The sequence below is a fragment of the Plecotus auritus genome, assembly GCF_963455305.1.
Source record: "Plecotus auritus genome assembly, chromosome: 1".
NCBI classification, from domain to species: domain Eukaryota; kingdom Metazoa; phylum Chordata; class Mammalia; order Chiroptera; family Vespertilionidae; genus Plecotus; species Plecotus auritus.
This window is the reverse complement of record NC_137770.1, coordinates 247,080,126-247,633,298: the sequence shown is the minus strand read 5'-3', so window position 1 is coordinate 247,633,298 and position 553,173 is coordinate 247,080,126. Positions and strand designations below refer to the sequence as shown.

The following is a 553,173-nucleotide window of genomic DNA, read 5'->3' as shown; positions in this document are numbered from 1 at the left end:
CGTTTTCGGAGACACCACGTTACCTGGCCTGGGAGACATGTCCCCTGGCCCTGGCCGTTTGTCCTTGAACATGCAATGCCCCCCCCCCCCATGACCTTTAGACAAGCAGACTTAGTTTTTCCTTCACGAGTGACAAAAGCCACACAAACAGAAAGCGCTCAGGGCAACGGCTGCCTGCCGCCTTCCCTGGCACCTAGTGACAGCAGGCAGGGCGAGCCTCCCTGGGGCTGAGGCCTTGTGGGGGCTGAGGCCTGGGGGGCTGAGCCCTGGGGGGGCTGAGGCATGGGGGACTGAGGCCTGGGGGGACTGAAGCCTGGGGGGCTGAGCCCTGGGGGGATTGAGGCCTTGTGGGGGCTGAGGCCTGGGGGGGGCTGAGCCCTGGGGGGACTGAGGCCTGGGGGGCTGAGGCCTTGTGGGGGCTGAGCCCTTGTGGGGGCTGAGGCCTGGGGGGCTGAGGCATGGGGGGATGAGACCTGGGGGGACTGAAGCCTGGGGGGCTGAGCCCTGGGGGTGCTGAGGCCTGGGGGGCTGAGGCCTTGTGGGGGCTGAGGCCTAGGGGGCTGAGCCCTGGGGGCACTGGGGCCTGGGGGGCTGAGGCCTGGGGGGACTGAGGCCTGGGGGGTTGGGGCTTGTGGGGGCTGGGGCCTGGGGGGGGGTGCTGAGGCCTTGTGGGGTCTGAGGCCTGGGGGGTCTGGGTGAGAAGAGGGCCCGCAGAAGGCAGCCAAGGACAGTGAGGCCCCAAACCACACTCAGTGCCAGGAAGCCAGGGTCCCGGGCAGCCCCCCCACCCCTAAGTAGGGCGATGTGGTGGGAGGGCAGTGCTGCTGCTCCAGGCAAGTAAAAACCCGAAACCAAGGGCCCAAGGCAGGGCCCCCGGCATCCTGAGCCCGCAAACCAGCACTCACACTGGGAGGGCTCTTCCCTCCACAGCCTGGAGCCTTCAGGTCCCTGAGCTCGCGCCCCACAACCTCCAGTGCCTGTCCTCCTAAGGGACCTGCGCCTCCCCGCTGGAGGGGGGGGGGCACCTGGAGGGCACGGGTTTAAGGAAACTCCACCCGGAGGGCCACTCTCGCGGGGGACGGGAGTTGGGAAGCGGATCCAGAAAAGTGGTTCGCCTGGGAGGAGCGGTGAGTTCCCCGGGCCCATCAGCGACACCGACCTCGGATGTCCGAGGTGCCCTTTGGTCACCAGTGACCCCACCGGAGCCACAACCCCCCAACCAAGACCTGGGCGCCGGGGGACCCTCCCGCTTCGCGGGCCCGGTACCCAGAGGGTGCCACTAGGACCCAGCGCCCAGGACCGTGCGCCCAGCCGCTCTGGCCTCAGCAGACACGAGCCTGGGCGGGCGGGTGGCGGGGACACAGCGCCCGCAGTGCGACTGGCGCAGCCGCCGAGGCTCGGGGCGCGCCGCCCAGACCCGACCCCGACCCCGCGCCGAGGAGGGACGCCGCGCCGGGAGATGGGGGAGCGCGCGGGTGGGCGCCGGGCACGGGTGGGGGCGCCGCTGGCCGAGGTGTGGAGCGGTCCCGGTTCTGGAAGGCAGGGCCCAGTGGATGGGAATCCGCTCTGGACACAGGGACGGGGAGAGGAAACGGGGTTCTCTCCAGAACCCGGGGGAAGTGGCGGGGTCTGCCCCGGAATGCGGAGAAAGGTCGAGAAGTACCTTCCAAGCCCAGGATGGGGGGAGGGGGAACGGGGAATGAAGAGTCACCGGGCGCAGGACTCAGGAGTGGGGTCCGCTACGGGCTGGGGTAGGGGGGTCACGAGGTGCAAGCGGACACGGAGGGCGAGGGAGAGGGGCCGCCCTGGGCGCGGGCGGGGGCGGGGGTGCACCCAGGCCGGCTCCGTCGCGCACGGGGCTGGGCTCCTTCCTGGGCACAGCCGCTCGCCGGGCTGCAACGGGGACCGGCCGCGGGGGAGGGCGACGTCAGTGCCGGGCGGAGTGCGGAAGGTCTGCGCGGGCGGCGGGACGGGGCCGCTCACCTTGGGTTTGTACAGCCACTTTCGGAACCTGTGCATCATCGCCGCGCCGGCCCGGCCCGCCCGGCGGCCCTCCCTCCACGGCGAGGCGCCCGGGCCCGGCTGCGGCAGCGGTCCCAGGGCGCCGGGGGGCGCCGGGCAGGTGCGCAGCCGGGAGATGCTCCGCCAGCGGCGCGCGGCGCGGACCCGCAGACCACGGCGGGCGACCGACTGACGCGGCTCCAGGCGCCGGCGCCTCGCCGCTCACTGACACCCGCGCCTCCGCCGGCCCCCGCCTCCCGCGCTGCACATGCGCCGAGGCCCGTGAGCCCCCTGCCCGCCGCCCGCGGTCCAGGCTGCCCAATCCGCGCGCCGCGCCGCGCCGGGCCCCGCCCGAGGCGCGCTCCCTGCCCGGGGGCAGCCCGGGCGCCTAGCGGGGCCTGGAAACTACAAGTCCCGTCTGGCATCGCAGGGGCGGGGCCCTGTACGCGGTGCCCTTTGCCGCGCCGTGCGCGCAAGGCATTCTGGGGGTTGTAGTCTTCTCGCTACGGCGCCGGAGCGTGATGCGGGTTGCTAGGCGACGACACCCAACCGGCACGCCCTTCTTCCCACCTGCGGCAGACGCCCGGGTGCTTGCAGGATCCCAGCGGAGCAGGAGCGAAGCGGGGCACCCACCGACACTCCCGGGTCCCTTCGCGCCCTCTCGTGCCGGCAGCCCCGGTGGCGGCGGGTGGAGGCGAAAAAGAAGGTGCGAGAGCGCCGTGGAGCCGCCCGCTGGCAGGTACGGAGGCGGAGAGGTGGGGCCGGAGTGGAGGGGCGAGGCTGTGCCCGCACCCGCATCCGCACCGCCCCACCACCTACGGGCAGCTCCCCGCGTCCTTGCTTTCGGTCACCACCTTTTTGGACTTCCCAGCTCCTTGACTAAAGTTAATGGCGCTCTTTTTTTTAATAGCCACAGTAAACCAAACTTAAAGGAAAAAAAGGGTAATTCCCCCCGTATTCACTATTTTCCCTCCCCCAATATCCACTATTCCACACACCCCCCCCCGCAACGGTGCCCCAATTTGAACCCATAAAAACAGTCACCAAAATCTGAGAACCTATCATGTGCGGAGCAGACGCTGAAAACAAGTATGGGGGTTCGCTTTAAATCCCACTGTCAGCCGGGGAAAATGAGACACAGAGAGGTCGCCGCGCTCTGGCCCGGAGAGGGGATCCAGGGCCGGGTCTGCCCCCCTACAGCCCGCGCTTTCCCTGCCCCCGCCCAGCGCCCCCTCCGGCTGCTCTGAAATGGGGTGGTTTAGGAGCAGGAGAGGGGAGTGGCGCCTGCCCGAGAGAGAATGTGCTCTCAGCGCTCCTGCCTGTTACCCCGGCACAGGGTGGGGGTGTCCGGATGGTGCTGGAACCCCGGCCCCTCTGTTCCGTTAAAGTCAGTGTGAGTCTGGGCAGGCAGTGTCCTGAGTGCACTGAAAGGTTTCGCGTTCAGTTCATGGTCAGGGTGCATGCCGTGCCGGCTGGACCTCTGGTTGGGGTGAGTACCGGAGGCCACAGATGGATGTCTCCCCGTCCTCCTCTCTGGGTGCCGGTGGTCACCCACGTCCGTGCCTGAGACCCTGCTTGACTTCCCCGCTGGCCTCCAGCTGCCACCCAGCCGTGGTTCCCCTAAGCGTACCCCCCTCATCTCCAGTCCCGTTCAGCCTCGTCTCTCCTGAACCCACCACTCCCAGCCCCTCCTCCGAGGCTGTCCATCAAGTCGTCCCTGACCTTGATGCTGCTAAACCCAGTGATGGGAGCTCAGCCCGCCTCTTCTCGAGCTGCAGCAGCAGGTGACCCGCTGCGTGCTCCCCTCCCAGACACTGTCCTACTGGCCGGGAGCATCACCCATCCCGGGTCACCTGTCACCGCAGTCTCTGCCGCTCCCTGTGGCTCTTCCCTGTCTCCTTGGCCGACGCCTCCTCTGGCTCTCTGACCTTCCATCACGAGAGCCTCCAGACTTGGTCCTGGGAAGCATCTCCGTCCTTTCGGGCGACTTCCTGCGGTCATGTTTCACAAACAACCATTTCTCCCAACCTGTCCCTCACTCCCATCTCCAGCCGGGGCCTTGCCCTGGGAGCCCACGCCCCGCCCCCCTGTTCTTTGCCAGTTAGGGGTATGACAGATCCCCTGAAACTCCGCGTGTCCCACTGTGCTCTCCACCTTCCCCCTGAAACCCGCCCCTCCCCCAGCCCCCTGGCCCAGCCTGAGACCTCTGGCAGACAGGGGCTGGACTGTTCCCGGCGTCTGTCTTTGACTGGCTCCAAGGCGGGGACGGCTGCTGCTGCTCAGAGGCTCCTGCCCAGTTGGAGCTGCTTGGGATGAAGGCTGACCTCAGGGCAGCGGGCGTGTGGGTCAGGATTGGTTTCGGCTGCATGGAAGGAAAATGCCAGCATCACCGGGGGCCTAACTAAGATTGTTCACGTTTCCGTAAAGGACATCCAGAGGGAGGCGATCCTGGGAGGTGTGGCCGCCCCCAAAACTCCTCAGGGACCTGGGCCCTTCTAGCTTGCTCTTGTGCCGTCCCTACCGTGCTTCCTCGCAACGCAGAATGGCTGCCCGAGTTCCTGCCATCCCCTCCTGGGTCCAGGCAGCAGGATGGAAAGATGAGAAGGGTATGCCCCTCCCTGACCCAGAGACGTTCCCTACGTCGCCGACCCTGTCACTTCTTGTGCCCAGCTGCCAGGGAGTCTGCAAAAGGCTCAACGAAAAATCAGGGTTTGTTTCCTCGGGAGGAACGGGAGAGTGTCGATTGAAAAACAACCAGCTTTGCCCTGACCGGTTTGGCTCAGTGGATGGAGCGTCGGCCTGGGGACTGAAGGGTCCCAGGTTCGATTCCGGTCAGGGGCATGTGCCTTGGTTGTGGGCGCGTCCCCAGTGGGGAGTGTGCAGGAGGCAGCTGATCAATGTTTCTCTCTCATCGATGTTTCTGGCTCTCTATCACTCTCCCTTCCTCTCTGTAAAATATCAATAAAATATATTTTTAAAAAAAGAAAAAGAAAAACAACCAGCTTTAAGCGCAAGCCGTCAGAGCATGACTTGGCAGCAGCCCTTGGGAGACTGGCTTTCATCAGAATTAAAAGCCCGGAACGGAGTCTGTTTAATTAAGACACATTTGGGATCCACGCGAAGGAAGCGTCTCTGGTGCTTGAGGGTGTTGGACTCGTTTGTCTGGAGTAAAATTTAACTCTCGTTTCTGTCGGATTTGCTAAGGAAAGGGGAGCGTCGGCCCAGCCCACCCCGGAGTTTCCTTGCATCTGAGAGTGTCAAGTCCTGATTAGTGAAGTTAAAAATCAACCCCCCCAAAAAATCAGCACACGTGGGCACTCCATCCCGCTGCCCGCATAGCTGGTTTCACACCGTTAACGTAAAGCCGAGCCCCGGCCGGTGTGGCTCGGTCCGTTGGCGCGTCACCCCCGGCACTGAGAGGTTTCGGGTTCGATTCCCGGTCAGGGCACATCCGGTTGGATCTCTGGTGGGGTGTGTAGAGGAGGCAGCAGGTGGATGTTTCTCTCTCTCCCTCTGAAATCAGGGGACACGTCCTGGGGTGAGGATTGCAAAAATATCACATAAATAAAGCCGGGGTGCTGAAGGCACGCAGCAGAGTTGGACGCACATTAATACCTACTAGCGTTTCCCACCCAGAGGATGTGAGTGCTTTTTGTAACCCTCACCCGAGGGTGTTTCCCCATTGATTTTTTAGGGAGAGGGAAAGACAGAGAGAACGTCGATGTGAGAGAAACACGTTGTCTGGTTGCCTCCTGCACGCGCCCCGACCAGGGCCGGGGCCGGGGAGGAGCCTGCAACCGAGGTACGTGCCCTTGACTGGAATCGAACCCGGAACCCTTCATTCTGCAGGCCGACGCTCTCTCCACTGAGCCACACCGGCCAGGGCAAGATGTGAGTATTTGACAAGTTCATAGCCAGGGGTGGGCAAACTTTTTGACTCGAGGGCCACAATGGGTTCTTAAACTGGACCGGAGGGCCGGAACAAAAGCATGGATGGAGTGTTTGTGTGAACTAATATAAATTCAAAGTAAAGGAGCGGAGGGGAGAGCAAGAGAACCCTCCGCTCTTTCGGCTCCGCAGGCCGGATAGAACAGCCCAACGGGCCGGATCTGGCCCACGGGCTGTAGTTTGCCCATGGCTGTATAGGCTGATTGTCGTGGGAATCCGTAACCTGAGAGCCTCTTTTGCGATGAGCACCTTCCAGGCGTGGCCGCTGCTGGCTGGAGTTTGCAGAAGGGACGGTTCAAGCCCAGCTGGGCTGCTCCCTCCTCCCCACCACCCTCCACAGACGCCCCAACCCCGGCACCCTCCCCTGCGCTCAGTCCGGGCCCTCTGCACTGGGGAGGGTGGCTGTTTCTCTGGCTGCTCCCTGACTGGCCTCATCACCACCGGCCCCTGGGACCGCCCTCTCTCCAGGGGTCAGGCTCCAGGACGGGAGGGGACGCTCCCACTGCACACACGCAGGCCACCACTGTCCCCGCCTCGTGAGGTGCAGGAGGCCTGGGTCATTCCTCCAGGCAGAGCCGAGCTCAAGGCAGACACAGGAAGGCGGGGCGAGGGCCCCTCCTAGGGTAGCCCCCCCATGACCACCACAGGGGGACAGGGGCCAGAACATTGTTTATAACATTATATATAATAAAAACATAAAATGTATTTTTATTGATGTCAGAGAGAAAGGGAGAAGGAGAGAGAGAGAAACATCAATGATGAGAGAATCACCAATGATGGCTGCCTCCTGCAGGGCCCTCCCCTGGGGACTGAGCCCACAACTGGGCATGTGCCCTGACCAACCAGGAATCGAACCCTGACCTCCTGGTTCCCAGGTCGACGCTGAGCCGCGCCGGCCGGGCTATGGATTAGACGTTTTATCCTGGTTGACTCCTTGCCTTGCGAGCCCCACATTGACGGGTGCCTCTTCGCCAGCTGCGGCTCATCCCCAGGGGTCACGGGTCAGGCGGAGGTGCTGGGCCTCAGGGACTCCACAGGCAGGACGACCCCTCAGGGGGTGGGGAGCCTGGCCCCCCAACCCCATTCCCCGGCTCGACACAGCTGTGTTCTCGTTCACGTGTACGTGCTCAGTAAGCACATCGCGGCCCCCGTGACTTCCCAGCGAAATGAGGAAAGCCGGACTTGGTTGAAGGCAAAGGATCCGTGAAAGCGACGGCTTACCAAGCGCTAACGTGGCCTCGGGCAGGTCTGGCCCTGGATGTCAAAGGCACATTCCAGGTTAAACTGAGGGCGCCGCCGTTTAGGACACGTGGTCCTCTGTGTGTTTACATTCTGCCATTCACTCCATCGACACCTCCTCCGTGGCACCTGCTGGGTACCCCCGCCCCAGGGCGCGGTCTGGCTGGGCCAATAGCTGGTGCCCAGGAAGGCCCGGCCAGCGTGGAACCGGGGCCTGAGAGGAAGCCCGCCCCTTGAGCAGCAGCCGGTCCCAGCCCCACCCCACAGCCCCTCCCGGGCCTCCCAGGGGCACCGGGCACACCGTCTCCTCCAGCCCATGGGCCGCCAGGATGTTCGGAGCCCATGCCAGGCCCGGCCACGGCCGCTGCGCTCCCTGTCTGGGTCTCGCTCCCTCATCTTTAAAATGGGGGTGTTGAAAAACAAACAAAATAAATTAAGAAAATGGGGGTGTCGAACAGGGTGACCTGAGGTCTTCTTGCCCTGGCATTCTGTGATGAGGCCCCACGTCCCGCGGGGCAGGGCCCGTGGAGTAACCCTGACTGCGCCCCGGGCTGAGGTCCCGGCCTGTGCACAGCTGTGGGGTTCGGGGACCCGTGGGGGCAGCCTGGGCCGGGCAGCAGAGGATGACAGACGTCCTCAAACGACGGCCCGCGGGCCACACGCGGCCCACCGAGGACATTGATCCGGCCCGCCCGGTGCCGCTGCCTGTCCTGCTTAGCAGCTGACTCGTCCCGGGCCTGCAGTGCACATAGGAATTTGTTCATAGTTTTTTTTTTAAACTATAGTCCGGCCCTCCCACGGTCTGAGGGACAGTGAACTGGCCCCTGTTTAAAAAGTTTGAGGACCCCTGGTGGCCCGGGGCGGCCACAGCAGGGCCCCCACTCCCATTCACGTCTCCCCGCCAGGTGCGAGGGCCGGGATGCCGGCGGCCTCCTGTCATGTGGGTGAGGGTCCTGGCCGCTGGGGTTGGAGGCCGTGGAGGGTGTGACCTGTGGGGTTTGCTTGCAGGGCGCCTCCCGGGAAAATGGGGTACCACGGGAAATGCATCGAGACTGTGATCGAGCAGCTGAACCGGTTTAAGCCGGAGAAGGACAGCGCCGAGCAGCTCCTGGAGGATGCGGCCGCCTCCCTGCAGGTGGGTTGGCGTGGCCGGGCGCCGGGACCCCTCGGCAACACCCCAGGTAGCAGCCCCCCGGGGGAGGGAGCAGCCTCGGATTCCTCCTGACACAGACGAGGCCGGCCGGGCCTGTGGGTCACCTGCTGGGGACAGAACCCCAGTCGCCCCGGTGCCGTTCCCGTGTCCTCAGTCTTGCTGTCCCCGACTGCAAACAGAAGAGAGTCGGCTAGAGGGCACCCGGCGCCCTGCCCGCTGCCCCAGCCCCACGGTGTGCCGTCGTGCCGCAGCCAGCTGCCCTGGGCCGTAACCCCTGCTGTGCTGTGTCTGTCCGCCAACTGGCCAGGTCCCCAAGGCCTCGGGGCGGCCCACCCGAGCTCAGCCCCCCTCGGGGGTCCCAGCCCTTCTTCCCCGCACGGCCCACCTCACGTCCCCGTGGAGATGGCTGTCCCGCAGGTCTGTCCTTGCTCCAGCTGCGCCCACCACCCCAGCGGCGGCCTCAGGCCTCCCCTCACAGGTCCTTCTGTCCACCTGCCAGCTGTTGGGGGCAGGTGCCTGCACTGCAGGGGTCCCGCCCCAGGCCGGGGGGCACACCCGTTAGATGGAGCAGGCGCAGGACGCCCCGTGAGCAGGGAAAGCTGCTCCGATGGTCCCGGCCTGAGCCCCCGTCACCACCACCATCGGGGCTGCTGTGGCAGACGCGTTACTGACGGCGTTTGCCTTCACCGCCAGCTGCAGCCTGGCTGTTAGCGCTGCTGACAGGGCCTCCAAGGAGAGCTCGTGGCCCCCAAGGAGGTGACCCCGCAGCCCCCCGCCTGCTCAGGTGTGGCCTCTGCTGCGCCCTCCTGGGTGGGCCCTGTGTGTAGCAGTAGGAAGCCCCGGGGCCGGCCGGGCGGGCGGGCATGCACATCGGGGCCGGAGGGGTTCTGGGACCTGGGAGAGAGTTTGACCCTGACCCAGCTCCCCAGGCCTAACCCGTTCTGCAGCGCAGGGCACCCCATCCTGCCGCCTGCTCCCCAGAGCCCGCCTGCAGCCCCCCCCCCCGGCCACTGCCCTGGCTGTGGCCCCAGGCCCCTGGCTTCCCCCTCAGCCACCCCTTGCGGCCATTGCTCCAGCTTTGAAAGAGCCCTCGGACCCAGTCCCGCAGCTCTCTGACCTCCGCTGCCCGCCGCTCAGGCAGAAGCAGTCCAGCTAGTGTCCTCATTTCATAACGTGACCGGGCCGGGCTGTGACCACGAATCGTTGGGGGATGCTTTTCCCACGACCCTGGGCGAAGGCAGCGGGCAGGTGGGCTCCGGGCAGGCGAACGAGAGGTGACCGGCAGCCGGCAGTCGCCCAATCCAGGGGTGCGGCCAGCGGGGGAAAGGCCCAACTCAGCCCCAGCCAGACGGGAGGGAAGGTGGGCAGAGCAAGAGGGAGGGGCTCGGGGTTGCATCCCCGAACTCAGGCCCCGCGGGCGGCCACAGCCCTCTGGCCTCGCTGGCAGGCGGGCCCCGTTAGGAGCCCGCTCCAGAGCAGGGGCACGATTCGGGCCTCTCCCTGCTGCCTCCCAGCCCAGCCCCAGGGACCCTCTGCTGGCCCCGCCAGGTGGACCCGGTTGGCGCCCTCTGACCCCCTCAGTCACCCCTCTCTGACGGGCGGGGCCGATCTTCCCCAGAGGCGTGGACCTGGCCGTGGGCTAAGCCTGGCACGCGGGCGGGTGTCATTTCCTGCTGGGCTCTGCGTGCGCGGGACCCTGGGCCCGGGGCAGCCCTGCCCGGCCGCCTGGCTGGGGCTGATGGCTCAGGGCCTGCAGCGCGGACTCAAGGGCCTGACCTTATGAAAAACACACTCACCTTCCCGGACGCGGGCGTGACCCGGGCAGGTGGAGCGGCTGTGGTCCGAGCCTCGTGGACAGGCGCTGTCGGCGGGCGTCCACAGTCACACACCTCCACGCCGTCCCTGTGATGGCTGCTTTCTCCCCGGCCTGCTCCCCCTGCCCGCCTCTGACAACGTGGAATCAGCTCAAGGGGGGCCTGGGGCCGGTGCCCTCCAGTCGGGGCTCAGCCCAGGGGTCAGGGGAACCTGAGGCAGAAACCTGGTGGCTGAGACCAGAGCCAACCCAGAGCGGGACCCCTCTCCCCTGGGGGCAAGGCGCTCCCTCCCCCATCTGGTGAGCACCCAGCTGACATCCTAGCAGGGAAGGGTGATCCGCCAGCAGGGGTGCTGCTGGGCGAGGGGCCTGGGCAGTGTCTGGCGGGACGGGTGGTCAGACGGGTGGTCGGACGCATCCCAGGTCAGGTGGCATCTGAGCAAAGACCCGACAGGAGCAGGGAGCATGCCTGCAAGGAAGAGCGTGCAGGCAGAAGGAACAGCCTGCACGGAGGCCCTGAGGAGACACCCCTTTATTAGAAAAGCAGAGGGAGGCTGTGCAGCCGGAGTGGACGGGGGTGACCGTGACCGGCGGTGACGCGGGGACTCGGGCCCCGCCCACACAGGGCCTCGCTGGCCATCGGACGGCCCCTCCTGTAATGTCCTGAGGGAGGATGGACATGCTCTGACTTCTATTTTAAAAGAGCCTCTTGGCGAAAAAAATAAATAAATAAATAAATAAATAAATAAATAAATAAATAAATAAAAATAAATAAAAGAGCCTCTTGGCGGCTGGTTTGGAGACAGACTGAGGGGTGGGAAAGAGGAAGGGCCGAGAGCCGCAAGGACCCCCTCGCCTCCGATGGGACATGGGTGAGAGAGACATCAGGAAGGACTCAGATGCTGCAGCGAGGTGGGTGGGGCGGGCCTGAGGCCCTCTGACACAGAGGCCGAGCCAGGGGGAGCCGCTGTTACTGCAGCTGGAGCAGGAGTCTCGCTGTGTCAGCAGGGAGCCCGGAGCCGGGGGGGGGGGGGGGGGGGGGCAGGAGCCTGGCGGGCAGGCCTTGGAGGAGGGGGGCAGGGAGTTCGGCAGCTGGCCTTGTGCTGTGAGCCTCGGGGTTCATGTCTGGGGAACCCGGACGCAGAGCCGCCGGGGACTCTGGAGGGAGCAGCAGTGACCTGGCCACAGGACAGCATCCACAGGACCTTCCCTTGCTGTCACTCTTTTTTTTTGGGGGGGGGGGAATTTTTTATTCATTCATTTAACAACTTTTGCAGGAGCTTGCTCTTTTTTTATTGTGAAAAATACACACATAAAATTGGCCGTCTCACCCGTCATTAGGCGCACAGGTCAGCGGCGTTAGCACAGTCACCACCCTCGCCTCCGGGACTTTCCATCTTCCCAACTGAGACTCTGTCCCCGTTAAACAGGGACGCTCCCGCCCCGCCCCGCCTCGCCCCACCCCCAGCCCTCCATCTGCTCTTGGTTGACTCTCTGGGACCACTGTTAGGTGGCCGAAGGAGGCCAGCGTGGTGAGGGATTATGAATTTATTGGATCATCCGCACACCGGGTGGCTGAGCCCGGATGGTTCCAGCAGCCCGTGAGGGCAGTTTTTTTCTGGGCGGAGACTTCTTTATGCATTCCCGGAGGGGAGAGAATGAAGTGGTCAGCACGAGTGAAATGTGGCCTCAGCAAAGGGAATGGCCATAGTGAAATGACCTGAAAAGCCAGTTCCCGGGGGAGGGGTATCGACTCAATTGCTCCATCAAACCTAACAACCACATGTGGGTGGGCTTACGGGGCGGCCCTTCCTTCCCTCCAACGCCTGGTGGTTCTCCGTGTTTATTTCTGTTCTCGCTCCACCTGCCATCGCTACCCAGGACCCACGGGACCCATTCCTGCCCACCCCCTCGCCCCTGCTCCCCGTCCTCGGCCCTCCAGGGCTGCGAAGGCGGCGCGGCCCCGCCCAGCCTGTGTCTCCCGCAGGCCCTGAGCCTCAGGAAGCAGGCCTTCGTCCTGGAGGTGCTGTCCGGCTGCCTGGAGTACCGCAAGCCGCTGGCGGTCGTGGTGGACGCCTTCTACGCGCAGGAGGGCCGGCTCTGCCTGTGGGCCGACTACAACCGCTTCCTGGGTAAGCCCGCGCGGGTCACCCACAGACGGTGCCACCGTCCCTGCCGGAGCCCTCGCCGCCCGGGGGGGCGGGGGGGGGGAGCGGGGGGTCCCAGTGGCATGAGGCCATGCGTTGCTCAGGACTGACCAGCTGAAATCCTGAGCAACGCTCGTCCCCGAGCGAGCGTGGGGGAAGCGCTCTGAAACTAAGAATGCCCCCGTCTGGGACGAGGTCGCCCGTACCACTGTGTCCTGGTTACAGCTTTTGCCCGGGGCCACGGGGGGCTTCGGCCTTTGGTTACGCCCCCAGCACCCCGGCAGTGCTTCTGGCTGACTCCCCGAGGTCAAACCCCAGCCCCCGCTCGCGGGCACACCCTCCACGCGCCGCCCTGTCTCCCTAGTGACCTGCTACCTGGCCACGTTCCAGCTGCAGGAGCTCGGCTTCCAGCTCTTCAGCAGCATCGTCAGGTCGCAGCCTGCGGACAAGATGCGCAAGGTGAGCCGCCAGGCCCCGCCGCCCCGGGCAAGGTCTGTCCCAGGCCGGCCGCACCTGCCCAGCTCGTAACGAGAGAAGCTGCTGGTTTGTCCTGTGTTCCGACAAGGGGTCTGTGCGTTGCCCCTGCGGTGCAGAGGGCCGCCCGGTGGGGCACAGCCAGCCGGTTCGTCTGTGCCTGCAGCTGCCCCCCCCCCACCCCACCCATCAGGTGGCAGCCGCCACTGGGAAGCTAACGGGGTCCCATGTCTTCTGAAACCCGATGGTCAGCCCGAGGGTGGGAGCTGGGAACAGCTCTCAGAAGCCATGGCTGTCCTGGGCAAGGGCTGGGGGGACAGGTGGCTTCCCGGAACCCTCCCACTGGCACTGCCTGGGCGGGGAGGGCTGTCCCGTCCACGTGTGGATTCCAGAGCCCGTGGAGGGATGGGGAGGCAGGCAGTTCCAAGAACTCCCTGGAAGTGGGGTGCAGGCCTCCAGGTTCTAGGGAGTGGCTGGGGCACGGGGCCCCCCAGTGAGCCCACCTCCAGCCGGGCTGACCCAAGAGCCAGACACTGTAAGCAGAAGCCGTCTGGTGAGGGCAGCACCCCCACAGTGGGCGCCCCAGCCCAGCATGAGGGCGGGTGAGGGAGGTCTGTCCCCAGGGGCCTCCTGCCTGGCGTGCACGCTGGTCTCCTCTCCTGGTTGCGTTAGCCCCACCTGCCCTTGGGCACGGACTCTCCCGGGAGGGGCACTAGGTGTGGGTGCCAGGCCGAGCCCCCACCTCCCACTCCTCCGTCAGTTCCTCGGGTTCTTCTTCAACCCCTTGAACCTGAACTCGTGGGTGCAGGACGAGTGGAGCCTCATCTACGAGAAGGAGCTGGTGAAGACCTGGACGGCCCCCCTGCTGAGGTGGGCGGGGCTGCGCCCACTCCGATGGCCTAGGGGGGTCCCTTCCTGCTCACAGGTGGGCGGGAGGGGTGAGGAGCTTCAGGTGAGGCAGGGCTGGGACCTGCAGGGACCTGTGGGGCTCCAGGCCTGCCCGGCCTCTTCCCACAAATTCAGGGGGTACGGTGGGGTGGGGAGCTCCCAGTGGATTCTGGCCTACACCTCTGTCTGGCGCCTCCAGGGCACCACTGCTGGGCCCGCCACCCCACAGCTGCCTCGCTGCCTTCCCACGCCTCATGCCAGGCCCGGGCAGTGCCAGAATCCCTGGTGCGGGCAGGAGGGCCAGCACGGTGGCCTGGCCCTGCCCTTGGCCTCCGCGGGGCAGCTGCTGGGGCCTGGGTGCGGCTGCCCCCACTGCTCACCCTCCAATAGGATGGGGAGCCACCTTACCCTCCTGGGACAGGCAGACCATGTGGGTCAGCGTGTGTGGGAGGCCCGGTCCAGGGAAGGCGGCCCCCCTGTGGAAGGCGGCCCCCCGGGCACGGCACGTCCTCAGTCCCAACCGCGCTGGACGGTGCCCACCCTCAGGGCTCTCACCTGTGGCTGGATCTGCTGGGCCCTGAGAGCCACATCTGACAGCTGCCCTCCTCCCCCGACCACCCCATGTGCAACCTTCCCCTGCCTTCCCGGGGCCGGCCCATCACAGCCTGTCCCTGCCCACCTGCTGGCCTCGGACGTGACTCCCTCCCTCTAGTAACCTGCTCCTCAGGGGGACAGGAGCCATTCCAAACCCTGCTGCCTGCCCCCGGGAGCCCCCCAGGAGGGGAGACCAGCCAGGTGGGTGATGGTGAGCTGTGCCTGCATGGGGTGTGGGGGCATGAAAGGGGGACCCGGCCTTGGGCAGCCTAGCAGGGCCCTTTCCAAACCCCTGCTCCAGGGCACCCCACCTGGGCTTCCTGCCCCTGCCACCTCCTCCAGCCAGTAGTAGCTCCCGTCCCAACTGCGGCTCATCCTCAGAGGCCCTGGATTCCAGCAGCGGGGTCTGCTCGGTCCCATCCTCGCAGCTCCCCACTCCCTGTCCTCGCAGCTCCCCACTCCCTGTCCTCGCAGCTCCCCACTCCTTGTCCTCCCAGCTCCCCACTCCCTGTCCTCCCAGCTCCCCACTCCCTGTCCTCCCAGCTCCCCACTCCCTGTCCTCCCAGCTCCCCGCTCCCTGTCCTCCCAGCTCCCCGCTCCCTGTCCTCCCAGCTCCCCACTCCCTGTCCTCCCAGCTCCCCGCTGCCTGTCCTCCCAGCTCCCCGCTGCCTGTCCTCCCAGCTCCCCGCTCCCTGTCCTCCCAGCTCCCCGCTGCCTGTCCTCCCAGCTCCCCGCTCCCTGTCCTCCCAGCTCCCCGCTCCCTGTCCTCCCAGCTCCCCGCTGCCTGTCCTCCCAGCTCCCCGCTGCCTGTCCTCCCAGCTCCCCGCTCCCTGTCCTCCCAGCTCCCCGCTCCCTGTCCTCCCAGCTCCCCGCTGCCTGTCCTCCCAGCTCCCCGCTCCCTGTCCTCCCAGCTCCCCGCTCCCTGTCCTCCCAGCTCCCCGCTCCCTGTCCTCCCAGCTCCCCGCTCCCTGTCCTCCCAGCTCCCCACTTCCCTAAGACAGCAATGTCACAGGCCTCAGTTTCCTAATCTGTCCCAGAACATACCGCTCTGCAAGACTCGGTGTGGGTGGTGCAGCACCTGCCCAGCTGTAGGCACTCAGTGAAGAGTGGCTGGGGGTTCCACTGTCACCCCCACCGTGAGGCCGAGCCAAGCTCTTGGGGGCCCTTCAGGTCTCGAGGGCCCCACTGCCAGCCTGCTTAGAAGGAAGCCTCAACAACCTTTCTCACCTTTGCCTTCAAGATGGCAGCCGGAGGTCCAGGGACTCATCAACCAGCTGGAGGGGGCGGCGGCCATTCAGTCCCCTCCTTCAAAGGCCAAGGCCACGGAGCCCAAGAAGTTCAACCTGACTGTTCCCAGGCCCCGGGCCATTCCAGTGCCTGAGCTTGTCCCTGTTGTGGCCAAGCCAAGACCAGTAAGTGCCAGCCATTTGCAGTGGGCACAGGCCATCCAGGCTGGGAGAGTGGGCCCTGTGGGCCAGGGGCGGCTGGGCTCAGACCAGAACAGGGGCATTCGATGGTGGCTAGATGGATGGATGGATGATGGATGGATGGATGAGTGGATGGATGGATAATGGATGGATGGATGGATAATGGATGATTGGATGGATGGATGGATGGTTGGATGATGGATGAGTGGATGGATGGATAATGGATGGATAATGGATGGATGGATAATGGATGATTGGATGGATGGATGGATGGTTGGATGATGGATGAATGAATGGATGGATGATGGATGGATGATGGATGGATGGATGATGGGTGGATGGATGAATGGATGGATGATGGGTGGATGGATGAATGGATGATGGATGGATAGATGAATAAATGGATGGATGATGGATGGATGATGTGTGTATGTATGGATGGATGGATGGATGATGGATGATGGATGGATGATGTATGGATGGATGATGGATGGATGTATGTATGTATGGATGGATGGATGATGGATGATGTATGGATGGATGATGGATGGATGATGGATGATGAATGGATGATGGATGAATGGATTGGTGGGTGGACAGATGATCGGGGTCTGTTGCTGAGCAAGCCCACAGTTACCCATGGGTAGGACCCTCAATGTTTCTGGCCTCCGATCCCCAGGCTCAGTGTTTTTGTCTCTGGTCATCTTCCAGCTGCATCTCTCCCACTCTGCCTGGCCCCTGCCTGCCCTCCACCATGCCCCACCCTGACCCTCAGTTGTGTGTGTGCCTCTCAGCCTGGACTGTGAGATGCTGGTGGCCAGCCATCTCCCCTGGGGTCCCTGGCAGCTGTGCTGGAGCCACAGGCTCGCCTCCCCCAAAGCCTCCCAGCCCTGTTCCATGCCCAGGACCCTCTTCGCCTCCTGGGAGAGGGCCCACTCCAGTCCACTCACCCACTCACTCAGCATGTATGGAGGGAGGCCGAGCGTGTGCCAGGCCCTGCCTTCAAGGAGCATTCCCTCTGGGGGCGGGGAGGGTGGACTCAGAGCAAACAGGACGAGTGGTGTGTTAGCTGGGGTAGCGCTGAGGGAAGGCCACCCAGGGACGGGTGAGAAGTCTAGGAGGAGCTGCCGTCAGTCGGGAGAGCAGCTGGGACAGGCCTCCGGAGGTGAGAGGTGAGAGCCGTGGGGTGAAGAAAGTGGGCGGTGAGTCAGGGCTCAGAAGGGGCTGCAGCGCAGACCAAGGCCCTGGGCGGTGCCTCCCTCCCACACGCAGGGGCAGGAGGGGAGGAGGGGGCGGCAGAGGAGGCACTGGGCCAGCCAGGCCACGCCCCGAGGCAGGCTCCCGTCCATCTGGCCGCAGCGGCAAAGGAGAGGGTGAGAGGTGGTGGCCGGAGTCTTGAAGCATCCGGACTGCTTTGGCCATGGTGCTGGAGACAGAGAGGTGCTGGGGGGTAACGAGGGGGACCCCGAGACCATGTGGGCTGGAATGGACCACGTCAGGGTCAGGCTGGGGAGGGGTTTGGGGGAGGGGGAGGTTTGAGGTTTGGACAGGATGAGTTCTCACGCCTGCTCAAAGCGCAGGGGAGGGGGCGCGGAGTTCGAGGCTGGAGTCCAGGGTCCCCGGCGGCTCTGCCCTGCCCCCGCTTGGACACTGCTCCCTCAGGTGGCTGAGGGCCCCGTGGCGTGGTGGGTCTGCTGTCTCTGTGTCAGCGCTGGGCTCCTGCCCTTCGCTGGCAGCTCCGGGAGCCCATGACACTCCTGGCCTCGCCTACCACCCCCCCCCCCGCCCCGGTCAGGCGTCCTCGGCCTGTCCCTCCGGGGTCCAGTGGCCTGGGCCACCTTCCTTCCTGCTGCTGGCCTGTCCTTCCCTCCCCAGGATGACCGCCAGCACCCACGGTCCCAGAGTAGCTCCAAGGCCTCCCTTCCAGCCCCACCTCTCCTGGGTGGGGACCACAGCCCACTCCCACCCACCACCCGGGGCCCCGCCCATCTACACACCCTCAACTGCAGCCTCTGACGGTGGCTCTTCCTCCCCCCCCCACCAGGTCCCCAGGAGCACCTACCAGTCACCCAGGGAGCCGCGGGTGCTGGAAATGACCAAGAGCTACAATCGCCGGAAGGCAGAGGTGAGCTGCCACAGGGGACCCCAGCCTTCCTGGAGAGGCAGAGAGGAGGAAGAGGAGGAGGAGGAGGAGGAGGAGGAGGAGGAGGAGGAGGAGGAGGAGGAGGAGGAAGAGAAGGAGGAGGAAGAGAAGGAGGAGGAGGAAGGGGAGAGGGAGCAGGAAAAGGAGGAGGAAGAGGGGAGGAGGATGAGGAAGTAGAGGAGAAGGAGGAGAAGGAGGAAGGGGGGAGCAGGAGGAGGAGGAGGAGGAGGAGGAAGAGAAGGAGGAGAAGGAAGGGGAGAGGGAGCAGGAGGAGGAGGAGGAGGAGGAAGGGGAGGAGGAAGAGGAGGAGTAAGGGGAGGAGGAGGAGGAGGAGGAAGGGGAGTGGGAGCAGAAGAAGGATGAAGAGGAGGAGGAGGAGGAAAGGGAGAGGGAGGAGGAGGAGGAAGAGGAGGAGGAGGAAGAGGAGGAAGAGGAAGAGGAGGAGGAGGAGGAAGAGGAGGAGGAAGGGGAGGAGGAGGAGGAGGAAGAGGAGAGGGAGGAGGAGGAGGAAGAGGAGGAGGAGGAAGAGGAGGAGGAAGGAGGAGGAGGAGGAAGGAGGAGGAGGAGGAGGAGGAAGGGGAGAGGGAGGAGGAGGAGGAGGAAGAGGAGGAGGAGGAAGAGGAGGAGGAGGAAGAGGAGGAGGAAGGAGGAGGAGGAGGAAGGGGAGAGGGAGGAGGAGGAAGGGGAGAGGGAGGAGGAGGAGGAGGAAGAGGAGGAGGAGGAAGAGGAGGAGGAGGAGGAGGAGGAAGAGGAGGAGGAAGGAGGAGGAGGAGGAAGGAGGAGGAGGAGGAGGAGGAAGGGGAGAGGGAGGAGGAGGAGGAGGAAGGGGAGAGGGAGGAGGAGGAGGAGGAAGAGGAGGAGGAGGAAGAGGGGGAGGAGGGAGCCGGTTCCGCACCTTCATCCCTTGGGCCACGCACAGGGTGGTGGCCCCTGGGGCTGAGCCGCTCGTTGGCCCCCCAGGAGCTGCTGCTGAAGGCGAACCTGGAGGAGATGCGCTGTGCGATGCCCTGGGCCCGCGGGGAGCCCCCCCTGCAGGTGACACCCTGCCCCCGCCCTTCAGGGGCCCTTTCTCAGCCTAGGAAATGGCGCCGTTCTGAGGCACCTGCGGCCTTCCCGGGACCGCTCAGCCCCGAGGGCCAGGCTCCCAGTGCCCGCCAGGCGGGTGAGCTCGTGGGCAGGGGCGCCGGGTCCAGAGCCGCCGGGAAGCCTCGGGCGGGTCCCTCTGGGTGATGCCAGGCTCCCACCCTCAGCATTTACTCCTCCGTGCGGAGAGGGTGACGGGCAGGGCAAGGAGGGCGAGTGGCCCGTGGACACCGTGGGCGCTGGCCCGGCCCGGCCTCCCCCCCTGGGCCCCCCCTGCAGCTGGGGCAGGTGGGGGGATGGGCACGCAGCCTCCCCACAGGGTGTGACTGCTGAGGTCCCATGGGGCCTTTACCAGCTGCTCCCCCCGCCCCCCCTTGGCTTGTGGTGCCCACGGCACAGGCTGGGGGGCAGCCCCGGAGCCGCGGGGAGATGGAGCCGGGTCGGAGGCCAAGCCCTCTGACAGAGCTGGGGTCCCGGTCCGGCCCTGCCTGGTCCTCCCGGGCAGCCCAGTGCCCCACAGGCTGGGGGGTGCCTTGCAGGACAGAGGTGCTGCCCCGGGTTCGGGTGAGCTCGTGTGCAGGGCAGGCCTCCCAGAATGCCCCGGGGGGACGGGGGGGGGGGGACGGGGGGTGGACGGGGGGGGAGGGGGGCTCCTGCGGACTCTGGTGCTGGCCTGCCCCCCCGCAGGGCTCCAAGAAGCTGCGGCTGCGGTACTCTCCCCTGATCCGCCCGAGTCCGAAGCTGACCTTCTACCGGGTGAGGGGTGCTCCTGACCCGTCGGTGGGTGTGGGGGTCCCTGAGCCCCCACCTCTCGCCTGTGCCGCCTCCTGGGGCTGGAGGGCCAGAGCAGAGCCGTGAACACAGCCCGCCCCTCCCCACAGAGGGAAGTGCTTGGGCGGGGGCAGAGGTGGGGGCCGGCGGGCGGGGCCCTGGCTGCCCCCCAGGCACCCCATCTCAGCCCCCCACTCCTCCCGCAGCCCAACGAGGTCCCAGTGAAGCTGAACACGACGGCCATCCTGCGGGAAGGGGCCCTGTACCAGCGGCAGGTGGAGAAGGAGCTGCAGAGGTGGGGCAGGAGGGTGAGGGCAGGCCGAGGGGGGGGGCCCAGCAGGCTGGTGTCGGGGTCACAGATGCACCCTAGAAAGACCATCTCGGCTCAGTGAGGGAGACGCTCTGGGTGGAGCAGGCTCAGGAGGCTGCGGCCCAGCCGGACCGGCCTCGGGGTCACCGCCTCCCCCCCCACCCCCACCCCCGTCCCGGGAGCCCTCCCCTGAACTGCCAGCGCCAGCCCCTGCTCTTGGCCCAGAAGCAGGGCCGTGGGTGGGAGCGTGGCTGAGAGACAGACAGGTGGACAGAGGGATGGTGCCCGACAGACAGGTGAGGGGAGAGGAGAGGAAGGGGGTGGGAAGATGTGGGTGGAGGCGGTGCCAGGGCGGGGCAGGCGGGTGGCATGGCTGCTGGGTGAGGGCCCGCCGCTCCTGCGCAGGGTGGACAGGGCTCATGGACGGGGCCGGGGACTTCTCCGAGTTCCTCGAGTGGCAGCAGAAGATGCAGGCGAAGGACCGGGAGGAGCAGCGGGCGGCGGACGCGTGCCGGCGGCTGCAGGGGCAGCTCAGCCGCGAGGAGGCCGCACTGGCCCGGCAGCAGCTGCTGCAGCAGAACCGGCGCCGGGCGGCCCAGGAGAAGGAGGCGGTGAGGGCGCCGACCAGGCTCTGCCGGCCGTGGGCTGCGCTCCTGTGGTCATGGGCTCGCAGCTGGCCCTGGGTCACTTTTCCCTGAGTTCCCCCCTCAGCCCCTGGCCGTGTCCCTGCCTCCCCCCTCAGCCCCTGGCCCTGGCCCCTGCCTCCCCCCTCAGCTCCTGGCCGTGTCCCTGCCTCCCCTCAGCCCCTGGCCGTGTCCCTGCCTCCCCTCAGCCCCTGGCCCTGGCCCTGCCTCCCCCCTCAGCCCCTGGCCGTGTCCTGCCTCCCCTCAGCCCCTGGCATGTCCCCTGCCTCCCCTCAGCTCCTGGCCCTGTCCCTGTCCCCCCTCAGCCCCTGGCCGTGTCCCTGTCCCTCTCAGCCCCTGGCCCTGGCCCTGTCCCCTCTCAGCCCCTGGCCCTGTCCCTGTCCCCTCTCAGCCCCTGGCTGTGTCCCTGTCCCCTCTCAGCCCCTGGCCCTGGCCCTGTCCCCTCTCAGCCCCTGGCCCTGTCCCCTCTCAGCCCCTGGCATGTCCCTGCCTCCCCCCTCAGCTCCTGGCTGTGTCCCTGCCTCCGCCCTCAGCTCCTGGCCTGGCCCTGTCCCCCTCTCAGCTCCTGGCCCTGGCCCTGTCCCCTCTCAGCCCCTGGCCCTGGCCCTGTCCCCTCTCAGCTCCTGGCCCTGGCCCTGTCCCCTCTCAGCTCCTGGCCCTGGCCCTGTCCCCTCTCAGCTCCTGGCCCTGGCCCTGTCCCCTCTCAGCTCCTGGCCCTGGCCCTGTCCCCTCTCAGCCCCTGGCTGTGTCCCTGCCTCCCCCCTCAGCTCCTGGCCCTGTCCCTGTCCCCACTCAGCCCCTGGCCCTGGCCCTGTCCCCTCTCAGCCCCTGGCTATGTCCCTGTCCCCTCTCAGCCCCTGGCCGTGTCCCTGTCCCCTCTCAGCCCCTGGCCCTGTCCCTGTCCCCTCTCAGCCCTTGGCCCTGTTCCTTCTCAGCCCCTGGCTCTGGCCCTGTCCCCTCTCAGCCCCTGGCTGTGTCCCTGTCCCCCCTCAGCCCCTGGCCCTGGCCCTGTCCCCTCTCAGCCCCTGGCCCTGTCCCCCCTCAGCCCCTGGCCCTGGCCCTGGCCCCCCTCAGCCCCTGGCCCCCCTCAACCCCTGGCTGTGTCCCTGTTCCCCCTCAGGCCCTGGCTGTGTCCCTGTCCCCCCCCAACAGCCCTCCAGACCTTGCGCTGCTTCGGGGCTGGGACAGGCCCTGGGACACGGGTCGGCAGGGGCTGTGACGGGCCCTGTCCCAGCAGATGGCGGAGCTGATGCAGCGATGCGCGCAGCGGCGCCTGCAGGAGGAGCGGTGTGCGCAGGAGCGGGTGGAGCAGGCGGCGGAGGAGCAGAAGAACGTCAAGGCCGCGCAGATGAAGCTCCTGCGGGACCGGCGCCAGGCAGGTAGGTGGGGCCTGGGGTGCAGTCAGTGAGGGCCAAGGTCCCGGAGGGAGCCCCGGCCCAGCTGCTTGGGACCCTGAGCAGCCCCCTCGGCCCCAAGCCCAGGAGTTGACTGCGGAGATGCTGGCCCTGCACCAGCGCAGCGCCGAGGCGGCCCGGGCGGAGCAGCGGCGGCGCTGTGAGCTCATCGCCCATCTGCGGGCCATGGAGACACAGCCCACGCGCAAGGGCAAACTCGTGGACCTGACCCAGGTGGGTGCGCGGCCCCGGGGGCTCCCCGTGGCTCCCTGTGCCTGGCATTGCCGTGGGAGGGCGTGCCCACGATGCCCGCCTCCACCCAAGCCGAGCTCCATTGTGCCCAGCTGCGGACCCCACACCACGGCGCTGAGGCCCGGGGCTGGAAAAGGGGGTACACCTCGGTGACCCCTGAGGACGGGGCCAGGGCTCCCGGGTGTGGACAGGGTGGGCTTCACCTTGCTGCACCTTTTGGGAGGCCCAGGACTCCCCAGGAGGGCGGGCGGTGCAGGGAGAGGCAGGACCTCACAGGACCTCACAAAGGCCGGACCTCGCAGGCGGGGAGCCTGTGTGCAAAGCTCCACCGCAGGCCAGGCTGGCACGGCGAGGCGGGGCAGGCTGGTCCCGGGCCCTGGCTGGGGCGGCACTGGTGAGCTCCATCTGGGCTGAGATGTGCAGTCACCCCAGGGGGTCTGGGGCTGCAGAGGGCCCGGGCTGGAGAAGCCTCCGGATGGGGATGGCGGACATTCCCACAGACTGCACTGGGCAGAGCGGAGGCGGGTCCTGGGTGAGGGGCCAGGCCCCTGGAAGGCGGGCGGGGCACCAGGAGGAGCAGAGCAGGGCCAGGCTCAGGACACGCTGGGCAGCTGAGCTGCTGGCCAAGGCTCTGGCGCTTTGGGGCCCCCACCCCCCACCCCCAGATCCCGGGGTACGGCCTGGAAGGGGAGATGTCGGTCGTGGAGCTGCGAGAGCGGCTGGCCCTGCTCAAGGAGGCCCAGCAGCGCGAGGAGGAGGAGAAGCGAGACCAGATCATCCAGGGCAAGCGCGCCCGGAGCCAGGAGCTGCAGGCGGCGCTGGAGCGGATCTCGCTGTGCCGCGCGGCCATGGGGAGGTCTGCGGCCTTGAGGTGGGTGCGCTTCCCCACCCCCCCCACCACCCCCCAGCCCAGGCAGTGCCTCCATCCCTGCTGTTATCAGCCAAGCCTCAGGGTGCAGAGAAGGTGAGGAAATAACCCGGTGATGGCGTGAACCCATGACCTAGATCCGGTCCTTGTGCATCTGGGTCATGGTCCGACCTGTGCTGAGTGCCCCAGCCAGCGAGCCAGCTGGCTCTGTACCTTCCTCTGCAGAACCGTCTGGAAGTGCTGCAGGCGTCTGACACTTTGTCCCTGAGCACTTCTGCAAAAGAGCCATTGTCCTGCATAGCGCAGCCCAGGGCACAGCCAGGATGGCTCACAGGGTGCCCCCGGGCACAGCCAGGACGGCTCACAGGGTGCCCCAGGTGTCTGATGTCCTGTTTACGCCGCCCGCCGGGGTCCTGAGTTGTTTGCCGGAACTTTTTCCCTTTTGAAACATCCCGCAGCATGGGACTGGAGCGTCCTGCTCCCCTCGCCCCTCTCCCCAGAGCAAGTGCAGGACCCCCTTTTGTTTGTTTGGGGAACCCTGTGGTGACTTTTCCAACTCCGCGTGGCCGTCCATGGCATCCGGTCAGGCAGCCGCTGGTGTCAGCCCCGGGATGGGCTGGCCTTCGGGCCCTGGCCTGACCCCGTGGGCAAACTCGTGGACCTGACCCAGGTCCTATCACTGCCGCCTGGCCAGGGGCTGGCACACACAGCTCTCCAGAGGAGGTGCCTGAGCGTCACGGGGTGGGGTGGACAGAAGGACGGACAGCGCAGATCCAGTGCTGTGGTCCCGCGTGTCTGCTGCCCTGGTTACGATTCAGAGGACGCCTGGGACAGCCGCTGCGGCTCCCCAGGGCGGCGTGCACCTGGGAGACCGCACCCTTCCCCGCCGCCCTGACAGACCCCCGCCTGTGTGCGCCAACCCCATGGCATTAGTTCATCAGGGGCGATTGATTTATTGATGGATTGATTTTTAAAGATACTTTTATTGATTTCAGAGAGGAAGGGAAAGGGAGAGAGATAGAAACATCCGTGATGAGAGAGAATCATGGATCGGCTGCCTCCTGCACGCCCCACACTGTGGATGGAGCCTGCAACCCGGGCCTGTGCCCTGAGCGGGAATCAAACCCTGACCTCCTGGTTCATAGGTCGACGCTCAGCCCCTGAGCCGCACCGGCTGGACGTTGGGGGCGTTTTAGTGGGCAGTCGGGCTGCAGGGTGGCTGAGGGAACCGCACCTGCCAAGCCGGGGGCTGTGATGTGCCCTCGAAGGGAAGGCGGCAGCCACCAGCCTATGTGGGCGTCTCCTTCAGGAAATGAGGAAATGGCCTGGACAGTGCGGGAAGGTTGCAAAGACGCACCATGTCCCAGGGGTTTCTTCTGGGGGGGGAGGGGTAAAAGGGAGCTTCCCCTGTTTTACCCCAAATACACATGGTTCACGCACATGGATGCTTTCCCAACGTGTAGAGAGCAAAAAGGTGGAGGCCCAGAGCCCTGCCCCAGAGGCCCTGCCCGCACCTCACCCGCCTGCCACTCCATCGCCGGCGGGCAAGGCCCCTGCTATCCGCCCTGTTGCAGGCCCAGGGGGCAGGAGGAGACCCCGGCGGCCCAGGCGACGCCGGCCCCGGACGAGCGCGTGCAGGAGCTGCAGCGCCGGATCGAGGAGGTGGCCGAGCGCCGCAGGCAGGCGGCCCAGCTGACGGCGCCGGCTCCGCGGGCCGCGCGCCCCAAGCCACGGGTGAGCCCGGCGCCGGCAAGCTGGGGGGCGGCGGGGGAGCCGGGGGACTGTGTCAGGGATGCCGCCTGCCCGCGCCGACCCTCTCCCCCTCCCGCGGCGTCAGGCGCAGCTGGAGGCGCAGCACTGGCTGAAGCTGGAGCAGAGCCACGAGCGCAGGCTGCGGGCGCTGCAGCAGGAGAGCTCGGCCTGTGGGCCCGCGAACCGCCTGGAGGCCGCCTGAGCGGGGGGAGCGCGCCCCTGCACCCCGAGACCCCGAGTCGCCTGAGCGGGGCCAGCGCATCCCTGGACCCGAGATCCCCGCGTAATAAAGCGTGCGACCCGCCTGTGCGCCTCCTCTCGCTCGGCCGCCCCCTCCGCCCCGCCCCGCCCCGCCCCAGGCTCCACCTGCCCAGAGCGGCGTTGCCAGATGGAACGCTGGACGCGGGACGGAGACCACCTTATGCCAAAGGAGTACCCGCTCTTTATTTGGAGTCAAATCAACCCGCCCGTATTTTATGTGCTAAACAAGGCCACCCACCCTCCCCTGCACCCCCCATGCCCTGCTCCCCGGCTTCCAGCACCAGAACCCCCTCTGCATGTAGAAACCTGCAACCTGCACTGTGTCCAGGGGCCAGTGGCTCAATCTGGGGAACTGGCCCTTCTCATGCCTCTTCTCATGTAAACCTAACAGCCATGGGGCGTGGGCTGGAGTAGGTCTTGTCCCCCATCCCTAGTCAGGGGGTGAACACTGGTGCTGAGAGGTGGGGTGACCTGGCCCAGAACCAGGACCCAAAGCTGAGCACTGCCCATCCCCTCAGCATCACCCAAAGAACAAGGTTGAGCCGCTGGCACCTGCCTGCCGGGGGCAGGGACGGGTTTCTTCTCCTGGGTCCCGGGTCCCAGCACCAGGCTGGAGAGGGCGTGGCCTTGGGAAGAGGCTGGCTCCCAGGAAGGCGACTGTGGGCAAGCCCATGGGGCGGGGCTGGAAACTGCCAGGTGGGCAGATTGGTCCAGGAGAGGGACCCCAACCCCCCACCCTGCTTGGGTCTGCAGAGAAGATGACACCTCAGCGGGGGAGGCTGGACCCCAGGACATTGGGGTCTGGAAGGTAGGTCACGCGAAGTGACAAGAGCAAAAAAAACAGAGTTCTCCCCCAGTATTCTGAACTGCGTTAGAACCCCAGGACTGGCCCACAACTCAGGCTGGGAAAAAGAGGAATGTCCCACCTCCCTGTCAAATTAGAGCTGGGAGCCCTGCCAGTGTGGCTCAGTGGTTGAGTGTCCACCTATGAACCAGGTGGTCACGGTCGGATTCCAGGTCAGGGCACATGCCCAGGTTGTGGGCTGGATTCCCAGTAGGAGGCATGCAGGAGGCAGCCGATCAATGATTCTCATCACTGATGTTTCTTTTTTTTTTAAATCCTGATTTTTAGAGAAGGAAAGACAGAAATATCAACGTGCGAGAAGCGCATCGATTGGTTGCCTTCTGCATGAGCCCTGACCAGGGCCCTGGCTGGGGAGGCGCCTGCAACCAAGGTAGATGCCCTTGACAGGAATCGAACCCGGGACCCTTCAGTCCACAGGTCGAAGTTCTATCCACTGAACCAAACCGGCTAGGGCTCGTTATTTTTAAATATATTTTATTGATTTTCCACAGAGAGGGAGGGAGAGGGATAGAGAGTTAGAAACATCCATTAGCTGCCTCCTGTACACCTCCCATCGGGGATGTGCCCGCAACCAAGGCACATGCCCTTGACTGGAATCGAACCCGGGACCCTCCAGTCCGCAGGCCAACGCTCCATCCACTGAGCCAAACTGGTCAGGGCAAGGGCTCATTATTGATGTTTCTCTCTCTCTCTCTTTCTCCTCTCTCTCTCTCTCTTCCCTTCTGAAATCAATTAAAATAGATTTTATTAAATTAGAGCTGGGAGCAGATTAAATTTCATTTAGAGAAATAAGCATGACATTTCTTATGTGTTGTCTCGAACCCATTTCATTTGATATCAAGGGCGTATATTGATGATGACCTGTCCAGAGAGTCCCTCAGGAGATCCAAGAGATTCAAAAGGGGGATTATTAGCTCCCAGAACTGGCAATCCAAAGGTAGGGTGGACTTCAGGACATGCCTGATCCAGGAGCTGGCTCCAAACTCAGAGCAGCCCCAGCCTGCAGCAGCAGAAGGGCCGCCTCTTCCTGGTCCCCGAAGTCCTGGTCGAGTGCCTCCTCCGGGTTCCGCAGGTGGGCTGGGCTGGGCTGCTCTCCGTCCTCACCCTCCAGTCTGGGAGAGTCTAGCGCCACGGGGACAGACTCCGGCCCAGGGCGCCCTGGAGGGGCTGCGGACTCAGGCCCAGTTTCCCCGGGGAACATACTTCACAAAGGCCTCACCAAAAGGGGAGGAAACGGAGGCCGGGAGAGGGGCGGGTTAGGTCGGCCATCAGCGCGCGTAAGGGCCGCGTGCACGACAGTCCAGCTCCCCGCCGCCCGCCGGCCGTTACATCCCGCAGACTACAACTCCCGAGAGGCCTTGCGGGCGGGCGAGCGAGGGGCGCCGGCCGCGTATCTCGCGCGAGGAGATGGGAGGTTGAGCTCGCGAGACTGAGCGGGGCCGGAAAGCCGCGTTTCAAAGCGGTAATAGACGGTTATCTCTTCCAATAGCATTGAAAATATACCTCCTCGACCCGTAAAACGCGGGAGCTGAGCTGGCGGCAGCCAATAGAAACGCCAGGGGGCGGAGCCAAGGCCTCCGGAGCGGAAGTGGGTCGCTGTTGAGGTGGTGGCGTCTAGCTGGAGTGCCTCTCCGCAGCCTCTTCCGAAGGTGCTTCCTAGCTCGAGCGCGCCGGCGGGGGCGCCTACCAGCCCAGAGCAGCCCAGGTGAAGCCAGGCCTCGCGGGGAGGGAGCGGCAAGCCAGGGCCGGGCAGGTACGGGGTTCAGGCGGCCTCGCGGCCTGCGGGTTCCTTGGAGCCGCGGCCCAGGAGCCGCCTTGGCGCGTCCGACCTCACTCAGGCCCCGACGCCGGGCCTTCCTCGGGACCGCGAGCCTCCTCGCCCGCCCGCGCCGCCGTCCGCGTGGTTGCACGAACCCGGCTCGGCGGGTTCAACAGAAGTGGGGAGGCCTCGTCCTGGGTGTCGGCTGCTGGGGCGGGCGGCGGCCTGCTGCGCTCGGTTAGTAGCATAATCGGGGAAACTGAGGCTGAGGGGGAGGGACGCTGCCAAGGTCACCCAGAGAGTCGGGTAAGGCGGCCCAGGGCGCCGGGCTGTGGGCCTCTCGGAGGGGACTGGGCAAGGTTTTTGTTCCGTGCTGACGCCGCCGCCTTTGTGTGCTCGCGCTGATCCCCACAGCAGTGGGCCTACGAGTCCGCCTGGACCTCGTGGCGGAGCAGCCTCTGGGCTTGAAGGGGGGTGGGGGCGCCCAGCTGGGGCCTGAGCTTAGTGAATCCCCAGCTTCCGGTCGGTGGTGGAACTCGTGACTGCTCTGGCGGAGGCCCGCCCCTGGGTGCCTGCAGACAGGTGCCTGAAGGTTAGTCAGGGTCCCGCGCCGGGGCTCGAGACCCGAAACGCAGTGCTCGGGGAATGCCACTCTCCACCCTTCGACCCGTCGAGGTGGGCCGGGAGAGAGCGCTCGGAGCCCGGAGCAGCCTGGAGCCCGCGGCAGCCGGTTTGCTGGGGGGTTGGCTTTTGTCTGATGCTTGTCCGCGCCCGTCGACATCCCCCGTCACACCTTTGTTCTAGCTCCGCGCCGAGTCCTCGCAGCCAGCCTTCGGGGCTCCGCCTGCACCCAGCTCGGGCCCAAGGTCACGCGGCCCCCGGTTGCCGGCAGAGCGAATCCAGAACCTCGCTTTCCTGACTGCAGGACCGGGCCTTCGCGTTCAGTAACCAGGAGTTTGGGGACGGTTGGCAATGAAAGGCAGACAGTGAGGGGAATTTTCTTATTTTTATTTTTTCTGTTTTTTCATTAAATGGGTGCGGAGACACATGGGCTTCCCAGGCAGGATTAAGAACCACCCACCCAGGGAGGCTGCCTGGGAGGCTGCGGAGAGGCACTCCTGCTATCTATGCGTTTCATGTGAAACGGGAACATTTCAGTAGAAACACGTATTGCTGTCTTTTTATATTGCCTGAACTTGAGCTTCCAACTCTGATTGGAAGATTTTTTCCCCCCGCCCCCTTTAGGAATTGCATTCCTTAATATTGTAAGTCAGCACATGGTGGAGGTCTTCCGTATGCCACGCTTTCTGCTTGGGGTAGAGCAGTGAACAGGGTAAACCTGGCACAGGCCCTGGTGGAGCTGAGCCGGGAGGGTGGAGGGGACGAGAGGGATTGCCTGAGATTGCAGTACAGATATAGATTGTTCAAGAGCTGGGGCTGGGGGGAGGGAGAGGTAAATGGGGCTTGGGTGTGCTTCCCTGTTAAGGAATTCAGAATTTACCTTAAGGCCAAATGGGAAGTCCCTAAACTGAGTTGTCTGCAGGAAGTAACAGGGTTAGGTTTGTCTTTCAGAAAAGTCACCGTGCTAACAGTGGCCTCAGGACCAGTTAGAGAAGAGCAGCTGGACCAGGGCAGTTCTTTGCTTGGTCTTCACTGAAAGGCTGTTAGCAAAGTCCATCCTGGGCGATGGGTGTGTCCTGTGTTCATTGTCTACATCTTTCACGGTCCCCAACGTAGGAGTCTTTGGAGGCTAAGGTGTCTCCTACAGAACATGGCAGGGTCGACTCGTACTGAGGTGTGATTCACATCTGTGCTCCTCATCGGCTGGTGTTACTGGCCCAGATGTGGGATCCCACCGCCGAGATTAGTGCCTCTGGCCTGGGTTTGGCCAGCTCTTTCGTAGCTTGCATCTGTTCATTGGCCAGCCCACTGCCTCTGCCTGGGAATAGAAGGGGAAGACCAGCCCGCCACCGTATGCAAATGAGGGTTCCCCTGTGCAGCACTGCTCTGCTGAATAATTTGTAAGCCTGTGACCCAGCCCTTCACCCCCACCCCTACCGCCTGGGCCTGGGCCTGGGCCCTGGGCCAAGGCTATTTTTAGTGGTTCTAGATTCATTCATTCCACACACACCAGCCATCCCAGGTTCAGGATTCAGTAGAAGCAGCAAGCTTCCCAGCTGGCTTTCTCACCTCTGACAGGCCAGACTCAGATGCCGTCCATATAGGCCCAGTATGCCTGCCTCCCTTCTTCGAGGTTTATGGCTAAAGTGATCTTGACCTGGGGAAGAGGGGGAGGTTAGTGGCTTAGCACCTGAGGGTGATTTGCCCCCGGCCTCTTAGATTTTCATTATATCACCCTTGCTCTTGGCCCCCGGGAATTGCCTTATTTGTGTCACCAGCCCCCCAGATCCCAGGCCACCATGGCTGAAAGAACACTAAAAGTTGGGGGGTCGGAGAGGTGGAGAAGCCACCCCGCTTGGCTTCTGTGGTGACCCAGAGAAACCCTTCTACAGAGAAGTAGTTGTTGGACCAGGTGGCCTGCTTCTCACTGGCCGGCTTTTACCATCACTCCCACTTGTTGAAGATCCTCCAAGTCAGTCACTGCTACAATCGCGCTACAATCGCATCCGGCGTGGCTACAGGGTTCGTTGACCAAAGGGTCAGCCTGGCATGGGTGGGTGGTTCTCAGTCCTGCCTGGGAAGCTGCAGAGACACTGTAAGGGCAGCTGCTGTGGGAAGAGGAGGAGCCCAGGTTGCTTGGGCTGGGCTCTCACGGACACGGGAGGCCGAGGACCCACTCCAGGCAACACCTCTCCGATGTTTCTGGGGCTGTGCCCACTGCAGAGCATTTCCGAATCCGTGACTACACCTATTTAAAATGCCTAGAAAAGGAGTATTAGGTGAAGTTATTTCTAGTTTTGTTTTGGTAAAATAGACACAACATGAAGCAGGCCATTTGAAGTGCTTTTCGGTGTTCAGTGGCATTAAGTACATTCACGTTGTGCAGCCCTCACCACCATTCATCTCGAGGACTGTTTTATCCTTCCTGGACCAAACTCTGTACTCACCAAACATAGCCCCCAGCCCCTGGCTGTCACCATTCTTTCTTTAAAAAATATATCAAATACTTTTTGTTGATTTCAGAGAGGGAGAGAGAGAGGTAGCAGCAGTAGTGATGAGAGAGAATCATCGTTCAGCTGCCTCCTGCACGCCTCCCCCCCCCCCCCCCCCAGGCATGTGTCCTGACCAGGAATGGAACCATGACCTCCTGGTTCACAGGTCACACTCAAACACTGAGCCACACTGGCCGGGCCCATTCTACTTTCTGTCTCTGGATTTGATGGCTCTCAGTACCTCACATAAGAGGAATTAAGCAGTATTTGTCCTTTTGTGTGTTACTTCACGGAGTGTGATGTCTTCAGCATGTATTAGGAATTTCTGTTTAAGGCTGAATAATCTTCTCGTTGGTACTAATCTTTTCCATAGGTTTTTTCCGAAGCTAAAGCTCATTCTCTTTCTTGAGGCCTGGATCACAGAAGTCGAGCATCTCTGTCCCGGGGAAGCTGATCTGTCCTCCAGTGGAAGCAGAAGGCAGTCCTTGATGGCCCTGTGCTGGGGAAGGAGGACTCCCTGAGTGCAGGCACTGCTGGGGTGAGGCCTCTGCCTCTGGGGCTGTGCTGGGGCTTCCTCGGGGTCATTAGGCAAACCTATGAGGGACCCGCTTACTGTCTGTCCAAGCACAGTCTGCGGCTGCTGCTGCTTCCTGGTTTTGGCACATCCACTTGTCTGGTCACTGAAGGGAGGGCAGAGGGGGAGGCTGCTGGGCCTCCTTTAGGAATAAGTGCCTGGGAGAAGAGCCGCAACACTTGTCCCAGTTCTTCCTGGGGTTGAAGGCTCGCTTTGCTCTTACACTTGTAAGGAGAGCCACGACTTCTGGCCCTTCTGGCACAATTCATAGTCTTTACTTAATATTGATGGTCTTTCGCCTTAGAACCTGTGCTTGTCTGCTACGTTCACCCCTCTTTCTGGGGCAGTGGCTGACCCTGTGCATAGTCGTTGAATTCACCAGCTGATGGAGCCTCCGGGGTGCTCAGAGCCATACTGGGCACTTACGTCCCATAGGACAGTTGCAGGGGAAGGGGCGTTGCCCACGTTAAAGGTGGCGAAGCTGAGGCACGGAGGTCAAGTACGTGTGCAAGGCTCCACGGCTCAGGCTGCCGGCTGCACAGTGCTGGCTGTTTGCCTGCACTTTCTTTGTGTGACCCTCCAGAGGCTCCCGTTTTCCTTCGGTACCAAGGCCTGCTTGTTGATGTGAGCATGTCATAAAGTTCCATTTAAAAAGCTTTGAAATGAAAGTCACTGCAACTTCCAATGCTCATGCCCAGTGAGTACCGGGGAGGGCAGGTCATGCCAGGCACTGGTCCATTGCCAAGGACACTTGGGTAGTACACAGAATAGTCTTTAAAAGATTCTTGCTTTTTTTTTGTTTTAATCTGCACGCAAGAATATATATTTCTAGTTGATTTGTAGAGAGAGGAAGGGGGAGAAACATGGTCAGTTGTCTCCCCTACGTGCCCCACCCAGGGATCAAACTCACGACCTTTAGGTGTCGGGACAACGCTCAAACCAGCTGAGCCATCCAGCCACGGCAAAGTATTGTTGCTTTGTAGCACGTTCTGTAATCCTGTTTTTGAAATCCCGTTTTTGGAAGTGCTTACGGTAACACGGGGATGACTGTGTTTATGGTTTAAAAGGGGAAACGTGATCTAGTCCAGCGGTCACCAACCTTTTGGACCTCGCAGACCACCGGTTGGCAACCACTGACCTAGTCAGTGCCCAGGCATTTTCCCCGCTGTCCCCGCACCGTGTAAGGAGGTTGCCCAGCCACCTCATCCAAATGCACGGGGACTGCTCAGCTGCCTGCTAAGTCTACCAATGAGCCCCCGTGTCTGCTCACCGGCTCCCTCCGGCTGCCTCCGGAGAGTGAGTGCGCAGGGAGCCACCTAGAGTCAGGATTGCTCGGCCTGTGGGGCGCGGTGCAGGGAGTTAGCCCCGGGTTTTCGGGGGCTACGCCGGCATGGTGTGAGGGCTCACGTGCTGTCAGGGGCACTGGAAAAGTGTGTAAGATGCAATAACAATTCGGTTCCAGTCGCAACACTCCTGCCTCCCCAGTCTGCCGCTACCATGATGTAATCATGTCCCTGTGCACATCAGGTACAGACCCCTGAGTGCAGTGTCACCTCTCACAACGGGATGGTGGAGTGGACCACTAAATCGGTAAGAACAGCCCAGCTGGCGTGGCTCAGTGGTTGAACATGGGACCTGTGAACCAGGAGGTCACGGTTCAATTCCCGGTCAGGGCACATGCCCGGGTTGCAGGCCCCATCCCCCAGTGTGGGTCGTGCAGGAGGCAGCAAGTCGATGATTCTTTCATCATCGATGTTTCTCTCCCTTTCTCTATGAAATAAAGAAAAACATAATTTTTTTTTAATCGGTAAGAACACAGGAAACATCGGCCTCATCCCCCGCCATCCACATTCACCTCTTCCTTCCACTCACTGCCACCACCTCACTGCCCACGGTTGTGTCCTGCCTGGGTTGCTCTGAGTCTCCTTACTGGTCTGGGGTCTGACTTGTTCGTCTTCCATCGGCCCTCAGAGCACAGGTGACAGGATCTCTGAATGTGGCTCTGTCTAAAGCCCTGTGTCCCCCTTGACACGTGGGTTACGTGTTACCTTCCGTCCTGGGTTCTCTGACCCACTGCACAGGGCAGTACTTGTCTGGGGCGTCTGCGCTGTGTGTCCACCGACCTGCTTTGCTTCTGGAGTAACCCCTTCATTTGGGGCCTGATCTTTTGAGTCACTTCCTCCAGGCAGCCTGGCTGGGGCCTCTACCTGCATAAGGCACAGTGGCCTGCTTCCTGGGGCCGCTCTGGCCTTATTCTAGCCCTTGTTCCAACCCTTCTGCTTCCTCCTGCTGGGGTCTCCAGGGTCTTCCGGCTTTGTTTCTGACTTCTTCTCTCTATTCTCTGTTCTCTCTGACCCCCGATTGCACACCTGCTGTGATCTCTACCTGCACCCGGTTCTCTCCTGGGCCTTTCAGCGGCCTTGGGACCTGCCTGCCCTCAGCAGCTGTGTCTTGTCGCCCTTCCCTGGGTCAGGTTTGTGGATACAGCGGATTCTGTCACGGTCTCTATTTGGAGTGGGTTCTGGTGTCGGACGCCCTGTTTTAAATCAGGTTCTGATGTGTCCTGGCTGCGGGCTTCGGGCAAGTTCCTTTCCCTGATCCTCCTCGGCTTCCTTGCGTGTGAGTTGGTGGCCTCATAGAGCCTGCCTCCTCCTCCGGTGGCAGGGGGATTACATGAGACGTGTTTGCAGAGTGCGGTGCCTTGCATACGGTGGTTTCATTATGTTCCGACGGCCTCTCACCTGCATGACCCAAGAGCCTTTGTAGTTGGTGAAGGCTACCTTTCCCACGACCCCTAGCCTCTGCCCACCCGCACACTGCCTTGCTCATTCCCACCTGGTCTGCTGGGCATGCCCCTTCTTCCCGCTGCGCCCCGTGTGACCCAGCCCCTTGGTCGGTTTTCCGAAGGCTGGCTTTCCAGCTTCCTGTGCCCTCTGGCCACCGCCCTTGCTATCCCCCAAAGAAAAACAGACGTGGGATGGAATGGTGGATGCCTGACCTTGGGGCCTTGGGCATGGGAGGACGGGGAAGGGCGAGAGGAAACTCCTGGAAAGCAGTCTCTTGCTGGGATGCAGGAGGCTGGGTGCAGAGGGCAAGGCGGGTGTGCAGGCCGCCAGTGGGGCACCTCCGGCACAGCACGAGGCGCACTGTAACAGCCACATCGCAAGACTCAAAGCCTCTTCTCAAGTCGGCCTCACCACTGGTGTAGATGGCTTTTCCCCAAAGAAAGCTACGTTGTGGACGCACCTCCAGGTGGAAGACCCTTCTTGGCTCAGGAATATAAATGTGTTAGACTCGGGGAGCTGTTGGGGCGCCTCCGCCGTCCGTGCAGACCAGGCAGGCCGCTGAGCCTCTGCCCCGAACCCCAGGCTGAGGTGGGGCTCACCAGGTGAGGTGCTGCTTTGGGAAGAACTTGTGCCATTCTCGAGGGGAGCAGGGTGTGGCCCCCCCTGAGGCCTGCCACAAGTCTACAGAGAGTGACACAGTGAAGGGCTGTCCCTCCAAACCCCATGGGGGCAGACGGTAATGAGGGGCTGGGTGCAGGCATGCAGGGCGCAGGCCCCTGGGCGCTAGAGAGAGGCCAGCTGTACAGGGACAGACCTCAGCCTCCTTGGCCTGCGTTTCTCGTGGGGAGCGGGTGCCGTAGTTAGCGCCCCGGAGCTGGTGACTGCGTTCTCAGGGCAGGAGCCATACTGGTAAGGGAGCGAGGCGGGGGACTTGCAGCCCACTTGGCGTTACACAGCACCTTAGGGCTCGAGAGAAAGGGGTGAGCTGTGTGTGCAGTGGGGGTTGCTGGGGAAGGCGGCGGCGGTATCAGCTCACAGCCTTTAAAGCTGCACCCCGCTGCCCATGCTCTCTGCACTGGCCCTGTGGTTGGAGGGGTGCTGTCCTGCTTTGTGGGTGAGGAAACGGCACAGAAGTTCAGCGCCTCGCCCAAGGTCACGTGGAGGGCGTGGAGGCACCTTTCTCCACAGGCCATGCTTAGGAGTGAGGACTTGAGGGACCAGGCAAAGGCCGTTGTGGTCGGCGTGTGCTTTAGAGAGGGGGTTGGCGTGGCGTGGGTGGGGGCACTGCGGCGGGAGGTCCGTTGGGAGGTGGCCCTGGAGCAGCGCCGTCAGCACTGGTAGGAACCTGTTAGAAATGCACGTTGCGAGCTCATCCCAGACCTGCTGGCCAGAGCCTGGCGTGACCAGGCCTCAGGTGAGCCCGGTGCCGGCTCCAGATTGAGAGCCACTGCCTTGGTCCAGCCCCCAGTCGCCTAGGATGGGTGACCGGAGTCTTCTCCTTGCTTTCAGTCCAGGCGCCCTGGATTGGCTTCTCGGTTGCTCCTTTATCCACTGCCTCCCTGACACGGACTTGGCTGTGGTTAGCTGCCACCTCCTGTGAGACCCAGGGCCCCTCGTTCTCCGGCAGCCTCCGCACCTTCTTCCTCTGCCCTCCCTGACCCTCCTCCTGCGCTGCCCCTTTCACACTCTTGGTCCTTCACTCTCCCTTGGCCACGGGCGAGTCGGGGTGGGTGGTCTCGTCTCCTCCAGGGGCCGGCAGTGGCATGAGGGAAGAGCCAGGGGCCCTGGGCTTGGCTGCAGCTAGGAAGCTCTGTCCTTCCCACTGCGAAGGGTCGGTGAGGCCACGTGAGGCGGTCGGATGCTCCTCTTTCCCAGCAGCTATCGCGGGCTTTTCAGCGGCCAGGACAGAGGGCAGGCCTACAGGCTCCCGGGTCAGTGGTCCTGCCTTCCACAGAGCGCTCGTTTCCCGGGAGGAATGTGGGCTTCAGGACGGTTGCAGAGTCCAGCAAAGGCCCCGCCGACAGAAAGGGCCTGTGGCCAGTGGAGCTGGGCGTGGTTGACAGTGCGGGTGGCAGGTCTGTCAGCTTGATGCCTTTGCTTTTCAGGACTTGGAGGAGACCTGTGTGGCCTCGGCTGCCGTGCTAGCCAGAGGATGCGTGAGCGGCAGGCATGAGTGGCTGAGCACGCCCGACGTCCCTGCACGCCTTGGCTCGGTCACTTCCGTCTCTGCAGGTGCAGCCAGGAAGCGCCATGAGCACGGTGAGTTCCACCAGCTTGGAACTTGCTTTATTTCCAGGCTAAGCAGCTGCCTTGGTCCGCGTGGCACAGTGAGGCTTCTGAGGAGCCCGGCCAGCGCCTTCGGGAGTGAGAGCCACGTGCTGTCTAGGCGGCCAGGGCTGCGTGGCCTTCTGAAGGGGGTGAGGGCCGGGAATTCTGTGCCTGCAGGGCAGCTGTCCGTCCTGGAATGTTAGGCTCTGGCTGATGTCACCCTCCACAGCCCAGTTCCACCTTCCCTTCAGGGCCTTCCCTGTGCGGCTGTGGGTGCAATGTGAGCGTGGTGGTAAGAGCCCTTAGAGCTCTCTTCCTCGGCGACCCAACGGGGTGCGTTGTCCTCACAGCTGTGAGCTGTTCTCGGGTGCAGCAGCAGCTCTGCTTTGGTGTCGCCAGGAGCCCCTTGACTCCAGGGAAGGCTGCCCGAAAGTGGTCCTCCTCGTTCACTCCCACCGACAGGGTTGGCCCAGTGATTTAAACTGAAGACAGCTGTGGAGGGCGATGTTGGACGCCCAGCAGGTGGACCAGAAGTGAAACAGCCTGCTCTCCTGGCAGGGTCCGAGGTGCTGGGAGCGGGGGTGGGGGTGGGGCAGGGTGAGGTTGCACAAGTGGCTCCTGGGTGAACAATAATAGAAACGTTTCCATTTCCACTCACTGCCCCACCCTCCCCGGTCCATCCTCCTGACCACCCAGGCAAGCACAAGCCCTGAGCTGGTCCTCTCTGAAGCCCACGCTCTGCTCATGGGGATCGGCAGGCGGCAGTGCAGCGTGTAGGAGAGCACGTGCAGTCAGTTAAAGGTCCTCGGAACGGGAGAGAACTAGGTGGTCATGTTTAACGGAGAGCTGTGGACCCTTTGGGCTCTGCCCGCAGGAAGGAGGGAGCTGTGATGAGGGGCAGGAGGGCAGAGAAGGGCGAGGGGGCAGCGTCCTAGCTTTCGTTCTACAGTTTCTCCCCTGGGCCCTGACCGAACAGCACGTCCTCCCTGCCCCGGGGGAGTGCACTTACAGGAGGTCCCCAGCCAGTCAAGCTGGGCACGGGGCATGTCCCTGTGATGGAGTTGACATCTGAGTGGGTCTCTGAAAGCTGTAAGAATCGGTCGGGTGAAGGTGGGAGGGACGGGTAGTCTAGGCTGGGGACAAGGCCGGGTTAAAGGCATGGAGGGGCTGAGGGGGCAGCCGGGAAAGGGGATTGCTGGGGGACGGGGGTGTTGGGGACACATTGCTACAGTGCCCACGATGGGGTGGTCAGGTCCAGCACCTGGACTTTGGCCCGGGCTGTGGCTGCCTCTGCACTCGCTCCGTGGGGATCAGAAACCACACGGGCTGCGGCGGGCATGAGGGTCTGCAGCCGTGTCTGCTCAGGAAGGTCTGGTCCTTGTCAGAGACGGGAAGAGGCAAGGCCGACTTCAGGAGAATGGGGTAAAGGTGCAGGGTCCAGGGCACCTGGAGGCTGCTGGGGAGCCGTGCGGGGGCAGCAGCCGCCCAGGCTGGGCGGCCCTCGGACAGGCCACTCCTCAGAGACCTGAGCTGCTGCCGCTTCCTCCGGCCCCGGGACCCCCCTGCCGCTCGATCCGTGGGAAGTTGCTAAGCCCAGCTCCTCAAGCGGCCATGTGACAGTTGTCGTCCAGACACAGAATCAGGCTTCTCCGTTGCCTACTGAGGCCGGGCCGGGGTGCTCCGGGCCCTGTGGGCGTCTACCAGCAGTGAACTGTGCAGTCCTTCCCCGGGCCCCAGGCCATGCCAGGGCAGCATGGAGCAGCTGGGGCGGTAATGGCCTTTCATCATGTCGCCAAGTCCTGTGGCAGCTCTGCCAGGCTGCTGCTGGCGAGGGAGGTCAGGCTCAGTCGCGAAGGAGCCGCCAAGTCAGTCACTGGGAAGCACAGCAGGTGTGGCTGTTGGGCACGCACAGGGCAGGCCATATGGGAACGGCAAGGCAGCAGGCTCGGCGGGAGGTTCTGTTGCATTTGAGGAAGGCTGCAGGGGCGCGTGGTCCACTTGCCTTTCAGGCCGCCAGGTGGAAGGCCAGGCAGAGTCTGGCGTCGTGGCTCTCAGGCAGCCCTGGGACAGGCTTAGAAAACTCCCTTTCTTTGGTTTGGCGGGGGGGGGGGGGGGGGGGGGGGCGGGAACCTGATCGTTAGAGGCCAGATTTCCGAAAGGAAGCCCTGCTTTCCACAGTGGGTAGAACCTGGGGAAACAGAAGGTCTTTGGGTTAAAAAAGGGCTCAGTGAGGCCAATAGAAATGCAAAGAAGGGGGCTAAAGAAGGGCTTCCTGGCTCTGGGCCACGACTGAGGTGTGAAGTGTGAGCATCGTCCTGTACACCAAGCATGTCAAACTCCAGGCCTGCAGGCTGCGTGAGGCCCACAACGAATATTTTTGCAGCCCAGCCAATGTAACGGTATGTGAGACACATTTCAATAAAAGTTTTGTGACTTAATTTTTTTTTTAATATATTTTTTTGATTTTTTTAGAGAGAGGAAGGGAGAGGAATAGAGAGTTAGAAACATCGATGAGAGAGAAACATCAATCAGCTGCCTCCTGCACACCTCCCACTGGAGATGTGCCCGCAACCAAGGTACATGCCCTTGACCGGAATCGAACCCGGGACCTTTCAGTCTGCAGGCCAACGCTCTATCCACTGAGCCAAACCAGTTTTGGCTGTTGTGACTTAATTTTTACAAAACCCTGTTATATATAATCCTATCTAATAAAGAGGAAATATGCAAATTGATCATCACAAAGATGGCGGTGCCCACAGCAGAGGCTGGGTTTCTGTAACAAGATGGCTGCACCCACAGCAGTGGCCGAGTTCCCGAAACAAGACTTAACGAGCAGTCAGCAGGGACCTGAGGTGGTGTGGCGCTGGTCCGGAGAAGGCTGCCGGAAAGTGGTCCTCCCCATTTCGATAGAGACGTGCCGAATTCAAAGGGGACCTGAGGCTGTGTCTCCCGCCCGGTGGGGCTTGACAGGGGACCTCAGGCCACACCTCCCGCTGGGCAGGGCTTGATGGGGGACCTCAAGGTGCACCCCCTGCCCCGGTGCTGGGCCAGGGGACCTCAGGCCGCACCCCTCACTCCGGTGCCAGAGGACCTGAGGCTGGGACCCCCCTCACCCCCCCCTCCCCGGCACTGGTCCAGGGGACCTGAGGGTGCGCTGGGGGCCCTGAGGCTGCGCCCTCCACCCAGCGGGGCTTGACAAGGGTGGGGCTGGCTGGGTCTGGGTCTTGAGCGATTTTGAGGCGCCGTGGATGGATGCGCCCCAGACTGTGACAGGAGGAAGATTTTCATATACATTTTACTAATTTTCTTTCACCTCTGACACTTCTATTATAGAGAAAGGGCAAATAGCAATTTCAAAATATTTCCTCTAATTAATCCCCTTTTAATATGCATGAATTTCGTGCAACAGGCCACTAGTTATTACTAACGAACTACAACGTTCGCTAATGACTGATTACTATAATCGTGTTGCATTCATTTCTCTTAGGCGCCTTACACGCAGGCGCACCATTTCTCTCCACCAATACCAGCAGCGAATATTTTAGCAGCTGATGGCCACGTCATTAGTCTTGTACTAACTTATTTGGTGTGCGCAACAGGAAATATTTCGCTTTCGGAGAACAAGAAAAATAGGTTTATTTGCGTGATGCTTATTAATTTGTGCAGTTATTCGGTGACTGGTAAGTTAATATTGAAGAAAAAACATTAATTTTTTACTAAAATGTCCTATTTGTGTGAACGATGACTCATTTATTTCAGCCCTTTGAATTCGGCATGTCTCTATCGAAATAAGCCTGTGTTTCTATGAAAATGGAAGCTTTCGTTTTTTTGCAGCCCACATCCACGTACACCTTGTTTGTTGGGGGCGTTGGCCTTTGAGTTGGACGTGCTTGCTGTAGACCCAGCAGCGATGGGTTTGATTCCTGGTCAGAGCACATTACCCAGGTTGTAGGTTCAGTCCCAGCAGGGGCCTGTTTGGGAGGCAGCCAATTGGTGTCTCTCTCCCTCTCCCTCTCTGAAATTAGGAAGAAAAACAAAAAAACAAAAAAAGGGTTCCTGCCCCAGTCCCACCTGGACCAGAGGGTTTGGTTGAGTTGTGTGTCATGTGCTTTTTATTTTACTTTATGTTTTTGATTTTTTTTTTTTTTTTACATATTTTTATTGACTTCAGAGAGGAAGGGAGAGGGAGAGATAGAAACATCAATGATGAGAGAGGATCATGGATCGGCTGTCTCCTGCACGCCCCCCACTGGGGATCGAGTCCACAACCCGGGCATGTGCCCTTGACCGGAATCGAACCCGGGACCCTTCCGTCCACAGGCCGGCACTCTGTCCACTGAGCCAAACCAGCCAGAGCTGTCATGTGATTTTGACAGACGATGGTTTGATGGAGTGAGCTTTACTTAAAGAATTTGTATTGGTTCTCTGTTCTGAGTGATTTCTATTTAAATATTCAGTGTCTAGGATCTCATGTTTTGAAAGGACCCAACCTCAGGTCGGCTCCCTGCCTTCTACTCTTTCTTCCTTTTGTTGACTTCTTTGATTTGTCTTGCTGAAATCCGTCAGTCAGGAGCTCCTGTGACTGTCTCTCCCCGCCCCTTCCCCACACCTTTAGAGGAAGCGTCGAGGAGGGGCCGTCAACGCGAGACAAGCCCAGAAGCGAGCTCGGGAAGCAGCCTCCGCCCCGGGCATGGCCTTGGAAGCAGAACCCATAGAGCTCGTAGAAAGCGGTAAGCTCCCGGGACGCTGACCACGGGGGTGGCATGGTGCAGCACGCGTGGGTGTGGGTGACCGGCCCCACCGCAGCCAGTCGGTGCCCAGCACTGCCGCCTACCAGCCACGGGGCCTCCCTTCCCTCCCCCGAAAGGGGGATGGCGCACCTGCCGCACACAGTTGTCACGTGGCTGAATGAGTCAACAAGGTGACCGTGCTGTACAGGTGGGCATGGTGCGGTGGCGCTCTGTGACCACAGCCTCAGACCCGCCTGCCTTACAGCTTGCCGCTGGAGGGAGCGGAGCTGCCCCTTGGGTGCCCTAGGACCTCCACAGGCTCCAATGGCTACTCGCTCAGCTGGGCTGCCAGTCAACCTTCGGGGAGTGGCCCGCCTTCGCTATTTAAAAGCCGGGCCTCCAGTGTGCGGGCCTCCAGTGTGCGTGGCCCTGACCTCAGCTCTCCTCTCCTCTTTTTCATTAAGACACAAAATTGTCCAAGAAGGCAGACCTGTGGCCAGGCTGCCTGTCCCCGCTGCCTGCCCAGGGAAGTGCAGGTGGCAACCCGTGTCCCTGTGCTCTGCAACGCGAGGCCCAATGCACAAAGTTTGTGAAGGGCTCGGCCCTCACAGCCCCAGCTTCATCCAGAAGGACGTCCGGTCTAATTAGCATATTATACTTTTATTATTATAGATTATTACAGATGCCTGAAAACTGACTCTAAAGAGAAGCAGCTGGTCTGAGATACATTTTGTGGGCCCTCCAGAGCAGTAGGTCACTCGGAACCTTGAATCCCAAAGAGCCTGGAGCCTGAGGCCCTCGCCCACCCAGCCCGCTGCCCAGAATCTGGCACCCTGGGGTCTGCACCCTGCCCTTCGTTAGGGGAGGCTGGTGCAGGGGCTGCTCCTCGGGGCTCCCGGGCGGCTGGGAGCAGGCGGTCGCACCCCTGTGCAGGGCCGAGCACTAGCTGCCCTGGGAGGGTCACTTTTATTTGTAAGAGTCCAAAATTGGGTCCACTGGCAAGAGAATGAATGGTTCTGTGAATTACGGTGTGTTAGTACGTGGACTATTTCGAAAAGAACAAGGTCATTTTGTATAAATTACATCGGACATTTCTGATATAGCGTGATTTTTATTCCTCTGAAACTTTTAATACAAGAAAATAAAACAATTTGAACATGCCAAATATGTTACAAGTCACTTCCCCCAAATTTAAACAAGTGCTGTTTTTAAAAATTCTACCCTCATACTTTCTAAAGTTAGTAACAGGAAAACGGGTATGATTCTACCCTCATACTTTCTAAAGTTGGTAACGGGAAAACGGTGTGTCTTTAACGTACAGCACTGGAGTGTGCTCTGCCCTTCGTGCAGACGTACGGGCCAGGAGACGCTGGGCTCCTGCTCTTTCCCGCGTCGTCTTGTGTTCACGTGGACACTGCGGTGGGCCCTGGGGCTCAAAGGCGAGCTGCAGGCCAGACCTGACCCATTGGGGTGTTGGGGTTCCAGGGCCCATTAAAACATACCTGACGGTCCTGGCCGGTTGCTCGGTGGTTAGAGTGTCAGCTCCAGCCCTGAAGGTAGCAGGGTCGAGGGCACACAGCTGGGTTGCAGGTTCCATTCCTAGCCCTGGTCAGGGCGAGTGCGGCGTGCAACTGATTGATGTCTCTCACATCAATGTTCTCTCTCTCTCTCTCTCTCTCCCCCCCTCACCCCCTTCCATTCTCTAAAAAGCAATGGAAAAATTACCTTCAGGTGAGGATTAAAAGTAATAATAACCACTGAAGGTGCTTGAGTATGACTTGAGTTCTGGGCAGGTGGCAGTGTGAGGACACCGGGAGGAGGCGCGTGAGCGCAGACATCCCCATCCCCGGTGGGGTGCTTGTAAAAGCCCTCCGCTGCCACTCAGCCAGGTTCTAGAAGGGCGCTCCTTGGCCGTCACCCCTGCAGAGGGCTGGTCCTCACGCTCTTTGCATTCTGTACTTCGGGGCCTTGCTAGAAGCCTGAGCTCTGTTGTCATTAACAAAGCGAGAGTATGCTTTTCCTTTCCTCCTAACGTTTGTTCAAATGCTTTGTTTTGAAGCTGGAGATGAAATAGTGGACCTCACCTGTGAGTCTTTGGAGCCCGTGGTCGTCGACCTGACGCACAACGACTCTGTCGTGGTAAGCCTTGCCCTGTTGTCGGCCCCTGGCAGCACCGAGGTCTAAAGGCCTTGGCCACAGGTTGGGTTTATGCGGAAGAAGCTCAGTCATGTCCCAACATCGATGTTTCAGGGAAGTTGCTTGGGGCTTTGTTGCTTGTGGAGGGAAAACCTGTGTGCCCCTGACCTTCCCTCAGCGGCACAAAGCCCTTGGGGGCAAACTCCGAGGGGCCCTCTCTCCTTAGTCCCCGACTCTACACTGCACCAGCTATGTGACCCGAGTGAGTGACTGAGCCTCGTTCACTTTGTTCACAGAGTGGGGACTTGTCGTCTGGAGCAGTAGGGTGTTGTGAGGACTAAGGGATGCTGGCCTTGCGTGCCTGGCGCCTGGGGTGGTGCCCACGAATACCAGTGTGTTACCTCCTGGCTGGTGAGCAGGAAGGCTTTCTCGGTTCCCAGAGAAGCTGCCTTGGAGGATTTGGGTACCCGGAGTTGCCACCTGGTGCCTCGGTTGTGTGTGACTCTAGGGATGGGGGAGCCTGGGAGGCTGCTGGTGCCCCCTTCCTGTGGCACCAGGTCTGGACTCTGCGGCCCTTGAGGGAGGAGACCTGGGATGGTCATAACGCACGGGGGGTCTGGTCAGCGTCGCCCTGGGCGGCTTCACTCCAGGACACCTCTTTAGCACCTTTGGTTACAGGGAGCCTACCATCCTATATAATAAAGGCTAATACGCAAATTGACCGGACGGCGGAACGACCGGTAGCTATGACACGCACTGACCACCAGGGGGCAGACGCTCAACGCAGGAGCTGCCCCCGGGTGGTCAGTGCACTCCCACAGGGGGAGCCCGCTCAGCCAGAAGCCGGGCTCACAGGCTGGCGAGCGCAGCAGCGGCGGTGGGAGCCTCTCCTGCCTCCGTGGCATCCCTCTAGGGCTCCCGGGCTGTGAGAGGCACCAATTGCGTGCACCAGGCCTCTAGTTGGTTACATTTTGTACCTTCTACTCAGACTTGCCTCTCCTCTTTTGGCTTTTACACAGAGGTTTTTATTTTAGCACATTGAATTTCAGTTTGTTGGAGAAAATCTTAGTGTAAAAATATGTTCCTGTGTTCTAAAAGTTTTACCTTTCACATTTAGGTCCATAATCCACATGAATTGCTTTTGCGTATTGTTCGAGATGGGGTCTTTAATGCCTCTTAATAATAAAGTTTTACAATGTTCCCTTCCCTGAGGTGTTTCTGCAAGTCTGGTTAGGTTTGTTTCAGGGAAGTCGCTTGTTCCTATGTACATAACATTTTGAGTTGCTATTGAAAATGGGGTGGGGCCCTAGCCGGTTTGGCTGAGTGGATAGAGCATCAGCCTGTCAAGGGCACATGTCCAGGTTTGGGGCTGAATCCTCAGTAGGGGCATGCGGGAGGCAGCCCATCAATGATTCTCTCTGATCATTGATCTTTCTCTCTTTCTCTCTCCCTCTCCCTCTCTGAAAACAATAAAAATACATTAAAAAAAGAAAGGAAGGGAGAATATGGTGTGGGGTCTGACTGGTGTGACTCCATCAGTGGTTGAGTGTTGACCCATGAACCAGGTCACAGTCCCTGTTGTGCGCTCGAGCCCCAGGGGAGGCATGCAGGAGGTAGTGATTCCCTTTCATCATTGATTCCCTCTCATCATTGATGTTTCTCTCTCCTTCTCTCTGAAATCAGTACAAACATATTTTTAAAAAAGAAAAGAAAATGGTGTGGCGTTTTTTTGTTTGTTTTTAATCCTCATCCAACGATATGCTTACTGATCTTGGCTGGGGGAGGAGAGAGAACATCAGTTGGTTGCCTTCCCTACATTTCCTGACTGGGAATCGAACCAGCAACCTTTCGGTATACAGAACGATGCTCCAATCAACTGAGCCACACTGGCCTGGGCAAAAAATGGTGTTTTAAAGTTCTGTTTTATTTTGTATCTGAATGAAAATGGTGACATTCTTTTCTCCTTCCAAATCTGAAAGAACCCTTGCAAAGTCTCACTGTTAATAAGACTCTTTGCTTACACCCGCTATCAGATCCGAGACATCCATCCGTTTCCGGTGTGGCTGCCGGCTTCATCTGGGGATGCAGTGCTGCATTTCACTTTTACCAGCTCCGTCTAATGATATTTTCTCTCCCTTTCATGTATCAGAGTGGAGAATTAACATTAGTTTCTAGTCTTAAACCCATTCAACATTGTGGGCGGAAATTATCTTTTTGAATATTGCTAGATTCAGTTTGCTAATATTTTATACTGTTATTTTTGCAACCATTTTTAAGAGTACAGTTGGTTTGTAATTTTTCTTGTATCACAGTGTTGGTAACTTTATAGAGTGAGTTACCCCCCTTTTTTGTCTGTTCCCCAGAAGACTTTGCCCAGTTGGAATTCTTTCTTTCCTGGATGTTTGATAGAACTCTACAGTGATCGCACCTAACCCTGAGTTATAATGAGTTGTAGTAATTTTAGTTTTTAGGAATTTGTCAATTTTATCTAAAATTTTCACTTTTATTTGCATACATTTTGTTCATAATGTCTTATGTTCTGTGGCACCTGTAGTGATGTCTTCTTCATTTCTGATGCGAGCTGTTTGTGTTTTCTGTCTTTTTAGATTAGTATCACCAGAGCTTAATTAGATCTTTCAGAGAACAACTTTTAGCTTTATGGACCCTTTCTCTTGTAAGTTTGTTTTTATTCATTGTTTGAGTTTGTTTTGCTGTTTTTCTAACCTAATAATTTTGATTGTGTCTTTTCCAATAAATGCATTTAAGATTATATTTTCTTTAGCTGTATCCTACAGATTTTGTTATTGGTATCTTACATTCAGTTCAGTGTATTTTTCAAATTGGTATTTTTTAACTTCCAAACCTTTGGAGATTCTCTCTCGTTTGTTTTTATTACTCATTCTTTACACGGCTAGTCCGCAGAGACATCTGCCTGTCGGCCCCCGGCCATTGGCTAATGCACTGACTGGCCACGCTCCTGCCGGGCCTGGCTTCGTGGTGAGGCTTTCCAAAGGACGGTTCAGGGTCTCGGGAACCTGCTGAGCTGTTGTGGGGTTTTTTGTTTTGTTTTTGTTTCTCATCTAGATTATTATATTCCCTTTCCTTTGGCCCTCAGACCTTTTTCTTGATACCTCTTCATTTTAAAATGTTTGTTGTTTCCGGTGGGAAGATGGATAAACTAGCCTGCGTTCATTGAAACCCCTCCCGTGTGCTTCCCTCCTGCTTTCCTCCTGGCTCCCCCAGCATGCAGTGGGCCAGGCCTGCTCTGGCCGGAGTGGTCCAGGCTGCAAAGAGACGGGTTCATTAAAGTCCGTTGGGTTTCCCGGAGTCTCCATGTGGCCTTTTTCCTGGGCGGATGAGTCGAGCTGTCTGTGCCCACCTGGCTTTTCATTTATGAGACTGTTGAGGGTCTGCTTCCCCGAGGCTCCGGCAGGAGGGGCAGAGCCTGTCCATCTGTCCGGGAGTCGGGGCACAGTGAGAGCGCGTGAACCTAGGTAGTCCTGGTGAAGACAGGCGCGCCAGGCAGCCAGGCATCAGGGGCACCGTCGTACGCAGACGCCGATTGCCTGGCTGCTCTTCGCAGTTCTCCTGGCGCTGCCACAGGAACAGCAATCTGTCATCGCGCCGTGTCTGTCACTGCGGGGGGGCGAGGGGGGGCGCGGAGGGTGCAACTGCTGGGTCAAAAGAGCACCTTTGCTGGGCCTGATGTTGGCTGTGGTCAGGTTTTCCAGTGGAACTGGGTTGTCTAAAGCAGGTGGCTCTGAGCTCGGGGTTGGGAGCAGCATCCTTAGTAATTCCGGGGTCAGCTGGTGCAGAGGACCCCCGTGGTCCGGCCGCGTGGCGCTGCCCTGTCGTTCACCCCAGGATATTGCTTCAGCCCTAGGAGGCCCCTGGGATGCTGGGCATTTGTCTCCTAGGAGAAGGGCTTGTTCTGCTCACCAGGCGCCTGAGACCGGTGTGAGCGCTCACAGGTGTTCTGAGGCTCATCTGTGCTTCTGAAGCTCAGAGGTGACGTCTGGGTCAGTGTGCCCGGGGGAAAGCAAGCAGCACCAGGTTCTCCGTCCCGAACGCTCTGACCTGTGGCTGGTCTGTGGACAGGGAGAAGCCAGGCTGCTGGTCTGGACCAGCTTCCCTCGGTCTGCCTGCTGCTCAGGCCGGGTGACTGAATGGCTGGTGTTTAGGTTTGGTATTGGTCTGTCTTGTTGTTTTTTAAATTAAGACAGCTACTTTATTTGTTTGGGTTTTTTTTTTTTTTTTTTTTTTTTTTTTTTAATTTCAGAGAGGAAAGGAGAGAGAGAAACATCGATGAGAGAGAATCATTGATTTGCTGCCTCCTGTACAGCCCCTACTGGGGATTGAACTCACAACCTGGGCATGTGCCCTTGACCAGAATCGAACCCGGGACCCTTCAGTCCACAGGCTGACACTCTAACCACTGACCCAAACCAGCTTGGGCTGTTTGTGTGTTTTTTTATTGATTGATTTTATAGAGAAAAGCATCCATTTGTTCCAGTTATTTATCAGTTCATTGACTGATGGTTGTATGTACCCTGAGCAGGGATTGAACCCACAACCTTGGCGCTCTCACCACCTGAGCTCCCCGGCCAGGGCAAGTGGTGTTGGTTCCGTAAAGGCCTCTCGGCCAGAGGGGAGGCTCCGGAGCTTTGCTGTCCCTGTCCCGTCGCTTTGCTCCTCCAGCCCACGTGTCTGAAGCCCGTGCTCTTCCCGGCCCGTCTCCTGCCCTGCAAGCATGTGCTCCCAGAGGAGGGGCACCCAGAGCCAGCAGTCACACCTCAGGGGTTCCAGAAGGATGTGGTTCAGCCGTGGGTGGAAGAAGTACTAGGAGGTGGCAGTGGCGCAGGAAGGGCGTGGCACCCGAGGCCAGGCTGGGGTGCCATTCTTTTCTGCCCCCTCTCTGAGCTGTTTTCCTGTTGTAGAGGAGACAGTCAGTCACCCCAGAGAGGGAGGCTCTCCGGTAGCTAAGTGTGGAGGCCCTGCTGTGTGCCAGGTCTGTGGGGACCAGTTCCCCGCACACTGCCGGGAGCCGGGGCATCCTGGCCCTCCCCAGGCACTCACCCCTGATGGTGGTCCCTCTGGGCACAGCAGACCTCCTGTGGCCTCTTCTAGACTCATGTGGACAGTACCTCTGCCAGCCACCGTGTCCCAGTAAACGTGGCCCCGGCAGTGAGGGCTAGCTCCCGGTTTTGTCCCGCTCTGCAGCCTCCTGGGGGAGGGGAGGGCTTTCAGTAGCCCCACATGTGGGCTTCATGCTGCTGCTTCCTGGGATGGATGGCTGTGCCGGTCAGCGGTCAGGCTAGAACCCCCAGTCCACTCCTGTTGTCCCAAAGCAGAAAAGGATTTTATTTGTGGGAGCAGGCGCTTCACGTGAAAAGGCTGGAGGAGCAGGTCTCCAGAAATGACTGCAGCTTCTCGGCCTTGAGCCCTGTGTGGGAGCTGTCAGCCAGGGTCCGTGGGGAGAGGGCAGCAGGCTGTCCCCAAGGAGAGCGCCCAGCCCATGACGCTGGGGAGGGTGTCTGCTGCCTGCCCCGCAGACACATGGCTGGTCACTCAGAGGGTTGGCAGCTGGTCGGAAACGTAGCAGAACGGGTCTGGGCGTCAGGCTGAGCATTCAGGCAGGGGCTCGTCCAGGTCTCGGTCACATCACTGGGTCCAGTAGGTCCTCGGTGTGTGCACGGCATTCGTCCCCTCGCCTGCTTGCTTTCGTTTGGTAGTTAACTCTTTCACTAACAGCGTTAGGCACTGCACACCCCTATCCGCAATGTCCCCGTCCGTCCTTGGCAGTAGGCTCCGTGGAGTCAGAGTCTTGTCGTTGGCAAGCGTGTGGCGCTAGTCCTGGGCTCCGTGTCCTTGGTGCCCTGCGGCCGAGGCCTGGTCTCCCTTAGTCCTCACAACAGCTCTCAGAGGGTCAAGGAACTTCTTCCGGTCACATGGCCAGCAGCTCCGGGAGGCAGACCCCAGGACGGGGTTGCTGGTCCCCTGGGGATTTTGCATTTAAAATAAATGCTTCAAAGTTATCATTTATGCATTCAGACGATACAGAATGTTTTGTGTCAAACTGATTGTATCTTTCTCTTTTCTCTCCTTTTTGAAAGATCGTTGATGGTGAGTAGTTTCCTTTTTCGTTGGGTTGGATGGACAGCTGACGAGGCCAGCGGGAGGGCACCCGCAGTGATGCTGCGTTCGGATTGGCCGTTCGACTGGGCCAGGCCCACAGCTCGGCACGTGCCATCGTAGCAGGAATGGGCTTCTCCTGGCAAGACAGGAGGATGGCCGCCTCGGGCTGGGCAGGACCTCCTGGGTGTGGCAGCAGAGTCTCTGGGGTCTGAGACTGGCCTTTCCCTGGCCGGGAGGTGGGCGGAGGGCGGTGGGCGGGGAGGCCCTATCCTGAGTGCGGGGCCCCGTCTTAGAAAGGAGGCGGCCGAGGAGGAACGCTAGGAGGCAGCGCCAGGACCACGCTGACAGCTGTGTGGTGAGCAGCGACGACGAGGAGCTGAGCAGGGACAGGGACGTGTATGTGACCACGCACACTCCCAGAAACGCCAGGGAAGAGACATCGCCGGGGCTCAGGTACCTACATGCCACCCGCTCGCTGCTGCTGCTGCCATCCTGGGGACGGGCTCGCCCCAGGAAGCCTCTGGCCTGGGGCCTCCTTGGCCCCTGGAGCGGGGTCCTCGCCCCTCCATTTCCCGGTGTGCGGGGGGTTGTTGGAGACACTGGGCCTTCAGCCAGCGCTCTGACCCCGTGGCCCGGGAGAGCTGTTGAAGCATCTGCCTAGCGGCTGTCCGCAGGTGGCACTGTGGAGACCAGGGCCCCGTTGTCCCCCCATGACCAGGGCTTGCCAGGAACCAGCAGGCCGGGGTGCTAGGTCCAGGCTCTACCCCAGGCAGGGGTCAAGGGGCAGAGGTGGATGGGGAGGACAGTGACTCAGCTTGTCTGCTCCTTCTCTCCCCTTTTCTTGTGGCCCCACTCACCCCCTGGGGGTGGCCGGCCCTCCTGTGAGTCCCTGGGTGCTCACTAAGGCAGGGCCAGAGGAGGCTCTTGGAGGGCAAGGCTGCGCACAGGACGTCCCCTGGCGTGAGGCGTCAGATGTCGGCGTTTGCTCGGCACTGACATGAGGCACTGTGTTCTAGGCCCTCCGGCACGGTCAGTTGTCCGATCTGCATGGATGGATACTCAGAGGTAAGCACGCCGGCTGTGACCTCCTGCTCGGCTTCCACACTTCAGTGAGAGAGAGACGAGCGAGGACCCTCCCGTTAGGTGGGATTTGACGCCTTTCTTCGGTCCTGCCTGGACTGGCACATGGCTCGTCATACATCTGTGTGCAGGGAGAAGGTGCCAACATGTGGGCCTACAGCCTTCAACTCTGGCCCCCGTGTTCCTGCGCTGCCCTGTGCAGCTGAGTCAGCCCTGTGTGGCCCCTGTCCTGGCCCAGGCAGAAGGGCCCGTGTTCACTGTGGCCCCTGAGCCTGCGCACTGCCCCACCTGTGCCCACACAGCAGCCCTGACCTTTCCAGGCTGTGGGTTCTGGTGCCTGGGTCCCCCGTGGGCTACTTCTGCCGGGAGCCTGGCTGCCGGGCGTCCATAGTTCCGCAGACCATGGCCCTGCCCCGCTGCGCCTGCCCTTCCCTCGCCCGTCACTGCCCAGGTGGTGGCAGTGGGACTCCCTGGGACCTGCTGCTCTGGGGCAGACACACGTGAAGGCTGTTCCTTTTTGTTTTCTAGATTGTGCAGAATGGGCGTGTCATTGTTTCTACAGAGTGTGGCCACGTCTTCTGCAGCCAGTGCCTCCGAGATTCCCTCAAGAACGCCAACACTTGCCCGACCTGCAGGAAGAAGATGAGCCACAAGCGCTATCACCCCATTTACATCTGACGCGCTGAGAGCTGCCTCAGAAGGACGGACAGCGACACCCGCGGGCTCCTCATGCGGCCTTCGTGGTTCTCGGCCTCCGATTTCCTGAGCTCAAACGACTTTTAAACCAAGGCCCGATACGTAAACTGCTCCTTGTTTGCAGCCCTCTGAGGTCCGCTCCTTACCTCCAGCGTGATGCCTCAGCCAGGAGCCGAAGCCCTGCCGGCCGGCGCGGCCTGCTCCCTGGCGGCCTGGTTCCAGGGCAGGCGAGGAGCTGAGCACCTTGGAGCTAAGAAGCAGGTTCCAGCCTCCGAGACCTGCACGTTCGCCAAGAAGCTTCCCCACGTGGGAGGTGTGCGCAGCTTCCTCCACAGTGTTGTCGGGGAGCCGGCCCTGGTCAGGCCGTGGGCCAGGCTACCCAGCTTCTGCGGGCATGCTACCTCACCCCAGGCCTCTGCCCGCACAGTGACCGAGCCGACAGCCCCGAAGGACCAACCCCTGGGCTCCTTCCCGACACCTTAGCAGTGACATGCAGGGATTTCTGCAGGGCATGCCCGGGCCTCAGAGGATGAAACGTGCAATAAAGCCCGTCCGCCGCCTCCTCGCAGCCCAGGAGATGCAGCACCGTGAGTGTCCCTCAGGCCCCGCCCTGTCCTGTCACCCCGTTCTCAGGAACTGACCAGGCCCCGGAGATCCCTGGGCGCGGGCCATGCACGGTACACAGGGCAGGCCTGTACTCGGTGTCCGCTCCTTTCTGATAAAACCCATCCTCTTCACCATATGCCCGCTGGTCCTCAGTCCCTGCTGCCCACAGTCTCCTCAAGTATGGACACCGGAAGGCGGTGCAGTATTTGTGGCCTTATCAGCCCATGTCCAGCTGTTGCCCAAGCCGCAGCTGCCCCGTGTCTCAGAGCGTGGCCCACCTGACGAGCTGGGTCCTGCCTTGGCCTTCTCACCACCCCACCAACCTACATTCATTTCAGAAGCTGTTCCTCTGGCCGTTTGGACTGTGGCCCTCGGGAGTTCTGGCTGCCCTGTAGATTCTGGTTGGCAGAGTTCGGTGGCCTCTCCTCACCAAGGGGCAGATAATGCCCCCTGCCCACTCTGCAGGCGTGGGAGCCTCTGGTCTCCAGGTGGAGGTGCTGCTCTTAACGCACGGGGCTGAGGGGTGACGGGGGTGCCAGCCTGCCCCACCTCCACACCCCTCCTCACAGGCCTCGAGCCAAACAGCAGTCTCTGCGTGTGGACCATCTGCAGGGGGAGAGGCCCTGGCTTTGCAGCAATAACTGGCCTTCAGTTCCCTGGAAGGAGCAGGGACTTGGCACAGTTCACTTTAACGAGCTGAAGGAGGGTCCCTCTTCTGTGGAAGTTTTCTTCTTCATTCTGCCTTTTTAGCTGTTTGGCTCCCTTCCAGTTAGTTAGTTTGAATGAAAGGAATAATGTTCTACTTGGAGTGGCAGAGTCGGGACGTGGTTCCCACGTGGGCTGTGCCGTGTCTGCCCTCCGACTGGACGTGGTTGCCATTGCGTTTCTTCGGGCTGTGTGGGAGCGTCTCCTGTGACCTGACAGTACCCAGCCTCCAGGAGCCAGGATGACCCCGCAGCCCGAACCCTTTGTTTTCTGTTTAAGGACAAACGATTGATCATGACAGTTGTACTTCTGCATTAAATTGGGGGGCAATGTTATGTTTCCACTGTTCAGAAACTACAGAATAGGAAAAGGTCAATATGAAAACCCCTCCTCCTCAGTGTACATAGTCCAAATCTTCCTTTGTTACATTTAAACTTGACCCATAGTGTCCGTCTGTTTTGGACCTCTGCGGCGTTCCAGGTGGAAATAAAACCAGGAATTTGAACAGGTAGCTTCTTGTGCATTCCTTTGCTCTTTGGGGTCCAGTCTCTCCTTTTGCCCGAGGTGTGTGATTCCCGTCTGCCTCGGGTGTAATGGGTTTCGCATCCACGTGTGCGAGGAAGCTGCTTATCTGGCTGCACACCCCAATGCCAGCAGGCGCTAGGCCACTCCTGAGCCCCGGGACTCGAGCCACAGTCCAACCCTGGACCCTAGTGGAGCCGACGCTTTGGCCCGGGAGTGGGGTCAGGCTCGCTGCAGTTTGGCCAGTGGGCGTGCCAACACACAACTTGCCCTCCATGTGGGTGTGGTGTGCCGATTCGATTTTTTAAAAAGTATTTGAGAACTGTTTGCAGTTTTAAAAATGAGTTCTGTTAAGTTACAGGTTTCTGAGTATTCATACATCTCATCTCTTTACAAGTTTTTGGCATAAAAGATTTCATAAAATAATAATCTCTATAGCATCTTTTTATCACTAATGTTAATTTATGCATTTTATTTTTAACTAGTGACCCAGTGCACGTCGTGCACATTAAAAGGGAATTAGAGGAAATACTTTAATATTGCTATTTGCCCTTTGTCTATAATAGAAGTGTCAGAGATAAAAGGAAATTAGTAAAATGTATATGAAAATCTTCCTTCTGTCAAGAGTCTGGGGCACACCCACCCACATGCACTTCGAAATTGTGCAAGACCCAGACGCGACTGGCCACACCCCCATTGGGCTAGATCCAGACCTGGCTGGCCCCACCCCCGTCAAGCCCTGCCAGGTGGGGGGCACGGACTCAGGTTGCCTGGCCTGGGGCAGGGTGCACGGCCTGAGGTCCCCTGGCCCAGGCTGGGGCAGGGGGTATGCATTGAGGTCCCCGTCAAGCTCCGCCGGGTGGGGAGTGTGGCCTGAGGTCCCCCGTCAAGCCTGCCGGGGAGGGGTCATGGCCTCAGGTCCCCTGTCAAGCCTGCCGGGGAGGGGTCATGGCCTCAGGTCCCCTGTCAAGCCTGCCGGGGAGGGGTCATGGCCTCAGGTCCCCCGTCAAGCCTGCCGGGGAGGGGTCATGGCCTCAGGTCCCCTGTCAAGCCCCTGCCGGGCAGGGAGCACAGCCTCAGGTCCCCTGCCCTGGAACAGCACCACGCAGACTCAGGTCCCTGCTGATTGCTCATTAAGGCTCGTTACGGGAACTTGGCCTCCACTGTGGGTGCAGCCATCTTGTGTTATAGGATCCCCGCCTCTGCTCTGTGTGCAACCATCTTGTGTTACGGAATACCTGCCTCTGCTGTGGGTGCAGCCATCTTGTTATGGCATGACAGTCAATTTGCATATTCCCTCTTTATTAGATAGGATCCTCACCCAAGGATGTTTTTTTTAAAATATATTTCTTTATTGATTTCAGAGAGGAAGGGAGAAGGAGAGAGAGAGATAGAAACATCAATGATGAGAGAGAATCACTGATCGGCTGCCTCCTGCACACCCCTCACTGGGGATCGAGCCCGCAACCCAGGCATGTGCCCTTGGCTGGAATCGAACCTGGGACCCTTCAGTCCACAGGCTGACGCTCTATTCACTGAGCCAAGCCGCCTAGGGTAACCCAAGGATATTTTTTCCATTGACTTTTGAGAGAGCATGAAAGGGAGGGAGGAGGTGGAAGGGAGAGAGAGTGAGAGATCAACTGGTTGCCTTCTGCATGCACCCCAACTGGTGGCTGGGATATGAACCCACAATCGAAGTACATGCCCTTGACCAGCAATCAAACCTGCAACTCTTCCGTCCTGGGGCTGGCGCTCTAACCACTGAGTAACAGGCCAGGGCTCTTTTTATTTGTAACTAGAGGCCCGGTGCACGGATTCGTGCACTGGTGGGGTCCCTTGGCCTGGCCTGCTCCCTCATGCAATCCGGACCCCTCGGGGGAAGTCAGAGTCCCAATGCATGAATTCGGCTCGATCCCCACAGGCCAGGCTGAGGGCCCCCACCAGTGCACGAATCTATGCACCAGGCCTCTCATATGCATATAAGATCTTTGGTTAATCTCTTCCTGCCCTCCCCCGCCCCACTTCCCTCTGAGATTCATCAGTTTGTTCCATGCTTCCATGCCTGTGCGTTGAGCGTCTGCCCCCTGGCGGTCAGTATGCGTCATAGCACCAGTTGAACGGTCGCTCAGGCTTTTATATATATAGATGTTTGTTAGAAACGTTTCAATTTCATATTCTATGTCAAGTCCAGCATCCGAGTCTGTGGTCCAGTTCTGAAGTTTCCTCATGGCTGAGGACTTCCTTATGCCTTCTGAGCTTTCCTCCCTCTGTGCGCCTGTAACCTGGTGGACTAGAAAGTGTTTATCTTTCCTTTAGGAAGTGTTTGATGTTACCAACTCAAGGCCAATATATACTTATCGCTTATACTGCGAAGTATAACACACACACACAAACACAACTCACTGGATTATCTCAAAAGTACATCTTACTGAATTACCGTGAAGCAAATGCCCAGGAGACAACCAACTGCAGCCAGAAACACCACGCCAACACCTGGAGCCCCTCTCCCTGGCCAGTACCCTCGACCTTCTCCCCCAAGTCACTGCTAATGTGAGCTTTACAGAAATTACTCCTTAAAGTTTAATTAGAAGACCACACAGCCTAATTATATAATGTAGTTTTGCCTCTTTGAACTCTAAGTAGATGGGATAATTTGTGTTTTTTGGAGGGGGGTGGCTTCGATTTGTTCATGTGTGGTTTGTTCATCTTCCTTGCTGTGTAGTATTTCATTAATGAAGATGCTTCCGTTTATTCTCTCAGTCATTAAGTGTTTTGGCCACTCATAGCCAACAGCGAACGTTGTGCCTGTCTCTTCTGGTGCAGCTTTGCTCACATAGTGGGCATATACTTCAGTGTGAAATAACTGAGTTTTAGGGTATAAACATCTGGGGGAACTAAAAAGTATGTGGAAATTAACACTTTTAAACAACCAGGAGATCAAACAAATCACAAAGGAAAGTAGAAAAAACCTTGAGAAGAATGCGATGAGAATGCAACGTACCAAAGTGTATGGGGAGTAATGAAACCAGTGCCGGGGTGTTATAAATGTCTACATCAAAGCAGTTACCTAATTGTGTGCCGAAGGAACTACAAAAAGAAGAGTAAACCAAACCAGAGCCAGCAGAAGGAAGCAATAGAGATTAAAGCAGGGATAAAAGACTGAGGATAAGAAACTAGAGAAAGTCAAGGACGACAGAAGTTTCTTTAAGGTCAACAAAGTTGACAAACCTTTAGCTAAATTGACTAAGAACAAAAGAGAAGACAAATTACTAAAACCAGTGAAAGAGGACATGACTGAACTTTACAGAAATAAGGAAGATGAAAAAAGACTACTATGAATACCTGTATGCCAACAAATTGGATAATCTAGGTGAAATGGTTAAATTCCTAGAAACAAACTACAAAAGCTGACTCCAGAACAAATAGAAAATGAGCAGACCTGCAAGAAGTGACATTTAAACTATTCAAAACCCCAACCAATAAGAGCCAACAACCAGGTGGCTTCACTGGTAAACTTTACTAAAAGTAGAAAAGAAGGAACACTGCTCTTTTCCACACTCTTCCAAAAATTTCGAGGTGACAGGAGAACACTTCCTAACGCATTCTGTGAGGCCAGTGCTATCTTGATACTGAAGCCACACAGACAACTGCAGGGGGAGAAAACTGTGGAGTCATATCTTGTGAACATTGAGGCAGAAGCCCTCAGCACACTGCTAGCACCCCGAATTCAGCAGCAATACGGGGGTTCCAGGGATGCAGGGAGGGCCCAGCCTCTGGAAATCCACCCAGCACTCTGCCTGAGTAGAGTGTAGAGGGGAAAGCATGACCGTTGCGGCTGATGCAGAAAGAGCATTTGATAAAATCAAATTTTCATGATAGGAACAGACCAAGAATCGAAGGGAAGTACCTCGATATAATAAAGGCCATTTATGTAAAGCCTGTAGCTAATGTGCTCAAAGGCAAAAGAATGCAAGCGTTTCCCTGAAGGTCAGGAGCAAGACCAAGAAGCTCATTTTTATCGTCTCTGTTCATAATAGTACTGCGGTTTCTAAGCAGAGCAATGATGCAAGAAAGAAAGAAGAGGCATCCAAGTTGTAAATGAAAAGATGTCTTTGTAGAAGACATGATCTTATATGTAAAAACCTAAAGAACCCACAATACACACACAGCTGTGAGAGCTTGCAAAGGAGTTCAACAAAGTTGCAGGATACAAATTCACAAATCAATTGTATTTTTATACACTATCAATAATATGAAAAGGAGCCCGGCTGGTGTGGCTAAGAGGTTGAGCATCAACCTATGAACCAGGAGATCACAGTTCAATTCCCAGTCATAGCACATGCCTGGGTTGCAGGCTCAATCCCCAGTGTGCAAGAGGCAGCTGATCAGTGATTCTTCCTCATCATTGATGTTTCTATCTCTCTATTCCTCTTCCTTCCTCGGAAATCAATAAAAAATAAAAACTGGAGAGAAACCAAGATGGCAGCATAGGTAAACACCTAAACTGCTGCCTCGCACAACAATATCAAAACTACAACTAAAAGACAAAACGGACACCATCCAGAACCACAGGAAAGCTGGCTGAGTGGAAATTCTACAACTAGAAAAAAAGAGGAAAGCGCATTGAGACTCAGAGGAGCTGCAAAAGGCTGAGGTACGGAGACTCATACGCAGAGAGGATGGGCGGCTGAGAGTGCGGCTGGGTTTCTAAAGCAGGAGGGAGACGGAAGCTCCTGACTGCACTGAACTCCAGTTCCGGGCAAGTTTCTGGGAACCCCGACTCATTCGAGGAGAAACTGGACTGTCTGGCAGCGGGCAAAACTCGAGGGTGGCTTTCTCTCAGAGGTGCTTGCAGCGATTACCGCAGGACACTGAGACCCAGGGGCCTCATAGGGCAGGGCTGACAGGAAGCCAAGGCTGCCTGCTCCGCCCTGAAACTCTGCCGCATCCAAGGTGAGCACAGAGGCTTTTGTAAGTCTTGTCTCATAAGGGTGTCTCCAGCACAGAAGTTCTCCCAGCGTAGACACAGCTGATCCTCACAGCCAATTGGCCTGGAGGTCAATTCCTCCCAGTGATACCAACAACAATCAAGACTTAACTACAACAAGGCTGAGCACACAGTCCACAAAGGGGTTCACCAAGAGTGTCCACCTCAGGTAACTGGGGAGGTTGAGCCACTGTGCCCTAGAGGACACCTATGACAAAAAGCTACTCTACCAACTCGGAAGCAGCGAAAATGCGGAGACAAAGAAACAGATCACAAACTAAAGAAATGGAGGAAAGCAAATGACTGGATATAGAGTTCAAAACCACGGTTATAAGGTTTTTCAAGAATTTCCTAGAAAAGGCCGATAAATTTAGTGAGACCCTCGAGGATATGAAAAAGGACCAACTAGAAATTAAACATACACTGACTGAAATAAATATTATACAGAGACCCAACAGCAGACTAGAGGATCGCAAGAATCAAGTCAAAGATTTGAAACACAAAGAAGCATAAAACACCCAACCGGAAAAGCAAAAAAAAAAAAAAAAAAAATCCAAAAACTTGAAGATAGTGTAAGGAGCCTCTGGGACAACGTCAAGTGTACCAACATCCGAATTATGGGGGTGCCAGAAGAAGAGAGAGAGCAAGATACTGAAAACCTATTTGAAGAAATAATGACTGAAAACTTCCCCCACCTGGTGAAAGAAATAGACTTACAAGTCCAGGAAGCACAGAGAACCCCAAACAAGAGGAATCCAAAGAGGACCACACTAAGATACATCATAATTAAAATGCCATGAGCAAAAGAGAATACTAAAAGCAGCAAAAGAAAAACAGTTAATTACCTACAAGGGAGCACCCATACGACTGTCAGCTGATTTCTCAACAGAAACTACGCAGGCCACACGGGAGTGGCAAGAAATATTCAAAGTGATGAATAGCAAGAACCTACAACCAAGATTACTCTACCCAGCAAAGCTATCATTCAGAAGTGAAGGTCAGATAAAGAGCTTCACAGATAAGAAAAAGCTGACGGAGTTCATCACCGCCAAACCAGTATTATATGAAATGCTGAAAGGTATTGAGGAAGAAAAAGGTAAAGATAAAAATTTTGAACAACAAATACATATCTATGAACAAGTGAATCTAAAAATCAAGTGAATTAAAAATCTGATGAACAGAATAAACTGGTGAATATAATAGAATCAGGGTCATAGAAAGGGAGTGGACTGATAATTCTCGGGGGGAAAGGGGTGTGGGGGGTGCGGGAAGAGACTGGACAAAAATCGTACACCTATGGATGAGGACAGTGGGGGTGAGGTAAGGGCAGAGGGAGGGGTGGGAACCGGGTGGAGGGGAGCTATGGGGGGGAAAAAGAGGAACAATTGTAATAATCGGAACAATAAAGGTTTATTAAATTTAAAAAACAACAACTGGTGGTAGCCTGAGGATGAACATACAGGCCTCCACCCCAGATCAATGGAATGAGAGTGAGGACCCAGAAATAACCCTCACCTCCATGGTGAAATGATTTCCACAAGGGTTTTAAGACCACTCTGGAGAAAGAAAGTTCCAACAAATGGTGCTTGGGAAATGGGACATGCACATGTTTAAGAATGAAGTTGCGCCTGGCCAGCATAACTTAGTGGTTGAGCGTCGACCTATGAACCAGGAAGTCACGGTTCGATTCCCAGTCAGGGCACACACCAGGGTTGTGGGATTGATCCCCCAGTGGCAGGTGTGCAGGAGGCAGCCAATCAATGGTTCTCATTGATGTTTCCCTCTCCCTTTCTCTCAAATCAAAAATATATTTTAAGAAAAGTGAAGTTGGGTCTTAAAGCCATAGGCAAAATGGATCAAAGACCTAGATTTAAGAGTCAAAACTATAAAATTCTTATGAGGAAACTGGCAAATATTCCTGACCTTGGATAAACCAATGGTTTGTTTTTTTAATTTTTATTGTTGAAAGTATTACATATGTCCCCATTTCCCCCCCCCCCCCATTGACTCCCTCCAGCCTGCCTCCCTGCCCCGGGCCTTCACCACCCTATTATCTGTCCATGGGTTATGCATATATGCATACAAGGTCTTGGTTGATCACCTCCCACACACCCACCCTCCCCTTGCCTTCCCTCCGCGATTCTACACTCTGTTCCCAATGGTTTCTTAAATATGACACCAAAAACAAGGCAACAAAAGGAAAAATAAAGTCTACTTCATTAAACTTAAAAACTTGGGCATCAAAGGACACTATCAAGACAGTGGAAAGAGCCCTGGCCGGTGTGGCTCAGTGGATGGAGCGTCGGCCTGTGGACTCGGGGGTCCCTGGTTCGATTCCGGTCAGGGGCATGTACCTTGGTTGCGGGCACATCCCCAGTGGGGACTGTGCAGGAGGCAGCTGATCGATGTTTCTCTCTCATCGATGTTTCTGGCTCTCTGTCCCTCTCCCTTCTTCTCTGTAGAAAATCAATAAAATATATTAAAAAAAAAAAAAAAGGCCGAAACCGGTTTGGCTCAGTGGATGGAGCTTCGGCCTGCGGACTGAAGGGTCCCGGGTTCGATTCCGGTGAAGGGCATGTACCTTGGTTGCGGGCACATCCCCAGTGGGAGGTGTGCAGGAGGCAGCTGATCGATGTTTCTCTCTCATCGATGTTTCTAGCTTTCTATCCCTCTCCTTTCCTCTCTGTAAAATATCAATAAAATATATTAAAAAAAAAAAAGACAGTGGAAAGAGAATCAGCCCATAGAAAAGGAGAAGATATTTGCCAACCATCTATCTGCTAAGGGACTAATAACCAGAATATATAAAATGCTTCAAAAGTTCAAGAACAACAACAAAAATCAGACAACTCAGTTTAAAAAGTGGCAAAAGACTGAAATAGGTATTTCTCCTAGGAAGATACACAAATGGCCAATAGGCACATGAAAGTAACTCAGCATCATCACTTAGGCGTGAAATGTAAATCAGAACCACAAAGAGATACCACTTCACATTAGCATTAGGAAGGCTATCATCAAAAACAGGAAAGCCCTGGCCTGTTTGGCTCAGTGGGTAGAACATCGGCCTGTACACTGAAGGGTCCTGGGTTCGATTCCAGTCAAGAGCACATGCCTGGATTGTGGGCTTGGTCCCCAGTTGGGGGCGTGCAGGAGGCAGTCGATCAATGATTCTCATCATTGATGTTTCTATCTCTCCCTCTCCCTCTCTGAAATCAATAAATAAAAATTAAGTTTTTTTAAAAAACAGGAAAGAAGCGAAAAAGAAATTCTGATACAACATGGATGAGCCTCGATAACATGATGCTAAGGAAACAAGCTAGACAGACATGATGGGACAAGTATGTGTTTGGTCTTTATTCCTTTCCTCACTTCCATCTGGAGTAATGTTTCTTCCGCCCGAAGAAGAATTTCTTTTAGTGAATTCTTTTTTTTTTTTTTTAATATATATTTTATTGATTTTTTACAGAGAGGAAGGGAGAGGGATAGAGAGTTAGAAACATCGATGAGAGAGAAACATCGATCAGCTGCCTCCTGCACACCCCCTACCGGGCATGTGCCCGCAACCAAGGTACATGCCCCTGACCGGAATCGAACCTGGGACCCTTCAGTCTTCAGGCCGACGCTCTATCCACTGAGCCAAACCGGTTTCGGCTCTTTTAGTGAATTCTTATTGGCAATTGATTCTCACTATTTTTGTTAATCTGAAAATGCCACTTTATTTTCATTCATTCCTTTTTTTTTTCAGTCCTCACCCAAGGATATGTTTTCATTGATTTGAGAGAGAGAGAGAGAGATAAACAATTGGTTGCATCCCGTACATGCCCCAACCAGAAATCAAACATGCAACTTGGGTATGTACCCTGACTGGGAGGAAGCCGTTATCCTTTGGTGCCTGGGATGAAGCTCTAACCAACTGAGCCACACTGGCCAGGGCAGCAAAAACTTACCAGCCGTTGCCTAATACGGTTGCCATGAGTCCCTTGTGGCTCCAGCACTTGAAACATGGTGAATCCATGCTCAGGGGGTGTGGCTCAATGGCTGAGCGTCGACCCATGCACCAGGAGGTGGCAGGTTCAATTCCCTGTCAGGGAACGTGTCTGGGTTGCGGGCTCAATACCCAGTAGAAGGAATGCAGATGGCAGCAGATTGATATTTCTCACATCGATGTTTCTTCCTCTCCCTTCTCTCTCTAAAAATCAATAAAAATATATATATAAAAAAAGAAACATGGTGAATCCAAATGAAGAGAATCTGGAGGTATAATATACACAGGATGCTGGAGACTTGACATGAAAAAAAAAAGCATAAGGCTAATATAATTACATTGATTACATGTTTAAGTCATGGTGTTTTGAATATATTAAAACATTAAGATTTTTTAAAATATGTTTTTGTTGATTTCAGAAAGAGGAAGGGAGAGGGAGAGAAGATAGAAACATCAATGATGAGAATCATTGATTGGCTGTCTCCTGAACGCCCCCTACTGGGAGTTGAACCCGCAACCCAGGCATGTGCACTGTCTGGGAATTGAACCACCTGGTTCATAGGTTGATGCCCAACCACTGAGCCACACCGGCCGGGCTAGGATGTTTTATATTGAACTATCTTCTGATTAATCAATCCTCTCCTGCTGTGTTCAAGCATCTGTCATAATCTATTGAATTATTAATTTTTGTTACTTTCTGAATTCTAATTACCTTTTTTTAAACATAGTTTCAGACACCATCACTTTATTATTTTATATATATATATATTTTTTTTTAGAGAATATTGATTTCAGAGAGGAAGAGAGAGAGAGAAACATCAATGATGAAAGAGAATCATCAATTGGCTGCCTCCTGCACGCCACACACTGGGGATTGAGCCCCCAACCCGGGCACATGCCCTTGGCCAGAATCAAACCTGGGACCCTTAAATCCTCAGGCCAACGCTCTATCCACTGAGCCAAACCAGCTAGGGCCTAATTAATTTTCTTACACAGCTCAGTTCTCAAGTGAAATTCCCCATCCTTCCATCTCTAACTTTTTCCTCTATTTTCTTTTTTTTTTTTTTTTAATATATTTTTATTGATATTTTACAGAGAGGAAGGAAGAGGGACAGAGAGCTAGAAACATCGATGAGAGAGAAACATCGATTAGCTGCCTCCTGCACACCTCCCACTGGGGATGTGCCCGCAACCAAGGTACATGCCCTTGACCGGAATCGAACCCGGGACCTTTCAGTCCGCAGGCCGATGCTCCATCCACTGAGCCAAACCGGCTAGGGCCTAATTAATTTTCTTATACAGCTCAGTCCTCAAGTGAAATCCCCATCCTTTCATCTCTAACTTTTTCCTCTGTTTTCTTGAACGTGTTAGTTGCAGCGGTTACACAGTCCTTGCCTACTCACTAACAGGTGACTCGCCTACACATTGGTTTTTGTCCTCTGTTTCTATCTCCAGTCCAGTGAGTTTCAGTTGAGAGCTGAACGGCAGCATGAACGAGGGGAGCGGCTCCAGGTGGCCGCCTCCGCTCGGCACAGACCGGGCTCTCCCCGTCCCCCGCCGCGTGAAGCCGGGCAAGGCGGTGTAGTGTCGGTGAGGTGCTGTCTCACGGTGCTTCGCTCCCACTTTCGTGGCACCGTGAAGGGCTTCCCCCTGGCCAGGCCTGGTCGGTGACCCTCGTCTTCTCAGGCAGATGAAATGGCCGGAGCCTCCGCTCTGCTCTCCAGGGCCTTCCTGGAAGGTGTGTCTCCTGCTTTCCCGCCCACAGTGTGAGAATGTGGCCATGGCGCGAAGGGAAAACCTTTAGGCTCGGGGACTTACCATCCCATCTCACTGGGACCCTAGCCCCAAGGCTACTTTTTTGTATCGCCTCAAAAGAGTCGCCAGGAGTGCCCTTTGCCCTGCTTCTCAGTCTAGGACCCTGAGAACTGAAGGCACTCTAAAAACTGGACCCCCCCCCCAACTTTGTCTTTATCTTTAGTAGCTCTCCAAGTCCCTAAACGTATTTTTTCATAAGTCATCCATACAGCTGTTATGGTTAAACTAGAGGCCCGGTGCACTGGGAGGGGAGGGGGGTCCCTCAGCCCCCCTTAGTCACCCCTTAGCCCCGCCTGCACCCTCTTGTGAGCCTAGCTTCTGGTGCACTGACCACCAGGGGGCAGCTCCTGTGTTGAGCGTCTGCCCCGTGGTGGTCAGTGCGCCACAGCGACCAGTTGTTTGGTCGATTTGCGTATTAGCCTTTTATTATATAGGATCAGTCAACAAGCCTGGCTGGAGTGGCTCAGTGGTTGGGCGCTGACCTATGAACCAGGAGGTCACGGTTCAATTCCCCGTCAGGGCACATGCCTGGGTTGCGGGCTCAATCCCCAGCAGGGGGCGTGCAGGAGGCAGCCGATCAGTGATTCTCTCTCATCATTGATGTTTCCCTCCCTTTCCCTTTCTCTCTGAAATAAATAAAATATGTATTTTTTTTAAATCAGTAAACAAGTGTCCATACTCCTGACTATACGTTGTTCCTTGACCAGCTCGTGACTGACAGGCGCTGTTGTACCTGCCGTTTACCCAGCCTCTGTTTCAGCCTCAGACACCAGGTAACTCCGCTACCACAGCCTTCTTCCTCACAACCTTCCATGTCCTATTCCAGTTTGGGCTGGTTCTTCCTTCAGGTGTTTTGTTTTGTTTAGGGAAAGGGGAAGGGAATGAGAGAGAGAAATATTGCGATGAGAGAAAAACATTAATCACTTGTATACCACATGTGCACGTAGGTATGTGGTCTGACTGGGAATCGAACCCACAACCTTTTGGTGTATGGGACGATGCTCCAACCAACTGAGCCACACCAGCCAGGATTCAGTTATTTTTTAATTTAAAAAAATTTCAGAGCCTGGGCAAGTGGGAGCGGCCAGGCACTGGGTGACTGCCCGCTGAGGAGAAGGAAGGAAACGCGGGCAAAGGAGAAGCCGGTGGCAGAATGCCATCCTGCATTTTCTTGGTGCAAACCTGCCGGGAGGGATGCCAGCAGCGGCACCGGGTGCTCCGGTCAGTTCCTCCGCATTTCCTAAGCTCAGAGGTGGAAGCCCCGTCTGCTCAGGAGAAAGGAAAATGTGAAGACGTGACGGACAAGGCCGTTCGGAGAGAGAAATGCAAGGAGAGAGAAATGCAAACCTAAATCCCTCCGACAGGGAAACCAAAAGGAGACCAGGCGTCGCAGGGCACCCAGGAGGCGGCCTGCCTGCGGCCTCAGCTTGCTTGGTTCCCAATATCGCCCCAATCAGAGGAGCCTCCCGCCTGGCCATCCGGGAGGTTGCAAAGCAGCTGGGGGTGTGGGACCACACGGCGGGCGGGCGGGCGGCCACGGGTGACAACAGCCTTAGGAAGGGAAGGCTGAGCTGAAGGAGAAGGGAGAGGACACTGCCACACGGCCAGCGAAGGAGAGCTGATGCGGCTAAAAAGGGAGTTGACCGGCGAAAAGGCAAGAAGAAGAAAGGGGAGGGAGGAGGAGGGAGGTGAAGATGATGAATAAGTTGGTTTTAGCGCAGCTGTTTCGTCTATGGAGCATTTAACCCCCTGCACACACTCCTTTAAAAACCTGGAAACGTAAGGCTGCGCAAGATGGGTTTTTAAACTGTCCGCGCCCTTTTCTGTCTAGTTAACGCGCTACCAATGTGACTCCAGGTCGCCTGTGCTGGCGGTATTTTCAGCAGCCGCTCACCTTGCCTGCAGGGGTTGTGAATTGGCCTGGAAAGTTACAGCAGCCTCTTGTTGGTGCTCAGCACTAATGAGTTATATATGGGGATGATCTTTTTAAAGATATTTTTACTGATTTCAGAGAGGAAGGGTGAGGGAGAGATAGAAACATCAATGATGAGAGAGGATCATTGATTGGCTGCCTCTTGCATGCTCCCTACTGGGGATTGAGTCCAAAACCTGGGCATGTGCCCTTGACTGGAATCGAAGCCAGGACCCTTCAGTCCACTGGCCGACGCTCTATCCACTGAGCCAAACCGCCTAGGGCAGGGGATGGTAATTTTTTTTAAAAAATATATTTTATTGATTTTCTACAGAGAAGAAGGGAGAGGGATAGAGAGCCAGAAACATCGATGAGAGAGAAACATCGATCAGCTGCCTCCTGCACACCCCCTACTGGGGACGTGCCCGCAACCAAGGTACATGCCCTTGACCGGAATCGAACCCGGGACCCTTCAGTCTGCAGGCCGACGCTCTATCCATTGAGCCAAACCGGTTTCGGGGGATGGTAATTTTTTCATCTTCAGTTGTTTCTGATGGCCGCTTACCTATACACTGAGTGGCCAGGTTATTATGACCACCCCATCAGTACTTCGTTGGGCCACCTTTTGCCTTCAATACTGCGGCGATTCTTCTTGGCATTGACTCCACGAGAAGTTGAAAGGTGATGCGAGGAATCGGACACCAGGCCTGATGAATAGCACTGTCCAGTTCTGTGAGATTGGATGGTTGTGGAACCAGCTGCCTGATGGCTCTTTTAACTTCGTCCCACAAATGCTCAGTTGGACTGAGATCTGGGGATGGTGGGGGCCACCTAAGCAAGGTAAAGTCTCCCTCATGGTCTTGAAACCACTCCTGCACAATACGAGCACCGTGGCATGGCGCATTATCATGTTGGAAGAAGCCATCTCCATTGGGATACGCCACCAACATGACAGGATGAACTTGATCAGCAACAAAACTTAGGTATGTGGTGCTATTCAGACGTTGTTCCACACGAATTAAAGGGCCCACATCATGCCAGGAAAACATGCCCCAAACCATAGCACTGCCCCCACCAGCTTGAAGGGTGGTACTCATGCATGTGGGGTGTATGCTTTCGTGCTGTTTCCGTGAAATTCTCACTCTGCCGTCTGCATGATGCAACTGGAAACATGATTCATCGGACCACAGGACTTTTTTCCAATGCTCGACTGTCCAATCCTTGCGTTCCTGTGTGAATTGGAGAAGCTTTATCTTGGTAACTGCAGACAGCAAAGGTGTTCGAACAGGCCTTTGGCTTCCGTATCCCATACGATGCAGCGTACGGCTCATTTGCCTACAAACGTCAGGTGTTCATCATAACCTGGCCACTCAGTGTATATATAAAAGGCTAATATGCTACGTGTCCCTCCGCCTGTCCGACCGGTCGCTATGACACGCACTGACCACCAGGGGCCAGATGCTCAATGCAGGAGCTGCCAAACTGCAGAGACTTGGCAGTGGCAGTTTTCAGGTGACGCACCCCAACACCAGAGGAGGGAGCGGATTCCTCGAACAGCTGTGCGACTCCACCTTCACCCGTGGGTCATGTTGCTGGGGCACTGTTGGCCCCGAATCTGGTTACTGCACACTTGTGTTTGCGTTCCACACCCTGTACGACCGCAACTTTGCAGAGCGCCCTCTCGCACTCCGGGACCCCTCGGGGGATGTCGGAGAGCCGGTTTCAGCCCGATCCCCACAGGCCAGGCCGAGGGACCCCACCTGCTGGAGGCTGGCTCCAGGGCGTGCCTGTCCCGTCTCGCCCAGTCCCGTCCCGCCGGCCACCTTCTAGCTGATTTCCTTTGACTGTGCACCGGGTCACTAGTATGAAATAATTGTTCTGTTAACTGACTACCACTCTGTAATTGTAAAAAAAGGTGCAGCCGTTTTGGTGACATTCTACATGCTTCTAAGTAAATACAAGTTTTTATATTTAAAAAAATTTTTTTTTTGCTGTAACTCCTATTAGGAAGCCCTCCAACCTGCTCTATTGAACTTGTCTCTTTTCTCTCCTATTTTATGTCTTTTTGTTTTCATTCTGGATAATTTCCTTAACTTTGTTTTGCAAGCCTCCCGGTGGATTTCTTAGACCATGTCGGGGCTCCTTTAAACGCCCAGCCCTTCCCCATCGCTCCCGGTTGGGTGACTCTGAGGTCACACGGGGAAGAGGTGTGGAGCTGCTGACTGTAGGACTGGAGGTGGGAACAGACCTAGGAGGACTGGAGGGTGTTCCTGTGTCAGTCTGACGACCTGAGAAATACAGTCAAATGTCCAGAATTGTGGGGTTTATGTCTCCATGCAATTCTGTGTGGTGTTTCATTTCTGTACAGAACTTTGAAAGCCCTGCTCTGTTCCTCAGCATCCAATATTACTGTTAGTGAAATCCTTTCACCTGCCTTTTTTTTTTTTTTAAGCGTGACTTCCTTTGTGATGTTTTAAGCCAGGGGTGGGCAAACTTTTTGACTCGAGGGCCACCATGGGTTCTTAAACTGGACCGGAGGGCCGGAACAAAAGCATGGATGGAGTGTTTGTGTGAACCAATATAAATTCAAAGTAAAGGAGCGGAGGGGAGAGCAAGAGAACCGGATAGAACAGCCGGATCCGGCCTGTGGGCCGTAGTTTGCCCAAGGCTGTTTTAAGCTATTTGGTTTACCTCTGGTTTTCTACAAGGAATCATGTCCCGGAGAGACTCAGTCTGGGCACTGGAGCCCTTATTTCCAGTCAATAGTATCATCTCTTTCAAAAGTTGTTCTGCCCCCCCCCCCCCCCCCCAGAATGCTTATTGGAAAGTTGTTGGATTTCCCAAATTGAAAGTTTAGGTCTAATTTCTATTTTCTATGTGTTTTTTTCCCTACTGTCTGAATAATTTCCTTAACTTTATCTTGCAACACTTGCATTGAGATGTTTAAAAATAATTTTGGCTGTTTTTTATTTCCAAGACTCCTTTCTTAGATACCTTTGAAGCTATAAAGCAGGGTCGTGACATTTTTTTCAATTCATTACGAAAGTTTGTCGCTCCCCTGCGCACACACATTTTTTAAATCTGTGCTGGAGCCATTTGAAAAAATGTATTGATTGGAGAAACACTGCTTTGTTGTTTCATTTATTTGTGGATTCAGTGGTTGATTGTTGTATGGGCCCCGACCTGAGATCGAATCTGAAACCTTGGTGAATGGGGGTGATGCGCTCATCATCTGAGCTGCCCGGCCGGGCAGTAGTGACACGTCTCAAAGCTGCTTAGAGGCGCCACAGGCGAAGTTCACGGACCTGCGGCCTTCAGGTGTGGGTGTCAAGAACTGCCTAACGCCCTGGCTGGTGTTGCTCAGTGGATAGTGCGCCGGCCCACAGACTGAAGGGTGCCGGGTTCGATTCCGGCCAAGGGCATGTCCCTCAGTTGCAGGCTCGATCCTCGGCTCTGGTCGGGGCATGTGTGGCAGGCGACCAATGGATGTGTCTCTCTCACATCAATGTTTCTCTCTCTGTGTCTCTCCCCCTCCCTTCCACTCTCTCTAAAAAATTTAATGGAAAAGGCCCTGACCGGTTTGGCTCAGTGGATAGAGCGTCGGCCTGTGGATTGAAGGGTCCCAGGTTCGATTCCGGTCAAGGGCGTGTACCTTGGTTGCAGGCACATTCCCAGTAGGAGGTGTGCAGGAGGCAGCTGATCGATGTTTCTCTCTCATCGATGTTTCTATCCCTCTCTCTTCCTCTCTGTAAAAAAATCAATAAAATATATTTAAAAAAAAATTTAATGGAAAAGTATCCTCGCATGAGGATTAACAACAAAGAACTGCCTAATTCGTTAGTTCCCCAAACATTAACATGTCCACGTCCGTTCCCGCATTGCATAGTATCCGCGTCGAATTCCGGGACCTGCTTGGGTGGGACCTGCCGCTGTGGCCCTGCTTCGGGCAAGGAAGTGGCCTGAGCAGAGGTGTCCGCTCCTCCATCGGCAGACTCCGTGTCACCGGGAGTCAGCAAAACCTGGCGAGGTAAGGCTGTCATTATGATGTAATGTCATTATGATGTAATGTCATTATGATGTAATGTCATTATGATGTAATGTCATTATGATGTGATGTCATTATGATGTGATGTCATTATGATGTAATGTCATTATGATGTAATGCTTACTGGTTACGCATTGTGAGATCATTCCCTCGCCTGGTTTTCTTATACAATTGTCTTGTTACTAGTACATATTCATACCTTGGCTAATAATACGTGCATGAAAGTAATAAAACTTCACTTTTACAGAAATACCCAACTTATGCCACCTTTTCTTTTTTTAAAAAATATATTTTATTGATATTTTACAGAGAGGGAGAGGGATAGAGAGCTAGAAACATCGATGAGCCGAAACCGGTTTGGCTCAGTGGATGGAGCGTCGGCCTGTGGACTGAAAGGTCCCAGGTTCGATTCCGGTCAAGGGCATGTACCTTGGTTGCGGGCACATTCCCAGTAGGGGGTGTGCAGGAGACAGCTGATTGATGTTTCTCTCTCATCGATGTTTCTAACTCTCTATCCCTCTCCCTTCCTCTCTGTAAAATATCAATAAAATATATTTAAAAAAAAAAAAAAAGAAACATCGATGAGAGAGAAACATCAATCAGCTGCCTCCTGCACACCTCCCACTGGGGATGTGCCCGCAACCAAGGTACATGCCCTTGACCGGAATCGAACCTGGGACCCTTCAGTCCACAGGCCGACGCTCTATCCACTGAGCCACACCGGTTTCGGCTGCCACCTTTTCCTGCCAGCCGGTTCCAAGAGCCTTCTAGGACCAGAGCAGGTCTGAGTGGCTTTTTTTGTTTTTGTTTTTTTGTTAATCCTCACCCGAGGACATTTTCCCATTGGGTTTTAGAGAGAGTGGGAGAGAGGGAAAGACAGAGGGAAACAGATGTGAAAGAAACACACCGACTGGTTGCCTCCTGCATGTGCGCTGACCAAGGGCCTGGGCCAGGGAGGAGCCTGCAACTGAGGTTCATGCCCTTGACCCGAATCAAACCCGGGACCCTCTGGTCCGCAGGTCGATGCTCTGCCCACTGAGCCAAAGCGGTGGGGTGGGCTGAGCGGCTTTCTCCACGCCACACCTTTTCAAGACGCCTCCCTGGGACCTCCTGCCAGGTGGAGCTGTGACTTCTCAGTACATAGCACCCTTTTTGGTCCTGGGGCCTGCATTCTCCCTGGTGGGAGTTAACCTTTTGGCAAGCTGACGGGCTCACAGGGAGCCCGGGCATTTGGTCCAACGACCTGGGTGTGTCTGTGAGGGTGGTTCTGGATGAGGTGAACATTTGTATCCGTAGACTGAGCAGATGGCCCTCCTCCATGTGGGTGGGCTTCGTCCAATCAGCTGAAGGCCTGCACAGGACAAAGGGACCTGAACAGGAAAGGTGGAACTCCTTGTAGTACTTTCGACAATCACGATTTAAAGAGAGAGAGAAGGTGGAACTCCCGCTGCCTGCCTGTGGCCTGAGCTGGGCATGGATCCTCGTTTTTATTTCCCGCCTTGGGGCTCACTGACACATCAGCGCCTCCTGGGCCTTGTACCTGGGGGCTTTGGCTGGAGCCACACCACGGGCTCTCCTGGGTCTCCAGCTTGCTGACTGCAGGTCTTGGGACTTGTCAGGCTCCATTGCTGTGTGAGCCAATTCCTTGTAACAAATGAGTCTCCATCACCACCTCTCTCTCCATCGACATATGTCCTATTGGTTGTGTTTCTCTGGAGAACAGTGACCTCCGGGGGCTTAAAACTGACTCTCAGGGGAGAAACAAATCTCAGATATTATAACGGCTTGTGGCCTTCCAAAGGTCAGCCGCACCAGACAAAATCTTATTGAGTATTTAATTATTTTTATCTTAATTCCTTGTTAATGACTCCTTAGGGCAGCGGTTCTCCACCTTCCTCATGCTGCGACCCTTTAATACAGTTCCTCATGTTGTGGTGACCCCCAACCATAACATTATTTTCGTTGCTACTTCATAACTGTAATTTTGCTAGTTATGAATCGTAATGTACATATCTGTGTTTTCCGATGGTCTTAGGCTCTACAGCAGCGGGACACCAGTGTCCTGGCCTCCAATCTTGCTCCTGACAGTCATTCTTTTTTTTTTTTTCTTTTCCGACATCCATTCTTGACACAATAGCCAGAGTTCTCTAAAAACTAGCCCTAGCCGGTTTGGCTCAGTGGATAGAGCATCAGCCTGCAGACCAAAGGGTCTCGGGTTTGATTCCAGTCAAAGGCACGTATCTTGGTTGCAGGCTCCTCCCCGGCCTAGGCCTTGGTTGGGGCACATGAAGGAGGCAACCAATCGATGTGTTTCTTTCACATCGATGTTTCTCTCTGTCTTCCCCTCTGTCTCCCATTCTCTTTAAAAAATCAATGGAAAAATATCTTCAGGTGAGGATTAAAAACATAAATATATATATATATATATATATATACACACACACACACACACACACACACACACATATACACACACACACACACACACATCCTATCATGACACTCCCTGCTCAAAAACCTTCCATGGCTCCCAGCAGTAGCCTCTTATATAATAAAAGGCTACTATGCAAATTGTCCCCTCGGGAGTTCGATCACTCCCTATGATAGGTACTGACCACCAGGGGGCAGGGCGGAACATGGTGGTGGAGGCAGTACCAGGGTGCTGACGGAGCGAGGGATGGAGGTGGTGGGGAGGTGGGGAACCTGATTGGCCCTGATCGCAGGCCAGACCTAGGAACCTACGGTGCACCAATTTCGTGCACCGGGCCTCTAGTTTAGAATAGCCCCCTCCTGTGGGGCCTGCAGCTTCTGCCATTTTCACTTGTTGCCCGGCCCCCAGGCCCCAGAGGAACTCACTGTATCACTTGAGCCACACCTGAGTTGGAATCTGGGCTGGGCCTCTGACTCTGCTGTTTACTTTGGGCAAATCCCTTAACATATACGAACTTCAACTTCTCATCCATAATGTAATGGTGCTATCTCAAGAGTGGATGAGATGATACAGCGAATGGTGCTATCTCAAGAGTGGATGAGATGATACAGCAGCAGGCAGAATGGCTGGCGCATAGTGGCTTGACAAATGGCCATTATTATGTCGATCATTCACCCAGCAAATACTGGATTGGTATGTACACAGCCCTTGCTTGGCAGGAGCTGGGGTTAGAGGTGCAGGAGGCAGTCACTCCCATGCTCTCCCCTGGTCCCCTGAGACCTCAAGTCTCTGGGGATCCTGGGGGACACCCAGAATCCCAATCCAAGGCCAACCTGCTTTATGACAAGGCACAGCATGGGAGCTGTGGGAGAAGGGAGGGTCTGACCCAGCTGGGGTGGGGTGGGGTGGGGGGCAGCCCAAGGCATTGTCCACCTAGAGGACAGCAGGAGTGCCAGGCAGGGTCAGACAAAACCCGGGGGAGGGGAGGGGCCTTTATCCAGCCGACAAGGTGGAGTCTTGCAGGGTTTTAAGCAGAGGGTTGATTTGATCATACATATTAGCTCATTCTGGTTATGGCAGGAAGGATGGGCCGGAGGGTTGGAAGGCTGTGGGTGCAGCTGGGGCAAGGGGGACGGTGAGACCCTGGCAGGCTCCGAGCTAAAGGCTGTAGGGCCCAGGAAAGGGTGCCAAAGGAGGCCCGCCCACCAACACCCAGTGCCAAGCTCTGCTGCACCCGGGGCCTGCGACTACTCACGGAACCAAGGAGGGGAAACACGTCTTTTGTGTCTCGGTTGTTGGATAAGTGCAGACCCTCTTCTTGTCTGGGTCTAAGGGCAGAGATGTACCTGGGGCTTGTGATGGTGGGCCAGGCGCCCCTGTAAGGAGGGTCCAGGCAGAGGGTCTGACCGGGCTCGTGGCCTGGGCGGTGGGTGAATGCGAGGCCTAAGGGACGGCCGGGTCCCTGCAGCGTCGCCAGGCACCTAGCGCGCTGGACGACGGCGGAGCGGGGTGCGGGGCGGGCCAGCCGGGAAGGGCGCAGGGGTTCTAAACCAGAGGCGGTTTCGCGCGCCACGGCCTCTGTGCCGTCAGTCGAGCACGGTGGCTGAGGGCTCTCGGGGCCGCAGCTCCGAGCGCTTTCCAGGCGCCCTCTGGAACCCCCCCAAGCCCGCGAGGAGGGCTGCTATCGTCCCCATGGAGTCACCTGCACTCAGGCTAGCTAGGGGCTGGCCCAAGGTCAACCGGGCCATTCCTGGCTGGACAGAGCCGGGGCTGCTGGCCTCGAGCATCCCGGGGGGCCCTCCGGCCTGAGGCCCCCAGTCGGCCGGCCCGAGAGCGCGGGGAAGTCGCGGTGTCTGTCAAGAGGCGGAACTCCTGTCTTCCAGCCTGGTAGTTCTCTCGCCGTTGGGGACACGGCCTCGCGCCGGCCCAGCCCCTCCGCCCAACTACAACTCCCAGAAGGCCGCGCGGCACGGGCGGGGTCGGGAGGCAGGGAGCGCGGCGGCGACGTTGGAGTCTCATCCCGCTCCCTCGCTTCAGCCCCTCGCGGCGTCGGCGCCCTGGACAGCGCACGGCCTGCCGGGAGTAGTAGTCCTCCCTCCGGGCATCTTCAGGGGCGGCGCGGAAGCGGGGACTCCAACTCCCGGCGTGCCCTGCGCTCCGGCTGACGTTAACGGCGGGAGGGGGCGTGCGAGGCCGAGGGGCAGCGGAGCTCAAGAGGGCGGAGTAAGGCGGGAGGGGGAGGGCGCCCACACCCCACCCCCTCCCCGCCGCTCCTTCCCCCTCCCCCGACGTAAACTGGGATCCCTTTCCCCTTGTGTCCGCCATATTGGACTCTAACTCTGGTCAGCGGCGGCGCCGGGCCCGGTGGACTCGCCGTTTCTCCCGCCCTGCGGCCACCCGGCAGCTCCCGCCCGCCCGGCTCTGCCCGCCCGCCCGGACTCGACCCCGCGCAGCGTCCCCCGCCCTCGGCCGGCCGCAGCGCTCCGCCGCCGCCACAGCCTCCCCGCCCTCCCCGCCTGCCGCCCGCCATGAGCCCGGCCGACACCAAGCGAGGGGCCAAGCGCCGGAAGAACAAGCGGGGCGGCGGCGGCGGCTCGGGCGGGGGCCACGGCGGCGCGAGCGGCGGCAAGGCCAGCCCGGCGGCGGCGCTGCGCGGCACCCAGGCCGCGGGCCTGGCGGCCCCGGGCAGCGCGGCGGTGGCCAACGGGCCCCTCAGCGCGGGCGGCGCCGCCCCCGGAGGCTACTTCGAGGTAAGCGGCGGGGGCGGGGGCGGGGAGGGCGCGGGGCCGCTCCCGCGAGTAACGGGCGGCGGCTCGTGACACCTTCCCGCGGACCCGGCATCTTCCGGGCGAGGCGCCGCCGCGCTGCCCACCTGCGCGCGGCTGTCACGGCCCCGGGGGTGGTGCCGCCCCGGCGCGCGGGGCTCGCCCTGGGAATCGCTCGCGTGCAGCTGCACGATCACCCGTGTCAGGTGACACGCGGGCCCCTCCGCGGGTCGGGGCTGCGGGGTCGCGTCGCCAGGCCCCGCTTCTGCCGGCCGCGGCGATGGTGCGGCGAGGCGCCTGGGGAAGCCGTCGTCCTCCTCCGGAGGGGGCGTTGGGAGGCCACCTGACAGCCTCCCGGGGCGGCGGCCGGCCTGCATCCCCCGCTCGGCGGAGTTCGCGGGGGTCATGTGGTGTGAGGGCTCATGTTCGGCGTGGGGACGTGAGGCCGTGACAGGTGACTTCTCGGCCGGGCTCACGGCGATGCGCCGCGGGCACCTCCCCGCTGTGGATGCTCCAGGTCCCGGCCCTGCAGGAGACGCGGCTCCGGCGGAGGGCACGCCGTTGGCGCAGTCATTTCCAGAAACAATGGATTTTTTCAAAAGTTGTTAGAACTGCTGTTTGCAAGACATTCGCGATTAAAAGGCTTCTTCAGGAGGATTTGTGTGCCCGAAGGTGAGACGGAAATGGTTTTAGGAAAGATTCAAAATGCTGTGTAGGAACGGCCCGGGAGCTGAGCCCATTGCCTGGGGCACGGGGGACGCCGGGATGGATGCGTGCGGCGGTCCGGCTACCATGCTGTGTCCCTGCGGCGCCGTCTTTCGGTGACATCGTCACGTTTGCTCAGGACTCCGGGCCAAACCCTGGACGTCACCTTCGCCAGAGGCTGCCCTTGTCCTGTACCCCGGGAGCAACACGGGTGCAGTTCTTGGGGTCAGAGATGAGCGGTGCTTGGCTCCGGGGCTGTAGGCTGGGAGCAGTGTTGGCTGCTGCTGGGGGCGGGGCGGAGTCTGCCTGGGCAGGTCCTTCAGGAAAATGGGGGCAACCCCGGCTGGTGCTGGGTGTGAGACGGAACCCGTTGCACTGATGAGGTAAGACAGGTTGGTGGTCCAGTGGCGATCCTGATGCTCGCCTTTCCTGCCCTTCCTAGGTTTCCATCATTCCCTTTTGCTTTGCAACATGGAGCTGAGCTCAGGTAACCCGTTTCCCAGACAGGCCCCAGGTTCCCGGGGTCCTGCTCTTCCCCCGCAGGGTCACCAGGCAGGCTGCCAGGAGGAGTGAGGGTGCAGGGGCTGGCTTGCTTCTCAGAGGTCTCAGCCCCCTGCCCTGTGTGCAGGACACAGCGCTGAGTGTGAGGCCCAGGGCCACCTCCATGAAGGCGGCTGCTGAGGCGAGGAGGGTGTTGGTGCACATGGGTGGCCTCTACAAAGAAAGGGCCATGGCTTAGGGAGGGAGACAGAAGGTAGCTACAGTGCCCTTGGCTCCCCGCAGAAGCCTGGGCACAAGCTTGGGGGCGCACACTTGGTGGGATCGGTGCCCAGGCAGGTGTCGCCCCGCTGCCTCAGTCTAGGTGATGTGGCACCCAGCTCCTCGGGTAATTACACGAGTGAGTTCAACACGTGACCGCAGGGAAGGTGCTTACACAGGGCGCAGTGGCACCGGCCCTGGGTGCGGACATGATCCTGGTTGTCAGGAGGCTGTGTGGGACTTCCTTAGGGACTCTGCTGCAGGGTGATACGGATCCAGCTTTCCCCACCTGCGGAATGGGGAAACAACGCGGGTTAGAAGCGGGAACGGGGGTCTTGGCCCGGGTGTTCAGTTGGTTGAGTGTTGTCCCATGCACCAAAAGGTCACAGGTTTGATCCCAGTCAGGGCACAGCCCGGGTTGCTGGCTGGATCCCCACTAAGGGACTTGCAGGCGGCAGCCCATCATGTTTCTCTCTCACATTGATGTTTCTCTCTTTCCCTCTCCCTCTTTCTCTCAAATCAATTTAAAAAAACCATGGGCATGGGTCATGGCAGGGTCTATGCTAACAGCCTTGTGGGTAGTCTACACAGATGTGACAACAAAGGGGTGTCCCCATATGGGAAGTTGGTGGATGAAGGATATCATGAATATATCTTGCTATTTTGCATTTCTATTTTAAAATGTAATTTTTAGAGAATTCATGTTGTATTCAGTGAAGAATGCAGCTTACAAAATAGGAAAGTTTATGGACCTATTTTTTTTTTTTTTTTAACCTCACCCAAGGATATTTTTCCCATTGATTTTTAGAGAGAGTGCCAGGGAGGGAGGGAGAGGGAGAGAGGAATATCTGTGTGAGAAAGACACATCAATTGGTTGCCTCCTCATGCACCACATACAGCCTGGTGCCAGGGAGAGTCTGCGACCCAAGTACATGCCCTTGACTGGGAATCTAACCCGTGACCCTTCTGTCTGCAGGCCGATGCTCTAACCACTGATCAAAACCGGCCAGGGCTGGACCCATTTTTTAAAAATGTGTTTTTATTGATTTTGGAGAGAGGAGAGAGAGAGAGAGAGAGAGAGAGAGAGAAACATGGAACAGCTGCCTCCTGCACGCCCCCTCCTGGGGATCAAACCCGAAACCCAGGCATGAACCTGTCACCTCCTGGTGCATGAGTTGATGAGTTGATGCTCAACCACTGAACCTAGCTGGGCTGGACCCATTTTTGTAAAATACGTGTGCGTGCGTGTGTGTGTGTGTGTGTGTGTGTGTGTGTGTGTTTGCATAGGAAAGTCTGATAGGATATACGTCAAAATGTTTGCAGTGGAAATTTTGATGGCCTTCTTTTTTCCATTTTGCACATCATTTAAGACTCAAGCTTTAGCCCTTGCTTTTTTGGCTCAGTGGACAGTGTGTAGACCTGTGGACTGAAGGGTCCCGGGTTTGATTCCGGTTAAGAGCACATGCTGGGGTTGCCCGCTTGATCCCCATTGGGGGGCGTGCGGGAGGCAGCCGATCGATGATTCTCTCTCATCATTGATGTTTCTATCTCGTCTCTCCCTCTCCCTTCCTCTCTGAAATCAATAAATGATTTTTTTTTTTAAAAAGACTCAAGCTTTAAGACTTTTCTACAGTGAACATTACTTACAGAGCAAAAAAGTGAATGATGCTTTCACAAACCGGTATTACCAAAAATTTTTCTTTTTCAGATAAAACTAATTTGGCTATATCTGTGTTTTAACAGTTAAACATATAGGTATTTTATGAAAATATTAGACCATCAGAATTGTTTTCTCAATGGGTGTGCAAAATTAAGTCATATACATATTTACAAAAGTCTGAATTTCTCTATTATGGAAATTGACTCATGCCACTAGCTGTTGGAATATCAAATTACATATAATTTACACTCATGGAGGGTTCAAATAGGAATTAAGGGCTATTTTTGTAATGCTGTTGGAGATTTATAAAAGGAAGCCATTTGGGGTAGGGATCGAAGTACATTTTAAAATAGCAATATTAAAGTTTTGAAGTCAGAGAACCGTGCTAGTGTAGGGGCATTTGTAATAACACAGGTCCTTTTTCATTGCTGAGAAGGTGGCGAGATGGGGGTAATGGTAATGACGTCTAAAGCCTCAAACAGTGTATTCCGTGGTGCGGTCATGGGTCTTGGGGTGCACTTAGAGGCCTTCCCTGTGTTGCAGAAATTGCTCCCATGAGAACATGAGGTTCAGTCATAACTCTCCGGTTCATGTTTGCCTTAGTGATCTGAGGAGTAGGTCAGAGAAAGAGCTAGAAAAAAACCTCATGTGCTTTCCTGAGATCAGGAATTTGTACAGCTGCAGAGAGCACGCCTGTGCTGGTGACCTGTGTCTCTGTACACCCAGATGACCACTGTTCCAGGACATAGACTATTCCTAGAGCCCTAGCACCCCCCTCTCAGAGGCATCGCACCATTACTCTCCCATGTTTTGCCTGTATTTAAATTTCCTATAAAAGTCCTCTGGCCAGTGCTGTTTGGCTTACCATCACATGGGAAACGTGTCCGTGTTATTGACGGAGCCATGCATCGCTGTTTTTCATGGTGCAGCTTTCCATTGCGCGGGCATTTCCGTTTATCCCTTCTAACACTGATGGGTGGTTAGGTCACGTTATTTTAAGGCGGATTCGAATCAAGCTGATATGCACAGCCCTGTACATGGCCTGTGGTGGACATGAGGACTCCTTTCAGTCCAGAGGCGAGTAGCTAAGTATACATTCAGTTTGACTCTATGCTGTCAGACAATTTTTTAATGGTTTTATTGTATGCTAATTTAAAAAATTACCATGTAATAGCATTGGTATTTGAAATTGTACAGTGCTTTGGATTTAAACACTTCCATGGATTTATGTATCCACTACCACCGACAGGACACAGGGCAGTGTGGGCACCCAGAGGCTCCCTCATGCCCCCTGTACCTTTAAACTTCTCCCACCCCTAAATTCTTGCCAGCCGCTACTTTGTTACTGTGGGTTTGCCTTTCAGAGAAGTCACACACATGGGATCGTGTGTGTCGTTTTGTGAGGCTGGTTTATTTCCCACAGCATAGTCACTTTGTGGTTCATTTGTTGCATGCGTCTGTGGTATGGTCCTTTTCACTGCTGGGTAGCGTTCCGCCGTGTAAACGTGCCACAGTCCATCCGTTCTCCTGTGGTGGTCACTGGGGTCCTTTGCACATTTCGGTGATAGCAAAGGAGCTCTGATAAACACCTGTGCACAGGGGTTTGTGTGAACGCGAATTTTCATTTCTCTGTGGCATATACGCGGCCGTGGGAGCTCCGTGGTGTGGAAACCTAAGAAACCTCTGAGCGGCTCTCCAGAGCGGCTCACCGTGTGTGTGACTTCCCCCCGCACCGTGTGCGGTCCGGCTTCTCCACGTCCTTGGAGCACTTGATGTCGGCGTGGTGGTTATCGGAACCAGCTGAATGAAGAGGTGTGCACTGCATTGTGGTTTTAGTGTGTATTTCCCTGTTTATTACCGATTGTGAACACTTCTCATGTGTTCGATTATTTGACATTCTTGTATCTTCTAGGACAGAAGATACGTGGTCGGCAAACTCATTAGTCAACAGAGCCAAATAGCAACAGGACAACGATTGAAATTTCTTTGGAGAGGCAAATTTTTAAACTTAAACTTCTTCTAACGCCACTTCTTCAAAATAGACTTGCCCAGGCTGTGGTATTTTGTGGAAGAGCCATACTCAAGGGGCCAAAGAGCCCATGTGGCTCGCGAGCCGCAGTTTGCCGACCACGGTTCTAGGACAAAGTGTTTATTCAGGACTTGGTTTATTTAAAAAGGAAATCCTCACTGGAAGACATGCTTAGATGGGGGGGGGGGGGGTGGCGGCAGGGAGAGAGAGAAACGTCAGCTGCCTTCCACGTTGCACTGAGCATCGAAACCACAGCTCAAGTCTGTGCCCTGACTGGTGCTCAGCGACAGCGTTAACCAACGGAGCCAGCCCGGCCGGGCCGGACTTTCCTTATTTTAAAGCAGGTGGTTTTCTTTGTCATTTTGAGAGTTCTGTATAATTCTGGACCCCAGTCCTTTGTCAGATATGTGAATTGAAACAGTTCTTCCAGTTCATAACTTATTTTTTTATACTGTTAACTGTTTTTGCAAAGAAAAACATTAATTTTGAAGTTCAGCTTACCAGTTTTTTCTTTTATGGATCATACTTTTTGGTATCATGTTAAGAACTCTTTGTTTTATAAAACCTCAGGTTATGTCTTTTAAAAATTTAATAGTTTGACATTTAGATCTGTGATTGGTTTTGAATTAATTGTGTGTAAAGTATCAGATTCAGGCAGGGATCTTTTAAACAATATATGGATGTCTTGTTGTTCCAGACCCATTTGTTGAAAGAATATCCTTTATCCATTAAGTTGACTTTTCCCCTTTGCACAAAATCACATAGCTGTATTTGTGTGGGTTATTTCTGAACTCTGTATTCTGTTCCATTGATCTGTGGAACTATCCCATTGCCTGTACCAGTGGTTGGCAAACTCATTGGTCAACAGAGCCGCAGTTTGCCGACCACTGGCCTATACCATACTGTCTTAGTTAATAGAAGTCTTAAGTTTGGACAAGGTGATTCCTCCAACTTAAAAACATTGTTTTGGCTATTTATTGTTTTGCTTTTCCATACATTTCAGAACCAGCTTGCCTCTACCTACTAATAATAATTCTGGGATTTAATTAGAATAGCCTTAAATCTATAGATCAATTTGGTGGAAAATTGACATGTATTTACTTGGTTGACTCTTCCACTCCATGAACGTGGTATGTACCTAGTCAGTCACCTTCAATGTCTTTTTGTTGTTGTTAACCCTCACCTGCAGATACTTTTCCCATTGATTTTAGAGAGAATGGGAGGGAGGGCGGAGGTAGAGGAGGGAGAGAGAGAGAAACATCGATGTGACAAAGGCACATCCATTGGTTGCCTCCCGCAGGGACCCTGGCCAGGACCAGAGATTGAACCTGCAACCCAGGTACATGCCCTTGACAAGGAAGCAAACCTGTGACCCTTCAATGCTCCAACCACCGGGCACACTGGCCAGGGCTTCGATTTCTTTCTGTTTTAATTGGGATATATTTGATGTCTTTGATCCTTTCATCGGCGTTTCGTAATTTTCAGCATACAGATCCTGTCCGTTTTGTTAGGGTTATACATAAGTGTTTCCCCTTTTTATTTTCACTTTTATAAATGGCAATTTTTGAAGTTTACATTATTTTTTTAAAAAATATATTTTATTGCCCTAACCGGTTTGGCTCAGTGGATAGAGCGTCGGCCTGCGGACTGAAGGGTCCCGGGTTCGATTCCTGTCAAGGGCATGTACCTTGGTTGCGGGCACATCCCCAGTGGGAGGTGTGCAGGAGGCAGCTGATCGATGTTTCTCTGTCATCGATGTTTCTAACTCTCTATCCCTCTCCCTTCCTCTCTGTAAAAAAGCAATAAAATATATTAAAAAATATATATATATTTTATTGATATTTTACAGAGAGGGAGGGAGAGGGATAGAGAGCTAGAAACATCAATGAGAGAGAAACATCGATCAGCTGCCTCCTGCACACCTCCCACTGGGGATGTGCCCGCAACCAAGGTACATGCCCTTGACCGGAATCGAACCCGGGACCCTTCAGTCCGCAGGCTGACGCTCTATCCACTGAGCCAAACCGGTTTCGGCTGAAGATTACATTATTTATGGCTAGTATATAGGAATATAATTTTGTGTGTTCACCTCCTATCCCTTTATCTTGCTAAAATCATATATCCTGGGGGTGGGATGTGGACTCATTTGGATTTCTTTGTAGACAATCATATTGTCTGTGAATAGTGACTTTTTTCTTGTTTGATTATTATATTGACTAGGCTTTAGTACAGTTTCCTTGTTCCTGGTTTTAGGGGAAACATTCTGTCTTTCACCCTGAAGTATGATGCCTGCTGTAGACTTTTTGTAGCTACCCATTGTCAGGGTAACCAAGTTCTTTTCTGTTTTTAGTTTGCTGAGAGTTTTGTTAATGGATGTTGGATTTTGTCAAATGCTTTAGTAATTCACTGATATGATCATATTATCTGTCATCTTTATACTGTTACTGTGGTAGGTTACATTATTGGTTTTTGGATGTTGAACCATCTTTGCATTCCTGGAATACACACCCTCCTTGGTTATGGTATGTTACTCTTCCTGAACAGCTGGATTCACTTGACTGATACTTTGTTGAGCATTGTTGCACCTTTTTCATGAGATGTGTGTCAGCAGTTCTCTTATATCGCCCTTGTTTAGTTTTGATATCAGGATAGTGCTGGCTTCATCAGGTAAATTAGGAATTATTTCTTCTTTAGTAGTTTGTGTTTTTCAAATAATTGTCCATTTCATCTAAGTTGTTGAATTTGTGTGTGTAGAGTTGCCTGTGGTGGTCCTTAATTATCTTTTCAACGTGGGGGAGGGGGATCCCTCCTTTTATTCCTCATGTTGGTAGCTTCTCTTATTTTTTATATTTTTCTGCCAGTCTTGCCAGAGTTTCCTCATGTTTTTAATCTTTTCAAAGAACCAGCATTTTGTTTTATTGATTATTTCTTCCCTCTTGTTTTTTTGGTTGTGATTTCATGGATTTATTTTTTTTTACCTTTGCATTATTTCTTGCTTTGGGTTTATTTTGATGTTTTTTCTAATTTCTTAAGTGAGAAGCTTGGATTATTGATTTGATACCATATTTCTTTCCTAATATACATATTCAGTGCTGCAAACTTCCCTCTAAGCCATACTTTAGTGGCATCACACAAATCTTGGTTTGTTGTACTTTCCGTTTCATTCAGCTAATTTCCCTTGAATCTCCTCTGTGACTCATGGGTATTTAGAAGTGTGTTATTTAATTTTCTGTTACCATCCTGTTACTGAGTTCCAGTCCCATCCCAGTATGGGCAGAGAGCATGCTTTGTGCGATTTTATTTATTGAAAACATTTCAAATATTATGAATTGTCTTGGTGAATATTACTTGTGCGCTTACAATATGTATATTGAGTGGAGTGTCATCTGAATATCAGATTCAGCTTGGTGATGATTTTTTAGTTCGCTGTCTTGCTGATTTTTGTGTTCCAGTTCGGTCTCATGCTGAGAAAGGAGTGTGAAGTCTCTGACTGAAGGTGTGGGTTTCTTGTTTTCTCCTTACAGTTTGTTTAGATTTTGCTTCATGTATTTTGAAGTTCTGTTGTTTGTGCATATCTATTTAAGATTGTTATGTCACCTTGGTGAATTGGCTTCTTTTGTCATTTTTATGTCCCTCTTATTTCTGGTAGTTTTCTTAGCTCTGAAATTTACTTCATCCGGTATGAACAACCACTCCAGCCTTCTTTTAATTAGTATATGCATGGCACATCTTTTTCTATCCTTTTACTTTTAACCCATCTACATAATTTTATTTGAAGTGGGTTTCTTAATAGACAGCTGCTTGATTAATTTTCATTAATCATTACATTTATTCTAGAGGCCCGGTGCATGAAAATCCATGTACTGGAGGGGGTGGTCCCTCAGCCTGGCCTGCCCCCTCTCACAGTCTGGGAGCCACAGGGGCGGGAGGTGACCCGGCAATCAGGGGAAGGTGATGCCCCATCACACCTCTGCTGCTGCCACTGCCGGCAGAGCAAGCCTCGGCCGGCCCTGGTTACCTGAGCCTCGGGCGGCTGGGCAGCCACCATCCGAGGCTTGCCTGCACCTTGGGCCGGCCCTGGGCAGGTGGGGGGCTGAAGGAACTGGGGGACTTCGGAGGCAGGCGCTGGGGGCGGGCCCGGCCTTGCCACGCGCCTGCTGCCCCGGTGGGGCTGAGGGGACTGGGTGCCGCCATCTTTGAGGGCGTGGCAGTCAACTAGCATATTCCCTCCTTAGTGGCTGTGGGCGCCGCCATCTTTGAGGGCGGGATGGTCAATTAGCATATTCCCTCCTTATTGGCTGTGGGTGCCACCATCTTTGAGGGTGGGACAGTCAATTAGCATATTCCCTCCTTTGGCTGTGGGCGCCGCCATCTTTGAGGGCGGGATGGTCAATTAGCATATTCCCTCCTTAGTGGCTGTGGGCGCCACGATCTTTGTGATGGCTTGAGGGTCAATTAGCATATTTCCTCTTTATTAGATAGGATTTTTACGTGATGAATCTATGAAATATACTTACTAACCTGGCTGAATGACTAATTGAACTTCTATTTGGAACTAGTGTGGCATGCTTCTTTGCATTGTAGAGCTCTCCTTATGAGGCTTTTTGACCTATAGGCTCTGAACTGGCTTGCTGGAGTGCACTAGTGTGGAGACGCAAGCTCTTTTTACTTTAGAGAACGTTTAACCAACGTGAGTTGAAATTGAGTAACTTGTAGCTTATAATCAAGGAACACCTCAGGCAACCCTACAATACATTTATTTTTTTACTGTAGAAATCGATTTTAGTTTCTAAATCATCTTAGAGTAATTCCAAATGTTTGTGACATTGAATTAACATGTTTGCTGTGAAAATTATTTTTTACATATATTTGTAGAATGCACAGAACATTTTTTTCTTGACTGTTTTGAATACAATATTAGTTACATCTAGAAACTGAATGAGAAGTTTGGGGACTTTATTATGACTCAGGAGTTTTTTAAAATAAACTTTTTATTTTATTTTAAATAATTCTTGATTTTTTAATAATTTTAAACTTAGAGAAAAGTTGCTAAATTGATATAGACAGTTCCCATATTCCCTTCAGCCACCTTTCCCTAATGTTGCTATCTTACATAATTTTGGTATATTTGTCAAAACTAAGAAATTAAGATTGCCGCAATATTATTAACCACAGACTTAATTTGGTTTTCACTAAATTTTCGATTGATATCCTATTTCTATTCCAGGATCAAATCTAAGGCACCACATTGCATTTAGTGGCCCAAAATTTAAATTTTTATTCTTTTTAGTTGACTCATCTTTGAAATGGGAAGATTAATTTTTATTTTCCTCCAGGAAGTCGTACAAAAGCTATTCAATATTCACGTTTAAAGTGATAACATATATATATATATATATATATATATATATATATATATATATATATAAAAGGCTAATATGCTAAGTGTCCATCTGGGTAATGACGTCATGTAGCAATTCCCGGCTTCCTCTCCTTAGCGACAGCTAGCCTCCTTGCAGTTTCTTCAGCCCAGGAACAGACTTGCTTTATAGCCAGGTGCAAACATTTCACACTTTAACCAAATGTCTGTGAAGCATTTTCCCTAGCCTCATCTCATCTGATCCTCACAGAAGTCCTGGAGTAGGTAGATAGGAGACTCGGTGGAATCCTATTTTCTTTTCATTAGCCAGAAAATGGAGATTTAGAAAGTTTAGAAACTTGACCCGACTGAAAAGAAGTAGAAATGGTGGACCTTGAAAATGACTTCAGGTTTTCTCACTGTGCAGAATATAGTCAAACACTGCAGCAGGTAAATATTTTACCCTTTGTTCTCCCTGCGTGATCTACAATAATAATCTGCTTCGTGTTGATATTTACTGCTGTGTTGCTGACAATTACCTGAAAGAGAAGTTGGGGTGCTTCACTGGGCTGGAAAAAGTTTAGCTACATCAGAAAGCAGGTCTAACTAAGCAAGTTTATTCTATATCTATAAAAGGCTAAGTTGCATGCACGATACATGTAAAGCTCTCGCTGGCGCCAGTTGCACGCATGTTGTTTCCATCTGTCATTGTCAATTGTGAATTTGGTTGACACTTCTATTACAGAGAAAGGGCAAATAGCGCTATTAAAATATTTCTAATTAATTTCAATATGCACGAATTTATGCACTGGGCCACTAGTAATTTTATATTTATGCTAAAACCCAGTAAAATTACTAGTTATTTAATAGTTTGCTGCAGTCTAATTATTTTCTCTGGAAATGCTTGGTAGTTATCCATCTGCAGTGGAAGTAGCACAGCAGAGTAGACAGACATTCTCTACCAGTTCCTGCTGAGAGCTTACCCCTCTTTAGAGGGTACTGAGGGGGTGACCTGTCCGTGCAGAGGCACCTCTCGTTGATGGTCGGGACAGCTTGGAGAAGTTACCGGTCCCTTGCCAAAGCTGTTTGGTTGCCTCCGATAAAGAAATGCCATAAGTGAATTCTTTTTTTTTTTTTTTTTTATCCTCACCTGAGGACATGCTTAGAGGGAGGAAGGGATTGGGGGGGCGGGAGGAGATGGGGGGAGAGAGAGACAGAGAGACATCAGTGTGAGAAACATCCATATGCTGCCTTTCATACATGCCCCAACCAGGGATTGAACCCACAACCCAGGTATGTGCCCTGACTGGGAATCGAATCGGCAACCTTTCGGTGCACAAGACAACACTCAACAAATTGAGCCCCACTGGCTGGGCCGTAAGGGAATTCTTGATCATGCTTATAATATTGTTTCCTGTTTTTAAAAGCATAAAAAGCAGCATTACTTATTAATTGGCTTAAATTGAAGCTACTGTTGATATTCTCCCTTCCTTTAAAAGAGGAATACATGAATTACATCTCACTTTTAAACCAGAACAATAGGAAGGTTGGATCTGTCCGTCAGCCATTGCAGTTGAGTGCCTCTCCACGCACTGAGCTGAGCTGTCCTTTGTTCGCCTGTTTACAGATGCCCACACCGGTACAGCAGTCTTTGAATGGCAGCGTTCCCTGCGACTTCGTTCAGTTACGATGTCCATGGGAAAGTAATGGATTCCTGGCCTGGCCTGGCCTGGCCTGTCCGTGTGGAGGTGCATGTTCTCCCTGTCCATGTGGGTTTTCTCTGGGTCCTCCCGTGTCCTCCCACATCCCAACCCTGTGCCCATGAGGTGAATGGCATGTCCACATTGTCTGGGTGTGAGTGTGGGCGCCCCTTCGAGGGAAGGATATCCTGTCCAGGGTGGGGTCTACCTTGTGCCCTGAGCTGCCAGGATAGACTCTGGCCAGCCATGACCCTGAACTGGAATAAGCAGGCTGGAAAATCATTAACTTACTTTTTTTTAATATCTTTTTTTAAAAAAATATATTTTTATTGACCTCATAGAGCAGGGGTGGGCAAACTTTTTGACTCGAGGGCCACAATGGGTTCTTAAACTGGACTGGAGGGCCGGAACAAAAGCACGGATGGAGTGTTTGTGTGAACGAATATAAATTCAAAGTAAAGGAGCGGAGGGGAGAGCAAGAGAACCCTCCGCTCTTTCGGCTCCGCGGGCCGGATAGAACAGCCGAACGGGCCGGATCCGGCCCGCGGGCCGTAGTTTGCCCACGGCTGGTCTAAGTGTAGGAATAAATGAGCTCACCAAGCCAAGAGCAAAGCCAGAGGCAGAAGAACCAGAACAGTCACATGGAAAGGAAGGCAAGAGAGTTCCAGAAAGGTGTATATATGCAATTGGCTCAAAGGTATCAGGACTGAAAATAACCACAGGACTTGGTAAGGAGATGATCACTAAGTGACCTCTGGGAGGGTGGATTAAAGGGAAGGTGAGCTGGGTGAGGGAGTAGAATAGGATGGAGGGGGAAGGCAGTAGAAGCAGCCAGTATTAACCAGTCTTCTTAGGCAGAATTTTAAGTCATTTGGTGACAAAGGGTAGGAAAAAGTCAGAGAGAAAGATACCTTAGGTGGTTAAGCCCAGTCAAGAAAAAGACGGAGGGAAGTGAAGATGGGAAACTCAGAATTCGAAGGCTAAGGAAAATAACTTGATGAAGGAGGAAAGATTTGAGACCCAGAGAGAAAAGTCAGAGGTTTTGAAGAGACCTCGAGATAACGTGTTCACATAAATTTTGCAGTGAGTTTCCATGGGTTAACAGACTCAGTAAAATCTATCAGTTAGGAACCCCTGGAGTATAGGGTTAACTTTGGAAAAAAGGACAAATGCTTTCTTCCAATAAGAAGATGGAGGAAGGCCGAAACCGGTTTGGCTCAGTGGATAGAGCGTCGGCCTGCGGATTGAAGGGTCCCAGGTTCGATTCCGGTCAAGGGCATGTACCTTGGTTGCGGGCACATCCCCAGTAGGGGGTGTGCAGGAGGCAGCTGATCGATGTTTCTCTCTCATCGATGTTTCTAACTCTCAATCCTTCTCCCTTCCTCTCTGTAAAAAATCAATAAAATATATTTAAAAAAAAAAAAAAAAAAAAGAAGATGGAGGAAGCTTAGAGCCGGGAGGATGAGATCCTCTACCAGCCAGAGCCTGGCAAATGAGGTGCAGTAGAATAGAGGGTACAATGTCGGACAGAATATTCCTGCTCACAAAAACACCAAACTTCTAAATAAAGACCCCAGACATTTCTAATATTAAATATTAAAGTCACCATGAACTGTACATACATTTAAGGAAGATCATAGCCCAGCCAGCTTGGCTCAGTGGTGCAGTACAGAGGGTCTGTTCAGATCGCTTTCTTCCTGTTCCTGTGGCACAGAAACTCATGACTGAGCAGGACTAAGTCTTTAGGCCATTCCAGAAGCTAAACACAAGTTGTTTCAATACTGTCCTAGTTATCTACTGAAGCACTCGTGAGCTTACTCATCCAGACTCTTGTGAGGAGCTAGCTAGCTGATCAGAAACCTGTGTGTGGGGGTGAGAAACTTTAATGTTTCTCTGACTTTTTCCAGTGGTGGAATAAAACTTTCTAAAAATTGGATTTTACTTAGCAGTAATACAGAAGCAGTCCAAAGGTAGTTATTCAGTCATACCTACACATATAAAAGCCTAAGCGACCAGCCGACCAACCGGCCAGTAGCTATGACGTGCACTGACCACCAGGGGGCAGACGCTCAACACAGGAGCTGCCAAGTTGCAGTCACTTGGTAGTGGTGGTTTTCAGGTGATGCACCCGGAACCAGAGAGGAGGGAGTCTGATTCCGGGGTGTGTCACCTGAGAACCGCCCTCTCACAATCTGGGACCCCTTGGGGGATGTCGGAGAGCTGGTTTTGGCCCGATCCCTGTAGGCCAGACCGAGGGACCCCACCGGTGCATGCATCGGGCCTGTAGTTTAAACATAATCGTGCAGGTGTGAGCTTAATTCTCTTTGTCAGTTTTTATCCTGAGAATTCTGGTGTTGAATATCCTAAATCATTCTCTTCCTTAATCCTCATCCGAGGATATTTTTCCATTGATTTTTAGAGAGAGTGGAAGGGAAGGGGGAGGGACAGAGAGAAACATTGATGTGAGATTCACACATTGATTGGTTGCCTCCTGCATGCACCCCATACAACCACATGCACCCCAAACAAAGCCAGAGATCGAGCCTGCACCCGAGGTACATGCTCTTGACTGGAATTGAACCTGGGATCCTTCAGTCCACGGCCAGGTGCTCTATCCACTTAGCCATACTGGCTAGGGCCATCCTAAACCATTCTTGAGAGCCAAGAGGAAGATTCAGTCTGGGCACACCTGAGATCTGGCTTCACTAAATTGCTCGTTCATTCACCATGTGTAGGGTCTTCCCAAAAATGTATACACACACTTCGAATAATTATAAAGGCATAAAGGCGGCGTTTATTAAAATACATTTCATTTTCCTTTAACAGCCATCAGCTGTCCACCTGTGTGTGAATTTTTTTTTTTGCACACTCTGTGCCCCAAAAAACTTGTGTGTCTGGCATGGTTCTTGGCACTGACGATACATCGGTGAATAAAGCAGGAAGAGACTGGAAGTTAGGGGTGGTGAGCGATGAGGCCAGCTGTGTGGGCATGGTGCTGCAGTGTTATTGGGCGGCAGACATCTGGGTAAGAATGTTCTAGACTGAGGAGATAGCAGGTGCCAAGGCCCATGACACTCAGTTTTTAATTTTAGCAAATTTCAATAAAGTAAATAAGGGACCTAAATGTTATGTAGAATATTATGTAGAATACTAGTGGCCCGGTGCATGGATTCTTGCACACTGAAAGGAAATTAATTAGAAGAAATATTTTATTTTTGGGGCCAACAGTGCCCCAGCAACAACATAACCCACGGGCAAAGGGGGAATCATGTGGCCCTGCAAGGAATCGGGCTCCTTCCTCTCTGGTTCCGGGGTGCATCACCCAAAACCGCTGCCGCCAAGTCACCACAGCTCGGCAGCTCCTGTGTTGAGCATCTGCCTCCTGGGGGTCAGTGCACATCATATGTACCGGACAGTCAGTCACTTAGCCTTTTATATGTATAGAAGACTAGTGGTCCAGTGCACAGATTTGTGCACATTAAAAGGAAATTAATTAGAAGAAAGATTTGTGTGGTAATTACATTACTGCAAAAAATTACATGTCAAAATAGTATATATAGTATTATAAAATTAAAATACAAATTATTTTAATATCGCTATTCGCCCTTTATAGAAGTATCAGAGATGAAAGAAAATTAGTAAAATGTATATGTAAATAATATACAAATCCTATGTAATAAAAGCCTAATATGCAAATCGTCCGAATGGTGGAACGACCAGTAGCCATGACGTGCACTGACACTCAACGCAGGAGCTGCCTGCAGGCCTAGGCCAGCTGGTCGCAGAGGGAGGTGACTGGCGGCAGCAGGGGGTGGAGCCGGCGAGTGGGCAGTGCCAGGCCGGCCAAGGCAGGTGCCAGTGGGGGGGCCCCGATCACCCCACTGGTCGCCCCACAGATTGGCATTGATTGCCAGCCAGGCCTAGCGACCCTACCCATGCACGAATTTCATGCATTGGGCCTCTATTTGATTAATAAGTAAACAATAACAACTTGATATAAAAACAAAAAGACATGATATAAAAATAACAAAAACATGATATAAAAACATTGATAAAAACAATGATCGATACATTGATTAATAAACAAACAACTTGATATAACAAAGACATGGTATAAAAACAACAAAAACGTGATATAAAAACAACATCGATAAAAACAATGACTGATAAATTGATTAAACTTATTCTAATATCTCCCTATACACCATAGTAAGAGTAAAAACACTTTCAAAGTGCTTGACTAATTTCCCTTGTGACGAAGTATTTATAACTTTAATGTCATACGCTCTTCGAACTCTGTAGAGAAAGCAACATATAACTGACCATGTCTGAAAATGGGTTCAGGTAGGAATATTACTACTCTATCTAGAGTTTGTCCTTTTGATTTGTTAATAGTCATCGCAAATGCTGGCATCGCGGGAAACTGTCTTCGAATTAATTTAAATGGGAGGCTAGTGTCAGACGGGGACAAATCAATTCTTGGAATCAGAACAACCTCTCCTTCTGCAGGTCCTGTTAATATACTTCGGCTCTGATTTTGTTAGGTTGCAATCTTTAGTGCCAGTAGTTGGTCTTCAGACATATTCTGTTGACAATGCTGCTTGCTTTCAGCTTCAGAGGTACGTTGTGCCAGTAGTTGGTCTTCAGGTACATTCTGGCATCGTGTGCGATCGGTGCCAGTGGGAGCTTTCTGTGTATTGCGCATGTGCGAGTCAGCGTTTATTTTTAAATTGCTGGTGTGCGTCATATGTACCGGACGGTCCAATGGTCACTTAGCCTTTTTAAAAAATATATATTTTACTGATTTTTTACAGAGAGGAAGGGAGAGGGACAGAGAGTCAGAAACATCGATGAGAGAGAAACATCGATCACCTGTCTCCTGCACACCTCCTACTGGGGATGTGCCCGCAACCAAGGTACATGCCCTTGACCGGAATTGAACCTGGGACCCCTCAGTCTGGCGCTCTATCCACTGAGCCACACCAGCCAGGGCGTCACTTAGCCTCTTATATACATAGATTCTGTAGAATCTGGTCAGAGTCACACCTTTGTGGGTGGTCCTGGGATTCAGATGTTCATCCTCAGAATGCTAGCACTGTCACGTTGGGGTGGTGAGCGTAATCTGACTGCATCCAGTTCAGAAGCGCCTGAAAGTGGGGCCGCACTCCCAGCTCAGATGCTGGGTGATTCACAGTCATCAGAGAGATCCAGCGATGGCTTAAAGCGTGACTCCACTTGTCTGTTGACTGTCGTCTGAAATCGTGGCTGCACTAGGTAGCCAGCAGTTGTTGGGGATCAGGGGTTCTGGGTGGTCAGGCAGCAGTGCCTTTGGAATCCGGGGTGCTGTCTGCTAGGCTGGAGACAGGTGAGCCTGGCTGCCTCGGACAAGGCGCCTCGTTCTTCCTGGCCCTGCAGGATGGAGCCGTGCTTGGCTTTCCCACTTGAGAGGGAGCAGGGCATTGTGGGAGCTGCCGCGGGTTTTCCAGCTCCGAGTCCGTGTCATTCTGAGCTGAAGGCGCAGCTCTGTGCGTCTCCTTCAGAAGCTTTGATGGCGTGCTCAGAGACATCAAAATAAGCCCAACGCCATTTTCCCTCCGTGCCCTTTACCCTGTTCCTGCGGCTGCCACGAGCTGGGAAGAGACAGGCGCTCGGTCACCTCCCCTGTTACTCCTTCGGTGAGTGTCACAGCAGTGATGGCTCCTCAGCCTGCTGGGCCAGGGCAGTAGTTGAACCTTCTCCCTCGCGGCTGAAGTCCCATGCTGACGTCTAGATGTGAGGCTGTGCGCGTTTCCCAGGCGCTCCGTGCTAGAGCAGGTTTGGCGGGGTGGCCGGGCTGGTGCTCAGCCCTCACTCCTGGCCGGGAGCTTTTGTGCCACCTGCTCGGAGGGCGGGTGTGTCCCGCTCCCACAGGTGGGCCGCATCTGCGTTTCCCAGCTGGAAGTGGGAGCTCGAAGTGTGGGAAATACGGCGAGCCCCCAAGTCAGGGGTCCGGGCAGAACACACAACACACTCGGGAGCCAGGCAGCGAGGCAGACCTCTTTACTTGTAGGCAGAGGGGTGCGCACGTGGTCTGCAGGCACCTGCACACCCAGCCGGCCGTCCGCTCGGCTTTGTAATCCCTGATGCACGTGACCTGTCCTTTGCTCTTGATTGGAGCTCAGGCGCACAGTCTTTCTCGATTGGCTGATTCAAAGGGAGGGACTGGCCTTTGCCGGTTCACGATGGCGGCCCCCAGGGAGCTGCAAGCCATGCGGCCAACATGGCGGCTGTCTAAGCAGACAAGGTGCTTGTTTATTCTCACGTAAGTGCCGACCATGTCAGTGCCCCTTCCCCTTCCTGCCCCTCCCTCGCCCTCCATCTCTGCTCTGGAGTGAGCCAGGTGTCTTCTGACTGTGAGAGATGGGAGGCCGCTCAGTGTAAGTGCTGAGACGCGCCCCGAGCAGGCGGCCCGAGCTCCCGTGGACTGCCTCCTGGCGTGGCGGCTGCCCCGGCCTCCTCCGGCCGCCCGCCCTCCCCCCCAGGCCCCGCTCTTCCTCCTGACGGCCGCGGGTGATGACGGGCTGACGGGGCTTTGCGTTTTGGTTCACGTTTCCCAGAAGCGGGCCCGATGGTGTTTGTGTGGCCTCGCCATGCTGTGACGGGCTGCCTGTCGGCCCCTGCCCGGGGCTGGTGGTCCCTCTGAGGCGGGAGGCAGGGCTCTGGGCACCTGCCCCGACAAGAGCCCGGAGGGCAGCCCGTCAGGAGATGCACAGCCGTCAGGCCGGGCCCTTCTGTGTGGGGAGCGCACCTGCGCACTGTGAGGTGGTCAGTGGCTTCCGGGGAGAACCCCTTCCTACTTACAGATGTCTGGGAAGAGTGCGTCTTCCAGAACTTTCCGTTGGCCACTCCAAATCTCAGTCAGGACATCGAAAGATTGTGCAGACTGAGTGTCAGCTCAAGGGTAAGCCCAAAGCAACATTTCAAGCTTGTTTTCTAATGCCTTTTCCCCTAAATGAGACCCTACCCGGCACCTGATGGATGGAAACCAGATTGTCCGAGGACGGAGCCTCGCAGCACGGGCGGATGGGACCTGGCCGGGCGTTTTCCCAGCCGTGCCAGGAACTCGGCGTGTGGCCCGGAGAGACCCTCTCGTGGTCTGATTTGTAAAATGAGAGATTAGACGGGATTAAAGGTTGCAGGCTGGGCCTGGCCACTGCCTGTGCCGGAGCTGTCAGAGGCCAGGGAGGAGGGGAGCACGTGCCAGGCCCAGCCTGGTGTGCGGACCTGGGCCTGGAGGAAGGGATGGTCCCGGCTGGGACCTCAGCACTGGTTGACAGAGGAGGGCTGTGAAGAAAGAGCAGGGCAGACCCCTCTGGTCGGGAAGGAGGAGGGTTAGCAGAGTAACAGTGGACAGAGGGAGGGAGGGAGGGGGGAGGGGAGGGAGGGGGGAGGCCCCTCCTCGTGCCCAGGAGAGGTGGCAGTGATGGTGGTGGCGCAGAGAAGGGCGCACATCTGAGCCCCATGGGGTCGAATTTGATTCTTGGGAGTCTGACTTCAGAAACGGTTTCCTCTGTGATGGGGCAGGAGCGAGGGCTGGCTTCAGGGGACCGTCCTGTCTTTGGGGGTCACACTTGTTTAGGACCAAGTACTCGCAGTTCACAGCGCGCTCAGCGTCAGGTTGGCCCGTTTGCTTTCCGCTTCTCCTCCTCGTTTCTGCTCATCCTCTGCCCTCCTTCCGAGTTTGCCCCCATAGGCTTGGTCTGCCTCCTTCCGAGTTTGCCCCCATAGGCTTGGTCTGCCTCGTTCCGAGTTTGCCCCCATAGGCTCGGTCTGCCTCCTTCCGAGTTTGCCCCCATAGGCTTGGTCTGCCTCCTTCCGAGTTTGCCCCCATAGGCTTGGTCTGCCTCCTTCCGAGTTTGCCCCCATAGGCTCGGTCTGCCTCCTTCCGAGTTTGCCCCCATAGGCTCGGTCTGCCTCCTTCCGAGTTTGCCCCCATAGGCTCGGTCTGCCTCCTTCCGAGTTTGCCCCCATAGGCTCGGTCTGCCTCCTTCCGAGTTTGCCCCCATAGGCTCGGCCGTTGGATGTGTAGGAGCCTGGTTCGGAAGCCCTTGATGTCTTCGTTTGTTGCTGAAGGGTGTGGGGCGTGGGCCCTGCCTCTTCCTCACGCGCTCCATGCGGAACTGTCTGTTGCCCGGCACGTGTCACGTTTTCCCGTCGTCGTCCCAGAGCGCCTGCTCCCCTCGGCCCTGTCCTGACAGGTGGGAGGGCCCGTGTGTCACTCTGACGGTGCGGGTTTGGCTGTGCTAAGTGAGAGCATGGAGGAGTGGGAGCAGGACAGTGATAGGCTATGGCTTAGGCTCCGAAAGAATGACTCCAGATGCTTTGTGCGTGGGAGGGGCGGAGGCCGAAGCAGGAGGACGAGTTAGGGGCCTGGTGTCAGGTAGGGGGCAGGCATCTGAGGGGCCTGCCGTTTGCCTGCTTGGTCCCTGCTCGTGGCTGTGGAGAAAGGGGCGGGGAGTCTCATCGGGAGCAGGACCTCCTCCCCCTGGGGCAGAGGGGCTCAGTCTGCGTGGGCCATGCCGTGGAGGTGGGAGGTGGGAGGTGGGAGGCCGCAGCGGATCAGTTTGGTTTCGGACACGGTGAGCGCCTTCGGCATCTCGGGAGGTGTGGTTAGGCAGCGGAGCCCCAAACCAGCTTCCGGGAGCTGTGTGTTAAGAGGGTGGGAGATGAGGTTGGGGGAGAGCACAGTGTGAGAAAAGGCCAAGACGGGGCCTTAGGGTTCTCCAGCATTCAGGAGCTGTAACCTCTGAAACTGTTTACTGATTTTAGGGAGAGGAAGGTAGAGGGACAGAGTGGTAGAAACATCAGTGATGAGAGTGTCCTTGATCGGCTGCCTCCTGCACGCCCCTTACTGGGATGGAGCCTGAAAACCAGGCATGTGCCCTGAATGGGAATCGAACCGTGATCTCCTGGTTCAAGGGTCAGCGCTCAACCACTGAGAACATCAGCCAGGTGGTAACCGCTCTTGTAGTATTAATGTTTACATCTGAATGGCCTTAAGGAAATTTGGAGCAGAAGAATTTTAAGTTAGTATTACATGCACAGCATTTTTTATTACATAATCATTTTCCATTAATTGTACAACATTAAAATCAGAAGCAACATTAATTCATCAGTGAGTTCTGGTTACCCAAGAGTTATTTGGGTAGATAAAGGCCTTAACCCTACTCCCACCCCTTCAGTATGTGCACTGCTCTTTGGCCTAGGCCCTGGGTGGGAGGGAGCTCTGACCCAGCCGCGAGGGGACGGGAGGGAGCAAGGCAGCACGTCTTCATGGGAACGGAGGACCACACAAGCGAACTGGGAGCAAGCTCCGCGGTGAGTGTGCTCAGGGACCGTCCCTGAGAGAGAGGTCAGGATGCTGCCCAAGAAACGTGTAGAATCTGGTCTGTGGGGGTAGGAGGACTAAAGGTGTGAGCAGAGCCACCACAGGGTGTCAGGAGCTTGCACTTAGAAGAAATAGCTTAAAGAATGCACATTTCTTCAGTGCGCAAGTTATTGAGGTTTTTTGGTGACTGGGCACATTCTAGAAACGGGGATGGGGACATTGAAAGCACGCCATAACCCTGTCGTGTGTTGCTTGGCGTGGTCAGGTTGTACGGGAGGTCCCGGGAGTGGTTTCTGCTCTCCAGAGACTTGTGCGTTTTAGGAGAACTGGACAGCAGTGATAGAAGCAGCAGCAGCCCGGGACTTAAACAGGGAAGGGCCCAGACGTTTGTTTATCCAGTTAATTTACAGCGTAAGCAGTAACTGCTGAACGGCTCTGCCAAAACCCGTTATTAATATGTATGAGCATCGGTTGGCAATCGTAGAGCACTTACTCCATGTCAGGACCTGGCATACCCACTTACGTGAGTGTGTCACCGGTGTGGGCAGTGGGGGCTGGGGAGGGTGCAGGAAGCTGTGACCTAGGTGGCGGCACAGCTCCAGGCTCCTGGGGGCTCCTGGTTACGTTGCTGCTTCCTGAGCTCAGAGCTGGAGAAAGCACACAATGCCAAACCAGCGGAGAAGCTGAGCCCTGCAGGTGCCTAGAGTGGACAGTCCAGGATGTTCTTGGTGGAAGTTCATGGCAGCCACGGGCCGCTCCGGTGGCAGCCCCTGGGGTAAGTGGTGGGGAAAGAGGCTGAGAGACACAGCACTGCAGGTCGTCGGCAGCTGCTTCTGCAGCAGGTGTCACTGTTGAGCGTTCCCGTGGGACACAGGTGTCCTTGCACTGGGTGCCACCTCAGATTCCTTCCCTAGCTCTCTGCCGCTGATTGCCCCCGAATCTTCTCTCCAACCCCCCGGCCACCCAGCCAAACGTGGGCTCTCGCAGAGAACTGGGGTAGCTCTGCATCGGCGGCCACTTCTCCTCCTGACAGCGTCCCCCAAGGGTGCTTTCCAGTCTTCCACTCCCGGTTGGCTTTCCCTTCCCCACGCGGCCGCAGGCCCATGTGAGTGCAGGGTCCCATGTGTGTGCAGGGTCGGGCTGCAGCCACCTGCTGCTGACTGGGGCCCGCGTGTCCGTCCGCACCCTCTGTAAACAGACTCAGCGCTTTCTCCCTTAGCCATTGGTCGGAGGAGTCCCCCAAGAGGCCACAGTCACTTCTGAAGACGTGGCAGTGCAGCCACTGAACTGTGCAGTCACGTGGGATTTCAGGGTCTTCTGCCCACGGTGCCCTGGGGGGCAGCTCAGGTGGCTCCTGGGTCAGGCAGGCAGCCTTTTCCTGTCTGAGGCCATCACTTTGAGAACCACTGGGAGTGATGGATGATAAGCCCACGAAGACCCGAGAGTCTTCTGCTTGTGCTTTCAGTGGACATTGCCTGCCTCGGAGCGATGCTATGGAAGGTGTTAGTAGAAGGAATGTGATTGGGACCATGTTTGTGGTCTCAAGGAGTTTACAGTCAGGTTCATCAGGAGAGAGAGACAGTGAGAAGCTCAGTGAGATGCTGGGGGAGCAGGAGGAGGACGGACAGAGGAGTCTGAGAGGAAAGGTGATGTGTGAACGCTGTTGAAAGCTGAGGGGCGTTTTCCAGGTGGCGACCGAGAGGAGGAAGCGTCCCTGGCCCTCCCAGGCAGGTTTGCTGGCGGAGAGGCAGGTAATCGGCGTGCGTGTTGGAACAACGGTCCGGATTCAGGGGCCTGTGTTTGAATCTTGACTGTGATGTTGGGTGAGCTGACTTCATGGTTCTGTTCCTTAGCTTTTCCACTTACAGATGAGTGAACAGTACCTACCTTCAGAGTCATCGTGAGAGTTACAGGGGGAAGTGATGTCTAGCATTCAGCACAAAGCCCCGCACTTGGCTTTGTAGCCCAGGTCACCGCCTCTCCTCAGGGCTTCTGTAGTCACATGCACGTGTTTTCATATTAATACCCTTTCATTCTGTTGAAACAGTCCACTCCCGGGCCGTTTCCCCAAGAGCCAGAGCATACATGTGGTCAGATGACGTTCATTTCAGTAAGGCAGATGGTGACGTCTCCCTCAGGGAGCAGACGTCTGTGACCCTGGGTGAATGGGCTGCTCCTCAGTCATTGGGAAGTGAGCTCACCGGGTGCCCCAGAGGGCCCTGAGCCCCGACAGGTATCACACGTGCTCCTCGGAGCAGGCCCACGAGGTAGGGGTTTCCAGGTGAGGAAGCTGGGCGTGGAGGGTGAGGAGGGCCCATGTTGCCGTGCTGTAAGCGAAACGGGGCAGCCCGCCTCCCAGCATGCAGCATACATACATAAGCACAGTTTTGTTACTTTTTTAAAGGTATGTTTTAATTTAAAAAAATATATCTTTATTGATTTCAGAGCGGAAGGGGAAGGGAGAGGGAGAGAGAGATAGAAACATCAATGATGAGAGAGAATCATGGATTGGCTGCCTCCTGCACGCTCCCCTACTGGGGATCAAGTCCACAACCCAGGCATGTGCCCTTGGCCGAAATCGAACCTGGGACCCTTCAGTCCGCAGGCCGATGTTCTATCCACTGAGCCAAACCAGCTAGAGCCATAAGCACATTTATTAAACATTTACCAAAATGGCTCATATTTTGGACCTTAAAAATGTCTCTATAAATTTGGGAGAATTAAAATTATACAAAGTATCTTTTGAAACTAAACTATACTTTAAAGAACTCATGAGTCAAAGAAGAAATCAAGAGGGAGATAAGAAAAACTTTTGAACTGAATGAGAATGAAAACACAACATACCAAAATTTGTAAACTGTAGCCAAAGCAATACTTAGACGTAAGCACTAACCACCTCTGTGCCGGGGAAAGGCTCGAAGACCTCCGCTTCCACCTGAAGAAAGTACATCAGCCCTGGTCGCTGTGGCTCCGTGGAGAGCGTCGCCTGTGGGCCAAAGGGTCCTGAGTTCAGTTCGGGCCAGGGGCACATACCTTGGCTGTAGGCTCCGCCCCGACCAGGACACTGGTCAGGGCTCATGCAGGAGGCACCAATCGATGTGTTTCACATCCAGGTTTCTGTCTTCTCTGTCTTTCCCTCTCTCTTCACTCTCCCTGAAAATCAATGGGAAAATATCCTCAGGCAAGGATTAATGAAAGTAGATCAAAGAGCCATTTATGCCCTGACTGGTGTGGCTCACTGGATAGAGTGTCGGCCTGCGGACTGAGGGGTCCCGGGTTCGATTTCGGTCAAGGGCATGTACCTTGGTTGGGGGCACATCCCCAGTAGGGGGGTGTGTAGGAGGAGGCAGCTGATCGATGTTTCTCTCTCATCTATGTTTCTAACTCTCTATCCCTCTCTCTTCCTCTCTGTAAAAAATTAATTAAAAAAAGAGCCTTTCCAAAGAAAGGAAATCCTAGCTAATAAAAGAGTAATATGCAAATTGACCGTCACTCCACTCAAGATGGCTGCCCCATGTGGTCAAAGATGGCTGCCCCCATGTGTACACAAGATGGCCACCACAAGCCGAAACCGGTTTGGCTCAGTGGATAGAGCGTCGGCCTGCGGACTGAAGGGTCCCGGGTTTGATTCCGGTCAAGGGCATGTAACTTGGCTGCGGGCACATCCCCAGTGGGGAGTGTGCAGGAGGCAGCTGATCGATGTTTCTACCTCATCGATGTTTCTAGCTCTCTATCCCTCTCCCTTCCTCTCTGTAAAAATATCAATAAAATATATTTAAAAAAAAAATAAAAAAGATGGCCACCACAAGATGGCCAGCAGGGGAGGGCAGTTAGGGGTGACCAGGCCGGCAGGGGAAGGCAGGGGCAATTGGGCCGGCAGGGGAGCAGTTAGGCATCGATCAGGCTGGCAGGGGAGTGGTTAGGGGGTGATTAGGCTGGCAGGCAGAAACGGTTAGGGGCAGTCAGGCAGGCAGGCAGGCAAGTGGTTGGGAGCCAGCAGTCCTGGATTGTGAGAGGGATGTCTGACTGCCCGTTTAGGCCCGATCCCACTTGGCTCCCACTGGAATCGGGTCTAAACGGGCAGGTGGGATCGGGCCTAAATGGGCAGTCGGACATCCCTCGAGGAGTCCCAGATTGGAGAGGGTGCAGGCTGGGCTGAGGGACACCCTCCGCCCCTGTGCACGAATTTCGTGCACCGGGCCTCTAGTAATAACATAAAAGCAAACATTAATGAGAAACAATTTTAAATATGGAAAATCCATGAAGCCAAAAGCTAATTAATTCTTTTAAGATTAATAAAATTGGTAAGCCTGAGCCAGGCCAAAGATTTGAATAGATATTGTATAAGCCTGTGAAAGGATATTTAACGTAATTACTAGGGAAAGCCACAGTGAGACAGTTGCCACACAGTCATTACAATGGCTACAGTTAAAACAAGTTACCACGTGGATGAGGACGTAGTTCACCAGAACTCTCCAGAAGTGGTCTTTGGGAGAACCTTGGAAACTTCTTACAAGTTAGACATGCCTGCCCTGACGGATTGCTCAGTTGGTTGTAGCATTGTCCTGATACACCAAGGTTGTTGGGTTCAATCCCTGGTCAGGGCACATGACAAGAACCAACCAATGAATGCATGAATAGGTGGAACAACAAGTTGATGTTTCTTTCTCCCTTCCTCTCTCTACAGTCAATGAACATGTCCGTGGGTGAGGATAAAAAAAGACATGCACCTACCAGACATCAAGAGGTGAACATGAGTGTCCATAGCAGCTATTCTTTTTTTTTTTTTTAATATATTTTATTGATTTTTTACAGAGAGGAAGGGAGAGGGATAGAGAGTTAGAAACATCGATGACAGAGAAATATCAATCAGCTTCCTCCTGCACACCTCCTACTGGGGATGTGCCCACAACCAAGGTACATGCCCTTGACTGGAATCAAACCTGGGACCCTTGAGTCCACAGGCCAGCGCTCTCTCCACTGAGCCAAAACGGTTAGGGAAGAAGCTATTCTTCTTTTAAATCTCCGGAGGATATGTTTTTACTGATGCTAGAGAGGAAGGGAGAGAGAGAAACATGGGTTGGTTTCCTCCTTGTACGCGCCCTGACTGGGGATCAAACCCACAGCCTAGCTACGTGCCTTGACCAGGATCGGAACCCACAGCCTTTTTGGTGTAGGGGACGACTTCAATCAACTGAGCCACTCGGTCAAGGCAGCAGCTATTCTTTGTAATAGCCCCAAACTGGAAACAACCAGAATATCTCCAAATGGGAGAATGCATAAAAAGTTGTGGCTCACCCACACAGTGCAGTGGTATTCAGTAATGAAAGGAAACGTTTCTGATACATGCATATATGGGATCACCTCCAGATAACAATACTCTGCAAAACAAGCCAGACTGAAGAGGATATGTTGTGTGGCACCATTTTAAAGAGTTCTAGAAATTGCAAATTAGTCTTTAGAGACAATTCAGTCCAGTGGTTGCCTGTGACTGGGGCAGGATTGGAGCAGAAGGGAGTAGAAGTGGGGTAAAAAGAGGCACAAGTAACTTGGAGTGGGCAATGGGAGTGTTCCTTATCCTGACTAGAGGCCCAGTGCACAAAATTCGTGCACTGGTAGGGTCCCCAGCAGCTGCTGCTGCTGGCCGGGGCCTCCCTCCCTTGCCCAGGCCGGGCGGCCTGCCCGCTGGTCGAACTCTCGGAAGAACTCCCGTCGAGGGGACAATTTGCATACTACGTTTTTATTATATAGGGTTATTGTGATGTTTTCACAGGCGTACACATGTCACCATTATTCACAGTGCATGCTGCAGGTATTTTCAGCTTATTGTACCTCAGTTCTACTTTAGCACAGCTGTAAAGTGTTTTCAAAAAGATCGCTGGAATTTATATTTGTGCTTCACGTTCAATCACAGTTAGGAGAGTAACCACCCGGTGGGGCATTGTTGTTTGGACACCTTGAACCATAGTCAGGTGTTGTGTGTGCATGTGTGTTTTGCAGTAACCTGTTTGTTACTTGCTTTGCTGGAAAAGGAGTGGAGGGGAGAGTGTCACCTCCTGGGAGAAGTAGCTTCGTATTTGAGCATGTTGGTCCAGCGTCAGCAGTTTTGCCTTTGGTTCAGGACATTGTCTGTGACCTCTCCATGGATGACTGCAGCTAGCCCCATGGCTTTCCTGAACACAGGCTGGGGATCCCAAATCATATGTCCAGCTGCATCCTTTCCCTGAGTGTTCATTCCGAAACAATCCCCCTGCTGTTTGGAACCGAACACCCACTTCATATGTGCAGCGCCCAGAGCAACCCTTGGTTCTTCGCTGTCCCAGCCTGTCCCCCTGCCCGGCATCTCTGTTATCGGCATGTTACCGGGTGTCCTCGTTGCACCCTCAGGTCCGTTGGCGGGTCCTGTGGCTCGACCTTCTACGCCCCCAGTCTGACTGCTCTGCTCCTTCGTGCCTCCCACCTGTGCCTGGGACCACCTGCAACAGCCTTGCGTACATTGTTTCCTCCCAGAGCTCATTCTTTGTCATGCAGCGGAGTTTCTTTTTAGGATGGAAACTGGGCCGTGCCATCTCCTTCTGAGAAACCTCCCCAGCCTTGGCCTTCATCCTGCCCCTTGACCCGACCCACATTTGCACGTGCTGCTCCTCGGCTCCCAGTGCGCTCCCCGATCTTCACACGGCGCCTTTGTTTTTCACAACTTACCTTTGCTCTTGTTAGAACCGTGTCCTCCTGTGGTCCCACTCTGTACCCCTGGCAACGTCCTTTTTTCCTGGAGATGGACTGCCCCTGGAGGTGCAGTGGTCATGCCTGTGTCTGTGTGTCTGCTGTCCCTCAGTAACCAGCAGGGCCTCCCTGCCATCCATCTTTGCCTGCTGTTGTCAGACCCTTCAGGATGCCTGGCCCCTAGTGGATTTCAGGATCTGTGGAAGCGGTCTTCTCATCGGAGCCACTCCACACGCTCAGCCCACACCCTGTGGAATTGTCCTTGCCTCTGCTCCTCCTCGTCCCTGACACCTGGTTCCTCAGAGGTCTGGTTAGCTCTCCGTCACAGCGACCTCACGGCCACCTCACTCCTGGGTGGCTTCTCCCATTTCCTTGCTCCTTTCCGTTGTCACATTTTATCTCTTCTGTGCACATAGCCTATCCCCTTGTTAGGACAGGAGACCAGGCCTTTCCTGGCTCGCTGCTCCCTCCCCGCCCCTGCCCCAGGGCTGGCCACGCTAAAGGGCACCATCACCAGCCCCAGGCACTCTTTTCTGCTCTGTTTTCTCCTTCTCAGTCACCACTATCTGGTGTTCTGTGTTTTTTTTAAATCTTTATTCTTGATAGTATTATAAATGTCTCCCCACCGCACCCCAGTTTCTCCCCTCCACCTGGTTCCCTCCCCACTCCAGGCCTTCACCACCCTATTGTCTGTGTCCATAGGTAATGCATATATGTCTATAAGATTTTTGGTTAATCTCTCCCTGCCCCCTTCACACCCCGCCCCCCGAGATTCGTCAGTCTGTCCATGTTTCCATGCCTCTGGTTCTGTTTTATTCATCAGTTTATTTTGTTCATTAGATTTATTTTGATTTTTTTATACAATTGTTGATAGATAGTATTTTTTGCCATTTTATTGTTCATATTTTTGATCTTTTTTTCTTCTTCCTCTTCTTACAGAGTACCCATCAACATTTCATTTAATCCTGCTTTGGTGGTGATGAACTCCTTTAGCTTTTGCTTGTCTGTGAAGCTCTTTATCTGCCCTTTATTTCTAAATGAGAGCTTTGCTGGGTAGAGTAATCTTGATTGAGGTCCTTGCTATTCATCATTTTGAATATTTCTTGCCACTCCCTCTGGCCTGCATAGTTTCTGTAGAGAAATCAGCTGATAGTTGTATGAACACACCCTTGTAGGTAACTAACCGTTTTTCTCTTACTGTTTTTAAGATTCTCTCTTTGTCTTTAACTGTTGGCATTTTAATTATGATGTGACTTGGTGTGGTCCTCTTTGGGTTCCTCTTGTGTAAGACTCTCTGTGCTTGCTGGACTTGTAAGTCTATTTCTTTCACCAGGTGGGGGAAGTTTTCTGTCACTATTTCTTCAAATAGGTTGTCAATATCATGCTCTCTCCCTTCTTCTGGCACCCCCATAATACGAACGTTGGTATGTTTGAAGTTGTCCCAGGGGCTCCTTATACTATCTTCATATTTTCTTACTCTCTTTGATCTTCTGATTGGGTGTTTTTGCTTCCTTATATTCCAAATCGTTGATTTGATTCTCGGCATCCTCTACTCTGCTGTTGGTTCCCTGTAAATTATTCATTTCAGTTAGTGTATCCTTCATTTCTGACTGGACCTTTTTCATGTCTTTGAAATTCTCATGAAGATCCTTGAGCAACCTTATAACCATTGTTTTGAACTCTGTATCCAGTAGTCTGCTTGCTTCCATTTAATTTAGTTTTTTTTCTGGAGATTTCTTCTGTCCTTTCATTTGTGACATGTTTCTTTGTCTCTCCGTTTTAGCTGCTTCCCTGTATTTGTTTCTATGTATTAGGTAGAGCTGCTATGTTTCCTGGAATTGGTAGAAAGGCCTTGTGTAATAGGTTTCCTATAGGGCCCAATGACTCAGCCACCCCAGTCACCTGAGCTGGACACTTTAGGTGTGCCCCTGTGTGGTCTGTGTGCTCAGTCTTGTTGTAGTTGAGCCTTGATTGCTCTTGGTATCACTGGGAAGAGGTGACCTCCAGGCCAATTGGCTGTGCAAACTATCGTGGGAGAGCTGCTGTGCAGGAGACACCCCTGTGGAGCAGGACTTGCTTCAGTGGAGCTTTGGTGCTCACTGAGTCTGCCCCTTGAGTGTGTCGCTTGTGGATGTGTACAGTTGTAATCTGGTGTGGTCTGAAGCTGTCCGCCAGGTGTACCGGGTCTGGTGCCTCCCAGGTGGTACAAAGTCAGCCACTGCCTGGGGGGCCACCCTGTAGGAGCTACAGAGCTATCTGCATATGGCTGTTACTTGTACTGGGCTTGGAAACGCCAGGTGAGGGCAAGCTGTGAAGCAAGGTAGGCTGGTGCTAATGCCGGGTCTTGGGCCCCTTATTGATAGTTATGGGGTGTGCTGACACCAGCTGCTGCTTGTTTGAGAGATTTTAGGAAAGTGTGAAGCCTGAGCCAGGATAGGCCATTCATACATCAAAACCGCTGCAAACAGCTTGGGTGGGGCTGAAAATTGGATGGGGTGTGGCCTCAGGGAATCACCAGGCTGATGGAAACTCAGATATGGCTGCCAGTCAGCTCTGCGACGGGTGTGTGTGTGTATCAGCATAGGAACGATGACCCCGCGAGCATCCTTGACCGGGAGAAAGCCGCCCCTGAGTTCCTGCCCTGATGCCACACAGTCCAGTTCCTCCCTGTAGGTCCCTGGATCCCCCAAAGCCACTGCCCCAGCGGGAGTCCAAGTAAGTTTGTGTGCTGGTCCTTTAAGAGGAATTGCCTGGGTCTCCAGCAGCCTCTGTGCCACTCAGTCACAATCCTCACTGGTTTTTACAGCCTGAAGTTTTGGGACTTCTCTTCCTTGCTCTGGAACAGGGGTCCTCAAACTTTTTAAACGGGGCCAGTTCACTGTCCCTCAGACCGTTGGAGGGCCTGACTATAGTTTAAAAAAAAACTATGAACAAATTCCTATGCGCACTGCGGGCCCGGGACGCGTAGGCTGCTAAGCAGGACAGGCAGTGGCACCCGGCGGGCCGGATCAATGTCCTCGGCGGGCCGCATGTGGCCCGCGGGCCGTAGTTTGAGGACCCCTGCTCTGGAACCTGGATGGGGGATCTGGTGTGGGGCTAGGACCCCTTGCTTCTCATAGGAAGCCTCTGCATATTAAAAAATGGCCACACGTGGGTGTTGGACCAGCCTGTCCCTCACCTCCGTCCCTCCTTCAGTCTCGATGTGCTTTCTTCTTTCCTGCTCTAGTTGTAGGACTTCCATTCAGCCAGCTTTCAGGTGGTTTTGAATGATGGTTGTTCTGTATTTTAGTTGTTATTTTGATGTGGTTGTGGGAGGTGGTGAGACCGGCATTTACCTGCACTGTCTTCGTGGTTCTCCTAATGAATTTTACTTACCTGTCTTATTTGTCTTTGACAAGAACATTAACTCTCAGGACCGGGATCTCTGTCTTATTCACCACTGTGCCCCCGGCGCCTGGACCGTGCCTTGGCACGTGGTGGGCTCCCAGGAAATGCTGGATGGACAGACAGATGCACGGTTGCTGAAGGGGGTGCTCTCAAGCCAGTGCCGGCTCTTTTGATTCCGGCTTGGGGCCTTTGTAACCTTGGAACGCAGCATGTCCTTGTGGGTGAGGGATGGCCGAGAAAGGTATGAAGGCCGGGCCATTCTGTTGGAGGCGGGCTGTTCTCCAGGAGCAGGGACAAGACGTGGCCTTGGGGTTACACAGGCGAAGTCAGCGTGGTGTGGGAAATGGTCATAATTTAGACTTCTCACTCTGTTGGGACAGAGAGCATCAGTGACTCCCATGGTGTCCCATGGTTTGAGGAGCAGTCTGGAGCCTTCTAGAATACCACTGAGAGATAGGGCTCCGTCCTCTCCCCTCGCACCCCAGACATTCACATGGCTGGCTGCTCAGCTGGGTTTGGGTCAGTCCTTGCACCCCTGTGGGTGTGACAGGCATAAGCAGGTTTGACCCCTGGTTTGTCAAAGGTAAGAACCCCGTGCAGGCCCCTCTTCGGTCCCAGTGCTGCTGTCATTTGTTCATTCATTCTCTCGGCCCCTGTTTAAGCACCTGCTCCCATCTGGCCTCTGGGCTTCGGTGGAGCTGGGTGCACCTGTGGGTGGCCCAGTTCACAAGGGCATGTGTGAGCCTCGGGGCTGGAGGACAGGGAGGAGCCGAGGGCCCATGGAGGCCTGGTGGCTGGGTGGGCGTGGAGGGGGCCTGTAGGGAAACTGGGGATGTGACATAGCCCCAAGTCCAGCCAGCGGAGCCCGGGGCTGCCTCCCTCCTGATTCATCCTGGGGGTGGGGGGCGGGGTGGGGGGGGCGGGGGGCGGGGTGGGGGGGCGGGTTTCCATCGCCTCCATCGTGCGTGAGCTGTGGCCGAGCTTGCCTGCCTCTGGAAGGCCACACCTGGCTTCCCCGCTCACCTGTTGCCCAGGTGTGCTCGCTCGAACCTCTTCAGGGTTATGGATGTTTCCTCTAAGGTGCAGGTGATTCCTCTTGGGCTCAGGCTGATTTGGGTTAAAATCTTGGTGCCTGCTTGCTGACCTTGTGACATTAGCCCGTTTCTTATTTACGTATTTTACTGGCACTGTTACAGATGTCCCCTGTCTCCCCCCGTGCCCGCCTCCACCCCCCCCCCTCCCCCCCCCGTCCATTAGGCCTGTTTGTACCTTGGGAGCCTGTTGGTGTGTTTTAAAGGCAATTTTACTTTCCTGTTAGGGCGATTGGTAATCTTTTGGAGAGGATAGGGCAGTGGTCGGCAGACTCTTAGTCAACAGAGCCAAATACCAACAGGACAACGATTGACATTTCTTTGGAGAGCCAAATTTTTAAACTTAAACTTCTTCTAATGCCACCTCTTCAAAATAGACTCGCCCAGGCCGTGTTATTTTGTGGAAGAGCCACACTCAAGGGGCCAAAGAGCCGCATGTAGCTCGCGAGCCGCAGTTTGCCGACCGCGGGGATAGGGTCATCATCTTGCTTCTTTCTCCTGCCCTGGAGGCTTCCACCCCACCCTCACCCTATAGTTTAAGACCTGTTTGAAAAAGTGGACATCGAGATCGGGTAGCTGTCTAGCTGGAAGGGAGACTGGGTTTTGTGGGGGAGGGGGGGACCCCCAACAGCCACCTTGGAGGTGGGTTGAGCCTGCTGACTTGCACCCCGGGCCTGAGCAATGCACAGACAGACCTAGAGTGGTGACTCTGAACTTGGTCGATGCAAAGCATCCTGGTGCCTCCTCAGTCGGAGCACTGGGACACACCGCATAGCGGGAGCTAATACAGAAGTCTGGGTGCAGGGCCCGTTGGAGAGTTTCTAACTCCTCCTAACATGCTCCTGGGGCGTCACTATCTTATTTGAAGTATGATGAGACCCTAGAACACGCGGTACAGTTTTCTCCCCCAAGTTCTCCATTTGATGTTTCTTTCCCTAAACACACATGCATTGTCATCTCAGGGCTGCATGTATTTTCTAATGATCTCGGTTTTGTGGATTATGTGTTGAAATGGAAAACGTTTTTCTGTTCCAGACTCCTTTTAACTTTGGCATGAATCACAGAACTCCACCCTACCCCGCCGGGGACTACTGTCTTCTGTGCAGAAGCGAGCGGAAAGACTCTTCCTTCCTAGAGAGTGGGATTAAGACTGCGAGCAAATTGGCCCTTTCTGTGGCTCCCAAGGGCAACAGTGTGCTGCACCTGCCGCTGTGGGTGTGCCCTGACTGCCGGCGGACCGTGGAGAAGGAGGAGAAGCACGGCGGCCTGGACCAGCCAGCGGTGAGTGCGCGGCAGAGCTCCCGCGCTCCCTGACTCCTAGCCGGTGGGGGTGGGCTTCCTGGCAGTGAGACGATACGGGTCTGCCCTCGGAGAACAGCTCCTTCCGGTGCCACCCTCTGGTCCCTGCTCCACTCGCACCTGCTGGGCTCTCCCCCTGGCTTCCCCGTCACCCCTGCAGGAGGCGGTAGGGACCCTGCCCGCCTGCTCAGACAGCTTGGTTAGCTAGCTTGTGGGGCTCAAAGGTGTGCTTTTCAGTCTGGTCTCAGGATTTCTCTGGCAAAGCCGTTTGCGGAAAAGCTAGGAGGCTCTAGACACCTCTGTGTGCTGGCAGCTCACCCGAAATTCTCTCCCAGAGGCCGCGCTCACGTCCGGCTTTCCTCCCTTTTCCTTGATTCATGTCTCAGCGAAGGGGGGCTTTCTTGAGGCCCAGGCTTGCGGGGAAGGCCCCACCCTCAATCTGATTGTTGGCCCAGCCTGTGGCTTGGGGGCCTTGGCTCTGAAAGGCCTGTCAGATCTGCTCTTTGGGTTTGGGAGGGAGTTGGCTTTCGCAGCCATTTGAGGCCCCACAATCTGGGGCTCCCTGCTCCTTTGGTCTCTGCTTGGAAGCAGCTGTCCGTGTGAGCCGTCTTCTGACCTGAGCTGCTCCCGGCTGGGTCCCTGCCGCGCAGGGCACGCTGTCTTGGCCTCCTGGTCTTCTCTGCCTCCTTGCTGTCTGCCACTGAGCCAGGACTTCTGTTTTGGGGTTTCCTTAAAGGCAGCACCCCCGATCATGCGGCGTTTTCTGGAGTAGTGCCTTAATAACTAAACCTGAAAAGAAATGGATTTTGGCCTCCCACATGCCCCTTCTGCTCTGTCCCTCTGGCGCCTCTTTCTGACCACTGCGTATTCACTTTGTTTTTGGTTGTTCATCCTCACCCGAGGATACTTTTCCATGATTTTTACGGATAGTGGGAGAGAGAGGGAAAGACAGAGAGAAGCATCAATGTGAGAATAACACAGCAATCGGTTCCCTCCTGCATGCGCCCCGACCAGGGCCGGGCTGAGGAGGAGCCTTGTGTCCTTGACCAGAATCGAACCCGGGACCCCTTGGTCCGCAGGCCCACGCTCTCTCCACTGAGGCAAATGGGCCAGGGCCGTATTCGCTTTGCATTCCTTCCTCACTGGCACGTGCTCCGGGAGGGCAGTGTTTCTGAGTCGTGTTTCCTTACCGAGGACAGTGCCGTGCCGGGCTATGGTCGGTACCCGAAGTATCCCAGTTAGCGAATGAGTAAACGAATGAACAAGGAAGGACAGACCGTGGGACCCCCCACTGGAGAATAGGAAGGTGGGCGGGCAGCGTTGAGTTTTCAGCCCTCAGACCTCCTGCTTCGTCACTTCCCTTGTTTCCTTTCCGTGCGCTCAGGTGTGCGGTCCTCCCTGCTGCCGGCAGGAGCGTTTTCCTGCCCCTCGTGCGGCTGGTTCCTGGGCGCCGCCCCCGGGTGTCGGTCTCCCCCCGCCCAGCGCTCTGTCCCCTCAGCTCCGCTGCCCTTCCTGCCTGTGCAGCCCTGTCTCACCTGCTGCTTTGCGGAAGGGCTGCTGCTTCCCTTCCTGGTTTGGGGCGCAAGTGGAAGCATCTCCGATTTCTCTTGCCATTCGGGGAGTCTCGCTTCCAAACTCCCAGTTTGCCCTGATAATGGATTATCCAGTGGCTTTTCTCCTCATCAAAAAAGAGTGACCCCAGCCTGACCGGTGTGGCTCAGTGGATAGAGTGTCAGCCTGCGGACTGAGGGGTCCCGGGTTCGATTCCGGTCAAGGGCATGTACCTTGGTTGCGGGCACATCCCCGATAGGAGGTGTGCAGGAGGCAGCTGATCGATGTTTCTCTCTCATCGATGTTTCTGACTTTCTATCCCTCTCCCTTCCTCTCTGTAAAAAATCAATAAAATATATTTTAAAAATAAAAGAGTGACACCAGCGTCACCAAGGTGTCTCGTTGGCCTATGTTTATAGACTTAGACCTTCTGTTGCTTTCATAAAGTTGGCCGCTTTGTTCAAGCTGGTTAAAATTGGCCTTTAAAAAAAAGATGTAATTTTGCCCTGACCGGTGTTGCTCAGTGGATAGAGCGTCGGCCTGCGGACTGAAGGGTCTCAGGTTCGATTCCGGTCAAGGGCATGTACCTTGGTTGTGGGCACATCCCCAGTAGGGGGTGTGCAGGAGGCAGCTGATCGATGTTTCTCTCTCATCGATGTTTCTGGCTCTCTATCCCTCTCCCTTCCTCTCTGTAAAAAATCAATAAAATATGTATTAAGAAAAAGAAAAGATGTAATTTACATGTGGAAAAATTCGCCCTTTTAAAGTGAATGTAGTTCAGTGAGTTTGACAAACGCAGTTGTGTGCCCACCACCATCGCACAAGCTCCCTTGTTCACTTTCATGGGCAGCACCCTCCCCTCGCACCCCAGCCCTTGTAACCATCGCCCTGATTCCGTCCCCACGGTCTTCCTTTTCCCGGGTGTCTCAGTCCCCTGTAACTCGGCATAGTTGTGTGTATTGCTGAACAAACTGTAAAGCTGCACACCATTTGTTTTCTCATTCACTGTTGATGGATGTGGAGCTGCTTCTGGATTTGGACTTTGCTCTGGCTAAGTCACCACACCCCAAGTGGGTGGGAACCTTTCTTTCTCTCTTCCCAGCTCCCCACCCCATCTCTGCCCTGCTCAGCTCAGCTGCTGAGCTCCCCACTTCAGGGCCAAGCTCGAAGTGGACCCCAGTCTGGGGGCTTCCAGGGACCTATCCCTTTCCATCCCCCCAAGGCTTTATGCTTGGTTATTCTTTTCCTCTTTTTTTTTTTTTTTTTAATTAAGCATATGTTTATTGATTTCAGAGAGGAAGGGAAAGGGAGCGAGAGAAACATCAATGATGGGAGAGACTCATTGATCGGCTGCCTCCTGCATATCCCCTCCTGGGGATCAAGCCCGCAACTCAGGCCTGTGCCCCGACCGGGAATCGAGTCAATGACCTCTTGGGCCTGGGTCAGCGCTCCACCACTGAGCCACGCCGCCGGGCTGTTCTTGTCCTCTTACATGTCACAGGTCTTTTCTTCTGTCCTGGGTCCCGCCCAGGAGAAGGCAGATGCTCTAGAATTGTCCGCTTGTTAAATAACCCGCCTTTGCCCCGCCCTCCCTTCCCGCTGTCACCATCTCCTTTCGCTCCCTTCAAACCATGCATGTGTCTGTGAATGTAAAACTCCCGGTTTAACTTTTTAAATTTCCATTTCTTTTCAGGTTGGTTTTGGTAAACTATATTCTTAGAAATTATCAGCTATTGGTATGCAGTTGTGTGCAGACCGTCTCTTTAATTCTGACCGTATTTGTAGATGCAACTCTTGGAATTCCTCATATTTCTGCCCCCCCCCCCTTTTTTTAACCAGTCTTGCTAGAAGTCTGTCCATTTTGTCTCTTCAAAGAAGAGCTTTGTAATTTTAAAATGTCTCTCCTTTTACTTGGTCTGTTTCATGCATTCCTGCAGCTCTGTGTGTGTGTGATAGGTATTTGGTTAGTGAATGCTGTGGGCCACACAGTAAACGCTGAAAGGTACCCATGAGCACAGCCCGTTACTGTCCTCTGCACCCGTCTCCTCGCCGTCCTCCTCATCTTCCAAGGCATCCTCTGCCACCAGGTTCTTGTCTGTTCCTCTGAGGTGTTCGGGTTGCTGTGTAGGAAGGTGGCAGCGCGGACACCTGTCAGTAAGCCAGACACGTGTTCTCCGGGTGTCTTGTTCCGGGAGGGGTGCGTGCCCGAGAGGTAGGGGCTGCGCTCCAGCCTCTGAGGGCGGCAGACGGGTGTCTTGGAGCCTGAGCTTGGGTGCCCTCTGCTTCGGGGAGCTGCATTCCCGTGCTCATCCCTGGAGACCTGTGGGAGCCTGAGCCTCGCTCAGCGGCTGCCTCGGAGGAGGAGTGAGAGCCCGTCCCCAGGCCGCGGCCAGGAGGCCTGCAAGGAGTCACTGGGCCTTCCTCCCAGCCGGCCTGCTGGTGCGGCCACGGATGCAGGGCTTCTCCTCTCTCCGTGGCTGCTCTCCTGCCTTCCTCAGTCGAGTTCTTTCTTCCCCACCAGTTTCTATCCTTCTCTGGTATATGTGCTGGAAACCTCCAATGGATGCCCTAGATTTCAAAATGTTAGTTGTATTGGCTCAATTTTAAGTATTACCCAATTTTCAGTATTTCTGTTTTGAACTATGAATTATCTACTATTCATAAATATCCAAATATATCTCTCGAGGATTACCTTTAATCATACTTTTACTTTGCTGCTGTTAGAATTAGAGGGCATGGTCTGTGGTCAGTTTCACAATAAGTGGTTAAGTTTTTATGAATGTCCGTGGGAGCTTGAAAATGTCTCCTCAGGGTGGAGATCGAGAACTCCATGTCTTCCCTTGTTAATTATGCTCCTAATCCTTTTGTATTTTTATTGGTTCTTTGTGTGCTTAACACTCTGGATTTCAGAGTAATATCCGTTAAAGTCTCCTACTATCGTGTATATTTGTCTTTCTTTCCTTAAAATATTTCCATTTTGATTTACATGTTTCAAGGCTGTGCTGGGTGAATATAGGTTAAAATGATTAAATCTTCATACATTGTTCCTTTCCTTCTTTTTTAAAATATATTTTTATTTTATTTATTTTTAAGAAATATATTTTTATTGGTTTCAGAGAGGAAGGGAGAGGGAGAAAGAGATAGAAACATCAATGATGAGAGAGAATCATGGCTCGGCTGCCTCCTGCGCGCCTCCCACTGGGGATGGAGCCTGCAGCCCGAGCCTGTGCCCTTGCACAGATTCGAACCTGGGGCCCTTCCGTCCGCAGGCCAGAGCTTTACTCACTGCGCCAAGCCGCAAGGGCCCGTTTTTCTTTTTCTTGCACTGAAACCACCTGCGGCCCCTTGGTCCTAACGGGCTACTGGCTGTGTCCTACGTGAACGCTTCCCTCTCCTCGCGGCTCCTCCGTTCAGCGCCTGGATGTGGCCTGTAGTGGGTGATCTTGTTGCCGTCCGCAGAGAGGCGGGCTTCACTTGGTCTCGGTTGTCCCACTTGTTAGCAGTGAAACTGACCCTTGTCACTGAGGGACTGCTGGTCCGTGTGGGTTCAGTCTCTACAGCACAGGCCCCGAGCCCAGCATTGCCCCCAGCACTTCCCCTCTGCGCCCCGGGAGGCCTCCCCTTCTCACCGAGCTCGCTCGCGCCTGCCCTTGGTTGGCCAGACCGCCGGCCCTCCGTCCCACACATTGTCCTTGGTGTTCCTGCTGCTTGAACTTGATACAGATGTCAGCGCAGGAGCCTTACGTTGTGTCTCATGTATTCTGTTTGAGACGCACAGATGTCGCTTCTCGGTTGTCACCTTTCGGCGCACTCGCTGCCGTGGCGTGGTGTCCCGTGTCCCGTGTCCCGGTGTCTGGATCACGTGGAGGAGGCGTCCGAGCGTCGGGGGTTGTAGATGAGCTGACGTGCACGCCGAGAGCAGCAGCCTATTTGTCAGTGAAAACTATTTTCTGAAACAAAAATAATTCAGTGAGGCCTCTGGTCGGTGTGGCTCAGTTGGTTGTCATCCCTTGCACCAAAAGGTTGCGGGTTCGATTCCCAGTCGGGGCGCATGCCCAGATTGTGGGTTTGAGCCCCGGTGGAGGGCATGCAGGAGGCAGCCAATCGCTGTTTCTCTCTCTCCCTCTCCCTTCCTCTCTCTCTCTGAAATCAATAAAAAATTATTTTTAAAAAATAATAACTTAGCCAAAACCGGTTTGGCTCAGTGGATAGAGCATCGGCCTGCGGACTGAAAGGTCCCAGGTTCGATTCCGGTCAAGGGCATGTACCTTGGTTGTGGGCACATCCCCAGCAGGAGGTGTGCAGGAGGCAGCTGATCGATGTTTCTCTCTCATCGATGTTTCTGACTATCTATCCCTCTTCCTTCCTCTCTGTAAAAAATCAATAAAATATATTTAAAAAAAAAATAATAACTTAGTGAGTAGAGTAGCATTGTTTTGAAAATCTTTTAAATGTTTGTATAATAGGAGATGCTAGATTCTCAGTCTGTTGTGATAGGTTGTTTTGATTGAAGTATATGAAGAAAATACTTTAATAGCTCTTTTAGGTAACTGCATTTTCTTCTAAACAAGCTCTGACAAGAAGTAGTTTTTAATGGTTCGTTCCAGTGTGGAATCAGGCAGTAGCCAGGCTTTCCCCTGCGGTAAACCAGGTCCTCGCTCTCTCGCGCCCTGGAGGACTCGTTGCCCACGTGTGATTTGGGAACCCACACGTAGGCCGTTGGTAAAAGCAGTGGCTTACCAAGTGAGGCGGGCCCAGCTGTGCCAACACCGCTCCCTGCTCAGTGTGGAAACTCACATCTGTCCTCCCCACCGCCAGGCCGGTCGGCAAAGCCGTAGCGCGGAGCAGCTCTTGGCTCACCGCGCTGGCTGCAGGCTTGCCAGGCTTCCGATTCTTGCTGGAAAGCCCCGATTTAATGATTAGCCACACATAGTGGCAGCTGTTTTCCTTGAAGTGACAGGCTCATTTCATTCCTTTTTGAGAAAATGTCTGGCAAACGGCCACGTCGTTCGGTCTGTCAGGCGTTCTCCAGGGCGCTGCGGGGTGGCGGTGCTTTTCTCGGGGACCCGACCCTGCGGCAGCGCTTTCTGAGCACTTCCTGTTGCATTGCAAAGAGGGTTCCAGAGACGTGGCTGCAGGGCTGGGCTTGAACCCCGTTCAGGACCCTCCTGCACGGGGGCATTCTTAGCAGACCTGGTCTTTTTCAACCGAGTGCGGCGTGGGGAATGCAGCCTGCGGTCCTGTGAGGGCCGGCAGCTCCCCCCATCGCCTGCCCACCCCCCATCGCCTGCCCACCCCCCATCGCCTGCCCACCGTCAAGGCCGTGTGGGCAGTGAAAAAGGCGGTGGCACCTGGGATCGCTTCTTGCTGGCGGGGCGCTGAAAAGGAGCTCGGGACTCCCCGGGGCCGTGCGCACACGGTGAGAGCCACTGTTCCTCCGGGTTCTTTCTTGGTGGGACCCGTTGTCTGTTCAGTGAGGGCCTGGTCGGTCATAGCAGCGCACACGTCACCGCTTCCGGCCGCTTCCCTTTTCGCTGCCTTTACACTGCCTCTTGAGGAATACTAGTTCGTTTTTCCTCTGGCCGGATTTCTCAGAAAACGTGTGGTAGTCACTGCCTTCTTTAGTTCTGTTTATTAGTGTTTCCTCCTGTGAACTCACCCGTGCATTTCAGTGTGTATTTTCTTCTGTCGGCACAGTCCAAAGGAACAGGTGAATGACAGATGTAACCACGTAGGTAACTGAAAATGTTTTCGTAGCCCCATATCAAAGACTAAAAAGAAACCGGTGATATTATATGTTTTACTTGACTATATCCACGCTCATTTCAGCATGTACTCAATATAAAAAATACTAGTGAGATTTTTCTATATTTTCATACTGAATATTCAAAATCCTGCTCACATTTCAAATACTCAGTAGCCACATAGGATATGGGGCTACTGAACAGCACGGTTTTATGCTTGTATTGTTTTGCATTCCAATTTTTTTTAAGAGAGAGAGAGGAAGGGAGAGGGAGAGAGAGAGAGGAACATTGATGGAAGAGAAACATCATCCATCAGCTGCCTCCTGCACGCCCTCTACTGGGGATTGAGCCCCAGTGTGGGCATGTGCCCTGATGGGGAATTGAACTCAGGACCTCTTGGTTCATGGGTCGATGCTCAACCACGGAGCCACTCCAGCTGGGCTGCTTTGCATAGACCAGTGGTCGGCAAACTGCGGCTCTGTTGACTAATGAGTTTGCTGACCACTGGGATAGGGGCTTAATCACAAGGAACAACAACAGCCTGTAATTATTGGAATCGAGAGTCTAGGTCAGCGGTTGGCAAACTCATTAGTCAACAGAGCCGCAGTTTGCCGACCACTGAGCCATAGATCTACAGCCCACCTGGGATGGAAATTAAAGTTTTATACGGTGTGGAGTTAAGGTCCAGTTTAATGCATTGCCATGTGGCGATCCAAAGCTACCTTTGATTAATATGCAAAGGCAATGTGTCCGGACTCTAGAGCGGTCACTGCGCGTCCTGCAAGCAGGGCTCACACCTCGGGGGCCGTGGGGTGTCTTCACGGTCTTGGAAGACAGGTGAAACACTCCGTGTTCTGGTAACGGGGGAGGTTTGTTGGGATCGCAGAGCTTTGGCCCTGGCTTTTGGGAGCTGGGCGCCTGGGTGGTACTCGCCAAGTCGAGGCTGCTGAGGAGGGAGGGACCAGAGGCTGTCTCCACACTCACATGCTGTGCCGACGCCAAGCAAAGAGCCATCGCAGGCCCCGGCTGCTCTGGGCAGGAGAAGTTCAGACAGGCGAAGCGGAGGGCTGGATGGGACGCTCCGCAGAGACCTTCTGGGAAGCAGGCCTGACTCGAACCTGCTGCTTAGTAGCCAGTACCAGGCCTGTGTTGAATTCAGCAATTAGTGTCAGCTAATCATTCATCTTTTTCTTTAAAATAATGTGTATTTGAATTTTAATAATTTTCACGGGTTTTTTGTTTGTTTGTGTAAGTTGTAGACCAACTTGAATTTTTCTACTTATACAAGGACTTAAAAACACAAGTTATATTGCATTTTACTTTTGTAGATGTTTAACTAGCAACGAGTTTGGTTGGGGTGGGAAATGGCGCTTTTGGAGAATTTTTTAAAGGAGGTCTTGTAGCACTGCAGCATCGGGCCACAGGACGACTGTTTGGCAAATTCATGTTCTGGTGTTTTTGTTTTTTTTAAATATATTTTATTGATTTTTTTACAGAGAGGATGGGAGAGGGATAGAGAGTTAGAAACATCGATCAGCTGCCTCCTGCACACCTCCTACTGGGGATGTGCCTGCAACCAAGGTACATGCCCTTGACCGGAACCAAACCTGGGACCCTTCAGTCCGCAGGCCGAGGCTCTATCCACTGAGCCACACCGGTCAGGGCCATGTTCTGTTTTTGTGCTTTCAAGGTTGACTGTGTTAAAGGCTCTGTTTGGTTCTGGACGTTGGCAGTTGTGTCTGGGTTCTCATGTATATGGTTGAAATGTAAGTCCTGCGTTTTACACTAAGGAGCCAGATTCCTCATTAGTTACTATATACAAGGCATGCAGCCTCCCTTTAAACCGTCCATTTAAGACTTCGCTGATACTCGCCCTGATCTTGAACGTTTGTCCTGTTGGGTCTTGGTTCATCATACAGACATACAGCCCTTTATGATGAACTTCATGAAGGTGGGTGCCTCCGTAATTTGTCACTCTGGTCCGGAATTGTTAGAACGAGAGGACAGGAAGATCATCGGAATGTGGTCTTGGGCTTTTTTCGCTTAACATATGCTTTTGAGGTTCATCCATGTCACTACGTGTGCCAGTGTTAATTTCTTTTTATTTCTGAGCTAGAGGCCCTACGCACGAAATTCGTGCATGGGCGGGGGCAGCGGTGTCCCTCAGCCCGGCCTGCGGCTTCCGCAATCCGGCACATCCCTCGCAATCAGGGACCCCTCGCTCCTAACCGCCTGCCTGCTCACTCCTTACCACTTGGCTCGCTGCTCCTTAGAGGTTCCCGCCACCGCTGTTGCGCCCGCCAGCCGTGAGCCCGGCTTCTGGCTGAGCGGGCTTCCCCTGTGGGAGCGCACTGACCACCAGGGGGAGCTCCTGCATTGAGCATCTGCCCCCAGGTGGTCTGCGCATCATAGTGACTGGTAGTTCTGGTCGTCCCACTGTAATGGTTCCATCATCATGGGCTTTTATACATATAGACTAGAGGCCTGGTGCACGAAATTCGTGCACTCGCGGTGGGGGGGGTCCCCCCAGCCTGGCCTGTGCCCTCTCACAGCATGGGAGCCCCGTGATGGATCACCCCAAAGAGTTAGGCCCTGCCCATCCATTCGGGGCTCCTCGATGGATTGCCCCCAAGAGGTAGGCCGGAGCTGGGGGTCCCACCTCCACAGCGGGCACGCCGGTGTGCGGAGCCATCTTGTGACGACGTGAGGGCACCACGCGTGAGTGTGTGACGACTACTTAGCCTTTTATTAGTAAGGATAGTATTCCATTGTGTGGATGAACCAGTTTGTTTCTCCAGCAGCAGTAGAGGGACATTTGTGTTTGCTGGTTTGGGCTGTGGAATAAAGCTCCTAGTAACGTTTCAGTACAAGTCTCTGTGTGGACACAGTTCATTTCTCTTCGATGAAGACCCAGCAGTGGATGCAAGGTCATAGCTAAGTACATGGCGAACGTCATAGTGACCCATCGCACCGTGTTCGGAGTGCTGCTGCTCGTTTCCCGGCCGTGTGTGCGAGGCCCGTTGGCCTCCATCCCCAGGCGGGTGCTGGCAGTCCTCAGTGACAGCCGTGCCAGGGGTCATGGTGTTACCCGATCGCTTTGGTTTGCCTTCTCTTAGTGACTCGATGAGCATCTGTTCACGTGCTCATTTCCCACCTGCATCTCAGTGGTGAAGTGGCGTTTCACGTCTCTTACCCGTTTTTAATTGGCTTGTTTACATTATCGAGTTGTGAGAGATCTTTCCGTATTCTGGACACAAGCCTTTTGTTAGGTATGTTTCTCACCTATTTTCTCCCAGCGCGTGGCTTGCCTTTGCGTTAGATAACACTCGTTCATGAAGAGCTGAAGTCTGACATTTTGGTCAAGTCCAGGCTACCCACTCTGAAGCGGTTTGGGCTTGTGTTCTCTGGGAGACGTCTTGGCCGCCTGATGTTTAAAGCGCTTTTGGTCTGGGTGTTTTTCCTGATGTTTTATGGGTTGAGCTTATACATCGGATCTGTGACCCATTTTGAGTGGGCTTTTGTGTCTTTTGTAAAGTAAGAGTCGCAGTTCATCCTTTTCGTATGTGGCTGTCCAGTTGTTCCAGAACTGTGTGTTGAAAATCCTGCTTTTCCTTGTTGCATTACCTTGGCATTTTTATAAAAGACCAGTTGATGCCATGAGTGGGCCTGCTTCTGGACTCTGTTCCACTCTGCGTAGATGCGGTCCTTTTGCCAGTCCCATACCGCCTTGATCCGAGAAGTAAGGTGTGAAATTGGGTGGTAGTGGTCCCCAGCTTTGTTATTTTTAAAAGCGTTTGGCTATTCTAGGTCCTTCGCGTTTCCATAAAAAGTTTAGAACCGTCTTGCTAGTTTCTACAGAAACACCTGCTGGGATTTTAACTGGCACTGTGTTGAGTTATAGACCAGCTTGGGGAACATTGACACCTTAACATGGAGTCTTCCGATCCATGAATGTGGTATGAACCTTCATTAAGTTAGGTCTTCCAGATTTATTCTTAGAATAGTTTTGTAGTCTTAAAACTGCAGGCTTTGCATATAGTGTATTGAAAACTTTTCAAAGTATTTCATATTTTTCTTGCTATTTTAAATTATGCTTCTAGAATTTTTAAGTATCCAATTGCTTATTGCTAGTATATAGAAATGCAACTGCTTTCTTTTTTGTATATTGACTTTATAGCCTATGAAATCCCATTTATTCTAGGGGTCTATTGGTAGATTCCTTAGGATTGTCTACGCCGACGATCATGTCATCTGTAAGTGATGTGTTTCTTCCTTTCCGATCTGTATGTCTTCTGCCTTTTCTTGCCGTGTTACGTGGGTTAGGACCTCTAGTATGAAGTTGAATAGGAGTGGTGTGAGCAGACGTTCTGGCCTGTTCCCAGTCTTAGGGGAAAAGCACTTAGTCTTTTACTGTTAAGTCTGATGTTAGGTGTAGGTTTTTGCAGATCAGGTTGAAGGAAGTATACTTCTGATTTTAGTTTGCTGAGTCTTACCATGAATGGATATTTAATTTTGTAAAACTTTTTCTACATCTATTGAGATGATCATGGAGGTGTTTTGTTAAAATTAGTTACGGTGGTTTTTAAATGTTGAAGAACGTGGCGTTCCTGGGCTAATCCAGAGTTGGTTGTGATGTATGTGTTATCCTTCCTATAGGTTGCTCTAGAGTCTATTGGATTCGCTAACGTTTTAAGGATTATGCATCTTATGTTCCAGGGTATGTTATTTAGTCGGTAGGTTTCTTGTCACCCAATATCTGTGTGTGGTTTTGGTGTCAGAGTGTTACCTCATGGAATGAACGAGGAAGCATTCTCTCCGCTGATTTTTCTTTGAACAGTCGGTGTAGCATTCCTGTTACTTCTACTTAAATGTTCGGTGGAGTTCCCCGCTGATGCTGTCTTCACCCAGAGTTGCTTTATTGGGACAGTGTTGAACTAGGAGTTCAATTTATTTTATAAAGTTTATCTCTTTCAATGTGTGGGCTCTGTGGTGATTGCACACTTCCCCCACTTCTTTCATTCCCGATATTTCCATTGAGTTTTGTCTCTTTTTTTTTTTTTTCCTGACAACCTGGCTAGAGGTTTATCGTTTATTGCTCTTTTTTTAAAAAAAACAACACATTTTGGTTGAATTGATTTACTATTTTGTATTCCATTAACTTTGCTCGTAAGTGTATTATTTCTGTCTTTCTACTTTATATTTAATTTGTTATTCTTTTGGTTTCTTAAGATAGACGTTTACATTAGTGATTTGAGACCTTCTTTTCTGACACACGTGATTAATTTTATAAAATTCTATCTAAGTATTACTATAGCTGCATCCCCAAAATTTTGATATGTTGTCTTTCATTCTGCTCATAACATTTTATAATTTCCCTTATGATTTTTCTTTGACCCCTGGCTTTTTAAAAACATATATTTTTATTGATTTCAGAGAGGAAGAGAGAGGAAGAGAGAAAGAGAAACATCAGTGATGAAAGAGAACCATTAATCAGCTGTCTCCAGCACACCCCCTACTGGGGATTAAGCCTGCAACCCCGGGCATGTGCCCTGATCGGGAATCGGGAATCAAACCATGACCTCCTGGTTCATAGGTCAACGCTCAACCACTGAGTCACACAGTCTGGGCGAGAGCGAATCATTGATTGGCTGCCTCCTGCATGCCCCCCACGAGGGATCGAGTCTACAACCCAGGCATGTGTCCTGACTGGGAATTGAACTGTGACCTCCTTGATCCATAGATTATTTAGAAGTGTTTTTTTGTTTTGTTTGTTTTTAACCTCCAAATATTTTGGAGTATTTTTCAGGTATCTTCTTTTTTTTTTCTTTTTTTCTTACCTTTATTTTATTTCTTTTTTTAAAAAAAAATATTCTTTTTTTTAAAATATATATTTTATTGATTTTTTACAGAGAGGAAGGAAGAGTGATAGATAGTCAGAAACATCGATGAGAGAGAAACATCGATCAGCTGCCTCTTGCACACCTCCTACTGGGGATGTGCCCGCAACCAAGGTACATGCCCTTGACCGGAATCGAACCTGGGACCTTTCAGTCCGCAGGCTGACGCTCTATCCACTGAGCCAAACCGGTTTTGGCATTTATTTTATTTCTTTTACAATATACAAAATAAATCTACTACCAGATTGTAGGTACAAAATAATTAGCCATTTACATGCAGTGAACATGAATATTTCAAGAAAAACGACTTTAAATATAGTGTTACATGCAATAAACATTAACATTTTAAGAAAAAATATTTTAAATATAATAATATTACCAAAACTGTACTAACATAGTATAATACCACAAAAGTTAGAGGAAATATTAAAAATCTGCAAATAACAGGATTACTTCTGTTATATTCTAAGGTATTTTTTTTCCTCTGGCTCTATTTTTGATCATCAGTTCATGTTGTTCATTATATTCCACAAATGAGTGAGGTCGTATGATATTTATCTTTCTCTTACTGGCTTATTTCGCTTAGCATAATGCTCTCCAGGACCACCCATGCTGTTGCAAAGGGTAAGAGTTCCTTCTTTTTTGCAGCAGTGTACCAGGTGCACCAGTTACTAATGAGGATGTTTTTCAATAGACGTAGTTGCACGTATGTTGATATATATGCGATTTGATATGTATGCTATTTTGTTGTATTGACAGCAAGCTTCAAAACTTCATATGTCGCCGAAACCGGTTTGGCTCAGTGGATAGAGCGTCGGCCTGCGGACTGAAGGGTCCCGGGTTCGATTCCGGTCAAGGGCATGTACCTTGGTTGCCGGCACGTCCCCAGTGGGAGGTGTGCAGGAGGCGGCTGATCGATGTTTCTCTCTCATCGATGTTTCTAGCTCTCTATCCCTCTCCCTTCCTCTCTGTAGAATATCAATAAAATATATTTAAAAAAAAAAAAAAAAAAAAAAAAAAAAAAAAAAAAAAACTTCATATGTCAAATTTGCTGAAAGTGTTAACATCATAGATATTTTTACACTTAAAAATGTCGAATTTTGCCCTGATCCGTTTGGCTCAGTGGATAGTGTCAGCCTGTGGACTGAAGGGTCCCAGGTTCGATTCCGGTCAAGGGCATGTACCTGGGTTGCAGGCACATCCCCAGTAGGAGGTGTGCAGGAGGCAGCTGATCGATGTTTCTCTCTCATCGATGTTTCTAACTCTCTATCCTTCTCCCTTCCTCTCTGTAAAAAATCAATAAAATATATTTAAGAAAAATTTTTTTTAAGTGTCGAATTTTGTACAGAAAAAAGAGCGTATGCAGGAAGTTTTAATTCATTATTTTTGAAGAAAAAGTTATCGTATACTTCAGGAAGCTTATGGTGAACATGCTCCATCTCAAGATACTTGTGAACTCTGGTTTAAACACTTTAAAAGTGATGATTTCTATGTGAAAGACAAAGAACATTCAGGTCAACCGAAAAAGTTTGAAGACCAACAATTACAAGCATTATTGGATGAAGATGCTTGTCAAACTCAAAAACAACTTGCAGAAAGATTAGATGTCGCTCTGCAAACAATTTCCAGTTGTTTACAAGCAAGGGGAAAGGTTTTAAAGGAAGAAAAATGGGTGCCACATCAACTGAACGGAAGACAAATGGAAAACCGAAAATTCATCAGTAAAACGTTGCTTCAATGGCACGAAAGAAAGTCTTTTTTGCATTGAATGTGACTGGCGATGAAAAGTGGATTTATTCTGAGAATCCCAAACGCACAAAATCATGGGTTGATCCAGGTCAACCATCAACATCGACTGCAAGGACAAATCGCTTTGGAAAGAAGACGATGCTCTGCGTTTGGAGGGATCAGGAAGGTGTGGTGTGTTTTGTGCTTCTAAAACCAGGTGAAACCATTAATACTGATCACTACTGACAACAAATAATCAATTGGAACCACGCTTTGATTGTGAAACGACCAGAATGGGCCAGAAGACACAGCAAGGTAATTTTGCTTCATGATGACGCACCATCACACACTTCAAAACCAGTTAAAGACACGTTAAAAGATCTTGCCTGGGAAGTAATAACTCACTCGACATGTTCACCAGACCTTGCTCCTTCAGATGACCATTTGTTCCGATCGATGGCACACGCACCCTCTGAGCAGCACTTCAAAACGTACGAAGAAGTGGAAAATTGGGTCTCTGAATGGTTTGCCTCAAAATAAGAAAAGTTCTATTGGGATGGTACCCACAAATTCTCTGAAAGATGGGAGAAATGTGTAGCTAGCGATGGACATTACTTTGAATAAAGCACTTTTGATGTTTCTCTTGAAATTATCCTGTTTTCTTTGATTACAAAATCCACGTTATTAACTGGTACATCTACTAGTATTCCATTGTGTAGAGGTACCACAGTTTTCTAATCCACTCATCTGCTGATGGGCACTTGGGCTGTGTCCAGATCTTAGCTATGGTGAATTGTGCTGCTATGGACATAGGGGTGCATATATCCTTTCTGATGGGTGTTTCTGGTTTCTTGGGATATGTTCCTAGAAGTGGGATCACTGGGTCAAATGGGAGCTCCATTTTCAGTTTTTTGAGGAAACTCCATACTGTTCTCCACAGTGGCTGCACCAGTCTGCCTTCCCACCAGCAGTGCACGAGGGTTCCTTTTTCTCCGCATCCTCTCCAGCACTCATCATTTGTTGATTTGTTGATGATAGCCATTCGGACAGGTGTGAGGTGGTACCTCATTGTTGTTTTGATTTACATTTCTCGGATGATTAGTGACTTTGAGCATGTTTTCAAATGTCTCTTGGCCTTTTGTATGTCCTCTTTCAAATGTGTCTATTTAGGTCCTTTGCCCATTTTTTATTGGATTATCTATCTTTCTTTTGTTAAGTTGTATGAGTTCCTGGTAAATGTTGGAGATTAAACCCTTATCGGAGATAACATTGGCAAATATGTTCTCCCATGCAGTGGGCTTTCTTGTTGTTTTGTTGATGGTTTCTTTTGCTGTGCAGAAGCTTTTTATTTTGATGTAGTCCTGTTTGTTTATTTTTTCCTTAGTTTCCCTTGCCCTAGGAGCTGTATCGGTAAAGATATTGCTATGACATATGTCTGATATTTTGCTGCCTATGGATTCTTCTAAGAATTTTATGATTTCCTGTCTTACATTAAAGTCCTTTATCCATTTTGAGTTTATTTTTGTGTATGGTGTAAGTTGGTGGTCCAGTTTCATTCTTTGCATGTATCTGTTTAATTTTCCCAACACCACTTATTGAAGAGACTGTCTTGACTCCATTGTATGCTCTTGCCTCCTTTGTCAAATATTAATTGAGCATAATGGCTTGGGTCAATTTCTGGGTTCTCTGTTCTGTTCCATTGGTCTATATGTCTGTTCTTGTGGCAGTACCAGGCAGTTTTGAGAACCGTGGCTTTATAATATAGCTTGATATCTGGCATTGTGATCCCTCCAACTTTGTTCTTCTTTCTCAGGATTGCTGTGGCTATTCGGGGTCTTTTTTTATTCCAGATGAATTTTTGGAGCGTTTGTTCTAGGTCTGTGAAATATTCTGTTGTTATCTTAATGGGGAGTGCATTGAATCTATAGATTGCTTTGGGTCGTATGGACATTTTAATGATGTTGATTCTACCAATCCATGACCACGGTATGTTCTTCCATTTGTTTATGTCTTCCTCTATCTCTTTTTTTCAATGTCCTGTAGTTTTCTGAGTACAGGTCATTTACCTCCTTAGTTAAGTTTACCTCCTTCCGAGTACAGGTCGTTTACCTCCTTAGTTAAGTTTATTCCTAGGTATCTTAATTTTTTTGTTGCAATAGTAAATGGGATTGTTTTTTTAGTTTCTCTTTCTGTGAGTTTATTATTGGTGTATAACAAAGCCATAGATTTCTGGTTGTTAATTTTGTATCCTGCTACATTGCTGAATTCATTTATTAAGTCGAGTAGTTTTTTGTGAAGTCTTTGGGGTTTTCTATGTACAATATCATGTCATCTGTGAATAATGACAATTTTACTTCTTTTCCAGTTTGCATGCCTTTTATTTCTTCTTCCTATCTGATCGCTATGATTAGCACTTCCAGTGCTATGTTGAACAGGAGTGGTGAGGGTGGGCATCCCTGTCTTGTTCCTGTTCTTAGGGGAAATGGTTTTAGTTTTTGCCCATTGAGTATGATGTTGGCTGTAGGTTTGTCATATATGGCCTTTATCATGTTGAGATATGCTCCCTCTTATTCACACTTTGCTGAGAATTTTTATCAAAAATGGGTGTTGGATTTTGTCAAATGTTTTTTCTGCGCCTATTGATATGATCATGTGGTTTTTGTCTCTCAGTTTGTTGATGTGCTGTATCACATTTATTGATTTGTGAATATTGCACCAGTCTTGCATCCCTGGAATAAATCCCACTTGATCATGGTGTATGATCTTCTTAATATATTGCTGGATGCAATTTGCTAATATTTGTTGAGGATTTTAGCATCTATGTTCATCAGGGATATTGGCCTGTAATTCTCTTTCTTTGTAGTGTCTTTATCTGGTTTTGGAATAATGCTGGCCTCATGAAAGAGTTTGGAAGTGTTCCTTCCTCTTGGATTTTCTGAAATAGTCTGAGGAGGACCGGTGTTAGCTCTTCTTTGAATGTTTGGTCAAACTGCCCTGTGAAGCCGCCCGGACCTGGGCTTTCGTTTGGTGGAGTTTTTTATTCCTGCTTCTGTTTCATCAGTGGTTAGTGGCCTGTTCAGGTTTTCTGATTCTTCCTGGTGTAGTTTTGGGAGATTGTATTTTTTTAGGAATTTGTCTATTTCATCAGCATTGTCCAGCTTGTTGGCATATAGCTGTTCATAGTATTTTCTTACAGTCCTTTGTATTTCTATGGTGTCATTGGTTACTTTTCCACTTTAGTTTCTGATTTTATTTACTTAGGTCCTCTCTCTTTCTTTCTTTTTTTTTTTATTGTCTAAAGTTTTACATGTCTCCTTTTTCCCCAATTGACCCCCCCGCCCCCAGCCATTCCCACCCCGGGCAAGCCCCCACCGCCCCAGTGTCTTTGTCCATTGGTTATGCTAATGTGCATGCGTACAAGTCCTTTGGTTGCTCTTGAACGCCCCCACCCCTGCCCTGCCATTTGTCTCTGGATCTATTCTTGTTCCTCAAATTATGTTGATCATTATATCCCACATATGAGTGAGATCATGTGATATTTATCTTTCTCCGACTGGCTTATTTCACTTAGCATAATGCTCTCCAGTTCCATCCATGTTGTTGCAAATGGTAATCTCTCTGTTTCTTGATGAGTCTAGCTAATGGTTTATCAATTTTGTTTATCCTTTCAAAGAACCAGCTCTTGATTCCACTGATTTTTTTGTTTTTGTTTTTTTGTCTCTGATTTATTTCTGCTCTTGTTATGGCAGAAATCAGGTCAGCGGGAAGTGACAAACCATATGCGCTTAGAAAAGGACTGTTTATTCCAATACTGCCAGCAGTATGGGAGAGCAGCAGATCATCCACAAAAATCTGCTCTGCCTGCTTATATAGGGTAGGACAAAGATTACACAGGGAAATTGGATTATAGGCATGGGGAAGTAGGGATTTTAGGCATGAGGAAGTAGAAGGCTAGAGTGGGACTCCATTGTTTGGGCAACAAGGGTGTTAATCTTTCCATGAGAATGGACCTCATTCCAAGGTTGACTCCCAGGTCCAAGGTTGACTCACAGGTCCCAAGGGTGTACAACTCCCAGCCAGGTCAGAATGTCCTTTCTTTAAGCAACACAAGGCAATCATGGTTAACAGAGCATGATCAATATTTCCCATAACCTTAGCCAGTCCCCAGTATTCCTTTCTTGCCCCTAAGGCTCTCATCTTTATTATTTCCTTCCTTCTACTTACTCTGGGCTTTTCTTGTTGTTCTCTTTCTAGTTCTTTAAGTTGTAGGGTTAAATAGTTTATTATTAATTTTTCTTTTTTTTTTCTTTTCTTTTTTTTTTTTTTGAGGTATGCCTGTAGTGCTATGAACTTCCCTCTCAGGACTGCTTCTGCTCTGTCCCAAAGATTTGGGGTTGTTATGTGTTCATTTTCATTTGTTTCCAGGAAGTTTTTGATTTCTTTCTTGATCTCATTGATAACCCATTCATTGTTTAATAACATGCTATTTAGCCTCCTTGTGTTTGAATGATTTGGGGTGTTTTTACCGAAGTTGATTTCTAATTTCATTCCACTGTGATCTGAGAAGAGGCTTGATATGATTTCAGTCTTCTTGAACTTGTAGAGACTTGTTTGGTGTCCTAACATGTGGTGTATCTTTGTGAATGATCCATATGCATTTGAGAAGAATGTATATTCTGCTGCGTTGGGGTGAAATGTTCTATAAATGTCAATTAAATCCATCTGATGCAGTGTTGTCCTTTAAAGTCTCTGTTTCCTTGTTAAGTTTTTGTCTGGAAGATCTACCCAGTGAAGTCAGAGGGGTGTTAAAGTCCCTACTATGACTGTATTGTTGTCGATCTCTCTGTTAAAGTCCTCTAGAAGTTTTTTTTACATATTTAGGTGCTCCTATGTTTGGTGCATTTAGGTTTACCAGGATTATATCTTCTTGTTGGATTGATCCCTTTAATACTATGTAGTGACCTTTGTTGTCTCTTTTGATGGCCTTCATTTTAAAGTCTGTTTTGTCAGATATGAGTATTGCTACTCCAGCTTGTTTTTCTTTTCCATTTGCATGGAGATTTTTGTTTTCATCCCCTCACTCTCATCCTGTGTGTGTCTTTTGTTCTGAGGTGGGCCTCTTGAAGACAGTGTATAGTTGGGTCATGTTTTTGTATCCATTCAGCTACCCTGTGCCTTTTGATTGGAGCATTTAATCCACTTACATTTAGGGTTATTATTGATAGGTACTTATTTATTGTCATTTTAATTGTGTATAGCTAGGTTTCTCTCTCTGTTTCTTCTCATTACAGCATTCCCTTTAGCATTTCTTGTAATGCTGGCTTGGTAGTGATGTACTTCTTTAGCCTTTTTTTGTCTGGGAAGCTCTTTATTTAACTGTCTATTTGAATGATAGTCTTGCTGGATATAGTAATCTTGGTCTCAGATCCTTGCTTTCCATTACCTGAGTACTTCATGCCATTCCCTTCTGGCCTGTAGAGTTTCTGATGAGGAATCAGGTGTCAGCCTTATGGGAGCTCCTTTGTAGGTAACAGTTTGCTTTTCTCTTGCTGCCTTTAAGATTCTCTCTTTGTCTTTAATTTTTGGCATTTTAATTATGATGTGTCTGGGCATGAGTCTGTTTGGGTTCTTCTTGTTTGGGGTTCTCTGTGCCTCCTGAACTTGTGTGACTTTTTTCTTTACCAGGTTAGGGAAGTTTTCTGCCATTATTTCTTCAAACACCTTCTCTTTGCCTTTCTCCCTTTCTGTGTCTTCTGGCACATCTGCTATTCTAATATTGTTACGTTTCACATTGTCCCACAGCTCCCTTAAGCTGTTTTTCAATTGTTTTTTAATTGTCCTGTTTTTTAATTGTTTTTTCTTTTTGGTTCTCTGACTGAGTAATATTTTCAACTGTCTTCTAATTCACTGATTCGATCCTCAGCTTCCTCTAATCTGCTGTATATTCCTTCCAATGTGTTCTTTGTGTTATGTCATTCTTTATCTCAGACTGTTCTTTTTTCATAGTTACTATATCTTTTTTCATGCTGTTGAGCATTTTTACCATCATTACTCTGAACTCTGATTCAGATAAATTTCTTATCCCTGCTTCATTTCTGTCTCCTTCTGGAGAATTCTCTAGTTCTTTCATTTGGGGGTTGTTTCTTTGTCTCCTCATTTTGGCTTTCTGTTTGGGTTTGTGACTATATATTAGGTGGATCCTCTACACCCCTCAGTCTCTAGTGCAGGACAGTGTTAAAGGCTGTTTCTGACTAATTGGATCAGGCATAGACTCAAAGGCTCCGGAGACTGCCTCTGCCTACAGACTGATAGGATTCCAACTTGAATTACCCCCCAGGCAATCGTCCTCAGGTGTGGCGAGAGTTTTTTCAACAGGGTGGGGCAGTTGCTTCTGCCTGGAGGCTAATTGTTACTTTTAACCTCTTAAGTGGCCTCAGGGCAAGGTGTTTTCCAATAGGGTGTGTCCACTGTCTTCCCCCAGGCTAGGCAGATGTCTATGTGGGAAAGATGTCCTCCACTGTGCGAGGGAATGACTCAGCCCAGGAAACTTGGGGTGTCTGCCTTCTGAGCTCTGTCCCCCGAGTCCCCAGTCCTGGGTTCTGCTCTCACAGCTCCAGTCTACTTCTATGTCCCTCTGCCTGAGCACCAGGTGGGTGGCTCCACAGGGAATTTTTGTGTGTTGGCCCTTTAAGAGGGTGCCCCAACTTTCAACTGCCACTCCCTGGCAGACAGCACCCCACTGCTTTTCACAGCTAGATGTTATGTGGGTACCCTCTTCAGTTTGGTGCTCTCTGCTGGGGAGCCCAGCTTGGGGATTAGATCCCAGAGTTCTCAGTGGCACCCCCACAGCTGAGATAGCTCTCCGGAACTTCAGTTGCCGTCTGTGGGCGCCCAGCCAGCCCTTTCGCGCCTCCGCCCCTCCTACCAGTCTCTCTGCGGTCTCCACCTTCGGTCCTTGGGTATCAGGGCTCTCTCCCGTGAGCTTTCCGTTGATTGTTCAGGAAGCCTTTCCGTATTTCAGTTTAATTCCGGCTCGTTCCTGGGAGCATGTCCGTGCCAGATATCTTCTTTTCTCTTAAAGTACAATTAATATACAACATTATGTTAGTTTCGGGTGTACAGTGTAATAACTTGATACTTGTATACATTGCAGAGTGATCATGACCCTAAGTCTACTTGGCATCCATCACCACACAGTGAACAATTACTTTTTCTTGTGATGAGAACTTTACAGATCTGTTCTCTTAGCAACTTTTAAACACACAGCACAGTACTGTTAACTTTAGTCTCCATGCTGTGCATTACATCCCCAGGACTCATTCATTTCATAACTAGAAGTTTGTACCTTTTGACGCTCTTTTTGTTATTATTAGCTCAACTCTGTTATAATCCATGAACTAATTCATGTGATTTAATTATTAAAAATGGTTGACATTTGTTTATGGCTCATCTTGGTTGATGTTTCATTGAAGACTTTGTGTTCTCTCTTTGGAAAGATGGCACCGTGAATGTTAGTCACATCAAACTGGCTGATGGTGCTGTCCACATCGGCTGCACCCTTCCTGGTGTTTGTCGAGTTCATATGTCCCCTTTTTATGTGGGACACCCTGGCCTGTGAGGTAGACGTCTTAATTTTCTTACCAATGCTTTGCTCATTTCTTTAGTCTTGATTCTTGCTGTGCTTCATTTTGGATTATTTCTATTACTTGTCTTCAGGTTTATTGATACTCTACTATGTTTAATCTCTTAAAGTCTATCTTGTTTATTTTTTCTTTTAAGGTTTTTCTTTGTAAGACAATACACTTGTGTTATTCTATTTAAGCTACTAACTTGGTGGTAATTTGTTACAGCAGCAGCAGGAAACTAATACACTTTCACCCACCAGCACGTCAGCTCCAAGAGGCCAGGATGTGTCTTGTTCGTGGCCACGTCCCAGCACCTCGAGCAGGGTCTCACTCATGGGAGATGCTCAGGAGAAATTTGTTGATTGACTGGGCAGCTGCTTCAGCAACCAGGAGCTCCGTTCCCTGGACTGAGATGAATGACCCAGAGTGGTCATCTGATCTCTTGGGACATTTTTCATCTCTAGAAGTTCTATTTGCTTGTGTTTACACCTTCACTTTCTCTCCTTGCGTTTATGCTTCCCTCTACTTTCTCGAACACATGGAGTTTATCTCTAATCTCCACTTTCAGATCCTTGTCTGTTCGTAGCATCACATCAGTTATTTGGGGTCTGTTTCTGTTGATTAGTTTCCCTCCCGGTTAGGTGTCATATTTTCCTGCTTCTTGGGTTTGTTATTGGATGCTGGACCTTGTGCATTTTACATGGTTGAGTGGTAGGTTTTGTTGTATTCTTTTTTTAAGAAATATATTTCTTTATTGATTTCAGAGAGGAAGGGAGAGAGAGATAGAAACATCAATGATGAGAGAGAATCATTGACCGGCCTCCTGCACGCCCCCTACTGGGGATCGAGCCGTCAACCCAGGCATGTGCCCTTGGCTGGAATCGAACCCGAGACCCTTTGGTCCTCAGGCTGATGCTCTATCCCTGAGCCAAACCAGCTAGGGCCGTGGTTGGCAAACTGCGGCTCGCGAGCCACATGCGGCTCTTTGGCCCCTTGAGTGTGGCTCTTCCATAAAATACCACGGCCTGGGCGAGTCCAATTTGAAGAAGTGGCGTTAGAAGAAGTTTAAGTTTAAAAAATTTGGCTCTCCAAAGAAATTTCAATCGTTGTCCTGTTGCTATTTGGCTCTGTTGACTAATGAGTTTGCTGACCACTGAGCCCAGGTGTTAAAAGTATTCTTTTAAACTGCATTGAACTTGGACCAAATACAGGAACTGCAGTTAAAATCTGTCTCAGCTGAGTGCACGTTTAAGGACTTCCTGGTCCTCTTGTGCCTGTTTGCACGGCCTTACTCACCCTCATTCCTTGTCAGCGGGAGCTGTTACTGTCCTGGTTCTTGGTTGCTGTTCCGCGTTGGTCCGTGTGCCGGGCAGCACTGTTGGCGGGTACACAGCGAGAGCAAGTCAGGAAAGGAGACTGAGGTCACCGCACCTCTCGTTTGAACAGGGACACGTTTGCATAGAGAATTCGTGCCCAGACCTGCAAGAGGAACTTGGAAGGGTCATGGTGGATCCAGGGAGCAGCCACTTGAGCACGGGGAGGGGAGAAGGCGGTTAGGGTCCTGGGCAGCAGAGTGGCTGCTGAGGAGCTGCAGGCCCGGCCGATGGGCTTGCTGGGCCCCCTCACACCCTTGGGAGCTGGGAGGCCGGAGCAAGCTGTAAAAGGCAGGGAACCGGGGGAGGCCTGCGCCCTCAGTGCCCCTCCAGCGCCCTCTGCTGACAAGGCTGGACATGGTGCCACTGGCCAGGCAGCCGTTTGCAGGCCCCCCTCACCGAGCAGGGCCAGGAGGGGTGGGATGAAGAGGTGGTTGATGGCCGGCTCAGCCTGCTCCCTGACCCGGTGCTGATCTTTTCGCTGAGGCCTGACAGGTAGAGAGAACTGTCTTCAGACTGGTTGGATCAGCGCTGCAGGCACAGGCTGTGAGTGCAGGGAAGCTAGAGCAGAGTCTGTGTTGGAACCTGGAAGACCGTGGTCAGGAAGGTAGTTGGTTTCCAAGTGTGGAAGGTCCCCCGCGGGGAGCTCCATGCTGGCTCCCATTTGGAGTCACTCCGGCTGTGGCTTGGAGAGGGGATCAGCCGGGAAGAGCCGCAGAGCCGTCGCCACAGGAGCCCAGGCAGGAGGTGGCCCTGGTTAACCTCGCCGGCAGCAGGGGAGAGACCCGCGTGTGGCTCTGAGCACTGGAGCCAGGTGGGCAGGACAGGAGAGCCACTTCACCGGGGTGACCGGCACCCGGCTCCGGAGTGACGCCAGCCCCTCGGGGACAGGCAGGCTTGAGGGGGGCCAGGAGGAGGGCCATGTGCTTTCCCCACGTGACAGCTCCCCTAGCAGTCTGTCCCGTGCCTCTGCCCTCGGTGCCAGAGAGGAAAGTCCTGTGTCACGTCGTTAGGAAGCTTCAGTGTCCCGGTTTGTGTGTGTTCTAAAAGGCATTTGTCTGAAATTTGCATGAGCATTTAAACATGAGTCTGTGCTCTTCTCTCTTTCAAGCAGGGCCAGGACTTCCTTCTCCACGGCCCTCTGGGCGGGTCCCCGGCGGAGGCAGGCGGCGGGAGGCTGGCTCTGGGCGCCCAGCCGCTGCCCTCCGACACGTCTTGTGCTTGTGAGGCCTGCAGCGAGCGCAGGTACGGTGGGCGTGCAGGAGAGGGGGGCCGCCGAGTGGGTGCTGGGCTGGGCCAGGGCCGGCTTCTTCCTAAAGCCACACCCTCCTGAGAGGGAGCCAGTGGCCGGGGAGTGAAGCTCCTCCCTCCTCCCCGCCCTGAGGATTGACCGAGGGAGCGAGTCCTCAGGAGGGACAGGAGCCAGGACTCGGTCATCATCGGAACCAGGGTTGGTGGAGTGGCCTGGGGCCAGGGCCGTGGTGGGGTGAGAGCTGCCTGATGGGCCTGGGGGCGGGGCTGGTCACATTCCCCATCCCTGTCCTGGGAGGGGCTGATGTCTCCCAGAGACGAGGTCTCGGGGACTGGCTGGCCGAGGGCACCCCAGGGGCTGTGCCAGCCAGCTGCAGCGACAGCAGAGCCGGATGGAGTGGGGAAGGAAGTGGGTGTGGACCGGAGGGCCGCGATGGCGTCGGGGATGGCGAGGATGGTGCTCACTGACCCTGACCCCCTGCCTTGTGCTGCCTCACAGAGAGATCTCGGCAGAGACGGACCGGGAGCCGCAGCAGCTGCAGAACTACTGGTCTGAAGTGCGCTACATGGTCCGCTGCATTTACCGCCAGGCGGGGACCCCGCTGGCAGACGACCAAGACCAGTCCCTGGTGCCCGATAAGGAGGGGGTGAAGGAGCTCGTGGATAGGTACACGTGTCCCCTGTGTCATGTCCTTCCTCGCCGCTGCCGGGGGCTGTGCACGGCGGGGCTCCGCAGACAGCGGGCGGGAGGGAGCCCTCTGGGTCAAGTTCCAAGCTCTGGTGTGCTGACACCCTTACTGCCCACATCGCAGGAGTGGAGTCACCCCTGCCGCTTCCCCTGCTGAGGTTGACGCTAAGTACCCCTGTGCTGGGATGCTGCTGAGCGCTTGCTCAGCCCGAGGAGGATATGGCCAGCTGTCCCACCTGCAGGGTGAGGGAGGGCACGCGGCTCCGTGCAGCACGGCGGCCGGGGACATGCGCTGCGCGTGTGTGGACAGCGCTGTGGCCGGGCCTGCCCATGGGTGTCTCAGGCGGTGGTAGCTCACAACGTGGCGTCTGCTCTTCAGCAGACCCCGCATGCTCATAACAGTGCAGAATTTGAGGTGGACGTAATTTTTATTTTTCCTTAGAGTCTTAGCATCTTTTTTCTCTTTTTGGAAATGTTCCAAATAAAAATGATAAACTTGAGCTATACATTTCATGGATTGGTTCTCATACTGGTTTCTTTTTCTCATGTTTTGAATGCGGCACCTTTGGGGTTTTATAGACTCCTGTTTGCTGTGCCTTCGTTTATCCCGGACACGGGAGTACTGATTGGCCCTGGGCTGTGCTAACTGGGTGGTGGATTCCGCCAGGTGTTCCGGGTTTGACCTGTGAACCTCTGCTGTTCCTGGGCTGGTTCCAGGTGGGGCAGGTACCTTTTTTGCAGTTAGATTTCCCAGTGAGTGTTAGGAAAATCTAGGTAACCCGCCCAGGAGAACCACGACTGCACAGCTTACGAAGAGGCTAAAGTGAAATAGAAGACACTTGGAAGGAAATAGTCAGCAGGGAGTGCGGAGGAGGCAGTGTGGCAGAGAAGGCACAGGGACCTGTGGATGGCTGAGGGTTGGGAGGTGCGTTACTCTAACGGAGACGCACGGTCGGGAATGGAGAAGGCCACGTCCCGTGTGGTCGTAGACACTGTCTGTGTTGTTCTTAGTCTTTGTGTCCAAGAGCGCTTTTTGTTGACATGCCGATGAGGCAGGAGGGGTGTCTGTGAGGCCCACTTCCAGGGCTGGTCCCGCTGGCCGAGGTGACCCTCTCCTCTCTGCGGCCCTCGGCACCCTGTGGGATCGGGCTCTGCTCCCACCTCTGCCTCCTCTCCTGCCCCACACCCTTCACTCCTGCCCTGGGCCTTGCATTTGCTCTTCTCTCTGTCTGGAACGTTCTTCCCCTTTCAGGGTTTCTGTCTTTTCTCTCTCCCTTCCATCATTCACGTTAGTCTCCAGGCAGCTTCTCAAAGAGGTTCCCTATCTAAAGTCTCAGGGCCTCCTCACCTCACCGTTATCTATCCCCTCACCTTTCTTTTATTACGTTGCTGCCCACCAACCACATTACATGCGTGCACGTGTGTGCGTGGGCACCGTGGAATGGCCTCCAGCACCCGGTGCCGTGCGTTGCCAGTATGCTGGTGACGGCATCTCCAGCACCCTCCTTCCTCTCGGTCGTACAACTTCAAGAAGATCTGTTTGCAAGAGTACGGCGGTCATTTCATTACATCCCTAAGATGCAGCGGCGGACAGGAAGTCAGGAAGCGTGTGGCTCATTGCCCCGAGCCCAGTAAATGTGTGACCGAGAGGAGGGTCCAGGCTGCTTGTACGTTGCATTGTCCCTGTGTCACTTGAACCTTGTGTGGGTTTTCTTCAGATGAAAACCGTTCTGCCTCAGAGGACATTATGCTGGAGCAGGCATGCCAGAGGGCCGCTGTGCTAGATTGTTTCGCTGAAAAATCAGCATCTCTGCGGCGTGTACGACTCCACAGTGGTTTTACTGGGTTCCAGCCGCATTTTGTATAAGGTGTCACGTTCCCTGCGGGGTCTTACCTGGCCTTTGTCTTTTACAGCCTAGGTGGTGTGGTCTTTTAAAGTGGGATAAAGCGGAATAGGTGCCTTGGCCAGTGTGGCTCAGTTGGTTGAACACTGTCCTGTGCACTAAAAGGTCGCTGGTTCGGTTCCCGGTCAGGACACGTTCCTAGGTCGCCCGGTTGATCCCCTGTTGGGGCGAGTGTGGGAGGCAACTGATCGGTGTTTCTCACATCGATGTTTGTCTCTCCTTCTCCCTTCTTCTTTCTCTAAAAAAATCAATAAAAACATATTTTAAAAAATAAAGTGGAATAGGCGATAACTCACATTTTTCTCTTTTGACCGAACGTGGTGCCCAGCCGTTGAAAGGACTCACTGTTTAAAGTCCAGGAGCTGAGGCTCCATGTGTCTAACACAGCGGCTGCGCCACTGCCCGGGGTAGCTGGATGTGGGGTAGCTGGACGTGGGGTAGCTGGACGTGGGGTAGCTGGACGTGGGGTAGCTGGACGTGGGGTAGCTTGATGTGGGGTTGCTGGACGTGGGGTAGCTGGGCGTGGGGTAGCTGGGCGTGGGGTAGCTGGATGTGGGATTGCTGGATGTGGGGTTGCTGCTGGCCTGGCCTGGGGCTCCTTCCCTCTGCGGCTCCTCAGAGGCACACGATGGAAAGTGACGCCGATACTGCAGAGAAGTCAGGAAAGCAGTGCCTGGCGGTGTTAACTTCCTGTGGCCGGGCCGGCGGACGCATTCATTTTTTCTTGCTCTTCAGCTTACAAATTTTATTTTATGCCCTTTTATTGGTTTTCTGGTGGATAATTTAAAACGAGATATTCTGTCTGTACGTTTCCCCTGATGATAAAAATAATGCCAGCCTGTGGGGGTTGTGTGCTGCATTCCCAGCAGGAAGGAGAAGCAGTCCGTGGCTGTCCCCTGACCCTGGATCCCTCATTAGGGTCATTCTGTTCACCTGTGAACACACCAGCGTAATCACTGGTCTTCAGCCGCCTGTTTTCACTTCCGTGGTCCAGGGGTGGAGCAGGCCCGTCTCCAGCAGCCACCTCGGCACTGCTGTGTCCACTCTGCCACCTGCTGGCTCCGCAGGCTTCAGCACCCTCCCCAGTCTGTGCGGGCTTCCGTGTTCAGTAATGAGAGAGCCTAAGTGGGTAGGTGACTGAGTTAGTGCAGGGCAAGTCAGCCCACCAGGTGGTGACTGAGTTAGTGCAGGTGAGAGTCAGCCCACCAGGTGGGTGACTAAGTTAGTGCAGGTGAGAGTCAGCCCACCAGGTGGGTGACTGAGTTAGTGCAGGTGGGTAAATGAGTTAGTGCAGGTGGGAGTCAGCCCACCAGGTGGTGACTGAGTTAGTGCAGGGCTAGTCAGCCCACCAGGTGGGTAAATGAGTTAGTGCAGGGCTAGTCAGCCCACCAGGTGGTGACTGAGTTAGTGCAGGTGAGAGCCCACCAGGTGGGTAAATGAGTTAGTGCAGGTGCGAGTCAGCCCACCAGGTGGGTAAATGAGTTAGTGCAGGTGCGAGTCAGCCCACCAGGTGGTGATGAGTTAGTGCTGACACAGAGTAAGGTCTCAATAAATGTATTTTTTTCTGGCTGTATGGATAGCGTGGGAAAGTTCCAGACACTTCCTGCCTGTCTCCCTCTGTTGCGTTGGGCGAATGTCTCTCTCCCGGGTGTGATAGGTGGTGGCGTGTCAGGTGGGCTCCCGGGGAAGAGCTTCAGGAAAGATGCTCATGGGTATACTAGGTCCCTCGAGGGGAGATGCGGGGGCCCGGGTGAGTGGTGACTGTCCTTCTCTGTGCAGGCTCTGCGAGAGAGACCCCTACCAGCTGTACCAGCGGCTGGAGCAGCAAGCCCGAGAGTACGTGCTAGAGATGAAGGTCCGCCTCCTGCGGCAACTGTCAGCTGCAGCGCGAGTGCGGGCGCCGTCTGGCCTGCAGGGCCCGCCGCAGGCCCACCAGTTCATCTCCCTGCTGCTCGAGGAGTATGGCGCCCTCTGCCAGGCGGCACGCACCATCAGCACCTTCCTTGGCACGCTGGTAAGAGCGCGTGCCTTCCTGGGCTTCGTTGGGACTGAGCTGGGTGATGGGGGAGGCTGAGACCTGGTGGTGCCGTGCGCAGTCCAGAGCCCCTCTCTGTGACGGTCGGGGCAGGAGGAGCCGGCCTTCTCTCCTCTGCCTCCCCCTCCCTACCCGCTGCTGATAAAAGTCGAGAGGATGGACAGGCAGTGACGTGTCATGAACGCTGGAGAGCGGGAGGCCTCGGGAGTGAGGCAGGCGGGGCAGGATGCAGGAGGACCAGTGTGCGGGCAACAGGGACAAGAGAGAAAAGTGGCTGCATGTCAGCTGGTCACGTCGTTACCGTACACAGAGGCCCGTGTTGGATGGAGTGTATGCGGGGGGAGGGGGGAACTGCTCACGGCCCCGGGCCTTCCAGTCCTTTCACTGCACAGTCCAAGCCTGAGGAAGGATGGGCACTGTCCAGTCAGGTGCCGTCCCCACCCCTGGGTCTTGGCCACCACCAGGAGTAAAAGGGGGCGGGGCGTGCCGTGGAAATGGAGTTCCTGTGAACTGGATGAGCTGGGGTCATTTGGAGACAGTCCCGCTGGTTGGAAGCTGACCTGCTCCCCAGAGAGACAGCCTCTCGTCGCCTGTCAGAGAAGCACCTGTTCACCAACAACACCCTGGGGCCTTGGTGTGTGTTCAAATACATCTTTATTGGCTTCAGAGAGGAAGGGAGAGAGACGCATCAGTAATGGGAGAGCATCATCGATCGGCTGCCTCCTGCACGCCCCACACAGGGAATCCATCTGTGACCTCCTGGTTCATAGGTCGGCGCTCAACCACGAGCGGCGCCGGCGGGCTGGGTTTTTTATTACCTCCTGAATTTTATTAAACGGTGCTTACTAGGCTGGTATTGGGCGCTTTCTTAGTGATGAAACTGACTTTGGAACAAATACAGGAAGTGGCCCCTAAGATTTTAAGCCTAGTGGGCTTTCTGTGATTCTAAAGGGGATAGACTTTTTCACCAAAAAAGTTTACAAACACACAATTTTGCAAGTACTCTCTGGGGGGCTCAAGGGACTTCCTTGAGCGTTGATGCAGTAACATTGGCATTCCTCTCATGGCTCCCTAAGACCTCAAGGAAAGCACTCGTTTTAGAAAAGCAGCTGGTGAGTGGTGGGGCAGCGGTTCCTGGGTCAGGACTGCGTCTGAGAAGCCGAGTGCTGGGACTGAGGCCCCTATGCTGCCTCGGGGCCGCGCCTGCAGCCCTGCCTCCACTTCTGCCTCCTGGGCCGCTCCCTGCTGTTCAGAGGTCCAGATCCTGCGCCACCCGCTCTGTGACAACACCCTGGGGCCTTCCCGTGGCTCCGAGGACACGAGCCATGGCTCAGCGCGTCTCCGCCTGCACCTGCCTGGTGCCCTGCTGTGCTGCCTGCCCGCGGCCTGCCAGATGGGTGCTGTTTGTGATGCTAACAGAAGTTAGTTTGAACCACATTTATTGGAGCAGATTCCTAGCAATTTACACAGAAATGTTTTCTCGTGGTTGGAAAAAAAACTCATGAATTTGAAGCGCAAAATACAGCTCTTTGGCAGCGATTCACTCCACCTTGTTCACACCTAGAGATGCTCACTGTGGTTTCCGGTGGCCCCGCGGCGAGGCTGGCTGAGCGCTTCTCTCCCCAGGAAACAGTGAAGGGCTGGGAACAGAATGAACAAGATGGCAAGGAAGGCAAGGAGCCTCGGGGCTGAGAAGTTCATGTGCTCAAAAGCCCACGTCCACCGGGGCTGCGGCCTGTGTCCCTCCCAGGGCGGGGTCTGCACGTGATGCTGGGACCACCAATGACGGCACCTCCGTGTGAGGTGACGCAGAGGCTCCGCGTACTGGAGAGACAGCAGGGACATTCACCCTCTGACCGGGTGGGTCGGTGAGGGGGCAGGAGGCACAGCCTCGTCTCCCGGAGATTGTAACAGCTGCTGCCACAGAGGTGCGTGGTCTGACAGGTGCTGCTGGCGTCACGTGGGAAACTCGAGCTTGGGGGGCTGCCCTGTGTGATTCCGGGCTGCCAGGAAAGCAGCCGTAGGTCACTCTGGAGGGCTGGCCATGACCTTGCGTACCCATAGGCCATTGTCATGCCCACAAAGCTGACAGTGGTTTCTTTTTAGGGATTAACCCAGTCCGTATCAAAATTTCCCAATTGGCTCAAAAATCTCTTTATGGTTGGGGTGTTCAGCTGAGGATCCAAGAAGGTTCACAAACTGATCAGAGAGTGCTTCCGGCCCATCCTGTGATCCCCATGGTCTGGAGAGTCTGCAGAACTCAGTTAAGATAAACGCTGAGCCAGGCCTCGGAGCCGTTCTCCGTAGCGTGGGACTTGCAGTCCTTTAAGCCTACAAGCTGAGGACCCCAAGAGCTTTTGTTTACGTGGACTTTTCATCAGTATTCACTGACATCCTCACCCGAGGGGGTTTTTCCTTCGGTTTCTAGAGGAAGTGGAAGGGAGGGGAGGGGAAGGGAAGGAAGAAGGAACATTGATGTGAGAGACACGTCTATTGGTTGCCTCCCTCACGCACCCCTCCCGGGGCTGGAGAACCTGCAACCCACGTACGTTCTCTTGACCAGAAATTGAACCCACGACCCTTAGGCAGATGCTCTAACCACTTAACAACTGGCCAGGGCACAAATAGCATATTTTAAATAAAAAATTAATTTTTTCAGAACAAAGCATTTACTTGTTTTAAATATGTTTCTATTAATTTGAGAGAGGGAGGGAGAGAGGGAGGGAGAGAACTATCAATTGGCTGCCTCCTGCACACCCCCTACCATGGATCAAGCTTGAAACCCAGGCATGCACCCCTACTGGGAATTGAACCAGCGACCTGTTGGTGCAAGGGTTGACCCAACCAACTGAGCCACACCAGCCCGGGGAGCACGTATTTATTTACCTTTTTGCGCATTTCTAGTGTCTGGCCCCGGGTTCTCACCTGCTCGGCGCACGGCTTGCTGTCCTAGGTTGTCCTGGCTGGAGCCCCTGAGGAAGGCCTCACAGATGTGTATCTGGGAAGGAGGGAGGGGCTGGTGGCCTTTCAGCTGGGGGGCTGCTTTTCGTAAAGTTCACCAGGGCCCGAGTGCACTCAGCACTGAAGCTAGACCCCGAAACCACGCCGCACAGCAGACACACTGGCAGTGGAACCCACTGCGTGGCTCACACTTGGGTCGGATCTGCTCACGCGTGGTTCCCCACGGCACACGGCGGTCACTGGAAGCACTGGCTCCCTGGGTGAGTCTTCAGCAACACGATTCTTCGTGGAAATGACCGCTCCTCCTCGGAAAGGCCTTCAGCCGGAGAAGCCTCGCGCACAGTGGCCGGCAGATTGCCCTAAGCTCCGAGGTCCTTGGAAGCTCAGGTTGGGGTCAGGTGTTTGTTTTCCTTGAGGCAGCAAGGTCACTGCGGTGTGACCCATCGGCTAACTCTGCCCTCCATCAGCTTCTCCAGAAACAACAGCCCGTTGTCCTGAGTCTGCAGGCCCGTGGAAGGTGGAAGAAGGTGTTTCCCCAGGCGTGGCCTTCCGGGAAGATTCACACGCCCTGGGGGCCAAGCAGGGAGAGGGTCGGATTTCCCGCTTTATCCCGCATTGAAATCCAGGTGGAGCCAGACCTGACTTAGCCTGCAGTCCTCTGGGGCCTGCCTGGCCGGCCGTCACAGCCATGCAACCGAAGCGCCCACTCGGGGCATGCGAATGCGGAATACCTGCCGTCCCCAGGTCTGCCCTGGGACTGAGCACACACCCTCCGCCCCCACACCCCACAGTGGGCCTTGGATGTGGGGGGTGAGACGGGGGCCAGAAAGCCCAGAGCCACCGGCTTGTTCTTCCTGCCTCTGGGCTGGCTCTGCCACCCTCACACGGGCTCGCCCTGGAGCGCTGTGACCCGGCTGCGGGCGCTTCTGGCCCCGCGCAGGGTCGCTGGTGTGAGCAGTGCTGGCCTCGGAAACACGTGCCGCCAGCACCTGCGGCGCCCCTGCTGGGTCCAGGCGGTGAGGGAGTTCGGGACCTCAGTCTGGCACACGCCTCACTGGAAGGGTGGTTGCGGATTTCATAGGAAATACCCAGCCTCTTCGAGAACGAGTTTTGGCCAGTCACCTCGAATAACTCGGCCCCCAGAGCCTCAGCTGCGCCCCAGGGTTGTGCCTGGTGCCCGCGCTCGCAGGCTGCCGGCGGGGCGCTGCCTGTGCTGAAGGTGTAGGGGGCGGGGCAGACAAGACCCGGCCTCTCCTGGGACGTCCTGCGCCTCTGAGCTGGCCTGGGCCCGGTCTGCAGCTGCCTTCGCTCCTGCTGTTCTGTTGTCAATCAGATCCCCGCCTTCTCCCGTGCCCTGGGGGCTCCGCGTTAGCCTGTGTGTCCCGGTGCCTGGCCCAGTGCCCGCGCACGGTGGTCTCTGCTGAAGTCCATGGCACGTGTCCTTTCCACGCTGCTGCCTGGGCCATGTGGTTGTTACAAGCACATTGCGTGACAGTTTCTCGTTCCAGAGGCTGAGTGCCCACTCCCAGGTGCTGGCGGTTGGCACGCCCCACTGCCCTATGCTGAGCGCTGGCTCCCGGAGAGGCTGGGTGTGAGCCGGAGGGTGTGGGCGGAGCGTTCGGTGGAGCCAGCACAGGCCAGGGACACCACCACGGAGGGTGGGCGCCGAGACGTCAGGTTCCCGGTGGACCTCCGTGGTCCCGCCCGCAGGCTGGTGTGCGACGTGGGCAGCTCTGCCTCCCGTGTCCCCGCCCTGTGCCAGGCACTCACCTGGGACAGGCCATGGGGCCTTCGGGTCGTTGCTGCCACCTCAGCGCAGACCGTCGCAGCTCCCTTGGCTGAGCTGGAGATGGGCACAGACCACTGCGTGTCGCCCCGAGGAGGCGCGCAGAGACGCGTGGAAGGCAGGCAGGTTCCCGAGCGGCAGTCGCTCGGTCAGGGGCCTCCCCAGGGCCATAGGTGACTCGAGCACAGGCCGTGCGTGGAGCTTGCACACAGGAGCATGGATTCACACGTGCAGTTACAGCAAGGCCTGTCAGTTACAGCAAGGCCTGTCAGTTACAGCGAGACCTGTCAGTTACAGCAAGACCTGTCAGTTACAGCAAGGCCTGTCAGTTACACCAGGGCCTGTCAGTTACAGTAAGGCCTGTCAGTTACACCGAGGCCTGTCAGTTACACCGAGGCCTGTCAGTTACACCGAGGCCTGTCAGTTACAGCGAGACCTGTCAGTTACAGCGAGGCCTGTCAGTTACAGCGAGGCCTGTCAGTTACAGCAAGGCCTGTCAGTTACAGCAGGGCCTGTCAGTTACACCAAGGCCTGTCAGTTACAGCAAGGCTGCAAGTAGGGAAGGTCCTGTCGCCACTTGCTGGCCACTTACGTGATGTCTCGCCAGGGTGGCCAGCACATGTGTCTCGTGGAACAGTCCGCCTCTGTCAGAGGGCAGCTTTCTCAAGATAGGCAAGGAAATGTGCATGCATTTAAATGTGAAAAGTAGGGTTTTTGCTACATTTTGAATTTGTAATCATAAGGAATGACCATCAAGTATATGCAGTCGTTTCTCTTCTTTCTCTGCCCTTCCTCCCTGTGGATCTCGCCTCGCCACCCTGTTTCTGTGTGCGAGGACAGGTGGGAGGCCCCTGGGCCGTGTGGCGCGGGCAGAGTCCTCCATCCGAGTACGTGACGCACAAGAGCCAACAGCTCCTCGTGAGCAGAGGTTCTGGGCCTGCGGGGACTGGGGCGGGGGAAGGAGGGGGCAGTCCCAGGGCGTTTTCAGGCTTCGGCAGCTCAGGACGTCTTCTGTGTATTCTTTGAACCAGGAGAACGAGCACTTGAAAAAGTTCCAGGTGACCTGGGAGCTGCATAATAAACACCTGTTTGAAAATCTGGTGTTTTCGGAGCCTCTTCTCCAGAGCAACTTGCCAGCATTGGTGTCGCAAATCAGGTATTTGGTCTGCACCTGCACGTGCCCCTGGGTGTGAGCGCCCCTTCTCCTGCAGGGCATTCTCGCGGGGAAGCCACAGGCTGCGGGGAAATGCAGGGTGACGCGGGCCAGCTCCAGAGCGTGGAGCCCAGTGAATGGTTTCCAGTGAGAAGCTGTAGGTCCCGTGTCCCCACTCCCACCCCCACCCGCCACAGGTCTCCTCCTTTCTCAGACGCGGACTTGACTTCCTCAGTGTTCACCCGGGCCTTCTGCTCCCTGTTCATTTCCTCATTGGCCGTCTTACCACGTTTCTTAACAAGACATAACCCAGAGTGAATGAACAGATAATTCTATTTCTTTGTTTGAATTGGATTTTCTATTTTACCTAATTTGAAAACCAGGTCAAAAAATGGTATGTTTCTCATGAAATACGTTGTTCACAGCCCCACGTTTGTAAACGGCCCTGCTGGCTGGGCCTTGGTCATCTTAGGGCAGTGACACTCCCACTGACTTCTTCCTCGGAAGCTGCTCCTTCTCAGCGCTTCTCCCCCGCCAGGCTCTGTTCTGGGGGCCGCACGAGTCCTTGGTGATCCCTCCGCAGCCTGTGTGGCGTTGGGTGGGGTCCCGCTGGTCACGGTGGGGCAGGTGACACACAGGAGCAGCCCCTGGTGCTGGCCCAGACCTTTGGACTCTTTTCTTTGTTGAAAGCCTTCTCTCCACAGGCTGGGGACCACGACGCACGACACCTGCAGCGAGGACGCGTACAGCACGTTGCTGCAGCGCTACCAGCGCTCCGAGGAGGAGCTGCGCAGGGTCGCTGCCGAGTGGCTCGAGTGCCAGAAGCGGATCGACGCCTACGTTGACGAACAGGTGCGTGTGCGTGGTGTGGGGGGGTGCCTGCGGGGTGGCCCTCGCCCAGCCCAGCCTGCAGGATTCGGCAGCAGGGGTCCAGGTCACCCTTCGCCTGTCCACGCCCCCTGTCCCTTCACCGGCCGCTGCCTTGGGGAGCCGCTGAGTCTTGTCATTTCACTGTTTACTGAACTCTGCTGTTCAGAGCCAGGGGACCCAGGCAGGTGTGACCTTCATAGCCCGTCTCTTTCCGTCCCTCACTGGCGGAAAAGGGAACGCAGACTTGGGCAGGTGGCTCCGGGGGCAGAAGGACAGAGGGACAGGGCTCCTGGGGGAGAGGGGCCTGAAGGCGGGCAGCAGGGCAGCCAGGGCCTCCGAGGTGACAGGGACAGACTTCCAGGTGGCACCTCGGCCTGCCCGCCTCTCAGCTGCTGGTAAAAGAAACGTGTATTTCCTAAAACCTGCAAGCGGGTACGGTGTAGCTGGGACTTGGCTCCAACTTGAAGCCTCCCATCCATCCAAGAAGGTGCTGCAGAGCCCTCTGAGGTGGTGTTTGGTAGCCTGTGTATGGCTTTGGGGTTTATACCCTTCTTACGGAGCTTGCACCTAGGTTCTTGGTGACGAGCGGCAGAGTGAAGGGCAGAGTGAATTTTCCAAACAGCGGGTGCTGGTATGTGTGGGCAAGGCGGTCGCTGTCCAGCCCTCGTCGAGCCCTCAGCTCTCCCTGGTTTCTGGCGGATTGCTGTGAGCTTCTGGATCAGGGGTCTCCTGCACGTGATAGTGGTTTTCCTTCTCCCCAGCACTTGAACTCTGGTTGCTTTGTTCCGGCTTCCAAGGAGTTTGGACTTGTCACATTGTCTCATGCTTGTCACACGTATCGTTGACACTTTTTATCAAGTTAAAGAAACTCCCTTTTTTATCCGACTTACTAAGGTTATTTTTGTTTAAAAACCGAAATAGATATTAAGTTTGATTGTATATTTCTTATCCCTTTTTAAAAATATATTTTTATTGATTTCATAGAGAGGAAGGGAGAGGGAGAGTGAGATTGGAACATCAGTGATGAGAGAGAATCACTGATCGGCTGCCTCCTTCACACCCCCTGCTGGGGATCGAACCCGCAACCCAGGCATGTGCCCTTGACTGGAATCAAACCTGGGACCCTTCAGTCTACAGGCGGACGCTCTATCCACTGAGCCAAACCAGCTAGGGCTATTTTTTATCCTTTTGTATATTTCCAAAAGAATTAAGAGATTAGGTTTCCTAATTTTGAGACATCCTTGCATTCATGGGATTAAACCCTACTAATTTATGACATGTTACCTTTTTTTTTTATTTTAGAGAGAGAGGAAGGAGAAGGAGAGAGCAAGAAACATCAGTGTAAGAGAGAAACGTCTATTGGTGCCTCCCATACGCACCTCGACCTGGGATCAAACCCACACCTGGGTATGTGCCTGACCAGCACTAGAACCCGCAGCCGTTGGTGCACGGAATGGGGCTCCACCAACTGAGCTGCCCGGCCAGGGAGTGAGATGTTCGTTCTCGTCCCTCACAGATGTAACTCGCCGGTGTTTCAGTGGGGTTTCTGTCTTACTCTGAGGCGCTGTGGTGCTCACGTCAGCAGCACATACACTACAGCTGAGCTGCTGTGTGTGGCGTTTCTGTCTTTAGGTTCTCATCCATTTTGTATGAAGGTTATGCTAGTCTCAGAGAACGAATTGAGAAATTTTCCATGTTTTTAGATTTTTCAGGAATGCATTCTGTTCCATCAAGGATTCGCTAGAACCCCCTCCAAAAACAAAACCCTTTGGGCCTGATCGGTTTGCAGGACGACAGATCTTCCACTGCCTCTTCCGTGCACGTTACACGTGTTGGCCTGTGTGGGTTCTCTGCTTCATGAGGAGCTTTACAGGTTGCTGCTTGCCTAGGAAGTTACCCACCGTCTCAGCACGGGCGGCCCACGCTCGTGCTCGGGGCCGTAGAGGCTGCGGACGAAGGCCGGTCCTCTTGGGCTGCCGCTCACCGTCACGCTTTAGAGGCACTTCCTCCACGAGGGGCAGTGCCTGTGGCCCAGCGGTCCCGGGAGAGGGCCGGAGGAGCCCCTTCTCCACGAGGGGCAGTGCCTGTGGCCCAGCGGTCCCCGGGAGAGGGCAGGAGGAGCCCTTCCTCCACGAGGGGGCAGTGCCTGTGGCCCAGCGGTCCCCGGGAGAGGGCCGGAGGAGCCCCTTCTCCACGAGGGGGCAGTGCCTGTGGCCCAGCGGTCCCCGGAGCCGCGTAGAGGTCAGGAGGAGCCCCTTCTCCACGAGGGGCAGTGCCTGTGGCCCAGCGGTCCCCGGGAGAGGGCCGGAGGAGCCCCTTCTCCACGAGGGGCAGTGCCTGTGGCCCAGCGGTCCCCGGAGCCGCCGAGAGGTCAGGAGAAGCCCGAAGCCTGCGTTGCCGGCCAAATGGCCAAGGCTTTTCCAGGGCAGCTCCCTTTTAAAACATTGCGGAGGCCCAACGCAATAGCCCAAGGCTCTGCTGGCAGCTCCCTTCGGTGGAGAGGTGTGAGCTGTCCAGGTGGAGAAGCGTCTCCTCTGGGGTCTGCCCCTGCTCCCGCTCTCCGCTGCCCCGGTCCCTGGCTCAGCCTGGGCGGCGTTGGCAGAGCCAGCTTCCGGGTGCCGGGCACAGCTTCTGGTTTTCCCGGTCATTTCCACTTTCCCTTGAAGTCCCGCCTACCTTGGTGGCTGGTTTCCTGTTTTGTCAGTCACTTTGGCTTCTCACATTGAACGCGCGCTCCTCAGTCCTTTGTGATCTGCTTTGCGCTCAGATGCGTGCAGACTTAACGCATTTTCTTCTACGTTGTGGGCACAGCTTATAAAACTTGACTTGTGGGGCTTCCGTTGTCAATTATTTCAACATAGATTTCTTCTCTAATAATTTAAACCACTTAGAATCCTTTTCAAATGCAAGAATTTTACTTTATGAGATTATTCTTTACCTGTTGGGAGGGCTTATTGGTAGTGTTTTCTTGACTGTAGGATTGGACACGTTTTGGAAGAAGAACATATCCCATTCTATCCTTTTGGTGGCTCCTCTTAAGTTTTTAATAATTACAGGACTACATAGATTACACTTACACAGACATCGGAGTTAATCGTCTAACAGCCTCCCCCTCCTACGTAAGACAGTGCCTTAGCCCACTCTAATGTCTCCTCCGTCTGTTCTTCTCGCTGTGGTAACACACACGTGACCTGACCTGTGTCATGGCGTTCACCTCCGAGCCGCAGGCCCCTGGAGGAAAGGGCACTGCCCAGTGGCACCAAGTGCGCTCACATTGTGGTGGGCATCGCCCCGTCTTTTCCAGGCTCTGCCTCTTCCCGAGCTGAGACCCTGCCCCGTTCAACAGCCTCGGCCCCCGGCCTCGGCCCCCCTTCTGTTTCCTGCCTCTGGGCTCCTCGGGCTCCCACAGGCGGGTCACGCAGGGCCCACCCTCTGTCGGCCTTACTGGGCCCACGGTCCTCAGGCCACACCGGCTGCTTGCTGGCTCCAGGGCCGCCGTCCTGCTCTGAGCCCCTCGTGGACGCTGTTCGTCGCCTTCCTTCCTTCATGTCTAGCACGTGCAGGGCACACAATAGACATGCAGTGTGTGACAAAGGTTCGCTTACTGTGCCGACACAGCCACTCTCACTGTTTAGTTTCTCTTTATCATTTGCTCTCATGTCTACGGTGATTCTGTGTTAGTGTCAGGTGCTGTGGGTTCCGCCCTTGTCCGCCGTACCTGCCCTTGTCCATGGCACATGCCCTATCCCACGGCACCTGCCCTTGTCCACGGCACATTTCCCTGTCCCGTGGCACCTGCCCTTGTCCACGGCACATTTCCCTGTCCCACGGCACCTGCCCTTGTCCACGGCACATTTCCCTGTCCCGCGGCACCTGCCCTTGTCCACGGCACATTTCCCTGTCCCGCGGCACCTGCCCTTGTCCACGGCACATTTCCCTGTCCCGCGGCACCTGCCCTTGTCCACGGCACATTTCCCTGTCCCGCGGCACCTGATCTTGTCCACGGCACATTTCCCTGTCCCGAAGCACCTGCCCTTGTCCACGGCACATTTCCCTGTCCCGCGGCACCTGCCCTTGTCCACGGCACATTTCCCTGTCCCGCGGCACCTGCCCTTGTCCACAGCACATTTCCCTGTCCCGCGGCACCTGCCCTTGTCCACGGCACGCCGCCCTGGCCATCTGACATCGACCCCGGAGAGGCCTGCGCGCGCCTGCTGGGGCTGAGCTTGCGCTGCTTCCCTTGTCAGATGGCCGTGCAAACCACGCAGCGCGCACTCACGGGAGACCGGGAGCTTTTCAGACACGCGTTTCCTTGAAGAGCAGGTGAGGCAGGGTCGAGGCGCTATCGCTCACTGCATAGCGAGTGGCTCTAAAAGACCGACGCAGGGGCCCACAGCCCCTCGTGGGCGGGTGGTGCCCTGTCCAGTCTAGACTCTGGCGACACAGTGAGGTCACCACGTGCACTGACCTCCCCACAGGGCAGGCCCTTCCTTCCTCCAGCATTTGGCCCCTCCACCAACCTCTTTTTTTTATATGTATACATTTTATTGGTTTTTACAGAGAGGAAGGGAGAGGGAGAGAGAGTTAGAAACATCGATGAGAGAGGAACATCGATCAGCTGCCTCCTGCACACCTCGTACTGGGGATGTGCCCACAACCAAGGTACATGCCCTTGACCGGAATCGAACCCGGGACCCTCCAGTCTGCAGGCCTACGCTTCATCCACTGAGCCAAACCGGTTAGGGCTCCACCAACCTCTTGACAGTACTTGGGGGCCTCGCTGCGGGGCCTCAGGACACAGCTTCGTAGAAACTTGCTTCCCTTGACTCATCCACATTCCGGCTGCTGCCCAGCTTTCTCCGTCTCCTGGCCTCCCCTCCCCCCTCCCCCCTCCTCACTCCGTGGTCTCCGCCGGGCGCCATCTCCGGCTCGCTCACCCGACCCCAAGCCTCCCCGCGTGGCTCCCGTCCGGCCACAGGGCCCTTCCAGCTGCCGCTGCTCCGTTGCCAGGACGGGCCCACGAGCCTTCCCTGGAGTCTGCACTCGCCTAGTCCATCCGGAGGTGAGGTGCCACTTCCTGGGTAGCTCGCAGACCCCTTGTCTGGCCAGGCTTCGTTCCTGCTGCTGGTGTCCCCAGCTGGCCTTCCTCCTGGCTGCTTCCTGCCCCCCGCCCTCTGCGCCCTCCGCCGGCCAGCGTCCCGGCAGCCATCGTGCCTCGTGCGTGCCTGTTCCCCGGGCGCCGGGGCAGCACTCTGCTCAGCCCGCTGTCCTGCAGGCGGCACGCTCAGGCCCGTGCCCACCTTCTGGTCCCCTGAGACACCCTCCGCTCAGCCCAGGGTCAGCGGGTCTTCAGGAAGTGTTGAGGGCCCGGCCGGCGTGGCTCAGTGGCTCAGTGTCGACCTAGAAACCAGGAGGTCATGGTTCAATTCCCGGTCAGGGCACAGGCCAGGTTGCCAGTGTGATCCCAGTAGGAAAGTCAGGAGGCAGCCGATCCATGATGTTTCTCTCTTGTCGATGTTTCTGTCTCTCTATGCCTCCCCCTTTCTCTCTCTAAAAATCAATAAAACCTTTTTTTTTTTTAGCCGTGTTGGAGGGGAGCCCAGCTGAGCGCTCGTCCCCTGCCTGGATGCCCTCCTTGCATCTGGCAGCATTGCCAGCACCTCCTCCTCCGGGCTTGCTCTGGCATGGCCCCCTCAGCTCTGCAGGCCCCTCCCTATGGCACCACGGTTCCCCCTTCGGTTTCTTGCCTGTCTGCTCTTCGGAACCTTAGGTCCTTCGGGTTGTGATTCATCTGAGCTGCGTCTGCCGTCAGGGCCCCTCAGGGTTGCTGGTCGCAGGCCTGTGTGGGCGCCACCTGCACACTCCCGTCTGCCGCCCCCTTCTGGCCACTTCGGGAAGCTGTGACCCTCGGTGTTTAAATAGGCATGACACAGCCCCAGCCGGGTGCTCAGTGGATAGCGTCAGCCTGGGGACTGAAGGGTCTCGAGTTCAATTCCAGTCAAGGGCATGTACCTCCGTTGCAGGCTTGATCCTTGGTCCCGCGGGGATGGGGTGGGGGGGTGGAAGGGTGGCATGCAGGAGGCAACCAATCAATGTGTGTCTATCTAAAAATCAATGGGGAAAATATCCTTGGGTGAGGATTAAAAAAAAATAAAAAGGGAGCATGACACACATTACCGTAGTGACTGAAAAATGTGAAGCATTTGTGTGGCTCAGTGGGTGAGCTTTGTTCGGCCCATAAACAGAGGTCACTGGTTTGATTCCCGGTTGGGCACATGCCCAGGTTGCAGGCTCGGTCCCCAGTCGGGGAAGTGCAGGAGGCAGCCGACTGAAGTTTCTCTCTCTCTGCCCCTCTCCCTTCCTCTGAAAAATCAGGAAGAACATTTTTTAAACTATGAAGCACATAATAACAGGAGACACGTCCTGCAGAAGTAACGCAGCCCTTTCTGATTCCCTCCAGCTAACCAGTAAAAAAGCAGCCCCTGGCGAGAACAACTTCACAGACGCCATGAGGCACGTGCTGTCGTCGCGGCTGAGTGTGCCCGACTGCCCCAACTGCCACTACCGGAGAAGGTGAGTCAGCGCCGCGGGCGGGGGCGCGCACGGCCTGGCCGTCCCTGGCTCTCAGTCACCGTTCCTCGTCCCCGACCAGGTGTGCTTGTGACGACTGCAGCCTCTCCCACATCCTCACGTGCGGCATCGTGGACCCCCCGGCCCCCGGCGACACCCACGCCCACCCGCTGCCGCTGCCGGTGGGCTCTGCTTCCGACTGTGTCTCTGAGATGCGCCCGCCCAGCACAGTGTCGTCTGCAAGCTCGGGGTCCGGCTCCAGCTCCCCAATCACCATCCAGCAGCGGCCCCGGCTCCTCCTCACCGACAAGGGCTCCGCCCCGGCTTTGTGAGTTGCGACCTTGTGATAAGGAAGGTTCCAGAGGTTCAGCGATGAGAGGTAGACAGCTGTGTCTACAGAAGTCCCCGTCACTGCTTTCCAGGGCAGGCCTCTGCTTTCTTAGAGCAAACTTTAAAACAGGAAGTCAGTAAACCCAGACCTGGACACTGTTTGGGTTTTAAATTTATTAATTTTACCTTAAAAAAAATGGAAAATTAATAACACCAGTCGAGAGCAAAAACGCTGGTGAGCAGGCGCCTCCCAGGCCTGCTGTACGTGCGGGCGCGTGTCGCCTCTTGGCCAGGGCAGGGTCACGCTTCCCCCGGGAATGCAAGGGCTTGGGTGGTCCCGGGGCAAGCCCCGGAAGGGTCCACTTGTCTGTCCCACACCTGCAAGGACATTCCTGAGCCTCGGCTCCCCTCCTGGAATTGTGATGCTGACAGCTCAGGAGTGGTGAGTGCTGACCGGGGCCACGCTTCTCACCTCAGGGGCCATGGCCCTCAGGAGCCCTGAGCGCTGGCACCGGGGGGCCTCTGCCTCCGTGGTGAGCTCAGGTTGTAAAGCCTTGTCATGTGTGTTGAGTCTTGTTTTCCTAAAAGCGGAAAGTTGCCTGCGTTTGGCAGCTGTGGACACTCTCCTAAAGCCCCGGCATCGCCGACTGGGGCCGCAGACGCCCCGCCCTGTGGTGCTCCCGGGGGTCCTGCCTCGAGCCCTTGGCACTGAAGGTCACGTGCCGGCTCTGGGCGTGCACCAGGAAGTCACACGTGTTGAAAGTGCCCACGCGATGCCCTAGCCTTTAAGTCCGCTTGCATTGTTTCAGTAACTAGACCCTTTGCCTGTTGCTCAGAAGTCTTGCTAAAGCTGATGCTGGCTGTGTCTAAAACATCAGTGGCTATAAAACAAACACTAAAGACCTAAGATGGTGCCTTCTACACCTTTAATTTTTTTTTTTAATAATTTTTTATTGATTTTTTTTAGAGAGAAAGGAAAGGAGAGGGAGAGAGAGAGAAACACCAATTGGCTGCCTCCTGCACACCCCCCTGTGGGGATTGAGCCCACAACTGAACATGAGTCCTCACCAGGAACCGAACCGGCGTCCCTCTGGTGCGTGGGACAACGCTCAGCTAACGAGCCACACCAGCTAGGGCACACCTTCCACGTTAATTGGACATGGACTGTGCCTGCTCAGCAGTGGCGGAGCGGGCACTCATACCCCAGGGCCCGCCCGGTTGAACGGAAATGCTCCCGTTAGTCAGATTAAGCCGTTGTGGTTTCCTTCATCTTTCCCCTTTGGGGTCTTGTTTTCCGTTCGTCCTGCTAGCCCTAACAGAACCTTCCGGGTTCTTCGCCTTGTGTTCAGGTCACTGAGCAACACGGGGAGGTACGAGTGGTGCTTGGGGTGGCGCCTCTGTAAGGAGAGCCGTGTCAGGGAGTATGTCTTTGCCCCGTGAGCGGCTCATGGTGGCCGTGTCTGCTTGTGTCAGCTGCAGTGACGACGAGGATGTGGCTCCGTTGTCGGCTAAGTTTGCTGATGTGTATCCGTTGAATAACTACAACGACGCCGAGGCGGTGGCCAACATGAATGGAACCCACAGCGAGCTGAACGGCGGCGGGGAGGCCGTGGCCCTGAAGGCCGAGGTACGGCCCTGGCACCTCATCGGGCAGAGACGTCACAGGTGGCGGCCGGCGTGTAGCGCTTTACGTCCTGTTTGTTTTCCAAGTCCCCACAGGGGAGCAGTACCAGTGCCAGCTCTTCAGAAGCTGACGATGAGGAGGCGGACGGCGGGAGTGGCGGGGAGCCCCCCGGAGCCCCGCAGGAAGCCGTGGCCCTAGAAAACGGGAGTCCCGCGAAGGAGGACACAAAAGTGGACAGTCCCCCCCCATCTTACCCCGCTCAGCAGGTGTGACTTCATTTCTTCGTATTTTCGGTTTTGTAAAGGTCTCTTTCTCTATGTCTGTTTTCTCTGAACCTGAGCATTATTAAATACAAAATTAGGTCATTTTGAATAACTTCTGAAAATTAGCACTGGAGAGAATCAAGGCTGACGTACAAAATAAATGTCCATCCCTCATAACCCCCCCCCCCCACCCCAGGTAGCTGTAGACGTTTAGAAGTCACGGAGCTTCTGAATAGAAGCAAGGAGAGAGTTTTCGGAAAGTGGAATGGTGGAGCAGCGAAGGCTGGTCTTCTAAGAGCTTTTTCCCTGGAGGTAGATGCCTGTTTATGTTACTCAAAGGTGAGGTATTTTATCAGACCAGTATTTTTTTCTTAGTCGCTCGGAGCTTTATAATAGATGTTTAAGCATTTTATATATATATATATATATATATATATATATATATATTTCCTTTTGGAGAGAGAGGGAGAGAAATGTGAGAAAATTGACTGCCTCCTGCACGCCCCTACTGGGGATCGAGCCTGCGACCCAGGCATGTGCCCTGACTGGGAACTAAACCAGTGGTCCTTTGGTGCACAGGACGATGCGCAGCCACCTGAGCCACGTGGCCAGGGCCCAAGCAGTTTGTTGTTGTTGTTTTATTAACCCTCACCCGAGATATTTTTCCATTGATTTTTAGAGAGAGTGGAAGGGAGGGGGAGAGACAGAGAAACATCGATGTGAGAGAGACACATGGGTTGGTTGCCCCCCACATGTGCCTCACCTGGCGTGGGGGATCAAGCCCGCAATTGGGGTGTGTGCCCTTACTGGAATCAGACGTGTGACCCTTCAGTCTGAGGGCCGATGCTCTATATCTATTGAGCCAAACCTGTGAGAGCTCAAGCAATTTCTAAAAAATATTTACCGTTAAAAGTATTACATATGTCCCTTTTTTGACCCCTTCTAGGCCACCCCTGGCCCCCCTCAAGCAACTTGTAGATGAAAGAACAAAGGAAGGTCAAGATGCTTGGCTGACTAATTCATTGTATTAGTGTAAACCTGGTTCAGGTGACAAAGGTGGCGGTGAGGAGCCTTGCTCCCATCTGCTTCCCGTCCACCCTCTCTGGCACCTCCCCCCCGCTCCCTGGTCCGAGTAGGTCTCAGCTTTACTTACTTACTGTCTTCCTCCGTGTTTATTGATGCAAATACAAGTGTGTGCTTTTGTGCCCCTGTGAAAAGGCTGACTCGGACGCACACTCAGCTCTGCTCGGGCCCAGCAGTGTGTCCTGACTGACCCTATGCCGTACGGAGTGCATGTCCTCATGCTCCGCTGCTGCTTCCGGCCTGTGTGCCTTTGTTTCTTTAGTCCCCTCCCGATGGCACCGCATGTGCCTCCCTTTCCCCACGACGAACTCTTCATGCCCTGGCCGGTGTGGCCCAGTGGGTAGAGCGTCAGCCTGCGAAATGAGAGGCCCCAGGTTCAGTTCCGGTCAGGGCACAGGCCCGGGTTGCGGGCTCGATCCCCAGTGGGGGACTTGCAGGAGGCAGCCGATCCCTGATTCTCTCTCATCACGGATGTTTCTCTCTCTCTCCCTCTTCCTTCCTCTCTGAAATCAATAAAAATATATTTTTTTAAAAAACCACAAATGTATTATTCCACTTCCATGTAGTAGAAAGTATACTTGTACAGTGTTTAAACAACAAAAATACACTATTCACGAGCAGCCTGGTACATGTGACATTTTATACGTAAGCAGGTACGTCCCTGGGGCTGGTCACCAGCAGTGGGCTTGACGGGTTCAGAGGGCGGTGGCACCCCAGCCCCTAGAAGAGGGTGATGTCACAGTTGTGGAGTCCCGCCAGTGTGATGGGTAAAGGATGACCCTTGAGGTTGCAGCTGTCATTTCATTTTTCATGGGCGGACCTGAGCAACCCTTCCTACGTTCATTCCCTGCCTTACTGTGTGATACGCAGACGTTTTCTCCTGTTCTGTGGCATGTCAAGTTTTTTGTTAATATTTTTTTAATGTTTTTATTGATTTCAGAGAGAGGAAGGTAGAGGAAAAGAGAGATAGAATCATTGATCAGCTGCCTCCTGCGTGCCCTCTCCTGGGGATGGAGCCCGCACCCCTGGCATGTGCCCTGACCTGGAATCCATCTGTAACTTCCTGGTCGATGCTCAGCCATGAGCCACACTGGCCAGGCTGTTAGATTTATGGTCTTGTTTGCAAAACAAAGGTTTGTCATTCTGATGCAGTCCAGTGTATCAGATTTTTCCTTTATGAAAGTAACATGCTTCTGATGTCACATCCAAGAAACTGCCTAATACAAAACTGTTCTCTGGAAGATTGATAATGGAGCTCTTACGTAGTAGGTCTGTGGCTCCCTTGGCTCAGTTTTGCTTATGGAAATGCATCTTTCTGCGAATGTGGGCCGCCCTTTCCCCGGCACCGTTTGTGGAAACCAGTGGCCGTAGGGTCAGGGTTTCTGTGTGTCCTGGGTGCTCTGTCACCGGAGCTGTGTCCTTGCGCCAGGGCGCATCTGACTGCCGCTGCAGTGCGCCGGGGAATCGAGGGTCTGCCTCCGCGGCAGGCCGCCCTCAGCATCGTTTAGACTGCTCAGAGCCCTCCGCATTCCCGTTTCTGTCTTAGGGCCGCTTGTTAACGTCTACAAAAAACCTGTCTGGGTTAATAGGGTGCTTTCAGTTCTTGAATATTCTTGGTTTCCCTGACAGAATTCACCAGCGAAATCCTCTGGGCCTAGTCTTTTTTTGTTTTGTTTTTAATATAATTTTACTGATTTCAGAGAGGAAGGGAGAGGGAGAGATAGAGAGAGAGAAACATCAATGATGAGAGAGAATCATTTATCGGCTGCCTCCTGCACACCCCCTACTGGAGCCCGAGCCTGCATTCGGACATGTGCCCTTGACTGGAATCAAACCAGGCTGACGCTCTATCACTGAACCAAACCAGCCAGGGCTGGGCCTAGTCTTTTATTTGTGGGATGATACAGGTCGATTTGGGGGAGTACAGACTTAACCACAAGGAGCCTGTCAGTCTGTGAGCCTGTCAGTCTGTGAGCCTGTCAGTCTGTGAACGTACTGTATATTTCTAATATTTAAGTCACCTTTAATTTCTGACTTTTAAACATTTATAGTCTATGAGGCTTGAACATATTTTTAAAATTTATTCCTAAGTTCACATGTGTTTTGATTCTGTGGTAAATGGTGTCTCCTCATTTCAATTTCCTGTTGATGGTAGGCATACGTAGGAATACAGTCGATGTTTGTGTACTGACCTGTGTTCTTCAGCGGTGCCGTGCTCATTATTCCTTCAGTTGGGTCTTGCACTTGTGTCCTGTCTGTCTGTCGTACCTGTGTCTGTGGACCGCTTCACTTACATTGACGTCATTATCGGTGACGTGTACACCTGCCTTTGCTGTTGTTTCTGTGTCGTGTTTTTCTTCTGTTTTCCCTTTACTGCCTTTTTCTGCATCAAACAGACTCCATGCACCTTTCGGTTCTGCTGTTGACTGGCTGTGTGAGTCCGTTTGCTCGGGGTGGGCGGAGCCCAGCAGGAGGCCGCCCCGTGGCGCTCACCTTACGACCCGCAGCTTTGCAGGAGCGCACGCTTCTCAGCTTGCTTTCCCTCTGGTCCACTTCCGGAACCTTTGTTCAGTTGGGCCCCTCGCTCCGCCTTTGCGGAGTCCGTCCCTCGCGCACACACAGAGCGTGCCTTACGCGTGGGAGCCAGCGGAGCCGAGCCCTGTGCGGTCCGGTCCCTGTGGCTCCCTCCGCCACTCCGCCATCTCCACCAGTCCTCTCCTCTCTGCTCAGACAGCCCGGACGCCGGCCCCCGCTGGGCCATGGGGCGTGCACCCTCTCGTTAGGTTCCAGCAGTCCTGGGCTCTTGGGTCCCTCATTTCGCTCACAAGGAGGGGGTGTCGGACGAGCCTGCTCCGTGTGGATGGCCTGCCTGCATTCGGCACCCTGGCCTCGGAGTGAGCAGGCCTTTTCTCCCTGCAGGCTGAGCAAGCTGCCGACTGTGAATGCCACGTGTGCAAGCAGGAAGCTTCTGGGCTGCCTCTGTCGGCGATGACGGCCGGGGCCTTTCCTTCCAGCCAGCAGTTCCTGACCCCGGAGAGGCCCGCGCACCCCGCCTTGCATCTGTACCCCCACATCCATGGGCACGTGCCCTTGCACACCGTCCCACACCTGCCTCGCCCTCTGATCCACCCCACCTTGTACGCAGCGCCCCCCTTCACACACAGTAAGGTAAGTTGGCAGAAAGGGCCTGACAGACAGGAACCCAGATTGGCAGCTCGTCAAGGACAGCGTCGCTCTGGAGAGGAAATGGGGCTCCCAGAGCTTTAACCCTGACCGTTCTAAACGCAGTGGGGAGTCCTGGTTTATCCATCCCTTCAGAGCTCATGGGGTGGAAAGCTTCCCAGGCGATGGGCTGTGCGAGGCAGTCATGGCTCCTGGGGCCCGGCTCTTAAATGGGATGGCAGCATGAGTCCGTTACCCACGCCGGCTCTCCGCGCCTGAAACATTTGTGCTTTTAGCACAAAGCTAAGGTTGTAGCAGTAACACAGGCTGGAGAGAAACCCGGAGCGCCGGGCACAGAGCGTCTGCCAGGCGGGGTGGAGAGGCAGCTGGAGGGCAGACAGGGAGGGCCCCGGGAACCAGTTGGGCTAGACTGCTCAGGGCAGGAGGGGCCCGGAGAAAGCCGATGGCTGTGGTCCCTTCTCGGGGAGCCCACGTGTGTGAACGTCAGGCTCTGCGGGGACTTCAGGCTGGGTGCGTTTTGGGCCTTAGTAGTAGCCCCGCCTCCCCAGCTTACCTTGGTTGACTCTCACCGTCGACGCTGTGTTACTTTTATCACTTACTGTGGCTCAAGGTTGGTTCTAATCAGTCAAAAACAGAATTTCCCCTAAACTCCCTGATTTATTAATTTGGAACAACGATTCTCAGCTGGCACCGGAAGGGAGGCCAAGGCGGGGCAGGGCTTTCGGCCTGTGCACGGTTTCTTCCCCAGGGGTGGCACTGCGAGGGCTGCGGCCGGGAGTGGGTTTTGCTGTTGGTGCTGGGCACGGGCACACCAGGGGTCAGACCGCCTCTTCAGAATCAACGGAACCCTTTTACCACGTCTGTTACCGCGAGTCCTGGGGAGCTGTACCCGTTTGTGCTTACAATGTGTGCGGTAAAGGTTACTCACTTTGAGCTTCTAACAATAAATGCCTTTGCTAATAGAGCGGTTTGGGTGGCATTTCCGGGTACAGACCGCAGGTCCTGGAATCACGTCGTTTTGGTCAAAACATCGTTTCATTCTAAGGTCAGTGAGGTGTTGCAGGAGCCTGACTCTGTTTATATCGCTTATCGTGGGGTAAGCTGGTTTCTCACACATCGTTTTGCTTAAAGTCACAGAACTTGGCAGCACCGTTTCCTGAGGCCTTGCTGGGACCGAAGCCAGGCTGTGGTCGGGGTCTGCCCAGTGTGCAGCCCCTGCCCCCGTGGGTGCATGTGTAAGGGGGGGGGGGGGTGTTCACCCTGTCTCACCGGAAGAGAGTTCTGTTTCCTGTGTTCTGAGAGAAGGGTATAGAATGTTCTCTTATAAACTCTCTTGTTGGCAGAAGCTGTTCAAGAGTTAGTTCCTGCAAATCTTCAAGTCGTGTTGTGAGATTGATTATTCCCAAAGGGTATTGGGACCCCAGGTAAACGCTGCCTTCCCCAGACTTGGGGGCTTTTTATTATTATTATTATTATTATTATTATTATTATTATTGATTTCAGAGAGGAAGGGAGAGGGAGGGAGAGAGAGAAACATCAGTGATGAGAGAGAATCATTGATCGGCTGCCTCCTGCATGCCACACACTGGGGATCGAGCCCACAACCCAGGAATTGAACTGTGACCTCCTGGTTCATAGGTCAATGCTCAATCACTGAGCCAGCCGCCGGGCCGGTGGGATTTTCTCAGATGTTTCAGGCAGTGTACAGAGGCTAAGGGAGAAAATAACATTTGGCGAGCTTATCTGTGTCTGAAATCCAGTTCTTTGACACCTGGTAGACTCCGCTCCAGCCGATGGGTGCGAAAGGCTCACGGTGATAAAGGCGAATCCGGAGGACAGGCCGTTAAGCTCTGTTTCAGCCGCTGTGCTGTTGACGTCAACACGGTTTACGGATGCATTTAAAGTGCATTGGCTAGATGTCTTTTTTACTTGGAAAAATGAGGCGCATTTGGCAAAATCCTTTACTTTTACCTGCTCTAACACTGTGTGTTTCTCTAAACAAGCTTGCCCTGTCTCCTACCAGGTCTGGCAGAGAGTTCGTGTTATTCGAGTTGGGTGGACTGGGTGAATGCTGTGGATGCCTCTGTACTGAAATGCATCAGGTGTTCCCAGCCCATCAGAGCTGGTAGGAGCCCCTGGGAGAACAGACGGGCCCCGTTCGAATGGCATACCCTTCGTCCCATCGGCGAGGTCTCAGGCCAGGGTGCTCAGTGCGCTCCCCAGCGTAGCTGGGAGGGGCCGTGGGCGCGGCGAGGAGGGCAGGCCTGCGCTCGGGCACTCGGACTGCTTCCCTTTCTGCCTTGTCAGGGCCTTCAGGAGTTTCCGCTTTGCCAGTGGAAGTGTCACTTTAAGACGTGACACCATTGTCGCAGTAATTCATTCCTGGGCCGTGGTGGGTGAACCTTCAGTAAGTGGAAGGTTTGGGATGAGTGTTAGGAAAATTTTACTTCCTTGAAGTTAGAAAAACTTGAAGACTCTTTCTATTTTCAGCTGTCTGCATTCCAATGGTACGTTGGATTTATATGCTGAGGTGTAGGTTCTCTGGAAGTTAAGGCAGTTACAGGAGAAAATACAGTAACGAAATGCTAGAGAAGAAGTCAGAACGGCGACAGGGTAGTCCAAATAGTGGGGGGTTCCCAGCGACCTTTCTGTATTGGTTCCTGCCTGAATTCCATTGTGCTCTGAGAACAGACACTGTCTGTGTCGATTATTGTCCGGGTGGGAGGTGTGCTTTAGGGTCCAGAGTGTGGTCGAACTTGGTGAGCGTTCCACGTGAGCTTGAGAAGCACATGCGACCTGCTGCTGTCGGATGACGCGGTCTGTGGATGTCGGTCAGTGCCGTGAGTTGGGGGTGCCGCTGGTTCAGCCCTGTCCCCGCTGGCCCGTCTGCTGGCGCTGTCCCTCTGACGGGAGCGGGCTGGCATCTCCAGCCATCACCGCGGGTCTTCTGTCTCCCTGCAGGTCTATCCGTTTCTGTCCCCTGTGCGGTGACGCTCTGTAGCTGGGAGCTTGCGTGTGTGGGTTGTCGCACGTGCTTGGAGGACGGGCCCTGCTATCAGTAGGCAGTATCCTGGCATTTTCCCTGCTCTGCAGTCTGCTGTGTCGGAAGGGAATGTAGCTTCTCCCGCTTCTGATTGGTGTTAGTACAGGATACGTCCATCCCTTTACTTTTAACTGAGAGGGTCTTTGAACTCACAGTGGCTTTCTTATAAACACACCTATATTTGGGTCTTGCTTCTTATGTAATCTGATCATCTCTGTCATTTCATTGGTATATTTAAACCATTTAAAGTGATTTTTTTAAAAGACATATTTTCAAAGTTTTTTTTTAATTGATTCTTAAATCAGTTAAAATGCCCAACCAACTGAGCCACGCGGGGCAGGGCTGAGTGTGTCCGGAGTAAGCGCAGTCATGTTTGCAGTTTTCTGATTCAGTGTCTGTGCTGCCGAAGCGTGCGCTGTCACGGTTCCTACTTGGTACCAGGGCTTCTTGTTCTGCCTTTTCACTCTAACTGAGAACTTTCTGATTCCGTTTCTTCTCTTCTCTTAGTGTATCAATTATCCTTGTTTTGAAATTTTTTAACAGTTGTGTTAGAAGGTACATTTTAACTAATCTGAGTCTCCTTCAAATAATACTGTTCTGCTTCGTGTGTAGTGTGGGTACCTTTTAACAGATTATTCCCAACCCCGCCCTCCCATCCCTTGCGATGCACTGTCATTATTTTGATTATTCCATAATCACCAATAGTGCCTTGTTGCTATTATTACTTTAAACAAAATTGTATTTCACTTAATTAATAAGAAATACCAGAGATTTTATTTTACTTTTTATTTATTCCTTCTCCGTTGCTCTCCCTTCTTTATGTAGATCCAGTTTCTGACCTATATTATTGTATTTCTGTCTGAAGAAAATCTTTTAACGTTTCTTGCAGGGCAGGTCTGCTGGTGATGCGTTCCCTCAGGTTTTGTTTGTCTGAGGAAGTCTTTATTTCTCCTTCACTTTTGAAGGATAATTTCGCTGGATACAGAATTCTAGGTTGGTGGTTTTTTTTTCTTTCAACACTTTAAACATATTTGACTTCACTCTTGTCTTGCTCAGTGGTTTCTGACGAGATGTCCTCTGTGATTCTTGCCCTTGTTTTATAAATACACGGGCTCCTTCTCTCCCCTGCCCCAGACTACTCTCGAGATTTCCCTTTTGTCTTTGGCTTCCTGCAGTTTGTATACTTGTGCCACGGTGTGCATTTTGGGGTATTTGTTCTATTTAGTATTCTGTGAGCTTCCTGGATCTTTGTTTAGTGTCTGTCTTTAATTTTGGAAAAGTCTCAGCATTACGGCTTTAAATATTTCTTCTGTCCTTTTTTTTTTCCTTCTGGTGTTTCAGTTACTCTATGTTGCATCTTTTGAAATTGCCCCACAATTCTTGGATGTTTTGTTCTGTTTTTGTTTTGTGTGTGTGTGCATTTGTTTGTTTGTTTTTGGTGATGCTGGTGCGTTTTTATTCTTGTTTCTCCTTGCATTTCCGTTTGAGAAGTTTCTATTGACATATCTTGAAGCTCACTGATTCTTTCCTTGGTTGTGTCCATTCTACTGATCAGCTAGCTCATCAAAAGCAGAATTTGTTTCTCTTAACAGTGTTTTTTATTTCTAGCATTTCTTTTTTATTATTTCTTAGAATTAGAGTTTCCATCTCTTTGCATTACTCATTTGTTCTTGCATATTGTCTACTTTTTCCATTCAAAGCCTTAGCATAATAATCATTTTCAGTTTCCTGCCTGATAATTTTCAGCTGTTTTACCTTTTTATTCTCTCTCTACCCTTCTGTCATGTCTCTCTGAACCTCTGATAAATCCTTCTAGTTCTGTTCTTCATTCTGAAGCTCGCCTTCCTATTTCTCATCTCCTTGTCCCCCAGTCCATTCTGAGAACCTTTTTGGATCAGTCTCCCAGTTAAGTGATTCTGTTATTGTGTATAACTTAAGTTTTGAGTTTTTAATTTCAACCCTAATTCTTAATTCTAAGCTTCAGTATTTATTTTTCAAATATATTAGCAACTTTTTATAGACCCCTGTTCCTCGATCACTTCTTCTCCTTCAGCCTTTTACGGGAGGTCAGGTGTGTCTGAACGGAACCTGGAGGGTGTGGACCTGCTGTTGCTTCTGCTGCTGTGTTGCCTCCTTACATGCGTAGCAGCTGTTTATTGCGAGGTCTTGTTTTGTGCCTCCCATCCTGTGAGAAATCAGTCCCGCCCTCCGGGGGGGGGGGTGCTTCCTCAAAAGGAGGCCTCCGTTTGCTGGCCGGAGGTGCCCCAGGGGCACTGACCCACCTGGGCCCCAGCCCTCCTGCCTGCAGGACCACGGATCCGTCCCCCATCACTGCCAGTGTCATCCGGGCGTGAGCCCCTGGAGCCCCATTTTCCTCCCCGCCTCCACCTGGCCCGTTCCTTCCTGTCATGTTATCATTTCTTTGTGAAAGGCTGTCCTTGCTTTCTCTGTGGCTCAGCACTTGTCACAAAGTGTTTTGTGCCATTCATCCCCCCAGTGGGCAAAGCCCCAGCAGAGGGGAACCGCGCATGACCTTCCAGAGAAGCAGACGTGAACTGGGGGGGGGGGGGGAGGTTTCACCCCAGGCCTGCCACCTGCCCCAGGAGCAGTGGGTCATGGCTGCAGGGCCAGACTCTGGACTGGCATCCGAGGCTCCCAACTTCAGCCCCATCCTTTCTGTCTGGAAAAGATGGGAGCACTCATGCCAGCCAAGGGCCTAGGGGTGAAGTGCAGAGAGGTCTTGAATTCTGCACGGGACCCTGAGGGCTATTTGGAATTGGTCTCCGGGTGGCCCTCAGAGACTGCGATGCCTCTGGGGAGCTGCTGAAGTGGCCACTCGTGTCTCACCCCCCGCGTGGGTCACGCAGCACACCCCCTGCGGAGTGCTTGGTGAAGTTCATGGCAGTGCAGGTGGGAACTGGAGGGAGAGGAAAGCTCTTCAGCAGCGAGGGGCATGGCGGCTGCACTGTGGGGCCCTGTGTCCGCACTGTGTCTCAGAGGCCGGCTCGGTTCTTCCGGCCTGAGAACCGCCACCCCAAGCCGGGCTGTTGCCCTTCCCCGCCTCTGCCGGCGTGGGGCGCTCAGAGGAAGAGGCCCCGGTGGCAGGCCCCGCCTGTGGCCTCCCTCCGTTTGAATGCTCACTGTGGGCGGTCCCTCCCGTACGTGTGTCAGTGGCTCGCCATCTTCTGCACCTGCCCACGTGGCCCTGGGGCCGCCTGGTCGTGTGCGTGAACTCAGAGCGGGCTTAGTGAAGGCATCTGGTCGGCTGGGGCGTGCATATGTCGGAGCTTGCATGTAAAGCAAAAGGTTTTTCTCGGGGACCACTTTGTCTCGAGTGGAGAGCAGTTCAGCACTTGTGGTCATGAAGCGGCGTGGAGCCCCGGAGGGATCGGGGTCTGAGGCAGTTGCCCCCCGGGGAGGGACTTCCTTCATGCCGGGATCACGGCGTGCGGCCCAGAGGCGGGGAGCCTGGCAGGCGCCGGTCTTGGTGAAGGAAGCCCCAGGTGTCGCGGTCGGTTGGTCGGTGGGTGTCTTGTGCAGAAGCGTGCCGCAGCCCCCCTGCCCGCTGCGCCCGCGCCCTGTGCAGGGATGGGGTAGTGGGTTGCCTCTTCTCGGTGGATTTGCGTAGCCGAGGGGGTGAAGCACGTGAGGAGCCATTAGCATACGTTCCCAGCTCACCGTCTCACGGCGGCCGCTTCCTTCTCCAGGCTGAGCTCTGCTCTGCGTTCCTTACGCTCCCTACGAGCCAGGCCCTGCGCTTCCTGCGCGGGGAATAGAAGCAGTTTGCCTGGTCCCCGTTGTCAGGAGCCTCGTAGTGTGAGGAGAAGACAGAAACGTGCTCAGCCCTGACAGTCAGACGCTGTGAGGCGCCGCCATAGAAATTGGGGAGCCAAGTAGGACAGTCGTCGTGAAGAGGGACATGGACTTGGAGCCCGCGGGCTGGTTGTGCGGAGGAGGTGAGGCTGGGGAGGGTTTGGAGGGTGAGCAAGAGCTCTCTGGGCCCATGTGGCTGTGGGTCCAGGTTGTCAGCCAGGCTTTCTCGAGGGGAACCAGGCCACCCCGCGTGTCTGGGGGTGCTTGGGAAGAAGCTGTGGGACCCTGGAGGTGCTTCTGTTGCGCCAAGTTCACCAGCTGGGCTGGCGAGGCAGCGCCGCCTCTCGGAGCCAGGTGCGCTGGGAGAAGCCGCTGCTTCCACCTGCTGGGCATTCTGCCCCTTAGCGGAGTGTCTTCAGGGCGCAGAACCTGCCAGTCAGTGACTTTCCATCCGTCCTTCTCAGCTCAGCAGCTCGTAGTGTGCCTCTCGTCTGCGGACGTACGGTCTTGTTCTCCCTGCCCGGGGGTCCCCTGCAGGGCAGCCAGCTCAGGCTCCCACTGTGACCCTGGGGGCCACTACAGACCTGTTTCTTCCCACTTTGAAGCCTCGAGTCTCATTCTGGTTCACCCTGCATCTTTGCCTCCCTGCGCCTGGTCAGGTCAGGAGGGCACAAACCGCCCACATGGAGTGACACCTGGGGGGGCAGCAGAGCCCGAGCGGGGGTGGGTCTGTGTGTGGGGACCACAGTCTTGGGGGGGGTGGTCCACATACACAGCACCGAATGGTCACTGGGCCAGCAGTGTGCTGAGCACTGGACATGCACTGTCTGATTCCGTCCCCCCACAGCCCCTGGAGGTAGGTGTGTGCAAATTACTTAGGAGAAAAGGAAAGCACAGGAAGATGCAGTGGTTTGCCTAAGGTCACACAGCTAGTAAAGGGAGAGCTGGCATCTGACCCTGGGACTGCAGCCTGAAGGCCGAGAATGGGACCGGAGTTCACACCCAGCTGCGTCCCTGACCCTTGCCAGGAAGGAGCCAGACGTCCAGTCCCAGCTGTCCCGACAACCCCAGGCTTCCTTCTGTCGTCCGCATCTTTGCGGCCATCACTTCGCCATTTCTCATCCTTTCCTCGGCGGCTCACTCGCCCACCTGCCCAGGTGGGTCTTCCTCATAACCCGACCAGGTCCTCGCCCCTGCTGCTTACCACCCTCTCTAGCTCCCTAGTCCCCTCAGCACAGCAGTCATACAGTTATCTCATTTGGCCCCTGTGCCCTCTCCCCCCACCGTTCCCCCTTCCTCTCACCCCAGCCAGGCCCCCAGGCTTCTGCCAAACCATCACCTGCTCTTGGGAGTCCTTCCAAACCCGCCCCCCGCACTGGGGGGTACCGCACTGTGCTCGTGTGTGTGTCCCAGAGGGGGGCTCCCAGGCGCGGTTCCCAAGGGCAGGCTGTAGCTTTAGGGGCGGCCCTGGGCCTAGGGCAGCTGGGGAAAGCCGAGGGCCCGGCCTGGGCCAGGACCGGGTGGCCCGCTCCCTCGTGAAGCTGACAGAATTGGAGGGAAGGCAGACACTGAACCAACGGGCACAAGTCAGCCTTGAGTGATGAGCGCGTTAAGTGCTGGGAGGGGAAGTGGTGGCTTTACTGTGTTAACGGAAGGCGGCCCCTGTCTTGGTCTCGGTGTTAGGTGCTGAGGCCCAAGTCAGAGATGGCTTCTCTGGGGAAGGGACATTTAGGCCTGAAGGGTGACTGTCAGTCAGTGAGGCCGGGAGCTGAGGGCGTTCTAGAACATGGACACGGCATGAGTGAAGGTCTGGGTCGAGGAGGAGCTGGGAGTTTGAGGACCAGAAGGCCAGTGTGTCCAGGGGCTGGGTGAGCAGGAAGGACAGCTGGACCACGGCTACAATTGTGACCTCATCGTATGAGCAGTGGACGCCACTGGCCAGCTGAAGCGAGGGAGTGAGCGCTCTCGTGACATCCAGAACGCTCCCTGGCGGCTGGAACAGCCCTGAGGTGGTGAGGCTGCTGAGCGGGGCGGCTGGAGGGCCCCTGCTCCTCCGGGGACAGGCCTGCCGCAGGGCCTGGGGGCGTCCGAGCAGCACAAAACGAGTTGTTCCTCAGCGCGCACGCCCTTTGCCCACGGGAGAGCACAGGTTAGGCGTTGCCATGTTTTATCAGTGACCCTGAGATTCCTTTGGGGCGGTAACCATTGCAGGGGCAGAGGGGATAAGCCCGAGGGACGGGTCTCACGCCGGTGACCACTTCCCGTGGCGAGGGCAGCGGCAGAGGCTGCTGAGCTCCGGCTGCTGCCTGGGTTTCCTGGGCACCGGCTGCTTCAGACCCGCCCGCCTGGTGTACGTTCGGCCTGTGGTGTAGACTCGCCACCAGCGCGGTAAGACGGGTGCGCCAGGGCAGCCGTCACGGCGCGCGCGTCCCGCCCCCCCCCCCGCCCCCCAAGGCTTCCAGAAGTGACTCGTCTGTCTGTCTGTCTGTAGCCTCAGGACCTGGGTAAGCAGGTATGACTGTCGATATGTGATTAGAACTTTTTTCTTGTAGGCTTTACCGCCAGCACCTGTTCAGAATCACACAAATAAGCATCAGGTATTCAATGCATCTCTTCAAGACCATATTTACCCGAGCTGTTTTGGGACTACTCCAGAGTGGAATAGTTCTAAGTTTATAAGTCTGTGGGGATCAGAAGTGATGAATGATAAGAACTGGAGTCCTGGCACTTTCTTGCCAGATACAATTTCTGGTAAGGAACCTGTTAAAACTTTATTCGAGTTTGAAAGTGATCCGAGCTGAGTGGATGGCCATCTGGCTGTGTTCTCCCATGGGGGCCCCGAGGGTGGGCCCGCCAGGCTGCCCCTCCCTCTGCTGCCCCTCCCTCCACGTCGGTCACAGCCGCGGCCCTTAGCATGGCTGACGCCCAGCTCTGCTGCCGAGCGCTGCTGAGCGTCTTGTCTCCAGGGTTCAGGTTCGGCCACTGGTTCTCGAGCAGGGGTGGCATCCAGACATGGCCCCGGGCACAGGGCGGGCAGCAGGGCCGCAGCCGACTCGAGTGTTGTCACTTCCTTCCTCCTGTCCTTTTCTGTGTGACCCTTCATGGGATTTGTCCCTCTAGCCAGCTCCGCCCTCCCAGCCGCTGAGGCGCAGCCGTCACTTCCGGGCCGGGCGCCTGAGGGGCTGCTGCCTGCACCTCATCTCTGTCTTCATGTGGTTAGAGCCCCTGCAGCCCCCCGCCCAGCCCCTGCATGTGCTCAGAACAGCAAGCGAGACTGGACGTCTGTCTGGTCTGCGCCTGGAAAGGGTTTCTAGCTGTGTGACCTTGGGCAAGTTGCTGGGCCTCTCTGAGCTCAGTTCCTCATCTTCAGGATGGGAATAGCGCTACCGAGGTCAGAGGCAGTTTAAGACACAAAAGAAAGAAACCTCTGGAAAGCACCTAGCTCAGGGGTGGACACATGGCAGGTGCTCAGTGAGTTTTCGTTTTCCACAAACGCGAGGTGACTAGGCCATCCCAGGGGGGCGCTCCCTGCCGAGCAGCCCGTGTGGAGTGTGGTCTGCGCGTTCTCGTGGGCCTCAGCCATTGCTCTCTTCGGAAGCCTCACTCTGCCCTTTTGTCTCTGAAGGCAGTGAGATCTTGGGGCCAGCGTTCCCGGAAACAAGGCCCGACTCCCTCCCTCCGCCGAGCAGCGGCTCGCCCACAGGCCTGGACTGTAAGGAGAAAAGGGGCGCTGCCCGCAAGAAATGCCTGTACAGCTTCCAGGACGCCTTCATGGAGGCCAGCAAAGTGGTGATGGCCACCTCCTCGGCCACCTCCTCCGTGTCCTGCACGGCCACCACGGTGCAGTCCAGCAACAGCCAGTTCAAAGTGTCGTCCAAGAGGCCTCCTTCCTTAGGTAAGGCTGCTGCTGGCGGGGCCGGCGCCCAGCGTTCGCGGCATCTCCCGGGTTGCCCCTGGCTGGCCTGGCCCAAGAGAATGCCACTGTCACATGTCCTCCGGGGCTCGGCCACATGGACCCTGCCTTTCATCTCTACCTGCTGCTGTGACACAGTCACCTAAAAGCAGAACCTCGTGGACAGGGTGCCTGTGGCGTCGCTGGTGTGCAGGTGGTGTGCTGTCACACTCGGACCCGAGCCCACGGGAGAGCAGAGAGCAGGGAAGCCATCAGACAGGGGCAGGTGGCGGTGCACGGCACAGTGTTGGAGCGGCTCCCAGCACACGGGGAGGGCGGAGTCCTGGTGCTCAGGGGGGACCGGGTGGGGGGCTGCTGCTGCCTGGGGACGGGAAGTTCATGGTCACGGTGTGAGCAAGAGCGAGGGAAGGGGGCGGCCGGGTGACGCCCTCCGTGGTGGTGAGGACCTTGGCTGTCCGTGTGGGGAACACGGTGCCCCCTGCCGGAGCAGCTCCCACGGGTGCTTGGCAGCCACCCCGCACACCTGCCTGGGTGTGGCCTCGCCACCACGGAGCAGCTGGCAGGTGCTTCCTGGGCGGTCAGGTAGGAGGGTGCGGTATGACCTTGGCGGGATGCGTGCCCAGGGCATGTCAGCTCAGTCTGACCTGAGGCCGCCACTGCAGCTGCTGACGCTGCTCTGCTCGGAGGCCGGTGCTGTGAGAGGCAGGCCGAGGTAGGGCGGGGCGGCTCGGAGGGACGTGGGAAAGGACTGGGGGGGGGGGGGGGCTGTCCAGGATCCAGAACGTCCTTCCTGGTGGGTGTGTGATCACAGTGACGTGTGCGGCCTTTCGGGGGCCCGTGCCAAACAGCACGTGGGGGCGTGTGTGTCAGAAATGAAGGAAACGGGACACATGGTAACGAGTCGTGAATCCAGGTGAAGGGTATTGGGTATTTTTTTGACTGTTTCCTTCAACTTTTCTATAGATTTGAACATATTTAGACAAAAAACACTGGTAAAAAGTCCTAAAAGGATTATGGACGTGTGTCTGACCTGAGCTGTTGGCACGGCTCCATGTCTGCGCAGGTGAGGTCTTCCACGGCATCAGCAAGGAGGAGCACAGGCACGCGGTGCCCGCCGCCCCGAGGAACAGCCCCACCGGCCTGGCGCCGCTCCCCGCGCTCGCCCCCGCCCCCCTCGCACCAGCCTCCACGCCTCACCTGGCGAGTCTCGCGGCCCCCGCCTTCCCCAAAGCTGCAGCCACCTCTCCTGGGTTTGTGGACGCGCGCAAGAGCTTCTGTCCTGCTTCGGTCGCCCCCCCGACCCCCAGCACGGACGGCCCCATCAGCGCGCCTCCAAGCGTCTGCAGGTGAGCCAGCTCCTGGAGGTAGAGGCCAGGGCGTGTCGGAGACTGGGTGCCGTGCACCCCGACACGGGAAGAACTCTGTCCCCTGGCGCCGGGCGGGTGGCTGGGCCGTGCTATGCGGTGGGAGGGCGGACACCTGTAGGGCCCCACCCGCTCCATCAGTGTCTTTCAAGCTGTACTTGTTCACCTGGAGCCAAGTACACACGGCAAACTCGTGACGGCTTTGTTTTGTTTTAAATGTTTTACTGGTTTTGGAGAGAGGAGGGGCTGGGGCGAGGGAGAGGGACATCTGTCGGTTGCCTCCCATAGTCACACCCTGACCCGGAACCAAAGCCCCACCTCTTGGTGCTCCGGACGACGTTCAGCCAACAGAGCCGCACGGGCCAGGGCTGGGCAGTTTGCTTGTTGTTTTGTTTTGGTTGTTGTTTTTCTCAAGGTGCGTGTGTGCGTGTAAGTGATGCGTTGGTGGTTTTGTAATTCTCACCTAAAGACACGGTTCCGTTCATTTTGGGGAGAGAGGAAGGGAGGGGCAAACAGAAACATCCACTGGTTTCCGCCCGCACGTGCCTCCCCCTGGGACCACACCGCAGCCTGAGTCTGCCCCCGCCACAATCAGACCCTCCCCCTCGCAGTGGACGGGACCGCGCTCCAGCCAGCTGAGCCGCACTGGCCAGGCGGGGCAGTTGTATTTGAAGGCAGTGTTTTTACCTTTGAACTTGCCCGTTTAAAGCCACCTCCCATCCCGCAGGGTAAAGTGGTGGTGGGGACAGTGGGGAGACTGTGTGACCACCCGCCACGCACGCCGCCTTGCCCCCCGGCCGCCCAGCCCCCGACGTGGCCCCACGGCCGTGTGGACCTGGGTCTGGCTGGGAGGGGCAGAGCCTCTCGGGTGGCTGCTTGCTCACAGGCCCGGGTGCCGCCTTGCAGTGACCCGGACTGCGAAGGGCACCGCTGCGAGAATGGCGTCTACGACCCGCAGCAGGACGACGGGGACGAGAGCGCAGACGAGGACAGCTGCTCCGAGCACAGCTCCAGCACCTCCACCTCCACCAACCAGAAGGAGGGCAAGTACTGTGACTGCTGCTACTGTGAATTCTTCGGGCACGGCGGGGTGAGTGCCGCGCTGCCGGGCAGGGCAGCGGCTGTCGGTGCGAGCGGGCGGGGGTCAGTGTGGCAGCGCAGCGACGCGGGCGGCGATGCCAGGTGGAACTCAGGGCACTTCCTTGCAACATAGTTAAGTCAAGGTCTGGCCTCAAACAGCAGCTCCACTTGTAGGGTGTCCTTATCCTAAAGGTAGTGGAACACGTGCCCGAATAGTGAGCTGTAAGGCTTTCGTCACGGCGTCTGTGCCTGTGGGTGAGTTTTACGACAGCTAATTGGACAGGGGTCGACCGAGTGCCCAGCTGTGGGCAGCCAGGGCGTCCGGTCTGCCAGCCGCCACGCGGGGACACGTGTGCACACGGTTGGCTTCCCGGGTTGAACACAAAGGGTGTTGACCCAGGCGGACTTGGACAAGGACGCGCCAGCGCTCCAGCGGCGGCCGCAGGGCAAGTGGCTCTTCTGTTAGCTCTGCCTCGCCTTCTTGACCGCGGCGTGCTCGGGCTGGTCACAGACCTTGGCAGTGAGCTGCAGGGCAGTTCTGTTTCCTTTCGGCGCTGAGCAAGGAGCCTGCCGTGGCTACAAAGATACGGTGGGCGTGGGCACCTCAGGAAGATGCCCGCTGTTCACGTGGAAGGGGATGGCCAGGGCGTGTAATCGTTCTTTCTGACTTAACAGCGTTTACTTTCATACACAGCTGCATCTAATTCACCAGCTCTTTTGTGAATACATAGATTTTCTTTTTTCCGACCGTTTGTTTCTCTGTTTCCTTATTTTTTTGTGTATTCCATGGGTAATAAGAAAAGCTTTACTTTTAGAAATAGTCTGCAGTGTATCTTCCAAGTCATTGAAACCTGAACCTTAATCTAGTCCTGTTCTCCCTTACTGTCTCAGCCTCCAGCCGCCCCAACAAGCAGGAATTACGCAGAAATGCGGGAGAAGCTGCGCCTGCGGCTGACCAAGCGGAAGGAAGAGCAGCCGAAGAAGGCGGACCAGCTGTCGGAGCGGGAGAGCGTGGTGGACCACCGCCGGGTGGAGGACCTGCTGCAGTTCATCAACAGCTCCGAGCCCAAGCCCGTGAGCAGCACGCGCGCCGCCAAGCGGGCGAGGCACAAGCAAAGAAAGGTAGCCTGCGCCCGCGCCAGGGCGGCGGGGCCTCACCTCCGGCTGGAGCCGCGGCCCTGGCCGCAGCATGGCTTCCACGCCCCGCCTGTCTCTGGCCTGAGCCGCAGGCCGTTGGAGCCCCACGCTGTGTCCAGGATGCATCGTCCCCTTTGCGTTGTGGCTTTGTTAGTGGACCCAAACCAGCCTCGGGCCCTCGTGCTGGCCAGCAGGCGGGCGCAGACCCTCCGCCTCCGTGCCCGGGAAGCAGAGGAAGTGGGGGTGGCAGTGGGCTTTGCAGACAGGCTGAACGAGTGACTGATAGGCGGGGACAGGGCCCTTGGCTCCGGGGCCGTCCGCATGGAAGAGGCCCAGCTCGTGGCATTGATGTCGAAGGTGGCGGATGAGGTGATGGCCGTTGTGGGCAGCGCTGGGCAGTTCCCACCTCACCTCAGGGCTGCGGTGTGACAAGGGCAGGCCACCCAGTGGTGGGTGTGGCTGGACTTGACCTGAGCTCCAGCAAGTGAGTGGAGCCCTCAGGGGCCACCCTAGTTCTCCTGGAGGGCTCCCCACGGAGCCCCGGGCAGCAGGCCAGCCGTCGCCCTCGTGCAGCCCCCTCGGGGCGTCAGGCCCGGGGCCAGCCCTCAGCAGGCAGGTGGGGCCGAGGAGGTGGAAGCTCTCGGGGTCTGACAGCAGGAAGGGCTGCCCGGGAGCCGGTGAGGTCGCGGCGCGGTCAGGCAGAGCTGAGGCGGCCCGCAGGTCCTCCCGGCTCCGCAGCAGCACGCGGCTCTCGGGCTGTGCTTGTCCTGCTGAGGGGCAGACCCACCAACCCTGTGGGGCTCGGCCCCGAGCAGCCCTGGCCTGGCTGCCAGCACTCGCCAGGGACTTGGGGGAGAGCCCGTTCTGCCCCAGGAGACCTGGGTCTGCAGAGCCCACAGGAGGGGGCGAGCGAGGGTGTCGCCCTCGGACGTGCCCTGCCTCTCGGAGGGGTCCCGGGCCTGGGGCGTCCTGTGCAGCCCTCAAAGCCTCCAGGTGGCTCTGTGCTTGTCAGGGGCACTCCCGCCCTCGTCTCCTGGCCTCTGGCCTCGCAGCCCGTCTGGATCCAGACTTGATGCCACAGCCCCTCAGGCCCACGTGGTCCCCTCAGCACCCACTCCCCCTGTGCCCTACCGAGCACCCCTTGGACCGCGTGACCCAGCCCACAGGCTGGCGTTGTGTCTCCCTCCTGGTCGGCTGTGGAAGTGAAGGCGGCACACGGCGGGCTGTGGGTTCACTGTAGCCTCGTCCTGGGGGTTCCCGACCTGCACCAGGACACACTGCCAGCCGACCCCAGGCACCTGCGGGCAGCGGGGGCCCTCCTGGCGGCGGCAGGGCTGCGGGACTTGGCTTCAGTTGTGAAATTAGCTTTTTAAAACCTGTCATTGGACTTCCAACGTCATTTTATATTAAGTTTTTTCTGAAAGATAACTAAATTAGGTCTTAATGTAACGCCTACCGAAATGTAAGGAGGAGCTTAAGCTGGGAAGGGCCTTTCCTTTCCTGTCGAGTGGTTTTTGCCGGAGCGTCCGAGAGGCGCCCCTCTTTGGGGCTGTCATTTGTTACCAAACAGAGGAACCGTTTCCGGTTGTGCTGCTAGGATAGGCGTCCCTAACGACGGAGTCTTCACTCGCTGAAAAGGCGCGTCCGGACGTGGCCTAAGCAGGAGGAACCTGCTGTCGGCGTGCCTGCGGGGGGAGAAACCATTGCTCCTGGCACACCTGTGACAGCAGCTCGGGCGTGTCGGCCGCGGGCCAGGCTGGGGGGGGTCAGTCTCCTAGAGCGCGTTTAGCATGTCCTGTTGATGCCCAGAAACGCCTCCGCCTTCACCTGGGCCGGCGCGGCGGGCACGGTCACGTGCCGTTGGCTGTCTCCTCCATGTGCAGCAGGCGTGGGGGCGGGTAACAGCAGCTTCCACCTGGTTTTACATGCCTGGTCAGTGGCTCTGAGGATTAGCTACCACCTTCCCCACATAAAGTAAGTCTGTGTCAAACTTGGGGTAAGAGCTTTTGGCTCAGGCGTCCTCAAACTACGGCCCGCGGGCCACATGCGGCCCGCCAAGGACATTTATCCGGCCCGCCTGGTGCCGCTGCCTGTCCTGCTTAGCAGCCGACGTGTCCCGGGCCCGCAGTGCGCATAGGAATTTGTTCATAGTTTTTTTTTAAACTATAGTCCGGCCCTCGAATGGTCTGAGGGACAGTGAACTGGCCCCCTGTTTAAAAAGTTTGAGGACCCCTGTTTTGGCTTATTATAGCCCCTTTCATGGTTTATATTCTTTTTTTTAACTTTTAAAAAACTAATCTTTATTGGTTTTAGAGAGAGAGAGAAAGGGAAAGGAAGGGAGAGAAAATAGAAACATGGTCAAGAGGGAAACATTGGTTGGCTGCCTCCGGCACGCCCCCTGCTGGGGACTAAACCCGCAGGCTGGGCATGTGCCCTGCCTGGGAATCCAGCTAGTGCCTCTTGGTTCGTGGGACACCGTCTGCCCCTGAGCCATGCTGACCAGGCAGGGTTTATTTTATTTTATTTTTTTTTTAATATATTTTATTGAGTTTTTACAGAGAGGAAGGGAGAGGGATAGGGAGTTAGAAACATCGATGAGAGAGAAACATCCATCAGCTGCCTCCTGCACGCCCCCTACTGGGGATGTGCCCGCAACCAAGGTACATGCCCGTGACTGGAATCGAACCCAGGACCTTTCAGTCCGCAGGCCGATGCTCTATCCACTGAGCCACACCGGGCAGGGCAGGCAGGGTTTCTATTCTTACTCTGTGATTCATCGCTTAAATGCTTGTTCTTCCCGATGTGTTAATTTTCTGACCGCTTCCTGATGTCTCAAACAGCCTTCTCTTTCCGCCTGGCAGCTGGAGGAGAAGGCGCGCCTGGAGGCGGAGGCCAGGGCCCGGGAGCACGAGCAGGTCCGCGAGGAGCAGAGGCAGCAGGGGCAGGAGGAGGAGCGGCTCACGGCGGAGCTGCAGCGGCTGCAGGAGCTCCAGAAGCTGCGCGCCGTGAAGAAGAAGAAGAAGGAACGGCCGAGTAAGGACTGTCCCAAGCTGAGCATGCTTGCTGGGGCTTTGCAGGCGGCAGCAGAGGCCCTGCCTGACTCTGTGCACATGCACAACGGCTCCCTCGAGCAGAACGAAGCACCGGAAACCTCACCGCACTCCCCGTCCAGACACGCCAGCCACACAGAGCCCGCGCCGGAGGCCGAGCCTGCGCCGGAGGCCGAGCCCGGGGACAGCAGGGACTCCAAGCTCCTCCTGCCCGAGGGCGTCAGTGGGAAGCAGCCGGAGCCGCTGTCCTTTCTCCTGGACATCATGCATCGCCACAAGGAGGGGGCTGGCAGACAGAAGCCAAAGCAGGCCGGGAGGGCCGGCGGCGAGGCTGGCAGGAGGCCCGCAGAGCCCCCCAGAGCCTCCGAGAGCCAGCCCAGACCCCGGCCTCAGACTGAGCCGAAGGCCAAAGTGCTCGACCTCCCTTCCCTGGCGGAGCAGAAGCGAGAGGAGCGGAAAGCCAACAGCAACAACAACAACAGGAAGCAGCTGAACCACGTCAAGGAGGGCCAGGCCAGCCCGGGCCCCGCGGAGCCCCCCTGCCCCGGCGAGCCGGCGCTCAGCAGCAAGCCGGTGCCGGCCGGCTCCCCGCAGCCCCGCGGCAAGAGCAAGAAGAGCCGGAAGAAGAAGGGAGACAGGGCCGGCAGCTCGCTCGGTAAATGGGGGGTCTGGCGGCCGTGCCGGGGCCCGTGATGCGAGAGCAGAGCCGCTGTGTCCCGCTCGCGCCGGGGCTCTCGGTGTCAGCGTCCCAGAGCACTCGCCTGCGGTGCCTGGCCCGGCCCCGGGGGTGGGGTGGGGCCTCCTGCAGCCCTCGGGGTCTCATGCTTTTGGGGGAAGGGCCTGATAATACTTGCTTTCCCCTGTGGAAATGGGTCTAGTTAGTATTCCTCTCTCTAATGAGTTCAATTTTTTTAAACTGCCTATCCGTAGTAAATTACCCTTTTCAGCTAGATTTCCTGATTTACTTACAGAGATGTCTGCATACATAATTTGTTCATTTTGTAACTTTTTGGTCGGCCACAGAAGCAGGGTGGCTGCGATGAGACGTGTGAAGTGTCATGAAAATGACGCCATGCAGGCCAGACCCTGGTGGAGACTCAGACGCGGGAGCCTGGCGGGGGCCGGGGGTGGGGGAGCCAGCACCCAAGCAGTAGCTGTGGGGGCGGTGGGGCTCATGAAGAACTTGCCAGAACTTGCTAGCAGGGCGCAAAGTCTGACTTGAGAGTGAGGAAGGAGGTGGCTTGCAGCAGTCAGGGGGTGCGGTGGTGCCCGTTGGGGGTCAGGTGGCCATGCGCATCCTTAGGGGAAGCTTTTCCGGGGTTCTGTGAGCTCAGGTATGAAGGCCCTCGCACTGGGCTGTTGCCATGGGAGTGTTAGCGGCTGTTCCGCACGTAAGCCACGCCTGGTCACGCTACTGTGAAGTCACAGGCGGGAAGGGAGGCCCTTTTTCTTAGCCTCCGCACGTGGTCCCGGGGAGGCCTGCGGGGGGTGGGGGGCCTCACCTCACTGAGCTGGTGCTGAGGCTGTGCCTGAGCTCACGCAGCCCTCTGTCCCCTGACTGCGGCTCCGATAGGGCCTCGTGAAGGAGCCCTGCTGTCGGGGGAGCAGCCGGGGCTTCCTGGTGAAGTCGGGGTGCTGCACTTAAAACCGGATGCCAGCAGAGCCGCTGCTGTTGGGTCCCGGGCCCCCTGCCCTCTTCCTGCCCTCCCCACGGGGCCTTCCTGCGGCAGCTGCTGCGGACAGCCTCCGGGCGGGGGGTTCGGGACCCCTCGGGCCTCTCCCGTCGCGGAGACCGCTAGCTAATGGCGCCGCTCGGGATCGGCCGCCAGCAAGTTTTAGTTTGTGGAGTTGTTGCCTTTAATAAAACCCAAGTTCTGCTCCGTTAAGATGGCCTGCTCTTATCGTTGACTTGCCTTTCATTTCACAGATGACGTCTTTCTGCCTAAAGATATCGACTTAGACAGTGTGGACATGGATGAGACGGAGAGGGAAGTGGAATATTTCAAAAGGTGAGCGCCAGGACGCCGTGTCCGAGCGGCAGCGGCTGCCTGGCCCCCGCAGGCTCCTCCGCGGCCCGGCGGCTCTGACAGCAGCTTTCCCACGTGTGAGGGCCCGGCGCACACGCGCACTCGCGTCCACTTCTCCCTCCCTCGTGTGCAGACCGGGTCACGGCAGTGCCTCCCGGAAGGGTCCTGGGCCCCCAGCATCACCTGGGACTGGGCTGGTTGTTCCCACAGCCTCAGGGCGGCTCGTAGGAGACAAGTGGCGGGTCTGGAGCACAGGCGGAGGGGAGCGCAGGCGGAGGGGGGCGCAGGCGGAGGGGGGCGCAGGCGGAGGGGGGCGCAGGCGGAGGGGGGCGCAGGCGGAGGGGGGCGCAGGCGGAGGGGGGCGCAGGCGGAGGGGGGCGCAGGCGGAGGGGAGCACCAGCCGGAGGGGAGCACCAGGCGGAGGGGGGCGCAGGCGGAGGGGAGCACCAGCCGGAGGGGAGCACCAGGCGGAGGGGGGCGCAGGCGGAGGGGGGCGCAGGCGGAGGGGGGCACCAGGCGGAGGGGAGCACAGGCGGAGGGGAGCACCGGGCGGGGGGGAGCACCAGGCGGAGGGGGGCGCAGGCGGAGGGGGGCACAGGCGGAGGGGAGCACCAGGCGGAGGGGGGCGCGGGCGGAGGGGGGCGCGGGCGGAGGGGGGCGCGGGCGGAGGGGGGCGCGGGCGGAGGGGGGCGCAGGCGGAGGGGAGCAGGGTGTCAGCAGCAGGACCAGCCAGGTCCTAGGGGCCTGGCCCGGGTTTGGGGCGGAGCTGTTCTCTGAGGGGGCAGGCGGTGAGCGTCCTGGCTGCTGCTCTCAGGTGAAGGTGCCTCACCAGCTCGGGTCCGCAGCTGTGGCGGGGAGGAGAGCCGGGTTCTGGGCGGCAGCACGGGCCCCCCTCCCCGGACGGGCGCGGGCTGCGGGTGCTGCGCTTGGACCATTAACCAGAGTGTCAGCAAACACTGCTTTTACCGGCCGGACACGTGGCAACAACATAATCATGTTCGGGTCCATTCAGATGTCTCCTCCCCAGGTTAGAGCTGAAAAGGAAGGAAAACGTCCTTCCTTCACTGACCACAGGCTTGCCCGTTGTCGCTGGAAGCAGGTGGCACCCCTGGTCTTTCCAGACGCTGTTGAGCGCAGTTGGTGATCAGAGCAGAAGGGGCCCTCGCTGTCCCCCGAGGCCCGGAGGGAGGGACAGTGGGGCTGTAAGAGTTCCCCTTCCAACTCACTCCCACCTGTGAACGTGGGGCTGAGCGGGGGCAGGCTGGCGTCCCCGGTGTCGCTCATTGAGAAGGGCAGCAGCACAGCGCCCCCTCCCGGGGCTGGTGTGGCACGGAGGCCCTGGGACTGGGGGCCCGCTCCCAGCTGGGCTCATCAGAACCTCCGTGGCCGCCCCTGCAGGGCAAGTTGAAAGGGAACACACACGGGCGCCCGCCCCCTCCTGAGGACGGGGACCGGGTGCGGCGGGCGGCAAGGCGTGGGGCCCGCACCGAGCCCAGGAGGCGCCAGTGACTGGTTTTCTGTCTTCCAGGTTCTGCTTGGATTCCGCCAGGCAGACCCGACAAAGACTGTCCATCAACTGGTCCAATTTTAGCTTGAAAAAGGCCACCTTTGCTGCCCACTGAGCGAGGGTCACCAGAGAGGGACGCACCGGAGCTCGCCCAGGCCTCGCCGGTGGCCACAGCGCCCGGGACCCAGCCCGAGGACGTGCCGCCGCCCGCCCGCCCGCCCGCCCTGTTAGCTGTGTGCGTGTAGTCTGTGAGCCTCTGATCGGAGCTCTGTGCCGTCGGGTTGGACAGTAGCTCCCGCCACTTGTTCTGCCACCGCGGCCCCCGAGGCCTGGGCCTTGGCCAGAGACGAGTTTGCATCATCCACGTGGCTCCGTGGCCCCTGCATCTCACCCTGTCCTGTCATCTGTCCCCCTGGGTGACGCCCTCACTCAGCTCCCACCCGAGATGGGCGGGCCGGCGGGGCAGGCGCGCTCCGATCTCCACAATCTACTGTTCAGAGTGTACACGTCGCGCTGTTTGTGTCCGACCCCTGACTTGTAGCCAGCTTGTGTACGACCCCTGCAGAGTGAGCAAGTTCAAAAACAAACCCACCCAGTACTCACCACGTCTGTTAGAGTGTACGACTGTATTAACACGGAGGCCTGCCTGGCTACTTTTTAACATATTGTTAAGTAATATTAAAATCATGTCTTTCTTTTTGAAAGATGGAATACATTGGTACAGCAGGAGACCTCGTCTCGTTGCTTTCTGCGGGGGGATGGGAAATGGCGGGGCAGGTGTGCGGGGAGCTGCCCCCTCCAGGGGCCTTGGGCCACCACCCCACGGGGTAGCTTAGGGTTCCTGGTGCCCTCCCCATCCGGGCCCAGGCCTCAGGACAGAGCTCAGCGGAAATGGTGAGTGCTGGAGAAGCAGTGGGCGGGCCGTACCCACATGGCTGCCCGGGAAGCCATTGCATCCACACTGTGGGCTGAAGGAGGCAGAGCAGAGGGGAGCAGGGTCCGTCGGCCGGGGTGACACGGCCTTGGAGGCGGGTGCCCATCGAGCTTTGAGGGGGTTGTAATAAAAAATGGCAAATGCTAAGTTGGGTGTCAGGACATGAATAGTATTTAAAGTGAAAAAAGGAACCCCAACTTGGTCCCTTCAGAGATCTCCAGGCAGTTTTCAGAAAGCTCTCCTGGAGCTGCACTCTTCTAGAACACTCCATGGCTCCCACTGCGCCTTGCCTCCTGGAAACCTGCGAGGCCCTGCTGCTGTGCAGACGGCCTGGCCGGGCTCTGGGCCGGGGGAGGGGAGGTGGGCTGGCCTGGAGGGTCCTGGCCTCGAGGGCTCTGAACCCACAGGCTTCCTGCCGGAGGGACGGGGTGCAGGTGGAGTAGGCGGCGAGGGCTGGGCGAGGGCCTGAGCTCTGAGCGGGGAGGGGCTGCAGTCGGTGGGGTAGGCCTCACACAGGCCGAGTCCACCACGGAGCAGAGTGGCGCGAGGGCAGGCAGAGGGTCAGAGCCCAGAACCAGCGTGGAGGCTGGGGAGGCGGAGATCAGCCAGAGGTGGGGCAGGGAGGCTGGGGCAGGGAGGCTGGGGCTGGCCTCGGGCGCGAGGGTGGGCACGACGCTGAGGCAGCAGGGCGGCGGCAGCCAGTGTGGCCAAGGGGCTTGTTGTTCAGCTGGCGTGCAGCCCTGGGAGGGCCCCACACCGCCCTGGCCTGGTGTGACGGCGGGAGCTTGTGCTGTTGTTAATCCTCACCTCAGTGTTTCCAGTTGCTTTTTAAAGGGAGTGGGGGGGGGAGGGGCGACAGGAACATCGATGGGTTGGGATGGGTTGGTTGCCTTCCCCCACGACAGGGGCTGGAGATGGATGTGTCCTGACAGGGAGTCACCCGGAAACCTTGTGGTGGATGGACGGACGATGCTCCAACCACTGAGCCCTGCCAGGGCTGGAGGCCGTGTTTGAAACAGGTTCCTGCGTGTCTGGGCCGAGGTGGCACAGGGCAGTGTCCCCGGGGGAGGGGGAGGGGGAGGGGGGCCGAGGCGGCACAGGGCAGTGTCCCCGGGGGAGGGGGAGGGGGGCCGAGGCGGCACAGGGCAGTGTCCCGGGGGAGGGGGAGGGGGGCCGAGGCGGCACAGGGCAGTGTCCCCGGGGGAGGGGGGCCGAGGCGGCACAGGGCAGTGTCCCGGGGGAGGGGGAGGGAGAGGGGGGCCGAGGCCAGCTCTGTGCAGCTCCCCCTGTGCCCTGTGATGCTCCGCTCGGGGCCAGTGACCGGGTGAGGTCCAGCCGCCAGAAGAGCCGCCCAGGAGCCGTCACTCAGAGGGTCCGGCTTTCCCTGGAGTAATGTTACTTTTATTTCTGTTTACATCCCCCACCAGCCTGTTCTGTGTCTGTGAGTCTGTTTCCACTTCGTTGGTGGATCCTGTTCTTCAGAGTCCGTGTCCGGGAGCTCACGGAGCGTTTGTCCCGCTGCCTCCGTTTCACTCGGAGCCTCTAGGTCCATCAGGCTGCTGCAGGTGGTGACCTTCCCTCCCTTTACGCACAGGTAGGCCCATCGCAGGCACGTCCCACCTCTCTGCCCAGGGTCTGTCGATGGACCAGGCTTCTTCCACGTCTTGATTCCGTGGATGAAGCTGCAGGGAAAACGGCTTCCCAGGCACCAACATGGGGTGTGTGTATCTTTTTTAATTAGGGTTTTTGTTTTCTTCAGATAAATACCCAGAAGTGGAATCGCTGGGTCATAAGGCAATTCCATTTTTAATTTTTTAAATATATTTTTGATGATTTCAGCGAGGGAGAAATAGAAACATCAATGATGAGAGAAAATTATTGATTGGCTGCCTCCTACACGCCCCACACTGGGGATCAAGCTCGCAACCCGGGCACGTGTCCTGACCGGGAATCGGACCGGGAATCGAACCGTGACCTCCTGGTTCCCAGGTCGACACTGAACCCCTGAGCCACACTGGCCGGGCCATTCATTTTGAGGAAACTCCATCCTGTTCTCCACAGGGGCTGCACCAGTCAGCGTTCCCACCAGCAGTGCATTACAGTTCCCTTTCTCCACGTCCTCGTCAGCACTTTGATGTATTGATGGTGCCATTCTGGCAGGTGTGAGGTGGTACCTCATTATTGTTTTAATCTGCATCTCTTCGGTGATGGTGATGTTGAACCTTTTTTCCTATCTCTCTCAGCTATTTGTCCTCTTTGGAGAAGTGTCTATTCAGTTCCTTTGCCTGCTTTTAATTGCATTGGTGTGGGGTTTTTTGTTAAGTTGTATGAGTTCTTTATAAATTTTGGGTACTAACCCCTCATTGGATTTATCATTGGCAAACGTCTTCTCATTTGATAGGATTTTTCATTTTGTTGATGGTTTCCTTCACTGTGCAAAACTTTGTGGTTTGATGAAGTTCCATTTGTTTGTTTTTTATTGCCTTTGCCTGAGGAGACACATCCAAAAGATACCGCTAAGAGCAATGTCAGGAAACTCAGTGCCATGTTTATAGGTCAGCGATTCAACCTTTTTCCTCTCATGGCACACAAACTAATTACTAAAATAAAAAAATATGTATTTTTTGCCCATCTGACAAAAAATAGGTGTAATTTTGGTTCATTCACACCAGACGACTATTGTTGTGATGGCTGTCATTTATTTGACGATCTAAGGGGAAAGAGGTCAGGTACTGCGTGTTTTAAAAATCCTTGTGGCGCACCGGTTAAAAATCGCTGCCCTCCGAGTTTATGATGTCAGGTGCTACGCTTGCTTGTTTCTGTATGTAGTGTAAGGAAGTTTCATTGTTTTGCCTGTATCAGTCCAGTTTTTCCATTTACTTTATGTACCCGGTGGACCGGTTAATAATGCGGATTTTGTAATCAAAGAAAACACGATAATTTCAAGAGAAACATCACAAGTGCTTTATTCAAAGTAATGTCCATCGCTAACTACACATTTCCCCATTTTTCAGGTAATTTGTGGATACCGGCCCAATAGAACTTTTCTTGTTTTGAGGCAAACCATTCAGAGACCCAATGTTCCACTTCTTCGTACGTTTTGAAGTGCTGCTCAGAAAGTGCGTGTGCCATCGATCGGAACAAGTGGTCATCTGAAGGAGCAAGGTCTGGTGAACACGGCGGGTGGGTTCATACTTCCCAGGCAAGATCTTTTAACGTGTCTTTAACTGGTTTTGAATGTGTGATGGTGCGTCACCATGAAGCAAAATTACTTTGCCGTGTCTTCTGGCCATTCTGGTCATTTTACGATCAAAGCGTGGCTCAAATTGATTATTTGTTGTCGGTAGCGATCAGTATTAATGGTTTCACCTGGTTTTAGAAGCTCATAACACACCACACCTTCCTGATCCCACCAAACGCAGAGCATTGTCTTCTTTCCGAAGCGATATGGCCTTGCAGTCAATGTTGATGGTTGACCTGGATCAACCATGATTTTGTGCCTTTGGGATTCTCAAAATAAATCCACTTTTCGTCGCCAGTCACAATTCGATGCAAAAAAGCCTTTCTTTCGTGCCACTGAAGCAACATTTTACTGATGGCTTTTTGGTTTTCCATTTGTCTTTTGTCCAGTTGACGTGGCACCCGTTTTCCTTCCTTTAAAATCTTTCCCACTGCTTGTAAACTATCGGAAATTGTTTGCTGAGCAACGTTTAATCTTTCTGCAAGTTGTTTTTGAGTTTGACACGTATCTTCATCCAATAACACTTGTAACTGTTGGTCTTCAAACTGTTTTGGTTGACCTGGACGTTCTTTGTCTTTCACATCAAAATCATCACTTTTAAAGAGTTTAAACGAGCATTCACAAGTATCTTGAGATGGAGCATGTTCACCATACGCTTCCCGAAGTATTCAGCAGCACTTTTCTTCAAAATAATGAATTAAAACTTCCCGCAAATGCTCCTTTGTTGGCACGAAATTTGACATTTTTAAGTGTAAAAATATCTACGATGTTAACACTTTCAGCAAATTTGGCATGTGAAGTTTTGAAGCTTGCTGTCAATACAACAAAATAGCATCCATATCAAATTGCACATATATCAACATATGTGTGACTCCATCGATTGAAAACCATCCGCATTAGTAACCGGTGCACCTGGTACTGGCTTGACCCTGTATGTTCTTGCCTCCTGTGTCAGAGAGTAACCGCCCTGAGCGAGGCTTTACCCGGCTGGCGGTTCCACTGGCCTGCACGTTGGTGCTGGTGCTGATCTGCTCTGGTGACCAGAGCCTTGCAGTCCAGTTGGCTATCAGAGAGCACGGCCCCTCCCACTTGGTTGTTTCTCAGGAGTTCTTCGGCTCTTTGGGGTCCTTTGAGGCTCCCTGGGGAGCCGTTCCCGGCCCAGCACTGAGGGAGGAAGTACAAAGCCCAGCGCGGCTGCCCGTGGAAGCAGCAGAGATTGGCACCTGGGGAGGCCGAGGGCTGGAATTGTGGGGCCGCGTTCCAGACAGGAGGGACTGCACACAGCACTCTGGAGACCAGACCGGCAGCGCCCCCTCGGACCTGCTCGCCTGCGCGTGTGGAATCAAGTTGTGTGTGTGCAGGGAAATGGCCAGAAAGCAGGCGGCCGAGGCAGGAGTGGAAGACAAAGGAGATGCAAGCGCAGCGTGTAAAGAAATGAGCGACACCCCGGACAGACCCACAGGCGAGAGCGTCCGGCATCGGAGGAGGAACTGCCAGAAGTGACGCCGGGGGAAGGAGGGCGACGTGGGGCCTCCAGCACTGTGCATGGGTGAACAGAAGCCCTGACTGAAGCCAGCTGTCCCAGCCGCTGTCCCAGCCGCTGTCCCAGCCGCTGTCCCAGCCGCGTCCCGGCGAACAGCCCTGCCTCAGCGGGAAGTGGCAAGCAGGAGCGCCTCGCATCTGCTGGTCTGGCTCACGCCCCACGGAAGCGCTGCTGGGCCCCTGGCCCCGGGCCCCGCCCTGCAGCCCCAGCAGCCACTGCAGCAAACCGTTTATTATAACAATAAGTGGCTACAAAGCAGACGGCTCTAAGGCCTGGTCGTGTGACAGACACTAAACTGCAGTGTGTTCCACGGTCCTGCCGAGGCCGCGATGGGCCCCACGATGGACATACGGCCGCAGTGCTCCGCTCTACAAACCTGGGGGTGCCCTTCCACCCTGGGAACCCAACGGGGGGTTCCCTCGGGCAGCCACCTATTCCCGCGAGATGCAGCGTCCCAGGTGCGGGCGGGGCAGGGCCATCACCTCGGCCTGTGAGCTCCGGCCCCGGCCTGACAGCTTGGGGACCCGAAGTCCAGCCTCTGTTCCAAGCCCGAGGGGGACCAAGGTGAAGGCCGGAGCAGCCTCTGCCCGGATCTCGGGGTCCCGCTGTCGGGGCGAAGAGCACCGCCTGCCCCGCCTGGGCTCACAGGCAGCACTCGGCCACGTGTCTGAAGAGCTCCTCGCCCTGCGCGTCGCTGAAGCACCGCAGGCAGTGAGGGCACTGCAGGTCGCCCTGGCCTCTCCGGGCAGCTCCGGGGCACCCGCCCGCTGCAGGCGCCAGGCCCTGGGAGGCAGACACGGGCCTCTGGCCACCAGGCACCACCAACTCCGAAGCCTTGGTCTCTGCGTGCCTGGGTGCTTTGCTCCCCGTGTGCATCCGGCAGGAGCCTGGCTCCTGGGGGTCCTGGAGAAAAGGCAGAGGATGCACATGGCTGTGCCGAGGCCCCCACGCCGGTCTCGGCTCCTCCGTCCTCGAGGGGGGCGTGCACCCCTCGCCCTGCTTCCTACTTGGCCCAGAGCCCAAAAGAGAACAGCAGAGGTGGCAGGAGGAGGAGCAGAGGCCAAGGGGCACCTGGGGCCACAGGTCTCCTTCCTGGATACGGGCGTGCTCCCGGGCGCATGGCAGCGAGCACCGGAGGCAGACAGCCTGGGGACGGCCACCTGCTGTCACACCCCGCGCCAGCCTCCACCACAGACAGGACCACAGGAGGCCGTCCCCACCACCGCGCCCGTGCCAGGTGCCGGGGCGGCTCTGCCGGAGCGGGGGATGGGTCTGAGCCGACAGGACTTGGCGTTCGTGGGAAGGAGAGGCCTGAGCGCTCACGGGCCGGCCCCACACCCACCTGTCTGTGCGCCTGGCGCTGCAGGGCCGCCACCTGGTCCTCCAGCTCCTGGATCCTGCTCTGCGCCCGCTCCCGGTCCGCCCTCTCCGACGTGAAGTCGTCCTTGTAGGCGAGGACCTGAAGAGACCAGGCCCTCAGCCATCACCACGCTGCACACGGAGGGCCTCGCCTGTCCTGCCCCGTCCTACCTGCTGCTCCAGCATCTGCGCCCGCTCCCGCGCCGCCGCCAGCTCCCTCGCGGCCCCTGCACACTCGCCGATTCTCTCCTCCAGCTGCCTGTTGAGCCTGGCGATCTCCTTCCTCATCAGCTCAACCTCGGGCGGGGGAGCCTGCAGCCCCCGCAGCTGGGCCCGCAGCTCCCGCACATACTCATCCCTGCTGGCGTCGTAGCGCTGCCACTTGGCGTTGAGGTCTTCCACCTGCGGGCGGGCGCGGTGAGCGGCTGGCAGGGCCGCTCTCCTGCCCGCCGGGCCGGGAAGCTGCTGAGGGCGAGGAGGAGCCGAGGGAGGCGTCCCTGTGCGCGGAGGGGCCTCTCCTCGCTCTGCACAAGCGGCGCCTTAACACCGGTGGCCCCGCTATGGACACGGGACCGGCGGGCGTGGGAACCACAGCATGTGTTCGGCTCGTCCTTTTAGGGGAAAAGGCTGTCAGCCAGAGTGGCCGAGGGCAGGGCCTGCGGCCCCAGCGGAGCTCTTCCCGAATGCACGGCGGACACTCACGTGGGTCACCTTCTGTTTCAGCAGCCGGTTTTCCTCCTGGAGCTTCTGCACAGCAGCCTGGACAGAGGCGTCCCTGCCTGCATGTTCCGGCTACACAGGAACACGGAGAGGACGCGTCACCAGGCGTGTCGGTCACATGCAGCAGAGGGGAAGGAGCCAGACCCAGAGGCTGAGGTCACAGGTGCCGCAGGGGCTGGCCCTCACCTGCCCAGGGCCCCCCCCCTTCCCCCCCCGCTCTGGGGCCAGGCCACACGCCACCTCCCACCATCACAGGTCAGCAAGGCCAGGAGGCTGAGCCCACTGTCCACCGGGCACACTCCGGCAGGGGCCACGGAGCTGCAGGGCAGGCCTGGCCGTGGCCCGGGCTCACCCCTTCCAAGTCCTCGACCCCGTGGTCTCCAGACACTCAGGGTCAATTTCACGCCGGCTCGGGTGTCGCACCCAGAGCCACACCCCAGAGCAGCCCTCACGGGGCAGACCTAGCTGGAGACGCTCAGGGAGGGTCCCCCGGCTCCGAGAGCCTGCCTCAGACAGCACAGCACGGGCCCTGCTGACAGCTTCTGGAGAATTCCCCGTGAACCACAGGAAGTGCTGGCCTCACCCGGCACTGGGAAAGCCCCATGACTCAGCCGAGCCCGGGGCTGGGAAGTGATGCTGACTGTGGCTGCGGAGCCCTGCCCGGCCCACGCCCAGGCCCCAGCCCATGCCCAGGCCCCGGCCCACGCCCAGGCCCCGGCCCACGCCCAGGCCCCGGCCCACGCCCAGGCCCCGGCCCACGCCGCCCCAGCCGCCCACCATGCCTGGCCCCTGTGGATCTCCACAGGGAAAGGACAGTGACTCCAACACGGACGAGGACACGCCTCCCCCGGGCACTTTCCTTTGGTCTCTGACATACGTGTCGCTGAGGTTCCCTTTGGGGAGCCCGCCCAGCTGTGCCGGTTCTCGGGCGGAGGGTCCCCGTGAAGCTGGCGCAGGAGGGGCCGCGGCACCGGACACGGCAAAGCGCACTGAGGAGCCGCCTGTGGGAGCCCGGCGAGAGGCACTCCCCGCGGCCCAGCCTCCCGCACAGCAGGCTTCAGCCCATCGCTCCCTCGTTCCCTCTGCTCCCGACACCCGTGTCCATCTGAGGGAGTCCTGATGCCGAAACCCTCACTGCCTCCCCCCCCCACCGCCCCCCTCGCAGCCACAGCCCAGCTCCGCCCAGCTCCGCCCTGTCCGGGAGGCCCACCGCCTGGCCGTCCTCACTTCACTGGTGCGGGTGCTGGAGCCCGGAGGCCAGCCTCAGAGATGGCGGCCCAGCCCCCCGGGGCTCAGACGCAGGGCCCCCACGGGCTGGCGCAGTGGGGCACCGCCCTCGCCTCGCCCGCAGTGCCCAGCCCCGGCCCGGCCAGCTTTCCCGTGGCCCTCTGTGTGTCCCATTGCTGATTGGATTGGATTGGATTGGATTTTCTTCTCTTTTTCAGTTGTTTCTTTTATTTTTTCCTTTTTATTTACTTCTATTTATCTTTTGTCCCATCGGTTTAGAAGGAAGCCCTGAGGGCGGGCTCTGCCTCGGTGATGGGAGGCGGCTGGGGTCCCCCGCACCGCGCTGCGCCTACCTCAGGCCTCTGCTCCCCCGTGGCGCCCTGTCGAGCCTCCAGACACCGGGCCAGGTGCTGGCACATGTGGGCCGTGGCAGCCAGAGTCCTCCGCAGCTGGCGGGTCTCGTCGGCCAGGGAGCGGCACAGCGTGTCACTGGCGGCCCGCGCCCGCTCCTTCTCCGCCACCCGCCGCCGCAGCAGGGCCACCTCCTCCTCGCACTCGTGCCCCGGCCGGCTCATCCACCGCTGGGTCTCCTCCTCCTTGGCTTCCAGCCGCTCAGACAGCCTCTCAACCTCCTGAGTGGGAGATGGAGAAGCAGTTCACTTCGGGAAAAGCACAGCGGAGACGCCTGGCCCCGTCACCAGGCAACGGGCGCACGCGGAGTCGGCTTCCACAGTGACCGCTCACGTGCCATCGAAACCGCGTCCAGCACCCCGTCTTCGCCAGCAAGCTCGGACGTGGGCTCCGCAGGGAGGGCAGACGCCACTGCGGTGCCCCCACGGCCCAGCCCGCACTGGGAGCGTGACCTGACTTAGAAGTGGGATCGTGGCAGAAGTGACCCGTTAGGAGGGAGTCGTGCTGGACTGGAGGGACCCTCATCAGACGCCCAGTGTCCTTGTGAGAAGAGAGCGACTGGGACACACACACAGCAGGCCACGTGAAGGGGAGGCAGCGACGGAGTGGCATCTCCCGGACAGAGCCAAGGCTGGCACTGCCCTCGGAGGTGGGAAGGCCCCCTCCGCCCCCCGCCCCCCCCCAGCCCCAGGGAGCCCGCCCACCCACCTGGACGCTGGGAAAGAGGACGTCTCCGTGGTGTTAAGCACCAGCACGGCGCTCGGGCACAGGAAAGCCTCCATGATTAAAAAGCCCCTACAGCTGCCATTTGCTTCCTGCGCGGCCCTAACCTGGGGCTTTCCCGTTCTCAAAGCGCTCTCCTGCGGAGGCCCAGCAGGAGCCGGTCCGGCCCAGGGGGACCAGCCTGGGAGGTGAAGTGGGGAGGCAGCGGCGGGAGGGGCGTGGCCCGCTGCGTACCAGACACCAGGAGCCTAGAACCTTCTCCTTCACAAAAACATCAAACACCCCAGGGAAATCAGCTGGAAACTTACTTCCTGCTTCCCACCAGCCCTCCGTCCAGGGCCGCACTCAGCAGAGGCAGCCACTCCGCTCCGGCACTTCTCCTTCCAGAACGTCTATAAGCTCCTAAAGCGCGTGCTTCTGCCCGCACGGCACCCGCAGCCACTCCCTCCCTCGCCTCCCTCCTTGCAGCCGCCTTTCTCCGCCACCTCGTTCTTTGGAACTTGGGGTTCCAGTTCACAGCCCCCACCTCGGCTGACAGGTGCTGCCTCCTGTCCTCGTGCAAACACCGGGTAAGCGCCCACACGCCGCACGGCTGCGGCAGCCTTAGGATCGGGGTTCAGCACTCCCTCCCCCCCGCCCCGCAGCCCCGCAGTGGGCACGGAGAGCTAGGTGGCAGGCAGAGGGCTGCCCTGAGCTCCTGTTCAGAAGCTGCCGCTCCAGCAGCGTGACCGGAACGGCCTTGTCCTCGTCCCCGTCTGACACTGGTTTATTCACAGCCAGTGCATGCTTGTATATGAAACACTGCCATCACACAAACCCATACAACACGCGGCAGAAGGAATTCTACGGCTGACACAAGACCAGGCCAGCCTCCCGCGGAACCACAGATCTGACAAACTCCTAAGTCCCCACCGGCCCACAGTGCGAGCGGGAGCAGCTACGGCTTTCTCAGTCCTCATCCCGCCAACCACACCGTCTCCACACACCCCGAGAGGCAGCTCCTGTCGTCTTCCCCTTCCACAGACGGGCAAGCGGAGGCCCACAGGGGCAGGGCAGCTCATGGGTTAGGGCAGCTGCTGGTGTGACCAGCCTCCATCCGCCGCAGCTCCCTCGCACCCTCTCGGGCGCTGGAGGGCCTGGGCAAGACCTGCTTTCTAAGCACCTTCTCCACTGGTCAACGAAACAAACGTCTCTGCAAACAACGAGCAGCACGTCCTGGGCCGGGGGTGGGGGTGGGGGGCAGTTCACAGAGCTTCCCCAGGGCACTCTGTCTGCCTACATGCCCCAGGCCTGGCACTGTCTTCTGGTTACGACTGGGTGATAGAGATCAGGACCTGGGCTCTGTCCTCAACCTGTTCACCACACACACAAAACCGCCGGCACTCGGCCATCTGTAGGGTAGTTTGGTTGACTCTGAGGACTTGCCAGCCTTATATTTTGTCTTAAAAATCAGCTTTCAAATGTCAGTGAAGGCCCTGGCCGGGCACTCACTTGGTTAGAGTGCCGTCCCAATACGCCAAGGTTGTGGCTCCATCCCTTGTCAGGGCCCATATGAGACGCAACCAATAAATGCATAAGTGGAACAACAGAATCAATGTTTCTCTAAAACCAATCAATGAGTTTTTAATTAAAAAAGACCCGAATTAATACCAATTCTCAAGTTTTCCCAAAAAACTGAAGAGGAGGGAATACTTCCTATATTTATGATGCCAGTATAACCCTGATACCAAAGCAAGACGAGACACTCACAAACCTACAGCCCAATGCCCCTTAGGAACTCCGAGCAAAGAATTCTCACCAAAATGCTAGCAAACCAAACTCAGCAACACATTAAAAGGCTTACACGCCATGACTAAGCGGGGTTCCTTTCCTAGAATGCAAGGATGGTTAAACATGAAAACTGGTCAGTGAGCCCTAGCTGGTGTGGCTCAGTTGATAGAGCGTTGACCTGCGGACTGAAGGGTCCCGGGTTTGATTCCGGTCAAGGGCACATGCCTGGGTTGCGGGCTCAATCCCAATGGGGGGCGTGCAGGAGGCAGCCGATCAATGATCTCTCCCATCATTGATGTTTCTATCTCTCTCTCCCTCTCCCTTCCTCTCTGAAATCAATAAAAATATATTTTTAAAAATTGGTCAATGAATGAACTAGATTTAGTGTGAACATCTCACAATATATACAAATATCAAATCATGTTGTAAACCTGAAGTTAATGTATCAATTCTGTCTAAAGGGAAAAGCAGTTTACACCATAGGACCAGTGTCCTGGGCTGGAAACTCAAGTTGGCCTAGTTCCATGCTTACCCTACATTCAGTGCTTCCCCACTGCACCTGCCTCCATCCCTTTCACAGCTTGCTTCAAGGAGTGATCACTTATGTGCACGTATGACCTGCAATTTGAAGGGCAGGAAGTGCATCTTGATCGTCTCTGCATTCCCTTGGCCTAGTGGTCGGCAAATCGCCGCTCGCGAGCCACATGCGGCTCTTTGGCCCCTTGAGTGTGGCTCTTCCACAAAATACCACGGCCTGGGCGAGTCTATTTTGAAGAAGTGGCGTTAGAAGAAGTTTAAGTTTAAAAAATGTGGCTCTCCAAAGAAATTTCAATCGTTGTGCTGTTGGTATTTGGCTCTGTTGACGAATGAGTTTGCCGACCACTGCCTTAGCCTCGTGTGAAACAGCGTGCAATTACCAACTTTACAAGGCAGTAAAGGCCGTGGCAACATGCCCCATCTAACCTTGCAACCACCTCCCGTGTTACTCCCTACACACTGCACTCCACTCAGACTGGTAAGCACTTCTACCCAGCCCGCCGCTGCTGCACGTCCTTGTGAGCCGAATGGACTGACTCGGGAGAAGGGAGAACACGCCCCATGGTGTGCACACACATGCTTCTCCCACATGAAGGGTTCTCGATGAAAAAGGCCCAATCAACACCCGAGTAGCAACGGTAAGTAACACATCTGAGCACCAACTGTGTGCAAGAGATTTATGTACTTGACACATGTTAAACCGTGTGTTCACAACATAAAACCATATGCTGCACGCCTGTATTACACTTTCCACAGGCAATAGGTTATTTCTACAATGTCTACTTACTCAGTGAGGATATGAGCTTCATAAAGACAGAAAGCAGCCTTTCTTGATCCTTTCTGCATGTTAAAAAGTATTTTTCTATTGCTTTCAGAGAGGAAGGGAGAGGGAGAAAGAGAAACATCAATGATCAGAGAGAATCACTGATCTCCTCCCTCCTGCAGGCCCCACATGGGGGATCCAGAAGCAACGGGGCATGTGCCCTGACCCCACGCTCAACCACTGAGCCCCACGGCCGGGCCCTTTCTGCAGTGGCAGTGCCCGTCCGATCACCCGTGGGGGGCATGCCGCGTCAGACAGGAAGAGACAAGCGCCTTCCGATCTCCTCTGTCTGTGGTTGTAAAGAATAAAATAAAGGACCAACCAAAGGGAACCAGACTCAGCAGCAGAGATGAAGGGGTGGCTGTCGGAGAGGATGAGGAAGGGGAGGTTCCAGCCAGTGGCGCAGTGAGTTTGCCCGGAGACGATGCCCGGAGAGGCAGCGGGCGCCCGCCTCGTGCGGCAGGAAAGCGTCAGCACCGCGTCCTCCAGGAGCTAACGGCCTGCCAACCATCCCCACGTGACTTTCCATCAAGGGCCCAAGACACCCCTCTGCCCACGACGGACCCGCGCCCCGCCCCGCCCCGGCCTGCGGGCGCACCTGGCGCAGCGCGGCCTCCACGGCGCCGGCGCCGCCCTCCCGCTGGCGCAGCTGCTCCCGGAAGCGCGCCACTTGCTCCAGCAGCGCGTCCACGAGCGACGGCGCCGCGTCCCCCTCCAGCGCGGCCAGGCGGGCGCGGAGGCGCTCTATGAGGGCGTCTCGGGCGGCCAGCTGCTCCTGCAGGCGCCTCAGCTGCTGCCCCGCCTCGTGGTACAGGCCGCAGAGAGCGGCGGCCGCGCCCTCCCGCCCGCCGGGCCCCGCGTCCCCCGACGACATGTCTGCGGGCCTGGACGGGGAGGCGCACGGCTTCGGGCCACTTCCGCGCCGGGTCCGGGCAGGACGCCCACCTCCCGGAACTTTAGTCTGCGAGCCCCGCCCACCGCCGAGGTCGGGCATGCCCACTTCCTAGTGCTTGGACCCGCCCCCAGGGACCCCGGACCCGCCCATTGCCCGACCCCGCCCACCGCCGAGGTCGGGCATGCCCACTTCCTGGTGCCAGGACCCGCCCCCCGCCCTGAGCCAGGCCGCCCCATCCAGTCCCCGGGCCCCGTGGCTGTCCACACGCGGGTGCTGGCTTATCCCAGCGGCCGCATCCCCCCGCATCTGGGGAGTTTTCGGAGAATCGGGCCCGGACGTGGGCAGGGGTTGAGCAGCTTCTGATGTAGCTACTGATGGGAGGAAAAGAGGGGATCAGAAACGACCCCAAGTGTGGGACCTGAGCGCGGACCCACATCCCCCAGCGGCACGCCGGTCGGCCCCTGGAGCAACCGGGAAAGAGAGTTCCCAGAGCTGAGCCTAGCGAGGTGCCTACCCTCCCCCTCGTGCCTTCTCCGGGGACGCGTCTTATTCTCGGAGCAGAAGTCCGCAGGGAGCTGGCCCTCCGCACGCTCCTTCTCAGCATCCCTTCCCTGTCCCCAGCTCCCCAGACCAACGCCCAGTGATTCTCCGTGGCCCACGCCTGTTTTCTTCTTCAGGGTCTGAGTTTTGCCCACGACGATGCCACGCACACGTGCGGTCTTTCCAAGGTTTCCTCCGGCAGAACCGCTGCTGGCCGCTGCCCCGTGCGGGTGCCCCTCCGCTGCCCCGTGCGGGTGCCCCTCCGCTGCCCCGGGAGCTGCATCCCGCTTTTACCCCTTTGCCTCCTCCTCGCCGAGCTGGGCTGAGCCTCGCATCAGCAGAGCCTCCCTGTGCCAGCGCCGCCTGGCAGGGGCGAGGCGGGGAGGGAGCGTGGCGCGCACGGTGCCTGCGCGTCCTCGGGAAGGACACGTTCTGGGCGCGGGCGGTGGGGAGAAACGGAGTCTTCGCGGCTCGTACTGGACGTGTGACCTGGGCAGGTCGCTGTGAACGTGAACAAGGAAACCGCGCCAAAACGGAGGCGGCGGGCCCGCAGGGGGCGCTCTCACCCAGCACCAATGATGGCAATTACGGGAGGAATTGTCCGTGGGACTCCACCTGCCGAGTCCTGGATTCTAGGCCCCAGCAGGGAAGCATGTACAGCTGGCCCCGCCGGGGTGACTCAGGGGTTGAGCGCGGACCCATGAACCAGGTGGTCATGGTTCCATTCCCGGTCAGGGCACAGGCCCGGGTGGCGGGCTGGATCCCCAGTGGGGGGCGTGCAGGAGGCAGCCGATCCATGATTCTCATCATTGATGTTTCGGTCTCTCTCCCTTCCTCTCTGAAATCAATTTTTAAAAATGTACAGCTGGTCCTCCAATAACCTCCTCCTTAATTATAACGTTGACGAGAAAAAAGTTGTTTCCCAGCTGGGACCACTTTCTGGAATTTACACGTGTTCCGTGTGTGTGTGTGTGTGTGTGTGTGTGTGTGTGTGTTCCCACATCTCAACAAAGTGCACAGATTACATTGTGAGGTGAATGGCATGTCCGCATTGTCCCAGTCGGGGTGAGTGTGGGCGTGGGTGTGGGTGCCCCTGCAGTGGGAGGGCGTCCTGTCTGGGTGGGGTCCCAGGAGCCTTGCACCCTGAGCTGTCGGGAGGACTGGCCGCTTGTGACCCTGAACTAGAATAAGCAGGTTGGAAAATAGTGACCTTGGTCTTCCTTAATCTTTCTTAAATGTATTATAGCTCACATTTATCTCAATGTCTAGTATTAGAAGTGTTTTGAGTCTTTATTTAGAAATTTGGTGTTTTTCTGATCAGAAATATGCTGCAGGAACTTAACTGTTGTTGTTGTTTGTTAATCCGGGCCTGAGGACATTTTTTACATTGCTTTTCCAGAGACAGTGGAAGGAGGGAGGGAGGGAGGGAGGAAGAGAGAGAGAGAAACATCAACTGGTTGCCTCCCAGGCGGGGAGCAAACCCCCAACCAAGGTATGTGCCCTGGACCAGGAATCGAACCCACAGCTCTTTGGTATGCAGGCCGACGCTCTAACCACTGAACCACGCCCGCCAGTTGGAACTTAACTCTTATTTATACAAGTTAACCTAGGGCAAAATTGGTTTCATTGTATGTCGTTTTGCTTAAAGTCGCAGTTTCCAAAAACCTATTGTTGACCATCGTACAAAAGCAACTATTTGGTATTGTCACCAAAAAGAATTGGTTTGTGAAAAAGAAAAGGTTTCCATCCGGTATGTGCAGAGTTGGGGAGCCAGGTGCACACACTGAGGGAAGTCAAGGGGCGGGGCTGCCCACCAGACAGCTGCTGTGAATGGTTCTTCCTGCTGGGCTCTAGGCATTCAGGAGGAAAGCCCCTCCCACATGCCCTGGCCCCTCCCACACGCCCTGGCTCCTCCCACATGCCCTGGCCCCTCCCACATGCCCTGGCCCCTCCCACACGCCCTGGCCCCCCCCACATGCCCAAGCTCCTCCCACACATCCTGGCTCCTCCCACACATCCTGGCTCCTCCCACACATCCTGGCTCCTCCCAACACCCTGACCCCTCCCACACATCCTGGCCCCTCCCACACACCCTGGCCCCTCCCACATGCCCCGGCTCCTCCCAGGGACTCTTGACTTGTGTCCAGATTAAGGTCTCTGTCTTGAGCCTTGTCACCATCTGCGACATTGAGGATTACTGGACATGGCATCTTCTAGGAGAAATCAGCTCCCTCAGCCACTCGGCCAATAGGAGTTAAGAGACCGTCATTTCCCTGAGCTCACACTTTCCTCCAAGGGACTTTCCTTCGAAATAACCCGCTTCCTTTGTTCTGTAAGGTGATGTTCCTCTCCTGTTTGTGGGATTGTCCGTGGCTTATTGCTAAGGCGGGCTTGTCTCAAATTGCAATTCCTTGAACAGGAAAACCAAGATGGCGGCATAGGTAAACACCGGAACTTGCTGCCTCGCACAACCACTTCAAAACTACAACTAAAAGGCAAAACGGACATCATCCAGAACCACGGGAAGGCTGGCTGAGTGGGAATGCTACAACTAGAAGGGAAGAGAAAAGCTCACTGACACTGGGAGGAGCGGGGGAAGTGAAGTGCGGAGGTACAGAGGCGCGCGGAAAAGGGCTGGCAACTGAGTGCACTGTTGTCTTTTTCCATCCGGAGGGAGACACAAGCTCCCAACTGCTCTGACCTCCAGTTCCAGGTGAGACTCTGGGGACCCAGACCCAAACGGGGAGAAACCGGACTGTCTGGCATCGGGCGGAACTCGAGGGCGGCTTTCTCTCAGAGGAGCTTGCAGTGATCATTGTTCCTGCACGGTGCCATGGGACACAGCGACCCGGGGACATCTTTGGGGCAGGGCTGATGGTCAGCCATTGCTGTTTGCTCCACCCTGGTGATTCCCTGAGACCCCACCCCACCCAATTTACAACCCTCCCCAAGCTGTGCACAGAGGCTTTTGCATATGAATGGCCTGGCCCTTTGCCATCTGAAACCTAACGTACTGCAGCTGGGTCAAAGAGCCCCAGAACATCCAAAAGAAGGCCCAAGGCCCACAGCAGCTTGCATTGCTTCACAGCTGGGCCTCATCTGGGCACCTCCAAACCCCAAACAAAGAGGAGGAATCTGCAGATCTCTCCGTAGCTCCTGCTGGGTGGCCTCAGGCAGAGGCTAAATTAGCACCTCCTTGGAGATCCAAGAGCCAGTGTACCCAGGGGTCAGAGTAGCCAGTGTAACCAGGGGTCAGAGCCAGTGTAACCATCCAGATTACAACTCCTCAGATCCACAAGGGGACACACTCAGGGGGCAGACTCAGTGAGCACCAAAGCCCCACTGAAGCAAGTCTTGCCCCATAAGGGTGTCTCCAGCACAGAAGTTCTCCCAGCGTAGACACAGCTGATCCTCACAGCCAGCTGGCCTGGAGGTCAATTCCTCCCAGTGATACCAACAACAATCAAGGCTTAACTACAACAAGACTGTGCACACAGCCCACAAAGGGGTGCACCAAGAGTGTCCACCTCAGGTAACTGGGGAGGCTGAGCCACTAGGCCCTAGAGGACACCTAACACACAAAGTCACTCTACCAACTCAGGGAAGCAGCCAAAATGCGGAGACCAAAAAACAGGTCACAAACGAAAGAAATGGAGGAAAGCAAACGACTGGATATAGAGTTCAAAACCACGGTTATAAGGTTTTTCAAGAATTTTCTAGAAACCGCTGATAAATTTAGTGAGTCCCTCGAGGATATGAAAAAGGACCAACTAGAAATTAAGCATACACTGACTGAAATAAAAAATATTATACAGAGATCTAACAGCAGACTAGAGGATCGCAAGAATCGAGTCAAAGATTTGAAATACAAAGAAGCAAAAAACACCCAACCAGAAAAGCAAAAAGAAAAAAGAATCCAAAAATATGAAGATAGTGTAAGATAGCCTCTGGGACAACTTCAAGCGTACCAACATCCGAATTATGGGGTGCCAGAAGGAGAGAGAGAGCAAGATACTGAAAACCTATTTGAAGAAATAATGACAGAAAACTTCCCCCACCTGGTGAAAGAAATAGACTTACAGCCCTGACCCGTTTGGCTCAGTGGATAGAGCGTCGGCCTGCGGACTGAGGGGTCCCAGGTTCGATTCCGGTCAGGGGCATGTACCTTGGTTGCAGGCACATCCCCAGTAGGGAGTGTGCAGGAGGCAGCTGATCGATGTTTCTCTCTCATCGATGTTTCTAGCTCTCTATCCCTCTCCCTTCCTCTCTGTAAAAAAATCAATAAAATATATTTAAAAAAAAAATAGACTTACAAGTCCAGGAAGCACAGAGAACCCCAAACAAGAGGAATCCAAAGAGGACCACACCAAGACACATCATAATTAAAATGCCAAGGGAGGCTGGTGCGATTCCGTCCTGCGTGTCTGTTCTGCAGCACAGAAGCCGTTTATCTCCGTCCGCCTTCTCTCTCACCTGAGTGCCTGCTACCACCCCCTGGAAGATTCCATGGACATGGACAGGAGCCCCCTGAGGCCCCAGAACGACCTTTCCGGTTGTGAACTGAAGGCCAACAAAGATTATCACTTTAAGGTGGGTAATGATGAAAATGAGCACCAGTTATCTTCACGGACGGTCAGTCTAGGGGCTGGAGCAAAGGATGAGCTGCATTGTCGAAGCAGAGGCAATGAATTACGAAGGCAGTCCAATTAAAGGAACACTGGCAACTTTGAAAGTGTCTGTACAGCCAACCGTTTCCCTCGGTGGCTTTGAAATAACACCACCTGTGGTCTTACGGTTGAAGTGTGGTTCAGGGCCTGTGCATATCAGTGGACAGCACTTAGTCGCTGTGGAGGAAGATGCAGCGTCAGAAGATGACGAGGAGGAGGATGTGAAACTCCTAAGTATGTCTGGAAAGCGGTCGGCCCCTGGAGGTGGTAGCAAGGTTCGCAGAAAAAAGTAAAACTTGCTGCTGATGAAGATGAGGAGGAGGAGGAGGAGGAGGATTTTTTTAAAAAAATACATTTTATTGATTTTTTTACAGAGAGGAAGGGAGAGAGATAGAGAGTTAGAAACATCGATCAGCTGCCTCCTGCACACTCCCCACTGGGGATGTGCCCGCAACCAGGGTACATGCCCTTGACCGGAATCGAACCTGGGACCCTTCAGTCTGCAGGCCGACGCTCTATCCACTGAGCCAAACCGGTTAGGGCAGGAGGATGATTTTGATGATGAGGAAGCAGAAGAAAAAGCTCCAGTAAAGAAATCCATACGAGCCATAACCGGTTTGGCTCAGTGGATAGAGCATCGGCCTGCGGACTGAAGGGTCCCAGGTTCGATTCCGGTCAAGGGCATGTACCTGGGTTGCGAGCACATCCCCAGTAGGGGGCGTGCAGGAGGCAGCTGATCGATGTCTCTCATCGATGTTTCTAACTCTCTATCCCTCTCTCTTCCTCTCTGTAAAAAAATCAATAAAATATATTTAAAAAAAAAAAGAAATCCATACAAGATACTCCAGCCAAAAATGCACAAAAATCAAATCAAAATGGAAAAGACTCAAAACCATCAACACCAAGATCAAAAGGTCAAGAATCCTTCAAAAAACAGGAAAAAACTCCTAAAACACTGAAAGGGCCTAGTTCTGTAGAAGACATTAAAGCAAAAATGCAAGCAAGTATAGAAAAGGCGCATTGACCAATCCTGGGCACTACTGGTAAATTAAGCCCAAAGATGGGGAAAGAGGGAAAGGAGAGACAAATATAGTCCATACTGAGTATCATCAACCATCCAGACTGAAGTCTTCTATTTCAATCTCAATGCCCTTTCCTGGTTTATCACTCACCCATGCCCCCTTCCAGGCTGGAAGCCATCTCACTTAGTCTCCTAACGCACCTTTCTTTTGCTGTGACTCAGTGAACTTCTCTTGACTTGTTCATTTATCTCGCCTCTTTGACCATGTTTTAAATACCTTTGTATCTCCCTAGCTGCTCAATAAATATTTGAATGAATGGAAAAAAATAAAATAAAAAAGTAAAATGCCAAGGGCAAAAGACAAAGAGAGAATATTAAAAGCAGCAAGAGAAAAACAGTTAGTTACCTACAAGGGAGCACCCATACGATTGTCAGCTGATTTCTCAACAGAAACTATACAGGCCACACGGGAGTGGCAAGAAATATTCAAAGTGATGAACAGCAAGAACCTACAACCAAGATTACTCTACCCAGCAAAGCTATCATTCAGAATTGAAGGTCAGATAAAGAGCTTCACAGATAAGGAAAAGCTAAAGGAGTTCATCACCACCAAACCAGTATTATATGAAATGCTGAAGGGTATTCTTTAAGAAGAGGAAGAAGAAGAAAAAGGTAAAGATAAAAATTATGAACAACAAATACATGTCTATCAACAAGTGAATCTAAAAATCAAGTGAATAAAAAATCTGATGAACAGAATAAACTGGTGAATATAATGGAATCAGGGGCATAGAAAGGGAGTGGACTGACAATTCTCGAGGGGAAAGGGGTGTGGGGGTGCGGGAAGAGACTGGACAAAAATCATACACCTATGGATGAGGACAGTGGGGGGGGGCAGTAAGGGCAGAGGGTGGGGTGGGAACCGGGTGGAGGGGAGCTATGGGGGGAAAAAAGAGGAACAACTGTAATAATATGAACAATAAAGATTTATTAGAAAAAAAATTGCAATTCCTTGCTGTCCCTGATTAAACCCATGTTTTCTGGTAAATAACTGACTTTCACTTTTTATTTTTTTAATATATATTTTTCTTTGTTAAGATTTTTTAAAATTGATTTTTAGAGATAGAGGAAGGAAGAGAGAGAACGAGAGAGAATCATCAGTGTAAGAGTGAAACATCAATCAGCTGCCTCCTGCACGCCCAACCCCCTACCCAGGACGGAACCTGCACCCCGGGCAGGTGTCCTGACCGGGAGTGGACCCCACAACCCTTTGGTGCACGGATGACGCCCAACCAACCGAGCCACACTGGCCAGGGCCGGACGGCTGTATTTTTCAGGTTGCCACCGGGAGCCTGGGTCCCAGCTGTAAGACGCGCGCCCGAGCCTGTCCCTAGGACTGGGGGTCACGTGTATTCGGAAAGGAGAACCTGGATTGTAGGGAGGGACATGGAGCCGGGGAGCCTCCTCCAGAGGGACCCCATCTTTTGACACACGGCCTCAGGCGTCGGACCGGCGTGACCAGGCGCGTGACTCCTGTGGCTTGGTCTCAGAACATGCAGCCGCTGCCTTGCCCCGTGGGGCGGCTCACTCTGGGGGCGCCGGTGCCCATCATGAGGACATTCGGGAGCCCCGTGGAGAGGCGAGGAGGGGCTGTCCTGTGCCCAGGCCGTGGACGGGAGCCAAGCCGTCTGCAGGCTGTGCGCACACAGGGCGCCCCACCGCCCCCGGCCCCCAGGCATCTTCTCCTGGTCCTGCGGGGGAGCTGAAACATTTGCACCCGGGACCCCTGAGAACCCGAAGTCTGGGGAAGGAACTGGGGCCCGCCTCGCCCCTGGTGTATCTGAGCAGCGGTGGGCACCATCGTATTTACCCCGAAAGGCAGCAAGGGGGCGAAATTGTGGACCCTGAGGTTGAGGTGAGGGGCACGTTCGGACAGAGCAGTGCCAGCCGCCCTGTTGGTGGTGGGAGCCCGAGCTGGCCCCTCCCTTCAATTCCACCCCCTTGTCCCCGCTCTGTCCCCATCGCCCTCTCTGATCGTGCGCCCTCTCCGTCAGCGGGCGTGGGGCCGAGCGCAGGGCTGTGGGCAGCGGAGGTCGAGCGGAGGGAGGCCTGCACAGGGCCCTGGGGGTGGGTGCAGGCCCCAGGGGGGCCCTCCTGCCACACACCTCTGGCCACAATGCCCAAGAGCCACCTGGAGAAAAGACCCCTCACCCACCCGCACAATCATTTCTTTTTTTTTTTTAAAATACTAGAGGCCCGGTGCACGAAATTCATGCACTGGGGGGGGGGTGTACCTCAGCCCAGTCTGCACCCTCTCCAATCTGGGATCCCTCTCACGATCCAGGACTGCTGGCTCCTAACCGCTCGCCTGCCTGCCTGCCTGATTGCCCCTAACCTTCTGCCTTCCAGCTGATCACCCCCTAACTGCTCCCCTGCTGGCCTGATTGAGACTAACTGCCCTCCCCTGCCAGCCTGATCTTGCCCCCAACTGCCCTCTCCTGATCTTGTGACGACACGGGGGTGGCCATCTTGTGATGACGTGGGGCAGCCATATTGTGATGACATGGGGCGCAGCCATCTTGTGGTGGCCATCTTGTGACAACATGGGGGCAGCCATCTTCTGATGACATGGGGGTGGCTATCTTGTGATGACGTGAGGGCGAGATGCCACCTAGGCTTTTATTAGTATAGATTGTTATTGATTTCAGAGAGGGAGAGAGAGATAGAAACATCAATGATGGGAAAGAATCATTGATCAGCCGCCTCCTGCACAACCTCCACCCAGGATCGAACTCACAACCCGGGCATGTGCCCCGACTGGGAATCAAACCCTGACCTCCCAGTTCATAGGTCGACACTCAACCACTAAGCCATACTGGCCGGCATAATTTCTTTTATATATATATATATATGTATTTTATTGATTTCAGAGGAAGGGAGAGAGATAGAGTGATATCATTGATGATATCTCACACATCAGTGATGAGACAGAATCATTGATTGGCTGCCTCCTGCACGCCCCCTACTGGCGGGGATTGAGCCTGCAATCCAGGCACATGCCCTTGGCCAGAATCGAACCTGGGACCTTTTATTCCGCAAGCCGGCGCTCTATCCACTGAGCCAAACTGGCTAGGGCCCGGCATCATTCCTTGATCAAGTGGTCAAAATGCAAATTCTGCGGGATTTATGTTCCGTTCCTGGCGGGTGCAGGCACCTCAGGCAGCTGGGCTCATGGGCAGAGCCCAGGGACTTGGGACTCCAAGGAAGGGCCCAGGCAGAGCAGAGGAGACGTGGACAGGTGCTGGGCTGCCTGGGGCCCTGGGCCCTGCCCCTTGGGGCTGCTGCCTGCCCTAGACCACACTCTGGGTCTTGGGGTGACCCCACTGGCCCTCAGCCTTCCCTGTGAGTGTCCACAAGGGGGTGACAACCAAGAGCCCAGGGCACGTCAGAGCTGAGCCCCCCGCCTTGCCCCACCCACCCACCCTCAGGGCAGAAGCCGGCCTCACCCGCCCCTCGAGGCTGGCCGTGGAGGAGGGCATTTCTCCCGAAACCTGATTAGTCAGGACCCGGGGACCACGTCCTGCCCGCCAGCAGCCCTGCTCCCAGGTCCACTCTCGGCTTGAGCAGCCGGCCGCCAGGTGCCCGAGGGATCTCAGGACACGGGCCAGGCGAGCTCCCACAGCCTCCAGGGAGGACCAAGAGTAACACTGGGGGCCGTGGGGTGTCTGCAGACCCCCCAAAGCCGATAACGCTTCTCAGCATTCTGCAGCGCACGCTTTCTCCGCTGGGATTTGCACTCAGCCACCCTCCCCAAGAGCTTGAGATCTTGCTGGCCGCGTGTGTCCCCAGTTTGGCTCCAAGAAACCCCTATAAAAATGTCTAAAAGGCCCTGGTTGGGTGGGTGGCTCCGTTGGTTAGGGCATTCTCCTGATGTGCTGAGGTTGCGGGTTCGATCCCTGGTCAGGCCACTTACAAGAAGCAACCAATGACCTGGCCGGTGTGAGCATCGACCCATGAACCAGGAGGTCACGGTTCCATTCTCGGTCAAGGGCATTTGCCGCGTGGTGGGCTTGATCGCCAGTGTGGGGTGTGTAGGTGGCGGCTGATCCATGGTTCTCTCTCATCATTGATGTTTCTATCTCTCCCTCTCCCGTCCTCTCTGAAATCAATAAAAATGTATTTTTAAAAACCACGAAAAGCAAAACAAAACAAAAATAAAGCTGAAGAAAAAGAAGCAAACAATAAACGCATAAATACTAGTAAATCTCTCTCTCGAATCAATGACAAATTAAAAAGTGACAGATGTTTTCAGATCGATAAGGCCCCAGACAGCCGCCAGCCTGCGCCCCGCTCGCCCCGCGCCCTGCTGGGGGCTGTGAGGCTGCGCTGCCCTGGGGGGCCAGGGAAGAGGCGTTGTGGGATGCAGGGCGCGGGGCGCAGTGAGAGGACCCCAAGAGGCTGCGGCGAGTGGAGGCGGCGGGCCCGGGGGGCTGAGCCCGGGGAGCGGAGTGCTTGGGGCTGCGCGCCGGGCGGGCTGGGCGCGGAGGGACGCGGGTGAGCGCGGAGCCGGAAGCGCCGCGCAGGGGGCCTCTCCCCCGGAGGAACCGCGGCCCGACGCGGGCGGGCTCGGCGCGGACTGCGACCCCGAGGACCACGGGGACGGCGGGGGCCCGAGGTCGGGAGCCGCGGGCTGTTCGGGGAGAGGAAGGTGAAACCGAAAGGACGAGCGGAAAGCGGCCACGGAAAGTGGGGCGGGGCCTGCTGTGGAGGCGGACCCTGCGCCTTCCGGGGGGAGGGGGGTCCGCCCGAGGCGAGCGGGAGCGGCCGGTCCCCCCACCGCGCGGCGGCGCTGGGCCTGGGAGCTCCGACGCCAGGGGGCGGAGACGGCCTCTGTGCGCCGCGTGGATGGGGTCACGAGTGGGGCAGGACGTGTCCCAGCGCGCCTGTGACCGAGGAAAGGGGGAGGCGCCCGCGGGTGGAGAGGCGCAGCCCCCGCCCCCGCCCCCCGCCGTGAGCGCGGCGGCTGCACGTGTTCCTCCCGCCGGCGGGCTCCTTTTGCCGGCGAGGTTTTCGTGTGTGTTTGTTCGTCCTCACCCACCCCAGGGTGTTTTTCCCATTGACTTATTTCAGAGAGTGGACGGGAGCGGGGAGAGGCAGAGAGACACCCAGGCGCGGCCTTGTCTGACACCCACCTGGTTAGGGTCTCAGCGCATCAGCGTCCGGCTCCCCTGGCGCATGCTTGGAGCCCTTTCTTTACAAACATGTATATTTTTATTGCTTTTAGGGAGAGGGAGGGAGAGGGCGAGAGAGACACCCACCGTCTGCCTCCTGCAGGCCCCTGCCTGCTGTGATCGGGCGAAACCTGGGCCTGGGCCCTGACCGGGAATCGAACCCGCGACCTCCCGGTGCGTGGGCCGCCGATCAAACACCGAGCCGCCCGGCCCTTCTCTCCACGGGAAGTCCTGGTCCAGCTGAGCTGTGCCTGCCTCGGGGGAGCCGGGCACCCCCACAGCAGCTGCGGAGGCGCTCCATACGCAGGGCTTCGGAGAAAGCAGAGAAAGGGAGCAGCGGGCGCCCCTCCGAGTCCGGTTTTCTCGTGGAGAGGGAGGCGCCCGCCCTCCCCTGTGGCTGCAAGGAGAGGCCAGGGGGTGCGAGGGCCCTGGCACCGCGGGCGGGCGCTCAGGGAAGGCCCGGTGCCCCCACCAGGCAGGCTCAGTCCCCCTGGGCGCCCCTTCCCACCTCCTGGCCTCCCTCCCGCACGGACCCAGCCCCCAGCCCTTAGAGTCCCGTCAGGCCCCGCCCCGGCCCCGCGCCCAGGGCTGCTCTCCTCCTTCCTCAGGGCCAGCGGGGGGCCCTGCTCCGCTCAGAAGTTCACGGTGGACCGGCCGGTTCACCTCCTGTCGCGGAGGGTGGGGGGGGGGGGGGCAGAGGGCAGAGACCCAGCGTTCTGAGCCAGTGGCGAGTGGCAGGCGGGGGCTGGGGGGTTCGGGGGGTGGGGGCTTGGACTGAGCCTGGGCGGAGGGGAGGGGAGGGGAGATGGGGGGGGGCATCGGGGCTGGAACTGAGCCAGGGCAGTCGGGAAGGGAGAGGGGGGAGGGGAGGGGAGGTGGGGGGGAGCTGGGACTGAGCCAGGGCGGAGGGGAGGGGAGGGGAGATGGGGGGGGAGGGCTAGGACTGAGCCAGGGCGGAGGGGAGGGGAGGGGAGATGGGGGGGAGGGCTAGGACTGAGCCAGGTTGGAGGGGAGGGGAGGGGAGATGGGGGGGGGAGCTGGGACTGAGCCAGGGCGGAGGGGAGGGGAGATGGGGGGAGCTGGGACTGAGCCAGGGCGGAGGGGAGGGGAGGGGAGATGGGGGGGGAGCTGGGACTGAGCCAGGGCAGAGGGGAGGGGAGGGGAGAGTGGGGCATCGTGGTGTCAGGAGTTGGGCTGATGGACAGAGTGGCCCCTGAGAAGGGGGTGGTACCCAGAGCCGCCCGTCATGGTTTGGGGACTCTGGAGAATGGGAATCGGGCCAAAGTGCACCCAGAGGATGGATGATGGAAAGGGCAGGGAGGGTCCCCTGGGCCTTGGGCGGGGCAGGTGCTGAAGGTTGGGGAGACCCACCAGCACCCACAGGGCGGAGTGGTCCGGGTGCCTAGTGAGGCTGGGAGGGCCCAGTGCCTTCTGGCCCCGCACCCCGCCTCTGGCCCAGGGGCTCCACGGTCACACCGCCCACCTCACACCCTGTCTCATGTCCCTGGTCCCAGGGCCCAGCCCTGGTGGGGGAGGGGGGGGAGGGGGACAGCTGCCCCGACCCTAAGCTGGTGGTGGGACCCCGGGTGAGTGAGCCCCAGCCTTGCCGGCCACAGCTTCCCTTTCCAGGCCCCAGGGCCTTCCCTGAGGTCACGTGGGCTCGGGCGTGGGGGACAGGGGCCACTGGAACCCCGAGTCTGGAAGGAGGAAGGCGGAGAAGGCGCGGGGCCGGAAGCCCCAGAATAGAAGGGGCCCCTCAGGTCCCAGATTGGGCCCCGGGGCTGAGGGCAGGGTGTCAGTATAAAAATAGAGCCCGAGCGTGTGTGTGGGCCGAGCCCTCCACCCACCGGGGAGTTTGGAAATAGATCTTCCTGGTGGGGCTGCGTGCCTGTGAGTCCGGGTAGAAGTTTCACCCAAACAGCCTCTCAGGCGGGGCGGCAGCTGGCCAGGCTGGGGCGCTGAGGGCGCGGGGCCAGCAGTCGGGGGCAGCCGCTGGGGAAGGGGCAGCTGGAGGGGGCGCTGGCCCTGGAGTTGGCCTCCCAGCCCAGGACTCCCTCACGCTCCAGGGCCCTTCCCAGTCTTCAGGTCTTGGCCCCTTAGTCCCCAGGAGCCCCCTCTGACTGTCGCCCCGCACCCTCTCAGGTGGCTGAGAAGGGAGCGATGCCCACCCACACGTCCCCCTGCACTGGCCGTGACGGGCAGCGGGGCAGGCCTGCCCTCTGGTGCTCACAGCGGGCAGCGGACCTGCCCCAGGAGCCCAGCCCAGGGAATGGGTCTGAGGGTGGGGCTGGGTGGAGGTGGGCCCCTGGGGCAGCGACACGGAGCTGGCTCCCAGCAGCAAAGCAAAGGGCTGGGGGCTGGGCGGGCCGCTGCAGGCTCTGGCTCCAAGTCCAACAGCCTTCCCATCTCCATGTCCCCAGCCACCCCAGGGCCCGCCCTCGGCCCCACACCGTGCTGGCCCCTTGGTTCCAGCAACAGAAGGGGGGGGGGGGCGCGGCACCAGCAGCCAGCCCCCATCCCCAGCCCGCCCCCTCCCCCCTGTGGGCTGTGTGGTCCAATGGCCTCCCCTGGCCTAGGGCTGGGGGATGGGTGGGCACTTGTTCCCCAATGCCCCCGCCTGAGCAGGCTGCCAGAGGGTCAGGGTGTAGCCGCAGCCTTGGCCCCTCCCAGGGACAGGCCTGCCCCCTCCCCTGTCCCTGGGCCTGCCCCTTCCCCGGTACCCCTGTCCCTGCCCCTTCCCCTGTCCCCCTGTCCCTGTCCCTTCCCCTGTCCCCCTGTCCCTGTCCCTTCCCCTGTCCCCCTGTCCCTGTCCCTTCCCCTGTCCCCCGGGCCTGCCCCTTCCCCTGTCCCCTGTCCCTGCCCCTTCCGCTGTCCCCGGGCCTGCCCCTTCCCCTGTCCCCGGGCCTGTCCCTTCCCCTGTCCCTGCCCCCTCCCCTGTTCCCGGGCCTGTCCCTTCCCCTGTCCCTGCCCCCTCCCCTGTCCCCGGGCCTGTCCCTTCCCCTGTCCCTGCCCCCTTCCCCTGTCCCCAGGCCTGCCCCTTCCCCTGTCCCTGCCCCCTCCCCTGTGTCCCGGGCCTGCCCCTTCCCCTGTCCCTGCCCCCTCCCCTGTGTCCCGGGCCTGTCCCTTCCCCTGTCCCCCGGGCCTGCCCCTTCCCCTGTCCCCTGTCCCTGCCCCTTCCCCTGTCCCCCGGGCCTGTCCCCTGTCCCTGCCCCTTCCCCGGTCCCCGGGCCTGTCCCTTCCCCTGTCCCCGGGCCTGCCCCTTCCCCTGTCAGCTCTCAGTGTGACCCTGGGGCTACTCCTGGGGGCGGTGTGAGAAGGTGGATGCTTCCAGGGTCCGCTGGACACAGCGACCGAGGTGGGCAGCGCTGCCTGCATCCGCCTATCCTTGCGCTGCACCCGAGGCCTCGTCTGCCCACTCAGCCATGTACTGAGCATCTCGTCTGGGTCAGGCAGGCCGAGCCCTGGGGCAGCAGCGGTGACTCAGACGAGCACGGCCCGGCCTTGTGGGGGTGCTCCAGAGGGGGCCTGAGCGTTACAAAAAATGTGTAGGGGTTCAGAGGGGGACAGGGAGGGAGATCACAGGTCGTGTGACAATGTGACCACAAAGCAGAGCCTGAGGGACGTGGGGAGGCGAGCCACCCAGAAATCCGGGGGAGGCGTGGTCAGGGGGAACAGCATGTGCAAAGGCCCTGGGGCGGGAAGTGCCCGGGAGGCGGGAGGAGCAGCAGGGAGGCCAGTGCCGAGCACCGAGCAGGGCCTGGGGAAGGCGCTCCGGGAGGGATGGCGGGTCCTGCGGGCGTTCACGTGGGGAGCCTCCAGTGTGGAGAGGTGACGTGGTCTCACTGGACGGTGACCAGGCCTCTCTGGCGTGCCCATGGACAGTGGCCGGCCAGGGCAGGAGGTGGAGAGCGGATGAGAGGGGTGTGGCGGGCCGAGAAGGGCAGGATTCCGGGGCTGCTCTGCAGAGAGCACCCACTAGGTCTCCTAGACAGACAGGCCTGCAGGTCAGAGGGCGGGCCTCCAGGAGGCTCCGAGGTCGCAGCCCGCAGAGAAGGCTGGGAAATGAGGTGCTGGCTTTCAGGCTGGTAAACCTGCGACGTGTAGACTCCCAGGGAGAGATGGCGAGCAGGCCGTGGGCCGTGGGCCGTGGACTGTGGGCCGTGGGCCTGGTGGGCCGTGGGCTGTGGGCCTGGTGGGCCGTGGACTGTGGGCCGTGGCCATGGGCCTGGTGGGCCGTAGGCCGTGGGCCTGGTGGGCCGTGGGCCTGGTGGGCCGTGGACTGTGGGCCGTGGCCATGGGCCTGGTGGGCCGTGGGCCGTGGACTGTGGGCCGTGGGCCTGGTGGGCCGTGGGCCGGGGCAGCACAGAGGCTGGTGCTGATGATGTGGCTCTGGGCATGGCCAGGGCTCACACCGGTGCCACGTAAAGCCCGAGGCTCCGGGGCGGCGGGGAGCCAGCCAGCAGCAGGCAATGCCCCCTCTGCACATGGATGTTAGCGGGCTCCTGCCCACCCCGAGACCGCAGCTGCCTCTGTTCTGGGCCCCGTTGCAGCCGTGCCCACCCTCGCGATGGGCGTGGCAGGGGAGCCATCAACGTGGAGGTGCTGGCCAGGGGGGGCCTGGCCTCGCCTCTGCTCACCCATATGCACACCCTCCCCAGGGGCTGCGACCCTCCCCACCCACCTGTCCTGCCAGCCCTGTGCGCACCCCTGAGTGCCCCACTGCTCTGGCCTTTGCCTCCTGTAGTTCCTGCCTCAACAGGCTGCTCTGAGCTGCCCTGAGGTCCCAACCGGTGCCCTCCCGTTGTCGGGGTCTCTGTTCCTGCTGGGCGATGCCCTGCCCACAGCACACACAGGCCACTGGCATTCCTGCTCTGTCCAGACGGTTGGCAGTGACCCTGATGACAAGGCCTCTGGGTCCTGGGCTGCGGTCTGTCACCTCAGAGCCTGCGGCCCACTCTGTTCCAGGCCTCTGTCCCTCTCCCAGCCCCCCCGCTCCGGGAAGAGGTCACTCAGAGTGTGAGCCGCAGGCAGGGATTGCCCTGCATCATCTCAGGGCCCCAGCGCCCCCTTGGGGCCAGCACCTGGTCTGCTGTGCCCACATCAGGGAACAAGCGTGTCCGGCCTCCAGCAGTGGTCACTCCTCCCGGAGCGCCGGCCCAGCCAGGAGGGGGTGACCATGTGGGTGCTCAGTGGCTGAGCCTGGCCACTCCCACGACAGGCCTGTGGGCTGGAAGGGGCCGGAGTTCAGGATCTCTGAGGTCCGAGTCCAGTCCTGAGAGGCAGGCTGGCCTGGGAGTCACAGACTGGGGTCCGGGGTGGGCCTGGGCCAGGAGGGGCATGTAGCTGTCAACCCTGGGGGCTGTAGGGCTGGGGTGCCGGGTGCTCTGCTTGCTCCCCTCCTCCCCCACACTTCTGCTGCTGACGCTCCAGCAGATGGGACCCCTTGCCTTACAGATGGGGAAACGGAGGCCCTGTTGGTGGAAGACTCTGCCAGAGCCTCACCCGCCTCTGGCCGCCCCGCCCCTGGCGTTGCCCCTTCCCCCACCCCCCCCCCCGCCCCCCAGCAGTCCAGCCGCAGTCCTGGTCTCTTCCCGGCGGGCTCAGAGCCTGACACTGGGTTTTCCGGCCACGCACGCCCCCCCTCGCCTGGTTAACTTCTCTGACCCCAAGCCTGTCTCGCACTGGGGGACCGGGCTCCATTGCTGAGCAGTGACACGGCCCGAACTCTGTCCAGCCACAGCTCTGGGCACCCCGTGGCCTGGCTGTGTTTTCTCAGGACCCTCACCAACCGCAGCCCCTGAATGCCCTCTGCTCTGCCCGGTCCAGGTCAGCCAGCCCTGCTGGACTCTGGCCCCTCATGGCCAGCGCAGCGCAGCGCAGCGGGGCTGACCTTGGCCTCATACCCGGACGGGGCTCAGCCTTTGGGTCGGCCTCTTCCCTGCCCCCAGCCCCTTGGACCTCTGGCCAGAGTCTGCGCTTCCACAGCTCATGGCTTCCTGGGACCTGGGACTGGGGGTCCATCCCCCACACCTCATGGGGATGAGCCCCCCTCCTCCTCACCCCCAGGCATGGGCCCCTTTTCCGAAAGGCTCACCGGCTTGCCGGCCTTGCTCCCTCTCCCTAGAACACCTGCCCTCTATCTCCACCCCTCACATCACCGACCTGGCCCCTAGGGCCCGCCCCCCAAGCCATTTCCTCGCAGGAAGCCCCTTTCTCCTAGGTCCCGCCCCTTAAACAGGGTTGTCTAAACCTAAAGCGGGACTGGTATGGCCACCCCTGTCCGCAGGCGTGGGGGGGGCAAAGGGAAAAGCCACCTGTTCGCTGGGACTCAGTGTTGGAGCCAGATCCCTGGGCCATGGGAGTCCAGGCCTGGTCCAAGGGCTGGTCCCAGCTTGGAAGTGGCTGAGAGGTGCCCGCCATCGTTCCTCCGGTTGGGTCCCCAGCAAATCCTCCTCGATCGGAAGGGGTTCATCCGGGCCTTGCCGCCAGCCTGCTGAGGCCACCCAGGAGGCCCCCGGGTGACACAGGCAGGCACGCCCAAGGGACAGACAAGTTTCGTGTTTGTCCTCATCTGCATTTACTGAGCATCTGCTGTGTGCTGTGCATGGCCAGCGTGTCCACGCCTGCAGCCAACACCCGGCTTGTCTCTGGGAGCGGGGGTGGGGAAAGGTGGGGGTCCCTGCACCCTGAGGTCCCGGCACCCAACCTGGGACCTCCACGACTGCCAGCTGCGCCAGGGGGACCAATGCGCGGGTGGAGTCCTTGAGGAGCCTGGAGCAGGAAGGGACCAGGGCGCCAGGGAGGGCGGGGCGGGGCCTAGCGTGGGGCGGGGCCTAGCGTGGGGCGGGGCGTGGGCGTGGGATGGAGCTTCAGGAGGCAGGCGGGGCGGGGCCTTGTAGGCGGGGCGGGGCCTGGCGCGGGGCGGGGCGAGGCGGGGGCGTGGGATGGAGCTCCAGGAGGCAGGCGGGGCGGGTCCGCGCCCCTGGAGGCCGAGCCGGGATCCGCTGCCGGGAAGCAGAGCCCGCGGACCTGGAGCAGAACCTCGGCGGGTAAGGTGCGGCGGCGGGATGCGGATGGGCGGGCTCGCCAGGGTCGTCAGGGCTGGAGTCCTTGCCGTAGGGCGCCGGTGGGCAAGCGGGGGGCAAGCGGGTGGCGGGGGGCGGGCAGCGCGGGGGCCCCGTGCCACCACTGCCTCGCCTCGGGAAGCGCGCGCGTTCGGGGTTGCGCAGGGAGCGCCCCGGAGACCTAGGCGTGGGGGGCGGTGGTGTCGCGTCGGTCCCGCGTCCCTGTCGTCCTGACTCCGCTCCCCCAGCCCCTGGGGCGGGAAGGCCTCCGTAGGGCCCATTACACGACCCGCCCGCCGCAGCCTCCCGGACTCAGGCCGGGCACTGGTTCCCACCTCCTGCCGGTCGCCCGGACGGTCCTGCCCTCGCCGCTCCGCGAAGGGGAGCAAAGCCACCTGTCGGAGCTGATTCACACTGAAGTGTGAGTGGCGGACAGCCCGTGGCTGGGGAGCCTGCCACTCCTGTTCGGGGAACAGTGAGGTGTCGGAGAGGGCGGCAGAGTGGACGGGAGGGTTGGGGTTGGGGACAGCGTTGCACATGTGGGTTTAGCCCCTCCCCACAACCCCACTCTTTCCTGCTTCTCTGGGCCTTGGCTTCCTTCCCCTGGAGGAGGGGTGCTGACAGCTGGCTCCCTCTGGGTGTTGAGAGGGCCAGGGCGCTGCTGCGGGAGCTGCTCCCTCTGCCATGCGCTGCGTGCCCAAGGGCCTGTCCTCTCCGGTGCGTGGGCCGGCGGGCTGGCCATGTTGAGTGGCGCTGACCATTGGGGGCGGGGCGGGGCGCGGGGCTGCCCTGTGATCTTGCTGATGGGGTGTGTAACCTGGCCCAGCGCCAAGGGGCTCCAGAAAGGTGACCTGCCTGTGGGAGAGGACGTTCCGAGGGCCGAGGGGCTGCAAGCCCCGCAGTGGGAGCAGGGTTCCAGGTTCAAGTCCAGCCTGGCGCTGCCCCTGCCCCTGGTCGGCCCTGCTTTCTCTGGCCCGGACCCTGCAGGACCAGAGGAGGGGGCTGGGCTCCCCCTCCTGTATCTCGCCCACTGTGCCCATTACCAGGACATCCCTGCAGGAGCCCCCTGGGAGCCAAGCCTTCACTCCAGGGGGGCCAGGGCACGGGGGGGGGGGGGAAGACCCTTGGAGGAGTGAGGTCTCTGTCAAATCGCCCTCCCCCATTGCTTTTCTCTATGCCCTGTGTTGGGGCACACCCTGGGCAGGGGAGTAGGCCAGTCCTGCCAGCCATTGGAAAAAGGGGTGCTGACAGAGCCCCTCAGGCCTAGGAGGCAGGGAGGAGCCCCGGAGGCTGGTCTGGGGGAGAGGAGGGTGGACGCCCCCGATATGCCTTGGCCCTTCCTGTTCATAGGAACAGAGGAAAGTGGGTGCTGAGTCAGCTGCCATCCCTCCCCACGTGTCCACGCGCCTGCGCACGCCCACAGATGGGAAGCCACAGAGGCCCTGGGTTTGAGTCCGCCTGCCACCATTTACCCGCCGGGACTTGCCTTCCTCCTCTGAGCCACGGGCAGTGAGCTCCCGTCTACCGCAGGGTGGTCGTGGCTGTCAAGGGGCTGGGTGGCCAGTCAGTGCCCCAGCCCCCGGGGCTGAACAGCAGGGACAGCTGGGCCACCTCTGCTTGGGGGTGGGGATGGGGTGGGGGTTGGGCCGGACTGGAGAAGCCCGGGCAAAGGGCAGGCTCCCAGGTCCCCACCCACTGGGTCTCTGGGCAGAGGCCTGAGTCCAGCAGGAGCAGCAGATTGGGGAGCCACCCGGGCTCCTGGCTGCTGTCCTTGGAGCTGTGGGGGACACTGAGGCCAGTGCCTGCTCCTCGCATAGAGCTGGGCGCCCTGGGTGCCAGGACCTAGGCCAGGCACGGACCCCAGAGTGGGCAGGCCCACGGGGCAGAGGGCAAGGCCTGCTGGCGGTGCCCACAGGGAGCAGCTCAGCCTGTCTGGCCGCCCTGCCACCGTCTCCCTCAGAAGCGCTTGAATAAAAGGCGTGAGTGTCTGTGCTCAGGGCACCCTCCCTGGCCCCGGGCGGTGTCTCCTCAGAGCCTTTCCTGGCCACTGTGTTTACCTGTCTGGCTCCGCTGCCCGAGCTCATGAAGGACAGGGCCACAGCTGTGGGCTCCGCGTGCCCATGTGGCCTGCGCCAGGGGAGGTGGGGTGGGGCTCTCCCAGGGAAATCTTACTGGAGCACCCAGAAGCTTCTGCAGACGCGAAGCCCGGCAGGCATGCACACAGGGCGGCAGGCTCACGGGCAGGCCTGCTGGGCCCGCACACCGGGCAGGCACGCACACAGGGCAGGCGGGCAGGCTCACGGGCACGCACACAGGGCAGGCGGGCACACACAGGGCAGGCGGGCAGGCTCACGGGCACACACACAGGGCAGGCGGGCAGGCTCACGGGCACGCACACAGGGCAGGCGGGCAGGCTCACGGGCACGCACACAGGGCAGGCGGGCAGGCTCACGGGCACGCACACAGGGCAGGCGGGCAGGCTCACGGGCCGAGGCTCTGCAGGCTGGGGCAGGGCCGGGCTGGCTGGGTGCCCTTGCAGTTGGCCTCGTCTGTGTCTAACTCTCGCTTTACCTTCGAGACAAGCGCACTCTTCGCCCTGGAAGGCCTGCGGGGTTAGGGTTAGGGTTAGGCTTAGGGTTAGGGGGGCAGGGCTTCGGTCAGATAATAACGGGTCCTTGTGCTGTAGGCGCTCTGGAAACTGTCCGGGTTCCATCACAGGCCCCCTCGCCCCCCTCTCCGCCCCGCCCCGGGGCTCCAGCTGCCACCACTGCCGCCCGGCCTCGGTGGACCCCGAAGCTGCACAGATGGGGGACTGAGGCCCTGCAGGCGTCCTCGAGGCCCCTTCCTTAAATGGAGGCCGGTCCTTTCTCTGTTCCTTTCTGGAGACGGGTTGGAGCTGAGGGTGAGGTCAGCCTGTGCACCCCAAGCCTCCTGCCACAGCGTGGATCCGGGATGGGGGTCCCAGGGAGCCAGCCCCTAAGGTGGGGCGGCCAGGTCAGATCTGCACCCCTTAGGAGAGCCGTGGGGAAGGATCCAGAAAGCAGGCCTGGGAGCCCTGGGCCGGTGCAGGAGCGTGGCCTGTGGGGCCGCAGGGAGCCGCGCCAGGACACCAGTGCTCACCGGGCCCTCTGAAGGTCCCTTTCCAACCTCAGCTGCTGCCTCTCCTCCTATGTGAGGGCAGACCGTGCTGGGCCTGGCGGGGCAGGAGGCCCGGGTGGGCGGGTTTACCGCGGTGGGCAGAGGATGGACTGGCTGTCTCCCGCCTCAGCATGGCGGTGTGGGCACCATCTGGCCGGAACCTCTGGGAATGCATGGCCGCTGCCCGCACTGGGTGGGCTGCACGGGAGCGACAGCCACCGAGGCCTCCCTGCTGGCCCGCCGGCTCCTGTCACAGCCCGTGGAGCTGGGGCGTGGACCAAGCCCGCCGCCACCCTGTGCACCCCCCTGTCTCAGGGCCGGGTCTGTGTGAACCCCCACAGTCCTCCTCTCGACCTCCTGTCTTCTCTCAAACCCCATCCAGGGGGAGGGAGGGGCTGCTTTGGGACCTCAGCCCGCACTTTGCCACCTGGGACCCAGTGCTGGCTCCTTGTCACATAGGGGAGGGGCTGGGGGGGCAGCAAGAGCCGGAGAGTCTGGGTAACCAACCGGCAAGGCCGGCCATGGCTGCAGACCCTGCTCCTTCTGCCTCTGAGTCCCCAGCCCATCCTGGAGTCCGGGGCCCTGGGGCGGGGGCTCCCGGAAACGGGTCTCCCCATTTTCTTGAGAGTGTAACCAGGAGGGTGAGGTGCTGTGGTTGGTGGCGCTGTGCCCTTTCTGGGGCAGGAAGTCGCTGGGGAAGGAAGAGGATTGAGAAAGAGGACTCCGTCCTCTGGGGAGGATCTGGGAGGACAGGCCCAGCCAGGGTTCCCGCCAGCAGGGCAGCTGGGCCGGGGCTGGGGGCCCCACTCCGGGCCTCCATGTAGATGCACCCACCCCTCATAGACGTGCACCCCTCCCAGTGGGCAGCACCCAAGGCTGGCGCAGGAGGTGCCGTGTGGGACCCAGGAAGGCCTTCTGTTTGGGGGGCTGTGGGGGGGGGGCGGCAGGCAGGCCAATGCACCGGCCGGAGCTCTGAAGGGCCAGGAGAAGCCAGACAGGCTGGCGGTGGGTCCTGCACAGGGGCTGGGGTATGTGCTCCACTGTGTCTGGGTCTGGAGACCCCCACTCCCTACAGCAGTGGCGAGGAGGCTTGGGCAGGGCCTGCAAGAGGGCTGTGGGGGGCGGGGGGGCGGGGGGGCAGCCGGCCAGGGCCGTCAGTGACCCCCACTGAGGGGCCACTGGGCCCAGGGTGAGAGCTGGTGAGACGGGAACCCGCCTGGCAATGCCCACCCTGCTCCCACCCCACCCACCATCAGGCTCTTTGCTGGCTTCTCTGGCCAGAGAGCTGTGACCACGGTCTCTCCCTGGGGAAGGGGTGTTCCTGCAGCACCCACTGAGCCGCGCCTCCTCCCCCCACAGGGCAGGCTGCCCGACCCGTGGCAGGTCCCTGGCCCCGGGGAGGCCTCTGCAGCCACAGCAGCCACCTTGCCCCTGGGGGCCTGCGAGGCCACCTGCTGGAGGAGAGCGTTTGCCCGTCCACGGTGGCCCCTGATGGCCCCCCGGCTGAGGGCAGGGCCAAGCGGGCGCCTTGCCTGGGGATCCAGTGATCTAAGGCCCCTGTGCCGGGGCTGGGGACTGGGGTTGCTGGGCGCACGGGAGAAACCGGGTCTGGGGGCTCACACGGGTCTGGGGGCTCACTCGGGCCTGGGGGCTCACTCGGGTCTGGGGGCTCACTCGGGCCTGGGGGCTCACTCGGGCCTGGGGGCTCACTCGAGTCTGGGGGCTCACTCGGGCCTGGGGGCTCACTCGGGCCTGGGGGCTCACTCGGGTCTGGGGGCTCACTCGGTCCTGGGGGCTCACACGGGTCTGGGGGCTCACTCGGGCCTGGGGGCTCACACTGGCCTGGGGGCTCACTCGGGCCTGGCTGTGGAGGCCAGGGCTCTGGCAGGAGCCGGCCACCCTTGAGGAAGGGCCCAGCTGGAGTCCGGGGGGCAGTGGGGATGCGCTCTGCTGGAGGCCCTCCTCTCCAGCCCCAGCTGGGCTCTGCGATCCCCCAAACCGCCTGGGACCCTGAGGGCCACGACCTGCCCTCACTAGGGCATCAGCAGTGTCTTGGGGTGACCTGACTGGGCCGAAGACTGGCAGGAGGTCAGGGAAGGGCGCCCTCCAGGAGCGGCCTGGGCTGCGGCTGAGCCGGCGGCTCCGAGCTAGGAGGGGGGGTGGGGGCTGTGGGGTGCAGGATCCCCTGGACCCCTGGCCTTGGAAGGGGACAGTGTGCAGGGCAGATAGAGAACCCCCTCTCTCGTCTGTCAAGTGCTGGGCACAGATGCCCGGGGAGGGGCGGGGCGGCTGGGGGCTGGGCCCCTTCCCACCAACCTGGGCCCCGGGCCAACCCTTCTCCTCACGGGGCCTGCGAACAATGGGGCAGTGTGAGGGCGCCTGGGACTGCGGTCAGCCAGGCCCACAGGGCATGCACAGGGGGGACGTGCACATGGGGGACGTGCACAAGGGGGTCCCCAAGGGGGGGGGGCCTGCACAGGGGGGTCCGCACAGGGGGGTCCTCACAGGGGGGTCTGCACGGGGGGCACATACAGGGGGATCCTCACAGGGGGGCCCGCACAGGGGGGACATGCACAGGGGGTCCTCACAGGGGGGCGCACAGGAGCCAGTGGCCATGAGTCCTCCTGTCCAGCGCCCAAGCCCAGGGCTCCCAGGCCGGCGAGGAGCACGCTGCTCTCAGTTCCCCAGCTTCATGCTGGCTCAGCTGGCTCCTCCTTCCCTCTTCGGCCCCTCTCTGCCTCTTCCTGGGCCCCCTCTCAGCTCCCTCCCTCTCGGCCTGTCTCTGTCCCTTGCCTCTGGGAGACGGAGACCCCGGAGACCCATGCCCGAGTGGCTGCTCCCCCAGACCCTGCCTGGCACCCCGGAGCTGCTCTCCAGGCCTGGGGTGGTGCCGGAGGTAGCCGGTGAGAGGACAAGGCCCAGCCCCTCCGCGTGACCACCTAAAACTTACTCAGGAGTAAGAAGCAGCCCAAAGCCAGACAGTGCCTCCAATAAAACGCTCAGAGGGTGAGCATCGATCAGCCGCGTCCAAGGAAAAAAACGTTCGAAAACAGCTTACAAATTCACATTAGTGATAAAAGGGGAACGGTAGGTTACAACGGAAGAAAGACCGAATCCTAAAAGGCTGAAGTCAGTGGGAGAAGGAGGTGACCCTGTGTGGAGGTGACCCTGTGTGTAGCCGACCCAGCCTGACCCTGACTGTTCCAGCCCGGGGCAGAGCGGGCATTACCCAGAACCTCTGCCCAGACAGTGGGCCTGGGCCTGGGGGTCAGACCCCCGGCAGGAGGAGCCAGGCTGGCCAGACCTCACCACCTGGGCCTGGTGCCCTGTCCTGACCAGGAGCCCTGACCCGGGGGATAAAGTGCTGTGTGGGCTGAGGGAGCCCCTGTGGTTTGCGGGAGGCCAGCACGGCATGAAGGGGACGAGAGCGATGAGTAATGGAACAGATGGCGGGGCGGCCGAGGCCACTGGCAGCTACAGGGGTCAAGGCCGGTGACCCAGCTGGTCTGCCCTGGGATGCCCTGGACTGGCACCGCGGACAGCGGGTGTCCACGCAGTGTGTGGCGTGGCTGACCTTGGCCTCCACCCTGGGCTCCTGCGAGGCGCAGTGGGGCTGGATCGCTCTGGCTGCCTCCTCTACCTCCCTCTCCCCCCCCCCCCCCCCGACCTCAGCACGAGCTGTTCCCTGTCACCTCACCCTGCTGCTGGGATCTGGGCTAAGCAGGGTGCCCTTCACCCCCAGACACCCTGGGACCCGGCACTAGGCCAGGTGCCCATGGAGAGTCCCCGTGAGCTGCCTCCTTGTCCTCGGGACGCTGTTACCAACGCCCTGTATGGGAGGGCGAGGAAGTGGGGCTCCGGGCGAAGTGACTCGCACCAGGTCCCCAGTGCGAAGAGGCGAGGCCGGGACTGGAGGCCGGTCCCGAACAGAGCTCAGTGCTCAGCCGGGGCAGGCGTGAGAGCCATCTACACGCAGCGGCCTAGATTGGGCCTGCCCCTGTCGCCCGTGTCTGAAGGCCTCTGCCTCCTCTCACCCTGACCCCAGGCCCTTTGCACAAGCTGCTTCTGACCCAACGCTTTTCGTGTGCTCTTCCCGCCTGGCTACCTCTCGTGGAAGATCCCTCCCAGCACGCGGGCTGGTGTGTCACCGTGTCTGGGCAGAAGAGCGTCACGAGGATGTGAGTCAGCGGTGGCTGCCTCCCCAGCAGACTGGGAGCCCTCTCTGGAGGGCGGCCCGCTTGGACCCTGAGGGGAAGGGTGTGGGCTCGCAGGCAGGAGGCAGTGCCCTGACTGCCTCCCTCGGCCCCGAGACTGGGGACTCGGGGTCGGGGTGATGCCGGGTGCAGGCCCCATGGCTCCAGCCCCCCCCCACCCCCAGCCCAGCGGTGGGTGACAGCATGCTGTCCCCTGGCCTCGATTTTCTCAGTTGCCCGGTGGGGTTTGGCCACGGCTTTGTAGGAGCCCCCGAGTCTGTCGCTGTTGAGTTCCTTCGCTCTGTCCGCACAGCCTGGTGCTGTTCCCAACAGCTCCTGGCACAGCCTGCGCTCCTGCTGGGGAAACGGAGGCCTGGGCTCTGCTTCTTCGCCAGAGCTTGCTCCCGGGGGAGCACCAGAGCCCCCGGAGGGCACGGCCGCTGTGAGCGGTGAGCAGGGCCGGGTGGGGCCTGTGCCGCCGGGTCCTGCCCCCTCTGAGCTGTGCCCAAACAGGCCGGCTCTGAGCCAGGAGGGCAGCCTGGCACGCAGTGTGGCCTCTGCCCAGAGCCCGAGCCCTCTAGCTGCCCCTGGGCTGGTGGGTGTCCCCCCAGGTGGGAGACCTGAGAGTAGGCCCTTGTGCCCCCTCTGCCCCTCCGGGCCAGGCCTGGCAGAAAATGGGCGAGGTGGCCCGGGCTCTGGGTCACATGGGCAGTGCTGGCCGGGTGGCCGTGGCTGCAGCCGCTCAGCCTCAACTTCCTCATCGGGAGAGCAGAGTTCAGCCTTGGGAGCTGGGGACTGCGCGGGCCGGAGCCGACACATTGGCCCTGGCGCCCCTTCCGAGGAGGGCGCTTCCTGCCCCTGCCCTGCCCATCGGCCTGGCCCGCCATCTCGAAATGACTGCGGGCGGGGAGGTGCCGGCCTTCACACCCCTGCCTTGGCCTCAACAGGTGGACACTGTCCCCAGGAGGGGCTGGTTGGTGGCAGCCTCTGCCCCTGAGTGGGCACATCCCAGCCCCTCGCAGCCGGGGGGCAGGCCGGGATCCAGCCCGGAGCCAGGGTGGGCCCCTGGCAGCGAGTGTGAATGCGCGGAGGGGCCGGCACGGTGGGTGCGTGGGGGTGCGGGAGCCCAGGGGCCGGGAAGCGGAGTGGGGCGGGCTGGATTTGGGGAAGACCTCTCTCCTTTGGTGCCTGGTCTGGCTCGGGGTCAGCCTGACTCGGACTTCAGAGAAGACGGTCTGTCCTTCTGGGCGTCCGACAGGTGCTTGCCAGGTTTCCGCCCGCCACGTGCCCTTGCCCCTTGGGGTCAGCAGCAGGGGCAGTCCGCCTGCCCGGGGTGGGGCGGGGCGGGGCAGGCCCGCAGGCTCAGGGAGGGAGGTGGTCCCGGCTCCCCACCGGCTTGCGGTGCAGGCTGCGGCCTTGCTTTGTGAGCGAGGACACCGAGATGGGGAGCCCTGGTGCCTGGCTGAGGTCCCCCAGGGAGCAGAGCTGGGCGCCGGTCATGCTGCCAGAGCCCCCGCTGAGATGGAGAAGTGGGGGTGTTTAGGTCAGCTGAATGGTCTGATTAAACAAATGAGCCCCGTGAACTGGACCCCACGGAGGGTAGGGGGCGTCCAGCTAGTGGGGGGCCCATCTGTTCATGCTGCAGGGGGTGCCCAGGGCATACCGGGCGCACTGCAGGGGTGGACACGGGTGGAGCTGGTGCGGGGGAGGGGAGGTAGCCCACAGACAGACGGGACATGCTTGGGGGTCCGGAGGGGCAGCCTCTCCTAGGAGCGGGAGGGTCCTGCCCAAGGGCGGCCCGTGCAGGTGGCCGGCTCCAGCCTGAGCAGCGAGGTCTGACCGGGGCCACGGGAGCAGAGAGGGTGGCTCCTTGGACTGAGCGAGCCGCTGTGGCAAAGGCCTGGCCCCTCACCTCCAGGCGGCCTTCCCGACTTGGGGTAACAGCTCAGAACGGGCCTCCCGGGGCCCCTGGGGGAACCCTGCCCAACAGCCCTGCCACGTGGTCTTTGGACGGCGCCACCCAGGAGCTGCCAGAGAAGGCACCTGAGCCTCAGGGTGGGCCACAAGGTTAGGAGGAGAATGAGCCAGGCCTGTCCCCAACGAAGTCCGTGCTCTAACCACTGCCCCACCCTGCTCCCCAAGGTTCCTGTGGGTGGAGCAGAGTCTCATGGTGGCAGCCATGGACTGAGCGCCTCTCGGGGGTGGCACCCCGTGTCCCCTTGCAGGGTCTGGGGCCTTAGGTGCCTAAGCTGGCCCCGGGGTGGGGCAGGGAGCCTCTTAGGCCGGGGCGGGGCGGGCAGGCAGGAACTCGGGGTGGACGGGCCCACCGTCTGCCCTCAGGAGAGTTTTCTCAAGCAATTGAGAGGTGGAAACTAGTCAGTGTTATTTTTTTTTTTTTAATTGTTTGAAGTATTACAAATAGTAGTACATATGTCTCCTTTTTTTTTCCCCCCCATTGACCTCCCCCCGGCCTCCCCTTCCCCCCAGTACATGCCTTTACCTGCCCCTCCCCAGTGTCTTTTATCCACTGGTTATGCTTATATGCATGCGTACAAGTCCTTTGGTTGATCTCTTACAGCCCCCCCCGCCCAACCTCCTCTGCCTTCCCGTTGTCAGTGTTATGATGAACTGAAGTGTGAATCCTGGACCGCCTCTGCCGCTGTGGTTTGAGGTGGGAGAGGTACAGGAAAGCGACACCCCAACCTGCGCCCCCCCCCCAGGCCTGTGTGGCCCTGGTGCCCAGGACAGGGACCTCAGCCCGGTGGCCCTGCCCAGCCACCTCTCTCCCCTGCAGCCCACCCCAAGTGCTGTCCTCCTGGGCGCCTCCCATCCAGGGCTCTGCACCACTGAGACCCCGGCCCTGAGACTCTGGCCCTGAGACCCCGCGCTGTCCGAAGCTCCGCGGCCCTCGCCCCGGGAGAAGTTGCTCAGCTTGGGAACGTTTGCTGGGGCGGAGGCACCAGGCCTGGGAGGGGAAGGCCCAGGTGCTGTGGGGCTGGAGCGTCGGGGCCATGTGGGCGCAGAGCTTGAGCACGGGGCCCCAGAGGAGAAACCCACCCCTCCCGCAGCTCGGCCTTGGTCCTCGGAAGCCCAGGCCCCCTCAGGCGGTGGCCACCATGCCCGCCTCTTCCTGCCCCTCCTGGCGTCCCGGGGCCTGGAGGAGAGGCCAGGGTGCCCGCCTCCATCCCAGTGCCCCTGGACCCCGGCCACTGCTGTCTTCTGGGCTTGGGGATGCTGGCAGCTCCAACACAGCCGTCCTGGGCGCACGTGGGCCTGGGCGCAGCCTCACTGCCCGTCAGTTCTTGTGGAGGGTCAAGTGGGCTGCAGGCCACTGTTCTTTTTCTATTTTTTAAAAAAATATATTTTATTGATATTTTACAGAGAGGAAGGGAGAGGGATAGAGAGTTAGAAACATCGATCAGCTGCCTCCTGCACACCCCCTACTGGGGATGTGCCCGCAACCAAGGTACATGCCCTTGACCGGAATCGAACCCGGGACCCTTCAGTCCGCAGGCCGACGCTCTATCCACTGAGCCAAACCGGTTTCGGCTCTTTTTCTATTTTTTATTAGCTTCAGAGAGGAAGGGCGAGAGATAGAAGCATCGACGACGGGAGAATCAGTGATCGCTGCCTCCTGTGCGCCCCCTACTGGGGACCGAGCCCCAAAACGGGGGAATTGAACTGTGACCTGGTTTACAGGTCATCGCCTCAACCCCTGAGCCACACGGGTTGGGCAGCCACGGTTCTTCGCCCTGGCTCTGAGCAAAGTCCAGGCCCGTGCTGGTGATGGGCATGTCGGCGGCTTGGCCACGTGTGCGGACGTGACACTGACCCACTGCCCGCCCATGGGCCTGCCTCGGCCGTGGGGGGCTGGGATCCCCCTGTGACGACGCTGGTGAGCAGGGCTGTGCCATCGAGTTGGAGATTTCCGGGGGGAGGTGAGATTCTATCAAGCGTCCTCAAACTACGGCCCGCGGGCCACAGGCGGCCCGCCGAGGACATGGATCCGGCCCGCCGGGTGCCGCTGCCTGTCCTGCTTAGCAGCCGACGCGTCCCGGGCCCGCAGTGCGCATAGGAATTTGTTCATAGTTTGTTTTTTTTTTTTAAACTATAGTCCGGCCCTCCCACGGTCTGAAGGACAGTGAACTGGCCCCTGTTTAAAAAGTTTGAGGACCCCTGTTCTAGATGGTTCTGTCTCCAAAGATGAGGGAGCGTTTGTTGGGGGAGGAGTAGGTTTCCAGGTGGAGACCACTGTGGTCTTCGAGACAGGGCCCAGGGTGGGGAGCGGGAGCCAGACCCCACACTCGACTGAGCCACGGGAGGGCTGGCCAGGGGTGCGTGAGCGAGAGTGGTGGGTGCGGGCCTGCAGGCCTCGCCATGCCCGGGAGGGTGCAGGGTGAGCCAGGCCTGGCAGACGCTGTGCACACGGGCGGCCGGGGTGCAGACCAGCTGGGAGTCCACATTCGTCAGGAAAGGGATGGCGAGTCCTGGGGCAGCGTTTCCCACGGCGGCTGCTGCCGGAAAGTGCCGCAGCCAGGGGCTCACACAACCACGGACCTCTCTGTTCTGGAGGCCAGAGGTCAAAATCAAGTGCAGGCGGGCCCACACTCCCTCCTCGGGCCTCTTGCAGCCTCTGGCCAGGCCGGCCGGCCGCGCCCTGGGCCTGTGGCCGCACGGCTCCCGTCGCGGTCTGTCTTCACCGAGTCTCCTCATGCACCCTCTGCTTCCTCCGAGGACCCCTGTCCCTGGGCGTAGGGCCATCTGGCCGATCCAGGACCAGGCCCTGAATTAATGCCACATGCAAACCCGGGTAGGTGCGGGCAGCACCAGCAGCGCCCGGCGCTCGCCTGGCTCCGGAGCTGGCGGGACCCTGGAGTCCCGAGTGAAGCTCCCCCGCCCCTTTTTGTTCAGGCCGACCCTTGGCCCCGGCCGGGCCCTGCTCGCTGGCTCCCACCCACCCTGATAAGTGTGGCGTGGCAGGGTGGTCCCTGACACTGTGAGGCTCCGGCCCTTGGGGTAAGGGAGGGTGGAGTGGGAGACCAGAGCTGCCCAGCGTGGGACCCCAGCGATGCTCCAGCCCCACGCGTCTGCCAGCTCTGCGTAAGATAGAAGGCCAGGGAGCTGCCCTCCTTGGCGGGCGGTGGCGTGAATGTCCAGCGGGGGATGTTGCCTTGGGAGCTGGGCGGGCACGGGGAGGACCAGGCCCGAGAGCAAGGGTCTGGGACAGGGGAGGGCAAACTTTTTGACTCGAGGGCCACCATGGGTTCTTAAACTGAACCAGAGGGCCGGAACAAAAGCATGGATGGAGTGTTTGTGTGAACGAATATAAATTCAAAGTAAAGGAGTGGAGGGGAGAGCAAGAGAACCCTCCGCTCTTTCGGCTCCGCGGGCCGGATAGAACAGCCGAACGGGCCGGATCCGGCCCACGGGCCGTCGTTTGCCCACGGCTGGTCTGGGAGGTCACAGCAGCCCAGGCCTCCTGACTCAGCCTACCGGAGGGAAACCAGAGTTGGGAAAGGGCCCCCACAAGTCTGGGCCCCTCAGGGACCCCTGTTCCTCTGCTCTGGGCCGTGGCCACTCAGTCCCAGCGTCCGCCCAGCGTCCACCCAGCGTCCGCCCAGCGTCCGCCCAGCGTCCGCAGAGCCAGCAGCGTGGCGGCCCCTGGCGGTGTGGCCCGGCTCCCGCACAGGCTGCGTGTGGTGCGGGGAGCGGGAGCTCCGGGAGGGTAGGGCCTGGCCTGGGCTTGGAACCGTCTTGGTCCTTTGGTGTCCAAGGGCAGAGCGATGACCACCCCCGTGTGGCCTCGGAGGGCAGAGCTGGGCCCTCGGCTCAGGGTGTGGGGGGAGCGTGCTGGGAGGCAGCCAGCTGGGGGGCGGGGGGCACCGGTTCTGGGCAGGGGTTTCTCAGGGCCAAGGAGGCTGGGCCTGGTGCCCTGGGATGCGAGGGCTTAGGTGGTGCTGGGAGAAGCCACGGCTGCAGGGGAGGCCGCGGGGGGCCTGCGGGAGCTTCCTCCCAGGGGACACAGCTGCCCCCCGGGGACCCAGAGGGCTGCGGTCTCTGCCCACAGGGGGCCGGAAGCCGGGCCACTCAAGGCCCGCTGGCCAAGCAGCGCCGTGGGCAGCGCTGGGCCTCAGGTCCCAGCGGGGGGGGGGGGGGGGAGGCAGGAAGTGCGGGCGGCGACCGGCTGCCCAGGGACCGGCAACAGGAAGTCCCCGGAGGGGAGGCCCGGAGGCCACAGGCCCCAGAGGCAGCGGCGCTGTCGGCAGGGGCCCCGGCAGCGCAGGGCAGCAGGCCTCGCCGCGGGGAGATGCAGGCCTCGGCCCCGGGCCCCTGAGCCCCATGGCCTCCCGGGGCCCCAGGACACCCGCCCCCAACCCGTCGCCAGGCAGGAGGAGAGCCATGTGCTGGGTCAGTGCCCTCAGGTCAGTGGGTGGCCCTGGGACTGGGCCCTGGGGAGGAGGTGCCGCCAGTGCCTGAAGAGCCACTTGGGGAGGCCCGAGGGGGCCGGGGCCCTCACCGGGGCCTGAGGGGAGCAGAGGAGGGGGTGCTGGGCCCCGGCTCTGGGCACGCAGCTGGCAGCTGGCAGGGAGGCCGGGCCAGCATGCCTGGTGGGGCTGAGCCTGCCCACAGCACACCCTGCCAGGGGTGGCCTTGGCCTTTGGGACCTGTGGGTGCACACACTGGGTGTGAGTGAGTGTGTGGAGCATTGTGAGTGTGAAGATGTGAGAGTGTGTTATGGTGTGAGGTGTGAGACTGTGAGTGTGTGAGTGTGAGAGAGTGTTATGGTGTGAGTGTGGTGGGGTGAGAGTGTGAGATTGTGAGTGTGATGGTGTGTGTGTGATGGTGTGAGAGTGAGCATGTGTGAGTGTGTGAGAGCGTTGTGAGTGTGACGGTGTGGGTGTGATGGTGTGAGAGTGAGCATGTGTGAGTGTGTGAGAGCGCTGTGAGTGTGACGGTGTGGGTGTGATGGTGTTAGAGTGAGCATGTGTGAGTGTGTGAGAGCGTTGTGAGTGTGATGGTGTGAGACTGTGAGTGTGTGAGAGCGTTGTGAGTGTGATGGTGTGAGACTGTGAGTGTGTGAGTGAGAGAGTGTTATGGTGTGGGTGTGATGGTGTGAGAGTGAGCATGTGTGAGTTTGTGAGAGCGTTGTGGTGTGACGGTGTGAGACTGTGAGTGTGTGAGACTGTGAGTGTGTGAGACTGTGAGTGTGTGAGTGAGAGAGTGTTATGGTGTGGGTGTGATGGTGTGAGAGTGAGCATGTGTGAGTGTGTGAGAGCGCTGTATGACGGTGTGAGACTGTGAGTGTGTGAGAGCGTTGTGAGTGTGATGGTGTGAGACTGTGAGTGTGTGAGACTGTGAGTGTGTGAGAGCGCTGTGAGTGTGACGGTGTGAGACTGTGAGTGTGTGAGACTGTGAGTGTGTGAGACTGTGAGTGTGTGAGACTGTGAGTGTGTGAGACTGTGAGTGTGTGAGACTGTGAGTGTGTGAGAGCGCTGTCAGTGTGACGGTGTGAGACTGTGAGTGTGTGAGACTGTGAGTGTGTGAGACTGTGAGTGTGTGAGTGAGCCATGCGCCGAGGGTTCGGACGGTGTGTGGGCCCCTGGCTGCCAGCCGGTGCTGTGCTTGGGGCCTGGCACAGAGCTGAGGGGCCTGGCACAGAGCTGAGGGGCCGGGCACAGAGCTGAGGGGCCGGGCCGGCCTGCGGGCGGGGGCTTTCCTTGTGGCCTGGCGCGCACCCTCCCTCTGGCGTGGCCGCTCACCGCCTTCGTCGAAGACGTTTGGTTTTGTTTCTTCTATGGAGAAGGGTTCCGGGAAGAGGAAGGGGAAGGGGAAAGCGAAAGGCAGGCGCTAACGAGCGGGGTGTGAGGCGCCAGGGCCCCCGCAGCTGCAGCCCTCCGCCCCGCGCCCTGGGCCAGGCTGGGGCGTGGCTGCTCCAGGCGGGGGAGCGCCCCACCATTCACTGGCTGTGTCTTCTCTGACCCTGGATTCTTCATCGGTGACGCGGGGTGACGCCGGTTCACACCTCAGGGGATGTTGGGACGGTGACCTGGGTGTCCATGCGAGGTTCCCGTGCCCCGGGGTGGGTCCCGAGCCTCTCCTGGCCTCAGTGTCCTAGTCTGTACAATGGGAGGAAGGCGCCGAGCCCGGGCTGTACGGACTGTCAGGCGGACCTTGGCGCTGTGCGTTGCAGGGCTGGGGTGGTGGGAGGTTTTGGCAAGGCCCACCTCCTGCCCAGGGCACAGGGCCATGTACAGAGGCTCCTGCTGGCCCGGGAGGCTGTGGGGGTAGCCATGCGAGCCAGGGAGCCCGTGGGCACGAGCAAGCGTGAGTGTGTAAGAATGCATGTGAGTGTGCGCATGAACGTTTGAATGAGGTGCGCCTATGTAGGTGTAAGTGTGTATGGACCAGTACGTGAACATGTGTGAGAGGGTGTTACGTGTGCATGTATATGTGTGCATGGGTATTACGTGTGCATGCATGTGTGTGAGTGGGTGTTAATGCGTGCATGCATGTGTGTGAGTGGGTGTTACATGTGCATGTATATGTGTGAGTGTTGTGTGTGCATGGGTATTACGTGTGTATGCATGTGTGTGAGTGGGTGTTATGTGTGCATGTATATGTGTGAATGTTATGTGTGCATGCATATGTGTGCATGGGTATTACGTGTGCATGCATGTGTGTGAGTGGGTATTACGTGTGCATGTATATGTGTGAGTGTTACGTGTGCATGCATATGTGTGCATGGGTATTACGTGTGCATGCATGTGTGTGAGTGGGTGTTATGTGTGCATGTATATGTGTGAGTGTTACGTGTGCATGCATATGTGTGCATGGGCATTACGTGTGCATGTATGTGTATGAGTGGGTGTTACATGTGCATATATATGTGTGAGTGGGTGTTACTGAGAATGCGTGTGCGCCCTGGTGTGAGTGTGAATGTGTAAGTGCACGTTGCGATGAGGAAGTGTGCGTGGGTGTGCGTGTGTAAATGTGTGTTGGGGACCTGTGGCTCCCACACACTGGCCAGCCCGTCACCACGGACAGGAGCGCCCCGACTCTGTGGTCACACGAGGCGCCAGTCCCTCACCGTGTCCGGGGCATGTGTTCAGGTCCCACAGGACCCCAGCCCTCCTGGGACCCCAGCCCTCCAGGGACCCCCACTTCACTCTCATGCGTGGCTCACACACGCGCACACAGGACCTCCTATGGCACGCACTGTCCGTGGCACGCGGCCATGTGGACCGCAGCGCCCAGCTCCCAGGCGGCCTGCGTGCGGCGAGCACCCCGTCCTGGGCGCACGGCCCCCACAAGCCTGACTTCCTGGAACTCGCTGGGGCTGTGGCTGTGATGGAGAGCTCCACCACCTGCTGTCCCCGCCCCTGCCCCCGGGCCTCGGGTCCCTGAGACCAATCTCAGCTTTGAGGGGGGGCGCGTGAGCCCAGGAGCAGAGCCCGAGAGTGCCCGGTGCCCAGGTGCCTCTCCCAGGCAGGGCACACACCTGCAGACGCCCAGCAGTACCACCCCGGCCACCCCCCCTACCTGCGTGTCTCCAGAGCCTTGTCCAGGCGGCCGCTCGAGCTGCGGGAACAGAGCGCCCTGCACCAAAGCTGGGCAGCTGCAGCTCACAGGGTGGCCGGGCCGGAGGCTCAGCCGGTCACTGTGCCCGGGGTGCCGGGGGCTCAGGGTGTCCTTCCCAGGCCTCCCTAGGAAGGACTCGAACACAAGTCTCAGCCCAGCCTGGAGGGACTCGAACCCAAGTCTCCAGCAGTCCCCCGACAGCTCCCAGCGGTGGCTCAGCAGGCACCCTAGCAGCATGGCGAGGGGCACCACTGGAGTGTCTCCCCTAGAGAAGGGGACAGGTTTCCTGTGGGGCCCCGGGGGTGAATAGAGTTTAACCGTCAGGTCACTGGGGCTGGGGGGAGGCCATGGGCAATGAGAGCGACAGCCAGGGAGGCAAGGCTGCCAGGATGATGGGTGACCCCTGGGGACTCCCCTCAACTTTCTCGGGCTCCGATGGCGTCCGTGAGCTGGGCTGAAAGTCCCCCCAAAGCTGTGTGGTCACTACGGCCACCATGGCCTGCCGTCACCCTCACTCTCAGCCGCCACTTCCCCCTTTCACTACAGCTTGGCCTGGCACCGGCTCTCCGGTCAGCTGTCAGCCAACCCAGCTCACCCGCCGGTGCAGGGCGGGCCGTGGCGGCCAGAGGGTGCTGTGGGGTCAGGAAGGGTTCCCTTTGGACAGGAGAGGGGCTGCAGATGTCCGCATCTGTCCCTGAAGCAGGGACACTCCAGGGTGTGTGTGTGTGTGTGTGTGTGTGTGTGTGTGTGTGTGTGTGTGTGAAGACGGAGCACAGCCTGGCCCTGTCATGAACCCCCCGCCGCACCCAAGGTCAGTCAGTGGCCACCTGGAACCCCCCTCCCCACCCAAGGTCAGTCAGTGGCCACCTGGAACCCCCCTCCCCACCCAAGGTCAGTCAGTGGCCACCTGGAACCCCCCTCCCCACCCAAGGTCAGTCAGTGGCCAACTGGAACCCCCCTCCCCACCCAAGGTCAGTCAGTGGCCACCTGGAGCCCTCAGCATGCCCAGGGAGGGACGGTGGCAGGTGAGAATGGAGGACTCCCCCCAAGTCCCCCCAGTTGGGGAACAGGAGCGTGGGCGCTGTCTGTCCTCACAGCAGGTGCCCCTGTCCCCTTACAGGCCTGTCCGCCAGGGTGGACACGCCGCCTCCGTTGGGGCTCCCGGGGTGCCCTGTGTGCTGGGCCTGAGCTGGTGAGGATGGGGTGGACAGTGCCGACCGTAGCGGTCAGTGTTCGGAGGGGCCGTGCAGCCCCGTGGCGGGACAGGGAAGGCTGAGGTCAGGGAGGACTGCCCGAGGAGGGAGCGGAACCTGAGTTCATTTCTGGGTTGTTCGCGTGCCACGGTCTAGAAATACGGCCGATTTTCTTTTTCTTTTTTTCTTTTTTATTTATTTTTAATATATTTTATTGATTTTTTTTAAAAAAATATATTTTATTGATATTTTACAGAGAGGAAGGGAGAGGGATAGAGAGTTAGAAACATCGATCAGCTGCCTCCTGCACACCCCCTACTGGGGATGTGCCCGCAACCAAGGTACATGCCCTTGACCGGAATCGATCCCGGGACCCTTGAGTCCGCAGGCCGATGCTCTATCCACTGAGCCAAACCGGTTTCGGCTATTGATTTTTTACAGAGGAAGGGAGAGGGATAGAGAGTTAGAAACATCGATCAGCTGCCTCCTGCACATCCCCCGCTGGGGATGTGCCCGCAACCAAGGTACATGCCCTTGACCGGAATCGAACCCGGGACCCTTCAGTCCGCAGGCTGACGCTCTATCCACTGAGCCAAACCGGTTTTGGCAATACGACCAATTTTCGTGTGTTGCTCTTGTAGCCAGCCCCCCAGCGGAGCCCGATTTAGTTATCGCTTTTAGCGGGTTCCTTGGAATTTCCTACACGCGCACCTCTAGTCTGTGAAGTTTAGCTCCTTCCTCTCTGGGCGGGATGTGTTCCATTTTCCTTGCCTCGTTGAAGCGGCTTGAGCCTCCAGGACCAGGTTCGCTGGCAGCGAGGAGGGCAGTCCTTGCCTTGTCCCCGCCTCGGGGCAGAGCCTCCCGCTGTTCCCGCTGTTCCCGCTGTTCCCGCTGTTCCCGCAGAGTGTGGGCTGAGCTCAGTCTCCCAGCTCCTGGCCAGCTTGAGGAAGGTCCCTCCGAGTCCTGGAGTGTGGAGTGGTGTTCTTATCCGGAAAAGACTGTCGAAGTTTGTCCAATGCTTTTTTTTTTTCCTGAGACCATCATGTGGCTTTTGTCGTTTATTCCATGGATCCTACGTGTCACCCTCCTTGGCTATGAAACCGCCTCCTTCCTTCCTCCTGGGACGGGCCTCTGGCGGGGCAGAGCCAGCCGGCTGGCGCTGGGTGAGATGTCTGTGTACAGGCCCCGGGAGATTGGTCTGTTTGTCCCCTGCCATGCATTTCATTGTATTTCATTTTGGCGTCAGGGTCCTGCTGGCCTGGGAAGAGGAGGCCCTGCCTCTCTGTGTTTGCAGGTTCGCGAGGGATTGGTGTGTATCGGAGCCAACACTTGAGCTCACTTAGGTCGGGGCCACTGCAGGCAGCGGAACCGGGCAGCGGAGCCCTGGGCCGGGCAGGCACAGGCCACAGGGGGCGTGGAGGGGGGTGGGTGGGATGGGGAGGGGGGAGGGGAGGGGAAGCGGGGGGAAGCCGGGGGAGAGGCCCTCGGCCTCGGGGCGGGACCCGGGAGGGCAGGTGGGCTTGCGGAGGCCCTGGAGATTCAGAACGGGCAGGACGGGGACTGATGTGCGTGCCCGCGGGGCAGGGGCGGTGCGGGAGCGGGGTCCTCACCTGCCCGCGGGGAAGGGGCGGTGCGGGGGGCGGAGCCCTCACCTGCCCGCGGGGAAGGGGCGGTGCGGGGGGCGGTGCGGGGGCGGGGTCCTCACCTGCCCGCGAGCTCTCCCTCCCGGCGGGGAGGAGCCGGCGGCGCGGGGCGGGGCGCGGCAGCATGGCGGGTGCGGGGCTCCGGCCGCGGGGCTGGGGTCCGCGGGAGCCGAGCGCCTGGGGCGAGGCGGCGGGGAAGCCCCGCGCGGGGCCGTGTCGGTGCGCGCGGGGCCGGGGGTCCGCCCCCCGGAAGCCGGCCGTGCCCGCCGCGTGGACGCCGTGAGTACCGAGCCGGGCCGGGCAGGCTCCTGCGGGAACAAAGGCGGGCGTGGGCGGCCCCTCCGAGGGGCGGCGTGGGCGCGGGCGCTCTCCCTCCCGCGGCGCTGGGGCCCTGGGGCGGCGCCTCGGCTTTGTTCGCAGCCCCGCTGTGGGGCCCGGGCCGCGGGGATTGGCTCTGGGTGCGGACGCAGCCGCGGGGGGCCGGGGTGGTGGCCGAGGCTGAGGGGCAGCCCGGGCGGAGGCGGGGGGCACCCCACGGAGGGCGCGGCTCTTCGTGGGCGGGGTGGCTTTGTTTGGGGGCGTGGGGCTGAGTGACAGGCCGGGCCTCGGGGTCTGTCCTTAGCGGCTCCCCTGCTGAGCACACCTCCTCCAGCTGCACTGGAGCCCCAGCAGGGTGCGGGGGGTGGGTGCCAGGAGGGAGCCCAAACAGGACCATGAGTCTGGGTCCTGAAGGATGGGCAGGAGTCCGCCATGTGGGGAGGGGTAGCGCCGAGGCCGGAAGTGAGAAACAGTCTGGCCGGTTTGGGGGAGCAGCTGGACACTGGAGGAGGCGCAAGCCTGATTCGGGACCTGGAACATGGGGGCCTCGCCTACCCCCAGCCAGGGTGGGGACCCTCTTCCTGCCAAGGGCCGTTGGGGAGCTGTCACATCACTGTGGGCCATGCAGAATTGTCCGCTTAAAAACCAGCCTGCGGTGTCTGGGCAAACGTGGAATTAACTCACCCCAACGCCAGGCTGGCCAGGCCGCAGGGTCTCACCAGACTGACCGGCCTGAGGGCTGGACGCCCCCCACGCCTGCCCCGGACCGCCACCCTCCTCCCTGTGTTACATGGAGCCGAAGAGACCTGGTTCTTGTCTTGAGGGAAATACTTCCATCGAAACAAAGTGTAGCCCCAGCCGGTGTGGCTCAGTGGATAGAGTGCCGGCCCTCAGACTGAAGGGTCCCAGGTTCCATTCTGGTTAAGGGCACGCACCTTGGTGGCAGGCTCGATGTGCGTGCCCTGGTCGGGGGCATGCGGAAGGCAGCCCATCCATGTCTCAGGTCGCTGTTTCTCTCTCTGTGTTTCTACACCTCCCTTCCACTCTCTGAAACGGGTCGCCAACCTTCCGGACCTCAGGGACCACCAGGGGAAAAGATCAACGGGGGAAAAAGACAGTGTAGAAAAGCAAGCAAGAATTTGACCGATGCCCTAGCCCAGTGGTCGGCAAACCGCAGCTCGCGAGCCACATGCGGCTCTTTGGCCCCTGGAGTGTTCTTTTTTTTTAAAAAAAATATATTTTATTGATTTTTTACAGAGAGGAAGGGAGAAGGATAGAGAGTTAGAAACATCGATGAGAGAGAAACATCGATCAGCTGCCTCCTGCACATTCCCTACTGGGGATGTGCCCGCAACCACGGTACATGCCCTTGACTGGAATGGAACCGGGGACCCTTGAGTCCGCAGGCCGACGCTCTATCCCAGGGGTGGGCAAACTTTTTGATTCGAGGGCCACAATGGGTTCTTAAACTGGACCGGAGGGCCGGAACAAAAGCATGGATGGAGTGTTTGTGTGAACTAATATAAATTCAAAGTTAAGGAGCGGAGGAGAGAGCAAGAGAACCGGATAGAACAGCTGGATCCGGCCCGCGGGCCGTAGTTTGCCCAAGGCTGCTCTATCCACTGAGCCAAACCGGTTAGAGCTCTTTTTTTTTAAAAAAATATTTTTTTTGATTTTTTGCAGAGAGGAAGGGAGAGGGATAGAGAGTTAGAAACATCAGTCAGCTGCCTCCTGCACACCTCCCACTGGAGATGTGCCCGCAACCAAGGTACATGCCCTTGACCAGAATCGAACCTGGGACCCTTTAGTCCGCAGGCCGACGCTCTATCCACTGAGCCAAATCGGCTAGGGCCCCTTGAGTGTTCTAAGGCCACTTCTTCAAAATAGACTCGCCCACGCCGGAAAACCGACTTCTGCACATGGGCCACGACGTTTCAATCGCACTGTACGTGCGCGCCCGCACGTGGTATTTTGTGGAAGAGCCACACTCCAGGGGCCAAAGAGCCGCATGTGGCTCGCGAGCCGCGGTTTGCCGACCACTGCCCTAGCCGGTGTGGCTCAGTGGATAGAGCGTCGGCCTGTGGACGGAAGGGTCCCGGGTTCAGTTCCGGTCAAGGGCACATGCCCAGGTTGCGGGCTCGATCCCCGGTGGGGGGTGTGCAGGAGACAGCCAATCAATGATTCTCTCTCATCATGGATGTTTCTCTCCCTCTCCCTTCCCCTCTGACATCAATAAAAAATACATATATAAAAAGAATTGACTGACTGCACTGAAAATGTGCTTAGGACAGTAAGACAAGGAAGGGCATGGACGAAGCAACAGCAGAGCCCAGACTGGCTGCCTGGGCTCACTGGGAAGTCAGAGACAAGGGGGCCTTGGGGACAGGGTCGGGGTGAGCCACGAGCTGCTGATGCCCACTGCTCCCCGGGTTGCAAGTCTTGTGGGGACCCCTGGGAGAAGGGGGGAGGGAATGGGGGGTGTACTCTCAGGACCTTGCCTTGCCCTGAGCTGTCACCTCTTGCTGGGGATCTTCGGGGAGGTCTCCGGGAGGGTCTGACGGACCCCTCATCCACCCTCCAGGGGTGCTTTCTGGGTCATGGTCTCCTCCGATGGGTCGGCTCCAGGGCAGGGTCATTCCTCCATGCGGGCGGCTGGTCCTGAGGCAGCCACAGCGTCCCGTGTCTGGCTTTGCTGCTTTCCTGGGCCTGGAGCTGACGTACAACTGAGGCCTCAGTGTTCTCCTGAGGGAGGAAGGGTCAGAGGTCTAAGCAGCCTGACCAGTGAGTGATAAGCTGGGGGCGGAAAGGCTCCCCTGAGGCCGGGGTCTTGTTTGCCCAGTTTTGCCCCCTGCTAGGCACCCGGGGCTTTTTGCCCTGGTGCGTGCGTGTGTGTGTGTGTGTGTGTGTGTGTGCCTGGCCCGTCCTCCTTGCTCTGCTCGTGTCTGTTGATGACCCCCGGGACCTTGTATTGGCAGGGGAGAGGGTGTGCTGTCCCGGTGGGGGAGAGGGTGTGGTCCCGGCGGGGGTGAGGGTGTGCTGTGTGCCGAGCTGCATCTGCGCTGTCCTCCCATTTTACAGCCCCAGCAACTGAGGCTTAGGGATCCCCGGGAAGACCAAGCCGGACAGGAACCTGGGTTGTCTGACCCGGGAGCTGGGGGCTGGTGGCTGCCCGCTTTTCTGCTTCCTGGTCAGGGCCTCAGAAAAGGATGGACGGTCCCTGGCCGCGTAGCTCAGTTGGTTAGAGTGTGGGTGAGCTCCCTGGTCAGGGCACAGACAAGAACCACACAATGAGCGAATGCATAAGTAAGCAGAACAACAAATGGACATTTCTTTCTCCCTCTCCCCCTCCCCTCTCTTTCTAAAATCAATAATTAACAAATAATAAGAAAAAAAAAAGAAGGGGATGGACAGAAGCCAGCTAAGGGCAGGTAGGAGTGGAGGGTGGGGTATCTGGGGGCCATGTCCCTCCCTGCTGAAGGTCAGAGCTGGTGTAGAGGGTGCCCAGGGCCTGCCCCAGCCTCTTTAACTGCCTCCTTCAGGCTGTGACTCAACACCTCCTCCTGGGAGCCCTCCCGGAATTTCCTGTCTAGGGCAGGCCCCATTATAGACTCACCTGGCACTTGTACTCGGTGGTTATGGCCTGAGGCCTGACTTTCCCGGGTCAGTGATTTCCTGAATTCCTTCCCTGCTGTCCCGGCCTCCAGGGGCCATGAGCTCAGTAGGTGAGAGCTGAGTGAACCAGTGACATGAAAGAACACTCTCAGCCCTAACCGGTGTGGCTCAGTGGATAGAGCGTCGGCCTGCGGACTTGGGGAGTCCCAGGTTCCATTCCGGTCAAGGGCATGTACCTTGGTTGCGAGCACATCCCCAGTGGGGGGTTGTGCAGGAGGCCGCTGATCGATGTTTCTTTCTCATCGATGTTTCTAACTCTCTTTCCCTCTCCCTTCCTTTCTGTAAAAAATTAATAAAAATATATTTTTTTAAAAAAAGAAAGAAAGAACACACTTAGCTCTCAGGGTCCCTGGGCGCCCGGTATGTGGCCAACTGGACCAGGGGCTGGCCAAGTGGCCCAGGTGCCCTGTGTCCGGGGTCCCCCCGGAAGCCTGGGCCTTCAGAAGGCAGCCTTCTCACCCTCCTGCCCTGAGCCTTCCTGTGGCCTCAGGACCTTGGTGGTGTCCCCCGCTGTCCCCACCCCTGGCTGAGACATCTCTGCTTTCATTGCAGCTTCATGGCGGCTGAGGAGATGCACTGGCCTGTCCCCATGAAGGCCATCGGGGCCCAGAACCTGCTGACCATGCCCGGGGGCGTGGCCAAGTCTGGCTACCTGCACAAGAAGGGCGGCACCCAGCTGCAGCTGCTCAAATGTGAGCCCCTGTGGTGGGATCATGATGGGGGGACGTGGGGACAGAGCTGAGCCTCCGGTTCCTTCCGTGGGGGCCCTCCCAGGTTCCCCTCCCTCCCTGGTGGCCGCCACCCTGGGGGACCGGAGGTGGCCTCAGCTGGCGGGACTGGGAGGGGCTTAGGTGGTGCAGAGCTGGACGGTGCCGACCAGCTGGTCAGGCTGAGCCCTCGCCGTGTCCGGTCACCGTGGTTTGAAATGACCCCATGTGCCAAGCCGAGACCTCTCGAGCTGCGTGAACGCGGGGGCTGGGCCCTGGGACCTCAGGCTGGGAGAGGGGAGCCCCAGGCCCCGGAGATGCCACTTGTCAAGGCACCGAGGGCCCAGAGCATCCCGGCCTGCCCATCCGTCTGGGTGCTGCCTGGTCATGGTGCCCCAGGCTGGGTGCCTTTGGACAGGGTGCCTTCCCGGGCCAGTGGGGGCAGTGGAGAGCGGGGTCTCAGCGGGACTGCTCAGCCTGGGGTCGGAGCCACACTCTGGGCTTCTGTGCCTCCTCCCTCTGCCCCTCCCTCACTGTGCTGTGCCAGCCTGGGGTGGAGGGAACGTCCCAGCAGCCCGCAGCACCCAGTGAGGCAGCTGGACCCCCCAGGCCTCTGGCCCTGCTCTGCGCTTCCTGGAGCCAGCCTCACAGCCCTTGTCCGCACAGCCATGCCCCAGACCTCCCCTGCCCGGGGCTGGCCGGCATGCCCACGACTGTGTCCGCGTTTGACCCCGTGCTGGACTCCCGGGGAGGGGGCGGCATGCCAGCCCAGCTCCTTGCCCTTCCCTTCTGTGGGTTCAAAGCCTGGTCCAATCGCCCATGGCCCCTGGGGAGGGTCCCCAGAGTGGGGTCTGCCCAGTGGCCCCCAGCTCACCCGCACCTCGCCCCGCTGCCCACAGGGCCCTTGCGTTTTGTCATCATCCACAAGCGATGCATCTACTATTTCAAGAGCAGCACCTCCGCCTCCCCGCAGGGCGCCTTCTCGCTGAGCGGCTACAACCGGTGAGTGCCACCCGTCAGCTCTGCAACGGGCTGCGCCACGGAGCTGAGTGTGTGCGCATGCTGGCTTCCCCCACCCAGCTCCCCCTGCCCCAGCTCCCCCTGCCCTTCCCCCCGGCCCTGCTCCCCCCCGAATTGACTCCCCACTGACCTTGCTCTCCGCTGACTTGGCTCCCCGCCTGACCCGGCTCCCCCTGACCCTGCTACCCCAGCCCCACAACAGAATTCTGGCGGGACCTGCCCCTTGCTCCCGCCAGACTCTACCCAGATGGCTCAGGTCTCCCTACCTCTTGGCACCATGCCCAGCCTCGTCGGCTCAATGGCCTCGCCCTCCTCGCAGTCTAGCCTCAGGCTGTGTAAGGCCTGGGATGAGGCTGGGGCTTCCTGCTGCCTCAGGCCTTGGGGCTGGGACAGCGTGCTCTCCAGAGTCCTGCTCGGCCTGCTGCCCAGTGACTCCTGCCTCCCTCCTCGCAGCCCTCTTACACCACAGCCTCCATTCCCTCCGAAGAGTCAGGCCTGGCCCGTCGCAGGCCCTGACCCAGGCCACCCTGGCTCCAGGGGCCTCCCAGGCTGAGGCCAGCTCCCTGCTTCACATGTGCTGTGGGCTGGGTCCGTCCGGCGAGGGGCCATGAGCCTGCCCTCAAGGGGTTCCCAAGCTAATGGACAGGCGAATACTGGGCCGGAGCCCTCTGGGTGGGACGTGGCATGCTGGCGTGTGCAGCCGGGCCCTCTGGGTGGGACGTGGCATGCTGGCGTGTGCAGCCGGGCCCTCTGGGTGGGACGTGGCATGCTGTAGTGTGCAGCCCGGGCCCTCTGGGTGGGACGTGGCATGCTATAGTGTGCAGCTGGGCCCTCTGGGTGGGACGTGGCATGCTATAGTGTGCAGCTGGGCCCTCAGGGTGGGACGTGGCATGCTATAGTGTGCAGCCGGGCCCTCTGGGTGGGACGTGGCATGCTATAGTGTGCAGCCTGAGCCCTCTGTGTGGGACGTGGCATGCTGTAGTGTGCAGCCTGAGCCCTCTGTGGGACGTGGCATGCTATAGTGTGCAGCCCGAGCCCTCTGTGTGGGACGTGGCATGCTATAGTGTGCAGCCCGGGCCCTCTGTGTGGGACGTGGCATGCTATAGTGTGCAGCCTGAGCCCTCTGTGTGGGACGTGGCATGCTGTAGTGTGCAGCCTGAGCCCTCTGTGTGGGGCGTGGCATGCTGGCATGTGCAGCCCGGGCCCTCAGGGTGGGACATGGCATGCTGTAGTGTGCAGCCCGGGCCCTCAGGGTGGGACGTGTCATGCTATAGTGTGCAGCCCGGGCCCTCTGGGTGGGACGTGGCATGCTATACTGTGCAGCCGGGCCCTCTGTGTGGGACGTGGCATGCTATAGTGTGCAGCCGGGCCCTCTGTGTGGGATGTGGCATGCTGTAGTGTGCAGCTGGGCCCTCTGGGTGGGACGTGGCATGCTATAATGTGCAGCCGGGCCCTCTGTGTGGGATGTGGCATGCTGTAGTGTGCAGCTGGGCCCTCTGGGTGGGACGTGGCATGCTGTAGTGTGCAGCTGGGCCCTCTGTGTGGGACGTGGCATGCTATAGTGTGCAGCTGGGCCCTCTGGGTGGGACGTGGCATGCTGTAGTGTGCAGCTGGGCCCTCTGGGTGGGACGTGGCATGCTGTAGTGTGCAGCCGGGTCCTCTGGGTGGGACGTGGCATGCTATAGTGTGCAGCCGGGCCCTCTGGGTGGGACGTGGCATGCTATAGTGTGCAGCTGGGCCCTCTGGGTGGGACGTGGCATGCTGTAGTGTGCAGCTGGGCCCTCTGGGTGGGACGTGGCATGCTGTAGTGTGCAGCCCGGGCCCTCTGTGTGGGACGTGGCATGCTATAGTGTGCAGCCCGGGCCCTCTGTGTGGGACGTGGCATGCTATAGTGTGCAGCCTGAGCCCTCTGGGTGGGACGTGGCATGCTATACTGTGCAGCCGGGCCCTCGGGGTGGGACGTGGCATGCTATAGTGTGCAGCCGGGCCCTCTGTGTGGGACGTGGCATGCTATACTGTGCAGCCTGGGCCCTCTGGGTGGGACGTGGCATGCTATAGTGTGCAGCCGGGCCCTCTGTGTGGGACGTGGCATGCTATACTGTGCAGCCTGGGCCCTCTGGGTGGGACGTGGCATGCTATAGTGTGCAGCCCGGCCCTCTGTGTGGGATGTGGCATGCTATAGTGTGCAGCCTGGGCCCTCTGGGTGGGACGTGGCATGCTATACTGTGCAGCCGGGCCCTCGGGGTGGGACGTGGCATGCTATAGTGTGCAGCCGGGCCCTCTGTGTGGGACATGGCATGCTATACTGTGCAGCCTGGGCCCTCTGGGTGGGACGTGGCATGCTATAGTGTGCAGCCGGGCCCTCTGTGTGGGACGTGGCATGCTATACTGTGCAGCCTGGGCCCTCTGGGTGGGACGTGGCATGCTATAGTGTGCAGCCCGGCCCTCTGTGTGGGACGTGGCATGCTATAGTGTGCAGCCTGGGCCCTCTGTGTGTGGGACGTGGCATGCTCTAGTGTGCAGCCCGGGCCCTCTGTGTGGGACGTGGCATGCTATAGTGTGCAGCCCGGGCCCTCTGTGTGGGACGTGGCATGCTATAGTGTGCAGCCCGGGCCCTCTGTGTGGGACGTGGCATGCTATAGTGTGCAGCCGGGCCCTCTGTGTGTGGGACGTGGCATGCTGTAGTGTGCAGCCGGGCCCTCTGTGTGGGACGTGGCATGCTGCAGTGTGCAGCCGGGCCCTCTGGGTGGGACGTGGCATGCTGTAGTGTGCAGCCTGGGCCCTCTGGGTGGGACGTGGCATGCTATAGTGTGCAGCCCATTAGTGTCATCTGGATCCACCCCATGGCTTCAGGGCCCGCATGGCAGGGTGAAGTGGGCACCAGGTCCCTGCACTGTGGCATTAGTCTGTGCCAATCGCCCATGCCTGGCAGACCCCAGTCTGGGGACCCTCCCCGGATGCCATGGGCGATGGGAGCAGGGTCAGTGGAGGAAGGGCCTGCCCCGCCTGTGAGGAACCGAGGGGCCCATGGTTTCAGTGGTGGGACAGAGCCCTCGGGCAGTGACTCACCTGGCTCACACCCCGCCACAGCCTCAGTGGGGAACCTTGCCCACGCACCCAGCCCAGTGGCCGGTGGGCCAGAGCACAGCCGCAGAGGGGGCTCCAGGGCCCTGTGGCCGCTCTGGGGTCACCTGGGGAGGGACGCTCTCTTCTCCAAACTCCTTTCCTCTGCCTGGAGCCGCTGGCCTTCGCCCGACCATGCAGATCTGTCCCCTGGAGCCTGGTGGGGGTGCCAGACCCGTCCAGGGCGGGGCAGTCCTGTGGGCGTGGACAGGTGGTGACCACGGGCTGTGCCCTCAGGGTGATGCGGGCGGCCGAGGAGACCACGTCCAACAACGTCTTCCCCTTCAAGATCGTCCACATCAGCAAGAAGCACCGCACCTGGTTCTTCTCAGCTTCCTCCGAGGACGAGCGCAAGGTGACGGGCCCGGGGTCGGGGTTAGCGCAGGTGCCTCCCTCCGTGCCCGTCCTCACACCCAGCGACCCGCACCACGTGCCCAGACCCTGCCCTCAGGAGGAGCCCTGCCTGGGCTGAGGGGCCTCCCCGCCCCGGTGGGCATAGCAGGGCATGGAGGGGGGAGGGCCATGCCCTGGCCAGCACATGCCCACTGGGCCCTGCTGCCCCACAGAGCTGGATGGCCTTGCTGCGCAGGGAGATCGGCCACCTGCACGAGAAGAAGGACGTGTCACTGGACGCCAGGTGGGCCTGGGCTCCCCCCCGCCCCCCTCCCCGCCCCCACGTCTGTAACCCCGGTACGCGTGCACCTGAGTACGTGTGTGCGCGTGTGTGTGTCTCCTGTTGGTAGTTTCTACTTGGGGGTCACACGCTCTCAGCTGCCCACTCGGGAGGCCCAGCATTTGCAGCAGCGCAGAGCTGTGGGTACTGCCCCTCCGTGTCCGCCCTGGCTGGCTCAGGAGTGAGTCCCCAGGACAGTGGCTCGGTCCATCTGGGTCTCGGGGACCTCACTGGGGTGTCCCAGCAGCAGGAGCTCTTGGGTGGAACAGACCCATTCCATCCTTTCAAAGCTGAGGCCACGGAGGCCCAGAAGAGGCCCGGCACCCCCAAGGCCCCCTTGCAGGTCCCTACCTGCCCTGGAGCTCCTGGCCCTCAGTTCCAGCCAGTGCCCTGCAATAGGCCCGGTGCCCCGCGGTAGGCCCGGTGCCCTCGGTGCCCTGCAATAGGTCCGGTGCCCCGCAATAGGTCCGGTGCCCCGCGGTAGGCCCGGTGCCCCGCGGTAGGCCCAGTGCGATGTGGTAGGCCCGGTGCAATGCGGTAGGCCCGGTGCGATGAGGTAGGCCTGGTGCCCTGCGGTAGGCCGGGTGCGATGCGGTAGACCCGGTGCCGTGCTGAGGCTCGGCCTAGAGATGACAGTCCCCGGGCAGAGCAGGGGGACGGGGCCCTGAGGCAGGGCAGCATCCGGCCACTCGGGGCCACGCTGTGGCAGAAACCCTGGGGCAGGGAGGCACCACAGCCTTGTCCCGTGCTGGTCCTTGTGCCCTCGATGGAGCACGTCGGTGTGTCTCTGTCTGCGTGCCCGTCTGCCCTCCTTTGTGTTCACCTGTGTCCTGTGTTTATCTGTGTACATGCCCGCACCAGTGTGTGGTGTGTGCCCGTGCCTGTGTGTGCCGTGTCTGCGTGTCCCCGTGTTTGCAGGGTGTCCGTCTGTGAGTGCCGGGGAACGCTGCCCGTGCTCACTGCCGCCCTCCCCCCCACCTCAGCGACTCCAGCGCGGACACAGACAGCTTCTACGGCGCCATTGAGCGGCCTGTGGACATCAGCCTCTCCCCGTACCCCACGGACAACGAAGGTGAGGCGTCTCGGCGTGCTCCCCCGTCCCGCTCCACACCCAGACCTGGCCGTGCCAGGACCACCCCCGGGCTGCTGCCCGCTCTGTCCCTGTGGCTCCCCAGCCCGCCCGTCCTGCCCCAGCCCTGCCCGGCCTCCCTGAGGGCAGTGCTCCGAGCCTCGCCCCTCCGCCCCGGTGCAGCTGGGCCGGGGCCGCCCTGCGCTGACCCCCCGTGTGCCCGCAGACTATGAGCAGGACGACGAGGACGACTCGTACTTGGAGCCTGACTCCCCCGAGCCCGGGAAGCCCGAGGGTAGGTGGCCCGCTGGTGGGCTGGGTGCTTCGGGCCGAGGGCAGGGCACCCTGGGCCTCGGTCTCTCCACTGTGGCCGGCGGGTCGGAGGGAACAGAGCAGGGGAGGCATGTTCCCTGCCGCTCAGGGGAGGGCCCGCTTGGGGTGGAAGCCAGGCTGGTCCACGCCCTGTGGCTGGCAGCGCTCCATGGAGCTCAAGGCCAGACAGGCCCTCACAGGCCCCTCCCACCGTCCCACCTGGGCCACAGCCCATGGCATCGGACCGGCTGCTGACACTGTTGACACCTCCAGCCTGCACTCTGTGCCCCCCAGCTCGTCAGTGTCACCTTGTGTCTCAGGGCACCTTACACCACTCTCATCTCCCTCCGAGCCGCTCCGCGCACCCCCCACAGTGGGCATCCGGCCTCAGCGAGGCCAGCTCCTCGGGGTCCTCCTTGCCTCCTCGCCCCCTTCGCCGCTGGCACCCCATGGCTCCTGGTGTGACACCTGGGTTTCAGGGAGCCTGCTCAGGCTGCCACACGCAGGAGGGCTGGGCGGGCCAGGGGCGTGGGCTGGGTCAGACCCCAGAGGAAGGGGGGCACCTGGTACCAGCAGGGGGTGCTGGTCCCGCCTCACCACTGAGACTTGCTCACCCACTGGGTCTCTTCGCTCCGCAGACGCCCTGACGCACCCGCCAGCCTACCCCCCGCCTCCCGTGCCCACGCCCAGGAAGCCGGCCTTCTCCGACGTGTCCCGCGCCCACTCCTTCACCTCCAGGGGCCCCGGCCCTCTGCTGCCACCCCCGCCCCCGAAGCGCGGCCTCCCCGAGGTTGGCCCGGCTCCTGAGGACTTCAAGAGGGACCTGCTGGGCCCGAGGTGGCCGGAGCCTGGCCCCAGGGTGCTGGCTACCTCCCGGAGGATGAGTGACCCTCCGATGGGCAGCCTGCCCAGCTTGCCCACCCTCCGCAGACCCCCGTGCTTCTCTGAGAGCCCCAGCCCGGAGCCCCGGATCCCCAGCCCCGGAGTCGGCTCTGCCGGCGTGGCCGCGGCCACCTCCAGGAACTGCGATAAACTCAAGTCCTTCCACCTGTCCCCCCGCGGGCCGCCCACGCCCGAGCCCCCACCCGTGCCAGCCAACAAGCCCAAGTTCCTGACGACAGTGGAGGAGGCCCCCCTGAGGGAGACGGCCAAGCCTGGACTTTTCGTGCCCCCCGTGGCGCCCCGGCCTCCTGCCCTGAAGCTGCCCGTGCCCGAGCCCCCAGCGCGGGCCCCGGTCCTGCCCAGGTCGGAGAAGCCGCCCCTGCCTCACCTCCAGTGAGTGCTGCCAGCTCTCCCCTGCACCAGGCTCCTCCCCACGCTGGGGGGCAGTCAGCCCTGCCCCGGTAGGAAGGCTCTGCCTAGGCCCAGGGGCCTCTGCACCTGACCCGGTCGAGGGTGCCCCACCTTGCCCTTGAGGCACGTCGGCCCAGGCGTGGTGGGCCTGGGGCTCACGGCTGCCTTGGGGCACAGTGGGCGAGGGGGGCTGTGGGGACAGGCTTGCCGAGCCCCTGATGTGCCGGGCCAGGGCCTTTGGGGGCGGGAGGGGCTGGCAGGGTGGCCGCCTGCCCTGGGAGAGGCCTGGGGACAGAGCTCGGGCTGTGAGCCTTTGGGACCCTGCCTGGGGCCCTGTGTGTGCCCCTGGCTCTGGAGCCACTGCGGCTGCCTCGGCACCCCCCACCCCCATTGGGAACTTGCTGGAATGTGGAGCGTGACTGTGACTCACCCCGGGCCTGCTTTATTGCTGGGCAGTGCCAGGCCCCCGGTGCCCCCACTTCCGGTGTCAGCAGCCTGTGGTCAGAGATGGCCGGGACCCGCAGCAGTGAAGGTCCTGGGAGCCACAGGCTGTGCCTTCAAGTGTGTGCGCTAAACCGGGCCCCCAGCACCCTCGGCCACGCCACCCTTCCCCCCAGGACTCTCTCTCTCTCTCTTTTTTTATTTATTTATTTTTTTAAAATATATTTTATTGATATTTTACAGAGAGGAAGGGAGAGGGACAGAGAGCCAGAAACATCGATGAGAGAGAAACATGGATCAGCTGCCTCCTGCACACCCCCCACTGGGGACGTGCCCGCAACCACAGTACATGCCCCTGACCGGAATCGAACCCGGGACCCTTGAGTCCGCAGGCCGACGCTCTATCCACTGAGCCAAACCGGTTTCGGCTCTCTCTCTTTTTTTAAAATATATTTTATTGATATTTTACAGAGAGGAAGGGAGAGGGATAGAGAGCTAGAAACATCGATGAGAGAGAAACATCGATCAGCTGCCTCCTGCACACCTCCCACTGGGGATGTGCCCGCAACCAAGGTACATGCCCTTGACCGGAATCGAACCTGGGACCCTTCAGTCCGCAGGCCGACGCTCTATCCACTGAGCCACACCGGTTTCGGCAGGACTCTCTCTTTTTATCCTTCTCTGAGGCGATGTTTGTTTGTTTTTATTCTTTTTTTTTTTAATGATTTAAGAGAGAGAGGAAGGGAGAAAGAGATTGAGAGAAACATCGATCAGCTGCCTCCTGTGCCGACTGGGAATCGCACCCGAGACCTCTTGGTGTGTGGGATGATGTTGCAACCAATGAGCCACCCGGCCAGGGCCCCAGGACTCTGTTAGCCTGCTCCTGCGGGAGGTGCCCGGGAGGACCCCTTGCCACGCTCACACCTGTTTCACGAGAGGCCACGGTGGGGTCGACTGTCCTTTTGCTGAGCCTGGGACCTGGGCCTGGGGACCGGGGTCGACTCAGGGCACAGCCTCACCCCCAATCCAGCAGCCCGTCCTGTGCGGCCTCCTTTAATTAATTCTCCCTGAGCCACCAGGCCACACGTGGCTCGGCCCCTTCACTCGCGCCCACACTGGCTCTGGGAGGGCTGTGACGGCCCAGGCCACAGAGCGGGTCAGGGCGGAGCTGGGGCTGAGAGGCCGCCCGCCTGGCGGCTCCTCCACAGCGTCAGCGCTCAGGCCCCCGCAGCCCCGGCAGCCCCGGCAGCGTCACTGTCAGCCTGAGCCCAGCTGGGGCTTCCAGGTCCCGTGATTCCCGCTGCCTCAGAGCCGTCACGGCCTCCTGCAGACTCCGTGGTCGAGGGCCTTCGCCACAGGCTGTGGCAGCCGGACCCTGTGGGTGCCAAGGCCGAGCTGGCGCGGTCGCTCAGGGTGCACAGGCTGGGGTGGAGGGGAGCTGAGGGGCACCGCCCTGTGTGATGGACGTGACCTTGCTCCCCTCCCAGGCGGTCACCCCCTGATGGGCAGAGTTTCAGGAGCTTCTCCTTCGAAAAGCCCCGCCTGCCCTCGCAGGCTGATGCCTCGCAGGCTGACGCCTCGCAGGACGACACTGGTGGGAAGGACTCGGACGAGGACTATGAAAAGGCAAGGCGCACGGAGAGCCCAGATCCGGCCGAGGGTGGGCGCTGCAGGAGGGCTGCGGGCCCGAGTCCCTGCACTGGCCATCTCAGCCAGGAGCCCCCAGACCCTGCAGTTGAGGGGACAGAACTGGTGCAAAGCCTAGGATCTCGGCACAGGCTGCCAGCCGGTGGGGTGGGGGTGGGGGCGTTGCTGGCCACGAGCTCACACAGATCATGCAGCTGACCATGCTGACTTCCGCCAGGTGCCCCTGCCCAGCTCGGTCTTCATTAACACCACGGAGTCCTACGAGGTGGAGAGGTGAGTGGGAGCCCTCTCCCTCTCCAAGGCCTTGTTTTCATAGACACGAGGTTCTCCGCTTTCTGTCCCCTCGTCACCGTGGTGCTGGGTCATTGCTGGCACAAGTGCTCGGCCAGTGCAGCCAAAAACCTGGCGAAACAGCAGATGCCATTAGCTCAGTTCTGCCTCACCCCAGCACTGGCTTGAGGCAGGAAGGAGGGTTGGGTCCCCGGATTCTGATGGGGGTGGGGTTCACGGCACCCCCTGCTCACGGCACCCCCTGCTCCCTGCACCCCCTGCTCCCTGGACCCACTGCTCCCTGCACCCCACGCTCACGGCACCCCCTGCTCCCTACACCACCTGCCCACGGCACCCACTGCCCACGGCACCCACTGCTCCCTGCACCCCCTGCTCATGGCGCCTGAGCTGCAGGAGAGCGAGAGGACAAAGCCTCATGGGTCCTGGGGCTGGGGGGTCCCCAGGGAGCCGTCTGAAGATGGATCACCTGCTGACTTAATTTTCAGGCTGTTCAAAGCCACCAGCCAGCGGGGAGAGCCCCAGGACGGGCTGTACTGCATCCGCAACTCCTCCACCAAGTCCGGGAAGGTAGGTGCCAAGGAGGGGCCCTGGCGGCCAGCCTGCCAAAGCCAACGCCCTGGGGCTGGCTGCATCGTGCTGGGTCTGCCGGCCCTCCCCAGGGCAGGCTGCAGGCGGGCACACCGGGCCATAGGTCACGTTCCCGTGAGCCTCTGACCCTCCACCCAGGACCATCCTTGGGGTCTCTGCCTGGCAGCCCCCGCCCCATTTATTCTCAGGAAGTAGAAACCATTTGCAGATTGGGGGAAGGGTGGCCACCCCAGCGCTGACGAGACGGGAAGGAGGGCTGGGGCCCTGGACTCTGATTGGGGGGGGTGGTTCCTGCACTCTGAAGGGGAGGCTGCTTGGGGCAGGTCGTCTGCCAGCTCTGCCTCTGCCCCTCCAGGGGCGACTCGTGTGACCTCACCGAGCCTCAGTTTCCCCACGTGTGTCAGAAATGGTACTGGGTGGACCAGGCACCCTCAAGTCTCATCAGAGGCCATCTGAGGGCAGGAGCCCGGGGCAGGGGCTGCCCCTCCCCGCCTGCTGTCCACGTGCAGGGCGCCCCTCCCCTTGTCGCCCCGAGGGCCAGGAGACTCGGCCTTGATGCTGCTCAGCCCGGGTCCCCGAGGCCCGGCTCTCCGGCTCGGGCTGCCCTCAGCCGCTGTCTGCTGCTTTCTCCTCGAAGGTTTTGGTCGTGTGGGATGAAACCTCCAACAAAGTGAGGAACTACCGCATCTTTGAGAAGGTAAGCGGGCTGGCTGCGTGCCCTGGGCGGGAAGGGGTGCGGCTGGGGGGCCGGACAGTCTCCCCAAAGAGCAGGGATGGGAAACATCCGCCGGCCAGGGAGCCGTATGAGGCCCTGCCAAACCCGATGGTGAGGGGCGAGTTGAGGAAATGTCTGACCAAGTAGAGCAGGCTCATGTTTAAGTTGATAGTTTTGTGTCGCCCTCGAATGACGTTACAAATATCCACATGGCCCCTGGCAGCAACAAGGTTCCCACCCCTGCCCTAGAGGGTAGGCAGGGGGCAGGCTGAGGCTGGCACCTGCGGGCACCATCCCTCCCCCACTGCCTCCGCCTCCTCCTTCCCTGGCCTGGCTGTGTCCTCAGCGAGCTAGAGGGGGTGGGGTGACCGGCTCCTGACCCGGCTTATCTACAGCCTGGCCTGATCCCCTGGTGAAGTGGGGGCGGGAGCGAGGCGGGAGCGAGGCGGGAGCTGGGAGGCAGGCACGGAGGGGAGGGAACGGGGCAGGAGGGGAGGGAACAGGAGGGGAGGGAACGGGGCAGGAGGGGAGGGAACGGGGCAGCGGGAGCAGGCCTGTCCGTCCGTATTGCTGGCCGCCCCACTTTGCCCGGAGGGGAGAGCCGGCCCAGCCGCCCTGACCTCGCCCTCCTCCCCCCAGGACGCTAAGTTCTACCTGGAGGGCGAGGTGCTGTTTGTGAGCGTGGGCAGCCTGGTGGAGCACTACCACACCCACCTGCTGCCCAGCCACCAGAGCCTGCTGCTGCGGCACCCCTACGGCTACGCGGGGCCCCGGTGACGCCTGCGCCAGAGCGGCTGGCAGCGGTGACCCTGGGCCGCCTCCTCACGCAGAGGAGACGCCTGCACGGGAGGAGGAGCTCTGGATGGAGGCCTCCGCAGCAGGCATCCTGTGGAATCTGCCAGGCCAGGCCCCACCCCGCAGGCCCAGTCCCTGGAGGGCCGGAGGCTCTCGTGTCCCACCCCGCCCGCCCCGCTGCACGTCCCAGGAGCCCGGGGTCCCTGGACGAAGCCCTGCCTGAGCTTCACGGACAGGAATTCTGGTCCCCCCAGCACACCCGCCCTGCACTGGGCACGGGGCTGGGCAGGGCTTGGGCATTTGGGTGGGGGCAGGGGCTGGCTCCAGGGCCCCCAGGAACGCTAAGACTCGGGCTCCAGCAGGGGCCTTCGCTGCACAATAAAGCACAGGTGACCTTTGTGTGGTGGCCGGTCTTATTGAGGACCCGCACCGACATCCAAGTGGTCCCTCCAGCTCCCGGCACAGGCGCTCAAGGACCTGCCCCGAGTACGCAGCCAGTAGTGGAACGGCCCACCTCCGAGGGCCAGGCTCTGCTGGGGCTCCAGGAAGACCTGTAGGGGGAAGTGACCACTACAGACGGAGGGGCAGGAAGAGTGGGTCCTGAGTGGGCCAAGGGTAGGTGGGGATGGTGGCACCGGATGGCTGAGTCCACCAACCCCGATCCACCCCTCCCTTCCTGCCGTGGAACTGCAGCAGGCGGCTCTCTGGCAGGTCAGCCAGGCTGGATGTATGTGTGTGGGAAGCGGCCTCAGCGGGGGCTCAGGGCCGGCAGGGACCCCAGGATCATCTAATCCTCGCCGCACTCTGAGCTGGGGAAGGGAGTTTGCTGTCTGAAGACCAAACCCCGAACCGCACTGTGCCCTGGAGGAGGCTGGTCAGCTGATGCGGGAGGCCGCGCCCCCGGGGTGCTGGGGGGTGCAGGGCCGACGGTGGCCATCTGCTTTCAGGAACCAGGTGTCCCCGCTGTCTGCAGATGTTTCCTCTAAAGCTCCTGGGGGTGGGGCTCGGTGCAGTTACCACTGAGTCTGGGGCACTGGGACAGGGCGCGTCCCACGGGCTGCACCGGCTCTGGAAACCCAGTCCTTGTACCTGCAGTCACAGTTCTCTGCCCTCTGCCCTCTGCCCTCTGCCCTGCACTTGTTTGGGGAACCCAGTGAGGCACATCGTTTTCCACTGTGGCTGCAACGTCCCTTCCTGTAAAATGTTTTTAAAATACGTTTTTATTGATTTTAGAGAGAGGAAGGGAGAGAAAGAGAAATATAGATGAAACACTGATCAGCTGCCTCCTGCACACTCCCCACTGGGGATCAAGCCCACAAACTGGGCATATGCCCTGACCGGGAGTCGAACTATGACTTCCTGGTTCATGGGCTGATGTTCAACCACTGAGCCACACCGTCCGGGCACCTGTAAAACTTTTAAATGGGGACTTGGATCAGGGAACAGCCTCCGCCGGTGCCTGGGGTCCTCCACGCTGTGACGTGAGGCAGGACCCAGGACGCAGTAGCTTTTAGCTAACGTGCAGCCACTGCGGAGACAGCTCAGTGGGTGAAACATTTGAAGACCCTGAGCTGGAAGATTTTGAGGTTCTGGGGCCCAGAGCCATGTGATAGGAACTTCTAGCTGCCAGGACAGATGAGGCCTGTGGTTGCCTAAGGCCCACCCCAGAGTCTGGCTTGGCCTCCCTCCTCCCAGGCCCTGGGTCTGCCTCTCTGTGAACTATCCCTGGGCCCAGGGACTCAGTTGCAAGAGTGTGTGCGTTGGGGGTGGCAGATGGGACCCCAGGCATGGTCCCCCAGCATGAAGCCAGGCAGACGGGCCCCAGTCCCTGCTGAGACTTGCCCTGAATGTCCTGTACCACTAGTGAGCCCTTCCTGTGCTTAAGGCACCGAGCTGGGCCCTTGCCGTAGTTTGCTTGGAGAAGCAGCTGCTATTAGTTCCGTTTTACAGGTGAGAAACTGAGGCCAAGGTCTGGATTCAAGTTCTGACTCTGCTACATGATCTCCTTCCACCTCGCAGCTGTCCCAGCCCCTGGCTAGCTCCCCACCACCCCTCATGGCCTCTGATAGTTACCGCGGGGTGCCCAGATCCTGGTGTGCTCAGAGCTGGGGTGCATTCCTGGGCTGGGAAAGGGGTCCAGACACTCTGGGAAGCTTCTCCAGCCCAGGGCTGACATGGTTTTACTTTTCCTGCAGTTGGTCAGAGAGAGTGCAGTGACCCTCTATCCCTCCTGTTATTAGAGACTTTTTATTACAAAAAGACTAGAGGCCCAGTGCACGAAATTTGTGCACAGGCAGGGTCCCTAGTGGCTGCCGGCTGCAGCCTTCCTTTGTTCCACGCCGCCCCCTGGTGGTCAGCGCATGTCCTAGTGTGCGATTGAACTCCCAGTTGGTCGAACTCCCAAGGGGACACTTTGCATATTAGGCTTTTATAGAGATAGATGTTTTCAGAATCAGATGAGACCTCACACAGCAAGTCATTAGTAGCTCCCCGTCTCCCCGCTCCTCCTCTGGGTCACATTGTGTGGGCGCCCCCTGCTGGCCCAAGGAAGCACTTCCTGTACCTTAGGCGGAATGGGTGGCGTTGACAGGGCCCCAGGGAAGAAAAGGCCTGGGGCCTGGGGCTCTTGCTCAGTACTCACTGAGACTGGTCTCTGAAGGGGAGACCCAGAGGACACAAGGCCACACGGAGAACGGGGCAGAGCTGGCACTTGAATAAAATCTGTCTAGAGGACCAGGGAGGGGAGGGCCACAGCCTCTGTCTCCGGCCGTGACCCAGCAGTACGATCCCCTCCAGGGCAACTCATCTATATCCGGCTCTGCCTCTGTGCTGGCCGGCCCATTCCCTCCGCCCGGAAAACACTGCCTGATGGATCACTGTCACAGGGAATCCCGAGGCCATAGGGATCCACAGATGTTGGTGTGATGGTGGCAGGTGACCTGGGCACTGGGCCACCTACCTCTGCACCTACCTGAACTCAATCCTGGATCTACCGCTTCCAGATTACGGTGTATCTTCCGACTTCATGTCTCGGTGGTCTGACAGAACCCAGTGATGGCAGTTCTGGCCTCAGTCGCTTCTCATGTCCCATAGAAACATTCCATTTGTACCAGAGCCCAGTAGCAAACCACAGGTACTTGGATCTGTGGGTTTGTGGTTTTTTCATCAAATTTGAAAACAAAACACCTTCAGCCATTATATCTTCAAATAATATATCTGTCCTCCTCCCAACTCCACCTGCCTGATCAGGGGCTCTGATTACACACATATTAGGCCTCTTGAAGTTGTGACACCGCTCACTGGAGCTCTGTTCCTTCTTTTCTAGACTCTTCTCTCCATGTTTCATTTAGTTTTTAAAAATATATACATTTTATTGATATTTTACAGAGAGGAAGGGAGAGGGAATAGACAGAAATATCGATGAGAGAGAAACATCGATCAGCTGCCTCCTGCACACCCCCTACTGGGGATGTGCCCACAACCAAGGTACATGTCCTTGACCGGAATCAAACCCAGGACCCCTCAGTCCGCAGGCCGATGCTCTATCCACTGAGCCACACCATTTAGGGCTTGTTTAGTTTCTTGTCCATGTCTCCTACTTCACTCTTTCTTCCGCTGTGTCTAACCCGCTGTTCAACCTGTGTATTTTTCAGTTCTGACATGGTATGCTTCACCTTTAGAAGTTTGATTTGGTCTTAAAAAATAAAAAATAGTTTTCTGATTACAATTGACCTACAGTTTTTAGTTTCAGGTGTACAACATAGTGATTAGACATTTATGTAACTTTTGAACTGTTGCTATTTGGCTCTGTTGACTAATGAGTTTGCCGACCACTGCCCTAGGCTGTTCTTGACATCTCCGTGATGATTTGGTCTTTTTTGTACCTTCTGTCTCTACTGAACATGCTCAATGGTCCACTCGCCTCCCTCCTTCCCTGCAGCAAGCCCTCATGACACCCCTGTGGGCCATGCCTGGTTGCTGGGTGCCAGTGCCAGATGGGAGTCTTGTCACTATTTCCCATAGGTGATGGTCCGGCTGGGAGGGAGGCCTGGGTCCCTCGCTGTTCCTCCTCTGCCGCCCAGCGCTGGGCCGCAGCTTTCCATGGGTATTAAGGGAACAGGAAGCTCTGCCCGTCTGTCTCCCGGCCCTTTTTGGGGCTCAGATGAGACAACAGGGAGGACAGGGTGGGGAAGGTGCTGGCCTGGTGTCTGGACCAGCCTGCAGGTCATGGGCAGGTGACCTGGTTGAGAAGGTGACTGGTGCTCCGTCATTCGGCCTCCGCGGGCCAGGCCCCGGGCACCAGGCAGCCGCCCTGTCTGTGGGGCCTTATCAGGGTCCCCAGGCCCGCGGTGCCGACCGCACCCTGGCTGCCAGTCGGCCCCACGTCTGCCGGCGGACTCCCCGCCCGCTGGCTGTGGACGAAGCCCAGCACAGGGCCGAGCACAGGGGCAGGTTCTTCTGCTGCAGGAGCGGGCGAGCCGCGCAGGCAGAGGCCCCACCGGGCCCCGCACTGGCCCCGCTGGGACAGCGCCCGGGGCTGACGGGGCGCTGAGAAGGCCTCGCTGCGCGTCCGTGAGCCTGGACCGCAGGAGGCCTCCACCGAAGTCTGACCGGCCACAGAGACCGAGGGACGAGTGGCTCCGGTGAGCGGGCGGCGCTGGCACAGCCGACGCGGCCTCTTTCAGCGACTAGGCCTCTGGGGCCGCGCCCCCGTCCCGGCACTGCAACCCCGACCTGTAGCGCCGGACCTTCCGCGGTCGGCGGGAAGGGCGGGGCCGCGCCGAGGCCAGTCCCCGCGAACTCTGGCGGAAGCCCCGCCCCTTGACGACAAGGCCCCGCCCCACAGCGGCCTCCCGCACGCGGACAACCAATCGTAAGGCGCGTTGCTTAGCTGTGCGTCGCGAGCTGGGCCTATGGGGAGGCGCGTTGTTGGGCTGCAGCGCCGCTAGCCGCACCCAGCTGGAGCGGCCAGAGCTGCGCTGAGGGCTGAGGGGGCGGAGAGGCCGGGCGGCCGGGTGCGCGCGGCGGGCAGGGGGCGGAGCCCGAGCCCGAGCTGGAGCTGGAGCCAGAGGCGACGGGCGGCGGCCGCACTCGGACTTGTGGTCCCGCGCGCTGCCCGTGTTTCGTCCCTGAGGTGAGGCCGGGCGGCGGGGCCTGCAGCCTGCCGAGCGGGCGGGAGCAGCGCGGAGGGCGGGGGCGATGGTGGAGCCTCGGGGGCCGCCCTCGGAAGGGTTCCGCCCTTCGGCCGTCGGCCTTGACCGGTGCGGAGTCGACGCTCTGCAAGCCTTTTGCACAGGGGCGGCTGTGGGGGCGCCCGGGTCCTCGTTTCCGGGCTGCGCGGTGGGGCCGGGGTCCGCGAAGAGCAGGCGGCTCCGGCCCGCCCGCTGGGCCCGCCCCTCGGTGCACAGAGGCCGACGGCCGCGGCATCCGCATCCTGCCCGCCGCCCCGGCTCTTGGAAGGACGGCTTCTGCGGAAAGGGAAAGCCCGTCTTGCCCGCAGTCGGTAAATAGCTCGTCCTGGAACTTGGCGCCGTGGGCCATCTTCGCCTCTTCCTCGCCTTCCTCCCTTTCCCGTATCTGGGAGGCGCAGCGGCCTCTCCTTCCACACTTATTTCTGCTCTTGTGACGGTCAACATGTGGGTGCTCTGTGCCCCCTTCTTGCCCCCACCCACCTCGGAGGAACCGTGTTGGTTACGCTGGCGCGGCTGCCGGCGAGACCCAAGGACCGACGTCAAGTGATTGTCAGGGCCCCGCGGGCCACAAACCTCGCCGGCGGCTGGCTGCCTGCGGAGCCGGCGGGCCTTGGCAGAAAGGTGGTTTTGCGGGTGAAAGTGGATTGCGATCTTCATGGAGGTCGGAAGTAGGCTGCCTAAAGGTCCCGGGGTCTCCTCTGCACAGGTCCGCGGGCCCCGGCGAAAGAGGCGGGTGGACGGAGGAGGGGGGCTCAGCGCGCACCAAAGCGGGGGGCGGGGCGGGCCGGGCCAGCGGAGAATTTGTGCAAGCCCGGCCGATGCCAGCGATGTGTCCACGATGATGGTGTCTCCGCATTATTTTTTAAAAGCTCAAATCTTCGTACACACCCCGTTGGTTCTGACGACGGGGAGGACGAGAGCGGTCAGGTAGGGTGGGAGGAGTGGCCGGGTTGGCCGTCGGCCGGGCTTGTGGCAGCTTCGGCGCGGTTCGCAGCAGGTGCTGGTGTGATGGGTTGAGGTTTCAGGTCGAGAGGCTCGCTGACGGCCATGCGTGTAGGTTCGACCCAAAACGCAGGCGAGTTTTCTTTCTGGAATGGGAGTTACGGGCTGACCCTTCCTTGTCTCCTTGAGGTCCCTGACGTTGCCTCGTACGGGTTAGGTTTTGTTTGGTGGGGGTTTGTTTCACTGCTTGTACCGCAAAGGCTGTTTGTTTAGAAGATGATTAGTTTTTAGTTATTGCAAGTAGTCATTGTATTGAACCAGAAAACACCTAACTAGGTTAATTTAATTTTTTTGTTAGTGCTAACCGGAGGATTCCTCCGCCCCGCCCTCTCCTCCCCCCCCCACCCCCATTGATTTTCAGAGAGAGTGAAAGGAAAGAGGGAGGGGGAGGGAGAGATGTGTGTGTGTGTGTGTGTGTGTGTGTGTGTGTCTGTGTGTGTGTGTGAGAGAGAGAGAGAGAGAGAGAGAGAGAGATACATATACATGGATTGTTTGCCTCCCCCGGTGGAACCTTCAACACAGGCATGTGCCCTTGACTGGGAATCAAACCCGGCACCCTTCGGTGGTTGGTGGACGCTCTAACCACAGCACACCAGCCAGGGTTTGGCAGTTAATTTTAAAAAGACATTTTGTTATGTGAAACCTAGAGCTTAAGTGGACTTTCATTTTTACATGTTTAATTCGTCTCTCACATACACAGAGAATAGTGTAATCCTCTTTTTAAAAAAAAATGTATTTTATTGATTTTACAGAGAGAGGAAGGGAGAGGGAGAGAGAGTTAGAACCATTGATGAGAGAGAAACATCCATCAGCTGCCTCCTGCACACTCCCCACTGGGGATGTGCCCGCAACCAAGGTACATGCCCTTGACCAGAATCGAACCCGGGACCTTTCAGTCCGCAGGCCGACGCTCTATCCACTGAGCCAAACTGGTCAGGGCGTAAGCCTCTCTTTACCCGCATCCAACTTCAACTGTTAACTCCTAGCTAATCTTGCTGTATCTGTAGCCCCAAACCCAGATGCCATTCTTTTTTTTTAAATTTCTTTATTGATTAAGGCATTACATATGTGTCCTTACCCCCATCCCCCCACACACACACTCATGCCCTCACCCTCCTGTTGTCTGTATCCATTGGTTATGCTTATATGCATGCATACAAGTCCTTTGGTTGATCTCTCCCCCTTACCCCCACCCTCCCCTGCCTTCCCTCTGAGGTTTAATGGTCTGATCGATGCTTCTCTGTCTCTGGATCTGTTTTTGTTCATCAGTTTATGTTGTTCATTAGCCATTTGTTTTAACTGTTAAATATTTCAGTATGTGTATCTACGTACATCCTCTTAAAAAGATAAACACAAATACCGCTATCTCGAAATTCCTTATTACCTTCAAATATCCAACCAGTGTTAAAATCTTCTTGATTATCTCAATTTCTTTTTAATAGTTTGAATCCCGATCCAAATGCTGTTCATACATTGACTATATATATATAATGTTTTTATTGATTTCATAGAAGGAGAGAGAGAGAGAAACATCAATGATGAGAATCACTGATCAGCTGCCTTCTGCACGCTCCCTACTGGGGATCGAGCCCGAAACCTGGGCATGTGCCCTTGACTGGAATCGAACCTGGGACCTTTCAGTCCACAGGCTCACGCTCTATCCACTCAGCCAAACCAGCTAATGCCATACATTTTTTTAATCTATAGGTTCCCCCTCCATCTTTTGTTATCTCTTGTAATTTATTTGTTGCTGAAACTTGATGGTTTGTCCTGTGGAGTTACATACAGTCTGGATTTTATTATGCATTGCGGTTTAACTACACAGAATTTACTGTAAATTTAATCAGTTAGATGTAAAGGTGTAATCAGAGTCAAGATTGATGTAGTTTCTGAACCGCGTCCAGCACGGCCAGGGGTGAACCTGAGGAGGGGCGGTGAGGGATTAAAGGAGACAGACAAAGAGAATACAGCTGGGGCCAGGTAGGTTCACTGTGCCTGGATGAGGACACAGTGACACAGCCTGTAAGCGAAGCTTTATTTTATGGGCAGAGCACACAAAGCAAAACAAGGGGCGTGGTCAGCATGCTTACAGTGTTCTGGGGAGTTTCACCTTGCACCTCCCACAGCCCCTTAGCTACCTAGGAAGGAGCAAGGGAGGACTATAAGGTCAGGCTTACTTATGCTAGGAGGGCTCTGCCCTCCACGCTGGGAGTTTGTGGCCCTGCCACAGGTCAGTCTGAGGCTTGACCCTCAGCCGCTCCCTACAGACTTCATAGGTGAGTAGGCAGATGAGGATTAATAGTTTTTCTTCTTTTTTTTTTTATTTAAATATATTTTATTGATATTTTACAGAGAGGAAGGGAGAGGGATAGAGAGCTAGAAACATCGATGAGAGAGAAACATCGATCAGCTGCCTCCTGCACACCTCCCACTGGGGATGTGCCCGCAACCAAGGTACATGCCCTTGACCGGAATCGAACCTGGGACCCTTCAGTCTGCAGGCCGACGCTCTCTCCACTGAGCCAAACCGGCTTTGGCAATAGTTTTTCTTCTTGTTAGCAGCCCTGAAGCTCAAACTTAGTCATTATTTCATTAGGCATTGAAAATGTGGATAAATTCCTTAACCTCATTTATTAGCTGGAATGCTGCTAAAAGAGACATTCCCTTCTATAATTTCGTTACCTTAAATTATAGCTCTTTCAGGAAAGACAGGGTAAATAATAAATACTTAATTTCTGTCAGTTATTTACTAGTTTTTATAATACTGAGTTGGCATCCTCCAGAAGTAGCCAATGAGTTGTATGTGCTTGTATCATTGTGAACTCATGAATTTAAGCATATTTGATATGATTGAACCCATTGCAGATATTATCGTTATTGGTACTCAGATTATCCCATCTTTGTCCAGTAGTAATCTGTTCAAATTGGGTCCTAACCCTGTAGACACAGCTCTAATAGTTTCTGAGTGCTCCCCTTTTTGGTATGACAGACTGCACTGGGCTCCTCCTGTGCATTTTCTATCCCAGCTCTGAAATCATCCATTTCTCCAAATGAAAAGTCATTTTTATTAAACACAGTCTGGGCCCGGGGCTCGGTTGTTCATTGCTGCTAGGTTGATTGTTTCCGGGTCTTTTCAGATCCTGGGTGTCTGGTACTTCCAGTTGTAAAGCAAGAAGACAGTTCTGTTTAACCTTCTCCTTCTTTAATCCTCACCCAAGGAGTGAGGATATCTTCTCCATTGATTTTTAGGGAGAGTGGAAGGGAGGGAAGGAAGGAGGGAAAGAGAGAGAGAAACATTGATGTGAGAGAGACACACCTATTGGTTGCCCCCTGTGCGTGCCCTGATGTGGGGGATGGAACCCACAACGTAGGTTGTGCCCTGACCAGGAATTGAATCGGCAACCTTTTGGTATATGGGATGGTGCTCCAACCCACTGAGCCACAGGGCCAGTGCAGCTTAACCTTCTTGATCTTACACCTGTATCCTTTTCTCCTAAGAGAGACATCTCGATTCTAATTACTACTTGTTTTATCCCACACTGCATACATCTCAGTCTCAGGAGGGTAATATGAACACTGCACCACCAACTAATAAAAACTGTTTAAGAGGTTTTTTGCATACTTATTAGGGGTATGTAGGCTAATTACTGTGTTTAAAGTCACTCAGAATCATTGCTCTATGATTTTGCTACTACTGGACGTGTACTTTGGTTCTTTTGTTTTTTATTTTGCTTTCAATATTTAGGGATTGATTTTGTAAAGTTGAATTTTGTCTTATAGTTATGTAAAATATGAAAAGACTCTCAAAAGCAAACATAAAGCAAGGTATATTTAAAGTAACAAAACACAATCACTTATCTGTTCTCTGTATACATGAGTTTAGTTTTTGTTTTTTTGTTTGAAGATTCCACATATCAGCGAGATCATGCAGTATTTGTCTTTCTCTGCCTGATTTCACTTATCATAATGCCTTTAAGGTTTATCATGTTGTAAATGTCAGGGTTTCCTTTTTTATGGCTCAGTAACATTCCAGTGTGTGTGTGTGTGTGTGTGTGTGTGTGTGTGTGTGTGTGTGTATGTGTGTGTGATGTTTTCTTTATCCATGCATGCATCCACCATCAATGGGTTTGTAGGTTTCTTCCATGTTTTGGCTATTGTAAACTAGAGGCCCAGGCCGGTGCGGGGTGGGGGGTGGGGGGAAGCGGGGGCCATCAGGACCGGGATCAGGCTGGTTGGCTGCTGCAGTGCACATCATAGCCACCGGTCATTCTGGTTGTTCTGCGGTTCTGGTCAGTGGGCTTTTATATATATAGATAATGCTGCAATGAATGTGGGGGTGCCTGTGTCTTTTGGAGTTAGTGTTTTCATTTTCTTTCCATATATTCCCATAGTGAAATTGCTCGGTTGTATGATAGAGTTTGTTTTTTTTTTTTTTTTAGGAATTTCCATATTGTTTTCCATTTACATTCCCACCAACAATGCGTAAGGGTTCCCTTTCTCCACCACCCTGCCAACCCTTATTTCTTGTATGAATGGCTGTTGTAATAGGTGTGAGGCGGTATCTCATTGTGGTTTTGATTGCAGTCCCCGAGCACCTTTCATGTACCATCTGTTGGCCATCTGTATGTCTTCTTTGGAAAAACGTTTCTTCAGGTCCACAAGTTTTTTCCCATTTGGTAGGGTGCCTAACCTTTTAGTTGTATGGGTATGTTCATACTTCCTTTGTTAGATAGATAGTAGCGTACTATACATGTTTTCCCGCCATGTTTTTTTTTTTTTTAATTTTACTTCGGTAAAATACACATAAAATTCAACTTATTAGCCATTTTTAAGTATACAGACAGTTCAGTGGTACTAAATATATTCACACTGTTGTGCAGCCATCATCACCATCATCCATAACCCATCCATTCTCATAACTCCTTTCTTGTAAAACTGAAATTCTGTAGCTTTAAGCAGTAATTCCCCATTCTCCCCTTCTCCCAGCCCCTGACAACCACAATTCTTTCTGTGTCTGTGATTCTAAGTACCCCATATGAGCAGAATTATATAATACTAGAGGTCCGGTGCATGAAATTTGTGCATGGGTGCGGTCCCTAGGCCTGGCCGGCAATCGAAGTGCAAACATCTGGTGTGGGAGGGCAGGTCCCAGCTGACCTCTGGGCCTTGGGCAGCACCTGGGCCCCTGCATGCCCCCCTTCGCCTGACTCATCGGGCCCCCGCCTAGCTCCCTCAGCGCCTGGTAGCCGGGCGGTGGCCCTGCCCCCCGTCGCTGCTGCTGGTTGCCGTCTGCGGGGCGATTGGCAGTGTGATCAGGCCCCGCTCCCACCCGCCTTGGCCTGGTGCCGCCTGCTCACCTGCTCTACCATCCTGCCACGGTCCTGCTCTCGTTGGGGCCCATCGGGGCCGGCAGTGCCTCCACTGCCACCCGCTGCCAGCGCTGTGTCGCCAATGCCCGCCATGGTCTGTGCTGACCCCTGGTGGTCAGCGCGTGTCATAGCGGGTGGTTGAACTCCTGGTCGAGGGGACAATTTGCATATTTGGCTTTTATTATTATACTAGAGGCCCGATGCACGAAAATCATGCAAGGGGCTCAGCCCTCGCAGCCCCAGCTGCCTCTGCCGGCCCTCGCAGCCCCGGCTTTGTCCGGAAGGTCGTCCGGCTATTTGGTCTGATTAGCGTATTAGCTCTTTATCATATAGGACTAGAGGCCCCTGTGCAAGGAGGCGCCCCACCTCCTGCTGTGCTAGGAGGCACCCTGTGGGGGGCTGGGACCCGTGCCTGACCTGCGTAGCGCCGGCCGCCGTGTTGTGTCCACTGGGTGGGGGCAGGCACTCCTGTGTGTTGTGTCTCTGCTCTGGCCCGTCCCCAGCCCCAGCCTCTCCATGTGTTGTGTCTCTGCTCTGGCCCGTCCCCAGCCCCAGCCTCCCCATGTGTTGTGTCTCCACTCTGGCCCGTCCCCAGCCCCAGCCTCCCCATGTGTTGTATCTCCACTCTGGCCCGCCCCCAGCCCCAGCCTCCCCATGTGTTGTGTCTCCGCTCTGGCCTGCCCCCAGCGGCTGGGGGTGGCACGCAGTCCCTCCCGCCCATCTGCGCACGCATCTCCTCCTGAATGGTAGTGATACAGCCTCCTCCTGAGCGGAAGTGATGCCCGCTAATTAGCATGTTCCCTGTTTATATATATATAGATAGGATATGTCCTTTTGTGTCTGGCTTATTTCACTTTGCATAATGTCCTCAAAGTTCATCCACGCTGTAGCATGTGTCAGAATTTTCTTCCTCTTTAAGGCTGAATGATGCTCCATTGTATGGACGGACCATGCTTGCTTATCCATTAATCTGCTGATTGACAATTCCATGTTTCAGCTATTGTGAATAATGATGCAATGAATAGGGGGATACATACATCTCATTGAGAACCGACTTTCAATTCTTTTGAGTCTATACTCAAGTGAGGAATTGCTGGATCATGTGGGAATTCTATGTTTCAATTTTAGAGTAACTGCCATACTATTTTCCACAGGGACTGTGCCACTTCACATTTCCACCAAGAGCATAAGGGTTCCAGTTTCTTCATATTCTCACTAACACTTGTTTCCTATTTTTTTGAGAGTAGGCACAGTAGCCATCCTAATAATGGGTGTGAGGTGGTATCTCATTGTGGTTTTGATTTGCATTTCACTAACCCCGCCATGCCTTTTTCATTGCCATTTGGCATCCCATGTATAATCCATAATAATAAAAGTGTAATATGCTAATTAGACCAGACGTCCTTCCAGACAAAGCTGGGGCTGCCAGGGAAGCCCGGGTCCTGGGTGCCAGAGGGAAGCCAGTGCCGGCAGCTGGGGGGAAGGAGGCCCACTCTTACACGAATTTCGTGCATCAGGCCTCTTGTATAGACATATGTCTCCTTCCTTCTTTCCATTGTATTGTATTTTATTCTTTTTAATGAACACAACATAAAAATCTTGTCCATTAATGGCACTTTTTTCTTAATCTGTGATTTGGTGAAAGTTTTCCTGGTACATTTTAAGTTATCAGAATGGAAGGAAAACTTCACAAGGTGTGATGTCATACTTCAAAATTTTATTCTGTGGAGAAGACTTGAGCCTTCTCTTTTATGTGGCAGTTAACAGCTCCAGGTGTTAAAGACTTCAGTATTACATTTTTCTTTTTTTTAAACACTGCATTTCAGCCCTTCAACTGCAGTATGCAGTTTTGGGTTGGTTTCAGAAATGCCATTTCTGAGATAAATTCACCTAATTCATAATGACACAGTAAGTTCATTATTATAATTATTTTAAACTTTTATTTATTGATTTAAAGAGAGAGGGTGGAAGAAGAGAAGCATCACTTTGTTCCATTTATTTATGCATTCATTGGTTGCTTCCTGTGTGTGCCTTGACGGGATTGTCAAATCTTGGCGTATTGGGCTGATGCTCTAACCAGCTGAGCCACCCGGCCAAGGCAGTAGTTGGTTATTATTAATCAGATTGTTAAGCATCACATTTTAGTGATCTTTTTTTCTGTTATTACTCATTGTTCTCTCACTCGTTATCTAAACTCTGACTCTTTAAGGTTTAAAGTCTAAAACATTAGACCTGTAGATTCTAAGTGTGTGAAAAACAGTGCCTATAGCCATTATCATTAATGCTGTCTTGCTAACATTCGTTTTGTGAATTCTACCTTCAGAAAACCTCCTCAGTCCTAATAGTCCGTCTAGTCTTTCACTGAAGGTTCCCAGCAGCCATCATCTCTCTCTTGGGTTATAACAGCCTCTTGCTGGTCCCCCCCACTGCCCCCCCAATCCTTTCTTTCTCCCTATTCTCTACCTGTCAGCCAGGGCGATTTACATAAAATATAAATTAGGTCATGTTCTACCTTGCTAAAACCCTTCTAAGACTGATAAAGTGGTTGCTTCTGGGGAACTGTGTGGCTGATGGACAAGGGTAGGAGGGAGACTTACTTTTCACTGTATTATAACCTTTATACTTTTCAAATTTTGATGCATGTAACTGGATTATGTACTCAGAATAAAATAAGAAATTTTGCCAACAAACCAAAGACCCCAGTGCCTTCCCATTATACTTGGAACAAAATCCAAACTTCTTACCTTGATCCAAGCTTGCTGTCTGTCATTCTTCGCCTTGCTTGTTTGTGCAGCATTCACAGCTGTCTTCCTGGAAGCTGCTAGCTCTTTTCCGGTTTAGGGGCTTGCACGCTGACCTCTGCGTAGAATGAACTCTTTTACTCTGCTCTGCATGGCCAGCTCCTTCTTATCTTTTAGGCTTCCACTCAAATGTCTCTTAAATAGGCCTTACTTTAAAAAAGAAATATATATATATATATATACACACACACACACACACATATATATTTCAGAGAGGAAGAGAGATAGAAACATCAATGATGAGAGGGAATCATTGATTGGCTGCCTCCTGCACATCGGACCAAGCCCGAAACCCAGGCATGTGCCCTTGACCGGAATCAAACCCAGGACCCTTCGGTCAGCAGGCCGACGCTCTATCCACTGAGCCAAACCGGCTAGGGCTTAAAGAGGCCTTTCTAACTGCCCTCTTACAGTAGGTTTTTCCTATTATTCCCTAACTCACATACTTCTCGATTTTAATGACGTATTTATCTGTTTACTCATGTTTTCTCTTCCATCAGAATGATACTCTACAAAGGCTGACACTATATTTATCCATTGCTTAAGCTGGCCCCTCTATGTTCTTGCTAGAATGAGTGACGTGACTAGACTGTCTCTTCCCTGTTGAGAGCTTTTCAGTGATGCTCCGTGGCACGTCAGTCCTGAGCTCCTGGACCAGGCTTTCAAGCTGTGGCCTCCTGCCATATCTCTAGTTTTATCTCTCTTTTCAAATATCTTTTTTTGACAGGGACTAGAAAAGATCAGTTTGTTGTTGTTTTTAAATACGTTTTTATTGATTTGAAAGAGAGAGAAACATTGATCTGTTGCCTCCTCACGCCCCCTGTTGGGGATTGAGCTTAAAACCCGGGCATGTTCCCTGACCGGGAATTGAACCGGTTCCCTCCTGGTGCATGGGACTATGCTTAACCAACTGAGTCACCTTTATCTCTTATAACATCTTGGTTTTGCATCCCACTGTGCTCTGAGCAGGTAACCGGGCGCACAATATGTGTCCAGTAAATATTTGTGGGATGAATGAAGGAATGACTGACTGAATGACTTAAAAGCAGTCTTTCTTTCTTTGTGAAATTGTCACACTCTTGGGACAATTCAGGGAAGGCTACATAAAGGTAGAACTTAAACTTACCTGGGTGGAGAGGGTAAAGGAAAAGTCATTTTGTGAAGGAGAAATGAAGCTTTTTTTAAACTACAGTTTTTTTCCAGTCATGCTTTATGGCTGTGGCTTAAACACACATGTAGGGACCCTCCCTAGACCTGCTCAACCGCAGCCTCGGGCCAGGTGATTGGGAAGCAGTTTTATGGCTTTGCTCTTAGAACAGTCGTCCCCCTTTAACCAGCTTTGCAATGGACCCGGGACCACCATCTGTGAAGGTGGGGTTGCTGTCCACATGAGGGCATGTGTCTTGGTTAAGTGCCTTGGGACTTGCCCTTAAGATTTGTCCCTCTTTCTCTTTAAAATTGTTGAAAAATAGGGATATACTTTTCTTTTTTTAATTTAATAAATCTTTATTGTTCAGATTATTACAATTGTTCCTCTTTTCCCCCCCATAACTCCCCTCTACCAGGTTCCCACCCCACCCTCTGCCCTTACCTTCCCCCCCCCCCAACTGTCCTCATCCATACGTGTACGCTTTTTTAAAAAAAAAATATATATATTTTATTGATTCCTTACAGAGAGGAAGGGAGAGGGACAGAGAGCCAGAAACATCAACGAGAGAGAAACATCGATCATCCGCCTCCTGCACACCTCCCACTGGGGATGTGCCCACAACCAACGCACATGCTCCCGACCGGAATCGAACCTGGGACCCCCCCCCCCAGTCCACAGGCCAACGCTCCATCCACTGAGCCAAACCAGTCAGGGCAGGTGTACGCTTTTTGTCCAGCTCTTCCCGCACCTCCTACACCCCTTTCCCCCCGAGAATTGTCAGTCCGCTCCCTTTCTATGACCCTGATTCTATTATATTCACCAGTTTTTTCTGTTCATCAGATTTTTTATTCACTTGATTTTTAGATTCACTTGTTGATAGACATATATTAGTTGTTCATAATTTTTATCTTTACCTTTTTCTTCTTCCTCTTCTTAAAGAATACTGTTCAGCCAAAACCGGTTTGGCTCAGTGGATAGAGCGTCAGCCTGCGGACTCAAGGGTCCCAGGTTCGATTCTGGTCAAGGGCATGTACCTTGGTTGCGGGCGCATCCCCAGTAGGAGGTGTGCAGGAGGCAGCTGATCGATGTTTCTCTCTCATCGATGTTTCTAACTCTCTATCCCTCTTCCTTCCTCTCTGTGGAAAATCAATGAAATACATATTTAAAAAAAAAAAGAATACTGTTCAGCATTCATATAATACTGGTTTGGTGGTGATGAACTCCTTTAGCTTTTCCTTATCTGTGAAGCTGTTTATCTGACCTTCAATTCTGAATGATAGCTTTGCTGGGTAGAGTAATCTTGGTTGTAGGTTCTTGCTATTCATCACTTTGAATATTTCTTGCCACTCCCGTCTGGCCTGCATAGTTTCTGTGGAGAAATCAGCTGACAGTCATATGGGTGCTCCCTTGTAGGTAATTAACTGTTTTTCTCTTGCTGCTTTTAATATTCTTTGTCTTTTGCTCTTGGCATTTTAATGATGATGTGTCTTGGTGTGGTCCTCTTTGGATTCCTTTTGTTTGGGGTTCTGTGCGCTTCCTGGACTTGTAAGTCTATTTCTTTCACCAGGTGGGGGAAGTTTTTGGTCATTATTTCTTCAAATAGGTTTTCAGTATCTTGCTCTCTCTCTTCTTCTGGCACCCCCATAATTCGGATGTTGGTATGCTTGAAGTTGTCCCAGAGGCTATCTTACACTATCTTCAAATTTTTGGATTCTTTTTTCTTTTCCGGCTGAGTGTTTTTTGCTTCTTTGTGTTTCAAATGTTTGACTTGATTCTTGCGATCCTCTAGTCTGCTGTTAGGTCTCTGTATAATATTTTTTATTTCAGTCAGTGTATGCTTAATTTCTAGTTGGGCCTTTTTCATATCCTCGAGGGTCTCGTTAAATTTATCGGCCTTTTCTAGGAAATTCTTGAAAAACCTTATAACCGTGGTTTTGAACTCTATATCCAGTCATTTGTTTTCCTCCATTTCTTTCATTTGTGATCTGTTTCTTTGTCTCTGCATTTTCGCTGCTTCCCTGAGTTGGTAGAGTGGCTTTGTGTGCTAGGTGTCCTATATGGCCCAGTGGCTCAGCCTCCCCAGTTACCTGAGGTGGACACTCTTGGTGCACCTCTTTGTGGGCTGTGTGCACAGTCTTGTTGTAGTTAAGCCTTGATTGTTGTTGGTCTCACTGGGAGGAATTGACCTGCAGGCCAATTGGCTGTGAGGATCAGCTGTGTCTATGCTGGGAACACATCTGTGCTGGAGACAGCCTTATGAGACAAGACTTGCAAAATTGCAAAAGCCTCTGTGCTCACCTTGGATGGGGCAGAGTTTCAGGGCGGAGCAGACAGCCTTGGCTTCCTGTCAGCCCTGCCCTAAGGGGCCCCTGGGTCTCAGTGTCCCTCGGTAATTGCTTCAAGCACCTCTGAGAGAAAGCCGCCCTCGAGTTTCGCCCGCTGCCAGACAGTCCAGTTTCTCCCCGAATGAGTCGGGGTTCCCAGAAACTTTCCCGGAACTGGAGTTCAACGCAGTCGGGAACTTCTGTCTCCCTCCTGCTTTAGAAAGCCAGCCACGCACTCAGCCGCCCGTGCACATAGCCGCCCGTCCTCTCCGTGTGCGAGTCTCCGTACCTCAGCCTTTTGTAGCTCCTCTGAGTCTCAATGTGCTTTCCTCTTTTCTTCTAGTTGTAGAATTTCCACTCAGCCAGCTTTCCTGTGGTTCTGGATGGTGTCCATTTTGTCTTTTAGTTGTAGTTTTAATATTGTTGTGCGAGGCAGCAGTTTAGGTGTTTACCTATGCCACCATCTTGGTTTCTCTCTCCAGGGATATGCTTTTAATTGGCAATATAGAATTTCTAAACTTCAGTGTGTCAGTTTGAATTTTCATCTTTTTAAATATTTGCTGTGTGCTAGACATTGTGCTTTTATGTATTCTCTCATTTAATCCTTAAACAATACTGTTATGTAGATAGTAGTATCATTTTTCTTGTTAAAAGTATCTCTTTTTTTCAGATAAAAAACAAAAGAGAGTTTAAGTGATGCCCAGGTCACACCGTTAAAAGGTGGTGCATCTGGGATTGAAACCAAGGGTGTCTGACCCCAGAGCAGTGACCCTAACCACCAGGCTGTGCTGCCTTTCTTCTATATGTTTTGTAGTCCTAACGCTTTAGGCACTTGGTTATAACTGCTGGTCCTGGTCTTCCCCGTGAGGGCGGGGACTGTGCCTTGTATATGCCTGTATTTCCCAAGTCTAGCACAATGCCTGGCACAGAGCAGGCCCTTAAGAAATACTTATTGCATTAGTGATCTTGAATTAATTAAAAAAAATACATTTTATTGATATTTTACAGAGAGGAAGGGAGATAGATAGAGAGTTAGAAACATCGATGAGAGAGAAACATCGATCAGCTGCCTCCTGCATACCCTCTACTGGGGATGTGCCCGCAACCAAGGTCCATGCCCTTGACCGGAATCGAACCTGGGACCCTTCAGTCTGCAGGCCGACGCTCTATCCACTGAGCCAAACTGGTCAGGGCTTGAGTTAATTTTTTAAAAGCTTAGATATGAGAAATAGTGTTCATGGCAAATTCTTTTTTTTCTTTTCATTTAAATTATTAAACATGGTGTGGCCCATCTACTTCCTTAAAGCAGGAGTTGGCAAACTTTCGTCAGTGACCCAGTGATAAGTGTTTGAGGCTTTGAAGGCTCTGTGATCTGTGCTGCAGCGTCTCCGTTCTGCTGTGGTTTACCCGGAAGCAGCCACAGCGGATCTGTAAATAAGCGAGCTCGACTGAGACAATGAGATGTTCCTTATGCATGCTGAAGTTTGAGTTTATTTTCATGCCTATCATATGATATTGTTAATGGTTCATATATATATATCTTTTTTAACTTTTAAAAACCAATCTTAGCTTGTGGCCCTTGTAAAAACAGGCAGTGGATTTGGTTTGGGGAGGCCATCACTTGCTGATTTCTGCCCTAAGAGTCCAAATTTCATCATTAGTTCAAATTAGACACCTGCCTCTGGATTGAATTGTTCCGGCTGCCTGTGGACTTCCTTTGGTTACATCATGTCTTTGTCTACATGAAGGAACTGTGTGGAGAAATATTGTTTTGAAACACTCCATTGCATTGGTTGTAGGGTGATTGTTGTGGGGGAGAGGGGCTTGTTCGTTATAAAAAATGAAATAAAGACTGTTCTTTCTTTTCATTAAGAAATGCCCTTTTCTTTGAATAGAATGAATTTTTATATTTCATGTTTTTCCTTTAGTTTAATATTTTTCAGTTGTAGTTTAATAGAAAGAGCTACTTGGAGTTAGATCAGGTGCACTAGCTGTGTAAGTTCCTTTGCCACATTAACCTTGTTTAGCATTACACCTGTTCCTGCTCTCAGCCCCACCCCTTCCACCACCTCAGGTCCTGGGGCAAATCACTTCCCTTTTTGCGGGCTCCATCTTCCCCAGTTATACTGTGGGTAGGGTAACACCTTCCTCACCTACTTCAGAGCGTCCGGCTGAAGATTAAATGGGGTGACAGTGTTTCAGACAATGTGATGCCGCAATTCAGAGGTGCCGTTGCCCCAGAGGGACTACACAGAATTACACGTTTGTGCCAGAAGACTGGGACTCAACCTTAGTGCTCAGATCCGTACGTTTGTTTTACTTAGAGATGTTCTTTACTGTCTTCCTGCTTGCATCCTTTCCTACAAAAAAAAAAAAAAATCTGTCTTCCTTATCTTTGTTTCTCTGTATAAAATGTCAATATTTTCAGGTTGCTTTTAAGATTTCCTCTTTCACTGATTTTGAACAAATTTATTTTGATGTGCCTTCGTGTACAGTAATTTTCTTCATGTTTCTTGTGCTTGGGGTTCAGTGAGCTTCTTTTTTTGGATCTGTGGGTTTATAGTGTTCATCAAATTTGGGGAAATTTTGGTCATTTTTTACATATTTGTTTCTGTTCCTTCTCCATGTCCTCTCTTTTGAGGACTCCTATTCCACGCATGTTAGACCGTGTAGAGTTGTCCCACAGCACACTGATGCTGCTCATCTTTTCTCAGTATGTTTTGTTTTGGGAGGTTTTTATTGCTCTACTAATTTACTGATCTTCTGCAGTGGTTAATCTACCATTAATCTTGTTCAGTGTAATTTTTCACTTTACACATCATAGCTTTCTTTAGATGTTCAGTTTCTTTTTTGTATTTTCCATCTCTCTGCTTACGATTTTGAACATATGGAAGTCTGTTTTAATGACCTTGTCCACTAATTTTAATTTCTCTTTCAGTTCTGAATTGGTTTTGATTGATATATCTTCTCAACATGGGTCATATTTTCCTGCTTCTTTGCTTCTTGGGTAGTATTTTATTGGTTGGAAGGCACTGTAAATTTTAATGTTTTTTTATTAATTCTCATCCAAGGATATGTTTATAGATTTCTCTTTTTTTATGAGAGAGAGAGAGAGAGAGAAACATCAATTGGTTGTCTCCCATATGTACCCTGACCGGGGATAGAACCCACAGCCCTTTGGTGCACTGGACGACCCTTTAACCAATTAGGTCACCCAGCCAGAGCAACACTGTAAATTTTACATTGTTGGATTCTGAATTATTTACCCCTATAAATATTTTTGAGCTTTGTTCTGTTACATTAGCAATAGGACTTGAAAATTTTTCACTGTGTTGGAGATGGTGAATGGCAACATTAAAAAAAATTTTTTTAACATAAACTCCTAGCCTCCTTAATAATCTAGTCACTTACAAACAAACACCCACTTCCCTGTGAACCCTGTATGTTGTTTGTGTTCATTCCCCCCATGCTTTGGCAGGTTATCTTGGCAAGTAGAAGGGATGTCCTTTTTGAATTTCCTATCTCCTGATATTTTAAAAACTGAATCTAAGGTTTGGTTCATAGCAAATTAAATGTACTAATACCTCTTTAGTTTATCAGTACCTACTAGCTATCACATGGGTCCTTTACATAGTTAAGAATCTTAACATAGCACAATATTAAACTTTAACAAAACTGTTTAATAGTTAATGCTTATTCTGACGTTTACATGCAGGAAACTTGAGTTGGAAGGAATGGAGGGGAACAAGTTTAAGTCTGTTTGCCTTTGAGCTTTATTTATTCCAGAAGCACCTTTTTAAACAGTTGTTGTGACCAGTATTTAAAATGGTTTTCTATACTTGTTAACTGAAAAGTGCTGAGCATATTTTGACAAGGCTGCATATGAGTTTATTCTACATCGGAAAGAGTGGCATTTAAACACAGCAGGACTAGAGTCCATAGGACAGTTATCTTAACTTTTGGCTGAACAGAATCTGGAGACTCAACTCTGCCAGGAGAAAATGACAACAGTAATTTCAAAAAATGTTATTTCCCAAGCATATTTTCTATTCTGCAGATTTAGATTTTTTTTTAAACTTGCATCTCATTTCCATCTCTTCGTAAGTATTTACTGAGCATCAGTGTCTGCTGGGTACTGTTGTAGGCACAATGGACAGAGCAAGGAATGAGACACATCTTCCCTGCCCCCCCCCCCCCCCCACTTGGGAACTTATGTTCTAGAATGGGAGATAGATAGATAGTAAGTGTAGCGCAGTGATTGAGCATTGAGCCAGGGACCAAGAGGCCACGAGTTCGATTCCCGTTTAGGGCACATACCGGGGTTATGAGCTCGATCCCCTGTGGGGAGCATGCAGGAGTGCAGGAAGCAGGCAGTCGATGATGTTTCTCTTTCATAAATGTTTCTATCTCTCTATCCCTCTCCCTTCTTCTCTGTCTGAAAAATCAATTAAAAAGAAAGAAAGAAAGAAAGGAAGGAAGGAAGGAAGGAAGAAAGAAAAAGGAAGGAAGGAAGGAAGGAAGGAAGGAAGAAAGAAAGACTATTATGTTGTCAGGTAGTAGTAACTGCTGTGGAGTCCATGGAGGCAGGGTAAGGGAATAGATGGCAGCAAGGATCTGTTTTAGATGGAGTGAGGTCAGCTTCTCCAAGGCGGGGCCATTTGACCAGAGGTCAGATCTGTGTGCGTCTGTGGGAAAACACGGAGACACATCTCACCGCACATGGTTTCTTGTTGCCCGTTGGTGGTGGTGCTTGCTGGTGGGGCAGGTCTGGGAGGCCGTGTGCCTGGAAGAGAAACCCTCGTGGGCTGGGAGCTGGTTGGGAAGTGGAGCGGCCTCAGGTTCCCTGTGCCTGTCTGATGCCTGACCCTGGGGAGTGAAGGCATAGAACTGGTGTGTGTGTGTGTGTGTGTGAGTGTGTGTGTGTGTGAGTGTGTGTGTGTGTGTGTGAGTGTGTGTGTGAGTGTGTGTGTGTGTAGCCCATCTAATGACAAATTACTGTATTGGTACTAGTATCATAATTAAGTAAACATTAAGTCACAGTAATAGCCACAGGTAGTTTTTATTGAGCACCATGTGGGAAGTATTGTTGTCATCCCGTTTTGCAGATGAGGGAGCTGTGAGACAGGTTAAGAGCACACAGCCAGAATGGTGGTGTACACACACCTCCCTTAAAAAGTGATTGTTTTGCTTAGTGATGCTCATCTTCTCCCCCTGCGTGCATCTTGAGGATGCTCGCTATCTGCACACATAAATCTGTTCATTCTCTCTAACAGTCCCAGGTGTTTCATTTCACAGATACACTGTCATTTAGTCACTGCTGTACTGAGGGATATTTGTTTACAGGTTTTCACTGTTTTAAGTGTTGTGGTTAATATTCTTGCATCTCCAGGTTTGGGCTCGGTGAAATACATCTGTAGATATATTCCCAAGTGCAGTTGCCTGCTCCAAGGGTATTTGTACTTTCAGTTTTCATAGTTATGTCCATTACTCTCCTAAGATGTTATGCCAGTTTATATTTCCACCAACTGTATGTTAACAGGGTTTACATGAAACACAGGGGTAATAATAGTACCTATCTTCATGGTTATGGTGAGAATTAAACAAATTAAGTATATAAAAGGTACCTAGGCCAGTAAATGGCTGTTATATATCCCTAATATAATCATTAACCATATTCCTGAATTTTATTACCAGAAGTATTATAAGCCTCGGAACTGTTTCAGGAGTTTGGGAAATTATGCAGTTGACCATAGCAATAGATGTCCCCCAAATACTGTCCCAAAAAATGCATACACACACTTTGAATAATTATAAAGGTAGTATTTACTAAAATACATTTCATTTTCAAGATTGAGCTATGAGCTGTTAAAGTGTATACATTTTTTGGGGACACCCTGCGTATCATAACGTTAGCTCTACAATGAGGCCTTGGAGCTCCCGAGGCCTGGGAGCAGGCGGGGGCTGATGTTGGAGGATGGAGCCCACAGGCCCCTGCAGCCTTCGGGACGGGGCTGCTCTCAGGGGCAGGAGGCAGCAGGTGTTGGCTCCCTGTGTGTTTCCACAGCACCGGGGACAGCAGCCTGCAGTGCTCCACAGGGAGAGGGCCCGCACTTGGGAGGGACCTTTAGAGGAATCCAACCTGAACATTCCATTCTCCCGTCTCTTACTCTGAAAGGCTTCACTTAAATGTGCCTTATGGATTGACGTATTGAGAATGATTTAGGAAGCTTCTTACCTGAAAAATGGTTTTTCTCATCTGCACGCTATTGCGTGAAAATCCTCACAGAGACAGAGCAGTGTAGTGGTAGGGAATGAGCAGGTTGCCCAGCAGTCGGTGGTAGCGTCACTTCACTGCTCCCTGCTCCAGCTTTCTCCATCACAGAGTGACGCGGCTGTAAGATGCAAAAGAGAGAATAGTATGCAGATACTTTGAAAATGTAAATGCTGCCGAAACCGGTTTGGCTCAGTGGATAGAGCGTCGGCCTGCGGACTGAAAGGTCCCGGGTTCGATTCCGGTCAAGGGCATGTACCTTGGTTGCGGGCACATCCTCAGTGGGAGGTGTGCAGGAGGCAGCTGATCGATGTTTCTCTCCCATCGATGTTTCTAGCTCTCTATCCCTCTCCCTTCCTCTCTGTGAAATATCAATAAAATATATATTTAATAAAAAAAAAAAAAAAGAAAATGTAAATGCTGAAGGAAAACATATGTCCACCCAAAAACGTGTACACAAATGCTTTATATTGCTGAAAAGTGGAAACAGCATATAACTGTCCATCACCTGACAATTGGATCAACATGTAGTGTGTCCGTGCGATGAAACATTATTACTGTGAAGAATGAAGTACTGCCCTAGCTGGTTTGGCTCAATGGATAGAACCTCGGCCTGCGGACTGAGGAGTTCCAGTTTGATTCTGGCCAAGGGCACATGCCCGGGTTGGGGCTCTAATCTCCAGTAGGGGGCGTGCAGAAGGCAGCCAATCAATGATTCTCTTTCATCATTGATGTTTCTATCTCTCCCTCTCCCTTCCTCTCTGAAATCAATAAAAATATATTTAAAAAAATAAAGAATGAAGTTCTGATGCATGCTACACATGGATGAACTTGGAAAATGTTGTGCTGAGTGAAAGAAGCCAGAAAAAGAGGCTGGAGGTGGGGGAGAGGGGGCAGGAATGGGAATATGTTTGGGGTTTCTTTTTGGCATTGAAAATGTTGTAAAATTGGATTGTGACGATGGTTGCATATCTCTGAATATACTGAAGACCACTGAATTGTACACTTTAAAATGGGTTAATTTTATGATATGTGAATATGTATCAGTAAAGCTATAAAGATGCAAATACATTAGGAGTGTTTGTCTCACTAAACTGCGTCAGTTGTCAGCTGTTGGTGTAGTGCTGTGTATTAGGGATACAGTGTCAGGATGCAAGTCCAATTTGCTGCTCAAAATATGTGGTCTTGGATTAAGTTGGTGAAATCCTCTGAACTCATTTTTCTCATCTCTCGAAACAGCAATAGTGATGATGATAATCTTGTCTAACTGCTCATGGTGGTGGGCCACGGTGAGAGAACTTTTGAACATGTATGGTACACAGGTTAGTTCTCAATGTGCATGTTCCTTTCCTCCCTTTCCAGTGTACAGACAAGTGAGAAGCAGACGTTAGGGGAAAGGCACAGAAAGCCACAGAGAGCCCTGTGTACTAGGCACTCCCATGGTCTTGTTTTTTAAGTAATTCAAAGCTCTGTGCAGAGGTATTTTTGTCTGTTACAGCTGTACACGTTTGTCACTTAGCAAGAACTTTGTGGTTTAGCCATGCTTTCCAAGATTCAAGAATATGTTAGTTAACAGGCCATCCTTGTTCCCAGAGATACCATTAATCCAGCTTTAGGCAGGAGGGAGGGTTAGGCGTGGTGCACGAGTACCTGTAGGACTGAGTGTCTCCTTCAGTTGGAAAGGATGTGGAAGGGATGTGATGTTAATCTGCCCTTCTTTAGGGAAACTGGGTGACCCCGCCATCCAGATACTTATTATCTCAAATGTTCTGAGCATGGTCCAAGAGACTGAAGCCATGGCACTTTAACCGCATGACCATTAGGAATGTCACTGACCCATTCAACCGGAATCCTATATAATAAAAGCCTAATATGCTAAGTGTCCAGTCATCTGGTGACTGGTCGACTGTTCAACCAATCAAAGCGTACTATGCTAATGATATACTAAGGCCGCTCAACCGCTCTCTATGACATGCACTGACCACCACGGGGGCAGACAGTGAACCAGTCGCTATAATGTGCACTGACCACCAGGGGGCAGATAGTTGACCAGTCAACCAGTTGCTATGATGTGCACTCACCACCAGGGGGCAGATGCTCCAACCAGTAGTTTAGCTTGCTGCTGGTGTCCAGTTGATCTGGACTGAGCGAGACGGGCTGGACACACCCTGGAGCCCTCCCGTGGTCTTTCCCCGCCCTAATCGTGCACTGGTGGGGTCCCTTGGCCTGGCCTGCACCCTCTTGCAATCTGGGATCTCCTGGGGGATGTTGGAGAGCCGGTTTCGGCCTGATCCCACATGGCACTCCCCTTGGGAGGGCACCAGATGCAGGGCTCGTGGTTGGCGAGCGCTGCTGCTGCTGCTGCTGCTGCTGCTGTGTCCACGAGCGAGCCTCTCCCGATCAGGACTGATTGGGCGCTAGCCCGGGGCAGGCACAGCGGCGCCAGGTTGAGCCTGAGAGGCAGGTAGGGGCTGCAGACGGCGTTGGACTGCGGGTTTCAGCCCGATCCCCGCAGGCCACCCAGAGGGACCCCACCCATGCACGAATTTGTGCACCAGGCCTCTAGTATTGAACAATGGGCTCTTTTTTCTCCATTGGGTGTTTGATGGATTGTTTAGGAAAGCTGGGGATTTCTTCAGGGTAGTGTTTCTTTTCTGTTTTTAGCCAAGTGATGAGGGTATGGGTTTTCTTTGTCTCTAGTTTATGTGTGACAATAATAGCGTTTAGGAGAATTACTAATTCATTGAACTTACTCAGAGGCCTTCAATGAGTCAGGTGTTGTACTGAGCGTTGGAAAATCAAAGATGAAGAACAGGTGTCCCCTCAAGGGCTCCTGGCTCTTCAGATCAGACCGAGAGGACCATCCTGAGGATGACTGTGCAGGAGCTCCTGGTAGGGTGTAGGGACAGATAGAGCTGTTCAGGTCATTAAGATACTTCATACCACTCACTACAATTACTTTTCTTACTTCTGTTTTATAAAAATCAAGCTAACAGTTCTCCTTTAAAGTATATTTTAATTTTTCTTGGTGGATCTTTTCCATTTTGATTGCTTCATAATGCACTAGGGAGAATTAGAATTCTCAGGAAAATAGTGCAGACTTTGCTGACTACAACTATGGAAAGTTGCCAGTACTTTTTCATAGATTGAGGTATTTGTATGTTATTTCAGCTCTTGAGGCCATTGACCCCAGATTTCACTGTGCTGTGAAAAAAACTAACATTTTTATTCTCAGTAAAATTAAGGCTGCATAGCATTTGCAAGAATGGATGCATGAGTTACATCTTTTGTCATGTACATTTTTCCTCCCTGAATGGTCAAATGGTTTGTGCTCTTAAACTCAGGTGATCAGAACATTTGTAGCTATAATCTAAGCTGTACTAGTAATATGACCTTCATCACTGTTTATGATTAGAATCCTCCTATATAATAAAAAGGTAATATCAAAATTGACCATCACTCCAACACAAGATGGCCGCCCCCATGTGGTCAAAGATGGCTGCCCCCATGTGGACACAAGATGGCCACCACAATATGGCTGGCAGGGGAGGGCAGTTGTGGGCGATCAGACCAGCAGGGGAGGGCAGTGGGGAGGGACCAGGCCTGCAAGGGAGGGCAGTTGGGGGCGATCAGGCCTTCAGGGGAGGGCAGTTGGGGGTGATCAGGCCAGCAGGGGAGGGCAGTTAGGGGTGACCAGGCTGGCAGGGGAGGGCAGTTGGGGGCAATCAGCCAGCAGGGGAGCAGTTAGGAGTCAGTCAGGCTGGCAGGGGAGTGGTTAGGGGGTGATCAGGCTGGCAGGCAGAAGCGGTTAGGGGCAGTCAGGCAGGCAGGCAGGTGAGCGGTTGGGAGCCAGCAGTCCTAGATTGTGAGAGGGATGTCCAACTGCCCATTTAGGCCCGATCCCGGTGGAGAGGAGTCCCAGATTGGAGAGGGTGCAGGCTGGGCTGTGGGACACCCCCGCCCCCGTGCATGAATTTTGTGCACCGGGCCTCTAGTTTATAAATATTAAGACATAGTGAGTGTGGTTGCTAAATAGTTTGGAGTTCTTTTTCTAACTTCCTGAAGAAGGTTGCTTATTCTTTTTAAAAAACATGTGTTTAAGGCTGTACATTTCTCTGAAAGTAGCTACTTACTGAACTCAATGGTTTTTATTAGTAAGTATAACTTTTTCATTATGAAAGTACTAGAGGCCTGGTGCACCAAATTCGTGCATGGGGGGGGGATGTCCCTCAGCCCAGCCTGCACCCTCTCCAATCTGGGACCCCTCGAGGGATGTCCGACTGCCCGTTTAGGCCCGATCCTGGTAGGATAGGGCCTAAACGGGCAGTCAGACATCCCTCTCACAATCCAGGACTGCTGGCTCCCAACTGCTTGCCTGCCTGCCTTCCTGATTGCCCCTAACCACTTCTGCCTGCCAGCCTGATCACCCCCTAACCACTCCCCTGCCAGCCTGATTGATGTCTAACTGCTCCCCTGCCAGCCTGTTTGCCCCTAACTGCCCTCCCCTGCAGGCCTGGTCCCCCCCCCCCCCCAACTGCTCTCCCCTGCAGGCCTGGGTTCCCCCAACTGCCCTTCCCTGCAGGCCCGGTCGCCCCCAACTTCCCTTTTCTGCCAGCCTGGTCACCCCTAACTGCTTGATCGCCCCCAACTGCCCTCCCTTGCAGACCTGGTCCCTCTCAACTGCCCTCCCCTGCTGGCCTGATCACCCACAACTGCCCTCCCTTGCAGACCTGGTCCTTCCCAACTGCCCTCCCTTGCTGGCCATCTTGTGTCCACATGGGGGCAGTCATCTTTGACCACTTGGGGGCAGCCATCTTGTGTGTTGTAGTGACGGTCAATTTGCATATTACTGTTTTATTAGATAGGATGTTTAAACGTTTACAATAGTTTTTTTGGCACAAAAGTTATTTAAAAGTGTGCTTTTAAATTTCCAGATGTATGTTTCCTTTTAACCCTGAGGATATGTTTTTATTGATGTCAGAGAGAGAGAGAGAGATAGGGGTGAGAGGCCCATACTCGCCCTTGACCCCACCCTGACTGGGAATTGAACCTGCCGCACCTCTCGGTGTACAGGAGGATGCTCCAGCTAAGCCACCCGACCAGGGCTCCGAGTGTATGGTTTAAAAAAGAATATATTATTGATTTAATTGTGTTGTGACCAGAGAAATAGTTTGTATGCTACTGATTCTCTGGAATTGGTTGAGATTTCCTTTATTTCCATCCAGATATGAGGTGCATGTTTACAAAAGTTCCTTGTAGTCTAGAGAAAAATATGTATTCTTTAAGTTAATTGTTTTGAAAAGCAGGGAGGTGCATGTTTCTGTTAATGATCTTTTAATGATCTGACTTACTAATTATATTGTCATTTTTTCTTTACTAATTTGTTGAACTGCTTTGCCTGTTAATAAGCAATATTTTAATCTCCCGGTATGATGATAGATTTGTCAGTTTCTCTTTGCATTCTAGCAGTTTTCACTTTATATGTGTTGATATCACTTTATTAGGCATATATATTTTTTATCTTCTTGTTAACTTTTTGTCGTTATGTAGTCGCTTTTTCATTCTAAAGAAATGCTTTTATTTCCCATGGTCTTGTTAATTTCATGTTCATATAGAACTCCAGCTTTATTGGGTTGGTGTTTACTTGATTACCTATTTTCATCTATTTATTTTCAAACTTAATGTGTTCTGTTCTTAGGCTATGTGTATAGAGGCCGCTGCAACAAATTGCTACAAATGTGGTGCTTTAAAGCAACAGGAATTATTCTCTCCCAGCCTGGAGGCCAGAAGTCCAAAATCAGTATCAGTGAGTCAAAATCAGGGTGTTGGCAGGGATGTCCTTCCTCTGGAGGTTCTAGAGGAGAGTCTGTTTCTTGCCTCTCTAGCTTCTTATGGCTGCCGGCATTCTGAGGCTGTGGCTGCAACATTCCAACTTCTATTCCTTGTCACATCGCCCTGTTCCCTTACATCTGTGTAGATAGGAGAGGGCACGGCCCCCTGCCTTCTTCCTGCAAGGGCACTGGTGGTTGCATTTGGGGTACCGAGCTCATCCAGGATGATCACACTCTCCTCAAAGTCTTGGCCATGAGAAGTAGCATCACAGGCTCCAGGGCTTAGGACTGATACCTGGTGATCATGATTCAGCCTACTACAGTGGGGTAATGTCTGTCTTCTGACTGGCAGTTTAGTACGGTTACATTTATTGTGGCTTTGATAAATGTGTACTGTTTCTAATACCTTACATTTTGTTTTCTATTTGTCATTTTTGCCCTCCATGCTTGCCTTTTTAAACAACCAAATTATTTTGTTTTTCTTTATGTATTCCTCTCTTTTGGTTTGGGAAGTATATACTCTATTATGTTCTTTTCATAGTTAGCCTTGATATTTTACCATGCATAAGTAGCAACGCCTGAAATTAATATTCACATATTACATTCCTATACCAGACAAAACAAGGGCATTAAAATGCTTTAATTCCAATTAAACTCAGCGATTAAGTTTCATGCTATGTTGTTAATATTTTTGTCTAGCCTGTTTTTTAACCACATAAATTGGATGCCAAACTATATAATCCTATATATTAAAGAGCTAATATGACCAGTGGGTGGGGGGCGGGGGCCGCGAGGCAGCTGGGGCTGCAAGAGCCTAGCCTTGCATGAATTTCGTGCACCGGGCCTCTGGTTATCACTATATTCTCCAAAAACATTCTTTAGATTTACTTCCCATTTAGCAATTTCTTCTTTCTTCTTTTTTTTTTTTTAAATATTTTTATTGATTTCAGAGAGGAAGGGAGAGAGAGAGAAATAGAAACATCCATGATGAGAGAGAATCATTGATTGGCTGCCTCCTGCATGCCCCACACTGGGGATAAAGCCTGTAACCCGGGCATGTGCCCTGACTGGAATTGAACCCTAGACCTTTCAGTCTGCAGGTCGACGCTCTATCCACTGAGCCACACCGGCTAGGGCTAAACCAGCACATTTATGAACCAGTTAGCATTGAGAGGCTAGTGGCATTTTGATGAAGACCCAAGCCAGATTCTTTCTGAACCATTGTTACAGACAGATTTTGGAACTAGAAACAGGATAGGGTGCATTAAAGTTCATTTCTACTAAACACGTGGTTAGTTGGCTTATCTTTACTTGCCTCACCCAGTTGTTTTCAAAACCACACCCAAGTCTGTTTCAGCAAGTTTCACTAGAATATTGGTTTAGGAATTGAATTAAAATGAGAAATCTCATAATTAGTGTTGCATGTATTGATACAGTTATCCGGAGTTTTACTTAAAATATGAAAAGGTAAAATACTAGTAAGATGAACTTAAAATTGAATGTTATTTTTAACTAAAAGTTATTTTAACTTTTAATGGGTTAAACAGTGTTTTTTAAGTTTTTGGAATGAATTTCATAGCATGTTACTTTTATGTTCTCATCAGATAATTAAAATATTTATTTATAGGGTATCCATTATGTGCCAGATACTGTGGTAGATATTTTACACTTATTATTTCTAACTAGAGGCTGGGTGCATGAATTTGTGCACGGCTGGGGTCCCTCGGCCTGGCCAGCGATTGGGGCCGATCGGGACCGCCTCACTCAGTCCCAATTGGGGCCGAGTGGGGCTGGCCGGCCGGCTGGGGGTAGGGACCGCGGGAGGTTGGCTGTGGGAGCACACGGACCACCAGGGGGCAGCTCCTGAGTTGAGTGTCTGCCCCCTGGTGGTCAGTGCGTGTCATAGCAAACAGTTGACTGGTTGTTCGGTCGTAACAGTCGCTTAGGCTTTTATATATATAAAAATTAAATATATATATGGTATATATATATATTTTCATCTTCATCTACTAAAAATATATATGTTTATATATATTGCCTCTACAGTCTTGGAACACATGATTTGAATGTATTTTATTACAAATGAGGGAGGAAACTGAGGTACAAAAGATGATCAACCGTCGCATCGTCAGGCCGTAGATTAAGAGGCAGCAGTGGGTGCTGCTGGTGCAAAGTTGAAACCCCCTGGTGGGGAGTGAAGAAACGTGCCTCTGTGTCTCCGAGAGAACTGGTGATGAGGTCACTGGGAAATGCCGTTCACCAAAATGAGTTCCAGATGGGTTAAGGAGAAACGTTTAAAGTTCTAGAGATTGTGGAGAAATAGCAAAGTAAAATGTTTGTCGGAGATAGTGTTTTAAAACTTCCTTGCTGCATTTTATTAGCCATGTGCTTGTGAAGGAATGATAACATTTTCTTTAGGAGCAAAACTCAAAGGAAAAGGTTTGCAGACCTAAATATGCAAAATGTTAAACTATTTGCTCATTAAAAATAAAATTATAGAATGCCAAATATGACAAAAGGTCAAGACATATTCTATTTCTTTCAAATTTGTTGGAATAAATACATCAAGATTTCAATAAAGAGGTAGGCGGACAAAGAAATTAATAGACCCTATGGGAAATTTCAGATGTAAATATACGTGAAAAGCACTCATCTTCATCTACTAATCAGAGACATGCCAGATAAAGCAGCCACTTCGGACCCACCAAAATGGGGAAAGTTTAGTAATATCTCTACTTCCTTTTCGGAGTATGTGAGTCAAAGAGGAAGTGAAATTTTGTATTAATCCTATAACCCATTTTGGAGTTCCTTATATTGTACATTTTTGTCAGGTTCACTCTTTGAACAGTTACTTAAAGATGTCCTGTTCTGCTCTTTCATTCAGCAACTGCTCTTTGAGCTCCCACTGTAGACAAGGCCCTACAACTAAGACTTTTTAAAGGGGTCACATTTCCTGGGATGTTCCTTTTATTTGTGGTGTTGCAGTTATTGGAGTCACATTTTTATTGGCTTGTTTAAAATATGCTGTAGTTTTTGAGAAGTGTTCCGAAGTGTTGTGTGGAAATCATTTGAAGTATGTCATACTCTCGGGACCTGGTTAGACTTGCGTCCCCTAAGGAAATGAGGTGTTAATATTCATTTGAGGCTTGGGGTTAAACTCGACTAGATAGATCATTTCTATCCTGTGTAACCCTGAGAAGGTCAGGCTGCAAGGTCAGGGCTCCAAGAGTTTTCTCAACACACAGTGTAACGTAGTTGGGAAAGAATGACCTCTTCACTCATTTCAAAGCCGGGCCACGTTCAGGTTAAAGTGCTGGCGTTGCTCAGCTCAGTTTTAAATGACAGATGGGGACAGGCGTCGCTTCGCTCCTTTGGAAAGAGCGCGGCCTCCCCCGGGCTAGGCTTGCTCCTGTCTGGGCACATGCTCCGGCTTCAGCCCGTGTCTGGGGGGATTGCCCCCCGATTCCAGCGACAGATCGCCCCTTAGTGTGTCTGGGCACGTGCTTCCGGCTTCAGCCCGTGTCAGGGGGGATTGCCCTCCGATTCCAGCGACAGATCGCCCCTTAGTGTGTCTGGGCACATGCTTCCGGCTTCAGCCCGTGTCAGGGGGGATTGCCCCCCGATTCCAGCGACAGATCGCCCCTTAGTGTGTCTGGGCACATGCTTCCGGCTTCAGCCCGTGTCTGGGGGGATTGCCCCCCGATTCCAGCGACAGATCGCCCCTTAGTGTGTCTGGGCACGTGCTTCCGGCTTCAGCCCGTGTCAGGGGGGATTGCCCTCCGATTCCAGCGACAGATCGCCCCTTAGTGTGTCTGGGCACATGCTTCCGGCTTCAGCCCGTGTCTGGGGGGATTGCCCCCCGATTCCAGCGACAGATCGCCCCTTAGTGTGTCTGGGCACGTGCTTCCTCCTTCAGCCCGTGTCTGGGGGGATTGCCCCCCGATTCCAGCGACAGATCGCCCCTTAGTGTGTCTGGGCACATGCTTCTGGCTTCAGCCCGTGTCAGGGGGGATTGCCCCCCGATTCCAGCGACAGATCGCCCCTTAGTGTGTCTGGGCACATGCTTCTGGCTTCAGCCCGTGTCAGGGGGGATTGCCCCCCGATTCCAGCGACAGATCGCCCCTTAGTGTGTCTGGGCACATGCTTCCGGCTTCAGCCCGTGTCTGGGGGGATTGCCCCCCGATTCCAGCGACAGATCGCCCCTTAGTGTGTCTGGGCACATGCTTCCGGCTTCAGCCCGTGTCAGGGGGGATTGCCCCCCGATTCCAGCGACAGATCGCCCCTTAGTGTGTCTGGGCACATGCTTCTGGCTTCAGCCCGTGTCAGGGGGGATTGCCCCCCGATTCCAGCGACAGATCGCCCCTTAGTGTGTCTGGGCACATGCTTCCGGCTTCAGCCCGTGTCTGGGGGGATTGCCCCCCGATTCCAGCGACAGATCGCCCCTTAGTGTGTCTGGGCACATGCTTCCGGCTTCAGCCCGTGTCTGGGGGGATTGCCCCCCGATTCCAGCGACAGATCGCCCCTTAGTGTGTCTGGGCACGTGCTTCCTCCTTCAGCCCGTGTCTGGGGGGATTGCCCCCCGATTCCAGCGACAGATCGCCCCTTAGTGTGTCTGGGCACATGCTTCTGGCTTCAGCCCGTGTCAGGGGGGATTGCCCCCCGATTCCAGCGACAGATCGCCCCTTAGTGTGTCTGGGCACACTGCTTCCTCCTTCAGCCCGTGTCTGGGGGGATTGCCCCCCGATTCCAGCGACAGATCGCCCCTTAGTGTGTCTGGGCACATGCTTCCGGCTTCAGCCCGTGTCTGGGGGGATTGCCCCCCGATTCCAGTGACAGATTGCCCCTTAGTGTGTCTGGGCACACTGCTTCCGGCTTCAGCCTGTGTCTGGAGGGATTGCCCCCCGATTCCAGCGACAGATCGCCCCTTAGTGTGTCTGGGCACACTGCTTCCGGCTTCAGCCCGTGTCTGGAGGGATTGCCCCCCGATTCCAGCGACGGATCGCCCCTTAGTGTGTCAGGGTGAAACCAGCTGTTCAAAGAATGTGTATCTTTTCTACTGTCCTCCAAGTTTTTTCCCCCAAATTGAAAAGATTTTATTTCTAAAAATCTAATCTATAGCCTCATAATTTTAAGGTTTTTAAAGCACCTATGCACATACAGATGTTAAACTTCTAGTTTTTAGTCATTTTGTTTTCATTTTTAAACAAAAGGGATATGCAAAAATTATATAGGGTTTCCCTTAGTCCCCAGGTTTAGTACTTGTTAAGAAATGGGGTTTATATATGGGAGTTATTGACACTCATTTAGATAAGTAACTCTAGGGAATTTTAACTACCAAAGATAAATGTACTCATTAGTGTTAAGTATGTTTTATTATATTATAGGTGTTCCTTTTTTTTAATGTATTTTTATTTATTTCAGAGAAGGAAGAGGGAGAGAGAGTTAGAAGCATCAATGATGGGAGAGAATCATTGATTGGCTGCCTCCTGCACGCCCCACCCTGAGGATCGAGCCTGCAACCTGGGCATGTGCCCCACCCGGGAATTGAACCGTGACCTCTTGGTTCATAGGTCGACGCTCAACCACTGAGCCAGGCTCCATTGATTTTTAACGAGAGTGGAAGAGAGGAAGGGAGGGAGGAAAAGGGGGAGGAAGGCAGAGAGAGAGAGAAATGGATGTGAGAGAGACATATCGATTGGTTGTCTCCTGCGTGCACCATGACTGGAGCCCAGGGAAACCTGCAATCCAGGTACGCGCCCTTGACTGGGAATCGAACTCTCGGCCCTTCAATGTGTGGGCCACACTCTAACCACGTAGCAGCACCAGCCAGTGCTGTATTCCAGGTTTTTGAAAGCCAACGGGAGGAGTTTCCAGTACCAGCTGTCAAGCTTATGCCAACCCGTGAATAGGACTTCATGTTGAGCATATCGTGCCCACTCCTCAGCAGTCCTGTCAGATAGGTGTGGTTATTGTCCCGCTTCCGCCAGTGCAAAGACTGGCGTACCGACGGTGAGCTTGTCCGGGGCACATTTCTACTAAGGATGGGGCTTGAGTTTGAACTCTGACGGCCACAAAACCTTCCTTTTTCCCATTTATTATCACCGCTTTTCGGCGGTTGTCGTACCTGAGTCACCCGCATGTACTTACCGCCTATTGGCCTCACGTTGATTTCAGGCAGATGATAGGTGGGGAATAGAGCACCCCACTGTTTCATGACTATTAAATGTGCCCCGGTGTAGAGCCATACGTTTTTCAGGGAAATACTCTCACCTTAGGCTGGTGTTGTTAAACAGTGCCCCTAATGTGCGTCGCTGGAGCGCAGGGTAGTTTTTTTCCGTATTAAATTTACTTAGAATTTTCTACACTCACTTGTGTCTGGTCAGCCTGAGCTTCCTGTCTTCCTGCAGTCTTTATGGGCTTCCCTGTAAGCGCCAGTACACTTAGCGGTGAGGTCTAGGGGTCTCCTGTCCTGCTTTCCTTATGTCCCTACCTCTGGGAATTGTACTTGCTGAGTCTCCACGTCTAGCCCATTAGAGACAGATAAAGCGACTTCTGCTTTGTGTACCAACTTCGGGAATTGACGCAATTCTTAGAAACATAAAACCCAGGTAACTCAAAACACAAAGCCCAGGTGGACACAGACTGTCCAGTTGCAGCTCGGAGCTTGAGATTTGGGCCTGTTAGTGAGCTGCCCTGTCCCTGGGCCTCTTCAGTCAGACGTCAGCTGTGATCGGATGAAGCAGTGACGGCTTTCCTTAAGTCACATGCCGCTGGCGTCCAGCGTTAGCATCGCCAGTCCAGGATGGTAGGCCTGTACTGATTTGGTCCTTAATGTCTACTCACTGAGGACCTGTTCAGTGTGAGCCCTGTGAATGCAGGAGTGAACGAGGCAGACAAGTCTGCCTTCTGGGAGGTTACGTTCTTCCTAGAGGAGACAGCAATGAATTTTTGATAGTAATCCTAGTAATAACACTGGCGTGCTTCCTGTGGGTCAGACACTGCGCCCGGCATATTACATGCCTTCACTCCGTGACATGGTCCTGTGCTGACCTTGTGACTTCAGTTGTGGGAGCGGAGACCAGCGCAGTGAAGGCCGTTCATCCCCCAAGCTTACAGAGCGGGGGTCTGGCTCCATGGGTAGTCTTCTGGCTGGTGGTAAGGGCCCTGAAGAGAAAGAAAATGCAGAACCCCTGGGTGGTTTCAGAGAGCGTGGAGTTGGCTACTCGAACTGGGTAGTCAGGGAAACCGGTCTCAGCATCTGGAGGGGAAATTTGACCTGCCACCTGGCCGACCGGAATCAGGCACTCAGAGTAGCTGGGCTCATCTTGTTCTGGGCAGAGAAGAGCAGTTCTGGGCAGAGAAGAGCAGTTCTGGGCAGAGAAGAGCAGTTCTGGGCAGAGAAGAGCAGTTCTGGGCAGAGAAGAGCAGTTCTGGGCAGAGAAGAGCAGTTCTGGGCAGAGAAGAGCAGTTCTGGAAGCTCTGAGGCGGGAAGGAGCGGGGTGTGTGCAGACAGATGAGGGGCTAGTGTATCTGGGACTCAGAATGGCAGCTGCAGGCCACGCTGGGGAGGCCCCGGCTGGCTGTGGTCAACATTTCAGATCGATTCCAGGGCCTGTGGGAACCGATGATGGGCATCAAGCGGGGGCGGGACACAGTTTGATGACATTATTGTGGAGAAAGAGTAGAAACAGGTTTACAAGACCCGGGGAGAACTGAGAGATCTGTTTCCAACTCGTGAGGTTTGAGTGAACCTCTTTGTATCTTTGTCTGCTTATTTACCCAAATGTAGATGGAATGTAAATGTCTCCGTGCTTAAAGGAAGCGGTGACGAGCAGACCAGTTTTACCCCCCTTTCCTGCTCCCAAACAGCAATGCCAGTCCTCTCTCCAGCCTTAGCTCTGGCTGCTCTCTCAGGGGTGCCTACCACCCTCGCCACTGTGCTGTCCCCTTCTTCCAGCCCTAACTACCTGCTGCTGCCACTTGCCTCCCCCTCCCTGTCCTTCCAGCCCTGTACCCACACACAGCACTTAGTGCTGTCCAACGTTCTGTACGACGGACTTATTATCTTGTTTGCTGCCAGGCCCCTCGGCTGGAATGTGCATTCCCTGAAGGCAGAAATCTGTTTTGTGCCTTGATGTTTCCCAAGCTTGCAGATGGAAGAACAGTGCCTGGCCCTGGCAGCCTCGTTGCAGGCGCTCAGTACGTATTTGATGGGTCAGTGAGCCTGGAGTCAGGGGGAAATAAGCATGGTTACCTTGAGCTTCTGCGGCGGCTGCGTTTGAAAGTCGCATGGGATCTGTGGCTGCGCTCCATCCAAGACTCAGCGCCGAGGCTTCTAGAGATGCATTCCTCCTCTTCCCAGTGCGGCCATGTCTTCGGAAATGGCACCATTTTGATGAAGTAAAACTAATAAATATATGTTATTGAGGCATAACTTTCCTTTGTCTAAATTGGTTTTTCGTCTTTTTTTCATTTCTGGTTTTTAAGGCGTTTATAATTTTCCCTTTAATTATCAGTTGGCATTTTTAAGACTTTAGAAGTTATTTGGATATTAATGTGGGAAGGTGGTAGTGATAATGAGAAATAATTTCATTAGGTGTAGTTATGACAGATACTAGAAATTTTTACTTATTTGTCTCAACAACAGAAATGTGAGCAAGAAGGAATTCGGTGCTGGAGCACGCGCACAGGGCTGGCCCCACACTTTGGCCCTAGGTTTGTCCAGTAATCATAGGCTCCCTCGACTGTGTGTCCACTGTCTGCCTGCCAGACAGCTCCGTTAATGCTCTCCACGCAGCGCTTCTCACCCTACCCCTCAGGCTGTCGTCACAACCCCAGCTTATCGGTGAGGGAACTGAGTCCAGAGGGGAGTGAAGCGACTTGTCCAGGATCACACAGCTAGTAAGCAGCATGGTGACTGGACACACTCTGCCATCGCTCTCTTCTCTGAGCCTCAGTTTTCCTACTTTTAAAGTGAAGGGCTCAGTACCGGAAGGTGTGCTCAGTGGTCAGAGCACCAGCCCACACTCCAAAGGGTCACAGGTTCGATTCCCCGTCAAGGGCGTGTATCTGGGTTGCAGCTTCTATCCTGGGTTAGGGAGGCAAACAATTGATATGTGTGTCCTTCCCTCCCTCCCCCCTTCCCTCCAACTTCCTCTGAAAATTAATGGGAGAAATATCCTCAGGTGAGGATGAACAAAGATGAAATAAATAAATAGAACGAAGGGGTAACACTGAAACTGTGACAGAGAACTTCATCACATTGAGTGAGAAAGGCTCTGAGGTCCTGCACAGCCACTGAGCCCTCAGCTGAGCACACGTCTGTGGGTGGGGCTGCCCCTGTGGGACCGCGGTGTGGGTGCTGTGAGGCGGCGGAGAAGGGTAAGGCCGGGGCGGCCTCTCCTGGTGGGCGAGGGGCTGTGCCCCTCCAGGGCTGTAGGCTCCGGGCCGGTGTGGCCAGTGCCCTGTTGGTCAGCAGTAACCCTTGCCCGTCGTTCCTGACACCAGAGGAAGGGCATCCTGCCTGCTTGGTGCGCAGAGGCAGGCCCTGTGCTTTGGGGGGGGTGGCTGTGCAGAGGAGCCAGCATGGGTTTAAAGACATGCTCCTCAGCACTGCTTCTGTGGGAGCAGTTACTGTGGAGGAGAGGCTGTGGGGGTTCTTTTAACCCTAACCTTCCCAACGCAGCTTGAGAATGTAACTTGCTGTCTCTACCTCAGGCTAAGACAGCCTCTTAGAACCTACATTTTATCACCTGTAAAGTCAGGGGAGGGTCCCCCTACGGAAACACTTAAGAAATGTACCTATGTAATACCTTCAACAATAAAGATTTAATTTAAAAATATGTATTCAACTATAAAACTTCAAACAAATGTCTGGTGTCAACGTGCTGCTGGAAATGCAAAATACTGTGTACTCCTTTCATTTGATACCTCAGTGATGCTTATTTTATTTGTATTCTTTTTTAGTATATTTTTATCAAAGAGAGAGAGAGAGAAACATCCACGATGAGAGAGAATTGTTGGTCGGCTGCCTCCGGCATGCCCTGCACTGGGGACCACGCCCACAGCCCGGGCATGTGCTGGCTGGGAATCGAGCCCGCACTCTTGTTCCATAGGGTGACGCCCAACTAACGGAGCCACACTGGCCCGGGCATCTTTGTTTTTGAAAAATTACTGATTTTTAGAGAGATGGAGGGGGAGAGAGAGAGAGAGAGAGAGAGAGAGAGAGAGAGAGATTTGTTGTTCCACTTACTTAGAACCTACATTTTATCACCTGTAAAGTCAGGGGAGGGTCCCCCTACGGAAACACTTAAGATATGTACCCATATTTTTCTTGTATGTGCCCTCCTGGGACTGAGCCTGCAACCTGGCGTAGCGGGATGACGCCCTAACCAACTGAGCCGCCCGGCCCGAGCTTGCTCTCTTTTCTAAGTTGAACGTGCTGGGCCCTGTGGTGGCCAGAGACGGTATATAATGGAATCTACGGGCACGTGTCAGAGAGCCAGGCCGCCTGAGGTCAGACCCTAGCAGCCCCATTGCACCTCAGTTTTCTTATCAGCAGAAAAAAGTGAGTTCATACAGGCAAAAATGAGTTTCTAATCAGTACTTACCACATAGTAAACAGTGACTGTTTTAAAGGGGAATTTTGAGCCATTTCATCTGTTAAAGAACATCTGGAGAGACGGGAATAGAAATAATCTGATCAGAGGAATTAAAGGCTTTGACTGAGCTCAGTATCCCAAGCAGGACGGGCTTCGTCAGCCTGAAGCTGTGCAGAGGAACCCTAAACACAGGAGGGCGTCTGTCCTGCGGAAGTAGGGAGCTGGCTCGGAACGTGCACAGTGAGGGTTCTGACTCGTGCTGGTGGGCTCCCTTTTACCTAGGGGGGGGATCCAATGTGGGGCTTCCTCCTGCCGGTAGAAAGGGGTTTGGTTCCCTTTCCATTGACTGGCACAGGACCCCTTCTAGAATTTTAGGTTTCTGAGAGTTTGTGATGAATTTCTGGCCTGGGCATCCAAGTCTCTTCCGTTTTCCCTCCCGAGGCGCCAGACCGGGTGTGGACTGTCTCTGCAGCACTGTGCCGAGCCCTTTGCAGGCTTAGCCCGAAGTGTCGGCTCCGCTAAGCCTGTTTAGAGTCTTGCCACTCTTCAGGGAAAGACAAATACCATATGATTTCACTTGTATGTGAAATCTAAAAAACAAAACTAATGAACAAAAACAAAAACTCATAAATACAGAGAACTGATGACTGTCGGGGAGAGGGGTGTGTTGGGGTGAAAACGGTGAAGGGATTAAGAGGTACAAAACAGTCACTGGGATATAAAGTACAGCCTAGGGCAGTGGTCGGCAAACTCCTTAGTCAACAGCCAAATATCAACAGAACAACGATTGAAATTTCTTTTGAGAGCCAAATTTTTTAAACTTAAACTTCTTCTAACGCCACTTCTTCAAAATAGACTCGCCCAGGCCGTGGTATTTTGTGGAAGAGCCACACTCAAGGGGCCAAAGAGCTGCATGTGGCTCGCGAGCCGCAGTTTGCCAACCACGGGCCTAGGGAATATAGTCAATATTGTAATAACTATGGTGCCAAGTGGATACTGGACTTATGGGTGATCCCTTCTTAAGGTCTATAAATGTCTGATCACTATATTTTACACCTGAAATTAATATAATATATGTCAACTGTACTTGAAAAATAAATTTTTTAAAAATCTGTCACTTTTTTCAGCAAAGGCTTCACTTTTACTTATTTTTAAGCTCTTTTTCTAGTTTTATCGCTCTATATAAAAGCCTAAGTGACCATTATGAGGAAACAACTGGTTGTCTAGTCGCTATGATGTGCACTGACCACCCGGGGCAGACGCTCATCGCAGGAGCTGCCCCCTGTTGGTCAGTGCGCTTCCATGACCAACCTTTTGCGGCCTCTCTCCTCTGCAGGCTGGTCCCGATTGCCCCGATCAGAACCTCCCGTGACCCCTCCCCCCCATACCCCCATCCAGCCTGTGCACGAATTTGTGCACCAGGCCTCTAGTTGAGGTATAATTGACAAAACTGTAATATATTTAAAGGGTATTGCATGACGATTTGATATGTGTATACACGGTGAAACAATTCCCACAATCAGGTTGGTGAACACAGTTATCACCTCACTTGCTTACTTACGGTGTTTGGTGAGGGATGTGAGCCTCACGGAGCTGTTCCAGAGAAGTTAGGGTGTCCCTTGCATCAGGTACCCTACTTCAAGAACAAAGTTGAGTCACTACTATTTGTGAACCTCTCTCCCAGGGCTTGCTTACAAAAAATGAATTAGCCATTGTGTCCCTGTTCTTCATGGGCCCACAAACGGGATGGAACAAGCACCTACATAAGTGATTTGATCTTGTTTGAAATGGCTGAGAGGAGGTGAGAACAAGGTGTCTTGGAACACAGGAGGCCAAGGGCCAAGCTCCGGGCCTTGGGGAAGCTTCACAGAACAGGAACTCTTTGAGTTGGGGCTTGAGGGGAGTGGGGCTGAAAGGTTTGGGAGAGAGACCAGCTAGTTCGGTTAGGTGGTGAAGGCTCCTGGAGCTGGTGAAAGAAGGGGCCGTTGGCCGCTCCCTCACTGTGCTGCCTCTTTTGTGCTGCTGTCCTTAAAGCTCGGTAGGTGTTCATTCACCAGGTGACTGCCACCTGTCCCAAGCCACCGGGAAGCACCAGCTTAGCTCTGAAAGCATCTCTCTTTTTAATTATCTATCATCTATCTATCTATCTATCTATCTATCTATCTATATTAATTGATTTCAGAGAGGAAGGGAGGGGGAGAGAGAGATAGAAACATCAATGAGAATCATTGATCAGTTGCCCCCTGCATACCCCCTGCTGGGGATCAAGCCCGAAACCTGGGAATTGAACCATGATCTCCTGGTTCATAGGTCAATACTCACCACTGAGCTACACTGGCCAGGCTCTAAAAGTATTTCTTGCCCTGGCTGGTGTGACTCAGTTGGTTGAGCATTATCCCATGTTCTGAGAGGTCCCTGGTTCGATTTCTGGTTAGGGCACATACCTAGATAGTGGTTTGATCCTCAGTCAGGACATGTATGGGAGGCAACCTATCAGTTTCTCACATCAATGTTTCTCTCCCTGTCCCTTTCTCTAAAATCAGTAAAAACATATTTTAAAATAAGTAAAAGCATCTCTTCTGTGAAGCTTTCTGGACAGCCCTCTTAGTTTTCTGGGGCTGCTGTGACAGAGTACAGTAAAACCTTGAAATAATAGATTAATTCGGGTGAGAGGGTTTCTAAACGCTAAAGCTGAAAGTCTGTTATATAAAGCTGGAAGTCCGAATGGGTTTGTTAAGAAAATTGACAAATTGCCCTGTCTGTGTTGCTCAGTGGTTAGAGTGTGGTCCCCATGCACCAAAGTGCTGCAGGTTTGATTTAGGTCAAGGGCATGGCCTGGGTTGCAGGTTTGTCCCTGGCCCCCTGTCAGGGCGTGTGCAGGAGGCAACCAAGCGATGTGTCTCTGTCTTATCAATGTTCTTCCCCCCCCCACCCCCCCACTCTCTCTAAAAATCAGTGGGAAAAAATTCTTGGGTGAGGATTAACAAAAAAACAACCCCCTCCCCCCAAAAGACCAGTGAATTAATAACAAAATATAACTTGTTAATTTAATTATAAGCAATTGTTGGTTAAAAGCATTTAAAATGAACAGGGTGTTAATTTTCACATATGACATATGGACCAGAAATTTTGTTCATTAAATCCTAAGTCCATTAAATCGAGTTCAAAAAATCGAGGGTTTACTGTCCTACAAATTGGGGGCCATAAACTGTAGAAGCTCGCCTGTCAGTTCTGGGGCCCGGAGTGCAGGATCAAGGTGTCGCAGGATTGGTGCCTTCTGAGGCCGAGGGAGGGTGTGGTCCAGGCCGTGCCCCAGCTGCTGCTCATTTGCTGGCACCTTTGGGTTCCTTGGCTTGTGGCGCATTGCCTCAGCGATCTTCCTGTGGCGTTCTCCCCGTATTGGTATCTGTGTCCAGATATCCCGTGCGTAACGCCTCATCAATCCGCAAAGACTCTTTCCAGATAAGGCACATTCTGAGTACTGGGGGTTTGAGCTTCATCAGTTTTGGAGACACAATTCAGCCCGTAACAGCCTCTGTCTGCTCTTCCTGCCCCCACCGCTGGATGTGTTCTCCCTGCTGGTGTGTCGGTTTCTGTTGTGGCCCCGAGTCTTTGGTGTGTTTGTTTCTATATCCTTGGGTGGTTGGTACACCGCTCTATCCACTGAGCCACACTGTCCAGGGCCCAAATGTCATTCTTTATTTTTTTTTAATATTCTTATTGATTTCAGAGAGGAAGGGGGAGAGAGAGAAAGAGAAACATCCATGATGAGAGAGAATCATGCATCGACTGCCTCCTGCATGCCCCACACTGGGGATTGAGCCCGCAACCCAGGCATGTGCCCTTGACCGGGAATCGAACCTGGGACCCTTCAGTCCGCAGGTTGGCGCTCTATCCACTGAGCCAAACAGGCCAGGGCCCAAATGTCATTCTTTATTTTTCATTTTATAGTTTGTTTGAATCATGATCCAGATAAAGTCCTTTAACTAGCTGTCAGGTTAAGCAGGGAGTGAGTGACATGATTTTGAACCTCCCTCTGGCTAGCTGTGGAGAGTGGACTGGTGGGGGTGTTGTTGGAGCCTAGAGGCAGAGAAACTGGTCAGGAGGCTGTTGCGCCTCCAGGAGGTGGGTGGTAAGTAGATCAGAATGGTGGGGGCAGGACGGAGTCAGGTGGCTGAATGTGAGGCGTTACATGTGCAGGCCAGGCTTGTGTGACGTGGTGCATCCAGACTTTTGGGTTATGTTGGGTGTGTATGTCTGAAAGTATTGTTCCCAGAGATTTCATTGATTTAGGTATTAACATGTTAAGATCTGTGACATCTTAAAATTTTACACAGGTAAAATCATAGCAATTTATATGCTTCTTGAGTCAATTTATTTAACTTTAATACAGCTTACTTTCCATGATATAATCTTTTTTTTTTTTTAAATAAATCTTTATTCAGATTATTACAATTATTTCTCCTTTTTCCCCCCATAGCTCCCCTCCACCCATTTCCCGCCCCACCTTCTGCCCTTACCTCCCCCCCACTGTCCTCATCCATAGGTGTATGATTTTTGTCCATTCTCTTCATGAACCCCCCATACCCCTTTCCCCCTGAGAATTATCAGCCCACTCCCTTTCTATGCCCCTGATTCTATTATATTCACCAGATTATTCTGTTCCTCAGGTTTTTAATTCACTTGATTTTTAGGTTCGCTTGTTGATAGATATGTATTTGTTGTTCATAATTTTTCTCTTTACTTTTTTCTTCTTCCTCTTCTTTAAGAATACCTTTCAGCATTTCATATAATACTGGTTTGGTGGTGATGAACTCCTTTAGCTTTTTCTTATCTGTGAAGCTCTTTATCTGCCCTTCAATTCTGAATGATAGCTTTGCTGGGTAGAGTAATCTTGGTTGTAGGTTCTTGCTATTCATCACATTGAAAATTTCTTGCCACTCCTGTCTGCCTGCATAGTTTCTGTTGAGAAATCAGCTGACAGTCGTATGGGTGCTCCCTTGTAGGTAATTAACTGTTTTTCTCTTGCTGCTTTTAATATTCTCTCTTTGTCTTTTGCTCTTGGCATTTTAATTATGATGTGTCTTGGTGTGGTCCTCTTTGGATTCCTTTTGTTTGGGGTTCTGTGCGCTTCCTGGACTTGTAAGTCTATTTCTTTCACCAGGTGGGGGAAGTTTTTGGTCATTATTTCTTCAAATAGGTTTTCAGTATCTTGCTCTCTCTCTTCTTCTGGCACCCCCATAATTCTGATGTTGGTACGCTTGAAGTTGTCCCAGAGTCTTCTTACATTATCTTCAACTTTTTGGATTTTTTTTTTTGCTTTTTGCTTTTTCGGTTGAGTGTTTTTTGCTTCTTTGTATTTCAATTCTTTGACTTGATTCTTGTGTTCCTCTATTCTGTTTCTGGGTCTGTGTATAATATTTTTTATTTCAGTCAGTGTATGTTTAATTTCTAGTTGGTCCTTTTTCATATCTTCGAGGGTCTCGTTATATTTATTGGCCTTTTCTAGGATATTCTTAAAAAGTCTTATAACCGTGGTTTTGAATTCTATATCCAGTCGTTTGTTTTCCTCCATTTCTTTCGTTTGTGATCTGATTCTTTGACCCCGCATTTTCACTGATTCCCTGAGTTGGTAAGGTAGATATTTGTGCTAGGTTTCCAATATGGTCCAGTGGGTCTGCTTCCCCAGTTAACCTGAGGTGGACACTCTTGGGGCACCCCTTTGTGGACTGTGTGTACAGCCTTGTTGTAGTTAAGTCTTTATTGTTGTTGGTATCACTGGGAAGAATTGACCTCCGGGCCAGTTGGCTGTAAGGATCAGCTGTGTCTATGCTGGGAGAAGTTCAGTGCTGGAGACAGCCTTATAGGATTAGACTTGCCAAATTGCAATAGGCTCTGTGCTCAGCTTGGATGGGGTGGAGTCTCAGTCTTGGCTTCCTGTCAGCCTTGCCCTTGCGCGCATGTGCGCTTTCAGTCCTCCGCCTTCCCCAGCCCGAGTCTCCGCCTGAGAGTCCAGACTCCCCCCACAAGAGCGTGGGTCCCCAGGGGCTCGCCTGGAACTGGGGTTCACTGCAGTCAGAACTGGGGCTCAGTGCAGTCAGGATCCTCTGACTCCCTTCCACTAGGGAAAGCCTGTGGCAACCTCCGCAGCCTTTGTGCGCGCTGGCCCGCGTGCGCCTTCAGACTTCTGCCTTTCCCAGCTCGAGTCTCCGCCCGAGAGTCCAGACTCCCCCCGTAAGAGCGTGGGTCCCCAGGGGTTCGCCCGGAACTGGGGTTCAGTGCAGTCAGAACTGGGGTTCAGTGCGGTCGGAGACTTCCTTCCCCCTTCCGCCAGAGAAAGTCCACCAGGCTCTCAGCCGCCCTTCCTCTCTGCGCTCACAAAGCCCCTTTGCCGTACCTCCAATTCTCTGTGAGCTTTTCTCTTTCCTTCTAGTTGTAGAATTTTCACTCAGCCAGCTTTCCTGTGGTTCTGGATGGTGTCCGTTCTGTCTTTTAGTTGTAGTTTTGAAATTGTTGTGCGAGGCAGCAGTTTAGGTGTTTACCTATGCCGCCATCTTGGTTTCTCCTCGCATGTTTTCTCCATGATATAATCTTGTCTGTGTGATAATTATAATATTGATAAGATTATAGAATAGGAAATTTTATACATTTCACTTAAAATGTTATAATCTCATATATATTATAATGAAGAATCTTTAGTTTTATAATATGGTATTGAGATTTTAATATAAATATGTGTATTAGACATTGATTGTTTCTATTTTAAAAATTAAGTATCCAGAATTATTTTTTTCTTAACAAAACAAAAGCTACTTTTAACATTTATTCCAGATGGATTTCATCTTGTTATTTGGCATGGCACAAAGTAAAACTGTTGCTTTTTGAGATTTATTAATTAGAATGTTCCTAAGCCAGATATGGAATCTGTTGTTTTTTCAGATAAAAAAATAAACCTACTCAGATATGGGGAAAATACAGGGTGGGGCAAATATAGGTGTAGAGCTGTGATTACTCAAAACACATAGTTTATTTTTGTATTATTTATTAATTGAATTATTTTCCATACAAACAACTGTAAGCCTACTTTTGCCTCACCCTGTTTTGAAAGCCTGAATCTGGGTTTCTTTCTTCCTTCCTCCCTTTCTTTCTTTCTCAGTTACAGTTTGCAATTATTCTGTATTAGTTTGAGGTGTACAGCATAGTGGTTAGACAATCATGTACTTCACAGAGTAGTCCCCCCATATTTCAAGTACCCACCTGGCCCCATATGTAGAGAATTGTGTTTATATCTATCCATTGAGCCAAACCAGGTAGGGCCTGGGGATTTTTAAAAGAAACATTTAAAAATTAATTTGAGAGGGAGAGGGAGAAAGAGAGCGAAAGAGAAACATTGATCAGTTGCCTCCCGACTGGGGATGGAACCTGCAACCTGTGTATGTGCTCTGACTGGGAATTAAACCCAAAACCTCTTGGTGCACGGGAAGATGCTCCAGTCAACTGAGCACCTGGCCAGGGAATGTTTATTTTTATTTTTTAAAAAAATATATTTCATTGATTTTTTTACAGAGGAAGGGAGAGGGATAGAGAGCTAGAAACATCGATCAGCTAGCTGCCTCCTGCACACTCCCTACTGGGGATGTGCCTGCAACCAAGGTACATGCCCTTGACCGGAATCGAACCTGGGACCCTTGAGTCCGCAGGCCTACGCTCTATCCACTGAGCCAAACCGGTTAGGGTGGAATGTTTATTTTTAATTATTGGGCTCAGAATATGTGTATTTTGATTTAAGTTTATAGACTTCCTTATTAAAGGAATGAAATACATGTATATCTGGTTTGCAGTCTGTCTTATCCCATTCACACAGCAATTTGTAATGAAAACGGAGCAGTCTCTGCCTTATCTTTAACATGTTGGTTTTTACAAAGTTTCTTTTCTTCCGGTCAGCTCTGGAAACCAGGAAGCAGTTGCTTCTTAGATGTTCTGTGTTCCTATTTCCTCGTGAAATGTCTTAATTTTGGGACTCATTTAACTTCATAGAGAAGTTAATAAACTGTATATCCTTTTGTCTTTAAAAAAACCTAAAATAGAACATTTTATCATTGGATCAGAATGTTCAGCTTCACTTACATTTAGAGAAATGTCAACCATTACTGTTTTGTTCTTGGGTTGTCCTTTTAGAGCAAACTAGGTTAAAGTAAACAGTAACTAAAATTTTAAAGGAAGCATGTAGAGAACAGCACTTTTAAAGACTGCATTTCGGTCAGCAGTTCTTTTATTTGGGTTGACTTTTCGTCTCCTGTTATTTTCAGGCTTTGTCTTTCAGTCCTGAAATACTGTCACTTTAAGCTGCTGTTATTTCTATCATATCTTTAGTTTAGAAGGGCAATGTCCAAAACGATTTTTTTCTTAAAAAAAAAGTTTTCTTAAACTGATTCTTTGGCTGTTGGTACCACAAACTATTTTTCTCTTTTTTTGGTATAAATAAACTATTCTTTACAGCCTTGTGGTCCAAGTTCTGCGGCATTGGTATAACATGGAAGCTCATGAAACATGCAGAATCTCAGCCCCCAGCCAGATCTACTGAATCTGAATTTGTGTCTTCCTGTGATTCCTAGACGATTTACAGAGCAGGGCAAAAGTAAGTTTGAAGTTGATCATCTGTCCTACTATATAAAAACCCAGGGTCCGTAACATACAAAACGACCGAAGGCTCGACCAACCGGAAGTCAGTGCTGGATTGCTGTGGCGACCCAGCACTGACTGCCCACTGCTGCGGGTGCTGTGACCCAGCACTGACTGCGAGGGGGCTGTGGATCAGGCCCTAAGAGAGGCCTGGAGGGAGAAGCAGGGTCTGATCCGTAGCCTCCATGGCAGCTGTTGATCAGCCCTTGCCTCTCTCTTTCTCTTAGGGCCTGGCCAGCAGCCGTGCCTCTCTTTCTCTCGGGCCTCCACTGGGGCTGCTGATCAGCACCACCTCTCTGATCAGGCCCATTGATAGGCCCAGAGACACTGACTGGCATAGAAACTGACCAATCAGAACCAAATCTGGGTGAAGTGTGAGGAGCCAATGGCTGCCTAGGAGGCGGAGCTTTTGACACTGACTGGCATAGAAACCAACCAGTCAGAACCAAATCTGGGTGAAGTGCGAGGAGCCAATGGCTGCCTAGGAGGCGGAGTTTTTGACGCTGACTGGCATAGAAACCGACCAATCAGAACCTAATCTGGATGAACAGCGAAGGCAGAACCTAAGGTGGGGGCTGAGGAGGGGTTTTAAGGGCAACAGCTGTTTGGTGTAAGGTGTAAGAAAGCAGTTCAATTTTTTAATGACCGGTTTGGCAGTACAGTGCATATGGCTGGCTATCAGTCCAGATATAGGGATTATGTATTTTTGTCTGCCAAGAGCATCTCCTCCTGCTGAAAAAGGCTCCCCCTTCCCCATTTAAGCAGTCCTATCCTATATAATCTATACTACTAAAAGGGTAATATGCTAATTAGAACGGGTCAACCTGCCATCTTCTGGATGTCCGACTTCCTTCTGGACAAAGTCATGGTGGTGGGGGCCAAGGGAGGGTAGTTGGGGGTGAGATCAGGCTGGCAGGGGAGAGCAGTTAGGGGTGCTCAGGCAGGCAGAGGCAGTTAGGGGCGATCAGGCTGGCAGGGGAGAGAAGTTAGGGGCTAGATCAGGCCAGCAGGGGAGGGCAATTGGGGGTGAGATCAGGCCGGCAGGGGAGAGCAGTTGGGGCGAGATCAGGTCAGCAGGGGAGGGCAGTTAGGGGCGATCAGGCAGGCAGGCAGTCAGAGACAGTTAGGGGCGATCAGGCAGGCAGGCAGTCAGAGACAGTTAGGGGCGATCAGGCAGGCAGGCAGAGGGGTTAGGGGTAATCAGGCAGACAGGCAGAGGCATTTAGGGGAGATCAGGCAGGCAGGCAGGTGAGCGGTTAGGAGCCAGTGGTCCCAGATTGCGAGAGGGATGTCCGACCGCCGGTTTAGGGATCGGGCCTAAACTGGCGGTTGGACATCCCCCAAGGGGTCCTCAATTGGAGAGGATGTAGGCTGGGCTGAGGGACCCGCCCCCCCGTGCATGAATTTCGTGCACTGGGCCACTAGTATATATATAAAAGGCTAAGCAACTGGCCAACTGGCCGGTAGGTATGACGCACACTGACCACCAGGGGGCAGACGCACAACGCAGGAGCTGCTGAGCGACAGCATCTTTGCAGAGTGTCCTCTTGCACTCTGGGACCCCTTGGGGGATGTCAGACTGCCGGTTTCAGCCCAATCCCTACAGGCCAGGCCGAGGGACCCCACCTGCCAGAGGGACCCCACTCACTCTGCAGACGCCCTTTGAGCCCTGGTGATGCCCCAGGTACGGCCAGCCTGGGGGGGGACCATGGGAGGTTGGCTCCAGAGCGTGTCTGGCCCATCTCGCCCAGAACTGCCCCACCGGCCACCTTCTAATTAATTTCCTTTCGATGTGCATGAATCCGTGCACCAGGCCTCTAGTATGGAAAATAATACAATAATAAGTAATAATACAATAATAAGTAATAAGTAATAAACTGGCTTTGCCAACGTGGCTCAGTGGTTGAGCGTCGACCCATGAACCAAGAGGTCACTGGTTCGATTCTGGTTACAGCAATGCTTGGGTTTCGAAAGCTCAATCCCCAGTGGGTGGTGTGCAGGAGGAGGCAGCTGATTTGAGATGTTTCTCTTCATTGATGTTTTTCTCTATCCCTCTCCCTTTCTCTCTCTCTCAAAATCAATAAAAGCGTTTTTTTTAAAAGAATAAATTCTGGCCTACTCACAACTGTAAACCTACTCTTGCCCCATCCTGTATATGCATATTAAGAAGTTAACAGTGCTAACCCTAGCCAGGAGGCTCCATTGGTCGGAGCATCTTCCTGCACACCAGAAAGGCTGTGGTTTGCAGTCAGGGTGTGTACAGGAGATAAGTGATTGATATTTTTCTCTTTCTCTCTCCCCACCTCTTTCTAAAATCAGTAAACATATCCTCAGGCGATGATTTAAAAACACACACACACAAACAGCTAGCAGTGCCAGCCCCAGATTCCCCAGACCTCCTGTTCAAGGACAGTCTTTGCACCTGTGCTCTTGATTCCATCCCTTCTCATCCCTTTGGGGACGCCCCCCCGCCCTCCCCGCCGCGCTTCTGCTACCGCCCACTGTCCTCTTCATCACTTACAGTGTGGCTTAGAGAGGAAAAGCTCTGCGGCCAGATGGCCTTCCTTGGAATCCCAGCCCCGTTGCTTCCAAATCGGCCCCTTTGTCTCGGCGAGTCCAGCTTCCCCGAAGGGAGGACCATGTCTCATTAATGTTTGTGCCCAGCATAGTGGCTGGACATAACAGATGCTCAGTAAATACTGCGTATGTAATATGTTGTTAAAGGTGTCATTCAGTGTTGTATAGAAATAATAGAAATTGAACTACTTGTATGATGATTAGTAAAGGTGCAGCTTAGAGCAAGCACGTCAAACTCACGGCCCGGTCACATGTGGCCCACAACAAATATTTTTGTGGCCCAGCCAATATAACAGTATGTAAGAAACATTTTAATAAAACTTTCATAACTTAATTTTTACAATATCCTGTTATACATAATCCTATATAATAAAAGGCTAATATGCAAATCGACTCAACGGCGGAATAACTGGTTGCTGTGATGCTCACTGACCACCAGGGGGCAGATGCTCAATGCAGGAGCTGCCCCCTGGTGGTCAGTGTGCTCCCACAGGGGGAGCGCCGCTCAGCCAGAAGCTGGGCTCATGGCTGGCGAGCGCAGTGGCTGTGGAGGGAGCCTCTCCCGCCTCCGCGTCAGTCGGACATCCCCTGAGGGCTCCCGGACTGTGAGAGGGCGCAGGCCGGGCTAAGGGACCCCTGAGTTCGCGAATTTTGTGCACCGGGCCTCTAGTTATTAATATTGAACTACAATGTTTGCTAATGACTGACTACTATAATCATGTTGCATTAATTTCCCTTATGGGGCGCACTATTTCTCTCCACTAATACCAGCAGCGAATATTTTAGCAGCCGATGGCCACGTCATTAGTCTTGTACTGACTTGTTTGGTGTGTGCAACAGGAAATATTTTGCTTTTGGAAAACAAGAAAAATAGGTTTATTTGCATTACACTTGTTAATTTGTGCAGTTATTCAGTGTCTGGTAAGTTAATATTCAAGAAAAATATTAATTTTTATTAAAATGTTCTATTGTTTTATGTTAACAATGACTCATTTATTTCAGCCCTTTGAATTCAGCACGTCTCTATCGAAATAAACCTGTGTTTCTACGAAAATTGAAGCTTTTGTTTTTTTGTGGCCACATCCACTTACACCTTGTTTATCGGGCCCGTGTTATCCTTTGAGTTTGACATGCTTGGTTTAGAGATTTAGTAGTTAAAGATGAACATAATTTAGTATCTTTGAACATCATCTATATCTATAAAAGCCTAATATGCAAAGTGTCCCCTCGGGAGTTCGACCGACTGGGAGTTTGATCGCTCGCTATGACGTGTGCTGACCACCAGGGGCGGCGCAGAATGAAGGGAGGCCCCGGCCGGCAGCTGGGGAAGGGAGGCCCTGGCCGGCAGCCGGCAGCTGCTAGGGACCCTACCCATGCATGAATTTCATGCACTGGGCCTCTGGTTTCAAATAAAAGATTGGGGTTAAAAAGAATGTAAAGTAAGTACCTTCTTGGTGCTGGGCACATATTAGCAGACTTAAATTTGTGTCTTTTGGGTATTTTTTAGGTTTATTCACAAAGTAGGGCATATTGACGTTTTCGGTACCTACTATTGAACCAAAAAGGTGATGCTGAAGAGGGTCATTTCTTATTTGTGTGCATAGATGTGTGAGCAGCTTCTCCCTTATTGATCTATTTAGGGAGTCTTTTGAAAAATCACTACTGAAACTTTTTTAGAAAAATAACAGACATCAAATTTCTCCAGGAAAGAACGGTTGTGGGACAGTGTCCTGACTTGAAACTGTCTTGTCAGGTTTTTACTATCTGGTCCTTCAGGCTGTGAGAAGACATAGTAGCGTTGTTAGATGGTTCTGGTGTCTGCTGAGGACAACGGCCAGGACAGCAACGCCATTGGCTGGAGCAAGGTGGCGACGGCTGGCCAGCCAGGGCCCCAAGGAAGCCCCCATGGCGTGGCTCCAAGGGCCAGGCGGTCGGAGGCCCTCACGCGGCCATGTGTCTGTCGGGCTGGTGTCGGCTGTGAAACGCCGTGCACACTGATTCAGAAACAATGCTTCCCTTCGTTTCCATTCTGCAGGGACCTAGAAGATTCTACAATGAATGGTGACGCTCAGGCTGCCGTGGTGACCTCACCACCCCCGACCACAGCCCCTCACAAAGAGAGGTACTTTGACAGGGTGGATGAGAATAATCCAGAATACCTGCGGGAGAGGAACATGGCCCCTGACCTTCGCCAGGACTTCAACATGATGGAGCAAAAAAAGAGAGTGTCCATGATCCTGCAGAGTCCGGTAAGAGCGCTGCTTCTCCACGTATCTTCCTCCTTCCTTCTCCAGCGCTGCCCCTCGGACGTGCTGTTGTGTGTGTCAGTCAGGTCCTCACACGGGCAGCCAGGCCTCTGTCTGCGGGATGATTGCTGCTGAAAGAATCCGTGCAGTTCCAGTCCTCAGGCAAGAGGGAGCAGTCTGTAGTGTCACAAAGGGCAGCTGGAGTTTATTTCTCCTCTTCACTCTCCCTGCTTCTCAGAGTCTTCACTTACTGGCACCTCTTAAAAGCTGCTGTTTCCTCCACAATACCTGGCTGGGTGGGGCACATGGTAGGCCTCGGCAGCGCCTGATTTACTGATTGGTCAGCTTTTGAAGGACACTCACACCCACCAAAGTGTCTTCTGTCTCTAGGTGAAGGAGCTGACTTTACCTTTCCTCCTGGGACGCTGCTGCCCTGTGTACCGCGTTCTGCTGATCTGTTCTCGCTTCACTATCTTAATATTGTGGGGTGCCATTGGCAGATAGTCATTGAGTTTTTTACTCATGTTTGTTGTCTCTTACGTGCTGTTCAAGGAATTGGCCTCTAACTCTCGATGTATTTGTTTGGTTGTTGTTATTCACACATTACTGAGGTGTAATGTACAGTGAAGTACACAGATCTTAAGTGTCCGGCTTGATGAATTTGGACATATATGTAACACCTGTGTAAGCACCGGGATGCAGTCTCAAACTTTGCATTCTGGTTGGAGAGACGCAGGAAGGAACCAAAGAGCAGTTGGATGATTAGGTTGTGTATGACTTGGTTAGGACAGGCCTTCTTTCTTTTTTTTAATCTTTATTGTTGAGAGTATTACAGATGTGTCCCCCCTTCTACCCCCCTCCCCACGGTCCCCCTCCACCGGTTCCGTTCTGCCCCAGGCCTTTTCCACCCTATTGTCTGTCCGTAGGTAATGCAGTAATCTCTCCTGTCCCCTCCCCTCCCGCTTCCCTCCGAAATCCGTCAGTCTGGTTCTGTTTTATTCATCAGTTTATTTTGTTCGTTGGATTTCTTGTTCATTTATTTTGACATTTAGATTCAGTTGTTGATAGATGTTTATTTATTGCCATTTTATTGTTCATATTTTTTATCTTTTTTCTTCCTCCTCTTCTTCTTCCTCTTCTCTTTCTCTTCTTAAAGCCTATCTGAGGAAGGAAGGTGAATCTGAACCAGCCGTGGGCAAACTACGGGCCGGATCCGGCTGTTCTATCCGGTTCTCTTGCTCTCCCCTCTGCTCCTTTACTTTGAATTTATATTAGTTCACACAAACACTCCATCCATGCTTTTGTTCCGGCCCTCCGGTCCAGGTTAAGAACCCATGGTGGCCCTCGAGTCAAAAAGTTTGCCCACCCCTGGTCTGAACTCTGAGCGAGGGGAAGGAGCTGGCTGCTGTGCAGGGGGCATGGGGAGGAGCATTCCAGCTTGAGGGAGGGGCAAACGTGCATTCCCAGGACCAGGGCATCGGTGGGCTCCAGGGTGTGAGCAGAGGAGGCACCGGGAGGGAGGTGCAGGGAGGGAGGTGCAGCGGTTGGAGGGAGGAGGGAGCAGGTCCTGGAAGGCTGGGGAAGCTCAGGCCAGGGGTTTGTTTTGCACTCAGAGCACAGCAGTTACTGGAGGGCTGCAGACAGGAAAGACGCGACTCCGTTTTACAGAACTCTGTCTGGTTTTGGTGTAGAGAAGACAGTGCATCCTGTGGGCAAGGGAGAAAGCCGTCTTCCAAGCAAGAGGTGATGGTGGCTTGGGTCAGGGTGCTCCTGTGGAGGGGAGAGGGCTAGACTCGTTTGAGTTTCATTTTGAATGAGGGATCAATAAGAGGAAGAGGGGAGAAGAAAAAGGAATCGGTGCCACATCTAGACTTTTGGCTTGAACAGTGTTCCTACATGAAAGCAACAGATCACTAGGGATGGAGTGTCAGGCACTGCAAAGGCAGTCAAGTCCCCGCACAGTTACCGTCTCAGTGCGACATGGGGTCCTGGAGCAGAGAGGACGTTAGTGCAGAGTGTAGTGTGTGTAGCACATGCTTAGTGTATGTTGAATTGAGCTTCCCTTAGAGCTGTATGTGGATTTGAAAACCATGGGAATAGATTGGTTTTTCAGGTGGAGAGCCCGTGAGGGCAGGGAGCTGTTTAATTCAGCTTTTGCATGCCCTGTGCCCAGCACACTCTGGGAGAGTTAGTGGGGCCGTCTGTCTGTGTATCTCTTTACCTGCTCCTGTGCATGTCTGTCTGGATCCCTGCAGTCTGCATTGCCATCACAGGTAGCCCAGAACCATGTGTCAGTGATACAGTTTTTCCTTGCAGTCAAAGGCCCTGCCAGCTTTCCCCTCCCTCCTTGACTACCGCAGAAGTGATGGATGGCATTAGGTAGCGTGGTGTGGTAGGCAGGGGCTCCTGGCTCTTGGCATTCTTTTATGCCATTGAATTGACGCCGAGGCATTGCTTTTGTTTGCTTCCCTCCAGTGACAGGCGTACTCAGCCTGTCCCTTCGCAATCTCTCTCTTCAGCTCAAGCGGTGAGACTAGAAGTAAGGTTAACATGGAACCACACAGCAGCCCCGGGAGTGCTCATAATCAGGTCGGGATGATCAGTGAACGCAGACTTTCACATTAAATATTATGTATCATTATCTGACAATATTTATTTCTTTATAGGATATGTGAAAAATTTTAATAATTTTGGGGGAAATTATACATTATGTGTATTTCAGTAGTGACTTCATGTGAAAATTCCCATCAACCCAACTTATTAACCTTTCTGCCTAATTTAGGATTATTTTATAAAGGATGAGTATTTTGGGGTTTCTTTTTTAACATTAATTTTAAAAATGTATTATGAAGAAAATACTGAGAAGCGTAAAGTAGAACATGAAAGTTACTAGTGATTCTGTCACAGAATTACAATGAGCATTTTGATGTATTACTTTTAGTCTTTCTATGTTTACATATGCATCTGCTCTTAAAAAAGATGCATGTGTAAGTGAATAAAAAATCTGATGAACAGAACAAACTGGTGAATATAATGGAATCAGGGGCATAGAAAGGGAGTGGACTGACAATTCTCGGGGGGGAAGGGGTGTGGGGGGTGCGGGAAGAGACTGGACAAAAATCGTACACCTATGGATGAGGACAGTGGGGGTGAGGTAAGGGCAGAGGGTGGGGTGGGAACCGGGTGGAAGGGAGCTATGGGGGGAAAAAAGAGGAACGATTGTAATAATCGGAACAATAAAGATTTATTTTAAAAGAAAAAAAAAGAACTTAAAAAGAAAAATAAGATGCATGTGTGTTCTTTATAACCTTTTAACTCAGATATATATCAAGAGTACATTTATGCCATTTACTTGGTCTTTCACGTTGAAAGTGCGTAGCATTCCATTGCCCGGTGCAGCGGTCGCCAGCTGGGGGTCCGAGAGGCCCGAAAGGTTGGCGGCTGCTGGTCAGGTGGGTCCGCGGATTTCATTAGTCTTCGGCTGTTTCACCCGTGGACGTCACCTGTTTGCCATCTGTCAGTACTGCTGCGGTGAACATCCTTACAGATAAATGTTGAGCACGTCCCTAAGTGTTTCCTTAGAAAGGATTCCGAGGAATAGGATGCCTGCTCAAATTTTTAAGCGTTTATATTGTTAAATTCCTTCCAGAAAGAATGTACCAATTTGTGCCTCAAGTAGTTATATGTGAGAGGATCCATCCACCTTCCCAGGACTGGTTGAAAACAAGCAGCAACTCAGTCTGCGTGAAAGTTACCCTTGCCTTCTCCAGAAACAAAGGAAATGGTGTCTCACTGTTGGAATTTACCGTTTACTAGGCTTTCTGTGAAGAGTTGGAATCGATGATACAGGAGCAGTTTAAGAAGGGGAAAAACCCCACCGGCCTGCTGGCATTACAGCAGATTGCAGATTTTATGACCACAAATGCTCCGAGTGTCTACCCGGCGGCCCCACAAGGAGGAATGGCTGCCTTGAACATGAGTGAGTACCCCCTGACTCTGTACGTGCTGTCGTTTCCCAGGAAAAATTTCCTGAGATACATGGAATATATAGAATGGAGGTTTGTGAAAATTAATGTGTTTTAGTAAAAAATAGGCTGTAAGCCTGAAAACGTCTTGAATGTAGAGGGGGCTCCTCTTTTATGAGCCAGTGAGACTTATTTCTCAGGCAGATGACTTTTACATATGTATTTATTTATACACACACACACTCACACACACACACACACACACTCTCACACTCACACTGAGTGGCCAGGTTATGATGATCTCTGAACGCATAATAATCTGGCCACTCAGTGTATATCCTATATAATAAAAGGCTAATATGCAAATTGTCCCCTCGACCAGGAGTTCGACCAGCAGGCAGGCCGGCCAACCACCCATGTTCCCTCCCCTGGCCAGGCTGGCTGGATCTCACCCATGCACATAATAACCTGGCCACTCAGTGTGTGTGTATGTGTGTGTGTATATATATATGTATGTATATATAGATAGAGAGGAAGGGAGAGGGAGAGAGAGAAAAATCAATGATGAGAATTATTGATTGGCTGTCTCTTGTATGCCCCACACTGGGGATCGAGCCTGCAACCTGGGCATGTGCCCTAACCGGGAATCAAACAGTAACCTCCTGGTTCATACCACTGAGCAACACCGGCTGGGCCACATGACTTTTTATGTGGCTTCTCAGACCCTGTGTGAATTAAACTAAGCAGAAATAATGGTTGTAGATAGCACATTGATTTTGCCTGAACTCATTTCAGCCAGGCCAACGTTTCTTACCCACCATTCCTCACTGCTGCTTGCAAATAAATGAGAAACAAAAATTCCAAAAGAAAGCCGGAGGGAAAATGATGGATTTATTGGGTGCATGTGAGAATGTGAGCAAAGAATGATGAGTTGTGCAAAGGTGGAGCCCAGGGTCCCTGGAGCATCAGTTAGTGTGACCCCTGTGACTGAGCCGGTCAAGCTCTGGTGGTTCTAGTGGGTGGTCTGCTGCTGAGCGACCAACATCAGGTCTTGGTTTCCGTTAGGTCGCCTGGCATTTGCTGTTACCTGTCCGTTCCGTGGTGTTCTTAGAGGCGGACTGACGTGCACCAGGGTCATAGCTCACTCATGTCTAGAGACATTGAGTTGACTAGCGCAAACCTCCCTCTCGAGGTCAAATGGTAGTAAGTAAGGTTTTCACAGGGATTCTGAATGGAGTCCAGTGACATTTCTTATGAATTAGATAAGAAAAGAATAATGCAATATAGTTCCTTGCATATTGTCTTCTAATCAGAGGTAAAGGAAATTTTAGTTTAAGAATGTCATACCACAAAAAGAAAGGAAGAAAGAAATCTAAACTTAGAAACAAATTTTAACTGTTTTTGTAAAGTATAGCATATATAGATGGCATAGAACAAATGACATATAACTCACGCATGATTTTAAGGTAAACACCTTTATAACCACCACACAGGTATAAACCGAGATTTATTTACCAGTCACCCACCCTCTTCACTATTAACCTCTTTTTTAAAAAATATGCTTTTATTGATTTTTAGAGAGAGAGGGCGGGGGAGGGAGAGAGAAACATCAGTTCATCCACATCTATCAGCTGCCTCCTGCACACCCCCTGCTGGGGATCGAGCCCACAACCCAGGCAGGACTGTTACCTCCTGCACAAGCCCCGACCGGAAACGGGTCAAACCTGAAGCCCAGGCACTTGCCCTTGGCCAGGAATCCAGCCCACAGCCCCTCAGGGTAAGGGCTGCTGCTCTAACCTCGGAGCATACTGGCCAACGCTGTTTTAGCCATATTTTCTTGAATTGGTGTTTAGTATGTATTCTGTCGCTTTGCTTTTGTTATGTGCATATTGGATTTTCTTGGTTTGTCTTCTGTAATTGTCACTTTTCCTCAAATCGTTTTTATCCCTTTCATTTCCTTGATTTTTAAAAAATTATTTTTCACTTTTCTCCAACTTTTTGTTTAGCAAATTATTTTTAAAATAATTATTTATTTATTTATTTATTTTCCTAATTATCTTAAATGTTAAATGTGTTTTTCACTTTCGTGAAAATGCCTTTCTCTGCCTTGTTATGAAATAATAGGGTATCGGTTTCACCTGTTTTGTGGACGTGTCTTCTTGTGTGCTTTTGTTGTCGGCAGGGATGTGGTTCTGCCTTTTTGTATAATAATTTTTGTATCGTGTGAGCATGCTGTTTTTGTGTTTGTGTTTACATGAAACCAGTTTTCCTGGCGGAGCCTTGCACAGGAAAGTTTTTCCAAAGTCATGGCTCTAGGTCGGCAAACTCATTAGTCAACAGAGGCAAATATCAACAGGACAACGATTGAAATTTCTTTTGAGAGCCAATTTTTTAAACTTAAACTTCTTCTAACGTCACTTCTTCAGAATAGACTCGCCCAGGCCGTGGTATTTTGTGGAAGAGCCACACTCAAGGGGCCAAAGAGCCGCATGTGGCTCGCGAGCCGCAGTTTGCCGACCACGGTTCTAGAGCGCCCTCTTGTTTTGCGTTTGTGAAGTGCTGAAAAATGGCAGCTGATTTAATGAAGTCTGGTCTGTTCTTCTCCAGGGCTTTTATGGGGATCGTTTCCCCTCCCCTCCCCTCCCCTCCCCTCCCCTCCCCTCCCCTCCCCTCCCCTCCCCTCCCCTCCTCTTGTCTTCTCTCTTCTCTTGATGGTCTGTGGTACTCAGTTTGGGTCTTTTGGTTTCTATAAATTTCTTAGTGTGCGACTTCGTCCTCAGAGACAGTCATGGGCAGTTAGTGTGGACTAAAGTGTGCGGAGCTCCTGATTTCAGCTGCCCTTCTGAACCGGGCCGCTGAGCTTCCTAGGGAGTTCTTTTATTATTGATTGATTGATTGATTGATTGTCACTCCTCTCCCGAGGATACTTCCCAGTGATTTTTAGAAGGAGTTGAAGGGACGGGGAGAGACAGTGAGAGAAACATTGACGCGAGAGAGACGTATTGATTGGTTGCGTCCTGCATGCACCCTGACCAGGGCCAGGGGTTGAGCCTGCAAGGTAGGTATGTGCCCTTGACCAGACTCGAACCCTGGACCCTTTAGTCCTCAGGCCAGTGCTCTATCCTCTGAGCCAAACCAGGTAGGGCCCTGTGAGTTCTGTTGGTTCTTTGGGAGTCCCAGTGGCCCATGCTGATGTCACGCCCTCTGCCGGCGACAGCCCTGCCCCTGTATTTCCTGGCTCATGGGCTTACCTTGTCGTTATCTCGCGTGTCGTGGAGATCGTCTTTGGGTTTGGGTTTGTTAGCCTCGTTGCTCTCTTTAGTTTTTGTGTGGGCTTGGGATAGAGACTTAAGAAGATTCAAAAACAGTTTTGTCCCTGACCTTAGAAAAACATTCACCCGTTCCTCATGAGGTTTGATGGTAGTGGTCAGCTGTGCAGATAGGTGTTCCTTGCCGAGTTGAGGATGTTCCCTTCTATTTCTAATTTGCTGAGAGCCTTTGTCCTGAGTGGATGTTGAAATGCTTGTTCTGCATCTGCTAAAATGATTCCGTGGTTTTCCTCTCCAGTGTGACATGGTAAATTACACTGATGGGTTTCTGAGTGCTGAGCTAACCCTGCATTCTTGAGATAACTCCCCTAGCCATGATGTGTTCTTCTCATGTTGCTGGATTATGTACTAAACTTTCGTTAAGTAATTGTCAGTCTGTGTTCATGAGAAATGCTGGTCTGTCCCTTTCCTGTGACGCCGTGTCTTTGTGTGGTTTGGTGTCACGGTAATGCTGGGCCCGGCAGAGTCAGCTGGGAAGTGCTCCGGAAGAGTTTGTGTAGGACCGGTGTTACTCTTTCTTAAACGTGTGGTACAATTCACAGGGAAGTCATTTGGGCCTGGGAATGGGCTACTCAGAATATCTGTTTCTCATGGAGTGAGCTTTGGTAGCTTGTATCTCTTAAACAACTTGTCTGTTTTATCTCAGTTAAAAAATTTGCTGGCATAGTTATTCATACTACCCCTTTATCCTTTTTTATATTTTTTAAAAATGTTTTTGATTTTAGAAAGAGGAAGGGAGAGGGAAAGAGAGATAGAAACATTGAGGAGAGAGAAACATCGATCGGCTGCCTCCTACACACCCCGGCTGGAGATTGAGCCTGAAACCCAGGCATGTGCCCTGATTGGAAATCAACCGGCAACCCTTTGGTGCACAGGGCGACACCCATCCACCTGAGCCACACCAACCAGGGCCCTTGATTCTTTCAGGGTCGGAAAGATGGGTATGATGGCGCCTCTCCACTTCTTCACACTGGTAATTTATAGTGTGGCTATGTTTTGTGGATGAGTCTGGAGGCGTATTTTATTTTGTTTTCATTATTTTACAAGAGGCCCAGTGCACAAAATTCATGCATGGGGGGGTCCCCTCAGCCCAGCTTGCACCCTCTCCAATCCGGGACACCTTGGGGGATGTCTGACTGCCGGGTTAGGCCCGATCCTGGGGATTGGGCCTAAACCGGCAGTTGGACATCCCTCTTACAATCCTCGACCGCTGGCTCCTAATCGCTCGCCTGCCTGCCTGGTCGCCCCTAACTGCACCCCCTGCTAGCCTGGTTGCCCCATGCAGCCTGCTGTTCAGTCTTTTGGTCGTCCCTCACTAATCCCCCTTCCAGCCTGGTCGCCCCATGCAGCCTGCTGTTCAGTTGTTTGGTCGTCCCTCACTAACCCCCCTGCCGGCCTGGTCGTAGGCAGCCATCTTGTGAGGGCGTGAGGGTCAATTTGCATATTACCTCTTTATTATATAGGATTTCATTTTTAATCTCAAGACTAAATGATTTTCTCTATTTTTCTGTTTGAGATCTGCTTTTACTTTTATTATTCCTATTTTCTTTTAATCTTGGATTTAATTTACTCTCTCTAGTTTTATAAGGTAGAAATCTAGATTATTAAAAAAAATTTCTTAAAAAATAAATGTTTAATATTGTAACTTTCCTTCTGAGCTTTGCTTTATTGCATCCTACCTATTTTGCTGCCTTTTTGTTAATTGATTTCAACTTAATTGTATTAATGTTGGAGAATATGGTCTTTATGAAATTGTCTTTGAGTTTTTAAGACTGACTTTATGGTGTAGTATGGAAGAGTAATATCTCAGAACTGTTATTATTTGATTTACTTTTGGTAAGACATATTAAATCTTCGTGCTTTGTATTTCTTTGTCTCAGGTCTTGGTATGGTAACTCCTGTGAACGACCTCAGAGGATCCGATTCTATCGCCTATGACAAAGGGGAGAAGTTACTGCGGTGTAAACTGGCGGCATTTTACAGACTGGCAGACCTCTTTGGGTGGTCTCAGCTTATCTACAATCATATCACAGTGAGTACCGGGTGAGATAGTAACTGATAAAGGGACCTGCGTGGGTCTGGTCCCACCCACCTCTTCTGTTCAGGAGAAGGGGGAAGCACTGAGCAGAAGTAAAGCTTGGACGAGCTTCCTTCTGATTCCTGACTGCAGAGTCTAAAAATCTGAGAACTAGCCAGTTTGAATTAAAAATTAGAGAACAGTAGTTCTTTAGAACTCCTTTCTTGCATGCTAACTTAATAAAAGAGTGTTTAGCCGAAACCGGTTTGGCTCAGTGGATAGAGCGTCGGCTTGCGGACTGAAAGGTCCCAGGTTCGATTCCGGTCAAGGGCATGTACATTGGTTGCGGGCACATCCCCAGTAAGGGGTGTGCAGGAGGCAGCTGATCGATGTTTCTCTCTCATCGATGTTTCTAACTCTCTATCCCTCTCCGTTCCTCTCTGTATAAAATCAATAAAATATATTTAAAAAAAAAAAAAAGAGTGTTTACCAAATACAGGCAGTTTTAAAGATCTTTTTATGCCTAAAAACCTAAGAATGAAGCTATTTTCTTTCCATCTCTTATTTTACTTCTTTAGCTACTCTAGTTTTAGCCGTTTTCCAACATTATCAGGACCTTTATTTTCTTCAATTCATTCTTACAGTCAATATTTACTCGGCGTCTGCTGTAAACATTTCTTGTTCTGTACCAAGCGGTGTGCTCACTCTGGGGTTCCATCACTGAATGAAACCTGCTCTGCTCTGTGGGTCTTCGCTTCTGCAGCCAGTCGGTCTGCCCGTATTCACGCCCCGTGCTGTCCAGCTGGAATGCACGGTCCATCACGTCAGGAACACTTTGTCCACACCGTCCTCTCCCTCCCTGGACCAGAGCAGCCAGATCTGCCTGCAGAGAGCCTCACAGCAGAGCCACTGGCCATCTCCATACATTTGCAACCCTGGTCTCCAGGGGACCCCTCCCACGGCCTGGCAGCTGGAGGGAGCCATCCCTCACAAGCTCACTCATACTTCCTTCGCCCAGCAGGTGACCCTGTTGTGTCACAGAGAAAATGGGCACTCCTTACTGATGTGTGAACCCATTCTCTACTCCTGACACTGCTTCAGTGGCCCTGCCTGTGCCCAGACTCGACTTCCGGCCTTGCAATTCCATTCCCTCCTTGCCTTCTTCGATTCCGAAGGCATTGCCAGGTGTTCGTTTGCCTTTCTCTTTTGTGGAGATGGCCTCTTGGAATTGTTTCCTTCCTTGGACTTTTAAACTTGTTCCAATCTTGGTTTTTCATTTATTTTTAGTTGGATATTTTAAGTTATTAATATAGTTCCTGCTTATAGTTACAAGTGTTCCTTACACAGATGGCTAAAGGGGAGTTGTAACTGCCAGTACTCTGCTCTCCCTGAGGCAATAGTGCTAGCAGCCATTTAGATGGTTTTGCCCTTTTCTCCACACTCTATGCACACACGCACACGCACACACCCCACATGCACATGTGCACACGCACACGCACGGACACATGCGCACACGCACAGACACATGCGCACGCACACACAGGTGTTTTTACGTGTGGACTCAGCCTGTGGTGTTCAGTTCAGCTCCAATCTGGACTCGAAGGAACGCTAAATCTTGCAGGTGGTGGTCTGGAGCGCACCTTTGTCACCAGTGCACTGTGCTTCTGGGATGGGATATAGGTCTTTGCCAGAGATACCAAGTTACCTCCTGTCTGTTCTGCATGTGGCCACTAAAGTGAACTTTTCAAAATGCCAACCTGATGCCGGGGTTCTTGTCCCAGCGTTACAAAGGGTTCAGCAATCTGGAGAAAGGGGCTGATGCGTAGATGATTAAGAAGGAGTCCAAGGACGAAAGATAATTTTGAAAGGCATTGGGGGTCAGAGGATCTTCAGCTAAAGGAACTAAAGACTCCTTCCTCGAGGGTAGTGTTGGGGACGGGGGGGAAAGAGATCAACCGAAGGACTTGTATGCATGCATATAAGCACACCAATGGACACAAGACACTGGGGGGGTGGGATGAGGGCATGTGACAGGGGGTAGGGGAGGCTGGGGGAAGGTCAGTGGGGGGAAAAAAAAGGAGATATATGTACTAATATATGTAATACTTTAAACCAGTGGTTGGCAAACTCATTAGTCAACAGAGCCAAATATCAACAGTACGATTGAAATTTCGAGAGCCAAATTTTTTAAACTTAAACTTCTTCTAACGCCACTTCTTCAAAATAGACTCGCCCAGGCCGTGGTATTTTGTGGAAGAGCCACACTCAAGGGGCCAAAGAGCCTCATGTGGCTCGCGAGCCACAGTTTGCCGACCACGGCTTTAAACAAACAAACAAAAATACTCCTTCATGAACTCAGGACCCTGCTTTTATTAATACAATTTGTCCTAAGGCACGGTGGAGATAATACATTCAAAGGGTAGGGTATCAAAGGATATTGTCAGTTTGGGGAACAGCCTACAGCTGTTCAGGTGTTTGGCCAATAGGAGGCAGTAAAATGCCCTGAGCTGTCTGGCAGCAGACAATCCTATTCAGGTTTGGGGGAAGTGCCGTTTAGCAGTTCCAACAGGTAAACTACATATGTGGCTCACCCTTGTTGAGGCGCCCAAGCTTCACCAACCTTTTGGTGAAACTCTTGTAATGATTACATGTTGGAATTGGTTTCCGGCAACCTGACCCTGTCGTGTCCACACTGTCATGTTTGTAGAATGCTACCCCACCCCAACTCGTCCTCTTCGTTTCTCCCCGTAGCAGTGACCTCAGCCGTACTGTACATTTATGTTCGTCGTCCACACCTGCCTCAGTCTGCATCAGCTCCTTGAGGAGCTCCTGTGTGTCTCATGCTGTGTGTGCCCAGGAGCAAGAACTGCTGGGCACCGAGTAGACGCACATGTCCTCTCGGATGAACGACTGCGTGGAACACCCGGCTGAACTGAAAGTCTGTGCCAGCCAAACTGTCCCACAGAACTCCATGGTGCCTTTTGATGTTTGGTCAGTGGGTCCAGTTAGCCCTCCACAGCTGCCAGCTCTGCTCCGTGTGCCTGCATGGAAGGGGCCGGCATCGGTGTAGAGATGTAATGTGTGGATGTAATGTGTAAAAATTAGTTCCATGAAATGTCACAGCTATGATAGGAAACGTGATCCTTGGCTTTAATAACATCGTCTCGTTCTTCGGAAGTTTAAAAATGTTTACCACCAGTCCTGTTATGAATGCTGTGTAAATAAGGTTGAATCGCTTCAATTGCTTGTGTCCCGCTCCCTGCCCCCCCCCCAATTATTTGGGACTTTGGGGCTAAATACTGAGTAAAAATTAAATTGAATTTACCAAAACATTTCCTTTATCTTGTGAACTAGAGAATCTTTGAGGAGGAAAGTTTGTGTTTTTAAATTATTTATGGCATCCTTTTTTGTTACAATCTAGGTGTTATCATATAGACGCTTAACAGAAAAGAACTGTTAGCAGTATTTATCAGTGTAATCAAAGGTGCTAACAAGTCATTGTGCCCTTTCTTTGAACAAGTACCATGGGATTTTCGGCTAAAGAGACTGAGAAATGCTAACAGGTGTTAGAGGGTTAGAGGCAATTGTCTGAATTAGATCTGATTTAAAGAAGTTGGTGTCAAGAGACAGGGTGGCCCAATTAACATATGGGTTGGGTTTCCTCTCTTGGTGGCAGTTGGCTGCTGGCAGGGTTTTTCCATCCCTTAATTCGTCTTGGCTCAGCTCCAAGGTGGTCTGGAGCCCACCTTTGTGGCCAGTGCACTGTGCTTCTGGGGTGGGATGGCTGTCTTTGCCAGAGATACTGATTTCCAGTGAGTGACCTTAAGATGTGTGACATTAGAGTTTGTTCCTTGTACACAGAAGGGGCATTCATCGTGAGGGAGGCCATGCAGGAAAGGCGGCAGTAGTCCACCGGGGACCGAAGAGTGACGGAAATGTCCCTTTCCCGTCCACTAAAATATGTAGATCTGTAAAGCACGCTCTTAGAAATAATGTGAAGGAGCTAAGTGAAAGACGAAAACATGGTATACAGATACATTTATTATAGCCTTGTCTGAAATAATAAAAAATTTTAATTTTAATTTATTTTTCTCTCTTTTTAATTTTAATCCTCATCCGAGGATATTTTTCCATTGATTTTTAGAGAGAGTGGAAGGGAGAGGGAAAGACAGAGAGAAATATCAGTGTGAGAGAAACGCATCGATTGGTTGCCTCCTGCACGTGCCCTGACCAGGGTCCAGGCCGGGGAGGAGCCTGCAACTGAGGTACGTGCTCTTGACCCGAATCAAACGTGGGACGTTGCAGTTCACAGGCCGATGCTCTATCCACTGAGCCAAGCCAGGAAGGGCAGCACTGAAAAACTTCCAGAGTCCAACAGTAGGCGGGAAGTGGCTCAGTTATTCAGCATCAATCTGAGGGAACGTTGTTCACCAGCAGGGGCTCTGAACGTGATCAGGCAGCACGGAAGCACTCCTGCTTGTGGTTTTGTGATGGCTCATTGTCCTACCGGTTTTGAGTTCTAAAACAGATCTGTTAGACTTGTAAAAAGTGAGCTTTAGTTCTCATTGTCATGTACCGGAGGAGTGCAGTCTTGGTGCATGCCACTGGCTAGTTATCATGAATGTGACCAAGATGCACTTCCTTACGTGACACACGACCGCAGTAGAAGCTCTGTGCCGTATAGATGTTCGCCAAGCCTGTGAGTTCGTGGCCCCAAAGCGATACAGGTGATTTCAGTTGAATTTTGCTCTAACTCAGTCATGTCCCTACAGACCAGAGTGAGCTCCGAGCAGGAACACTTCCTCATTGTGCCTTTCGGGCTTCTCTACAGCGAAGTGACTGCATCCAGTCTGGTAAGAATGGCCTTTCCCTCTTGGCGTCATGACTGTGTAGGTCACGTCACTTCATTAAACCCTACCCCTTCTGATCCTGTGAGACGTGGAAAAGCCAAGGAAGAAGAGAAGTCGTGTTTTGTGTGATTAACTCACAAAAAACCTTCACCAGTAGTTACAACACTAACATTTGGTTTAAATGATTTTAGCTAGGGTAATTTGAAGTCCCTTTGACATTGATAATTTTTGTTTTCCTATTTTCAGGTGAAAATCAACCTGCAAGGAGATGTTGTAGACCGTGGGAGCACTAATCTAGGCGTCAATCAAGCTGGCTTCACGCTGCACTCGGCCATCTATGCCGCGCGGCCGGACGTGAAGTGCGTGGTCCATATTCACACGCCTGCAGGGGCGGCGGTGAGTGGCCTCGCGCTCCCACTGCAGTTTGGAAGCTGTTGAGTGAGAGGCTCTGCACATTTCCCCGCAAGTGCCTCTTGTTGCACATAAGTCCTTAGACCTAACTTCGTTGGATTGAAAAACTTGTTACTCACTAAGCTTGACTTTTTTAAAAGACTTTTTTCTTTTAAGGGGTCCGTATACTGAAAAACCCGTGAGTCTGAAAGTGCCCATTAGACTTCCACAGTAGAAAATTAGAGCGTGGTGACAGTGGAGGGCAGATTTCAGTGTGTGGAACACTGGGGAAGTGCAGAATGACAGCAGTAACTTGGCCGGCCTTTGTTTGAGAGGAGGGACGGCAGGGTGGGTGGTAAGTAAGGGTGCGGTGGGCTCAGGAAGGGGTGAGTGGGACTCGAGGGCCTGGAGGGTGCTGATGGGCCGTCGGGGAGGAGCCCAGGCTGCACCATGACTGGGGAGGTCAGAAGAAGGCGGCAGTTGGGGCAGGAGGGCACTATAGTGCCGGCTGTGGAGAGCAGGCCTCCAAGCCCACAGCCCTCCAGGGGCCTGCCCAGCCCATCACCCGGCTGCGTCCTGCTGGGTGCCCGGTCACCCTGACAAAGCCCAGACCGCTCAGGCTGAAAAGGAGCGTGCCGGTTGCAGGGAAGTCCTGTGAAAATGGCACACTGTCTGGAATGGGCTTTTCATCACCAGTCTCATACTTACGTGACTTCATGGGCTTGTGTGTACAATAGATGACCTAATGGACTCAGTAATGCTGAGTTTTAATATCTTCTTAAAATTCATTTTTTATTTTTGTTCATCCTCGCCTGAGGATATTTTTCCATTGATTTTTAGAGAGAGTGGAAGGGAGGGGGAGAGACACAAAGAGAGAAACATCGATTGGTTGCTTCCGCACATCCCTTCCTCCCCCCTGCTCCCTCTCGGCAGAGGAGGATCCAGCCTGCAACTGAGGTACATGCCCTTGATCAGAATCGAACCTGGGACCCTTCAGTCCAAGGGCCAACGCTGAGCCAAACTGGCTAGGGCTTGATTTTTAATCTCTTGATGTTTGAATGTCATGCATGTTGATTTGTTTAAGTGAGTGAGTGATCTGGTTTATTTTACTTTGAATATGTGGTTCTTGATATCAACATCAGTTTTATTAAATATATCATTCTCTGAAGGATGTAATTTTTTCTTAAAACCCAAGAACCATTAGAGAGGTACCTTTGAGAATATGGCTATAAGCAGCTACCATGTAATTTGTTTCAAAAACTATCAAAAGCTTACTTTGTAAGGAAATTTCTTCTTGTAGGTAAGGAAGTTTCTTAAAGCTGATACTGTGAAAGGAATTAAATATTATATTGCCTTTTTTGTGGTATTGTCTTTCTTTACATATTTTTATTGATTTTAGAGAGGAAGGGAGAGGGAGAGAGAGAAACATCAATGATGAGAGAGAATCATTGATCAGCTGCTTCCTGCACGCCCCCTGCTGGGCATTGAGTCCACAACCCAGCCATGTGCTGACCAGGAATTGAACAGCAACTTCCTGGTTCATAGGTTGATGCTCAACCACTGAGCCACACTTGCAAGGTTAAGTTAGTTTTGTTTTGTTTTGTTTTTTACCTAAATAAATGTAAAGAAACTGTACAGTATAATTATCCTAAACTTGTACAAATTTGCTCTTATCTGATTTTCAGGTGTTTCGGTCCCACCTCAGTCTAACCCGCACACACAGCCGTAGAGGCCGTTGCCTGTGCTCAGGGCCCGGGGCTCACCTTGTCATTAAGTCTGAGCTCACAGAGGCTAGCGTCAGGAGGAGGTCCAGGAAGACATGGACTTCCTCTGGGGCTCTCCCAGCTTAGCCTCTAACTGTGCACTGCACTAAGACCCAGAGTAATTTTTTTAAGCTCATGGGTTCATTTATTTCTGAGAAGAGAACAAAGTTAACGCTGTTCCCCTTTTTCATTTCTTCGAGGAAAGCGTCTGCCCTGTCACCAGCCAGCGAGGGCTTTCGCTCAGTGTGACCGCTTGCTCTCCAGGTCTCCGCGATGAAGTGCGGGCTCCTGCCCATCTCCCCGGAGGCCCTTTCCCTCGGAGAAGTGGCTTACCATGATTACCATGGCATTCTGGTTGATGAAGAGGAAAAGGTTTTGATCCAGAAAAATCTGGGTCCTAAAAGCAAGGTCAGTAGGCACGTAACCTGGCGCTTCCATTATGGAGGGAAGGAGGAGAGCGGAAGCACCGGTGTCCTTCCCTCCACGGAGCGCTCGTGTTCCCCTCAGGTCCTCATCCTCCGGAACCACGGGCTCGTGTCCGTCGGAGAGAGCGTCGAGGAGGCCTTCTACTACATCCACAACCTCGTGGTTGCATGCGAGATCCAGGTCGGTGCTGCGTGCTGTCTGCGCTGGGTCTAGGCTTTGCTGGTGCTGGGCTAGGAGACCTCAGGCTGCTCCCCCGGCCCCAGTACCAGGCCAGGGGACCTCAGGCCACGCCCCCCACCAGGTGGGGCTTGACAGGGGACTTCAGGCCGCACCCCCCACCCCAGAACCTCAGAGGCTGGTTTGCAGGATGAGTCTTGAGCTCTCTGCCAAATCTGAGCTCGTGGGTTTGGAAATGGATCAGGGCAAATGCCATTTCACTGATTTAGTTTGGCAGACGGTGGTTTTTTTTCTTTACGGAGCACGTGGGTACAGTGTGTGCCAGCCCCTGTGTCAGGTGCTTTACATACGTTACTGCATGGGGTTCACTTGACCCTCCTGGCACTCCTTTTGGAAAAACGGGAGCAGCGAGCTGGAAGCTTGCCGCAGTCTCACGGCCGTGAGTGCCACTTACGCCACTCGGTGGCAAGTGCTGCCCAGCCCCCGTTGGTCCTCCTCACTGGCGTCTGCGGCCGTGCCTTCCCCTTTCTGCTTCACGTGCTCTTGAAAAGTACGTTATTTTACATTTCTCCTCCAAGTAGGTGGGCCCAGTATTTTCTTCAGGCTAAAGAAAAACTTCTGAAAATAACCTTGTTTTAAAAAAATTCATTATGGGTTTATTTATTCATTTAAAATATTTATTGAGAGAGAGGGGGTGGGGGGAGACTTGTTGTTCCACTTATTTATGTATTCACCAGCGGCCCGGTGCACGAAATTCATGCACATTAAAAGGGGATTAATTAGAGGAAATAATATTGCTATTTGCCCTTTCTCTATAATAGAAGTGTCAGAGATGAAAGAAAATTAGTAAAATGTATATGAAAACCTTCCTCCTGTCAGAGTCTGGGGCACACCACAGGACCCAGAGTCAAGTCCCCGCCCACCCACATGTGCCTCAAAATTGTGTGAGACCCAGACCTGGCCGCGCACCCCGCCCCCCCATAGGGATAGATCCATACCTGGCTAGTTCCACCCTTGTTAAGCCCCGCCAGGCAGGGAACGTAGCCTCAGGTCCCCTGGCCCGGTGCCAGGACGGGGGGCATGGCCTGAGGTCCCCCATCAAGCCCCGCCAGGTAGGGGGGGGCGCAGCCTCAGGTCCCCTGGCCTGGCACCAGGAGGGGGGGAACAGCCTCAGGTCCCCTCTCAAGCCCCATTGGCAGGGGGGTGCAGCCTCAGGTCCCCCTTGGGCGGGGGGCGCGGCCTGAGTTCCCCTGACCCAGCACTGGGGGTGCACCTTGAGGTCTCCTGTCAAGCTCCGCCAGGCAGGGGGGCGCAGCCTCAGGTCCCCTGGCTTGGTGCTGGGGCAGGGGGGTGTGGCCTGAGGTCCCCTGGCCTGGCACTGGGGCTGGGGGAGCAGCCTGAGGTCCCCTAGCCCAGCACCAGGATGGGAAGCACACCTTGAGGTCCCCTGTCAAGCCCCACAGGGGTGGAGGAGGGTGTAGCCTCAGGTCCCTGCTGATTGCTCGTTAAGGCTCCTTATGGGAACTTGGCCTCAGCTGTGGGTGCAGCCATCTTTGTGACGGAGTGATGGTCAATTAGCATATTCCCTCTTTATTAGATAGGATTGGCTGATTCTTGTATGTGCCCTACCTGGGAATAGAACCCACCGCCTTGGTGTATGAAGGTGATGCTCTAACCAACGGAGCTACCCGGCCAGGGCTGAACATAGCCTTGTGATTCGTCTGTCACTGTCCGTTCTGCATTTCTCATTCTTACACTCAGGGATTTGACATTTCTGTGTTCGTGGTTTCTCACAGTCACCTGTGCTCTCAGTAAGGAGCTCAGACCGTAACGTTGGCTTGTTTTGAAAAGGTTCGAACTCTGGCCAGTGCAGGAGGGCCGGACAACTTAGTCCTCCTGGATCCGGGAAAGTACAAAGCCAAGTCCCGCTCCCCGGGGGCCCCGGCAGGGGAGAGCACCGCCTCGCCTCCCACGTGGCTGATCGGTGAGCAGGAGTTTGAAGCCCTCATGCGGATGCTCGACAACCTGGTAAGAGCGTTGCTACCACCTCGTGGTAGGGGCTCCTTGTAAAGCACAGCCGTGGTGGTGTGGGCTCCAGTGAGGGGGTGCTGTGGAGTGGCTATCCTCATGCAGTGTCCGAGCGCTGGCTCCTGAAACATCACCAAGCAGCACTTCTAAGCTAAATCACCGTGACGTGGAGGGAGAATTCCTTGTCTGTCTTTGTTTTTGAAGATAACCTTGTTTGGGCTCCGTGGGGACAGAGCACGGACACGGCCTGCTCTACCGCAGGCTGCTGGGTAGCTACCTCCAGGGCGGAGGGTGGCTCAGCACCTTCATCCCACACTCCGCTTTCCAGGGGACTTTTAAAGCAGTCGGCCAGGGGTTTTCGTTGTTTGTGTGACCAGGAAGTTCTAGCTATTGGGAGGCCCATTACTGTTCCACAGACACGGGCTGCTGATGCACTGTGTGCCTCGTCCTGACTGCAGGTCCCGAGCCCAGATGCAATGTGGGGGGCTCTGGCATGATAGGGCTTCCGCGTGGACACGGCAGGACGTAGTCTGCTAGTGTGGGGGGTTTCAGTGAGGGCCTTCATCCTTTTTCATATCACAGATCAGGGAGAACACTAGGTAGAAGGTGGCACTTGGAAATGACCTCAGAGGACAGGTAGGAACACAGCAGGCTGAGCTGGGCAGAGGTGGGCATCGCGGCGAGGCTGCAGCACGCTGAAGAGAGCGGTGCGGCTGGGAACATGCCTCCAGTCCGTCTCTGACCTTGCCGCGGTCTGTGATTACTGAGAACAAGTCCGCAGGGTCGGAGCCACCGCACTGAAAGGCAGCTGGCTCTGGGAGGGGCCCTTTCACGCTGCGCTGTCACCTCTCGGCGGCCCTTCCTGCTGGTGGGCGTGAGGACCGGTCCTGCCACGTGGGACAGGGCCCCTGGGAAGGGCTGCAGGCCTGTGTGGGTGTGGCTGCTTGGGAGGGCAGCACCGGCCCCACTGGGACACCTCCCAGCCTCACATGACGGGCCGGCTTTGGAACAGGCCACGGACGGGATGGTGGCTGCAAGGGGCTTACCTTTCCTGCAGATCTTGGAACACAAAGAATCCATGGATCTGATTGAGGGTGTGCTCAGGGGCGTGTCCACAGGAGTGGGTTGGGTCGGTGAGGGAGCAGCGGGCAGAGTCTTCCAGAACTTCTGAATTCAGTTGCTCGGTGAAGATCGTTCGCATTGACTGACCATCTGCTCCTGAACCTGTAGCCACCAACAGGACGTGGCTCTTGCCCTGGTCAGGGAGGTGCAGCCAGCATTGCGCTCTGCGCCCTGGCAGCATGCCCAGAGCCGCAGGCAGAGACGCATGGGCCAGCGTTGGTTAGGGAAGCAGGACGGGGAACCGCCCACCGAGGAGATGGCAGGACGCTGGGTCAGGCGGCAGAGCGGGGGGAGCGGCCTCAGGAAGGGCGGCTGGAGAGGGCTTGAGCGCGGGGCAGCGGTGGCCCAGGTGGCAGCACCGGAGTCAGAGTCCCCCCAGGGCTGGGGGGGCCCAGTCTCACAGCCCTTCTCTCCTCCTGGCAGACACTTCGACGTTGTGCCTAAAAGTAAGTGGAGAGCAGGAGAGAGGACAAGAATGAGGAACAGCGGCCTCCCCATCTTGTGCACTCAGTACATTCTGGAAAACGGAGAAGAAAATCTAAACTGGGCAGTAACTCTGTTTAAGAGGGGAGGAAGCTAGAGGATGAGAGGCTGGTCTGTGACTCATTCCGCACCGCCAGGCTGTTCAGAGCCTTCCTGTGTGCGGACCTGGTACAGTTTCTGATAGTAGCAGGCCCTGTGCTTCACAAGAAACAGACGACAGCGACCACTGGTCACAGTCCAGGATCCAGTTAGCATCCTGATCAGGCGTGCGTTTGCTGGTCATTGAATAGGTTAGAGAACAGCTGTAGATCCTCACACTGTGGGAGTTCATTTCAGCATACACAGCAGAAGTGCTAATTGTTTCCCACAAAATCAAGGTACAGTGATCAGCTGCCTCTGCATGCCCCTGACTGGGGATCGAGCCCACAACACCAGGCATGTGTCCTGACTGGGAATCGAACCGGTGACCTCCTGGTGCGTGGGTCGATGCTCAGTCAATGAGCCACACCAGCCAGGCAGGAATCCATATTTTTAACTAAGCCATGTTTACGTAAAAAAAAACATTGAAACCTGTAAAGAATTTTTGTGAGTTTATTTGAGCCAAACTGTGGACATGTGCCGGGAAGCAGAACCTCAAGGAATTGAGATGATGCTCCGAAATGGCGGGTTACATCTGTGTTTATACATGGCCATCAAAGGAGGGACATAGGTGGGTTACATGAAATCCACTGGTGATGCATTAAGGAGGTGGGATAAAGCAAAGCTGGGAAAACCCTGGGATTGGATAAAAAGTGAAATGATGGACACATACTTAGGTGGGTGCAGGAACAATTAACATGATAATGAAGGAATTTGTGGCATCTGTCCTGGCGCCCACCACATTTGGTTGTGCCCCAGGGGCTCCAGAAAAAGGGAAGTTACCAGTTACCCAGACATTTCAAGGGTGTGTTATCATAGATGCAAAAAGACAGATAGGATCAGTTCAGATAAAGGTTGACCTTGTCAGGGAAGATACCGGCCTAGGAGGTGACTACCCTCCATCACTGCGTTTAGTTACAGTTTAATTTCAGACCATCCTTTGTGGGTCCTTTAGGTCTCTGAGTTTGCAAGACTGCCATGCAGGCCTCCCCTGAGCTGTCAGGTCAGCACGTGGCCCCTTCCGTCCACAGCCATGTAATAGGTCTGAGGTCGTGTATTGCCTCTGATTTGGGTTTCACGGCATTTAAAGGCAAGAATAAAGACCAAGCCCTCACCCTGTGAGGGTAGAATTCTGTGGAGTCCTGGTGGTTTGGCCTGCGTCCTGGAGACTGCTCGGGTCCTGGCTGTCCAAGCACGAGGACATGTGAACTAATAGGCACTGTGCTTTCCGAGGACAGTCTTCCCGGCTGAGTCATCTCAGCCTCAGCCGAGCGTGAGCGTCTCCGAGCCCCTTCCCGAGGACTGCGGAGGGAGGCGGCAGCAGCTCCAGGGGTTACTGCGTCCTTCTTTGTAACGTACTAAGGGATGGTTGGTGGTGAAGGTGGCCCCGCACAGGAGAGAAGCACCCAGAGGGAGAGGGAATCCCGAACTGAGAGGAAGTGCGCGTTTCTGGCGTGTCGGCCAGCCCTGCACTCCTTGCCGGCCCCATTGCTCTGGCTCCCCGCGAAGCGGCCGGGCAGGACTTGGTCCGGATGCGAGGCTGTGGGTCCGCGGTGCAGGGGCAGCTGAGCTCACAGGCTGCCGGCAGTCAGGGCGTCAGCTGGGCCGTGTTGGTGGCAGGCTCAGCGGGGGGAGGCCCCCTGCCAGGCTCTCAGGCGGTGGCCAGAGCCCATTTTCTTACATCTGCAGTGGCCATGGCAGCGTGCTTCCTCAGACCGTACTGCACAGAGGAGACTCAGGATGGGCGGCACACGCACCTAATGCGTCCTGTCACTTCGCCATTCCACGGGCGAGAAGCCAGTCACAGGGCCCGTCCGCAGTGCACAGGGAGGCCTTCAGGAGGGGGGGCCATGCCGCATCCCCAAGCTGCGCAGGACAGGAGGCTGATGCCCACCCTGCCTCGGGGATGCTGCCTGTGGGGCCAGCAAACAGGCTGGTCCAGCTCAGGGCCGGGGGAGGGGACGGCAGGTGTTGGCCTAGAGGCGAGAGTTGGGGGCACTTTTCACAGCAGAGTGAATGGCTGCCAGGCAGAGTCAAGGGGTGAAGTGAATGTCTAAGTTGGTGATCTTGCCAGGACCAGTTGTCATGGGGCCTGTTGTTTGGTCTCCCTGGAGTTTATCATGGCGCCTAAGCTGTCACGGCGTCTAAACCGTCACGGCATCTAAATATTAGGCAGGTTTGCCGAAACCGGTTCGGCTCAGTGGATAGAGCGTCAGCCTGCGGACTGAAGGGTCCCAGGTTCGATTCCGGTCAAGGGCATGTACCTTGGTTGCGGGCACATCCACAGTAGGAGGTGTGCAGGAGGCAGCTCATCGATGTTTCTCTCTCATCGATGTTTCTGGCTCTCTATCCCTCTCCCTCCCACTTTGTAAAAAATCAATAAAATATATTTAAAAAAAAAAAAAAAATAAATATTAGGCAGGTTGATTAGTAAAATCTGTATTGTCGCCAACAGCAAGTAATTTTAAACCTTTTATTGAAATACATGAACAGGAGAGTGCACCTATTTAAGCATTCAGTTTATTAGTTTAAGAAACTGGGTGGAACCAACACCCAATCAAAAACCAGCGCCAGCACTTCAGAAGGCCCGTCCCCTCTGTGAGTCACTTACCCGTCCCAAGGGTGCCCCCACCTGGCCTTGTAAACGGGACCAGGCAGCGCCCCCGTTCCCATTTGGTGTCTCACTCGGCACCGGCTCAGGTTCACCTGGGGTAGAGAGTTCTTCTCGGGCCGCTCCCAGTCCACAGTGAGCACGCCCCGCGCCCCGTGACGGACTTCCGGTGGGTCCCGTGGGGGCTGTTAGCAGGGGCTGCTGTGGGCATGCAGGCCTTGGTTTTGGTGAACGTATTCGCGTGTAGGTTGGGCTTGCACTTGGGGTGTAGTCGTTGAGTCATAGGCGTGCAGCCTCTGAGGTGTCTGTCCGTCCACACAGCGTCCCCTGAGGAGGTCCGGGTTGAGATGGGGAATCCTGACTGTCTTTCACTCTCTTTGGCCTCCAGGGTTACAGAACTGGCTACCCTTACCGCTACCCGGCTCTGAGAGAGAAGTCCAAGAAATACAGCGATGTGGAGGCTCCCGCTAGTGTCACAGGTTACTCCTTTGCTAGTGACGGTGATTCGGGCACTTGCTCTCCTCTCAGACACAGTTTTCAGAAGCAGCAACGAGAGAAGACAAGATGGCTGAACTCTGGCCGGGGTGACGATGCCTCTGAGGAAGGGCAGAACGGAAGCAGCCCCAAGTCGAAGACTAAGGTGTGGACGAACATTACACACGATCACGTGAAACCCTTGCTGCAGTCTCTCTCGTCCGGTGTCTGCGTGCCAAGCTGTATTACCAACTGCTTGGTCTGTGCCTACCTTACTGTTCCTAGTTAGATGATGTAGAGCAAGTGGGGCGCTGGGCTTCGGAGGCTTTGGGACCCGGCCTGCTCCCCCGCCCTCAGGCGAACCGGCCCTTCACCCTCTTTATCCGAACCACATCCTGACGCGTCAGCGTAATTCCAGCACTGCCGTCCGCTCGAAACTGCTTAAGATGCTTGTCCCTCCCCAGGGCTCGCCGCCGTACCTAGTGCGTACGTGGCAGAAGGTCCGGCTAACGTGGGTGTCACTGTCCTCAGGGAACCTTACCACTTCCCGCACCAAGAGGCAGTGCAGTCATAGCGTGTGTGTTCGGTTGTGAATGCCGGGGTTCAGTAAGCCACTGACTGTCCTTTAACGTCTCCAGTGTTTTCTTAAGCAGTTTCTCCTCTGGGTCCCGGCCTGCTCTCGGCGGCCAGGCCCTCCCTCCTTAGCCTCCCTGCTCCGTCCCAAAGCCTCCGAACGCTCTCAGCAGCCGCCTCCTGCATGGACTGTGCATGTGAGTAGACCGCCATCGCGGAGAGTCTCCCGACTCCTGCCGGGGCGGCATGGCCCCAGCGCAGCGCAGGCCCCGCGGGCACCAGCCACAGAGGGTTGCTGCCAGTGTGCTTCACGCCGTGTCCACCGGCCCCGAGCCGCCCTCCAGGTCCTGGCACTCAGACGCCTCTGTGCGGACGGCCTCACGGCCCCTCGCCTGGCCGGGGCAGCCGTGCTCCTGCGGGGGAGTCCGAGCACACGGAGCGGGCACAGCCCCACCGCCGCACGCTGGTCTGCAGTGCAGGCGACATGGGCCCAGCCTCGGGCACCCAGGCAGCACGCGGCTTCCCCCTCATAACGCTCTTACTTTGTAGACGTTTCGAGAGAGTCCTGTCCTCCAGGCGGCTGGCGTTTTCCTGCCGCACAGTTGGTGAGCGCCTCTGTGCCCCTGAGCCGACACGCCGTCCACGCCGGCAGAGGCCAGCGCTGAGCCCGGCCTCCTCTCCTTCTCGCCCCTGGTCCCCCCTCCTCCCCTGTCCCTCTCTCCCTTTCTCCTTTTCTCGTGGCCTTTGTTTCGTTTTACGATGTTGCTTGTTCAGGGGAGTGGGCCCGAACGACTCCGCTGCTGTTGGTACGTGTGCCGGAGGCTGTGCTGGGTTCTCCCGAAGTGTGTGTGCAGCAGCTTTGAGCTACATGTACTCTTAGAGGGAAGAGGTGTGAGTGAGTCGGGCGTGTTAGTCAGTGTGGCGTGGAGGGAGGCCCTGGGCAGCACTGCGATGTGTTTCTTGTCCTGGATTGACACACCCGTGCCTGCGCCCAGGTCGGTGTGTTCGCTTACAGTAATAGTGTCAAGCTCCCGAGGTTGCTGTGTTCATGTTTTGACTGGAAATTATCTTTAACGAAAGGCTGGAGTGGTTTAATCGGAAGATGCCATCAGTGAGTACCCCCAGCGCACGCCCATCGCGCTCCCGCAGTGGCTGAGCACCCGCCCCGTTGCTTCCTCCAGGCCTTACTGTTACGGCTCTCTTAGTGCCTCTGAGAGCACCCTGAGAAGAAGAGCGTTTGCTCCGCAGGTGCGCTTGTGTTAGCACTCAGCGCCGCCGCCTCGGAATGACAGGGCGGTACAAACGGTCACATCTGATTGGAAATCCAAATCACAAGCGGAAGGCGCAGGGTGCTGGCAGTGTGCCCGCCGCCTAAGACGGCCTCCTGGGGAGGGTCACACGCTTCCAGCTCCTGTGGGTATTTTTGTAACACTCGGAGTGTGACGTTACATAAAATATGCGACATCACCAGGTCCTCCGCAGGTGCACCCGTGTTCATGCAGCGATGTTGCGGGTTGAAATAGCTGTGCACGCAGTGCATCCTGATACTGCAGTTTATTTCCGTGCAAAACTTTGGTGATGCCCACTCTTGCCTTCCAACGCCGTCTTCCCTCCCTCTGGGCCGCACGTCACATTGCTTTCCATGACCTGTCATCTCATGCTTCCAGCTGGCTTTGGTGTTGACGATGCTCAGGGCGGTGAACCAATGTGCTCTGAAGGGTCCCCACTGGCTAGTCTGCGGGAACTAGGGGCGCAGCTCTGTCGTCAGACCCTACATTTCAGCGGGGCTTTCTCAGTGCCTCTGGCCGGTCAGTCACGACTCTGGCTTCCGCCATTCCTGGTTTCGGTCTGGACATGCTCCCTGCCCCCTCCAGCCGCTGCGGTGGCACAGGGTGTGGCATTGGTTCATCCTCTGTGATGCTCAGTGCATGACCAGATGTGAGATCAGTTGGACAGATGGGGTGCTTTGGTGTCACCTGTTGCTGTCCCAGTTCTGACATTTTAACTCTTCTTAATGTTACAGTGGACTAAAGAGGATGGACATAGAACCTCCACCTCTGCCGTCCCTAACCTGTTTGTTCCATTGAACACAAACCCGAAAGAGGTCCAGGAGATGAGGAACAAGGTGCGTACCGGTGTGCGGGAGGCGGCTGCAGTGGTGGGCGGGTGCTGGCTGCTGCAGGGCAGAGAGCGCGTGTCGGGTTGAGGTCTGCTGCTGCCCTGTGATGCGGCCGCGGCCCGGCTGTGCGCGTGTGCTGTGCACCTGTGGCCCGGGAGCGGCAGGCAGGGCTGCAGTCTGCAGAGCCTTCACCCGGGACTGCTCATGGCGTCCCGGTAAGAGGGGCACGAAGGGAGTGTGCCCCGCGAGTGAGTGAGTGCTTGCCCACGTCACCGGAAGGGGAAGGACGCAGGAATGGGCCCTCCCTCCCTGCAGACCCCGGCGGTGCCGAGCGGGCGAGGCGCGGGCACGCTGTGACGTGTTCCTCCTCGTTGCCGTCCTCAGATCCGAGAGCAGAACCTGCAGGACATCAAGACGGCCGGCCCCCAGTCGCAGGTGCTGTGCGGTGTAGTGATGGACAGGAGCCTCGTCCAGGTGAGAAGTGGGAGTCACCGTGCTGTCACGCAGGCTCTGTGAGACCTTCATGATCAGAAGTCACAGCGCTTCCCCTGAGCTGTGGGCCCAGCAGAGCGTGCCGGGCGTGTCCCCTCCAGCGCTCGGTGCGGTGCATGCCTTGCGGGTGGCGCGGCGCCTGGGGACCAACACGCCCGTCTGAGTGCTGCACACGTGTGGAGTGCTGGGCTCCAGGGCCTGGCGGGCTTATTCTCGTCCACGGTGCTGTCTGCAGCAGAGCGCTGCTTGGTGCCTGTCCGTGGCCCATGGTGACCCGCATTTCTGTAAAGGGACAGTGCCTCGGGGCCCCTGGAAGGTCATCGGTCTGTAGTTGCCTCTGACACTGGGCACAGGCCTGCAGGGTAGGTGACTGTCACCGCCTCTTCTGACAGGTCAGGGTGGTCCTGGGCCTGGGGACTGGGCTTGCACGTGGCGGCGCCACCTCTGCCACCTTCCTGGCGACGTCGCTGTCTCTGCTGCATGCTCAGCGGCGCCATCCTGTGCGCTCGCTTGGTCCTTCAGGCCGGGCCGGGGCTCTGCTGACTCAGTTTACTGTTGCAGGACGCGCCCCTGTCTGACTGCACGGAGACAATCGAAGGGCTCGAGCTCACAGAGCAGGCCTTTAGTCCAGCTAAATCTCTCCCTTTTAGGAAGGTACTCACACTGCCCTTAGTTACCTGTCGGCACGCACTGCCTCCTGCCTGCCTGCCCCACCTGCCTGCTCCTGCTGGCATTGTGGCCGGTCACACGGAGCCGCCCCCGGGCTCTAGCTCCTTGGTGCGAGGACAGAGGGTGCCGTCCTGCCTGCCCTGTCTGCAGGGAAAGCCCTGGCTGGGAGTGTGGTTGCGTCTCAGCATTCTCACGGGGCTTTCCTGAGGCTCTGCATGTGACTCCGTTAGTGCCGATGCTTCCGTGTGACCTGCTCCCTCTGCCTGCTCAGCTGTGACCGAAAACATCAGGACATGCAGTGGGGTGTGGGTGAAAGACGGCGTTTCAGGGGAGTGGGAAACGAGGCAAGGCGGCCTCTTGTTAGCCCTTGGTGATGAACTGTCTTCATTTTGACCTTTAAACATACCTCGATAATGTTTTTTTTTTAAATATTTTTATTGATTTCAGAGAGGAAGGGAGAGGGAGAGAGAGAGAGAAATATCAACGATGAGAGAGAATCATTGATTGGCTGTCTCCTGCATGCCCCCCACTGGGGATCAAGCCCACAACCCAGGCATGTGCCCTTGACCGGAATCGAACCCGTGACCCTTCAGTCCGCAGATCGACGCTCTATCCACTGAGCCAAACTGGCCAGGGCCCTCGATAATGGTTTTAATGTTGCAAGGGGCGGGCAGGGGAAAGACGTGTGAAAATTTGAAACCCCAAATCACAGTTCTCCGTGTCCCTGCACCCTCAAGTGCTCAGGAGTGGGAAATCCACCGTGTCACACGCCAGGTGGGGGGCTCGCCTCTTCTAGGCTTGAGGCGCCGAGGGCCGAGGGCACCTGCAGGGAGAGGCCTCAGGTGTCCGCCCGGTGTCCAGGGGAAATGTTTCAGTTCCCCACCTCCCGGGAGTGCAGGTGTCCTCTGTCCACGCCCCAGGGCCAGAGAAGGAGGCTTGCGCCAAGGGTCTGCAGTCCTGTCCGGCATCCTCGCTAATAGCAGTATTTTGCCTATTGATGTATTGTCTCAGTGGGTCCCGTTTCCCTGTCCGTAAAACGTGCTTCCCGCAGCCATTCCTGGAGGGGCCTCGCAGACCATGGGAGAGACGGCCGCCTGCCCGGTGGCTTGTTTTTCATGCTTCCATCGGTGTGACCTCAGTCTCTCGTTCTTCCACCTCGGCTGTGTGTGAAGTCCTGAGCCCTGGGGGCTTAGTGAGCGGAGCAGCTTTGGACAAGCTCTCCGGCGTTAGATCGCATTTAGTGGTTCCCGTTTGTGTCTGTAGGGCTGCCTGGCTGGAAGGAGACGGGTCCGCTGTGTTCAGCTGCTGCTCTGGCAGCTCCTCATCCGTCGCCGTTCTGGTTGGCTCTGTCCAGCAGCGCTCAGACTTGGGTGTGCATCACAGTTCCCTGTGAGAATGCTTCATGGAGCGTAGCCAGGGCCCCTCCGGCTGGCTGTGGGAGTGGGGCTCCTGACCGGCCCCTCGTCCTCTGCAAGTCCGAGCACCAGACTAGACCCTCTGAGCGCGTGTCCAGGCAGGATCGGCAGAGAGAGCCACTCGGCACCGAGCCCACTGAGGAGGTGCCCCTGAGGAGGTTCCTGTCCAGCTTCTGTCTTCCCCGCCACCCTCTTCTGGGTGCTCGCATTTGCACCCTTGGTCTTCTTCCCGTGACAGAGCAGATTTCGTTTCGATGGCGGGAATGTGCTTTGACTCCTCTGATGTTCTTGACTGGGGTGGTTTCCACGTCTTCGTGTGTGGACCACAAAGCTCGGACCACGGTGCTCCCAGAGGTGGCGCTGCTCACTGCAGGTGGAACTCCTGAGCAAGTGAAAGGGCTGTGTGTCAGTGTCCTAACGTCCTTTCCCCGTAGGGCAGGCCTGCAGGGACTCCCTCCGCGATGGAGCGCCTGAGGAACGGGTGCTTGGACTGTGGAAGTTGGGGCTTTTCTGGAAGGAAGGACTTTCCTTTTGCTTCCACCTCTCCTTTGTCTTCTGGCAGAAGAAGGGGCAGCGAGTCGCCAGCCATACCCCGTGCTCCAGTGCCCAAAGGGGCAGGAAGCCCAGCCAGGGCTCTCTTGACTCAGCATTGTGCATGCCAGTGTGGCTGGAAGTCACTCTGCCACCTGGATGTGATTCCCAGTGAACTGTGTCCTTAGAGATGGGCGTGAAGGGTTGCACTTAGCACGTCCTGCTGCCGTCCGGTGTGCAGCCCTGACTCCTGTTCTGCCGCACCTGAGTGCACTTGGTGGTAAGCACCTAGTGTGTGCAGGCCCAGCACTCCGATGGACATTTAGCCCTGGCCCGTGGCTCAGGAGTTGGAGCATCTGCCTGCGCGTGGGGGTTCAATTCCCTGGGTTGCAGGTTCGATCCTCAGCCTTGGTCAGGACACCTGTGGGAGCCAACGAATTGATGTATCTCTCTCACATCAATGTTTCTCTCTCTCTCTCTTCCCCTTCCATCCATCCTTCCTTCCTTCCTTCCTTCCTTCCTTCCTTCCTTCCTTCCTTCCACTCTCTCTCTGAAAGTCCATGGGAAAAAGTATCCTTGGGTGAGGATTAACAAAAAAAGGAATATAAATTCAGATCTGTAGATTTTTCAGATGAAAACCTGATGCCTCACCCAGTGCCAGGAGGAGCAGGCATCTGTGTGCTTAGAGCCCGGGGGGTGCGGGGGGGGGTGCGGGGGGGCAGATGGGAGGAGCGCAGCACGGGCCTCCACGGGGCTGCTGGAGGGAGCTGCCCCTTCACCCCTGCCTTTTCAGCCCAGCTTGCTCCCCACAGGGCCTGTTTGTCTCTGCAGCTCAGGCATCGCTCTTTCCCTAACACCGCTTGGCCCTCACTGAGGGGGGAGCCCCTGCCAGTGGTGGCAGGAACCAGCCGTGCGGCCCCTTGAGGGCCAGGTGGCCTGGACAGGAAGGGCATCTCGGTGGCAGTTCTTGTATTTTGTTCCCTTTACTGGTTTTGGACATTTGACTGGAATGACGGACCGTGTTTCTTTCATATCACCTTCCTGTTTCACTGGCAAGCCACCAGGATGATAGGCACCAGCCAGGCCGCGTAGATGCGTCAGCGCTCTGCGGGCCTTAGCGGGGCCCGCTCAGCAGGCGCCTCTGGCGGATGGTGAAACAGGCCTGTGGACAGGAAAGGGTGTGTCTTGGGCCAAGGGTCCGAGTAGAGAGGAGGATGCGAGGCCCCGTCTGGGCCAGGCAGGGCTGCTTCTGAATGAAAGGCCGGTAGACTTGGGTCAGAAAGAGGGCTAGCTGACTATCAGCTTATCTTGAATCTGATGACAGGCTGATGACAGGTTGCTCATTCCAGCAGGCCCTTTCCTTCTGTCCCTGGGGCCTGTGTCACTGTCAGTGGTCAGTCAGGGAGTGCTCCAGGCACTCTGCAGCCAGCTCCTGGGACAGGGCCGCTCAGCCCAGGTTCCCCGGCCTCGGTCTGGCTCTGTGTCCAGGGCCCATTGCTGGGACGCTGACTGCCTCTGATGCTCGCCCCTCGCTGAGGAGAGCGCAGGTGGGCCGGCAGGCCTGAAAATGATTTGGATTCTCCTGTTTTCAGTTACTTTGGGAAGCTCTCATTAAGTACTGGGCATGTGCATGAGTTCCGGTTAACTCTCTCCAAGTGAACATCAGAGCATTTGGGGCCGACCAGGCTGAGCTGGGGCACAGAGCTGTGCTGGGCAAGGGAACGTGCGGTGGCGCCACACTCAGCCCGCCTGGCTCCCCGCCCTCCGGGGCCTGCCCGCCTCCTCCTGGCAGATGGGGCTGGTCTGTGTGCCACCTCGGCGCTTCACAGGGCTTTGCTTTCTTTTCTCTTGTACAGATCCTGTTTTCCAAATTCCCCAGACAAATACTGGTGCTTGGGGACATTTTCTTTTTTTTTTTTTATTTGCGGGGGGGTGCATTTTCTTACTCTCAGTGTCAGAAGAACAGAACTTACCTGTGCTCCTAGCATGGAAGCGGGTGTCTCATGCCTGACCTGAGTACTGTAATCTGTGACATTTTCTGACGTGTGGGGCGGGCATTGACTTACAAAGTCCCCTCTCCGCCTGCCAGTGAGGACATGGGCTTGTCCTCGAGGTGCTCTGTGCGCTCCACCTGCACTTTGCTGCCTTTGCTTCTGAATCCTGAGGGCTTTCTAGGATTCTCCTCTCCTGTTACAGTTCCTTTGTTGCTGCCTCAACATCGTGTTCTGTCTTCTGCCCCTGAAGGCTGCAGCTCAGCCTCACCCTCAGGGCTGTCTCTGTGCCTGGGAAGCTGCCCCGCCCCACCCTGCCTGCAGCCTGGCCGGGAGGAGGAGGGGTCCAGGCAGGGCTCCTGCAGACCCAGCCTCCCTTCTGCCCGCAGGGGGAGCTGGTGACAGCCTCCAAGGCCATCATTGAGAAGGAGTACCAGCCCCACGTCATCGTGAGCACCACAGGCCCCAACCCCTTCAACGCGCTCACTGACCGCGAGCTGGAGGACTACCGCAGGGAGGTGGAGCGCAAGCACCGGGGCCGCCCAGGTGAGTGCGGGGAGGCTCGCAGGGGAGCGCCCGGCCCCCGGGCCTTTGGCTCAGGGCAGCGTGCTCCTCGGTGCACCTCCTCCCTCCTCACTCAGGCTGGTCCCAGAGGGAGTGGGTCCGACGCACCAGTGAGGGCTCGGGTGCAGGCTCCTGGCGGCCTCACCACGCCCTCTCACCTTCTGCTCACTCAGAGGGTCTGGACGAGACTCGAGAGCAGACAGACAGCCCTCCAGAGCCCGCTGCTGCCCCCTGCTCCCCCGCCAAGCTGGAGGAAGGTGAGGCCCCGTGCGGGAGGGCGAGGCACTGTGTGGATGGCTGTCCACGGTGGGGGCGGGAGAGTGGGCTGCGGGCTCTGTCCAGTGGAAGGAGTGGCAGCGGACACTGGTGAGGGCGCGGCCTTTGCGTGGGAAGCAGCACAGCGCGTGCTGGGCTTCCGGGCCAGCCTCCTCCGCTCCTGTCTGGGCCTGTCCCGGGACACTGAGGCCCAAGGGATTGGTCAGTGAGATGGCGCAGGAGGGAGGACCGCCTTCAGGGATTGGACCCACCTCACTTAGGATGTCAGTTTTGCCCACTTGGCACACTTCCTAACCCTTCCTGTGCTCGGTCCCGCCGCGGGAACGTCCTCTGTGGTGTCTGAGCTACAGGCTGTCATTTGACTGCCGTGTGTCAGTCCATCTGGCCTCCGTCGGCCTCTCAGACCACCCACCGCATGTCTGTGGCGTGTGGCCTGCCTGTCTGTCCCTCGGTCTCACACATCATGCTTCCCATGTCTGTCGGGAGCCTGTGCCGCACCTTCCACCTACCTGTGTCCACAAGAATGGCTCGGCCATTCTCCTCTGTACCCGGTGCTGTGACCGAATGCGTAGATCTCTCCCTGTGCTTTTCTCTTCCTGTGGCTGCGTGGCAAGCAGGAGGCTGTGCTAAAGAGTACCTGTTACCATAGTAAGTACTGCGGCTCCCTGCGCTTCGCCTCATTCTGCTGCTTTGTTGCTTATTACGTTCTGTTTTCTGTTTATTCAAAATAAAAACATTGTCGTCCCCCCCTCCCCCCCCCCCGTACCCAGTCCTTCATTCCGGGCAGTGGCTTTCCGGGAAGGGTCGGGGCACCCGGAGCTGCAGGGGGCAGCCTGCCCTCGGGCTCCATGGGCCACAGCGTGCTCAGAGCTCTGGTCTTGTGAGTGCCGGGAGGGCGCACAGTCCCGAGAGGCTCCGACGGGTGGGGTTGCCACCTGCTGCCTGCGGTCACATGCGTTTGGACCTTTGCCTAAGCTTCGTGCTTAAGCTTAACGTGAGGGCAGAAGAGTGACCTTTGGGCTGTTTTTAAAATATATGTATTTTTATTGATGTCAGAGAGGAAGGGAGAGGGAGAGGGAGAAACATCAGTGATGAGTGAGAATCATGGACCGGCTGCCTCCTGCACGCCCCATACTGGGGATTGAGCCTGCCACCCGGGCATGTGCCCTGACCGGAATCAAACCCAGGACCCTTCGGTCCGCAGGCCAACGCTCTACCCACTGAACCAGACCAGCCAGGGTGGTGCTCTTTTTCAGTGGGCCATTCGGTCCAGTGATAAAGGTTCCCCTGGGTCCCCACAGGCCACCTCTGCATGCTTTACAGACTGCCTCCCCTCCCCCTGCCCCGGCCCAGTGATCCCGGGCAGGCGTCTCCCAGGGCCCAGCCCTCAGTATTTGTCACCTGCGCTCAGCTCCCCTCCCGTCCCCTCCCAGGTGCAGCTCACTGCTGACGTAGGAACAGGTATGGTGCTCCCACGCTGCCAGTGGCTGTCACGTCGTAGGCTGTTCTTAGAAAATCTGCACACCTGGTCTCCCCCGCTCCAACCTGGCCAGGAGCCTCTTCCCGACAGACCCGCCCTCGGGCTCTTGAAGACAAGCTACATTGTGTGCTTTGTTTCTTTTGCGGTTGTTAAAGGGCTGGCTTTTCGCCCCTCTCCCTTGCCCGATGGGTCACGTCTTCCTCTAAACCGGGCTTGGTGTATTGGATGCTGATGTTGCACGAGGTTGGGGAGTTACTAGTGCATCCGTGGGCTGCCGTGTGTTCCATGGCTCCCTCCTTGGGGGAGACCAGGTGTGTGGACCCAAATGTAGGCTTAATTTCAGGGCTACCGAGGTGCCCGAGGGTCTAGAGCAAACCTCGTCTCAAGGGTATGCGGAGGTCACTGCACTGAAAATGTGCCCTGCTCGCATGGCACAGGAGAGGGAGCTGAGTCCCCCCTCCCCCGCCCCCCCCGCCCGAAGATGGAGTCTGTGTTCGGTACGATGGGCTCCGTCCAGCCTTGAAGTAGAGTGACACGATTTCCAGTTCCTTAGCCTTTCTTGGTAGAAGGCCCTGGCGTCCGCACAGGGGCCGTTTCTGTGCGGGGTGCTGCCCACCTTGAGGTCCCTCTCCGAGGCTGGGCAGGTGCCCTTTAACCCCGTCTCTCCCACCGCCCACTAGACCTGCAGGATGCTGTTTTCGGAGACGACAGTGATGCCGCCACCTTTAAACCCACTCTCCCTGACCTGTCCCCTGATGAGCCTTCAGAAGCGCTTGGCTTCCCGACGCTGGACAAGGAGGAGGAGGGGCTTGGCGAAGCCCACGGCCCTCCCAGCCCCACCAGGTCCTCCACGGTGGCCAGTCCTGAGCCGGCCCCGGCGGCGGAAGAAGCCCCCTCCCCAGCTGCTGAGGGGGCTGCCGCAGACCCAGGCAGCGATGGGTCTCCCGGCAAGTCCCCTTCCAAAAAGAAGAAGAAGTTCCGCACCCCCTCCTTCCTGAAGAAGAGCAAGAAGAAGAGCGACTGCTGAAGGCCCGTCCCGCACACACCGACTGTCTTGTGTTGTCTTCCTGTGTAATGGAATGCAAGGCCCGCCCTCCACATAGCTAGCGCTCCTGCCTGACCCAGCCCGTGGAGACCGGAGCTCACCTGCGCGCACGGCCTCCCCGGTGCCCGGGCCTCCGCCTCAGGTCCAGGGAGGCTTGGTCCCGTGTCCGCCTCTGCCCGTCCATCCGCGGCGCCGGCTGCACAGTCAGAGGCCCTGCCGGCTCTGGCCCTGCCCCCTCTTGCTCTCCTTCTGTCACAAAGGAACCCACGCTCTGTCCCTGCGAGGCTCCCCTCCCCCCAAGGTCTCAGGTGACTGACGCAGACTCCTAGCTTCCTGCTGGCGTTATCTGCTCAGCGATCTCAGTGTCCATGCACACAAAGCCTTGGTCCTGTGCCTGCCAGCGGCCAGGGCGCTGTGGTGGCCTCGGAGAGGCGGCTGAGGACCGGGCGGCAGACGGGCCTGTACACCCTGGCAGCCTGTGCATGGTCTACCCGATCACCCCGGCCAGCACCCGGCCAGGGCGCAGTCTTACTGGGGTCTCCCCAGTGCTGTCACAGGGAGGGTACCGCAGTAAGGGAAGGCTGTTCGAGCGTTCTCTTCAGCACATTCGCAATCCCACGTTGCTGTGAACATGGACGGCGACTTGGGCTTTAGTTTGCCTAGGCCTCCTCGGAGCACCGTCCGCTCACCTGTTTGGGGCAGGCTTCAGAACGGAGGGTCTGCTCTGACCTAACTCGGCCTGAGCTCCAGGCGGACGGACGTCGGCCCTGGCGGCCCCGCTGGTCCCGAGCCGTCGGTTGTGGAGCCCACTTGCCCGTGCTCACCTGCACTCACCTCCACCCCCTGGGGATCAGCAGGGAGCTGCTTGGTGGCAGCGGGAGATGGCCACGTGGGCTCCTCGAGGGCACCTGTTCCAGGAGCTGCTGGGTGCCAGCCTGCCCGCCCCAGACAGGCCCCTGGGGAGGCGGGAGGGCCGCGGTGGACCTGGAGCTGGACGTGGGCTCAGGTCCCCAAAAATGCACACCCACGCAGGACCGAGGCCGGCTGCATGGCGCTGACCTCCGCTTGGAGCTAACTGGAGAGCGAGCTGCTTCTGTGTGTCCATTTGTTGCCAAGTGTGTTCCGCCTCCCCTCCACCACCCTCCTTGCGTTAACGGACTCCTCCTCTGACCCTGCCTCTGTCCCACATATGCAATGACTTTAATTCACTTTTGTAGTTTATTTTAACTTTGTATCACGACATGAATCTAGCCAGACACGGACACAGGCTCGGGAGGGCAGGCCCTGTGTCCTCCTTCATTGTGACCTGCTTTACTCACAAATAAAGTTCTTCAAGCTGCATCCTGTCTAAACCGGGGAGCGGTTTACATTGAACCCCTTTTCTTTTTCTTTAAAGTAGGACTTCAGGAGTTTGTCTCTTCCCCAAAAGACCCCAACGTGTCTTACTTCTTGAGACACCATTGGCCACTTTGGCCTGGGAGGACCTTCTAACCCAGAGCTGCCCTGCCCCTCCAGCCTGTTCCTCCTGGGGCTGCTGGGCAGGGCCCTCGCACTGCTGAGTGCTGTGTCCTCCAGTCAGCGGACCCTGGAGTCAGCCTGGCGGGGGCTGAGCAGGCAGGTGGGGCCAGGATCTGTGACAGGGACAGCCCAGCAGAAGGCTCCCTCCATCCACCAGGTGTCTCCTGCCAGTGCTCACCGTCTGGGAGGGTCCTGCACCTGACTCCACCCTCCCCGTGTGCAGGAGGGAACAGCGTGTGGTCGGTCAGTGGAGCTGCTGCGGGCCGGGGCCCCGGGGTGTGGTGCAGGCTGAGGGACGCCGTGTACTGGACGGAGGGGAGGCACTTGGTATAAAACAGCTGCTTTATTTTGTCATCCAGGCGCCTGGCTGACAGCCTGTTCTCCAGAGAGAAAAACAAGCAAACCGGAAGCCTGGCAAGATCTGGAGTCCCCGACCCTGCGGTGCACCAGGCAGGGTCCCGTCCAGTGGGAGGAAGGCTGTGAGCGCCCCCTGGGCGGCAGGCCCTGGACTGCGTGTCTGGGCCCCAGGAGGAAGGGAGGGGTCGGGCTAGCAGGCAGGGGTGGGCCTGGCCTGGCCTCTGACTTCCTGCCTCCGCTCCTCTGGCCTGGGCTGGGCCGGCTCTGCTACTCCGCCGCCTTGAGTGTCTGTGCTGGGGGCCGCAGCGGCCGCAGGAGGAGGAAGGGGAGCAGGAAGAGCCCGGAGCACACGGTGTAGCAGGTCGGGGCCCCCGTCAGCCAGTACACTGGAGGGAGAGACAACCAAGCAATGACGTGGGCCCAGCGCACCCTGCCCGCGCCCGCCCCAAGTGGCAGGACTGAGCTATGGGGTTAAGTGGCCAGAATGGAGGAGGCAGGAGGCGACGCAGGCAGCTGAGGGAGGCCCCCATCAGGGCCCAGCAGCCCCCGAGGCCCGGCTCCCCAGGGCACATCACGTGTTGTCCCACAGCCTCACCTGAGGCAGCCACCATGGGCCCCAACGCTCTGGCCAGGGCACCCAGGCTCCGCAGCGTGCCCATGACTGTGCCCTTCTGCCCCGGCGAGCCTGTAGGGGAGAAGGAGGGGCCCTCAGCTGCCTGCTGGCTTCTTCCCACCCCGGAGGCCTTGGTTGGGAAGGGCCTCTCACCATAGCTGGCGACCACAGAGGACAGGCAGGGCACCACGACTGCAGCAGCTGAGGGGGGACACGAGGGAGGCACCGTCACCCCGAGGAGAGACGGCTCTGACCTGGGGGGGGGGGGTCTGTGGCCCCCAGCCCCACCGCGCCCCTCTGGCCCCGGCAGGCACACTCACCGAAGGAGTAGAGCAGCAGCCCCAGGCCCAGCACAGGCAGCGAGCGCCCCCAGCCGATGAGGAGGAAGGCGGGGACCAGTAGCAGGATGGCCTGCAGCGGGACACAGTGGACCTCAGGCCCCACTCCTGCTGCTCCCAGCAGAGCTCAGGAGACCCCCCCCCCTTCCAGGGGTGCCCCATACCCGTTTCACAGCTGCAATTTCCCCGCCGGGGCTAATCCGCCGGGCGTAGGTGCCCTGGACGGTGGCCATGGTGAGGCCGATGAAGAAAAACATCTTTCCCTGCTGCAGGCTGGGAGGACGGGAACCTTAGCGCCCCAGCCTTGCTGGCCGGCTGCGCCCCTGGTCTGCCAAGCGGAGCCAGAGGACCCGCTGACAACCCCTGCCCACCCCGGGTTCCTAGGCTGGACCCGGGAGATGGGGAGACGGCAGGGTGTCCCTGGGTGGGGGTCCCTGTAGGGCCCGCACTCCCACCTGCTGAATTGGAAGCGCTGGTGTGTGAGGAAGCTCAGCGTGTACTCCAGGCCCGAGAACAGGAAGAGGTAGAGGAAGTAGACCAGGCCCAGGCGGCGCAGGTGGCTGAGCCCTGCGGGGCAGCAGGGCAAGGGCATGCATGAGGGGTCCACCGCCCAGCATCAGCCTGTGGGGCTCCACCCTCATGAGAGGCCGCTCCTTACTGTCTCCAGTGGGCGGGTCCTGGCCGTGGGCCACAGCTGAGAAGCGCAGCAGGGCCATGGGACTGAGCAGGTCAGCAGCAGCTCGGAAGCCCAGGGTAAGGGAGGGTGCCTGGAGGAGGCAGAGCTGGAGAGGCTGCTGGCCGTCGGGGGGCATCCCTAGGCAGAGCAGCCCGGGGAGGGGCATGACCAGCGGCCTGGCCTCCACCCCACCTGCCAGGCCTTAGAGGCAGGGGCTGGGAAGCACAGGGACCCCAGGAGGCACTGTGTCCCCAAGAGCCTCTGGACACCAGGAGAGGACTGTCCGGCCTCCCCTGGCACCCAGGACCGGCTCCCTGCAGGCCCAGGGAACCGAACCCCCAGGTCCGGGACGCGTCGGTAGATTCTGGGTTCCTCCATACCCGCTTCTCTGGGGGCAGTGTCTCCGGCAGGAAGCAAAAGAGAAATAGTAGGTCCGAGACGGCGAAGAACATGGCGAGCCAGGGGGCCATCCGCAACGGGAGGCAGGCACCCAGCATGGGGCCCAGCGTGAAGCCCAGGGAGAAGGCCACTCCGACGACCGCCTGGAGAGGGGCCACCGAGTCAGGAGGAGACCGGCCCCGGAGCCCCTCCTGGCCCCCGACCCCCAGCACGTGCACCCACCATGCCTCTGCTGCGGGCGGGCGGAGAGGCCAGGTCGGCAACCACGGCCATGGAGAGGCTGACGTTCCCCTTGCAGATCCCGCCGATCACCCTGGAGGCCAGGAAGGCAGCGAAGCTCTCCGAGGCGGCCCACACAGCGTAAGAGGTGGCCAGACCTGCCTGCCTCAGGGCAGGAGCCAAGGGGAGGCGCGGTCACCTCAGGCCAGGAGGGGCTGACCGGGGCCAACAGCACCCCTGGATCCCTGCCCTGTTCCGCAGCACCCAAGGGCCCTGGTGTCCCCAATGTCCGCTGGGTGGCAGAAACGGCTCTGGGACAGCCTGGCTTAGACACAGGAGCTGCTGGCCCCTCAGGTACCACCCCAGGGGCACCCGTACCAGGGGCACCCGTACCAGGGACAGCAACATCACTGGGCGCCTCCCCAGGCTGTCGGAGACGGCCCCCGTGAGCGGTGCCCAGAGGAACTGCAGGACTGAGAAGATGGAGCCAATCAGACCTGAAGGAGACAGAAGGCAGGGTCACCACACCTGTCTCCGTCCCCAAGGGTCTGCTCACTGGGCCCAGCACTCCCAGGCCACGGACCTCAAAGCCAAGGTGGCTATGCAGAGCGGATAGTGAGAGGGAGCAGATGGTGCCAGGAGTAAGGGGGTGTGAAGGAGGACCTGGATGATGGGAGCTCAGGGAGGGAAGTCTGAGGGGGCCAGGAAAATAGGAACAGGGGCTCCAGCATGGGGCTCAGGGCCACACCTCCGAACAGGACGCTGTTGTATCTCTTCTCTGCGGGCATCCCGATGGCTGCAGCAAACCGGTCCACCCCTCGCTGCCAGGAGCCATAGAGAGGGTCCTGGGGGACAGGAAGCATGAGAGCCGGGGAGTGGCACCCACCGTGGGCTCAGGCATCGGGACGGAGGGGTGAGGAGTGGCTCACATGTGCACGGCCGTGGCTCTCCAGCAGCCCGGGCAGCAGGGGCAGCAGCAGAGTGAAGGCCAGGAGGTCCAGCAGGAGGCCCAGGAAGACCACAGTGATCACGCGGGTCTCGGACGCCGGCTGCTGGCGGATGGGTGGGCGCGGGGTGCAGCTCCCGCCAGCTCCCCAGCCCATGATGAGGGCGCTCGGATCCCGTGGGGAGGGGGGTGTGGCGGGTCTGCACAGCACCTCCGGTTACCACTGCCCCTGACGCCTACCCTACCAAGAGGGAAACTGAGTCCTCCTGCTCCTGTCAGGCCCCCAACACCCTAGTGAGCACCCTAAAGGGAGTGCCTGCCCACCCTCCTGGGGGCGCCCATCACCACAGACGGGGTCCCTCGGTGCGCCCTCCCCAGACTCTGGGAAGCAGAAAACTCAGGCAGCGGAGGTTGCGCAAGGAAACCGCAGCCACCGAGGCCAACCGTCCCAAGGGCCCGGGGTGGGGGGGATCGCGGGCCCGGGCGGCACCCCGTCCCACGCAGCCGCTCCCGCGTCCTCGTGTGGAGCGGGAAGGAAAACTGAGGCCCGGAGGAGGGCGGGACCTCTGTGGCCCCGGGCGGACGCGGGGAGGGGTCCCTGCGCCCGGAGAACACAGCCCCCGCCCGCACCGACCCCTCCCGGGCTCGCCTTCTGGGACTCCGGAGACCCCGCCCGCACCTGCAGCGGCCGCGCGCTGGGGATGAACAGACGAACCGAGGACCGCCGGACAGAGGGATGCGGAAAGGACCGCCGGGCACGCTGCTGGGGGCGGGGCGGGCGCGCAGGCCCCGCCCACCCGGCACGCCCCGGAAGTGACGGGCCGCCACTCTTCTCCTTCCGGCGGCGCGGTCCGTGCGGCAATCAGTCTAACTGCGAGTGGCCGCCGCCCGCCTCCTGCCTCCCGGCTGCCTGCGGTCGGGGCGCTCAGCTGCCAGCGGCGAACCCTGACCAAACCGACTCCGGCCGCGGGGTCTCTCCCCGCAGGGCGCACGCTGGTCGCGGCCCGGGACCCTTGCCCGGCGCTTGGCGACCGTCCCTCCTCTACGGGCCTGGGCTTTGGGTCCTCCGCCTGCGGGGCTGTAGGGGCGTCCCGCTTCGGTGCCTTAGGACGAGCCGTCACCATGGGCAGCGCCGGGCTTGGGCGGGCAGCGCGGCGCGTGTGCACGGCCCGTGGGTGTGGCCACACAGGTCTCAGTGGGACAGTCCCTTCGGCATCGGGTGCTGAGCCTGAAGCCCCGGCACCGGCAGGTGAGGAGGAAGGGGACGTGAGGTCAGACAGCAGCGACCAGTGACGCCCACCGGGCTCCAGCTGGCGGCGGGGTCGGGGAGCGGGTGCCCTCACGGGGCGCGCCTGCACCTGGCCCGGGGCCCCTGGAGCAGCTCTGGACACGCGCCTGGCACGCACAGCCGCCCGCTGCCCTTCGCCTCACACAGTCCACGCCCCCACGTGGCCAACCCGAACTGTAAACAAACGGGAGGGGATTCTAGGATCTGAAGTTCTTCCAAGCTGACATGTGCTGCAGCCCCGCCATGCCATCAACCACACACCCCGTCATACTAAAGAATAGTGCACTGGGGGGCGGGGGGCGGGCGGGTCCCTCACCTGGGCCCCGCCCTCCGGGAAGTCCCTCACCTGGGCCCCGCCCTCCGGGAAGTCCCAGTGGACATCCTTAGCAATCCTCAACACACTGCTGGCCGAGCAGTGCTCCGATGGGAGCGCACTGCCTGGTGGTCAGGGCACAATTTGCATATCAGCCTTTTATTATATGACAGCCACATCACGAAAATAGTTTCACTTACGCCTAATGTACAGTCGTTCCACCTGCAACAAATGAAAACCCATTAGCTCTTTCCCCAAAGACTCGATGTGCCCCCTAAGGTACCTTTGGCTGATCTTCCCGCTGAGCCATGCTCCCCCTTTTGTAGCCTCTGACCTTCACACCTGAGACAGGTCACCTGCCTCAGCACTCCTCACATCAGATGGCAGGGGGGCTGGAGCTACGCAGTGTGTTCCTATCAAAATGCTAAGAACAGCCTCGTCTGGGCCCCTCGAGTGCTTTCACTCCTAGCCAAGCCCGTGGGTCCAGCCAACAGCAGGCAGCCCTGCATTACTGGGAAGCTCCCGTGAGTGCAGGGGACGAGAAAGCTGGTCTTGTTGTTTAACTTACAAGTTTGTGGCCTTAACCATAAACTCCATGTCTTCCACCTCACCCAGCCCTAAGCTTCAGCTCCCGGGTCAGTGCAGACGTCTCAGCGGCTCTGTGCCCAGAACTGAGATTGGGCCCTCGAGCGCCAACGCTGGGGTGGCCGTGCTGCGGAATGCAGTCCCAGACTGAATTAGGGACTGCCAGTCGTGGGGCTGGGGTTGTGGGTGATTTTTTCCTTCTCTGATTTCTAAACTGCTTGCAAACTTGTTGACTTTGTAATTGAAAACATAGTTTATAACGTGAAGTGACTGCGTTCCATTCACAGAAGCAAAACGACAGCCACGTGAAAATGCCCGCCAGCACCCCTCGGTCCCGGACCGTGACCGACAGGTCGGTCTGGACTCGATGGGCCGAGCAGTTTGTTCATCAGCACGTGCCCTCAGGGAGCGCCGTTCCCAGGTCCAGAGCGTTTCAGGAGACGCGGAAACGGGAACAGGAGTCCAGGAAAGACATCAGTGTCTCCTCGCCGAGAGAACAGCCATTTATTTTTTGAACTTCTTCCTCTTCAGAGCCTTCCATTCACCCTCCTGCTCCGCCAGGCTGCTGAAAAGCTGCTTCACTTTGCGCTTCCTCTCCGCATCCCTACCAAGGAAAGGCCAGCGTGGATCAGTGCCTGCAGGACGCATGTGCACGGCGAGCAGGGGGTGGAGCCTGCCCGCTCCCAGCGCCCACAGCAGTGGCCTCACCGTTCCATGATCTCCGAGAGCTGCATCCGGGCCAGGAACTGGTTGTCCTTGCGGATCTCCCGCACCGCGCCCTTGAACTCCCGCCTGTGCTTGTGGATCAGCCTCTTCCGCTCCTGCTCCTCCTTAGTGCTGCCCTGCTTCCTTCCAAACTCCAGCCTACGAGCAGGGCCAGAGAGTTGGCCCCATGACTACAGGTGGGCCCACACCCACACCCTGACCCCTTGGGGCTGGGGTGCTGTGTTGGGAGGCTGCACCCACACCCTGACCCCTTGGGGCTGGAGTGCTGTGTTGGGGGGCTGCACCCACACCCTGACCCCTTGGGGCTGGGGTGCTGTGTGGGGTGGCTGCACCCACACCCTGACCCCTTGGGGCTGGGGTGCTGTGTTGGGGGGCTGCACCCACACCCTGACCGCTTGGGGCTGGGGTGCTGTGTGGGGGGGCTGCACCCACACCCTGACCCGGGACCTCCATGGAGGGCCCTTGGAGGCGGCTGCACTCACACTTTGACTAGCCGGGGGGTGAACAGCTTCAGGGGTACAGGCTTGCTCCTCTCGCAGACCAGGGGCTGGTAGCGCCTCTCCTGGGCCTCCATGTCGGCCAGGGCGCTCCGACACAGCTCCTGCCCAAGAACGTGCGGTGACGGCCGCGGTGCCTCTCCAGCTCCTCCAGGAGGCTCTGCAGCCTCAGAGGCGGCAGGGAGGGACCTGCCTACCCCCCCCCCCCCAGGCCTTCCCTCATCTGCTAAGGAAGGGGTGGGGAATGTCTGGCCCGCCCACGGGTCATATGAGACAGGAGAAATCACCTGGTCTGGCCCTGGCGAGGCATTAGGGTGAGTTAATGAAGTGTCTGACAAATAGCGCAGGCTAGTTCTAAGCCAGGGGTGGGCAAACTTTTTGACTCGAGGGCCACAATGGGTTCTTAAACTGGACCGGAGGGCCGGAACACAAGCATGGATGGAGCGTTTGTGTGAACTAATATAAATTCAAAGTAAAGGAGCGGAGGGGAGAGCAAGAGAACCCTCCGCTCTTTCGGCTCCGCAGGCCGGATAGAACAGCCGAACGGGCCGGATTCGGCCCGCGGGCCGTAGTTTGCCCAAGGCTGTAATCTAAGCTGATGATGTCGTGTGGCCCGGGAATGATGGCCAGATGGCCCTTGGCAGGAAAAGGCTCACCTGTGCTCACAGGTGGGAGGCCGTGATGGAAGCGGCGCCTTGCTGGGGGGGCGTGGCGGCTGCAGACCCGAAGACTGAGTGCAGGGGTCTGACAGGCAGCCTGTGCTGCCAGCCCTGAGCCAAGGACGGGTTATTCTTTCCCAGAGAAACCTGGCAGTGCCTGGCAGCCGCCGCGCCACGGCGGGCACGTTCGTTCCAACAGGAAGAACCTACGGCCTGGGCTTCCAGGAGAGTTGGCCGAGGCTTCGAGGAGCTCTCTAGAAGCCAGCCTGCTGACATGCGTTCCTGCCTTTCCCCACGCAGTGCGTCCCGGAACGCAGGCTTCCGGCTCCGCAGGCACAGCCCCCTGGCCCGCCTGGAGGCCCTCCTCTGAGGGCCAAAAGCTCCGGCTCCATGGGGACCACGTGCAAGGTCTGAGTGCAGTGCCCCCGAGCTCAGACCCCCCCCCCCCCCCAGGCCTGCCTGAATCCGCAGGGCAGAGCCAGGGTGCGCGTCACCTAAGGGATGAGCCACCTCATCAGCCTCCCCCAGCGTGACAGGATGTCCTCTCGGGCCACTTCCTGGGGGCAGAGATGCGACAGCACGCGCCGGGGTGGCCATGCTGCGGAATGCAGTCCCCAAGCGAGGAGGCTAGAGCACGTGGCCCGGGAGGGCGTGGGGACCTGTGACATGACAGTTCCGGCTCGCACCCAGGCCAGCCTCCGGGCAGCAGCGGCCGTTCTCGGGGTTCCTCAGCACTGACTGAGTTCCTCACTCGCAAACAGTGAGTGCCCTTGACTCCTAGGGGTGCAGCCAAGAACCAGTGCCCGCTAACCTGCCCGTCAAGGTAACCTGCCCTGAGCCGGGCCGCGCGCCCTCGTGGGGGAGCTCACCTGCAGCTCGCGGGGGTGGCGGCCGCCGGCCAGGTGCTGCGCCAGGAGGGCTCTGAGGGGGCGCGTGATGTCGTGGAAGGCGGGCAGCGCGCCGTACATGTGCACACAGCGCTTCACCAGAGCCAGACACACGGCCAGGCAGGACAGCCTGCGGGGCGACAGCCAACTTCAGGGCCACAGGAATGGTCGAGGCAAGAATCCAACACCCAACTCTGAACACCCAGCGTGGCCGCAGCCAACGAGGTTCCACGGCCGCCAAGGCGCAGCGGCGGCTACTCAGCCAGGGAGGCGGCGCCGGAGGCTGGGAGGCTGGGCCTGGGTCCTCGCGCGCCGCCGGTGGGAACGTGGGCCGCGGCCACTGCGCCAACAGGCAGGTCCCTCGAAAGGTTCGTGTCCTCCTTCCTGCTGCTGCTACGTGGGTGATTGTTAGGGCAGAAACGCAACTGGTTTTTGCCAACTTTGTGCCCTGTGCTTTGTTAAGTTCAATGATCGGACCTAATAGCTTGCTCCACGGAAGGTCCTGTCACCGCAGAGATGACGTGGGCACCTCGAGGTGTGGGACCTGGTGGCACGGGGCCCGCACGCACCTGGTGTGGTTGGCCTCCGTCTCGGTCTGGGGGTGCCGTGCGCTCGCCCAGTGGAGAGACAGGCTTCTCCTCTGCCACGTGGCCGCGTCCCCCTCGTCAGACACCACGAGCAGCTCCGAGTGCTTCCCCCGAGGTCTGAACGGGGGCACCAGCGTGTAGCCTAGATTCCCAGGGGACAGGACAGAGGGCCTGAGGGTCTGGCTCACGCTCCACCAGCGCCCTGGCGGTACCACGGCGTCGGGGCAACGGCCTGGGCGGGGCTGCCAGGCTGAGATGAATGAACTGAACGTGAGAGACAGTGGGTGACAAAGCAGAGGAGGACGAGGGGTCTGTCGGGAGTGCTGGGTGGGGGGCTGCGGAGTTCACCAGGTCAGAGGCCGTCCCACAGGCGAAGGCTGGGGAGGACCCTGTGGTGTGCAGGGCTCACCCGTCATCACCCAGAAGAACATCGAGGCAGAGGGAGGAGCCTGCGGGGGGCGGGCAGCAAAGCAAGGGGCGGCTGGGCACACGGAGAGGGGCGAGGGGCCACAGCAGCCACCCCGCGGCCTGGCCCGTGCCCAGTGCAGCCTACACTCGCCCTGCCTGGCAGGTTCCCGGGGCGTGAGTGTGGCCCGAGCCCTGCCTGCCGGCGCACAGGGGCACGCAGCGTGGCGGCAGGACCAGGACCGTCACTGTGTGTCGGGGGAGAGCGAGAGGACAGCGGGCACTGAGCTCTGACGGGACCGAGCAAGGGGCAAGGCCACCGGGCTCCCCGCAGGAGGGAAGCGGCGATGCCGGAAGCTCGGGAGGGAGGGGAGGGAGGGGAGCCGAACAGAGTGGAACCAACGGGGGACGCGCCCTCATCAGAAACCTCTCCCAACCCCGGAGCCGTGAGAACGCGGACGCGCTGCCCACCGGACGTGCAGCGGAGCCCGTGAGCGCCAGCACGTGCTTGTGGCCACGTGAAGGGAAAGGTGAACCTTAGTGGGTTTTCCTTAACCCAGACATGAAGCCGTTATTGCACACGTCAGCGTAGAGCTGAGACCCTTCCTGGCTGAGTCGTGCTGCCTGGGTGAACTGACTTAGGGCACATCTGTCCGACCTGCCACGCGCGCTTCTGGCCACCGTGGGCAGATGACGTCCTGAATGCTCCCCCCCGCCCCGCCCCCACCCCCGCCCCTACCCCCAGCAGAAGGTCTCCCCTGGGCGGCAGGGCCTCAGATGTCTGCCCTCTGCCCGCTCCTCCAGACCCCACACCTGCTGCGGGAGGATGGATCCCTTCCAGCTCACCTGGGCCTGGCTGGTTGGGAGCTGCGATGTACAGAATGCCCAGGAGGAAGTTGACCAGCTCGGGTATGAACCTCTGCGACAGGGACACGTAGTCCAGGAACACGCAGCACACGAACAGGCCCTTCACCGCGTCCGGGAGGGACAGCACGGGGCACTGGCCGAGGGACAGAGCCGAGCGGTGGTCAGGCCACGGTCCGGACCCTGACCGCCTGCGCTCCTCCCCGGGACCCGAGTGTGCGGGGCCCGCGTGAGTGCCCAGCCCAGGCCCGACGCGGAAAAAGGAACTGTTTGGACACTTTAAGCCAAAAGGGGCACAGGACCCGTCAGACTTGGGAAGGGGGTTTTCTGGGGTCACCTCCACCCCGCCTGGGGCTGCTGAGCAGGTGCTCGGGGAGCGGGGCTATTTCTGACCTCAGCTCCCAACTCCTCCCCACGGACGCTATTGGATGAGCTGCTCTCCTCCCGGACCAGGTGTCCGTGTCCAGGACCCCCCCCCCCCCACGGCTTTGGCAGAAGGACGTACCTTGGTAAGCAGCTGGCTCAGGCACACCAGCGCGGGCGTCACCACGGGGTGCCAGAGGTCAGAGGTTGGGAACAGCATCCCAGCAATTTTCAAGTAAATGAGCTGGAAGGAAAGTGGAACCACTAAGACCAGAGAGCGAAGACGACGTTTCAAGTCCTGCCTATACAAGGGGCAGGAGCAAAACGGGTTTGAACCCGGTCAGAGCAGTGACGCCCCTGGGGTCCCGCTGTGCCGTGGGCTCGTGGCCAGGGCAGGGCCCCCACAGCGGCTGTCTCGCACCCCGTCTCCGCCGGGCTCTTCTGGAACGTGGCGGCTGGTGGGGGCGCGGGGTGAGGCTGCCCTGGCCCGGAGCAGGCCGTCCTGGGGCATCGAGCCCACGGCTGGGCAGAGGTCACAGCCGACTGTGCACCCACTGCCCTTTACGCCTCCAGAGCTCAGGGGAAGCAGCCCGAGGCGCTCGGCGCCCACCCCTTTCTTCCTGCCCGGAGGGAAGCAGCCGCCTCCTGCGACAGCCTCACAGCACACGGGGCAGGACAAGCCCCCGCGTGCACCTTGCAGGACCCTCCCGAGGATCGGGCAGCGCGCCCACCGCACAGCTGAGGAGACCGAGGGCTGCTGGGCGAGGGAGCTGCCGGCTGTTCTCTAAATGCTCTCCTGGGCTCTCTGCCGTCCCCAGCCGAGTTCCCACCCCTCTGCTCATCTCGGGACCAATGGCTCTGAGCACAGCCCGTTGCTCACGGCAGTATTTCTTGGAAGCTCCCAGGTCTCCCTGCGCATCAGGCACTAATGACTAACGCGGGCGCCAGGAGACTGCAAACGTGTCCGAGCAGGTGCAGGCAGGCGGGCAGCACCTTGGCGCCGGGTGGGGCTGAAGGGGCACCGCCCGGCCCGCCGTGTCCCGGGAGGTGGGGAGCCGGTACCGTCTCCACGACAGGAAGCTGCCTCCTGCACGCTCCCAAGATGCCTGTTTTGTCTTAGGTGACGACAAGCGGTGCCTTTCAGGGACCACGGGTCAGGCACAGCCTGCAGGCACCCGCCATGGGCACCCCCTGACTGACGAGGAGGCCAGGCCCCGCAGCTCAGACGAAGGGACGGGGTGAAGACCAGGCAGCCTGCTAGGCCTTGCTACTTGGCCCCCACAATACTCCTGGGTGGAAAGAGGCTCCGAGGAGGCAGACGGGGTCTCCCTGGCCAGGGCTCCAGGGACCACCCAGGGCGGACATGGGGAAAGGAAGCTGGGCGAGGCTCACAGAACTGACGTCACTAGCAACGCCACGGACACTGGCTCAGACCCTGCTTGGGGAGCCCGTTAGAGCCAGGAATAATCACCACAAACCCTGTATTTTAAGTTCCTGCTGATCATTGCTCCTCCCTTTCAACACCAAGTCCAGGAAATGGAGTAACTGAGTGAGCCAGAGCCGCGGCTTCGCAAACTGTCCTCACGTCTCCTATACCCGTGGCGCACAGACACGGAGCGAAGCCAGCCCTCGGGCGGGTCTCCTGGAAATCCGCTCCTTCCGTCTGCCTTCAAACCTCTGCCGCGAAGACTAAACCTGCCCCGTTCACCGCAACCTCTTACGAACACGTTTCCGTTCACCGTTAACGGACAGACCATCCCCCAGGCCACCTGGAGGGCGGACGGCCTCTCGGAGCCCCGCTGGCTGGCGGTGTGGTGCTGGACGGCACGGGGCTCCCGGCAGCTGCAGGCCTGAGCCTGGGGAGACGGAGCCCGCTTACCACGTCCAGTCCCGGGAACGTGGCCCGGCCCTTGGCCTCGATCGTCCCTTCCATCTCGTGCATGGCGTCTCGGAGCACAAACCTCACGCATTCGCTCGCGGATTCAGGAAACATCTGGCAGAGGCCGTACAGCTGCCTGTTCGTCAGAAATGCAGGTTCGTGCAGGGCTCCAGCGGAAGGCGACCCTCCTCCCCCGGACCCCGCCCGTGCGTCACTGCCGACGGAGGCTGGAGCCAGAGCCGCGGGGACCCACCCGCTCCGACAGCGGCCAGGCTGCTGGGGGAGCCGAGTGCCTCCTGAGATTGGCTTCCTAATAACCCATCTGACCTATGCTGTTTGCAAGGGGCGGGCACGTCCAATGTGCCCACCTGGCTGACCGGCTACAGTGCTTCCCCACAAACTCGCGACTCTTCACCTCACGTCTGAGATGGCAGAGGCCGCCAGGCCACGCTCTCACTGACCTCCCACGTGGGAGGCCCCCACGGCTGCCCCAGCCACCACAGGGCCAGGTGGACAAGAGGGACACGCTTCTAACTAGAGCCCCAAGTCACAGGAGCCTGCCGGTTCCACTGAGGCACAGACTGCCCAGCACCACGTGCTCCAAACACCCTCAGCCACCCAAGCAGAGCATGATGGGTCGCTGGAGAACGAAAGCGAGTCAGCCATCAAATGCCAGGAACAGACCCATCCATCCCCTGGTCACTCTGAACTGCGGACACGCCCATCCCCGGGGCAGGAGAGGCAGGTGGCCCGTCACGGGCTGTGGTGCGGCTGGACCCAGTCCTGTTTACCAAGCAGGTTGACCTTAACACCCCACATGTACTCCCACGGCTCTAAACAGGATAGAGCTGTTCAGCTCAGCCCGCGCCACCATTTCTACTCACACAACCAACTTGTCAATCACGCTGAGGTCCGGTGGGTCTTCTGTAGCCAGTTCTCCAACGTATTCCAGAAGGAAGCCAAAGAGTTTCTGGGGGACGCGGAGGGGAGCAGCTCAGTGCTGACCGGAATGGACCCTGGGCAGACATGCACGGCCCCTCTGGCTGACAGGGGAGGGGCTCAGCGTGGCAGCAGGCGCCCCGCACCCTGTCCTCAGAGGGAGGAGGCGTGTCACCGACTTCCCCTAGGGGCTGGCCTGGCTGCTCGATGGCCACAGGACGCCAACTCTCGGGTGACGTGAGGGCCTCCCCCAGTCCTGCCGAGGGCTCCTCCGCGGGCTCCAGCCCCGGCCCTCACCCCGGCAGCAGCCACAGGGCCAGGCGCACTCGGTGACCAGCAGCCCCGGCGCGCGGGTCCCCACAGCTCGGGGACGGCCCGATGCTCCCAGCACTGACCCCGCCGACCCGTCGCCAGCGTACTTCTAACTTGGCCTTGTTCCCCACGGCGAGACTGGGGTGGTGGCACTTCTGGATCCTCTCCACCACCAGCAGCTGCTCCTCCACGGACTTTCCCGTCAGCAAAGACTTGAGGTCCTCGGGGGACTCGGGAGCTGCCGAACACACACCCGCACTCACTGTTCAGCAGGGGGACGGCTCGTTTCGGGAGCGGACGCAAACCCCGAGCACCACGTGGGCGGCACTGCTTCTCGCTGTGGCGAGACAACGTGACTTCTCTCTATAGAAACGCGCCCTTCAGCCGAAACCGGTTTGGCTCAGTGGATAGAGCGTCGGCCTGCGGACTGAAAGGTCCCGGGTTCGATTCCGGTCAAGGGCATGTACCTTGGTTGCGGGCACATCCTCAGTAGGGGGTGTGCAGGAGGCAGCTGATCGATGTTTCTCTCTCGTTGATGTTTCTAGCTCTCTATCCCTCTCCTTTCCTCTCTGTGAAATATCAATAAAATATATTTAAAAAAAAAAAAAAAGGAACACGCCCTTCACTGCGTGTTGTAACCGCAAACCCCGTGTGTCCGGGTGAGGTGGGAGGAAGCTGGGCTCGTGGTGAGCCGCCACTGAGGACGGGCACCGCGAGGAAGCGGCCTGTGCGTTGGCTCCATGAGGAACCTCCATACCCGGGCGCCGTGAGCCCAGCCGACAGGGGCGTAGCCGTGGCTCCTACCTGTCGGAGCCACTGCCATGGAGCCAGCCTCACGGCGAGCCCACCGTCCCTGGAAATGACCTGCAGTCACAGGACAAGGCGGGACTGCTGACCAGAGTGGACGGCTCTTCTGTGTCCTGGGGGGACACTGGCCTGTCTGATGCAGCTCAGCGGCCCCTCCCAGGTGAGCCCTGGTCCCCCAGGCCCGCCCACCACAAAGGCTGACACTTAATGGCACGAAGCCACTTCTCCAGAAAGGTGTGTGTCGCCGCATCCTGTCTGTGGCCATGTAATAAAGGCCCCACGGAGCCAGGCCCTGGGTCCGGCCCCAGGCAACACCGGAGGGACAGGAGGGGGACATGCCCGCGCCCCCCGCCCCCACCTGCAGCCTCAGCGAGGCAGACTGACGGCCCGGTCGGACTTGGCCCCGAGACCTAGGGAGCCGACAGGTGGTACCTGCAAACGTGTAGGGCAGCTCAGCCCTGGCAGCGCCTCGCGCGTCCTGACCACGGCCTGTGGCCCTGCCCCCACGCGTCTGCCGCGGCTCCTGCTCTGGCCGCTCGCCCTCCTCCTCGCTCTCCATATCGCATTCCAGGTCCGAGTGGCTGTCGGAGCCGCCGCTGTCCTCTGCATCCTCCTCGCCCTCCTCCTCCTCCTCCTCCTCCTCCTCCTCGTTCCCACCGTCACTGGCTTCCCGGCTTTGTTCTTCCTGGACGTTCATCTTTCCGTCCTGGGAAAAGGACACGGAACCCACAGGCGTGATGACGCGGGGACAGCCGTCAGAGCACTTGTTAGCAACCGAGTAAAAGCAGGGGAGATCGAGAGGGCAGCGCCACGATCGTCGGCCCGGCCTCGGCGCCTGAACCCCGTGGACACGCAAGCACAGAGCCGCAGGGACCCGCGTGGAGAGATTCAGTTCCCGCCTGAGACGAACCTCGGAAGCGAGACCCCACAATGCGGCCTTACGCTAAGGAGAAAGGGAGGCAGCACCGTACTTCGTAGGAGAGCAGACGCCGGTCATCCTTGTCCAGCACGAACCCGTCGTTTAAGTCGTCTGCAGACATGTGTGCAGGCCTCTTGCTGTCCTGGTCCTCGTCCGTCCCCAGCATCCTCCGCACCCTCTCTGCCTGCACCGGAGAGAGGGCATGTGTGGGGCTGATGGGGAGGGCAAGCAGGGGTGTTACCTGAGCGTTTTTACTTACATAATCAGAGGAAAAACTTATTAAAAAAAGGTATTTATAGGAAAATACACATAAACTTCCGAGAGGCTAAAAAGGTTCCACGGATTCCAGGAGCAGCTCCCCCCCCTCACAGAACGAGGCAGGAAGGCCTGACAGGAAGGCCACAGCAGCCTCCCGCGTGCACACCCCCACGGCCGGGGCCAGGCCACGGCACCACGCCCAGCGCCCCGCACCTCCAGGCGCCTGAGCCGCTCCTGCTCCTCCCGGGCCAGCTCCTCTTCCGTCTTCATCCTGTCCGAGGGCTGCGCCTTCATCTCGAAGCCCAGCTCCCGCACCGCCCTGTCGTAGGCGTCAGGCTGGCAGAGAGGAAGGGTTCACCGTTGGTCTCCCTTTCAGAAGAGCGAGCTGCCGGCCGCTCCCCGCACCCATCGAGGCCGAGGCCATCACGGGCGGCTGCGGCCTGCTCTCCTCAGAGGAAGCCGTTCTTCCTAGACGTTCTCCTCGGCACCCAGGACACATCTGGTCCCACAGGACTCTGCTTCTACACCTGCTGTGACAGAACTGAGCCCTGCCCTGCAGGCTTCGGCCCCAGCGAGAGCTCGGTGCAGGGAACAGCAGCAAGGTGGCTCAGAGTCCCGACTGCCTGGTCCAGGCGTTAGCCTGGCTGTTCCACAGAAACCAGCCCCATAAGCACAGGCGGCCTTTTTTTTTTTTTTTAAATATTTGTATTGATTTCAGAGGGGAAGGGAGAGAGAGAAACATCAATGATGGGAGAGAATCATTGATCGGCTGCCTCCTGCACGCCCCCTACTGGGCATCGAGTCCGCAACCTGGGCCTGTGCCCTGGACTGGAATTGAACCTGGGACCTTTTAGTCCGCAGGCGGACGCTCTAACCAGCTAGGGCACACATGTGGCTTTATCAACAACTTAGGCTAAATTAATTAATTTTTAATAAATATTGGAGTAATTTTTAGTCAATTTCCACTCTGACGTGAAATATCAGGTAACCTGACAAACTTCAACAGAAACTCGGGTCCTAACAGGAATGGGACCAGGACACCTGCTCCGCCCCTGCCCACCTGGGGTTTGTCCTGGGGTCTGCTCTGGGCCTGGGGCGGCCTGCGGGCCAGGAGGCTCTGGATCTCCCTCCAGTCTCGGTCCAGCTTCTCTGTGAGCTCCAGGGCATCTTCCCGCTGGGCCTGCCTCTCCCGCTGGAAGAAGAGCAGAGGCACGTTACCGCGGGTCCCTCCGGGCCCTCCGGCACTTAGCCCCCCACGTGTCCGCCGAAGGGCCACAGCGATAAGCCCTGGTTTCCTGCTGTGAGCTACTCGCTGTTGGTAAACGCCGTGGTGTCTGCAAATCCCGCTACAGGTCACAGTACTGACACCGACCCACCAACAAAGCCCCCGACCACAGTGAACCCCCCGGCGTTGGCCAGCGGAACCGGAAGCTGAAGCAGGGCCGCCTTGGCTGCGTTCTCAGACGCGGGGCACCGCGAGCCCGCAGGAAAAGCCCAGAGCCCCAGCGCGACGGGGACCCTCCCAGGCTGAGCCGCGCACCTTCTCCTGCTTGGACTTGGCGATGAGCTCCTCAATCAGCTCTTTGCGGGATCGGGGCCTCTCTGCCTCGGGGCCTGGCTGCTGGGAGGGCCTCTGATGGGGGAGCTCTCCGCCCCCGAAATGGGCCGCCGTCAGCTCGGCTGCACAGAGCAGAAGCAGAGCTGTGAAGGCCACCCCTCCTCGAGCGCTCACACCGGGCTCCCGCCGGACGAGGCGCTGGTCCCCCTGACGCCCGGCTACAGTGAACGAGGGTGACGGCCAGACAAGGCAGGGCACTGCCCTGGCCGGTGTGGCTCAGTGGACAGAGCAGTCCCGGGTTCGATTCCAGTCAAGGGCACGTACCAGGTTGCAGGCTCGATCCCTGGCCCCGGTTGGGGTTCGTGCGGGAGGCAACCAATCGGTGTTTCTCTCACGTCGATGTTTCTCTGTCTCTCCCCCTCCCTTCCACTCTCTCTGAAAATCAATGGGAAAATGCCCTCGGGGAAGGATTAACAACAAAAAGACAGGGTGCTGACAAGCTTTCTCAGCCTACTGAAGCTCTGTCTCATCTACCGCCACCTGCACCTGCCAGACACCTTCTGAAGGTTCTAGAGCTAACACATGAGAAACCCTGTTATGTGTAGAATTTCTCGAGAGCTTTATGATGGGTGACACTTTTACCCAACCCTTTTCAAGGCGGCCAGGAGGCCAGACTAGTGGTGAGCAGTCGGCTGTCCCTGCTCCTGCCCTTACCAGACAGCGTCCCTCGCTCCTCAGGGTCGCTGTCACTGTCGACAATGTCATTCAGCTTTTCGATGTCTGCCAAAGACTGGCCGTAGTGAGTTAATTCCTCATCTTCGTTCAGGTTGTAGATGTTTCTTTTTTCATGGTGTCGCTGACAGAAGAGGAAAAGAGTCAGTTTCCTAAAATCCCACATCCATTTAACAGCAGAACCCAGTTACTTCCTGTTGCCTGTGCGACGTGACAGTGTAGCCTCGGCAGCTTTAAGACCATTCTGCATCATCTGAGCAGCGGTTCAGATTCAGGCAGAGCCCCAGGTCAGTCAGTCAACGGGCCAGGCATGTCCACGGGCCTTGCCCATCGGGAATGACCCACCGGCCACTCGCTGTCCACCCGCCCGAGCTGGAGCCAGCGCTTTAGTGAAAACTCGAAGACAGAGCCCCGCCCAGCCCGCTGGCTGCCGTAGGGATCCACCAGCGGTGTCCGCAGCCGGCCCTTCCCCTCCGGCCTCGCCAGCCTGGGCCCCGGCCTCCAGACCCACCCTCTGCACCAGCAGGCAGGTGCCCACAGGAGACCCCCCCCTGTCTCCGTACCTGCTGCTCCAGAGCGAACCTCCGCATCATCTTCTCCTCGGCGCTGATGCTGCTGTTGTACTCCCCGAAGCGCTTGTCTATGAACACGTTGGACTTGTCCCTCTCCTTGTACTCCTTCAGCAGAGTCTGGGTGCGCTGAAAACAGAGCGTCAACCACGCTTGGCGAGCTGGGACCCCAAAGGGGAAATGCTCCCCAGGGGACACCACGGCGGCTCGTGTGCACTGGAAGGTGACCCTGCACTGGCCATTCTGTATTCGAGGCCACTGACACCAACAGCCCCATAACAGGGCCAGTCTGCCGGCTGGAAACGGGCTGTTGCTCCTCAAGGGAGGCCGCGAGGCCTCCTCGGACCCCAGGAGACCCGGCAGGGCGCGCCCGATTCTGAGGCTTAAGGAGAAGGCAGAGCCGAGCACTCAGAGGTCACTGTCAGGCTCAGAGGCTGGAGGAGCGGAGGCCCCAGCTGAGCGGAAGGGAAATTCGCAACAAGGAGCTGACAGGAAGCCTCGGGTCAAGTCTGACGCATGACCAGTGACGGCACAGACGGTGGCAGCAGATTTTCTCCTCGCTTGTTACATACACACGTTTATTTGTACGTAAGTCAGTCCTGGTACCCGCGTGTCCGTGTTTTGCAAGTCGGCCCGCCTGCTGAAGTTTATTTGTAGCCTCAGACCAATACTGGCAGCCTTCTGTGGCCCCTCCCTGACGCGGGCACGCGGCCCAGGATGCGCAGCCCCGAGTGTGGGCACCGAGTCCCATCAGCTCCACCTGCAGCCGCAGCTCGGCGGCCGCCACGCTCTGCCCGGGCCCCGCCTGCGACAGGGAGGCCAGGGCGGTCCTGACCAGGCTGCCAAGGTAGACGCAGCTGGCCAGGCAGCGGGAGGCCGTGCAGCGTTCAGCACTGAGTCTGGTCGGGTCCCAGCTACAGGACTCCTGGTCAGGACGGCCCATTCACTCCCCAGGGACCGTCACACACCCAAGCCTGCCTCGCCGGCCATGGCCCCTCCACACAAATCGCGACCTAACTCAACTGGACGGCTCACGCCCTGCCAGACAGCTCTGAGCCCTGGACCTCACGCTTCGGGACTCTCCACGACATGGGCAGCCACTGTGAGCCCCCAAGCACTAGGTTCTGGTTCCTTCTAATACTTGTTTGTCTCGTGGGCCAGGCCCTGGGGGATTCGCAGGAAGCAGCGCAGTGCCCCTCCGGGCCACTGTCCCCACAGAGGAGGGAGAAGACCTGCCAGGGGCTACAGGCGTGAGCACCCTCCTGGCATCTGGCTGGGGGGCGGGGGGGGGTTTGGGAAAGGTCAGGGTGGTGGCGTGGGCACCTCTGGGAGATTTGGGGGATAAAACAGGTCTTTTTGGACAAACTGAGTTGCAGAAGGCAAAACAAGGACAATAGGTGGGGTCCAGATTGTGAAGGCGCCTGAGGGCGGCGAGCTGAGAAGTGTCAGAGGCTGGTATTCAAGGACCCTGCTGTGCCGAGCGCACAGTCCACTCCGTTCTCACAGCCACCCCGAGGCTGTGTCAGGGTCCCACTTCGGAAATAAGGAAACCGAGGCGCCAGTGAACACAAACGCGTCTGTGTCGGAGCCCACACGCTCCAATCCCCCACGCCTGCCGGGGTGAGCCCTGGGGACCGTGAATCTGTGGGAAGACGTGTCTGCTGTTCCCACTGCCAGCCCCTTGCAGTGGGGTGGCATCGGATTCCAACAGAAGGGCCACTGGATGGCACACTGTGACGGAATACAGACTATGTGCCCCTGAAGGCAGAGGCCGAGACTTCATTCATCTTTATCTCCCCAGCAGCCAGAACAGAACTTAAAGGTAAGGGCTCGGTGGAGCATAAGGGCTTCACAGACATTCCAACTGGGTGCAAGCCCCAGCCCCTAGCAACTGTACGAGGTGAGGAAATTCACTTGTCCTCCTGGGCCCTTTCCACCAACCTGCCAATGTGTCTTCCTCAGCGGCCACAGACTAATTGTTCAACAGGCCAGCGAACAGGTCCCAGAAACCACAGGGTGCCCGTGCCGTGAAGGGTGCCGCATACTCCGGGGCCGGGCATGAAAGCTATGGCACGTCCCACAGAAGGCCGCATGTCCCCCACCCGGCCAGGGACGTGTGCTTCCAGGGAGAGAGACAACCACGCATCAAGCACCTACTGAGCGTCCTGTGTGAGCGCCGAGCCTGTGAAGACAAGGCCCGTGGTCCCTAAGCCAGGAGAGCGCACAGTCTGCGCAGATGCCAGCAGCAGAGCGAGTTGGAGAAGGGGTCACTGGGTGCTGGGTCTCCAAGGAGGGGCAGTTCCCAGGGGAAGGTCACGCCAGCCCCCCCACACGCAGAGGCACGAAGAGAAACGCGGTCTAACTGGTAGAGAACAAGTACATGGACGGCGTCCAGCTGTGCCCGCGCTGTCCCAAGGACGGTCAATGTGCACATTTGATCCTCCCAGCTGCCCAGGATGTAGGTATTGCTATGATCCCCGTTTTACAGACGAGGAAACTGAGGCACAGAGAAAGAGCATACCGAGGGCCAGCCAGAGCGTGGCTCCCGAGTCTGCTGCTCCGGGAAGAGTACGGGAAATCGCGCTGGGCAGCGTGGTGGTCCCCGAGCGGGGAGTTAGGGGTCCCTGGCAGGGGACGGCCACCCGAGGGGCACCGCCCTTACCTTCTGGATGGCCCGCGCGCGCGACACCCCGGGCAGCCCCACGTCGTGGCGCGTCTTCCTGCCCAGAACCTGGAACTTCTGCCTGTTGACTTTCACTTCGAACGGGTTGGGGTTGGGCCTGGCCCGGCCGCCCCGCGCTCCCGCCGGGGCTCCGGGGGCCTTGGGGCGCGCCCCGCTCGCCCTGGCCTTCCCCATGGCCAACTCTCGCCGCACCCCAAGGCGCTCGACTCCGCACGGCCTGGGAGACCCGGAGGAGGCGAGCCCACGGCCCAACACAGCCGGCGGAGAGCGGGTCCCTTCCGGAGACACGTGTCGGGGATCAGGGAGCCGCCCCCGCCCTGGTGTCGCGATAACTGAGCCGGTGACCAAGAGACACATCCGGCTCAGCCTACTCGCCGGTAGGCGGAGTGACTACAACTCCCAGCAGGCCACGCTCTGTCGGCGCGCCGCTTCCGCTCTGCGCGGGGACTTCTGGGAGCCGTAGTGCCCCGCGGGGCGCAGCAGCCGCCTCAGGTGGGGGCGAGGGGGCGCTGGAGCTCCGCCCTCCGGGAGCCGTTAGCAGAGAGCCGGCCGGGCTGCGAGAAGGAGGAGGCGGCGGCGGCGGCGGCTGTAGCCGTCGCCGCCGGGGGCGTTGGCCCTGCTGGGAGCCCTTCCCTGTGGTCGGGCTCGTTGGAGACCCGTGGCCCTGAGGAGAGCTACGCGCGCGGAGCGTGGGTGATGTGGCCGAGAGCGCGGGCAGCGGCGCGGCGGTGGTGACCGCGGAGAAGCCCGGAGGCCGGCCTGCCCTCGCCCCGCCTGCCCTCGCCCCGCGCCCCGTCCCCGACGGCGCCCCGGGCCGCCGGCGGCGGCAGCGTTCGCAGCGGCGGCGTCGTCGCCGCAAGCGGGCCCGGAGGCGGCGGCACGGGTGGTGGTCGTGGCCGTGGCGGCGGAGCAGCCCTTCCCGGCCGAGTGCGGGGCCCGGCAGGCGGGTGCGGGCCGGCAGGTGCTGCGCGGAGGCCCCGGCCCCGCGTCCTCGAGCCCGCGCAGCCCGGCTGCGGAAGCAGCGAAGGCGTCCCCGGCGGTGGCGGTCCATGGAGCTGGAGAACCTCGTGGCGAACTCGCTGCTGCTGAAGGCGCGCCTCGGTGGGTGCCCCGCGGACCCGGGCCGGAGGGAGGGGCGGGCGCCGGCGAAGCCCGCGGTCTCTCGGGGACGAACTGGCGGGACTGGGCGAGCGTTTCCAGGCCCACGTTTTACACAGCTGCTGGCTGTGGGGGGAGCGCAGGCGTCCAGGCGGCGCAGGACCTCGGCGTCGGAGCCGGACGCGGGTTCTCTCCCGGGCAGGTGTCCGCCAAGGGGCGCTCCCGCGGGCGTGGGTGCTGGGCCGAAGCGTCGGTGCCGCGCCGTGTGGCGGGCGTGGGTTAGCGCCGAGAGGGACGTGAACGCGGCTGTTTAGGGCTTTGGGGTCCTTTCCTCGTGAACCCCCCCTCCCGCTCGTGTAGGTCCTACGAAGTGGTGCCCAGGGCGAAACGTTGGACAGCAATTCTCGAAGCAACAGGCAGCGGATGGGAAGGTGGGGTCCCCAGGGAGGAGGAGGGAGGGCCCATTTTGTACCCGGTTTTGCTGTGGGGCGCCGTGCGAGGGTTTTGAGCGGCAGAGCCGGGGGCGCAGTCGGTGGGAGAGTCGCTCCGAGCGCCCGACTGGTCAGCGAGCGACCGTCCGGCGTGGCGTCGGGTCTGCGGGAGGCGCCACCTGTGCCTGGGGGGCCAGAAACGGAGCGAATGCTGCTCGGCTGTGGGGAGCCGCGGAGGCAGGTAGGGCTCCCCGAGTGCCCAACAAGTGGGCGCTTCTGCTCGCGGACGGCCCTCCCTCCCCAAGCAGGGGCCGCCCGCGGCGAGGCGCTCCCGCCACACCGGTCACCCGCAGTGGAGTGGGTGCGGGAAGGGCTGATGGGCGCTGCGGGTGCGCACACGCAGCTGGTTCCCAGGCGGAGCCCTGCTTCCTTGCTCGGAGGCGGAGGGCGCGTTTCCCGGCGGCGAGTGCCGTCTGGGCCCGGTGTCTGTCTGCCCGGCTGCTCCGCATGTCCTGGCGGGGCGGGAGAGCGCCCACTTGTCCTGGGAATTGCAGTGCTGTTTAATGTGAGTGAGTCCAGCCACTTTCTGGATTCACTGAAAATAAAGTGGGTCTCTCTCTCTTTGGTCCCAAACCGAACGTGTGCTAGAGTCCTTTCTCCTTTCAGGGAGCTGGTACTAGGCTTACCAGGGGGGGGGGGGCAGTCGTGTTGTACTTTATGGAGCTGCCTAACCACCTGCTGTGCACCTGACACGTGACACAGGTGGGGCAAAAGTAGGTTTACAGCTGTACGGGAAACAGAGTTTATTCCTGTGCGATTATCAGTTGTTACTTTACATGCAAACAACGGAAAGCTACTCTTGCTCCACCTGTGTTGAAGGTAACGGGAAAAGATCCATGTTGGCAAATGATGTTGCGTCAAAGAAGTTGTTTGTGTTCCAATATGCCAGGCATCCTCTAAGGATGTATGAAATAATCATACTGTTAATAAAATAAAGATAAAGATCATTCTTTAAAAGGAAGTTAGGGTTTTGTGTGTGTGATACACTTGTCACACAACTTACCACCGTTGGTTGCTTTAGCTGATGATCTCACATGGTCTCAGGTGCTTATCAGGGGACCGGCTGGGTTTTATCTCTCGGTGAACTGGCAGCATAAATGCAGAGGTGGGCGCGTGGGGTCGGCACGCTTGATGGGATTTTGTCTGTCACGTTGCAGTTCCCTCTGACTCGGGCTGCAGCTTGTTGAGCGGCTAGTTTGGCGTCTGAGGCTTAATTCAGGCCCCTGTTGTCCTTGCTGTCCTCTCGTGCTGAGGCTTCCACTCCAGAACCTTTGGTTGCAGGGAGTTTCTAGAAGTAGCTTCTAAACCCTTTGAGTCCAGAGGTCCGTCCTATACAAGGAAAGCCTAATATACTAAGTGTCCGACTGCTCGTTCGGCCAGTTGCTATGCGTGCACTGACCATCAGGGGGCAGATGCTCTGACTGGTAGGTTAGCTTGTTGCTTGGGTCCGGCTGATCGGGACTGGGCGAGAGAGGCTGGATATGCCCTGGAGCCCTCCTGTGGTCCCTCCCTGGCCCCTGATTGTGCACCGGTGGCGTCCCTCGGTCTGGACTGTGCCCTCTTGCAATTGGGACCCCTCAGGGGATGTTGGAGAGCCAGTTGCGGCCTGATCCCTTCAGGCCAGGCTGAGGGGCCCCACCGGTGCATGAATCCGTGCACCGGGCCTCTAGTATGTCTATATATACACTGGAGGCCTGGTGCACGAATTTCATGCATGGGATGGGGGGAGGGTGGTCCCTCAGCCTGGCCTGCACCCTCTTCAATCCGGGTCCCCTTGGGGGATGTCTGACTGCCGGTTTAGGCCCCATCCCCTCTCATAATCCAGGACCGCTGGCTCCTAACCGCTCACCTGCCTGCCTGCCTGATCGCCCCTAACCACTATACCTGCCTGTCTGATCGCCCCTAACTGCCTCTGCTTGCTGGCCTGATCACCCCCTAACTGGTCCCCTGCCGGCCTGGCCACACCCTAACTGTTCCCCTGGTTGCCCCTTAACTGGTCCCCTGCCGGCCTGATCGCCCCTAACCGCCTCTGCCTCAGCCCCCACCACCGTGGCTTTGTCCGGAAGGAAGTCGGACATCCGGAAGATGTCCGGTCTAATTAGCATATTACCCTTTTATTGTATAGATTAGCCAACGGTTTTTGTTTCCTTCATTGCACTTCATTTGTTCCCACGACTGGAGCTACTTAAGGCATTTTGTTGTGGAAACGAGCAGCTTTGGTTTTCGTTCGCACGTTACAGTGCTTTCAATCCCAGCCTCCTACGCAGGGGCACTTCCTGCTTTTTTTCCCATTTCCCTTGTTTCTGTCCTTCAGGTTCCAGTTTATCTTAATCCTCTTCTTGTAGCTTCCTTCCAGCCTGGAGACCTCTGCCCTTTGGGAATTGGGGGTTCTTAACACAGTGCAGTCAATGACTCTTCCTTAGGCTAAACTGTAAGCTGTGTAAGGGCAGGGCATAGCTTGTATCTTTATTTTGTGACCCTTTCAGGGCCAGCTGTTTAATTGGTGCTTAGTAAGCAAGGGGAGAGGAAGGGGTGGTTTGTTATTTTGTTAAATTCCAGGGAAAGAAGGTGACGAGTCCAGCCCCCTCAGCGCAGCATGGCCCCGTCTGTCCAGTGTCACCACCTGGGTTCAAACCCCAGCTTCTCTGTTTATTAGCTGTAACTGCTTTAGGCAAATTGTTATTTAAAAAATGTTTTTATTGACTTCAGAGAGGAAGGGAGAGGGAGAGAAAGATAGAAACATCAATGATGAGCCCCAGCCGGTTTGGCTAAGTGGATAGAGTGTTGGTCCACGGACCAGAGTGTCCCAGGTTCGATTCCAGTCAAGGGCATGTACCTCGGTTGCAGGCTCAGTCCCCAGCCCTGGTTGGGGGCATGCAGGAGGCAACCAATCAATGTGTCTCTGTCACATGGATGTTTCTTTCTGTGTCTCTCCCCTGCCCACTCTCTAAAAATCAATGGGAAAATATCCTTGGGTCAGGATTAACAAACAAAACAAAACAGAAAACACCAGTGACGAGACAGAATCATTGGCCGCCTCCTGCACGCCCCCCTGGGGAAGGAGCCCACAACCAGACATATGCCCGCCTCCTGCACGCCCCCCTGGGGAAGGAGCCCACAACCAGACATATGCCCGCCTCCTGCACGTCCCCCTGGGGAAGGAGCCCACAACCAGACATGTGCCCGCCTCCTGCACGTCCCCCTGGGGAAGGAGCCCACAACCAGGCATGTGCCCGCCTCCTGCACGCCCCCCTGGGGAAGGAGCCCACAACCAGGCATGTGCCCGCCTCCTGCCCGCCCCCTGGGGAAGGAGCCCACAACCAGGCATGTGCCCGCCTCCTGCACGCCCCCCTGGGGAAGGAGCCCACACCAGGCATGTGCCCGCCTCCTGCCTGCCCCCCTGGGGAAGGAGCCCACAACCAGGCATGTGCCCTGACCGGGAATCGAACAAGACTTGCTCAACCACTGAGCAACACGGGCCAGGCAAATTATCTCACCTATCTGTGCCTTAGTTTTCTCACCTGTAAAACGGGGATTATGACAAGAGCATAGCCACAGTCTGTCCCATAGGGTTGATGGGAGGATTTAGTGAGCGTAGACTTGTGACACTTCTAGAAAAGTACCTGGCTTATAGTAAATGCCGTTAGTGGAAGTAATTGTTATAATTAGATATTTCTGACCATTTAAAAAATGCCTCTTTCCCCCCCAAATTTAGGAGGATATGGCAAAAAAAGTGGTCGTAGTAAAAAATGGAGGGAGATGCTGAAGCTGCCCCCCGTTAGCCAGTGCAACGAGCTTAGACATTCCATTGGTGAGTAAACAGAGCCGGCCGTGTCTGGGGTACATGTGGCATTGTATCATTCCTTAGGTATGTTTCTTGAGTTCCTCTCTTGTTTCAAAAATGATATAGTACGTTCTTATAGTTCATGGTTCTTCCCGGGGGAAACCCCGTAGGTTTTTAATCGGAGTTATAAAGTATATGGCTGTAGAAGTGAACACTGTTAACTGTTTCTCAGTCTCTTCCCACACACAGTTCTCTACGCATGTGGACAAGAATGATTGAGGATAACTGCAGGAAAGGGTTAGGCCGATAGGAGGTGACCTGTCGAGGGGAACTCTGCAGCTGTGAGGAGTGAGAGTTAGCTCCCGGTCCTGATGTGCACACGGGAAGTCAGATGTGGAGCCCTGGCTACAGGGCAGGCATCATCGTATTTTTTAAAAGAGGCGTTTTTCAGGGCAAAGGGTACATGCCTTCAAAATTTTGATGTTGCCAAGTTACTTTCCAACGAGATTGTACCCTTTACTTTCCTGCCAACAATATGTTACAAGGTTTTTTTTGCCTGTGACCTTGTTAACATATTAAAATAATGATATTGTTTTCAATATTTTTAATAAAGATAAACTATAATTTGAAAATGGTCTCTTATTTATGGATGGGGTTGAGCATTTTCATGAAGTTTTAAAAATTTTTTGCTTTTTCTAACTCATTTGTAAAAGCTCTTTATGTATGAAAGGAACTTATCTTTAGATATTCAAATGTGAGTATATTGTATATTTCTGCTTTTTTGGCATACAGTGTATTTTCCCATACAGAGGTTTTGATGTTTTATGTAGACAAATACATTAATCTTTTTAGTTTTTGTACTTAGTCTTGTGTTTAGGGAAGACACCAAAGATTAATTAAAAAAAAAATCAATCCATTTTTTCTTTAGTGCTATTACAGCTCCTTTTTAAGAATGTTTAGGTATCTTAACTATCAAAAATAATTTCAGTCCTAGCCGGTTTAGCTCAGTGGATAGAGCATCGGCCTGTGGACTGAAGGGTCCCAGGTTCGATTCCGGTCAAGGGCACATGCCCGGGTTGCAGGCTCGATCTCAGTAGGGGGTGTGCAGGAGGCAGCCAAGCAATAATTCTCTCTCATCATTGATGTTTCTATCCCTTCCTCTCTGAAATAAATAAAAATATATTTTTTAAAATTAAAATAACTTAAGACAGTATAAAGAAGGTAGTTCCCCCCCAAGACCCATCCAGTTGTTTCAACCTCATTATGTGTTACAATGGCAGCTTTATTGAGATATGATTAACATGCCATACAGTTTACCTCCCTAAAGTGCACAGTTGAGTGGGTTTTACTATAGTCATGGAGTTGTGCAGCCATCACCACAGTCCAGCTTACCTTTCCATCACCTCACAAAGAAGCCCCGTACCCAATGGAGCCTCTCCCCGTTCTCTCCCCCTTCTTCCGTCCTATGCAGCCACTAATCTGCTCTCTGGATTGCCTTTTCCGGACCCTTCATGTAAATGGAAACCATATACTGCGTGAGCTTTTATGACTGGTTTCTTTCGCTTAACACAGTGGTCGGCAAACTGCGGCTCGTGAGCCACATGCAGCTCGCGAGCCTTGGTTTGCCGCTCTTTTGACTAATGAGTTTGCCGACCACTGACAACACATTTTCAAGGCCATTCATGCTGTAGCATGAATTAGTACTTAATCCACTTTTGTTGGCAAATAGTAGTCTGTTGTGAGGATATATTACATTTTATTTATCTATTCATCAGTTAATAGGCATTGGATTGTTTTTATTTTTATGTCTACTTATACACTGAGTGGCCAGATTATTATGATCTCTGAACGCATAATAATCTGGCCACTCAGTGTATATCCTATATAATAAAAGGCTAATATGCAAATTGTCCCCTTGACCAAGAGTTTGACCAGTAGGCAGGCTGGCCAACTGCCCACGTCCCCTCCCCCTGGCCAGGCTGGCCGGACCCCACCCATGCACGAATTCATGCACCCGGCCTCAGAGATCATAATAATCTGGCCACTCAGTGTATAAAAGGCTAATATGCAAATAGTCCCTTTGGGAGTTTGACCGGGAGACCGGGAGTTCGATTGCTCACTATGACATGCACTGACCACCAGGGGGTGGCGTGGAAAATGGCGGACGACCAGTGGCAGTGGCGTGGCGCTGAGGGAGTGAGGGAAGGAGGAGGTGGGGAGGTGGGGAACCTGATCGACTCTGATCACTGGCCAGGCCTAGGGACCCTACCCATGTACGAATTTCGTGCACCAGGCCTCTAGTTATGAATAATATTGCTACAAACATTTATGTACAAGTTTCTTATTGTGGTGAAAAATACGTAAAGATTGCCGTTTTAACCATTTTAAAGTAAAATTCCGTGGCATTAATGTGGACAGCACATGGTTATCTGGATTTGGTCGCTCACCTGTTGGTGGACATTGGGACGTTTCATGCCTTTGGGCTGTTTGAGTAAAGCCGCTAGGAGCAGTGGTGTGCTATGTAAACGCTGGTTCGAGTCCCTGCCTTCACTGTCTGTGTGTACCCAGACTCCGAAAGGCTGGGTAGTAGGGCATTCTTTTTTTTTTTTTTTAATTTTTTTTAATTGTTTGAAGTATTACAAATAGTAGTACATATGTCTCTTTTTTTTTTCCCCCATTGACCTCCCCCCAGCCTCCCCTTCCCCCCAGTACATGCCTTTACCTGCCCCCCCCCCAGTGTCTTGTATCCATTGGTTATGCTTATATGCATGCGTACAAGTCCTTCAGTTGATCTCTTACAGCCCCCCCAAAACCTCCTCTGCCTTCCCGCTGTAGTTTGACAGTCTGTTCAATGTTTCTTTGCTTCTGTATCTATTTTTTTCCCCTTTTCTTTCCTTTAAAAAATCTTGCCTCTGCAGACTAGAGTAGGGCATTCTGAGTTTGACTTTAGAGGCAGTGCCAAACTGTTACCCAGAGTGCTGCCCCCTTTGACGTTCCTCCCGCAGGGCACGGGGCTGCCGATTCTTTACGTCCTCACCGGCCTTCTTACCTCCTTTTTGTCCGCGCCACAGCCGGCCTCCTGGGGGGAAGCGGCATCTCGCTGTGTTTCGCTTTGTAGTTCCCAAGACTGACGATGCCAAGCATCTTTTCATGTGCTTGTCGGCCATTTATGTATTTTCTGGGAGAAATGTCGGTTAAAATTCTTTGCCCACTTTTAGTCCTGGGCATTGTTGCTCCGTGGTTGGAGCACTGGCCCGAGCTCGGAAGGGTTGTGGCTTCGGTTCTCAGTTAAGGGCACTGCCTCGGTGCGTGTCCACGCCCCGTCCCGCCTCCCCTTCGGGGTGTCTGCGGAAGGCAGTCGATGGATGTGTTTCTCTCACGTGGATGCTTTTCTCTCTCTACTCCTCCCTCCCTTCCACTCTGAGAAAGCAACCCTTGGGTAAGGATTCCACAACAGCTTCCCTGCCCGTCGTTAAATGGGGTTGTCTTTTCATCGCTGAGACGTGAACGTTCGCCATGCATTGTGGTCACGAGGCCACGTCAGACACCTGGTTCCAAATGCTTCCTCCCGCTTCGTGCTCTTCTCCGTTTTCCTGACGACGCCCTTGGGGAACACAGCCTTTGGTGTTGTGGATAAGAAACCACTGCCTGATCCAAAGCCGTGAAGACGCACGCCTCCGCTCGCTCTCATTGGGGTGTTGGGTCCAGTGAAGTAAATCTCTGTGGAGGGGTGAGAGGGACCCAGTTACATTTTCCCACTGGATAACCAGTTCAGCACCGCTCATGGAAATGACTGTTCTTTCACCATTGAATCGGCACCTTTATGAAGCCAGCTGTGTTTCACTTTTCGGGGAACTGCCTGCCTGTCCCCCAAAGCAGCCGCGGCACTTTCCCTTCCCGGCCCTCGCTCCTCCCTGAGCTGCGTTTCCCCACGGGCTAAGGCGACCCGGGCCGGGGGAGGCAGCGTGTGCAGGCCGCTGAGGGTCTTTGTCGTCTTCGAGTTAGAAGGTTGACGTCAGAGTTTTAGCGAGGAATGATGCAATCAGATTCACATTTTCCAAGGTCTCTCAGGCTTTAGTGTGAAGAATGAGATTGAGAGGTCAGGAGTGGGGACAGGGAGGCCATACGGGGACCCACCATTGTGCGGGCAGGAGATGGCAGCTTGATGTGGGGGGTGGTGAGGACATGAACGATGAGAGTACGCGGGAAGCGGAATCCAGTTGAGCTCTGTGTGGAAGGAGGGAGGGGGAGCTGAGGTGACTTCCAGGTCTGGTCCGTTTGGAGAGGGGCTCTCAGGGGAGGGCCCGTTGGACGGAAGGTGTACTGTTAGGGCTCAGGGAAGTGCGGGCTGTAGATGGGACTGGAGGCGGTATCTGTAGGTGGCATCCAGGAGTCACAAGACTGGCAGTGGGGAAGGTCTCCCTGGAGACCGCAGGACATGAGGAGGGGTCTGCCACCCACCCGTTTACCTCTGGCCGCTGCGGGGAACCTTCTCTGCCCCTGGGAGCCCAGCGGCCCCTCCCTCTGTCTGTTGCCAGGCTGCCTCCAGGAGCCAGCGCTGGCCCGAGCCCACTCTGCTCTCCTGCTCGCCTCTCCTCCCTCCTGCCTCCTGGCCCCGCCAGCTGCAGAGCCGCCTGTTCACCTCCCCCCCCCCCCCCCCCCCGCTGCCCCCTCGGTGGCGGCAGGTCCCTTAGGGGGTGGAGAGAAGCTCCTTTGTGGGCGTCAGGCTTTTTGAAAATCTGACCCTGGCTTTCCTAACCTGGAAGCAGGTAAGTGTGGTTGGAGCATGAACGGGAAAGCTTGCGCCCCGTCCGCACCCCCCGCACCTCCCACGTGATCTCCAGCGCCGGGCGGTCACTGACTCTTCCCGTTTTCTTGGCTTCCTCCGAGCTGTGCCCCTGCTCGTCTTCCTTTCTTCGTTCAGCTCCTCAAGTCACTCGTTTATACGCAGGGCGAAGGGAAGGCGAATGTGCCGGCTTCTGACGTTTGGGGGAAGGCCCCCTTTTTGTCTTTCCGTTTGATGGTGGTGGAATCGAGAGATTTCCCGTTCCTTCCCGTGTGTGCTCATGGCTGCGTTCGCTCGCTCGCTCTCTCGGCCAGCGTGGCTTCCCGCTGTGGCTGCGGCGCTGTGCTTCCTGCAGGGCGCCCTCTCTCGAACGGGTTCTGGGGTTCGGGCTGGCGGGGTGCCCGTGGGTTCCAGCAGCCGCACACGGAATCCCATGGCCTGGCCAACATTTAGTTCCTCCGCCGGGCTCTGCCTCCCCCGCGGGTCCCAGAACCTCTCTGGGCAGACACCCACCTTCTGTAAAGTGGCTTCAGCCATCCTGACCAGGGCTGGGAGGGGCTCCCGTCACAGAGGTTTGTGGGAGCCCCAGCTTATCTCTGGGGTCTCAGCTGATGTTCCTTTAACCCAACCCCAGCAGCTCTCTCCCTTCCAGGTAACTTCACGTTCCGACTCGTGAGGGCAGCCTGTGCTCTTCCCCGGGAGGGTTCATGCTTCCGGTTGTGGCTCTGCCTTTGTGTTCCGGTTAGCACTTCCGGGAGGGATCGGGGAGGGGAGGCAGGCCTACCCGTGTGGTCTGCCGGCCTCACCGGGAAGCTCGGGGCGTTGCTAACCCTTCGAATTTGGAAGGAAAGTGTTAAAAACGGGCAAGTGTGTGCGTGTGTGCGTGTGTGTTTAATCCTTACCCAAGGATATTTTTCCATGGATTTTTTAGAGAATATGGAAGGGAGGGGAGGGGAGAGGAGAGAGAGAGAGAGAGAGAGAGAGAGAGAGAGAGAGAGAGAAGCATCAGTGTGAGAGAGACACATGGATTGGTTGCCTTTCACATACACCCTGACCCAGGGTAGGGATCAAGCCTGCAACCGAGGTACATGCCCTTGACCAGGACCCTTCGGTCCACTGGCTGACACCACTGAGCAACAGGCTAGGGCAGTGGGTGGCAAACTCATTAGTCAACAGAGCAGCAAACCGCGGCTCGCGAGACCACTGGGCTAGAGCAAAAACTTCCATCTTTTAAGGAACACCACTTTTTGACTGCCTCGTGTCTTTTTTTAAAACATAGTCAGTAAGCCCCTAGCCGGTTTGGCTCAGTGGATATAACGTCGACTTGTGGACCCGAAAGGTCCCAAGTTCGATTCTGGTCAAGGGCACGTACCTGGTTTGCAGGCTCCTCCCCGGCCTGGGCCCTGGTCAGGGCTTGTGCAGGAGGCAGCCCATCGATGTGCTTCTCTCACATATTTCTCTGTGTCTTTCCCTCTCCCTTCCACTCTCTCTAAAAATCAATGGAAAAATGTCCTCTGGTGAGGATTAAAATAACAAATCTATAATAGTAAAGCATAATATGCTAATTAGACTGGACGTCTTTCTGGATGTCCTTCCGGACGACCTTCCAGATGAAGCTGGGGCTGTGAGGGAAGCCCGGGTGCCTGCTGGTGGCCAGAGGGAAGCCTGGGTCCCAGGTGCCTGCCAGTGGCCGGAGGGAAGCCGGTGCTGGCAGCAGGGGGTGGGGAGGGGGAAGGAAGGCCTGCCCTTGCACGAATTTCGTGCACCGGGCCTCTAGTAAGTAAGTAAGTAAATAAGTAATAAAAAATATAGTTAGTAAGTATCCCTAAAATAAAATGTAGCAAAATTTGACACCGTGGGTTGCCGAACCTCTCCAACACCTTTGCTGGTGGTGTGGGGCCTGCGGTTGTGCCGGGCCCCAGTGTTTGTCCCGGGCCTGTGCTCTGTGCAAGCTCAGCGACGCGGAGCGGACGGCGGAGCTCCCTGCGTTACCGGGCATACGCCCTGCTGCCGAGGAGTTCGTCGCGGCTTGCTGGCTTTCACCAATTGCATTTCATCGCTCAGCGTAGAGCCATTGCAGGAGGACTGCCCATGGCTGTGTTCATTTCAGGTTCAAAGTCACTGCTAACAGGGCAGCTGTTTTTCTCGCTGAAGTTTAAATTAACCTGTTTTGAACATACTTGTTTATATCCCCCTTGACACTTAGACCAAACGTTAGTGCCTTGTTCTCAAAACAGTGTTAGTGTTTAGGGTAAGGTGAGGTGTGCAACATACGGCTTCACTGAGAAGACGAGGAGGGACAGTCCGAGGGCAGCTGAAAATGGTTAAGCATCACCACCGCCTGTACCTGGTGGCCGGCCAGAAAGGCAGCCAGGTGGAAAGGCTGTTCGGAATCTATTCAGCGCCTTCCTGCGGGCTATTTCTCGTGCTTGTGATTGTCTCGGGCACCTCTCCGCACTCCGTGGTGTGACCGTGACCTCGGTCCCCTCGGGAACACTGCTCCCCGCGTGTTTCCTTTGGGGAGCAGGACGACCCGGCGGCTTCGCACGCCTTAGCTGCCAACTCTTCCAGCGACCTTTGGCTCTGCTTAGGTATCCTATCTAATAAAGAGGGAATATGCTAATTGACCATCACTCCATCACAAAGATGGCTGTACCCACAGCTGAAGCCAAGTTCCCATAAGGAGCCTTAACAAGCAATCAGCAGGGACCTGAGGCTACACCCTCCCCCACCCCCGTGGGCTTGACAGGGGACCTCAGGCCATGCCCTCCACCCGGCGGGGCTTAACAGGGGACCTCAAGGTGTGCTTCCCGTCCTGGTGCTGGGCTAGGGGACCTCAGGCTGCTCCCCCGGCCCCAGTGCCAGGCCAGGGGACCTCAGGCCACACCCTCCACCAGGTGGGGCTTGACAGGGAACCTCAGGCCACGCCCTCCACCCGGCGGGGCTTAACAGGGGACCTCAAGGTGTGCTTCCCGTCCTGGTGCTGGGCTAGGGGACCTCAGGCTGCTCCCCTGGCCCCAGTGCCAGGCCAGGGGACCTCAGGCCACACCCTCCACCAGGTGGGGCTTGACAGGGGACTTCAGGTCGTGCCCCCCACCCCGGCACCAAGCCAGGGGACCTCAGGCCACAACCCCCCACCCAGCGGGGCTTGACAGGGGACCTCAAGGTGCACCCCCAGTGCTGGGTCAGGGAACTCAGGCTGCGCCCCCCACCCAGCGGGGCTTGACAGGGGACCTGAGGCTGCACCCCCCTGCTGGTGGGGCTTGATGGTGGACCTCAGGCTGCGCCCCCCACCCCAGCACCAGGCCAGGGGACCTGAGGCTGCGCCCCCCTGCCTGGCTGGGCTTGACAGGGGAACTCAGGCCGCACCTCCCGCCTTGGCACCAGGCCGGGGGACCTCAGGCCACAACCCCCACCTGGCGGGGCTTGATGGGAGATCTCAAGGTGCCCTCCCCATCCTGGTGCTGGGCTAGGGGACCTCAGGCTGCTCCCCCCGCCCCAGTGCCAGGCTGGGGGACCTCAGGCTGTGCCCCCTGCCCCAGCACCAGGCCAGGGGACCTGAGGCTGCGCCCCGCTGCCTGGCGGGGCTTGACAGGGGACCTCAGGCCATGTTACCCACCCAGTGGGGCTTGATGGGGGACCTCAAGGTGTACCCCCAGTGCTGGGTCAGGGGAACTCAGGCTGCACCCCCCACCCAGTGGGGCTTGATGGGGGACCTGAGGCTGCACCCCCCTGCCGGTGGGGCTTGACAGGGGACCTGAGGCTGCACGCCCCCACCTGGCGAGGCTTGACTGGGGACCTCAGGCCGTGCCCCCCACCCAGCGGGGCTTGATAGGGGATCTCAGGCCATGTCCCCCACCCAGCGGGGCTTGATGGGGGACTTCAAGGCATGCCCCCCACCCCGGTGTGGGCTGGGGGACCTCAGGCCATACCCCCCTCCTGGCGCCGGGCCAGGGGACCTGAGGCTACGTCCCCTGCCCGGCAGGGCTTGACAAGGGTGGGACTGGCCAGGTCTGGATCTAGCCCAATGGGGGCGGGGGCCGGCTGGGTCTGGGTCTCATGCGATTTTGAGGTGCATGTGGGTGGGTGGGGTCTTGACTCTGGGTCCTGTGGTGTGCCCCAGACTCTGACAGGAGGAAGGTTTTCATATGCATTTTACTAATTTTCTTCCATCTCTGATACTTCTATTGTAGAGAAAGGGCAAATAGCAATATTAAATCATTTCCTCTAATTAATCACCTTTTAATGTGCACGAATTTCATGCACCGGGCCACTAGTTTTAAATATTTGTCGTGATAGGCCAGTCTAAATTGGTAAGCAAAACAGTGATCTAAAAAATGCTGTAAACCCTATTTTTTACTCTTACTGTATCAGGTGTGTAAGATTCAGAAATAGCACTTTCTGAATTGTAACAATGCTATCCCCCTTTCTTCACCCAGAAAAGGATTATAGCAGTCTTTGTGACAAGCAGCCAATAGGAAGACTGCTCTTCCGGCAATTCTGCGACACCCAGGACAACCTGAAGCGGTGCATGGAGTTCCTGGATGCGGTGGTGAGCACTTTATCTGTGTTGACTCAGCTGCTCTGAGCTCGGAGGAGACCTGAGTTAGTAGTTGTGGGCAGTGGGGGGTGGGGGGGGGGACAGTGGCTTCCATGTCTCCCTCTCCTGTAGTGTAAAGCGGCCACTCGCTCAGGGCTGCATCTCAGGGCTGGAGGGCACGTTACTTAGCGAGTAACGTTGAAACTTGCGGCTTTAATCTGTGAGAAAGTTGGACAGCTAATGAAGACAGTGTGCTCAGGGCAGCCCCTGCCAGGTAGCCTTCCTCCTTCCGAGCAGGTGCTGTCTGCTTCCAGCACAGGCCCGAGGCATCCGGAGGGAGCAGTGAGCTGAGCGTAAGAGGGATAGTCAGGGAGTGGGGTGCACTGGGATGTGTCACGTGTCCCAGCATTCTCCGCGTCTTGTTTGATAGTCACTGCGTTTTCCTGACAGGTAAAGAAATCCCGTGTTTATAGGCGAAGAAGTCCCGTGTTTATAGGTAGAGAAATCCCGTGTTTATAGGTAGAGAAATCCCGTGTTTATAGGTAGAGAAATCCCGTGTTTACAGGTAAAGAAATCCCGTGTTTACAGGTAAAGGAATCCCGTGTTTACAGGTAAAGGAATCCCGTGTTTACAGGTAGAGAAATCCCGTGTTTACAGGTAGAGAAATCCCGTGTTTACAGGTAGAGAAATCCCATGTTTACAGGTAGAGAAATCCCGTGTTTACAGGTAGAGAAATCCCGTGTTTACAGGTAGAGAAATCCCGTGTTTACAGGTAGAGAAGTCCCGTGTTTACAGGTAAAGGAGTCCCGTGTTTACAGGTAATGGAATCCCGTGTTTATAGGTAAAGAAATCCCGTGTTTATAGGTAAAGAAGTCCCGTGTTTATAGGTAGAGAAATCCCGTGTTTATAGGTGAAGAAATCCCGTGTTTATAGGTGAAGAAGTCCCGTGTTTATAGGTGAAGAAGTCCCGTGTTTATAGGTGAAGAAGTCCCGTGTTTATAGGTGAAGAAGTCTCGTGTTTATAGGTGAAGAAGTCCCGTGTTTATAGGTGAAGAAGTCCCGTGTTTATAGGTGAAGAAATCCCGTGTTTATAGGTGAAGAAGTCCCGTGTTTATAGGTGAAGAAATCCCGTGTTTATAGGTGAAGAAATCCCGTGTTTATAGGTGAAGAAATCCCGTGTTTATAGGTAGAGAAATCCCGTGTTTATAGGTAGAGAAATCCCGTGTTTATAGGTAAAGAAGTCCCGTGTTTATAGGTAAAGAAATCCCGTGTTTATAGGTGAAGAAATCCCGTGTTTATAGGTAGAGAAATCCCGTGTTTATAGGTAAAGAAGTCCCGTGTTTATAGGTAGAGAAATCCCGTGTTTACAGGTAGAGAAGTCCCGTGTTTACAGGTAAAGGAGTCCCGTGTTTACAGGTAATGGAATCCCGTGTTTATAGGTAAAGAAATCCCGTGTTTATAGGTAAAGAAGTCCCGTGTTTATAGGTAGAGAAATCCCGTGTTTATAGGTGAAGAAATCCCGTGTTTATAGGTGAAGAAGTCCCGTGTTTATAGGTGAAGAAGTCCCGTGTTTATAGGTGAAGAAGTCCCGTGTTTATAGGTGAAGAAGTCCCGTGTTTATAGGTGAAGAAATCCCGTGTTTATAGGTGAAGAAGTCCCGTGTTTATAGGTGAAGAAATCCCGTGTTTATAGGTGAAGAAGTCCCGTGTTTATAGGTGAAGAAATCCCGTGTTTATAGGTGAAGAAATCCCGTGTTTATAGGTGAAGAAATCCCGTGTTTATAGGTAGAGAAATCCCGTGTTTATAGGTAGAGAAATCCCGTGTTTATAGGTAAAGAAGTCCCGTGTTTACAGGTAGAGAAATCCCGTGTTTACAGGTAGAGAAGTCCCGTGTTTACAGGTAAAGGAGTCCCGTGTTTACAGGTAATGGAATCCCGTGTTTATAGGTAAAGAAATCCCGTGTTTATAGGTAAAGAAGTCCCGTGTTTATAGGTAGAGAAATCCCGTGTTTATAGGTGAAGAAATCCCGTGTTTATAGGTGAAGAAGTCCCGTGTTTATAGGTGAAGAAGTCCCGTGTTTATAGGTGAAGAAGTCCCGTGTTTATAGGTGAAGAAGTCCCGTGTTTATAGGTGAAGAAATCCCGTGTTTATAGGTGAAGAAGTCCCGTGTTTATAGGTGAAGAAATCCCGTGTTTATAGGTGAAGAAGTCCCGTGTTTATAGGTGAAGAAATCCCGTGTTTATAGGTGAAGAAATCCCGTGTTTATAGGTGAAGAAATCCCGTGTTTATAGGTAGAGAAATCCCGTGTTTATAGGTAGAGAAATCCCGTGTTTATAGGTAAAGAAGTCCCGTGTTTATAGGTAAAGAAATCCCGTGTTTATAGGTGAAGAAATCCCGTGTTTATAGGTAGAGAAATCCCGTGTTTATAGGTAAAGAAGTCCCGTGTTTATAGGTAGAGAAATCCCGTGTTTATAGGTAAAGAAGTCCCGTGTTTATAGGTAAAGAAATCCCGTGTTTATAGGTAAAGAAGTCCCGTGTTTATAGGTAAAGAAGTCCCGTGTTTCTGAATCTTTAGCTCTGGCAGATGTAGAAGTTTGAAACTGTAATTCAGAAGCAACTTAACAGTAGAAAATGGGTAGACTTTAGCAGAAAAGCTCTCTTACCAAACCTATGGCCTTACCCTAAACACTAACACTGTTTCTCTGTCCTAGGTGTATTAGCAAATATGTGGTGACTACGTATTGTAGCTAGAGGACTGTCTTATGTCATTGAGTGTTCCTTTGTCTCTGACACGGCTTTCAAGGCATACGTGTTCCTTTGTCTCTGACACGGCTTTCAAGGCATACGTGTTCCTTTGTCTCTGACATGGCTCTAAAGACATACGTGTTCCTTTGTCTCTGACACGGCTTTAAAGACATACGTGTTCCTTTGTCTCTGACGGCTTTAAAGACATACGTGTTCCTTTGTCTCTGACACGGCTTTAAAGACATACGTGTTCCTTTGTCTCTGACGGCTTTCAAGACATACGTGTTCCTTTGTCTCTGACGGCTTTCAAGACATACGTGTTCCTTTGTCTCTGACACCGCTTTAAAGACATACGTGTTCCTTTGTCTCTGATGGCTTTAAAGACATACGTGTTCCTTTGTCTCTGACGGCTTTCAAGACATACGTGTTCCTTTGTCTCTGACGGCTTTCAAGACATACGTGTTCCTTTGTCTCTGACGGCTTTCAAGACATACGTGTTCCTTTGTCTCTGACGGCTTTCAAGACATACGTGTTCCTTTGTCTCTGACGGCTTTCAAGACATACGTGTTCCTTTGTCTCTGACACGGCTTTCAAGACATACGTGTTCCTTTGTCTCTGACACGGCTTTCAAGACATACGTGTTCCTTTGTCTCTGACACGGCTTTCAAGACATACGTGTTCCTTTGTCTCTGACACGGCTTTCAAGACATACGTGTTCCTTTGTCTCTGACACGGCTTTCAAGACATACGTGTTCCTTTGTCTCTGACACGGCTTTAAAGACATACGTGTTCAGAATGTCTTCTTTCCGAAAAACGTTTGGGGCTCCTGCCTGTTTTGTTGTTTGCTCCCTACTCCCTGGGGCTCCCCGTTTCCTTCCCGGAACCTTCACTAGGAAAAGACGAGGCTTGTGAAGGAGGCAGTTACTGTGTAAAGGTAGAATGAAGGCTGATGCAGGGGCGCCTGCTCGGCTCCGGTAGAATGGGATATGTCTAGCGTATCCTCTATAATAAAAGGCTAATATGCAAATTGTCCCTCATCGACCGGGAGTTCGACCCGGCCAGCCTCCCTTGTCCCCTCCCCCAGGCCGGACCCCACCCGTGCACGACTGTGCACTGGGCCTCTAGTTGGGTTATATTTGCCAAGCTGCCATATTTTAGGAGTTCAGAGACCGATGACATCTATCAGTCAGGGCTCAGTGAAAGGAACGTGACCGTTAGGAGTTAGATATGAAGTGATTGGCTAACAGGAATCATGGCTGTGAGGTCTGGCTAGGAGAGTCTGCCATCTGTGAGGCAGGCTATCGGGAAGGCAGGGCGGAACTCCAGAAATGGGTGAAGCCGCTGTGTTAGGCACAAATTTCTTCCGGGAAGGTCCGCTCTGCTTGTCTCAGACCTTCGGCGGATTGAGCCGGGCCCACCAGGCTGCCAGGCGAGTCTCGCTTCGTGGAGCCAGCGGTGCACTCACCATGGCAGCAGCGGGGCGTTGTGTTCGAGGGACTGACTGTCCTGCCCACATCAGAGGCCCGTCACGGACACAGCGCTTCCTTCCCACTAACTGGGTACCACACAGCCAGCGTCCCGCGGAAGCTGGCAGGTTCCTTGGGTGAGCGCTGTGCTGGCACCGGTCAGCAGCACGCCGGAACCCGCCCGTGCGGCCTCGCTGCCTTCCGCCATGGCCAGCCCCGCGCTGGGCCTGTGACGGGTGCAGAGTGACCAGGGCTCGCTCTCCGGTACTTGTGTGTGTTCAGCAGATGGACTTCCTTTGGTCTCTTCTCCCCCCTCCCAGCGCCGCCCGGCTGTCAGGCTGCGTGGGCTCAGTGCTTCCCTCCAAAGCCCAGGGCTGCCTCGGCCCCTCGTGCTGTCCCCGAGCTGTGGGCGTGGCTGAGCGGCTTCTAGAAATGCTCTTACCCGGCCTTCGCTTCTTCTCTGACCCTTTTCCCGTTTCCTCCTCCTTCCTGTCCTTTGTAGATGTTTAGCTGTCGATCAGGTTCTGCTCTGATGCTTCCTCTGTTCCGGCCTGTGTGGCCTTGTCTGTTCTTGCAGCCTCTCCCCCGGCCCCTGTGGGAGGTGACTGAGTCCCTGGGACGGTCTGTCCCGGCCCCTGTGGGAGGTGACTGAGTCCCTGGGACGGTCTGTCCCCTGTTCCCTGTGGGAGGTGACTGAGTCCCTGGGACGGTCTGTCCCCTGTTCCCTGTGGGGGGTGACTGAGTCCCTGGGACGGTCTGTCCCCTGTTCCCTGTGGGGGTGACTGAGTCCCTGGGACGGTCTCTCCCCCGGCCCCTGTGGGAGGTGACTGAGTCCCTGGGACGGTCTGTCTCCCCTGCCCCTGTGGGAGGTGACTGAGTCCCTGGGACGGTCTGTCTCCCCGGGCCCTGTGGGAGGTGACTGAGTCCCTGGGACGGTCTCTCCCCCTGCCCCTGTGGGAGGTGACTGAGTCCCTGGGACGGTCTGTCTCCCCGGGCCCTGTGGGAGGTGACTGAGTCCCTGGGACGGTCTGTCCCCTGTTCCCTGTGGGGGGTGACTGAGTCCCTGGGACGGTCTGTCCCCTGTTCCCTGTGGGGGGTGACTGAGTCCCTGGGACGGTCTGTCCCCTGTTCCCTGTGGGGGGTGACTGAGTCCCTGGGACGGTCTCTCCCCCGGCCCCTGTGGGAGGTGACTGAGTCCCTGGGACGGTCTCCCCCTGCCCCTGTGGGAGGTGACTGAGTCCCTGGGACGGTCTGTCTCCCCGGCCCCTGTGGGAGGTGACTGAGTCCCTGGGACGGTCTCTCCCCGGCCCCTGTGGGAGGTGACTGAGTCCCTGGGACGGTCTGTCCCCTGTTCCCTGTGGGGGGTGACTGAGTCCCTGGGCGGTCTGTCCCCTGTTCCCTGTGGGGGGTGACTGAGTCCCTGGGACGGTCTGTCCCCTGTTCCCTGTGGGAGGTGACTGAGTCCCTGGGACGGTCTCCCCCGGGCCCTGTGGGAGGTGACTGAGTCCCTGGGACGGTCTCCCCCGGGCCCTGTGGGAGGTGACTGAGTCCCTGGGACGGTCTGTCCCCTGTTCCCTGTGGGAGGTGACTGAGTCCCTGGGACGGTCTCTCCCCGGCCCCTGTGGGAGGTGACTTAGTCCCTGGGACGGTCTGTCCCCTGTTCCCTGTGGGAGGTGACTGAGTCCCTGGGACGGTCTCTCCCCGGCCCCTGTGGGAGGTGACTTAGTCCCTGGGACGGTCTCCCCCGGGCCCTGTGGGAGGTGACTTAGTCCCTGGGACGGTCTGTCCCCTGTTCCCTGTGGGAGGTGACTGAGTCCCTGGGACGGTCTCTCCCCGGCCCCTGTGGGAGGTGACTTAGTCCCTGGGACGGTCTGTCCCCTGTTCCCTGTGGGAGGTGACTGAGTCCCTGGGACGGTCTGTCCCCTGTTCCCTGTGGGAGGTGACTTAGTCCCTGGGACGGTCTCCCCCGGGCCCTGTGGGAGGTGACTGAGTCCTGGGAACTGCACTCAGGTGTCCCGGTGCCAGCTGGGCACTTCTGTGAGCTGTTTGTTTGTTTGGCCACCGTTCCGGGCTGAAAGTATAAGACCGGGCACGTGGAATGCGCTGCTCTGCTGTATCATTAACCCCCAGAGCTCTCGGGAGACCCTGGCCCAGTGGGGCTGCTCTCTGGTCGTGGGCTGCCAGTCAGTTCCAGAAGCCAGAGGATTTGAAGCCACCTGACGTCAGTGAGAAGTGCAGCTAACGTTTCTTTCCTGTCGTCTCTGCACTCAGGCAGAATATGAAGTCGCCCCTGACGAGGACCGAAGAGAGCGTGGACAGTTAATCTTAAGCATGTTCTTCGTTAATGAGGTGTGTTTCTTCGTTAGATGCAGAGATTTGTAAGTAACTTACGTAATTAGAGTGCAGAGTCATTTACCTAATTGGGTAAATATAACAGTGTGTTAACATCTCTACTTTCTTATGCAGCTCCTCTCCCTGGCTCTTGGCTGGCACCGTCCCACTGGTGTCCTCACGGGGGGCTCGGAGCTCCTCTGTAAGGGCCCTGGCCCCACTCGCGAGGCTCCCTCCTCCCGATCTAAGCGCCTCCCGAGGGCCTTACGTCTCCATAGTGTCACTTGGGGGTAGGATCTCAACATAGGAGTTTTGAGGGGACACATGCAGACCATAGCACTTGCATGTAGAAAATCCCAAGGTGTCCGCACACACATTAGGGAGAAAAAACTAATAACTGAGTTTGTCAAGGTTGCAGGACACTGGATCACCATACAAAATTCAGTTGTATTTCTGTACACTAGCAATTAAAATCCAAAGTGAAATTAAGAAAGCAATTCCATTTACAATAGCATCAAAAAGAAAAGCGGAGTAAATATAAAAAGTGCCAGACTTTTGTGCTTAAAACCATCATTGAAAGAAATTAAAGGACTTAAGTAGACTTCCCATGTTCATGGATTAGAAGACTTGATATTTTTAAGATGACAACACTCCCCACCATGATCTGTAGGTTCATTATAATCCCGAGCTCCCCTTTCTGCAGAAGCTAGTAACTGACCCGAGAAGCTGCATGGTGCTGGCACAAGGACAGTCACCCCATCCGTGGGCGGGGACCCATGCAGGAGCCGGCACATCCCTTTGAAGTCAGCTGACTTACTGTGAAGACCCACATCCTGCGTGGTTCAGGGTTCAGGATCTGGAGAAGGGGCTGCACGCAAATGAAAGAGACGAGACCAGAAATAATAATTTGGAAATATTGGGGGCCAGGCGGAGAGTCCCCAGTGCCCAGGACTTCCCTGGTGCCCAGGCCTTGCCAACCTTTTATTCCATTTTGGATGCACATCTAGCCCTTAGGCAGGCAGGCAATTCCGGTAGCAGACAGACTATCCTAAAGGTCAGTAAATATTAGTGAAGATTGACTCGGAGACTATTTGGTCAGGAAATTGCTTGAGCCCCCATTGTCTGGACCAAACAATCGGTGCATAGCTCTGGCCCTTGCCCGGGCTCAAGGTTCACCAGCGCTCCGGGCTCCTAGTTTACACTTCTCTGAGAGTGAAGACCACGGGTGGCTTCCCACAACTTACAACAGCCTACGAGGACTCTGGGGAAAAAGTCACCATTCGACAGACTGCTGGGCCAGCTGGACGTCCACGTGCAAAAGAATGGAGTTGGCCTTACCTCACACCACATACAGAGCACAATTCCAAATGGATGGAGCACGTCAACGTAGGAGTTAAAGCCGTAGAACTCCCAGAGGAAGTCTCTGAGGTGGACGTGTCGCTATAAAACTTTCAAGTGAGATCTTCGTGACCTTGGTTTAGACTGGTGTCCTAGCACATTGAAAGGATAGCAACCTAAGCCCAACATGGCTCAGTGGTTAGAGCACAGGCCTGCGCACTGGAGGGCTGTGGGTTCGATTCCTGGTCAAGGCCAGGTACCTGGGTTGCAGGTCCAGTCCCTGCCCCCGGTTGGAGTTGGTATAGGAGCCAACCAATCGATGTGTCTCTGTCACATCGATACTTCTTCCTCTTCCTTCCCCCCTCCCTTCCCGTCTCTCTAGAATCAATGAAAAAATTTCACCACTCCTTGGGTGAGGATAAACATTTTTTAAATGAATAAATAAGTAAATAAACTGGACTTGATCAAAATTAAAAACTTGGTGCTTCAAAGAGCCCTATAAAGAAAGTGAGCAGACAGCCTGTAGAATGGGAGAAATTACCTGCAAAGCCAAGATCTGCTCAGGGTCTGGTATCCAGGGTATAGAAAGAACTCTTAAATTCAACAATAAAGACAACCCAGTCGTAAAAAATAGTAATGTCTATGTTTTTAACAGAGAAAAATAAGCATATATTTGCCCCCCCCTCGGTCCCCGCCAATGGACTTTGCCGCCTGTTCTTCATGTGTAGGACTTCAAAAGCAAGGCCCCCACCCCTTCTGAAAAGGAGCTCCTGTTCCTTAACTTGCGGCCCCAGGAGGAGTCCACCTTACCTGCTGGCTGGCATGCCTTCCGCCCTCTGCGCAGGGCGGGCTCCCGCACTGCTTTCCCTGTCTGTGGGAACGGCGTCATTAGCATGAAGATGGTCTCAGTGACCGGAAAAGCATCTGCGTGAAGTTAGTCATTAAGCCGCTTGATGGAATTAATCTGCTACTCAGCTACAGAGAATTGAGACCGTGGGAAAGGACCTAAAACTGTGGAAAACACTGAGAAGTATTTCGTGAAAATGTTTTTTGAGACAGTTTTGAGATTTGAGGGCTTTACGTTCTGTGAGAATGTTGTCTCCTTCGCCTGGGACAAGGTGTGTTTGTTGAGTGGATGGCTGAGCAGACTTCTTTTCTGAAGGGTGGAAGGAATGAAGCCTCTTGCCCTCGTCCTGGCCTTGCGTGTCGGGGAGCCTGGTCTGGGGAGTCCAAGAGCGTGATCGTCTCTGCTCTCCCTCTTTCTGCCGTGGGTACGGAACGCGCTGCGGCCACACCTCGTCCACCGGGTAGTGAGGCTAAGTGACACACGCCCGTGTAAAGGCTGCACTTACCTTAGATAATTTATCTTTTACTTTTTTGTTAATCCTCACTTGGGGATATTTTTCCATTGATTTTTAGGGAGAGTAGAAGAGAGGGAAGGACAGAGGGAAACATCGATGTGAGAGAAACACATCTACTGGTTGCCTCCTGCACGAGCCCTGACCAGGGCCCGGGAGGAGCCTGCAACCGAGGTACATGCCTTTGACTGGAATCGAACCGGGACCTTTCAGTCCACAGGCCGACTCCATCCACTGCGCCAAGCTGGCGAGGGCTTGTCTTAGATCATTTAAATGACAGCTAGTAATCATCATCAGTTACAACAATAAACTTCTTATGTGAGTTTTCTCATTGTGTATTTCTATCAATAGTTCAACTTCTTTGCTGAAACAGTTGGTCTGACTTACAGAAAACGCACAGTTTTGCTCTGGTAACAGGAATAGCACAGTCAGAAATCAGTCTAGGATGCACGCCTTCTTTCTGGTGAGCATGAGCTGGACAAGCTGTTGTGTGTTCTCCCCGGAATCCTCCGGAGGAGCGGGAAGGGAACGGGGCACTGGCACACGGGGAGCGTGAGTGACACGGCCGACTGGAGGCAGTTTTACACTAAATACCAACATTTAAACGTGTGTCCTTGGAGCGAGCGGTTGTACTTCTGGGACGCTCCCGTCACACAGCTGTCCAGAGGTGCTGGCGGCAGTGGTGTGTGAAGAGGAGGGAGCTGGCGACGGAAGCGTTTCATAGGCAGGTGAACTCACCAAAACAGACGGCCACTGGAGAGCACACAAAACTGTGGGCGGGCGGGCAGCCCGGCGCGGCTTCCCTCTCCCGCTGTGAGAGAGCGCTGGGCGTGGAGTAGCGGGCACGCCACATTGGATTGTCTCTGGCTCGGGACATGCCGGACGATGCTCTCGTGGTGCCACCGATCACAAGGGTCACAGCTGACACTCCACAGCAGGAGTGGGAACACTGGCCCGAGGGCCATATACAGCCCGTGACATCATGTGGTCTGGCCCTGCCAAGGCGTTGGTGGTGAGTTAATTAAATCTTTGACCAAGTACAGCAGGCTCTTTTAAGGTGATGATTTTGTATGGCCTGGGAACCTATATAATAGAAGCCCAGCGACCATGGCGGCGGAACGACCCACTGGGACAACTGGTTGCTATGACACGCAGCCGCAGGGGCCGCCACCAGCGCCGCTGCTCAGCCCGAGGGCCCGGGGCCAGTTGCGTGGCAGCCGCCAAGGCGCCGGGAAGGAACGCGAAGGTGGCCAACGTGAGCGTGCAGCTTGAGGTGACGGCTCTGTGGGGCGAATTCGATCAGCTGGGCACCGAGATGAGCGTCACCAAGGCTGCAGGTCAGGGCGCCCCTCTCCCTGCTGAGACCCTCCCCACGTGGTGCCAGTCTCCGGCAGCGGGCTTTGGCCCCATCCACGTGAGCGAAACTGAGAAGCAGGGTGGGGGGCGCGGCCTGGCCACCTGCGGGTCCAGCTCCTTCGCTCTCCGAGTCCTGGCTCTAGCCACAGCCGCCGGGCACGCCGGGCCGGAGGGTGCTGCTGGGAGGCCAGGAAGGCGGCGGAGAGAAACCCTGTGGACCTGCTGCCTGACCAGCAGCCCGCCATCCGGCAGCGCCAGAAACGCACCGGCTCGGAGCACACGGGGCAGGGGGAAGGCAGCCGCCTGGGAGGGGCCGCCACCAGCCGGCTCCGGTGGATCCCACCTCAAAGGGAACTCGGTCTTTGGTCCTTAGCTCAGCGGATCCCGGCTAAAGAGCAGCAGCGGGGCACGTGGTGGGGGAGAATTAAGGCTGAAACGGTGTGCTCTGTTCCGTGGAGATGGCTGCCCAGTGTCTGAGGCCTAAATTCCGGGTGACGGCGGCGCCTGGCTCTGCCCCTGGGGCCCGCGTCTTCCAATCGGCCCGCGTTTGCTGTCGGGGCCCCAAGAGAAGAAGGGGAACAAGTTTTTCGGTGCAGTGGGTTTGACCAACAGACAAAGGCGAGTGCCGGGCTGTGTCTCATGAACCGGAGACGCCAGCTCCGAGCCCGCCTGGCGGAAGGGAGCTCCGGGCGTTCGCAGAGCCTTCTGGGGTTTGTTCTTGCTGAGGCCGCCCTCCCGGGGCAGCTGGGGCCTGTGCTCAGCGCCAGCTCCGTGGGTCTTCTCCAGCCCCCCCCCCCCCAAGCCGGCCCCGCCCCCGATCAGCTCTCCCCACCCCTGTCGGGGGCAGGGCTGGCTGGCCAACCTCCTGTGGCCCCTCCCCTCAGCTGGCCTGGCCCATCACCCCGATGTGGGGAGCTGGGGGTGGCGGGCTGCCGGACCCCACCCATGCACGAATTCGTGCACCAGGCATCTCGTGATGTTATAAATATCCAAATGGCCCTTGGCAGAAAAAGGATTCCCCACCTCTGCTCTGCAGTGTGCTGTGTTGTCATCATTTTCTGGAGATTTTTTGTGTTTCCGTGTCCCAGCATGTCTACAAAATTCCCCGTGACTCCTCTGAGGAGAGAGGGAAGGAGTGGAAGACAGCTGCCCAGGTTTGGGCCGCTGTAAGTGCTCTGAGCACGTTTCCGGCCAGCTTGGCTGAGCGGCGGAGTTGGGTAGTCTTGACCTATGATACTCTGAATTCAGGGTGGGTTTGTTGGGACATGATCTCATCCTAAGTTGAGGAACATTTGTGCATAGTTTTTATTCCATTTGTTTGAGGAAAAAGTGTGTGTATTTCTGAGCATTTGTGTGTGTGTGTGTTTGCATTTTAATTGTGGTAAAAAAAAAAAAGTATAAAATTCGTCGTTAAGTACATTCCCATTGTACAGCCGTCACCAGCATCCTCTCCAGAACGTTTTTCATCATGCAAAACTAAAACCCTGGCCCCCGTTAAAACAGCAGCCCCTCATGCCCCCTCCCCAGCCCGTGGCACCCACTCTTCTTGTTGTCGTTCATGAACTTGACGCTGTCGGGACGGCATACAAGTAGGTCGTACAGAACTTGCCCTTCCACGATGGCGTGTTCCACTTAGCATGTTGCCCTCACAGCCCATTCGTGTGTGGCAGGTGTCAGAGCTCCCGTCCATTTTAAGGCTGGATAATACCCCTTTGAATGGTGGACCACGTTCTGTTGGCCCCGGACACTGGGTCGCGCCCACCTTTGGCTGTCGTGTGAGTGATGCTGTGATGTGGGGTGCAGTACCTCTGGAGACGCTGCTCCCGCTCTGTTGTGATATCCCGGGAAGAGGTGACGCCCTGGACCCTGGGAGGTGAGGCTGGGCAGGGACGGTGGTACCTAGACTTACCTCGTGCACTTCGTGTTTCCATTTTTACAAGAAGCGTTAGGTTTGCTCATAATTGGTAAGCTGTGAGATCGCTAATTGTCATGTCTTTGGTTTGTGCTGTGAAGACCGCGGCAGCGCCTTTGCCCCGGATTTCTGCCCGTGTCGTGAGAGCGTGCAGGTTGCGACTGAAGGAGATCCCCTCCAAAGAACTGTTCAAGGAATGTGTCAGGTAAGGCGCTGTGCCCGCCTGCCCAGCGCTCGGGGCTCGCCCTGAGGCGGGGCCCGCAGGAGGCTTCTGGGCAGGAGACACGTTCCTATCAGCGTTCTGTGGAGACTGAGATGGAGACTGAAATGGCCGCTTCCACTCGGGCCGGGGACGAGGAGCCACATTGCACGTGCTTAGGTGACCCCCTGAGGCAGTCACGTCGAGAGCCAGGGTAGTAGCATCACTCCGCTAGCTCCTGGCCCTCTGCTCAGCCTCCCAAATGCTGGTGTCTGGGATGAAAAGTTACATAAAATGTTTCTTTAACAATGACTTTAGAGAGAGCGGAAGGGAAAGAGAGAGAAACATCAACATGAGAGAGAGACACCGGTTGGTTGCCTCCTGCACACGCCTAGACTAGGGCCAGGATCGAACCTGCAATCCAGGTACGTGCCCTTGACTGGGAATCGAACCCAGGATCCTTCTGGTACCCAGGCTGACAATAACCACTGGAAATACAGCCGGGACTGTGCAGTTTCAAATGTGATAATTGTTTGAAATGTGGGCGGGGCCTTATTTCCCGGACTGGAGCCGACCAGCAGTTCACTGTTCTGAGGTAGGCGAGTTAGGAAGTGAACTTGGGAAGTGCTGTAGGTTGACGGTCACCATTGATTTACACGGGCTGAGGAATACACAGTGTGATACAGGGTGAGGGAAAGGGGGCTTCCCGCGGTGAGTGTGCGAAGCAGAGTTCAGTCTCGTGTTGGTCTTTGTTAGTTACTGTATTATCTTCCACGTGGAATCGGTCAGCCCGCTTTGCCTCACCCTGGGGCGTAAGCTGCTGTCGGTGTGGTGCTTTCACGGCCACTCTTAAATAGCTTGGTGAGGACGATGGAAGTGACAGCGCTGTCAGTCCTTGAGCTGACTCCGAGAAGCTGGGGTTTGAGCTGCCCGCCTGCTCCTGCACGACGGGTGCCCCGGCGTCCGGCAGCAGGCCTGTCCACGAGGAGGTGAGGAGCTGGGCCCGGTGGCCTCCGAGCAGTGTTTAGTTGTTTGTGTTTTTTTTTTTTTTTTTAAATATGTTTTATTGATATTTTACAGAAAGGAAGGGAGAGGGAGAGAGAGTTAGAAACATCGATGAGAGAGAAACATCCATCAGCTGCCTCCTGCACACCTCCCACTGGGGATGTGCCCGCATCCAAGGTACATGCCCTTGACCGGAATCGAACCTGGGACCCTTCAGTCCGCAGGCCGACGCTCTATCCACTGAGCCAAACCGGTTTCGGCACAGTGTTTAGTTTTAAGATTGAATGTAGCAGCCGTTCAAGCCTTTCCTCTCAGGACCTGGTCCACTCTTAAAAGCATGGAGGACTGGAGAGCTTTTGCCTATGTGGGTTATGCTTTTTAAAAATCAGAAGCCACCCACATCCCACTGTCCGAGCCATGACGTCACACCGTGCGGCCTCGGGAACACCCCTCTGTGAGACTGGGTTCCGAGCGCATGCGGCCTCAGTGTCACTGTAACTGCAGCTCTGCTGCCGAGCTCCCCTGAGAGGTCTCGGAGCGGGTGGGGACCCTCCGAAGCGTGTTCCCTCCAGCGTCCGGAGCGAGCTTGCAGCCCACTCAGTAGGACAGGCTGCCTTCCACCCCTTACCTACTCCCCGAGGAAGAACTTGATCACTTCTAAAATAGAGTTATAAAAACCCTAAGTGCATGGCCAATTGCATAAAATCTGAAAAAATGTGCAGCGTCAAATAATTTATTTATTTTTATTTTATTTTATTTTATTTTTTTAAAATATATTTTATTGATTTTTTACAGAGAGGAAGGGAGAGGGACAGAGAGTTAGAAACATCAATGAGAGAGAAACATCGATCAGCTGCCTCTTGCACACCCCCCACTGGGGATGTGCCCGCAACCAAGGTACATGCTCTTGACCGGAATCGAACCTGGGACCCTTCAGTCCGCAGGCCGACGCTCTATCCACTGAGCCAAACCGATCAGGGCAAATAATTTATTGAGTGCTTCATTTCCAGTGTCAGAAAACGGTTGTGTCGCATATTAACATTTTCTGCCTTGTGACTTTTATATTTATACATATATGCATGTATATATAAATAAACTTCCCTGCTGGTACGCAATTCCCACAGGACAGTACAATCTGCCTTTGACTATTATCAGTTAGACATTCCTCCATTTTATTTACAAAATGTTTAAATTCCCTCCTGAAATATACAGGCCTATGCGTGCACACACACTTTGAATATGCTTTAAACTACTGTCTTTTTACTGACAGATTGTTTTTGTAAAGTATTTGTTTCTCTGATGTCCATATACATAAGGAGAATCTCTGACTTGGGGAGGGTAAATTGATTTCATTTCCTTTGAATTCTTCCCTTCGTATTCTCACGGACGGCATTGGAACCCGTTGGGGACGCCTATGGTTTCGAGTTCAGTGTTGAATAGTGTGTGTGTGACGGACTTGCCCGTGTCCAGGGCTCATGGCGCACTAACACAGCTGTTTCCATGCTGTAATGAAACAGCGGTGTGTAATTGCACGCAATCTTTTTCTAGAGTTGTCCATCACTTTTTAAGTGGAAGACCATTTGAAGAATACCAAGAAAGCCCATATTTTTCTCGATTTTTACAGTGGAAATGGCTGGAAAGGTATGTTCTCCCTTAAGATTCAGTGAAAAGAATGGTAACTTCTCATAATCACCCTGATTGATGTATGCTTTTCCATCTGTCAAAGTACTCTTGGAAATCTTGGCCTTTATGTGATATTTCTGTACAGAAATTATTAATGTGTGTTATTTCTTCTCATTCAGTTGACTCTGTTCTGTCTTTTTTAAATGGTTGTCAGCCCTCTTGGTGCAGTAGTTAGAAAATAAAGCATGTCCTAGGGTCACAGACATATAGTGTAGTGGGGGTCAGGCTGTGCGGCCTCCTGCAGCTGTGCGGCCTCCTGCAGCTGTGCGGCCTCCTGCAGCTGTGCGGCCTCCTGCAGCTGTGCCGGCCTCCTGCAGCTGTGCCAACCTCCTGCAGCTGTGCGGCCTCCTGCAGCTGTGTGGCCTCCTGCGGGTGTATGGCCTCAGGCAAGTGACTTAGCCTTTGTGAGCTTCAGGTCCTGGTTCTGTCAGCTGAGGTGCTCATGATCCACACCACTAGATGCCCAGTCGCCTGAGAAATGCGTGTGAAATGCTTAGCCTTCCTAGTCCTGTGTGCAGAGTAAGTGCTCACAGAGTGTTAGCTGCCACTAGTGTTATTGTTACAATTGTTATTATTTTTACTTTGAATCCTCACCTGAAGAGAGAGGATATTCTTTCCATTGATTTCTAGAGAGATTGGAAGTGAGGGGGTAAGGGGGAGAAGAGAGAGAAATACATTGACGTGAGAGAGATACATCGATTGGTTGCCTCCCGAACACACCCCAACCAGGGCCGGGGATCAAACCTGCAACCCAGGTACATGCCCTTGACTGGCAGTCGAACCCTCGACACTTCAGTGCTTGGGCCAACACTCTAACCACTGAGCGACACCGGCCAGGGCTACAATTATTATTGACTAGAGGCCTGGTGCACGGATTCGTGCACATTGAAAGGAAATTAATTAGAAGGTGGCCGGCGGGGTGGGACTGGGCGAGATGGGCTGGACACGCCCTGGAGCCAACCTCCCATAGTCCCGCCCCAGCCGGCTGCACCTGGGGAAGCGCTGGGGCTCAAAGGGCGTCTGCAGAGTGAGTGGGGTCCCTCCGGCAGGTGGGGTTCCTCGGCCTGGCCCGCGGGGATCGGGTGGGAACCAGCAGTCTGACATCCCACGAGGGCACTCTGCAGAGTTGCTGTTGCTCGGCAGCTCCTGCGTTAAGCATCTGCCCCCTGGCGGTCAGTGTGTGTCATAGCTACCGGCCGGTGGGCCAGGCGCTTAGCTGGTTGCTTAGCCTTTTATATATATAGATAGATTGACCACTTTTCCAGTTCTAGCTCAGACATGTTTTCCGAGATGTCCGGTTTTTCAAAGGATGGCGTGCTGTAGACCCGTCCTTTTCCTCAGCAGCTTTCTGACCGGCCTGTGGGGGATGCCTGAGAATAACAACACTTCACATGTGGGCTAGTTGCAGACTTGTCTTTCGTTAGTAAAGGTAACTGGGCCATTCTGCATCTGTCATCAGTGTTTTCAGTGAAAAATGTTCCGTGTGCTTGTTGCTGAGTGCAGCTGAGAGCTGTCCCCCTGAGGGCCACAGTCCCCAAGCACAGACATCCCGCCCCCCCGGACCAGTGAGGTCCGTAACTAAGCCTAGGATAAGAGCGAGGTAGGCTGTTCTGCTTTAAAATGACAATGTGATGTGAGACCTGAAACTTTTTTTTTGTTACTCAGGCGGCCAGTAACAAAGAAAACATTTAGACATTACAGAGTTCTAGGAAAAGGTGGATTTGGAGAGGTAAGTGTCACGTGACCAATGTGAGCGCGGTATTGCAGAGGCACCTACTCCGGTAGCCATCCACTTAGCTCGCACACTGACTTCCACACCAGGTACGGGGCATAACTTCAGCCAAGCACGAGCATTAGGATTGAACTTGGCGCAAAAGGTACTTTAGTAAAAGCTTTTAACAAAATTCGGAAGTGCCCAGCCAGTGTGGCTCAGTGGTTGAGTGTCGACCATGAACCGGGAGATCGTGGTTTGATTCCAGGTCAGGGCACCTGCCTGCGTTGTGGGCTCGATCCCAATAGGGGGCAGGCAGGAGGCAGCCCATCAGCGATTCTCTCTCATCATCAATGTTACTGCCCCTCTCTCCCTTTCTCTTCCTCTCTCTGAAGTCAATAAAAACATTTTTATAAAAATAAAAAATCAGGAAGTTTTTTGGGGGAAAAAAATCATTATCTTTTGTTTTTACCTTTCACTTCATAAAAACGTTGTTTCCTATGTCCAATGTGCAGGCTCTGTCTGTCCTGATTGAAAGGTTGTTCTTTTTTTTAATTTATTGATTTTTTTTTTTTTTTTTTTAGAGAAAGAGAAGAGAGAGAGAAACGTCGATTTGTTGTTCCATGTAATTGATGCATTCATTGGTTAATTTTTGTATGTGCCCTGGCTGGAGATCGGACCCACAACTTGCGTGTATCGGGACGACACTCTGACCAACTGAGCTACCCGGCCAGGGCGGGTAGTTCTGTCTCTATGTGGTGGAATTTTTGTTCCCCTACTTCCATAATTTAGGGCTAGTCGAAAAGTTCGTGAAGGACAAAAGCATGTTCTTGTATGTGCTTATTCAACTCAACTCGGTTTGCACATACATTCACCTTCTGCCTCTACCAAAGAGTGTTAGAGAATGTGTACATTTAGGAGAATCCTGGGGAAACTACCCACAAATTCACGAGAGACGGTTTTTAAACGTGATGGCTGTGCCAGGCGGAGCCACCCGTGGTGGGACAGAGACGCAGTGCACCTCGCCGAGGTGATTGAAGGCGACGCCGCTGCTTCAGGAATTACCTGCAGTGAGCATATCCGTGCAGGCGTTCAGAAGGCCCAGGGCCAGGGGAGCGGAGGGGGACGAAATGGATGTTGTCAGAGGGCTTACACTGCACCTGCTTAAATCACACATGCTCCCCAACTCCACGTGATGGCCAAGGCCACAAGCATTCCTTTCGCACGACTGGAAAGCTGAACAAGAGGCGACACACTCCCAGGGAGATCCGCGGGGACGGCGGGAGCGTGGTCCACGCAGCCATGGCCGCGAGAGAATCAGCGGTGCTGCACCCTGGTTCGGTTCTCCAGACCTTCTGTTCAGTACTTACTATCTTCTAAAAATACTTTTAAAAATTGATTCTTAAAAGAGAGGAAGGGAAAAGGGAGAGAGAAACATGTATGTAGAGTGGAACATCCACCGGCTGCCTCTGCACGCTCCCCACCCGGATCGAGCCCACAGCCCCGGCAGTTGCCTTTGGGTGTTGGGGACGATCCCCACCCAACCGAGCCACACCGGCCAGGGCAGGTCCCCAGACCTTTTAGAGTATTTGCATGATCCAACCAAGTGCTGTGTGCGCCTTCATACTGGGCGTTTCTGTGGGAAGTCCGTCCGTGTGGACCCCTCTTCGGTTCCTCCCCCTTCCTTCCATGATGTCCCAGCCAGAACTCGGCTTTTGTCAGAGAAGGAGAACAGGTAGGTTCAACCACATGGGCCATGTGTTCACAAAAGAATGAATTCTTGTTACAGACACATGGGTTTTAAAAGGGAGCTTAGTAGGAACATGTTAGCCAGGGGTGGGCGGGAGCAAGGTACATATTCTTACAGGTGCATGTACGGAGGGGACGGGGAGCTGTCCAGAGAAATATTAATGATAGTTTTCTTGAGATTTCAGGTGAGTTTTTAATCATTGTCCTTTTGAATACTTTAAATATTTTTCACAGTAAACTTTATATTTTATCATAAGGTTTATTTTATTGATGGGTAAAATTATGTCATGGTTTATATTTGCTTTTAAAGTAATCCTTGTTTGGTGTGTGCATGTGTGTGGTTGTGGAGCAGGTGTGCATGGGATGTGGGGGGTTTGTGTGTGTGTGTGTGTGTGTGCATGTGTGTGGTTGTGGAGTATGTGTGCATGGGATGTGGGGGGTTGTGTGTGTGTGTGTGTGCATGTGTGTGGTTGTGGAGTATGTGTGCATGGGATGTGGGGGGTTGTGCGTGTGTGTGTGTGCATGTGTGTGGTTGTGGAGTATGTGTGCATGGGATGTGGGGGGTTGTGTGTATGTGTGTGTGTGTGTGTGTGTGTAGGTGTGTGGTTGTGGAGTATGTGTGTATGGGATGTGGGGGATTGTGTGTATGTATGTGTGTGTATGTGTGTGGTTGTGGAGCAGGTGTGCATGGGATGTGGGGGGTTGCGTGTGTGTGTGTGTGTGTGTGTGTGTGTGTGTGTGTGTGAGACATGGGTAGGAGTCAGCCATAGGCTGATAGTCCAGAGCCTGGGGACTGGTACCTGGGGGCTTACTATACTATCCTCTCCACTTTCATATGTTTGAAAATGTTCATAATATAAAATTAAGTAATATGTAAATATGACTTTAAAACTAAGTATAATAAATGTATGAAAGTCTATGGCTTCTGTCAAATATATTTTCTTATATTCTTGAACTTCCTAAAAAATCAAGGATCTAGTTTCTAAAACGTTTGCTTTTGTACGAAAAAGGAGGGAGACATGTTAAAGAGTTGCACCCTGACCCCATGAACAAGTCCCGTCTGCCCACTGCCCTGGCTTTAGAGCTGTCTGTTCACGTGATTGCCCCAGGGCCCTGCTTAGCCAGGTAGCCGAGGGGAGGAAGGGGCCGGCTCAGAACCCTCAGACAGTGACGTGGCGGCGGTCTTGGCTCGGCCAGTTCTGCTGCTGCCCTTACAGAGCTTCTCACAGAAGACAGCGCGCTCTGCGGCCTAGCGGACTCGGCCCTATGCAAACCCTTCCTTTCTTTACAACTAGGTCTGTGCCTGTCAAGTGAGAGCTACGGGGAAAATGTACGCCTGCAAAAAGCTGGAAAAGAAAAGGATAAAGAGGAGGAACGGTGAAGCCATGGCGCTAAATGAGAAGAGACTCCTGGAAAAGGTGCAAAGCAGATTTGTAGTAAGTACCTCCCTGCGTCTCCCGTGGCCCTCAGAGAGCCCGGTCCATCTGTAGGGAGTCCCTCCCCGCGTCTCCCGTGGGCCTCAGAGAGCCCGGTACATCTGTAGTAAGTCCCTCCCCGCGTCTCCCGTGGGCCTCAGAGAGCCCGGTTCATCTGTAGTAAGTACCCTCCCCGTGTCTCCCGTGGGCCTCAGAGAGCCCGGTACATCTGTAGTAAGTACCTCCCCCCGTCTCCCGTGGGCCTCAGAGAGCCCGGTACATCTGTAGGGAGTCCCTCCCCGCGTCTCCCGTGGCCCTCAGAGAGCCCGGTTCATCTGTAGTAAGTACCTCCCCGCGTCTCCCGTGGGCCTCAGAGAGCCCGGTACATCTGTAGGGAGTACCTCCCCGCGTCTCCCGTGGCCCTCAGAGAGCCCGGTTCATCTGTAGGGAGTCCCTCCCCGCGTCTCCCGTGGGCCTCAGAGAGCCCGGTTCATCTGTAGTAAGTCCCTCCCCGCGTCTCCCGTGGGCCCTCAGAGAGCCCGGTACATCTGTAGTAAGTACCTCCCCGCGTCTCCCGTGGGCCCTCAGAGAGCCCGGTTCATCTGTAGGGAGTCCCTCCTCTCGGCTCCCATGGCCCTCAGAGAGCCCGGTACATCTGTAGTAAGTACCCTCCCCGCGTCTCCCGTGGGCCTCAGAGAGCCCGGTACATCTGTAGTAAGTACCTCCCCGCGTCTCCCGTGGGCCCTCAGAGAGCCCGGTACATCTGTAGTAAGTACCTCCCCGCGTCTCCCGTGGGCCTCAGAGAGCCCGGTACATCTGTAGGGAGTCCCTCCCCGCGTCTCCCGTGGGCCTCAGAGAGCCCGGTCCATCTGTAGGGAGTCCCTCCCCGCGTCTCCCGTGGGCCTCAGAGAGTCCGGTACATCTGTAGGGAGTCCCTCCCCGCGTCTCCCGTGGGCCTCAGAGAGCCCGGTCCATCTGTAGGGAGTCCCTCCCCGCGTCTCCCGTGGGCCTCAGAGAGCCCGGTTCATCTGTAGTAAGTACCTCCCCGCGTCTCCCGTGGGCCTCAGAGAGCCCGGTTCATCTGTAGTAAGTACCTCCCCGCGTCTCCCGTGGGCCTCAGAGAGCCCGGTACATCTGTAGGGAGTACCTCCCCGCGTCTCCCGTGGCCCTCAGAGAGCCCGGTTCATCTGTAGGGAGTCCCTCCCCGCGTCTCCCGTGGGCCTCAGAGAGCCCGGTTCATCTGTAGTAAGTACCTCCCCGCGTCTCCCGTGGGCCTCAGAGAGCCCGGTTCATCTGTAGTAAGTACCTCCCCGCGTCTCCCGTGGCCCTCAGAGAGCCCGGTACATCTGTAGGGAGTCCCTCCCCGCGTCTCCCGTGGGCCTCAGAGAGCCCGGTCCATCTGTAGTAAGTACCTCCCCGCGTCTCCCGTGGGCCTCAGAGAGCCCGGTCCATCTGTAGTAAGTACCTCCCCGCGTCTCCCGTGGGCCTCAGAGAGCCCGGTTCATCTGTAGTAAGTACCTCCCCGCGTCTCCCGTGGCCCTCAGAGAGCCCGGTACATCTGTAGGGAGTCCCTCCCCGCGTCTCCCGTGGGCCTCAGAGAGCCCGGTCCATCTGTAGTAAGTACCTCCCCGCGTCTCCCGTGGGCCTCAGAGAGCCCGGTCCATCTGTAGTAAGTACCTCCCCGCGTCTCCCGTGGCCCTCAGGGAGCCCGGTTCATCTGTAGGGAGTCCCTCCCCGCGTCTCCCGTGGCCCTCAGAGAGCCCGGTACATCTGTAGGGAGTCCCTCCCCGCGTCTCCCGTGGGCCTCAGAGAGCCCGGTCCATCTGTAGTAAGTACCTCCCCGCGTCTCCCGTGGGCCTCAGAGAGCCCGGTCCATCTGTAGTAAGTACCTCCCCGCGTCTCCCGTGGGCCTCAGAGAGCCCGGTACATCTGTAGGGAGTCCCTCCTCGCGTCCTCACTGAGGATCCGGGGTGACCAGCACTTTTCTTAACGACCTGCCTCTAAGCCCCCTTCCTTCCAGCCGTGGGAATTCATTGGTTGAGTGCCCGTGTGGTTGCATCTTGTGCTGGTAACAGGCATAGGTGTCGGGAACAGCTTTGCTTTAGTAACAGCCCTCTCTTTCCTTATTCACTTCTTAACAAACGTAAGACAGTGGAGAGCCTGCTTGGAACAGATCCGCTGCTTCCTCCACGCCTGGTCTGGCAGTGACTTCCCACTGCAAGCTTGCCCGGCCAGGGACCCCTCCCCTTTCCCCCGGGGCGGGGGGGGGGGGCGCGGGCAGCCAGCATCCTGGCCCCGTGAGGGCTGGAGACCTTCTCTAGCTGCCTTCTCTCCTGGGGCTCAGGCCATTCCAGAGCCGTCTCTCCCTTTCTCTGACACCTGGCACGTTCACTGCTTGGCCCTCGATAAGCACACCCCCATTGTGTGGTGCCCCTCTGTCCCCCTTCTCTGGGGTCTGGGTGAGCTCAGGACCCACTCCAGGCCCAGGCTGAGCAGTGAGTGGTGTGGTTTTCACTCTAAGCTGGTTTCTCGTCACCTGATTGCATATTTCCGGCAGCACCTCGTGCAGTGTGAGGGTCTGGTTGAAGGAGGAGAGTGACAGGTGATTTGTAAGGTGATTTGTAGGGTTGGAGTCACTGATTTCTCAGTGTGAGGGTCTGGTTGAAGGAGGAGAGTGACAGGTAATTTGTAAAGTGATTTGTAGGGTTGGAGTCACTGATTTCTCAGTGTGAGGGTCTGGTTGAAGGAGGAGAGTGACAGGTAATCTGTAAAGTGACTTGTAGGGTTGGAGTCACTGATTTCTCAGTGTGAGGGTCTGGTTGAAGGAGGAGAGTGACAGGTAATTTGTAAGGTGATTTGTAGGGTTGGAGTCACTGATTTCTCAGTGTGAGGGTCTGGTTGAAGGAGGAGAGTGACAGGTAATCTGTAAAGTGACTTGTAGGGTTGGAGTCACTGATTTCTCAGTGTGAGGGTCTGGTTGAAGGAGGAGAGTGACAGGTAATTTGTAAAGTGACTTGTAGGGTTGGAGTCACTGATTTCTCAGTGTGAGGGTCTGGTTGAAGGAGGAGAGTGACAGGTAATCTGTAAGGTGATTTGTAGGGTTGGAGTCACTGATTTCTCAGTGTGAGGGTCTGGTTGAAGGAGGAGAGTGACAGGTAATTTGTAAAGTGATTTGTAGGGTTGGAGTCACTGATTTCTCAGTGTGAGGGTCTGGTTGAAGGAGGAGAGTGACAGGTAATTTGTAAAGTGACTTGTAGGGTTGGAGTCACTGATTTCTCAGTGTGAGGGTCTGGTTGAAGGAGGAGAGTGACAGGTGATTTGTAAAGTGACTTGTAGGGTTGGAGTCACTGATTTCTCAGTGTGAGGGTCTGGTTGAAGGAGGAGAGTGACAGGTGATGTGTAAAGTGACTTGTAGGGTTGGAGTCACTGATTTCTCAGTGTGAGGGTCTGGTTGAAGGCGGAGAGTGACAGGTAATTTGTAAAGTGACTTGTAGGGTTGGAGTCACTGATTTCTCAGTGTGAGGGTCTGGTTGAAGGCGGAGAGTGACAGGTAATTTGTAAAGTGACTTGTAGGGTTGGAGTCACTGATTTCTCAGTGTGAGGGTCTGGTTGAAGGAGGAGAGTGACAGGTAATTTGTAAAGTGACTTGTAGGGTTGGAGTCACTGATTTCTCAGTGTGAGGGTCTGGTTGAAGGAGGAGAGTGACAGGTAATTTGTAAGGTGACTTGTAGGGTTGGAGTCACTGATTTCTCAGTGTGAGGGTCTGGTTGAAGGAGGAGAGTGACAGGTAATCTGTAAGGTGACTTGTAGTGTTGGAGTCACTGATTTCTCAGTGTGAGGGTCTGGTTGAAGGAGGAGAGTGACAGGTGATTTGTAAGGTGATTTGTAGGGTTGGAGTCACTGATTTCTCAGTGTGAGGGTCTGGTTGAAGGAGGAGAGTGACAGGTAATCTGTAAAGTGACTTGTAGGGTTGGAGTCACTGATTTCTCAGTGTGAGGGTCTGGTTGAAGGAGGAGAGTGACAGGTGATTTGTAAGGTGACTTGTAGGGTTGGAGTCACTGATTTCTCAGTGTGAGGGTCTGGTTGAAGGAGGAGAGTGACAGGTGATTTGTAAGGTGACTTGTAGGGTTGGAGTCACTGATTTCTCAGTGTGAGGGTCTGGTTGAAGGAGGAGAGTGACAGGTAATTTGTAAGGTGATTTGTAGGGTTGGAGTCACTGATTTCTCAGTGTGAGGGTCTGGTTGAAGGAGGAGAGTGACAGGTGATCTGTAAGGTGACTTGTAGGGTTGGAGTCACTGATTTCTCAGTGTGAGGGTCTGGTTGAAGGAGGAGAGTGACAGGTGATCTGTAAGGTGATTTGTAGGGTTGGAGTCACTGATTTCTCAGTGTGAGGGTCTGGTTGAAGGAGGAGAGTGACAGGTGATCTGTAAGGTGACTTGTAGGGTTGGAGTCACTGATTTCTCAGTGTGAGGGTCTGGTTGAAGGAGGAGAGTGACAGGTGATCTGTAAAGTGACTTGTAGGGTTGGAGTCACTGATTTCTCAGTGTGAGGGTCTGGTTGAAGGCGGAGAGTGACAGGTAATCTGTAAAGTGACTTGTAGGGTTGGAGTCACTGATTTCTCAGTGTGAGGGTCTGGTTGAAGGAGGAGAGTGACAGGTAATCTGTAAAGTGACTTGTAGGGTTGGAGTCACTGATTTCTCAGTGTGAGGGTCTGGTTGAAGGAGGAGAGTGACAGGTGATCTGTAAGGTGACTTGTAGGGTTGGAGTCACTGATTTCTCAGTGTGAGGGCAGCTGCTTTGTGCTGGGGGACAGTGTTCCCAGCAGTGGACGGCCATCGTGTAAATTTAATAGAAGACTGTGTGTGTCTGACAGGACAGTCTGACGTGTGTCACTTGAAAATCTGTAATAAATGGGCTCATCTTGGAGTTGCTTTACACACCCTTGGGCAACTATGAAACGTAGAAATCCATCTCTAACGTCATGAAAGGGACATCAGAAGTAGTTGCACTTTATTCCCTTTAAATAAGACGTTTTTGTTTCTACCTTCTTGGCTGCTTCCAAGGAACCTGGAAACGTTCTTCTTTGCCCTGGAATCTGTTTTCCCTGCAGACAGCAGCGAGCGGGCCTGCCTGGCCATGCCCCGTCCGTCTCCCCCCCCCGCCCCCTGGCCACAGTGCGATTGCGTGGTAGACAGTCCGAGACTTTTTGGGTAACTGATTGGGAAGTTAGTCAACTCATTAAATGTGACACCATGTGTGAGAGCATCAAGAAACAGCGAGATCTAGGCAAAAACTGAAAATGTGCAAGACTTCTCCACTGAGACGGAGGAAGTGCCAGTGCAGGAAGTTACAGAGCCCTGGCCGGCAGCTCAGCTGGCTGGTGCACGCTCCTGATATGTCCAGGTGCAGTTTGACCCCCAGTCAGGGCACATACTGCAAGCAGCAGTGGGTGCATGGATAAGTGGGACAGCGAATCGGTGTTTCTCTTGCTAAAAAACCAACTTAAAAAGTTTCAACATCGTGTTGAGAGAACACGTAAAAAAGGAAAGAAAGTGACAAGCCCTAATTAAGGGGGGGTCCATGGGTTGGGAGACTCGACGCTGTGAAGACGTCAGTTCTCCCCCGAATTGATGCATAGATTAAATGAATTCAGTGCAGTCCAGCCATTGCCCCAGCGGGTGTGTGTGTGTGTGTGTGTGTGTGTGTGTGTGTGTGTGTGTGAATGGACGTACAAACCAATAGAAAAGTAGGTGAAAACCTTGACCAGGCAAATGGGTTTCCTAAGCATGTGAAGAAGGGTGAGGAGTAGCCTGTGTCTGCATGGTCACAGCCATGCGGGTTAACGCCACCCGTGCCGGCTGACAGCAAGTGTGGGGAGGATGCGGCAGCGAGACCTCGGGCACTGTGGGGGGGGGTGAGGGTGGGGCGCTTCAGGGTGAGGGTAGCCTGGGATGATGACCCAGTGTCTCTGGGAAGGGGGCCACCCACCCACCCCCGTGGGCGTGGCCAGTTCTCTCCCGTTCAGAACTGGCGCAGGGTCCTCGGCAAGGAAAGGTCCCCGAAGCTCCCGCGCGGGGCGCGCAGCTCCCTGAAGCAGAGTGGGGTGCTCGTGAACCGACAGGCCTTACTGAAGGCGGTTAGCCCAGGGCTGGGCAAACTTTTTGACTCGAGGGCCACAATGGGTTCTTAAACTGGACCGGAGGGCCGGAACTAAAGCATGGATGGAGTGTTTGTGTGAACTAATATAAATTCAAAGTAAAGGAGCGGAGGGGAGAGCAAGAGAACCGGATAGAACAGCCGGATCCGGCCCGCGGGCCGTAGTTTGCCCACGGCTGGGTTAGCCAGTTGCGTGCGGGCCGGGGCGTGAGCAGGTGTCTGTTGTTTTTGCGATGCTGCCGCCTCCAGGTGAGCTTATGCTACTCATTCGAAACCAAAGACTCCCTGTGCTTGGTGCTCACCATCATGAATGGAGGCGACTTGAAGTTCCACATCTACAACCTGGGCAGCCCCGGCATCGACGAGCAGAGAGCGGTGTTCTACGCGGCAGAGCTGTGCTGCGGCCTGGAGGACCTGCAGAGGGAACGGATCGTGTACAGGTGAGGGGAGGGCGGGCCTCCCGAGCCCGAGGGGCCCGGCGCTCCCGAGGGGCTGGCCACACACTGTGGCCACCAGAGGTGGGCCTTGGCTTCCTCTCGGTCCCCTCTCATCTCCGGCGAGCGGTTCCCATTTGTTCAGTTGGTCAGATGTGGGCAGTGCCACTCACGTCGCTAAGAACCTGTTCCCGACATCTGAGACGTTGAGCAGTGCTGCCGAGGACTGGGACTCTTCCAGCAAATGGCAGAGCAGTTACATGCCTTAAAGGCATACGTACTTGGCTGTCTTTACATCTTAGAACTTAGTCAAGAAAATTAAGTTAATTGCATTGGTTTAGTGTCAACAGCGTGCTTCGTCTGAGGGAAAGCAGCCCCCGTCCTGTAGCTGCTGGAGTGTCTTCTCGTCTCTCCCTGGGTGGTCTCGCCTGCGCCCGCTCCCTGGGAGGCCCGGCCAGCCTCGCCCTCTCTCCTAACACCCCAGGGTGTGGGTGGCCCTCGCTCTCACCCCCTCCCTCCCGTTGGCCACAAGTCCCTCCTGAGCATGTGCCCGCTCGCTCGATTCCTGGGTCCCTGGGCCCCGTGCTGTCCCGCGGGCGGTGGTGTTCGCTCTCAGGGCCGTCTCGCCGTTGTCAGGCGCAGAGACCGCATGGCTGTGGCTGTGGCCACAGAGTCAGCTTCCTCGTAACTGCGCTTCCTTGTTGCTTCTTCCTTGCAGAGACCTAAAGCCCGAGAACATTCTCCTCGACGACCGTGGTGAGTGAGCCTCCCCGGAGCACAGACTTCGTTGACAGGGACTTGGGGGCAGAGTCCATGCAGAATGCTGCGTGCGCTCCGCAGACACAGCAGACACAGCAGGGAGACCCGAGGCGCCCGGGAAGGGCACGGTGGCCCTGTCACCCGGGATTAGGCGGCAGCAGGCCACCGTGGACTCAGGGAGGTCAAGCTCTCTCCTTGTCCTGCTCGTGGCCCCCATCTTGCTGGATCCCTTCAGTGTGGGTTTCCACGCCGTCCTCACCGTGGGCGCGCTGCTCGTGGTGTGGCCCTCCCGACAGGCATGTGTCCCATGCACATGGCCACGTGGGCTCTTCCACGGCGGGCGGGGGGGGGGGGAGCCTGTGAGGGTGTCGGGAGCGGCCCGTGCGGCTGGCTCTTGGTCAGCAGCCTTTCATCTGCCGGCTTAACGGTCAGTGTCTCGACGTCATAACCGGACTCACAGCGACGGCACTCTGATGCGCGTCCTTGTTGGGATCCCCGTGGGAGGAACTCTGCGTCATCAGCGTTTGTTTACCTCTTTGCTCAGGAAAATCGGGTGAGACACTTGGCTGTGACTCCCCTGGTTTTCACAGCACGACCAGAGGTGCTCGCTCTCTGTTCTGTCGTTAGGAACTGGTGGGCTCTAACACTTCGCTGTGCGTTCGTCCTTCGGAGTCATTGCCCGCTCGGCCAGCTTGGCCACGGGCCAGCAGGTGCCAGTGGGTCTGCTTTCTGCTGTGATCACGTTCCAGGCTCGCCTGTGCGTGCTGAGGCCTGAGCCCGCCGTCTCCCAGGGCCTGTCCTCTGTGTGGGCTGCGCGGTCCCGTTGCCGAGCGGGCCGTTCTTCCTGGGCCCTGAGCTGGCAGAGAAAATGTGCCTTTTTTTAACGAGAACATTCGTCCTGGGTTCACATGGACATCCCCTTCTCCTTCCCTGTGCGTTTTTCTCCGGTGCTGAGGCATAGGCCCTGATGACTTTAACACCCTCGTGCTGTTTTCCTCGCTGCTTTTTAACACGGAGCGGAGACCACTCCCCCACATGCAGAGCAGACCTCCTGGCCCTTGTTGCTGGGAGGGCGTGGCTGCCCCAGGCTCTGGGCACGTGGCACTGCCCGTGGTCCTAGTGCACCCTGGGTAGGGCCATCAGCGTGGGTGCAGTTCGGCCACATCCCTCCACCGGGTGTGGTGCTGGTGGTTTTGTTTGTTTTTAAACAGAAAGAGGCAGGGAGAAGGGGGGAGAGAGAGAAGCATCAGTCAGCTGCTTCCTACACACCCCTACTGGGGATGGAGCCCCATCCCGGCATGTGCCCTGACTGGGCATCGACCCAGGGACCCCTTGTTGCAGGGGACCGTGCTCAGCCGGCTGAGCCCACGGGCCAGGGCTGCGTGCTGCTGTCTCTGCACCAGCAAGCGTGAGTGCCTGTGTCCCCGCACACCGCCCGCAGACCGTGTCTCAAACGTGCACTTCTTCCAGTCGGTTTACTGTTCGCTTCTCAGTTTAAGAGAATCACTTTTTAAAAGAAAAATGAGACAGGGAACTTAAAATTTCACAACATGCGTGGACTGTGCTTAAACATAAAGCACAGAAAACCGCATTGCCGAGGGAATCTGTATGGGAGAAGGAAACCCAGACGCGCTAAACTGTGGCAGAGCTGGGCCTCAAACCCAGGCCTCGGGGCTCCAGAATCTGCTCTGGCCCCTGCTCCCTCCTGCCTCCGGGGTGGGCTCGCGCCCAGGGCATGATGGGATTTGTGATGTGGTGCAGCCTCAGTCCCAGGTCCCCGTTCCTGTCCCGACTGCTGTGTAGACTGGTCTGGGACGATTCCGTGCCTGGGAGAGCTGGTCAGCTGGTGCCGATGGTCAGAGGGCTTCCCGACCCCGAGCCAGGCAGAAACCCAATGCCTGTTGTCATGGAGCTGCACGCACTGGGTGGTTTGGAGCAGATGCGGAAAGGTCTCCGTCACGGAGATGGCCGTCCTTGCACTGTGGACCGTGGTGACTCCCGCCCTTGTCTTTCAGATGGCTCTCCCCATTCTGTAGGGTGTTGAAGCGTCAGCACGCCCCCCGTGATTTGTGTCATGTATTTAAACACACGCAGGACATATCCGGATTTCAGATCTTGGTTTAGCCATGGAGGTCCCAGAAGGGGAGACAGTTCGAGGAAGAGTTGGAACAGTCGGCTACATGGGTACGTAGAAGACCCCTTCAGCGAGCCTTGCCCTTTCTGTCTAGGTGCCCGAGTTCTCAGGACCCAGAGACATTCAAATGCGAACGCACCTGGAGTCAGTTCTGCCTGAGGCCCAGGTGGCGTTTGAAGTTGTGCCGGCGGCGGCGTGGGAGTGTGAGGCGTCCTCCCGTCCGTCCGTCCGTCCGTCCGTCCGCTCCTCTCCTAGGTGGGACTGAGGCCCGTAGAGTCTCGGGCTCCCTGAAGGCAGGGTCGGGACCAGACAGCCCAGCTCACTCTGCCGCTGCCACGCCGGGTGCACACGGCCTCGCACACCCCTCGTGGAACTGTGTCCCCTGGCCATCCCGAGGCCTGGGTGCACGGGGCCCTGCCTCGGTCAGCTCCAGAGCAGTGACCTCACAGCTCCGGCCGGGCGCCAACCTGACCCCAGGGCGGCCTCTCACGTGCCGGAGGGCCGCCGAGGGCCTCTGCAGAGCCTGCTGCTCTGCTCTCAGCTGCTGCGGGGGACTTGATGAGATTAGGGACAGAGGGCCTCGGCCCCGGACCCCCGTGGCTGTGGCTCTGTGTTTGGAGGGAGCACCCTTCCCGGCAGTTCCTCTGCTGGGGGCTTGTTTCCCGCTCTGAGTGTGCAGCTTCCAGGGGCAGCTGGATTGAAAGATCGTTCACGCACGCAAAGCCCGCTGGCCTGAGGGTACACGTGTGGTCTCAGCCGTCACAGCGCTGGGCACCCACCACCACCGTCTCATTCCAGATCAGTTCTGTCACCTCAGCAGCACCCCCGTGCCATCCCCGCAGCTCCTGCCCCTCCTGCCCAGCCCGCAGCCACGAAGCTGCTTTCCGTCCCGGGCCCTTGGCGTGTCTGCCTGTTTCACAGAAATAGTCACACGCTACGCAGCCTTTTGCTCTGGTTCTTTCGCTTAACATGCTTCTAGGTTCATGCATGTTGAGACAAATGTTACCTTTATGTGTGTTATTTGGGATTAATTACCAGGAAATTTAGAATAAAAATTGATTTGCCTTTCCTGTGTTTGTCACGCAGCTCCTGAGGTTATCAATAACGAACCCTACGCCTATGGCCCTGACTGGTGGGGGCTTGGCTGCCTGCTCTATGAGATGATTCAGGGACATGCTCCGTTCCGAAGGTTCAAAGAGAAGGTCAAGCGGGAGGAGGTGGAGCGGCGCGTGAAGGAGGACACGGAGGAGTACTCCCCGCAGTTCTCGGAGGACGCCGCGTCCATCTGCAGGATGGTGGGTCGGCTCGGGCGTGAGCTTCTCCCTCCCACGGCGATGGCGGCCCCGCGGCGGCGGCCATGTCCAGTGAGCAAGGCCCTGGCCCGGGAGGGCCGCCAAGGTCCTTCGGTGCTTCTGAGGCGAATGCCAGGGGCTTCCTCCCGAGTCAGGCAGGAGGGAACCTTCTGGATGCCGCCGGGAGGAATGACGTGGTGGTTTCTGACCGTGCAGAGCCGAGCCGAGCCGAGGGCAGGGCGTGCCCAGGCCACTGTGCCTCCTCAGAGCACGGCTGAGTCTCGTGCTGCTGACCACGTCACGTGGAGCTAAACCTGAACGGGCCCTTCAGCGTCTTTCAGACAGCGAGGCGTCCCCTCGCCTGTCTCCTGTCCTTCAGCGGGTGCCAGGCCTGTCCTGCCTCCACCTGCTGGTCGGGGCCCGGGGGCTGGGGTCGCTGGGCCGGCGCAGGCAGGTCTGCCCCTGTGCTCGGCTGGATGGCCCCTTTCGTTCACTCGGCCGCCCCCGAGGGGGGAAAGGAGCTCTCTGCCCCTCCCCGAAGCCAGGACTTAGATGCTCTGAGTACCCTTCTCCCCTCCTTCCCATGTGCGAGGATGTGTGCGCATCTCCCATGGGGCTGTCCCAGCAGACAAGGACCCGTCCCCAGGGCTCGTTCTGCTGCAGGAGTGGGGGATGGGCAGGAGGGCTGTGGACTGTCACACGGGGAGGCCCAGGTGTCCACTGACGGGGAAGCCGTCCCAGGGCTCCAGGGGAGGGCCATGCCGCGAGGAGACCGCGAGGAGGACGCAGGGGGCCAGCCAGGCCTCGGCAAAAGTTGTGGGGTGGGGGCAGCTCAGACCTGGCTGCGGCGGAGCCCATGAGAAGCGGTCAGGTTCCCGCCGTAGAGGGCGGTGGCGCCTGCAGGGTTTGACGTGGCGAAGTCCGGGCCCTGCCGGGAGGGGAGAGGGCTGGACGCTGCCTGGCTGCACCCAGCGGAGGGGCAGGAGAGGCGGAGCGTGGGGGAGGGCGCCGGAGACGTGGTGCCGGCGCGTGGATGCCCAGTGCGAGCTCCTGCACGTCCTGTGGCTGCTGGTCTCGGAGGCCATCGGCCGCTCGGGGGTGGGCGGGAGCTGAGGAGGCATGGCTTCCAGAGGAGAGGACATGAAGGGAGGGCGGAGGTCCTGCAGCATCAGAGGGCCACGTGGGTTGAAATGGAGCGGGAGGTCGAGGCCCCCATTGGGGGCCATGCTCCTGTCACAGGAGCCACAGCCTGCGGAGTCACGGTGCCTCCTTAGGTGGAAAAGACGGGCCGCACAGGGAGGAGGCTGCTGGCAAGGCGGCAGAGGCGGGCTTGCCGGTCAGGAAGAGTCGGGGTGTGACCGGGGGGGGGGGGGGGGGGAGGAGGGGTTGGCTGGGTGGGGCTGGGGGGGGGCAGGTTCCTGGGGGGTGTTGGCATCTCCACTGGCAGCTGTTACTGAAGTGTGTCAGTAGCTCGGGGGGGGGGGGGGGGTTGAGGGTGCCGGCAGTAGCCATGTCTGCTTCCGTCTCCGTGTGTTCCTGGGGCGGGTGGCTGTGTTAGAGCCTGTCACTGAGCAGAGGGCTCGGGCCTTTCCTCCAGCGGTTTGCTTGGAGCTGACAGAGTTCAGTCAGCTCTGGCCAGGCTGCTGCTCCGGGCAGCTCACAAATCCTGCCCGCGTGCTCGCTGCACTCGATGGCTGCAGGGATGTGAGAAGGTGAGTGAGAAGTGGAGCCGGCCCCGAGGCCTCACAGGCTCCCGGCAGGCTGAAACTGCGGAGACGTGGCTATAGGAAAAGGCAGGGAAAGGAAAATGAATGAGTGAAGAGCAGGTAAGCTCGAGCCAGAATGCTCTCTGGCCTTTGCCTGGAAATGGGGTTATTTTCAGAGAAGCAGTGGGTGCTGGCTGTGAGTCTGGCCAGGGGTCAGCAAACCGTTCCTGAGGGGCCAGATGACCAGTGTCACTTAGGCCCTCGGGGCTCTGGTGTCTGTCCGTGTTGTATCGTAAGACAATGAGCAAGCTACAAGTCGCCTTAATGAGCCAATTAATTAGGAGTGGTTTATCGCTCGGGCCCAGAGGGAGGGGTCTCTTCCAAATCTCTGAGCACCACATACAGGAGGTCTCCCGTATTTACACTTTCGAGCCTCTTTGTTCGCAGATGTTGCAAAGGTCTCTGTGTGAGTTACTGTTTCAGACAGCTGTAACCTCGAATACATAGTGAGTTAGTACTTGGCGTAAGAATATGGGAACTATTATCAGTATTAGTCTATTACATGGGATGGCTAGCTTGCAAGGTCAGACAGTTAAGTTTATCTTTTTTTTTTTTATATTTTATTGATTTTTTACAGAGAGGAAGGAAGAGGGATAGAGAGTTAGAAACATCGATGAGAGAGAAACATCGATCAGCTGCCTCCTGCACACCTCCTACTGGGGATGTGCCCGCAACCAAGGTACATGCCCTTGACTGGAATCGAACCTGGGACCTTTCAGTCCGCAGGCCGACGCTCTATCCACTGAGCCAAACCGGTTAGGGCAAGTTTATCTTTTTCTATTATTTGAACTAAAAGTCATTTTATAGAATAAGAGACTGTCTTACAGTGACAGAGTTTACAGGACTGGGGACTGTCTAACAACAGCAGAGTGTTGCAAACAGCAGTTTTTCATACAAGATGGAGGTTGCTCTGCTTCATCAGGACTCTTCATCCCGCTGCTAGTGTAGGAGCCGCAGAGCCCGCTGACCCCCGGCCGCTGTGCTCCCCGCAACCGTGCAGCTCAGGCAGCTCGGGCGGCCGGGGGTGGGGCCGGGGGTGTTTCCAAGCTCCAGGTCTGTCCTGTGTTGCTCTGAGCCCAGCCAGGCCGTTTTGGTTGATGGTGGAGGACGGTCTCCTGAATCGTGACAATTACCAATGTGTAGGCGAGAAGGCCTTGGAAGAGATCCTTCCCACTGACTTTAAGTGCATGTGATTTCTGGAACTGGGTTTGCTAAGGTTTTATCCAGCTGAGACCCAGCGACCTCCTCAATGAAGAGAGCAGGTGTGATGGTTTCTAAGTGTGACTCAGCGGTAAGTGGATCCTCGGAAGTGCCGAATGGTTCCTGTTTCTTTTAAAAAATTCCCCTGGTCTTTCACGGTAAAATTTATTTTTTTACTTAGGGATTTACTTAGCCAACTCTTTATTTATGACAGCTCAAAGGAAAACTGTAGTTTAACTCTGTTTGAAGCATCACATGTTTAATGAGTCAAATCTGAGTTAACGAGGTTGGGTGGACACACACCTGAGGCCCCTGCTCGATGGCGGTGCGCTTGCCCCATTCCCTGGTTCCTGCCGTGGAGCTGTTCCGCGTTTCTTCTGACCCCGGGAGCTTCTGACTCTATTTCTGCTTCTTCCAGTTGCTCACCAAGAACCCCAAGCAGCGCCTGGGCTGCAAAGGTGACGGAGCCGCAGGCGTGCGAAAGCACCCCGTGTTCAAGAACATTAACTTCAAGAGGCTGGAAGTACACATGTTAGAGCCCCCGTTCTGCCCTGACGTGAGTACCGTGTGGCCCCGTAGCAGGGGTCCCAGAAAGGCCGGCCTCACCCCAGGCTCCGGGTCACCTGGTGCAGCCAGTGGGTGTGGCTTCCGCTCAGGCCCCCCAGGATCTGGTTCCTCCTCCCTCCCCGCCCCCCACTGCCCTAGGCTGTCCTCACAGGCCTTCTCAGCAGCGCTCTGGCTTCAGGCTTGGGGGCCTGGTGTCCACTGTGGCCATCAGAGCTGAGCCCGGCCAGTGCTGTCCTCAGACCCCCTCGGCAGCGTCACCTTCTGATGTCAGTGCTGGCCAGAGTGTGTCTCCGAGTCCCGGCTGCAAACTGAGGGCCCGGGAGTGTCACCTCAGTGTCTGGGGGGACAGGCTCGGGCACGTGTCAGTTCCGCGTGGGAACACAGGCATAGACGATTGGACACGTGTGTGGCTGGATGAGAGGTGGTCCAGCAGGGTGTGATGGCGTGCGGTGTCTGTAGCCGCACAGCTCGGGACGCGGGCTATATCCATGTATCTTACACTGGCGACTTCTTCCCTGGAAATGGCTCCAGTTGCATGTTGATGACACGCTGTCGTGTCGGCACAGGGAGAACGGCAGCCGGCTCCCCGAGGGAGCTCGCTCCAGGCTGCGCAGGTGGCGGTGAGTCAGTTACAGCCGGACAGAGCCCCCGGCAGAGACTTCGATGGGCCGCCCGGGGCCTGTGCAGGGAATGCCGGCAGCAGTGTTCTCTGCGGAGGGAGAGATGACGGACACGGTCCTAAAACGCGTAGGCCAGAGGTCTGGGCGGCTCTGGCAGTTCCCTTGAGTTACACCGGCAGACCTGTGGGGCCAGGTGACAGCAGAGTCTGATGGCCACATGTCAGGCACCGGCACCTGAGTGGGGATCAGTACAGGCTCTGGGCCTGGGGCTGGGGCCCGCCCCGCCAGCCTTCCCCTGGACTGTCTCCCCTTGTGGTGGCAGCTGCTTTCAGAGAAGCTCCTCCGTGGCATCGGGGCAGGACCCCTTGGTCACCACTCTGTGTGCGTGCTCGGAGCTGCAGGGCGCCCCTTGTCCTAGCTGGGCCAGGCCCTGCTGCACGCTCCCCCTCACTCGCCGCCAGGCAGGCGGCCGCACTGACACCCTGCCTGCTCCTGACCCTGGCTCCTGAGGACAGCAGGCTGGCCCCTGGCCCTGAGGAGGGTCTGCAGACCGGCCTCCGTTGGCCGGGGACCTTAGATGAGCTCTGACGGGGACCGGGGAGCAGGGCCCGGGCCTGCATTGTTCACTCAGACTAGGCGGCGCTCGATGTGAAGGAAGCTGAGTGTCAGGCGGGCGTGAGGATCAGGGCCATGTCCCCAGGAGAGCACCCGCCCACCCTCTTCCCCCTGGCCTGCCTGTAACCCATTGTCCACTGCCGAAAAGGGAGGCGTGGGTCTCAGGTGTGTGGGCAAGAGAACTGGCCGGACAGTGTCCACAGGTTAATGACACGGTGTCCAGGGAAGGGGTCAGAAGGCTTCAAGTGAGAGGCTCGGCAGAACCAGGACTGGAGGGAGTGTTCAGGCCGCGACTCCATGTGCCCTGTGCCCTTAGAGGGTAAGGAGACCAGGGGCCCAGGGGCCTCACGGCCAGCGCCTCCTTGTTCTCCGTGCGCAGCCGCATGCGGTTTATTGTAAGGACGTCATGGACATCGACCAGTTCTCCACGGTGAGAGGCATCTACCTGGACGCCGCCGACACCACCTTCTACAGCCAGTTTGTCACGGGCTGTGTCTCCATCCCCTGGCAGAACGAGGTACTGCTTGTCAGCCTGCGCCGTTCCCCAAGTCAGGGTGACGGATGAAATGACAAGGATGTGTGTGTACATGTGGGACGGTATCGTCTTAGCTGTTACACACACACACCTGTGTGAGGGTGTTGAGAGGTAGAATTATCCACGGCAGCTGTCCCTGGCCCCTTCACAGGTGGTGGGCAGAAGGTGGCCATTGGGGTCCGATGGGGGCTTCCGGCCCGAAGTCACTGCCTAAGCAGGGCCGGCTGGCACCAGGGGGGCGGGAGGCCAGGTTACCCCAGAAGAGGCCAGGGGGCAGGGCAAGCCGAAATGGAGGGCAGGGCTGGCGTGGGCCCCGTGGGCTGGCTGAGCTGGGTGTCTGCCCGCCGCTCTGTCCTGCCCTTGCGCGGATGCAGATGATCGAGTCGGGATGTTTCAAGGACGTCAACGACAGTGAGAACGAGGAGACTCGGGGCTTCCATCTGGAAGACAAGAGCTGCCACCGGGGGCCAGCCCGCCCGCGGAAGGGGGGCTTCTTCCACCGGCTCTTCAGCGGAGGGGTGAGGGCCCGGCCTTGTCGCTGGGTGGGGCTTGTCCATGGGTGTGCTCGGAAAGTGCTTCACCGGGTTACAGCTGCCTTCCCTTCCCGGTGCCTCCTACCTCAGGCGTGGCTCAGAGTTCCAGAGCAGCCGTGGTGCCACTGGAGGCCAGCCAGAACCCTCATGCTCTTGGCTGTGCGTGGGGACTCTGCGCTGACCCCGAGGGGGGCGGCAGGTACAGGCGCCCCTCTGGGGGGGGCAGCGCTGTCCGCTGGGCTCGGCCATGAGTGTCCCGCAGAGCAAACCTCAAACGACGCGTGTCACTCACGTCTGTTGCTGCCTCATCCGCCCGCGTTCACGGGGAAGGCTGCTGCTCCTTAGAAAACGGGGCGGGTTTGGAGACTGTAGCAGCAGAAGTCAGCGTTCTCCCAGCGCCGTTCTCCTTGGACCGGGGCTTACCCTGCCTGCACCCGGCCCCTCCCGGGGCCTTCCCTCGGAGCCGTCCCCTCACACTCTGAACACGCCGTAGCGGGCTCGAGCCTCGGAGTGCACTGCCCATGACGGCTCCCTCTGCGAACTGTGAGGCACGGGGGACTCCGGCTTCTCCGAGAGCCTGTCTCCGTGCGGCCGGCCCTGTGAAAGCCTCCTCACTGCCCCCCGGGAACCGCAGCTGCGGGGGTGCTGTGCGGGGGCGGGGAGGGGAGCCGCTCCGGCTGGTTGCCCAGAGCACGCAGGGGTGGGTGGATAGGAGCGCCTGTGTGGCGGGGAGCACGGAGAGCGACCCCCCCCCCCCCCCCGAGGGCTGTGTGCACCGAGAACACCGCACGTCACCAAGTAAAGAGAACGTGAGCGTTTGCCTGCCTCCCGGTTCACGCCCCGTGTGCCCCGCCCCGCACGCGTGGGGAACGGCAGGCCGCTTGCCTGGGAAGGGACTGACCGGGCCTGTGTTGCAGGGCTGCCTGAGCTAACCCTGGACGGGCCTGCGAGGAGGAGCTGTGTGCGGGGCTGTACCGCTGGCGCCGAGCCGGCCCCACCCCAGGACGGGAGCGGGCTCGGTCCGTCCTCTCCGTGAACTGCAATAAACAGGTCTGACGCATCTTAAAACGTGCCCGTGAGTCTGCAGGTTTCTCCTCATTAGCTGAATTGTCTTTTCCCCAAAGCCGGCTTGAAGAAAAGGTCCATCAAGGATGGCTGTGGCGTCCCAACCCCCCGGGTGGGGGGCTCAGGCTTCGTGTGCCCGTGGAGAGGGTGGGGGCGGGGCCTGGGCATCAGCCTGGAGTGCCCTCCCCCCAGGGCTCGCAGGAGGCGGTCGGTCAGGCCTGCCTGGCCCAGGGCTCGGCGTTGGAGTCGCCCGTCTGCTTCTACGACGTGTACGGAGCGTCTGCCTTCCTGCGGTGCGCGTCCCCCTGCGTGTGCGGGTCTGTGCTGATCCAGGTGCCCCTGCCCCTCCTGTGAAAGAGGCTGCCTCCAGCCCTGAGGTCAGACTTGGCCGTCGGGGGCTCCGCACCACCCCGGGCCTGTTAAAGGGTTTCTGTGGCAGCGGCCGGTGATTCTGTGACCGCAGGGCCTCCAGGAATGGGGCTCAGGTGACTGAGCCGAAGGTGACAGACGGGGCCCAGGCTGATGGGAGAGAGAAGGGGCTCGTCTCCCGGGATTAGGGAGAATGGCTCCCACGCGGAGCTCTGCACAGACCCCCTCAGACTTGGCTGCGCTCTTCCTGCGTGAGAGGAGGTGGGCCTGGCCTGTGGAGCGGGGAGCTGTGCGGGGAGGCCTCGGGCGCCTCCGGGGGGGGGGGGGGAGCTGGGAAACAGTCTTCTCTTTTATTGGGGGGGGCGTCATGCAGGGTGATGTCATTAAATGTGACTCATAGGTCTCCCCTGTCGTTACACATGTCACCTTGAGAGGTGTTGAGGGCAGGGGCAACAACAGAGTTCTAGAACACCCCATCCCGCCAGGCGCCCCGGGAGCCGCTGCTCTAGCACGCACCGACTCCAGCTCCCCTCCCTGGTACAGGTCCCCCTCGGGGACAGACACTGTCCAAATGCACCCCGGGCAGAATCCAGTTCTAGTGGGGAGGTGTGTGTATGTAGTCATGACATAAAATCGTGTGTCACTTCCTTGTTCCCGGCCGTCTTGGCAGCTGCTCTTGGTGGGGGCTGTCCCACACCTGAGGCAGGAAGATGGTGGAGCCGATCCACCCTAGGCTCCAGCCTGTCATGGGAGGTGGGCAGTCCGTGCTGGGGTCCACGCAGACTCTGAAGGTGAGGAGACAAGGCGAAGCGAAACTGGTCCTCCTGGCCAGAGCACGAGGCCACGCGGCCAAGCCTGGCGCCCGTCACCGCAGTGGCAACGTGACTGAGCTGGGCGCTGCGTGCGGAGCGTCCTCGCGTGGGCACTGGCTAGCCATGACCCAGGCGAATCTGACAGCATTAGAAGCGTGCCAGGGCAGACCGTGGGAAGTAAACCATGCAAAATTTTTCTCTAACAAAACTGGCCAGTTTCATGTAAATAGTCTTGACTCACTAGTTAAAGGGGAAGATTTCAGTTTGGGTCACAAGGCGAAACCCAACTGAGCTGTGTCCGAGACACACATCTAAAAGCGGGTGAGGAAAGTCCAGGTGTGACCATTGCAGATGTCTCCGGGGACTCTGGCGTCCGTAACGCAGCCCTCGTCTGTCTCCCGCGAGGAAGAGCCCGGCCCGGAAGCAGCGAACCAAGCAGAAGGGCACGCGTAACCCTGAAGGCGCGTGTTCTTGTCCGAACACTTTCAGACACAAGGGTCAGAGGTAGCTGCTCACCAAGCAACCGCCGCGGCGTTCCCAAAGCAGAGCGGAGACGTTAAGCCGCCTCTGAGTCCCCGATAGAGCAGACCTAGAGCGTGGTGGGTGCCTCTTGTGAATGTGTGTGTAGATGATATATTCAGAGAGAGACATGCATACTGTATATTGATAAGACATGTAGATAACACATTCTTCATCGGTAATGGAGAACGTATCTTCTCTTCAAATGCCCATAGCACATGCATGAAGAGTGACCACCTATTATATCACAAAGGAAACCCTAATAAAAAATTGGAAAAGAGATACAGTCAGGAGTATCTGATACAAGTGTGGTAAGCCTGTGGATTAATAACAAACTCAAAGAGCACAGGAGCTCTGGCACCTGGACGTCGATGCCTCTGCTAGAATTCTCTTGCGTCTAAGAGGGATATGACCCAAAAGTACGGAACTTCTAGAAAATGACAGCCGTTCCTCTAGGTCTGGATGGATGGGACACAACTAGAATAGTGCTCAGAGAGCATTTACAGCTTCTAGTCATACCAACCACAGTGAGCACCTGCAAATACGAGGACTGAGCCTCCTAACTCAAAGGATAGAAAAAACATCGAGAAAAACAGGAAGAAACTAATGGACAAAAGCAAGTTAATGGCTACTGAACAGAAACGGACACAAATAAGTTGGTTCTTAGAAGCTCAAGTCAGTGAAAGAGGGAGGAAACGTGAATGCCCGCGCTGGGCCCTTTGCTTAGGGGTTATCTGTTTTCTGTAGGCGGGACTTCAGGGGCGTCTCCGTCAGAACACTCATCAGCTTTTCAGGTGTGTTTACCTGCTGATGCATCAAAGTGAGTGTCCAGTGGGGCTGGGATTCTCTGGTCAGCTTCACCTCCGTCTTGGGTTTGTCTGGCTCTAATAGGGTTTGTTGTTCTTTGTTATTCCCGGACTTCAGGGGTCTTGGGTGTGGCTGGCACTAATTTGGCCCCTGTTCTCGCTCTCCCTGACCAGGGTGGTTTAGCTACCCGCTCTCTGTACTTACAGGGGCACGGGAAGGGCCTAGGGATTCCTGGGCCGATCATGCCGCAATGGCAGGTTTCAGGCGTGGGGGATGGATTTGCTGGCCAAGAGAACACTTACAGCTTCTAAATATACCAACAAAGGTACGCACTGGAAATAAAGCCTCATCCCGTCGTCTCCCCAGGAGAACCTGCCTTCCAGAACGTGCAGACAAGCCGGTCCGTCTCTTCACACACCCTGCCGCGCACAGTGGGTCTACAGAGCAGAGAGGAAATCATAAAAGCAGCCGGAGGGGGAAACCAAACCAAACCATCACACTCAAAGGAGCAGCGACTGACGTCTCAACAAGAATGAGGAATGGAAGACGGTGACGTCAGATCTTTACTTTGCCGGCAGGAAGGGTCTGCCAACCTTGAATTCCATACCAACCACAAGTCCATTAAGAATGATGGCAAAGGATGGCATTTTCACATAAACTGAGACGGAGAGACTTCAGCAACAGGAGACCCATGGAAGAGAAATTCTAGCGGGCGTTTTCCAGGCCGAAGAACATGCCCCGGATGGAAGATCACAGGGCAGGAGGAGGGAAGAGGAATGGAAACGGCACACGGCGGGTGGGGGGAGGAGTGCGCAGTGGAATAAATGCTGACTGCTCAGAACAGCAGTGGCTGTTTCCATGCCCTTCGCAGTGTGTGTGTGTGTGTGTGTGTGTGCGTTTTTGTGGAATTAAAGTGTGCCGGTCCAGTCATTGTCCCTCCTGGCTTCGCTTCATGTTTCCTTCTTCATCTGGCCCAGGCCTCGCCCCCACAGATTCCCATCTGGTCTTGCATTGAGGGCAGATGACAGGCGCCCCGTGTGTGTGTGTGTGTGTGTGTGTGTGTGTGTGTGTGTGTGTGTGTCGGGGGGGGGTGGTACCAGGCTGCTTTCTATATCTGGGCACCTGCCTCTCCTCCTGGGCGGGACCCGTCACACATGTGTTGCTGGCTTTCATTTTTAGCTCCCCACGCAAACCTACTCTTTTATGTTTTTTCCCCTGAAAAGTACACATTCCTTGCTGAAGATTTGAAAACTGCAGAAGAACACACAGATTATGATATAAATCACCTAATTGCCCTGCCCACTGAGTCACTGTTACTAACCTGGTGACCAGGTCTCTCTTCTATGTATATGTATGTTGCTTTTCTTTTTTATTTAAAAATATGTTTTCATTGAGTTTTAGAGAAGAAGGGAGAGGGATAGAGAGAAACATCAATGTGAAAGACACACACTGATGGGCTGCCTCCTGCACGCCCCCTACTGGGGATGGAGCCCACAGCCCAGGCCTGTGCCTGACGGGGAATCGAACCGACCTTCTGGTGCCTGGGATGATGCTCAACCACTGAGCCACACTGGCCAGGGCGTGTGTGTGTGTGTGTGTGTGTGTGTGTGTGTGTGTGTGTGCGCCCCTTTGTTTAAAGAGGCAGGATCATGCTGCACCGGTGCGATTGCGAATGCACTGTAGGCATTTTCCCGTGTCCTTTGTGCTTTCTGAAAACGACCGCTTTTCTGTCCTGTGGCTTGGACTCATTCAGCCCATCCCCGTCCAGCATGTGTGTTGTTCCCTCGTCTTGTCCTGAGTCCTCACACACACGATTACTTTCCTGGGATAAACCAGTGGACGTGTCTTTGCTGTTCAGAGCCTGTGCCGTTGTGAAGACTTTGGAGACATGCCAAATTGCCCAGAGTTATAGTCAGTTCTAGGCAGATAACTCTTTCCGCCATGGCTGAAGCAGTCACGATCTGCTGTGGCAATATTAGGTCTCAATGACCTGTGATTCTCTGAACTGATTAGAATTTGGTTCAGGAGCATATAAACAGAATAATCCAAGGCAACAGTGGCTTAACAAAATGGAACTCTCTCTCTCCCAGATTGTCACGAGGTGGGCAGCCCAGGCAGGCTGGTAGGGCATCACCAGTGGCATGGGCCCTGCTCCTTCCAGGCTGCTATCCCAGGTTGGTGTCCTCGTGACTCAAAGCATCCGCTCAGGTGCCAACAGTACATCCGTTTCCGGCAGCAGGAGCCTCTGGAACACGTGTCCGTTCTGCTTCCATCTCGGCGCCAGGCCTCCTTTAGTCACGTGGCTGCAGCCTGCGCAAAGCAGCGGGTGGGCCGTGCTGTTTCAACCAGTGGGGAGTGCCCAGATAGAAACGGGTCCCACTACTGAAGGGGTCAGAGATGTGTCGCTCAAGATTCACGCGAGTCCTCAGCTCGGGCGCTTCAGAAGTGACTGTGTTTGCAGACGGGGACTTGTAAGGGGAAGAATGAGGCCATGTGGGTGGGTCCTGGTCTGATCTGCCTGGTGTCCTTACAAGAAGGGGGGGTGGGGTTCAGACAGAGGAAGACCCTATGAGGACACAGGGAGGAGACGACCCTCTTCACGCTAAGGAGAGGCCCGGGAGACGGCCCTGTCCCCCCTTGGTCTTGGGCTGCCAGCCTCTAGGACAGAGACGGGTTTCTGTTGGGCCCAGGCTGTGGTGCCTTTCAGAGCAGCCTGGCCCACCAGCTCATGGCCGCTGCTGGGCTGGTGGGCGGGCGGGCAGTCCGTGTGACACACAGCCTCAGTGCTGTGGCCAGGCATCGGCCCAGCCTCTCCGGTCCTCCACTCCCCGCTCCCACAGCCTGAGTTGGTACCGGGCCCTCCACCTGGAGGCTCCCCGGGCGGGTGGGCGGGCAGGAGGGCTCCGTTCTCCCCGCGGTGGGACTGGAAGCCTGTTCCCACGGGCTGCGGGCCATGGGGCCTCTCCAATGGGGCAGCTTGCTTCATGCACATGAGCCAAGAGGGTGACAGACAGCAAGATGGGCGCCTCAAGCTCTCGTGACCAGTCCCCGGAAAGCCCTCTTCCCTGTGCTACTTAGAAGCCAGCCCCAGGGGCAGCCCCCCTCGGAGGGAGGGCGAGGCCTCTGTCAACAGCAGGGAAGGACCTCGAGGCTGGCACGCGCGTCCTTCCCCTGCGGGGGCACTGCCCTCCCCTGGGGACAGGCGTCCTGGGTGATGCTGGGTTTCACTTCACCAATCGGACCGGCGTGGGCCAGCTGAGCCCCGAGGAGGGTGAAGGTGCGGCTCGTGCCCAGGACAGGCCTCTGCCCGGAGTGGGCCCTGGCGGGTCCTCCTGTGCGCATTGCCTCCCCAGCTCGGTTCTCCCAGAGGCAGGCGGACAGTTGCCCTGTGGGTGCCCGCACCGACCGCACCCGCTTCCACTCGCGGTGGTGAGGCCCCCGAGCCAGGCCCCATTGGGCCGGCACCAGGCAGGAGGTGCCCACCGCGCTGTGCGGGGCAGGAGTCCCCTTCCTCGGGGCGGCCGGTGGGGGGGGGGGACGGGGGGGCAGTCATTCCCGCGGAGGGCTCTGGGCAGCAGGCATGCCCGGCAGGTTTCCATCCACCATCCGTGCCCACCCAGGCCCCTCTCCGCTGCAGACTCCGGGAGGTGCCGCCCGCGGGCGCCGGCCCCCTGGACTCCCTCTCCTCTGTGGGGGCCACGCTGGGCTCCCTCCGCCGGAAGGACCAACCCCTCCGCTCTCCGCCCACCTACGACACGGGCAGGGTGCACCCACTTGGTGCTCCTGCAGGTAAAGCCAGACCCTCCCGCCCTCAGCCCAGGCTGGGGCCGCGGCCGGGCAGGCACTCCCCTCGGGGTCTAGACCAGGCTGGCCTCTCTGCGACCCCAGGCGTCTGTGGGGGGCTCGATCCGCGGGGCGCCCAACCTGCCCCGCCCCTCACCAGCAAGACCCGCCCCTCACCGCAGGTCCCCCTCATCGCCCCGCCCCTCACCGCTGTGCCACGCCCTCATCGCCCCGCCCACCATCACCGCCAGGCCCCGCCATTGCCACGCCCCTTACCGCCAGGTCCCGCCCTCAGTGCCACGCCCAGTCCGCAGCGTTCGCGCTCCTCTCCACGCCCCGCCCTCACCGCCAGGTCCCGCCTCCGGCCCCGCGGGTTCTAGCCGGGCAGGGACGCTGCTACCTCAGTGGCGGCTCCAGCGCTTGAAGGCCAGCGGGCCGGCGCGGGGGCGGGCCGGCGCCTCGGCTGGCCATTGGCAGAGGCCACCGCCCCTTGCTGTCAATCCCGGCGGCCCGGCCTGGCCCCGCCCCGACGGCGGAGCGTCGTCGTACGCAGGGCCGCGGGGGCTGCCGGGACTGGTCCAAGATGGCCGGGCGCCTCGGTTCCGCTCCTGCCAGCGGCCGCGAACCCCATTCATTGCCGCGCTGCTGAGCGGCGCCACCAGCCGGCTCAAGGGCTCCGGTCGCTGTCCCCGCGGGGCGGGAGATCGCCATGGCGACCCTGGAGAAGCTGATGAAGGCCTTCGAGTCCCTCAAGTCCTTCCAGCAGCAACAGCAACAGCAGCAGCCGCCGCCGCCGCCGCCACAGCCACAGGCTCAGCCGCCCCCGCCGCAGCCGCCGCCTCCGCCGCCCCCGCCGCCGCCCGGCCCAGCCGTGGCCGAGGAGCCGCTGCACCGTCCGTGAGTGCGGGCCCCCGGCAGCTCCCCGCCTGTCCCTGCAGCCCGGGCCCGCAGTGACGGGGCCTCCGCGGAGGGCACCCTGCCCCTCCTGCCGCGGGACTGGCCCGGCCCCTCCCCGGCCCCCGCGTGGGTCTCCGTTCGTCCGCGGGCAGGCACAGCCTCTCGGGACGGCGCCGCGGCGGTCCCGGCCTCAGTCCCCGCCTTCCCTTTCGTGCGAAGTTAGGGAAGGAACTTGCTGCTCTGTGTTTGCGAGAAACCGGGTGTGTTGTGAGCAGAACTTGGCAGAGCCGAGGCCGCGTCCCGTTTGGCTTCCTCCGGGCCACTTCCCTTCCCTCTCCTCTCCTCCTCGGGAGCGGGAGGAGCGCTGGGGGCGCCGGACCCCTCCCGGAGCCGGCGTCGGCGGGGAGTGCGGAGGGGATGAGCATGACATCATGCCTTCGGGCTGGGAGGGGGTGCGGACGCGGTCCAATGGAGATGCTCTTGCACGCGGCCCTTTAAACAGCCCTGGACTGGAGGCCGCGTTCCCACCTTCCCGGGCGTTCCATCAGCCGGGCATTTTGAGCATCAGCAGGAGAGACACCCGCTGTCTAGGCTCCGGTGCGGTCTGCACGCACTGGGATGAGTTGTGGTTGTCCAGTAAGGGGTGACCTACTTAGAAGGTTATTATTAACAAGTGAGAAATAGCAAAACCGACTTGGATGTTCGGGAGCGTTGGCTGCAGCTTCTTGCCGGTGCTCTCTCGGAAATAATGACCGCGGAAGGAGAGGTTAACTGCTGGGTGAGGGATGCACTTTTCACCCGGGTTGTAGCCCAGCTGGCTGGACACGGGTGTCTGCAGACCACGGACGGCTCCCCGGAACTTCACTGCCCACATCCTGGTCCGGCTTGGATACTGGCATCTTCCAGGCTTGTGCCTGCGAGAATTTTTGAAACAGGAAAAGAGAGGCCGTAAGAGCACCTTCTAGCAGAGCCCGCGTACTTTCCCCCGAAGTCCCTGTGCGGAGTGTCCCGCAGAGGCTGGGGGCGCCCCCGCCCGGAGCGGTCCCGCCGCCCTGCTGCGTTTCCGTTTCTGACCCGCAGGTGTGCAAGATGGGACCGTTCTCAGCAGCCCCTTGAAGAAGCGCACTCTGTTCAGACTGGTTCTCTTTTGTCATGTTTTCTTGTTCTTTGTATTTCTGAGATGATCCTGGCTGTGTTCTGAGCGTTTAATTAGAAAACGTGGATTTGCGGGGTAACGTCGGCTTATCTGTTAGAATAAAATTTAGAAATAAATTATTTGTTGTTCTAAGTGGTGAAAAACCTGTTTGGCTACTTAGAGAAAAATGTAAAAAACAATTTTATTCCTAATATAAATTACTACAACAAGTGATTTATAGTCACAACCCATTCCCGACGGATGGCAGTGCCCCTCCAGGAGGTACAGGCCAGCTCACACAGTGCCTGGCTCTTGTGTAAACGGGGCACCAGGGCTTTGGGTGGGAAGCAAGACCTTACTGCTGCCCCTGGCGGCTTGGCCAGACACTGTCAGTCTTAAAATATGCCCTCTGTTCTTGTGCTGATCGGACAGAGCCCGTAGAATTCGCTTGTCTTCAAAACGTGGGCATAAAGAGATTTCCTTCTCAAGTTGGCTTGACAAATTGGATTCTGTTTCATTCGTTTATTTTAAGGTGATGTGACTGACTCATTTAAAAATGATCACCTATTGTGTTTGCATAAGCAATATGTTCATGGAATGCCAATTCCAAAGGTAACCATTACAAATCGCGCTCCCGCTCCTTTCTCCCAAGTGCCCAGCTGTTCCCAGAGGCAAGCACATTACACTTCCTCCTGCGAGTTCCTCCGGATGTAACCTGAGCATACGGGGAGCTAGATTTTACGTTATTTAAAGACAAACGTATTTCAACATAGCAACTCTGAAAGGTTCTTAGCGTGCTCTGAAATAAACTGCAGCAGGCTTAACTACAGATCTTTTAACTAAAACACACAAATACCCATTATTTATGTATGTTGCGTTGAGAACGCAGGTATTCGTAAATTTTGAGTAACAAACTCATTGGTTACTAGTTTGGATCTTGGCATTTCTTGTTCCGATGCTTCAGCTGAAAAATCCGCTCCCCCAAGTAAGGTCTGGCAAAGCGGTCTAGAAAGTGCCTGTTCTGTTTTCACGGCTCCCTGTTTTAACCTGTTAGGTTTGCGTAAGTAGCACCCAGAGAGCAATATTCCCTGAGCCAGGCAGTGTGCGGCGCCGGAGAGTCACAGCACGCGTGGGCTCCGCTCGGAGGATCTGAGCGCCCGCTCTTGGCTGGCTCCGCACGTAGGGTGCAGGGTCCTGTGTGGGACTGGCATGCAGGGCGTGCGGAGCTTGGCAGGCAGTTGACATTGGCTTTTGACACTTTCTCATTCTCCTTCAGATCCCCACCTACTTTCCCCCTGACGTTCCTTGTTTACTCACCAATAAATGCTTCCTGAGCGTCTCCTGGGTGGGAGGTGCTGTCCTAACAGGTGCAGGCCCCCGTCTCCCGGATGGGAGGTGCTGTCCTAACAGGTGCAGGCCCCCGTCTCCTGGGTGGGAGGTGCTGTCCTAACAGGTGCAGGCCCCCGTCTCCTGGATGGGAGGTGCTGTCCTAACAGGTGCAGGCCCCCGTCTCCTGGATGGGAGGTGCTGTCCTAACAGGTGCAGGCCCCCGTCTCCCGGATGGGAGGTGCTGTCCTGACAGGTGCAGGCCCCCGTCTCCCGGATGGGAGGTGCTGTCCTGACAGGTGCAGGCCCCCGTCTCCCGGATGGGAGGTGCTGTCCTGACAGGTGCAGGCCCCCGTCTCCCGGATGGGAGGTGCTGTCCTAACAGGTGCAGGCCACCACCGTGGGCGGAGAGAGCTCTGCTCTCAGGGAGCTTCCTGGTCCTGAGGGGCACGGGTGGTGAGCCAGAGGCGATAAATCGGCAGGAGGAGGAGCGGCAAAGCAGGCCAGGGGACCGGGCAGCGTCGGGGGTAGTAGGTGTTGACATTTTAGGTCGGGTGTCCACGGAGGAGGCGGCTTTGAGTAAATCACTGAAGCGGTCAAGGAAATAGCCGTGAGGTGTGGGGAGGACGGACATTCTAGGCCGGGAAACAGGCCCAAAGAGGAATGGCCCCGAGGTCAGTGTGGCTGACTGAATCAGTGAGAGGGAAACTCCTTTGAAGTATTTTTTTACTGATTTTTAGAGAGGGAGAGCGAGAGAGAAACATCAATGATGAGAATCATTGTTGGGCCGCCTCCTGCACTCCCCACACTGGGGATGGAGCCTGCAACCCGGGCCTGTGCCCTGACCGGGAATCAAACCCTGACCTCCTGGTTCCTAGGTGGACACTCAGTCCCTGAGCCACGCCTGCTGAGCAGCCAGGGAAACTCTGGGTAGGAAGGAGTGAGGTCAGAGGGGCAGGAGCGGGCCCGCCCCGTTCAATAGGCCTCCCCTGCAGCTGGAACAAAGGCCCCGGCGTTTACTCTCAGTGAGATAGGCAGTCATCGGAGCGTTGGGTCAGGACCAGCAGGGCTCTAGTTCCATTTCACAGTGAACGCTGGCTGAGAACGGGTGAGGGGCAGGGCGGCCGGCTGGTAGGAGAGGAGTGGTGGGTTCTGCCAGGACGTTCGCAGAGGCGAGGTGACTGACCGAGAAGGGACAGATTTCAAAGGCAGGGCCCTAGGACCTGTTCATGTCTCTGTCTGCTGAGCGTCATTCAGTTTGGCTTTAGTTAGCTATCAGTTAGGATTATATTCAGCTGCTAACAGCAGAAGCCTACTGCAGTAGCTTACGCAGGTAAGAGTTTATTGTCTTTTTGAGGAAGGTTAGGGGCCCAGACTCCTTGGTGCACTCACTTAGAAGCCCTTGTCCTCATTCTTTCCCATTTTTTAGTTATTTGTCTGTTGTCCAATTGTAGCAGTTCTTTAGTCTGTATACTAGACTCTTGTCAGATACTAGAGGTCCGGTGCACAAGATTAGTGCACTGGAGGGGGGGGCCTTGCTCAGCCCGGCCTGCACGCTCTCGCAATCCAGGACCCCTCGGGGGATGTCTGCCTGCTGGCTTAGGCCCGATCCCTCTCACAGTCCAGGGCTGTCACAGTCTGGGACCCCTCGCTCCTTACCGGCTGCCTGCAGGGAAGGAGGCAGGAGGGGCCTCCCACCACTGCCGTTGGGTTTGCCAGCTGTGAACCCAGCTTCTGGCTGAGCGGGGCTCCCCCTGGGGGAGCACACTGACCACGGGGGAGGGGGCGGGGGGGGGGCACCTCCTGCGTTGAGCGTCCGCCCCCTGGTGGTCAGTGCACGTCATAGCAACCAGTTCTGCTGTTCGGTTGATTTGCATATTATGCTTTTATTATATGGGATATATAGGATAGGATATGATTTGTAAAAATGTTCTTTCTGTGGGTTTTCTCTTTACTTACTTTATAGTGTCCTTTGAAGCAAAAAAAGTTTTTAAAAAAATATATTTTATTGATTTTTTACAGAGAGGAAGGGAGAGGGATAGAGAGTTAGAAACATCGATGAGAGAGAAACATCGATTAGCTGCCTCCTGCACGCTCCCCACTGGGTATGTGCCCGCAACCAAGGTACATGCCCTTGACCGGAATCGAACCTGGGACCCTTGAGTCCGCAGGCCGATGCTCTATCCACTGAGCCAAACCGGTTAGGGCAAGTTTTTAATTTTTTTTTTTTAAAATATATTTTATTGATTTTTTACAGAGAGGAAGGAAGAGGGATAGATAGTCAGAAACATCGATGAGAGAGAAACATTGATCAGTTGCCTCTTGCACACCTCCTACTGGGGATGTGCCCGCAACCAAGTTACATGTCCTTGACCGGAATCGAACCTGGGACCTTTCAGTCCGCAGGCTGACGCTCTATCCACTGAGCCAAACCGGTTTTGGCAAGTTTTTAATTTTTAAAAACTATCTTTATTGTTGATTCTCCCCCGCCCCCATTGAAAACTTTTTAATTTGGATGAGCTCGCCCAGTTTTCTGTTTTATCTTTGGTTGCTGTACGTTAGTAGTTATACCTAAAAAAAAATGTTGCCAAATTCAAGGTCACAGAGATTCATTACTCGCAGTAAAGCGAGTCGGGATCTTGTTGCTGGTGGAGGGTCTTGGCTCAATTTGTAAAGAATGCGACACCTGTGCAGCGCAGTAACCCGAGGTGCACAGACGAGGCTGGCTTGTGGGACCCTTATTAACGGCTGTGTTACACTGTAGTGTTCATTTCTGAGGGCTTTGGGAGGTGTGTTAGCGGCTGTGTTACACTGTAGCGTTCGTTTCTGAGGGCTTTTTAGGTGTGTTAACGGCTGTGTTACACTGTAGTGTTCGTTTCTGAGGGCTTTTTAGGTGTGTTAACGGCTGTGTTACACTGTAGTGTTCATTTCTGAGGGCTTTGGAGGTGTGTTAACGGCTGTGTTACACTGTAGCGTTCATTTCTGAGGGCTTTGGAGGTGTGTTAACGGCTGTGTTACACTGTAGCGTTCATTTCTGAGGGCTTTGGAGGTGTGTTAGCGGCTGTGTTTACACTGTAGCGTTCATTTCTGAAGGGCTTTGGAGGTGTGTTAGCGGCTGTGTTACACTGTAGCGTTCATTTCTGAGGGCTTTGGAGGTGTGTTAGCGGCTGTATTACACTGTAGCGTTCGTTTCTGAGGGCTTTGGAGGTGTGTTAGCGGCTGTGTTACACTGTAGCGTTCGTTTCTGAGGGCTTTGGGAGGTGTGTTAGCGGCTGTGTTACACTGTAGCGTTCATTTCTGAGGGCTTTGGAGGTGTAAAGGCGAAGGCCTAGCATCGTCCTGGCTTTCAAATGGGCGCGGACCTGTGTTCTCCACCTTAAGGGCCCCGCCCCTGTGACCCCCAGGCCTGCCAGGGAGCCACTTGGCACAATGCCATGGATGATAGATCTACCTTTTCAGACGGGAAGGAAACCTAAGACACGGCATAAGCGCCTGTTTAATTCTGTGTTAAATGGGTGAGCTCTGCTCTAGACGGTCATCGAGACAAGAATGCGTAGACCCCGCTGCTCAGAGGGGCCTCAGGGCAGCAGCTCGGTGCCACGTGGAGCTGACGGGAAGCGCAGTGTGCCCGTTCTCGGACCTCCTGCGTCCGAGTCCGCCTCGTACCAGGTCCGTGAGCAGCCCGTGTGCAGGAGAGCTGCGGAAGCTCTGCAGGGGGGAGCGGGCCTCCCTCGGTGCCGGCAGTGCTGTGGCACGTGGGCAGGGACTGGCTCAGGTGGGGCCAGGTGCCGCTGGGGGGGGTGACTCCTGGCCTAGGGCATGGAGCATTGTGCGGCTGCAGACAGGTTGTGGCACTGACGGGTGAGCTGGGCATTACGAGCCTCCAGCTACTGGGGGGGACCTTAGTGGGGAGCCGACTAGATAGATGACCTACTGTGTGCCAGGCCCTGCTCTGGGCCCTGGGGTTACAGCAGCGAATGGGACCGATGGTGGTAAACGCGATGGAGAAAGGGAACAGAGTAAGCGGAGAGGGCTGTGCGGGTTTCTTTAGGGGACGCAGTGCCCCGAGGGGACAGACACAGGGCCCAGAGGAGGCAGCGAGCCACCTGCTGGGAAGAGAACGTGGGCCCCGGCTCGGAGCAGCTTTATTCCTAAAAGCCGGAAACGAGTCCGCTTCGCTGTCCTGCAGCAGGTGACTCTGACCTCCTGAGCCGTAAGAGGGAGCAGGCTCCCGGCGCCCGCAGCCGCTTAGAGAAGTCACGGAGCCAGCCACCCAAGACACCGCACGCTGCGATTCTGTTTGCAAACCGTTTTTGAAATGACGCCGTTTTAGGACGAGGCCAGATGAGTGGTGCAGGCTTAGGGGTGTGGTGGGCCCGGGTGCGAGGGAGAGAGGGAGGGGCTGCAGTTGTAGCCGGCAGCTCCTGGCTCCTGTGGAGTGGAGGAGGGCTGGAGTCGGGGCCTGGGGACAGGGATAGGAAGGAAGCTGCGGGGGTGGGGGGGGGGGAGTGTCAGATCCGGGACTCGCGGAGGAAGAGCTGTCGGCATTTGCAGGCAGAGTGTTTGAACTTTGAGATGATGATCGTTATAAAATTTACCGTTTCCGAGGGCAGTTTAGTGGCGGTGCTGTGTGTGTTCACGGGCTCTGCAGCCATCACCGCTCTCACTTCCCGTCCTGCCTGTCCCTGCTGCCGCCCATCTACTAGTCTCTGGACTTGCCCCTCGGGACACGGCTCATGATGGGGTCACAGCCCCATGATGGGGTCACCGCCCCAGCCCCGGCCTGGGTGTCACTTGGCGGGACAGCCTGGTGTGTGAGCAGCACTTGGTGGTGGAGTGGTTTCTGGGTCAGTCAGTCTGCTAGTGAGCAGGCTTTCTTTTATGCCTTTGCTGATACGGACTGTAGACCAGAAACCGTACCCCCGCTCCCCTAATCAAGCACCCCTGTTGTTCTGTGATCTTTCTTGTTGAAAGTATTAAACATGTCCCTTTCTGTTCCCCATTGAACCCCTCCAGCCCGCCCCCCCCCCCCCCCCGCCCTTCACCACCCTATTGTCGGTGTCCATAGCTCTTCGGTTGATCATGTCCCACCCACCACCCTCCCCTGCCTTCCCTCTGAGATTCCACTCTCTTCCCTGCTCCCATGTCTCTGGATCCCCTCTGTTCATCAGTCGAGTTCAGGGGTCCTCAAACTACGGCCCGCGGGCCACAGGCGGCCCGCCGAGGACATTTATCCGGCCTGCCGGGTGCCGCTGCCTGTCCTGCTTAGCAGCCGACGCGTCCCGGGCCCGCAGTGCGCATAGGAATTTGTTCATAGTTTTTTTTAAACTATAGTCTGGCCCTCCCACGGTCTGAGGGACAGGGAACTGGCCCCCTGTTTAAAGAGTTTGAGGACCCCTGGTCTAGTTTGTGATTAGATTCCACTACGAGTGAGGGCATGTGGCACTGCTGTCATTTGAAGTTGCGCAGGAAACATAAACCCCAAGTGGCTGGGTGTCCGTTCCTCCTGTGAAAACTGCCCCGAGGCCCCTGCTTTCCTAGGGGCGCTCCCCCACTGTTGGAGCGTGTGCGGGAAGGAGCAGCGGTGGAGTCAGGAGCCCTGGAGCCCTGCCTGCGGGCGCTGCGCCTCGGGACCCCAGCTCTGCTGTGGGCGGGGTGCTCACGGAGTGCTGTACACGCTAGCCAGGCCTCCCGTGCCCAGTCTCCCCCGGGAACCATCGTTTTCATGCTTCACCGTGACACAGTCGGACACGCAGAGTTCGGGGGAGGGTGGACTCCCCTCCTCGGGCACTGGCGCTTCGCTGGCGGCTTCAGCATGATTGTGGCACGGCCTCCTCCAGGTGTGTTCCCCGCAGGGTGCTCTTCGCTCAGTGGGTGGGGCTGAGGGCGGGGCTTTAGGTGGAGGGGACTTTGATGGCTCAGTGGGAGGGGCTGAGGGCGGGGCTTTAGGTGGAGGGGACGTTGAAATGACTGCTTTGCCGGCAGTGGTTGCAGTCAGGATGCTCGGACCCGTGCATCCAGCACTCACCTGCGCATCCCGGGCCTGCCCAGAGCAAGTGGCCGCCGTTCCCCCGCGGTTTCCGTGCTTCCTCCTCGTGTGGGACGAGGCAGCTGGCTGTACCACTTCACAGCCCGACGGCATTCGTGGGGGAACAAGCCGTTCCGTTGTGACCTCCCAGTTTGTTTATGGACAGAGGTGGGGAGGGAGCGGTATTCCGAGCGGGGACCACAGAACGCACAGCGCTGAGCTTGGAGACGCCCCGCCAACCGCGGGAGTGACTTCGGGCCGTTCCGGAGCTTTGGGAGTGCTGGCCCGGGATGGAGGCTGGGAAGTGGCGAGGCCAGGTTGGAAGGGGCCTTGTTCCCGGCTGCGCAAGGTCTCACCACGTTCCAGTTCTGGCACACGGACCAGGGCACCAGGTCTTAAAGGGACAGGGCGGGCCTTGAGAGCCGTGCAGTACCGCTTACTGCTAACCGATGTTTTTTGGTTTATCTCACGTGAGGAGAGAGACAACGTTCTTACGAAAACTCGTCTGTGTACCTGTCACTTCTGAGGAGGTGGAGCGGTGCCCACGGCCCGGCCGGCTCGCCATCCGGCCGGGAAGTGTACAGTGTGGCTTTCCCTCCTCCGGGGACGCCGCTGACGGCCGCGTTGTGCGGTCATTGTCTCTACAGGTGCTGCCTGTGTGAGTGCTGTCGTGCTCAGTCCAGGAGCACCTGATGCGTCGTAAATACTTCCAATTTTGCGGCCGTGGGGACACTCCTTCCCTGCCTGTGGCGGGCTCTTACTGAGTGCACGGGAGCTCCGTGTATGCTCCAGGCTGCGCTCTGGCGGCCACGGCCAGCTGGTCAGGGCCAGCCACCCAGGACACCGGGCTGCCGCCTCACTTTTGCTGAGCCTCTTGCGTTCCAGCTGGGGAAGCCGGGCTCAGAGAGGAGCGACTTGCCACGAATCACCCACTAACTACCGTTTCGGGCTTGGCGGTGGGGGCGCCATAGGATGGAGGTTCTGCTTAGATTCCGACTTTGCCGAATACCCGGGTCGTGAATTTCCATTCCCACCGTTGGTTCATGGGAGGGCCACTTCGCTCAGTGTTTGTCAGCCTTGTTCTCGTTGCCAGCCCCCAGGGAATCGTGATCCGGCCCGCCGGGTGCCGCTGCCTGTCCTGCTTAGCAGCCGACTCGTCCCGGGCCCGCAGTGCACATAGGAATTTGTTCATAGTTTTTTTAAAAAACTATAGTCCGGCCCTCCCACGGTCTGAGGGACAGTGAACTGGCCCTGTTTAAAAAGTTTGAGGACCCCTGCTCTAACGGCTCCATAGTAGCAGTGGCTACTTGGGCTGCACTAAAGACTCTGGTACACCTACAACTTCTTATGTCCTCTCTACCCGAAACCCCGCGGCCAAGGAGGGCCAGCCCCCGCCCAGGGACTCGGGCCGGCTGGCAGCACAGTGGAGCGGGACAACGGAGTGAGTACGCCCGCAGTTAGTGCCACGAGCAGGGCCAAGGAGGAGCTTACTCTGACGCCGGCTGCCGTGAGGGACTGAATTGGCGGTTTAAAGGAGAGCACTTTCATTCCCACAGCACCTCCTTCTTTCCCTTTAAAACGGTGGCACAGTTACGTGTGGCGAAACGGACCCTTTCTGTGTACAGTTCTGTGCGGTTTGACAAATGCCTAAAGCCACTAACCACGCCTGCAGTTGAGAACTGGAACCGGCCTGTCTGTCGCCCACGAACTGGCCCGTGCCCACGCCCATGCCTTTTTGCTGTCAGCTGCTGCTTTGGCCCCTGGAAACTACTGATCACTTTTGTCCCTGTAGTTTCTCTCCCAAACGTCACGTACCGGCAAAGGGACGCACCCGGCGCAGCCTTGAACCCGGTGCGCTGAGTCCACCCTTGTGTGTGAGCGGGGCCTCTCACTGCCGAGCAGCACAGCATTCCGCCGTCTGGCCAGAGAGTTTTGTTTTTCCACCCGCCAGGTGAAGGACATTTGGGTTGCTTCTACCATAGAGCTTTTTTAAAAATATATTTTTATGGATTTTATAGAGAGGAAGGGAGAGAGAGAGCGGGAAAGAGAAACATCAGTGATGAGAGAGAATCATTCATCAGCTGCCGCCTGCAGGCCCCACCCTGAGGATCGAGCCCGCAACCCGGGCCTGTGCCCTGACCGGGAATCGAACGGATGACCTCTTGGTTCACAGGTCGATGCCCAACCACTGAGTCACGCCGGCCGGGCCTATCATAGGGCTTCTGAAGTGGGTGGTGCATGAGGACGGGATGGCGGTGGGGGGGCCTCAGCTTCTCGTGCTCAGTTAGGGCCCAGGTTCTTTCCCTCCCGTTGCTCTGCAGCTTCTTGAAGCTTTACTGTGTCAGCAGCAGCTGGAGGAGCCAAAAGGGGAGGGACTCAGGCGAGACAGCGCCCCACATGCCACCCCCTTTCCTGCTTCCTGTGGGGGAACCGCTTCGGGGTCTGTCTCTAGCCGCAGGGAGGCAAGGCCATGGGACTTGTGAGCGGAGGCCCACGTCCACGCGGGAAGAATGGTGTTCTGGCGGGAGACTGGCACTCTGCACTCTGCTGGTAGATTGGTGTGAGTCCCGTCCCGGCAGGAGGCAGGGAACACGCTCGCCCGTCCTACGGAGGCCTCTCCCCGGCAGGCGGGGAGCCCCTCTCGCCCGCCCTGGGCCAGGCTCCTCATTCAGGCCCTGCTCTCTCGCCCGAGCCTGTCTGTCCTTTTCTGCCCCTGACTTGCCCTCTGGAGGGTCTCCCTGCCCGCCTGCTTCCCTTGGAGGCCCTGCCTGCACGGGTTGCCCAGCGTGGCAGCCTGTCCCTTGGGCGCTTTTTGGAACCTGAGGGCTGCCTTAGTCACAGGTGCTGTAGGTTAGCTGCCCCTCCCCCTTAGGTAATAGAATCTCCTCGAAAACCCGGTGGTGCTCTGGTTTAGTCGTTTCTAGTTATACCACGTACTGGTAACTACACTCACACTCTTCCCTGGCCCTGCCCCGTGCGCCTGCGTCTTCCGGCTTCCCCGTGGCTCCCCCCGCCTGGCTGCGGGCTGCCTGAGGACACTGGGCTGCGGGGTGAGGGTGTGGGGGGGGGACCAAGCACCTCTAGCCTGGGCGGACCAAGCTCCTCTAGCCTGGGCGGACCAATGGGCGGACCAATGGGCGGACCAAGCACCTCTAGCCTGGGCGGACCAAGCACCTCTAGGCTGGGCGGACCAATGGGCGGACCAATGGGCGGACCAATGGGCGGACCAAGCACCTCTAGCCTGGGCGGACCAAGCACCTCTAGGCTGGGCGGACCAATGGGCGGACCAAGCTCCTCTAGGCTGGGCGGACCAATGGGCGGACCAAGCTCCTCTAGCCTGGGCGGACCAATGGGCGGACCAAGCTCCTCTAGGCTGGGCGGACCAATGGGCGGACCAAGCACCTCTAGCCTGGGCGGACCAAGCACCTCTAGGCTGGGCGGACCAAGCTCCTCTAGCCTGGGCGGACCAATGGGCGGACCAAGCTCCTCTAGGCTGGGCGGACCAATGGACGGACCAAGCTCCTCTAGCCTGGGCGGACCAATGGGCGGACCAATGGGCGGACCAAGCACCTCTAGGCTGGGCGGACCAATGGGCGGACCAAGCTCCTCTAGGCTGGGCGGACCAATGGGCGGACCAAGCTCCTCTAGGCTGGGCGGACCAATGGGCGGACCAATGGGCGGACCAAGCACCTCTAGCCTGGGCGGACCAATGGGCGGACCAAGCTCCTCTAGGCTGGGCGGACCAATGGGCGGACCAAGCTCCTCTAGCCTGGGCGGACCAATGGGCGGACCAATGGGCGGACCAAGCACCTCTAGCCTAGGCGGACCAATGGGCGGACCAAGCTCCTCTAGGCTGGGCGGACCAATGGGCGGACCAAGCTCCTCTAGGCTGGGCGGACCAATGGGCGGACCAAGCACCTCTAGGCTGGGCGGACCAATGGGCGGACCAAGCTCCTCTAGCCTGGGCGGACCAATGGGCGGACCAAGCTCCTCTAGCCTGGGCGGACCAATGGGCGGACCAAGCTCCTCTAGGCTGGGCGGACCAATGGGCGGACCAAGCACCTCTAGCCTGGGCGGACCAAGCACCTCTAGGCTGGGCGGACCAAGCTCCTCTAGCCTGGGCGGACCAATGGGCGGACCAAGCTCCTCTAGCCTGGGCGGACCAAGCACCTCTAGGCTGGGCGGACCAAGCTCCTCTAGCCTGGGCGGACCAAGCACCTCTAGGCTGGGCGGACCAAGCACCTCTAGCCTGGGCGGACCAAGCACCTCTAGGCTGGGCGGACCAAGCTCCTCTAGCCTGGGCGGACCAATGGGCGGACCAAGCTCCTCTAGCCTGGGCGGACCAATGGGCGGACCAAGCACCTCTAGGCTGGGCGGACCAATGGGCGGACCAAGCTCCTCTAGGCTGGGCGGACCAATGGGCGGACCAAGCTCCTCTAGGCTGGGCGGACCAATGGGCGGACCAATGGGCGGACCAAGCACCTCTAGCCTGGGCGGACCAATGGGCGGACCAAGCTCCTCTAGGCTGGGCGGACCAATGGGCGGACCAAGCTCCTCTAGCCTGGGCGGACCAATGGGCGGACCAATGGGCGGACCAAGCACCTCTAGCCTGGGCGGACCAATGGGCGGACCAAGCTCCTCTAGGCTGGGCGGACCAATGGGCGGACCAAGCTCCTCTAGGCTGGGCGGACCAATGGGCGGACCAAGCACCTCTAGGCTGGGCGGACCAATGGGCGGACCAAGCTCCTCTAGCCTGGGCGGACCAATGGGCGGACCAAGCTCCTCTAGCCTGGGCGGCCCCACCTGGAGATGCGGCTCCTCTCGCTGGCTGCGAAGTCCTAGGAGGCTGTGCAGAAAGGCTCTGAGCAGCGGCTGTTTCTAGGGGTTTGGGAGATGGGAACGGTCAGCCCTTGTCTGTAATTGATACCTAGGACCAAGTTTCTCCGCTGACTTGGGGACAGTAAGGTGCGTTATAGCATCACTTGGCGCTGCTCCGGGGCAGTGCTGGTAAGGAAGCCGGGCTGAGCCCCCAGCGCCCCCCGACCCTGACCACACTCTGCCCCGCGCGGAGGATGTGGTTCCTCCGAGTCCCCCTGAGAGCTTCCGATGCGTCGTGACGGCAGGAGGAGGTGGAGCGCGTAGCCCGCACAGCCTCACTCCTGCCCTCCCTTTCTTTCAGAAAGAAGGAGCTCTCGGCCACCAAGAAGGACCGGGTGAGCCACTGCCTGACCATCTGTGAGAACATAGTGGCTCAGTCGCTCAGGTAATGGAAGAAAAGCTTGGCGGGTTCATCTTAACTTCCTGTCCAGCCTTAAAGGGCCCGTCCCTGGACTTCTGCTCCCAGACACTAATGAGCAGCTCCTCCTCCTTTCTGGTTGTTGTTAATCCTCATCCGAGAATATTTTGGCATTTATTTATTTAAAAAAAATACTTTTATTGATTTCAGAGACGAAGGGAGAGGGGAGAGAGAGAAACATCAGTGATGAGAGAGAATCACTGACCAGCTGCCTCCTGCACGTCCCCTACTGGGCATTGAGTCCGAAACCCCGGCATGTGCCCTTGACTGGAATCGAACCCGGGACCCTTTAGTCCGCAGGCCGATGCTCTGTGCACTGAGCCAAACCAGCTAGGGCTGCATTTATTTTTCTAAGAGAGAGTGGAAGGGCGGGGGAGAGACAGAGAGAGAGAGACATTTCTGTGAGAGAGACACATCGATTGATTGCCTCCCAGCGCCAGGGATCGAGCCTACCATCAGGGCCGTGCCCTTGACCAGGGATCGAACCCTGCAGTCCGTGGTTGACGCTCTACCCACTGAGCAAACCGGCCAGCGCTGCCCCCTTTGTATAGCTGGCCTGTGTGAGCAGCATGTTTATGGTTAATGGCACTCAGTCACTGATCATTTAAAGATCATCTTCTCTTGGTATTTTACATTATTTTAGCCATCGGAACAACACGTGCCTGTCCAGTGATCAGACCCTTGCCTCGCTCTGGCGCTGGGCTGCCCTGGGTAGCCCTCAGGGTGCGAGACTCCAGTGGTGCGGGCTGCTCTTTTGTGGTAACACGCAGCTTAAAACACAGACATTGTACAGCTGTACAGAAATACGTTTCCTGTTTTTAGAAAAATGTTTATATTTTCATTGTGTAAGCTGTTTTTGTTGTTGTTATTAATCCTCACCTGAGGATATATTTCCCATTGATTTTTTTAGAGAGAGTGGAAGGGAGGGGGAGAGAGAGACAAACATCGATGTGAGGGAGACACATTGACCGGTTGCTTCCTACATTCACCCCAACTGGGGCTGAGATTGAACCTGCAACCCAGGTAGGTGCTCTTTTTATTTTTATTGATTTCAGAGAGGAAGGGGGAGAGAGAGAAACATCAGTGATGAGAGAGAAACATCGATCAGCTGCCTCCTGCACGCCCCACACTGGGGATCCAGCCTGCAAACCAGGCTTATGCCCTGACCGGAATCGAACCTGGGACCCTTCGGTCCGCAGGCCGACGCTCTATCCTCCGAGCCACACCGGGTAGGGCCAGGTACATGCTGTTGACTGGGATCGACCCCACAACCCCTGTGTCCGGGGCTGATGTGCCAACCACTGGGCACACCCGCCAGGCGGGGCCATGCTGCCCGCTATCTGAGGGAAGCACTCCTGCTGACCCTCCACGGCTGAGGGCCCTCGTCCTTCCTGCCTTCCCGTTTCGCCTGCCTCCTCTTGGGCTGCGTTCCTGCTCCAGCTCCCGCCGCTCCTGGTGGTCAGTTCCCAGGAGCCCCTGCGGGAGCCGCGGTGCCAGCCCCACCCACCGCCGCGGGAGCTGTGTGCCCGCTCACCCTCAGCCCTGGCCACTGCGCGGCCTTTGCGGAGTGCCGTCACCAGGCCGTAGGCGTCAGTCCCCAGCCTGACAGTTTGGGGGGACCGCTCACACAGCGGCTCGGTGTTGACCACAGCTGTCCTTGGGCTTGGCACTTTCCTGGAAGAGCACGTTCCCTTGTCAGGCTGGCCAACACTAACCCTACTCAGCGCTCTGTCACGGCGATACCATCTTCCCGAAAGGCGGTTGGCAAATGCAGTGCTTTAAGCTGTCGTCTGTGCTGACGTAGTTCCACTTCCGGTCTGATCCTTAGGCAGGTGGGTAATGACATTGGTCTAGGGCAGTGGCCGGCAAGCTCCTTAGTCAGCAGAGCCAAATATCTACAGGACAACGATTGAAGTTTCTTCTGAGAGCCACATTTTTTAAACTTAAGCTATATAGGTAGGTACATTGTTATTAACTTAATTAGGTTACTCCTAAGCTGGCCTTTGCTAAAAACTCAAGGGGCCAAAGAGCCGCATGTGGCTCGCGAGCCGCAGATTGCCAACCACTGGTCTAGGGCAGTTTGTTCATCCCGTTAGAAAATTAAAGATAAGCTCAATGCTTACCAATAGGGGAGTTGAAAAATTAAGATGCATTTATAGAAAGGAATGCTAGTTAACTTTATACAAGATGATTTACAGATATTTATGACCAGAAAAGATATTAACAATACTAAAAATTAAGGTAAAAAATTAAGAAGGATTTTTGCTTCTGGCTAAGGTAAGTCAATGGACAGGATTTACCTTCCTGCCTAAAGCGATTGATGTGGATCAAGTATTAGTAACAGTGGTTTTCGAGACATTGGTGTTAGAAGAACAGCAATCCGGGAACGTGGGAATCCTCGGGAGCCCCAGGAAACGGCCCCAGGGAGTTCCCTGCCAGGACAGGAGAGGCCCCCCCCCCCCCGCCCCCCGAGGCAGAGCCGTGGCTGCTGGATTAAGGAGATGGATTTGAGGTGTAAAAAGGATCCTGATATATTTTATTCATGGCATGTTGAATTAGTATTTTTGAGACATTGGGTTAAGTCAGTGGTCAGCAAACTCATCCGTCCACAGAGCCAGATATCAACAGCACAACGATTGAAATTTCTTTGGAGAGCCAAATTTTTTAAACTTAAACTTCTTCTAACGCCACTTCTTCAACATAGACTCACCCAGGCCGTGGTATTTTGTGGAAGAGCCACACTCAAGGGGCCAGAGAGCCGCAGTTTGCCGACCACGGGGTTAAGTGAAATGTAGCATGAAGATAATTTTCCCTGTTTCTCCTGGTTTCTGTGGTGTCTCTTAGAAAGCCTAACCGTCGCACAGCTCACACGGTCAGTGGACAGCACGGCTCTGAGCAGGGCTTGATGCTGGCCTGCGCCTGGGCCCTCCCTGCTCTGCTTACTCCCTCCTCTGCTCCCTCCCTCCTCTGCTCCCCTCCCTCCTCTGCTCCCTCTCTCCTCTGCTCCCCTCCCTCCTCTGCTCCCTCCCTCCTCTGCTCCCTCCCTCCTCTGCTCCCCTCCCTCCTCTGCTCCCTCCCTCCTCTGCTCCCCTCCCTCCTCTGCTCCCTCCCTCCTCTGCTCCCTCCCTCCTCTGCTCCCCTCCCTTCTCTGCTCCCTCCCTCCTCTGCTCCCTCCCTCCTCTGCTCCCCTCCCTCCTCTGCTCCCTCCCTCCTCTGCTCCCTCCCTCCTCTGCTCCCCTCCCTCCTCTGCTCCCCTCCCTCCTCCGCTCCCCTCCCTGCTCTGCTCCCTCCCTCCTCCGCTCCCTCCCTCCTCCGCTCCCTCCCTCCTCCGCTCCCCTCCCTCCTCTGCTCCCTCCCTCCTCTGCTCCCTCCCTCCTCTGCTCCCCTCCCTCCTCTGCTCCCCTCCCTCCTCTGCTCCCTCCCTCCTCTGCTCCCTCCCTCCTCTGCTCCCTCCCTCCTCTGCTCCCTCCCTCCTCTGCTCCCTCCCTCCTCTGCTCCCTCCCTCCTCTGCTCCCCTCCCTCCTCTGCTCCCTCCCTCCTCTGCTCCCTCTCTCCTCTGCTCCCCTCCCTCCTCTGCTCCCTCCCTCCTCTGCTCCCTCCCTCCTCTGCTCCCTCCCTCCTCTGCTCCCTCCCTTCTCTGCTCCCTCCCTCCTCTGCTCCCCTCCCTCCTCTGCTCCCCTCCCTCCTCTGCTCCCTCCCTCCTCTGCTCCCTCCCTCCTCTGCTCCCCTCCCTCCTCTGCTCCCTCCCTCCTCTGCTCCCCTCCCTCCTCTGCTCCCTCCCTCCTCTGCTCCCCTCCCTCCTCTGCTCCCCTCCCTCCTCTGCTCCCTCCCTCCTCTGCTCCCTCCCTCCTCTGCTCCCCTCCCTCCTCTGCTCCCCTCCCTCCTCTGCTCCCTCCCTCCTCTGCTCCCCTCCCTCCTCTGCTCCTCACGCTGCACTGCACGTGGGTGAGGCGGATGCTCCCCGGGGCAGGCTTGGTGTCCTGCTCTGTCTGCTGACCGTCGCTGAGTGGTCCCTTAGCTTTCTGCTGGGCTCCCTGACCGTCGGTGGGGATCGTGAGGGAGAGTGGGGGGACTCCATTTCTGAGCACACGGGGTTGAGATGAGACCCTGAGCCGGCAGCCGACTTGGCTGTGGGGCACGGCGCCATTGTTGAGGGCCGTCCTGTGGGCGTGCTGCGCTTCCCAGCGCTGGGACACCGGGTTCGTGTCCGTGGCCGTCACCGCAGCTCGCTCTGGCTGTGTTTGGCCTGCTGGACTCGACAGCCGCAGGCTCTCGGTTAACGTGTCGAAGTCACTCAGACATGGCGGAGTTCAGTGTGAGAGTGTGGCCGGGCCCGGACAGCCGGCCCGTGGACACGGGTCTCGTGGGAAGAAGGCCCAGAGGGAGTGAAGAGCTACAGGTGCGCTGCCTCGGGTCAGGACTGTGGCTCCAGGACTGTGGCTCGGGGGGCTGAGGGTCTGTCCCTGGAAGGTCGCCGGTTCAGTTCCCGGTCAGGGCGCCCACCTGGACTGAGGGTCCCATCCCAGGCTGGGCACCTGTGCAAGACAGCCCACTGATGTTCCTCACACGATGTCTCCCCCCCCTCGCTCTCTCCCTCCCTCTCTCGCTCTTTCTCTCTCCCCTCCCACGCCTCCCCTCCCTTCCCTAAGCATGCTCTCGGGTGAGGGTTAGGGAGAGGAATGCTGCAAGTCAGGGCAGCCTGTGGCACAGAGCAGATGTCTGTCCGGGTTCAAGTGTTCCAAGCAGGGTCACTTGTGTGTTTTGTGTGTGTGTTTTGTGTAATCCTCACCCGAGGACATTTTCCCATTGAGTTTTATTTGGGGAGAGGGGGAGGGAGGGAAAGACTGAGAGAAACACCGATGTGAGAGAAGCACATCCATTGGTTGCCTCCTGCAGGAGCTCTGACCGGGGCCCGGGCCAGGGAGGAAGCCTGCCGCCGAGGTCCGTGCCCTTGACCGGGTTCGCTTCCTCTGGTCCAAAGGCGGATGCTCTACCCACTGAGCCAAACTGGCCAGCCGGGCTCAAGCAGTGTCTTTTTAAAAAATGGAGTTAAAATACACAAAAAGCAGAGTCTTTCAAAAACGTTTAAATTAAAACCTTAAAAAATGAGATTTGTTTTGCGAATACAGCCCTTTTTTTTTGTAAATAAACTTTAAAAGTTTAGAATAGCTTCAGATTCACAGAGGAATTACAGAGCCAGCACGAGTTTCCAGTGCCCACACCCGGGTCCCCATCGTAGCCGCTAGCGTCGCTGGTCCGTGCTCCCCGGTGGGAGTCCACGCGCAGACATCGGCCTTCGTTTGGTGCTCCAGCGTCCCGGGCAGGACGCCAGACGCCGCGTGGCGTGTGATGGCCGTGGCTTCTTGGGCCCTTCTCGGCCGTGACGCGCTCTCTCCTGTTCACTCAGAAATTCCCCGGAGTTTCAGAAGCTGCTGGGCATCGCCATGGAGCTGTTCCTGCTGTGCAGCGACGACGCCGAGGCGGACGTGAGGATGGTGGCTGACGAGTGCCTCAACAAGGTCATCAAGGTGGGAGCCCGGCCAGCACGCCCCGAGGCAGACTGTGCCGCCGCCGCCGCCTGCGGACTTTCACCCACCCGGGCCGCCCAGTAAATTCCTTCCATGAGTTAAGAGAGGCCCCGGGGACGCGTTCCCCGAGCTGGGTGTGGCCGGCGGCCGTTTGTTTGGAGAGGCGCAGCCCCGGCTGTCCGGCTGTCCGGCTGTCCGTCCGCACTGGCTGCAGGCGGGGGGCGGCGTCTGCCTGCCTGTCTGCTGGTGTCTTGCTGCACCCGCGGGACTGTGGCCCCACTGCAGGGTGTGGGCGGGCGGGTGCTGAGGGCGACTCCTGGGTGCGCTTCGGGGCGAACCCCATGGAGAACACAGGGCCCCGGAATCCTGCTCGGTGTCTCCAGCCCCTTCCTTCGGCCCCCCTCTGCCCCCTGGGGTCTGCGCGGGGTGGGGGGGAGCGGGGGGGCAGTACTGCTTGCAGGGCAGGCTGTGACTTGACAGCAGGTTAGCTGGGCAGGGAGGGGTCCCAGGACAGGAGGTGAGCCAGAAAGCGGAAGCCACTGGGTGGCAGGGCGGCAAGGAGAGAGAAGGGGACCTGTCTTCTCCCGGGATGGCCTCCTGATGTGGAGTTTGAGCCAAGGCCACAGAGCTGGAGTCTGCTGCCGCCTTTTCTGTTCCTGCTGCCACGGCCCAGCACCCTTCTTCCGTCATTCTCAGTGCACGGAAACGGCCCTGCGCCGCCTCCGGCCCTCCTCTGCGTCCGCGGCCCCGGCCCCGGCCCCAACCCATCCGGGTGGAGTTCGCGCTGTCCAGACTGAGACATGGCTCCCCCTGTGGTTCCCCCCGGGGACTCGCCAGCAGGAGGCAGGGGCTCCGGCAGAGGTGTTGGCACTTTCTCCAAAGCCATTGCGCACGTTGGGTCAGGAGCCGATGCCTCCGCTCCTTCTCCGCAGGGTCCTTGTCATGGGGCCTTGCCGGGAAGATGGGGCGCATTTCGCTCTTCGTTTATGTAGGAAAGTGCTCTGGGGACCCGATAACCTGGCCCCGTGCTCTGCCCTCAAGCCACGTCCAGTCCCGTGTGAGGCGGCGTGGCCGAAGTCACTCAGTGCCCGGTGCAGACCGCGAGTCCCGCCGGGTGGTCGCTGCCGGGGTAGAGGGGCTTCCTGGGGGTGGGGGTGGGTGAGCCAGGAGACTCGGCCTCTGACACCGTGGGGCCGGCCGGCCGGCCTCTAGTGCCAGGAAGCCTCGCAGGCTCACAGAGGAGGGTGCCTCGGTGTGTGCCTCCCAGCCTGGGGGCGCTGAGGTCAGCCCGAGGGCTTTGTGCTTTATGTGGGGAGGAGGAGGGGCTCTGGCAGACTGCTGACCGGTCAGAGGAGTGCTTATTCCGGACGAGAAGCCTGTGCCGAGGGAGGCCTGCCTGGGAGCCGGGGCCAGGGCCGAGGGCGAGAACGGGGCGTGTGGGAGGAGGCGGGCCGTGGGAGGGCGAGCGGGCCCTGGCCGGGAGGGCCTGTGGCTCCCAGCTGGCTGCGGGCTCAGAGGGTCCCTGGGCCACAGGCTGGGCGCACCCGGACATCAAGGGAGGGCCAGACCTTCAGGAGGACGCGGGGTCTGCACGGGAGCGGGCGTGTGACCCATGGCAGAGCGAGGCTCTGACCTTGCGGGTGCCCCGCCCCGGCTCCCTGGCTCAGGCCTTGCTGATGAATGTTGACCACCTGGCAGAGCGCACGTGGGCGAAGACAGACCTTTCGGGGTGGTCTGCCCTCGCTGCCTGGTCAGGGTTTCAGAAAAGAGCTTTGGAATGAATTGAACCACCTGCCATTTAGCTGTGCTATTCCGTAGTATTGGATTGAGATAAAAGTTAAATTCGCTTCCGTTTTCAGCCAAGGGAACCACTGGATAGGTTCCTCGTTTAGTCGCTGTTAGCGTTTGCCTTGCCCGACTGGGGTGCAGGCTGCCTCTCGGCTGCCTCGGAGCTGCTGCGGGCTGTCGGCCTGAGCCGCGTCTGTTGTGTTGCAGGCGCTGATGGACTCCAACCTGCCGAGGCTGCAGCTCGAGCTGTACAAGGAGATCAAGAAGGTGCGCCCTGCTCCCGCCCGCAGCTCGGCCATCCCGCACCTCACGCGTAAACGCGTTAGGAGGAAGCGCTGTTTGCTGTAGCAGACATAACTTTACTTCCTTCTCTCTTCGTTGTCTATTAGATGAGTTGGGTATTTAAAGTGGTGACTTAACCTTTATATCGTGACAGTTAAATTCACTGGACCTTAAAATTTCTAAAGTAAATATTCACATGGCCTTTTCTCTAAGAATAGCAGTTAACCATGAAAAAACGCTTCTGTTATGTGACGTCCTCTTGGTGACTAGTGTCCGTGACCCTAACATGTAACTCCTCTCGTTAAATCCACGCAGAACGGCGCTCCCCGGAGCCTGCGCGCTGCCCTGTGGAGGTTCGCCGAGCTGGCGCACCTGGTCCGGCCTCAGAAATGCAGGTGCGTTGCGTGCTCGGCGTCGCCGGCAGCCCGTTGTCTCGGTGGAGGCCAGCTCCTGTGCGTTCTTTACGTCTGAGCTCCAGCGTCGCTTCCTGAGCTCGTCCCTGTGCGCTGTGTTGTGGCTGATGTGCCCTGGTTTTTCCTCACGGCTCTTACCGCTCTCAGAAGCGTTCCTGCACACGCCATCTGTGTGCTTGTTCATCGCTGCCTCCCCTCCCCCACGGCCCGTAGGAGGTGGGCGCCCCGGACAGCAGGTCTCCCCCGTCCTGTGCTGACAACAGTGTCCTGTCCGCACACGGCACCTGCGGAAAAGGGACTTGGCAAGTGGTTGGAGGTCAAGTCCAGCCCAGTGCTCACTGTAGGAGTTACGGGACTGTATGCCTGTGGTTGGAGGTCAAGTCCAGCCCAGTGCTCACTGTAGGAGTTACGGGACTGTATGCCAGTGGTTGGAGGTCAAGTCCAGCCCAGTGCTCACTGTAGGAGTTACGGGACTGTATGCCTGTGGTTGGAGGTCAAGTCCAGCCCAGTGCTCACCGTAGGAGTTAAGGGAATGTATGCCAGTGGTTGGAGGTCAAGTCCAGCCCAGTGCTCACTGTAGGAGTTACGGGACTGTATGCCAGTGGTTGGAGGTCAAGTCCAGCCCAGTGCTCACCGTAGGAGTTAAGGGAATGTATGCCAGTGGTTGGAGGTCAAGTCCAGCCCAGTGCTCACTGTAGGAGTTACGGGACTGTATGCCAGTGGTTGGAGGTCAAGTCCAGCCCAGTGCTCACCGTAGGAGTTAAGGGAATGTATGCCAGTGGTTGGAGGTCAAGTCCAGCCCAGTGCTCACCGTAGGAGTTAAGGGAATGTATGCCAGTGGTTGGAGGTCAAGTCCAACCCAGTGCTCACCGTAGGAGTTATGGGACTGTATGCCTGCCCAGGGCATGGGTTACCGACGTGGGCACTAAATTGTGGGCGTTCACCTGCGGATAGTTCTGATATGGAACAGCTCCGTCTTAAAAAACAAGGAAGGACCACAGCTCTTAACTCCACCTTCATCTCCTCAACTGCAAAACGCCCCTGAGGAAGGGGGCGTGGCCCGGGCCCTCACTGTGAATGTGAAGCAGTGATTGATTCCAGTGCGTTTGCCTCTAACAGAGATACAGTACTAGGAAATGTCTCTTTATATAACCGTTGGCTTTTACTGTTATTTTTGAAAAACTGGTTACATTCTCCACACAGCAACCACCGTGACCTTAAGATAGGACTGGATCGAGTGGTTTCCTCTCTCGCACGTGTGGCTCATCCCCCAGAGACTTCTCACCAGCCCAGGGAGAGCTGCCCCAGGCCCCGTCACCCCAGACAATTGGCCTGATTTTACTTCTTCAAAAGCCAGATTTCTCTTCCTCTTGATGGCTGGTTTGTTTTCCCCTGGGGTCTCCGCGAAACAGTTATCTCCTTAGCATGTGGCCCAGCCTCCCGGAGGTGGTCCTGGCTGCAGACGGCTTGAAGCCTGTCCCTGCACCAGAGGGCGCTGCCGAGTTCCCCAAGGTTGGCGGGGTCCTGAGGTCCTGGCTTGTCCAGCCTGTGACCCCCCGTCCCTCAGCATGGCAGCAGCTTTCTCTGGAGCCAGGTCTTATCTCTGAGGCTGTTTAGCCTGAGCACTAACCCTTTTGGTAATGCTCTTCCAGAAAGCTTCGTTCTCACTCCTTAGCCTCTTTCCCTCGTCTCTGTCTTAGGTTGATTTAAGCGGCCTTCCCTTCATGCTAGAAAAGGCAGCCTTTACTGAAGAAGTGTGGCTTGAGCCCTGTAGTGGGGTGGGGGGCTTCAGCGGCTGGTTGCACGGGGAGGCGGGACTCTCCCAAGGCGGGACGGTCCGGTGCTCTGGGGAAGGGGTAGAGCCGCCCCACCCATCGGAGCAGAGGCTTGGTGCAAGCTGTGCAGTTGCAGAGAGCTGCCTTAGGAGAGTTTGTGTTTTTCAGAAAATTCAGTCTTTTTTATTGAGTTTATTGGTGTGACACCAGTTAACAAAGTCATACAGTTTCAGGTGCACAGTTAGGTCCCCCGCTCATCGTCTGTACACTACTGTGTGTCCACCCCAAGTGAAGGCTCCTGGTATCGCCATGGATCCCCCACACCTTCCTGCACCTCCCAACGTGGTGTTCCTTACGTCACCTCTTATTTCCTAATTTAAAATACGAGTGTTATAATAACTTACCGTTTACTGCAAATAATTTTTTTAATGTATTTTTATTGATTTCAGAGAGGAAGGAAGAGAGAAAGAGATAGAAACATCAATGATGAGAGAGAATCATTGATTGGCTGCCTCCTGCATGACCCCCACTGGGGATCCAGCCCGCAACCTGGGCATGTGCCCTTGATGGGAATTGAACCTGGGACCCCTCAATCCGCAGGCCGGAGCTCTATCCACTAAGCCAAACCAGCCAGGGCTGCAAATAATTTTTAAAATTTATTTTATTAAAAAAATTTTTTTTAATTTACTTCAGAGAGGGAGAGAGAGAGAAAAACATCAATGATGAGAGAGAACCATGGATCGCTGCCTCCTGCACACCCCACACTGGGGATCGAGCCCACGACCTGGGCGTGTGCCCTGACAGGGAATCGAACCGTGACCTCCTGGTTCCTAGGTTGACGCTCTACCCCTGAGCCACACGGCTGGGCTGCACATAATTTTTAAATGTGCTTTGGAGAGTCCTCTGGTTGTGGGGGAAGTGGAGGGTGAGCGTCTGCCAACATTTGAACTTCCTGTGCAGTTCACCCTCCTTTAGCTGAGGTTTGTCCCCCTTCCAGTGAGTTCTGTTTTGCTATAAAAACAGGTTTTTCTCCAACAGGCACTAAACTGGTTGTTTGTCTTACTAAAGTAGACCTGGTAGAGTAATTCAGGTCCCTTCCTCCTGTGCAGGCCTTACTTGGTAAACCTCCTGCCCTGCCTGACTCGGATAAGCAAGAGACCGGAGGAGTCTGTTCAGGAGACCTTGGCTGCAGCCATCCCCAAAATTATGGCTTCGCTTGGCAATTTTGCAAACGACAATGAAATTAAGGTATGATTCTTACCTCGACTCACAAACCTGTGAATGGGTCTGGTGGGGAGTTGGGGCTTTGGGACAGTCATTTGAAAGTACTTCTAATTTATTTATTTTTTAGTTTTTATTTATTGGTTTATAGAGACAGGGAGGGAGAGAGAGAGAAACATCCATTTGTTGCCCCACCCATGTATGCATTCATTGGTTGAGCCTTGAATGTGCCCCGCCTGGGGATGGGACGCGCGACCTTGGTGCACTGGGACGACACTTCAACCGCCCCCCCACCCAACCGGGGCCTGGCAAGCCCATGATTTCCATCAGACTCTTTGAGGCGCCCGAGGGGCTGCCTCCTGCTCCTGCCCCCTTACTGTTGTTGTGGGTGAGGAGTGGAGTAGGGGCCGGTGCATCCTCGCGGGCTTAGAGGGCGCCGCTCCGGGAAGATGAGCTTGGTGTGCGGGGGGGCGAAGGGGGTCTCCTCACGCTGCCCGGAAGCTCATCGGGGTTGTTCCGGGTCCAGGGGCGCCCAGCTCCCCGATTTCTCGCACAGAGTGAGCGTGTGCCGCACAGGGCAGCCTGCTTGTCCGCGCTCCAGGCCCAAGGCGCCTCGTAGTGACCGTCACAGGCAGCACGTGTCCGAGCCGCCTGGGAGGCCGGGCGTGGCTGTCGCTGGCTACGCTCCTTTCTCTCTGGCCCCTGAGGTGTCAATTTCTTTTACTGCATCTATGTCGCACCGTGTCATTCCCTGACCCCGTCCTCAAACACCGCGGGGGCAGCTTCTCCAGAGCGAAGGCTCCCACTTGCCCGGTCTCCGCTGCGCTCTGCGCGGCGGGAGCAGACTGTCCCGTGCGCTGCCCTGCAGTTCCCCGACCGGCTTCTCCCAGCCGGAGAGTCTCGGGTTGTTGATGACTGGGCCCTGCGAGCATTTGGAGCCAGTGAGGCTTCATGGACTGCACAGCGCCTCAGGGGCCGTCCTCCTCTCCACGGTGCGCGTGGCCACAGGTCCTGCTGAAGGCCTTCATCACGAACCTGAAGTCCCCCTCCCCCACCACACGGCGCACGGCGGCGGGCTGCGTGGTGAGCGTCTGCCAGCACTCGCGGAGGACGCAGTACTTCTACAGCTGGCTGCTCAGCGTGCTCCTAGGTGAGACACGGGCCTGGCGGCGCCCCGGGGGGGGTGGTCTCCGGCCTCTGCAAGAGACAGACCGTTGAGATCAGGCCGTCCCTCGGCCAGTGGGCAGACCCTGGGGCCCTGCTGACTGGGAAATGGGAGCTCGGTCGGGGCGGCTGTGAGCCCGCGGTGGGTCGGGTGAGGGGTGGGAAAGGCTGTTCCTCTGCAGAAGCGTGGGCGCCCACGGCCGGCCAGCCAGCAGGGCAGGGGACAGGCCCGCGTGCCACCCCAGCGCCTTCCCGGGCCCAGCCCTCGTGCGGCCAGCCTTCCCAGCCGGCGTGGTGGCTCTGAGTGCAGGGAGCCCCTCTGGCCCTGCGGTTCTCTGCCCGGTGCGGCTGCCCACGGCCTCCCCCGCACACGTGTCACTGAGGTCCACACCGGCAAGCGCAGGCACATGCGGACCTTTGTGTGAGGACGCCCGGCGCTCCGATGCAGCGAACTCGGTGTGGAGGCCTTGCTTGCTCAGCCACGGTGCTGGGTCTCCCTTGGAAGGCCCCGACCTCGCCCGGCATGCGATGCACAGTATGCTTTCCCGGCGACGTCTGTGCATCGCTGTCGGCCCCGCAGCTCAGAGAGGGCTCTGCGGGGCCCCTGCAGCCAGAGCGTCCAGAGCCCCCAGGAGCCAGATGCAGAGCTGTGCTGCCTTCCAGGGCTGCTGGTTCCCGTCGAGGGCGAGCACCCCTCCCTGCTGGTCCTTGGAGCGCTGCTCACCCTGCGGTACTTGGTGCCCTTGCTGCAGCAGCAGGTCCAGGACACCAGCCTGAAAGGCAGCTTTGGGGTGACACGAAAGGAAATGGAAGTCTCCCCCTCGACAGAGCAGCTGGTGCAGGTAGGAGCCCTGGTTCACTCTAGGGCAGACACAGCCATGACTGACACCCCGCGAGTCGCTCACGGGGAAGGGGAGCAGCACAGCCGAGGTTCAGAGCACGGGCTCCGCAGCCGGACCCCCTGGTTCAGGTCCGAGGTCACGGCCCCCAGCCCTGGGCCTCAGAGGGAAATGCCGGTGACTCTGCTAAGGTTACAGCGTAGCACATAGACCCTCCTAGCCCGGCCGGGCACGGCGCCGTGGCCCTGTTCCTGACCAGGCCAGGACACGTGTTTGTCTGTGCTGTAAACATCGATCGAGGCCCCTCGCGTCCTGTGTCTGTACACACGATAAATTCGGGTTTTGTCTGAGCTGCTGGGCAAAGCACATGGTTTAAATAGTGACACGTTGTGAGCCCTAATCCTGTGAAGCAGTGATGTCGCTGACAGCATTCGGGAGGGCAGGCGGGGGGGGCAGTGGCGGCCTAGTCCTCACTTTCCGAGGCAGTTCGTCCACAGGCGGTAGATCCCCTCGTGCAGGGCGCACGCCTTCTCTGTGACGGGCCAGCTGCTCCCTGACGGCCGAGCACGGAGGCAGCAGACGCGCAGGCGTGGCGTGTCCGCCAAGACCACGTGCGGGGAGGTGGCGGGCGGGTTGCCTGAGGACTGCAGTTTGCAGACCTGCGACCCAGAGCGATGGAGGGCCCAGGAGAACCAGAGCAAGCCACGGGGGTCCCTGCCCTGGAGCTCTTGGTTCTGTGCCCTCTTGTGCTGGCTCTGTCTTTTTGAAACATGTTTTACTTTTGCGACGTTAAAGGGAGGGCTGCCCAACTCAGCAAACAGAGAGAGTGCCGGTTCATTTTGAGCTTCAGATGAACGGCGAGTAAGTGTGCGGTGTAAGTCTGCCGGGAATCACACCCTACCACGGAGTTACTAGTTCATCCGGAACCCGGACTAACGGGGCGCTCCCGCGTCACTGGGCCGCTCCCCGGGAGAGTAAACGTGTCACGTCCACGTAACTGACGGGCCGTGCTGGAAGCACTGGCAGAATCTGACGAGAGGCCTTCACGGGTCTCGTCAGCTCTTTCTCGGTGGCACTCCTGACTGAGGTCCTTGCTTCGGAAATGTGTCAGTCACGCCTCAGTGCCCACGGAGCGTCCTCGCCATCCCTGGCCAGCCGGGAGGCGGAGACCTTCGCCAGCTGCCTCTGCCTCTGGGCACGCGCTCCGCTCCCCTAAGGAACGCGTACCGTAGTGGAAAGTCTCGAGGGAATTTAGAAGGCCACCGGAAGCTGCTGATCTCACTGGTAGAAGCGACAGAGTTTTAGGGGCAGGAACGAAGGCGCACGTTTTCCCGCGTAAGCCGGCAGAAACAGGAGGGGACGCCCGTGCCCGTGGGAACTCCATGACAGCCGCCCCGTCTTCCGCCTCCAGGTTTACGAGCTGACCCTGCATTACGCGCAGCACCCGGACCACAACGTGGTGACCGGGGCGCTGGAGCTCCTGCAGCAGCTCCTCCGGACCCCGCCCCCCGAGCTGCTGCGCGCCCTGACCACGCCGGGCGGCCTGGCGCAGCTCAGCGCGCCCAGCCAGGAGCCCGGCAGCCGAAGCCGCAGCGGGAGCATCGTGGAGCTGATAGGTGAGTGCTAAGCCGGGGCTGCAGGAACGCTCACCCCCCCCCAGACACACACCCCCCCCAGACACACACCCCCCCCCCGCCCCCGTTGAGTCTGGGCCAAGGCGGTGATGACTCTGCAGGGGAGCTGATGGGTGGGAAGGGGAGGTGAGGATGGGTCGCTCTGGGTGTGGCTGCCTCCAGGTGGCACCTGTCTGTCTGCGAGTGAGCCTGCCGCGGGCAGACCCAGGGCCTGTCGTCTGTCGCTTTGCCAGGGATGGGCCCCTGGGTCCTCCAGGGCCCTTGTTTCTGCTGCCCTCGGGTCTGTTTGCTGCCCTCACCGACTTCAGAGAAGCTCTCCTCGCCTGCTGCCTGCTCCCACGGTCCTTGTTCTGGGGAGGGCCCGAGCCACCCGGTGCTGCTGCCCCCGCCCCCGCCCCTGATTTTCCTGCAGCAGTGGCCCTGCCTGACATGGAGACGCCCCTAGGAGCTGGGTAGACAGGAGCCTTGGGTCGCAGCTCCTGGGGGGTTTCCATCTCTCCCGCCTCTCCTCCGTCTTGTGGTGTGCGGTCCATTTAGTGCAATGTGTGTGCGCGTGTGTGCGCATGTGTGTGCGTGCACGTGCCAGGAGCAGAAATGTGCCTGTTCCCTGTCCTTGCACTGAAGAACCTTTTCTCTGCGCATTACAAATAATCGCCGAAATACTCATTCCCAATGGTGGTTCCTAACGAGAATTTGTACTTGGTTATTCGTTGACCAAATAATCGGAGGTTTCTGGTGGTTTTAATTTGGCTTTTAAGCGCACTGTATATGCACTCCTGACATTGTAGGCCTGAGCTGTATGTATGTTTGAGTGGTGATGTAGTTTTCATGTCAGAGTAAAAGCGCACTGCCTTTTGGAAATACGTTCGTATGTTCTCTGGCTTTAAAGTTGAATCAAGCTTTCTGAAAATATTTGAATTCCTTCTGAATTCCAACCGCTCGCTGCCTTACTTTCATCTGTCGTTCTTTTGTGATTTACAGCCGGAGGGGGGTCTTCCTGCAGCCCTGTCCTTTCAAGAAAACAAAGAGGTGATTATTTCAGAAGCCAGTCTGGGCCTGGCTGAGTTCCTGTTTCCTGATGCCTTGCCTGTGGGTGCATGCTGCTGGGTCGGGCCTGGCAGGGCGCTTCCATGCTGCCCCTTCGGAATTGCTGTCAGGAACTCGCCGCCTTTGGGCCGGGGCTGGGCAGAGCTTCCTGGGAAGGCCCAGGTTCCTGTGCAGCCCTGCGCCTGTGGGTCCTGAGCTAAGGGTGTGGCTGCCTCCAGTCAGATTCCTTCCCCAGCTGGCGGCCTGCCTTGTCTGCTGCTGCTGCTGCTGCTGCTGCTGCTGCTGCGCACAGTGCGTTGTGTTTACTAAGGTAACCCGTCTCCCCGGTCAGTTTGTTTAAGATGAGTCAGAAATAATGGTTGGCTCATTAGTTCATTTGGGCCTGGGGTATTCCAGCCATATTTGGCTTTTACAGGCCCAAGTGTCCTGATACAATGAATTATTTTTATTAGGTCAAAGTGTGTCTAATAAAATCTGACAGTTTGGGTACCTGTTATCACTTTGCAACAGCATTTGCTTTCTTTTCCAGTCTAGATTTCTATAGGAAGTAACTGCAGCCCGTTTTTATTTTGAAATCTGAAAAGAATAACTCCTTTTCTTTAAATTGAGGTGTAGTTGGCTTACCACATGCTAATTCTTTGTGTCGTGAGTTTGTGTGTGTTTGAGAGCCCGATGCGTAATGTTATTGGCAGTTGAATGCCATCTTTACCGGAGCACAGCAGGTCCTGGGGTTCCGTGGGCGGTCCGCTCCTACGGCGACGTAACGCGATTTTCGCCGTGAGTCGGAACCCACCTCCACGAGCTCCTGTGTCACTCACATGGAGCACAGACACAGCAGTAATGACGTGACACAGAAAAGAAATTAAAAGAGAGAGAACAGTTCCTGACCTTGACTTGTGGCAAATAAATAACAAAAAACATAAAGCGCCTACGTACAGACGTCGAGATGATGGAACTTTTTTTATAAATAAATGGGAGATGGCGACGTGACCACGAAACGACGTCCGTGGAGTCCGCCGTGACCGAGGACTGTCTGTAGACGTAGGGTGGCTAAGCTGAGGCATTTCCTAGACGGGCGCGGAGGCTCCGATGGGCCGCGCCGTGTGGGACACTCTGGGGCTTTGAGGTTTGGGTGAGCTCGAAGGTGCTTCTGGCCCCCGGGGAGGTAGTCGCTCTCCTGGGGCCTGCGGCAGTTCCTGTGCTGCGGGCGGGTCTCCGGCTCCCTGCTCCCCCGAGGGTGGGAGGGACAGCGGGTCTCCTGCTCCCTGCTCCCCCAGGGTGGGAGGGCTGGTGGGAAGGCACCGAGGCCCTGGACGAGTGGCTGGTTGGCTGGTTGTCTCCGCCAGGACCGGGGCAGGCCCGCAGGCTCTGCTTCCCAGGGTCTTCGTTCCATGCTGTTTTCTCAGTCAGGGCTGTAGTCTCTGTTGCAGCCTCAGAATTCTTTTTTCAAATGAGACCTGCGATACATGAGAGGGACAGGTAGGGTTGTTTTGGAGGCAGGGCCCCGTGAGGCTGGGGTGTGTGCCCGGCAGGGGCCCTGGCTGCCCTTGGGGCGGGCTCCTGGGGACAGATGTGCAGCCACCGCTCCAGGGACAGAGGCTTCAGCACCTGAGCGGACCTGCTGGCTTTCTCCGGGGACAGCCCTGGCCTGGGGCAGAGGGCCATTGCCAGGTCAGCCGCCTCGCTGTCCCGCTCACCGCCACTTGGGGTTTCCTTCGGGTGCTTTCACTGCCTTTTGTGTCACCTGAGTGTTCGCTGGGGAGGTGGTCACACCTGTGCCCTGTTCTTTGAAGAGCAGTGAGATTCCACGTTGCCAGTGACGGTCAGTCACTGCCATTTGATGACATTGATGTGTAATGTAACCGTGAGATTTAAGGAGTCCAGTTACGTCACATTAAAACTTTTGTGTTCTTTTTATAGGAATATATAGTCTGAAAACTATAAACTGTAAAATGTAGTTTTTGAACTTTGCAAAAGATGAAATACTATTTCAGCCTCCCAGGTTGTACGGTGCTTGAGTTAAGATTAACCTTAGAATCCAGCAGATGAAGAGGTAATAAAATAAAAGGCCTCTGGGAATGGCAGTTTCACGTGACCCGCCATTGGAGATGCCAGGAACATCCCCAGGCGGACAGAATGGTCCTGGCCATTATTGCTGTTTCTAGGTTACATAGTGATGAGTGATTGACGTTGACTGTCACATCGGCCAGTGAGTATTTGTCCGGTGCTGAGCAGCCTGCTCCCCGCTTTCCGTGTGGGCCTGCTGATGCCCTCAGAGCCCCCGGGCCCCTGGCTCTGTGTCAGCTCCAGGCAGAGCGTCCTCCACTCCAGACCAGCAGCACGGGTGCGGCTGCGCTTCCCGGCCTCCCCCGCTCACGGCGCGCTCTCTCCTAGGGAAGGTGCTCCTCGGGGAAGCGGCGGCCTGGGAGGAGGACTCCGAGTCCCGGTCGGAGGGCAGCAGCCCGGCCTTCGCAGGTAGCTCTCGGGGTGACGTGGGGCCACCTCCCTCCTCCCCCCCCCGCCCCCCTGCTCCGGGGCAGTGTGCCCCCCGCTCCGGGGCAGTGTGCCCCCCGCTCCGGGGCAGTGTGAAGCCAGCTGCTCGTGGGGGAGCATTCAGGCCTCGTTTATAGTGCTCGCTTGGAAACGTGTGTGTCTCCTCGCCTCAGATACTGGCTGTTTTCCTGCTTTAAGTTAGGGTCATTCTCCGGAGCGCACGTCCTTTTGAGGAGGAGGCGGTGGGTGGAAGTGAACTGCCTGGTAGTGAGGGGGAAAGGGATTAGAAATTGTCCACAGATAATTTAAGAAGAATTCTACATTTGTTCACAGACAGTTACGTAATGAGAGTCTTTATTCACCTCTTAAAGATGAGCATTGACTAAGATACTAGCAATGGGATTAAATGAGAGTGGTTTGGGTTGTAGAATTCATTTGAAAGAATGTTTTTAGGAAACTTATTTGGGAAGGAAAATCTGAATCATCCCAGTGGTGATTATGTATTCATTTATTTTACAAAATAGAAATCAGTGTTCTAATTACAAAAACAAAGTTAAAGTGACATTGCAGCTGTAATAACACAGCTCAAGTGCTCTCTGCCCCCCGGCTTCCAGGAGCGGCCGCTGCTGGCAGGTGGTGAGAGCTTCGTGTGGTGGTTCACGTGGGCTTGTGGTTTTCCTGGGAGTCAGAACGCAGACGAGGAAAACGTGCACGTTTGTGCTGCAGGAGGAGGAGCGGCGTAGGGGTCCTGAACAGGGGCTGGGGAGGGGAAAGGCCACCTTGAAGCGATGGTGGATTTACCGCCCTTGCTTCTGAGCACGGCTTGCCCCGAGTGCCGGGCGGGCGGCTGTGAGCGTGGCTCTGCCCAGCTGCGGGAGCCGCCCGCACTCCCCGCAAGGCCCAGCGGCTGCGGGAGCCGCCCGCACTCCCCGCAAGGCCCAGCGGCTGCGGAGGACTTGAAGTGGCGGCGCTGCTGCTGCAGCTGAGCTGCAGTGAACACCTGTGGGAACACTGCAGATGTCACAGGTGTCTGCTGCTGAACCGACCTCTTTAAACATATATTTAAAAAAAATACATATTTATTGATTTCAGAGAGGAAGGAAGAGGGAGAGAGAGAGAGAAACATCCATGATGAGAGAGAATCATGGATCGGCTGCCTCTTGCATGTCCCCTACTGGGGACCAAGCCCACAACCCGGGCGTATGCCCTTGACCAGAATCGAACCTGGGACCCTTCAGTCCGCAGGCTGACGCTCTATCCACTGCGCCACACCGGCCAGGGCTGACCGACCTCTTCAATAGGACGTGGTAACATGGTGAAAGATCATGTTTAAAGGATGCACTGTTGTCCTGCTTTTGAAAGATCCTAGTTCATATTTTCACTGTATTTAAGGATTTTTGCTGTTAAAACAGGGACAGTGAACTTGAGGGTATTTGCAAACGTTTGATCCCTAGCGGATGTTTTTCCTGGCCCTTTGTCTGCAGCCTCAGTCAAGGGCGAGATCTGTGGGGAGCTGGCTGCCTCTTCCGGGGTCTCCACTCCGGGCTCTGTCAGCTCCGCGGCTGACTCCACGGGTCACGACATCATCACCGAGCAGCCCCGCTCACAGCACACGCTACAGCCGGACTCGGTGGATCTGACCGGCTGCGACTTGGAGAGTGCCGCCACCGACGGGGACGAGGAGGGTATCTTAAGCCACAGCTCCAGCCAGATCAGCGCGGTCCCGTCCGACCCGGCCATGGACCTGAACGATGGGACCCAGGCCTCCTCCCCGCTCAGCGACAGCTCTCAGACCACCACCGAGGGGCCCGACTCCGCCGTGACCCCTTCAGACAGTTCCGAAATCGTAAGTGGGGCGGGCGCTCCTGGGGTCTGCATAGGGGCTCCCCCGGGGGCACAGACCTGGACCCTCGTCCCGTCCGACCCACAGACAGTGCAGAGGCACCGGCTCAGCTCCAGACCCCTTCTGAGACCTGCGCTGCCGAGTGGCCCCGCGTCTTGTGTGGGTTGAGGGCAGAGTTAGATTGGTTGGTGATCTGGACTCTGCTAAAATCTCTCTCACATCTCTCTCTCTCTCTCTCTCCCCCCCTTCCCTTTCACCCTCTCTCTCGAAAAAAAAAAAAAAAAAGTCAGTGGGGTAAAAATCTCCTCCTCGGGTAAAAACTTGAAAAACAGAGATTTCTAGGCTGGAATTTCTAGAGTTACAGCTTCCTATAGCGTAGTGGGACGTGATCTGCGGGCTTGGACCGTTGGGGCGCAGGCATCTGAGCGCTGAGGACGGCCTCTGGCTGCAGGCCGGCCCATCACCGGTGGTTTTCGCCTTTGCCCTCGGAGTCAGGGCTTGTCCCTCGGGGACGGCAGTTCAGAGCCTCACAGCCCCTTTGCACCGGCAGGTGTTAGACGGCGCCGACAGCCAGGACCCGGGGATGCAGCTCGGGGCAACACCGGAGGAGGAGGAAGAGGAGGAGGAGGAGGAGGAGCCCGTGGGCCTTCCCGAGGACTCCGCCGCCTTCACAGCCGCGTCCGCAGGTATGTGGGCTCCGGCGTGTGCTGGGGCGGCCCCACCATCTTCGTTTGTCTTCGCGCCCGGGAAGAAACCCCTGAGTGTCTGTTTGCTGGGTTGTGGGTGAGGAGGGACGTCGAGGGGCCATCGCCCTTTTCCTTGACCTAACGCCTCCGTTCATGCGGACTCTGCGTGTGCGTGTGTCACGGGAGGCTGTCACTGACCCTGATGCTGTGCTTTGGAAGCCCTTCAGCAGGCACATTTACTGAAAAGCATGGGCCACAGCAGGCAGCCCTCGGACAGCGGTGTGGACAGGGCTGTGTCCCGAGAGGACGCTGCCGACCCAGGGGATCAGGACAAGGTGAGAGGCTCGGGCTCAGGAGAGTGGTCCCTGGGCTGTTTGTCACGTGCTCCCCCCCACCCCGCTCCCGCCCGTCCTGGGGAACCGCCGGGGCCTCCTCCCCGGAGCCCCCCCCACTAGCCTGTCCGCCTCGCTGCCTTCAGGGACCATTCGCTTGGCCGCCGCAGGGCCGGGCAGGGTCCTGTGAGTCAGTGTGGGTTGGTTTGTTGAGGTAGAACACCCGCAGCTTCAGACTTGCCCGTTCAGTGCCATCAGAGGCGTTCTCGTTGATGACCGCCACCACCTCCGTCTCCGGCTTCCGCACCTTCCCAGACGGGAGCTCTGTCCCCGACACTGCAGCCCCAGCCTCCCTCCTCAGCCCCAGCCTCCCTCCTCAGCCCCGGCCTCCCTCCTCAGCCTCCTTCCTCTGCCCCAGCCTCCCTCCTCAGCCCCAGCCTCCCTCCTCAGCCCCAGCCTCCCTCCTCAGCCCCGGCCTCCCTCCTCAGCCCCAGCCTCCCTCCTCAGCCCCAGCCTCCCTCCTCAGCCTCCTTCCTCTGCCCCAGCCTCCCTCCTCAGCCCCAGCCTCCCTCCTCAGCCCCAGCCTCCCTCCTCAGCCTCCTTCCTCTGCCCCAGCCTCCCTCCTCAGCCCCAGCCTCCCTCCTCAGCCTCCTTCCTCTGCCCCAGCCTCCCTCCTCAGCCCAGCCTCCCTCCTCAGCCCCGGCCTCCCTCCTCAGCCCCAGCCTCCCTCCTCAGCCCCAGCCTCCCTCCTCAGCCCCAGCCTCCCTGCTCAGCCCCAGCCTCCCTCCTCAGCCCCAGCCTCCCTCCTCAGCCCCAGCCTCCCTCCTCAGCCCCAGCCTCCCTGCTCAGCCCCAGCCTCCCTCCTCAGCGTGCGCTCCCTGGATTGACGCCCCAGGGGCCTCACCTAAGTGGGACCCTGCAGTATTGCCCTTCTGTGGGACTCCCTCCCTCACGGCACTGAGCATCACTTCCTCAAGGCCACCCGTGTTGTAGCAGGGGTCGCATTTCCTGCCCGTTAAACGTGGCCTGACGTTCCATGCTGTGTGTGGCCACGTTTTGTTTGTCTCCATCCATAAGGCCACGGGGCTCCTTCCACATGTGGCCGCTGTGGATGGCGGTGCGTGGTCAGGGGGTGCCGGTGTCTCTTCGGGGCCCCGGTTTCATTCCCGGTGGGACGGCTGGGCCAGTGGAAATTCTAACGTGGTTTTCTGGGGAACTGCCTCCCCTCCCGGGTAGCTGTAAATGCCTGAGGGCAAGTGCTCAGCCCACAGCGGCGCTCAGTGCCCCGTGCAGCCCCGTCGTCGCTCTAGGTCCCCACACAGGTCCTCCCGTGGAGCCCCGGCTTTTCCCAGCTCCAGGGCCGCCGTGTGCCTCGCTGGTGCTGTGCTTCCCCGGCGGCCCCTGCCCGCGCCCTCTGTACGCTGCGTCGGCCCTGCCGCAGCCCCCGCGGCCCTGATGGTGCCTGCCTCTCACCGTGGCCTGTGAGGCCCGTGTGCACGTGGGCAAAGAGGCGGCACCCGTGTGCCCAGCACCGCCTGCTGCCGCGCCGCTGGTGGGCGATGGTGGGCATCCCCGTCATCGGACCAGCGAGTGTCGGTCTCTGTTCCAGCCCTGCCGCGTCCAAGGGGACATCGGCCAGCCTGGCGATGGCGACGCTGCGCCCCTCACCCATTGCGTCCGCCTCCTAGCTGCTTCGTTCTTGCTCACGGGGGAGAGAAATGGTAAGGGGGGGCCGGGTGCAGAGACGAGGGGAATGCCTAGGTTTCAGCTCCTGGTGCCACCGTCGGGCCTGGCGGTGAGCGAGGCTGGGTGAGCGTGAGCGTGGGTCACTGATCGCCGGGGCGGGGGGGGGGGGGGGGGGGAGGGGGGCGGGGCAGCTGCTCCAGCGGGTCTAGTCCTGCTCTTTTGGAAACTGATGTTTGCTGCTTTGAAGCTGGAGGTGACACCCAGGTGGTTCCTTCGCAGCGTTGGTTCCGGACAGGGACGTGCGTGTGAGCGTGAAGGCGCTGGCGCTCAGCTGTGTCGGCGCCGCGGTGGCCCTTCACCCGGAGTCCTTCTTCAGCAAGCTGTACAGAGTCCCCCTGGACGCCGCCGAGCACCCCGGTACGCAGCCCCTCCATCGCGCGCCCGCGCCCGCCTTCCCTGGGAGACCTGCGCCCGTCCTGCCTGTCGGAGGAGGAGGACAGCGGGTCTCCTGCGCTAACTGGCCTCGGCCTGGGCGGCTCTCCCTAAAGCACGCGCTGACGGCGGTGTCGGGCCTGGCCGCCGTGTTTAGCAGGGATGCACACAGCACAGAGTTCTGGGGACATAAGGTCCCGCTGACGCCGTAGGTTTTACGGAAAGCGCGGATTTGTGTGTGATTAAGTTCACAGCACAGTCCCGCTGAGCGGATGTTCACACTCACACGTGGGGGCCGAGAGCGGCCGAGCCCGGCGATCCGTCCCGGGAGCGCGCTCCGACCCTTGCCTGGTGACGGCGGGCGTGGGGCAGCGATGCACTTCTGAGTCCTCCCCTCGCCTTCCCTTCCCTTCCCTTCGGCGTGGCCTCAGACCTGTGCTTTTGAATTCACGTGAGGTGCCTGTTCTAGTTTGCGTTCTCCTAACCTTTCGTGAAGTGAAAATTGGAGTTTTGCTCAGTGGCTGACCACCTGGAATTATAACCTGTTGTGTTGACTGCCACCTTGAATCTCGAGTTTTCAAGCCTGAACGCCCCGCGTGTTACCAGTCCCGCCTTTTTGGATGGGACCGCCCACCCCTTGTTTCCTTTCCTGGGAGGTTCAAGTGGACTTGACCGCGGCCGGCATTTGTCCCCACAGAGGAGCAGTACATCTCGGACGTCCTCAGCTACATCGATCACGGAGACCCGCAGGTCCGCGGGGCCACGGCCATCCTCTGCGGGACGCTCGTCTGCGCCGTCCTCGGCAGGTCCCGCCTCCAGGTCGGGGACTGGCTGGGCTCCGTTCGCGCGCTCACAGGTAGCGGCAGTTTCTGAGGGTTGCCCTCTGGGGTCATTGCCAAGTTCAAGTTCACACGAAGGCGTTTGTGGCTTGCTCTGTTCAGGAAACACGTTTTCTCTGGTGGACTGCGTTCCTTTGCTGCAGAAAACGCTGAAGGATGAGTCGTCTGTTACTTGCAAGTTGGCGTGCACAGCTGTGCGGGTGAGCGCCGCGAACCTCCCTTCGCGTGCTGGGAACCTTCCCGTTAGCACAGTTCAGATCGCACGTGTCCAGACACGCAACGCTGCCAACAAGAATAAACGTCTGTGTATCCATCACTTTGCTTTAGGAGCAAACCATTGCCGGTAAACTTACGGTTTAACGGACTTTTTAAAAAGTTTCGATTCTCAGGATATCCTCACGGGGTTAGCTGGTTTGAAATACACCTTTTCTAAAGAGTGTATTTAGAAATAGGTCTTGCTAACGTAAGCGTCAAACCTGTTGAATTAAAAATGACAACTCCATGAGGCCATAGGACACACAGAGTTAGAGTGGGGCTTGGAGGCCGTTGGTCACCTGTGTGTGACAGTGGCGGGCCCGTCCTTTGCCTGGCAGCTGTGCAGCCTTCATGTCCACCTGGTTCATAATCGCCCGGCCAGTCACCGGCCGCGCTGTGAGGCACGCAGTGACATCAGGAAGGGCGAGGGGCGGGCTGGCCCTGGGTCTCAGATGTGTTAGAAGTGGCGGGTGAGGGTGCCACTCCCTCTCACTGCTGACGAATGTTCATGGCATGGGTGTCTGGGAGGAGAGGCCGTGACCGAGGCAGAAATGGAGGAAAAGGAGAACTAAGTTATATGACAGGGACACACTTTGAAACTCAAGTTTGCTGAGGTAGAGCATGTACTGCAAACGTCTCTGAGCACATGGACCAGTGTGTGCACGTGATGTGCACGTGGACCAGTGTGCGCGAGTGATGTGCACGTGGACCAGTGTGTGTGAGGTGCACGTGAACCAGTGTGTGCACATGATGCGCACGTGGACCAGATGTGTGAGGTGAATGTGGACCAGTGTGTGTGAGGTGCATGTGGACCAGTGTGTGCATGTGATGTGTACGTGGACCAGTGTGTGCATGATGTGCACGTGGACCAGTGTGTGTGAGATGTGCACATTGACCAGTGTGTGCAAGTGAGGTGCACGTGGACCAGTGTGTGCACGTGATGTGCACGTGGACCAGTGTGTGCGAGATGTGCACGTGGACCAGTGTGTGCACGTGATGTGCACGTGGACCAGTGTGTGCACGTGATGTGCACGTGGACCAGTGTGCGAGTGATGTGCACGTGGACCAGTGTGTGCAAGTGAGGTGCACGTGGACCAGTGTGTGCACATGATGCGCACGTGGACCAGATGTGTGAGGTGAATGTGGACCAGTGTGTGTGAGGTGCATGTGGACCAGTGTGTGCATGTGATGTGTACGTGGACCAGTGTGTGCATGATGTGCACGTGGACCAGTGTGTGTGAGATGTGCACATTGACCAGTGTGTGCAAGTGAGGTGCACGTGGACCAGTGTGTGCATGTGATGTGCACGTGGACCAGTGTGCGAGTGATGTGCACGTGGACCAGTGTGTGCACGTGATGTGCACGTGGACCAGTGTGCGAGTGAGGTGCACGTGGACCAGTGTGCGAGTGATGTGCACGTGGACCAGTGTGTGCACATGATGTGCACGTGGACCAGTGTGTGCACGTGATGTGCACGTGGACCAGTGTGTGCACGTGATGTGCACGTGGACCAGTGTGTGCACGTGATGTGCACGTGGACCAGTGTGCGAGTGAGGTGCACGTGGACCAGTGTGTGCACGTGATGTGCACGTGGACCAGTGTGCGAGTGATGTGCACGTGGACCAGTGTGCGAGTGAGGTGCACGTGGACCAGTGTGCGAGTGATGTGCACGTGGACCAGTGTGCGAGTGATGTGCACGTGGACCAGTGTGTGCACGTGATGTGCACGTGGACCAGTGTGCGAGTGATGTGCACGTGGACCAGTGTGTGCACGTGATGTGCACGTGGACCAGTGTGTGCACGTGATGTGCACGTGGACCAGTGTGCGAGTGATGTGCACGTGGACCAGTGTGTGCACGTGATGTGCACGTGGACCAGTGTGCGAGTGATGTGCACGTGGACCAGTGTGCGCACGTGATGTGCACGTGGACCAGTGTGCGCGCGTGAGGTGCACGTGGACCAGTGTGCGCGCGTGAGGTGCACGTGGACCAGTGTGCGCGCGTGTGTGGAGCTTCTGACGCCGTCACGTGGCCTTGCTCTCCAGCACTGCATCATGAGCCTCTGCAGCAGCAGCTACAGCGACCTGGGGCTGCAGCTGATCACCGACGTGCTGAGCCTGAGGAGCAGCTCCTACTGGCTGGTGAGGACGGAGCTGCTGGAGACGCTCGCAGAGACGGACTTCAGGTGCGGGCAGCAGGCCCCTTGCAGGGTGCGGGGCATCCAAAGGCCTGGGCCCTTGGTGCAGGGGGTGATGGTCACCAGCGAGCCCCAGGGAGTGAGCGTCGCTAGCTAACCCGGGTGGTGAGTCGCCAGGGGGCCGGGCGGTAAGGCGCCGGGGAGCTGGGCGGTAGAGTCGCCGGGGGGCCGGGCGGTAGAGTCGCCGGGGGGCCGGGCGGTAGAGTCGCCGGGGGGCCGGGTGGTGAGTATCACAGGGAACCCCCAGGTCTGAGAGTCACGGAGCCCCTGCTAGGGAGGAGGCGGTCGCCTGTGCAGCAGAACCCGAGGGGCTGAGCTGACAGCGCTGTGCTCGTCTCCGCTGGGCCCTCAGACCCTCTGCGCAGCCGAGGGCAGTGCTGGGCCCTCGGACCCTCCGCGCAGCCGAGGGCAGTGCCGGGCCCTCGGACCCTCCGCGCAGCCGAGGGCAGTGCTGGGCCCTCAGACCCTCCGCGCAGCCGAGGGCAGTGCCGGGGTCTCGGACCCTCCGCGCAGCCGAGGGCAGTGCCGGGGTCTCAGTCCTGAAGCGTCTGGGGGAGGAAGAGCCTGGGCACTTCCCATCAGAGCCGAGTCAGTTCTGGCCCCCGGGAGCGTGCTCACCGCCCCAGACGTGGCTGGCTGGCCGCTGTGTGTGCAACGTGACCTGGATGGGCTGCGGTTTCTCACGGTCCCGGAGGAGCTTAGGTTTCCTGTCGGAGAGAAAGGTTCCTTTCTTACCGGGGGCTCCAAGCACCGTCTCGAGGCTGGTCTGTGCCAGGCGCGTGCTGGCCGCCCTCTGCGGGCGTCTGCTGCATGCTCGGAACATCCCTGAGAATTAGGGGTTGTCTCCCCGTTCCCCTCAGAGGGGCCACAGCATGGGCGTGAGCACCTGCTGGGCCGCGGTCAGGGGCGGGAGGTGCAGCCCCCGCCCCCAGCGGCCTGCCGCCTCCCCCATGTGAGCCAAGCCTGCGGCCCCGGTGCCTTTCAAAGCCATGCCCGCCGGTGGTGCTTGTGAAGAACAGCAGCTTCCTCAGCACCTCTGACTGGCGGAGTCCAGCGTTAGGAGGGGAGGTGACAGGTGGTCTTCCCACCGCTTAGTGAGTGCTCCCCGCCTGCCCGCCTCCCCGCCTCCCGCCTGGGCTGAGCCTGCGGCGGCCTGCCCGCACGGGGTCTGTCAGCGCCCTGCCACCATCAGGTGCTTGCGGTGGGATGGATTCTCATTGTGAAATGTTCCTTTCGTCAGGTTGGTGAGCTTTTTGGAAGCAAAAGCGGAACACCTTCACCGAGGGGCTCACCATTACACCGGGGTAAGCAGCACGTTCCCGCGGCCGTGTGTGACTCGCAGCCACGCGCCCGGCGGGGACCGGCTGATGCGTGCTGCCGGCTCCCGCCGGCCTCCTCCTGCCCGCCGGGACTGTGGGGCGGGAGCCTGAGCTGCGCGCGCCCTCGCTGCCTCCAGAGCAGCTGGCCAAACCGGGTGAGCACAGAGCCGCCTCTCTCCGCACAGCGCCTGAAGCTGCAGGAGCGGGTGCTCGCCAGCGTGGTCCTCCACCTGCTGGGGGACGAAGACCCCAGGGTGCGGCACGTGGCCGCCGCGTCGCTAGTGAGGTATTGGCAGCGTCTCTCTCCGGGCACTTCCTGGTGAAAGCACCCAGTGTGAGGGGGGCGGGAACGTTCCGAGGCCAGAGGGCACATCCTGCTTCCAGCTGCTCCTGAAGGATCGGAACGCAGCTGCTCACCCCCACGAGCCTAAAACCTCACCGGCACAGCAGGACACTCAGCCCTGAGGCCAAGGCTGCAGCCCAGGTTTTCGAACACAGGGAATGGCACTAAGAAGGAAGTGAAAATCGCCTTCACTTCCCGCTGGGAGATGGTCACTGTTAACATTTTGCTCTGTAATTGGGACAAAATGTATACAGTTTATAACCTAGTAATTTCCACTTAACGTATTAACGACTTCTAGGAGAGAAATTTTAACTAGTGCCAGTTTTTACTACGTGATTGTGATAAGCCTTTATATCAATACTAGTGGCCCGGTGCACGGAATTAGTGCACTCGGGGCGGGACTCCCCCAGCCTGGCCTGGGCCCTGTCCCAGTGCGGGAGCCCTGCGATCCATCGCCCCAAAGAGGTAGGCCCTGCCCACCTATCGGGGCTCCTCGATGGATCGCCCCAAAGAGGTAGGCCCTGCCCACCTTTCCGGGGCTCCTCGATGGATCGCCCCAAAGAGGTAGGCCCTGCCCACCTTTCCGGGGCTCCTCGATGGATTGCCCCAAAGAGGTAGGCCGGAGCTGGGGGAGGGGCCTGCGGCGGAGGGGCCTCTCCACGTGCCTGTGGACCCCTGGGCTGGTGCAGGGGGCGGGGATGCGAGCCTCACATCCCGGGCCCGTTGCTGGGATCGGGGACATGAGCCTCATGTCTCCAGGCTGGTGCAGAGGGTGAGGATGCAGCCTGCTGATCCGTTGTTACGTGACAGTGTCCCGACCAATTTGCTTATTATCCTATTATTAGATAGATTATTTGGTTGGATATTAAAGTTATCTTTCTTTTTTCAATTTTTTTTTTTTTTTTTTTTTTTTTTTTTTTAGAGGGAGAGAGAGAGAGGGAGAGAAAGAAACATCAATCAGTTGCCTCCTGCCTGAATCCCAACCGGTAATCACGCCCACAACCCGGGCATGTGCCCTGACGAGGAATAGAACCGTGACCTTTTGGTGTGCCGAGCGGCACCACCTGCCGAGCGACACCAGCCAGGGCTGAAGCTATCTTTCATTTAAATAATGAGCAGTGTTCCTTCCAGTCAACGTTGCTACACAAAAACGTTTCTGCATCATTTTTGGAAGTTGAGTTACTAAGGCCAAGCTTTGGATGTTCTTCAGTTTTTTTCTAATAGCTTTTTGAGGTGTACTTTACAGGAGGTGAAGTGCATGTATCTTAAATGTACAATGAAAAGGTCTCCAGTACCTTTACGGACTGGGTAGCCATCACCACAGTCCAGCGGTAGAACATTGCCATCGCCCCACAAGGTCCCTGTGGCCGTTGGCACAGTCCCAGTTCCCGCCCGCAGCCCAGGCTCCAGGAGCTGCGCCGGCCTCCGGAGGTTGGCCTCTCGGGCCGTGTCTGTCCGCGGGGCCGTGGGGGCGTGGCTGCTGCCCTGGCTTCTCCCGCGTGGCCTGAGGGGCCGGGGCTGCAGCAGGTGCGGAAGCAGCCCTCCCGGGGGCCCGTGCTCTGTGCTCTCGCTCACCAGACGATGGTCACTTTCACGTCCGCTTTTTGGTGCCGATGAGGCACGTCACCGTGAGCGTCTGCCCACGAGACTGCGTGGACGTCCGTTTCCATTCTCGGGGGGGGGGGGGGGTCCTGGCAGTGGGCCCTGTGGGCTGGGTGCTTCCTGCAGCAGGCCGGTTTCACTCCCACGCGGGACTGTGTGTGCCCCGTTCTGCTCAGAACAGGTTAAACAGGTGTCAGTTGTTTAGGAAGAATCTGGTGTTTCTTTTAAAAAATAACACGTTTACTGAACAAAATCTAAGGAAAATATAAAAGATAAACAAAAACCTTTGTAACCAAACCACTCAAAGAAAACAGGTGAAATTTGGTGACGTTTTCCGCTTCCAGTGCCCTCATTTGCATTTCGCGATGAACTGTGCGGAGTAGCTTTTCCCTGGCTTACCTGGGTTTGTATGATTTGCCTGGTCAGAGATTTTGGATCTTTACCATTTTCTGAAAACGATTGCAGTTTTATACCTTAAAAATTTGTACTTAATGACCAAGTCTTCATAGTGGAAAGTTACTGGGGTTTGCAAGTAAAATAGTGATCGTTTCTAAAAGTGCTGTGCCCCTCCTGCCAGCGTGGGAGTCCACGCCCTCACGCAAACCCCACAAAACGCTCCGCACGTGGGTGCAGAAAGGAGCCCCCCGATCCGCTGGGAGAGTCCCCGGGATTCTGCTTCGGGCTCCGTGTCGCTGGGTGAGGGTGCGGCCTGTGATTGGAGATCCCTCCGACGTGCTAAAGAACGCCACGCCTGGAGAGAGCAGTGGGCTTCTGGGGCGGACGTGATGGAGGCCTAGCCCCCTGACAGGGGTGGGGAGCCGCGGGGGTCCACGCTTCCTCCAGTGAGCAGCCTCGCTTTCACGTCAGGCTCGTCCCAAAGCTGTTCTACAAGTGCGACCAGGGCCAGGCGGACCCCGTCGTGGCCGTGGCCAGAGACCAGAGCAGCGTCTACCTGAAGCTTCTCATGCACGAGGCGCAGCCCGCCTCCCACTTCTCCGTCAGCACCATAACCAGGTGGGCCGCCAGCCCGTCCCGGGAGCACCCTTCCCGGCGCCTTCTCAGGGCCTGCGTCTAAGCCGGACCTCCTAGGGCGAAAACCCCACCGTGTTCCGGTGAAGGTGTTCGAGCAGATCACCTTCCTTTGCTCGTGTTTGCTCTTTTCAGGATGTAGCTCCCGCCTCCTTAAGCTCGCCGAGTCACGCAGCAGTGACAGCGTAAACTTCAGTTCAGCGCGAGTCGCGTCCTGAGTGTATTCCTCTGCAGGACTCTGATGCTGTCTTACCTAAGACGTGGCCATGGATGTTCCCCTTTGTTTGTCTTGCCTGTGCCCTTTAATTTTAATTTTAATTTTTTTTAAAATACATTTTATTGATTTTTTACAGAGAGGAAGGGAGAGGGAGAGATAGTTAGAAAGATCGATGAGAGAGAAACATCCATCAGCTGCCTCCTGCACACCCCCTACTGGGGATGTGCCCACAACCAACGTACATGCCCTTGACCGGAATGGAACCTGGGACCCTTCATTCCGCAGGCCGACGCTCCATCCACTGAGCCACACCAGGCAGGGCTCTGCCCTTGAATTTTTAGATGAGTGGGCTATTTACTTACTTACTTTTATTTATTTTTCTGTTAATCCTCACCTGAGGATATTTTTCCCATTGATTTTTAGAGAGAGTGGAAGGGAGGGAGGGAGAGGGGAGAGAAAGAGAGAGAGAAAAAGAGAAGAGAGAAACACTGATGTGAGAGAGACACATCGATCAGTTGCCTCCCGCATGCATCCCCGACCAGGGATGGAACCTGCAACCTGGGTGTGTGCCCTGATGGGACTCGAACCTGCCACCTTTTGGTGTGTGGGACAAAGCTTCGAACAACTGACCCACAGCTGCCAGGGCTCAGCCCTTTTTTTATAGAATAACCAGAGGCCCGGTGCACGAATTCGTACACCAGTGGGGCCCCTCGGCCTGGCCTGCTGGATTGGGCCAAAACCAGCTCTCAGACATCCCCCTAGGGGTCCCGGATTGTGAGAGGGAGCAGGCCAAGCTGAGGGACCCCACTGGTGCACGATCAGGGCTGGGGAGGGACACGAGAGGTTGGCCTGCCAGGGAGGGACCGTGGGAGGGCTCCAGAGTGTGTTTGGCCATCTCGCTCAGTCTGATCGGCCAGACCCCAGCAGCAAGCTAACCTACTGTCTGCCCCCTGGTGGTCAGTGCACGTCATAGTGACTGGTTGACTGGTGGACTGTCTGCCCCCTAGTGGTCAGTGCACATCATAGCAAGCGGTTAACATATCATCAGCATATTACGCTTTGATTGGTCGAAAGGCCGACTGGACGACCAGACACAGCACATTAGGCTTTTATTATATAGGATGGCCACTTTATTTCCAGTCTGTCTTTAACTTAAAAGCCAAGACTGCTTTAACTTGTAGCCTTTAATCTTCAACTTCTCAATGCCGTTTGAATTTTGAAAATGTCATACGCTCTAAGAATACATTTTAAGTCTCCGCCCTCTTCTTGTCAGAATATATAGAGGCTATAACTTACTGCCAAGCATCACAGACGTCACCATGGAAAACAACCTGTCCAGGGTCATTGCGGCCGTGTCTCACCAGCTCGTCACTGCCACCACACGTGCGCTCACGGTGAGTCTCCTCCGGTGGCCGGCTTAATGAGATTCATTTGTACTCCTTTGTAAGGCCAGTTCTTTGTCGTTGTTGTTAATTCTTACCAAGAATATTTTTCCCAGGGGTTTTTAGAGAGAATGGAAGGGAGGGAAGGGGGAAGAGAGAGAGAGCGACACACGGATTGGTTGCCTCTGCGCCACAACTGGGTCAGGGGTCACACCTACAACCCAAGTACATGCTCTTGGCTGGGAATCAAACCCGAGACCCTTTGGTGTGAGGGCTGACGCTCTAACCACTGAGCAACTGACTAGGACCATAAGGTCAGTTCTTTTTTTGTTTTTGTTTTTTAATATATTTTTATTGATTCCAGAGAGGAAGGGGGGGGGGGAGAGAGAGAGAGAGAGAGAGAAACATCAGCCCTAACTGGTTTGGCTCAGTAGCTAGAGCATTGGCCTGCAGACTGAAAGGTCCCAGGTTTGATTCCGGTCAAGGGCATGTACCTTGGTTGCGGGCACATCCCCAGTTGGAGGTGTGCAGGAAGCAGCTGATCGATGTTTCTCTCTCATCGATGTTTCTAACTCTCTATCTCTCTCCCTTCCTCTCTGTAAAAAATCAATAAAATATATTTTTTTAAAAAGAAAAAAGAAACATCAATGATGAGAGAGAATCATTAATCGGCTGCCTCTTGCATGCCCCGTCCTGGGGATCAAGCCCATGATCTGGGCATGTGCCCTTGATCAGAATAGAACCCAATCCCTTCAGTCTGTAGGCCAATGCTCTGAGCCAAACCAGCTAGGGCTGGTCAGTTCTTAATGGTGAGATGATGTTAGACCAGCCGTGGGCAAACTACGGCCCGCGGGCCGGATCCGGCTGTTCTATCCGGTTCTCTTGCTCTCCCCTCCGCTCCTTTACTTTGAATTTATATTAGTTCACACAAACACTCCATCCATGCTTTTGTTCCGGCCCCCCGGTCCAGTTTAAGAACCCAGTGTGGCCCTCGAGTCAAAAAGTTTGCCCACCCCTGTGTTAGACTCATATGTGGGGCTTCCTAAGAAACTGATTCTTTGAACAAAATTTCAATAGGAATATAAACAACTTTGTTTTTGATTATTAAAGTAGCAAATGCTCATTGTAAAAAATTCAGCCAATACAGGAAGACATAGAAGTCAAAATAAAAACTATCATAATTTGAATGGGTTTTATCAGAAGTTTAAACTGTCTCTCGTATAACTGACTCAGTGACTTTGTAGTATATACTAAGGGGTAAAAACCAGATATGCCAACAAGGATTTTGTATAACGTAATTATTTTTATCAGGATTTATTATGCTGAAATTGGAAATGAACCATAATATCCCAGAATCCAAGAACGATTGAGTTCTGATTATGACTAAATTCAGTGTAGGTGGTAGTGCACTTATTATGCACCTTATTAATATGATGCTGGGAGACTTTTCAACAGTTCACAGAGATATAACCTGAATTGTAATATTGAGTGAAAAAAGGCACAATTCAAAACTGCATGCTTGTGTGTGGTCAGGTCCAAGTTTTGAGAAATGTTAACATATACACATACACACATGTACATATCCTCGAGTCCCGGACCCGGACCTCTCGCCGTCCAGGACGCCTCGCTCCTTACCACCTGCCGGCTCGCTGTTCCTTACCGCTCGGCTTGCACTTGGCTCGCTGCTCCTTAGCGCTGCCATGGAGACGGGAGGGCGCCCACCACCACCACTGCGCTCACCAGCCGTGAGCCCGGCTTCTGGCTGAGTGGCGCTCCCCCTGTGGGAGTGCACTGACCACCAGGGGCAGCTCCCGCGTTGAGCGTCTGCCCCCTGGTGGTCAGTGCGCATCGTGGCGACCGGTCGTTCTGGTCGTTCCGCTGTGATGGTCACTTAGGCTTTTATAACATAGACTAGAGGCCTGGTGCACGAATTTGTGCACTGGTGGGGTCCCTCTGGGTGGCCTGCAGGGATCGGGCTGAAACCCGCAGTCAATGCCGCCTGCAGCTCCTCCCTGCCGCTCCTGCTCATCCCGGCCCCACTGTGCCTGCCGCGGGCTCCCCCAATCAGTCCCGACTGGGAGAGGCTCACGCTGCTGCAGCAGCACTCACCAGCAGTGAGCCCTGCATCTGGCACCCTCCCCAGGGGAGTGGCCTGCGGGATCGGGCTGAAACCAGTTCTCCGACATTCCCCGAGGAGTCCCAGATAGCGAGAGGATGCAGGCCAGGCTGAGGGACCCCACCAGTGCATGACTGGGCTGGGGAGGGACTGCGGGAGGGCTCCAGGGCGTGTCTGGCCCATCTCACTCAGTCCCAATCAGCCGGACCCCAGCATCAAGCTAACCTACCAGTCGGAGCATCTGCCCTCTAGTGGTCAGTGCATGTTATAGCGACTGGTCGACTGGTTGACTGTCTGCTCCCTGGTGGTCAGCGCACGTCATAGCGAGTGGTTGAGCGGCCTTATCATATCACGCTTTGATTGGTTGTTTGATCCCCTGTTTGGTCTATTTGCACATTACCCTTTTATTATATAGGAGGATATGTGTTTCTCATACTCGGGAAAATGACAGGCAGAGTATTGCCAAAATTGATTTAAGATGAGTGATTTTTCTTGGGAACTCACGCTGAGTCCTGAGCAGCCTGAACTTGCCTTTCAGATTGTGTGGGCTCGCTCTCCGGTTTGGTTTTCCTTTGATTTGTTCAAAGTGTCATAAACGTTATATATTTGAATTTATTGTGGCCTCTGTGTGTCAGGCACTGTTCTAGGCTTGGGCTGTAAGACAGAGGGGACCCTGCCTGCTGTTCCTGTAGTCTGGTCTGGGGGTGGACATACCAGCTGGGCAGAGTGGGAGGGCAGAGAGCAGTGCAGGCAGGGGGAGGGGGAGGGGTGGGACAGTGCAGGCAGGGGGAGGGGGTGGGGGGGCTGTGCAGGCAGGGGGAGGGGGGAAGGTGGGGGCTGTGCAGGCAGGGGGAGGGGGAAGGGTGGGGGCTGTGCAGGCAGGGGGAGGGGGGAGGGTGGGGGCTGTGCAGGCAGGGGGTGGGGGCTTTTCAGGCAGGGGGAGGGGGGAGGGTGGGGGCTGTGCAGGCAGGGGGTGGGGGCTTTTCAGGCAGGGGGAGGGGGAGGGTGGGGGCTGTGCAGGCAGGGGGAGGGGGGAGGGGGGGCTGTGCAGGTAGGGGGAGGGGGGGCTGTGCAGGCAGGGGGAGGGGGGAGGGTGGGGGCTGTGCAGGCAGGGGGAGGGGGGAGGGGTGGGCTGTGCAGGCAGGGGGAGGCCAGGACTGCCCCGGCGGTGGACAGGAATCTGTGTCTGTGAAGCCTGGAGGAAGGCGGCTCGGCTGAAGCAGCCCTTTGTGTGCGGTGACTGCGTTGTCCTTCCTCCGCAGGTCGGCTGCTGCGAAGCTTTGTGCCTCCTTTCGGCCGCCTTTCCGGTCTGCACCTGGAGCCTAGGCTGGCACTGTGGGTGAGTGTGTTTCTCGGCACGCGGCGCCTGCGGGCAGGCCATGCGAGCGTGCTCACTGGGCCTGCTGCTCCTCCGTGCAGTCCCTGGCCCCCGGGGCCGCGGGAAGAGACCGCAGGAGCTCGTTCTGTGCTGTGGGTGCTGGGCGGGGGCAGGCGCTGCTGGGCAGCCCCGAGCCGGTTCCGGTAACGGGCGGCAGGCTTGCCCCTCAGCACGTGGAGGCTCAGCTGCAGGAACCCCGTGTGCTGGCAGAGACTTCCTCTTCTCGTCCTCCCCGAGGACCCGTCTTTATTGATTGTAGAGAGAGGAGGGGGGGGGAGAGAAAAACATGGACGTGATGGATTGCCTCTTACACGCCCCCGACCAGGGATCGACCTGCAGCCTTCTGGTGTAGAGGATGATACAGTTGCCCTTCGGGGCCAGGGCAAAAAGACTTCCAGTTGGCCTGCTTCTCTTTAGAGTTAGTCACCACGCGTGAAACTTGTAGAAGCATTTCTGTTGAAAATCGAACGTGACCCAGAGCGGGAGTGCGGTGGCCACGGGAGTGGGCGGAGGGATGCTGTGCTGCAGGCGGGGTGTCTGGCATGCGGCCCTGCGGGCTGTCCCAGCCATGGAGGGAGGAGCTGCTGTCCCGCGGACACGGCTCACGTCACGCTGGGAAGCCCCGCCCGTCGTGCGTCATGCGCGGCCGGGGAGCCTTGCCCACGTGGAGGGCGCTCCCGTCGGAGGGGACGGTTTCCTGGCGACGGGCCCCTTCGAGCAGCTGCAGTTTCCGTCAGCCCGCTCCTGCTGTGCCCTGAGTGCCAGGGCTCCGAGGCGAGAGCGGGAAAAGCCACAAGACGCTCCTGGTCGGTTCGGCCGCCGGCTTCCGTGTCTCAGGTGGTGTGTGCAGAGCCGGTTCACAGGAGAGATGCCAGCTAATCGGAGGCCGCTCGCTGGGCCGTGCGTGGCCAGCGACAGGCCTTGTCGGTTCAGAGGGAAGCAGGGCTGCTAGCTTAGCGCTGACGGCACGCCCGGCTGGTCGGGCGTCATCCCGTGAACCGAGGTGCCGCTGCGGACCGGGAGGGCACGCGCCGGGCTGCAGGCTCGATCCTCCGTAGGGGTGTGCAGGGGGCACCCGATGGATGCTTTACTCACATTGGCATTTCTCTCCCCCTTCCTTGCTCTCTAAAATAATCAATAAAATAAAAAAAGAGCGTTTGCTTTAAAATGTTCCTGTAACGTGACCTCGCACCCCTCTGCCCCCAGAGTGCCACCCCTGAGCGCCGCGGACGAGTCCCGGAAGAGCTGTACCGTCGGCATGGCCACGGTGATCCTGACCCTGCTCTCGTCCGCGTGGTTCCCGCTGGACCTCGCCGCCCATCAGGATGCCTTGATCTTGGCCGGAAACTTGCTTGCAGGTATTGGTTCTGAGTGGAAACAGGGACCCCGGGTCTTTGGCTCTGGACTTCCTTGCAGTGAGCATATGAGGGAAGAGTGCTGAGGTCACTGCCAGCAGCAACTGGCTCCTGACATCAATGTTGCCTCCGTGCGTCGGCGTGTGCTGTGGCGTGTGCTGTCGGCGTGTGCTGTCGGCGTGTGCTGTCGGCGTGTGCTGTCGGCGTGTGCTGTGGCGTGTGCTGTCGGCGTGTGCTGTGGCGTGTGCTGTCGGCGTGTGCTGTCGGCGTGTGCTGTGGCGTGTGCTGTCGGCGTGTGCTGTCGGCGTGTGCTGTCGGCGTGTGCTGTCAGCGTGTGCTGTGGTGTGTGCTGTCGGCGTGTGCTGTCGGCGTGTGCTGTCGGCGTGTGCTGTCGGCGTGTGCTGTTGGCGTGTGCTGTTGGCATGTGCTGTGGCGTGTGCTGTGGCGTGTGCTGTCGGCAGCTAGCCTGTGCCCAGTATCCCAGTGGAGCCCTTTCCCAGTCCAGCCCCTGCGAGAAGCACAGGCAGGCTCCTTTCCCATTGCAGGTTAGGGGCACGTGGGCCAGGCACTGTCTCAGCAGCTGGGTGGTAAGAGAGGACGATGTGTGGGCTCCATTCTCACGTCGAATGCAGGTTAGGGGGCACATGGAACTGAAGTACAGTGGCCGTCATTGCTGCCCTTAGGGCGGGAAACAAGACTTAAGGGCTGGCAGGAAAGGGCACACGGTGGAGGGGCACAGCATGCGCGCCCGGACTGGGCTGGAGGAGTGGGGGACGGGGAGGTTCAGGTCATAGTTATTCTTACCATTCATAACAGCATCAATGGGCATGGAGACATGAAACACTGTGTGACATCTGAAGACTGGATGTCGGGATGAGGACTAGGATGGAGAACGGGGCTGGCAGACGGGGCCCCGCTGACATCAGTGGTGTGGGGTCCCCAGGAGGACTTGTCCTGCTTGCTGCGGAGGCCATTGAGGGGCTTTGTGAACGGGACCAACAGGCGGATTAGGACGGGTGGGCAAACGTAGGTTACTACGGCTACTAATGAACACAGCAATGAGTGATAGATAATACAAGAATACACTGTGTTCAGAGGTAGGTTTACAGAACAGAGAACCCAGAAATCGACCCAAGCCACTGCGCTCAATTACTATTTGACAGAGGAGGCAAGAGCATACAGTGGAGTCAAGACGGTCTCTTTAATCAGTGGTGCTGGGAAAATTGGACAGATACATGCAAAAAAATGAAACTAGATCACCAACTTGCACCATACACAAGAATAAACTCAAAATGGATAAAAGACTTAAACGTAAGATGGGAAACCATAAAAATCCTACAAGACTCCATAGGCAGCAAAATATCAGACATATGTCATAGCACTCTTTACCCATATATCTCCTAGGACAGTGGTCGGCAAACGGCTCTGTTGACTAATGAATTTGCCGCTCTGTTGACTAATGAGTGTGCTGACCACTGACCTAGACTCTCGATTCCAGTAATTACAGGCTGTTGTTGTTCCTTGTGATTAAGATAGGGCAATGGTAACTAAGGAGAAAATAAACAAATGGGACCACATCACAATAAAAAGCTTCTGCACAGCAAAAGAAACCATCAACAAAACAACAAGAAAGCCCACTGCATGGGAGAACATATTTGCCAATGTTATCTCCGATAAGGGTTTAATCTCCAACATTTACTGGGAACTCATACAACTTAACAAAAGGAAGATAGATAATCCAATAAAAAATGGGCAAAGGACCTAAATAGACACTTTTCGAAGGAGGACAGAAGGAAGGCCAAGAGACATATGAAAACATGCTCAAAGTCACTCATCATCCGAGAGATGCAAATCAAAACAACAATGCGGTACCATCTCACACCTGTCAGAATGGCTATCATCAACAAATCAACAAATGATGAGTGCTGGCGAGGATGCAGAGAAAAAGGAACCCTCGTGCACTGCTGGTGGGAAGGCAGACTGGTGCAGCCACTGTGGAGAACAGTATGGCTTTTCCTCAAAAAACTAAAAATGGAATTGCCATTTGATCCAGTGATCCCACTTCTAGGAATGTATCCCAAGAAACCAGAAACACCCATCAGAAAGGATATATGCACCCCTATGTCCATAGCAGCACAATTCACCATAGCTAAGATCTGGAAACAGCCCAAGTGCCCATCAGCAGATGAGTGGATGAGAAAACTGGTACCTCTACACAGAGGAATACTACGCTGTGGTAAAAAAGAAGGAATTCTTACCATTCATAACAGCATCAATGGACACGGAGAGCATTTTGCTAAGTGAAATAAGAGAGAAAGATAAATATCACATGATCTCACTCATTTGTGGAATATAATGAACAACATAAACTGATGACCAAAAATAGATGCAGAGACAGAGAAGCATCTCAGAGGGGCGGCAGGGGAGAGTGAGGGGTAAGAGGTCAACCAAAGGACTTGTATGTACTAGTATGCATATGAGCATAGCCAATGGTCACGGACAGTAGGGGGGTGAGAGCGTGTGCTGGGGGGGAGGAGCGGCCAGGGAGAGGTCAGTGGGGGAACAAGGGGACATGTAATACCTTCAACAGTAAAGAATTTAAATTTTTAAAAAATGACCAAAAAAAGTCGGCTTACCGTTGTGAGTATGCAAATCACAGAGAGTAGTCCTGTGTTGTTACTGACTAATTACTGCGTTGATTGTTGGTGGTGGCAGTCCCACACCGCGTGGCCCTCCTGTGGTCGAGGAGGGTCCCTGCGCCCGGACTGGGCTGGAGGAGTGGGGGACGGAGGTTCAGGTTGTAGCTGGGGGCGAGGCAGTGCAGGAGCAGGTGGCGGGCGCCCCTCGGGTCGCTCACTCGGTGGGGGGTGGCGGTGGCCGGCGTGGAAACTGGGAGCACGCTTGGGGGGATGTCCGTTTCCGGGCGAATCAGGTGTCAGCTGACGGGCAGGTGGAGCGGGGCGGTAAGGGGGTCTGACTGCCTGTGTTTCCCAAGCGTCTCCTCCCGCACCCGCGGGGGTGGAGCTAACCCCGTGCCTGCCTCACAGCCAGCGCCCCCCGGTCTCTGAGAAGCTCCTGGGCCGCCGAGGAGGAGGCCGCGCCCGCCGCCGCCAAGCAGGAGGAGGCGTGGCCGGCGCTGGGCGACCGCAGCCTGGTGCCCATGGTGGAGCAGCTCTTCTCCCACCTGCTCAAGGTGGTCAACATCTGCGCCCACGTGCTGGACGAGGTGGCGCCCGGACCCGCGGGGAAGGTAACCGCGTGCGCAGCCATAGCGTGCGCCCGTGACGGCTTCAGGCCCGCCTGGGTGTGCTTAGCCGTCGGTCCCGTACTCTGGCTTCACGTGAGCACAGTGGCTCCGCTGTGACTCAGCGTTTCCTACAAAACGCCGTCACCCACCTCGGAGCCCCCTGGCCTCTCCTCACGTACCGTTGGCTCCGAGGGCAGCGCTGGCTCTAGTGGGCGGTCCCCGTTAGCACGAGGCCAGGCTTGGAGTGCGGGCGTCCCTGGCTGCGCCCTCCTGGTGTCGGCCAACGCTTGTGCTTTCTGGGAAGCGCAGCCCGTAACGGCAGCGCCACACACAGGGGTTTCCGACAGCTCTGCCCACGCCCTCTGCGCCTCCTGCTCCCCGCTTGCTGCCTCATCGCAGCCTCCTCCGTCTCGAGCGGACCTGTCTGCTCCAGGGTCTCCTCCCTCCCGACCTCCCTGGCAGCCCACTCTTTAGCCGCAGGTCTGGTTCGTGCCACGCTTTGCCCAGCAGGCCTCCTGCCAGGTCAGTCTTTGAACCTCGTGGGTGCTTCTCGGTCCTGTGCCCCCTCCGCCCCGCCCCGTGTCCCTCCTGTGCTGGAACGTTCCCTCCTGCTGGCTTCTGGTCGGCTCTTGCTTCCCTGAGCCTTCTGTTGCGGGCGTGTCCCAGGTCTGGTCTTGGCCCACCGTGAATGCTTTCCGGGCTCTGTCCTGCATCATGCTCTGTAACCATGGAAACGTGCCACATCTGTGCCAGCTGGGAGAGTGGCACGCGCCCTTGGCATGTTCCTGTGACTAAGGAACAACTTTTTTTTCTTTTAATATATTTTATAGATTTTTTTACAGAGAGGAAGGGAGAGGGATAGAGAGCCAGAAACATCGATGAGAGAGAAACATCCATCAGCTGCCTCCTGCACACCTCCCACTGGGGATGTGCCCGCAACCAAGGTACATGCCCTTGACCGGAATCGAACCCGGGACCCTTCAGTCCGCAGGCCGATGCTCTATCCACTGAGCCACACCGGTTAGGGCTCGTGTGTGTTTTTTAATGTTTTTATTGGTTTCAGGGAGGAAGGGAGAGGGAGGGAGAGAGAGAGAAACATCAGTGATGAGAGAGAAAATCGGTGGGCTGCCTCCTGCACGCCCCCCACTGGGGATCAACCCTGCGACTCGGGCCCGAGCCCTGACTGGGAATTGGACCGTGACCTCCGGCTCACAGGCTGGTGCTCAGCCCCTGAGCCCCGCCGGCCGAGCTCTGTGTGTTCTGTGAGGTGGGAGACGTGGGAGTCACTGCACCTCTTCCTTCTGCCCCAGTCCTTTGTTTCCCGCTGAGTACCGCACACGGAACCATTTACACACATGTGCACGTACGTGTGCACGCACCTATACTCACACCCGTGCACACGCACACGCACACCCCCAGGAACACAGGCTGTTTCCTCTGTTCACTGCCCCTGCTCTGGCCAGGCGGACAGAGCGTCCCGTCTGGAGGCTGTAGCAGCGTCGTGTTGAGAAGCAGCATGTTGATGTGCTACCTCTGGCATGACCCACGCCCCTGCCCCTCCCCCTGCAGTGTGCGGGCACTCTTCCAGTGCCACAGAGCTGCCTGGCCGCCGCGGCAGTTAGTTTCAGAACCAGAAAGGAACGCGGTGCCTGTTGGCCGTCCCCTTCAACCCCCCATGCCCTCTGGCTCCCGGCAGCCCCTGGCCTTCCCACTGCTGTGGGGCGGTGCCTTTAGCGACATTCATGTCAGTGGAGTCACACCGGTGTCTGGCGTGCCTGGCCCCTCCCCTTAGCGTGTTCCCAGGGCAGTCGTCTGTGCTGCTCTCCAGGCCTCCCCGGCCCGCAGCCATCACCTCCGCTTTGCGGGCCCCACGCGGACGTGCTCGGTGAGTTCTCTGAGATCCCGAGTGAGGGCCCAGCTGGGGCCTGGGGTCCAGGTTCTGTCGGCATCCTCACTGCCCCCTGCGGGCCGTCCCCTGCGGGCCGGGAGCCGGGCGCTCCGCAGTCTGAGGGCCACCAGCTCTGTACCCTCAGCTGTGACCTCCACTCAGTCCCCTCCCCTGCGAGCCCGCTTCCTCGCCTGGAAGATGGAGTTTGAAACGTGGCTCCCGGAGAATGCTCCGGGCGCCCTCCGTCCCACCTTCCCAGCACGCCTGTCAGGAAGTGCTGTCCACACCCCCGCGTGGGGTGAGGCTTGGAGGGTGGACCTGGGTCTGCAGCTTCTGAGCTCCATGAGTGGACTTGGAGAGAAGATGAGCTCTGTGGTGGGTGCTTTTCGGTGATGGTGAGCCACAGGCTCAGACCGCGGTTTCTGGGGGGTAACGCCCAGGTCCTGTTCTCTGTTCCAGGCAGCCTTGCCGTCCCTAACCAACGCCCCTTCTCTCAGTCCCATTCGGCGGAAGGGCAAGGAGAAGGAGCCGGGCGAGCAGGCGTCCGTGCCGCTGAGCCCCAAGAAAGGCAGCGACGCCAGCCCAGGTAGGAGGCACTGATGGGGGTGGGGTGGGGGGTGCCACCTGTGTCCTAGACGTGTTCAGGGCCTGTGCGTACACACGTCAGGGTGATGTAACAACTGGTACTTTTCGGAAATAAAGGACACAGCAGTGAGCCAGGGGAAAGGTTTCCCAGGGGTGGCTCCAGATGTTACTGTGACCTCGTGTGTGCAGCCCACGTCGGGCCCTAAGCGTCTCTGCATGTCTCGCTCCCGTGCGGTCACAGCAGCCCTGCGGGGCGGGCGGGATCCTGGGGGTCGGGGAGGGAGGCGGGGTCGTGTCGGGGAGCGGAGGCGATTCCCAGAGGGGCGTTCTGAAGTGGGAAATGGGAATTTACAGTGGGGAGTGCTGGACACAGTCACCTGAGTGAGAGGAACCGGGGGCGTTCACAGCCGCTCGGAGGGCTGCTTCCCCGGCGAGTCTCAGGGTTCAGTGCGACGCAGCCACACGGTCCGTGCTCGAGGGGCACCCGGTAGAGCAGGTGGGGGCCAGTCCGACCCTCCGCTCACCCTGCCGGGAGAGCCTGTGTGTGAGCTCCCGGAGCGGGCGTCTTGGGGGCACCGACCGCAGCCCGTGGCCGGCTGCTGAGGACACTGCGGAGGGTCCCCTCAGTCTGCAGCTCGAGCGGCTTTGGGAGGGAGTGGCATTGAGGTGGTGACGCCGCATCCGTGAGCGGTGGGTCCCTCTGCGGCTGTCGGGGCACGTCCGTCCCCGTGTGAGGGCTGAAGGGCCGGGACCGGACCGGCCATGCGATGGGCACAGGCGGGGTGAGCCGCGCCTCCGACCTGCAGCCATGCCGCCAGCCGGCAGACGAGCCGCAGCGTCGCTGCCCTTCCCGTGTGTCGTCTCCGCCGTGTTCCGGGAGGAGCTCCGGTTCCGCTCCCGTTCAGCAGCCAGTTTCTCGGGGCTGCCAGCGGAAAGCCAGGAGGAGTTCCCTTTGATTCCACGGGCACGCTCCCGCATGCTGCTGCAGCCCCTGCCGTGGCCGTGGCCGTGGCCGTGGCCTTGGCGCGGCTCGCTTTCCCTCCAACGTGTGTGTGCGTGTGTGTGTGTGTGTTGCAGCCTCTCGACAGTCAGACGCCGCAGGGCCCGTTGTGGCCAGTAAGCCCTCGTCGCTGGGGAGCTTCTACCACCTTCCTTCCTACCTCCGGCTGCACGACGTCCTGAAGGCCACGCACGCCAACTACAAGGTACGCGGCCCTGAGCTGCGCCCTGCCCGGCGCCTGGGCCTCGGGCTCGCTCGCTCTCCCCTTGATGGCCTGTGCGGGGTGGTTTCTGAGGTCTGTGGGAAACCCTCTCAGTCTTACTGAGACACAGTTATCTGTAACGTAACGTTTTTAAACATATGTTTTTGTTGATTTTTAAAATTTTTTTTTTTAATTTTTAAATATATTTTATTGATATTTCACAGAGAGGAAGGGAGAGGGATAGAGAGCTAGAAACATCGATGAGAGAGAAGCATCGATCAGCTGCCTCCTGCACACCTCCCACTGGGGATGTGCCCACAACCAAGGTACATGCCCTTGACCGGAATTGAACCCGGGACCTTTCAGTCCACAGGCCGACGCTCTATCCACCGAGCCAAACCGGTTTCGGCTGTTGATTTTTTTTAGAGAGGAAGGGAGAGGGATAGCTGGAAACGTCCATGAGAGAGAAACATCGTTGATCGGCTGCCTCCTGCACGCCCCCTACGGGGGGTCGGGCCCACAACCCAGGCCCGTGGCCTGACGGCATCAAACCCCGACCTCCCGGTTCCTGGGTCGCCGCTCAGTCACCGAGCCCGCGGCCGGGCTCCCCGGGTTCCTGAGGTCTGGGGGCTCGTGGCGTGTGCACACGTGGGACGTGAGGGACAGCTCGTGTTTCCGGGTTGGCTCGGCCTCTGGTAGCTTCCAGGCCTTCGGTCTGCTCGCTCTCGCCCCGGGACCCTGCCCCCTGCCTGCTGGGGCGGGCCGCTTCCCACCGTCTCCCCGGCGGAGCTGCACGGACCCTCGCTCCGGTGCTCGCACACCTGGCCTGGGGATGACACCGCAGGGTGACAGGAGATTGGCCACTGTCGCTCCCACTGCGTGTTCATCCCGTGTGTCCCGACCTGGCTCCTCGCCCACGGGGGCGGTCGGTTCGTCCCGCTGAGCTGCTTTCCGTTCACCGCAGCACGTCTGAGGGCCTGGCCAGCTCCTGTTCTCATGCCCGTTTCTAACCTTTGACCTTGTCCTTGCCCATCATGTCTCGGGGCCTGACCCATCCCTTCGGTCTGTAAATGGGGGCGGCTGCATCGTGTAAGCCGTGGCCACTGGAGCCTGAGGCCGTGCTGCCTGAGACGGCTCTCCCGTGTGCGGATCCAGGTTGGAAGGCGGGGTCCGAGCTGGGTGCCTCCCCAGGGCCGCTGCGCCCGGAACAGGGCGTGCACGTCATGTCTGGGAGGCTGCTTGTCAGAGCCTGGTTATGGCCGATGGTCCCATCGTCCCATTTGGCAGCAGGTTAGGAGGCGTTTCTGTCCGCAGCGTTAGCACAAGCAGGAAGACGCCTCTGAAAGAAAACAGGTTCCCGGCAGATCCTGGAGCGTGACTTCCTTCCACAGGCACTTCCCCAGACAGGACCCCAGCTGGCGTGTGCGGGCTGCTGCGTGTGCGCCGCCCCTGTTGAGACGCCCCGACGTGACGGCGCAGTAATCGTTTCTCCCCTCCCCCAGGTCACCTTGGACCTTCAGAACAGCACGGAGAAGTTTGGGGGCTTTCTGCGCTCGGCCTTGGACGTGCTCGCTCAGATCCTGGAGCTGGCCACGCTGCAGGACATCGGGAAGGTGCGAGCGTCTTTTCTTCTCGCTGAGCCGCAGCTGCCGCAGCGCCGGCTCCTGGGCCGCGTGCCTGGGACGGCTGGTGTGGTCCCGGCACCTGGGGCGGCAGCGGCAGCTGGGGGCTCCCGTGCCCACGGCTTTGCCACGGCGCCTGGCTCTGAGCTGTGCTGGCCCGAGCTGGGGGGTTCCTCGTGACCCCCTTCAGCTGGTCACTGTGCGTCGGCTGTGACCGCTTTAGCCTAGAAACGGAGGGTTTGACTGCTGGCTCAGGCCTTCGTCTTCTTGCTGACCTTGGCCAGTGGAAGGGCACACGGACCTGGGAGGGCGCACGCCGCCCTGTGCACCTCAGCACACAGCCGAGCCGCAGGCGGACTTGGTCCCGAGTCCAGCCCCCCCCCCCCATTCTCTAAGGAAACGTTCAGACACGGAGGGGAGTTCAGAGAGCGTGTGGCGCCCGCCCGCGGCAGACGGCGTGCTGCGGGGTCCACGTCTTATTTTGAACCGGAGTTCCAGGAGCCCGGCCTTTGAACATGCGGCCCCTTTGGTGAAGCACCGGCTCTAACCCGGTTCTCCAAACCTTCTCCTCGGTGTCCATAGCCACCAGCCTTCCCCATCACACATCCACGCTGCTGCTCAGCCACGCCGTGCCTTTGCCCATGGCCGTGCGTGCGGCCCTGGTTTCTGTGGCAGGCACGGCTCTGGTCTGGGGGTGCTCAGTGACCGTCCCCTCAGAGCGAAACTTGCTGGAGGTGGCGGCATCCCACTCCACGAGACCTGCCTGGCGCCCTGTCTGTGAGGGCCCCTCCGCACCCTCTCCTCCTCCCCGTTCCCCCCTCCCCGTTCCCTCCTCCCCGTTCCCTCCGCACCCTCTCCTCCTCCCCATCCCCCCTCCCCGTTCCCTCCTCCCCGTTCCCTCCTCCCCGTTCCCTCCGCACCCTCTCCTCCTCCCTCCTCCCCGTTCCCTCCGCACCCTCTCCTCCTCCCCGTTCCCTCCTCCCCGTTCCCTCCTCCCCGTCCCTCCTCCCCGTTCCCTCCTTCCAGTTCCCTCCCCCCCCCCGTTCCCTCCTCCCCGTTCCCCCCTCCCCGTTCCCTCCTCCCCGTTCCCTCCGCACCCTCTCCTCCTCCCCGTTCCCTCCTCCCCGTTCCCTCCGCACCCTCTCCTCCTCCCCGTTCCCTCCTCCCCGTTCCCTCCGAACCCTCTCCTCCTCCCCGTTCCCTCCTCCCCGTTCCCTCCCCCCCCCGTTCCCTCCTCCCCGTTCCCCCCTCCCCGTTCCCTCCTCCCCGTCCCTCCTCCCCGTTCCCTCCTCCCCGTCCCTCCTCCCCGTTCCCTCCTTCCAGTTCCCTCCCCCCCGTTCCCTCCTCCCTGTTCCCCCCTCCCCGTTCCCTCCTCCCCGTTCCCTCCTCCCCGTTCCCTCCTCCCCGTTCCCTCCGCACCCTCTCCTCCTCCCCGTTCCCTCCTCCCCGTTCCCTCCGCACCCTCTCCTCCTCCCCGTTCCCTCCTCCCCGTTCCCTCCGCACCCTCTCCTCCTCCCCGTTCCCTCCGCACCCTCTCCTCCCCGTTTCCTCCTCCCCGGCCGCAGCTCCTGCAGACGCTGTCACGCCATGGCCTCTGAGTGTTGGTGCCCGCAGCGGGGCCTGGGCGGTGGCGGCTGCCAGGGGGCGTGGGGTCAGTGAGTGGCGGGTGTTGTAGCTGGGAGTCGGCCGTGAGGGCTTGCAGGCTAGGTGCACTGCGGAGCGAGCGGACCAGCCCCTCCTGCAGCGCCCGCTTCCCCGCAGTGCGTGGAGGAGATCCTGGGCTACCTGCGGTCCTGCTTCAGCCGGGAGCCCACGATGGCCACGGTCTGCGTCCAGCAGGTGAGGAGGCCTCTTTTCTCAGCCTCCGTCCAGGCATGACGCGGGGCTGCGGTCACGGGAGGTGGCGCTCTGCGTGGCCTGGGGAGGGAGGGCCTCATGGGCAGGGCCTCTGCTGACCCTCGCACGCAGCCGTGTCCCGGGTGTCAGGGTGCTCAGTCCCATTCACAACTCGAGACCACAGGGTGGGGGTGAAGGTGACGGCAGCACCTCACGGTGTGAAAGGGCTTCTCAGCAGGAACCCCGTGTCTGCACCCCCCGCCCCCGTCGTCTTTGATGGCTTCCTGTGGGCGTGGGGCTCGTGCTGTGTGCAGGGCGTGCTGACGGCCTCCTCTCTCTCCAGCTGCTGAAGACTCTCTTTGGGACAAACCTGGCCTCCCAGTGCGACGGCTTGTCGTCCAACCCCGGCAAGTGCCAGGGCCGAGCCCAGCGCCTCGGCTCATCCAGCCTGAGGCCCGGCCTGTACCACTGCTGCTTCATGGCTCCCTACACCCACTTCACCCAGGCCCTGGCGGACGCCAGCCTGCGCAACGCCGTGCAGGCCGAGCCGGACCTCGCCGCCTCGGGGTAACCCTCCCGCGGCGCTCGGGGCAGGAACGGCCGTGGGGGAGACAGGCGAGGGCAAGCGGGGACTAATGTGTGAGACGGAGGGAGGAGCCGCGTCCCCGAAGGGGCTGCTCCGCTCCGGGGCCTCTGGGAAACGTGCTGCCACGGGGGCGCTGCAGGGCGGCCGCCTGCCTCAGAGCCGGGCCGGGCAGGGCGGGGGGCGCGGCGGGCGGCGCTGCCGAACCTGGCGGCCCGTCCGCGTGTGGAGGCCTTGGTGTTGCCCAGTGCGCCCTGCACGCCCTACGTGAGGGCCGTGCGTCGTGCCACTCGGGGTCGCTTCAGGGGAAGGAGCACCTCGCCCGGGGCACGGCGGTGCGCAGAGGTGTGGGGTCGGGCGCCCCGGTGGCATCTGTGCTTGGACTTGGCGGCGGACGCCTCTTCGCCTACCCGGACGGCCGTGGTTTTGAGGCCTGCAGCCCGGTGGTGAGCTCTCTGGAACGACCCGTCCTGAGCAGGCGTTTGAGTTCCGTGCGCAGGAGCGGGAGGGCGCGTTGCCCTTCGTCGGTCAGTGAGAGACAGCCAGGGTCAGCGCTCAGGGCAGGGCCGCGGGCCGGCCTCCCGTCGGGGACCCGCTTGCTGTATGGCCACGTCTCAGGGCGGGCTCGGTGAACGCTTCGAGAACACGGCTGTAAATAACAAGCAAGTGTGTGCGGGTGTGCCGGTCTTTTCATAGCTGTTTCTCACAAAGAGAAGCGTGTACTTGATGTATTTAAACAAAAATTTCTCCAAGAAAACGAAGTGCTGTCTCCCGACTCCCTGATGCTGTCAATGGCCGTCACCTTCCAGCCCCGCCGCGGGGCTGCGTGTCAGCGCCCTGACACGGCGGGAGCTGGGAGGACTCCCCCTGCCCTCCCACACCTCCCTGCCCCCCGCAGGCGGCCGGACTCACAGCAGCCGAGCTGTCCTCCTTGAAGGAAGAGCCGGCCGCGGGTGTGTGAGTCCCGCCGAGTAGTGAGGGCGTTCTCGTCGGCAGGTGGTTCGACGTGCTGCAGAAGGTGTCCACTCAGCTGAAGACAAACCTCTCGAGCGTCACCAAGACGCGTGCAGACAAGGTACGCGGGGCGGCCGGAGCGCGTGCGGGAGAAGCGGTGGGCGCCGTGCGGCCGGGCCCTTCGGCGGAGGCGCGCTCACGGCGCCCTGCCTCGTCCTAGAACGCCATCCACAGTCACATCCGGCTGTTCGAGCCCCTGGTCATTAAGGCGCTGAAGCAGTACACCACCACCACGTCCGTGCAGCTGCAGAGGCAGGTCCTGGACTTGCTGGCGCAGCTGGTGCAGCTGCGGGTCAACTACTGTCTCCTGGATTCAGACCAGGTTTGTCGCTCGGCCCTTGGGCTCCCGAGCCGGTTCGCGGCCTAGTGAAGTGGCCGCAGAGAGACGCCGCCACCGCCTGCTGCAAGCACGGCGCGCTCCTCCCGCCAGTCTGCGTCTCCCCGCGATCGCTGGGCCTGCCGCGCATTGGCCTCAGCGGCGCCCGCCCTCGCCCCAGGGCCTCCCCATTGTTCTGGGCTGTGGGGGTCACCCTGGACCCCTGGTCACATTTGCCAGAGGCTCTCCCTGTTGGAGGCGGCACGACGCGCTGCTTCCTCCTCCTGAAGCCGCCTCTGTCACGTGAACGCCGAGGGCCGCCTGAGCATTGACAGGCCTGCTTCTCGGCAGCACTGAGCCCTGGGCAGCCTGCGCTTCCTCTGGCCGACGCTTCCCGCCTCGGCCCGCACAGCTCCGTCCCGCCGCCGGCCGTGGAGCGTTGGGTCTTGGCCATGAGCAGCCCGCACATGGGTACTCCTTGCTCTCGCCACTCGGTGCCCTGGCTCCGCAGTTCTCGGTGCCACGCGGGTGTCCTGAAAGGGTGGGACGCGAGCCGCGGACCACGGAGCTCCGTCCGGTTTATTGAGCGCCTGCTGTGTGCGGGGGTCACAGGCCGAGGGACGCAGCGGGCGAGGCAGCTCTGTGTTCGGGTTGGGTGAGCAGGCGGTGCTGGGATGGAGTGGGACCGCCGTTGGCTCTCACGCGGGCCTGACGCACGGCGTCTGCTCCTGGGCCATCCTGCCCCACCCAGCGCCCGCGTGGGGTCCTCGAGCTGGACCAGGAGGCCCTGGTGTGGTGGGCACTGCCCGGTGTCCCCCGAATTCGTTATTGTTCTCCAGAGAGGCCTCTCCTCCGTGTTCAGAAATGTTTACAGGGATCCTGGAAGGGTCCGAAACCCCTGTCGGACGCAGTAAATACGTTTGCGTTCTTGTGCACAACAGGCTTATCCACTGTCGGGAAGCCTGTTAAAAATTACACAGATGGGTGGGGGCGAGGGAGCCGGCAGTGACGTTTCTCTCCTGCTGCAGGTGTTCATCGGGTTTGTGCTGAAGCAGTTTGAGTACATTGAGGTGGGCCAGTTCAGGTAACGCGTTTCCTCATTTCCACTTCTGTTCCTGTTACGTAAATGCATGTGGTTTTAGGTATTAACGTGAACGTACTTTAAAGGACCGCTGGGCATTTAAAAAAATGTTTTCATTGATTTTTTTTAGGGAGAGGAAGGGAGAGGGGGAGAGAGAGAAACATCAGTGATGAGAGAATCATGGATCAGCTGCTTCCTGCACGCCCCACTCTGGGGATCGAGCTCGCCACCCAGGCATGTGCCCTGATCGGGAATTGAACCCGAGACCCTTCGGTCATGGTGGGGGCAACGCTCAACCAATTGAGCCACAGCAGTCAGGGTGGATTGTTAGGCATATTTGCTAGGTATTTTTTTTTAATGGAAATCTGACTAATATGCTGTGCATTTTTCTCTTTAAAATTAATGAGGCCTGGCCGGTGTTACTCCATGGTTGAGCGTCGACCTATGGGCCAGGAGGTCACAGTCCGATTCCCGGTCCCGGTCAGGGTACATGCCCGGGTTGTGGGCTCGATCCCCTTTGGGGGCATGCAGGAGGCAGCCGATCAAGTGATTCTCTCTCATCATTGCTGTTTCTATCGCTCCCTCTCCCTTCCTCTCTGAAGTTGGTGGAAATATATTTAAAAAAATAAAATGAATGGGTATCTGAAGGCTAGTTTAGAAGCTGTTCTGCATCTGTTAATCACAGGTGCTGTCCGTTTTCATTTCACGTTCCAAAGCATCTAACGTGATACTCAGCTGCTAGACGAAGCCTGGCCTGTTGGACACTCGCTCTTACTCTCCTTAAAGAGCAGCTGTTGGGATGTGCTCGGCTTGGGCAGAGCAGTTGCCATGCACTTACGTCCGTTACAGCTTTGCTCGCTACAGGAAGCTTAATGCTTCCTCCTGTGCAGTTATGGGTGTGCAATTATTTTAATCCGCACCCGGGGATGCGTTTTTATTGATTTGAGAGAGAGAAAGACATTGGTTGGTTGCTTCCTGTGCGTACCGCAGCGGGGGATCCAACCAGCAGTCTAGGTGTGAGCCCTGGCTGGACGTGAACCCACAGCCTTTGGGTGCACGGGCTGCTGCTGCCACCAGCGAGCCCCCGCCAGGGCTCCCGTCCATCGGCTTCTGAGCTGCTCGGTGAGAGGGGGGGTCCGTGCCGAGGACGGCGTCTGAGCTGCTTGGTGAGAGGGGGGGTCCGTGCCGAGGACGGGGTCCGTGCCGAGGACGGCGTCTGAGCTGCTTGGTAAGAGGGGGGGTCCGTGCCGAGGACGGCGTCTGAGCTGCTTGGTAAGAGGGGGGGTCCGTGCCGAGGACGGCGTCTGAGCTGCTTGGTGAGAGGGGGGGTCCGTGCCGAGGACGGCGTCTGAGCTGCTTGGTAAGAGGGGGGTCCGTGCCGAGGACGGGGTCTGAGCTGCTTGGTGAGAGGGGGGGTCCGTGCCGAGGACGGCGTCTGAGCTGCTTGGTGAGAGGGGGGGTCCGTGCCGAGGACGGCGTCTGAGCTGCTTGGTGAGAGGGGGGGTCCGTGCCGAGGACGGCGTCTGAGCTGCTTGGTAAGAGGGGGGTCCGTGCCGAGGACGGGGTCTGAGCTGCTTGGTGAGAGGGGGGGTCCGTGCCGAGGACGGCGTCTGAGCTGCTTGGTGAGAGGGGGGGTCCGTGCCGAGGACGGCGTCTGAGCTGCTTGGTAAGAGGGGGGTCCGTGCTGAGGACGGGGTCTGAGCTGCTTGGTGAGAGGGGGGGTCCGTGCCGAGGACGGCGTCTGAGCTGCTTGGTAAGTGGTGGGGTCCGTGCCGAGGACGGTGTCTGAGTGGCCTGGGGTGTAGAGGCCGTTCCCATCCTGGCCATGACGCCGTGACTGTGAGGTGGGTTCCTTTTCCTCTCGGCCAGTTTCTCAGACTGAAGAGCGAGGAGCTGAGGGAACCGAGGGGCCTGCTCTGCTGGGCGCCCGGGGCCGCCGGGTGCCGTCTGCTCTCAGCCGTGCGCGGGCTCGGCACGGACGGGAGGGCGCGTGCCCGGTGACGGAGGGAGCCCGCCTGCCTCCTCACGTGCGAGCGCTCGCTTCCCGTGGAGGGTTCGTTGGCTTCATTGATCGTGTGTCTCGTTCTGAAAGGAAGCGTCTAATGGATGTTTTGTTTCTAGGGACTCAGAGGCGATCATTCCCAACATCTTCTTCTTCCTGGTCCTCCTGTCCTACGAGCGCTATCACTCAAAGCAGATCATCGGCATCCCTAAGATCATTCAGCTCTGCGACGGCATCATGGCGAGCGGCAGGAAGGCCGTGACTCACGGTAACGGGACAGCCCTTCCCTGCGGTTCCCTCCCCCTGGCGTGCCCGTGTCCGCACTGCTCTGCTCTGCTCTGTAGCCTGTGTGTGTGCGCGCATGGGTGCATGTGCACATGTGTGTTCACACGTGTGTGCTTGTGCACGTGGAGGGGGCCCTCTTTACTCTGAGGAGTTAGAATCTCCGTAAGTGAAAGTAGAGGCGCAGTGGAACGCTGTGAGGTGCAGGGAGGGCCTGACATAAGCACTGGTCCTTCGTGACGAACGTGGACAGCCCAGCTTCCGCACGGCTCCTCCCGGACGTGCGCTCCGGCCTCTCAGCAGAGCTCTGTCCCCCAGCCATCCCGGCCCTGCAGCCCATCGTCCACGACCTCTTCGTCTTAAGAGGGACCAATAAGGCGGACGCGGGGAAGGAGCTGGAGACCCAGAAGGAGGTGGTGGTGTCGATGCTCCTGCGACTCATCCAGTACCATCAGGTAGGGGCCTGTGGCGGCCACGTCCTCCTTGTCCCCACAGGGCGCAGGGCGCAGGGGCCGCCGTCTGTTACAGCGGGTGTTGCTCTGGGCAAGCTGGGGCCGGGCTGGGGCCCGGAGGGTCTGTGGGGCTGTCCGAAGCAGCGCCGCCCCTTGGGGAGGCCCGCCTGGCGGACCGCAGTCCGACAAGAAGGTGAGCCCCGAGGCCCTCTTTTCCGAGGAGGACCAGCCACAGCACCGAGTGGCCACGCGAGCGCTCTCTCTGAGCTGTTCCGGCTCTGCCGTCCTTAAGGTGGACGAGACCCTGGGTGGTTGGAGGCGGTGGAAGGGCAGAGAGCTGCTTCCTTGTGGCTCCTCTCGTAGTGTGCCCAGCGGCCTGGCCCTCACTTTGTCCTTCCTTCAGCCGTTTGTCTCAAACCTGTGAAGTCAGGAGCTTTCTCAGGAGCACTTCCTCTCTGCTTTCCGTGGGCTCGAGCTCGGTCACAGTTAAACGTGTGGTGCTTCGTTACGTCCCATACCACCGTCATAGGCACACCTGCCCAGAGCTGTGAGCGCCGCCCGCTCTCGGCCAGCACGCTGGGCGGGGGACCTTGGGGGGGGGGCTGCCCCGCTCTCGGCCAGCACGCTGGGCGGGGGGCCTGGGGGGGGCTGCCCCGTTCTCGGCCAGCACGCTGGGCGGGGGACCTGGGGGGGGCTGCCCCGCTCTCGGCTGGTTTGCGAGTGAGCAGAGGGGGGCTGGCCTTGGGTAGGGGGCCGCTGCAGGTGTCCTCGCGCAGTAGGGGCACAGCCACGGGCCTTTCAGGGAGAGGCAGGTGGGACGGGTGTCTGAGAGGCCTGGGGTGTAGAGGCCGCTTCCCATCCTGTTGGGGCTTTGTAGGCGGTGGGCTCACATGGGTGCCTCTCTTTTCTTCTTTTTTAATATATTTGATTCATTTTTACAGAGAGGAAGGGAGAGGGATAGAGAGCTAGAAACATCGATGAGAGAGAAACATCGATCAGCTGCCTCCTGCACACTCCCTACCGGGAATGTGCCCGCAACCAAGGTACATGCCCTTGACCGGAATCGAACCTGGGACCCTTCAGTCCGCAGGCCGACGCTCTATCCACTGAGCCACACCGGCCAGGGCGGTGCCTCTCTTGTATAGCAGTTGTACTTTAGAGACCCGACGGGCAGACTTCTCCATCTGCTCCTTTCTCGTTTGCTGTAAACAAGCAGGTAAAGGTTTCAGCTTCGCAGGCCGTGTGGCATCTGTTGCGTCTGCAGTTCTGGCTTGCCAGGCCCTCGCTGGGTCAGGCGGCTTGGCCCCGGCGTCCCCCGCTGAGCGGGATGGGACGGGCGAGTGGGGAGGAGTGACAGCCCTCCCGCCCGCCCGCCCGCAGGTGCTGGAGATGTTGATCCTGGTCCTGCAGCAGTGCCACAAGGAGAGCGAGGACAGGTGGAAGCGGCTGTCGCGGCAGGTGGCCGACATCCTCCTCCCGATGCTCGCCAAGCAGCAGGTGGGCCAGCCCCTCCTTCCTTCCCGGGTCCACCTCCCACAGCAGAGTCCCCGCGGGGGGCCGGCCCCTCCTTCCCGCCCAGGTCCACCTCCCACAGCAGTGTCCCCGCGGGGGCCGGCCTCTCCTCCCCGCCCGGGTCCACCTCCCACAGCAGAGTTCACACGGGGACCGGCCCCTCCTTCCCGCCCGGGTCCACCTCCCACAGCAGAGTCCACACGGGGGCCGGCCCCTCCTCACGCCCAGGTCCACCTCCCACAGCAGAGTCCCCGCGGGGCCGGCCCCTCCTCCCCGCCCGGGTCCACCTCCCACAGCAGAGTCCCCGCGGGGCCGGCCCCTCTTTCCCGCCCGGGTCCACCTCCCACAGCAGAGTCCCTGCGGGGCCGGCCCCTCCTCCCCGCCCGGGTCCACCTCCCACAGCAGAGTCCCCGCGGGGGGCCGGCCCCTCTTTCCCGCCCGGGTCCACCTCCCACAGCAGAGTCCCTGCGGGGCCGGCTCCTCCTCCCCGCCCGGGTCCACCTCCCACAGCAGAGTCCCCGCGGGGGGCCGGCCCCTCTTTCCCGCCCGGGTCCACCTCCCACAGCAGAGTCCCCGCGGGGCCGGGACGGAGCTCGCACCCCTCTCAGTGAGCCGCTCCCGCTCTTGTCCCCGCTGTACAGTGTGGGCCCCGGGCCCAGGATGTCGTGTCCCCGTTAACCCCTAGAATGATGACGTCTTTCTCCTCCTCACTGATGAGGGCGTGGGGGGGACGGCCAGTGTGGGACAAGCAAGGGCAGACGGGCCGGGTTCTTACAGCCAGGGAGGGTGGGGAGCGGCCAGTCCATGAGCCCCAGGGCCTCAGGCGGCACTTAGCAGACGGGAGGAGGTGGAGCCCTGCTGTGGGGGGGGGGGGTACCCTAAGAAGGGGTACACGAGGGTGGCTGCTCCAGGAGGAGGAGGGTGGGTGGGGAAGGCTGGCCTGCGTGTGCACCCCAGGCAGGAACGGGGTACTGGCAGTGCGGGACCCCAGAAATGGCCCCGGGGTGCCCCGAGCAGCAGCATACTGCCAGTCCAGGGGCAGGGGCGCGGCCTCTGTCCCCGGCGGTGGGGGAGGCTCCGCGCAGGGCGCGCTCAGACCTGCCCGGGAGAGTCACCTCCCTCCAGAGCTGTCGCTGACCGTGTAGACATGGGCTATGGCGACGGGAGCAGGGAGCAGCCGGGTCCGCGGGCGCCTGAGGCTGGGACTTGGCGCAGGAGGCTTTGCACCCACCGGCACGCCCCGCCTGCTTGGGGAGTTGGCCGTTGTGTCTAAGGGAAAGCAGGGCATTATGGGATTTACCGAACAAGTTAACAAAAAGCCTCCCTATGGGGAACGGTGGAGGAAGCGGAGGAGGGGAAGGCTGCGCAGCCGTCGGCTGACATTGGTTACTCGCTGGCGCTGCGGGGTGGGGTGCAGGCAAAGCTAAGGGGAAGGAGAGGGGGCGTGTGCGTTGGTCCCACCTGGGAAAACGGTGTGCAGGTGCACGGGGCGGCTCCAGGGGGTGACGATGGTGTTGGGGTGCAGTTCCAGCTGATTTGTTTTTGGTCTTTTACGTGTTTGAATCTTTTAAAGAAAACATACGTCGTTTGAATAATAAAACTCCGCAGGGAAGGCGTCGCCTTGTGGGAGAACGCAGCCGAGACGCGGCGTTCGGAAGGCGATCACCGGGTGGGCTGCGGCGCGGGCACTCCTCCCGTGCCGGTGCTGACGCGGGGGCAGGTCGCCGGGCGGGGCCGCCGAGTGTCACGCCGCCTTTGGCTGTTTGCTTGCACAGATGCACATTGACTCTCACGAAGCCCTGGGCGTGTTAAACACGTTGTTTGAGATCCTGGCCCCGTCCTCCCTGCGGCCCGTGGACATGCTGCTGCGGAGCATGTTCGTCACTCCAGACACCATGGTGAGTGCTGCCTCCCGGACCTCGGCCTCCGCGGCCGCTGGGCCGGCGTCTCACACTGTGCCCTGTGGCCGAGACGCAGCTGGCTGGGACCGGCCTTCAGAACCCGCGGGCAGGGGTGCAGGCGGAATGGCAGAAGCAGGCGGCTTGTTCACCGGATCGGCCGGCGGTCAGACCAGCGTGAGTCTCTGTCCTTCCCCTGTGACCGGCTCGTTTCCTCTCAGGCGTCGGTGAGCACCGTGCAGCTCTGGGTCTCGGGAATCCTGGCCATTTTGAGGGTCCTCATCTCCCAGTCGACCGAAGACATCGTCCTCTCTCGCATCCAGGAGCTGGCCTTCTCCCCGCACCTGCTCTCCTGTGCCGTCATTGCCAGGCTGCGGGACGGGGGCAGGGACGCGGCCCCCGCAGGGCACAGCGCGGGCAGACAGGCGAAGGCTTTGCCGGAAGAGACGTTCGCCAGGTAGGCTGCGTAACGACCCGTTAGTCGCTCTCTCTCCGGGAGTCACGTGGGGTTTGGCGATCAGAAATCGGGACTAGCCCTCGTCTCCCTCCGCTGCCCTGCCGGTGGCCTCGGTTCGTGCCTCCCTCCTGGTCAGTCCCATTCGGCCAGGCGACACAGCGACACTCACTGTGGGTGGGGCGGCGCCCTGGGTGCAGGGATCGGGCGGCGCTGCTGCAGAAGGGTCCTCAGAGTCCAGGAGGACCCACTGGGAGTAGTCTGATTCCCCGTCCCTCCAGGCGCTGGCCCGGGGTACGGGGGGTCTGGTCGTGTCTGCCCCCGGTTGTGCAGAGGCTCCTGGGCAGGGTCCCGCCTCGGGCACTGGCACGCTGTGCTGGATGGGGTGTGCCCACTGTGCCACCCTCAGGGCCCCGCCGAGGCAAAGTGGCTCGGGGGACGTGCCGTGGGTGCGATTCTGCCGCGTGTACCTTCCTCCGGGGCCACCATACGTGTCCTTAGCCGCCTCCCTGGCCTTCAGTGGGCGTGCGGGCTCTGCGGAGAGGGGCCCCGAGGCCTGCGTGGCGCCTGCTGCGTGCAGGGTCACATGGAGCAGGCGGTGGGGAGGGAGGAGTCACGATCCTGTGCCGTGTTGTCGGCCTCCTCACAGCCTGGTGCCCGCCATCCTCCTGGCAGTTGCTGGGGCGGCACGTCGCTGCCAGCTCCCAGGGAGGAGGGAGACGTGCATGGCGGCAGGGACTCCGCCCGGGGGCGGGTTACACGGTCACTGCTTCCCTCACACCTGCCCTCCAGACCGTGTCTCCTGTGTCTACACACACGTACGGGAGACGCCGTGCTCCTTCCGCCCCTCCGTCACGTCCCCGTCCCCTTTCCGCAGGTTTCTCCTGCAGCTGGTGGGCGTCCTCTTGGAGGACATTGTCACGAAGCAGCTCCGCGTGGACATGAGCGAGCAGCAGCACACCTTCTACTGCCAGGAGCTGGGCACGCTCCTCATGTGCCTGATCCACATCTTCAAGTCCGGTGGGTGCCCGCCCCGCCGGCGAGTGTCCCCTCCGGCCACGCCCCCGTCTGTAAGAGTGTCCCCTCCGACCACGCCCCCGTCTGCGAGAGTGTCCCCTCCGACCACGCCCCCGTCTGCGAGAGTGTCCCCTCCGACCACGCCCCCGCCTGGGAGAGTGTCCCCTCCGACCACGCCCCCGTCTGTGAGAGTGTCCCCTCCGGCCACGCCCCCGTCTGTGAGAGTGTCCCATCCCGACCACGCCCCCGTCTGTGAGAGTGTCCCCTCCCGACCACGCCCCCGCCGGCGAGTGTCCCCTCCACCACGCCCCCGTCTGCAAGTGTCCCCTCCGACCACACCCCCGTCTGTGAGAGTGTCCCCTCCGGCCACGCCCCCGTCTGTGAGAGTGTCCCCTCCGGCCACGCCCCCGTCTGTGAGAGTGTCCCCTCCGGCCACGCCCCCGTCTGTAAGAGTGTCCCCTCCAACCACGCCCCCGTCTGTGAGAGTGTCCCCTCCGACCACGCCCCCGTCTGTGAGAGTGTCCCATCCCGACCACGCCCCCGTCTGTGAGAGTGTCCCCTCCCGACCACGCCCCCGCCTGCGAGTGTCCCCTCCGACCACACCCCCGTCTGCGAGTGTCCCCTCCGACCACACCCCCGTCTGCGAGTGTCCCCTCCGACCACTCCCCCGCCGGCGAGTGTCCCCTCCGACCACGCCCCCGTCTGCGAGAGTGTCCCCTCTGACCATGCCCCCGTCTGCGAGAGTGTCCCCTCCGACCACGCCCCCGCCTGCGAGAGTGTCCCCTCCGACCACGCCCCCGTCTGCGAGAGTGTCCCCTCTGACCACACCCCCGCCTGCGAGAGTGTCCCCTCCGACCACGCCCCCGTCTGCGAGAGTGTCCCCTCTGACCACACCCCCGTCTGCGAGAGTGTCCCCTCTGACTACGCCCCCGCCTGTGAGAGTGTCCCCTCCGACCACGCCCCTGTCTGCGAGTGTCCCCTCCGACCACGCCGGGCGCAGGCCCATGGGAAGCCAGGTCGGCGGGAGAGGCGAGCTTAGCTGTCCCAGGGAGCGCTAGAATGACGTCATCCCCGGGGGGTGGTTCCAGGCGCGAGGAGGGTGCTGCGGGGAAAGTGGTGGGCGGGGTCCCATGGGACCTGCCCCTAAGGGTTAGCCGCCCAGCCCAGCGTCCTGGTGGCCCCGTAGCCCATGGCCCTCAGCCCTCAGCAGCCCGCAGAGTGCCGAGCGGGGATGGAGCACCGTCCGCCCTCTCTGCCCCCGGCTGTGGCCCCGTGGCCTCTGTCAGGGCCGCCCCTCGGTTCTCAGCAGGGGCCGCCCGCCCTGTGAGTGCCGGGCAGGGGTGGGTGCAGGGGCCGCCCGCCCTGTGAGTGCCGGGCAGGGGTGGGTGCAGGGGCTGCCCGCCCTGTGAGTGCCGTCTGCAGGAAAGAGCCGTGCGCAGTCTTGACGTAAAGCCTCCTGGCTCCGCGGTGCTGGGCCTCAGAGAGGAGCAAAGGTTTTCCTTTAATCGGCATGGCTTTGGGTTTGTTCCTAGGAATGTTCCGGAGAATCACAGCAGCCGCCTCCAGGCTCTTCACGGCCGACGACGCCAACGGCAGCTTCTACGGCCTGGAGAGCTTGAACGCGCAGGTGCGCTCCATGGTCCCCACACACCCGGCCCTCGTGCTGCTCTGGTGCCAGATCCTGCTGCTCGTCAGCCACACGGACTACGGCTGGTGGGCCGAGGTGCAGCAGACCCCCAGGTACGCCTGCCCGCCCGCCGCCCGCCCCGCCGCGCAGCTGCCGAGGCTGGGGCTTGGCCGGTCGCCATGGCCTTTGTGAGGGTTCTGCACATCCATCTTCCTGTCGGACACCATTGTAGAGGAACATGTGGTCTGACTCAGGGCCCTGGGCGCCCGGAGCCCGCGCCGCTGCAGTGGGATGTGTGTCCTGCGGGCCATTCCTGCTGCCCGCCTCCCCTGCTGGGTTCTCCTCAAACTGGCTCCAGAGCACCCCGACCCTCCGCCAGATGGGCTCTGCGGCTGCGGAGGCACTGGAGCGATGGTGTGGGGGCGTCCGGGACGCTTCGGAAGCCCTGTAGTTCTCCTTTAAGAAGGCTTGCTCAGCACCTGGTCGTGGGTGGCCCTGTCTCCACAGGGACTTTTCCGGGGAAGCCTCAATGTCTAGGCGCTCCCTCTCTCAGACATGGGTTTGATTTGTGCTTGCGCGGAAACAAAAGCTTGGCCCCCCGCCCCCCGCGGAGCCCTCAGGGCAGTGTTTCTGGAAGGCTGTGGGCCCACAGCGGGGAGCGCGCGGCAGGAGGAGGCTGCGGGCGGCGGGGCTGGGTGGGAGACGAGCCGTGTGCATCACGGGTGCAGGCGTTGACCATGCTCTGCGCTCCGTGGACACGCACAGGGAGGGAGCAGCTCTGCGATCATGAGCGTTTGCTCCTGTGGCTTCTGGAACCTTCGCAGCCTTCGCTTTCTTTACCTTTTCGAGTTAGTTTTTGCAAACGACCTAACGTAAGGCTGCAGAGCGGTGTCCTCCTCACAGATCACCCTTTAGCGTTAAACACGTCCTCTCTCTGTCGCGTCACCTTGGCACTCTTGTCAGGCGTCAGCTGGGTGCGTGCCTGGCTTCCTTTCCTGACTGCACGTCCGTCCGCCCCGGCAGCACCGCCCCGGCAGCACCCGCCCCGGCAGCACCCGCCCCGGCAGCACCCGCCCCGGGAGGCGGAGGCCTGCTCCTCCCCGGACGCCTTGGCTCTGCTGCTGCCTTTGCGCTCCCCCGTCTGGGCCTCAGAGCCCGGATCTCAGCCGGCCGCACCGCCCGCCGGCTATGGCCTGGGACCGCAGTGACTGTAGGGGGTTTGGGGGGAACTTCCATCTCAGCGACACTGAGTCGTTCGGTCTTCGAACGCGGCCTCCCGTTTGTGTGGGTCTTTAACCTGCCACGGCATCTTGTGCTGTTCAGTAAGTGGGTGTTGCACCATCGCACAGGTTTGTTCTGAGAACTTGGCTTTGTGGTGCGACTCTGGTATTGCCTCTTCCCGTGGCGTGTGGTAGCCCGTAGCCACGCAGGAGGCTGTGTGTTGGCCTCCCACGCGGAGCCCTTGCTAAACTCGCACAGAAGTTCCAGCGGCCTTCCCGTGGCTCCTGAGGGACGTTTCCTGTGACACGCCGTCATCTCTGGTCCCGAGGAGGTTTCTGGTGGGCACAGGCTCTGTGGCACCCTAGGGTTGTAGTGTTGCCTTGGCACTGGGGTGGACGTGGGGACCTGAGGTCTTCTGGCGGGGGCAGCCCCGTGCGGACCGGACCGGGGCCGCAGCCAGCGAGCTGGGGATCCGCGAGCTGCCGGGCGCGCTCGCAGGGTTGGCCTCGCCGTCGGCACCGTCGTTCTCTGCCTGCGAGTCCTCGTCGGTTCCCGTCTGTGCCTCACTGTCGCTCAGGGGCCACCGGGGGCCCCTCTCACCCAGGCACCGCGTGGCGGCTCTCAGTCCTGCTTCAGAACCAGGACCAGGCCTCCCCACCGCAGTGCTGGTCGTGGAGCTCGCTGCCACCGGAAACTTGTCAGGGCATCTGTCGCTCCTTCCAGACGACGCAGTCTGTCCAGCACGAAGTCACTGAGTCCCCAGATGTCTGGAGAGGAGGACTCCGAGCTGGCCTCCCAACTTGGGATGTGCAACAGAGAGATCGTCCGGCGAGGCGCGCTCATCCTCTTCTGTGACTACGTCGTAAGTGTGGGCGCGCGAGGGGGTGGGGCTGGAGAACACGGCCGACGGCGCTCTGCTGCCTGCCTGCCTGCCGCCGGCCGGCCGAAGTCCAGGCTTCACGTGCAGCCCTGCTGACAGCAGGGAGGCGCCAGGCGTGGCCGTCAGTCACGAGCTTTTACGTGGTCTGTGGAGGGTCACTCGGCACCGCCTGCGCGCTCACAGGGCGGCTGCTCCATCCAGTCGGGATCCTGGGCCGTCCTGTCGCGGCGAGGGACTCGGTGGAACAGCGACAATAAGGACAACGGAAGCTGGATGCGGGCTGGGGTGGGGTCCCCGTAACAGTCATTTGTGGGCTGTAGAGCAGGTGCTAGGTGTTCATTGCTGCCTTTGAAATAGGGTTCTGTTCGAACCAATCAAAGCATAATATGCTAATGATATGCTAAGGCCGCTCAACCGCTCGCTATGACATGCACTGACCACCAGGGGGCAGACACAACACAGGAGCTGTCCCCTGGTGTTGGGTGCGCTCCCACAGGGAGCCCCGCTCAGCCACACGCCGGGCTGACGGCTGGCGAGCGCAGTGGCCCGCCGCCGCTGCAGCGCTCAGGATGTCCCACTGCGGCTCCGGCTCCGGCTCCGGCTCCGGCTCCGGCCTCGGCCTATGAAAGGGCACAGGCCGGCCTGCAGGAAACCCTCCTCCCCCCAGTGCACAAAGCCGTTCAGCGGGCCTCCGGTAACGTACAGTGCAGTTGTCGCCGCCTTTGCTAGGGGGCGTGCAGGCTCCGTCTGTAGTTTGGACTCAGGAACTCTATCGAAACTGTGACAGTTACAGCGAGTCCTCTTCCCACTGACCTTACGGAAGGGGCGGGAGCCACTGGGAAGACCCCGGCCGGCCGGCCTGGAGCCTGGGGAGCGGGTGGGTGTGGACGGCGTCCGGCTCGGGCAGGCACTGAGGGCAGCGCTCACCACTCCTGCCGCTGACGCCCCCCGGCCGTGCTCTCCTCCAGCCATGGGCCGGAGTCCGGGGGTCTCACCGGCGTGGTCTCGGCCCAGTGTGTGGGTGGGGGGACAGGCTCTGGAAGGCGAGCCCTCCCTGTCCGTCACGGGTGGGCAGGCACTGGCTGTGCCGGGTGAGGGCCGTGCCGCTGGCCCGCCTGTGGCTCTGGCCCACGCTCCCGGAGACGGGGGTGAGGCTCGGACGTCTCTCCGCAGTGTCAGAACCTGCACGACTCGGAGCACCTGACCTGGCTCGTCGTGAACCACATCCAGGACCTCATCAGCCTGTCGCACGAGCCGCCCGTGCAGGACTTCATCAGCGCCGTGCACCGCAACTCCGCCGCCAGCGGCCTCTTCCTCCAGGCCATCCAGTCCCGCTGCGAGAACCTCTCGGCCGTAAGTCCCGCCGGCGGGGCAGTGCTGGCGCCGTGCTGCCGGCGGGCAACGTTCTCACCGCGCCCTCCCTCCCCCCCCGCCAGCCCACCACGCTGAGGAAAACCCTGCAGTGCCTGGAGGGCATCCACCTGAGCCAGTCGGGGGCCGTGCTGACGCTGTACGTGGACAAGCTGCTGTGCACCCCGTTCCGCGTGCTGGCTCGCATGGTCGACACCCTCGCCTGTCGCCGGGTGGAGATGCTTTTGGCTGCAAATTTACAGGTACTGAGCCACAGGCACCGCTTCCCGGGGAAACCCAGCAGCTGGGCCACACGGTCGGCGGTGTTTTCTCCACAGGCACGTTCTCCACGTGGCCTCACAGAAGCCGTGGGCCGTGTGTGAGTGGTGGTTCTCATGTGTCTGACACGGGTACATGGGTGCGTCTTGTCCCTTCTCCTAGTTTGCCCTTGCTCCGGCAAATGCACCGTGCGTGCCCTCTTGTGAGCATGGGCACTGGCTCAGCGTGTCCTCGGTGTGAGTGAGGGCGCGGGCTCAGCGTGTCCTCTGTGTGAGTGTGAGCGCGGGCTCAGCATGTTCTCCATGTGATTGTGAGTGCGGGCTCAGCGTGTCCTCTGTGTGAGTGAGGGCTCAGCGTGTCCTCGGTGTGAGTGAGGGTGCAGGCTCAGCGTGTCCTCGGTGTGAGTGAGGGCGCGGGCTCAGCGTGTCCTCGGTGTGAGTGAGGGCTCAGCGTGTCCTCGGTGTGAGTGAGGGTGCAGGCTCAGCGTGTCCTCGGTGTGAGTGAGGGCGCGGGCTCAGCGTGTCCTCGGTGTGAGTGAGGGCTCAGCGTGTCCTCGCTGTGAGTGAGGGCTCAGCGTGTCCTCGGTGTGAGTGCGGGCTCAGCGTGTCCTCGGTGTGAGTGAGGGCTCAGCGTGTCCTCGGTGTGAGTGAGGGCTCAGCGTGTCCTCGGTGTGAGTGAGGGCTCAGCGTGTCCTCGGTGTGAGTGAGGGCTCAGCGTGTCCTCGGTGTGAGTGAGGGCTCAGCGTGTCCTCGGTGTGAGTGAGGGCGCGGGCTCAGCGTGTCCTCGGTGTGAGTGAGGGCTCAGCGTGTCCTCGCTGTGAGTGAGGGCTCAGCGTGTCCTCGGTGTGAGTGAGGGCTCAGCGTGTCCTCGGTGTGAGTGAGGGCTCAGCGTGTCCTCGCTGTGAGTGAGGGCTCAGCGTGTCCTCGGTGTGAGTGAGGGCGCGGGCTCAGCGTGTCCTCGGTGTGAGTGAGGGCGCGGGCTCAGCGTGTCCTCGGTGTGAGTGAGGGCTCAGCGTGTCCTCGCTGTGAGTGAGGGCTCAGCGTGTCCTCGGTGTGAGTGAGGGCGCGGGCTCAGCGTGTCCTCGGTGTGAGTGAGGGCGCGGGCTCAGCGTGTCCTCGGTGTGAGTGAGGGCTCAGCGTGTCCTCGGTGTGAGTGTGAGTGAGGGCTCAGCGTGTCCTCGGTGTGAGTGAGGGCGCGGGCTCAGCGTGTCCTCGGTGTGAGTGAGGGCTCAGCGTGTCCTCGGTGTGAGTGAGGGCGCGGGCTCAGCGTGTCCTCGGTGTGAGTGAGGGCTCAGCGTGTCCTCGGTGTGAGTGCGGGCTCAGCGTGTCCTCGGTGTGAGTGAGGGCTCAGCGTGTCCTCGGTGTGAGTGCGGGCTCAGCGTGTCCTCGGTGTGAGTGAGGGCTCAGCGTGTCCTCGGTGTGAGTGAGGGCTCAGCGTGTCCTCGGTGTGAGTGAGGGCTCAGCGTGTCCTCGGTGTGAGTGAGGGCTCAGCGTGTCCTCGGTGTGAGTGAGGGCTCAGCGTGTCCTCGCTGTGAGTGAGGGCTCAGCGTGTCCTCGGTGTGAGTGAGGGCGCGGGCTCAGCGTGTCCTCGGTGTGAGTGAGGGCGCGGGCTCAGCGTGTCCTCGGTGTGAGTGAGGGCTCAGCGTGTCCTCGCTGTGAGTGAGGGCTCAGCGTGTCCTCGGTGTGAGTGAGGGCGCGGGCTCAGCGTGTCCTCGGTGTGAGTGAGGGCGCGGGCTCAGCGTGTCCTCGGTGTGAGTGAGGGCTCAGCGTGTCCTCGGTGTGAGTGTGAGTGAGGGCTCAGCGTGTCCTCGGTGTGAGTGAGGGCGCGGGCTCAGCGTGTCCTCGGTGTGAGTGAGGGCTCAGCGTGTCCTCGGTGTGAGTGAGGGCGCGGGCTCAGCGTGTCCTCGGTGTGAGTGAGGGCTCAGCGTGTCCTCGGTGTGAGTGCGGGCTCAGCGTGTCCTCGGTGTGAGTGAGGGCTCAGCGTGTCCTCGGTGTGAGTGCGGGCTCAGCGTGTCCTCGGTGTGAGTGAGGGCTCAGCGTGTCCTCGGTGTGAGTGAGGGCTCAGCGTGTCCTCGGTGTGAGTGAGGGCTCAGCGTGTCCTCGGTGTGAGTGAGGGCTCAGCGTGTCCTCGGTGTGAGTGAGGGCTCAGCGTGTCCTCGGTGTGAGTGAGGGCTCAGCGTGTCCTCGGTGTGAGTGAGGGCTCAGCGTGTCCTCGGTGTGAGTGAGGGTGCGGGCTCAGCGTGTCCTCGGTGTGAGTGAGGGTGCGGGCTCAGTGTGTCCTCGGTGTGAGTGAGGGCGCGGGCTCAGCGTGTCCTCGGTGTGAGTGAGGGCTCAGCGTGTCCTCGGTGTGAGTGAGGGCGCGGGCTCAGCGTGTCCTCGGTGTGAGTGAGGGCGCGGGCTCTGTCGGCGCCACCTGATGTGTTCCTGTCTCCAGAGCAGCGTGGCCCAGCTGCCGGTGGAAGAGCTGAACAGGGTCCAGGAGCACCTTCAGAGCCGTGGGCTCGCGCACAGGTAGGGCCAGAGCCGTGTCCCCGCCTTGGGGATGAGGGCTGAGATTCGTGAGGACGGACGGACGAGAGGTGTGCTTCCTGGGTGACTGCGGAGGGCCTTGGGGGGGAGCCGCCTCCTCAGCACGGGCCTCGCTGTGCGGGAGTCGGGAAGGCGGGCAGGATGCTCTGCGGGGAGGGGAGGGCAGGCCCGCTCCCCCGTCGGCGGTGGGGCAGTGCGTGCTCCCGGTGGGGGGACTGCGTTCCAGCTGTGGCTCGGGGTCACGGCACCTCATCTGATGGCTGGGAGCGCTTCCGCTCCGACAGGCCTGACCCGGTCCTCGGCTGCCTTGATCCCTCCTCCTTCTTCGCGCTGTTGGCCTCCTACCTTGCCTGCCAAGCTGTGAAGCCTCCGCCGGGAGTTAGGGTCCGTGGAGCCTCCGCCGGGAGTTAGGGTGTCTCGTTATGAGCGGGCGTGCCCGTGGCTGCCCAGCATGGGGAGCAGCTTCCCCTTCCTCCTCCCGGTGGGCGGGCGGTGGGCCGAGAGAGAGTGCCGCCCCTCGCGGTGGCTCGGTGGTGAGAGCGGCTCGGTGGGGCGTCTTGGTCGGGGAGGGCGTGGCTGGTGGGCGCCCCGTCTGGGAGGACCGACCCCTCAGGGCGCGGGGCCGGGACGAGTGTGACTGCCTGTCACTCACAGCCATGGTGGTCGAGCTGCCGCCACTGTGTGACCCTGGGGTCGCTGCTCAGCCCAGCTGAGGACCGGGTCAGCGTCTTCCCCGGATGAGGGGACCCCTCGGAAGGAACCACGTGGCTAGGGGGCGTCTTGTGGGCACCCGTGGCAGCGCTGAGGAGTGCGGCACTCGCTGTCAGCCCGCGTGTGCCTGCGTGGGGTGCGGGTGTGGATGAGGTGGCGGGCAATGCTGGCGGGCGTGGCTGAGTCCTGGGAAGGAAACAGGCTCGGCTTGGCACCCCGACTTGCCGCGTGTCGGTCAGGGTCCGTCGGAAGAGAGCGTGGGTCACGGGCACGTGGCTTTGAGAAGCTCTGCCTCCTCCGGGCGCTGGGCTCTAACCCACGTGTGGTTGGTTCCAGACACCAAAGGCTCTACTCCCTGCTGGACAGGCTTCGCCTCGCCACCGCCCCGGGGTCCCGGGGCCCCTGTCCTCCGGCCACGTCCCACCCGCTGGATGGGGAGGGGTCCCTGGCGCTCGAGACCGTGAGCCCAGACAAGGTGAGTGTCCAGCACGTGGGTGACACGTGGCCCCGTCGGCACTGAGTGCAGCGCTGGTTCGGGTCCGAGGGCTCCCAGCAGCTCCCGGCCTCCCCTGCCCGCCCCGCCCTGCCCAGGTCCCGTCACGGCCACGCTGCCCGAGGTCCAGCCCCGTCCGCAGGCGTGGGGTGAGGAAGGAAGCGCGGACGAGGGATTCTGGCGGGGTGTCAGGGGCGTCCACGGGAGGAGCAGGTGTTGGGGGTCACACCTGCACAGGCCCTCAGGCGCAGGCCCACTTGGCCGCCTCCCTCTCCTTAGTCTGCTGGCCGCCTGCCTGTGGAGCCCCCGCCGCCAGGGCCCTGCCCCATCCTCACTGCTCCACGCACCCCTCAGACCTCGAGACCAACTTGGGGGGCCTTGGTGCTCTGCTTTCCTGGGGATTTCAATTTAAGTGTGAACTGGGTTTTAAAAACCAGCAGCCCGGGCATCATAGGGCAGCGAGCGATGGGCTGAGCATGTCCGCTGAGCTGGCCTGGGCGGGGGCGGGGGGAGCAAAGCTGCCACCCCAGTGGGAGATGATGGGTGCGAGGCCGGATGGCGAGACTGCGGCCCGGGGCCTGCGACCCCCAGTGCTGTCACCGAGTTTGGAGGACAGCGGCCGTTCGCCAGGTGCGGGGAAGGCGCGCGTGTCTGGATAGGGAAGCAGGTTCAGAGCAGCCTTCAGGGCAGCCTCTGTGGCTGGGAGCCGCCTGCACGGCCAGCTGGGGTCCTTGTTACAGAACCGCGGCCGCTGCCCTCTGGTCTGGCAGGGGTAGGAGCCCGTTCCCAGCAGAGCGGAAGCCCAAAAGCTCTGCCCCTGCAGGCGTGACCGCCTGTCTGTCCCCCAGGACTGGTACGTGCGCCTGGTGAAGTCCCAGTGCTGGACGAGGTCTGACTCGGCGCTGCTGGAGGGGGCGGAGCTGGTGAACCGGCTCCCGCCAGGTGACATGAGCGCCTTCCTGAGGCACCCGGTACGTCGGAATCCCCGCCCCCTGTTGCTTGGACGCCCGTCTCTCCGGTCCCCGGCAGCCCCCAGGCTGTGCGCCCTCACGTCTGCCTAGTGGCCAGGGCCTCGAGTCCAGGCAGCCAGGACAGTGCTCCCGCCCCGTTCGCAGGGCCCTGGGCGGGCGGCAGAGGCTGACCGTGTGGGTGAGGCGTGTCCCCAAGGACCGAGTCCCCAAGGGCTTTGTGATAAGGCTGCATTGGAACAAGCAGGAGTCCGGCCCGCAGCTGGCGGAGGCATTCTCAGACCCAGGCAGTGGGAGCTGCCTTCGAGGTCCTGTGTGCTTCACGACCAGCTCGCTGAACTTTCAGTCAGGCCGTTGGACTGCCCCAGCTTCCAAAGGCCCTGGCCGTAAGACAGGCGCGGTTCGGGTCACTGATGCCGACGTAGGATTTCCTGAATGTTAACTAAAGATGGGCATTCTACCTGAAAATTGGCCAAAGAAACCCTTACGTGATTTTTAAAGATTGGCAAAGTAATACAAATTGCAATGCCAAATGAAATGCATTTTTCCAACCAAAGTTGTGGCATTTATATGGAACGTTGGTTTTATTTCAGCTGTTTTTGAACATAACCTACCTTTCTGAAACTTTGGGAGTGATAAAGCGCTTCGCTGGTCTGGATGGCACAACAGTTTGATTTTATCGCTGTCAGTTAAAGTTCTGTCATACTGCACTTCTGACTTCAAATAAATCCGAAGGCATAATAAAATGAAAATGCTTCTTTAAAATTAAACCGCCCCAAAGAGGCCAGACCTGTACGTCACCGAGCAGATGTTCGTTGGATTATAACAGATGCAGAATATTCATGGTTTTTACGGTTGCTAACCTGTGTACCTCGGGCACGTTTGCAATATCCTCTTCCTGCTGCCTCCTGGCCTGATTAAGGCTTGTAATTGTTGGACCTTCCATGCCCCGATGCAGGAGTTCAACGTCAGCCTGTTAGCCCCGTGCCTGGGCGTGGGCGTGCAGGAAATTTCCGGAGGCCAGAAGAGCGCCCTCTTTGAAGCAGCGCGCGAGGCGACTCTGGACCGGGTGGCCAGCGCGGTCCAGCCGCTGCCCGCCACCCACCAGGCGTTCCCGCCCTCCCTGCCTGCGGAGCCCACCGCCTACTGGAGCCAGCTGAATGATCTGTTTGGTAATTAAAGTAAAAGTGTCCCTTTTATTTGTTTTGAGTTTTAAACTTGATTTTTAGAGAGAGAGAGAGAGAAACATGTATGTGAAATCAAGTCATTGATCAGCTGCCTCTGGCTGATCTACAACCGGGATCGAGCCTGCAACCCAGGCTGTGCCCCGACGGGCAGCCTTTGGGTGCACGGGACGACGCCCCAGCAGCCACGCCGCACTGGCCCGGCCCGGGCTGAGCTGTCCTTTACTTTGTAAAGTGCCGCAGAGCGAGGACCTGCCTTGCACTGAGTAGACACGCAGCAGGTGCTGTTGCTCTGATAAACAGAAAGCGTTGACGGGGTAACTGAGACGCGGCACCGGGGTCCCCAGCTCCGCGCGTCTCTGGATGTGTCGGCCACTTTGCTGGTCGCTGGCCCGGCGCTGGCTCCGAGCCCTGGAGGCGGCTGGGACAGAGCCGGGAAGCGGTCCCTGGGCCGCGCAGGCTGGAGGGCCTGCATGTGCTGCCGCGGAGCCGCGCCCCCGCAGGCGGCCTGCCTGCCTTCCCGCCGCGAGCCTGTGCGCGTTCCGCCCCCCACGAAGGCTTCTATTCCAGGGGACGCCGGGGTGTATCGCTCGCTGACCACGCTGGCCCGCGCCCTGGCCCAGTACCTGCTGGTGTTCCCCAAGCTGCCCGGCCACCTGCACCTTCCCCCGGAGAAGGAGGGCGACACGGTGAAGTTTGTGGTCATGACCCTGGAGGTGAGGGGCGGCTCGGAGCAGAGGGAAGGCCCTGTCACTGACAGAGGGCGCAGGGCGTAGAGGTCCCCTCGCGAGGGCGTAGCCACTGTGGCGTCGGAAGCTCTCTGGAGCACGCGCCCTCAAATCCAGCCCCTTGACCGCGAGGAGGCAAGGCCAGCGCTGTCTGCCGGGAGGGCCGGCCTGCGTGGGGGGGGAAGGCTGCCGAGGACCCCGCCCGCTGGAGGGAAAGGCGCAGCAGGTCCGGCGGGTCCTGGCTGAGGGGCAGCGGGCACTGTGGGAGCCGCTGCTCAGGACTGACCAGGAGTGGGAGGGCAGCCCACCCTCGGGGAGGGCAGGGCTGTGGGGCCTGCTGGCCTCTCGGGCCTCGGTGGCTCCTTGACACCGGGAGCTGCCTGCTCCCGACATCGCGGCAGGAAGGGACCCGGTCCGCCCCTGACGTGCACCTCCCCTGCAGGCGCTGGCCTGGCACCTGATCCACGAGCAGATCCCGCTGAGTGTGGACCTGCAGGCGGGCCTGGACTGCTGCTGCCTGGCCCTGCAGCTGCCCGGCCTGCGGCGCCTGCTGGCCGCCCCCGAGATGGTGACCCGCGCCTGCTCCCTCGTCCACTGCGTCCGCCTCATCCTGGAAGCCAGTGAGTGTCGCCCCCTGGGCTCTGTCCGCGGACACTTGAATGGTCATCAGCTCCCCAAATCTCAAAGGCGTTTATTTGTGCCGCCCGCGTTAGGAAGTGGGGTGTCGAGGTGGCTAAACGGGCCTTACTTGGTCTTCGTAGGACGTAACGTGAGCTTGCTCTGGGGTCACTTGGTTAGGTCTCGGAGCTCCGGCTCCCGTAGAAACACTTGTAACTCCGCGTCTGGTGGCCAGCCCGCGCTGACGGCCCACCTGCAGACCTAAGCGGGCGGAGGGGGGCCAGCCTGCCTTTGACAGGGCCTGGCTTCCCCTCGGCGTCGGGATGCCAGCTTCCCCGCTGCATTGGGGCTCAGTTGCTGTCACGTAAAAATGAGTTATTCTTTCCCAGGGAAGTGTCCTCAACAAGGGTCATTAGCCAGAATCGTTAACAAATGGGACGTTCTGGTTTTACATGTGGGAGGGTGTTGGAAGTTTTGTGTTTTAAATTGAACATTGTGGAGTGGCGTTTTGAAGTCTCGCTGTTCAAATTGTTTTCATCTGTGCGTTCGTAGTCGACCTGGAAGTGAAGGCCCAGGGACCAGTGTTAAAGCCAGCTGGGGGCTGCAGCGTGCCTTTGGCAGCAGCGAACCCTGGGCCCCAGGAGACCTCCCGGGTGGCGGGGGGCAGCAGCAGCAGAAACGGGGGGCGGGGCTGGGAAGTCGGGGCCCGGGAGCCTGTCTGCCTGCGCTGCAGGTTGGCCAAGACGTTGGTACCAAGGTCTAGTGTCGCCTGAAACTGTCTCAGTCGGTTCCGGGATGTCTAGACCTGGTGTGGCGGCGTCTGTCACTTTGCGTGTTGTGAGCTGCGTGACTGAAGCGTGAGTAAAGGGACGGGAAGGTGCTGGCAATCCTTCCGTGTGTCCTTTCGTGATGCAGTTGTGGTGCAGCCCGGGGACCAGCTTCTCAGTCTGGAAAGGAGGACAGACACCCCGAGGACCGCCAGGGAGGACGGCAGGGACTCACACACACAGAGTGAGTGTCGGGCCCCTGGTGGGGCTTGGAATTCATTAACAGAAGACACTGAAAGTGGCAAATGCGGGCCCTTGAAGGTGAACGTAGCTGGTCCCATTGCTCATCCCAACATTGAAAGGCAATTTGGGCCCTGGCCAGTTTGGCTCAGTGGATAGAGCGCCGGCCTGCGGACTAAAGGGCCCCGGGTTCGATTCCGGCCAATGGCACATGCCCAGGTTGCGGGCTAGATCCCCCCCAGTAGGGGGTGTGCAGGAGGCAGCCGATCAATGATTCTCTGTCGTCATTGGTGTTTCTCTCTCTCTATCCCTCTCCCTTCCTCTCTGAAATCAATTTTAAAAATAAATAAATAAAGGCAATTTGGGGACGTTGCCCTGCACATGCTTCTTCCTCCAGCCTGCATCTCTTCCCCCGCCTCAGGCTCCCTGTGGCTGACCTTCCCACTCAGCGGGACGGCACACTCCCAGGAGGCACTCCTCTCCTTCCATCCCTCCATCCCGTCCTCCATCAACCCTCCCTCCATCTGTCCGCTCCTCCATCCAGCCTCCCCTCCATCCGTCCTCCCCTCCATCCCTCCTCCACCCTCCCCTTCCTCCCCTCCATCCGTCCTCCCCTCCATCCTCCCCTTCCGCCCCTCCATCCCGTACTCCATCAACCCTCCCTCCATCTGTCCGCTCCTCCATCCAGCCTCCCCTCCATCCGTCCTCCCCTCCATCCCTCCTCCACCCTCCCCTTCCTCCCCTCCATCCCGCCTCCCCTCCATCCTCCCCTTCCGCCCCTCCATCCTGTCCTCCATCAACCCTCCCTCCATCTGTCCGCTCCTCCATCCAGCCTCCCCTCCATTCGTCCTCCCCTCCATCCTCCCCTTCCGCCCCTCCATCCTGTCCTCCATCAACCCTCCCTCCATCTATCCGCTCCTCCATCCGTCCTCCTCTCCATCCCCCCTCCACCCTCCCTTTCCTCCCCTCCATCCATCCTCCCTTCCATCCTCCCCTTCCGCCCCTCCATCAACCCTTCCTCCATCCATCCTTCTCTCCCTCCAGCCTCCCTTCCTCCCCTCCATCCAGCCTCCTCTCCATCTGTCCTCCTCTCCATCCCCCCCTTCCGCCCCTCCATCCTGTCCTCCATCAACCCTCCCTCCATCTATCCGCTCCTCCATCCGTCCTCCTCTCCATCCCCCCTCCACCCTCCCTTTCCTCCCCTCCATCCATCCTCCCTTCCATCCTCCCCTTCCGCCCCTCCATCAACCCTTCCTCCATCCATCCTTCTCTCCCTCCAGCCTCCCTTCCTCCCCTCCATCCAGCCTCCCCTCCGTCCGTCCTCCCCTCCATCCTCCCCTTCCGCCCCTCCATCTGTCCGCTCCTCCATCCAGCCTCCCCTCCGTCCTCTCCTTCCTCCCCTCTGTCCATCCCTCCATCTGTCCGCTCCTCCATCCATCCTCCTCTCCATCCCTCCTCCATCCTCCCCTTCCGCCCCTCCATCCTGTCCTCCATCAACCCTCCCTCCATCTGTCCGCTCCTCCATCCAGCCTCCCCTCCATCCGTCCTCCTCTCCATCCCCCCTCCATCCTCCCCTTCCTCCCCTCCATCAACCCTTCCTCCATCCATCCTTCTCTCCCTCCAGCCTCCCTTCCATCCTCTCCTTCCTCCCCTCCATCCCGCCTCCCCTCCATCCTCTCCTTCCTCTCCTCCATCCATCCCTCCATCCTGTCCTCTATCAACCCTCCCTCCATCTATCCGCTCCTCCATCCAACCTCTCCTCCATCCATCCTCTTCTCCACCCGCCCTCCACCCTCCCCTTCCGCCCCTCCATCCATCCCTCCATCCAGCCTCCCCTCCATCCATCCTTCTCTCCATCCAGCCTCCTTTCCATCCTCTCCTTCCTCCCCTCCATCCATCCCTCCATCCCGCCTCCCCTCCATCCGTCCTCCCCTCCATCCTCCCTTCCTCCCCTCCATCCGTCCTCCCCTCCATCCTGCCTTCCCTCCATCCATCCTCCCCTCCATCCTGCCTTCCTCCCCTCCATCCGTCCTCCCCTCCATCCTGCCTCCCCTCCATCCGTCCTCCCCTCCATCCGTCCTCCCTCCCCTCCATCCTGCCTTCCTCCCCTCCATCCGTCCTCCCCTCCATCCTGCCTCCCCTCCATCCTGCCTCCCCTCCATCCGTCCTCCCCTCCATCCGTCCTCCCTCCCCTCCATCCATCCTCCTCTCCATCTCCCCTCCACCCTCCCCTTCCGCCCCTCCATCCTGGTACTACGTTCTCTACGCACTTATGTCTCTCACCTCAGACTCTGGTCCCATGGGGGCAGGGAGTATGTTTCCCTTCTCTGTGTTCTCACTTTGTACTTGACCGTCGAAGTTTGTGGAGTGATAGGTGAATGAGTAGAAGCACTAAGGAACTTGGAGCCAGTGGAAATACCCTCCTGAACGTTAGCTAACCTGAGTGTGTCCGTCGGCCATCTATTTTGCTGGATTTTTAATGAAAATTCCTGCTCTTCCTACAGAAACAAGAAGTCCACATCCCGCTCACTTAACCCTACTCTAGCCTCAGGCACATGCCTCAGTTCTTCCCGCACTTTCTCCCGAGCATGGTGCAAGGCAGGGCGGGAGCACGGCTTCTGGACTAAGGGGCTCCTGTCACAGCCTCCCGGACCCAGGCCGTTCGAGCCCTGCCCTGGGGTCAGGCTGGATGCTGCCACCAGTGGCCGGCAGTGTGGCGCGGGCGGCGTGGGGCAGGGCCGGGGGCAGGACACCAAGCCGGGGGGGTGGGGTAGATGAGCCCGAGCTGCAGCCTGTAGGGCCTCAGGGACCAGCTAGAGGTCTGGGGTGCCACCTTTCTGGGGTGGGGTGTGCCTTCTCCCTGGGAGGCAGGAAGGTCGGGAGGTTGGGGGGTCCATCCTCTCTCACCCGCGGTGTTGGTTCAGGCCCCGAGTGCGTCACTGCGGCCTGCAGGGCGGTGGCCGAGCTGGTGGAGGCCTTGCCGTCCGTGCTGGCCTTGGGGCACAAGAGGAACAGCAGCACGCCCGCCTTCCTCACGCCCGTGCTCAGGAGCATCGTGGTCAGCCTGGCCCGCTTGCCCCTCGTCAACAGCTACACGCGCATCCCCCCGCTGGTGAGTCTGCAGACTGACGCTGGCGGGGGTTCCGGTGACCCAGTTGGGCCGGCTCGGCTGTCGCCTTGGGTGGCCCGGTGCCACGGGGAGTCCTGACTCTGCCTGGTTCCCTCGGCCTGGCGTGCAGCTGGAGTTGCAGCAACGCTGGCCTTTCTGAATGCGGCGCAGGGAGCTGGCCACATAGACCCGTCCCTGGGTGAGCCCGTCCCGGGTGAGCCCGTCCCGGGTGAGCCCGTCCCGGGGTGAGCTCGAGCGGCCCTTCCGCTCCGGGCCACGCTGGTCCGAGGAGGGGGGGCGGCTGTGACCCCGTGCTGGAGCCTGGGGGCTGGAGCTCAGCGACTTGGTCCACCCTCTCAGGTCTGGAAGCTCGGGTGGTCGCCCACGCCGGGAGGGGATTTCGGCACAGCGTTCCCCGAGATCCCCGTGGAGTTCCTGCAGGAGAAGGAGGTCTTCAAGGAGTTCATCTACCGCATCAACACGCTGGGTAGGGGGGCTCCTCGCGACCGCGCAGCGCGCCAGCCTCGGGGTCCCCGTCCCGGAGGGCGCTCGGCACCCCTCGTCCCGAAAGGTCTAGGCCCGGCTGCTCGCGGGAAGGCATTCTGCGTGCACACAGCTCGCGTGCTAACTTCCCCCCACGTGTCTGCGTGAACGTTCAATCCCGAGTTTCCACGTGTCCGCGTGTTTGAAGTCGTGTTGGTACCTGGTAGCTGGTGATGGGAGCTGGATCCGATCTCGGCAGGAGGCACCCCGCCAGCAGGGACAGGATTGTCCCTGTGTCCCTCGTGGTCACGGATGCCGCCTCGTGTGCGGGACGGGCAGGGGTGTGTGGGAGCCACCGTGGCAGATGCGGAGGAAGCGGACTGCTGACGAGAGCCGGGCTCTGGGCGGGCCGTCCGGCTCAGGCCCAGCTCTGCCATCGGGATGGAGCAGGCCCTGCCGCCTACGGCCTTCTCAGCCACCCTGCGCACGGCACGCGGCCCAGCGACCGCTCCCCCCTGCTCTGCGGCGCCGTGGCCGGCTGCTTCTGTCCCGTTCGATGGTGCAGGCGTGATCTGCTCGGTCGCCAGGGCGGTGCTGAGGGGCAGCGCCCTGCGAGGGGCTCCCGGGAACGAGTGTCTCGGGAGTCTGGCGTGGCACCCGCGGGCACCGGGCAGGCCCACCCTTCGTCCCCGCGGTGCCTTCTGCCTCAGGCTTCTGCCGACGTGGCACTGGCTTTGGTCCTGAAGGTTCAGGGAGCAGGCACCTTGCTGGCCTGCATTCCCTTCGTCCCAAGGACGATGCAGCCCCCGCCGACGAGATGAGATCGAGGAGCATGGAGGCGGCCCCCAGGCCAGTTTCCCTCCCTGCCCTCGGAGACGGCAGTCGGCAGCGTGGCCTCCCAGCCTACGCCAGCCCCCCTCCTGGCTGCCCTGTGCGTGCCTGTCCGTCAGCCCTCGGCCCGGGCAGTCCTAGGCTGGCCCTGCACCTGCCTCTGCTCGAGCTCCCTCTCGCTCTCTTCTCCGTGTGGAAATGCCCACATACGTCTGCCGTCTTGGTATCCAGGTGTGGGTGTCTAGCCCACATCTCAGTCCGTCCGTCCGTCTCCCTCCCCACACCCACCTTAGCGAGGAGATCCTGTCACTGCAGCCCCAGCAGGTGCCGAGGGGCGCGGAGCGCGTGGTGTGACGCGCTCACTGAGGACGAGCGTGCCCTGCCCAGACTGCGTTCCTTTCTGACCCTCCGGACGGTCGGGGACACCGAGCTCTGCCTCGCGTCAGCAGCCGAGCCGGGCGGGCTCACGGCGCACGCTGACCGCTGGGGCCGGTCCCAGCCTGGTGCCCGAGCTGGACTCCCTGGCCCCTTTCCACTTGGCCACACCTGCCAGGCAGGGTCAGGAGGGCGCCGGACGGACACACACACACACACACACACCCCACTGCCCGGGCAGCACGCAGACGTGTGTGCTCAGTGTCCGCGCTGGAGGGCGGGTGTTGCAGACCTGCCGAGGCTGAGGCAGCTGCTGGACGTGGCCCGGGGCACTGCCCCCTCCGGTTAGAGCTGGTGGCCCCGCCGTCACCTCACGTCGGATTGTTGGAGCGGGTGACCCTCTGTCTCATGTAATGTTTGCATCGTAGGGTGGACCAGCCGCACTCAGTTCGAGGAAACGTGGGCCACCCTCCTGGGCGTCCTGGTGACTCAGCCCCTCGTGCTGGAGCAGGAAGAGAGCCCCCCGGAGGTAAGGCGCCGCAGCCCGGCGTCGGCCGGCTGGCAGCCAGCAGAGGAGGGCAGCAAGCTCGCTTCCTGTTTGACCTTACTCTTAAGAGTAGCCTGGTTGCGCTAGACTGATGCTCCGGAGCAGAGCCCATCTCCCGCGGTCGGGGTGCGCCTGCCACATGTGGGCGCTCGGAGCCCAGGGCGTTAGGCGCTGGGTCAGTCATTCCCGACGCAGCGCGTAGTTAGGTCAGAAGGAAAGGGCACTTAAGGCTGGGCCGAGGCACGTGCGCATCCACCTTGACCGTCGCGCAGAGACGCTCCCAGGCTTCTGGGCGGAGGCTGTGCATTGAGACAATGTTGGGAAAGGCCACCCTTCGGCCAGGCAAAGCCCGGGATAGGAAACGTCACGGACCCTCGGGCCCTGTTCTGGCAGGAGGAGGGTGTGACCGCAGAGGGGACAGTTCCGTGTTGGGTGCCGGAGCCACCCACACGGCCTGCGGGTCCACGCGTCCAAGCTGGCGGGTGGTCACATGCCAGGTTCTCAAATCAGGGCTGAATTTCAGTGGTTCCTGCTCGGAGGCTGTGCCTGTGGGAGGCCTTGCTCTGAGAGTGGACGTTTGTCCGTTAGATTTGTTTCCAGTGACCGGGGGTGGGGCTGTGGTGGGTGCGTGGGTGCAGGCAGACACGTCAGGGCCTGGAGGGGAGGGCGTGCCCCACTGGCGCGCAGGCTCCTTACGCCAGCCGTGTGGTCTGTGTGCGGGCGGGCACAGGTCGTGACGTGATCACATGGGGGCTGCCGTGTGGTCTGCGTGCGGGCGGGCACAGGTCGTGGTGTGATCATACGTGGGCTGCCGTGTGGTCTGCGTGCGGGTGGGCACAGGTCGTGACGTGATCACATGTGGGCTGCCGTGTGGTCTGTGTGCGGGCGGGCACAGGTCGTGGTGTGATCACATGTGGGCTGCCGTGTGGTCTGTGTGCGGGCGGGCACAGGTTGTGGTGTGATCACATGTGGGCTGCCGTGTGGTCTGTGTGCGGGCGGGCACAGGTCGTGGTGTGATCATACGTGGGCTGCCGTGTGGTCTGTGTGCGGGCGGGCACAGGTCGTGACGTGATCACGTGGGCTGCCGTGTGGTCTGTGTGCGGGCGGGCACAGGTCGTGACGTGATCACGTGGGCTGCCGTGTGGTCTGTGTGCGGGCGGGCACAGGTCGTGACGTGATCACATGGGGGCTGCCGTGTGGTCTGCGTGCGGGCGGGCACAGGTCGTGGTGTGATCATACGTGGGCTGCCGTGTGGTCTGCGTGCGGGTGGGCACAGGTCGTGACGTGATCACATGTGGGCTGCCGTGTGGTCTGTGTGCGGGCGGGCACAGGTCGTGACGTGATCACATGGGGGCTGCCGTGTGGTCTGCGTGCGGGCGGGCACAGGTCGTGACGTGATCACATGGGGGCTGCCGTGTGGTCTGCGTGCGGGCGGGCACAGGTCGTGGTGTGATCATACGTGGGCTGCCGTGTGGTCTGCGTGCGGGTGGGCACAGGTCGTGGTGTGATCATACGTGGGCTGCCGTGTGGTCTGTGTGCGGGCGGGCACAGGTCGTGACGTGATCACATGGGGGCTGCCGTGTGGTCTGCGTGCGGGCGGGCACAGGTCGTGGTGTGATCATACGTGGGCTGCCGTGTGGTCTGCGTGCGGGTGGGCACAGGTCGTGGTGTGATCATACGTGGGCTGCCGTGTGGTCTGTGTGCGGGCGGGCACAGGTCGTGACGTGATCACGTGGGCTCTTTCCAGGAAGACACGGAGAGGACCCAGATCCACGTCCTGGCCGTGCAGGCCATCACCTCCCTCGTGCTGAGCGCGATGACCGTGCCCGTGGCCGGCAACCCCGCCGTGAGCTGCTTGGAGCAGCAGCCCCGGAACAAGCCGCTGAAAGCTCTCGACACCAGGTCTGCCCGCGCTGCCGTGTGTCCAGGGCACAGCGTGGTGGGGCCTAGAGGCACCCTCCACCGACCCACCCAGGGGCCAGCGGCTTACCGGCCCTTCCGTTGGTTGCTGGAACTAAAAAGCAAAGCACCGTGCGTGTTGCTGCGAGAGGTGCATGTGCTCAAGTGACTGACCAGCCGCCGTGGACACGGCCTAGGGTGGCGGGGCCTCTGGCTAGCAGGGACGCGGCCGTCTGCCGGGCTCAGCAGGAGTCGCCTGCAGAGGGGTGCTGTGGTGCTGCTGGTGCCTCTCCTTTAGACAGCGCTGGGGGCGGGTCCTGGCGTCCCTCACGTCTAAGATTTTAAAGGAACTGAAAGTTTAACCTTTGTCCTGGATTCTAGGTTTGGGCGGAAGCTGAGCGTGATCCGAGGAATTGTAGAGCAGGAAATTCAAGCAATGGTGTCGAAGAGGGAGAACATAGCCACCCATCACCTGTACCAGGCGTGGGACCCCGTCCCCTCTCTGTCTCCAGCCGCCACAGGTGCCCGTCGGGAGGGGCCCGCACACTGACGCAGCGGTGGGCAGGCAGAGGCTGGGACCTCGTGAGCTGCCCTGGCCCATGCAGTGCCGGCGCCCGCAGGACCGCCGCTTAACCCTCTGGAGGGAATAAAGCCGGGAAGCAAATGCTCAAGAGAAAGGGACGTTGTGGGGTATTTCTTTGTTTTTAAATACGTTTTTATTGATTTCAGAGGGAGAGAGAGACACCCCAATGATGAGAGAGGAACGTCAATCAGCTGCCTCCCGCGCGCCCCGCACTGGGGGTCGAGCCTGTAACCCAGGGCATGTGCCCTGACCAGGAATCAAACTGGTGACCTCCTGGTTCAGAGGTCAATGCTCAACCACTGAGCCACACCAGCCGGGCTGGGGTTCTCTCGGGCGCACCTTCCGCTGTTGGGTGCCCAGCGTTCCAGGCTCGTCTCCGTGACCCCGGGGCTGTGGGAGGCGCCGGTCCTCCCGGTTCTGGCCCTGAGCCTTAGCCGCAGGGCTCCCTCCGTGTGCCGTGCGCGCTCAGACACCGGGCGAGAGTCAGCTGAGTGGGCACTGGTCCCGCGGGCGTCTCGGGCCGGTAGGGGAGAGGAGTCGCGGCCTCGCCGTCCCAGGAGCAGCCGCTGCAGGCGTGCGCGGAGCACGTGCTGAGGGGAGGGAGGTTTGGGGGGGGAGGGGATGGGGCGGGTGGTGTCCACCAGAGCAAAGTGTGGGCTCAGGTGGCCTGGGCCTCGGGGAGGGAAGCGAGGGCTGTGGAGAAGACGGCTGAGGGGGGCACTGCCTCACCCTGCCCCCGGGGGGGTGCGGCTGTGCTGTCCTCGGGCCCAGGCCCCTGGCGGGCGGCCCCTCCTCCACAGCTGCGGACTCGGGCTGTGCCGCTGTGCCAGCCGGTACCCGTGGAGCCAGAGCCGGTGCCTCCGGGAGAGATGGGCCCGCACTGCCTCGGCCCCGCCAGCTGCCCGCTGTGAAGGGACAGAATTCCCCAGGCCGTCAGGGCTCCCCGCTGTGCCTCGGCGGGCGGCTCTGACGTCCTGTCGCCCACAGGTGCCCTCATCAGCCACGACAAGCTGCTGCTGCAGACCAACCCCGAGCGGGAGCTGGGCAGCATGAGCTACCAGCTCGGCCAGGTCAGCCCGCGCCCCGTCCTCCGCCCTCGGGTTTGGGCCGCTCCACCTTCAGGAGCCAAGTTAAATGCACTTACGATGAGCGCAGGGGCACTTGTTGGTTTTCCTTACGGCATCTGTCCTGAGGGGTTTCGGGTGTCTGTGAGTTGATAACGTGGGTGCGTGTAAACGGTGGGAGAGAGTGAGGGAACTTAGGGGAGGGAGGGAGGCGCGGTCCCAGCCCCAGCTGCTCCCCTCATTCCAGGGCTTCCGTTTTGAAGGCAGAGCTTTCTGATGACCCCCCCGCCCAGAACCCACTGGGTCTGACTGAGCAGGCCCTGCTGGGTGGCGGGGCCCTCGGTGGCCAGGATCCCGGGCCACACGGCGCCCCGGGAGCCTGCGCCCGCTCCTCGTGCTGACCGGGGCCTGTGTTGCAGGTGTCCATCCACTCGGTGTGGCTCGGGAGCAGCATCACACCCCTGAGGGAGGAGGAGTGGGACGAGGAGGAGGAGGAGGAGGCCGATGTCCCCGCACCTTCGTCGCCACCCACGTCTCCAGTCAGCTCCAGGTTCCCACCGCCTCTGGTTGAAGCCCTTTGAGGGTATCAGTCGTTGGGAGGGTCGGGCCCTGCGGTGAACCCCGTGTGTGTGCTCTACAGGAAGCACCGAGCCGGGGTGGACATCCACTCCTGCTCCCAGTTCCTGCTGGAGCTGTACAGCCGCTGGGTCCTGCCGTCCAGTTCCGGCCGAAGGACCCCCATCATCCTGATCAGCGAAGTGGTTCGATCTGTAAGTTTACCTCGCCCATCCCTCGTGCACACAGGCGCATACAGGTATACATACATGTACACGCGCGCACACGCGTGCAGGTGACGTCTCTGGGAGCCTAAGGAGCACTCCCAGGCCTGGGGCGTAGATGCGTTCTCCGCCGTGCCACGAGCAGCTCTGCCTGCCCCCCACGGCGGACAGAGGCTCTGAGGGCAGTGCAGTGTCGTAGCGACGTCACACCGCCGTCCGAGGCTGGCGCTCCCTCCTGTCCGTGAGGGTCTCCCTGGGGCCGGGCTCACGGCCCACACGCCCCTCCGAGAAGCACCATCTGGGAGTTTTCGTTCTCAAACTGCTGGTCTCGGGGCTCCTTCACGGTCTTCCCGTGAGTGGGGACCCGAGAGCCTGGGTGCGGGTTCCGTCTGTCGGCATTTACAGTCGGAAACCAAGTCTGAGGAGCCGTTTGTTTTTGTTATTAGTCCTCACCCGAGGACATGCTTAGAGAGAGGAGGGGCGAGAGAGAGAGAGAGGGCAACATCCGTGATGAGAGAAGCGTGGATGAGAGAAGCATGTGCCTGACGGGCAATGCAGCTGTGACCTCCTGGTCCGAAAGCTGATGCTCAGCCACTGAGCCCCGCCGGCCGGGCTGATGCTCCTCTTAGATGATCCGTGAGGAGCTGAACCTTCGGCCGCTGAGGGTCTGGGGAGACAAAGAACCCCTGGCAAAGCGTTTATTTCTGAAACAACGTTCTGCCGGGGCTTTGAGAGGCTGACCCTGCGCCAGGGAAAGGCCTGGGCCCTGGGGCAGAGCAGACGTGGGCTTGTCCTGGTCCCGCTGCGGGGCGGGCTCCCTGCGGGTCGTGGCTGTCCCAGCTCCGCCCCGCAGCGAGCGCGTGCACAGGCGCCCGTGAGGACGCCCGACCACGCTGCGTGTGCCCCTGCCCTTCAGGTCCCAGGGGTCTGCGTGCCAGGGCAGCAGGGGTGCCTGGAGCCTGTTGTCCCTGGGCTGGGAGGAGGCGTGCTGGACGCGCGGCCTCCTTCCCTGAGAGCGGCGCCCCTCCTGTCCGGGCGTGTGTCTGCAGCTCCTCGTGGTCTCGGACCTGTTCACGGAGCGCAGCCAGTTTGAGATGATGTACCAGACGCTGACGGAGCTGCGCAGGGTGCACCCTCCAGAGGACGAGATCCTCCTGCAGTACCTGGTGCCGGCCACCTGCAAGGCGGCGGCCGTCCTCGGCATGGTGAGCGGCGGGCACCGCGCGGGGCGCCGTGGGGGCAGCATCCGCCGGCAAGGTCCCCGGGAGCGTCCACCGCCAGCGCGAGCGGGGGGCTCCGCTCCCTCGGGGCTCCGCGCGCCGTGGAGTGCGTGGTGGGCGAGCCGCACTCGGGGGCGCCTGTGCACCTTTGTCAGGTCGTCACGGTGGCGCGTGCGCCAGTTGCTGGCTGTGTGGGGCCCCTTTTCCGGGGTGCTGCCGGCCCCTGCTTCCTATCGCCAGGGCCCCTCCCGCGACTGCTGTGTCACGGTCCCCTCTATTCCCACCCCACAGCGTGGGGGTCACAGCCTTTTTACAGGAGGGCGGACGGGGCCTTTGTGGTCCCCCCTGATTCTGCTCCAGCTGATGAGAACCCGCCAGCGCCACACCCACTTCCTGGGCGGTCGTCATCCCGTGGTGTTGGGGGAACCCCAAAAGTCTAAACTCAGGGTCTGTCCGGAAGACCTGACACAGCTCATTCGAACGCGTCAGGACCCTCACAGGGAGAAACGCACACACTCGGCGAGGCAGCTGCCCGGCCAGGCCGGCAGGCGCGTCAGGCAGCCAACGCCCCTCCAGCCACTGCCCGTCCCGGGCCCGCCCTCTGTGGGCACATCGCTTCCTGAGGATCGGCCCAGCCTGAGGCTAGAGGTCGGACAGTCACAGAGGGTCAAACAGGCCAGCATTTCCCAGACGTCTCTGCTGCCGGGCCGTGTTGCCTCTCTGAGGGAGCCCCGTGCACGCGGTTCCTGCTAAACAGACGTCCCAGCCGCGGAAGGCAGGTGTCCGAGGGGCGCACGTGAAAGCAGCAGCGCCGCCCGCTGCCCTGCGCCCCTCGGCTCGCCCTGCGTGTGGCAGCAGCGGCAGCGTGCTGTGCCCGCTCAGGCCCCTGGCCGCCGCCTCTGGTGCAGAGACGCTCCCTCAGCTCGAGCGGCTGCGCTGGCCCTGGCCGCCCCCTCGTGCCGTGCGGCCCTGCCGGTCCTGACGGCGAGCCCGCGCCTCGGCCGCCCGGGGCTGGTGGAGCCCTCGCCTTGAGTCTTGCCCAGGAGAGCGGAGGCCGAGGCCGGGTGCTGGGCGCATGCTCTAGGTCACACAGGACCAGGCAGAGGGGTGAGCCCACTCCCGTGCCTGGCTGCCTTCCCCACAGAATCCGCCCCTGCGGGCCCAGGCGCCGAGCGGGTGTCCCCCGTCCTGGGTGGCCTGGTGCCCCGCGCGCACCCTGAGCAGCTGCGCTCGGAGGCCCTTGGTCTCTGTGGGCTCTGAGGTCGCCGTTCCATTGTGCTTGTGTTCTGTGCTCGGGCCCAGGTCCCGCAGGCGAGTGCTGTGTGTCAGTAAATCAAATCAGTGAGGCTTGTTTCTGAAGGGCCCCGAGGCCAGATGGTGCCCTGGGGACCCCACGTGCTGGCGGGCAGGGGCTGCGGGCTTCTCCTCCTGACGCAGCGGCCCCCTGCTGGCCCCTGGTGGTGCCTTTAGAGCTGGAGCCCCGAGGCCTGGTGGAGAGTCCCTCGGTGTCCAGCGGTCTGTGGGGGCCGGGAGGAGAGCGGGAAGTCCTCGGTCACGGAGGGAGGCAGGGACACAGTGCCTGTGGGGGCCACGCTGTCAGGCGGCCTCCTGGAACCCCTAAGACTCCGCCGGCCGGGGTCGCCTTCCCAGGGGATGGTCTGTGAACCGCTGTGGCTGCCCCCCTGCACCTGCTCTCTGTGGGGTCTCCCGTGGAGGGCACAGTGTAGGCTCCTCCTTAACACGTGTGATTAGGGCGCTAACGGGAATGGACGACAGCCGGGTCCCCGGGGCTACCTCGCAGGGCGCCCCAAGCTCGGCTGTGATTTACTGCAGTGACAGGCGCAGTCAGTGAGGGAGGGCGCACGGGGCCATGTCCACAGGAGACCAGGCTCAGCTTCAGAATCCCCTTCCTGAGTCACACGGGACGCGCTGTGTCCGGGCAATGCGTGTGAAAACACGCGGAGCCCTGCCCACCAGGGAGGCCCCTGCCTGGCCCGTCCCGAACTCCAGACCCCAGAGGTGGGAGTCAGCACCCCCACGCTGTCCACACAGACGGCCGGGCACAGGCTGCCCCTTAGCAGTCGGCTGGGAGCCCTCCCCACACCCCGGGCCGGACGCCTGCCCAGGGCAGCCTGCACGCCCTCCCCCCCCCCACCCCCACCCCCAGCTCGGCAGGCGGCCTCCTGCCCTCGAGATCCAGCCCCTGCTTCTGCCGGCTCCAGGACAAGGCCGTGGCGGAGCCGGTCAGCCGGCTGTTGGAGAGCACGCTCAGGAGCAGCCACCTGCCCAGCAGGATCGGGGCCCTGCACGGCGCCCTCTACGTGCTGGAGTGCGACCTGCTGGACGACACGGCGAAGCAGCTCATCCCCGTCATCAGCGACTACCTCCTCTCCAACCTCCGCGGCAGCGCCCAGTGAGTGGGGCTGGGCTGGGCCGCTGGGGCGGGCATGTCAGGCCCAGCCTGTCACGGCAGAGCTCGGGCGCCCGGGGCCCCTCTCCTGGGCCATGGCCGCGGCGCCCGCGTGACCGAGTGGCTGCCCCCGGTTGCAGCTGCGTGAACCTGCACAGCCAGCAGCACGTGCTGGTGATGTGTGCCACCGCCTTCTACCTGGTCGAGAACTACCCTCTGGACGTGGGGCCGGACTTCTCCGCATCCATCATACAGGTGACCGGCCGGCGCCGTCCCCCTGGGGACACTGCCGGGGCGGGCGGGAGCCCGAGGCGGGGCCCTGACTCGGACGCCTCCTCTCGCTCAGATGTGCGGGGTGATGCTGTCGGGAAGCGAGGAGGCCACGCCGTCCACCGTGTACCACTGCGTCCTGCGAGGCCTGGAGCGCCTCCTGCTGTCCGAGCAGCTGTCCCGGCTGGATGCCGAGTCCCTGGTCAAGCTCAGCGTGGACAGGGTGAACGTGCACAGCCCGCACCGGGCCATGGCGGCCCTGGGCCTGATGCTCACCTGCATGTACACAGGTGAGGGGGACACGCCCACCCGTGCCTCCTGTCGCTGCTCCACGGGACGCGGACCACAGTCCCCGAGGTTCTCGGGGCAGTCCGGAGCCGCGATCCCTGTCGCGTGGCTCCCTCCTGGTGCAGGCCGCCTCGGGCTCGCTGACCTGCTGTGTGGCCCCGGCGCCGCTGCAGAGCCCGGCGGCCTCCACGGTGCCTAGCAGTGCTGCCCCTCGTTTCAGGGAAGGAGAAAGCCAGTCCCGGCAGAACCTCCGAGCCCGGCCCTGCCGCGCCCGACAGCGAGTCCGTGATCGTGGCCATGGAGCGCGTGTCTGTGCTTTTCGACAGGTAAGCAGGGAGGCCCGCTTTCGTGCTCGGCCGCCACTTCCCACCCGCGTCCTGACCAGCCCGGCCTCGCTCGCTCCGGAGAGGGCAGTGCTTGGCCCTGGCACCCGAGTGCACCTCTCCGGAAGGCGGGCACACAGCAGTGGGGTCCGCGGGCACGTGGAGGTGAGTGGAGGGAGCAGTGACGGGACCTCCGCCAGCTCCTGCTGCCTTTGGAGGAGGCGTGGTCCCAGCAGGCTCAGCGGCGCTCAGGGCTGGGCAGCGCCGCATCGGGACGGCTCCCGGCAGGAAGGGAGGGTGTGGGCCCAGCACTGGCGTGGACAGCTGCCTCCCGCACGGCGCCAGCTGGGTCCCTGGCTTGCCAGCTCTGGGGAACAGGCTCGGGGCCTCGTCGGACTTTGTCTGTGGGACAGGCCTCCGCCCGGGGCATGATGTATATGGCCTCAGGGAGGCTGGTTCTGTCCACGCAGCCGTCACAGGGTCAGCCTGGCCGTCACGGGGTCAGCCCGGCGGTCACGGGGTTAGCCCGCCCGTCACGGGGTCAGCCCGGCGGTCACGGGGTCAGCCCGGCGGTCACGGGGTCAGCCCGGCCGTCACGGGGTCAGCCCGGCCGTCACGGGGTCAGCCCGGCGGTCACGGGGTCAGCCCGGCGGTCACGGGGTCAGCCGGGCCGTCACGGGGTCAGCCCGGCGGTCACGGGGTCAGCCCGGCCAGCCGTTTGGGCTTTCACGGGAGCACGGTGAGCCAGACGTGCCTGTGTCTGTTTAGCCAGGCGACGTGCTCGGGGAGGCTCAGTGCGCAGTGTTTTGCGTTGAAGTTGAACGTGAGTGCATACAGCTGTGCTCCTGTCCCACCCGTACTGGTCCCGCCCAGCCGCGGGTGCTGGCAGGGCCACCTCAGGTCCCCGCCTTCCTGGGCTTCCGTCCCAGGGCCAACAGGGAGACCTTTCAGCAGGTGCAGTGCGGGTGCTCAGCTTGGGGACACTGGCGGGAGGGAGGGACGGCCGGTGGGCGCTGGCGTCTGTGGGCGGCTGGTCTGGGCACATCTGGCAGGAGGCACAGCCGTGGCTTACACAGCGCCCGCCCGTGTGCGCCTGAGGGTGACCAGATGGCTTTCCCAGCGTCCGGAACGGTGCCCCGGGGGCAGGCTCAGGGCCCACAGGGCGGACCAGCAGGAGTGCAGATGGGTCCAGGTGAGGTGAGGAGAGGAGGTCCCCACGGACTACAGGGCCGCAGCGTGAGGACGTGGCGGAGAGGCCACAGAGGGGCAGTGCTTTCATCACGCATTAGGTCTCCACTGCAGTGCCACTGCCCCCCCCCCCCCCCGCACCGCACGGGCGTTACACCCCTTTCTGGATCGTGGCCTTGCGTGGGAGGGGAGCCCCAAGCCTGGGTGCTTGTCTGCGGGTCACTTGTGAGGTCCTCGGTTAACATTCTAGGTGCCCCCGGGAGACCAGCCTGGAAAGGGGTGGGGCTGACCGAGTGCCCTCCTTTCAGGATCAGGAAGGGGTTTCCCTGTGAAGCCCGCGTTGTGGCGCGGATCCTCCCTCAGTTTTTAGACGACTTCTTCCCTCCGCAAGACGTCATGAACAAAGTCATTGGGGAGTTCCTGTCCAACCAGCAGCCCTACCCGCAGTTCATGGCCACTGTGGTGTACAAGGTGAGGGGTGGCGCCAGGGAGGGCGGGGCGCACGAGGGGAGGCGTGGGGCCAGGGAGGGCAGGACACAAGCCTGAGCGGCTGACCCGGCGTGGAAGCCTGGGCGTCTCTTGCCACCTGGCCGTGCTGGCCAGTGGGTTTGCCAGCGGCCTGAGCCCTGCCCCGGAAGCCAGCACGGTTGCCTGTTGAAGGGGTGCTCCTCCCGCGCCCCCTGACGCTCTGGCCTCCCCTCCTCAGGTTTTCCAGACCCTGCACAGCACGGGGCAGTCGTCCATGGTCCGGGACTGGGTCATGCTGTCCCTCTCCAACTTCACGCAGAGGACCCCCGTGGCCATGGCCGTGTGGAGCCTGTCCTGCTTCTTCGTCAGCGCGTCCACCAGCCCGTGGGTCTCGGCCATGTATCCTCCTGGGGTCCTGGGCCGGGCGGGCAGCCCAGCCTCCCCCCGCCCTCTCCCCCGTCAGGTGTGGGTTGCTGTCTGTGTGACTTTCCCAGCCTAGCCTCTGCCAGGTCCCCGGTGTCAGGGTGCCATTGACCTTGAGCCCCTAGAGAGCGAGACGTGGACAGGCCCCAGAAAGCATGCTGACCACGGGCAGGAGAGATGGGCCCTGCCCCTCGCCTGCACCGGTCTGTGCTGGTTCTCATTATCCCGTCGCTGTGCCTGTGTCCCCTGGGGAGGCTCAGTGGAGCTCCAGACCCACCCACAAGCGCTGGCTGCCAAGGGGGCGTTCCCAGAGCCTCTGCAGGGAGCCGGGAGGGCTGGGCAGGGCGGCCTGGCGCTCCTCACTCCGAGGGAGCAGGGGGAGCAGGAGCGGCGCTCGCCAGCCGCATGGGGAGCCAGGCCAGGTAAGTGCTCCGAGGCCAGGCCGGGCTCCGGCTTCCTCCCAGCTGTGCCCGCCCCCCTCTGCTGGGCAGAGCTGCTTTCCAGCCAGACGGAGGCAGCAGAGGCAGCGGCCCGCCTGGGAGCTGGGAGGTGGGAGGGAGGTGGGAGGCGGCTGCGGGTGTGGCCCCGGTCCGCGGTCCTGCCCTGGCCTGTGGGCTCCAGGACCCTCTGGGCAGCCTAGATCCGCGTCGCGCTTGCACCTGGCTCCTTAACTCGCCGGCAGCCTGCCCCACGTCGTCAGCAGGATGGGCAAGCTGGAGCACGTGGACGTCAGCCTCTTCTGCCTGGTGGCCGCGGACTTCTACCGACACCAGGTGGAGGAGGAGCTGGACCGCCGGGCCTTCCAGTCCGTGTTCGAGGTGGTGGCGGCGCCAGGAAACCCGTACCAGCGGCTGCTGGCTTGTTTGCGGAACGTTCACAAGCTCGCCACGTGCTGAGCACCCGGGGCACCGGCGGCGGGTTCGGCGGGGGCTGTGCCCAGCAGGCGCCCTGCAGGGGGTGCTGCGGCCGATGCGGGGCTGAGCCTGCGCCCTGGCGGAGAGCAGGCGTGGCTGGCCCTGCCGCGGAGCTAATGGATGCCGGTTCACGGTGTGCACCTTCCTCCCCGACGTCATCGCGGTCCTGGCGGCCAGGCTGCCGCTGCTCTCACGTCTGACGTCCGGCCGGGGCGCCGGGACCCGGGGGCTGGGCTGTGTCCTGCTCCCGGCAGGCGTGGGCGGTGGGCGGCGGAGCACGCGGGCCGGCGCCACGCTTCCCTCTCTCTGTTTTCTTCTCAGGACTTAAAGTTTAATTCTATCAGTAAAGAGGTTAATTTTAAGGTACCTTTCTATGCCGTGTGAGTCTGCGCCGCTCGCCACAGCCCCGTGGGCGCGACAGGCCTGTCCCCTCCCATGTCACTCTGTCCGGCCGCTGCTGGCACCTGCCCCTCAGCACGTGGCGCCTTCACGGCAAACCCTCCCCACCCCCCGTTTCCACGCAGCCACGTCAGCTAGAGTGTGGTGAGGGTCAGGTGCCGATGCTGTCCAGGTCCCCCATCCTCCCCATCGGAGAGCTCAGCTTGCCCCCCTCCCTGCGGGCCTGAGCTCCCCAGGGCGGGTCTCCTGAGGCTGGGCCCACTGGGATACCAGCTGCAGTGTTTCCGCCCCTCTTGGTCGGGAGCGAAGCTCGGTGTCTTGGCAGGTGTTAGAGAAAGACCCCAGGCCCTCCTCACCTGTGCCAGACCGCCCGGCAGCCCAGGAGCGCCGGGTCCGTGCCTGGGTGATGGGCTCTGCCTAGAGGGGCAGGGTGAGGCGGGGCAGGCAGTCACTGGCCAGTCTGTGGCCCCTCAGACGGCCGCCTCTACCCAGGCTCAGGCCCCTGGACCAGCTTACTGTTTCCCAGCCCAGCGTGGTCAGAACATCAGGGCAGATGGGGCTGGAGAGCCGGAGGCCCTGCCCAAGGAGCCCCGAGTGCGTGGGGGGCTCTGCTTGCTGTCCTTCCAAACCCCCCTCCCCCAGGCACTCTGCTTCCTCGGTCCCCAGAGGTGGGCTGGCCGTTTGCTCATAAGCTCAAGTGCAGTCAGGGTTCGAGGTGTTTCACGTGGTGAGGGGAGTCACTTTGAAGCTTTCAGATGTGGGCAAAGGAGGAGCCTTGGTTAGTGACCCTCCCCTGTGTGAGGCCTGCCAACTCACCACCGTGCACAGGCCGGCGGTGGCGGGCAGCTGGGGCCAGGGTTTGCCCGTGGCTCGCACAGAGGAGGGCTGTGGGCAGCCCCAGCGGAGCCTGGCTGAGGCTGGCACGACGCGGGTGGGCAGGCGCCTGAGCAGGCCCCTCAGGGTTCGGCCGAGTTTTAACTAAAGGTGGGGGAGCCACCCTCCTCCCTCGCTCACCTGGGCTCCCATCTCTCATCCTGGCTCCTCCCCTCAAACGCCTGCGGGGGCGTGGGGTTGGTAGGAAGGAACGAGGTGCCTGAAGGGTTTGGGACTTCCTGCAGAGCTCACACCATGGGCCCACCAGCGGGCGTGTGGCCAGCCTGTCACAGCCGGTCTGGGCGGCCGCTCTTCTCGGCTGGAGCAGCGCTGGCCCAGGTGTGTATCAAGGCGCTCAGGCGCAAGGCCTCCGGAACAGCCCGCCGGCTCTCCGTAGAAGCCGCCTGCCTCCTGGGTCCGCTGTGCCGCGCCAGGGGAGCCTGAGACGGGGCGGGTCCTCATTAAACCCACTGAGAAAGCCCCCTTGCCACCTGTGCACAAGGGGGAGACGACGTTCGTAAAAGTCTGCGCACACAGTCACACCTGCGTGTTGAGGTCACCGTCAGGTGTGTGTTGGTGGTTTCCTGCGAGGAGTATCAGGAAACGTGGACGAGACCGGGTGGGCCTGTGTGCGCCGCACTGCAGCATGTCCGCCCCCCTGCCCCCGCCCCACCCCACCCCCCCCCCCGCACACGCACACACACCTGCCCCCGCAGAGTGCCTTCCGCTGCAGCGGTGCGGTGCCCCTTCAGCAGGAGCAGGTGCTGAAACTCCGGGACCCCGGAGGCAGCCGCAGCCCCGCCCTGACCCCGCAGGCGCCCTCGCTGCCCGGCTTGCTTTTGCGCTCCCGGGGCCACGGCTGTCGGTCTGAGTCGCACTCTGAGCCGCAGGAGCAGTAGCATCGCGGCGCGGCGGGCCGGCTTGGAGCTCCGGGTTCTGGGCGAGTGGTACCTGCTTCCTCTCGCACGTCTGCTTCCTTCCTCGCAAGTGTCCTCACGGGGCTTTGTCCCTCCCTCGGTGGTGAGGGCCCAAAACCAAAACGGAGGCTGCCGGCCTGGGCGATGTTCTGTCCTGGAGACGGGGTGCTGGCAGGGCCTGGAGAGCCCCGGGGCTGGCTCAGCGGGACCAGGAGCACCGCATTGTCCCGGGGCGGCCTCACGCGTGGCCTGTGCACACTCGGCAGGGAGGGGCCTGCTCACATGGCGGTGACGAGGGAAGGTGGCCTGGGACAGTCTGGGCCTTGCTCCCCGCCAGCCTGTCGCTTTCTAATGAGTGGAAGGTTCCTCCTTACCCCAAGTGCTGCTGGGAGCAACCTGCCCTGGGCAGCCACTGCAGCCCCCGGCCACCCCAGCCCCTGCTGCAGCCCCCCGCCACCCCCAGCCCCCGCTGCAGCCCCGGCCACCCCCAGCCCCCGATGCAGCCCCCCACTACCCCCAGCCCCTGCTGCAGCCCCGGCCACCCCCAGCCCCCGATGCAGCCCCCCACTACCCCCAGCCCCCGATGCAGCCCCAGGCCACCCCCAGCCCCCGATGCAGCCCCCACCACCCCCAGCCCCCGATGCAGCCCCCGGCCACCCCCAGCCCCCGATGCAGCCCCCGGCCACCCCCAGCCCCCGCTGCAGCCCCCGGCCACCCCCAGCCCCCGATGCAGCCCCCGCCACCCCCAGCCCCCGATGCAGCCCCCCGCTACCCCCAGCCCCCGATGCAGCCCCAGGCCACCCCCAGCCCCCGATGCAGCCCCCGCCACCCCCAGCCCCCGATGCAGCCCCCGGCCACCCCCAGCCCCCGCTGCAGCCCCCGCCACCCCCAGCCCCCGCTGCAGCCCCCGGCCACCCCCAGCCCCCGCTGCAGCCCCCGGCCAGCCCCCGCTGCAGCCCCCGGCCACCCCCAGCCCCCGCTGCAGCCCCCGGCCACCCCCAGCCCCTGCTGCAGCCCCCGGCCACCCCCAGCCCCCGGCCACCCCAAGCCCCCACTGGCCATCGCAGGGGTGTGGCTCGAGCTCCGTGGGGCTGCGGCACAGCGGCCATTGGGGGTTCGAGCCAGCACTGGGGGTCAGCAGGGCCGTGATGGGCGTGTCCCGGAGCCTGCCCCGGACCTATCTGCTTCTGAAAGGGGAGGGGAGGGCGGATGCGAGAGGTATTGTTTTTGAAACGGCTGCAGACCTGTGCATCTGAATTAAAGGAAGTCAAACCGAGCTGTGCGAGGCCTTTGCTTCTGGAAACCCAGTCTCTGCTGAGGGGCAGAGGCTGCACCGCACGCCCGACGTGCGGAGGGACCACAGCTGTGTCGCTGGGGACGCACGCGGCCCCCAGACCCCAGCGCTGCTTGGCGGCATAAAGCAGTTACACGGGCCGTGGGTTTCGGCACTGAGTCTGCTCCCACGTTGGCCTGGGACGCGGCGGGGGCGGCAGGGCCTGGCTTTCCAGCCCTTCGGCCTGGCTGGCCCCTCCGCCTGGATGGCTGTCGGCGCCCGGGCCCTGGGCTGCGGCACCCCCAGCACCGCGGCCCCCCAAAGTCTGCTCGGCTCCTGGGCCGTCCGCCTGGGTGCACATGTTTGCTCACCAAGCTGCACGGAAAGCCGGGCTGTGAGCTGCTGGCAGGGCCCTCGGACGCTTAGCTGAGGGCCCGCGGCCACGTCAGGCTCCGGCTCTCCCCAGTGGCTCTCAGCACGATGGGGTGACCTCATCTCCACGTCTGTGTCCCCTGGGATAGAGCTCCACGGCCTCGTGGCCTCACCCTTCAGAGCTGCCTAAGTCGACCCTCCCCCGGGCCAGGCCGCCCCCGCCTGGCCCTCCTTTGTTTCCAGGAAGAAAGGGTCCAGGTCGGGAGCAGCGGCTGAGCCCGCTGAGTGGGCTTGTCTGCTGGAAGCGACGCGCCACTGCGGTCCAGGGCGAGCCCCTTTTCTCAGAGGAAGCCCCGCCTCGGACCTGAGATCCGGGAGCCCCCTGGGTGTGGAGGGAGGGAGCCTCAGGGCCTGGCCCACCCCGAGCCCTGGGCAGCCGGCGGTGGTGTGCTGCCAGACCCGGGGGCACAGCGTTCGCCACTTTGTGGAGCCACCGAGACTCGGGAAACCAGGCGTAGCCCCCGGGTGCCCACGGCCTCCTGGCCTCTGCACGGCCCCTGCCCTGGGCTCCCGGGACGGCCACGGGCGCCGAGCACCACACAGATCCCCAGCGTCAGTCTCCGGGAGATGGGCCTCGCCCGCACGCACCTCCCCGGGCCCTGCCCCCCTGACGCCCCTTCTCCCGCAGGTGCAGCTGGACGCCCGGCCCCCGCCCTCTGCCTCCCCCTCCCGCAGAGCCTGAGGGTCCCAGCAGGCCATGCAGCTGTGCCCAGGTATGCAGTCCCCCAGCAGAGGAAGGCCCAGCTCCTTGTCTTTGGGGGCTCGCGGGTGTCCACTGACACCTGCAGAGGAACAGCCGGCCTCCAGCCTTGACCCGAGGCCCGGACACGCCCGCTGGAGTCCCCGGTGCCCGGGCCCTGAGCCCGGGAGTGACGCCCGTGGGCCAACCGCTGCCCGGAGGCATGGGACCGGCAGCGTCCTGGTGGTCACCCCAGCCAGGGACCCTGGGGCGGCGGCCTGTCCTGACAGCCACCTGCCGGCCCCAGCCAGGCCGCCCAGCCTCTGCCCTCCTGAAGCCCCACGGCCCCTGCCCGTCTCTCCCTGGCCCCGTGCCCACATGCTGAGGGCGAGGTGAGGCAGCCGCGGGCCTTGGCCCGGTGGGGAAGGTGCTCCGGCGGGCTGAGGCCCAGCCCAGGGCCACTGAGACGCTCACGTCCTTCGCCCGAGGGGCGGGACTTCCTGGAGGGAGTGGGCTTTCTAGTCCCTCACTCACTGCAAACACTCCTGAGTCGGTGCCCAGTGCCAAGGCCCAGAGGAGGGTGGCAGCCGTGAGCCTTCCTGGGGGTGCGACAGGGCCAGGCGGTGGTGTCCCCATGACCCCAGTGACCCCTGAGGCCCAGAGGGCGGGGCTCCCACTGGGAGCTGATGGCAGGACCAGGCCTGACCCAGGAGCCCGCTCTGAGATCCACCCCCCTGCCACCCTGCCCGCTGCCCTTCCAGCTGGGACTGAAGGGAGGCGGGCACCCCAGCTGCTGCCCCATCCTGGGCACCTCCCTGAGCTCAGGCCACCGCCAGAGCCCTGCCCAGCAGGTGCCATGGCCATGGCGTGGACCACTGGCTTCTCTCAACGTTGGCGTCACCTCTAGGGCGCCCTCTCCCTGCTGTCCCCACAGCTCCCCTGCCCCGTGGCCCATGGCTGCCCCCGGGCACCTGAGTCCCTGCGCCCCGCTCTTAAGCCCACCTTCGGTCAACTCCCCGAGATACAGCCTCACTGTCTCACGGTGTCCTCGCCACCCAGCCGGCGCTGGAGGTCAGGGTCTGTGTCCCCTGGCCCTCGAGACAGGCTAGCCCAGCCGTGGGCAAACTACGGCCCGCGGGCCAGATCCAGCCCATTCGGCTGTTCTATCCGGTTCTCTTGCTCTCCCCTCCGCTCCTTTACTTTGAATTTATATTACTTCACACAAACACTCCATCCATGCTTTTGTTCCTGCCCTCTGGTCCAGTTTAAGAACCCATTGTGGCCCTCGAGTCAAAAAGTTTGCCCACCCCTGGGCTAGCCTCTGTCATGTCCTGACAGGCCCAAAGGAGGGTGAGGGTCCCCCAGCCACGGACCCAGCCAGCCAGCAGCCACCTGTCGAGTCTGCACTGAGGCCGCCCAGGAGCGGCGGGGACTGGAGCCTTGGGCCGGGCCACGGCAGTTTGCACTGGCTGCTTTGTGGGTGCCCAGGAGCCTGCCAGCCAGCACGGGGCCACACCCAGCCCCGGGCTAGCCTCCTGGTGTCCAAGCCTGGCCCGGCCCCTTGCCCACACCTTCTTGGCCTGAAAAGCGGGTGTTAACAGTGCCAGCCTCCCTCACAAGCTCCCTCACAAGTGCAGGGAGGGTCCAAGCAAAAAGCACACGGTGCAGCGTGCAGGACGGTGTCCGGCACGCGGGTGCTCAGCGCTCCTCAGCCTTGTCTCTGGGGTCTAACTGGGCCACGCAGCTGGAGGGAGGAAACCGACAGCTGGCTCAGGTGGCTCCAGTCCCAGGAGGGGAAAGGGCAGGACCACAGTGGAGGAGGCACACTTCAGAGAGGAGATGATGTCAGAGCAGGGTTTTGAAGGATGAATAGGAGTTTGCCAGTAGGAGCAAAGGCAACGTCTAGGTTACTGGGGCGGGGGCTGACTTGAGGTGGGTCCCATCATTCGTTCACTTACTCACTCAACGAGCCTTTGCCGGCTCTTTCCTGTGGGGTCTGCGGATGCAGGAGCACCGCCCGCCACGAGGAAGGGCAGGTCTGGTGCTAGAGTAGGGTGGCCGGGGCCGTAGTGGGGCTGCCCGGGGCAGAGGGGACACCCACCCCGGCTCCCAGCTCCTCTCGGGCCTCAAGAACGGTCCTGGTGCCTCAGCCCACCCCTATCACCCAGGCCGGCCAGCAGCCCCCCTGTAGGGAGGGAGATGGGCCACAGAGGGGCAGGGCTGGGTGTGCTCAGGGCCGGAGCCGCTCCTGCACGAACTGGGGTTCACGTGTGCGTTCCCCACTGTAAGGCGTGAGCGTGTTGCCCGGGCCGCTGTGCGTGGGCCTTGGGAGAGGAGCCCTGGCATGTCCCTGAGGGGGTCTGCTCCTGTGTCCCCCCCCCCCTTCATGCCCGTCTCTGCCCCCACCCCTCCATCCGGCCCCTGGGTCTTCGTCTCCCTCTCCGTCGGCCCCGTCTCCCTGTCTCGTCCCATCCCCATCCTGGGCTCTCGGGGCTGCGGCCTGCGTGGGCCTGTGTGGGCCGGGGCCAGGCCGAGGCGGGGGCGGCGGCCCGGGTCCCTCCTCTCAGGAGCCAGGCGGCCCAGCGTAGGTGCCTGGGCACGGCTGGCCTTGGCCATGGAGGCCTGGCGGCCGGCCCGGCTGGGGTGGAGGCAGGGCCGGGACCCTGGGCCGCCGGTGTTGGGCCTGGCCCGCCCGCTGCAATATTGATGGCCCGTCACAGCGGCCCTGATTCCTGCGCTTTCAGTTAAAAGGTTTCTGTTGTTGTAGCTGATGCAGTTGCTCTGTTGCTATGGAAACGTGACATCAAAATGACGTTTCCCGTTTAAAAGCTTTTAACTAAATTCCTGCCTGTCAGATGTAGGCCCCATTTTGAGCGTGGAGCTGCCTTCCCAGAGCGGGGCTCCGTCCACGGCGCCGGCCCCGGCCTCCCTGAGCCGCTCGCTCACCCACAGGCGCCTCCGGCATGGCCGCGGCCGAGGTGCCCGGCTACCTGGTGTCCCCTCAGACGGAGAAGCACCGGCGGGCCCGGAACTGGACCGACGCCGAGATGCGCGGCCTCATGCTCGTCTGGGAGGAGTTCTTCGAGGAGCTGAAGCAGACCAAGCGCAACGCCAAGGTGTACGAGAAGATGGCCTGCAAGCTGCTGGCCATGACGGGCGAGCGCCGGCTGGGCGAGGAGATCAAGATCAAGATCACCAACATGACCTTCCAGTACAGGTAGGCTCTGTGCCCACCACCGCCTCCGAGGGCACCGCCACCAGCCCTGCCCCACGGCCCGCAGGCAGCTGCCCCTGGCCCGCACCCACCCCAGCCAGGAGCCTGCAGACCCAGTGCAGGCTGGCGCCATGGCAGGTGTTGGGATGCTGCTAAGGAGGGAAACTGAGGCCCGAGGCAAGAAAGAGGCTCAGCTCCGGGCCTGTGAGTCCCGCCTGGTCCTGACGCTCAGTCGTTGGCAGTACCCACTGCGGCCGCTGTGACCTCTGGGTTGGGGAGCCCTGAGCCCAGGAGGGGCCCACTCGTCTTGGGGGAACTGCGGGTCAGGGGCACAGACAGGCTCCGGGGGCGGGCAGAGGCATTGTCCAGGAAGGGAGCCAAGCGTGGCCCACGGGCCCAGCACCTTGGGGTTCATGCCGCCCAGGCCTGTCTGCAGAGGGGCACCGTGTGGAGAGGGTCATGGTCAGGGTGAAGGTCACTGGCTGGTGGAAGGTCGCAGATGGGCCCGGGTCTTGCTGACGTGAAGGTCAAGCAGGAGCTGGGAGCCGTGGGGCAGCGCCAAGTGCCTGGGGTCCTGTGGGCGCCTGTGCAGGGCTGGGCCTGGGCTGCCGCTGAGCCTGGCCGTGCCCAGGATGTGAGGGGCTGTCCTGGGTAGGCCCGCTGGTCCCAGCCCTGCTGCCGCCTGGTCCTGGTGGCAGCCCCGGGCAGGGAGCAGCGGGGTGGCCAGGCTGGTGCAGACGGGCCCTGCAGGGTGGCCCCAGGCACCGTGAGCCACACTGTGGGGGGCCCATGCCCCTGTAGGCGGGGAGGTTGGAGGTGTGCACAGCTCCTCGGCCCTTGCCCCCCGAAAGGCTGTTTCCAGCTGCATTAACTTCTCGTTCTGTGGCCCGTGGTGGAGCAGGCCGGAGTCGGGCCCAGTTCAAGGGCCCTTTCTGATGCCCCGGCCAGAAGCGAGCCGCGGGTCAGAAGACAGGGCGTCACTTGGTGCAGTGGCTGATGGGTGGCGCTCGGGCTCCCGTCGGGGAATGGGTGGTTCGTTATTTACCCTGAACGCCTTGGAGTCCGGGGAGGGATTCGGTTCGCTCCTGGAGGCGGAGGGCGCGGCCAGGAGGCCGCAGGGAGGAGGTGTGACAGAGCGGCAGCTGGCGCGGGCGGGCGCAGAGGCCGGGGTACGCGCAGGGCTGCGCGGGGGGTTGGGCCGCACCCTCCGCGCGGTGCCTCTCAGCTCCCGTCGCCAGGGGGAGACAGCCCAGGCCGCACAGCCCTTCGCAGGGACACCGTGGCTGGCTCGTCTCTGCCCCCTCCCCAGAGGCTGCCCTTATTTGCTCATAGTCGCTCTTTGCATATCGAGGCTCAGGCTAAGGTGGCCTGAGGGGGTTCCCTGCAGTGTGGTTTGTTGGAGTTCAGGGGCCTCCCGTGCTGGGGGGCAGCCTTTCCTTTTTCCTCCAAGGAGTGGGCTGGCTTGAGGGGGTCTCTGGGGCTGGAGGGGCGCCCAGGTGGAGGCTGGGTGTGGGCCTGGGCACCTGCGCCCAGTGTCTGCCCGACCTCCAGGGGATGGATGGTGGTCCCGTGGCTGGGAAGACAGCAGCCACGCTCTGCCACACGTGAACTGTCCGTGGCGTTTGGCTGGGGCCGTGTTCTGCTGAGGCAGCCTCTGCTCACCTCCCTGAGCCGCGGGCCCCTCATCATCTGGTTGTGCAGTGAACTGGGGCGACTCGCTCAGATGGCCAGGCCATTTCCAGCAACCAGTGGGGAGCCCTATGGGGGAGACGGGAGCCCGGCCACAGGGCACTCCAGCTGCAAGGTCTTCACGCCGGAGCAGCGTGGGGCAGGGACGGGAGCACAGGCCGAGGCTGGGCCAGGGAGCCATGGGCCGCAGGAAGGACGGGTCTGCCGGGCAGTCCCCTGCCCGCCGCCTCAGGGCTTCTTTCCGGCCTGGCCTTGGCTGCCAGCTCTCCAGCAGGCCCACCTCCCCAGCCTGCCCACCTCCCCAGCCCTCACCTCCGGGGATGGCCCGGGCCAGGGCCTGTCTGCAGGGAGGGCAGGACGCCGGGCCTGTGGGGGCTCGGGCCCCCGGTGGGCAGAGCTTTGCTGGGTAGCCTCTTGGCCTGAGGTCTGAGTGGAGATGAGGGATGTCGGGTAGTGTGAGCAGGGGCCTGCCTTGGCCCAGCCCGGCTGCCTCCTGGCACCTTCCGCCAACATGGTATCTGGACAGCCCCCTGTTCGCCGGGGCACCGGGCATCGTCCTACTAAATCTTCCCTACGGCCGTGCGAGGAGCTCACGTTGATCATCCCCATTTTACTGATGTGAACATGGAGGCTCAGAGAGGTTAACGAACCTGCCCAAGGTCACACAGCAAAGTGGTAGCTCGAGACACAGACTCAGCTCAGCTGGACGCCGAGGCCTGTGCCCTTAGCTCCTGTGGGTCTCGCTCCCCGAAGCGGCCTCTTCAGAAACACACGTTGGTTCTGCTGCGCGTCCGATGTCGGTGCGCCACGACGTCCCGTCCCCCTGGTGTGCTCGGCTTGGCCACGTGGCGGTGTGTCCCGTGCTGACGCGCTGGGCGGTGCGTGCTCCCTCGGGGAGCTCAGACACCGCGGCACCGCGGGGAGCGGGACGATGGCGTGGCCCGACCTCGTTCACGCTGCGGCCGTCACCGTCCGAGGCCACGTAGGTCCCGAGTCCAGCTTCTTTCTAAGCCCAGCGTCACCGTGGCCCTGAGGCTGATTTTTCCGGGGAGGCCTGTCGACCCAAGAGTGGCTGCCGCCCGCGCCACGTGGGCCCCGGTCCCGGAGCCGCGCTGCCTCCGCCAGGGGCCGGGCGGGCCGGGCGGGAGCAGGGCTGTTTCTCACACTTGGCTCTTGTGTGTCTCGTTGCAGGAAATTAAAATGCATGACAGATAGCGAGTCCGTCCCGCCCGACTGGCCCTATTACCTAGCCATTGATAGGATTCTGGCCAAGGCCCCCGAGTCCTGTGATGGCAAACTGCCGGACGGCCAGCAGCCGGGGCCCTCCACGTCCCAGACCGAGGAGTCCCTGTCGCCGTCGGCTAAGTCCACCCCTCTGTACTTACCGTATAACCAGTGCTCCTACGAAGGCCGCTTCCAGGACGATGGCTCCGACAGCTCCTCCAGCTTACTGTCCCTTAAGTTCAGGTAGTGTGCTCCCCTGCTCCTGCCCCCCGCAGGAGGGCTGTGAGCGGCCAGGGGACACGTGGGGTGGGTTTTCAGGGGTGAATAGGAGTTGGCCAGTGGAGGAGGAGAACGGGAAGTGTTCTCTTGCTGGCGGGCTGTAGAGGGGAGGCGGCCACGAGCCTCCAGGGACAGGGCGGCCTCGGAGGGAGGCTCCGCAGGGAGGCACGCGGTCCCCTGCGCGTGGCGGTCCTGGCACAGACGGGTGTGTCTCCTGGCTGCGTCTGTTGAGCTGTGTGGAAAGGTCTTGACCTCTCTGGGCCTCCGTCTCCCTCTGTAAACGGGGTAGGTCAGTGGCTTCTCTGAGGGTGGCTGGGAGTGTCAGCGGACAGGGCACACGCGGGCCAGGGCCTGGCAGGTGGAGGAGCGCCAAGTGCCCCCATCGGTGCGCCCGCCCTGCCTGCCCCTCAGCCTCTGCTTCTGGGCCCCCCTGGCCCCCAAGCGGGCCCCGCCCTGGGGTCCCCCTCACATCAGGAGAGGTGTGGGCTGAGCCTCCAGTGTCCTCGCATCCTGGCTGCTGTGGGTGCGCCCATCCCCTCTGCTGTCTGTCACGTGCTTCCTGCCTCGTGACTCGGCCGTTAGGATGTCACCGATTGCCACGCAGGAGACGCAGCCCTGTGGTGTGGGGGCTGGGAGAGCCAGAGGAGGGGACATTTGGGGTGGGTTTCCGAGGGTGAATAGGAGTTGGCCAGTTGGAAACGAGAACAGGAAGTCTGGATCTGAGCCATGGCCCCGGCTCTCCCGAGCCCCAGTGTTCAAGTCTGCCATTCGGGGGCGTGAGGGGGCATCTCGGGGGCCCTTCAATGCTGACCCCCCGGGTAGAGCACCCGTTCCATTCGTCTGGTGCCCCTTGCTGGCGGGGATTTCTCAGCAAAGACCCCGGACAGAAATGCCTTTGCCGGCAGCCAGGCCCGGTCAGCAGGGCAGCCTGAGCCCGCCAGGTGCTCTGTGGCCTGAGCCCTGTTCCCGGACGCCGGCTGCCCCGGGGCTGCTCCCGAGCTGGGACGCGGGGCCCAGAGCTTTGCTCTCCGCCCTGAGGCTGGCGGATCGCTGTTCAACTCAGGAGCTTGGGGGGCGGGGGGGGGGGCAAGGCCTGAGGGTTCGGTGGGATTGGGCAGTTCCCTGCCCACAAGTGGAGGCCGGTTCCACCAGGGGTGCCCCACCCCTCAGCAGAGAGCCCCCCGCCTGTGCTGCCTCCAGCCCTGCCCACCAGGGATTCCTCCGTGCCCTCCCCCAGGCGCCTGCCCTCCTGCCTCCCCACCCCAGGTCCAGGTGCCTGGGACGTGAAGGGGCCCAGGACCCAGGCCCTCTCTCCCATGGCCTCAGTTTCCCCATCTGCCCAAGGCCAGCAGGACTGGTGGTCTCTGGCTTCACGGGGGAGCCACACCGCCCAACACAACTCCCACCCAGCCTTCCTCCTCTCTCCCCGGGTGGCCTCTCCACCCTGAGCCCCCCGGGGCCTGTGCCCCCAGCCCCCAGCTCAGTGCATTTGGGGGTGTTGGGGGTGTCCTCTGGCAGGGTGTTCCCACTCTCCAGGCTCGGGGGACTTGGGTGTCCTGTGACCGAGCTGCTGGGTCCCTGTGGACGGCCGTGCCCATGGCCCCGTGGCCCCTTCACTGTCCTGGATGCTGAGCGCTGAGCGCGTGGCCGAGCTCCCTGGGGCCTCGGTGTCCCCCTGGCCCGGGAGGTCCCCGGGAGGGTCGGGGCCCGTGCCGGCTCCATGGCCACGGCTCACGCGCCACGCCGTGCCGCCCACAGGTCGGAGGAGCGGCCCCTGAAGAAGCGCAAGGCGCCCGGCGGCCCGTTCCGCAAGCGGAAGCTGCGGCTGCTGGAGGCGATGCTGGAGGAGCAGCGGCGGCTGAGCCGCGCCGTGGAGGACACGAGCCGCGCCGTGGAGGACACGTGCCGCGAGGTGCGCCGCGTCCTGGACCAGCAGCACCTGCTCCAGGTGCAGGGCCTGCAGCTGCAGGAGCGCATGATGAGCCTGCTGGAGAAGGTCATCGCCAAGTCCAGCTAGGCCCCCCGCGCCCTCCGGCCGCACCGCTCAGCGCCCGGCGCCCTGGGGCACGGCCGGGTCCCCCGGCGAGAACGTGCTGGCCTCACGCTCCACCGTGGTCCCCGCGACGACACCTGGAACGTGGATGCTACGCGTGTGTCTCCTCCCCGAGGGAGCACAGCCCGCGTCCCGGGCGGAGGCAGCGCCCGGCTGGGCTGGTCCAGAGCCAGCAACGCAAGCAGAGCCTCCCCCAGGGCAGCAGCTCTCCTCACCGCTCCCCCCGCTGCCCCGAATGCCCGCGGACACTGAGGGCCCCCCCCCCGCCTGCCCTGAATGCCCGCGGACACTGAGGGCCCCCCCCGCCTGCCCCAAATGCCCGCGGACACTGAGGGCCCCCCCCACCTGCCCCGAATGCCCACGGACACTGAGGGCCCCCCCCCGCCTGCCCTGAATGCCCGCGGACACTGAGGGCCCCCCCCCTGCCCTGAATGCCGCGGACACTGAGGGCCCCCCCCCCGCCTGCCCTGAATGCCCGCGGACACTGAGGGCCCCCCCCCCCGCCTGCCCCGAATGCCCGCGGACACTGAGGGCCCCCCCCCGCCTGCCCCGAATGCCCGTGGACACTGAGGGCCCCCCCCGCCTGCCCCGAATGCCCGCGGACACTGAGGGGCATGGGCTTGCAGGGCCTTCCGCTCCTGCCCCGGGACGTGGGGCTGGGACCGCCCCTCAGTGGGAACTAATAAAGGGAACCCTCCCAGCCACGTCCCTCCCGTTCACTCGGGCAGATGGAGGCTGAGACGGGCCTGTCCTCGGGGGGCTCGCGTCGGGGAGCAGACAAACGGGACTGGAGAAATAGACACGTGGGATGTGAGTGTGGGCAGGGGCGGTGGGCCCACGGGGCGGGGCTGGGCTCAGCCGGGAGGCGGCAGGGGAGTGGGGCAGGGGGCAGAGGCGGGCAGGGCGGCGCCGGGAACCTCTGCCCCTGGGGCCTGGAGGGCAGCTGGCCTCAGAGCCCCTGTCCCGTTCAGTGGCGACCTTTCTAGAAGCTCCTCGACCCCTTGGGCTCCGGTCACTGGTGGCAAAGGAGGCTGGGTTCAGGAGCACCTCCTGCCCTGGGACTGGCAGCTGCTGCCCAAGCAACGGGCTCTGAGGTGACACGCGGGTGGGCTGGAGGCACGCACCAGGTGTGACTTCCGGTCTGGAGAAGCCCTCTGGCTGCGCTGGGCCCTCTGCTGGGGGCAGGGAGAGTGGGCCAGGAGGCTGCCGTGGTCGTCAGGGCAACGCCGCTGCTCACTGGACGCTCCCGTGGCCTTGAGCCAGCCAGGCGGTCACCCAGGGCTACGGAGGTCACCCAGCCAGCCAGGCGGTCACCCAGGGCTATGGAGGTCACCCAGCCAGCCAGGCGGTCACCCAGGGCTACGGAGGTCACCCAGCCAGCCAGGCAGTCACCCAGGGCTACGGAGGTCACCCAGCCAGGCGGAGGTCACCCAGCCAGCCAGGCAGTCACCCAGGGCTACGGAGGTCACCCAGCCAGGCGGAGGTCACCCAGCCAGCCAGGCAGTCACCCAGGGCTACGGAGGTCACCCAGCCAGGCGGAGGTCACCCAGCCAGGCGGAGGTCACCCAGGGCTATGGAGGTCACCCAGCCAGGCGGAGGTCACCCAGCCAGGCGGAGGTCACCCAGCCAGCCAGGCAGTCACCCAGGGCTACGGAGGTCACCCAGCCAGGCGGAGGTCACCCAGCCAGGCGGAGGTCACCCAGCCAGGCGGAGGTCACCCAGCCAGACGGAGGTCACCCAGCCAGGCAGAGGTCACCCAGCCAGCCAGGCAGTCACCCAGGGCTACGGAGGTCACCCAGCCAGGCGGAGGTCACCCAGCCAGGCGGAGGTCACCCAGCCAGGCGGAGGTCACCCAGCCAGACGGAGGTCACCCAGCCAGGCAGAGGTCACCCAGCCAGCCAGGCAGTCACCCAGGGCTACGGAGGTCACCCAGCCAGGCAGTGGTCAACCAGCCAGACGGAGGTCACCCAGCCAGCCAGGCAGAGGTCACCCAGCCAGCCAGGCAGTCACCTAGGGCTACGGAGGTCACCCAGCCAGGCGGCGGTCACCTAGCCAGGCGGAGGTCACCAGGGGTGCAGAGGTCACCAGGGGTGCGGAGGTCACCCAGCCAGGCAGAGGTCACCCAGCCAGGCAGAGGTCACCCAGCCAGGCGGAGGTCACCAGGGGTGCGGAAGTCACCAGGGGTGCGGAGGTCACCCAGCCAGGCGGAGGTCACCAGGGGTGTGGAGGTCACCCAGCCAGGCAGAGGTCACCAGGGGTGTGGAGGTCACCCATCCAGGCGGAGGTCACCCAGCCAGGCAGAGGTCACCCAGCCAGGCGGAGGTCACCAGGGGTGCGGAGGTCACCCAGCCAGGCAGAGGTCACCAGGGCTACAGAGGTCACCAGCTGGGTGGCAGGACCCCTTCCCCAGCCCACGCATGGGCACAAACCCTGTTGTGGCTGGCCCTGGCTTGGGAACTCGCCCGTCTCCATGGTGTGCACGTTCCCACCAAGGCCAGTCCGGCCGCCACGTGAGGTCCCTGCACCCGTCGTCGGGAAGGAATGCCTGTGGCCCCGGCACCGCTGCGCAGTGGGGCGCTGGGAGGGCCGTGGGGAAGGCCCAGCTGACCAGCTCGGGCCCGCCCGCCTCCACAAAGCGCCCCACAGGATCACCGTGTGACCGACACGGGCCCCGCTGGCCGGCCGGGTGTGCGTGTGGCCCATCGGGGTCAGTTCTGCGCAGACGCTCCCCTGAGACAAACGCCCGTGTGGCCCTGGAGCCGTGGCCGTGGCCGTGGCCGTGGCCAGGCTGGCTCAGCACTTTCTCACCTGAGCTCAGCGGCAGCCGATCGAGGTGGGTGGGGGGCCGTGGCGGGAGGGCTGCAGGGGTTGGGGTGGATGGTGAGCAGCAGGGGGCACACGGAGGCCGAGTGGGTCTGGGTCACTGAGCGTCTCAGTGGCCTCGTCGCACAGCCTCCCGGGCACCGGGCCGGCCTCAGCGCTGGGATGCTGAGCACACAGTGGGTCCACGTTCCCGTCTCTGATGGTGCCACCCAGGGTGCTCAGGTGGTCACGGGCGACACAGGGACGATCCTCCCTCGTGGGCACCTCGGGGGCCCTGCCAGCGGGGAGCCATGGCGGGCAGAGGGCGGGACTGGCTCACCTGAGTGGGGGAACCTGGGCACGCATCCCCACCCCACCCGCCCTCCCTGGCCCAGCCGCTCCTCCTCATCACACTGTCCGCGTCCTCAGTCCCGCACGGTGGTGGCCTCCCCCTCGTCCCAGGCTCTGCACCAACCCCCTCGCCTCGCTTCCCGACGCCCGCCCTCCTGTTCAGAGACCTTGCACGTTCCGCTGGGAGCAGTGCGGCTCGGGGCGCCAGCTGGCATCGCCCGCAATTATCCTTAAATTACAGGGACAATTTTAATTCCCAATAATTAGAAATATCAACTGCAGCTCAAGCTTTGAAACTAATGGAATTTTAATGGGCAGCTGCTTAGCTTACAGCCAAGAATAGTAACGCTGCCGGAGCCCGCCTCTGCCCACCCCGCGCTGGGAAAGTGGATTTGGGGCGATGGGACTCTCTCCGCAGGTGGAATGGAACCTACACCCCAGACTTGGGGCCCCAAGGTCGATGTATCACCCCGGATCACGCAGCCTGGCCCCGGGTCCGCCAGGCCCTCCGTCTCCCTCTGGGTCCGAGCCTGGGCCCACGAGAGACTGCCTTCTGCAGGGGCCTGCAGATCCGAGGTGTCCCCACGGCTACTGGGGCCGCACCGGGCCAGGCAGAGAGCAGGGGCTCACGGGGCTCACGCAGGCAGGTGGCTGGCGGCCGGCGTGCCCGCGTTTTGGGCAGCTGTCGGTGGGAGGGAGGGAGGGCGGTGAGTCCGTCCAGCCTGGGACACCACCGTGTGGGTAGGGGGAGCGACTGGTGTCTGTGGGTGGGCAGAGATTTGCTTTTGAGAAAATCGAAATGATCGAATTTGTTTTTCTCTTGTGGCTAGAGCGCTCTGTGTCCTAAAAATCTTCAGACGTTTCCCGTGTTGTGTTCTAGAAGCTGTGACTGTGCCTGGGTCTTGGACCCACCTCAGGTCAATCCCTGTATGTGTTACGAGTCAGATCCACGGTTCAGGTCCCCAGTCACCCGTGTCCAAGCGTCGGGGGTTTAGAGTCTTTCCCTTCCCGCGTGGATCAATTCTCTGAGCAACAGCGGGTCAACTTCACTCAGTTCCACGGGTCTGCATGTTACGTTCTCTCGATTACTGTAGCTTATAGCAAGTCTTCTTTTTTTTTAATATATGTTTATTGATGTCAGAGAGGAAGGGAGAGGGAGAGAGAGAAGCATCCATGATGAGAGAGAATCATGGATCAGCTGCCCCCTGCACGCCCCACACTGGGGATCGAGCCTGCAACCCGGGCACGTGCCCTGACCGGGAATCGAACTCTGACCTCCTGGTTCATAGGTGGATGCTCTACCACGGAGCCACCCGGCCGGGCTGGACTGTATCTATTTCCCTGGCTGCTTCAAAGATTTCAGTGGTTGTTTTCAGAAATGGGTGCCTGGGTGGCTTTCTTTGGGTGTGTTCTGTTTAGGGTTTGTTGAGTTTGGGGAATCTATGGATTGATTTTTTTTAAATCAAATTGGAGAAAATTTTGTCCGCTCTTTCTGCAAATATATTTCCCCCGTGTTACATCCCCGGGACTTGAATTACGCACGCTGCATCACGTGATGTTAGCCACAGTCACGGCCGCTCTTTCCACGCGGCTCCATCGTTTTTCTCTGGTTTAGTCTGGATTGTCCATATCGGTGTGCTGAGTTGACTGAAATCCTCTTTTTCAGTGTCTGGCAGCTTAGCCAGTACACTTTTTTTTTTTTTTAATAAATTTTATTGATTTTTTACAGAGAAGAAGGGAGAGGGATAGAGAGTTAGAAACATCGATGAGAGAGAAACATCGATCAGCTGCCTCCTGCACACCCCCTACTGGGGATGTGCCCGCAACCAAGGTACAAGCCCTTGACCGGAATCGAACCCGGGACCCTTCAGTCCGCAGGCCGACGCTCTATCCACTGAGCCACACCGGTTTCGGCGCCAGTACACTTTGAATTCCAGATATTGTGATATTATAGCTTTCAGTTTTTTCATTTCTTTGGAGATTTTTAGAGTTCCCTTTTCTCTTCCAAAACACCTCCTTTCTTTATATATTACTCCTTTCATCTTGATCTGTAAATTCTTCCATTGCGTGTGGGCTCATTTCGATTACTGGGTCACATGGGGTCTACACCTTTTGCTTGTTTTTATCATAGGCTATATTTTTCTGCTTCCCATGTCTTGTCATTTCTATTCCACTCCAAACATCGTGTGCAAATGAGCAGTGGAGGGCGATATGTGATATTTTCATTTGACTTTGCTTCTTTCCCACAGAATGCAATCTGTTTCCTCGGTTTGGGCGGGGCGCTACGTGGTGCCCCCCGTCAGGTGGCTGTGGGGCCCGGCAGCAGCTTTCACACGCTGGGCCCTGTGCGCGCCCCCCGCCCCCCCCCCCCCCCCCCCCGCCACCACCCAGGGCTGCCGAGGGGCCCAGCTGCAGTTTCAGGTCTACTCGCTTCACCTTAGACCTGACTCTGGCCGCGCTGGGATCCCAGGGCTGGGGGCGGCGGAGGACCGGCAAACCGCCCCGTCCAGCCCTCCTCTCGCTTTCCCTGCGACGTCGAAGTCTGGGTGGGAGGGGTAGACGGGGGTGCTGAGTGACTGGTCCTGAGGCTGGCCTGTTCCTCTTTTTGATTTTTGAATATATTTCTATTGATGTCAGAGAGGAAGGGAGAGGGAGAGAGAGATAGAAACATCAATGACGACGGAGAATCATGGATCGGCTGCCTCTCGCACGCCCCACACTGGGGATCGAGCCCGCAACCGGGACATGTGCCCTGACCCGGGAATCGAACCTGGGACCCTTCACTCCACGGGCCAACGCTCTACCCACTAAACCACACCGGCCAGGGCTGGGCTGTTCCTCCCTGCTCCCCCGCCACCAACACGTGGCCCGACCCCTGTGGAGGTGTGGACCCTGGTCAGGGAAGCGCCCGTCTGTCCTGGGAGCTGAGTTCTAAAGGCGCCCTTGCAGCGACCGGCCTACCAGCCCGACAGGAAGGCATGCTGCTTGTTGGCGGCTGGCTTCTCCGGTAACCACGGCAGCGGGCGCCTCGCCTCCCCCTCCCCAGCCCCGGCGCCCGCGGGGGGCAGTGCCAGCCCTTTCCCTCGCTGGGCCGCAGTGAGCGTCCCGAGGCTGAGGTGACAGGCAGGAACAGACCTGTCCAAGCTGCTCTTGGGGAGCAGCGGGGGCCACGGAGCCTCACAAAACACTGTCACAGTGGATGTCCCCTCGGCTCTGTCGCGGCTGCTCCACGGGCTCACTTAGGGCTGCGCTGGGCCAGCCCCACGGCGGGGGGGGGCAGGGGGGCGGGTGAGGTGGGTCGTTTTATTTATTTATTTATTTATTTATTTATTTATTTATTTATTTATTTAAAATATATTTTATTGATTTTTTTACAGAGAGGAAGGGAGAGGGATAGAGAGTTAGAAACATCGATGAGAGAGAAACATTGATCAGCTGCCTCCTGCACACCACCTACTGGGGATGTGCCCGCAACCAAGGTACATGCCCTTGACCGGAATCGAACCCGGGACCCTTTAGTCCGCAGGCCGACGCTCTATCCACTGAGCCAAACCGGTTTCGGCAAGGGTCGTTTTATTTAATAGAATCCGACGGCATTTCCACAGCAAGTGAGACACTTACACACTGAAGACGGCCGGGAGGGGTGGGGTGGTGCGTTGGGAGGGTGGAGGGAAAGGGAACGAGCCAGAAGCCGGGCGGACCCCGGGCGCCTCCCTGTGCTGGGCAGGGCGAGCCGGCTGCTCCGGGAGACGTGGCTGCGGGCGGGCGGGTGGGCGGGTGACGGGTCTGGCCCCAGGTCACCCTCGGAACCACGACGAGAGTGTCAGCGCAAGCTGTGGCAGCAACGAGGCTGAATTCACGCACGACCCGAGCTGCCCTGGGCGAGGCCAGCGGAACAGCCTCCTGGCCGTCTTCAGAGGGAAGGGGCACCCGTGTCACAGCTGCACCGGGGCCGCTCAGGGTGCCATGGCTGGTGAGCACTGACAGGAAGCCGCCGGGAAGGACAGAGGCAAAGCCGTGTCCAGGCGGCCTGCTCCGTGGTTAAAAGCCACGTTGTTTTAAGTTGGAGAGAGACCCCTGTCTTCACCTCGCTCCCGGGCCTTCCCCCAGAAGTCCACCCTGACCGCCCCTGAGGGTGAGAACCAGACACCGAGGTCTCTGGGGCGCGTCAGGGGGCGGGAGGGGCCGGAGCTCTGCCCCCAGGAGCCCTGCCAGCCGCTGGAGGGGGTGCGCTGGCGAAGTGGCTCCCACAGAGGAACCGCAAGAGGCCGGCCTTCCCGCTGCTGGCGGGCCTTTGTCCCGCCTGGAGCGTCTCCTGGTGCTTGGCGAGGCCCTCAGAGGTGGGGCGACCAGCCTCCCAGTTTGCCTGGGACCCGGGATGCTAAAACCCAGGGAGGCCCAGGCCCCCATCCCCTGCCCTCCCCCCGCGCTGGGACCTGGCCAGGCACCCCTTTCTGACCCTGCAGGTGGAGGGCTGGGTGGGGAGAGCGAGCGGACTGAGGCCTGGGGCTCGGCGTCATCTCTGCCCTCCCTCCTCGGCTCACGGAACCACCGCCCACCGCCGTCCTGGCTGTGGGCTCTGCCTCTGGGGGGCCAGGTGAACGGGCACCCCTCGTGCCCACAGACTCCGGGTGTGGGATGGGCTCGGCAGTGTTCCCAGTGTCCCCTCGGCAGGGGACACAGCACAGAGGAGGCGCACCTCACCCCATGCTGGTGGTGGGACCCCTTCTCGGGGCCCCAGGACAAGTGGAGTGCCCCGTCGTCCCATCGCAGGAGCAGCGGGCCTGCTTAATTAGCGCCTGTCCCATTGGGTGGCAATGTCCCTGGGTAACCGGAGTCTATGGAATAGCAAGGCGCCCTGTTAGTGACGCCGTGCCTTCTGGGTGCTAACCGCATTGCACTTCATTCCATTCAGTGCAGCCGTGGGCAAACTACGGCCCGCGGGCCGGATCCGGCCCGTTCGACTGTTCTATCCGGCCCGCGGAGCCCAAAGAGCGGAGGGTTCTCTTGCTCTCCCCTCCGCTCCTTTATTTTGAATTTATATTAGTTCACACAAACACTCCATCCATGCTTTTGTTCCGGCCCTCCGGTCCAGTTTAAGAACCCATTGTGGCTCTTGAGTCAAAAAGTTTGCCCACCCCTGGTTTAGTGTGTTCGCTGAGCCTCAGTTCCAGACCCAGGGGTGTGGGCAGGCGTCCGGGCGGGAGGTCTTGCTCCCTGGACAGGCCTCGTGGGGGAGCTGGGAGTCAGCACTGCAGGTGCCTGGCGCCCTCGGCCCGCGTCTAAGCCCTGTGGCCCAGCTGCCCGACCCCTGGGGGCCTGGCCCTCTGCCCCCTGGTCTTGGTCCGGGGCCCACCCCTCTCCTGCCCCCACCGGCTCCAGCCTCTCCAGGCCACGTGGCCACTTCCCCAGGAGGCCTTCCCTCTCCGAGGCGGTCACGGTCCCCGCTCCACAGCCTCACTCGCCCTGGCCTTGCTGTGGTCCGTCCCCGCCATGGAGCCAGGGCTCCTCCCGAAATACATCTGCCTGGTCTCCAAGCCCCTCCCAAGAGGCCCTGCAGCCTTGTCCGCCACGGGCCACCTGGGCCATCGCACCCGCGGGGCTGGTCCCCCCAGAGTTCTGGGGCCCTGGACACTGTGTCCCCACGCCTAGCGCACCTGGACACTGTGTCCCCACGCCTAGCGCACCTGGTGCAGGTGGGGGCTCGGCAGGTCTGACGTCGGTGGTCCCTGCTGTCCGGGAGCTCCAGGGTGGGCGTGAGTAGTGTGGGGGCGTCGGACAGATGTGAACCGACCTCCTCAGAGCGACAGGACGGTGGCACGTGTGTATGAGTGTGATGGGTGTGCGGGAGGGGCTCCTTGCCACCTGGGCGCGGGTGGGGGGTAGGGACACCTGAGCTGGGCCCAGACAGGTGAGGAGGGAGCCGGCAGGTGTGGGAGCAGGTGGCTCTCAGCAGGCCCGCCAAGGTCAGGGGCGGGCAGGCACCGACTCGGGAGAGGGGGAGCACCCGGCTTGACCCCTCGGACCCGCCTCGCTCCAGCTGGCGCTGAGGGTGCCTGGCAGCCAAGCCCGTCCCCGTCCCCTCAGCTGGGGGGGACAGAGGGGCTTCGTGCAGGCCTGGAGGGCCTCGGGGGCGGGCGGCTGGGATTTCTTTGTGCCGATGGCGGGCCACCGGGGCATTGGCCGGATGCGGGGCACAGGGCGGCTGGGCGGGGCGGGCGGGTGCGGGAGGAGGGGCTGTGGAGCTGTCAGGCCTTGGGAGTCCAATCCCAGCTCTGCCGCTCCATCTGTGAAGTGGGCTGACACCACCTCACAACCGCGGTGCATGCCACGCGAGGGGCCCTCTTGGGACCGGACTTGGCTCCATGGTGGCCAGTGAAGCGGTAACTGGGCTGGTGGCTGGCTGTGATGGGCAAGACCATGCCGGGAGCCTGGCTGAGAGGCGGGGTGCGGGGCGGGGTGAGCCGGCGGCAGCCAAGGCAGTGTGGGTGGCCCTTGCGGATGTCCTGGGGGGGGGGGTGGCGGGGGCTGGGGAAGCTGGCCTTGGGACATCCATGTGGCAGAAGGAGTGGACACTACAGAAGTATGTTCCTGCCCTGGCCGATGTGGCTCAGTGGATAGAGGGTTGGACTGTGGACTGAAGGGTCCCGGGTTCAATTCCAGTCAAGGGCACCTACCTCAGGTGCAGGCTCCATCCCCCGCCTTGGTCAGGACGCATGCGGGAGGCAACCAATCAATGTGTTTCTCTCACATCGATGTTTCTCTCTCTCTGTCTCTCCCCCTCCCTTCCACTCTCTCTAAAAATCAATGGAAAACTATCCTTGGGTGAGGATTAACGAAGAGAGAGAGAGCGAGAGAGAGACCCCCCCCCCGCCTTCTCTGGGTTCCCTAACCTCTGGGCTGCCCCCACTCTCGGGCCTAGAGGTGGTGCCGGTCCGTCCCTGCTGTCTGTCCGGCTGTGCACCAGCCCTGGGGGCCCAGCAGATGGGGCCCCACTGGACTCCTCTCAAGTTTCCCCACTTGAGGAAGCCATGTGTTTCCTCCTGGGACGCGAAGTAATAACAGAGGACCTAAGGATGAAGAGCTGCCAAAGAGGACTGGGGAGGGGGGAGGGGGAGGGGGGAGGGGGAGGGGGAGGGAGGGGCTTATCCTTAAAGTCAAACAAAGCAGGTGGAGGAGGAAGACCGGAGGGGCTACACGGAGCCCGGAGCCCCGGGGTGCGCAGTTTGGAGGGTGGCAGGCAGTGAGCGTGGTGTTAGAGGGGAAAGAAGGCAGGAGGGGGGGCTCCCGCAAGGAGGAAGGAGGAGGAAGGAGCAGAGCACCCAGCCCTGGCGAAAGGAAAGAAGCGGAGGGAAGAGCAGTCCTGGGCTGAGCAGCTGGGACAAGGCTAGAGAAGCCAGGATCCAGGAGGCGGGAACGCGGTGGGTCAGAAAGGGGCAGTGGTCCCCAGCTGCCTGGCGGCCTGCACCCTGTGCCGCAGGGTGGACGTGGGTGCCTGTCTCAGTCCGTCCTGCTGCTATAACAAAAACACCCACCGGGCGGGGGTGGGCACGTGGAAACAACAGGCCCTCACTTTGCCGAGTTCTGGAGGCTGCACGTCTACCATCAAGTCCCCAGCAGAGGAGCGCAGGTCCGGGCTCATGGCCAGCGCCCCCTCACTGTCACCTCACGGCGGGGGGGGGGGGGGCGAAGGGACAGGGTGCTCTGGGGTCTCTTCTAAAGGCGCTAATCCCATTCAAGGGGGCTCTACCCTCCGGGCCTACTCACCTCCCTGGGCCTCACCTCCTAGCCCATCTCACAGGGGAGGGGTTAGGCTTCAACAGGACGTGTTGGGGGACACGTTTAGTCCACGGCAGTCCTGTTGTAGAGACAACGGCCCCCGAGCCTCGGGGTTACCGCTTCCTGTCCTGCCCCAGCGCTCATCTAATGCCGCCTCCACATGCCATGGCGCCATGGGGGTGTTTTATTTGCAAATACAGGGGAAGAGGCACTCTGACACCACTCCAGGTGGTGGAAAGGTTGCCCTCGCTGTGCTTGGGGCGCACTGGAGGGCATGTGAAAGCATCACCTAGGTTCTCTGCTTGTTCCAGACAATGGCGGGCTGCACTGTGATGGCCGGTGGACTTGTCACGATGGCTTAACAGACAGCCCAGGAGATTCAGCTGGGTGCTGGCTGCATCCTGGAGGCCGCCAGGAGTCCTGGACTTACTCCCCACCAGCCCCCCCGCCTGAGACCGCACAGTAACCCCCGAGGCCCCTCTCCTGGAAGTCCTCGGCAGGCCGGTGAGAAGAGGGGACGTCACTGCCACAGAAACAGTGACCGCGGAGGAAGAAGACAGCTGGGGGCGGGGAGCGACCCCAGGAAGGTCCAGGGGGCAGAGGCGGCTGCGGGCGGTGGCGGGCAGGCCGCTGGGCCCTCCACCAGTCGCGCTGGGCTCCGCAGGCCTGGCCTCCCACCTGCGAGAGGCGAGCCACTCTCCTCCTTTAAAACCATTTCCCATGAATGCGATCTCGACGAGCATCCACGTCCGGAAGGCAGTCGGAAGAGGGGGCGGGCGGGCCCGGCGGGGGCACCGAGGGGGACCTAGTGGTGGCCCGGAGGGGACTGAAGGGGGAGCGCGTAGGGCTTCCACGGCTGAGCGGGATCCGTGGTCACAGCTCGGGCAGCGGAAGTCCCGCCCCCTGCCTGGGAGGCCCGCCTCCTATCTCAAGGCCCCGCCTTTGTTTCTTCCTACCTTGGTCCCCTGGATGCCCCGCCCCTAGCGGCCTGGCCGCACGTCCGGTTTCGCGCCCCGTGCAGGCCCCGCCCCCTGGAGGCTCCGACCCACCCATAAACTGCGCTCTGCTGCCTCCTGAGACACGCCCACACCCGTGGAGGCCACGCCCTACCTCGCCCTGAGGCCACGCCCAAGCGCGACCACGCCCCCGGATGCCCCACCCGCCGGCCCCTCCAAGGCCCCGCCCACCAGGCCCTGACCACGCCCCTTGTCCCGGGCCTCGCCCCTTACCCCAGGCGGCGGCGGCTGAGGAGACCGTTGGGCGCGCGGGCGGCGCGGGCGGCGCGGACGCGGGCGGCGGAGCGAGCGGGTAGGTTGCGGGCGGGCGCAGGGCCGCCCCGCCCCGCTTTCTTTCTTCTCCGGGCGCGAGCGAGCGCCTTCGGCCGCCGGCCCCGCCCAGCGCGACGGGGGCTGCAGGGCGCCGGCCGGTCCCGCTCCTCAGGCCGCCGCCTCCTCAGAGACTCTCTCTCCGGACCGGACCGGCCGCCGGCTGCCCGCCTTTTGTTCCCGGCCCAGCGCAGGGCACTCGTCGGGGCCCGTGTGTGGGTCGCTGCGAGGCCTCGCGGTGCTGCGGGACGGGTCGGCCAGGCTGGGGGCGGGCGGGGTGGGCGGCGTTGGGGCGGACACGGTCCCTGCGCCCCCCGGCCCTCCGCGCCCCCACCCCGTGTTCCCCGCGCCCCCCGCCCCGTGCCCGTCGTGCCCATGCCCGCTCGCCCCGGCGGGTCCTGGTTTCCTGGCCGGACCTAACAGGCGCCGCATTGTTGGGCAGAGGCGTCTCCAGGGACCCCGACTCAGCAAATTAACTGCGAGCCCTGTCCCCCTCCCCACCTCCCAGACTCCGCTGCGGTGCCCCAGTGGCCGGGGGAGACGGAGCGCCCGGCTTGTGGGGTGGAGACGAGGCCCCCGAGTGGGCCTGGCCCAGCATCTGCCTGGCCACGGGCAGGTGGCCAGGGGTGCGTGCCTCCGTTTCCCCCGTTGGTGGATGGTGCTGGTTGGGATTGGGGCCTGCCTTGGGGTCCGCAGGGCACCTGTGACCTGCGGGGCAGGGGCAGGGAGGTCTGCCTGGAAGGGCCACCCGCTTCCCCGAGGAGGGAGACGCCGGCCCCCATGGGTGGCCCAGAGGGGCTGTGGGGTCTGAGACTCAGCCTGGGAGGGGCAGTGCGGGGAGGGCGGCGAGCAGGAGAGCCCGAGTTTTACTTTTGAAATAGTTGTCATAAGTGAAGTTTCTTGAAAATGTCTCCTTGCCCCGTGGTTTTGAGGATATGAAGTGCCCACGTAGGACCTCGGCTGCCGGATGCTCCTCGCACGGGTGGGCACGTGGCTGAGGCGCCCACCGCTAGGCCCTGGGTGGCTGATGATGGGGGACACCTCTGGTCCGGGCTGAGGAGGGCCGCAGTGGCCAGGTCGCAGGGAGGTCCCCCAAGAGGAGGGCTGTGGAGGGGGAGGAGGCAGGGGCGGGTGCCAGAGGGTCAGGGTGGCAGCGTTTGGGAGGGTCAGGAGGTGAGGGAGGCACCGAGCGGCTGGTGGGCAAAGAGGAGGGGCCCAGGGCCCCTTGTTGGGGTGACCATCTGGAGGAAGGGCCCGGGCCAGGCGGGCGGTGAGGGCCGAGGGCCGGGCCTGGGGCAGACGACGGGGGTGGGGCGGCCCCAGGCTCAGGATGAGGCCGCAGGAACAGCGAGGCAGCTGGGGCAGCAGGTTCGCTTCTGATTTTACTGCCTTTTGACACTTACCTTTGTCTGAAATGGACCAAACAACACCGTCAGGGTGAAGCAGAAGAGAAGTGATGACGGCACACACGGGTGGAAAGCACGCAGACCCGGGCCAGGGTGTCTTCCTTTTCTGTGAATTGGGCGGCATTTCCAATCAGCATTTTACTTTATAATTAGCGCTTGTAGCACTTTCCCGTGGCTGCTGAGACCAAGTACCACCCACTTCGGGGCTTAGCCACTGACATTCCCTCTGGGTCTCACTGCGCTGACACCTGGGGCAGCCGCAGGGGGCTCAAGGCGGGAGAACCTTCCTTCCCATTCAGCTTTGGAGGCTGCCCTCAGTCCTGGCCTCAGCCTCCCACCCCGGTGCCCACCCCCTTGCTTCCCTGGTTGCGCCCCACCTATCTCCCTCCCGTGAGGACCCTTGTCATTCCGTTCTTGACCCACCTGTGTACGCCAGGACCCCAAGTGAAGCACACCTGCAAAGTCCTGTTCCCCACAAGGTGACACCCTGTAGCCTACCACGGTGCTCCTGACTTGACTGCTGAAAGGACTCTGCTGAGAGCCATCCGCCACACCTCCTGGTCCGCCGGCAGCTCTAACCCAGGGGTGCTGCCGCTGCGTGTGCGGAAGGGCCCTGCCCCGGAGGGGAGGCTGGAGCTATCCTGGAGAAGGTGCCAGGAAGGAAGATGAGCCTGGCTTCGGGCTCAGGTCTGGGAGAGCAGCTGGTCTTTACCTTTGGGCAGCTGATGGCCACTCGCTCCTTTGGCCGGCGCTCTCCAGAGGGAGACGCACATTTCCACAATTTCCACCTGGTGCTTCTTTATAGTTTCTGCCTCTACTGAGATGTGCCATCAGTTTATTGTGGCCATATTTTCCATTAAATCCTAGACACGCTTTATTAGCTGCTTTGTAGCTCTTATTTGCTAATTTCAGCCCCTGGGTTATCTCAGGGTCTGTTTCTGTTGACCTCCTTTCTCTTGACGGTGGCCACACTAGTGTCTTTGAACATCTGGAAGTATTTGGCTGTGTGCTAGAGACATAAGTGGATGTCCATTGCAGCGATTCTTTTCAGAAAAGAGTTGTTTTTGGTTCTGGAAGTTCCTTTGGACTCAAACTGAAATCTCTGTGTAATCCCCACTTGGTGCACTTGGCCTGCCAGCTGCCTCCTGCTGCTCCAGGGATTCACCTGCCTGGCAGCTCCGGGCTGGCCAAGGACCGGGACTTAGCTTATGAGCAGATTTCAGGGCTTCCTTTCTCTAGCTCAGGTGTCCTCAAACTACGGCCCGCGGGCCACATGCGGCCCGCCGAGGACATGGATCCAGCCCGCCGGGTGCCGCTGCCTGTCCTGCTTAGCAGCCGACGCGCCCCGGGCCCGCAGTGCGCATAGGAATTTGTTCATAGTTTTTTTTTTAAACTATAGTCCGGCCCTCCCACGGTCTGAGGGACAGTGAACTGGCCCCCTGTTTAAAAAGTTTGAGGACCCCTGCCTAGCTTCTCCTTTCTGAGGTACTGGGATGTCCCCCTCTCTTCCCAGGCACCCCGCCACGCCCACACTCCATTCCCTGGCTCAAAGCTGGGAGGAGTGCGCTTTCCCCGAGCTCCAGTCCCTGTGCAGACGCCCACCTGACCATCTTATCCACTGCAGCCCCCCCTTCAGGGACAGCTCCCTCCCAGGTTCTGCCTGCTCTTCAGGGCTCTCCAGTGCCTTCAGATAGTGGGTCTTCATCCTGTGGGTTGTACCTGCTTGGAGCGTGATTGAGCAGCAAAGGAGAGTGCATGAGGCTTTCCGCGGCACTGATAGCCTGGGGTCAGTGGTCTGTTGAGCAGTCGCCTCATCTGGAGAACCAAGTAATGGGGGAGTGAGCCCCTCTAGCCTAACAGAGAGCTGTTCCCTCGCCGTTAGGGTGAGGGGAAGCCTGCGCTGGCTCCCTGCGTCAGCCTGAGCAGGTGCCTGTTTCGGGTGTGGGGTTTGATGAGCATGCGGCAGGAGAGGCTGTACGTTCTTCCTTGTCTTCCTCTGATGTGAGCCACTTAGGGGTAAGGACCGGGCTTTGGCCTCCCAGAGCGGCTGCTCTCTGGGCCCGCTGTTGACCAGGCCTTGGGCTCTGGCTGAGGGCTGAGGCAAAGGTGCAGATTTTGCCTTTCGGTACCACGTTCTTTACCTCATCTGGTACCTGCTTTGACCACGGGCAAACTACTCTTCTATGCCACGGTTTCTGACTATGAAACAGGTTAATAGCAAGGCTGGTGCGAAGATATGCCAGACTCCTTGGTGCTCATTCCGCACCAACAGGAATCCCCAATTTGGGGCGCAGTGAAGAAGGAAACTTGATGTAGTGCAAAACCGCGCAATTGTGGTCCAGCACAGCGTGGAAACAGCACGGCTGTGAGGCAGCCCTGGGCCAGGCCCCTCGCCAGCGAGGCAGCTCGGCCCCCCTCCGCTCCTTGCTGCTCTGCGCCAGTCCGCTTTGCCTGCGATGTCCGCTTGTCTGCTCCAGTGAAGCCAGGGAAAGTGGGCTCTCAGGGCCAGAGGGAAGCTGACTTATAGATAGAAGTCCCTGCTCCTGGTCCCTGATTGGTCTGTCCTCATGCAAATGAGGGATCCAAATCCTCACAGTTTGATTGGTTCAGAAGGCACCGTCCTGATTGGTGGGTGAAGAAGCTGTGGGGATATAGCTGTGTGCTTCTCTTGGGTGGGGAAAGCCTCAGTCCTATTGGTTGAAATAGGGTTCCAGGAACTCCTGGCTCAGCCTGCAGGAACACGGTGCAGGAGGCAGTTCAGTGCTGAGGTGGGTAGCTCAGTGCAGCTTTTTTTTTTTTAAATTTAAGCCCAGTTAAGCCACCAGGACCCCCTCTTAACGAGGCATCTTCTTTCTCAGGGTCCACAGATAATCTGTGTAAAATGGTGGGGAACTATGTCTGACACGCACGCAGGACGTTCTCAGCACCTGTTAGCGATGGTGCGAATTAGGTCATGTCCAGGCTTGTGGTGTCATTGCTGTGACTCGGTTTGTGCCCAGGAGGGCAGCTCAGGTCTTCATGTAGCACATCTGTATCAAGCCCCTACTATGTGCCAGGCTGTGACTCCTCCTGACTCCTCCTGAGTGCAGGCCAGAGGAGCTGGGGGGCATTTGGGCCGAGGGAGGTGCCCGGACTGTCCCGTGCACCAGAGCCCCTCATTTCCTGGAGTCCAGCCCAGAAGGACGACTCTGTGGATTTAAGCGTTTAGCAGCCAGTC

General features: G+C 57.5%; 13 protein-coding genes and 1 pseudogene across 45 annotated transcripts in view; 10 read left to right on the top strand and 4 right to left on the bottom strand.

The window, feature by feature from the left end:
- Positions 1-2,302, bottom strand: part of ZFYVE28 (zinc finger FYVE-type containing 28) — a 50,745-nt gene extending 48,443 nt beyond the window's left edge. For all 3 annotated transcript variants that reach the window (XM_080657893.1, XM_080657894.1, XM_080657895.1), the window contains exon 1: positions 1,984-2,302. In XM_080657893.1, the coding sequence (XP_080514019.1) occupies positions 1,984-2,022 (39 nt within the window). In that variant the 5' untranslated portion in view covers positions 2,023-2,302. The remainder of the gene's footprint in view (positions 1-1,983) is intronic.
- A 380-nt stretch (positions 2,303-2,682) lies between these two features.
- Positions 2,683-25,208, top strand: CFAP99 (cilia and flagella associated protein 99). The gene is made up of 17 exons (XM_080656227.1): positions 2,683-2,740; positions 5,851-5,892; positions 8,197-8,323; positions 12,142-12,286; positions 12,666-12,760; positions 13,536-13,645; positions 15,498-15,669; positions 17,729-17,809; positions 18,788-18,862; positions 19,598-19,666; positions 19,888-20,069; positions 20,284-20,602; positions 21,873-22,014; positions 22,112-22,263; positions 22,947-23,152; positions 24,724-24,883; positions 24,987-25,208. Coding segments are annotated over exons 2-17 (2,154 nt in total). The 5' UTR covers positions 2,683-2,740; positions 5,851-5,890; the 3' UTR covers positions 25,104-25,208.
- A 2,394-nt stretch (positions 25,209-27,602) lies between these two features.
- RNF4 (ring finger protein 4) lies at positions 27,603-53,125 on the top strand. The gene is made up of 8 exons (XM_080670137.1): positions 27,603-27,732; positions 36,365-36,518; positions 41,143-41,257; positions 43,317-43,396; positions 49,507-49,516; positions 49,822-49,981; positions 50,545-50,593; positions 51,137-53,125. Exons 2-8 carry the CDS (start codon positions 36,510-36,512, stop codon positions 51,284-51,286), a joined length of 573 nt encoding a protein of 190 aa, XP_080526263.1. The 5' UTR covers positions 27,603-27,732; positions 36,365-36,509; the 3' UTR covers positions 51,287-53,125.
- Positions 53,126-74,690: 21,565 nt separating this feature from the next.
- FAM193A (family with sequence similarity 193 member A) lies at positions 74,691-180,903 on the top strand. 5 transcript variants are annotated; one of them, XM_080685430.1, is made up of 20 exons: positions 74,691-75,062; positions 108,893-109,138; positions 134,189-134,319; positions 134,825-134,992; positions 138,697-138,931; positions 144,731-144,855; positions 145,557-145,704; positions 152,183-152,295; positions 152,375-152,620; positions 154,096-154,249; positions 154,333-154,512; positions 158,512-158,760; positions 168,184-168,382; positions 169,257-169,526; positions 170,608-170,890; positions 171,815-171,998; positions 172,880-173,110; positions 175,987-176,830; positions 178,103-178,184; positions 179,731-180,903. In XM_080685430.1, exons 1-20 carry the CDS (start codon positions 74,841-74,843, stop codon positions 179,822-179,824), a joined length of 4,404 nt encoding a protein of 1,467 aa, XP_080541556.1. In that variant the 5' UTR covers positions 74,691-74,840; the 3' UTR covers positions 179,825-180,903. The 5 variants fall into 5 exon arrangements, with proteins under 5 accessions (XP_080541556.1, XP_080541557.1, XP_080541555.1 ...); XM_080685431.1 differs by having other exon boundaries at positions 134,186-134,319; positions 172,880-173,062; XM_080685429.1 differs by having other exon boundaries at positions 134,186-134,319.
- Positions 180,904-185,640: 4,737 nt separating this feature from the next.
- TNIP2 (TNFAIP3 interacting protein 2) lies at positions 185,641-193,956 on the bottom strand. Its single transcript, XM_080678245.1, has 6 exons — positions 193,596-193,956; positions 189,087-189,365; positions 187,489-187,578; positions 186,958-187,188; positions 186,770-186,886; positions 185,641-186,330 (listed from the first exon to the last, which is right to left on the bottom strand). The coding sequence occupies exons 1-6, from the start codon at positions 193,869-193,871 to the stop codon at positions 186,070-186,072; spliced, it is 1,254 nt and encodes a 417-aa protein (XP_080534371.1). The 5' UTR covers positions 193,872-193,956; the 3' UTR covers positions 185,641-186,069.
- Positions 193,870-200,275, top strand: LOC308242268 (nucleophosmin-like; annotated as a pseudogene). The gene is made up of 4 exons: positions 193,870-193,918; positions 198,868-199,449; positions 199,640-199,686; positions 200,006-200,275. The product of its transcript is annotated as a nucleophosmin-like (transcript).
- A 4,818-nt stretch (positions 200,276-205,093) lies between these two features.
- SH3BP2 (SH3 domain binding protein 2) lies at positions 205,094-249,223 on the top strand (the record flags this gene model as incomplete). Of its 7 annotated transcripts, none has more annotated exons than XM_080683069.1 (13): positions 205,094-205,194; positions 236,704-236,843; positions 237,758-237,860; positions 241,239-241,356; positions 241,568-241,638; positions 242,658-242,746; positions 242,970-243,038; positions 243,694-244,330; positions 246,277-246,415; positions 246,654-246,709; positions 247,213-247,294; positions 247,953-248,012; positions 248,670-249,223. In XM_080683069.1, 12 exons carry the CDS (start codon positions 236,708-236,710, stop codon positions 248,805-248,807), a joined length of 1,698 nt encoding a protein of 565 aa, XP_080539195.1. In that variant the 3' UTR covers positions 248,808-249,223. The 7 variants fall into 7 exon arrangements, with proteins under 7 accessions (XP_080539195.1, XP_080539193.1, XP_080539194.1 ...); XM_080683067.1 differs by lacking the exon at positions 205,094-205,194 and adding an exon at positions 212,286-212,400; XM_080683068.1 differs by lacking the exon at positions 205,094-205,194 and adding an exon at positions 225,981-226,154.
- A 4,550-nt stretch (positions 249,224-253,773) lies between these two features.
- Positions 253,774-339,173, top strand: ADD1 (adducin 1). Of its 9 annotated transcripts, none has more exons than XM_080681188.1 (17): positions 253,774-253,959; positions 302,661-302,874; positions 306,688-306,850; positions 312,046-312,197; positions 316,955-317,035; positions 317,279-317,428; positions 319,450-319,593; positions 319,693-319,791; positions 321,640-321,816; positions 326,559-326,810; positions 329,241-329,342; positions 329,721-329,810; positions 330,390-330,482; positions 334,824-334,980; positions 335,172-335,255; positions 335,892-335,922; positions 337,435-339,173. In XM_080681188.1, coding segments are annotated over exons 2-17 (1,971 nt in total). In that variant the 5' UTR covers positions 253,774-253,959; positions 302,661-302,679; the 3' UTR covers positions 337,436-339,173. The 9 variants fall into 9 exon arrangements, with proteins under 9 accessions (XP_080537314.1, XP_080537312.1, XP_080537310.1 ...); XM_080681186.1 differs by having other exon boundaries at positions 326,559-326,903; XM_080681184.1 differs by lacking the exon at positions 335,892-335,922.
- A 468-nt stretch (positions 339,174-339,641) lies between these two features.
- MFSD10 (major facilitator superfamily domain containing 10) lies at positions 339,642-343,649 on the bottom strand. Of its 4 annotated transcripts, none has more exons than XM_080681324.1 (13): positions 343,545-343,649; positions 342,849-343,101; positions 342,668-342,764; positions 342,313-342,416; positions 341,923-342,081; positions 341,682-341,843; positions 341,284-341,416; positions 341,081-341,192; positions 340,790-340,898; positions 340,608-340,698; positions 340,441-340,488; positions 340,270-340,359; positions 339,642-340,060 (listed from the first exon to the last, which is right to left on the bottom strand). In XM_080681324.1, exons 2-13 carry the CDS (start codon positions 343,020-343,022, stop codon positions 339,942-339,944), a joined length of 1,398 nt encoding a protein of 465 aa, XP_080537450.1. In that variant the 5' UTR covers positions 343,023-343,101; positions 343,545-343,649; the 3' UTR covers positions 339,642-339,941. The 4 variants fall into 4 exon arrangements, with proteins under 4 accessions (XP_080537450.1, XP_080537451.1, XP_080537452.1 ...); XM_080681325.1 differs by having other exon boundaries at positions 341,284-341,392; XM_080681326.1 differs by lacking the exon at positions 340,790-340,898.
- A 951-nt stretch (positions 343,650-344,600) lies between these two features.
- Positions 344,601-361,176, bottom strand: NOP14 (NOP14 nucleolar protein). Its single transcript, XM_080681175.1, has 18 exons — positions 360,675-361,176; positions 358,007-358,141; positions 357,426-357,567; positions 356,694-356,833; positions 356,214-356,345; positions 355,367-355,489; positions 354,948-355,079; positions 354,409-354,682; positions 353,277-353,407; positions 352,803-352,888; positions 351,919-352,054; positions 350,182-350,283; positions 349,659-349,812; positions 348,390-348,549; positions 347,803-347,950; positions 346,260-346,378; positions 345,760-345,915; positions 344,601-345,655 (listed from the first exon to the last, which is right to left on the bottom strand). Exons 1-18 carry the CDS (start codon positions 361,050-361,052, stop codon positions 345,556-345,558), a joined length of 2,748 nt encoding a protein of 915 aa, XP_080537301.1. The 5' UTR covers positions 361,053-361,176; the 3' UTR covers positions 344,601-345,555.
- On the top strand, positions 345,777-413,344 carry GRK4 (G protein-coupled receptor kinase 4). 6 transcript variants are annotated; one of them, XM_080681266.1, is made up of 16 exons: positions 361,284-361,796; positions 366,003-366,095; positions 375,294-375,406; positions 381,876-381,953; positions 388,001-388,104; positions 390,652-390,744; positions 392,452-392,515; positions 395,542-395,682; positions 402,067-402,257; positions 402,970-403,007; positions 405,105-405,194; positions 406,231-406,439; positions 409,821-409,958; positions 411,584-411,721; positions 412,114-412,257; positions 413,190-413,344. In XM_080681266.1, the coding sequence occupies exons 1-16, from the start codon at positions 361,745-361,747 to the stop codon at positions 413,202-413,204; spliced, it is 1,701 nt and encodes a 566-aa protein (XP_080537392.1). In that variant the 5' UTR covers positions 361,284-361,744; the 3' UTR covers positions 413,205-413,344. The 6 variants fall into 6 exon arrangements, with proteins under 6 accessions (XP_080537394.1, XP_080537392.1, XP_080537393.1 ...); XM_080681268.1 differs by lacking the exons at positions 361,284-361,796; positions 366,003-366,095 and adding an exon at positions 345,777-345,953; XM_080681267.1 differs by lacking the exon at positions 366,003-366,095.
- Positions 413,239-523,627, top strand: HTT (huntingtin). 3 transcript variants are annotated; one of them, XM_080681146.1, is made up of 67 exons: positions 413,239-413,347; positions 434,193-434,276; positions 439,717-439,837; positions 441,833-441,892; positions 442,223-442,302; positions 445,205-445,343; positions 446,325-446,466; positions 447,144-447,322; positions 448,731-448,935; positions 449,935-449,982; positions 452,395-452,475; positions 453,978-454,339; positions 454,887-455,022; positions 455,242-455,357; positions 456,964-457,075; positions 457,320-457,457; positions 458,170-458,328; positions 458,414-458,511; positions 460,610-460,749; positions 462,002-462,065; positions 462,266-462,366; positions 464,893-465,039; positions 466,545-466,665; positions 470,032-470,108; positions 471,354-471,505; positions 474,550-474,752; positions 477,097-477,223; positions 478,300-478,427; positions 479,927-480,037; positions 481,808-481,885; positions 482,226-482,449; positions 483,462-483,540; positions 483,640-483,801; positions 484,824-484,879; positions 486,998-487,146; positions 487,479-487,615; positions 488,993-489,109; positions 490,900-491,022; positions 491,244-491,479; positions 492,354-492,496; positions 494,026-494,233; positions 496,065-496,203; positions 497,395-497,574; positions 497,658-497,834; positions 500,284-500,360; positions 501,426-501,564; positions 502,431-502,553; positions 503,509-503,722; positions 504,305-504,450; positions 504,905-505,082; positions 505,996-506,091; positions 509,012-509,199; positions 509,557-509,683; positions 511,314-511,414; positions 513,180-513,334; positions 513,713-513,852; positions 514,902-514,984; positions 515,398-515,528; positions 515,619-515,748; positions 516,807-516,962; positions 519,200-519,390; positions 519,528-519,642; positions 519,734-519,947; positions 520,166-520,271; positions 521,765-521,927; positions 522,163-522,323; positions 523,030-523,627. In XM_080681146.1, the coding sequence occupies exons 3-67, from the start codon at positions 439,754-439,756 to the stop codon at positions 523,241-523,243; spliced, it is 9,066 nt and encodes a 3,021-aa protein (XP_080537272.1). In that variant the 5' UTR covers positions 413,239-413,347; positions 434,193-434,276; positions 439,717-439,753; the 3' UTR covers positions 523,244-523,627. The 3 variants fall into 3 exon arrangements, with proteins under 3 accessions (XP_080537272.1, XP_080537270.1, XP_080537271.1); XM_080681144.1 differs by lacking the exon at positions 413,239-413,347 and adding an exon at positions 420,162-420,524; XM_080681145.1 differs by lacking the exons at positions 413,239-413,347; positions 449,935-449,982 and adding an exon at positions 420,162-420,524.
- Positions 523,628-530,785: 7,158 nt separating this feature from the next.
- Positions 530,786-536,572, top strand: MSANTD1 (Myb/SANT DNA binding domain containing 1). Its single transcript, XM_080664158.1, has 3 exons — positions 530,786-531,051; positions 533,929-534,204; positions 535,999-536,572. The coding sequence occupies exons 1-3, from the start codon at positions 530,798-530,800 to the stop codon at positions 536,255-536,257; spliced, it is 789 nt and encodes a 262-aa protein (XP_080520284.1). The 5' UTR covers positions 530,786-530,797; the 3' UTR covers positions 536,258-536,572.
- An 11,878-nt stretch (positions 536,573-548,450) lies between these two features.
- Positions 548,451-553,173, top strand: part of RGS12 (regulator of G protein signaling 12) — a 75,267-nt gene continuing 70,544 nt past the window's right edge. For both annotated transcript variants that reach the window (XM_080671430.1, XM_080671432.1), the window contains exon 1: positions 548,451-548,533. The gene's annotated coding sequence lies outside the window, so the exon portion shown is untranslated. The remainder of the gene's footprint in view (positions 548,534-553,173) is intronic.

Coding starts and splice junctions, on each gene's coding strand:
- CFAP99 (XM_080656227.1), top strand. Junction 19,667..19,887: donor CGAAGCTGACCTTCTACCGG/GTGAGGGGTGCT, acceptor CTCCTCCCGCAG/CCCAACGAGGTCCCAGTGAA. Junction 22,015..22,111: donor GCGGGACCGGCGCCAGGCAG/GTAGGTGGGGCC, acceptor CTCGGCCCCAAG/CCCAGGAGTTGACTGCGGAG.
- MSANTD1 (XM_080664158.1), top strand. CDS start 530,798: ATGGCCGCGGCCGAGGTGCCCGGCTACCTGGTGTCCCCTCAGACGGAG. Junction 531,052..533,928: donor AACATGACCTTCCAGTACAG/GTAGGCTCTGTG, acceptor GTCTCGTTGCAG/GAAATTAAAATGCATGACAG. Junction 534,205..535,998: donor TTACTGTCCCTTAAGTTCAG/GTAGTGTGCTCC, acceptor TGCCGCCCACAG/GTCGGAGGAGCGGCCCCTGA.
- RNF4 (XM_080670137.1), top strand. Junction 41,258..43,316: donor CATAGAGCTCGTAGAAAGCG/GTAAGCTCCCGG, acceptor TTTGTTTTGAAG/CTGGAGATGAAATAGTGGAC. Junction 49,982..50,544: donor GAGACATCGCCGGGGCTCAG/GTACCTACATGC, acceptor ACTGTGTTCTAG/GCCCTCCGGCACGGTCAGTT.
- NOP14 (XM_080681175.1), bottom strand. CDS start 361,052: ATGTGTCTCTTGGTCACCGGCTCAGTTATCGCGACACCAGGGCGGGGG. Junction 353,408..354,408: donor GCTGCCCTACACGTTTGCAG/GTACCACCTGTC, acceptor TGTGTTCGGCAG/CTCCCGAGTCCCCCGAGGAC. Junction 345,916..346,259: donor ACCCCCCGGCTAGTCAAAGT/GTGAGTGCAGCC, acceptor CCCTGCTCGTAG/GCTGGAGTTTGGAAGGAAGC.
- ADD1 (XM_080681181.1), top strand. CDS start 302,680: ATGAATGGTGACGCTCAGGCTGCCGTGGTGACCTCACCACCCCCGACC. Junction 306,851..312,045: donor AATGGCTGCCTTGAACATGA/GTGAGTACCCCC, acceptor TCTTTGTCTCAG/GTCTTGGTATGGTAACTCCT. Junction 329,811..330,389: donor TGGACAGGAGCCTCGTCCAG/GTGAGAAGTGGG, acceptor TTACTGTTGCAG/GACGCGCCCCTGTCTGACTG.
- HTT (XM_080681144.1), top strand. CDS start 420,337: ATGGCGACCCTGGAGAAGCTGATGAAGGCCTTCGAGTCCCTCAAGTCC. Junction 457,076..457,319: donor GCTCACGGGGGAGAGAAATG/GTAAGGGGGGGC, acceptor GTTCCTTCGCAG/CGTTGGTTCCGGACAGGGAC. Junction 496,204..497,394: donor TCCTCTTCTGTGACTACGTC/GTAAGTGTGGGC, acceptor GTCTCTCCGCAG/TGTCAGAACCTGCACGACTC.
- GRK4 (XM_080681266.1), top strand. CDS start 361,745: ATGGAGCTGGAGAACCTCGTGGCGAACTCGCTGCTGCTGAAGGCGCGC. Junction 390,745..392,451: donor CAGTGGAAATGGCTGGAAAG/GTATGTTCTCCC, acceptor TTTGTTACTCAG/GCGGCCAGTAACAAAGAAAA. Junction 406,440..409,820: donor CCGCGTCCATCTGCAGGATG/GTGGGTCGGCTC, acceptor TGCTTCTTCCAG/TTGCTCACCAAGAACCCCAA.
- MFSD10 (XM_080681324.1), bottom strand. CDS start 343,022: ATGGGCTGGGGAGCTGGCGGGAGCTGCACCCCGCGCCCACCCATCCGC. Junction 340,489..340,607: donor GCTGCTGCTCTACTCCTTCG/GTGAGTGTGCCT, acceptor GTCCCCCCTCAG/CTGCTGCAGTCGTGGTGCCC. Junction 340,061..340,269: donor GCCCATGGTGGCTGCCTCAG/GTGAGGCTGTGG, acceptor CTCTCCCTCCAG/TGTACTGGCTGACGGGGGCC.
- FAM193A (XM_080685429.1), top strand. CDS start 74,841: ATGAGCCCGGCCGACACCAAGCGAGGGGCCAAGCGCCGGAAGAACAAG. Junction 176,831..178,102: donor CAGGGCCGGCAGCTCGCTCG/GTAAATGGGGGG, acceptor TTCATTTCACAG/ATGACGTCTTTCTGCCTAAA. Junction 178,185..179,730: donor GAAGTGGAATATTTCAAAAG/GTGAGCGCCAGG, acceptor TCTGTCTTCCAG/GTTCTGCTTGGATTCCGCCA.
- TNIP2 (XM_080678245.1), bottom strand. CDS start 193,871: ATGTCGTCGGGGGACGCGGGGCCCGGCGGGCGGGAGGGCGCGGCCGCC. Junction 187,189..187,488: donor TGAAACAGAAGGTGACCCAC/GTGAGTGTCCGC, acceptor GCCCGCCCGCAG/GTGGAAGACCTCAACGCCAA. Junction 186,887..186,957: donor CGCAGATGCTGGAGCAGCAG/GTAGGACGGGGC, acceptor TGGTCTCTTCAG/GTCCTCGCCTACAAGGACGA.